This window comes from Battus philenor, unplaced genomic scaffold, assembly GCF_028537555.1.
Source record: "Battus philenor isolate CCGP_79_NKW_IND1 unplaced genomic scaffold, ilBatPhil1.0.hap1 SCAF_17, whole genome shotgun sequence".
In the NCBI taxonomy this organism is placed as follows: Eukaryota; Metazoa; Arthropoda; class Insecta; order Lepidoptera; family Papilionidae; genus Battus; species Battus philenor.
Genome location: NW_027181679.1, coordinates 6,477,855 through 7,016,446, shown reverse-complemented (window position 1 = coordinate 7,016,446; position 538,592 = coordinate 6,477,855). Strand labels below are relative to the sequence as shown.

At 33.4% G+C, this 538,592-nt stretch overlaps 23 protein-coding genes across 31 annotated transcripts; 11 read left to right on the top strand and 12 right to left on the bottom strand.

The window, feature by feature from the left end:
• Positions 1-3,685: 3,685 nt before the first annotated feature.
• Positions 3,686-9,982, top strand: LOC137920105 (CLIP domain-containing serine protease HP8-like). The gene is made up of 8 exons (XM_068763348.1): positions 3,686-4,065; positions 4,536-4,708; positions 6,022-6,250; positions 7,140-7,330; positions 7,537-7,642; positions 8,533-8,710; positions 9,202-9,318; positions 9,835-9,982. Exons 1-8 carry the CDS (start codon positions 3,999-4,001, stop codon positions 9,953-9,955), a joined length of 1,182 nt encoding a protein of 393 aa, XP_068619449.1. The 5' UTR covers positions 3,686-3,998; the 3' UTR covers positions 9,956-9,982.
• Positions 9,983-21,313: 11,331 nt separating this feature from the next.
• LOC137920106 (CLIP domain-containing serine protease HP8-like) lies at positions 21,314-30,539 on the top strand. Its single transcript, XM_068763349.1, has 7 exons — positions 21,314-21,621; positions 23,687-23,820; positions 24,809-24,980; positions 26,003-26,108; positions 28,103-28,290; positions 28,531-28,632; positions 29,956-30,539. Exons 1-7 carry the CDS (start codon positions 21,561-21,563, stop codon positions 30,261-30,263), a joined length of 1,071 nt encoding a protein of 356 aa, XP_068619450.1. The 5' UTR covers positions 21,314-21,560; the 3' UTR covers positions 30,264-30,539.
• Positions 30,540-31,017: 478 nt separating this feature from the next.
• Positions 31,018-33,913, bottom strand: LOC137919905 (uncharacterized protein C14orf119). Its single transcript, XM_068763125.1, has 2 exons — positions 33,696-33,913; positions 31,018-32,421 (listed from the first exon to the last, which is right to left on the bottom strand). Exons 1-2 carry the CDS (start codon positions 33,888-33,890, stop codon positions 32,134-32,136), a joined length of 483 nt encoding a protein of 160 aa, XP_068619226.1. The 5' UTR covers positions 33,891-33,913; the 3' UTR covers positions 31,018-32,133.
• A 2,697-nt stretch (positions 33,914-36,610) lies between these two features.
• Positions 36,611-59,979, bottom strand: Zip89B (Zinc/iron regulated transporter-related protein 89B). The gene is made up of 5 exons (XM_068763087.1): positions 59,568-59,979; positions 38,529-38,788; positions 37,752-37,924; positions 37,265-37,599; positions 36,611-37,000 (listed from the first exon to the last, which is right to left on the bottom strand). The coding sequence occupies exons 1-5, from the start codon at positions 59,872-59,874 to the stop codon at positions 36,927-36,929; spliced, it is 1,149 nt and encodes a 382-aa protein (XP_068619188.1). The 5' UTR covers positions 59,875-59,979; the 3' UTR covers positions 36,611-36,926.
• A 19,410-nt stretch (positions 59,980-79,389) lies between these two features.
• LOC137919876 (synaptosomal-associated protein 25-like) lies at positions 79,390-109,806 on the top strand. 3 transcript variants are annotated; one of them, XM_068763093.1, is made up of 8 exons: positions 79,390-79,678; positions 98,803-98,890; positions 99,615-99,656; positions 103,536-103,584; positions 104,420-104,537; positions 104,918-105,046; positions 105,860-106,004; positions 108,469-109,806. In XM_068763093.1, exons 2-8 carry the CDS (start codon positions 98,804-98,806, stop codon positions 108,529-108,531), a joined length of 633 nt encoding a protein of 210 aa, XP_068619194.1. In that variant the 5' UTR covers positions 79,390-79,678; position 98,803; the 3' UTR covers positions 108,532-109,806. The 3 variants fall into 3 exon arrangements, with proteins under 3 accessions (XP_068619194.1, XP_068619195.1, XP_068619196.1); XM_068763094.1 differs by lacking the exon at positions 108,469-109,806 and adding an exon at positions 107,294-108,007; XM_068763095.1 differs by lacking the exons at positions 103,536-103,584; positions 108,469-109,806 and adding exons at positions 102,680-102,728; positions 107,294-108,007.
• Positions 109,807-113,439: 3,633 nt separating this feature from the next.
• Positions 113,440-127,531, bottom strand: LOC137919874 (zinc transporter ZIP1-like). 2 transcript variants are annotated; one of them, XM_068763089.1, is made up of 5 exons: positions 127,103-127,530; positions 120,006-120,384; positions 115,746-115,953; positions 114,522-114,657; positions 113,440-113,528 (listed from the first exon to the last, which is right to left on the bottom strand). In XM_068763089.1, the coding sequence occupies exons 1-5, from the start codon at positions 127,377-127,379 to the stop codon at positions 113,521-113,523; spliced, it is 1,008 nt and encodes a 335-aa protein (XP_068619190.1). In that variant the 5' UTR covers positions 127,380-127,530; the 3' UTR covers positions 113,440-113,520. The 2 variants fall into 2 exon arrangements, with proteins under 2 accessions (XP_068619190.1, XP_068619189.1); XM_068763088.1 differs by lacking the exon at positions 113,440-113,528 and having other exon boundaries at positions 114,499-114,657; positions 127,103-127,531.
• A 3,742-nt stretch (positions 127,532-131,273) lies between these two features.
• LOC137919723 (beta-1,3-galactosyltransferase 5-like) lies at positions 131,274-132,995 on the top strand. Its single transcript, XM_068762886.1, has 3 exons — positions 131,274-131,640; positions 131,726-131,870; positions 132,241-132,995. The coding sequence occupies exons 1-3, from the start codon at positions 131,478-131,480 to the stop codon at positions 132,986-132,988; spliced, it is 1,056 nt and encodes a 351-aa protein (XP_068618987.1). The 5' UTR covers positions 131,274-131,477; the 3' UTR covers positions 132,989-132,995.
• Positions 132,996-134,913: 1,918 nt separating this feature from the next.
• Positions 134,914-136,806, bottom strand: LOC137919722 (uncharacterized). The gene is made up of 3 exons (XM_068762885.1): positions 136,464-136,806; positions 135,687-135,865; positions 134,914-135,491 (listed from the first exon to the last, which is right to left on the bottom strand). Exons 1-3 carry the CDS (start codon positions 136,725-136,727, stop codon positions 135,068-135,070), a joined length of 867 nt encoding a protein of 288 aa, XP_068618986.1. The 5' UTR covers positions 136,728-136,806; the 3' UTR covers positions 134,914-135,067.
• Positions 136,807-137,266: 460 nt separating this feature from the next.
• On the top strand, positions 137,267-138,976 carry LOC137920041 (63 kDa chaperonin, mitochondrial-like). The gene has a single exon (XM_068763273.1). The coding sequence runs from the start codon at positions 137,267-137,269 to the stop codon at positions 138,974-138,976; it is 1,710 nt and encodes a 569-aa protein (XP_068619374.1).
• A 545-nt stretch (positions 138,977-139,521) lies between these two features.
• Positions 139,522-174,878, top strand: LOC137919974 (claspin-like). The gene is made up of 22 exons (XM_068763206.1): positions 139,522-140,309; positions 140,396-140,533; positions 141,537-141,742; positions 142,793-143,412; positions 143,529-143,724; positions 144,048-144,676; positions 145,078-145,289; positions 145,373-145,907; positions 147,492-147,595; positions 148,203-148,405; positions 149,276-149,391; positions 150,475-150,603; positions 151,900-152,099; positions 152,725-152,892; positions 153,375-153,465; positions 163,199-163,203; positions 163,963-164,118; positions 164,999-165,141; positions 167,200-167,459; positions 168,991-169,142; positions 171,119-172,567; positions 172,863-174,878. Exons 1-21 carry the CDS (start codon positions 139,740-139,742, stop codon positions 172,559-172,561), a joined length of 6,276 nt encoding a protein of 2,091 aa, XP_068619307.1. The 5' UTR covers positions 139,522-139,739; the 3' UTR covers positions 172,562-172,567; positions 172,863-174,878.
• Positions 174,879-251,899: 77,021 nt separating this feature from the next.
• Positions 251,900-284,279, top strand: tara (taranis). Its single transcript, XM_068762847.1, has 2 exons — positions 251,900-252,022; positions 280,811-284,279. Exons 1-2 carry the CDS (start codon positions 251,999-252,001, stop codon positions 281,543-281,545), a joined length of 759 nt encoding a protein of 252 aa, XP_068618948.1. The 5' UTR covers positions 251,900-251,998; the 3' UTR covers positions 281,546-284,279.
• A 1,693-nt stretch (positions 284,280-285,972) lies between these two features.
• On the bottom strand, positions 285,973-310,387 carry LOC137920040 (zinc finger protein 311-like). Its single transcript, XM_068763272.1, has 11 exons — positions 310,016-310,387; positions 309,803-309,938; positions 308,601-308,693; positions 305,753-305,887; positions 305,421-305,425; positions 304,855-305,072; positions 304,011-304,152; positions 302,175-302,300; positions 296,571-296,695; positions 287,192-287,311; positions 285,973-286,039 (listed from the first exon to the last, which is right to left on the bottom strand). Exons 1-11 carry the CDS (start codon positions 310,385-310,387, stop codon positions 285,973-285,975), a joined length of 1,539 nt encoding a protein of 512 aa, XP_068619373.1.
• A 558-nt stretch (positions 310,388-310,945) lies between these two features.
• Positions 310,946-376,483, top strand: LOC137919675 (RNA helicase aquarius). Of its 3 annotated transcripts, XM_068762816.1 has the most exons (27): positions 310,946-311,057; positions 312,238-312,338; positions 312,714-312,870; positions 313,190-313,400; positions 313,769-313,961; positions 314,468-314,621; positions 351,764-351,877; positions 352,145-352,248; positions 352,917-353,028; positions 353,445-353,658; positions 356,470-356,518; positions 359,225-359,460; positions 360,133-360,350; positions 361,680-361,849; positions 362,190-362,321; positions 364,622-364,759; positions 366,728-366,819; positions 367,615-367,813; positions 368,512-368,695; positions 371,179-371,303; positions 371,419-371,579; positions 373,075-373,342; positions 373,422-373,593; positions 374,226-374,396; positions 374,859-375,056; positions 375,711-375,890; positions 376,277-376,483. In XM_068762816.1, the coding sequence occupies exons 1-27, from the start codon at positions 310,971-310,973 to the stop codon at positions 376,460-376,462; spliced, it is 4,326 nt and encodes a 1,441-aa protein (XP_068618917.1). In that variant the 5' UTR covers positions 310,946-310,970; the 3' UTR covers positions 376,463-376,483. The 3 variants fall into 3 exon arrangements, with proteins under 3 accessions (XP_068618917.1, XP_068618915.1, XP_068618916.1); XM_068762814.1 differs by lacking the exons at positions 310,946-311,057; positions 312,238-312,338 and having other exon boundaries at positions 312,720-312,870; XM_068762815.1 differs by lacking the exons at positions 310,946-311,057; positions 312,238-312,338; positions 312,714-312,870; ... (1 more) ...; positions 313,769-313,961; positions 314,468-314,621 and adding an exon at positions 339,082-339,167.
• mthl5 (G-protein coupled receptor Mth-like 5) lies at positions 315,810-320,663 on the bottom strand. Its single transcript, XM_068762899.1, has 8 exons — positions 320,263-320,663; positions 319,457-319,592; positions 318,955-319,132; positions 317,803-318,100; positions 317,578-317,656; positions 317,301-317,503; positions 316,878-317,013; positions 315,810-316,794 (listed from the first exon to the last, which is right to left on the bottom strand). The coding sequence occupies exons 1-8, from the start codon at positions 320,453-320,455 to the stop codon at positions 316,536-316,538; spliced, it is 1,482 nt and encodes a 493-aa protein (XP_068619000.1). The 5' UTR covers positions 320,456-320,663; the 3' UTR covers positions 315,810-316,535.
• On the bottom strand, positions 321,933-336,513 carry LOC137919790 (probable G-protein coupled receptor Mth-like 2). Its single transcript, XM_068762984.1, has 9 exons — positions 336,411-336,513; positions 326,758-326,978; positions 325,840-326,025; positions 325,291-325,406; positions 325,138-325,216; positions 324,549-324,712; positions 323,720-323,867; positions 323,218-323,310; positions 321,933-323,139 (listed from the first exon to the last, which is right to left on the bottom strand). Exons 1-9 carry the CDS (start codon positions 336,414-336,416, stop codon positions 322,932-322,934), a joined length of 1,221 nt encoding a protein of 406 aa, XP_068619085.1. The 5' UTR covers positions 336,417-336,513; the 3' UTR covers positions 321,933-322,931.
• Positions 340,103-349,582, bottom strand: LOC137919727 (G-protein coupled receptor Mth2-like). The gene is made up of 8 exons (XM_068762892.1): positions 349,187-349,582; positions 345,057-345,245; positions 344,513-344,631; positions 344,349-344,427; positions 344,112-344,272; positions 343,361-343,499; positions 342,204-342,293; positions 340,103-340,768 (listed from the first exon to the last, which is right to left on the bottom strand). The coding sequence occupies exons 1-8, from the start codon at positions 349,468-349,470 to the stop codon at positions 340,549-340,551; spliced, it is 1,281 nt and encodes a 426-aa protein (XP_068618993.1). The 5' UTR covers positions 349,471-349,582; the 3' UTR covers positions 340,103-340,548.
• A 2,342-nt stretch (positions 376,484-378,825) lies between the features above and the next one.
• On the bottom strand, positions 378,826-397,326 carry pug (pug C-1-tetrahydrofolate synthase, cytoplasmic). 2 transcript variants are annotated; one of them, XM_068762775.1, is made up of 15 exons: positions 397,179-397,326; positions 392,642-392,840; positions 389,740-389,876; positions 389,089-389,323; positions 388,546-388,657; positions 386,872-387,097; positions 385,953-386,126; positions 384,707-384,872; positions 383,964-384,267; positions 382,716-382,933; positions 381,762-381,972; positions 380,644-380,792; positions 380,309-380,412; positions 379,372-379,657; positions 378,826-379,219 (listed from the first exon to the last, which is right to left on the bottom strand). In XM_068762775.1, the coding sequence occupies exons 1-15, from the start codon at positions 397,214-397,216 to the stop codon at positions 378,977-378,979; spliced, it is 2,802 nt and encodes a 933-aa protein (XP_068618876.1). In that variant the 5' UTR covers positions 397,217-397,326; the 3' UTR covers positions 378,826-378,976. The 2 variants fall into 2 exon arrangements, with proteins under 2 accessions (XP_068618876.1, XP_068618875.1); XM_068762774.1 differs by lacking the exon at positions 397,179-397,326 and adding an exon at positions 394,132-394,222.
• A 4,763-nt stretch (positions 397,327-402,089) lies between these two features.
• spn-E (spindle E) lies at positions 402,090-429,200 on the bottom strand. Its single transcript, XM_068762817.1, has 26 exons — positions 428,816-429,200; positions 427,675-427,875; positions 426,864-427,085; positions 425,687-425,762; positions 424,876-425,168; positions 424,241-424,458; positions 422,981-423,159; positions 421,464-421,627; positions 420,706-420,873; positions 419,688-419,850; positions 418,735-418,862; positions 417,587-417,793; positions 416,165-416,394; positions 414,509-414,569; positions 414,041-414,132; positions 413,339-413,462; positions 412,103-412,315; positions 410,464-410,679; positions 408,748-408,873; positions 408,120-408,280; positions 407,134-407,253; positions 405,651-405,773; positions 404,950-405,097; positions 404,072-404,190; positions 403,634-403,858; positions 402,090-402,479 (listed from the first exon to the last, which is right to left on the bottom strand). The coding sequence occupies exons 1-26, from the start codon at positions 429,026-429,028 to the stop codon at positions 402,338-402,340; spliced, it is 4,332 nt and encodes a 1,443-aa protein (XP_068618918.1). The 5' UTR covers positions 429,029-429,200; the 3' UTR covers positions 402,090-402,337.
• Positions 429,201-434,834: 5,634 nt separating this feature from the next.
• Positions 434,835-443,498, bottom strand: Wdr37 (WD repeat domain 37). Its single transcript, XM_068762759.1, has 9 exons — positions 443,087-443,498; positions 442,886-443,002; positions 442,527-442,718; positions 439,489-439,661; positions 438,931-439,159; positions 438,519-438,657; positions 437,886-437,955; positions 436,456-436,632; positions 434,835-435,797 (listed from the first exon to the last, which is right to left on the bottom strand). The coding sequence occupies exons 1-9, from the start codon at positions 443,262-443,264 to the stop codon at positions 435,675-435,677; spliced, it is 1,398 nt and encodes a 465-aa protein (XP_068618860.1). The 5' UTR covers positions 443,265-443,498; the 3' UTR covers positions 434,835-435,674.
• A 569-nt stretch (positions 443,499-444,067) lies between these two features.
• Positions 444,068-449,891, top strand: Ada2b (Transcriptional adapter 2B). 3 transcript variants are annotated; one of them, XM_068763049.1, is made up of 10 exons: positions 444,068-444,297; positions 444,381-444,440; positions 444,519-444,660; positions 444,745-444,962; positions 445,267-445,339; positions 445,423-445,576; positions 446,207-446,426; positions 447,004-447,077; positions 448,208-448,349; positions 449,318-449,891. In XM_068763049.1, exons 1-10 carry the CDS (start codon positions 444,187-444,189, stop codon positions 449,456-449,458), a joined length of 1,335 nt encoding a protein of 444 aa, XP_068619150.1. In that variant the 5' UTR covers positions 444,068-444,186; the 3' UTR covers positions 449,459-449,891. The 3 variants fall into 3 exon arrangements, with proteins under 3 accessions (XP_068619150.1, XP_068619152.1, XP_068619153.1); XM_068763051.1 differs by having other exon boundaries at positions 447,009-447,077; positions 449,318-449,403; XM_068763052.1 differs by lacking the exon at positions 447,004-447,077 and having other exon boundaries at positions 449,318-449,403.
• A 4,152-nt stretch (positions 449,892-454,043) lies between these two features.
• On the bottom strand, positions 454,044-458,757 carry LOC137920077 (cyclin-dependent kinase 20-like). Its single transcript, XM_068763309.1, has 6 exons — positions 458,560-458,757; positions 457,684-457,872; positions 456,669-456,790; positions 455,505-455,619; positions 454,752-454,979; positions 454,044-454,130 (listed from the first exon to the last, which is right to left on the bottom strand). The coding sequence occupies exons 1-6, from the start codon at positions 458,755-458,757 to the stop codon at positions 454,044-454,046; spliced, it is 939 nt and encodes a 312-aa protein (XP_068619410.1).
• Positions 458,758-460,762: 2,005 nt separating this feature from the next.
• LOC137919731 (UDP-glucosyltransferase 2-like) lies at positions 460,763-463,103 on the top strand. The gene is made up of 4 exons (XM_068762900.1): positions 460,763-461,608; positions 461,721-461,943; positions 462,199-462,418; positions 462,803-463,103. Exons 1-4 carry the CDS (start codon positions 460,784-460,786, stop codon positions 463,101-463,103), a joined length of 1,569 nt encoding a protein of 522 aa, XP_068619001.1. The 5' UTR covers positions 460,763-460,783.
• Positions 463,104-463,480: 377 nt separating this feature from the next.
• On the top strand, positions 463,481-466,541 carry LOC137919897 (JNK1/MAPK8-associated membrane protein). Its single transcript, XM_068763118.1, has 4 exons — positions 463,481-463,814; positions 463,969-464,178; positions 465,187-465,356; positions 465,696-466,541. Exons 1-4 carry the CDS (start codon positions 463,582-463,584, stop codon positions 465,974-465,976), a joined length of 894 nt encoding a protein of 297 aa, XP_068619219.1. The 5' UTR covers positions 463,481-463,581; the 3' UTR covers positions 465,977-466,541.
• Positions 466,542-538,592: the final 72,051 nt, after the last annotated feature.

Here is a 538,592-nt window from a genome sequence, read left to right as displayed (position 1 = left end):
TAATATTGACAGGGGCAGCTAACAATCGTCTGCGTCCAATTCCAATAGTCATTACTTTTTCTCTAAGTTTGTATAATACTGAAAGAGGCAGCTGTAAAAGGCAATATAAATTTGAAGCAGATTAATCAAAGGCATTATATTTTCTGAAAGTTTTTAGGTTTCTGCGCTATTTTTATGTGAACCTTTAAAAACTTTTTGGAAATAAAAAAGTTTGAATGAAATCTGTAAAGATTTTCTTGAATTATGGTGTGACAATTGGAAATTAGTATTCATCTATATTCATGTATGCATGTACATTATTCTATAGACATGTTTACAATATAAGTGTTGTAATTTGTCATCTTACCTATTTAATTATTGTCAGGTAGTGAATAATTTCTGCATAGTTATTGTTATACAGATTTATTGTCAATTTCTTTTTAGGTTCGTTTTGGTTAAAACTCATGCGTTGTCGGATCGGTTTATGCTAATGTTTGTAGTTGAATTTAATGTATATTTTGCTATACAGATAATATAACAAATTTTGTTAAATGTTTTAAAATTTTGAAAAACAATAAGATAAATTTATAAGTTTGTGAGCAGGGAAACAGATAAAGCGTACCAAGTGAGAAAGAATGATACAAGCTACGTATTGTATTGTGTATTGTTTTGAATAACAAAATATCGTAAAGCATCTTGATAGCCTTTACAAATTTTAATCAAAAGATGTGTCTAACTAAATAATTCCATTAAGTTCTGTAGCCCGATAAACTAGAAAACAGCATTTTCTGGCATACAGGCTTCTTATAATATGTTCAAGATTTCTAGTTTTACATATTTAATGTAAAAGAAGCAATTTATTTTTGTGTGAGTCTGAGATTCTAGTTTAAAATAAACGTTACAGTGCTTATAGAAAGCGATATATCATTTTTATTGATAAATTGAGTTTTAGTTATCGCATGAAGAAAATTTAACAAAGTGTAACGTTCGTTATTGGATAGTTGTGGAAAGGTGTAGCGTTCGAGACAATTGTTTGCGTTATACAATTTTCAGTGCATATATAAACAGACAGCCCAGGTTTAGAATTCGCAAGTGACATAAATATAGGAAAATTAAAATATTTTCCATTTCATTTTTAATTTTATTAATGCTATAATTGAGGTTATTATTCCTAAAACATAAATTTATGTACCGCAAGCCGCAGTGAGGTTCACAGAATTATTACAAAAATTTTCCATATAGAAAACGTTTTGGTTGGGTGGCGTTAAATAATGGACGGAATATTTGTTCTTAATGTATACTACTTTGGAAATGTGTCATGTGCCGATTTCTTTGTAAAATGCGTGTTGGAGCAAGTGTTGAATTCAACGAAGTAGGTTGTGTTTTTTTACAAAGCGTATATAGCAATAATCTTCAAGTTGAAGTGGTAGCACTTCAAATTTATTATTTTTTTATTTATTATGCTTACGTACAAAAATGCTAGTCTTAACTTTTTGCTTCAGTAATTAAGGTTAATAAATATCATTTGAACAAAAAATTATATGTTATCTAAAACAATAACATATTTATTTATTTACATATCAAAATATCATGGTAAATCAAAGTACATTATTATAATTTAGTTACTTTACGTAATCTTTCTTGCGGTATAATTTATGTATGTTATTAAAATGTATGATTGCCGTTGATCTTTGCACTAGGCTTCAAAGTCTCTTTTGCAGAGATCAGAGTGGTTATAATGAAATTATTCTAAATCCATATCATATGCAATAAATATCTCATTCATCTTTCGTATTTATAAAATTTCTGCCAGTAGTAAATAGGAGGGCTACCGAAGACGCATTTACCGGCTCGTGGTCGCTAGTCGAGAATATTTCGACCCCAATGGCCGTCACGAGTAATTCATCGAGCAACGTTGGTCACCTTGGTGCTTCCGCGGATATCCTTATTTTGTGATTTGATCTCGCAGCGCAACTTCGATCACAGCCCTCTCCATTGTTCTCGGGGGTAAACTTGAGCATTTTTATAAGATCCATTATATCATTCATATGTCATAATTGGCAATACACAATGATCAAAGACCTTGGTCTTCAGATGTTGCAGTAAACGATCCCAACTATTTAATCAATAAAAGGATTACATATTTTATTATTGTGATAAAATACTGTAACTATATTGTCATTTTATTTAGTTTGAACAAGAGTTTAAATGAATAATAAACTTTGATTTTTTTTTAAATATCTTGCTTTATTATTAAACCTGATTCATTGCTACAGTGTCAACGACCGAAGCCCATTCCTTCTTACGAGTATACTACATAATGTAAACAATTTAAATTTGAAAGAATTAATTTTAAATTTTAATGGTTTTATCTATGTTTATATTTAAAGTTCTAAACGTGATAACGAGATTATTCTTTGTCTCTGTAAATTCATTTACACCAAAGATATCATACTCGGCGCCCAAATCGCCCGACTGTCGTATGCAGAAAGATTAAAATTCTTTAATTTAAGGATACAGCGTCGTAGTAAATTGTCTGACCTAGTATTATTTACAGCACAAGATCTTGAATAATGATGCTGATTGACCTGCTAAACAGGATCTGAATCAACTTTCCTACTAACATTCCACTTTTCCCTTGTCCGTTTTTGAAAGCACCTTAAACTAGAATCAACTTGGGTAAACAACCATAGCCAGGATAGCGCTTGAGTACAATGAACTCACAACAGTCTCACCAGAAATTGATGTTATTTTGAAAGTACCGGGACGTAAATGTGGCAGGGTGGTGTTTACAAAGCACAATTTGTTTTGTTTTGAGTCCAAACATTATTTTTAAATTACATTATTAATATTTTTTATTCACTATTCCATTATTAATAGTACCTGAAGACTATTTGTATGTTGATTATCTAATTTGTTTACTTTATTCGCATTGTTTTATAATGCTTATTCAATTTTAACTTGTAATTATTTCCTGTGTAACTTTTTGAGAACTTAAAATAAAATATAAAATGGTAAATAAATCAACACAGTTGTTTTAATTATGAAGTACATACTCATATTTATTTTCTTCTGTTGGTCCAAAGATAATAATTATTATATAATGCTTATTTGTAACATGTAACAAAGAATACAAAAAGACAAAACATTGTTATATGCAAATGAAAATCGGTTGTTTGTAATTGAGGAAAAAGGTAGACGAATACGTTGCGAGGAACTCGGAGACTTGTTTTTGATTACTCATCCTATGCTTATTTTATATATATTCATATCTTAATCATTACAGGTAATAAAATTGAAAATTAATGGTATTGTTATAAAAAAAAACTAACCATGATCAGTCACCAAGACATAAGGCATTCCAGAAACTGGTATACGGGGATAGCCCCTTAAGTAGCGAGTGTACGGTATTTATACGTACTTGCAGAAAAACAGTATGTATTCGGAAGTTAGACGGAAGAGTCTCACGATTCGTAATCTTGGTAAACATTCTTAGAGTAATTTAAATATCATACAAAATTAAGTTTTAATGCTATTAGTTAAAGTTCATTATTGCCGACGCATTACCCTTTGAGTGATTATACAGACAGTTGAATTTTTCTTGCTAAACTAGTAGTATGATATTGACCGCGATCTCGACAAATGGTCGACGTTACATACGTCATCCAATCAGCCTCTTTATCGCGACGTCAAGTTTTACATTAATGTTAATGATATTTTGAAATTGAATTTAAAATTGATTAAACAAATTCGAGGTATGTCGTGTAGACACAAAATTGATTATAGCGTAGAAGTGAGTTGCGTGAGTTGTGTGGACAAGAGGAAAGTGTTACTTTATTTCTGTCCGAGGTATCGTCGGCAAGTTGGTTTAATTACGTTTCGAATAGCGGTTTCCTTGCAGTAAATTTTGGTGAACATCATTTCTTTATCGCTACTCTCTATTAATGACATATTTTCTGTATTTATTCAATTTAGTTACATTTAGGTTTGGTGTGTGTTTTTGTTTTTAAAAACAAATCATGAAAAATAAGTGTATACAGTGTTTTGTTATGATGTGTTTTCTGCAGCTGACATCGGTTCAATGCCGTGAGTACATTAGATTTTACCCACAATCATTACATAATAATTTTTTCATTTGCCTTTATTGATATGAAATAAACTAAAAATCTGTATTTATGAAAATTAATAAAGTAGTAATATATAGGGTTTATTTTAATAAATTATTCCACGATTTTCTTGGATTATATTATTTCAATTGATGTAAAAAAAGTGATCGCAGCGCATCTGTATTTCTTTAACTAAAGTTAAGTTCATGTCTTTAAGTCACTTTAAATAGTAATGAATGCGATCGTCTCAAGCTTTCTTTAACTTAAATATTTGTTATCATTTCCATTGATTCATATCTTAACTTCTTTTTCTTCTTATTACCTCATAAAGAAATTTATTTTGATTATGGTGTATCATATTTTTTTTGAGATGAGACATTTTAAGAGTATTTGGTGTATACAATTATACCTAAGCAATTTTTTAATATAACGTTATACCTTCAATTTCAGAATACATAGGTGCCAGTTGTACGATACAAAACGAAAAATCAGGGCTATGCATTCCACTGCAAGAATGTGCAACTTTGATGAAAGAGATAAAAAGAGGTGGCTCGCCTATAGCTCCACAACTAAGAAGAAAGTTACAATCTCTATCATGCGGCTTTGAACAGGACCTCCCTTTGGTATATATACTTACATCTACTAATGTTTATAATATTTAGGGTGTAATTTTGTAATGCAATATAATCGTATTTTACATGCTAGTCAGTCGCGCGTATCGGGTAAAAATCTCAGAAAGACATTACCAAAAAACACTTAATATATATAAAATATGGTCATGCTTATGTCTCATTTCACGTTTATTGTTGTAGTGACGCATAAGGTAAACGATCGTTTGTTAGGTAAACAACGTGCTCATCGTCGTAGTATAAATATATCCTACGGGAAGAGTCGAGATAACTTATAAAAAAACTTGCAGACGCCGCAGTTAAAACTGTTCACTCGTCATCACATTCGTTATTTTAGCCGTTGAATGTCCACTATTGGACATATTTCTATTGATTTCTAATAAGACCGGTTGAAAGTGGCCAGTATGCAGCATCTTTCGACGATTTTAACAAGTTTGTAGGACAACCTTGTGAGTGGTCGTCATACGATAAGCGAATCGTCGCTGGGCCATAGTTTTCATTTTAATAACTAAAGGTTCCAGTGGTCATTGCGCTCACAACAGCGCTGTATGAACTGCTCACTGCCACTTCATCTTCGCGTTGAGCGTCTGTGAGCTTACTAATGCAGCTCGAAAATTAGAAATCTTAAGATGTTTAACTAAAATACAAAATTTGAGGAATACCTCAACTTGAACCACGAGTGCCACTGAATTCAGTTACTGCAAACTGTCTTGACTGAGCGTCTTCTGCACACAGTTACTTTAAATCTGGTGAAACTGTGCTCCAGCAAGTATACAGCATATATCAATGTCGAAAAACTAATTCTTGACTCCTGCAAAGCTGATTATAGCGACATTATTTTTTTTCCCAAGAGTTCAAAGTCAAACATGGTTTTAACTTTTTAAATGAACTATCTTATATCACGGAGATAACAATGATTCGTGCTGTGCGTGCTTTTGTTTATCTAAAACTTACCATATACCACCATTTAAAGCTTGAACGTTATTTACTATTTCAACTAAGGATATTCCCTGAAAACTGTGATAAAATATATTGTACACTAGATTAAAAACTATCATTTAACAACTATTGACCTTTAATTAGGTTATGGTTTTCCCGTGTGGAAATACGTTGAAGATAGTACAAGATTTATATTTGTTGGATTTTTATAAACACAGACAGATGTGTTCTTAGCAAAATTTTCCTGTGCTTTAAACGGCGAATCACTGTATAAATATTCAACAATTTAATTGATGTCGGTACTATAGATGGGTCGGCTTGTACGTGTGTACGGTTAATGCGATCAAGATATAACATTTCCTTTCCAGGTTTGCTGTAGTTCTTCATGTAGCGGCGGTGGCGACGCCAATGCAAGCGACGAGAATAAGAATGGGATGAACGAGTTCGTTAATAGAGGTCTACCTGACGTACGAAGGCATCATAATATAAAATTATTGCCAACGCAATGTGGTGCAATTGAAAGTGATAGAATATTTGGTGGAAACAAAACTCGCCTGTTTGAGATGCCTTGGATGGTTTTGATTGCTTACGATTCTGGTATAAATTGCAGTTCTTAACGTATTTCCAATGAATTTTTAGTGTCTCGCTTCATTAGTAGATTTGGTATAGCACAAACTTTATTTAAATTGTCTAGTACTGGACTAAACATTACTTTGAAAAAATAATTATCAACGAAATATATTTACAAGTATCTCTAGTGAAATTACAAGTACGGGGATTTTTCTTCGAGTTTTTGTGTTTTTATAAAGTATGAACACACCACAAATATAAAGATTCAATATGGAGACATTTTTATCAGCCGGACCATAGTGATTGGTTCTAGGTATAAAAGCTTTAAATAGATGGATGTGCAGCTCATAGTGTCAGCAAAAGTTTTAAAGCGTGTACAACTATTTCCAATCTTTAAAATAAGTTACATTAATAGATTTTTTCGTTAGAATGTGATCGGCCAATAATTTGAAAGCGCCTTCTCTTATTATATTATTGTTGTGTTGTTTATTATTTCTGAAAACATTGATTTTTAGATATAAAATACCATACACTTGACAGAAAATTGCCAAATATTCATCCCTCCAAAGCTTTTGTACTTATAACCAATATCTGTTTAACCAATCTTCGTTATAAACCTTATTGTTTAGAATGTTAAGGCAAAATCACTATTTTATTTTCACAATAATATCAAATTTTTACACAATAACATAGAATATAAATGTTTTTTTCTGTTCAGTCTTAAATGCGCCCCTATATAATAAATCATAATATAGTGAAAATAAATTCATTAGAGGATTTTTTCTGGCAGCATTTATTAACACAATAGAAAGCTAGACTTAACATTACAGATTGGCTGTAGGTCCATTAAAATTTAACAATTATTTGCTTTTTTTATAAGCAATTTGTAATAATAATATTTTTATCTATATTTCAGCTCGTGGTACAAAGCTAAGTTGCGGAGGTACACTAATATCTGAGTGGTACGTTTTAACAGCGGCCCACTGTGTGAGTTTTTTGGGTCCTCGATTAAAACTTACAGGAGTTGTTCTTGGTGAATATGACGTAAGAAGGGATCCCGATTGCGAAAGAGTGGAAGGTGAACTGCATTGTGCTCCCAACTCAAGGGTGAGTGTTACTAGAAATTAAAGTTTATTATTTTTACATCCTTTAAATCTACGTTTGTAAAATCTACATTTATAGTTCTATATTTATTCGAATCTCTTCTCTTTTTTGTAATAAACAAGTATTCTATCTATTATTTCATTTCAATTTTAAAGACTCTTTTTTGCCTGCGGTAATTTTTAATTTTTATTCTTTAAATTACATTTCAGAACGTAACGATCGACAGTGTGATCGCACATCCAGGATATTCACCACAGAACCTAGTCGATGACATAGCACTGGTGAAGTTATCCGAACCGGCCGACTTTACATTAGGTATACCGTTTGCTATTTCAATCATTACTTTATTATTATATATCTATAAGTCGTTATGTAAAAGTCGGTTACCTACCACAGATTTTCAAAAACCATTTCCAAATTACATCGGATAAGGTTCACTGTATTAGTATTAGTATTTAACCAAAATTTTAAATGCTTGTTAGTTTACGTAAATGTGAGGGTCGCAGGACTCCGTTTGTTGGTTTAAAAGTAAAAATATGATTTGTTAGTGCATTTATTTATTTAGATAACTATTTTGAACCAACTGTAACTAATCGTACAATCAAACTAAAGTAACTAATCGTAGTCCTTTAAGCCCATAGATGCCCACCGCAAGGCATGGGTCTCCCTCAAAAATATCTATGGGGTTATATACCATAATCGCCACACTTGGCAGGCGGGTTAACACAGAATTAATACACAAATTGTTAATTATATAGAACATGTATCATGGGAAACGAACCCGTGACCCACACTCCTGTCTACAGTGCCAGCATTTAAATCGGCTCGTTGGAAATTATGTACATCGGTTAATTAATCTTTATAAACAAAATATGTTTTAATTACTATATATATATATATATATATATATATATATATATATATATATAAATCTGTATGTATAATAAATGTAAACTATGTAAAGTAACTTACATAGCCCAGCGGAGTAACAAGTTGAAGTAGCAGTGGGCAGGCCATCTAGCGCGCAGTACTAAAGCCACTGCCACTAGTGACAGGTTTTTATGAGGGAGGATCCAATCCACAAATGGTCTATCCCAAGTTAAATAGAAAATTAAATTTATTTCAACTCAACTCTACTCTTGATAGTTTTTTATTAGTCACTTTCCCTTTATATCGGGTTAACATGCATAATCATTTATTTACAGATAGCATGAAGGCCGTATGTTTGCCGATAACTCCGGAGCTCCAAAACGAGTCATTGGACGGTTTAAACGGTGTAGTGGCAGGCTGGGGGGCTACAGAAGATGGACTTCAGTCTTCAGTTTTACTTAGCGTTGATTTGCCTATAGTTTCTAGAGAAGAATGCCAAGCAGCATATAATGGGTACTAATTAAAATGGTTTTTTCAAGACTCAATCGTACAACAGTTAACGTGACAGTATTTATTTGTTATAATTAATTTAAATAATGACTTTTACTATATTTAAATTAATATTAACTTAAATCATACGTTCTGGTATTCACATTACTTTTTATTAATATCTTTAGTAAATAATTTTGCAAAAATGTGTTATATTTCATATAAAAATTTTTTATTCCGTTTTTTATAGTTTTAAAATTGAATTTTCTATTGATTAGTAAGATTAAAGATTCAACAAATATTTATAGTCAATTTTGTAGAAAAGAATTATAACCAAATTTTTATAGCGTTTCCTACATGTATATTTTTAATCCTTGGAAAATACAACTATATGTCAGTTAGCATTTATATCCTCACAGGTTTGACGAGACAAAGCGCTGAACACCCTTAGTCTAGACCTCTTTTAAATGAAATTTTAATAAATGGATGTATGAATTTAGTAATGTCTTTCACAGGGCACCACGAATTCACGAAAGACAACTGTGTGCAGGCGGTGTGCAGGATAAAGACTCCTGCGGAGGTGATTCTGGTGGTCCTCTCATGTATCCAGGCAAGACATCGGCTGGCGTAAGGTAGATATAGTTGAATTATTCAGTTCATATTACTCGACGTATTTTACGACTTGAATGCTAAGTTCAGTAACTAGGGCTATAACGTTCAGGAGAAGAGACCAGGTCACTGTTTTACGCCTCCACAAGGTGCCCGGACGATCTTGTTAAGCTCATAGGAAAACGTTGGAAGCGGGCCGTTTGAAAATCTATGGAAGAGCCATATATCAGGCAATGGCGGTCCTACGGCTGAAATGATGATGATAATTAAATGGTCCGAGTAACTTACTTCGATGAGACCGCGCTCGATATATATATATATATATATATATATATATATATATATATATATATATATGTAGTCAACATAGCGTCGCTGGGAAGTATGATGGGATCTACGTTGTGAGATGAAGAAAAGGACATGTTACTATATGAGAATAATAACTAGCTTTGATGTTATGTAAGGTTCGTCCACGTCAACGGTTTATTTTTTAATATATGAAATGAAGTACTTTTGATTTTAGATTTTTTTATTTATAGATACGTTCAACGTGGGATTGTGTCCTACGGCTCCAAGCGGTGTGGTGTCGGGGGCTTCCCCGGCGTGTACACTAACGTGGCGTATTACATGGACTGGATATTAGACAACATGCGCAGTTAAGTTCTGAGTTTTGATTTATTTGTAATGTCTTACGGATGTTAATTCTGATTTTGCTATAATCCTAAAGCTTTATTTTGTAATTTGTGGATTTTTTTTATAAACCATAAGTTAACACAACACATAGTTCACCAAGTCATACATAAATGTTATAATTTTTGTAGCAAAATGAATTAGTTATGTAGGTATGTAATATCGGTAACATTCTTTATTATTATTGTTTTTTACATTCTTGATAAAATATTTTTCATTTATCTGCGTAATTATGACCTTATTCGTTTTTCGAATCTCATTCGACCAGATCCTTTCACATCGGAATTAATATCGTCCAGATACTATTTGTTATCTGTATTAATTACATAACTACTACATTTACTATATCTATAAATACAAGTAAGATAAACAGGACTTTTAAAATGTATAATGTTAATTATATTTGATCATCGATTCACGATGAATTATAATATTTTGCGATATCTCATCAAATTGAACAATTAGTGCTATATTGAGTATTTAAATCAGTATTTATATCAGTAATCTGAATTTAAATCAGTAATGTGAATTTCTAGAGTGCTTTTTCTTAGTATATTATCTTAACGTTATTATTTATTTTTTAAATCTTTTAATTAATTTTGAAAGGGTGTACCATACATTAATTGACAGTAAGGAAATTATAAATTTACAACTTTAAACCTTTGCACTTATAACTAATTTCTAATTTCTTTGCACTTATAATTAATTAGTTTCGTTGTGTATACAATGCGAAAATTTCGGCAATTGCTTGGTAGAGCTGAAGGCTAAAATAACCTGTGCATTACTTAACTATTATCAGTTAAGCCAATAATGAATTTTCTTTAGTACTTGAAAGTGTTTCGTCTTAGTAGGTACTTTCATTTTGTAAAAGATGAACAGGTTACATATACTTTAGTATTATGTATATTATTTCGTCACTATGTTTGGTCTGTCAGTCAGTCAGGTCAGTCACAAGGACTAAACGAGCAACTCTCTTCGTCAGTCATGCAGAGCGAGATAGATACGCCAGTTGTAATATGAGCCGTGTATTTTGAAAGTGGCATAAGTCACTTTTTCAAAGAAATCGAGCTAATGACAACACTAAATACAATTGAACGGTATATTTTCATTTTAAAAAAACATTTCGTTTAAAAAACAAAGTGACTTATGCCACTTTCAAAATACACGGCTCATATGTAACATTAAAACTACGTGCCATTTATTAAATAGTCAATGAGGTATGGAGAAAATCCTTCAACAAAGTAGTCCTATAGTTCAACACTTAATGTCCTAAAGAAAATACTTAAAATATAGTAAAATAGGATTTTATGTAATAGGAGTACGTTGATTAATAAAGATTTGTTATTACCACGGTAGAATCGAAGTTTCTTTCTTATTATCTATCACGTTTTTGCTTAGATCGTGTAAATCGCATGCTGAATATGATGGTCACGCCAAACAAATTCAAATTCATGTTCAAAAATTCTTTATTTAACTTACGATGGATATACTCTGGTTGACGTGTTCCGATGAAAAGCCTCCGACTTGAGTAGTACAGACGAAAGAAACTTAGCAACACTGAGTATTTTTATGTATAGTGTTAAATTAGGTGTTTGATAAGTATTTAAATAGCTTAGAGATGAACACATCATTCTTAATATGTGGTCATTTCTATGTAGTCATTTAAAGTGTAGTAATCCTTAGCACACAAACGTTCTCAGACATTTTTTTTAAATTTTGCAATGGAAGCTTTCTGTACATTTTCTGATAACCTATTGTACAAGCGTTTACATTGCTCATAACAAAATTTGTTACTCCATGTCGAAAGTGGAAAATGCGCATAAAACGGCGGTCTTTGTGCTCGACCGACTCTACGTGACTGTCAAAGAAGGTGACACTCTATAAAACTATAATCATACGTCCACAAGGCCGTGTTTCACGCATGCTTATCCACCTGTCATCCACAAATTCCACAACTGGTACATTCTAACGGCGTATCGTCTTAAGACCGAAATATGTATTCAAGTTTCCGGACGATGCGTCGAAAATAAGCCAAACCACGTACAATGTATGTATTATTAACCACGCAATAGCAATCGACCAAGTGGAAGTTCGGCGCCCACGTGCATCTTTGTGTCGGTATGCTAAGCGGGTAATATCGAACAGAGACAACGCAAGCTGAGGTCTCCCTGGGGGGCTTTTGAGCCTAGTTACTCCATATAGCGTCCGCCGAAGCGAACTAAGAGCTCGGAGATCTCCTAATTCAATGAAGTAGTAATATGTTTCGAGCAGAGGCTCTTGTGAAAGCCCCCGAGCTTCGCTACCTTAAAAGAGGTCTTAGGTTAGGCACACTCTATGCCCTGCCACCAAAACCTGCAAATGCCAACTGGGCAGCAGTGAGAATCTGGTCCAAAAAAGCCGTTTATATGTTGCCCGCATCCAGTGACTTCTAGTGACCTTATGCCAGACCAGCTAGTAGGGAACCTACCCGCACCGCGTCTTGCATTTTCGCTTTTTCAAAAGCATTAAAGTTGTTTATTTTACTATTTTAATTAATTCTCTCATGTTCTTCTTCGAAGGAGGCTGTACATAGTCTAATAACTTAGCCTTGTTAGAAATTGAAAATATGAACATAATATAGTGAATTGGATTTTGTTTTCCAGAACACAAACAATAAAGGTTATCCTGTGCTTTGCCCTTTTCACTTCATTATTATTTTAGACAACTTGTTTATTCTGATAGATTATGATGGGGAAACTTTAAAAACGAATGATAGTTAAAACCCACATCCTTGTTGGAGTAAAATTCCGTTATTGGAAATAATAAAGAGTATAACTTTCATTTTTTTTACAGAAGTCTCTCTAAGGAAAAAGCCATAAACTGGATTCCATATAATCGAGCTATTCTTCGTGTCATAAAAATAATTACCGTTAAGGCAGTAAGTAGGAAGAAACCGTGAACCGTCAACGGTGAAGAATTCGACATTTATTGATTTATTCATGTCAATATCCACTTGGGGTCAATCAGTGACCACTGGAGTACGTTACGACAAAATCGCTACAAGAGATTTAATAGAAAGTAGAATTAGATTGTGCTCAATTATAATGACGTCGTACAACTTAAAGTTACAGGTTCCTAATGTACCCTGATTTGAGAAGAGCCCATAGCGAACTCGTGCGGGGTTTTTGTAGTCACTTTTACAGTATCCTTAGTACAGTTGCTTAGTATAGCAATTACTATTGTAAGTATTCAAAATGTATGACCATCACCTATTCCCAACGGACCCGTGAGTCTTCTATCAAAGGGGGCTTCGTACAACAGTTAGAATATTACAGAGTTATCTTATAGCAGTTGACATTAACAAATTCACCCACATGGACAGTGAAGTAAATGTCAAAAGGTATTTAACCTATACCTCTTTATATTAATTATACCCTCAGAAAATAGTACTACTGACAACAAAGTTCCGTTAGGCATACAAAATAGGTGATGACCGGAGATTTAAACCAAAAAATCACTAACATCGTTACGGCGATTAGAACATGCTTTCAATGAAACACAGTTTCGGAGAATCTTCTTCCGTTCTACTAAAAATATAAGGTCACGTGAAATCCACACGCTCCGACCGTTCTTGTGCCATCGGTGCATCGTTGCGTTTACTCACAAACATGAATAATATTCATCCGTCAACAATGGTTTTTAAGAATGAGTGTCTTAACTGTAATAATCAATTTTTAACAGTTACACGATTTTATAATGCGGTCACGCTGAAGTCCACAAAGTGATTGGTGGATAAGCTTTAAAAAGGTAAATGTGTAGCTCATTTGTTGTCAGTTAATGTATAGTACATCTAAAAACAATGGTTACTGAAATAATAAATAACGTAATAATATATAGTAAGAAAAAGCATTTTCAAAATTAATTTACTGCATATTAAATTTATTGGCCTGTCGCATTCCGATAGAAAAAATTAATAAATTTAACATATTTCAGACTGATCACAAATGAACATACATTCATCACTTAACTTATACTACCTATTTCTAATAACCCTGTATGTTTTTTTGACAACATTGACTTATATGCTATTTCCTATCACCTATGTTGCGACTGTGATAAATAAATTTCTTCGTCTTTCTTTTCTTTATTCTCTCTATATTTACGATTTATTGACATTTTTTAAAATGAAAAAGGTTAAAAAAATCCACATATTATCTAATTAAACTATATAACATCCGTTTGTACAACCTCACATTTTTTTTAAGACTTTGTTCAACACCTGCTAGTCTTTTTGTAATTATTGTTTTGTAACGTGATAATAATATTAATTAGCTTAGTATTACTTTTTCATGAAACTTTTGTACTTTTATATTTAATGTGTAATATAAAATACTTAACAAATTGTTTTTTTATTTTTTATTTATAATCGCATTCTATTAATAAATAACTATGATATTTGCCGCCAGTAAATGGATACTTCGGTCTTACTTTAGCGATATTGTTTGTTTACCTGAAACGTTTGGTATTTTTACAATAACATAAAAATGCCAAAAAGAATTAGGCTTGTTAATTTAAAGTATCGCAGTATTAGTATTGGGAACGAACATGACACATCGTTACTTTGGGAATTTCAAATCAAAGGAATTACAAAATTTTATTGCGTATTCATTTGCAGCAACAACTTTGCTTAAATTTGTCCTCATTTATTTTCCGCCTTCCTCTTGTATTCTTCGTATATTGCTAGTGTTTTGTATATTAGTTATCTATTTAATACACTCTATTGTAACATATCTATAATGTAACTATTTTCTTTTTTTTCTAAATAAGAAAAAGAAAATTTGACAAAGGCCACGGAGTGGGTTATGTCGTTCTACCGACATTAGTCGCTCCATACTCCACGCACTTATTTGACGCTCTTTACCAATATTACGAGAACGCTTTCATATAGTATTTTTATACGCTACAACAGGATTAGGACATATGTACGTGGGATCACCCAGAATGCCACAATGAACATGTTATGGGTGACATTCTCGTTTAAAGTTGTAGGAGGAGTTTAAGGAGCTATGGATGATAATGTTTTATTATCATATTATATTTTATTGTCATATTAATTGTTGCTATTTATTTCTTTACCATTATTTCCTTACATTACAAAGTAATATGTTTTTTACGTTCTACTATCTGTTCTTACAAACTGTCTAATCGATACTCAATGTACAATAAACAAGATACTCAATATACAAAAATGTAGGATTACTAAATTTTAGTCGCAAATATTATCAATAAAACAATTTAGTTAGTGCGTTAGTACTAACACACTAACTTCCTGATTGTGACGGTAAGGTTTACCAATAATATAAATGTATTTTTAGACACTGTTTCATGTTTTCAAAATTCTTATGTTATACAGGTTTATGCAAATAATTATAAAATATATACATGTTGTCTAAAATAGTTATATTATTATATTTTATCCTTCTATGTTGAAACAAAACGTAAGTCGTTTATAGAATATACATTTATATTAATCTAGCAAACAATTTGTGATTTCTCACTTAAAATATATTCGTGAGCTCCGTTGTCCGAGGTAATTTTTTAATTGACCGTCCACATTTTTAATGTCAGCCGCGTAATCTTTTACGTTGCTGCCATTAGTGGAACATTTTTTTTGAATCGCTAAGTCCGTGTAGTTTCGTCTAAGCCCTTAGTTCCCACAGTGATCCAGGCGTAACCCCAGGGTTCACGGAACTCTGGGTTGTGTGTAGATATGTGAAAAAAATGGGGTTCGTACAATTCGTATGCGGGGATCCATGAAAACTTCATCGATGGGGGTAGACATCAATATAGAATACTATTTCAAGAAGCTTAGTGAATTTGGTAGTTTGATAAATGTGGCTGCAGTTTTTCTACCGGAACCAGCCAAATTTTATAATGGTCTTTGACATTTAAAATGACATATTAAACAAATTTTAATACATTATTCTTTGACAAATCATGTTTACCGATTAACATTTACAGTTTCAATGTTAATAAAGTGCCATAGTACTAAACCTCTTTTCAATTACTAACCTAAGGTCCCCTCAGAAACCTTCAGTCGGGCTAAATTACTTCATTCACTGGACTGGGAAGTCGATAAACTCTTTGGTAGCTTTACCGGACTGCCTGGAGGTTACACAGGTAGAAAAACACACACATTTAAATAGTTTAAATCGGTTTAGGTCAAAATTGTTAAGTAAGAAAGAAAATTCCTATTTCTACTTTACCATCTCTGCATAAAATTTGCCAAAATTTCGAAAACTGGTTCCATAATGACATTTGAACGTATGCAGCGTAGCCGGCTGAAAATATAATTTTTGACGTCGCATGCACCAAGATGTTGTAAATTAAATAATATTACCTTGCGTTTTAGATATTAAAACAGAATAGCTTAAAAAAGTTTTGTATGAACATATATGACATCTTTGATAATATTTGTCTTATCACAAGCAGACTCGTAGAACTGGTTGGTCACGTTTTTAAAACACACTTTTCCTGTTAAATCTTTCAAAAACTGTTGTACTATTATACTCGGCGTAAATTGTTAATATCGTTTCATATTTGACAATCCATATTGTACCTATAATTACAGGTAAATGTAAATAATCTTTTAACCTATCAAATAGATGTTTTAAAGTATAGTTTACCATATTTAATGCAGAATATTAGTTTCATATCCTGTTTTATATCGTACAATCAAGATACCTTTCAATGTAACACAAATATGTCAGCGTATGGTGATAGACGACGATCCGTATTAGCCAGTTGGGACATTTAAACATCTGAATTTTAATAAGCTCATCTTTTAATTTTCAACATGTGAAGCTCATGTTATATCCATCGACAAGTAATACCTTATTCAATAGTTCAAAAGTCTTTCTTAGTTTAAAAAAAAACCATGTCTGTGAACAGTCTAACTATATAAGGTTCACATTACACTTGTACATGAAGGTTTGTTATTACTTATGTACATTAATAAAAATAATCGTTTATCCACACTTATCTGGTTTAAGTGCTTAAATTTATTAATTTGTGTGTGCAGTGTGTAGTGCAAATAAAGTTAAAAATGCATCATTTTGCACTGAAAAGTTTATTTATGAGTTTAAAATTCCCTTTGATTTATAAAAAATACGTCACAAAAAATCTATTAAACATCTGTAGATCAATAAAATGACATTTATTATATTATTGACTAATATTAATGACATTTATCATATTTGATGACATAAATTAACTAAATCTTTATTTCATTTCATTATTGCGAAATGATTATAAAGGATCATGGGAGGTTCGGAACGGCGTTGCATTCAGAAAGCGTTTGCAAGGTATCAAGAACACGAGGAGATACGGCAAACAATTGAGAGAAGTTCATCACCCGTCCCTCGGAGCTCGACAGCAAGTAGTAGCTCGCACCAAAGTTCGGAATCCTCTACAGACGCAATTGTGCCACAGAGTCCTCAACGCTCCCCCGGGGCTATTGTTCCTCAGAGTCCTGAACGCTCTCCCGGGGCAATTGTGCCTAAGAGTCCTGAACTCCCTACTGACGCAGTTGTATCTCAGATTCCGGACCGAACGGAACCTACACCATCTAGCCGCTGCTGTTCAAATGTTATTATCGCTATAATTATTTAAAGTGTTAAGAGTTTACATAAGTAAAATATACAGGGACAAAAGAAACCTACGTGACTTTGACCAAACAAGTGTCAGCCAAATGAGAGATCCATATAAGCCACACGAGACATAATAATACCCCAGAATCGTAGTTATCATAACTGGTAATAATGGGGTGTGAGAATATTCTCACATCTATCATCTGTGATTTTCTTCATTAAGTATCGATTTTTTTAAATACCATCATCATTATTTCAGCCATAGGACCGATAGATAGAGAATAGAACCGGTTGAAAGCCACCTGCGTCCAACGTCTTTCGACAAATTTAACAAGGTCGTCCATATCGTGGGTGGGTGGGGTCCATCTCGGTGCTGCACTTGCTGGCCCATTGTCTCTATTCAAGAACCTGGAGACCACAGCGACCATATTTACTGCGCACTATGGCTAGCCCACTGCCCACTCTTTCTTGTTGAGATCTCCTAGAGAAATCTTGAGTATATCCCTCTTTATCGCTCGTTGAGTGATTGAGCGATTGAGTCTCTTAATAATTATTAATTATTTATATACCACACTATTGCCTATATTCCATTTTTTTTAGGTTTATGTGTCAAAGTGTATCAGCAAGTTTATTAAAACCACTACATTATTTTAATTTTGATAATTTTCCAATTACATTTTTATTTTTTATATTTGTATTGGTCTAATGGCGTGTTTTTCAACTGAGGACGCATTTTACGTGATATGACGCATTTTACATACTGGTCTGACCGCTGGGAAACGAGATCCATAGACTCGAAAAGGTTAAGAGCAATATATATAAAGACCAGAGTATCGTTGTTTTATTAATGAAAGTTTAATTGTAAAACACAATGTCATATTTAATTAGTATTTGTTCTTAAACTGATACTGTTAATATTTTGTATTTAGTATTTTAATAAAAAAAGTATTACATTAACGCATAAAATTAAATTACATAAAATGCTACATTACCAAACTTAATTTATTAATTATTATTCGTCGACAGGTTTGTTTTCATAATTACAATATTTGGATATTTATAAAAGAAACAGCAAGCGTGATCCGCGTAGTTTGACAAAAGTTTGGAAAGGTTATAATGGTACCGAGTTCCTTTAGATAGGAATCGATTTTAAATGTGTTCACTTGATGGTGAATAATTAGCGTTAATTTTAAAAATAATTTTATCAAAATCTTGCGCAAACCCGTTTTTGTGTTAAGACATTAGCTGGTATATTTAAATCACCTCACGAAATTTCCGCCTAGACTACGTCAAGCATGATAGACCAACAATTTTTGATTTGATGTATATGTTTCAGTTCATACGCCGAATGTCATGTTCTATCTTCATGTCAATTAACAGAGTCCAATCTCTGTATAGAAAAATGTTTGGTGATCGATACAATTGGCAGCTGTTTAAAAGCATTTTATTTTTTTCAATAAGCCTGAAATTAATAGACGATATTGCGAGACATGTATTAGCATGCGACGAATGATTTACATGTGACCCTATTGATTTTGTCGTCTATAATTTGTCTGGCTCTATAATTACAAAAATGTTGCACTGCTCCGAATAAAATCGGTTATATAATCATTTTGTTTCATTATAAACAATTCATAAGGTACGAGGGTATAGCTGAACAGATTCCTGGCCACATAAATTGTTTTTAACTTTTGTTTCAAATAGTAGTTGTGTTTCAAGTAGTAGTTTCTTTACAATTATGTGTAACAAATTCAAAAGTAGACGACCAAGTTATCGTCAACGTTTCAGCCCATAAGCCCTCACTGCAGGGTATAGGCCTCTTCCAAAGATGTATATGAGGGGATATATCGTAACCGTCACGCTTAGCAGCCGAGTTGACGATCACAGTTTGGTATTATGGTACGTTGACAACGCTGCTGCCCATCTTCTGGAAACCTGTTTGTGAGCAGTGGTAATCCTATATAATTAATGTATCCCGGGAATTGAACCCGCTACATACGTTCTCAAGTCACAGTCTTCAACCGTTGGGTTACCAATGCTCGTTAATAGTCTTAAAAAGATCTGCTACTAATAAATTTCCAGCTATGAAAACAAGTCAACGTTTTAATATTTTAACCGTCGTTGTTCGGGCACTTTTGCTTTAAAACAATTGTAGATTACATTACCATTTTTGTTCAATATATTTTGATATATTTAACATAAGTTTATTGCTGTGTAGTTATTATAAATGAAAGCACGTTGTGTATCAAAATGTTGGAGTTTGTAAATTAGCAATTGCTACTTTTGGTTCCAAATGTTTATTCTGTTATATAAGATTTCTTTTAGGAAATACCGATGTTCTAATTTCAAATGATCTTTATTTAAAATAACGGTAATTATGATAACTCTAAACAGCTACCTTTGCCACGGATTAATAGTTATTGACTTAAAAAACTTATACACCAAAAAATTTTATTTTGAGTGTCTTTTGGTGGATAGCCTGCCTTCGACTACTTTATTGTGTACATAATAACTTCAAGTAACGCAACATCACATCTTTATCACTTTAATACGTGATCTACGGCGTCGCTTAAGATATTGACGAGCCGATAGTTCGTAGGTGGGTAGGTTATACCATCAATTGCAATAGTTATATCATATGAAACAGAACTATATAATTCTTTAATAAATTGTGCCGTTAACTTCTAGTATTAATATCCAAATACCGACCATTTTTCAACTAGCGAAATTTAACTGCTATAAATATCAATTCATAGTATACGTCATTAGTATATTGTTAAGAAAGTAAAACAAAATATCTTGCATGCCCCAAGTTTCCGAGAGGTTCGGTCAAGAAAAATTACCTAATCACTATTTAACCAATGATTACGTGATCGCATCTTAGTTATCTCTGTCTATTGAATATAGCTATCTCTTATTTAAAAAATAAAAACATCATGACTCGCGTGAGTGCCGCTGTAAAAATCCGGAGCATTTTCAAAATAATTTACGTACATTTGCAAATTGACGCGAAAAAACTTCATAATGCCCGAATTAAAATATTTTATAAACAGAATTAGTACTTTATACAGAGTGATTGAAAATAGGTGTAAAGGCTTTGAAGCTTTTTGCCGGAAAATGAACAATACATTCACCCCTTTAAAACTTTTATCTGCTAATAATGTGTATATAATCTTTTGAATCAAGTAACGTCAAATTATCGTATCGTCAAACGTCGTGCTTTTACTGAGTTAATGAGACGCCGTTTTGTAGCTAAAGACAGAAAACGCAACAGGTATCAAGTTATTTCGAAAACTCTATTACAGAAAATTAAAATACGTTATAGATATCAATATTTATAATAAATGAAAATGTATGGTAAAACCTACATTTCATCTCAGAGGAAAATTACAATTTATGTATACAAACACATCACAGAATATATAGCATAGACTTTATTAAGTAACCTATATACTGTCGCCGATACATATACATATTTAACTACTCTGAGTAGGCTTGTATGGTGGGAAAATTAAAAAATAAATAAATATGTAAAGGCTGTTTACGGCATCTATACATTGGATGACGCACTGGGAGCGCACATTGGCGTCAAAGTGAGGATCATTCTTGATCTAACAAGAATACCCCGGGATTCATACGACCGCATGTTGAGGAAAAATTACTATAAAACTTGGTCGGGCAGATGACGAATTCGCTCAGTTCTTAGTGAACGAACCAAAGTGGGGATCGTGCGTCGTCTCCGTATAATTGATTTTTTCTTAAATATGTTTACTTCTCGTAGTTCGTTGAAATTATTAAACTGACTTGTTTCCGCTCGTAAGTTGTGACGGGAGTGTTAATCTTTGATAACCTTTTACACAAGAATCTTGTTAATGTGCTATCAGTGAGTCCGAGGTCGTAATATATATAACACTGTTTTAGTTGATTTAAATTCGTGACTTGTTGTAATGGATTCAATATGCAGTGCCTTCATTTTAGGCATTTTATTAACAGTAGTTTCAACCCAAAGTAAGTAGTTAGCTTACAAGCGTCTTACTATATTTTTAACATAAATTTAAGCCAATGTTTTAATGTTTCATAGATTCTATATTACAACAGATCTCTTCTTTTATTTAGTACACTTATACACAGTGTCATTTTGACACGTTTAATTATACTCAAACAACAACTCCTGAAGGTCTAATGTAAATTACTTACATGTTAGTCAATAGTCATAATGTTTTTGTTTATAGACTTACAGCTTTAAGTATTCAGACTGTTTTGAAGCGTTCTACAGTATAATAAAATGTCATTGATCTTTTTTTCTTATAATATAAATTTCGTACAACTTATTTTTACATTAAATCGACTTAAAAATTAAAAAGCAATAGCGGTGATTTTATCATTTCACTCGCGACTGTACCTAATGTACACAGTAACACAAGTCGACCAATGACTCGACGGGACGAGAAGGCAAACCAGTTCTATGGTATTATAAAAGACGCGCACTTGGAACTAATTTGCAGTTGGCGTTTATAATAAACGGTTATTTGCTTTAATTATTGGTGGGCAATTTCCGCTAACTTAAATTTTTTGTTACTTTTTATACATGACAATTCAAATACAATATTATTAATATAACGTATACTCGCTAATGACATTTGTAATTATAAAATTACAGCTTCCTAAATGAATTTATTTAGTAAATATAGTATTATATGTTTTGTGTTATTTATCAAACACATTTAAACACCTGCTTACTTTTTACTTTCTACTTACTTACTACTTACTAACTTTGCAACACTCTTAAACTAGTCGAGAATAACTATGAGGCCATATTATATGGCTAATTCCATCAAACTATAAATAAATATTACTAACTAAATTGAAAAACCCTAATAATTAACTACGGCCCGACAACGTTGCCAACGATGTATTGGACATGACACACTAGATTTGTCATCATCACTTCGGTCGTAAGATGTCCATCGATGGACATAGACCTCCTCAATAGAGGCTACGCTGCGCTTGCTGGTTTGTGGTTTCCACTCTAAAAGCTTTAGACCTCTATAGCCATATGCCGGGGTCGCTGTGTGGCCTGCCCACTTCGACTTCAATCAGCCTGTATATTTTTTGTAATCAACCACACACCGTCGTCAGCGACTTGACGTTTCGCAAAAGAAATTTATGTAAATAGAACAAACATCGCAGAACCATAAATGATGACTCAATACAATCACATTTCTTAAGAAAACTTTGCTTGAAAAAAGGTTGGAAAATAAATTCCTCACCGATATTATCACAACGACAAGTAATAGGTTCTTTTAAAAGCAGCAAGAAAACAAATAAACTGCAATGAGTCATTTGTAGTTTTTAACTGCATTTCAGTTGTAAAATAACAAGAACATTGAAATTTTGAATTTTATTTTATCCGCGAAATCTAAATAAATGATAGGTAATTTGTTGCAGTCTTTTGCCATCTATAACTAATAAGCAAAAATATATATCTTGCTCATATTAGGATTGTTAATTCGAAGGACATCGGTGGAATGACCTCGCTATATCACTAATTGCGATGTTTAAAATAAATAACTATTTTTTTAAAGTTAATATTTAATGATTACTAATGCAGATAAAATATTGAGAATATATTATTTTGAACATTATAATGCTACCCAAACCACTGTACCGCGCCTTAGATGTACCCGCGGCAAAATAAGGGGAAAACTGGCCGTTCCGTTCCATCGCTTACGCCACGGGTATATTATTTTTTCCTCATCCCCCATAACCCCACGGTTATCTAAGGAGCGGTCCTATAGTACTCGAAGTAACATATGCTGATGAATAATATTCTATTTCTGTACAACCTACTACACTGACTGGCATTGACACTAAAATACTAACGAGATACACAGATGGTAAGCTTTCACTTTATAGAAATTAAGCATTCTATAATATAAAAAAAATTATAATACTCGAACAGAAATTTACGAGAAATTGACTACTTCTATTATGTGTAACTATCCACTGACACACGATTCATTTGTACTATTATAACTTATTATCATAACTGATTTTCGTATTAAAATTACAGGTACATGTGGAGGCGGCTCTAAGTGTGTTGTCATAAATGACTGTCCCGGTATTTATAACATGTTTAAAACTCATCCAACGCCGTACTTAACTGAGGTTTTTAAAAATTTGCGTTGCGACTACATCAATAACAAGGTAAATACTAACTAACGTTCTCTTTATGTAATGTTGTTAAGAATAAAGGTTTCTCTGAGACCCCAGTCCTGATTATACTAGATAGAAGCGTTGTTGGAGTTTCTTCTACCACTTTCTCTCCCACCGGTAATGATTTCCGAAATGGTAGTAGTGTTATTGTTCAGTCAACAGCTACGGACCAAGTCAAGGTGCGGTTCTCTCTGGCGTGGCGCCTTTATGTCGGAATTCTTAGCGAGTTTTATCAACGAGTGACCCAAGTCGAGGACCCTTCGTTAAGGGCCTTGTGCCTAGTCACTCCATGGAACGTCAGCCGAAGCTATCTAAGAGCTTCACGGTCTCTTAGTCCGGTGAAATAACAGTATGCAGCTGCCCAAGCCGAGGCTCCTCCGAGAGCCTTCGAGCACCGCTATCTTAACAGAGGTCTCAGGCTAGACGATCACTGCGCCTTGCCGCCTCGAACCCGCGGAATCTGTGAATGCCACTACAGCAGCAGTGAGAGTTATTATATACTCTGACTGATCACACCGTCTGCTTGAATGAGAGAAATAAACGTAAAAGTAAAATATTACGATTAAGTCGTTCGTCGCCATTACTTGTTAATTATTAATATAGTCTTGCTAGACCAGAAGTGTTAAAGTTAAACAGTCAAAACGAGCTTTCACAGAGTACAACTGGAAATGCAACTGTTATTATTATCACAAGAAACTAGCTAATGCTCGCAGGGTGAACATAGTAAACCGGATCAAGTTGATGACCACATGACTGTGCTAGACCATTCGCTACCTTATCAAGAATGTACGTAGACGTGGATACACTACGTGTGTCGAGAGAAACTCAAAAAAAGATATCTTTGCGTCTTTTTTAAAATTACAATAATATTTTTTTATTATAATATCCTTTTTTCAACAAACATTAGTCTGATTTCTAACTTAGTATGAGTATATGTTCAATAAAGTTTCTAAAGTAATAAAAGAAAGTTAATTTTTAGCATTATGTATGCTGCCCGTCACTCTACAAAGATCCCAGTGCGGTGTATCAACCGCAAACCAGCTTGCCAAACACCACCGTATGTGGGATTCAGAGCAATGATAGGATCGTCGGAGGAACCGTTACAGACCTCGATGAACATCCGTGGCTTGCACTTCTGCGTTATGATAAACGTGATTAACCTTTTTTCTCTTTATCTGTATCTTATAAGCTTTTTTCGTATCTTTTACATAAATAAATAATATTAAATATTTAACTTAAACGAGTACTAGAAATAAGGCACTCCTTCCATATAATATTCCCATAAATATATGTCAACCAAGTAATAGGAGCAGGTAGTGTCTAATGCTAGAAATTTAATTGAAATAGACTTCGGATAACAATTTAGCTATTGTAACGATTTTTAAAATTAGAGCCCATTAAAAAAATGTTTTTATGCAGTCTGTTCTTTCCATAACCATCACTATAAAGTTTTCACTTTTTTAAATTCTTTCACTGTCGCGTTATTGTCAGTAATATTTCTGTAAACATGAGAGAAAATTCCTACCGCAGTTGCCAAAAGTGATAGACAATTGCACTTTTCATAAATAAATTATTAGTACATTCAATTTTAATGAACAATGTTAAATTTGAAAAGTAGTACCTTTTTTTCAGTCATTGATTTATTAAAACATTTTCTTCGATTAGCCTCTATCTGGTCTTTCGCCCGATTAAAGCTTGCTGTTGTATTATAAGATATCTTTTGTGGTGATTTGAATATTATAAAATTTAAAATGTTGACATCTAATTCACTATATTTTCTGAAAAGTATATATACAAACTATATATAAACTCACAAAGAAAGACTAATGCACTAATAATACAAACTACCATTTTTGAATAACAAAATGGGAGTAGATATTTTAAAAATTTTACGTTAGTTTGCAAATGTTATGTAGTATTACACGGTATCCTTCTGAATGTACACATAATATTAATACACGAATAAACAATTTTTTTTTACCAAAAATCCGTTATCTCAAGCTGTAGGCAATAAAATCGATCAGAAATTATTAACTTCTTTACCGCTAACGACTAGGTTAGTCAGCTTTGCGTGTATATAATATTCTTGTTCTAACATCAAATACTTACATTCATGAAGTGCTAATGCTTTACAACGACGAATTTAAATAAACAATATTTCATATAATTACAGCAAAAGGTTGGGGTTTCTACTGTGCCGGTGTTTTAATATCATCGAGATATGTTCTCACCGCAGCTCATTGCCTTAAAGGAAATGATTTACCTTCCACGTGGAGACTGTGAGTTTTCTTTATTTATTTTATTACAAATGCTTTTTTAATTTCACTTTAAGTATTAAAACTTATGTAAAAGGTTTAATAATTTCTTTCAAATTTTAACTGTCTAACACAACATAATTGATAATAAAAGAAACGATGCGTTTTTATTTATAACTTATTACATAAAAACATTTGTTGTTACAAAATAGGTAAAATATAGGCAATAAAGAATTTTAATTTTAAATTATAAAACTATATACATATATCGTATATGTGAAATAATCCCAGAAAACGAATCCTCTCTATCTTGTTAATCTGATTTTTGGCTGAGTCAGATGTAGTGCTATTTTATTTTGGGGGTCGAAGATTAATTTCATCATCATAAATTTAGTCGTCCACTCCTGGACATAGGCTTCTCATGTGATTGTCTGTGTCGATTACTCATGGAACAGATTGGAAGCGACCTGCTTCCTTAACCTTAACAAGGTCGTCTGTTCATCTCATGGGTAACTCCAAAACATTAAAGACCCAGCGGCCACCATTTCTACGCGTTACGTGAGACTTGCCTAGTGTCTCAAAAATTTGTCAATTTTCTAGGCTACGTCGATCATTTTCGTTTGTCTACGGATATCCCTATTCTTCATTTCATCTCGTAAGCAAATTCCGAGCATAACCATCACTATGGCTCATTAAGCAACTTTGAACTTGTCAAAGAAGCGCAAAGTGAGACACGATACTTCAACGCCGTAGGTAATACTGGTAATACACATTGGTGGTGGACCTCCGTATTAGTTAGTTAGAGGAAGAGCGCTGAAGACGTTCGTCCGATGTCTTTACAGTAAATGAACTCGCGAACTCCCTTAGAAACTTATACTCGAAGTAACATAATCTCACCGGTTTGAGAAACTGCTAAACTTTTAGATCTCTTAGGTGGACGCTCCATGTAGTGTTTAGTCACTAAGCCTCTCTAAAGAGGACCTTGGTTACTGCTATCATTCGAATTGACTGTTTCCCGTATGTTCTTCTACTTGCTACAAAATATGACTATATTCTTAGTTTTTTTTTATTTCACAAGTATTACTTGTTACGTACTCTCAATTAAATTGTTATAGTAAAGATTAAAAATCCGAAATTGTAAAATAAAGTTTACTGAACCCAAAAAAAAGCCTATTACAGGAGTAAAACTTTAAAAGCCGTATGCGAAGTACCTTATCTAATAAAAAAACGTATTCTTTAAGAAATAACCGCCAAAATATGCTGGAGAATAGTCAATGAAGGATTTTTAAGTGAAAAAAAAGCTTGAGAATGAATTGCTAAATACCATTATAAGGATTCTCCTAAAACGCCAAACTGGGCACTTCGGGAATTTTTCTCGTAACGTAAATAGATGGTTAATGTAAATGACCCTGTGTGATTAGTAAAATTAATAAATTATCACAGTAACGAGGCACATGATCATTATTTACGGTTTCCAGTTCCAAATAATATAAAGGATTTTTTTGCGTAATTTCAGTGTCTTCAGAACAAACTTAAAAACCGCGAAATTGACTTGAAATAAAGTACATTACAAGTAGAGTTATCGTTCAAGATAGAAAGACATAGAAGTTATAAAAATTGATACAAGGATTAATTATTTGTCGTTTAGAAAGAGCTCATTCTTTAAGGATGTTTTTTTTTAATAAATTACACTCGATAAGAAAAGAAAACTTGAAAACATTTGGAATATAGCAGGCCATTGGGGAAGAAAGGTTCTTGATCTTGATTTGTTTTTGATTATTCTTGACGCGGCGTGGTTAGGCTCCCTATTAGGTTGATTGGCGACATAGTCAAGGTCGCGAAAAGTCGCTGGATGTGGGCAGCAAAAGACCGATCGTCACGGCGATTTTTGGGGCAGGCCTATACCTTGTAGTACGCGTTTAACGGCTGATCTGATGATTGTGATGATGATGTACCGATGCTTGTTCCTATACTTATTGAGCTGATGTAGATAAAAAAAACTAGTAATTTTGTTATAGAACTCAAGTCCGGCTTGGCGAGTGGAATATTTCCAGTCCAAGAGACTGCTTCCAGGAAGACTGCAGTCCGACCGCCAAGGATATCAGCGTTGCGGAACTAATACCCCACGAGAAATATGACCCGTCTAATGTACATCAACAAAATGATATAGCGTTGTTAAGGCTCTCCCAGGACGTCGATTTTACTGGTAATGAAGTTTTACGGTTCTCAAAGGTATTAAACGCCGAAAACTAAAGTTTAATCATACGAAAAATATTTTTTGCGACTACGTTCAATTTGCCATCTTTCTAAATAATTAAATAAAACTTGATATGTTATTCGTGGCTTCTAACAAAAAAAACAATCAAGAAAAAAATTAGACAATTTTGGACCACGATTTAAAAAAAAAACGAACATTTTACACTGACGCTTTTTTCGGTTATTACAGATTTTATAAAACCAATTTGTCTCCCAACAACACCAGAACAAAGGATGAATTTATTTACTGGTTATGATATGGAAGTTGCTGGCTGGGGTAAAACAGAAAATAGTAAGTTATGATTATTACTATATCACAGGGGTGGCAAAACTACGGCTCGCGAGCCACATGTGGCTCTTTAAACGATTTGTTTTTTGGCTCTGATGGATTGTCAAATTATTTCAATATTTAAATTTATAATACCTATATCAGTTTCTGGCAAATCGAAACAAATTACTGGTCTTAATAAGCACTATTATTATTCCACCATAAAATCAGCGAAATCCAAATACCGTTCATAATTAATAACCCGCATCGTATGTATTATTAGGAGTGTGGTTATATACGTGTGCCATTATGTCTAACTTCAATACAAATGTTTTGTACTTTTGTAATTTCAACTAATATAACTTTTATGAAAAAAAAAATATTTTGCGTAATTGCGGCTCGAAATAAATTTCAAAAAATGGCTCGCACTATCAAGGAGCTTGGTCACCCCTACTATATTATGTGTTAATAATCTCAGAATAATATATAAATTTGGTTATTTGTATACTGAATATATAACCAAAGCCGAAAAAGTTTGTGTAGGGTTCATTAGAATAGGGCATTTTTTTTCTTTGTATAAAAATAACTTCCACTGTTAGACATAGGCACCCCCCTCAAATTAATTGAAATAAATTAAAATAGCTTCTGAACAAAAAATATAATTGTTGTTCAGTCTGACTGGAACCGCTGTATACCAGATCATACTGTGTATTTTTAATGCAAGAAAATGCCGGATGCGGACTAAAAGTAACGGTATATTAAGTGTTAGATAAGTAATAATGCCAATACCAATGTATATCAGAGATAGAATTTTGTATTAAAAAATCTTGCTGTATATCTACGTTTACATAGTGACGTTTTTAACACAGTACAGCTCAAATCAGTGCATTCATAATGCTGTTTCGCGGCCAGTGAAGACTCCTACCATACCCATACTTAAATAAAGTCAGACTTTTGTAGCAGGTCTTTTACATTGCAGCATAAAAAAATTTGTACCGATAAATAGTACCGGTTAAAATCGGCCTGCCTTCAGTTTCTTAGGACGATCTTAACAAGGTCGTCCTAGTCAACGGATGTGATACTCTTACCGGTCTGTCATCTCAACTTTAATATCCCAGCAGCCGCTAGTTCTGCGCCCTGTAGCCTACCCATTGCCTATTCATGCCAATCCCCTGAGCTATGTCCGGCTATTTACGTTCGTCTACGGAACTCCTCATTCGTGATTTGATACTTCCACCTTCTAGGCGGATGTCCTCGAAATTTGAAAAAACTCGTAAATTTTGTATATAAAAAACCTACAACCTTTGCTATTTGGTATTTAAATAATTTTATTTTTTATTATTCAAGCAACGATGTCGCAAATCAAGTTGAAGGTACGAGTTCCCGTTGTAGACAGAGCCACCTGCGACAGAGTTTATATGAAAGCCGGCCGAACAATAAGCGATAAACAGCTGTGTGCCGGAGGTGAAGAGGGCAAAGACTCATGCCGGGGCGACTCCGGTGGCCCACTGATGGGCCAATTGCAAACAGCTCAAAATTGGTTTGTATTCGGTGTAGTTTCCTATGGCCCTTCGCCTTGTGGAACCTCTAACTGGCCAGGAGTATACACCCGGGTGGGGTCTTACGTCGACTGGATATTAGCAAATATGAAGTAGCCTATGACAATAATTTGAAGAAGCACAGATTAAAAAACTTTGCTTGAAGAGCATGTAATTCTTGTTAACTTGAATTGACTGATTTTGTTACGCAATTGATATATTCTGGACTGAAGCATTTTGAAAAGAATGAATTTTAATAATGAACACAGACACAGTCAAGGACAAATTGAAAGAATAAAAACTCAATATCATCACAGTGACGCATAAAAAAACATTAATTTGTGCCATGAAAATAATAAATGCTAAATAAAACACTATTATTTTTTATTTTTACTATTTGTTTCATTTATTTTATAAACCCTACTATGTCAAATCAGATAATTATCTTGAAATAATCGTTGCATGGAGTTTTACACGCTTTAAAGATGGAGTAAGTATCAAACTTACTAGCACTCAATAGCTGGTGATTACTATAATATAGATCTTATGGAGACGGGGAATGCTTATTTATGCAAAGATTGATGTCAAATTCAAGCAAAGGTTGAAATTTAAATTCATACAAATATGGTGATTTTTTATTCCAAAAGGCGATTAAAAATAGATGATTTACACCTTAGACGCTTTTTGCTGTCAAATGAGCTATACATTCACCAGTTAAAGCTTTTGCACCTATAAACAAACACGTGTTTATATAGTAAAAATCGAGAATAACATTATTTAGTACAGTCGCAAGTAGAGTTTAAATTATAGTTTAGAATAAAAAACGAACATAAATTTGTTATATTTGTTTATTATAATAAGAATTGATTCAGATCTATTGTTTTCATCAAAGTTACAATATTTTATTTATCGTAATTATACAAAATAATTTGTACGTGAATTCTGAAATCATCTTATATTCATAATACAGCATTGGCACATTTTTAGAACCTTTAATACGATACATACGTCTCTTAATAACTTAAGAACAAAATTATAAAATACAAGCAACCAGACCGTGAGAACCATTCTTTGTTACGTTTTTAGAGAAACACATCGACATAAAAATAAACAGTGATCAATAAAATATTAATACATAATAAATTTAAATCGACTCATTCATGATTTTGTTATAAAATTTTTATCATAATACAGATTATCAAAAACTATTTTTTAAAAAAAAATACTGACTGATTATATTATAACATTGACTTATAAATATTATATTTCCAGTTAATATTATTAGGAGAAATTCGATAACTATTTATTACTAAGTATAAACAAAGTAAAAATTCTAATTTTTGATTACTTTAATTATTTATTATAAAATATCAAACTTCCCAGGACAATAGGAAAAATATCTCTAGAGGAATGATTTATGGAATGTTATTGTGCTTCTAAGGAACATTCTTTACAATTCAAATGAAATCAGATCTATAACATCTAATTATCAGAATATCTAACCTACTCATTTAATAAAAAAAATATTTTTCAATATAAAATATGTAAGTAAAACAACAATGCACATAAAACTTCTACTTTCAGGTACATACTCTAATTAAAATTAATTACATATACAAGTGTTAAGAGAAGTGTAAAAGATGTTCCATGCAATACCTTAACCATTGGCTTTAGAATTCTATATTATAGTTTGGTTATCTATTAATTAATTGAAATAAATGATTAAAAAAAGAAATTGACAAAAATACGTGTTTTTGTGCCCAACATACTATAAAAAATGATAGAAAATTACTAAAAAAGAAAGTTTTTTACACAATATTTAAATTATTCTGCACTTGTATAAGATACAGATTATACACATGTACAATACAATTTGAAATCAGTCAAAAAGAAAATAAATTGGATAAAATAATAACTACCTACATTTTAATACATAATAAATAGTAATACTTAATTTTTGTGGAAAATATGTTATAATGATGAACACTTATGAAGCAGCAGTTATTTCAATAGATATGTTATCTTGAGTGGGTGGCAACTCCTTTTCATCATCATGTTCAATTTTTTCATCATTATTTTCCTTTGTTTCTTGGTCAACTACAAAATAGTCTTTATCATTGATTACTGTTTCATCATCTCCATTTATTTGGGTTCCCTTCACAATTTCTTCCTGAAGTTTGCCACTAAACTCTGGATCTAAATCAGATATTTTTTTCGCCAATCTCTCCCTTTCTTCCTCAGACCATGTTGGATACCACTCATTGAACAATTTTATCTGAAAAATTAAAATAAAATGCTTTTATCATTTTACAAATAAAAATAAAATACATTTATTATCATACAAATAAAATAATTTAAAAATCTTTCAATTGATGTAAAATAAAAGTATTAATATATTGTTTTCATTAAAAAGAATAACTGTTAAACAAACAATAAGTCTATTGTGTTGGCTAAAGAATGACTCAAGAATGAATTTTATTTTATTTATTATAAAGGCTGTCACAATAAACCATTATGTTATAATTAACAATATAATGTAATGGTCAACTATTTTACAAATTTTCAAGGTATTAATTTCTATTATGTGTAAGAATAAATCACCAAGTAATTCTACATATTATAAATTTATTAGAAAATTGGATAAAATTATTTAATTTTCTGAGCACCATCATTTCAGCCATAAGACATCTACTGCTGGACATAGGCATGTCCCATAAATTCCCAAATGGACTCGTTGAACATAGTGTACTTCCTGCATCTTCCAATGTCCTTAAAAAGGTTGATGCTTTAACAAAGACATCACATCTTGCTTATATTACCAATATATAATGAATGTAGATTCAACAAGTTACTCTCAACCTGTACATAGACAGATATGTTTATCCATAGCACTTACACAATCCAATCTCAGGGACAAGTACTTTAAGTAATTAGCTAACCCCGCAACATACTCCTACTGTATCTAAATTCAATTAAAACTAATTCAATAACCAATGCGTCTTGAAGGAACTGAGAGTAAATCTCTGAAATGTAATAATCACAGATGCATCAATGCTCAACATTAACAATAGGGCTTTCTATTGCTGATGACTATTTGCCTTCAAAAAGTTCTTGAGAACTTTGGCAACATTGTATGCAGAGGGGGGGAACCTCTAGGGCCTTTTATTTACAGGTAAAACACTATGGGAGAGAAGTCCAAAGTGCTGAACAGATCAGATCATATAGAAATACTTAACTAGATGATAGTAAATGATAATTGTAAAGACATATTCCTACTTATTCCAAATTCACTAGATCTTCAATAGTATATCTCACAATTCACATAAAAACAAAATATAGGAGTGAAGTAGAAGAAACAGATAAATGAATTTACTTTTACATGTAAAAATATCTTAGATATGCTTTATACCTCTAAAAGTATATATCTTATTCAACCATGTAGTAAAAAGTCTAAGAGTTTAAACAAATTAAAATTATAAGCAAGTTTCACTTTTTAAAATAATGCACTAAAAGAGAAATATCCATAAAATTTAAATTGTAATTACTTACACGGCATTGAAATAAACTAACAGGTTTATCTTGGCAAGTGAGAGTTGAAAGTGTCAGTGCAAGTTGGTCTGGTTTATTGCTTTGTGCTGCTGCCAAAATGGGGAGGAAGTCTTCTCTTTGTATCTCACTAAATTCTTGAAACCATTGCAGAATGTATTGAAGCTGAGCCTGAGAAGTCAACCCTGAGCCAGACATGATGCGCACAAATGGACGCTGCTTACCTGCAAATTAATTATATTGCTATAATTAGTACAAGAAAAAGAAAAGTTTTTTAGCTTGCTGTTGTTTACAGATGTGAAACATTACTTTCAATTTAATAAAATAAATAAATTAAAACTAACTTTCTGTAGACACAGATAAACATATAGCAGACCCTATTAATAAAGTCATTGCAAATTTTATTAGATAAATCTGCGACACACGACACCACAACGAAATCTACTGATAGACTAATGTGAGATCTAGGTGGACGTTTCTCGATGCAATACAACTTTCCATTACCGCCCATTGACTATGGCGCAAGGTTAAATAACAGACATAATTTCACCTGTATACGTTATATCACGCGCGGAGCTTCACTTTCTACTCATTAAAATATACATTTTGGTAATAGTTACAAGTCAAAATGCTAATTTATGTATAACGTCTTATCACTGTGACACATACTAAAGTGTACACAAACAAGTTTCCCTTAATAGTCTTCAAGAAATAAGACAGCAATTGCCAATTTATTATACACGGGCAAATTCAGATAAACAAGTTACATTCTTTTTAAAATACTATGATGTGTAAGTTAAGAACCAACCTCGCAAATATTGTTATAAAATATAAACACTAACAAAAATTTTGGTGTATTATGTATGGAAATGTGGAATTAACATTGACAAAATTAAGACAGAAGTACTCCAAGTGTTGCCAGCTGAGAGAAACTAAATTCATTTTTTTAAATCCTAAAATATAAAAACAAGACGTTCACCTAGTGGTTAACGATATACTTTAGTCACTTTAACTATTCTATAATATATTCTTTGTATACAAGCGTAAAGAAAAATTTTAGCTTTGCATGTAAAACGTCAAGCCTAACAATCTTTTAGCTAGAAAAATCGTTACCTTAGGTAATAAACACCGAATCGAATAATTTTGCAATAAGGTAATTAATATGTACCTCTGTTTTCTGCATATTATAATTATACTTTTGATTTTAATTCCCTTTAATAAATGCTTGCGTAGTACCTTTAAACAAAGAATGTTCTTTGATTAAAGTTACTATAGGCTTTGCACTTTATTATCATTACTTATGATTTTTCTAGTATTATTTATTTTTCTTTATCGGTAAGAAATTATATCCAATACTCGTCCAATGAATGAGGTGTGAAGGATCGCATTTAAAATATATTGTTTATTGTCTGTCTTGTTGAGAGTAGAGGTTGAGTTTTTATGTAGTTCGGTAAATCTAAAAAAATTACAACAAAAGGAAATACTGCGTTTTCTGCTGGAAAGGTAGCTTCTTCGTTGCCCATAAAACCCAAGTGACTGTTGAGTACAAATTTGACGTTAAGGTGATCCTGTACACATGAGATTTTTTTATCAGAAACTATGAAGGAGTTGTGTAGGAAATTATTTTTACTTGCTATCAGAGAAAATATAACTATTCGTTCTCTATTGACCACCAACATCGGTCCACACAAATTTTTAGACCAAAATTCATTAAATCGTTCATCGTATTGATTCTCGGTGAGTACAACAATTTTATTTGAAAATAATGAGACTAAGCAGTCTATCTTTTTTAGATTTTTAAATACAAATCTCTGCAAAAGTCCTCCCAAGTTGTATTTCCAGATTCCACCAGTTCGAAGTAGCAGAGCGAAGAGGGCGCTTAGTTTATAGATCTCAGCAAAATCCTGACCACCACCACATTTTTACTCGTTTTGAGACTTTAATTAAATTAATTTATAGGTGATTCACGTCTGTGTAAATAAAACATCCGTAATTTTTTATGACGATGTTTTTAATTATTATTTAATACAAAATGCATTTAAAAATATATTTGACGATACAATAAACTTTGTACTTATGCTTACAGTTACATATTTACAGCCATTATACGAACTATTCTTGTGTTTCACAATAATTATATCACAGTCACACAATTACTAACAGATACAAAGAATTATCAAAACAAATAAATAAATAGTACCTTAAGATTTTGAAGTAATTTTGATTGTTTGAGGACATTTTAATATATTCCCTATTTGTTACATTTTATTACCAATTTTATAAAACAAGATATGGACATACTTTAATCATAGGAAACTTCGTCGATACAGAGCAACATGTATTTATACTGACTAGATGATGAATGTCACACCTTTTATCTCTGAAATATTATCAAACATTTTCTGAAAAATAATTCCTGTTTAGAGAATAAAAATATATAATATAAGCTAAACTAAAAAAAATAAAAATATATACAAGTAATAAAACTACTAAGACATCATTGTAAATGATAACCACGCGCACCAATAAAGATTTTTTATTATGTTGTTTTTAATATAAAAATTATTCCTATACCCTTAATGGCACATGAATCGTAAGGAATACTATCAGTTGGTAACTAAAATAAGTTTATTGCAATTTACAGTAGTTATAATAGTCTCAAAATAATATTTAATTTCAAAATACGTTTTTTGTAGAAATAATGAGAACCACTATTACGATTATAGATAACAATGATTGCCATAAAGGTTCTTTCAAATGCAAAACATATTCTTAATAGGCAATATGATGCAATATTTAAAAAATGTTGTTATTTTTTGTGAAACAAAATTATATTAAACAAGTTTTAGTAAGAAAAATTATAACGAATAAATATGAATTTTACAAAACAAATACTTACACATTTTTTTCAAGGGCAACAAGGGCAAGGATTTAATGTAATAAAAGCCTCAATAACTATTATTAATTATCAAACATTATAGACACACTTTGTTCTTAAAATTATTTAAAACTCTAAAACTCTAGAATTCATAAAACAACTGCGTCGTAGTTGTTATTTACATTGTAAGCAATTTGCAAATGTATTTACATACAATTATTAAATTGCATACCATATTTTACAAATTATTCACAATTATTTCCCTGATATTATTAACACGAACGCATTGAAAGTAAAAATCATGAAGGCTGTATTTTTTATTTTTATACGGCAAATCAAAATTTTTAACCTTTTTACTAATCGTGAGAATGTCCGTGGTCGTGGGAATGACCGTGGTCGTCTCCGTGAGAGTGACTGTGAGAGTGACCCGCTGGAACAAAGAAAATAGAATATTAAAACATCTATCTTTATATATTTAATTGTTTAATTAAGTGAAAAATGCCTTTGCTTCAAAACCATTAGAAATTGATTCATTACCATAGACATTTTTGTTAACGTCAATTAACATTTACAAAAACAACAAAAAAATCATTAATATTTTTATGTGGCAAGTTTTTATTGAAAATTATGTCTGCACCAATTATAAATAGATAAAAAAATCCTCATGAAACCTTATAAGTGAGGCAGAACTTACTTAGCATCTGCAGACCGAACATAACGCAAAATCCTACGACGGCGGCGAAATATTGTAGAATACCAGTTCTGTCACTCTTCCATATTTCAAAGAAGATGACATACAGCAACGTTCCTGATGCTAGACCCTGTAGGACTACAGAGTAAACACCGGCCGCTGTTGCACCTTGTCCTCCTACTAATATCAAACCAATGCCAATACCCAATGGAGATACTATAGCAAACGTTGTGATGTATATAACAGAGAGCCAAGTCTTTGTACGTGTGGCAATCAACTCCACACCGATACAGAAGGCGATGACTAGTTTATGTGCGGAAACTGCTCCCAACATGTACCTGAAATAAATTAAGTAGTATAAATTAAACTCGCAAACTTTTTAATCCATAACGGTAATCGACAGTAGAGACATCTAGTAGTTTAAAAATAAACGTAATTATAGTTTTAACTATTCGTCGATAGATGGCGAAAATTAATAAATATGACTCACCAAACATGAGAGCTGCTTGATTCCAATCCAACCGCCAGACCCTCAAATAATTCATGAATGGAAAGGGCCAGTACGATTAGTAATCCGCGTAATGCAGAAGTGACGTCATCAGCTTTAGTTATGGGCATATGACTGTGATTGTGAGAATGACCATGATGGTTTAACTCCGGATCCTAAAATTTTTAAACGTTTATTAATTTACTATTAAAAGATTATTAAGCTTTACAAACTTATTAATTTATTCCAACGAAAATTATTTGTTTAATGCATGAAAAATAAATCACAAATTTTTGAGAGTTATTTTTGATATATTTTCGGGACATTATTTCCGATAAGAAAAATAAGGAAATGATATTGATCATTTCAATAAAAATACTATATAATTGACAATGGATACGAGATATGGTGTTTATTATGTTAATGTGTTTTCAGTTTTACATTTTTATCTACTTAAATTTACTAGAGAATCTATATTTGAATATGTCTAGTAGAAAGACTACTTAATTTTGCTGTATTGCTTACAAAAAAAAATCAGCGGCAATTAAAGATTTTTTTATTAGAATTGGATAAAATTTCGTTCACAATTCTATTTACGAAATTTTATTTTTAACAGGCTTGATCTAAAATCTTTTAAAATTTTTCAACGTATATTAAGCCTAAATATATAACAAGAAATTAATTACTGGAAACAACTATTTGTTTCCGATCGATTAAAGTGGTATTTGCTTCGTCTGTGTCGAATTAATTTTGTTACCCTATGTAAAAAAAGTTACATACCTTCGCCTTCTTTATCGAAACAGGGTCTATAAGGTCGGCGGTGGAGTTCGTTGTGCTTTTTTCACCGTTCAATTCGGCCCCACTGGCTCTGCTCCTCCGTACGCTGAGGTTTCTCACAAGTGGGGCGGTCTGACCGTTTCTTCTCTCGCGGTAATGGATGTATATATGAACTAGTTCCTCCACCAGATACATAATAAAGAAACCGCAGCACATTAGCAGAGGCGGAAGGGAGAAATCAAATTCTCGCAGCGTACCGGTACCTGCAAAATGGATAATTGTTCTTGTAAAAATAATGCATACGTTTATTTTCTTTTGTGCTTTAATATAATACAATAGGATCCCATATTTCTAATCAATGTTCATAAATATCCGTGATACATAATAAGATTTTGTCATATAAGCGTTTTAATAAAGAACTAATGTATCACTCTCGTGTATATGTTTTGCGGTACCAATAACTTACACAGGTGATTGGTTACAGGTGTAAAAATGCTTTAAAGACGTAATTGTAGGGCCCATTTGCAAGTTTTTCATCTATTTCCAATTAACCTACATAAAGTGATCATTTTGAAAAATGTTACATGAATTTATTTTTTCTATAGGAATGCAATAGGCCAATAACTTCTACACATCTAACCAATCACCATGTACGTAAGCATTTTCCTAGCTCTAAATAAAATCGACAGATTCTTTATTGAAAATGAATATAAATTCTGCTAGTTTATATACATGTATTTAAGAACGTCTCGTAAAACATTTCCTTAACTACTTCTATTAAATTATATAAAGTTAAAAGAGAAAAAAGATGTTAAAAAATGCCTCGTTTAAATAAGCCGACCTTTTTTTGTTAGTTATTTCCATTTAGAGCCGTGCTTTTGTGAAATCAATGCCTTTAAAAATTTGTGAAACAACAGAGCTGTTATATAAAAAGAAAGGAGTAAAATCCGGGCGACCTCGGACCGGAGGCAGGGTTGTTTCAATAGCCGAGCTTTCTATAGCTGCAACCGACGTTGGCTTTTAAATTTCGATTTCGATTATTACTACAATGAAAGGTATCTTCGTTTTCACAATCTATAAATAATAATTTAATAAAACATTATGACGATACTTATGAATTACCTTATAATTTAATTAATTTGATTCTAATTTTAATTATTATTTAATTTAATTTTTTCAGTTCATAGGCGCATAGGCATTACCCAAACGTATCTATGGGGGATATACCATAATCACCACGCCTTTCAGGCACGTGGGCGATCGCTGTATGGTGTTATACTACGCAGAGGACACTGCTGCCTATCCTCTTTGTAAGCGGTGGTGCAATCTTATGTAATTAATGCACAAAGCATAAATTATATGACTGTATTCCTACCGCTACCAACGATCTTAAGTCTCAGTCCTCACAGCTGGGCTACGACTGCTCTGTTATTTTATTAAATTATTAATTAAATGTATGGACCCGGTTCACACGAAAACCTTCCCAAGATATGCCACGTTGGTCTGTACAGCCAAGTTTTGCCTACCAACTATGGCTAAAAGTGACCTGAATCTATTAACGAAGTTTAAAATTACCTTATTTTTAATTTTCCCTCAGACTAAAATTTGTTTACAGTTGATTATTTTGATAAATTTACAATTACAAATTCTATTAATTGTCAAAAAAAGTTTAATTATATTTTATTTAAAAAATGACATATAGCCATAAATTTGCGGTAAAACTTAGTGATAAAAATGAATACCAATTATTATAGTATTAAAGATAAATTGCCATAATTATTTTCAATTCCGACTTTTGTAAGATATTTATAAATACGTTTCAAACGTTGTAAATTTAAGAATATAAACGTAGTACATACCATAAAGGTATAAAAATTAATATTATCCAAAAAGCGGGTCAGTTGTTCAAATATTACTTTAAAATTAGCGGAACTAATTCTTGACTTAATCATAATTGTAACTACATGATTTATAATCGACCTCCCGTCTGTTAAAACAACGATTCGATGTTTATGTATGGCGTTATAATTAATTAATGCGACATTCTAGCGAGGTATTTACATATTACGAGAAACCCAGCCGGATATGTTAAACCTAAGGTACAAAATAATATTAAAAGCATTAATATTAGAATGCTATTTTAATTAGGATTATAGTTAACTTGATAGATGTTAACAAGGTTGGATTAGTGTATTTTAGTTATTTTAATGGCATTTTGCCATGCAGGTTACTTGAATATGGCAATACTGCTGATACCAATACAATTTTTGTATTACAAAGGAGAGCGGTTCTTGCAATTTGTAATGTAAGAGATAGAGACTCTAAGAGAAATGTTTTGTGAAAAATGTTTTCTGATGGTATATAGTCGATGTACATACGATAGTCGGGTCTACGTACATAATAATATTAATAAAATAGAAATAAATATAACCTGTTTATTCATTTTCTTTTAGAGTATATGAAATTAATATACTATTGTGGGCATCTGTGTACGATAGTAAAATACATTTCCGTGTAGTGTCTCTGCGTTATTATGTAATGAATTTAATAAGTTTAAACAGATACTAGTTAAAAAATCCTGTTATAGTGTAAAGGATTTTAAAGTGATAACAAAGCTTGAGAACGAATGAAAATGAAAACTACTGCCTTAAAGATGTTGTAAAAGTAATCACAAAAAAAAACTCGTCTGAACTTGTTGTGAGCTCTTTTGACATCAGAACGCGTTTGGAACTCTCGAAGAGTAAAGTTGAAGGTTGATGCTGTTATAGGGAAGAACAATGATTGTAGTTTCAACCAACTTGTACTCATCTGGCATTTTTCTCATGACTTACAAGTGGTTACTGTACTGTATGATCCTATTTTGATAACTACATATGGGAATAAATTAATCGATTTAATAAATATATTCCATGTCTGTAATTATCCACGTCTCCTTTACGATAAAATAAAATTTTATACGCCCGTCTTAATATGTATATTTACGCCATAATAATAAGCCGCTGGGATTTTGAGGTTGTGGAGTGGTGACCAGAAGCCATTTCTGGGGTTGGTCTTTTTCTGGTAGTTGATGTCCTATAGCTGAAATAATAGCATTCACTGATGGAGTGTTACGCATACTGATTAAATACCATTCAGGTGATACTGTCTCTGTTACGCAATATAAGACAATAAGGCAATATGCTGTCAGATGACGAAATGGGCGTCATCTTCATCTGATGGTGTCTAATAAAGATGATACAAAATAGAGCGCAACATGCCTCTTGTTTTTTGCTTGTTAACTTCACACAAAAAATAATATATCTCATTAGACGTGCAACTGTCTCATACCGGAACACATGAGGTAGATTTAAATGACCTTTGACAAGGGAGACCTTCAATACGATTATACTTTCTCTCTGTCTAGTGCGTCTGGTTTCGTCGTTTATTTCTATCGCCTAATATCGCTACGAGTCAGGGTTCGCGGCCTTACTTAGTTTCATTCAATGCCATCATAAACGTCGATTTTTAGTTTTTTTTTACCATGATAATGACTGTTCAACGAGTACCCTTAATCGTTGTACTATTGTTCATTTAAACATTAGTTTATAACGTTGATTCAAATTGCAATTTTGCTTTAAAATTTGTTTATTAAATTTTTAGGCGATGGCTTCTTCTTACTTTTTAGAAAAACATTGATATTTTATTTATTTAAAATGTCCGAACTGATGCTTTCGAGGGAGTTCAAGAAAAAGTCGGATTGAAGACCATGGACCGATCCATGGTCTTCAATCCGACTTTTTCTTCCTCAAACTTTTTCTCCGACAAACACAAATTAGGATTTCCACCCACAAGGTAGACAAACGACCTTCTTACGGTCGCCGGAAGACGCAGGATGCTGTCCCCTTCCACCTGGTCCTATTGGAGGGAGGCCTACATTCAGTAGTGGACGACGAAAAAAAGGTTTATCTGTAACAAACCTAAAGGAAAAATCACGAAAGAAATTTATATTATTGTAATAGTCATAACTGGAATGCGTTTAATGTAGCCAATTTTTTTATTACCATATTATTGTGCCAACAAATAATTTCTCGCCAGCAATAGTTTGTCAGTATTGCTGCTTATAAAATAAAACAAAATTTATCGACGTTATACGATAAAAAGAAAAATATGTTAAATATATTTAAACATATATAACAAGACAGATATATGTCAAATATAATGAGAATTACTCACCGGTTATATCAGCTCGAATGATTTAACCTTGACATTTGCATCGCGCGCCTGGCAGTCGAGCATCCGTCTCCATTTTTGTACACAACGCTACGCGGTACAGCAACGCAGTAAAAGCCTTCGTTATGGTATCAACGTACAAATCGGAACTACGGTCATTGTTTTATGGTTCAAGGATTTATGACTAAATTATGGCGTTGTATTATAACGTGTTTTATTTTAATTACACTTTCGCAGGTGCTTTTACATTTTATTTTCGTTTCGCAATTTATTTAATCGTTGGATATTTTTAATAAATATGTATGGTAAATAACTAATATGAACTAGTTTTATTTAATTTTTAAGGTTCTTCTGGAGTATATTAAACGAAAGGCGATAAATAAAAGCAGAATCTAATGCCACTTTCGTATGTTTTGAAATAAATCATGGTACCTCTACTACATTATTAAATAAACGCAGTTCTTAAAATTGTTTGCGTGACAGCATTGCTTAAGCTCGACTCGCGTCTGGCCTTGAGACGTCGCATTTACTCGTACTGACATGCCACCCAAAACTTTATACAACAATAACGTACAAGTGAAATTTCATCATTTTGTTGTCATACATTCATTATAACATTTAAGTATGCAAAAAAGTTATTGGTTCAAGAAAATATAGCGTAGATAAAAGCATTTATTGTAAAGAAATCGAAATGAGCTTCTAACCTAAAAACTCGAAAACAGCTCGATCAATTTGACCATTTTTTCATCTTTTCGTTCATTCTTACGGAGATTAAATATGTAGGATTCTTGAAGCAAAAAGGAAAAAAATCTTATCCTATGCAAATTACATGTAAATTAAAACAGCTGTCTGTCTGTCTGTCCTTTAAATGTTTTGATTGCTCTCAAACATTTGTCCTCTATTAAAACAAAACAGTTATGATTATTTTTTCTTTATCACATACTAAAGTCGTATCATTATGATATTAAAAAAAAAAACTTTATTTATTAAGTAATGGTGTTTATTATTTAGAAATAAATAATAAAATAAATGTGATCACTCTGAAGTATGGTTAATTTTTTCACATTCCTGTTTAAAAATACAGAGCCTATATGTCATCATCTAGTGATGCCAGGACTCACGCAGTGTTATAAGAGCCATGCCTTCTCTGAGAGGAATTACATGTCCCGATATTAAAAATGTAAATAACTACCTTAATCTTTAGCTATTTTTAATATTTAAGCGCTATGCTACATGCTTTTGTATTTATCAATTATTTATACATTCGTTCAATTGAAAACCTGCTCAATGGAGTGACTATATCTGCATCAAACGATGAATAAAGGTTTGAGGAAAAGGTTTGTTTTAAATAATTAGCGGAATTGGCACTATTGCATATCCCATACTTTCCATATTCGGTTAGTTCCACTTCCTCTCTGCGATGATAACGACGTTTTCCTTAAGAAATGTTACTAAACTATTATAATTCGCAATTTTAATTAAACACGCGATATGCATTATTGATATAATTGTTTTATGAATGTTAATTACTTATACATTTATATTTTAAAGACAATAAGAATTTACTCTGTATTTTATTATCTCGAAATTCATCTAAAAATGTCATATTCAATTTATTAAAGTATACTTAGTAGATTTCTAGTTTGTTTTTTAAACAAATTGTTTTAATTTGAATTATAAGAATAAAAGCATAAAAAAATGTGGATCAACACAATTTTTTAATCAAATTGCGTCTTTTATTTCCTTGAGTAACTATTGTTTAATTGGTTGTTATAAAGTAGAAAGTTAGGAGTCAGCATAAAAATGCGTTAGACGACTGAGACTTGATATCGTGGGCTGCGGGTTCGATTCCCGGGATATAATCTTATATAATTCACACTATGTGTATCTATAATATAGGATTGCTACCGCTCGTAAACAAGTTTCCTAAAGATGGGCAGCAGCATCCTCTGCTTGTCATAATACCACACTTTGATCAAGAACCCGCCGGCCAGGCATCACGATTATAGCTTCCATAGAGATCTTAGGCCAATGCCGTGTAGCCTTTATAATTCTGTGTTCTACAATGAAAGTGCTTATGGCTAAAATGATAATGATGAAAATTCCTAATTCAGATCGAAAGAGAAGCATTCTTACAATAGCTGATAGGAAAATTATGTTGATAACAATTATTCTTAATGACCATTAAATTTGCTAATACATATTATAGCCGGATTTATTCAAGTTTTTATTGTTGCATTTACTCAAAACGTTCTGTGAAGGCCATCAGATTTGTGGTTGCAATTTTGTTTTCGTTAAAAGACATAAATTAACATTCAAGCGGAATCTACCGCGGAAGATTTAAGCACCGAGTGTGCGCTAGATCGTCGGGCGATCAGCTTTAAGATTCAGTTTGTGCAGCGCCGGTACTCTGAATTGTAAATTACGTATTTCCCTAAGCGCCGCCAGGTTACGTCAGGCCTTTCTACTATTTGTTTTGTCTACATTTTTAGAAACATCCTAGCATATGCGTTGACGGAATCTATTTTCATTTCGATAAATTACATTCGTAATATATTAAGATTAAATCAATTAATTAACTGTTTTCAGCATCGGTAAGCAGATAGATACAAAATATTTTCTCTTCTCTCTCAGTTGCCGTAAGTGTCGAGTAAGGGGAAAATTATTCTTAAAAGATACGAGTAGGATCTCCTAAACATATTTAAAATTTAAAAGTTGTGCTAGCCATCCAGCATGCGAAAAATAACAAAAATCTGCACTTGACCCCGTAAAATTTATAAAAAAATAAGGCCTCCAGTCCACCACAGCTCTACTATTAATGGCAGGGGTAGCAGTCATAGTAATGGCTTAGCAGGGTATGTTAAAAATCTTGTAAATCTAGGAGGGAGGCCAATGTCCAAAAGTGGACATCTTACGGTTGAAATGGAAATGATTATTCAATTTTTCAATAATCATCAATATGGTTCTTGCGTAATAAACGTTTAGTTAAAACAAAACTGAGATATAAATTACTCTATTTAAAATAAATGATAAACAAAACTACTGTATTTTGAATCCCGAAATGAGCAAATCTGTTTTATTTTTATAGCCTTTTTATGTGTCAAGAACCTACGCGATGAGTTTTATTAAAGATCAGTGTAACTTGTAAATTTTCAGTTATTTTGTTATCAATTTAAACTATATGTAAATTAAAAATACTGTGGCTTTTCTTAAATCATTGTATATAACAATTAAAATGTATTGAAACGTTTTAAATGATTGATATTACATTTATTTCGTGATTCAAATAAGGTAATGGAAATAAATTGTAAAAATAAAGTTTCCCTTTTCAAAGATGCATTGATTCAATGCTTTGAGAAGAGCTGACAAAAAGAAAATAAAAGGTGGACTAAAAATCACGATTTGTTATTTATCCATGGCTAAACTTTCGACAGTGCAAAAATTGGTTACGGTCTTATTGTCTTCGTGTGATACGTGCGCTTTTTTTAAATGCATTTATTTCTCTTGTTTCACAATATACTTTTAAAACCCAACAAAAGACTGTTCTGACGGCCAAATGTCGCGTAACTTCTTTGAGCATTTTCTACACGAGAGGGCAGTCGAAAGTACAATACATGATATATAAGATCCATTATTTTATTTCCCACGAGAACTATTTTACTAGATCCTACTCTTTCATATACTATATATAATAACCACAAACGCGAACTTTTTCTAACCACGGGGACTTACCGATAAGAGACTTCTTCCTGTAACGCTTATTAATGCAGGATACTAAGATGTACAGATAAATACTTTGAAAGGATTTTATACTTTTGTATGAAAGGTAAAAAGGGAACAGGGATAGAAACCAGGAAGTCCTGGCATCAAGAATCTTTAATATTTATGTCGTCTATTAACGCAGGCCTACTGCGAGTAAAATACAGCCATTGCCAGATGAATACCAAAAATTATATAGGCGTCAATCAGCGATTAATTTTTATAATTTTAACTGTTCTTCTTAGTATTCTCCTCATGATTGAGGGTCATGGCCCATAAACTCAGATTCTGCTAGTATTTTACTCTAGGCGTTTCTGTTTTTCGAAAGTCTTTTGAAGCCGTAGACGGTGGATTGTTTGTTTTTTCTTTATTGCGTCAGTCAAATCAGTTGGTCGCCGAAAAATATAAGCTTCCAATATTTTACCAGTTCTTCCGTACAATGTGTTCGAAGCCGAAACGTATAAAAGTCTTATATGTCGCGGAAAACTTTACTGTATATGGTGAATTTTACGATTATTAAGCGTACTTAAAATGTGGACACAAATTCTTGTAAAGTAATTACGGCAATTCTCTAAGTTATAGTAATAAATAAGTAACTTGTTAACGTTGCGAAAATGGAAAAATATTATAACAAAAATGTCACCTCAAGGAATTTTTAAATGCGTACGTCTTAACGTTATCAGATTACAATTAATGAATGAAACAATGCACACCCAAATACGTAATGCGGTATGTCGGCCAACTCATACGTATGCATGAAAATATTTTAGTATCGCGAGGACAAAGAACCTAGAATTTGGTACTTGACTGCGCATACGGAAGACAAACAAAGGATCCCATTGATAAAGAGATTAATTAAAGATGAATTACGCATTATTTATTGTTTTGCAAAACAGTTCCATTTTTTAGTTATGACGTAACAAGGTCGCGGAAACCTGTTAGACATCATTAGCATAAACATCGAATATTCTATCTTAATTTATATTATAAAATGAATTATGATATTAGTTTTTGTGTTATTCTTTGCACTCGCAAATTATCGACATCAGCATGTGCTATTATTATAAAATATAATTTAAAATTATTTGTGTTTATCAAATGTTTGACAAATATTCTTTTTCTATAATAAATAATCTCTTTTAATATATATGTATTTAACCATGGACTTTTTTAATGTAATTTTTAAGTAACCGACATCCGTCTAGCGACAGTGGACACAGGCCACATAGCGCGCAGAACAGATCGCACCCGGAGGCTTAAAACACTGGAGTTTAACCTACGGATCGGCAATAGCAGCGAAGGTTGTCCACCGAGGTGGATAGATGACCTTGTAACAACTCTATTACAAGACGCTAGATAAGAAATTTATGGGGAAGATATAGATCTTGCTCATAGACTTCATTAGATGACTCTAAAACATCTACTATATTGGACTAGGTCCAATAGTGGACATCGTGTAGCAGTTACAATGATGATGATCAATTTGTAACTAATTTTAAATGCTGTTAAATATGAAATAATTAGAATGATTACTTGTTCATGTCACATTGGAAACTGAATAAAAATAGCAGAAATATAAGTTAAACGTGTTATCGTATTTATTGAACTTATATCCATGTAAATATATCTGTAAATATGTTTTATGAAAACTTTCTTTTAATTAATGTGTTATTAAAAGAAAGTTTTAATATTACGCAAGACAGAATTTATCGCGAGTTCCACAAGTTTACCTCGAGATTGCAATTATACGCATTAAGTGCAGCACTACCTGATCGTCTGTGCAGATCTTCCTGTTGAGGTTTAATCTTAAGAGTATAAAGGAGAAAGTATGGGCGGGAAAATGTGACTGGTCTGTTGTGTCACTATGACGTGTTCGTCTCACTCAAAACGAATACAAAATATTTACCGGTCAGTTTTTAAAAACAAATTTTTAATGTGTGAATTTTTTAATAAACGAATTTAATAATAAATTCTCACTGTAATATTAAAAGGTATCTTAATTACTTTTTGCTTGTGGAATGCGTTACCTGTAAATACAGGGTTCGAAATCGCAGCATATTAAAAAAATTATTGACAATTTGATCTATACTTATATCTTAACAGATACATAATTAATTAGCAAATTATCCGTTAATTATGTATTTTCGTTTTCTTTATGTTTCGTTTCGTTTTCTTTGACTAAGAAGTGCCTGAAAAGGCAAGTGTGTAAATTAGTATATATATAAATTAATGTATGAATATACATATCTACAAATAAATACATGTATGTTTCGTTTTCACGTGGATTAACAGGTACTTGGTCTTATTTCCTTACTATGGTTGTCTGTATGAAATTGCTATGAGTAATAAGACTGCCCACAGCATTTTTATGTTATTTTACTTATATGTATTTCTTTTCTAATATATTCAATAAAGGATATTAAATAAAAAAGGACAGTATGCCTTAGGCTAAAGTTCAATAAAATATAATTTGCAGTCTTACGCAATAAAATTTTTTAATTAAATTGCGAAGTTTAAAGTATTGAAGAAAATTATTGAATTATGAAATTTGTGCGTAACTAAATTAATTGTCGAAAGGCAGCGTGACAGCGACACGAAGGCCTGCTTTTTGTCTCAATTTCTACCTGCCTAGACATAATTTCGAATATGTCGCCATGCTGCCAACCTTGACGTTTATTTCGCAGGTGAGAACGTAGTTTCTCCAGGAATTATCGACTTTAATACAATAGCAATTGTAATTCAAGAACTTATTTGACTATGAATATTATTTAAAACACGCACTATCCTAATGATTTATGATCTATTATATACAGGTAAAGAAATTTTCGGTAAATTAAAAAAATATCAATATTAAATGTTCTAAGAATATTTCAATGATTAAATTGAATAACACTGAAGTGTATCATTATCATCGTGTCAGCCGATAGATGCCCACTGCAATGCTTCGAGCATGTTCAGTAATATATCCATAAGTGCATAAAACACTTCGAAAATGCTTCTGATTGTACCTAATGCTTTTTCTAATACAAAGTAATACGAAAGTCATAGAGTCCTGACATTATATATATGGTAAATAGTTCCTACAGAACAAAACAGGACACAAAGTTTATAAATAACTAACTACTCAAAATCAGAAAGACGTAAGTGCTTAAAAATGAAGTGAAACTGCGATGTTATTTTAAAATATTGTGCTGAATTACACAGTGAACATTACACGTAAAAAAAATAAAGGTTGAAAGATAATAAATTAGCTTATTAATTTGACGTTATAATTGTTATAACCGCATTTATTACTAAAGCAATAAGTATTGTAGTGCACAAACATTAGATAATTATGAGAGTCATCAATTTTATTAATAATGTCTTTTAACTTAGAAATGAAGTAAGGCGTTTGACGTCTGGCACAAATATAAACAATGGAGGATTTATCTTATGGTTTATTTGATTCGTTCAGGCAAACATTAAATAATTTTAAATTTAATTAATAAAGTAATGTTTTTTAACAGTTTATTGCTTGGTTTTTTGAAAAACTAATTTTAAATTCACAAAATTCTATAACAATGAGGAAGGATCTTATAGTATTTTGTGTTATCTTTGAATAATTGTTTAACTTTTTATTTAATTCATATTTATTTACGACGATGTTGCCAATAAGAAAGTACGGTTCCGTTAAATGTCCTAATATTTGTGTACGTGTGTGAATTTTATGGTGGATCTCGATCCGAATACCAATAACTTGGCTGTGAATCATACCTTACGTTTGACATCATCTGTGTCTTCGTATAAAATATTGTTCGATTTCTAAATAGATGCAGTTTAAATTTCTAATTTTATTTTCGATATATCATCATCAATTTAGCCGCATGAGGTCCACTGTTGGAGACAGGCCTCTCACATAGATTTCTAAAAGTTCCCAGAAACCTTCACTTCTGCGCGGTGTGGTCTGACACCAATCGCCACTTGAACTATCCAATCCACTATGCTTAATCGGTGACTTAAATTCGTACATGGATCTCCTCATTCCTGATTCGATTTCGAGATATAGTATTTTAAACATATAATTTGATTAATAACAAGGTAAACCATCATAATGTTAACTGGGAAAAACCAGGCCATCATAGAGAAGCATGTAAAATGGAATTCATAACTGCCATTTTGAAGTAGTAGTACCTGTTACCAAGCAAGTTTCAAATTGCAGTTCACTATTCCTTACGTTTACGTTGAGAATGTAAGCCAATCGTCTAAAAAAATCTTATAGCTTTCAAAACTTTTCTTAATTCAATCGGGCGTTCACACGAGGTTTTCCCCGCAGACTTTCAACATACACTTTTCTTTGATTGTAGCGTGTTTATATTTATTGAATTATATTTATTGTATAATAAAGTAAAAGTCTATTCTGTATATTTTGAAGACAAAGAAAAATGTAATCTGACACAAGTTTATCGCCAGTAAACATTGATAGTTAAGATTATATCTCACTGGACAATAAAACAAGTTATAAACATGACATCAACACAAAATATCTTAATCGCCTCATCTGTTTGTTACGTAACTGTGTCCATTGTAACTTGCCCGTGGATTGTACGTACGTAATGTAATTTTATTATTCTTGCAGTTTATGGATATAAGTTATAATGTGAGGTCTAGTCAAAAGAGAGTTAAAGCTATAAAAAAAATTTGTGATTAAACGGGTTGACTCATCGAGATCAATCATTATTATAAGGGAGAATCAATCACAGTCAAATAAGTGATCCGCCGGAAGCCTTAAAGAAAACCTTTTTTTTCCATTAACATTTAAACCAGAGTAATTAACCATGTACTGACGAGGAAGGTCTACTCCCTCATCAACCTCGGCTCAGGTTTTCCCTTTGTATATTGCACTAATAATGTAGCGATAACAAATCTATCCTTTTTGATCTATGTCTAAAAAGCAATGCCTTTTATCAATGTACATCACGCGAATTTTAAAATGTACTACGTTTTTTTCCCTCAAACGAAAAATAAAAATTCTTTCAAAAAGACCTTTCAAGTTTATTTTATTTGTATTATAACTATTAATTATTTCGTTATTAGCAATAGGTTTAATATACGTAAGAAAAGTGAATGAAAGATTATGTGAAGAATGAAAGATGACTATAAATATTAAAAAGTATGTGTAAAAAAATTATTAAAAAGAATGTTAAAGACATGCCAACAATAAGATAAGGGAGAACGAGGGGCTCCGAAAACGAGATCAGAAAAAATATTAACGCACTAAAAATGTTCTTATTTTTCATTGAGTGGTCGCTCAAGCTGATGTTACCTCACGTCTACCTACTAGCTCTTTAAGCTATTAACCTCCCAATCGCCTTGACCCAAAATGTACACAATATCGTCAGTTTGGGAAATCAGCCCGTAAAGAAAAGACAAGGCCTCTCAGTCGGGTGTAATAAATAATGTTACAGCCGATCAATGAGTTGAGTCCTCCTCACTTCTGTTGAAGATGTAAAAGCTAACGGTCAAGCATTTGTAAATGACTAAAAAACATTACATAATAACTGTAAGCTAAAAAAGTATGTAAGCTAAAGACACTAGTCTTTTCAATTAATGTTGATAATATTTTACTGATTTTTATTTAAAGTTATGACCCGATTTACAAGACCATACTGTTGACCATATAGGTTTACATTTAAACCGCCGAGAGGTTACGGTTACAGTATTCGCCTCATGACAGAGAAGAAACGCATGTTTATGCAACGCACGATTTTATTATTCACAGCGGTTTCTTAAATCGACGTAATTTTGTTTAAATGTTCTATCGATATGGCTTCAAGGAAAAATGGCAGTTATTTGAGAATTGAAAAAAATATAAGCATTATTAGTTCTTCAGTTGGTGTAAATAACTGTAGTTTATAAATATCTACTAAACAAATACATGGAAATGTAAAAAGGAAACCCTATACGGCAAAAAATGTTGCTGTTACATAATTTATGTTTTTTATAGTCCTGCAATTATCGATCAGGCCTGGTTTAAGATTCTCCACTACGTACTACGTCCTAAGTTGTTTTGTCCAGATTGGCTGCAGACAACCAGATAACTTCGACATACTACTGACTGTAGGGAAAGTACCTTCTACTTTCACTTAAAAGACTATGTGGGAGTTCACCTACGCCTCTAGTCTGTTCAAGTCAAATAAATAACTGGTATTTTCATTATTACTGCCCAGAGGAAAGCAGAGGATAGGATAATATGGAAAGAACTTGTCATCGATTCCGTTAAGGCGTTTCAAGACGGATACGATCTTCACAAACGATGAAATGACTAAGAAGTCAAATCTTGCATACTTTAATTTTTTTATCAAAAACTGTTAGTATAAAAAATATTGAAAGTCAAATAAATATTTGGGGGTAAAGTTAGTCTAAAACGTTATGTTATATAAATTAAGTTGTTTTATTTTTATTAAGTTTTTTCCTCATACAATAATTTTCGAAATTTATATGCTGATATAAATAACAGCAAAATAATATAAATAGTTGCGTGGTACTCGTTAAAACGAAGTAAGAACGAACGAGCCCTTTTAAATAAAAATCGTTTTGTATAAACGAAGTCGCGGACAAACACTAATTGGTTATTAAAGCAACTCAGACTGTAGTCGGCCGTCTATTATGTCAGAATAGAAATAAGTCTGTTTTAAATAACAACCTTCTACAAACAAACAAATCTGTTTAATTAAAATATTCTGCTACAGTATAAATGTTAACGAATGACATTTTTTCTGCGATTAACGTTACTTTTTAGAAAATTTTAGGTTATTTATTCTAATGTTTATACTGTGACGTAATAGGGTTTTTTTTTTAAAAAATCGTGGCTTTACAGCGAATTACTGGCCCAAACTAAAACGTATGATAGCAATATAAGAGTATCTTTATAGACAGTACCATCTGAATGTCAGCTTAAGTAATTAGGATCGTATCTGTAAACTGGTCTGATTTTAAATAATCAAGAGTTACGTCTAGAGCTATCTTTGTCTCACTAACAGAGTAATTATTCTTATCTTAATTTCTTTGGTCAACGGAGTCGGTATTAATGTAATAAATCTTTTAATACCAGTAACAGAACAGACAGGGCATTCAACTCATAGTATTTTGCAACAGCCCGATTTTGCAACAGCTACAGCGTCATTAAACCAAAATTGAATGCCGTTCGGTACAACAGGAAGTTGGTATTTTGGAATTTCTCCATGAGATCTAATCAGGAACGAGGAGATCCGTAGACGAACGAAAGTAACCATCCGACAAGTAAATTGGCAAGTTGAAGTAACAGTAGGCAGGCTATAAAGCGCGCAGAACAGAGGTCCGTTGGGATCTTTAGATTCAGGAGTGGTGGCTATGTATCAGTAAGAACAGCGTACAACGTCCACCCACAAGTTTGATAGGTCGGACTTGTTTAGGTAAAATAATAATGTTGGAGACATATCAGCTAGATGGTGAAAATTTTGGAAGATGAAATAGTTAATATAAAAGGGATACTAAGGATGATATAGATAGAGGTAAAATGGTCGGTTCATTTATGAGAAACAGATTCCTCATTAAATTTACTTAACGGTGTCTTTTCCCAACAGGCTGGTTTATTAACAATGTTTAAAATACATTAAAGCTTTGATACATTGTACAAAAACATTAACAAGTTTTTTTCCAAATACATCCCGCTATAGTCGTAAATCGACAGGTTTCCGTGAAACGAAATCGACGTCGAGTAAAATTGGGAATTAACGAGTAAAAAATTCCGTTCTGAATTCGAAAACCAGACATGGCCCGCGACAAGGAATGTTGCATTTAAAAACTTGATGTGATACAACACTCTTCACGTTTCAGATCGCCTTCCTTAATACTGAGTAAATATTTTAAGATAATCTGTCTGCTAATTCGCTAGTGCGCTATTAAATGCTGCACGAACTGGAATCTCAATCGATAATAGTTCATTTTACTCTTAGACCACTTTATGCGAAAATACAACGAAAATACGACGAAATCCAAACCCAATGGCACTAAGTACTACTCCCAATATTATTATTGCAAACATTTACATTATAAACTGAACTATTTAAATGTTAAAATATTTAAGGATATTCTATAAAATAAAAATAATTGACGAAGCTTAAAACTGGCGACCGGCTCTATTCATTGCGCTGATTTTTTTTTTCAGATTATCGTTAGGCTACGAAAAAGTTTCTTATAGAGAAAAAATATTATAAAAGTTGAGGAAATTAGTAAAAAAAGATTAGTAAAATAGATTAAAAAATGCTTATATAAATCACATAATAAATTTATTAAAATCCGTCAAAAACAAAACAAAGCTTGAAAATTTATTGTACATTATAATATAATCACATTAATACTAAGCTCTTGCAGTGTACGAAGTAGAAAACGCGTAAAATCAAGTCAAAGTACTCTGAAATACTTCATAATTTTTTTCTATTAAATGCGACAAAGCAATAACATTTGACAGTACGAAGTATGTTAGATATACGAGTAGGAGTTGTTGAATAAAAAATTATATCGAAATATTTAATATTAAACATATGTTTTTTTGTTCAACATTTATGAATGGATATTGATTTGATCAATATTTTGGAAAAGAGTCAGTTTATAAATGAACAATAGAGTTAGTTTAAAAGAAAAAATAAAGACAAATATATAATAAATAAGTTTTAATGCAGTTTTAATTCAAATAATAAATTAATTTAAAACTTGTAACAACATCTTAAAAATGTTAAATGTGTTCTCTGATTATTTTTATTTTTTTATTAAAGCGCGTGCTTAAAGAGAAAAATAAAAAAAAACGATTTTACTAAAAAATACTATTTAAGTGGTTTCTTTGAACATCTCTGCATTTAAACATTTGCTTATAAAACGTATGGCCAGACACGGAACAAAAAACGTGATCTACGCCACATGAGTAACTAATAATGCATTCAAAGTGGCGATGCATTAAAACTTGAAGTATTTCGTGTCTTAATGCATAACGACATATTTAACAAAAAGGATCTAAGCGTGCGAGATTGTATTTCCAGGTATCTTAACACGTAATAGGTAAACTCCCCGCTTTTTCCTTATACCGTTCGAGTCATAAAACTGCAACTAATCTCGTTGAGCGCTACATCGAAAATATTAAAGATCAAAGGTTTGAAGGTCTCCGTTTTTATTAATATATTAGAAAAAAAAACGTGATAATATACTTTATAATATATGCTATAAGATATGGGTATATTAATTTTTTTTGTTTTAATTTGCTATTCTAGTCATGATTTATGTCCTAAAATTGCAAAAATATCATTTTTTTTTAATTCTTATTGTAGATTATTCATTGACGGCCAAGATCAACGCATATAGTATAAGTTTATATAACCTAACTACTTTATCTTTATCAAACGGAATGCCTAACGTTTGATAAAAAGAATAATAGTAATTAACCGGGGGATACGTATTTGTATGCCGGGCACGGACGCTACGGTTTCTGTATTTTCCTTCATTGAATTGGTAATGGGCTAATTGTTAGATTCGCATACGACGTCTGGTAAAAATAAATAACATTATATTTGCACAGTCATAGCCTCGTATATCAAATTATTATATTTCTAAATAAGTAAAAAAGATGTATCGAAAAAAAACATAAGTTTTTAACATTCTTTTTCGTAATTATAGGATTATGATCTACTTCACCAAATGTAACCATGTTTAATTGCAACATTTATTTACGAAAATCCCGAGTTCATGGTATTAACTATAAAAGTTAAAAGTTCTCAGTCCCAAAGACTTAACTTTTCTTCAGTTTCTGATTTTAATTCGTTCATTTTATGTCTTTTCCACTAAAATGCCTTTAATAATATTCATTTTCCGTACTTCTACCGCAAAATTAATTTTTACAAAGTTACTTTTTGGTTTTTTAATGACGCATGTCAATAAATATGTAATTATTTAACTGCACTTAATAAACTATCACGTGTTATCGCAATTCTAAATAAAATAAGTGACGAAAAAAATATTATACATTATTTGTTCTTTTTAAGCTTAAGTATGACAATATTATCAAAATTAAGAAATGATGTAACATGTATTAAAAATTCAAGAGCGGTCAAAATTTGTGACCTCGCAAACGGGTCAATAATTAACTAAATTATTCTTAATCTGCTGTTAAATGAATGATTAACTATGCTATAAAACTGGGACATTTTCGAATACATTTAGTATCGAAGGATACACTTCCGATTTATACAAAGCGTAACTACATACTTAATTCCAATACAACTGTAATATTTGTGTGTTACTGCATATTCGTTAGGGACTATTTATTTAAATTTACATATTATTTAAATTATAAATATATATTTATTTTTAATTTCGTTCATATTTTTGATGCGTTTGTAATTTTTGTTTTATTTGCAATCCTACACGCGGTCAATAACCCTATGCCTACGCAAACTAGTACGACTAGACCAAGAGGACGATCACCTAAGGGTTGTTTACTATCGCTCTTTCACAACATTGCTACACAGTTTTGTAATAAAAAAATGATAAGACAAAAATTGCGCATAAATCCGTTGAAATCTGATAATAGCGGCTATCGAGGCTACCGAGTTCGACCTTTTCGAGCATACCTACAAATCAAAACGCTGTGTTTCTATTGACTGCCCAAACTTAGATCTTTGTTTACACCGAGGAATTCTTAACCACTGCAATGGGGACAAATATACTCGGAACTTCGCTGCGAGAACGAATTAGAAATGAGGATGTATACAAAGGAACCTAGATTTCCGACGCCGTTCGAAGAATTGCTCGTCTGAATTTGCAGTGAGCGGGGCACATCACTGGTTCAACCGACGGTAGTAACTACAACGTGTTGATGAGAGTTATAGGTAGGCTTCCCACTAGGTGTACCGATGACATAGCCAAGGTATCGGAAGGTTGCAAAAGCCAGAAAGGCTAACAGCACCCAGCATCAATTGAATATAGCTTATGGGCAGCCCAAGACCGATTATCGTGACAATCATGATGGTGATGATATATACCCATTTCAGCTATCTCCCAAAGAAACAAATAATAAAACAGATAGTCTCTAGGCTAATTAGAAAGGGATATAACTGGTAAAGAATATAGCTCTGAAGCCAACGGAGCAAACCGTAACCACGTAATGAGAAAAATAAAATAAACAGGAACCCAATTCCTTCTCTTCACTTTAAGGCGATAGCGTGACGAGTGATAGCGTAGCCTTGTTAAGGTCGCCAGAGGCCGCAGCCGGCTGCTTGCAACGGGTCTTATTAGAAATTTATTGGGAAGACCTATATCTAGCTGTGTACGTCCTACAGATGAAAAAGAGCCAAAAGAGATATGCCTCGTGCCAGGATACCGATGTTAAAAATGTGATAAAAGAAATACAAAGGATATATAGACAACCATTAGCTTTCAATTACGTGTGAATACAATTTCTACGTACATCAAATAATGAACAAATATTTATTTGAATATACCGATTATTTGTTTATAAGATGGATATATAGAAGTCACGTTTCTTTTAAAATGGTATACAAAATACCATTTCCTTAAAGTGTTGTCAAGATCACAGCGTAAACTTGTAGGAAATACCGTTGAAATCGATATAAACATTTTGTTTCGTAAACATTCGATTAAAGGCGAGTTAAGGTAATAAGTTTGTAAGTAGCCAACAGACGAGCGTAAATCATTGCCAAGCCCAGACACAAGTATACGCATCGTAACTATGTTACAGGTTTCAGAACATAATTTTAAAAAATTATACTTTTTAATTAACTATTTGACAATATTGTTAAGAGTGTACTGCTGCAATAATTGTTGCTGCAAAATCATTTAATAAGTAAATCATTATAGATTATTTATCTATACAGTAAAAAAAATATAAAACAAAAAATCATCATTTTGCTGAGATTGGTCTCGGAGGCCATCGGCATACATACCCATTCTCAATTCACTCTTGCGCAATAGCCAATCTATTAGATAATGCCCTCGAACGAACTACTTCTACCCGAATCTATCGAACCTTAGACGTTATTCATAATGTTTAAAACTTGGTTCCTTATTTAAAATTAGATGTGCAATTTTTGATTTTTTTTATTGTTTGATACAAGCCTTAGTTATCTATCTGTCTATTATTTTTCATTATCACTATCATGTCATTATCTATTTATTCATTAACTAAATTTATAACGCTTGTGAGCAGTAAATCAACATCAACAATACTACGATGATATTAATATCATCGTAGTATTGTTGATGTTATTTTGTTCATCGAATATTAATAAAATACATAATGAAGTATATTTTAAATAAGATGTTAAATATTTTTATGTTATCACCACAAAAGACTTATAAATACTAGCGAAAAATATCGTATTGGTCCCAATCGCTGTTACAATGTTATTAGTACGCGGCAAATTAATAAAGAGGTAATTAATCCTTGGAAGATAGTTGTCAATAAAAATATTCACATTACATATTGGTATTGATTTTTTTTAAATTTAATTTTTATTCTGAGCCTAGATTTTTATCTACGTTTGGTATTTACTTAAATAACTGACAATGTAAAATGCAATGTTAAAGTAATCTTAACTTATGCATGTTTTTACGATTTAAAATTAAAAACAATACGAGACGAGACGAACGGCAGTAAACGCGATCTAAGACAATTGTAAAGAATAATTAAAGAATGTTAATCGGTTTCCATATTACATATTACTTCGCGTTTAAATCCTGTTCACGATTCAGCCTCTAGTCATAAAATAATTAACATGAACTAGAACATAGCATGGTAACATAATACACAGTAACTAAATACCCGTTTCTTATTCATTTCATGTCATATTCATATTATATAGTGCCTTATAAACTTGTCTATTGCTATAATTATAAACTAAAGCAATACTGATCTATGACAACTACGTTGTTGCATGCAGTGTTAAATGGAACCGGTTAAAACATTTATAAGATTCAAACGAATAGCAACAATGGATTAATTAATTTTATATGTAAAACATCTTAATGTAAAATATTTAGATTACTCACTCTGCAAATAAGTGACATTCTCTTGAACCTCAGGAAGTAAATGTAGAAATGTGGTAGATAGTAAAACTCCGCCTCCGAAGGACAGCAAAGACATTACCACACGGTTTTTCGACTTCAAGTTTTCTGCCTCATCTGTGGAGATCCACCGGAAGCGTTTCGCCAGGAAAAGAGGAACGATACCACAAATCATCGACGCACAGAAAAGAACCGCCATGGAGACTCCTTTGGCCAAAACCACTCCGTGGGCATCGTCTTCGTGGTCGTGGCCATGTCCGTGTGCTGGTAGAATGTTGGTAGAATTATCCATGATAGATCGTACTTGTTAGACGAAAGTTTTTGAAGTGGTTTCCAGTAAGGGCGCGTGCCCTTTTATACCTTTCCTCGGTATCAGTGAGGTGCGCGTGCGCTGTGTCGGAGCGACGCGCCGATACTATGGCCGGTACTCGAGCCCGCCAGTTCATTCCACTCCCGTAAAGTCCGACCATTCAACGCAATGAAGCCTTAAAATTTGCACTGGTTTTTTTGGCTTATTTAAAATCAATTCGGATTGCAGGCCGACAAAGAATAAATACAATATCATTAAAAAATATTAATATAATACTTCATATTTTCTTTTTATACTATTTTATTTTTCCACAAATGAATTTCTTTATAACAAAGTTACTAAAATGGTGTTTTTAATAAATTATTAAAATGCAAATGAACACATTTTTTGCTTCTATATATAGATTATTTAGTGTTAATATCGACGGAAAATTCCGAAATTCGTAACAGTAAATTCGTGTTTACTATCTACTCGTATTGTTTTTGTTTTATTTAGTTTGCTAAATTTAAGTCTGGTGTTGGAGAAGAAATTCAATATAGTAGAACTAATTGAAATCAGTTAAAATATATTAACAGTTATTGATAACATTTATTGTATGTATGTATGTTTACGATTACTTAAAACATAGCACTTTGTACAAATACGCGTTTACTTTATAATACTACTGTATCAATTAACCTTGTTTATGTGCTAATTAAAACTCATTTGCTTACAACAGAAGATATGTATAGTTTTAAGAAAAATCATCGTCATGTTTTAGGATTTTGTACAAAATCATGTAAGGCTATTAAATAAAAATTTAAAAATCATCTAAATCTTTGGAAAAAATTTATAAAAATAATAAAAACAATAATATTATTAAAAAGTAATTTGTTATTTTCCGCAACAGTTTATAAATACTTTATTCCGATTTTTGACTAGTTCATGATTTTCAACAACGATAATGTGTTGGTCGAGATCGGCCATAGCGACATGTAGTTACGAAACAGGATGAAAACCGTATTTTAGTTTTTAAAAACGTATTTAAAAGAAACTTATTTGCTGGTAACGTTTTCAAGTCTGGTGTAACTGTAGTCCTCAAGACGTCAGTCCATCTTAAATTTTCGAGAATCGTTCATTGTTTTTAAACCACAAATTTAACAGTAGAGATTGTTGTGATGAGGCTCTTACCACTTTTTTTTAAAAAATTACCGTCCATTTTCTCGTAACAGATGGTAATCGATTCTACAGACGTACATAGTACTTACGCAATGCACCTCGTATTGCAACATGTCAAATACTTGACACACATACTTCCTCAAAGCAAATATGCAATAAAAAAGATTTGTAAAATTATTGACGCCTTTGTCAGCGAATGAGGTTGCAAAGATTTACAATGTTTTGTTATTTCAGAAAGTTGATTACTTTCTGTCACATGGCCTTTGTGATCATCATCATTATCATTTCAGTCATAGGATATCCACTGTTAAACAAAGGCACCTACCTTGGATTTCCAACAGGGCCCGTTGGAAGTAGTAGAAATGGGAAGCCGCCGAGCTCTTAGCTCCACTGACTAGGGGATTTGGACTGCCACTCCTCGATAATACCCATTTAGCATTGCGACACAACGGAGCCCCAGAAAGCCAAACGTCGTCTTGGTCAGTTGCTATTATCTAGCTAAATTTTCTACCAGATTTGAAAAGGTTAGCATTGGGAGAAGTGACGGAAGTAACCCTAGTAACGCTTCCACCTAAAATGATCAAAGAAATGTCAACCACGTAAATTTGCTATGCACTTTCATTCGTCCTCGGATCTCCCTCTTGCCTTATATAATTTACAAGGATTGAGTAAGCATAAATTTTCATGGGAAAAATTAGATGGCAAATGCTATACCGGCATTCTTAAAATCGCATTTGTAAAAAAAATTTAAACAAAATTATTTCATTATTATTTAAAATATAAATAGAATTAATAATTTTCATCTACAAATATAACAGACATCCCAAAGGATCCAATTTATATAGAAATAACTTATCAACGTCGCATATCTAGTTTCTAATAATTGCATGATTATTATCGCGCAATTATTCGCTTTCAAATCGTTAAAGAGAAAAATTATATTTAGTTACTTCCTTAGAATACGAACGAATTCAAATGTACAAAATTTCATTTATTATTTTTTAACGTTAATGTACAACTCATATCAGCATAAAGAGGACTTCGGTTTGTGCTTCCCCGTTTCCCTTCGGCTCAGTCATTAATCATGGCTGCTTCCCAATCTGGTGGAAAAAGACCAGGGCGATTTTGATTCAGCACTCTGGACTATCAATGAACTCTACACCTGCGTACGCTCTCTTCACCGTGAATTTCGTGAAAAGCGGAATCGGCGCCGAACATAAACGCATTTGGCAAGCTAAATACGAGAATTCTGCTCAAGGTCGACACACCATAGAACTCCTTCCGAAATTCTCCAACATAGACAAACTGCGAAAACTTATCAAAACATCATTCTAAATGCTAAGCGGGCATGAACACTACAAACAGTACCGGCACGGTTTTAAAATAATATACAACGATGTCTACCCAAGAACAAAGGTTTCAAGATTTACTCAGAATCTGCTGCTGATTACAATTCAAAAGATATAACCACGTGGTCTTCGCTAAGAACCTTGATATACCACAGTTCAAATAGCGGCAATCCGTTTCCATAGTGTATTATTTAAATTTTTGGCTTTGTTTTAATTATGAACTTAATATATTAAACTTGAAAGACAGCCAAAACACTTGCGGTTAACCACATTGCTTAAGTCATTTATGAAAGTGGCGTTCGCGCTTATCGGTTTCAACTACTTTATCAATTCTCGTTATTCTATTACTAAAATTGAAAATATGTTAGGCAGAAAACATTTATGGGCTTTGATAGTTATTTTAGCTCGATTATTATATTAGAGGGACCGGAAAGTAATGGCGCTTTCATAAACTAAATTCACACGACTACATTTTTAACAAGTTTTTAATTCTAATCAACAATATATTAACTTTCATAATCAACAACCTTTTGCCATCTAGTATACAAATTTTCAATGTCGGAGCGGTAAAAATCAATCGGTTTTTCTGTGAAATATGTCGACAGAAACGACATTACTTTCCGGTCCCCTTAATATGCATCATACACGCTCTCATCAAATTAAAATTCTGAATCTCAACATTTGTTCTTTTTAAATGAAATTGAACCATTTTTATATGAATATAATAAAATATAATGTAATATCAACCATCTGTAAATTAGTCAACAAACCAAGTTACATACATTTTGTACAACTAAAAACTTTTGAATGCTTGTTTGTTGTGTTAGTTAAAAGTATACTTTTAATTTTAGATTTAAAACTAAGAGAAGTAAGAATAAACTTTATCACATATGCGCACACTCAGACCCATGAAGGTAATTTAGTTTTGATGGCGAAATTTAGGATTTACAAGTTTATTTTTATTTCTTATATTTATCATTTGTCTATCACTGTTTCTATATTTTTAAAAATTTGGCGCATTAACAATATTATTATAAAAAAAGTATTGAGGAGTGACTATCAGATTAACAATTTCTTTTAAAACATCGGATTAAAAAGCCTCTCTGATGAATTCTGTTTCTGGGATAATTGTTAGCCGGAGTTATCTTAAATATATCGACTAATAGTATAAAAATACTAAATTCTAACTTCTTGTACTGTTTATTTAATTTTAACGACACTTTTTACTCTTAACGAGCGGGAATATTTATGCCAAGGACAACCAGTCTTTTCAGTCTTGATAAGTTTAGAGCACCTTTTGCTTTATTAGTTTAAAAACGCTTATACGTGCCTCTGGAATATTTTCGTGGATATTTATAATTCTAGATCTTTTTTTTATTAACACCAATATAGTATTCCCAGAAATAAAAATTTACTTTTTTTCTATAATAAGTTTTCATTATTGATTTTAAATTTCTCCCGTGGCAAATCTAAAATTGCTCATGGAATTTTATTGTTCATACGTATAACTTGTGCCATAAATTTTTTCTTTAGGCTATCTCTTTTGTTTAATTTTTGTTGAAGAACAATGTTTCTTATCCGTAAAAATGCATTTAAATTCATTTTTAAATCATCTTAAAACTTATCTTTCCGTTTACGTCGAATAATAGTAACGCATAAAGATATACGCGTAAATATATATATTACCCGTGATGTGTAAAGAGATGATGATAAAAATATAATAAGGGAATAAAAATAAAAGTTCTATCTTAGGTTTAATGTAATATAACGTTGAACAATCATTTCATGGTCGGTAATATTTTATCACCATTTATTCTATTAAAAGAAACAAGGGCAATTCTAATAGAGCGACACAAAAATATTGTAATTGCACCATATAATCATTATTTAAACTTCCGTTAAATGTTCCATGTAAATAGGTGTTGTTGATATAGTTGTTGATAAACGCCGTGTGAATAAAGCGCGTATAAAGCGTGTAATTGCGTAATTTTATCCTTTTTATTCTCATGTCAAATTCTTTTGTCGGTTTCCATTAGAAGATATTTGTTCATATTTTTATAACTATGACTAGCAAACCAAGTAATTAAGACAAAGAAAGACATAATTTAAGCTATAGCGTACCTTTACTTTTCAGCCGATGGACGCCCACTACAATAAATAAGCCTCCTCCAAAGATCGCCACGATGACCAGTACTGCGCTGCCTGGCATTCAGCGACTTCCCGCGACCTTAATTATGTCGTCGGTCCCCCTAGTGGGGGGTTTACCCACGACGCGTCCACCGGCTCGTGTTCGCCACTCGAGAACCTTTCAGCTTCAACGGCCACCGGTTACACAAACGACGTACCCCACGCACTGTCACTTCAGACAAACTATAGCGGATACATTATAATTTTATATAAGCTTCATGATACTTGCTTCATGATATTTCAGAAGTTTTGTTCTTTTTACACTTTAGAAATAGCAGCTATGCTAGGATGTGTAATTCTACACTTTAGAAATAGCAGCTATGCTAGGATCTGTAATCCACTTCTGCAATCATATTTAGTTCAATAAAAATTAGTGTATGCAGCAATGTCCTACTACAAACTTGACTACAAACTTGTCCCAAAGGAACAAGTTATGTAATAGAAAAACCTTGTAGACGAGACATGCCTTATGTATTTATTTATATGCATGTCTATATTTATGTTGACGGAGTTGCACCTTTAAGTACACAAGCTTATTAGAGTGAAAATGTTTTCCTTCATCGTTGTAATAAAATTTCTAATAATGGGTGATGCAGTAATAATAAAAACAAAGTCTAAGTAAACGAAATTATATTGAGAAAAACGTCGTGCGAAAATCAATAAATTCAAGGTTCAAGATTTCAAAGATATATGACAATTGCCTATGAACACAGCCCGCGTATGAATTACAATGCAGAGTACAACTAATATCTTGTCTCTAAGAAAAAACTTTTTAAAAAAGTGAGTTTAAGAAAGTTTCTGTTAATGTATTAGTTTCGTCTTCTGAGCAATGATAAATCATATTTACAATGCCCTTTAAACCTGCACACAGTTCCAATCACGAAACATTGGGACGAAATATCAGAGAGAATACGATATGATATTATATTTTTCGAACAAGTGTGCTAACATTTTTTATGTTCCTTAGCTTGTAAAATAAAAATGGTATTTGAAGACGTAATAATTTTTACTGATTAAACTGAGTAAACTATGCTATAATATTTTTAACAATTTATTATTACCGTCGCTTCAGTTGTAGAATGTTCACGTTTAAGCCACCCTCTGGGCTTCTTATAAAACCTTAACGACGTCACCTGTTCACCTGGTGTGTTGAATGTTGTATACTGTGCTTGCCAGTCCATGTTCTTTCTTTCGAACCTTAAGCACTCAGCGGCCACTGCCAATACAACTTATGCAAACAAACAAAATAATAAAATACAAAATACAAACCGATACAACAGCTATGCCGACTATTTTAGTTTATCTTTTAAAATGAGACCAGCAATATAAAAATCTTTTCATGTTTTCCTATTAAACTTAATATTTCTATGACTAGATGATTAGTTCTACACCTCTTCAAAGATAATACGTTACTTCAAACATTACAATCGGTGTATGTATCTATATTACTAATATTTACACTAACGACTCATTTATTTCTGAACAACGCTTACTAATCTTTACTTTCGTGATCTCTCAATCTAATATGTTTTCTTTACGTACAACTGTCTTTAAAGACATTTAAAAATTTAATCAATTTAAATATATTTTCTACCGTAGAAGCTATATACACGTATAATTAAGCAGTGGTAGCCTAGTCGTAGAGAACTGAGACTTGCGACCTTAGGTCGCTGATTCGATTCCCGGGATACAGGATTACATAATTCATACTTTGTGAATTAATTACATACTAATGTTACCGCTCGAAAAACAATTTTCCAGAAGATGAGAAGCAGCTTCCTTTATGTTCCATAATACGGTACGGTCGCCAACCCGTCTGCCAAGCATAATTTCAATTCATAGTTCAAGCATTTTCAATACTGTAATATTGAATAGGTTATATTCTCGAGAGGCTAAAGAGTATTCATTATGATTCAATATTCTCAGTACTCATGCCAAGAAGTATAAGTATTTAGTTTTTCTGTTTAAGACTAATAGCTATGGACTAGATGCTAAAAATAAAGAATTTGCAATATTCTAAGTCTAAAAGCTTTTAAGTTGTATGGTATAAAAGTGTTCAAGTTTTTTTGGTAAAAAACTGACATGGCTATGTGAACAGTGTACTAAACAATAATTAATTTTAATACGTAGTAATACGAATTTTGAAAACACTTTTTCATTATCATATTTTCACATATTATCATTACGTTATTTCTTACTTCGAAAACCATTGAAATTTGGATCTGAAATACCATACATTAATTGGTATCAAATGAATTATACATTAAAGTATCACCCTGTAAGTACCCCGTAAACTTTTAAGAAAAAAATAGTCAAAATCCTTTCACTGAGTTTGTGAAGAGTGAGCGTACATGTATAAATTTCATACTTTATTTTCCCCGACTATTAATTTAGATTTCCTTTATTTCTCTCCCCTTTTTCTTAATTTTAGGAGGGAGTTGCTGCTTGACACTTTAATGATGTCATATTTTTATAGTTTTTTGTGGATATCTGTGACTTTGCTCTGATTTCTGAGCCACTCGTCATTCGGCCCCGTAGAGAAAGTGCGTCTAGATTTCTCTCTATTGCGCACTTATTTAAAATTACGGTAATGGTTTATATATAAAGCCTACTACTCGGTTAGTAAAAGAGTTGAGGGTGAGAAAAGATTTAGTATAAACCTTTTTAGCTTTTAAAAATCAGCTATTCCGTTATTAGATATGAGTGCAAAGTAAATCCTTAATGCACCTGCCGTAAACCATCGATACGTGACATCATGTCATAACACGCTGGAAACTAAAAAGAACCGTATCCTGTACTAACAAATAACAATCGCTAACGTCTATTTATGCACACCGCTCACGTACTTTGTAATTAAAGCGGTGCATACATAGACTGCTTCAATAGCTTACGGCTGCGCTTAACGTGCGTCCACAAAGAAAGCAATGAACCTATAAAATAGATCCAGTCAAAGACAGACAGCTATATTGCAGCGAGCATTTCAATTAACACTGACGTGAATCGGAAAGTCAGACAAAGAAATGCATAGCTCATTTATTATCTAAAAGTAGAAAGTGATTACTCTGAAATATATAACATTAACTTATTTTTTTAATGGAATGCTACAGATTAATTAATTCCGACAGTAAAAATTCTGCAGTTACGTATTAATCCAAATTTTGAAAACTTTATATGTTATTTCTCAAACATTGGATTTTTTATAAGGTGCACCATACTTTAAGAGAAAAGGTTCATTAAAACGTGTTCACCCCTTTAGAGCCTTTACACCTATAACTAATCACCCTGTAAAATTATTGTACCAATTTTTTTTTGTCTGGCCTTTTATAAGTAACAAACAAAAATATATAACGAGAAAAATGTTACCTATCATGAAATATACACATGATTTAAAAGCTACTTATAATCATAAAATCCTTTTTAGATAGATTTAAATCAAGACATGCAATATACTTTGGTTTTTCCCTCACAAACATGGATCATTGATGACATCATTATAATCATTTAACGTGTAAGGTCATCCTCTGATTACAAGTAATGTATTATTAACCCAACATACTAAAAGTTATTGTTATTTATTTATCAACACTCAGTCTGATTTTTCCGATATTTCAAACGTAAATTATAATTTAAACTGAGGAAATTAATTCGCTGTTACTGATATAGGTAGACTTAAGAGGAAAAATCCGAGTTACGAAAGAAGAAAATCTGAGTTACGAAAACGTATTACAAATAAAGACTATAAATTATTTTGTTTACCACGTGGAAAAGATTAACAATCAGTAATAATAAATTACATTTTAACTTTAGTATTAATATTATCTCAAATCTGATTTATATCGGGAGAGCTTTTAGGCGTTTTAAATCCAAGATAATTATTATAAAATAATATTGAATATTACGACACTGAAAATCGTTTTGATTAAATTTCAGCCGTAGCTGATGTAACTGCTAACCAAGGCCTCTGCCATAGATTTTCAACAGGATCGGTTGGAAGCGGTCTACATTCATTTTCTCCCGAGAACCTTAACCAAATCGTCTTATCTCTTCTTCGTCTTTTCCATCTTATCAGTGGACATCATACGCCGCATTTGTCGTGTCCATTCCAAAACTCTAAGGCCCCAGTAGCTATTTGTTCTGGGCGCTATGTGGCCTGTCTTTTGCCATTACCAATCTGCGGGGCAAAAATCTACTACTCCTACGAATCTTCTCATTTTTATTTCGATCTTGTCGAGAAATTCCAAACACACTCTATAGCTCAACGAGCCGCTATTGTCTAACTTCTCATAAAGATTAACGATCAATAGCAATCATTTAAAAGAAATTTTAAGTCTTCGTAGTAAACAGATTATCGTTAACATTACTTATGAGTTGGCTCGAGAAATCTTTAGTGCGTCTAACACAAAAGAAGTGTCTTCTTATATAACTTTAAAAATATATTTCAATTTAAAACATATAAAATATTTTATTTCAATTATTAATTTGCTCTCTGGAAATCTGATGAGTTGCAACATCTCAAATGAATTAATGAAATGTAACTAATGTAAACTAAAATTTGCATTCAAAATCGACTCTAACTTCCTATCTAAAATAATTAAATGTTTAATACTCGTTTTCACATTATAATAAAATGATAAAAATATTCTTATTTTAAGTACAAAATATAAAACTGGGATTTTTCGGGAAACGATTTCTATAAATAAATTCAATCAGATAAGGATAAATGTAAAACATTGCTGATTTTTATTATTAATTCGTGTAACGTGCATCCATTGTTGTCGTTTGCGACGTAGTGCGCATGTGACGGCGAACGTCAGGGGCGACGCCAAAACAAAAGGAATTCCCTGCATTTTGACGTTGTGGGTTCATAGATATCTTTCCTGAGACGTGCCGGTGTTGCGTGATGTAACTTTAATGCGACGCAATTGTATATCTACTTCCACACATTGTACACAAAATGTCGCATCTAATACACTATAATCTATAATGATTGTTTCTTTGTATTTTTACGATAAAATTTTCATTTAAAAATATTCCGTGTATATCCGTATGAGTATTTTATTTAAATTATAATAGTTAATTAGACGACTTAAATGAACGGAAAATTTTTGAATCGTGTTAATGGCTGTCTTTATAATACTCAATTCAATAACATCGTCAGGAATTAAAATATATAATTAACTCCGAACAGCTAGTTGCTGAGGCTTTCCGCAGTACAGGACTTTTGCCTACACAGTGGAATGATGACCTTGTTCGTGAAGGTCCTTGGACTAGCAATGGATTGGGGAATGGCTGTAGGCAGACCACATAATGCGCAAAACAGATCACCGCTGGAGCCTTTGCGTGAATTTATTCATGAGCGTTCGAATTAAAATTCGAACGCCGATTCGGATTTTAACGCGATCAGTGATGCAGCGGCTGTCATTGCGATCGGGTCATGTATAATGTAAATATAATCTATATACATGTAAATACATTTATTTCGATCACACTTAATGAAAAAAGAAGGTAGCCATACATTCTTCACCGTTAAGTAGGAACGTAAACCTGTTTGGATGATAACTAACCTCTGCGTGTTAATCGCGTATAAGGTTATTGTATGAATTTAAAAAAAAAACTAAAACGTATGACGTGTTCGTTGTCGTAGAGTAAGCCAAATAACATTATTTCATAAACTTATTAGGGTTATAAATGAGAGAATTTATCAATAGATGCGTCTAGCATGTCAAAAGTGCATATATGATTATGAGAATAAAAGTAATATCTTAACTTTAATATTAAATGTTGTATAATGAGATACTATCAAACTTGAAATAAAATATTCGTAGAAAAAAACAAAGATTTTCTATCAGTTCGTAAATAAGTTTTGATATCATTTCGACAGCTTTGACATATCTTTACGATAAAGATTTGCTATCTTTCTTGCGCCATCAATTGTTATTAACGGGATAACGACGGCGATAGCGACGTTAGCGCTAACGGCGGCTGTCGCTTAGCGGCCGTTACCTTCAAACAGACGATAACGTTTATCGCTGATCCGTTACGTACACGTGTATTCGCTGTGTACGTGACTGGACGAAATGTAGCGCTGTGTGCGTGCACACTTGCGCACTGTACTATGTATTAACACTTCTTGTAAATATATTTAAAGTACGTTAAATAAAGTTAAAAAGTTAGCTAAATATCTTTCCAGAACATGTAGTTAATTTCAAACGTAGATTTTGAGGAATACATACATGCTTGTAAATTTTCTAATGACGACGTGACATTTGCCTTTTAATAAAGACAAATTACATATGTTAAAATCTTATACGTGACTCGAGTACTACTTTTGTAATATCACAAAATATATATTTTAGGTCATTAACTTAGGTAATTAACTTTGATAAAGTAATTTTACCATCGATTTTAATGAACACCAAGAGTAAAAGTGATTATGACATACTAGGTGGGATAAAGAAATATAGTGTATGAATTTTTGTACCAGAAATTACTGTGCCTACTTCTATTTGAATAAATACTTTCGATAGTCTTCCGATTCATTGTGATAGCCTGTAGCTAAAGCTGATAGATAAGTTGCGACTTGTAATATTCGCTATATTTGTTGCGCGAATTATAAACAATACGTTAACGTAAAATAATGGTTAAAGTTGCAGACAAGTGCCAAAGAAGCCAATGTTAACATAAGCGTATGTCGATAATGTGATGAATTTGAAATACTATTCACAAGTGGTTCAAAAGCGAGAATGAACCGGTCGAGAACGAGCAAAGGTCGGGCCATCCTTCTATCTCAAAAGTGACGAAAAGGTACAAACAAGCGATTGACGATTCGAGAGCTTGTGAAGGAACTGAAAGTCTCGTATAGGTTCATATAGCTTTGCACGGGCAAAGCACTTTAACCAAAGATTTGCAAATGCGACAAGCCACTTCGAAATTCGTTCCCAGACACGGCTACTGATCCGCAAATTGTCGGTAAAATGTATGACTGTCTCTCCACACCAGCCTTACTCTCCGGATCTAACACCAATTTAAATTTGATATAGACTTATATTTTGTTCGCAATAAAATCAGCACCCGTATTTTTTTATCATGCCTCGTATGTCAATTGTAAATAACGGTATTTCCAAAACTTTTATCAACATTCAACATGAGTTTACATAATACTCATAAAACACATTTTGACGTAATTTTGCGGATAGCTGCGTTCAATCTGTTTTTGACTACAACATACTCTTCTGCAATGGGGAAACAAAATGTCCCTTTGTATTTATTCACTTAAGACCATTTACAGTGACCACTTGTGTACGTCGAAAATCCTTGACACTAATAAAATATTTTGACAATTTTTCGTTAATGAACTTCTAAAATTTTTATATGATAATTCACAGACTACATGGATATGTCATTTACGCACTATATATTATCACATAGATGTCATATAATACAAATTTGCCCTAAAAAGTTAGTTATTGTATCAAGCTGCTATACCAGACTTCTACGCACTACTTTTGGAACACTGCTGTGGTAGTGCACTGCCAGCTTTTGCCATAACAAATTAGTGTAGACCAGGAGTATCTCCCCTTCGTAATAAAATGACGCCGTAACACGAACGGATCACTACCATTCTTGCTAATAAAGTGACGGGCTATCTCTCTTCAACGTCCAGATCAGCTTAAAAGTCAATATTAATATTCTACTTCACTAGGTTAAAAATTACGACCATAAAAGGGTAAAACAAAAATTCCGAAAAAATCCCTGTCACCTTATTCATGGCTTTGCATACTTACTTTCACTATTATCCTTTAGATCTTAGCATTACCTTGCATCACATCCTGTCATCTTTGCCTAAAACTACCCACTAGCTAGCGACGGTCCCAATCCAGTATTAAGTTAAAAAAAAAACAAACACTTGATACATACAAATTTTATTAAAAAATAGGCTCATAAAAGTGTGAACTACTATAACTAATGAGAAAGATGTGCTCGTTCGTCTGCAACATGACTGTTCTCAAGTTGAAACGATAGTGAGCAAGCAACAACACCTAGAACTGATGGTCGCTGGAATCTTAAAATTCTGGAGTGAAGACCACATATTGCATATTGCAAGCGTAGGACTTCCATCAACAATATGAACAAACGACTTCAGGTTGTCAGAGCTAAAGATGCAGGCCTGTTCCAACCAGTTCTAATGGAAATGTATGGCAATGCCTGCGTACAGCACTGGCATGATGATAATACGACAGTTAATAAATGCAATGTTCGTCTTTAGTTTTGTTTTCAATGTGTCAATTCCTCTTCATATATATTATAGTTTCCGAGAATCGAAAGTAGTAGAACAGTGAAAGCGGTCAGCCTTAAAACCTCTTAATGAGAAACTAAGCTCTGTGCTCCCCCCCAGAAACCCGGCTATAGCTGTAAAATTCATTTTACGACGATGACAAATTTTAGAGATGCGAATATAATAGTGAAATATATTTGTATTAATATTTGGCAAACAGAATTATAGAAAAGGCGTTTGTCACACGTATGCAACAGCAATAGCATTATTTCTTAAAAAATATTTTTTTTTTCACAATTCTTTATTTTGTAATTCAGTTTTTTTTGTCTTTTTTACTAGTTTTTTGTTTTAGTCTTGTTTAATTTATATATTATTGTAGGAAAGGGCGCCAAAATTTTGTTATGCTCGGGGCGCACAAAACTAGAACCGGCCCTATTCTTCGCATTCCCTATAAGCGGATTGGCAAGATTAACGGCGGGTTAACTGAACCGAATATCTTATTAATTAGCTGCAAGCCGCGATCGACTGTAAAAGGCCACACACAAATCTTAGTAATTTATTTTAGCGACTCTAGCAAAAAAATTATACCTATGTATAAAATTTACTATCTAATCTTTGAATAATTACCTTAAAACTAAATATTTGATCAAAGATATATTAGCCGTGATATATGTATTATTATGAATTTTTATGTGGATAATGATTTATTTCCCTCCTTATCATAATTGAATGATAGGCTTCTCTGATAAATTTTCAAAGTATTGATTTGTTAAAAATTACATCCGGTTATTAATTTCTTCCTACCAAATATTTGTTCTAATATATACATAGAAACTGATGGTTAGTACCAACGCATGCAACTTCACCAAGCACGATCCCTTAAAACTTTTACAAAATAGCCTCGAGAAAATTGGTGGCGTAGACTCGCGTTTGGCCACGCCCTTTTGTCAGGAGGACGTTTCTTAGAGGCCTTGTAGTTTGTGCATATATAATATAGGTTATTATATTGTGCATATGTAATAATAGGTTAACATGATGATGATGATGACAAATAGCAATTATATGCTGAAAGAAAATAGGGATTACGTTTGTGTATCATTATACCGAAGTCTATGCTATTTTACATTTGTATTACAGTGATGTTGTTAGTTCGTCAACTCAGGTTGAGACATGACGGAGGATGTTTACCGCACCCTTCTCTAACCTAACAAGGCCTTGGAAGCGGATTATAGGTGAATCGCAGCACATATGGCCTGGCCCCACGGTGACGTGCAAACTAAATCTGCTAGCATTTTTATGATAACGGTAGACTACGCGGTCTACCTAAGACGATGAGGCACTAGACCACCGCCGATAAGAATACTGTAACATGTGAAAATATTCCAGCAGTTTTGACCTAAGGCCTCAAAGGAAACCGTGAGGTTTCAGTCAATGGGAATGCTTGACATTTCGTTGACACTGCTGTGGAAAGGTATTTCATGCATAGTTTCCTCACGAAATAAATAAAGGTTGAGACATATGACCAGCTAATTGTGTCAAATACTCTCAAACTTAAAAGATACATTCTCTGGCTATACTGTTTAAAATTTTCGAAATTATTATGTAAAAACGATATCATTCGCTACAAAAATGATATAAGGAAATATTCACTTTATTTTCGAGTGCTGTAAGTAGTTAAGCCGTCATTGTTATCTTATCACCTGCTCACATTATTCATGATACTAATTTATCGTTACTTAAGCCTGCAACGACTCGCTACGTATGTAATAACGCCGAAGATAACGCGATCCGTTTCTATTCCTTTGTTATCAAGTCGTTGAACGCAAATAAACGCTGAAAATTGATTTTACGCTGCCTATCATCGTGACCGTCAAATATGTATGAACCTTAAGTGAAAAGATTCTCTGTCCTAATCGAAATGAAAGATCATTGTATGAAGTATCATTCGTATCGCCAATACGGAATGCTTGTACTAACAAAGTTACATACCTTTTTATAGCTCCTACAAGAGTTGCAGGGTTCTTTCATTACAAGCTAGTCGAGGCAATGATTATCAACTCATGTCAGATTATTCTTTGTTCGCTAAAAGTGTAACATCAGTCGGGACTCGAGCATTAGAAATTTGGCGATAATATATATAGGTTCAGCTGTGGCAGACACCATCACTTGCAAGCCTTTGTACTTCTATTTTAGAGCCTAGCGGCCCGAGCCTAAGCTTCCAAATGAACTTCCGAGTTTCGCTGAGTATAATGGGTGTTGAGCGCATCCTACCCCTACAGACCAGCGGTTTTTTATTATTGATTGGTATCGCTAGAGTATTTTGTTTACAGTGTGTTTTTTCGAGTTTACTCAGCTGAAACATTTGGGAGAGAGAATACCGCTATTAGATATGGATCTTTTTTCTCCCAGCTGTGAGTTACGACAGCATTTTATAATATACATTTTTCTTATAGGTAATTACAGTTAATAATTATTGTACATCAAATTTTCATAATTTTATTTGAAGTCACTGCCCAAGCGTCTTTAATGTATAACCAGCGCCCGAAGGAAAATATAAATATTGCTGGTTACGCTAGCAAAAGAGCTGTCCCCAAGGGGAAAACAAACATTTGACGTGAAAAAATCTGTGCCCTCTTAGGGCTAATATTTAAAGCCCTTCACAAAAAGGGCTTATTAGAGCAGTGCCACCGCCGCCAACTTACGGGCACTCTGTGAAAATTGCTACGCACGCCTTAGATGCCTAAAATGCCTGGGTAATCACGACACCCAGAAATGCTCTTGAACTGCCGAAGCTAAGGAACCGCCTTCTTGAAGCCTCCGGTCACCCCGCCGATTTCAGGGGTTGCTGATAATAATCAAAACAAGCATTCCGTACGGAACAGTCATATGGTATACTTCACCCAGAAAAGTTATTGTAATGGCTCGAGCCGAGGTTAAAGCTCAACGCTCTTAGCGCTCTGACAATTCGAATCCGCAGAAACTGTAAAATCCAATGAGGTAAACAATGGCCGTTGAGAAGAAACAAATTCGTCACCATGAGACTTAATTTTGTCTCAAATATGCTAAATGGCCGCCTGCTATAATGCTATCTCCAGGAAATTATATAACTTTATTATCAAATTACTTCAAATAAAATAAAATATGTTTTTTTTTACAAAAGCACTTTATTTAATTTAACCTCCAGAATGAAAACAAAAGTAGTTTATTAGACTTATCATTAGATAATGCATTTACATGACGTTTTGATTTTACATACTAAATGATAGTATGTTAATGTCAATACTACAGAATATAAACATCGAATAATGATAATAGTTTTACGATTAAAGAACTCAATTGTCTCATAAAAATACAAATTCAATCATACAAGATGAAAAAAACTTTGTCTGGGCTACGCACAAGTACACAATATAACATAAAAGGCGATTGGTGTGCAAGTCATCATGTGCTCCCCTATAGATTTCCAGTAGCACTGTTTGGAAGAGGCTAGCTTTCAGCGTCTTCCGACGACCTTAACATCATCATCTAAAAAATCATCTGTTATCCTTAGGTGTGTCCTGGGCTGCGCTTGCCGGCTTGTGATCTGCTGCTTGCTATGTGGCCTGCCCATTGTCATTTTAGGAATCCAATCCGCTGGACTAAGTTGTTTTCGTTCGTTTACGGATCCCGCCGCTCCTGAGGCGATCTCGTAAAGTAGTCCCGAGCATATCCCTTTATTGGTTCAGTTGAGTGAATGTTGTTAACGAGATACGGATATAGTCCTGAATAAACGTTAATCAAACATGTGACAATTCGAAGGTGCACGAGCCGCACTCGTGTCGTTTTGTGAATTTTCGAAGCGCAACTACGTCACCAGAAAATCAAAGTCAATGATTTCTAGACGGGACTCTCAGTAATAACTGGTTCTGTGTTATCGGAGTGGCTATATATTTATGATTCTTTTCATTTAAAAGTGCTGTAGAAGCCTTTAAAATATGTCGATATATTTTGAATCTTTTACATCTTTTGATATTTATTAAAATTTTGAACTTTTTACTTTACACATTTTGTGTCAAAGTTCACGCTTTCATGTATTGTATATATACATTTTTTTTTTATTTAACAGTTTATTGTACACAATAAAAACACTAAAGTAACAATACAAATATAACTGACACAACAGGCACTACTTATTTCTAACCAGAAATTTCTTCCAGTAGGCCTACGGAAGGAGATTCATAAAAAGTAAGGCAGACACAACGTGCACAATAATTAAATTGAAATATTTACAATAGATACGACTTTTGACCATAATTACATACTTAACATGAACATAAATGTATACTTACATATTATATACTTACATAAATAAGCATAATAAATAATATATATACATAATATAAGCATAAATACATATATAACATATATAACTAAAAATATTATATATACTAGACAACTAGCGATAAATAGTGCTCTTTGACTCGCTTTTTAAATACAGGTAATGATGGACAATCACGTACTTCGTAGGGGAGAGCGTTCCATAATCTTGCGGCATGGACAGTGAAGGAATAGGAAAAGAAATCAGAGTGATGGGTGGGGATGGCCAGTGACGTCCTTACGTTCGTACGACAAGGTTTGTCCTGGGCCCGGGAGAAGTGGAAGAGGTTACGGAGATAAGAAGGAGCAGAGGGATTGTATAGGATGTTATAGAGAGTAGAAAGAACATGAGCGTTCCTGCGGTGACGAATTGGAAGCCACTTGAGTTGCGATCGGAACTGGGAAATATGATCGTACTTACGTAAACCGAAAATAAATCTAATACATACATTTTGGAGACGCTCTAGTTTGTTTAGAAGCTTCTCAGTGGCATCCAGCACGCGTCAGCGTAGTCAAGAATGGGGAAAAGGAGAGTCTGTACGAGGGAGATCTTGGTTTTCAGAGGTAAAAAGTTCTGGAGGCATTTGAGCGAGTGAAGTGAAAAATGTAATTTTTTGCTGACCTCATTGACGTGTGGGAGCCAAGACAAATTGGAATCGATGATTACCCCTAGATTCTTTGCAGATTTGCTAAAAGGTATAATAACGCCATCGTAAAGCAATGGACGGATAGCAGTGACAGCGCCAAGACGCTTATACATATATGCGCTCCCAATAAGCAAAGCCTGTGACTTTTTCGAGTTTACTACTAGTCCGAATGACTTAGCCCAAGTAGAGATCCGCTCCAGATCGGCATTGATAAGAGCAATAGCATCATCAAGATCAGAGATTTTGAAATGCCGATAGATCTGCAAGTCGTCTGCATAAAGATGGAAGTTAGACAAAATTACAGTGGTGACTGTGTTTATAAAAACGGAAAACAGGAGTGGTGACAGTACACCACCCTGCGGCACACCCGCACCGAGATCGCACCAGTCTGAGGAGACATCATCAGAGTGGATCCGCTGAGAACGACCACGAACGTAAGACTCAAACCACGCCAAAGCAAGAGGAGAGACGTTAAGAGAGCGAAGAATAGCGAGAAGGACATCAAAGTCTACAGAATTGAAAGCGCTGCTAAAGTCATAATAATGTAATTGTTATCATAGTTAGTTTTAAAATTCATATATATAGATGTACTTTTTAAGAGTAACTTATTTTTTGTGTATATCTTTGTTTGATATTATATTTCCTACAAAATTGAGCCGCGTGGTCGTAGCAAACTAGTGCGCGCTAGAGGGAACTCAGCTTTTTATATTCTTAGCATCACCACTAATCACTGCCCATTTATATCAGTTTTTGATGCTTATGTATATGACTTTTTATTTATCATAACATATCATCGATTTTCAGATTATCTTGACTTTCATTTTTTTATTAAATAATTGATATTAGCTAATCAAGATAAACTCGTACATTCAGTAATTGACCTGCTGTTCGTAGTTGAGCTATATTTTAGCTGCAGTTCCCTAAATTCTATCTGTATATAGTCTATGTGCAAACACACAAGGAAGCTACAGATAATATATCGTACACGTCGCGAAAGCTACTGAATTACACAATTTTTATTACACAATTTCTTGATTTGGCTTTAATCTTTAAAGTTAATTTACTATTTATGGCTAGTTCTTTTTATCGTCCAGAACAAAATTATTAGAAACATTTCTTTCTGATTTTTAAGCTATGAATATTGCATTATCCAATTTAAGATTCAACATACATTCGGGAGTTGTGTTATGTGTCTCAAAAATTAATGATATGATATAATTTGGTATTTATTTTAGTATACAAGTTGTGTATCATTTCTTGGCCTAATGGGAATTATATGTACTCTCATGTTAAAAGTTCTGTTATTAAATGAAAATTAAAACAAAGTATAAATTTAATACAAGCTTAAATTTCAATTGAAGCAAAACTTTAAGCAACGCCATCTCTTGTCTAATAGTAATATTACTACGTATTAAAGACCGCGCGTAGTGCAATAATTTATCTTCCTCATCTCTAGATGGCGCTACTATTAAGCATAAATTAAATAAAAAGATTTCTGTTTATTATTTTATGAACGTTACTTATAAATGGGTAATGAAACTGGAATAATAAATATTACACTTTTAAAAAATTCGTTTATTAGTAAAAACTGAAATGAAACCCGCGCATGACAATCACAACAATAACTAATGCGCATAGTCACAACATTGCGCATTTAAAGTGCTAACCTTACAGAGTCGATCGAACGAGTGCTTGTCAGCGAGAAAGTCTTTCATTGCTTTCGTAGTTGTTCCGTATTTTGGTACTTAGTGGGAGTGCTAACGGCGAACTGCAGCTAACTATTGAACCCCTACGTGCTAGAAAAAAGATTTCAGGTAAGATTTTTAACTCATTAATAATGTTTAAGAAAGTATACATTAATTTACATTATTTTGCATTTCCGTTTTTAGTTTGGTATCTATTAAACCAATTAGAAATAATCTAAACTCTTAGTACACTTTGATAAGAATTCAGTTAAAATATTGCAAATGATGGCACCGCAAGATGATGTCATATGTGGCTTTTTTAATATAGCTAAGTACGTTAATTAGTTTTTCTTTATATATTTAATACAACTATATTTATGTTTCTGGAAAAGCTTATTTTTATATTTTTGTACACAAAAGCTAAAATATACAATAACAATTTTTTGGAGTAAATCATTGTCCATACATAAAATTATTATTTGGCAAAAACTTGTATGAAAAGTGATTTTTATTTGGCACCTTGTAGTACACCCTTTAAATGTTATTGTGAAAAGAAAATTTCTTTATATCCCACTACATCAGTGGATGTATTACTTTGAAGTTGTGTGTGATAAGTACTGTTATAATCTGTTATTTATAAAATGCTATGTTCAACCTTTTTTGTAAGCTTTTGCTGCAACAATATACTTTATAGCATCATAAAGATTATTAATAACCTAATTACTTTGTGAGCTTCCTTGTATAACTTTTTGAGAATTCAATGAATATATAAGACATGAAAATTGATAAAAACTAATGGTTTTTTGTGCTTTGTTGTCACTAAAACATATTTATTAAACTACTTACATAATGTAAATGTGATATTTAAAAAAAAAACCAATTCCAGTTAAAACTTTGAAAGTAGTATATTAATTCAAATTAAGAACAACAAAGGGATTCACATATTGAAACCACAAAGTTAATTAAAAAAAATCAGAACAGCAAAAGAATAATATATGAAGCAATATAATGTTTGAAAAGAATTTAACTTTATAGCAATAACATTTTTTTATCTTGTGTAATCCTAGCATCATTTATTTTTTAATAAATAATGTCTAGATTATTACATGTATAATTCTTACATGTGTTCTTTTAGAGAATTCTCAAATTTTTGAAGGTTATTGGAGATTGATTATAACTCTTATTAATGAGGCAATTTATCGCAATGCAATTCAAGGTAAATGAAAAGATGGATATTTGTTCAAAGCAAGTATAAGAAACTTGAATGAAGTTTCTTATATTATATACAGAAAAAATGCAAATCATTCATGTTATAATCCATTGTAAATTATCTTGTGATATTTAAACTACAAAATTTAGTTTATATTTAACATTCAATTCACCTGTCTTTAGTGTAGTATGACTGTAATGTAATATGGAGAACTACTAGTAACATATAAATTTAAGAAAATGACCTTAAAAAAATGAAATTGGGACTTGACCTTTATCACAACATTAAGTACATGCCTTCTGCCAAAAGTACATTGTTTAATAGAGTCACAAGTTGGATCAAGGCCATGCCAAAACTCCAAAACGGTCCAATATTATTACATATGGCATTGTATCTGAACCAAGGTTTTTTTAATCGGGCTATCATTTAAATTAATAGACATACATTTGCCTGTTGGAACTTAAATAGTAACTAATCTATGATATTTTACTATTCTTTTGGTGCTTGGTATATTAGGAAGATAACACCATGGCATCGCTTCACCACAAAAATTGCTTATCCATCAATTACTGATAAAGTAAAATTTAGTCCCACTTAATACGTTTGTTTTCAAAACTATGTAATATTAATGTCGATTGGTGTTGGGCGCATATAGCCTTTTAAACTTTTTTAGGTTCGGTGAACTTAGATGTCAGACTGTAAATTATAAAAAAACTACTATATATGTTCTAAAATTATGCCTCTTGTGTGTTTTAACACTACACAATATCTACTCGGTTGGTGGAGGGAGACGTAGAACTGCTCAACACCCGTTCGAGGAGTGTACAGCTTCAACCAAAACTCACCGTCATAGTGAAGATTGATCCCTCTATGTCGGCGACTTTCGTTAGGGCGTTGGTGCTGGTATAGCAAAAAGTAACATTCCAGAAAATGCTGCGAGGGGGAAATAAGAAAGAATATCCGTGTTCCTCATCCGCTGCCAAAATCCTTAATAAGTTTATATCAGGAACATCTTCAGCCCTCATAGAGGCCTTAGTGGTGGATTTGGGTGATCTGCCACACATGTTGTGAACCAGTGGTGGCACGCGAGCTTTCTGCTCGCCTCTTTATGATAATAAGAAGATAGTTCTAGCTCTACCCTAAAACGATAAGGCATTAGGCCTCCGCCATTGAAACTACGTTCGTTTTTGGAAGTGTTTTCGTAGTTTTGACAAACGGTGTCAGAAGGCCATGGGGTATAGGCAAGTCGGAGTTAGACATAACCCTTTTAATGTCTAAAAAATGGAGGCGCGAACCGAACGTACGAATGAAAGTCACAAGAAATGTAATTTTGACTAAATGTAAAAAGTCATATCGCATCTCCTAAGACCATGATGTTTTTGTAAATCGACGTTATTGCTTTGCACAATTTGAAAGTAGTTTAATTGATATTGTGCTCCTATTGTATTATTTCTGGCACACTAGCTATCAATACAATTAATTAAAAAATTAGGTGATTATTTTAATAAATTAGTAGAATTTCGTTCTTGTAAAAAATTAAAATAGCGTTCACATAACCTACAAGTTTTTATTAAAATTTAGAGAATTAAAAAAATTCATACTGTCGATATCAATTCAGATCTATGCTGACACACAAATTAACAATAATGCCGGCGCTGACGTTGGCGATATGCATGAATTCAATAACAAATACTTCTCGAGCTCTTCCCACGTTCGTTTCTCATCGAGTGTAACATCGTTGGAACTTTCAACGTATAGCAAGCCAGAACCTGATCGATAACTAGATAGCGTCGCTTCTTTCGCTAGATTATAATATGAATACTATGTTTCTGCACCACTGTATCGATCTCTTCTAAAAATATTACTATATTACAGACAATAACCACGCCATTGTGTTGTTTGTTCAGCTAAAAGTTCAGTAGACAACGACTTCCTGTACACCTTCATATTTATGCATACGTTCTTTATATCTTTTTCATAAGTAAATAGCGGACGGATAAGATCATATATTGAAGTTGATTAGTTAAAAGTGTAAAAGCTTTATACAGCTGCATCCATTCTAGAGTGATCACTTTATACTGATATAAAGTGATGATTCTGTTATATGTTTAATTAACTTGTATTTTTATTAAAATTCGACAGGGTAATTACTTCTGGCTGTACGACTGTCCAGGAAGAGATAGTTAACAATAATTAGCATTCCGAATTATGAAAACTTTATCTTGTTATATTATATATAGACATTACGTAATTATTTCTAAAAACGTTAATTTTTTGATAAGATTTATTATATATTAATTGATAGTAAATAAGCTAGATATTATCTTTTTTAAAGCTTTTACTCCTATAACCAATTACTCTGTAGACCTTTCATTATAGGCTTTATACCTTTTTCATCCTCTAAGACTATCTTACGTTAATTGAGGCTGTTGTGAGGCGTGTCCATATCTCTGTTCAATATACAGCTCATACATTCTGCGCAGGAACATTTGAGACTACTCAACACTATGCTTGTGAGTGATTGGCAATTATTTTCTTTGTACCATTAAATGGTGAAATGAGTTTCAGTGCCAATGATGCGTCAAAACATCTCAAGATGTTATATTTAGATAGATAAATGTGTTTTTATGCCAAATTACGATTAGCTTCTAACTTATTCTACGTTATAAAATTTCCGGCCATAAATTATGATAAATCATTTTTTTAACTACATCTTCAAAGCTTTTTATAGAGGATAGACGTCGGTCTACAAAGGGCGCAGAGAACCTTGTTAGGATCGTTGAAAGAGGCTAAATACAGGCCACTTCCAACTTTTCCTTTTTGAAATCTATGGGGTAGGACTATGCCTAGCATTAGATGTCTTGGAATGATGGTAGGACATCGCTATCAACATAGCTTACGAGAATCCTTTATAAATGTCATCTTCTGTCTTGATTTAGAACTACCACTAAGAACAAACATAAGAGCACGAAGATAAACAATCATTTTAAGGTCATCGAAAGACACTGGATGCAGGCCTTTCAATTTTAAATCTATTGTAGAAGCCTATATAAAGCAGTTGACGTCCTTCGGCTGAAATGACGAAGATGGCACTTTATTTTCAATGTTATAACACTCGCCTTGCTCCCAGGTCTTTCTGCCTAAACGAAATGAATACAATTACAGGAAATGTTTTTGTGGTCATCTGATGATTCAGATCGTGAGTATGCGTTAACGCATGATTCACAGATTATACACAGCCTCTTCGACTGCGTGTTAAAGTTAGCTAAGTAATAGCGTTGGATAATTTGTAATAGCCTTAAAATAGTTTAGTAGTAATCTAGGCTTCGTATATTATTACAATTTGCGTTATATCACTAATCGCGGCACAAATATTTATCATAATTAAGGCGTTTACGTCAAGGCCTGCACTCAGACCGTGCTAAATACTAGAATGTAGACTTGGTTTTAGTATGGTTTAAGTGCAGGCCTGGGGGTTCTATGAACAAATTAAAATTTTAAATTTTTTATGCAAGTTACGATGAATTACATCTCATATTGAAGTTAAGTTGAATCCATCACCTGTTCTGATGGAATGTCTCAGACCAGAGAAAAACAGGCGACAGAACATTTACAATGTTGCACATAAAAACTCTTTGACATGTTTTAAAATCTGGCAATGGAAGCTGAAACTTCCAAATGTCCAATTTTTTTTGCTATAAACATGCTATATAGGCGAATGAAAAGCTATATTAAAGCAACTTTTATGTTTTCCTCCCCAAGTAAAACGTCAATATAGAATCTAACCATAAACCAATTAATGTTGCCAGAGAACGATATAAGTAAAATAACGGAAGAGAAATTGTTGCAACGTAAGTTTATAATTAGTTATCTTTTATTTCTGGTTTATCATTTGCTGATTACCTGATCAAATGTAATACATTTTTTTGATCGAGTCCCTAAGGGTTTAACCACGCGTAATTGCGCTCATATTTCGAGTCTTATGGGTACGTTTTTTATATAAGAGATGGTTCTTCTCACATAAACCCCTATGAAACTATCTTCGTTTCAGACCATAGAAACCCACTGCAAGACACAGGCTTGCTCCAAAAGATATCTATGGTGGAATACACCATAATTGTCACACCTGGTATGCGGATTAGTAATCGCAGTATGGTATTGAATAAGTATTACATAAAGTATGTACATATAGTACGCAGAAGATGCTGCTACCCATCTTCGAGAAATTTATTAAAGTGCAGTGGCAATCTCAAATAATTAATGCATAAAGTATGAATTATATAAGATCGCAAGTCTCAGTTCTTCATACAACAGTGGTCTTGTATTGTATTAGTGGTATCGGATATTAATGTCGTTTCTGTCGACATATTTTACAGAATTGTAAATTTGTATACTAGATGCCAAAAGGTTGTTGATAACGAAGATGAATATATTGTTGATTAGAAATAAAACTTGTTAAAAATGTAGTTGTCTATAAAATAACACTTTTTGTCTAACCATGAACTCAAAATTATTACCACATCAAATTATAATCGAATTTGAATAAAATATATAGTATATATTTATTTATTTTTATTGAGCTCATCACTTCCTGTCTTAAGATAGATTCCAATTTGACGTTGATTTATGTAAAATGCTGTTTATAATACATGTAATAAAAGTTGTTAAATAATGGGTGCCAGGAGGTTTGACGATACAACTTAACACTTTAGCCTTCAACTTCGGGCCCAACAAGATTTTAAATAGAGTAAACAAGGTAAACAAAGCACGTTTCGGTAAAGGGATTGTAATAATTTATCCCTCATCAAGCGTCTCACTACAAATTTCTCTACTCCTTTATAAAGTTTTAATTAAGTTTTCTGTGTTATATAATCTGCAGTTTTTATGTATATCGTGGACTAATTTATAACGTTGAACAATTATTTTTGGTTAAGTTTTATTGTCGAATTATTTAAGTATATATTACCTGTGTCATAATTCCTGGGAAATCGAAACTAATTAGCGAAATCCAAAATAACGATCATAATTAATTAACCGACATCTTAAGTATTATTAAAAGTGCTGTCATATACGTGTGCCATTATATCTAACAATACACGTATTTTGCACTTTTGTTTAAATAATTTCATAATGTATAATTAAAAAAAAAACATTCTTTTGTGTGTTAAATGCGTATTCAATTGCGGCTTGGAAAAAATTTCAAACTCGAAAAATGACTCGTACACACACACCTTGGCCTCTCCTGATATATAATCATCATATGCAGTTATAGTAAATTTCCAAACATAGCAAACTGTTCCTCGGCAAGTAATTTTGTGCTCATGCAGTTTGGCTGAGGAATGAGTTGATTAAAAGATTTTTACAAAGTTTGTAGTTTTTGTAATATTTTTTGTAAATTACGTTTACTTTACCATTGTTTGAGGTTTGCCAAGTTCGGCACAGTTTAAATACTCGTGTTGTCTCACATTTCCTTGAGAAATCAGATAGTTCGTGTCAGGAACTTGAGCCGTGTTCATTACATTCAATGAAATAGTCCCTTATATGAGGGATGTCATTTGTAATTTATTTGTATGTAATATATATTGTTTTATTGTGCGACAAACAAAAATTTCAAGCTGTTACAATTAACAATTCGGTTAGAAGCATACGCCGCTGAGGGCAAATTAGTGATTATTAGTACCATAATTCAAATTTTTAAGTTCATGCCCGCTATTGACTCAGATTCGTGATCTGTGAACGTACCTTTGCTGTTTATGTACAACCAATGTGAATCACCAGTGATTACTTGCGACACAGAAACTTGTTTTCTTAATTTGGGTCTCATTAGCAAACTCAGCCGCCAACGAGTAATTTCTTCCTTGACGTCATATTAGTTTATCACGTACTCTAAGAAGTCCAGTCGGACACGTGTCTGATCCAGTTGTTCACGGGACACGGGGGATTCCTTGCGCACCTGTAAAGGTTCCAGCTCGAGGAGAGTCCATCGTACATCTATAATCCGGAGGTGGACCATACTGTGGTGACAGACATCGCTACCGGCTGTCCTGTGTTTAAAGGCGTTTACTCTGATTCCGAGGTGGAGATGGGGAAAGGAGTTGAAGAAGGCAGCATCGCCTCCTTCATATCGCCCTTCATTCCTAGAATTCTCGAAAACCCTCCCACAAGGTGAACAGATGACCTTGTGAGGTTATGGTCATCTGAATTTGTTTGATGCCGTACGCTCCCAACCGGTAATGTGGAAATCTATGGGGAAGGCTTATGTTCAGCAGTAGATGTCCTGTGGCAGAAATGCTGATGATATACAAACTAAGTTACAACGACTAAAAAGTTCTCATAAATTGTACAGCGAAGCAATTTGTGATTATTAGAACTAAGAGATTCCATTATGTAATCTACCTCATTAAAATTCCTTTTTGTTATAGAATTTCAACAGTCATTTATAACGATCTTGAAAATTTTGCTTTCGTAATATTTTTATGAGCTTTTCACTCAAAGATTTCACAGAAATATTTCTTTCAGTCCTTATTAAATTATAGATGACGGAAAGCAATTGAAACAAAAGGTTTATTTGCAAAGCTTGGTCAACGGTCGGGGGAAATTGATTTGGAGTTTTGATAAACATTCTTTACCGTTTCAGCCGTAGGAATTCCACCGTTGGACACGCTTTTCCGATGTTTTCAAAAAGACTGATCGGAAGCGGCCAGCATCTCATATTTATGTATTAGTTTTCAGAACGCACGCAAAGAGCAAAACATAAGATATATTCATAAGTTTTATATCATCATCATGGCAGCCTCCTGGCAGTCTCCTAAATATCTCCACAATGACCCGTCTTACTTACATACAAAACTATTGCAACGAATTTATACTTTTCTAGAGTGGTGAATGAACTCTTTGATTTTGTTAACTGATGCGTGAATAAACGATACGAAGACAGTGATTTTATAATTATATTAATTTATATAAGGACATCCACCCATGAGGTGGACATTGTTGTGGTAATCGGAATACTTCGACTAAAGTCCGCTTCCAACTGGTCCTTTTGTAAATCTATGGGGAAACCTACGTCCAGTAGTGTACGTCGTACGGCTGAAATTATAATGATGATGACTATATTTATATAACATAAATTATATGAGCTAGCAGTATCTGACATTATTTAATGTAAATATAAGTACGTATAATATCATAATTGATATTTTAAATAAAACCAATTGTGGCTCGGTCTACTTTAACTACAAATTAGGAGTAGCAAGCTTTTTAAAGCTCAAAAATGAAACAAAAATGTGCACTTCGCTTTTATGAGAGCACTTAAGTTTGAAATGAAAGCTATTTCCCATTCTTTCTCTTTGTACATCGTGAAAAGTTAATTCTTAAGCAAATTTTCTGCAGTGTGTGTTTTTCAGTTCAAAAGTTATAACTTTTCAGAACAAATGTATTAAATATATTAAAACGACCTTCAAATTCATTTTAGGAATAAATAAAATCTGTTTTGAGTCATAATTTTTTATTAAAGTCGATAAATACATTTTATCGATTTAAATACTTGTTTGAGATTTAAAAGAAACTTTTATGAATAAATCACAATATTTTTGTAACAAAATAACAAGAAAGTTATTCATTATTTTAATAACAAAAAAAGAAAAAAAAATAACGAGCTTTTTGCTATTTTATTCTCAGGAAACAGCAAATACGTGATCAATGCATTGATTAATAAATGGAATAAAAATCACCTAAACTGCTTTTATACAACAGAATAATAATGATCTCTTTCGTTTAGCCAAGTGACGTTCAAATCCTAAATGTCTTTATTTAATACTTTGTCATACTTTTGACGGTTGTATTATATTGATGATAAATCCCTCTTACGACAAGCCGTCTGTATGGTAAGAGTCTTAACGCAGACTCAGACGGTCGGATATATAGAGAAATTACGGATGAAGTAAGACATTATATCTTATGTGTAAAGATCTTTTATTATATAAATCGATAATACCCAGATATAGACTATTAATTTTCTGGGGTTAGACACAAAGTTTCTGGGATCAGATAACCTCATCATCCTTTTTAGGCTTAACGTTGTATTATGGAACACCTACATATTTAACCACATAAAACTGAAATAGTTTCTAGCCATACCGCGAACCAGCCTACTAAGTGCACTTCGACTGTCGTCAGCAAATAAACGAGGTCAACAATTCGAAATTATACGAACCGCGGAGTTGTTGGTATAATTAATTTGTTCACACGAGACCAAGGGTCTCAGCTGCGGCTACGGCAACTAATTGAAATGAATTTCGTGCACCGATCGCCAAATAGGTTGACTTTCTTAATGTTTTAATGAACTGATATTTATTTGGTTATTATATGTGTAAAATTTTAGAAGCTGTGCCCACACTACCTATGTTACGTTTTTTCAATCGTGCGACAGAGATAACGTTCTACGAAGCCGAAATTAACCATTTGTCTCTTTCCAAAGGTCGATGTGCAATGTTTATCGCCGGTTATTGTACGTCAGTAGTAAAATTGGTAAATCTCTGAGTACATTTCACTTTTATTTTTATTTAATCCAAAAACTCATTTACCGTTTGGCATATGAACGTGGAACATGTCCGTATGTTGCTTCTCTTTTGTTTCTTATTTTTATCCGCCCACGTCGTTATTTAAACTCGCATTGTTTCCGGTTGCATTCAGCTCAGGTTACAATGCCGAACAAGTGCTTGTGTTCTCTTTTTTTGTTATTAACATTTAATAAAAAAAAACGTATTATAAAACATAACATCCTAAATGTTAATTAATTAGAATGTTGTTTTATTGTTGTAACACCTTTATGATGCCACCAAGAATTAATTTATTTTGTACAAAATAGCCACTGAAAGTTTGCATTTTCAATAAATATTTTTTTTCTAATTTTGCCCACTTTATCATTGTCAAATTTTACCGGATTGGGTGTTCCAATTAAAAAAGAATAACTGTTGAGTTTCTGACCGTCTTCTCAACTGACTAGCAGCTTATAATATTGAAATAAACGACGATTTAAAAGTGATTGATAATATGACGTAACCATCATCATTTCAGCCGTAAGGCATTCCCTATTGGACACAGCTCTCCTCAAGCGATTTTTAACAGATTCGACTGAAAAAGACCTGCCTCCAACATCTTTTGACGTATATAACGTCACCCTAATATAATTTGTTTATAATAAATATATAAATTTTTCTCTTTGACTCTCTTTTTTAAATATTATTGAAAATTTCGTTACTTCTTGTCACTGCAGTATTTGAAAGAATTGTCAGTTTTACGTAAATATTTTTTTTTGTTTCATACGGGATATAAGTGCACCATTACTTTGAAAGGTGGCATGTATCCATTTGACTACGTTTAGCTCTGTTATATTTTTATGTAATTCTTTTAATGGTTAAGTTTTCAGTTTACTTAACAAAGCCCAAGTTAAAGGTTTATCTTTATCTTCTTTACATGAGCCTCGAGGACGAACGAGGGGGTGAAAGCTAAGAATATTTATCAAGGCGTTTGGAGAATCGCTTTGCATCAGGTGAACTGTGTACTTGGTTATAACTAAAAAAAGTTTTCTAGGCCAGATTGCGCAACAGTTCGAAATAAAATGCCACCCAAACAGATGCGGACCTTATACACTGAAAGATAGTGCATCTGCAAGCTTTACCAGTATAAGCTGATCTTTGTCGGCGATACTGGCAGCGTATACCAACTTGTGTTCAGTATTAAACAAGTTAAAGTGGTGGTGGGTGGCAGGCGGGTTAGTGGGGAGGGTGCCGGGGCGGGCGTTGCGCGCGTCTATTGATTTTCCCAGCGAACCGCTAGACCGACGTCGTCATACAGCGATCTTCGCAAATGGCGATTATGGCGACCCAACGGTCAAAGGTTCAGACAAACGTCGTTAACAGAAATTAATCTTTGACTCAATTCACGAATACAATAAACCGAAAATTTTACCTTATGCTGCTATATTTCTACAAGAATTTGTTATTTATTTTTAAATTAACGCTAAAGACGCCGGAAGCAGACCACTCCAATCAGCCCTTGTCTTATGGGAGAGGCTCATGTCCAGCCGTGAACGTCCTACAGCTGAAATGATAATAATTTAAAGCTTTAATACTACTACTAACCTTTTTTTGGTTTCGAGGGTAAAATCTTCCACATGTTCAAGATGCCCTGCCCCTGGGGAAAGGACAGGGTTTTGTGAGATTCCTACCTACTAAAACCCCCTAGTCATCGCCATGTGTTATACGGTATCTCCCGGTCAGGAATCGCCACGCGGTCTTCCCTCGCGCTGTGCTTTTTTGGATAACCCGTCCCCGGTATACATGTCTGGTACGTTATACCCAAAACCCTCGTGATGCTATCACGGTGGTTCGAAATCACATCGACCAATCGTCCGCCTCGTAGTACTCCTAACCTAACCTAACATATATAAAAGCGATTATAAAATATAAAGATAGATAGAATAGAATATACAAATATAAAAGGGTATTATTAAAGTAAATTATATTACCAAAGCGTCAGAGAAGTTATACAAAATATAAGAATGATTTTGTTAAATATTTAAAGAAGAATTGGATAGCGTTTCATAAATATATATTAGTACTGAAAACGAAAAGTGTTAAATTAGGACCCTATTCGAAATTATATTGAGTTCTAAATAAAAGCAAACGCTTTTATTTTTTTCTATTTCGTTGCTCTTTACTCCCCCGGGTGTTTACCCATCTAGTAAAGAGCAACGCCCTATGTTTTGGTAAATTCTAAAATTAAAACCATTCTGTGAATTGGATTCAATGATGTTCAACTTTAACGTTTGATTTTTGAAGTTTTATATGTTCGTGATAATGATTACTCATTTGTTACTGACAACAATTTTACGTAAATAGGTTAACAAATTTTATTAAAAAAAATTATATCATCGATACGATATAACTCGATATTAGTATGTACTTAAAAATACTGTATAACGAAAAGAAAATATGACAATAACCAAAAAAAATACTAGTTGAAAGATGAGAAATATCTGTAAAGCAATCGTTTCGTCAAAAGGTAGTATGGATAAGTGATGTTATCAAATAAATAAGCTAAATCATTTTTGGTACTTCTCCGTAACCCGGGCGCAATCTATATAAATAAATGAAAAGCAAACGTTTCGACATTTCCGCAATTAAACATAATATACAAGTAATTGTCGTAATAAATAGATTAACCAAGTTTTTAGTTAGGCGAGGTTAGTTTGTTGTTGGTGGCATTTGCGCCCGGCTAACGGAATATGTCTCATTTTTTTTAATATGCTAAAGATACATACTAACTTAAAAACAACGTGGCTAACATGAATTTATTGAAACAATACACTATGCATCGGTGTACGATAGATAATAGATATATTTTTAAATATACTATGATAAGCATTTTAGCTTTCTCTCTAATCAGGAAGACGAAGTTGCTGTGACAATGATATAGTGATGAGCGGCCCCGCACCACGCATTTTGCATTTGGTGTCACGAAGTACCAAACACTTTTACTTTACAACTTAGCAAACGTTCTGTTCTCTTTCTCGTGTTATAAGATAAAAATTGAATGAATGAATTATAGAGTATGACGATGAACTGCGTGGGAATGAAACATTAATTAAAATTCAAAGGCCGCTCGCACCAGCGCAATGTTGCGCCTTACATTTTGCAAGGTCTATACAATTTAAACTTTAATTGCAGATTAATTTTATTTAAAACTATATTCCTATCAACGCATATGACCTCGCTATCAGTAAATGGTGTATGGAACCGAAGCCGGAATTGCTCTGACTCACAGTTTATAAAAAGATAAAACACTGAAATTAATTGATACGTAAAACTAAATACATGAATAATTAGACTACACGTCTGTGAAACAAAATATTTTTGGACAGAGGAGTCTAATGCTATGCAGTAAAAGACTTCACCATCTAAATATCTCAGCTTCTAGTCGTCATGTTTGGGTCACAATGAAATGGTAATGAATACTTCCGGACACAAATGTAAATATGTATTTACATTTTGCACCGATTTTAAACACACTACGTAGACGATCAACGAGTGTTTAATAAACATTAATATAGTTCGGAGGCGAATACATCATTCCATAGGTGTGCTATCTTCTATAAAGTAATTTACAGTGAGGCAACCTTTAACAAACAATCGTTCGTTAACGATTTTTTGATAAATCTAGCATTAGGGCCTTCTGAACATTACCTGGGATTATATTCAAAAACTTTTACAATGCCTACAGAAATATTAGAACTAGATCATAACATAGAACTCGATGAAGTCTTAGATACAAAAAAAAAGGTACCTCTGATATTTATATTTTTTAATATTACCATTCCACTGAAAATCGATAATGTTTTATGTACATATATTCGCATGCTGAAAAGCAACAGTAAACAATAGTAGAATCATAGCAGCGTTTAAATTTCTCGTTTGTTTTTTTTTTTAATTAAAGTTTTTGCTTTAAATAATAAAAGGTTATGGTCAAAAACTATCTAGTTTAAACGAGGAGACTGCAGCTGCTCGTTTCAAGTTAATAAAAATCACAAAAATATTTATCATTTTATTTCTTTTATGTATTCAACATATTGTGTGAGCTTTAAAGTGTGACACAAAAGAGTGGCTGGTTATATAGCGTCTAAAAAACCGAAAAATTTTTTCCATTGGGAAATCACAGCTCTATCGCTGTCCAGTCTTGAAAGAATGTTTTCGCTCGAAAAGAACGAACCTTTAAATCAATTTCTAACTCTAAGCAAACTTTGACATTAAATCAACTAAACAACATGTAATAAGTAAAGATTAACTTTCAAAAGACGAGTAACTGTTATGTACAATATTAACAAGGACAGTTTTAAAATGACTTATCTAAATAGGTCTAAAAGGTTAAAGGAAACAGCGCTTTATTCATGTTACCCGTACCACTTTATTTATGGTTCCGGAGTCAATGTCAAACGGCACGACCTTTATGTAAGGTATTGAACCGTAAGTAAGAGCCACCTCCCGCCTAGGCCTTTAACATTAAAATAAGAACGTGTTAAATTTATGGTGTCGACAGACCCTTTCGTAGGAAATGAATAAATAAAATTCATTAATTCATGTTTATTAGTTGCCACAAAATAATAAAAATATCTAAAATTTTATTACTAAAAGAACATTCTAAAATCTTTATATATTTAAACCATCGAAATAGCTCGTAACGATTTTTTATTATTCATAACTAGCTGCTCCAAGAGAATACTGTGAAAGGTTATTGGCTTGTCGCAGCCTATTAGAAATAAAAAATCAATAAAACATTTTTTCCAATAACCAATAATTGATTTTATGTCTAAATAGTATAGGATTACTTGCATTATATTACAAAAATATGTTTTCTATTTCGTATTCTGTATGACTGGTAATAATGTGATTATTTTTTGTAATGCTTTATGGCACACGATATTTTTATTTTATGACGTTCTAACACGCCTTTTATGATTATCAATTGACGTCAAATTCTTGAGAACTAGAAAGCTGTTGAAGATATTCTGTTGGTTTGAAGAATTGTAGTTTTTTTTTCCCTTATAATTTCTCTATCAATATAATCTTCATCGTGCCTTAATAAAATTAAAAAAAAATAGCCGAGTTGTTAATTGAACCCATCTTGATTTTTACTATTAATAATACATTTAGCGATGTCTTTTTAATTATATATTTAACAAAATCAAATGAAATACAGAATAATATCACACTTTTAAATAGGAAATCCCGCATATTTAGCTGCATGTTGTGCCACAGGAATTTGTGCTGAAATATCCTACTGAACACAACATCAGATCCAATCACATAAAAAACCATAATTGTCATTATATCATAGCACATTAATATCAACTGTGGGTATTTGGGATATGTACACAATGATTGATTATGGGTGTCAGCAAAAAGCTTTAAAACTTTTTCATGTAAGCGATCATTCTGAAATATGTTACATTATTTTTTTCTTTCTTTTGGAATGTCACAGGCCAATAATTTCTGGCAGCGCAGTCTGTAGGGACAGATAGTAAATAATTATTTTAATGTATAATAATAAATTGATTTTTTGGATATGGTGTACCATACATAAATACAGCAAATACACTATACAGTGACTCCTCTAAAGCTTTTGTACTTAGTATAAAAAATAATAATAACAAGTTACCCTGTACAGATAGTGATAAATTAACATAACTTATGAAATAATGCAAAATTAAATAAATAATGGAATGGCTGCTTGTTGCAAATAGCTATACATAATATGAATAAAGCGAAAACTCTGAAATCAATATCAAAGAGTTCACTGACTTGTAACGAACATAATATTTTATGTCCGTCTAAACGTTCACAAATGTTTCAGCTGAAATTGTGATCGTGGTCTGGAGCGAATTTCACATTTATTATGTTCAAAAGCTTCATACCAAACTTCGTACTTTTACATAGTTACATTTTTTTAAATTTAATTATAAATTATAGATTACGTACAAAAAAGAAATACTCTTTTTCTATTTTACTTATATTATATCCATCAAAAAATATTAGTTTTTTACATATACAACTACGGTTTATCGATAAATGATTTACATTTGATAGATCAAGGATTTTGCTTCTTCGACAAACTAGATATTACAAAATACTTCGTTTATTATTTTTTAGTAAGTTATTTAAAGTTTTAGTCTGTTTTAACTTTAAAACATCAATGATTTCATTTTATATCACAAAGAATGCGTTGCTCCTATGACAGTTTAATATTACGTTATATAATATACACTGCTTGTTTTTATATGGAAGCTTTAAAGGAAAAAATTTATAACTCACTTGTGAGCAAAAAACTTATACACCTACTTACAGTCACCCATTATAAAGTCTTCTATCTGGAATATGTTCTATTTAATTATTTTTTCTATTGGAATGCGACAGACCAATTAATTCTAGCAGTACAAAGGGACAGGTAGTAAACAAAGATTAAGTATTATGTAGTAAATATAGTAACCCGAATTTTTAAAGCCTATTTTTCTTATGGTATTATCATTGTGTTATTTATTTTGCTGTAACCCTTGATTTTTGGAAAGAGTGGATTATACATATATGGATAGAAAAAGGTCTATATGTTACCCCTTATACGTTTAACCAATCCCACTACATAGTATGTCACATGCCATCAGGTTATACAATGCTTTTTAATAATAAAAAATATAAAAGACGTCACGATCACTTTATTCGATTATTATTAACCAAATTGTATTTTTTGTACAACAAAGTTGAACAAATTGGCATGGATAATTATACTTGTAAATAGTCCTGTCACGTAGCGCTCGGGGGGGTGCACTCCGCCCCCCTTTATTTCACCAAGGCCAGGCCCCCACCTCCGCGCTCGTCGCTTCGGCTTACGTAACTCTTTCGTTTTCAATATAAGTATATGGGACTTAAATAATACGGTCTCGTCTGCTAATTAATTAAACTCTATTTTTGCATATGTTTACCCTTGACCAAAATTCCCTGCCCCTGAAAACATTTTAAATTCTTAATAGTAAACAAAGATTAAATTGTATGTAATTTATGCGAACTATTAATGCATGATAGGTTCAGATGGTTGGTTGTCACTTGTCAAGAAAAAACGCTGTAACACCTATTTTTAATGACCCTCTATAAAGTGATCATTCTTAAACTATTGGAATGCGACATGCCAGTTACTTCTGGCAAAAAAAGAGACAAATAGTAAACAATGATTAATTTCATATGTAACAAACCGAATATTTGAGCTGCGGTAACCCGGCGGCAGAGGAGAGACTTGCGATCATAGGTCGCGGGTTCGATTCCCGGGATACAATCTTACGTAATTCACACTTTATGCATTAATTATTCAGAAATGCCACTGCCTACTAAACAAGTTTCTAGAGAGTGGGCAACAGCGTCCTCTGATACCATGATACCACTGCGATCGCTAACTCGATCATAACTCTTTGGGGGTTGCTTATGCCTTGCAGTGGGCGTCTATACGCAGACGCGAAAGCAAACGACAAACATGAATATTCAAAACTAATTTCTGAAACCAATGATTTTTGATAAGGTTACCATGTATTAATGACAAAAAGCTAATGAGTTACAGATTCACCCTTGAATGTTTTTACACCTAAAACCTATCATACTGTATAATTAATAGCGTCGGGAATGAACGGGCTATGTCTACGAAGAGTTGAATCAAGTGAAAGTTATTTTAAAAGAGGAAGAGAGAACCATCGAATAGGCGATAGTACGTTTTGCGGAGGAATATCTAAGGAGTTTAAGTTTAACAACTTGACACCGACAACCAAGTTTAGCGAGTACTGGAAAATTGTAGACAAAGTTATAGACCTATAAAGCATCACAAGTTAAAGATTTTTTTTAACAATTGGTAAAAATGCAAACTTTCTTGTTCGTTGTCACACAAATGTCATATAAAATATATTTCTGACATAGTCAAAAAGATTTCTTTTAATATTTTTTTATTTATATTTTAAACTCACAATATCTAAAATCTTTACTATTTCAGCATAGCATATTTTAACGATAGCTTTGAATGTTTAAAATTTTATTTAGTTTTCCAACACAAAGTTTCAGTCAACTGTCGCTCTAGAAAGTTTTTTTAAAACTTTCATACTAACAGTGGGTTGCGGTCTTCCAGATTAAAATCTTTTCAATTCTAAGCAGCAGTGCAAGCAAGATTTTTCTGCAGCAATTTTTATACTGGAAAGCCACGAGACAAGCAGCGTTGTGTGTCATTATATCTACAATAGTTAATGTATAATATCAACTCTTAACAATAGAGTATCGGTCATAATTATTGATTATGTTAATAAATAGAAACATTAAACAAGTTATAATTGTTTTAAAAATACGTTGTACCTAAAAGTAAGACTTCAGATAAAATCCAAACCTAAAGCGAACTCTGATACTTTATCGGATTTTGAATATAGCTTTTAGTAATCAACCTTCTATGTTATGTATTATATTGGGGGACCAGAAAGTAATGTCGCTTTCTTAAGTTAAATTCACACGACTAAAAATTTTAATAAGTTTTTGTTTCTTATCAACAATGCATCAACATTTTGCCACCTAGTATACAAATTTACAATGCCGCAGCGGTAAAATCAATCGGTTTTTCTGTAAAATTTGTCGATGGAAACGACATTACTTTCCGGTCCCCCTAATATATAACGAAAATTAGACCTTCTATATACAGACGACATTGTTAGCGTCTTAACGTCTCTGGGTGCAGTCAATCTATAGGGGAGGACTATGTCCAGCAGTGGACATCCTTTGACTGAAACGTTGAATATTTATTGTTTTCTCATTTTCGCTCTGAATGGTGTTAGACATTTTTGAGATATTAAAATAACGTGAGGGTGACAAAGAGAACCGATTTGCTGTAACAGCATTACACAGACAGAATTTTTAAAACTCTCCATCCGCTGTTTATTATTAGTCGAATTTAAGTTTCGTCGTCTTTTCAGCCCATAGACGCCCAATACAAAATATAAGACTCCTCCAAAGATATCTTCGGGTGGATATACCATAATCGCGACAGTTGGCAGGCAGTTTGGTGATCGCAAGCCGCTGCTGTCCATCCTCTGGAAACTTGTTTATGAGCATTGCCGATCATTTATAATTAATGAACAAAGTCTGAATTAAATAATTCAATATAAACATTGTGTCCGCTATCGCTGAGTTACCACTGCTGTTGGAATTTTTGTGTACCAGGCTTATAATTCAATCATACCTTTGTTTGTGACAAAAAGATCTAGCCTTGTAAGCATTACAAAACGGAATGGGAATTAAATTAGTGATAAATAAAATACACCTTTCCATCATAACCACTTGCATTTTTATAATAGAGATTTAAAATACGAACACGAGACGTATGAAATATAAAAACAATCACAGACTGAAACTGACCGTCATTAATTTTTCACTGGTTAATGATAATGATATCATTTGATGTTATTCTTCAGGATGCCTTCAGCAGCGCCCGCAGAAAATGGCGTTCCTCGGAGCGAGCTGGAACAGCTCCAGATGCGCGCCGGCCAAGTTACGGATGAGGTTAGCTTTCTTTTTTTTTTAACTTTCTCTTTCATTTGAGTCAATGACTCAAAAAAGAAAATATATCTGTGGCAATGACGGTTTTAATTATTTTACATCATACAGCCTTGTCTACCTCCGCTGCGCCTATTAAATTAGGCAAGAAAGGTCGAATAATAAAACGTTGTAATCATAAAACTTGTTCCATTAATAATTATTCTATATACTTTATGTTACTCAGCGGATCGGTTGAAGTGGCAGCGGGCATGCCACTAAGCGTGCACACCAGGTGGTCACTGGGGCCTTATGGCCCTATTCTTTGAGTGGAGACCACGTACCAGCAAGCGCATCGTGGGACGTCCACCCACAAAGTGGACAGGCGGCCTTGTAAATGTCGTTAGAAGTCGTTGGATGCATGTCGCTTCAAACCGATATTGAAATCTATGCGGGGAGAGGCTTATGGCCGCCAATAGCCATCCTACAAAAATATGACGATTATGCCACTATATAATTGATACACTTTCATACACAAAAATATTTTTGAGCAGTAATATTCATAAAACAAGTTACTGATGTATTTAACGTACACACCAATATGTTTAGTTTTACAGCCGCAAATTTCATTTTGTCACAAACTCCCCTGTCTAACACATCTGTCTTATTCATGTCCTAGCAGCGTGAATTGTTCTATGAAGTTACTAATGTTTATTATTGTTGTTTTTAATAATTAATTTAATATTTCCAGTCATTGGAGGCCACTCGGCGCATGATGCAACTATGTGAAGAGGTAAGATTACTTTGATATCGTATTCGCTGTAACAAGTTATTCCAACCAGCAATATGACCGTAACTTAAAAATTAATCGATTTAAAAAAATTAGATAGTTTTTAGGTTATGGTCATTTTTTGTTATTCTGAATTAAAAAAACATGAAAGCAAAAATATCTTTCTAATTATAACTTTATATGAAAAAGTAGTACATATTCTGTAATTGAGAAAAATAAGGTAAAAGAACTCAGTTTGATTATTAAAAAAAAAATTAAATGTAATATAATTTGTAGTAGTAATACATGAGATATTGAATATAATGATAATACTGAGTATGTCGAAGTTAGTTTAAGAATGAAATTTAAAATGTTACTGTTGATATATGTTGTGTTATTTATAATAATAATTGTATTTTCAAAGCGTCCAACATAATGTATACTGGAGAGAGTCCCCTTATATCATCTTAAATCATTTCTTAATCCGGACACGAAGTGTGCGTGTAACAAATTAAGTGAATTTAAGTTTCTCTCATAGTTTTTAAGTATTTATGTTCAGTTGTTCCGTTGGTTATGTGATTATTTGTGACCTGTGAGAGAGGTGTTCTCGATGCGAGGGAGTGAGGGGTATAGCGGAAGTGTCCTGGATAGCCCCAAACTCGGTTAGACGTCCGACGCCCGTCCCTCGAACCCCTTAGGGCGCAGCCTCTGCTACCCCTGGCTGTTGTGTATCGATGTTGCTAATTACATATTTGGTGTTTTTATTTTCGTTTTGTAGCTGACCCTTTCCGACAATCCGTTTTTTGTTTTGTTTCCTATCGCCTTATACCATATATTGTATGTATTTATTATAACCATACGTGAATGGGTGTTGCATGATCCGTGCCTAAATGTTTCTGAAAATGTTAGAGATCTCTCTAGCCCTTTGTGTTGTTTGTAGCGATGTAATTTTTATTGTCGAGTGTTCCCCAACTGACCAGCCATGGGCGTTGACAGTTAATTCATCATTTTCAATTTTAGTACAACAGCTCGATGGCGTTCGGATATTAGAGATTAAGTTAACTGTCGACACCATTAAAAACGTCGTCTTAACCAGCTGTTAATGTTTCCATAGCATGAAGCCCACTGCAATAGAGAACAAGTCCCTCAAATAGATAAAGAAACTTCTCAAATACTAGAATTTCCCTTAGTGCATATTTAAATGAGTCAACATGTTGCTTTCCTTTCTCGATTGTCTTGTTTTGTTGTGCTTGGGCTTGCTTTCTATATGAAACCTTTAATCAAATTAAATTCTCCTATCTTACAAGTCCGCCGTTATGGCCAACTTCACTTCCTAATGCACTCTATTTTCTTCTACTTTGGCAAATATAATTTTAAATTAACATTAACAAATGGTTTCATATTTAGTTTCTGTACAATCTTCCTGACACAAAATGAACGTCTACTTTCCGATGTCCACACTTTCCTGTTTTAGTTTTCTCTGTAAAGTAGGTCTCTGTGTAGTGGCTGCTCTCTGTTGTTGACTGTAATATTATGTTTATGATTTTCATGCCTTCTCGAACATTCACAATACTACCAATAAGTGGGCGTGTACACACCATGGACCTACCACTTGACTCCAACAGATATATCGAGCTACACCTGAATGCAACTCTCACACCAAATACAGACCTATTGTATAGTTTTATCATTATTTACAGCCACATTATATTTTTCTTATCACATAAGTTTCAGTTGGTTGTAATATTTATTTTTATCGATTTAATTATTTTCTTTCATATTTGTATTGTCCTTTTAAGTAGTATTATTCTTTATTTTACATTTATTGATGATTGTTAAACTTAAATATGTGTTATATTGTCTATACTGAAAATGGATCAAATATACTATGTATTGAACACAATACAGAGACTGCATTACCGCAATACCGCACAACACTTCCAGATTACTAACTGGCATTTTCAGTGACATCAAAATTCTCAATTCACCAGGGGAATATGTTTACTGAACTTGTCTCCTCGCTCGCGACACTAGTGTAAGGCAAAGCAATACTTGACCTCGTGACACGCTGCGCGTGTGACGAGCGGTCATCACCACCGTCTACCCACCGTCCACCTACCGTCCACTCACTCCACTGTACCCCTCACAACTAACATGCTCTGACTTTTTGTTTCTGCGGCTGGTCTAGAGCAAGGAGGCCGGCATTCGTACTCTGGTCGCTCTAGACGACCAGGGAGGTGAGTGATCTGCAAACTTTGCAACACTAAATTACTTACAATTTTATCTATTTTACCTTTTTTCGCTAATCTTATTCGAGCGCCGTAGGGTTTTCAGCCGACCCGAAGCCCGACACGTCGGCTTCAAACAGCTTACGGGGGTAACGCATCGACTGTTTGTTAAACTTACGCCACAGTTGAACCAAATGCAAAGGTGCGGGCATCCTCTGAGCTTCGACTTACCGATTGACGACGCACACATTGCTTGTTACGGAAAACCCACATCTTTGTATGCCTTGTTTCTTATGTAGATGATATACACCACCTTGCACAATCTTAACAGCGGGCGCTGGCCCCGCTGGCGCCAGCCGGAACGTCGAACCGACATCGTATCGACATCATACAGAACCGAGTGCTATCCGATCGTACGATACTTTACATTGTGCATTTCAGATGTTCGAACTTGACTCCCGAAACTGACCTAATTCACATCAAACGTATTGAGTTAAACGAACGAAGTAAATTCGAAACGCTTCTCCTCAACGCACGACTCTGAACATCACACAGAATTATCATGAATCATATGAAACTGCGCACAGATAAAACTGAGTCTGGTTTTACTTGCAAGCTTCACTGCATGCATGTCGTTGTTGGCCGAGTAGTGTGCGCCGGCGCAGGCACGCTCGCACGCCGGCTCGCTCGCACGCACGCTCGCCCGCTCGCACGCAGCGCCCGCGCCGTCGCCCGCGCCCACTCCGGCACGGCACCCGCCACCCACACCCCGAAACTCTCTCCTGCGATATATTATTTTGATTTCTATTTTATGTATAGAGCGAGGACGCCGGGGGGCAAGCGCTTCATATGTTGAGTCACCAGGGCGGTAAGACTTACTGAACACTGGGTAGTCCAAACGTGAGAACGTCTGTGTTGAATGTGCAGTAAAATAATAACTCTTTGTTTTTTCTTTGACGTTTCTCTTGAATAACGACTTATCTCAGATCGATGTTGCGTGTGTTTCTATGTTTCGATGGGGATGACTTTTAACAATATAGTGTAAATAGATACGCCCGATGGCCGTTCGTTGCTAAATGTCGCAAAAGACTGTAACCTCTATCTTTTGCTGAAGATTTAATTTGTATGAGCTGCGCAATCTGTTTAGTTCTTCCGTTGAATTTTTATTGATCGGAACGCTTTTTATAGGTATGTTTATTTCTCTTTCCGAATCTACTGTTCTCTTCTCTTGTTGAACTGCGGTACTGAAGCGAATGCGCGTTTACCGACTGTGTCTGTGGTCGCAGTAGAGCAACTGGTATTCGCCTCCATCTCCATGGCTATTCGTACTGTCGATGTTAGCGCCGTAGGTCTGTACTGTTAGCTCGATGCGATCTGTGCGGGGCCGCGGGGCCGCAGCCGGCTCCTCCGCGCGCGCGCCGCGTTCACTCCTCAGAGCGAACGCGTCTGCTGCATCACAGTTCATGCAGGAATGGCTTGTCGCCCCGCTCATTCGCTAGCTCGATGTTTTGTTGTGCCGCCGCGGGAGGAGTGCCCGGCCTCGCGCCCGCGTTCATTTTATTTTGTCTTTAGTTGTCAGTATGAGTCGTGGTGCGAGTGGCGGCGCGGACCGAGCCCGTCCGCTCCGCCCTCGGCGCATTCGGCGAGCTATAGTGACATCATTATTGTGTTGTAGAGTCACGAGGTGGGCATGAAAACCCTGGTCATGCTGGATGAACAGGGCGGTAAGCATCCAGTAGTATTATTACATCATCCATTATAGTAAGGCTTGTACCCGAAATGCCACTTGATATGTAAGTGAACTCATTGAATAGAACTTAATAAACAACCAATTGAAAAACTCTAACAGTCTAACGTCTTGACGGATAAGACGAGGTACATACTTGTTCATTGTAACGAAACGATCAGTGAATGAACAGCACCGAACCGTCTCGTCGCTCGGCGCGGCCCGGGACGACGAAACCCTATCATCTAAATAACTCAGTATGAATTGTTTTCTTTAGTTTGTCACGCATCTAGCTATGCACGTCTACTTCTAATCTCGCTGTTGATTGCATGGATTTAGTATTTATAAAATTGATATTTTTATATGTTAGTCATTACGAGTTTTTAGTATTTTATCGCTTAGTCTCAGCACATACATCATATTTAAAGGTAAATTTCAATAATAGTTAATTAACAACCGGATCAAGTGTGAGACAATTATATGTATACAGACAATCCGATAAATCAAACAAGACGACACAAAACTGTCTTTAGTCGCTTTGAATTCAATAGAGTCGCTTCGATGTGTTGTAAGCATGAATTTAGATAACACTACTGAACCATAAATACTTACAGAGATCCTTGTCTTACGCTTAATCCTGGTTATTGTCGAGAGCGTTGAGAATTTACAAGAGAAGTTAAATAATTTTTGTGGAATTATAAACGATTCAATTATAATTACATTAAAAAGTCAATTGACCGCGTATCATACGAAAGATGGTTAGGTGCTTTACACATTTACGAGGGAGTATTCCGAAGAACGGTCTTATAGCGATCATGTGTGTGTGTGGACAGAACAATTGGATAGAATCGAGGAGGGAATGGACCAGATCAACGCCGATATGCGCGAGGCCGAGAAGAATCTGTCCGGAATGGAGAAATGCTGCGGCATCTGCGTTTTGCCGTGCAATAAGTACGTCCTCTTGTTTACTTTACGACAGACATCAATTAAAATGCCATTGCTCTTGCCGAAAACGCTTTTTATAATAACCATAATCTATTAATCATTCTAATATTTCATATTGAAAAAAAAATAACAATTGTTGTTTCTTGCTAAAATGCGTCGTTGGTGTGTTTCGCTCTTTTTAATCAATGTTTATAAAGTATTATATGTATATTAAGTTACGTATTAAGTAAATAAAAAAGTTATTTGTGACATGTTCAATACTAAGTATTAACTTATTCTATATAAGTGCAGAACATCATCAATATTAAAATAATTAATCATGTTACTAACGTACCGTCAACGTGAATTTAAATCGTTATATATCATGATATTATTACAAACTCCAGGGGGGCGTCGTTCAAGGAGGACGACGGCACATGGAAGGGAAATGATGATGGCAAGGTGGTGAACAACCAGCCGCAGCGAGTGATGGACGAGCGAAACGGCATAGGTCCGCAGGCAGGTTACATAGGCAGGTCAGTATTAAGGAAACCTACGACACGAGACTAACAATCTTAGCCTAAAAATATTTTCGCTAACAAACATTATAAAGTGTTTCTTAAATATCTTAGAAATGTAGTGAATCATCTTTATTTCCCGACCTAAACCTTAAGTAAATGTAAACAAGATTCAAATTTCCAACAAATAATGAAGCTATGCTATACGTTATTTATTATAATTTATTATAAAAATAAAATGGTTATTAAATCCCCTTAACACGTTCTATGGCGCGGCCATTTTTTAAATGTTTTCCATTCAGGCCGCGTGGGGCGTACACGAACTAAATTTTAAAAATTAAAATAAGTAGTTTAAGACGTATGCTTTACACTTTTTCTATACTGCAAAGCTATAATTAACAAGAAAAAGTTATAAATTTTATTATGCATTTGCGTACGTGATGTGAAGTTAAATATATTCAACCCTGCAATTAATTTTTTAAGAATCCTTTGTTATTTCAATGAGAACTGAAAATGGCCTGAATGGAAAGTACAGCGGGGTTCGTACACGCCCAACGTGGCATGGAATGTGTTAATGTATCAAGATTGCTTATTGGACCATGTTAATATTTAGTTAATTACGTAAAACTACAAAGTTTAATCATAACTTTCATAATTTGTAGTTGCGTTCTAAAATATATCACATAGTACTTAAGTCTTGACGAGCTATTTTATTTTACACGAGAAAGGAAAGAATACATGTACTAATAGGTCTACTATCACAGTAGTTCTTTATAATAATCGCCTTTTTTTATTCTGAATATTAATGTTGCGATATTTCAAACCTTTCAGGATAACGAATGACGCCCGCGAGGATGAAATGGAAGAGAACATGGGCCAGGTAAACACCATGATCGGCAACCTGCGTAACATGGCGCTCGACATGGGTTCTGAACTTGAGAACCAGAACCGCCAGATCGATCGCATCAACCGCAAGGTAACGCTTTTTCCACATAATATAATTTATATTACAGTTTTGCTAGTGACGTGATTGCGAAGCATAAAATATTAAAGACAATTTTAATACATTTTTGCATAGATATATTACAAAATATACAACAATAAAGTTGGTAATTTTTTATTTCCATTTTGACAAATTAATTAAATAATTATAATCAGATTCGAACTTAATAGTTATTGGATGCTAATTAATATTAATTTTCATGAGTAGTTACAAAGAATAAACTCTACACTTTTTCAACTAAAATTTACTTGCAGAATATATTATAGTGTTGCCAGGCTAAAAAAGTACTATTCAGAAGTGATAAATTTCAATTTAAACTATTCAATATGTGTTTCCCTGACTTCGCAATTACTTAATATGAATTTTCTTTTCAATTATACTTAATTGTTTATATATTTAACGTTTTAATTTCTTAGGAATTTTATATTCATGAATATTTTTACATTAAATCTTTTATGTAAATTTACTTTTAATCATGTATTAAATTTCTAAAATTTCTAACGAAATCTTTGTGAATAACATTTCATCTCTCGTAGGTTAGTTTTGAAATTTAGTGATATGGTAACTGTGTGTGTAGCATCAACTCATGGTGTATACAGTATTCCCACGTGCACAAGTATATCACATGTTGAATTAGTTGCATTTTGTTACAAATTAGTTTAGTTACAATTGTTGTAGGACTTCTGTATACACTTGGATATCATTGCGAAATAACATCGTCATAAACTCTATATATATAACCATTTCTCTATCGCTTACTCTTGAAATCAAAAATTAGTTTAGTGGAATGAATCATAAGGTTGTCCTGTTCACTTCAAGCTTGCCGTCTTTCATTTCTTTTAGTTTGCATAACTAGAAGCGGTTAGTTCAAGTCTCATTTAACACAATCCAGATCAGCTCTTAAGAGATTTAGGAAGTCAGTTTATTCAAACAAAACAATCGAAGTATATCCAACATTTCATCAATCATTACCCAGAACCTCCATACAAATCCAAATTTAGACGATTAAATGTTTGAACGTTTTTGACACCATACAACCAGTTTGCTACATCGTTAAATATATATTACATAACTTGTCATTCACTATAAAACAATAATCCATTTAACATTGGCTAAAACAACAGTTCAAAATGTATATGACACCCTTTACACACATGAAATACATAATTAAAGTATGAACCGGTACGAGTAAGTTTTTGTGTGAAGGTTGTTTTATACATGAACAAAAGACGAGACACAAAACACTTTGTTATATATCTTAGGGCGAATCAAACGATGAGAGGATAAGGGTGGCGAACCAACGCGCGCACGAGCTCCTCAAGTAAACGACGGCATACACACACACACACACTTACAACCACAACCTGTAAACACATACATGTCTCGTGGTCTTATAGACGCCGATTGCAGAGGTTACATTTCATTTTACTGTAAATAATTGTCACAAATGAAATCGATGTGTTTAGTAAAATATATTGTTATTGTAAATAAAAACTTCAAAGTCAACTTCGTCACTGTCATAGCATAGCATAACGCTTCCTTCGGAATGGTATGGTACTGCATTAATCTCTGTAAATGCTTTAGCCATGCGGCATCAATTGCATGCACGAGTACTTTAGTGCGGAATGTATAAGTAATGCAAATCATTACTCGTAACAACGGTCTCGCGGGTATTCTCATATCGTTAACACTCAAACCACTTGACACTAACTTTCCTTGAAATTGTATGGAACAACTAACTTTTCACTTCACAAAATAACTGTTAATTTGTGTTGAATTTTATTTGTAACATGGTTGTGATATGTACAGTTTAATAAGATCTATTCAAGCTGAATTGTAAACAATTCATTTTAAAGGATTGTTTTTGTATGCGTTTTCTTGTTTTCGAATGCTTCTGAAGAAAAAAAAATATGATAATCTTTTAATATAATTCGTGTCAAAAATATTGATTTTACACCCAACACAATAAAATTAAGAGCGACTTACTAATGTAAACAAGTCTTTGAAACCTCAAACTCACTAAAGTTGCAATTGCCAAAAGAAAAGCAGCATGTATCAATTCAAAAGGAAGATTTCAGTAAACTTGAGTTCCTGTCGTAATGGCAGAATAAGCAACAATGGCTTGAAAGATCTGAGGCAAGGTAATTGTACCTAAAAGTGCATTATTTTCTATCTATTAAACTTACTTCTGTTCAATACAATGTTTTTTTTAATATTAATAGAGTACAGGTAAAAATAAAATGGTTATTAAACAACTAAATTTTAATTCAACTTATTTAGTTGATAATGGTTAATAATATATTTTTGGGTTACCGGTCGACCAAAATATTTCACGCAAAATAGTTATTCAGCTTGGACAGATCTTAATAAACTACATCGTAATTTCACGAAAAGAAAGACAAATTGAAGCAGAAAAGAAACGAATTGTTTAACATAGGGTGAATCAAATGAAACGAGGATAACCCTGGCGAACCAGCGCGCACACGAGCTGCTCAAGTAAACGAAGATGGCGTTCGCACAGAGAACACAAACAAAATATATTACTCACATTTACCAATACATAAATTATCCTCTTGTTAACCAAATACAAAAATGTTTAATCTATTTTAATATTCTAAAAATACATTCTGCAATACTGCTTCAACTATATTTAAATTATAAACAGCCAGTATTAGTATTAAAATATAATACATACATGAAAGACAATTATTAATAATTAATTGCGCTGAAAACATACGTTAAATATTTAACGCTATTATTTTTTTCAGCCTAAATGTAGGGTTTGAGTAAAATCAATGTCATCCTTGCAATCGGTAGTCTTAATTAAAATCTTATTTATTAGAAATATTTTTATGACACTTTCAGCCTATAAGAAAATCAAGATGTAAACTCTAGACTTTCTACTGTGTAAAATGAACATTTCTTGTATTTTTTCTTGGACGTTAATTTTTGGTTTTTGAAATTGTTGTATACTAATATCTATCTTATTTAGATTATGTTGAAGTACATAGTTCACCAAAAACATAGTAATGTCTAACATTTTTTTTTTATGAAACCGTTTAGTTTCCATGTCAAGGTGCTCTTTTTATGCAGTAGATTTCGTTTTATAAATATTCGTATATTAATGTATTATATATAATAATCAGTTTCTAAACACATACTAGTTAGATATATAATTGTTTTGCTAAATTGCATTTATTCAAATATTGGGCAAGACATGTCTATAATCGGAAATATATCCTCTGCTTTCTTTCAATATAGAGTATATACGAAATGTAACTTACGTTAGTTATTTATCTGCAGTGATATATACTCATGTTTGAATCCCATAATTCTTAGTTACAAGAATTCGTAATTAAAACCTTTATATAAGTATATGGAATTGTATGGGGCGGGGCATGTGATAATAGTTCGGAATTAAGTAAATAAGTAGCTTGATTCGAGTTTCTTGTATTTGTCTTGTAAGCCTACAAGATTTTTCAGGTTTTATTGATTAATTTTTGATTAAAAACAGTTTGTATCAAAGAACACTTAGTAATGGAATCACAATGTTTGTTAAAACTTATCAATGCAATACTTCCAAGCAGAATCGCAATATCCCGCGCATTATTTGTGTGCGCCCATGGGACTTTGCAAGTAGTCAATAACATTTAAGTGTAGTACATAAATAACTTAGCAATTTTATTTATTTTGTAATCATAATAAAACGTAAAAACAAGAGCAGGGCTCTTGGCGGCTCTTTATTTTTTTAATAAATCCGTTCTATTTTTATTTAATTGAGTTCTTTATTTTTTTTATCCTTTACATTTAAGTAGTTTTATTTTATGTTTAATATAATTGTTCTAAAATGACCATTAATTTATAATAAATATATGAAAAGCAATATCCACAGATGATTAACGTTTTCTTTAACAATGAAATGTCAAAGTATAACAGAGTATGACATCTTTTAAGTAAGTAAACATAATGACATACATTATGCAAACACCACGAGACGGCCACACACATCACACAATCTCACAGACAAACACGCGCCGGCGGCAGCAGTAAGTATAAACTTTATTTTTAATGATTTATTCAAACACAGCTTCGCACTTTTAAAACAGTTGCACAATACTTGCTTTGTCTGTGGTAATTTTAGAAACCTATGTCTTAAGGTTAAACACCAGATTAAACTGTCGGAATTATTGTGACTGTTCCATATTTATATATTGCTGCCAAAACTATTTTGTAAGCTGTATGAGGATACGATTAATGTGTATTAATTTTAATATTTTTATTTCCATTTTTATAAAAAACGTTTTCGCATTGGGTAAGTAAATTATTTGAACACATCGTTCTTCGACAACGCCGGACAGTAACACGTAACATTACCCGCATTTGCAATTCTAGTTAAATTCTTTCGAATTGTTTTCTTATACTTTGTCTGCATTTCAGAAATATTTCCGCAGCGTTAATATATGTAAATATGTTTATATCTCTCGCATCCATAATAATAGTTGAATCATTATTGAAATGTTTAAATTTGAACGTATTCATATTTTAATGTTTCGTACGTATTTATAGGGCGAAAGCAATGAGACGCGCATTGCGGTGGCGAATCAGCGAGCAAACAAGCTGCTCAAATCTTAAGTTGACCGCCACGTTATCTGTTCGTGGTTTATATAATTTGACGTTACCATTATTATTTGTTAAACATCGGTCTGTTCAAGCTATAACATGTTTTTTTAACGAAACTGAAAATATTTTGCAAACATTATAATTCGACCGAATGCTCTGTACCGGACGGACTTATAGACTAGTTGAAGTTATTTACATATATCGCTTTATAATTATTTCTGTCTTACAATCTTTGTGATATGGTGTTTTTGAATGGTAAAGAAACATTATTTTATGTTTACTTTAATTAATTAATATTGTTTATATTTCAATAAGACAATAAAGGTAATATTTTCGGTAACGTCATTTTACATAAATCAAGTACCTGTATCGGTAAGTTGAACCGTGTAGGTGGTTTGCATTGGCATTAAACTTAATTACAAGTCAACTTCTTTAACTTGGAGTTGATTAATTTATTTTCTTGTCAGTGGATTGCGTCAAACATTTATTTCAATTTTGAAATAAAAAATAAATGAATTGTCTTTTTGGCAAAATGTTGAAAATATGTTGTATGTTACAGAAATGGCTTGTAATCAAGTAATTGGTTAAAATGTATCGTAGACAGTAAGCGCAAGAATATATCTGTATAAAGATGTCTTACTCTGCAAGAAGGTTTGCGTTTGACTACTAAAAGGCAATGGATCGTCATAATTTTATCTCATTAAAACTTTTACGACAATCTTGCTGTTTACATTCCTCAAATATAGGCCAGTATAATCTAGAGTTAGACCAGCGCTTTTAAAGTCTAATCTCTTTTAGCAAAAGCCGTTAATTGATCAAGTTACATTTAATTGTATTTTTAAATTTAATATTACATAACGTTGACAAATAACTAGATGATGGCTCAATATAACGTTTGAAAATTGAAAATCGTTTAAAAAACGCTAGTTATCTTCACAGTTATTTGTCGAGCCATAGACAAATATTCTTTATTTAGTATTTAAGTTTCATTAAGGTTAGTTTGTATGTATTTGTTTTATTCGTATTTTTTTTAAATATTACAGTATAAACTACGAGTTTTGTTTAATTGTAATGTGCCAAATTGTTTTTAACGGGACTAACTTACAATTTATGCATATCGATCTACCCTAAAAGTACTAGCATGAAAATCTATAAGCAATTCTATAAATATCACTAATCTGTTATTACAAATTCTAACTATACTTGCTGTTAGATGATTATCAATTAGCGGTATAGTGACGTTTTTAAATTAATCGATGACACCTCTAAATCTTTACAGATAATATATAGTGTAAACAGATTAAATAGTTAAAATGTGATTCAATACTTCTTCGTTTAATTGTAAACACACAGTTTATCAGAAAAAATAATAAATATATATTTTTCTATATTACTCTTCATTTTGTTTGACATCAAGTTCTGCTTTCTCTTAGTTTATAGGTTAAGAACATGGTGCCTGAATTATTGTTGTTATTTGTTTTATTAAGTACACATAGATACAATGTATTTATTACCAAAAATAATGCTTGGTGGTATTATTATTATTTGTTATTATAATAATTACGTTTATTAAGTCAGACCACAGACGACAAAACGTACAAGCAGTACTACATTATATGAAATTAATTAGAATTTACGATCTATTTATATCAAAGTTATGATCTTTGAAGCAGTTATGAATATAATTGTTGATATAGTGTAATGATATAACAAGATGCAATAGTTTATTAAATAGTTGGGCATTAAAAACTTTATTACTCAAAGTATGTTGTTGTAAAGATGAGGAATAAAATGTACCGGCCGTAGGATAACGGATATATAGGAGTGTTATAGGCGAAAATGGCTTAAAGGTTATACTCGTGTACCAGCGATAGTTAAGTGGTTTTTTCGTAATTTTCTCTCTCTCTCTTATTCGTTATCGTATAGTTAAGTCTTTGCGAAAAAGCACACAAATATTACAACTAAGTAAAAATATTTTAATATAAAATATTTTATCTTTCTCATAGAACTTTGTTGTGAAACGTAATGTATCCATTAGGCGTATTAAGCCTACGCAATATCTATTCATAATCAGCCTAATAAAAATATAAAAATAGAAAGAGTAATAGAAATTGTCTATTTTGTTTAGAAATAAAGTAACTATACATTTAGAGTAAAATGTTAATTTTGAATTAAATTATTGATTTGTTAAAATATTCAATCAAACCTGTGTTTCATTTATCCCTCCTTTAATATCGATTTTTATTATTATTAATTATTTATTTACTTTTTTGTTCCCATAAATACTGTGAAAGGTTAGAGAAAGGTTAATACTTATTGACAGAACAGAATCACCCTACTTTATTCGTCAGATAGAGGATATCTCTCTTTCATTCACAAATACGCGTTTATGAACGAGTTAAAGGGAAAGATGAGAATGACCAGTTTTACTATTCAGAATTCAAGAATGTCTTGAATTGCTTTTTAGTTTCTTACTGATTAAAAATGTTTTCAATATTCCTTGCCAACCTTGACCGTGAAAATTCAAAATCTCAGGTTAAATAGAAATCGGTGGAAAATAAAGAAGGAAACAGGAACTATCACTATAAGAACATGCGAATAAAAACCAAATGCATGTAAACGCATCTTTACCTCGTTCTTACAAACAACCCTTTGAATACTGTATTGTATAGTCTAAGCATTACGGGGCTCTTATACGCTGATATAAAAGTGAGTGTAGATTGAGATAGGTTAGGTAAGTAATAAAACTAAATGAAATAATTTACAGATTTTAATCATCTATGTTGACCTTAAAATATATTCTTAAAACAAATTAATGGACATCACAATGTAAATATACTGCGAACCAGTACAACTCTTCCACTCTTCTTCAGGCAGCTGAAAAGAAAAGTCATTAAAATTATAATACTAAATAAACTTTAATTTAATTATGATGTCAAGTAGCAGTTTATGGATTAGTAATATAAAATGCAACTGAATTTTTTCTCGTGTTTATTAATTTCTGCCTTGATATTGTGATTTAAATTGAACGCTTTTATTATAATTATCTAATAGATTCAGGCGTTACTTTATATTACTTTGCAGAAGTCCATCCTATGTAAAAAAAAAAGGACTAATATATAGCTACTTTCGCTATGTAGCAGTAGTCGTGCAATGAAGTGCACCGCCCGCCAGCCCGCTGATAAATGCGTATCCGTCAAACAATGCGAATTGAGAAGAAGATTGCCTTATTCTACAGTAGTTTCAATGGCCAGTTAATGTTGTTAATGTTCTCTCTCCAGTTATCGTAGAAACACAAAGAGAATTAGCTCATGTGCAACCGCAGTGACTTGAGTTTTGTTTTTGTTTTTTTTGGGATTGGTATATCTTGCAACACATAAAATAAATAACACAATTGTTTTGAAAATCAAGTTCTCGAACTTTAGCTATATCCTAAACAATATTTTTGTCGTCATTAACATTTCAGACAAAAGATTTCCACTGCTGGACATAGGCCTACCGTTCGTAAACTGCCTGCAGTCAGCGTCTTCAGGTGACCTTTACAAATTCGTCTGCCCACCTTATGGGCAGCTATCCTATACTGTGCTTGCTGTGGTCTCTACTCCAGAACCATAAAACCCCAGCAGCATCTGTTCAGCTTGTTATGTGGCCTGCTCATTGCCACTTCAACTTGCTAATCCGCAGAACTTCGTCGGATATTTTTGTTTAATTCTAATTTCTGATCTCAAAGAAATCCCGAGCATAACTGCCTCTTTGGCCTGTCGAACGACTATTATCTCGCTAATGATAATTAAATTGAGAGACCGATACTTTTAGTTACCAATATTTTTATAATAAATGGTAAGATTTAAATAATTAACCAAAACGTACCAAGTTCAACGATGAGTTCTAAAGACACCATGAGCGAAAAACCGCCGATAGCACAAAGGAACTGGGACAGACCCGTGCGATCCTGACGCCATACTTCAAAGAAAACTACATACACGAGAGTGCCGCACGCTAGACCCTGCAAGTTCAAAGAAAACATGTAAATACGTACAACGCCTTTCCTGTTATATATTGACCAATACTGTTTGGCTGTTGGCGTTCCAGCTTCAGGATTTGACATAGAGCGCTGAAAGTAAATGTACAGTAACTATACGTCTACCCCATTAACCTTATTAATTGAACGCTTTTATTTTCTTTTTAATTCATAAGCTAAATTATAAGTGGTGGAACGGTTATATTATCAATTTAAAATATATATTTAACGAGAATCATATTCTGGAAATACTCAGAAAATTCAAACCAAAATAACTAGTTGGTAGTTAGAATTATCTTTAATTGCCATAGAATCATACGCACTGCAATTTTTTTTTGCTGAAATAACATCGACTGTCTGGGTGATTGGTGAGTGTATAGCTCATTAACATAGCAATGGGTTTCAATATTCGCATTACTGCCATAATGTTATTGTACTGTCGGAATCCAAGAGAAAACAGAATACTTGTTTCAGAGTGATTAGGATTTATATATGGAAATATAAGGTTTTAATATTAAGAACTGGGACATATAGCATCAGTAAAATTAGCAAAGACAATTATTTTTTAATGTCTGCCGCTACATAATCAAGCCTAATTTACAAAGTCACAACACGGGCTCCACCGACATATTATTTCAATCTAGGTTTTAAAAATAAACTTGTTTAAAAAGCCGATTAACTTTTGATACGATAAATATTACAAACAGGATCATTTCATTATTTACAAAATTCTTCTTACCAAATCGACTTTCGCGTGTCGTATTTGAATACAAATTATCAAGTTCTTGCTAATAACAACTTCTTGTGTTCACCATGACGCAAGAACTCCGTAAAGAGGGTCACATTTATGCAAAGGTAAAAACAATTACAAAGAACAATAAGAATTATTTAATGTGTAAATATTAAACTGTTTTCCATTAACTGAATCAATGATATTCGCATGACGTGTGTTAAAATTAAATATGAGCAAATTTCGCTTCCATTAATATAAAATAACGTAGAACATCAATCTACATACAGTACAGGTCCGTAAACTCGCGCACGTAGACCTTAATATAAATTAAAAAAATTACCTGTAATATAACTGAAGCCATTCCTGCCTCAGTAGCGCCAGCACCACCGACTAGCAGGATGCCCACACCTATTCCCAGCGCTGATACAAAGGAGAAGATGAATATGTACACGATCGAGAGCCAGCGCTTCGTGCCTGCGGCCAGAAGCTCCACTCCGATGCAGAAGGCGATAATGTATTTATGGGCGGAGACTGCTCCAAACATATACCTGTAATAATAAACACAAATTCATTCTGACTTCTGTAATACATGAATACCGATATTTATTAAAAATAAACATTACTGTTCGAAAATTTCATTCAAACATATTTTTATATCAATACGTTTAAGCTAAATATAGGCCACCCTCATAAATTTCCAATAGGACCAGTTGGAAGCGTCTTGCATTCAGTGTCTTTAGATGACCTTAGCACAGTCGCCTGTCCTTATAGGTGCACGTCTTAAGCTGCGCTTGCCAGTTCTATATCTATGGGGAAGGGACCTACAACAGTGGCTAATAAAATTACATCAATGAACAGATATGTACTTGTTTTATTTCAACTTCGAAGATGGGTGAAAGGTTCTACTGTGTCTTCTAACACAGGGATACAGTTAGGCGTATAATTATAGGTGCGTTACCTATCGTTTATCAGCAAAGTAAGTATAGAATATAATTGCAATTGATTAGCTGAACCAACGTCGTTTTTAAAGTTATAATACCTTAAATACGACCGGTTCCACTTTTCTGAAATTTTACATACTCCTCAAATAACAACCTAAACCTAAATTCTCCCTCCGATGGAATGTAAGGGCCTATGACGAGTCTTATCTGGAGTCCCCGGGCTTAGTTGCTGACTTCTCAGCGTTTAGCGCAAACCAGTGCTAAAACTGTAATTGTCAAAACTATTATATACACAAGCAGATGATTTAAAAAAAAAAACCACTAGTTGCTTTTTTGAACGGTAAAAAATGACGTTATGTTAGTAACATATTGAATCGTAGTGTCCTGTGTAGGAATTCCCGTTGTCCGTCGTTCTAATTTCACGGCGGACATTGCTTTGATTAAGATTGGGAGCGCGGGCGGAAGAAACTATGATCTGGATTATCCGCTTTAACTAGTGTTGCCATATTGAGGTGCCATGTCCAGGACAATTATAAAAATAGCTTGATCATCTTGTGAATTTTTAAACAAATAAGTAACAGGTAAAATACATTAATACGGTGTTTTATAAGATTACAAATAATTGTTTTAGTTGCGTTAACATATCATGTGGAATGTGGGTACATATTATGTTACATTTGCCTACTTTGCCTATTTTTAGGTGCTCTTTCATGACAGGTGACGAAGGGAAGACGTCAAAAAATAGTAAAACGATGATGAGGCATTTTGTTTGTAAAATAATTTTTAATTAATAACCTAGTAATTAGTCACCCATAGATTCAATCTCGCCTTTCCAGATAAACGTACAATATCTTCATACAAGTATAAAATAACTAAAATATCCAAGATGATGAAAACTAAATAATGTTATTTAACCTTCATTAATTTTAGAGAAATAAAAGAAATCATATTTCCCCAATAAATTAATTACAAAATCTAATAAATCACAAAAGTGTGCTGATACTAGTTCTTACTTGATGACTCCATATTGTTTAGTACGTCGCCCACCTAGTCTGAGATTTTTGTTCGGTGTGTGTGTGGTTAATAGATATGTGAATATAAACATTATGTTAAAATGAATGATTATATGTTAGTAAATTATACAATCAAAGATTTATACAATAATTTAATTGGAATCTGTACACAACATCGATGATAGAATTCATAAGTAAATATGTCATATATATATATACTACTTCTCTACAAGTTGGTGATAAGATCGGTCATAGATGAAACAGTATTAGGTGATAAAAAATAAAAGATAATTAACACTGCAAACGATAAAAAAATTGTCGATGACTAGATCTTGATTTCCTTTTTCAATCATTAATAACGCGGCCTAAGGTCTTCAAGTAAACACGTATTTGGAGATGAAAGGTAAACCGCAACACCCAGGCAGTACGAATATAATGTATAATGGCTGAAATACCAACAACTTGTGATTTAAGATGTACAAAGAATTCGTGCTATGAAATGTATCTTACAGTTTAATTACATTTTATGATAATTGCTTCTTTATAGCTTAAGTGATATTTAGATAATGGTTACTGTTCACTTAAAGCGATATGCATATTGTATAAAATTAGCAATCAAATTATTTTAGTAAAAGTTAATTTATGTAACCATAAAGGTCTGTGTCGGGGGTAAAATATTGTACCACTTTTTAAATATTTTCACATTAGTGATTTTTTATAACCGTTGCAATGCACTGTAATTGAACAACGTATATTTGTTGCTATCATACTCACAACTTTTAATGAATGGCACACTAATATAATAAAAAAATTTTAATATACAGGCATGCTATGACTTCAAATAGCTATTGTGAAAGCTTTTAAGAGGTTAATGTACAGCTCGTCATTTCAACCCGTAAATATCCACTGCGAAACATAAGTCTCCCCTAAAGATATCTACGGGGGGTACACCATAATCGCCACGCTTGGCAGGTCGGTTGGCGATTGCAGTATGATGTTATAGTACGCAGAGGACGCTACTGCACATCATCTCGAAACTTGTTGTTTGCTTTGTTATTACTGCACAAAGTGTGAATTATTGTTTCGAACCTGTTAGAATGTATAGTTAATTTTCTGTTAATTAACGTATGACATTAAACAAAAACAAAAAATTTAAATTAAACATAACCAATATATAACATAGCCGAAATCCTGTGTTTCATGATGTTTCATGAGACAGAATAATTATTTATTTAAAAGCCTTTTGATTTATTAAGTATTTTAAAAGAATATCTATTTGTACACGTCAACAAACTGCAGTAAGATCTTCATAAATTACATTATCGTCTATATCTCCTAACCTAGAAAACTATCCGAACCAGCAACTATGCAAACCTAGTTACAACTAAAATTAAATATCATAGATTAAATAGTCAATTTTATCTTAAGTATCTTATCGTATCTTGAACTCTTTTCTTTCGACATTTCACTGGTAATGTGTAATCATGAGAAGTACTTAATCTTTGACAGTTCTCATCATAAGCGTTTTGTCGAAGACGTGAGAGATGAAGAACAGAGATTCGTTAATACGAGTGGCAGATCATCTCCCGATAAAAGAAGATAAAGCATACGTGACCACCTGTATCGCTTACATGTTATTACGAAAATTATCTTCACGTGTTCTAAATAAAGATTCATTGGAGCGCCTGTAAGCCTTCCGCAGGAAAGTGGCGACAACAAATACCGTTCTTAATCCCTACACTGAAACTATTAAGCAATAGAATACAAACTGAAAACAGAATTTTCTATATAGAATATGCAGAGCGTTTCTCAACTCAGTGTACCTTATTGTTAGCTTGGTATATACCAAGCTTATTCTTTATAGTACAATATATTCTCTATTTAATCTTATAGCTGTTATTACGTGGTTCTTATATTATTAAAAAAAAAACAGTTGAACGCGATACATATCAAAATATTGCTATTGCGTCATTATCTAAAGGGAATTTTAAGTTATCCCATCGCACTAAAGTTCTACACGTTTACCTTAGCACAGAATAATATTTCAAGATTTATAACAACTGTAATAATAAGTCAGACTAGACGAGAAAACTAAATTTCGTAAGTTTTTGTATTATATTTATGCACAATTTTCCATATTAAGGTAATAAAAAAGCTATATAGTTTCAAAAGGTTGAGCTCTGATGTATTATATATTCATTACCGTTGACATTTTAACCGTGGGACATCCACTCTTGGACATATGGATTTCCAATAGGACAGGATTGAAACAATCAGTATATAACGATGGTATTAACAAAGCTTTCTGTCCACCTTGTGGGTAGACATCATACTCTACGCTTGCCGGTCAATTGTCTCCACTCCTGAACCTCAAGGCTCCAGCGGCCACATAAGGCCTGCCCACTACTACTTCAACTTGCTAATCTACTGGGTTATGTCGGTAACTTTTATTCGTCTGAGGATCTTTTAATTCTCAATTCGACATCGTATAGAAATTCCGAGCATAACACTCTCCATGGCTCGCTAAGCAAAAGTGAGCTTGCAAATTAAATCCGTAGTGATAATAAGGACACCACGTATCACTTCGGTAATTCATCATCATGTGTCGTATTGTCATTAATAAATAAAGCCAAGAAAAACACTTACCATACATTTCCGGAAGAAGACTCTAATCCGACCGCGAGACCCTCGAACAGTTCGTGGATGGACAGCGCCAATACCACGAGCAAGCCTCTCAAAGCGGAAACAATGGAATCATCTGTGTATTCGATAGCAATATGACTATGTCCGTGATGTCTTCCTGCTTCCACTTCCTTACTGATCACATCCTTGGATTCCGAACTGGCACCCTCGTCCACACTTCGCCGGATGCTGAGTACTCTGGTGAAGCTTGTGTTGGCTGTTTTATTTTCCCGATTACTAATATACACATGGACCAGCTCTTCGACTAAATACATCATGAAGAACCCACAGCACATTATCAAGGCAGCCAGGTAAATCGGTAAGTGGGGGAGTTCGCCCGTTTCTGTAAATATCGTAAAATATTAATGTTAGTTCTAGGTTGACATACCTATGGGTGAATTAATACATATAATTTATATCCTGTAAGAAGAAATAATACAAAAATTTTGTTGAAAGGTAATTTTATGGTGAATGAAGTACTCCCTGATTGCAGGACGTTAAACGAAAAATATTGAAGGGCATAGAACATATAAAGCATGTTGATTATGACATTTTTAAGGTCTTAGTTGTAGTTCCAAAGTGGGGAACAAAACCTGGACAAGTTGTAGTACCCAGAAATATAATTTTTTGAAAAACTAACTACTCTAAATGTGCAACAATCTGTCAACGCGATATTTAAAAAGATAACTATATACAAAATCTTAATCTTCATCGGACAATGAAAAGATCTTTAATAATTTAACAATAATATATATATATATATATATATATATATATATATATATATATATATATACTGCTTTTTTATACAACAGGCATAGTATATCTCTATCATTATAGTAATAGTTGGATCTTCTAGCGTTCTCTCGACGTATATACGAAAATTCTATAAAGTATCCAAAGTGGAAAATATAAATACACAAACATTTTGATTCAAGTTAAATAAAGAAAAACCAAACTACTGGCTATTATCGATCAATAGCAATGATATATATCACCTTATCTGCCATAAAAATAACGTACACTGCACAATATTTAGAAATACAAAGGTTTGTGCGGCACATCACTATTATGAGGTAGGCGTAGCACTTTCTATCAGGTGATCGCCCTTCTTATCCATTGTTTCTTTACTGTTAATAATCCTTGTAATAAACATAAAAGAATTCTTTTGTTTTAAATGACTAAGTGTATGTAGAAGCGCCATGCGGTTGCTTAGTCATAATTATAAATAAAAAAATATAGTTTTTTTAATTTGTAACAATGAACCTTTGCGGAAATATTAAAGAGGCACTTTACAATTAACATAAATAGACACAGCAGTATGGGCATCCATAATCCATCTGAACTAGCGCACGAATTAAATCTGGCGGTCAGGTTTTGATACCAACAAAATGAAATATATCAGACCTGAAAATTATTGAGGGCAGTAGTGACCAGTGTGCATATTATAAGAAGAGTTCTCTTCCGAACGCTATAAAAAACAAAACACCGGTCCTATTGCAAATCTTGGAGAGGAAAAGAAACAATGTATAAAGTCATTATTTTTTCGAATGTTGTTTCGTTCAATTATATTACAAAGGTCCTAATTCAAATGATCAATTTTCTTTCATCGTCATTTGCCATCCATCATTACATGTATTTATGCTACATACATTAAGCTAAAAATGATGTATACCTAAATAAACAATATATTACACTAAAATATAAAAATGCAATAATTTCTACAAATTTATTACAACAGTACTGGAACTTATCGAATTCACTGAAAGAATATAGCTACAAGCATTCGTATATAATTAATGACAATAATCCAATCAACTGAAATTAACGTGAAAGATTATCACATTGATTTGCTTAGTATTAGCACAAAGTCCCAAATAGCTTATAGCTTAAACTTTTTTAAATTCTAGTCATTGCTATCAACATTATTATCTGCCAAATACTTTTAGAGTCGTCTAAAAAGATATTAGAAATTTTAACTATTACATGTCTATAAATTTCTTTTTCACACGTTATCATTTTATAAATAAATATAGTAATGCTTCTTAGATAAAATCTCCGAAGTCAATAAGATATGATAAAAACTTAGTACGTGCGAAACAAAGTATTTAATTTGCTGATATGATTTTTGAAATGTATAAGAACAAATTTTTATAAAAATAGATTGTTTCCGATGTGATTCATTAAAACTATTGTTTTTGGGTTCATCATACAATTCCATCGTTATAGTTATACTTGTGTCTCGTCCGAATATGACTCCAGCACTGCTGGATAAGCAGCGGTGCCTAGCCTATAGCTTGGAAGCACAACGCTCTCCAAGAAACCTACCAGCTTATCCTACCCATCTCACAAATATGGAGAGAAAGACAGTATTTCACTTTGTTGTTAGCCAAAGCATCACTTCGCGGTCCCGTTCCTTCGGTAACGAGCGACGAATTTAAAGACATAAAGCCCAGAACCAGACAAAATCACCAACAGATTGACAAACTTTTTCTACTATTTTCATGCAGATATTGGTGGTACTTATTTACATAGAGGCAATAATAAATGGCTTCTTGTCCAATAAATGCAAGGTAACCTTGTTAATAGGCTTTCACAAACCCTCCAAAACCGCAACTACCCGTACCTCATATTGACTAATAATTCTTCTCATAACCTTTGGGAAGATATGAACGAAGAAAATAATTATTAAATAATAAAATATATTGAATAGTAAAATGACTCTAATCAATAAGGTACTCTTCTATTCTCTTTCTGTAGCTCTTCTGTTGCTTACATATGAAATAATATTGTGATCACAAAATATGGTGAATTTGTTTATCAAATGTAAATTCTTTATCAATTCTTCCATAACAATTTATTCCTGTTCAAAGTAATCCCCGTCCGACAAAACGCATTTTCGTTAACGCTTCTTTCAGTCCTCGAAACAGGCGAAATATTCTTTTTCCGGTGTTCCTCGATATGAATCGTGCTATTACCGCTTTTTTTTCCAAAAATTGAGTTTGAGACACAACATCAACCAACTTTTGACAAACAGATGCTTGACAAATGTTATAGACAGCCCTAGCAACCTAAGAAAAAAATACCTGCCTTACTAATGCTCGGGAGTTTTAAATGATAATTTCACCATACTTTTTGATCACAGATATAAGATTTATTGTAATGCTGTTTGTTAAAATATAATGTGAATTATCCAAAATTAACACCAAAATATTTTTTTACATCAGAGGTCTTCAAGATTTGGGATTTTGGGCAGTAGCCTGACTTGCTCATCCCTCGGAGTAGTACTTTGGAATAACTTGTTTTAGAGGATATAACAGCCTACACGAATGGCTGCCTATAGCCTACAACCTACACAAATATTAAATTATTTAAATGAGAATAATAACAAAAAATTCTTAATAACATCTTAAGAAACATAGTTAACTGTCCTCGTATAATTAAAGCAAGCAATCGTGTTTCGTTACAGTTGATGTTTAACACGCGTTAATAATTTTAAATTAAACGAATAATTTACTTTAAAATAATTTTAAGTTGCAATATGTGAGCTATAATGTTTCAAATAAAAACGGACCACAGAAAGCATATTTTTTTCTTTGGTGATGAAACGTGTAAATTTTAAACTTGTTTATATTACTTATTGGTTACGGTTAAATATATTAATTCGTAAGAAATAGTAGTAATTTCAGATAGACACGATTTATCATGACTCATAATATGTTCTATCTCCGATACAGCAGAACGATATTGTTTAAAAATCCTAAATAATAACAAACATTTTCTCTTTAAGTTTACACAGTTAATTATTTTTAAAACAATGCTAATGCTCTTTGCCTTTGACATTTCTCTGGCTTCATCGGGTTGGGGGGCCTCGAAAATCTTAGGTTACCTAGGCGGATGCTCCATGAAAATATAAAGCGCGGACGTCACTAAGGGTGATCTCGGCAGGCAAGCACTCGAATCGCGTTTAGAATTCTTTTTCGAAAGTGCCTAAAAAAGAAGGACTTTGGCGCGATAAGTTGCTAAAATCTAATTACGGAAAGAATTTCTGGAGCTAGTATTAATAATACTTCGGAAAGAGCACTGGCAGAAGTAGCGAATCCCAGGCATAATTTCTCTCGGTAATAGGGGAACCTGCCCAGAAACGTACAGTATCGCAAATATGCAGTACCCCACTCTCATCGGCGAGAGGAGTGTGATCGAGAAGCAGAGTTGTGTAATTCGGTTCTGTTACAATTGTCGCACACTCAGAGGTCGAATACAAGTCTCGGTGTCAAGAGGGTCTGACGCTTGCAGTCGCCTGTGACCCTGCGCATGACCCTATTCTATGACATACTTAATAACAATTGTATTATATTTATAGTAAACAAATTTGTATAGTTTTATATGAAAGGGTAACAAATTTTGTTACAAAACAAAAATAAAACCCTAGAATCGATCTTGCATAAGTATACTGTTTTATTGCATTATATTTAGATGGAAATTGAGGTTTAAAATAATATTGTTGTTACGTTTTATATAATCTATTGGTATATTGAAGTTTAATTAACGAATTTACAACTTTTAAATAAAAAAATGATTATCTTTTATATGTGAAAAGATCGTATAAATGGCATCAAATAACAATTACAAATTTTCTTCGAATACTGATTACTTGACACGATTAATTGATGAAATAGTGTGCCATTGATAAAAATAATCCGTATTGCCCAATCCATTATTATTGCCAAATTACAAACAGATTATAATAATCTAAGGATAAGATTATCAGTAACATTTAACAATTAAACGTAGTTACTCAACCAGGTCATTATTTATAACAAAACAAATGTAAATTCTTTGAGCATTATTCAATAATATAGTAAACAATAGACTATCAAATAGCAATTACATACATTGAGTACATCGTCAAATAATCCGAGGATAATAAACGAACAACATATTTTCGAACAGATTCCTAATAAATTTTTCATTGATGTCTCATTTGCAGATCTGCTTCAATTAAGTCTTCAATTGTTCAAAAGTTGTCAATTAAGTCAAATATGTCTTTTGAATTATATACTTGTTATGTACTTTATATAACAAGAAAATAGTTACAATATAAAAATATTAGCGGACCGAAAAGTAATATCGCTTTCTTAAGTTAAAATCACATGACTACATTCTTAACAAGTTTTTATTACTAATCAACAATATATTCACCTTCGTTATCAACAACCTTTTACCATCTTATATACAAATTTTCAATACCGGAGCGGTAAGAATTAATCTGTTTAATTTATTTTATGTAAAATATGTCGACAGAAACGACATTACTTTGCGGTCCCCCTAATATTAAAATATACTATACTAAGTGTCATTATACCGCTGTTTTTTTAAATGCTACAAAAAGAAATTGAGATTCTCATAATTAATGTCATTTCAATTACTGATTCAGTATGACATACTGAATATGGCATTGCTATTCACAAATATTCAAGTATCTATGAAATGGTGTAGACTTTTTGGAATGTATACTGCATTGAATGCTATTCACATGTTATTATGTCACATGTAAACAAACAGATCACTTTTGCAACACTAGTAGATATTTTAGATAGGTACTGTTTAAAAAAAATAGTTTTTATACTATCCCAATCCGCGCTTACCCTTACAGAAACAGTCTCTATATTTATGTTATCTATTGCATAGATTCGCAGTTGTCGCGAATGGAATGCATTCCAAATCCGTTGCATGATTATCTTTCGTTTTCAAATTTAAATTTGGAATGATGTAGTTAATAAATGACAGAAACATGATTATATGGTACGATTCAGACAATTCATTAATTCAAATTATTAATCATTGACTCACAAGTGATTGATTAATAACGCATTCAAGAAGCTTTATTGGACTTTGCAATATTATAGAAAGTTTCTTTTAATTTGTTGATAATTTAATTAAAAAGCTTTAGCTTAACACAAAATTCTTTTGAATGAATGTATTATGACATGGATTGTCTAAGACAAAGATTATTATTACAATACAATTGATAGTTGTTCACAGACTACGTGAGACTCAAACTTAGAAAATATGAAAGTGTTTGCATAAAAGTGTTAACTTTAAGAGGAATTTACAATGACGTGAATTCTTATTTTAGGCAGAAAATTTTATGTTAGGCCCTCTATTGAACACTAATATTAAATATATATTAAATGTGAATGTTAATTTCGAAACCAAATGGCGATAATTGTGCCATCGAGAGTAAACAAACTTGTTTTAGGATTACGCGTTAAATTTGCGTTTCCCCAATATAGTTGAGTATGATAATGAAGACGTTGGAGGCTAACTAAATTGTAAATTATGCATTAAATACACTGTAAACATTCAGAGCTACGAAGGTGAATGATTTTGTACTAAACAAATACTGTCAAAAGAATCATTTAATATTTTGTGAATCATGACAATTACTAAATGTTAAGCAAAAAGTTTTTTAAAGTCTATATTAAACCTAGATGCTTTTACTTGTCGCTTAGCGTTTTAAGTACTGTCCTGCGTTTGTCATGTCTGGGGCATCAGTGAAATTTATTTCAACTTTCTATACGTACTTTTAAATTGCATGCAATATATTCCTTTTTTAATTAGTTATTTTTAATATTGTTTGGGTGCTTAGCTATTTAATGCAAGGAGATCTGCATATATTTCACTTTTAAAATTTAATTCCTTTCTGCCTTTCCGAAAATGTATAAACATTTACAATGAAATTAAAACAATTTGCTTGTAAGTGATGAGCTTAAAATAGATAAATTTACAATGTAAAAAATTAACGCGATTATAAATCGATCAACTTAAGTTATAAACTTTATTGGTATGAACTTATATTTTAACTTTGAATTTTAACTAAGACGTGTAATCGAGAAATTGGTTTCTATGCCTATTGCAATAACAGAAAATTGTTAAACCTCAACAGTTTTTCAATAGTAAGACAAAAATTTTAAAAATTTCAAATAAAGTACAATCTTAAAGACAAACTGCAAAAGGATTTTCTTTCCTAGTTAAGAATATGGCATAAAAAATTTTACCTTGTAACAATTTAATGTTTTCGTCCACTTCTGGCAACAAATGCATGAAAGTCGTTGCAAATAAAACTCCTCCGCCAAACGACAAGAGTCCGATCACTAAGTTGTTAGAAGCTCGCATATTGGGACCGGCGGATTTTGTAAACCAGTCGTACTTCATTGAAATCAGTGTCGGTATACATCCTACTATCATGGACACCCCGAAAAGGGTGATCATAGTTATGATCTTGGCTTTCAGCGCCTCTCCTTGATCGGCATTGTATATTGCTTCTATATCCATGGTTCAGAGTCGTTTATTTCGAATTACTATCGAGGTTAGTCACGTAACAGTCGAGCGTATCCCCACGCGATCTACGGCTCTCGTGTCGGAGGAGACGTTTATATTGCAACGTCGATCACACGACTGAGCCGACTTCGCCTCCGGCCGCCGGTGCATTCGCGGACTCTTGATAACAACTTCATCATTAATGATAAAAATGACAGCGGCTGTTTGCCAGCCGTCTCTTCAATTAGGCATCGCCGTTCCCGCCGCGAGAAACAACTACACGCGCTGTTACGCGTTCCCACTTGCTGTAAATGTGTTTTCTACGTAACTAGATTGTATTAGATCTGTTTATCTGTCACTTAACACAGTACGGCTTCTATTTATATTATTGTTTGTTAAACAACAACACATCTCTCATCGTCGTCCGCCGCATCATGCAGGCCTTGTATGTATTCGTATTATCATTAAGGCAAAGGTATTAACAACATTGTAAATTGATTTCTTTAACAATCCAATAGTTGATAGACTGTAATTATTCGCACCCCGTACACCTAGTATGATAAAAAAATAATAAAAAAAACTTAAGTGCAAACAGTCAAATTTGTGGTTTTTTACATTGCCCTTTTAAATTAAAAAAAAAAAAATCCTTATATGCGTTATTTTAATAGGTTGTTACAAGTACTTTTGAATCGACAATCAACATGAAAAAATCTGCATTTTCAGCCCTACAGTAAGGTACCACTGACTCGGAAGGCAGTTTTCCTGAGAAGTACCGGCGAGGCACTTAACATGATTAGCTTCCTGAGTGAGCATCAATATTTAATTTCACGCAATAATATCAGTATAGTATTCTTGGATGGAATAATATACTTTTTTAATATTGGTTCTAAATCTCTCCGGTAGCAAGTCTGAAATTGATTGTGGAATTTTATTGTACATATGTATACCTTGTGTCATAAATGATTTATTTAATTTTTAAACGTGGAGTAATCAATTTTTATATGCCTCGTTAATATGTTTTAATACACCGTCTCTCAGCTTTTTAAATAATTTTGTATATATTGTTACGGATAATTAAAACATTCACATAGTCGTAACAATACGCAAAGAATACCGAGCTCCCTCGAAATACTGCTAGCACTGTTCTTTTTGATTTTTTATAATTAATAAAATAATAATGTTTTATCGCTGTGAATTTATTTCTTAATTGCGGACCACGCAGACTTCGCGTAACGTGTAACAGCCATTAGAATGAAAACAAATTAAGAATTAGTTCTTATAAAATAACTTGTTAGAAACGTTTGTCTAAATCAAAGTACTCAAAAAAATTTTTGAGATAAAAACCTAGTAGCCAATAACGCATTTATTTAGAAAATGTATTGTTTATAGGTAATAAATTTTTGCAGATTAAGATTAAAAAATATTACACTAAAATTAATTTTTGATTTTTATAAACAATTCTATAAAAAATTATCATCGTAAAAAATAGTCGAATTAAGATGGAAAATAATAATGAATGGTCTCTTTTAAAAATATCTAAGCTGTCCAAATCTACATAGCTGTGTCCTTACACGTACAGGCGAAATCAAATGATAAACAGCACGTGCTAACATTGAAATGTCTTTCACAAATGTAACCATTAGAATTAGATTTATATGTTTTTCTTATATCTTTGTGTTTTTAACGTTTGCAATAGATCACAAAAGTCGACCAAACAATTAATTTTAATGTGGAAAGTTAAAATCGAAAGCCAAAAACCCAATTTATAAATAAAGCATTTACCAAATAAAATAGTAACTTTTCAACAATGACAAAATCGTAGCTGAAATATTACATTTTTGTTCATAAAAACGGAAGCATGATTGAGTGAGCCTGGCATATAAAGAGTTTTCATTAAATTTATACAATTAATGTCTACTAATATAGTCATTTTCTCTCTTTAGCTATGGCCGGCGCCTAGTTCAAACTCGTGGGTGCAGGTTGACATGAGGGCACTCTATACCAACTCCATTTCTTCAGAGGCTGTCATCTAAAAATAAATGCATTAGACCACTAACTTTTGCTTTATTATAGGCAATGGTTGAAGAGTTAAACAGCATATCTCTTTATACATAGGTGAGATACCTATATAAAATCTAAAATTTTACACAGATGTTCCTGAAAGACTTAACAAGCAATGAGGAAGAGTTTTTGGAACTCCGCTCTTCAATAATGCCGCTATATTGTACTTTTAGATCAACCACACTAATCTAAAATTAATTTCCTACCTTCAGTGAATAAGTACTCGAAAGAAATTTTAAAAAATAACAACAATCAACAGGTTCTCAGCCTTTATTATTAATATTCACAACTAAAATACAACCACAGTTAAAAAGATCTTAGAGTCGCTAAATATATTTTATTAAATCTGAAAATGGTCAATTTGGCGAATGCTTCTGCCTGTTTCGACATTTTCAGTTTCACATACCGAAGATTCATAAAAATTATGATAATGGCGTGGGACATCATGATTCTTACACAGACTTATCAGGTCTGCGTGCAGAGCCTTAGGAACAAGAAACTGTTGATCGTAAGCTCTTTGCATCTCGATAACGATTGGAGTTTCTGCAGCGAGAGTCGACGTGCTCCTTGAGTACGTACTCCTCTTAAGCGTCCACCTTATACCCGGGCGCCTCGTATCGGTTTTGCAACTCTGGTTAACTGGTGACAGGTGTTTAATTCCACATACTCATCTTCAAAATCGTATTTAAATTTCAGTACGCCCTCGTAAGAATGACAAACAACCACTTCCATTATATTGGATCACGTTCTGAACACACAGCTGATCATCAATATTCCTAGATTAAAACAATGTTATACTCTTACTGGCGCTAAATAAACCATGTCTATAAATGTCACAATTTCTATTTTTAAGTAATATTTGAAATATATCGAATTTCTTTATTTTGGCATAAAAAAATTTAAATTGCTCAAAACTTAATTTTCCTTTTTTTAAAAGTAACCTTTTTAAAGTCAATAAAAGCAGCTTCATAATAAACACAGACAAAATATTTTAACATGTTTATATGTACTATTTACAAAAAGATTATTTCTCCGAATTATATTCTGAAATAAAGATATTTAATATGTGACATCACATTTATACTAAAGCAACTTTTTAGTTAACAGAAAGCAACAAAAGGTGATGCGAGGAATTTAAAAAATATAACTAGCATCTCTTTGTGTGTTTTTCTCATCCTGATTATGCGGTTTATAGCTTGTATGGTCTAAATTGAACTTTATTTGAAATTGTTTTAACTGCAAGGCATACGTGCCAGGCATACACCACGATTGGAAAAAATGTGTAATTAGTTTTTGTTCGTTCAATTTTTTTTAACAAATTAATATGATTCTTACCTAATACCAATTGACAAACACGGCTAAAAACCAAAAATCTTTCTGTGGTGTATCAACATATTAATTCCTTTATCAATGATGATTTACACTAATTTTACAATTAAAGAGTAGTTTTTTTTACATAGATCCGTTAAAAATATTTTTATTAATGTCAAACTCAATTTTAGAGGCAAATATAAATGTCAACTTTTATAACTGATATCTCTCAAACCGATGGAACATGTAATCGACCGATTATATAGTAAAAATATAAGACTAGGAAATCGCCATCAGAACTCGGTAATCCCGATGAAGGTTTCAATACCTATGGTCAAAATGTAACGCTGTTATGTATCCGTAACCAAAAAAGATGTCAATAATTTTGTTTACACGGCACACCACATATCAATTTAATTGTTACATTTCTTACAAAAAAAATTATATTTACATGATAATGATACTTTTGTATTATTATATTAAATGTATAGTCTGCATACCTCATCCTTCAATTTACGATTAAAGATAACTGTCACAATACACTGACACTATCATATATCTTAAAATCTAAGCTTTTCTTTTAGTTATATAAAAACGTATAAAATAGTATGTCAGCATTTAAAATTACCTACGTATGTAGACATGTTCAAATCGAAGAACTAAGCAATGTTTATTCCGACAAAGTATTTTTCAAGAGAATAATATCAGACGTTTCATCAAAAATTACTCCTACATTTTAAAATGATGCGCCGAAAGCAAATAATTATTATATTAGCCTTAGTAATCGTTATAATATACATATATAAAGGTTTCAAAAGTACCGACAAACATTATATAAATATTACTAACATTGAAAACAGTTTTATGAGAAACATTCTTATTCAACCGAATATATCTTGCTATGGTAAAATTTATCACTGTTTATTAATCCTTGTTTAATTGATATATTTATTATAACGTATTTCTATTAACAATAAATTGCTTTACAGATAACTTGTTTATTATAATAGTAACTTCTTACGTAGGCCATGTTGAACTAAGAAGTGCTCACCGAAGAGCGATGTCATCTAATCTTTTAAGATCTATGAATGCGACTAGGATATTTCTTTTAGCAAAAATACCAGAAAGAGAAAAGTAAGACATTATTCTATAAAATTGTAAATTGACTTTTAGAAGTTTCTGATACTGCTTCTTATTAAAACTATATTGCCTAATTGCAATGGACGATAATTTCATAGGCCGGTTGCTAAGCTGTTGGCACAGACTTTTCAAAACATATGAAATAAACTTATCAGGCTACAACAGATCAATGTACAGAGCCACTCTGTTCCTTAACAATGCTAGCTACATCAAATTTAACAAAATATGACCTATGCATAACATAGTATTATAAGTTCTTATTCAATTATCAATTTTGGAAATGATCACGACTTGATATTATAATAAATTTCAGAGTCAATTAAAAGTCTTAAAATGATTCTTATTAAATAAAGCCTTTTTCCAGGTATATAACTCAAGAAGCTGTACAAGATGAGAGTAATATTTTTGGTGATATTCTTCAAGGATCTTTTGTTGAAAACTACAGAAATCTAACACATAAACATCTAATGGGTTTGCAATGGTCTTCACATTTTTGTAGTAATGTATCTTTTATATTGAAAGTGGATGATGATATTGTATTTAATATAAATAAAACTTATGAATTTTTGTCTAAAATGACAAAGAGAGAAAACTTAATAATGGGTTATATGTTGAACGATACTATTCCTAGGAGAAATAAACAAAACAAATGGTATGTTACACAGGAAGAATATTCTAAAAACAGTTACCCACCATATTTATCAGGCTGGTACTATATTATAACTCCTTCCATAGCACATACCATATCTCAAGAAGCACAATACCACTATCCATTCTGGATAGATGACATTTTCATCACAGGAATACTAACAGATGTTCTTGGTATTAAATTAAGACAATTCCCTAAAAAATTCTGGTTGGAATATTATGAGCTGCTAGAATGCTGTATAAAAGATATGGTGATAAGCTCAATACAATGTGATTATGTTGTTGGGCCTAATGGTGGCAGAAATAATTTAATTTTTGAATTTAATGAAGCTTTAGAAGAATGTAATAAGAAAAATTGTTCAAAACGATCTGACACTCAGATATTGAACAAGGTCTGTGTTAATGATAAAGAAAGAATGATCTTCAGTGACGGTCATGCTGAAATAGAGCATATCAAATTATGATGAATACTTTATTTTCGTAAATTCGAAAATTATATTTTCGTTATGTTGTACAGCTACTGTGTCTTGCAGATGAACATAGCAATTGTTATTTTCTTTCCCGCCTCCCTGTGTAATATGTTAGCTTTAGTATTAACAAAATATCGTTCTTAAAGGCGTCCTATTGCATTTTTTATCAACCGAAATGCATAGTTATAGAACAAATTTTGTCCGACACTTATATATATATGCGTGTGTGTTATGATTTAAATGTTGGCATTGATAAAATTAACGTTAAGAAAACGTAAACCTAAAACCTACCAACAATGTTCTTCATCTTATGAAATTATACATCAAACATAAAATTTTCATGTCAAAGAAAATTTGTTTTGAAAAAACTAAAATGACCTACATATTAATAATAACTTAATATCATATTTTCTCTTAAAGATTACTTCATTCATTAACATAAAATGCAGAATTCTGCAATATGCATTTATTGTTTTTGTAATGAATTTAACTAGCTTCTCCATCCAACTAGCAATGACAAGCCAAGACAGCAACTAGCAATGATTTAGATGACATGTTTGAAATAATCCTATTGTTGTTTTTTTTCTGTTTCTTCATATTTCGACAAAATTATCAATACAGGTAATAGGCAAAAAAAACTTTAAAGGGAAGGGTGAAAGTAGAGCTCATTTGCTGTCAATTAATTTTAGTTACACTCTATACAAAGAAACTGTGGTTTCACAAATAATTAATGATAACATAGTAAGAAGCATTTTCAAGATTCTGAGTAGTACATTTAAAATATTGGAATAAAAATGGCAAGTTATTGTTCTGCTTAGTTCCAATATAAAAAATAAATTATTGCAACATATTTCGCAGAGGTGTCTTAATACAGGGTGATAGGATATAAATATAAATGCTTAACCTTTCTGCTGATAAATGAACTATACATTCACCTTATAGTATTTACACATATAACCAGCCACCTTGTGTAAGGTATTGTTTTTTAAATATCTTTAATCATATCCATTTGTTTAAAATATTTGTATATTATAGACACATGGGCATTTCTGGAAATGGCAATATTTTTTTTACTGTTTGATTACAATTCCAAATGTAAATACTTTATTAACTTATATAACACTTAAACCCAGCACCTGCTGATACCAGAGATTTTAATGAAAATTCTGAATATACTATATATCAAAGTGTAATGTTTTTCATAATAACTAGTTTACATTTTTGTCATAAAATTTAATTTTACCTGTCTATAGATAATAAACAACTTCTTCATATAACAAGATATTAGTCTACTAAAAACTAGGCCTTAAAGTAAAAAAAAAGTATATTTGGATGCATATTTACCTGTTGAAATTTAAGCAATACTTAGGCATCCAAAAAAAATGGAAGGTGAATACAATTGAGACGAAAAAAATACAAAAGCTACTGCAGCTTGCATAAATATTTTTTGGTTAAATTTATTTTTCGGTAAGACTGATTACTTGTAAGTTGTCGACTGACAAGTTGGACACACAACCTTCAAGATCTTGAAGAAGACGGTGGATGCAAGCCGCTTTATGGAAACCTTTGAGGGAGTGCTATGTCCAGCAGTGGATATTATCACAGCTGAAATGATGATGATGATGAGGTAATAAAATTGCTTGGATTTATTTTAGTTAAAATATCTTCATGTAAATTAGCATCCAAATATCTGTTCACTAATAACATATTTGTATACACATTTGTTTTGTATAAAAATGGCACAATTTACCAGTCACAATTCAAGAAAAGAGATCCTAATACAATTTTAATTCAACACTTCACAGCTATTATGAAAATGTTAACAAATGTAAATTAAATTATAATGTATATTTATACTATAACAAAAACATCTGTTCATTATTCATAAGGAATTGATTTTAAATTGTCTAAATATATGATCTAATAGAGAACAATGTAAAAAAATCACATGACTGCTGGATAACTACATTTTACTAAAAATATTCTATTATATAATTTTAATGAGCATTCTGAAAAATTGATGAAGGATTGATATTTTCTAGGTCACTTACTGAACTAATTCTTCAAGTATCATCATAACTCTAACCACGTATTTGTGATAGAACTACCATTGACAATACAGTCTTTAAAACCTTTCATAACATAACTAGATTGAAACCAACACATTGTGTTTGTTGATTCTATATGAGCATAATCTTCATCAGTCTGACTATAATCATTCTCAGAAATATTCAAGTTAACCATTTTATTACTTACAACTTCATCAAAGATTGGAAAATCATTACAACATATAAGATTCTCCCTATTTTCATTCCTAAAATTAATAACAATGATCTTAGAATTCCTAGGCAGTCTATATCCATTTATTGAAACAAAACTATCACTACAAACCAGATCTTGTCTGTTAACCTTTTTCTTCTTTATAAAAATATACAAGTTAGTTGGTGGCAGTGGATCATAAAATACTTTGTTTAATTGACCTGATGTCACCAAAGTCCTGAAAAAATATACACATTTAAATGACACAATTATTTTAATAAAAAATTTCTATTTCAATTTCTTTAACCAAGAATCTACATTTGTTTACAGTGCTTCTCAGGACTCTACAAGAATAATCGATTTTTAAATGTGCAATGTATCAACCTAATTATCCTAAAAAAAGACATATTATGCAAAGTCACAAACAACTCACCTGAAAACATTCATTTGGATTTTTTTATCAGATGCTATGAACTGAGAATTGCATTGTGGCTTATGGCATAGAGTGGGTAAGAGGAGTCTGTACACTTCTTTACATGTGACTGGTGTTCCTCCAAAAGCAATACACACTTCCTCAGGAATAGATGGTCCATCAATTTCTTTTAACAGACTCTAAAAGGTAAAAAGTTAATAAATCTTGATCTTTAAATTGACACAGCATTCATTTTAATATTGAAAAAGTAATAGCAATGATATTTAATATTATGATTATTAGTTTAAATATCACTATTTGAAGTAATCTACACAAAAGTTTGTTTTTCTGGTTGGAGTTTTACTTTGAAAAAGGCCACTGTACGGGATCTACTGTGTGGACCTACATTTCTTAACAAAAACATGTTAGCAATACTATATACTAGTTAAAAAAAAAACATGACATTCCATTACAAATCCTAGTTTTATTGCCCTATGATTCTCTGCAACAGGGGCTCTGCAATTTATGATTAATTACAATTCAAACAATCAAAACTGCAATTAAGAAAGTAGACAAAGCAAAGAAACTTCTGAAGGTGCAATATCAAAGTCTATATACGTTATATACGTTTTATACGTTACTTTAAACAAAAAATAAAATATTTATAATCGACAGTCATTGGTCTATTAAAAACAATATAAGTATATAAGTAACAATAGAAATTTAAAAAAAAATACCTAACAGGAAACAAAAATTGTGACAAATATTTTTAATGATTTGAACATACATTTACATTACCTTAATAAGAAAATCTAGATTATCCAAAGCAGTGGAAGCTGTAAGAAAATGTCTCTCGGATTGAAAAGTGTCCTTTTTGTCTTGATTCGATTTCTTCTTGCTTACAACTTGCTTGAGCCATTGGTATGTATATGGTATTTGCAATCTTTGATAAGCTACAAATTTCAACAATTCAACAACGATGTGACCACAAGAAATTGTAGTTAACTGATCCCCAACGGTCAAATTTATCATTATTGGTGTATTAGAATTAGAAACATTCATATTTAATAAGATATCTTAAACGTTTAAGTAAAATAAATACATATGATTAACCCTAGAGTTAATATCAAGATTTCGTAAATCCATCAACCGTTTAAACCATAGTGAACGAAACTATAGACAAAATGGACTATAAAAATACTTATACATGAACACTAATAATCTTACTATCTGCATAGTCATTACTTATATTTATTACAATAAGAAATAAAATTTAATAGGTATAATACAAAATAAAAATTGGTAAATATGTGGTAGATTAATTTGTAAAATGCAAGATTCATTGTACTCGTTACAAAAGTAATAATACACCGGTAATTCCGCGTTTCAAAATGATTTGTCACGTGTAAAACAATCTAACTTTTTAAATATAGACATTCATTTTATAGCTACATAATGAATCTATGCTTCTTAATGAATCTTCTAAATTCAAAATTCATCATAAAATAATGACAAATGCTTCATTCTTTTTCTCATATTTATGTGACGTAAATTTGTCTTGAAATTTGAAAAAGAAGTAAGAAGACTAGTTTAATAATAAAATGTTTCTAGCACAAAGTATATTAAAAGTAAGTCTTAAAAGTAATCAGTGTAAAATAGCACAACGTTTTTATGCCAAAGAAGTAAAATTTGGGCCAGATGTTAGATCGCTTATGCTTCACGGTGTTGACGTACTCGCCGATGCTGTTGCCGTCACAATGGGTCCTAAAGGCCGTAGCGTTATCATTGAGCAAAAGTTTGGTCCTCCAAAAATAACAAAAGATGGTGTCACTGTTGCAAAAAGTATCGAGTTAAAAAACAAATTTCAAAACGTTGGAGCAATTTTAGTTCAAAATGTAGCAAACAAGACTAACGAAGAAGCTGGAGATGGCACCACTACAGCTACGATTTTAGCAAGAGCTATAGCTAGAGAAGGATTTGAAAGCATTTCAAAAGGCGCTAATCCATTAGAAATTAGAAAAGGTATAATGGTAGCTGTAAATGCAGTTACAGAGAAACTTAAATCAATATCGAAATCTGTTCATACTACAGCAGAAATAGAACAAGTTGCCACCATTTCTGCAAATGGCGAGCTAGCTATCGGGAAACTTATAGCCGCAGCTATAAATAAAGTGGGAAAAGACGGTATAATAACTGTAAAACCAGGTAAAACGTTAAAGGACGAATTAGATATAATTGAAGGTATGTCTTTTAGATGTGGTTTCATTTCACCTTATTTCATTAATTCGAAAAAAGGTCCGAAAGTTGAATATAGCGATGCACTTGTACTAATATCGGAAAAGAAAATTTTTACTGCTCAAGAAATTATTCCAGCCTTAGAGATTGCGGAAACACATAAAAAGCCGTTGCTAATTATTGCTGAAGACTATGAATCTGAACCTTTATCAATGTTAGTTCTAAATAAATTGAAAATTGGATTACCCGTTGTTGCTGTCAAAGCTCCAGGTATAGGACAACATAGAAAAAACCTCTTGGAAGATATGGCGATAATTACGGGTGGTGCAATTTTCGAAGATAATACTAACTTAATTAGAATAGAAGATTGCCAATTGGAGAGCCTTGGTAAAGTTGGTGAAATAGTGGTTACAAAAGATTCCACGCTATTACTGAAAGGAAAAGGGGATAAAGCAGAAATAGAACAACGAATTGAACAATTGCGAAAAGAACTTGAAAACACCAAAAGTGATTTTGAGAAAAGTAGACTTTTAGAACGTATTTCTATGCTTAATTCTGTAGTAGCCGTTTTACTAGTAGGAGGCAGAAGTGAAGTTGAAATAAACGAGAAGTCAGATCGAATTAACGATGCGGTAAATGCAACACGTGCTGCTATTGCTGAAGGGATAGTACCAGGGGGTGGTGTAGCATTTTTACGATGTATCCCCACTCTAGACAACATTAAACCAAAGAACCATGACCAAGCTACAGGCATACAAATAGTTAAAAAAGCTTTAAGTACTCCATGTTGTACAATTGCAAGTAACGCAGGATGTGAGGGACCTGTTATCGTTTCAAAAACAATTACTATGGGTACAGAGTATGGATACGACGCCTTAAACAACGAATATGTTAATTTAATTGAGAAAGGTATTATAGATCCAACTAAAGTAATGAGATGCGCGCTTAGAGATGCTAGTGGTATCGCATCTTTACTCACAACCGCAGAGGCTGTCATTTGCGACTTGTCAAAAAAGAAACAAAAACCTCTTGTAAATCCTACACAACAAGACTTATCGCTGGCTGAAAGCTTTTAAAATATTTTGAGTTTATTCTTTAACAATGCTATTTTTAAAATATTTAAACAATTACGGCAATAAATACTTTTAGACTTGCAACGTCAATAATTTTTTTTGTCCATATATACTAATTACGATAAGACGCGGCAATGTCATATTGAAATATTTTATAGTTTCATCATAATTTTATACTTATAAATTATTGGCGCTAATTGAATTTATTGAGGCGTATCAGCCTAAGTTGTCACTACACAAAAACTAAGGATATTTTTCCAGCCTATAGAAATATCGGGCACAAGTACCAAGTACTAGATACTACTTAGTTTAAAGTTTTAATTTGTTCATTTTACAATTTAACAATGTAGATTTTATTATATTCAAAATAGGTTAAAGGTTTCGAAATGTACTATAACTAAGACTAATTATTATGCATTACATTGTCCGATATGTTTTTTAGGTTTATTTGCTAATATTACAGAAATACAAAATAATTATAATTTACTCCTTCACGAATTGACTGAAACAGTCGGTGTGTTATTATAATGTAAGAAATGTCATGTGACAGATGTGATAGATGTTCAGCTTATTGACAGTTAAATTGGCGGGTGTTCCTCAAAGAAAACATGATTATTATGTGATTTACTAACATTTAATTTAGAGCAAACATTGTTCTTTACAATACTACGACTGAATATTTGTAAAATAAGAGTTTAAAAAAGTTGAATAGGACTGTGCTAGTTTGGATATAACTTTAAGTTTCGTGTTTAAACACCAATCAAAAATGATGGCTGAACAAGTTTTATTTACCTATACATCTATTAAAGATGATGCGATTGAAAAACTTATTAATACTGTCTCTTCTGACAATTCATCGGATAATTTGTTTGATAACATTAGAAACAATTTAAGTAAGGAAGAGTCTGGAAACGAATTTGACGAACCTATTTTGAAAAGTAAGAAACGTCCTCAACGTCTTTCTGAAAGCTGTAGCGAACCAGAAGATCAAAAACATAGTGAAAATGTATACATAAGCAACCAGACAAATGTAAAAAAAGATACAAAAATCGTTGACACGAGAACTAAAAATTCCCAACGTAAATCAAGGATTCGAAGTGTTTCGAGTAGCGACGATGAATTGATGATGAAGGCGCCTGAAATAACAGTGGAGAAGTTTGAATCAAGACGAGTTAAAAACAGAAAGAGAACACTAAAAAATAAATTTAATGATTTAGTTTCGAAACAAAAACGAACTCTGACTTCGGAAGCACATACAGATAGTGGAAGTGAAATTGTTACATATAAAACATCTGAATATGAGGAGTCAGAGGAAAATGATACATCACGCAACAAAGTAAAACTCTACTCATAATATATTCTATGTGTACAATATTATTTTGATATATGTCAAATGTATAACCTGTCTATTGAATTTTTCAGGCCTTTAAAGAGAAGCAAATAGATAAACTTTCAATTATTTGTGATCCTGACTCTTCAAGTGATGAAGATGTTAGCAATAAAAATAGAAAGAAAACAGCAGTGAAATCTAATTATTCAACATTAAATAAAGTTGAGAAAGTTAGTAAAATAATAATTTTTATTATTAAAAACAATGTCTGCAACTATCTGCCAATTTTGAAAAATTAGATGGTTTAAGAAAACCCTCTTCTATCAATTCTTAATAAGCATAAGAATTATGATTTTTTGTATTTTATTATTACTGCATGATTATTAAGAAAGATATTTAATATTTACCTAATTTAATTATGCTTACAATGGAAAGTGCTTTTACAGCAAAACATCCCAGGAAACAAATGGGTGGATGAGACATAACCTCAGGTTACATGTGCAATTCAGACAACTACACTTGCTTATGTTCAAGTGGTTTTAATAATTCATCCATTAATAACTTACTGAAGCCATCTACAATTTTTTAGTTAAAATATTGGCAAATAAGTATTTTCTTATCAAATTACACTAAAGTTAACATTTAGCCTACTTTACAACTGAGAAACATGTTACAAATAAATTAGATGTTACATATTTCAACACACTGAGAATAATATCATCATTGCATAGATATATACTTAAAATGTTTGGCTTCATCATAGATTTACAGATATACATCATTTTTATCTATAGGGTACAAACTAAGTTTAGACTTAAGCTAGAGCTTCTTAATAATTTTTGAATCCTGTACAAGCTCAAGCTTTTATAATATCCACTAATTTTAGCAATTGATTATAACTTTTAGTCTGTTAGCAGTCTTCAATTAATATTAATAAAATACTTAAAAAAAATATGTTGTCTAATATTTAAAATACAGTGAAGCTTAACTTAGTGAAATGTTGAAAAGGTAAAAAGTAGTTGGAAATTCAGCATTAATAATGATATAATTTTTATTAAAAATTCATGAAAAGAACACTATATCCGGGTACTTATTACATAATAAATAGATATTTAAAATTAGTATAATTAACTATTTTGTTAAAGGAACACTTTACTTACTTTTATTTCTTGAAATGGGGATGGTATTCTATAACTGATTAGGGTCATTGTTCTACGTACTTATTTGTTTTAGATCACAGCAAAGCAAGCAATGGTTAATATGCAGAAAATAAAAAGTGAATCTAGTCGCATGTTAAGAGAAAAGGCAGTTTCCCTCCCTTATCACAGGCCTAAGGCATTATCGCTAAAAGATGTAATGAATCGACGAAAGCCAGCATTAGCACCAGATGGCAAAGCTTTGTCAGTTAAAATGACCGCTGAACAATTACAGGAGTATGCGTAAGTATAACTATAGCTAATATCATAACAATAATTTAATTAAAAAAAAATCTTTTCGTGACCTTGGTTCTTCTGCAGCTTCGCTGCGAAGCTCCATGCATAACCTTCTCAATTGTTCACTGGATGGCCTTAAATCTTTTAAAGCCAATTATTAACAACCATTTTTTGGACCCTCACATTACATCACTAGCAACATACTGATTGAAGATCTTCATCCCCAGATGTATATTTTGGTAACAATAACATTACAAGAACAAAACATCTATGGCTTCGCTTTGCCTGTTAAAAAGACATATAAATATGAAAAGTCTCCTTTTTATCCATCTTGAAGAATTTTTTAGTGTTAGGTTTTACTAAAGAATGTATAATTATAAATAGGTAAATAATAATACATATAAACAATAGAATATGTGCAAAAGTAATGGAGAATTTGTCTATTAGCCAAAATGCTCTTTAGTTGTGTTGCATGTCAGTTAGTTACAAAAAATAATTACATTTGTTATATTTACATATTTGTTATTTTATTATTGGAATAAAGATCCGAGACTGATATCATTGTCTGTGACATTCGTCATTACATTATTCAGATGGTTGAAAACTTGAAACATCAACTGTGAGATCCAAACTTTGTAATAAACCAATAGAATTTAAAATGAGTAAGAAGTTAATATATAATAATAAGTAAAGATTAAAGAAGCTACCAATATTTAAAAAAATATTGCAGCAATTCAGTTCTTGCAAATTAGTACTAGCTGTTATATTAATAATATTACTTTTGCACTTGTGACCCTAGAAGAAATTGTCAAAACTTAACTTAACTTTATAAAAAACAACAAGTTAAGCGCCTTCCTCTGCAACCCCTAAAGTCCCCATGTCCTAAAACAAGCCTTGTGATGATATAAATGCCAATAGGCAGAATGCATAAATAAATAATGTTATAAAAGGACAAAGCTTTGAAAAAAAAATTATACCTGGTAACAAATCTTTAAGTTTTTCTGTATGAATAATCTTAAAATGTTTTATATATAATCTTAATAATGGTTTTCACAGATTACAGTTAGAACAGAGGCAAAAAGAAATCATGGAATTATGTAAAAGCGAAGATGATGATGATGATTTAGAAGATGAAAAGATCTCAAAAGATGAAATAATTGATAAAATAGCTAATGATAATCTGATTGAAAGTAACTCTATTGATGTACATACTAATGTGGACCTACAAAATAAGTCAAATGGAGAAATTGAGGGCACAATTTTAAATAAAATGCATTCTTCTAATGACAACAGCAAACCAGTTGCATGTGAATCTGATTTTTTAACTAATGAAACTGAAAGCACAAACACTCAAAATGTTGGAACTATTCCTGATAAAAATGAAATAGCTAATAAAATGAATATAAAAGAGAGTGTGGATAATTTTACCAGTGAGACAGACAAATCAGACATAAATGTAGAAAACAAAGATGATAGTCAAATAATGGAATTATTTTATAACTCAGAAAAAGATGATAACATTAATTCAGATGAAGTAAAGAGAAATAAAATTGTTGAATGCTCCAACCCAATCGTCAAAGACAATGAAATAGAAGAAGCTAATAATATACACAATGTTAGTGAAGATTTTCTTGAAGATAACTTTTTTGATGAAATAGAAGAGTTTGCTCAAGAAGGTATTGCAATAGTATGATGCATTAAAAATTTCAACCATAATCTTTATAAACATTTAATAGTAGTCTAACGAAAAAATAATTCCTTGGTAATTTATTCATTTCATTTTACTTTTTAGATGACAATAAGCAAGCAAATATCAATTCCTCGAACAAGCAGCCAAAATTAACTGGAGCTCCTGGAATGTTCATTGATTTAGATAATACTACCAATAGTGAGAAAAAACTTTCTGGTGTTGAATTATTAAAAGAAAGATTCAAATATTTCGCTAGATTAAAATCGTTAGAAGACCAAGAAAGGGAGAGAGAAAAAAAGTTTGTATAATTAATTTGTTTAATTTACTTAAAAAATATTCAAGAAATCAGATAATTATATGCATCTGTTCTACTTTTAAATAATTATTTCCAGTTGCAATATTATTGTCCATTGTTAATTTAAAAACAATATTTGGTACACAAAAACAATTAAGATTTTTTTTATAATTGTGTGATGTTTGAAGTGTATTGTGTGATGAATGAAGTGTCTCCAGAGGCCTGAAAATTATCGATTTTCGTTTTATGACAGATATTCAATAAAAAGTTCATTTTATTTATAAAGCATGATTTCTGAGAAATAGTCAATACCTTATTATTTCCAGGTGCAAGCCAGGATTGCTACATTTGAAGTTGAAACATGAGTTAGAAAATCAAATAGCTGAACAGCGATCTATAGAATGGAAAAAAAGACTAGAACAAGAAAAGCAACAACAACTAGAATTGAATGCTGTTAGAAGCGATGAATCTGAAGCTGATGACATTGAGAAATTAGAGGCTAAATTAGAAAAAGATAATGATACAAATGTTAGTAATAATGAAAGTGAAGTTACCACAGAAGAGGAAGAAGAAATATGTGAAGAAGACTGTGTTATTGAAGATAGACCACGGAAGAGAAATCCTATGATTGATGATGAAGCAGAAGAATCTGAACTTGAAGATAATTTCGCAGAAAATAAACATGACGACGTCGTTAAGGAAGACAAGTTTATTGAAGACAATGAAGATTTTGATGGAGGGGATGAAGATTCTAGTGATGATGAATCTTCTGAATCAGATGAAGATACAAGTACTAAACCCAAAAAGGGAAGAATTTTAAAAGCATTTGAAGATTCTGATGATGAAGATCATCAAAATATTAATAATAGCACGGAACATAAAAATATTGACAGTTCTACAACTATCAAGTACATCGAAAATGTTGAAAATGATATTATTTTAAACCAAACACAAGGTTATTTTATTACTGTTATTGTATAATGAAAAAACAATATAGTATTTAAATTTCTTGTCTGGATCTTTTCACTGTGGTCAATAGTGATTAATATTTAGTATGACAGTCATTTTAATATAAGAAGAAGCTGTTAGCATTTTTCGATTAAAATTATGGCACCTTAATTGGTGACTTTCTATTTCTAAAAAATCAATATTTGACTTTAGAGAAACAAATTTTATTTATTATTTTCTAAAAGTTTTTGCTTTGGGCTTAACAGTATGAATTTTGTAATTTATTTTATGCATAGAAAAGCTGAGCTTGATTTTCAAACAAATAATTTTGTATTCCAAAGGAGAAAGTTAAAAGGCGGTTTTCTTTACCCTGCAATTTCGTTTATTTATATTTAAATATTATTTCAGATGAAGAGTTGCAATTAGCACAAGAACATAAAATATCATCTGAAAATATACAAGATCTAGATTTTGTACCAATAACCACGGAAAAACTTGAAGAAAATGTTGAGTGTTTAGACAAAAATTTGGGCAGCCAAACATTTTCAATAACAAATTCGTTAAATGGTCTAACTTGCCTCGATAAATTAGTTTCAAAAGAAATGGGAAACTTCACAGATGTAAGTGTTTAATAAATCGAGAATGTAATGGTTTTTTTTCTATAGGTACATATACATCATTTATTTTTTCACTTTAATTACAGGATTGTCTTACTAGCACAAATTCATATATTGACAGTTTTTCACAAAATGTTGAGTCACAACAAATACAAAATTCAATAACAGAGTCTCAAGAACTTGGTTCTGATGTTGCAGACCTTTGTACTGGCAAATTTTACGACAATCCCTTTATTTCTCAAATCCAAGAGAATTCACAATTTGAAGATGATAATGTCAATTCATTAAAAGAAACCATCACTAACAACGAAAATTTTTCTGCCAATGGTAAAGACACCGTTGAAAATGAAAATGATGGCAGAAATCAAGAAAAATCTATTCTCAATTCTATTATTGAAGAATTGGATAATCCACAACTTGAGTCGCCCAATCAGTTTAAATATTTTGTAAATAATAGTACTACAAGAAAAAAAGAAAATGTGGATACTAATGCAAACAATGAGGTTAAGAAGAAATTTGTGATTGAATCTGACGATGAAACAAATGAAGAAAATATAGTTAAAAAAGAAAGAAAGTTTGTTAAGAAACGTAAACAAGAAAAACGTGTTCTGCAGTTTTCAGGTAATGGCTCTGAAAGATTATTTTTTTATATTGCTAAAGCAGGAATCATAATATGCATTAATTACTTATGAATCAGATATTCCAATTTACTAACAATGGTTATGACTACTTTAATGCATTGATCCATCAATAGATATTGAAAGTCTGTACTTATCTGAAATGTTACCGTACTAGTTTTCATAGCATAATTTTAATAAAATAATTTATTACCAACATCTGTATAACATTTTCATTATATAATCTATAACTTAATTTTTCTAATTTCTGTCTGGCAATTGTTCAACTTTATACTTTTATTTTGATACATTTTGAATTGGTTACAAACTTATACATGTCAAGTAATATACCTTACTGTATTTACTGCTATTCTCTATAATTTATCTAATAGTATGAATATAATCAATTATAATCACTCATAAATCCTGTCTGATCTGGTTGATTCTTCTAAAAGTAGTGCAAACCCTGTTCAAAGTCAGTCAAAACAGCTCATAACAATCATTTATGATTGATAGCTAAGAAATAGGTTTTCGTTAGCTTGTAACGCGAATCCTACTAAGAAAAACTAGAAACTCAGTTGGTGTAGGAATTTTTTCCCCTTACAATAAAGACAATTCATTTTCAAACATCTTTATTTTGACCATACTGTTACAAAGCACGAGTTACAGAACCCTCTAAACAATAAACACGGAACCCTAGTAAACGCCAAACATAAAAGTAACGTAAACACGCGTGACCTTGAACTTATTTATAGATTTTTGTGTGCGGTTCTCGGAAATTCTAACTATCGCGAACTTCTATAACCTTCTCCGTGATATAAATAGGTGTACTCCCGATATCTTCAGTGTATTGTTGTTTTTCGAGTTATAAGATTAAGATCTACGATCAGTGATATAAAGTGACTATTCGGTAAGTTACTTGGACAGTGATTTCTTGAGCGATTTCGAAGCAAAGTTTGACTAAACGCTTGTAAACTTTGTGTTAAAGTAAGGTGACCCCCTGAGTTCTGAATAAAGGTCTCCTTGTGAACCAGTGGTGTTTCATTTCGAAGCAGAACCCACAGTACAAATACTATGAAAAGAGAAATAGGCCTCTGACAGATCCTGTACTTAGTAAATTTCTTAAATTTACGTTTCAATTTCCTGCGTCCACAGCCTCTTGTAAAATCGCATACATTGTCATATGAATAAGTTTTACTTTATTGAGCGTAAATAAATAATACATCAAGTTTATTTTCATACCTTAAATCATCTTGATGGAAATCACTATTAATCTTTATTTTTTGTTCACAATTGTCTTTGAGATTATTTTGAAGGTTTATAGTTATTGGTTTAGACTAGTTATTTATGCTTTTATTATCTTACGCATATGACCAAAAACTAAATTCAAGGTCGTCTTATTAGAAATTAAAATAGGTTTCAATGTTGGCAATGTTATACATCCAGACTTCAAGTCGACAAAGGTGCTCATGAAAACCTATCTCTATGTTCACGATCAGTTCCAAGTTTTCCAAATTTTGGTGTTATATATGATTTAACATCTTTTTAGTTGAAATTATGATGTTTTATTAGAAAATTATTTTTTCAGACGACGAAGATTGTGAACACGAAAATGAATCAGAAGGGACGTTTAAATCTGATATTGACGAAGAATCAGAAAGATATGTGGAATATGATTCAGAAGAAAATGAGGTATGGCTTCAAGTAATTTTATGTAAATTAACACCAAAAATGCTTATTAAAATAGTCGGCTTTCTACAAGCGAATGGTACAGAAAATAGTTGTCAGGAAGGAATCAGCTACAGTGTTAATGGATTGATGTACCTATTAATGTTTATTACATAAAAGTATACGTAACAATAAACAGTAATAAAAATATTAATGATGGCATACAGCAGTGAAACATGGACACTTCAGGTCCCATTGGCAAGATCACAATGCTCAACGAGTTATTGCGGGATTTCTCTGTAATTGAAGCAGAAATAAGAAGATAAAGATCCGTTAATGACTGAAAGTAACCAAGTGAGACTAATGGATTGACAAGTTGAAGTGGCACTTAGCAGGCCACATAGCGCACAGAACAGAACCCTTAAGGTTCAAGAGTTGAGACGAAGTAAACCAGCGGGTGCAGAATAGAACGGTCGTCGCAATACGTTGGATTCATGCCGTTTTCAACAGGCCTTATTAGAAATCCAAGGGAACGTACATGTCCAGCAGTGGATGTCATCGGGTTAAAATGATGGTGATGATCATTTATCTATTGAAGACGTTCATTACTTTTAAAGTTATCTTATTACAGGTGGAAGTACAACCAGTGAAAGCTAAGAAGAATCGTGTTGCAGGCGATTTCTTCGAGCGAGAAGCAGAGTTATCCTCAGAAGACGAGTGGGTTGGTTCTGGCGATGAAGATGAAGCAGGCCTTGACCTAATGGAGCGCGAGGAAGGAGATGATGAAGTCTTCCACGAAGGAAAACTTAGGAATGAACTGGGACAAATTCACATGTATGTCGTATTGATAAAATGTCATTGTATTGTTATGTACGTTCTGAAGTAGGTTCTGACTCAAAATGAAACGCCACTGGTTCACAAGAAGTCCTTTATTCTCAAATCAGATGGTCACCCACCCTACATACAAAGTATACTTTCGCTTAGTCCAAACTTCGCTTCCAACCCGCTTAAGAAATTACCAAATAGTCACTTTATATCACTAATCGCAGATCTTCATCTTATAACAAGAAACACAACACTTCACTGTTGACATGGGGAGTACACCAATTTATACTACGGAAAAGGTATTTGTAAGTTCGCGATAGTACTCGGTTAGAATTTCCGAGAACCGTACACAAAAATCTATAAATAACTTCAAGGTCACGCATGCTTACGGCACTTCTTGATTCTAGAGTTAAGTGCTTATTGTTTAGAGGGTTCTGCTTTGTAACAGTATTATTACAATAACTGTTTTATGTAAACTATAGTTTATATTGATTAACTGGATTCGGTTTATTATTTGTTTGCCAGAAAGAGATGAAACAGCACTCTTAACTCTGAATTTTTGTAAACAAGTGAATGGATGATTATAAAACGTGAACAATTGTAAAATTTTTGTTCCTATAATATTTTCGGATGAGAAACGATGTATTGAAAATTAACCTACCTAATAATAATTTAAAAACTTTCAGATGAACCAAAAATTAGAGAGCAGATGAAATTTTTATTTCAAAACAAAACTTATGTAAAAGATCTTATTTAAATTTCTTTAATTGCATAACAGATAGGGACTATCAAAGAGGTGTTAGAAGCATAATTTTTGGTGTAAACTTCTGTCAGCCAAATCTATGTAATGTTTTAAAGAAAAAATCTATTACGTTACAGGAGGGATGTACTTGACCAAGATAAAAGAGAAGTGAGACTTTTACAAGAGCTACTTTTTGAAGATGGAGATCTCGGCGATGGTCACAGACAGCGCAAGTTCCGATGGAGAAACGCAGGTAGTTTTATTACAAAATAATTGTACGGTTAATATATAAGCACACATAATCATGCTCGGAAACCTCCAAAATGCCGCAATCGGTATTTTTGACGAGACGACAAACAATGGTTTGAAGACAAAGGTTTTTACCAATGCGTGTTACCAGTGCTGAGATACGGATCCGAGACGTGGTAATTCACGAAAGGCCTCATAAGAAGGCTCAAGGTCAGTCAGAGTGTAATAGAGAGAGCTATTGAGAGAAACAAGATCATTGACCTAGCTTGAAGAATTGCTTGCTTGAAGTGGCAGTGGGCGGGGCATATCGCTCGTGTAACCGACAGCCAAAGGGGCCGAAAGGTTCTCGAATCGCGACCATGAGCCGGTAGACGTGGCGTGAGTAGGCACCCTACTACCGACCGACGAAACAATTAATGTCCCGGGAAGTCGCTTGATGCGGGTAGCGCAGGACCTGTCATCATGGTGAACTTTGGGGGAGACCTATGCCTTGGAGTGGGCGCCCATCATTGACTAAAAAAAAAAGAAGAGACATCATCATTGCAGCCGTAAGATAACCACTGCTGGTTATATTTTTCCCCATAGATTATAATAGATGGGGTTGGAAGTGGTTACCACTTAGCGTCACCCAATGACCTTAGGGTTTTCTGTCTAGTTTTTGGACAGACGTCCTGCGTTGCATGTTTGTTATGATTAAAATTTACGTCTAAGAATACTAATGATCTCAGTTTATCTTTTTTAATTATTAATTGGCACATTACAATCCCATGAATGTTTTCATTCTAACCTAATATCTTTAGGTAATGATTGACGTGAAATGTTTGACAGCTAGGGATGGGTGTGTCAATTTACTCTATAGCTTGCATGGGAATGAAATAGAAAAGGAAAATCTCTTCTAAGAACCACTCTTAATGGAATTGAAAAAAGTAGTTTGTTAGTAGGTAGTATTGTTTTAACCATTCTTGTTATTGGGCACTTGGAATACATAGTCGATAACAGCCTTTCTGTTTATAATAATAACAATATGTACTGTTTTCATTGAAATTTTGTTTGAATTTAACCAGTATAATTTCTTCAAAATCCACAGATGACACTGAAGAAATTGGAACAGCATTAGACGAGTATGCGGATACACAAGAAGAAGAGTTTGAGTCTGAAGAACAATGGAGAAAGCAGCGACATGAAAGAGAAGTATTTTTGAGGAAAATGGTAAATAGTATTAATAACATAATTTAATATTAATCTTATAATTAAACTTAGTTTACCATTGTTAAAATTCAATTATTATAAATATTTAAATATTGTATCCTAGAAGTTATTATATGATTTCGACGCATTATGTGTAGTATTGACGGTAAAAATATTTTGCATCTCCATCCATCTACATCCTAAACAAAGTCGAGATCTCCACCTTACTAAAGAGTCTTAAGTTATTTTGGTCACATCGTTCGTTGAGAAATGTTGAGGGAAAAGTAGATGGTAAAAGACCACAAAGACGATCACTTACCCTGGTCTGATCAAGTCAAGTCAATAATGAGGTTTCCTAACTTCTGTCCTGAAGAAAGCAGAAGACAGAATGGCATGGAAATATTTCGTCATCTATATCATCAAGTCAATTTAAGGTTGATAAAATCTTGAATATTAAAATACGATTGAACACAGACTTAACAATACAGCGCTTTCCGTAAATCAACGTCAAGTAACTGAAACATAAAGAAGGAGAAAATAAGTTTTAATCACTATAATATTATCGTAATTTCTGTCAACGACAGACAAAAATTTTCAAATTCAAAGTATCCGAAGTAGGTCGATTATTCTACTATGATAAGTAGTAAGCTACCACTGGTTCCGAATGTTGATCTGCTGAGAAGAGCTGGCCAGACATATTATAATATTGACCATGTAAATGAATCGACTAAGGAAGTTAGTTAAGGATTTATTTAATAAAATACATGTAATTAATAATAGATTTAAATCTTGGTCTACCTGGGGTAACTAGGTTTATTAAATATACGTACATATCAAGTATTTGTTAACTTTTTGAAGACTAAATTTAGGCGTTACAAGTTTGTAATGAAATGTGTATATGAATATAAAATAAGATTTTAAACTTTATAGCGTATAAATAAAATATTAAATCTGTTTTGAGAAGCTATCGTTTGAATTACAATTTATTTAAAAATATCATGTCTCTGGAGCGAATTTCTATCTATTAAGTTAACAACGTAAGTCGAAATTCTCGACCAATTCATATTGTATTAGACTCATTTATAGAGACAATCGCACTATTTGTCGAACCATGTACCCAAATAACTACATCCCAGTAATAAAAATTGACCGTAATAAGCCACCACTTCAATTTAAAGTTTACTCGAAATATGTTTTAATTTTTAATAATAATTACTTTATTATACAGGCATAAACATTGTGAAAAAATTTTGTACAGCAATGTTGTTCGATTGTAGTAAATCAACACAAGTTTTCAATGTGTTTTTTTTTTATTTTCAGAAAGGGGATGATGAGAATATTCCTAATGAAAGTATAAATAGAACCAGTATATTAAAAGCCAATTTATCCTCTAGAAATACGTGTAATCTTATCCCAGAAGCAGGCACTAGTAAAAATGAAAGTATGGAAAAAACAAATGTTCCAAATGAAAAGAAAACATTTAAGGATGTACCTAGCCCTAAGAAACCCTTCCCTATATTCCAGGTAAGCAAATATTTTCGAACCTCCAATATTTCATTTATGTATTAAATTTCTTTTAATTGCTGAAAAACTAAAATTATGGATTTTATTATTCAATATAATTTATATCTTTATTTATTAATTTTTGGCGTTTATTTTGACATAAAGAGTGTTTAAATTATATTTTTTGTGAATATGTCATATATTTATACTATAAATAATCGTATACAATAAAAAGTCTTGTAAATATTAACTACAATGTTAGTTGCCGTTCAAAAAATTCATCCTCTGATCTCTCTGTACGTATTACTAATTTAGAATTTTTAATAATACCGAAAATTATACGAATTAACCCCTCTCTCTCCTCTTCAGAGCGAATGTGTACGGCAATTAATTGTAGAATGTCTGAGCCAATATTTTTAAAACTATATTTCAAGAGGGAACACAGCATACATTTGATAATAAGTGATCATAATACCACGTTTTGAAATTCGTTTAATAATTTTAACCTTAATATCAGTGTCCTTTTGGTACAGTCCTAATATATATATATATATATATTTATATATGTATACATATAATGTGTATAACATATAATAATGATTTTTTATTGAAAGTTCCGACATTAACACATATGTTTGTTATAAAGCAAAACCATCGTGGTTCGCTGCTTTCCCGTGGTAAAAGCGCCCTTGCTCGGCTAGCTGCTATCGCTACTCCGCTAGCTGGTGATGACAATGCAACCAAAGTCTCCACTACGAGTAATAAAAGGAATTTTGTATTTACTGCTCTTTCACAAGACGATGTTCAAACAAAGGTAATGTTTATTTTAAAAGTTGTATAAACATTTTACTCCATTCTCCTCTTCTCGTCTATAGTAGGGTCCCACAGCCGGATCAGCTGTTCATCTGTTTCCATGGTGTCAGGTTATCTCTGCTTGAAGCTCTGCCATGTGTGACTTGATTTTTGATAAGAAAATATCAGTGCTCCGATATAAAGAGCTTCAAGGTCTCGCGGGTGCAAACTTATAAGGCGAAATTCATTGACATCGGAAATACTAGCACATAAAACACATACAAATACAGAAAAATTAAACGAAATAATTAAAATCAATTGTGTTTGTAAAGGATTAACATTACTAACGTGCCAAACCAAATGCCGGGCAATATTAGGTCATCTCGCGTGCCTATAACTCCTATATTCATAATTGCCAATTTTTTTAAATTTCTTTACAAATTTAATTAAATTCGTAATCAATTAACCAATTAAATTCAACATGAATTAAAATGTATGTTACAGGTATCAAAAAGAAAAGCTGATGCTACTGAATATTCACCGGTTTTAATTAAGAAATTGAAAAACGAAGAGAAACAAAAACACTTAAGAAGTAGTCTGTTTGATTTTTTGGAAGCGTAGTTTAATTTTATCACTTCACAATAGTGCCTTACCACATAAAATATTTCAAAGTTTTTATTCATTTGACTGTTAGTTTTATGATCTTACTTTACATGTACAGTAACAAAAAAAACATGTCTATTTTATGTTTTGCAAATAGAATAAGTATTATATTTAAAAGTAAACATGAACTGTAAATATTTCGTTTTTTTTATTTATCCACCATAAAATACTATAAGAAATATTACGTTTATGTTCAGTACAAACTCTTTTTTTTTTTCAAATTGTCTAAGTAATATTAGCAGATTCTGGGTTCACGGCGCTAAGGGCGCTTAGATTAAAACCTCTTTTAAGGTAGCGAAGGTGGAGGACTCTCTAGGCTCTAGGAAGTCTCGGACCGCTACATACCACATTTCATCGGATTGGGAGGCCGTAAAGCTCTTGTATCGCGACGGCGGACACCATGGAATAATTAGGTTCCAAGGCCCCAACGAGGGGACCTCGACTTAGGCTGTTATTCGTCGAACAAACCATTTACTTTTTGTATTTACATGATATTTTTGTATAACCCAAATGTAACATACATTTCCTACTAAGCACAATTTTTTAAGTGATTTTATACTTTTTTTTCCGTGCCGCAATTAATTATATATTTGAAAGGTTTGCAAAAAGATATTAAATTTTTTTTCAGAAATTATATTTATTCTCAACAAAAGTACAAAATATATGTATTATGACCAATGTTCCACTTGCTATTATATATTTATTATCAGCAATTTAAAAGGCACTTTTAAAGACTAACGGAACAACACATTTTTTTTATAAAATATAACATGAAAAGAAAGTGGTACATTTCTCGAAAGCCACAAATAATCTTTCAAAGAGCTGCATGTGGTTCCCAGATCGTGGGTTGACTCCCGCTATAAAAGAATAATTGTACCTGTGTCTACATTGTGAATAATTTTATAAAAATAATTCGTAACCAACAATAAATGAACCAACAGTGAGGATACCATGTTCTCTTAATCTTATAAAAATTAAACTTCTATAATATAGAATTCATGCCTGATATTAATTGTTTTCTTTGTATATTACATTTCCTCCATATTCATTGTGTTAAAATATAGTCAATGTTCTATAAAATCAAACTGGGCCCATGGCCCAACATAGCCCATACTAGGCTATGTTCTATACACTGCGTTCAGCAACACATATGCTATACATTGGTATAGCATGTGTGTTGCTGAACGCTGCATATTGATGCATGTGTAAATAATTTACATATACTTTAAATAAAATTGGATTTAGCATTAGAAACTACCTTGACAAAGATTTCTGTCGGATTCCAGAGTCATTTAATATTTCATCGATTATTCATGGGTAATTTTTATTAAAACCTTTCTCAGAATTAGTACAAAAATTGAGACATGAGAATCAACGGAATAAGAATGTTTTATTGATTTGGTACTATACTTTTAAAATTCGTTTAACATCCTAGTTATTTCAAAAAAGTTACACACGAAATTATGGAAAACTTAAGGTAAAGTTCTATTTCAAATAAAATGTAAGAAAATTACTGGGAAACAATTTATTCTAGTAAATAAAAATAGTATATGATTTAAAATAATGACTTACACGGTATGGCAATATTAGGGAATGATGAGAATGTTGGGAGCATTGATACAGTCGTATCCTCTTTCCGGTTGCGCATCTCAGTCCCACCTGAGGTCATTTAGCAGACTCGCTATCCTACTCGCGCATTGGTCCGCACCCTCGCGTCGTTCAGTGCGCCGCGTTCGGGTGTTCAATCAATGCTTTTTTTCTGTGGTGTGGGGTGGTAGAGTAGCGTGGACGAATTTCTAGTCAAATAAAATTGAAAATCTTTACTAAGTACACCTAGAGTAGGTTGTACAGTTAGAAATGGCGAATGAACTTAAGGAAATAAACGATATCGTCAAAAAATGCAAAATTTTGCTTTTGGACATCGAGGGAACAACAACATCAATCAGCTTTGTTAAGGTAGGTCGAATGATTAGCCGGCCGGTGTTTGTTTCAACATGTTTTTTGTGTTTTATTTAATTAAAACAGTCACTCGCCGTGTTGAAATAAAAAGAATTATTACACCGCCGTGAGTTGGAAGATATATAAAATGGTCGCGTTTTAAGATTCGCAACATGGAGGACAAAATCAAAATGGTACCCCTTTCCAGGGTGCTTTCACTATCTATCCTTCAAACACATTCATAGAAGAAAAGTTAGATTTGTAACAATAACACATTTCTTTTATTACACTTAATGATTCTATAAATTTTTATTTATAAGCGATTAATCGCGAAAAATTGGTAGATATTTCATATGAAATTTATTTGAAAATTACTGAATATTTATTAACATACGAGTCTAAATATCGTAAAATAACAACTCATATTACTCCGTACCGGTACAAACAGCTGTTTGGAGCAGCTGTCTGTTAAAAAAATGTGGAGCATTTAACTGTCCTCTGTGAACGGACGTCATATCACGTATAACTGTCTCTGTCACTCGTACTGAAATTATTAAATAATGAAAGAGAGGAATATCTTCGCGTAAGGTTTCAAGTTATGCATTGATAATTTTAAAGGTATGTCGGTGGTTGTTACTTCAAACTGCGATACCACAAACATATTTTCTTTTTTGTTGGGAATGTTTTTATCTTGCTTATATATTTAACTAAGTTCGTTAAAAATAATGCGTTTATTCATAAGCTATTTGGACATTGTATATTTTTGGTAGTCTTAAAAAGTAAACTATTTTATTAAAAGCTAATTATTATATATCCTCTTTATCTTTGAAAAGGTAATAATAATAATATATACATACTAGAATAGTAAAATTATCTACTATCATAATTAAATTATCATCATTATAATACGGACATTAACTATTTTTATATATGATTTTCTATCGATAGTTGTGTTGCAATTTCCAACAATAGGCAATAATAATGTACAAAATTGGTACAATGTAAAGTTGGAGATATGTTAACTTTTTATTTATACTTAATTGAAGTTACTTAGTGCTTATAAAATTTAGTAGGTTAGTAGTGGTTTTAAAAAAATATTTAATGGTGTGTGTTACTATACATTTATATTTGCAAATATATATTGAGAAAAAGTAGCTAAAATACTTTTATGTCCTTTATTGGATTGTAGCTGAGAATAAAATATAATTTATTGGTAATATGATATATATACAAGCACTTCGGTAGGTAGACAATTACACGCCGTAAATTTTTTTTAAATAAAATGACTGGGCGAAGGGGCGGCCTCGTCATTGTCCTTCGTATATGCTGGTTTTTTGCTCGGGGTCTTTCCGTTAAAGCTTATAGAGGGTCAAAAAGGATATAACCGCTTGCAGTTGAAATTTCATTCCAAGAAGAAACACGAAAGCGACAGTAAATGGCCATTATGTGAATAGAGCAACATAGAATTATTTAAATTTGAACGTTTAAGTTTTATGTTAAAGAATTGAGATTATAATTACATAAAACATGAAGCATCTCGCTCAGAGTCTCGTCTCATCTCCCCTTCTCGTAGCAAATACTGATACAGACCCATTAATAATGGACCCCAAAATTTTCCCGTTTGCCTTGTCCGTTTTGCGTTGTAGGGCGGCTTCTGTGACGTGATTTTTTAAACATATACTTATAGCTTATTGGACAAGGCTTAAATTTGTTTGCAGGTTACAAATTAGTGTTTTTTTAAAGAATAATTTATGTAGCTTTAAGATCGTCGTTGCCCGAATGATCGTTGAAATAAAAACATTAGTTATATCAGTATAAATGTTCACAACAGGCTAAATTTTTATCTTAAAAGATCAAGGACTTATTGTTTACAGAAACATGTTTCTGCCAACTACTTCTTAAACTTATTGTGTATAAGTAAAACTCATATTTGATAGGATACGGTAAGATATACGATATTTTATACACTATTACAATTCACAGTTGTATTAACTTTGATCGTAATGTTTTTATTGGAAACGTATCGGCACATTTCATTGATATGTAGATGTTTCGTATCTAGAAATTTAATAAACTTAAATAGATCACTTACTAAAAGAATTATTTAAAATGCAAACTTCACCTACTATTGTTAAGACATGCGTAAAGACTTATGCCCATAAAAATCTGATTTCAGTGTGCCTTTTAACAAAGGCAATTTTTTTGCGTTTGAAGAGAATCCCTTCCAAGAATACCAGTTCGTTACATAGCAATGCATTTATCGGTTTCAAGTAAAATTTAAACAGAAACTGTTACCTAGTAGCCTTTGTAGCGTATTTTAACAATTATTATTTAATCTATCTCAGTACCCATATTTGACACATTTTATTAACCAAGTCCTTCAGACTTGGTTAATAAAATGTTTCTCAATAAAAAATCCTTAGATATATTTTTGTAAAGGAAGCTTATTTTCTTAAATATTTGTATAATTGCAAAGGTTAACAAAATATATTCATACTAAATGTAAATGATACTGTTAACCTTTATCATTCCAATCGTCCATTCATGTGCACGCCAATATATTTTACGTTGTTTTACGTGTTACGTACAAAAATATTACTTTGTTATATTATTTGGTTATATGTTTTCTTAGAGAATAACGTAATAATACTCTTATGAGAAATTAATTATTCTTAAACTTCAGGAAGCTTAAATACACTATAAACATCTGGTGAAATAACTAGAAGTAGGCTTCTCTAGCTTATTTAGTCCTAACTGTCCGTCGCCTCCTTCGCTAACTTAATAAACGCTCCGTCAACCCCATTTGTGGATGGAATTTCGTAAAATACTACTAGCGTTAGCTGTCTTCTACTCGGCAAAAGGAAATGCTACCAAAACTCCAGTCTCTAAGCATTATGATTCCAAAGTAATCGTGATGTGTCAGACAGTACAAGAATACAGGGCGAGATATAGGTGCTTTAAAGGTGTTGATGCATAGCACATTAATCAGCAAAAACATTAAAGCTTGCTTCTACACCTATTTCCAATTAGATGTATAAAGTGACCACTTTTCAATATGTTACATTAATTTATATTTTGTGATAGAATGCGACAGTCCAATAACTCTGACAGTACAAAATCTGCAGGGGCAGATAGTATACAATAATTAATTCTAACATATAGTAGTCCTAATTTGGAAAGCGCTTTTTATGAATTACGTTTTTTTTTTCTGAAACCAATGAGTTTTTGATAGTTTACGACACATTGACAAGAAATATATTATGTATTTTCAACTCAAACTTTGTAGTACTCTACATGTGTATGTTATGTCCATGCTAATGGGCAAAAAACATATATGAATTAGGAGTAAATCGGTAAATTTATATGTTCGTCTAAGATGAGCAAAAACACCGTAAAAAGTGTGGGTTTGCGATTTAGCGAGCAAAACGTCAATATAATTGGAGCATATAGAGTGCGGTATACAATGCGCTCCTAGCCAGCCCTACCGGCCGGGTTAGGCAGGCGAACTATCCGGTTTGGATAGTCGCCGCCTGTCCCAGTTCGTTCACCTGCTGGCGACGTAGTTTCACCGGCGCGTCGTCGTGCTGAAACGCTTAGTTTCCCTTCTCTGCATTACGTTGTATTCTAGACATTAATAGCTAATTCGTACGTATGTATTTCTTCATGAGCATTAAAAGCGAAATAACTTATTTGGTTGAGAACAAACTGCTTTAACTACCCATTTAATAGTCTTATCTATGACATAATAACAAAAATTGTGAAAAGGAGTATATATGGCCAACCTTTAAAGTCTATTTACACTCTATAAAAGTTTAACAATAATTTCCGAAGGTGACGACAGTTGTAAGTTTATTTACGGCAAAACGAGTATTTCATTAAATATGGAGTATTAGTGGGTGTATTATTTATACCCTTTATCATCATCATAGCTGAGAGACGCCAATAGCAAGACGCAGGCCTCTCCCAAGGATCGCCACAATGAACGGTCCTGCGCTGCCCGCATCTAGCGACTTCTTGCGAACTTAATTATGTCGTAGGTCCTGCTAGTGGACATAGAACGTAATTCGCAATCTGTAAGCGTGCTATACCGACCACTATAATATAATTTATCAATGACGTATTTCATACAGTGAGCGAAAGATTTGATAAAGTCTATTACAGCTATGTTAAGATCGTAAGCTGTAAAGTTTTTACGGTTCATTCTCGTAGTATTCGAACGAATGTTGAGGTTTTAACTGATAGGAACCCGACATAATTTTACTATTGCTTTCATTAGAAGAGTAAGCAATATAAGGCCTTTAAGAGAAATCAAAAGGTATTAAAAATGTTGAGTGTTAGCAACGTTATTGCTGAATAACACATTTCTGAGTCTCGGGCATAAGTTGACTGTTCGATTGTTTGCTAATTTTACTAACCGTGTCAATAATTATTTGCGTAGTAATGATTTAATCGCATTTATCCGCTTTTTACGGAAAAAGAATATTAAACCGTCATTAAATTAGTATAGATATACTAGTTTCCCCCCGGTTTTTCCATTTTTTCTTTTAAATATAATCAGAACTCATGTGTATATTCAGAGATTATTTTAATTTATAAAGTTAATTTAATATGAATACATATTTTTGCGTGCAATTTGCAACGGAGCCCTATAACGCCCACTATATCCTCTGCGGGTCTTCCTAGAGTAGATGTAAATGTAGAGTAGTAGTAGCGCGATTGTAGAGTACGTGTAGGCTAATTAGAAAAAAAAAAATTTTATAGTCGAATAGTAAATTATTTATACACTATTAATTTAATATCCGTTAGTTGGGATAGTAAAATTTAATAAATGATTTCGTGGCTTTCTATCGACGTCATGGAATCGACCTTTGACAGTCCATAATAACGTGAATTATTAATTCATAACAATGCACCAACAAAGAATAAAAACGTCGCAAGAAAAATGCTCTCTTTGAGCTTAAAATCTGTTAGATATATCACATCCACCAATCCGCGTTATAGCCATATTTATTGTAATAACAGTAGTATCAAGCCTTTTGTTCGAGGGAGAGGGCTTTAATTTTAGTACAAACGAATTTAATAACTAATTACTGCTGCTCTTGGAGACACCCGCGTCACCCGCGCTCGTATACTCCACTGGCGCTCCTCTTAAGCGATCTAGCGATCCGAACCAAGAATCCCAAAAGTACTTCAAGAGAACTGAGCTTAGGTTTAGCGCCCTCACCGCTGTCACCTTTAACTTGGTGAAATTGTAAATGACAACAGGCAAACAATGCTGCGAGATCATATTCGAATGAGAAAATCCATAGATGAACATAAGTAACCGGTATAGTCCAGTGGTTTGTCAAGTTGAAGTAGCAGTGGGTACATACCACTCAGAACAGATGCCGGTTGGACCGCTGGGTTAGGTTCCGCAGTGGAGACCGCGAATCGGCAAGTGTAATCTAGGACGTTTACAACGGGCGCAACCAGGCTTATTAGAAATATATGAGTCCTTAGTCCAACAGAGGAGGTCCTATAATTGAAATGAATGATGCTAATAAAACAGTACTAATTCATGAGATTAAAATATAGCGTATATTTTCAAATTAATATTAATTTGAAATTTGTGTGTTTGTAAAATGTAGTTTAGGTTTAACGGGATTAATTTTCAAACTCGTTACCTCTGCTTTTTCTACGGTGTCAAGAGTATTATAACTTCTAAGCAGTTGCAAAAATTATCACCAATTAAAAACTGCAGATTTTGTGAACTTAACGTAAACTAAAAAGTATAATGAAATTTTGTCATATCTACTAATTCTCTTGCCTTAACACTATTAACAAAGTTAACATGATAATTCTTTATGATCGTTGCGATGCTGCAACTATATTTTATATTCGGAATATTTACCTTAAAATTTGTCGGGACTACCTGAGATTTTCGAACTGGTTAAAAGTTGCAGTACCATTACCATTGTCAACAACTACTAGACATGTGATGTATTTTAATCGTTGCTCTGTAATAACTAATTTAAAGTAGGACGAACCTAAAGCTTACTAGATGGAAAAAAGTCGGAAATGTTTAAATTTAAGAAAATCACTTTGATTGGTTATAGGCGTAAAAGCTTTTAATATTTACCTCATTTGCTGTCAACCATAATACGTTAAGTACAGAAAAACCCTATCAAAAATTAAATGGTTCCATATATAATATTCAACGTAATAATAATATAATAAAGAATAGCGCTTTAAAGCTTATAAACAAAACCAATCGTAATCAATTATATATGCCTGCCTCGTTCGATGGTTTACTTTTGAGGTTAGAAATATGTTAAATGTCGTTCTGAGAAGGTATAACGTCAGCAATTATAAAACTCTCCGTCTTAAGTACACTCGATTTGATTTGCCGGTAAATACGGTTTGCATTGATCGCGCGATGTAATTTAAGACCAGTTTCTTCTGTGAGTATGGGAGGTAAAGACTGCGATTTCTCTATTTTTATACAACATTCAGCAGTTGGAATGCCGTCATTAGTTCGTTTTATAACCCGTGTTTATTAAGGTCAAGGCCGATTGTCTTATCGTTCGTACGCTATCTAGTTTGGTTTAAAATTGTTGCTAACGTGACGATTAGTTACGTTGGTTACGATAGGTTAGTGTTGCCCTTCGCGCGCACTTTATGGTTGGTGCGGCTCCACCTGTGGATCTAAATCCTCGAGGAACAAGACTGCAGTGTGAGAAAGTTACTTCGTAAATAGTCATAAAAAGAAGGTGAAAGTGTTTTACATAGTAGATATTCAGCAAATAGGCGGCTTACGGGCTTATAAGTTCTGTAAACTTTTCTTACCATCGGCAAAAGTATACCATGAATACCCTCACGATTAAATAATATCACATCTTTATCGTATATCTATAATATTTGGTCCGAAATAATAAAAATCAATCCATTGGTAAGCTATTTAATGTAATTTTAACACTTTTAAATCGATGGAACTGTTAATAACCCCGATCTCATGACGTTTACGATAATTACTTTCACTTTATCAGCATATTTCTTAAATTTAACATCTGGACACTGTAGACTAGCGTAGATCTTTTTTCCCCAAAATACACCTCAGTTGCTACGGCATATTCTCGTGATTTTTGAGTTACGACCTGTTCGGTTCTTTCCTGTTGTGCATGCACGTCATTTGTTTATTGTAGCTTCGAGCTATTGAATATTTTATTTATAATTTGACTCCTTAAATGTCCCCAACAATGTTACGTCCGGGCTGGCGTGATCCTCGGACCGATCTTTGAGGTTTTACGCCGTCCTGCGGCTGAAACTTTTTCAACCTTCCGGACCATGCTATAAGAAGACAGCAAAATAAAAAATAAATTGCTGCCAATCAAGAACAAGCTCCAATTATATTTTATTTATAATTGTTGTTGGAGTTTCTTTCGCCACTTCTTAAAATACTAACGTTTCACAAAGGTAATAATGTTAGCCAGGCAATAGCAACCAACCAAGTCGAGGTACGACCATAGTAGCTTAAATGCTAAACGCATTCTGAATGACAGCACAAGCCTCTGCTCAAGCGGTCTTAAACTTGGACCCGCGAAAAGGGAACATGGAAACAGTTGTCATGGGTTACGATTTCTTCAATTTATAAATAAAATAATCGGTTGTTAAAAAAAAATCGTGTTTTTTACAGTCTACTGTCAGTACAAATGTCATACCTGATGTGCTAAGTTTTTACATGATCTTAGGTAATGTCTTGTTTTTCGGCGATTTACTGCCTTAAATAATTTTAGTAGGCTTGACTATAATGCTGCTCACTTCCAATTTTGTTTAGTCATATGATCTTTACATATTATCCACTCTAGATTATTTTTAGTGATGATGACGTCATAAGAAAGCTTGAAGAACCCAATTCGATAGAAATTAGATGTAAATTGAGCTTCTCTATAATAGAATCTACCCTCAATGAATCTATAAGAACTACACGACGAGTTCCTAACGCCCCATGACGTACCAAGATCTCGCAATAAATACATTTATGTTGTTTTTTAATGTTTTGTTTATTATGTACGGTAAATCAATATGAAAATACCATTTCTCGCGTAACCGAAACTCCTCTCTCTATATTTATAAACAATACAAATATACAAATATTGTTTAATCTAATATGACGCAAAATATCTATATTCTAAATTAGCTCAAACTTTTACCTGAGTGTATATGAGGACTATTGTCAATTTTTTTTTATAAATAATAAGCTTTGTAAGCAATAACGACGTAAAAATTCCCGCGCACATACTATTTTACATATAATTAGTGCAGTAATTTCACGTTAATTATACCTACTCTCTACTTGCCAACTCATGTACGTACACAGGCACCGAAATAATTACACTTGTGTCAATATTGTTAATAACAAAATTTATCGTTCTAGTATATATGATTGATAATTTTTAATTCTTTCGTTAAATGGGCAAATAAACTACATGCGTTCAAATTGTCTTTGTTACAGGATAAGTTATTTCCATACGCCGAAGAGAAAGTGAAGCAGTTTCTAGAAAGCCAATGGGACAACGAGGACGTGAAAGAGGTTATCATAGCTCTCCGTAAATTGTCGCTGGAAGACAAAGAGAAAAGCGTTGACGGCGCTGTGGTTATACCCGGAGAGGTATGAAGACTACTAATATTTTCTAGTCATAATTAATTAATTAGATTTTAATGCATTTTTTTAGAAATATTGGTAGAAGTACTACTAGCATGAATCTATATAAAGTTTTAGATAAAGTATACAGATTTTGCTATAAATCAATGCCAATCAAGAATCTGTTAATAGGACAGTAGTGTAGCATAACTCAGAAAATTAATTAAATATATCTTACGTTATTGTTTTTAGACTCGTTTACACTGTGTTGTCATCTTCAACCAAAAGTTACCATAATAAAAAATATAGTTAATTAAAATATAATCTAAATCGCATGTATTTTATTTCGGTTAAAATTTTACGTGGTAACTATTGGGACATATATATCACGTGAAACGTTGTTATAAAATCGTATACTAATTTAAAAAAACTTGTCATTGGCTTATATCATATATTATATGATTGATTTTAATTCAGATTCTACGATTGTCTTAAACTTCAATAGAATGAAAACCTATTATAATTTTTATATTTATATAATTGTATGTGTTTTCACATTACTCACATATGCCATGTACCGTATTTTTTCTCATTTTCAAGCGCAAAATATAAAACGCACCGCAAAATTCATAACATTATTTTCTGTTAATCCGTACTCTCTGTACTCGTTTCGATAATGGGTCATATTTTTTCCACTATCAACGTTTTGGCGACTATTTATTGCAAAAAATTATGGTACTGTCGAACCATAAGATGCATAAAAATTACTATTTTTTTCTTTAATAGGTTCATCTTGTACATAGCTATGTAGTTTTGCCAGATTGCCAAAGGATCTAAATCTAAAGTTCATATTATAACTAAATTTTAATATTTTGAAAATTAATAACTTATTCTTAATATTTTCCAGGATGCGACTAAAGAAGAGCAAATCGAGGGGTTAGTAAACAACGTTAAGTGGCAGATGTCTGCTGATCGTAAGACGGGCCCGCTCATGCTTTTGCAGGGACTTATCTGGAAGCAAGGCTACGATAGCGGAGATATTAAGGGACAGTAAGTTTCAAAAGCAGTGTTTATTAGAATTACCACACACAAAACAACTCCAGTTTGGTCCTGACACAGTACTACAGAAGTTGTATTAATTCACAGATCAATAGTAGTTTGATTATAGTGTGCGTGCTAGCTAGTTATTGCCTGAGATAAGTGTTTAATATCTCTGATAGTGACTAGTTCGCAAAAGTTTAGTATAATAAACCCATTTCTTATATGACAACAGTTCATATTATAAAAAAATATGTTCATATTATAAATAAATATAGGGAGATCATTTACCACTTTTCAATCGTCTAGCATCGCGATCCGCGATTCCGCGATGATTGTTGCTGTAGCAGATGATTAAAGTTTATAACTGCCGACTTGTTACTTCTACTTCTTGCTCTTGGCAGAGCATGTGGGTTGTTGTGCGGTTCGTAATCCCTCTCAATGCTCCGGGTCAATTTGACTAGGGGCCATTGAATTCCGAGTCACTCTTCCTCGGCCAACAAGTAATAAAACGGTGTGGCCAAAGTATATTTTCTCAGTGAATGTTTCTTGATATTGAGCCCCTGGAGAATTGAAATATTGGTGCAGTGTTAAGTTTACCCATTGACCGATTGACCATTGCTGAATATAGGCCTCTTCTAGGACCTGTTAAAACTACGTGTATTAGGTCAACAATAATATAAATGATTTTTTTTTTTTAAATTTGCCATGTCTTATCACATTTTAAATTTTTGAAGTAAAGAACATAAAAATGTTAAATTTGTTCCTAAACCATCAACTATGTGGTGGTTATCAATAGACAAAGCAATGCGTAAACTTCCTAATACTTCGACAAACCTCTACAAATTTAACGATTTTTTTTGAAGTTAGACAGGCATTAAATGGCGAATCTCGTTTTGTTTATTAACATAAATGGAATCAAAAACCTGTTCCAAAGTCTAGTTTTATTTAAAATTTAAATACCAGGCGGTGATACGAGGTTTGATGAAAAATACGGTGACGAATTGTATTGCGAACGAAGTATTGAGCTTACATCACATTTAAATTAATTTCTTTCAATACTTGGGTTAGCGATGCACTTACCCCAACGTTGATTACACGATTGGAAGCACTTCTGAAATGCTTCTTTCGGAAGGCCCTTCAGCTGTACTGTCATAGTGCTTTTAACTTCAGGAATTGTGTCAAAACGGTTTCTTTTTAGAACAGTACTTTCAGTTGTTGGCAGTAGATATTCCAATCGATGGTCCTGCTCAGCGGTAAGAGCATAATCAATGCCTTTCTTTCCTCACCATAAACACAGCATCACTTTAAGAGCTAGCCCCGGCGTTGCCAGTCTGTGAAACTTGACCTATCTTCGGCGACAACTTTTTTCGCACGTGCTTACGTATCATGTACGTACCATTTTTCATCAGCAGCTACAACCCATTAAAGAATTACAAATCGAGTACGCAGTTCATTCATTAGGGTTCTTTTAGTGAACGCGTATGGTACCCAAATATCAAGGATTTTTGTATATAAAGAAATGAGTTCGAACTGTATCGTGTCGAATCACATCTATTTTATCTGTAACTAGGCGACCACTGAGCCAGATGCATTTTTGATATCAATATTTTTGAATTGAAGCACTTAAACCAACTTTGAGCTGCTTACTGACAACATATTAGGTTTTTATTTTGTCTAATTTCATTATCAGATTTTCCGCTTTCAAAGGAAAGAAAACCAAGTAAAATTTTTTTTCATCTTTTCTTAAAATGTAATATTTTAAACGTCATTAAAACCATTCAGATACAAATAATACAGCCAAAGTTTTTCATATTATTATTATAAGTCATTTTTCAGTAAATTAAAACTCAGTGATGTCGGTAACTATGACATCACTGACATTACTTTGGATATTACAACCTGTTTCACATACAGCAGTTTCAGAGAATTTTCAGATGATAATATTGTTGGCCCTTGTTTAAAGATGGCTTGTAAATTTCATATATTGTTTTCAAAAAAGAAGTTTTGACCACGCATCGTTAAAATGAAATAGCAGCGTTAAGTATATATTTATTTTTAACTTTGCAGCGTATACGACGATGTGTTGACGGCTCTCGAGCAGTGGAAGTCTATCGACGGTCAAAAGGTTTACATATACTCGTCGGGGTCAGTGCAAGCACAGAAGCTGCTGTTCGGTCAGTCGCAGGCGGGAGACCTATTGAAGTTCATTGAGGGGCACTTCGATACCGCGGTTGGCGCCAAGCAGGACGCCGCAAGCTATGCCGCTATCACGAAAAGCATTGGCTGCAAACCTGAAGAGATCCTTTTCCTCACTGATATTGTTAAAGGTATTGTTGTCATCCTTCTGCTATGTTCCTAATGCTGGGGCACAGACAAAAGCAAAGGAAACAGAGGCCCCATGATCAACCGCTCTTGACCATGGTGGGGGGACAATCACCAAATATATTGCACCTATATTACAATTAGTTTAGGGACAATATATGCACAAGATTTCCTTTAGCCTTGATAAGCCAGCAATGAGTGGAGTTTTTTATATGAAATTTCAAATGACACATATCCAGAATTTAACTCATTATTTACGATTGCTCCCATCTGTGGTTCAAAAGCAAATGTATCTTGAGAATAATTCAGGAATTATCAATTATCAAGAAATTATGTATTGTATTCCCACTGTATCCATCAGCATTACATATAATGTTGCATAGAACTATTACTGTTCAATTGATTTTATAGTTTTTTCTGTAATAAAATCTGAAGAAGATTCTTAAGAGACAAAAATTACTTCAATGTATGGTGCTGCAATATTGATATTTTACGTTTTGGAGATATTTCATGAATATAATAATGCTTATTAATAGTAAGGTCACTCCGGAATAATATAACAAATTGTTTGTTATACAAACCATTTTGATGTTCCTCCTAGGTTAGAAATTAATCAAGCATTTCACTGATTATTTTTGCATGTTGCGTTTTTGGGATAGCTGCTTTGTTCCGATATTCATCAATGTTTATTATATAAACCACCTTTTTTTTGTAATTTGTCAAAATTTCAATTTGACTCAATTGAAATCAAAGTCAATCAAGTCGAAATCACTGTGGTAATCATATGCCTTGCATTTGTCCTCTATTGGCTTACCTGAATGAATAAATGAATAAAAGAATAATCTGCTGCTTTTGAAAAACTATTTCTTTTACCTAAAAAATACATATAACAATACTGCTTTTCTGATTGAACAGAATATTATACTTTTACTAAAAGGCTTGGCTTTCATCTTTATTTATGTGACAATATGTACAATAAAATGTTCAATTTTGGTGTGATGATTTAATGTGATTATGGTTTAGGGGATAATTCTGAGCTAGGAATTTGCTAGGAAGGAAATTGTCACAATCATTGATTTCATCAATATTTGTCGGCTCAATTAATATGCGTACCGTGCAAAATAAAAATAAAAAACTCGCTGCACTATCATGTCAGTGCGGCCGTAAAAATGGCAAAATTTAAATATTGTACCAATTAACAAAAACTTCACAGAAAGTATAAAAACCAAGTTATCTGTAATAAACAAGTCATTAAAAGTAATCCGTTATTGTAGTTTATTTTTTAAAATAATAATGAGATGACTTACAGATGGCTTATTAGATTATATTATTTTATATTTTTTAAGCTTAAGCCATCCAAAGATTAATTGCTTAAATTCACTACATAAAAGTTAATTGTAATCTTCAATAAACAGTCAAAATCAACTTTACTTTTAAGCATTATTGCAACCCAAGCCGTTTTAAACAATGATTAAAAAGAGATTAATCGTCAATTAATATTGATTGGTGAAATAATAAAGATTTATTTTGTCACAGAAGCGGAAGCTGCTCGCTCGGCTGGGTTGTACGCGGCGCTAGTGAGCCGCGAGGGCAACGCTCCACTTCCCGACGAAGCCACAGCAACTTATGCAGTTCTGCACAGCTTGGCCCAGCTGGCCGCCTCCAACAAACGAAAGACCGAGCCACAGGTGCAGAGCTAGCGGCCACACATACACAAATACATATACACAACAATATAAAAACATGAATTATGACATATTATCTGTACTGACCGAAACACCGTTTTTATTCTTCTAAAAGTTTTATACAAAACAAGATACATATGATTCAAAGACTAGCTTTATAGAAGTCTACAATGCTAAATTTTACCGGAATTGCCAGGCTTGGTGTGACATATATTGTAATTTTTAAATGTTTTTGGGTTTTTCAGTTTTTTATTATCAATTTTTAGCTGATTTTAAATGTAAAATTTGTTATAAAGTAATTCATTCAAAAACCAATCTAAAAAAAGGAACATCTTAAATATTTGAATACAATGAAAAGTAATTTTTAAAAAAAATGGAAACTATGTAAAGGGATAACCTGTCAATTCTACAGAGATTTTTCAAATATTTATAGTAAATAATGTGCACTTCAAACAGTAATTAATTAAAAAAAAATTATTCATGTTCTGTTGAGAACAGCATTAAATTTATTATAACATTCTTGGCTATTGAAATATTTTTGTACTATTTGTAATTTCAGTTAAAGAATATATAATCACAGCACAAGACATTTCTAATGTTGTATTTTCTATTTGATCTGCAATGCCTAGAAAGTAGTACTGTATAAAAAGAAGATTGGAATAATTTTATGTTGCTGCTTGTTAATATTATTACTGCATGAAGTAGATGGGAAAGGGTTGTTTAAACATATAAATTACAAGAATAACAGTACTTGTACTGTACTGTACATTGTACTATGTTGGTGACAAATATATCTTATCTTAATGCTAATTAATTTTCTTGGCTTCTACACTTTTATGATTAATGTAACTAAACTAACTTCTACTTAAATAACATATAGATTCAATATTACTGATTTGGAAATAATCCAACCACTTAATGTTTTAGTCTATGATTCTAGTAGTAAGTTATAAATGTAGAAATGTTACTATTATAGTTTATTAGTTGTTTAACTCTTCTATATTTGTATCAGTCAATCATTATTTAAGTACCTTGTCTTTTAGTATTAATGAGAATGATTTATCTAAAAGTGATTTTCTCATCCGGATATGGGATAGCAATGTAATAATGTGAAACATTGCATTAGATATTTCTGAAGTGCACGTCATTACGGAAAATAATATTTAATAAACATAATCTATGTATCAATTAAAGGCAGAAGTAAAAATAATGTTTTGTTTGCTTAGAAAGTTCTTCTTGTACCTATAGTATCCGCCATCACGTCATTGCCAGCCCGGTAATGAAAATTTTAACTTTAAATATTTATAATACTTTAACATATTACATATCACTTAGTATATTAATCAAAATATGCTTGAAAGTCTTAATTATTTTTGATTAAAAAAATCATTACAATGTACACAAAACATGCATTAAACTGATATCTCTGAATTCTAATAAACGCTGATGATGTGGTATTTCTGATGTTGTCTCGTCTCTTCGGCTTTACCTTAATTTTGTCAGTACTGTAAAGAACTTGAAGTTGTATGTTTAGTGTTGAGATTGATCATAATGTAGTATTGATTTGCTTGTTAAGAACTGTTGAGCATATTTTTTAAATTTGTTTGTTGCAGTTCAGACTAAAATAAAATTTATTATTTTTTTTGGCTTTGTCTTTGCATGCTTTATTATCACTACCGCTTATTATATTTTAATATTGTACACTTTATTTGTTATTAGATTTTTTTACTTTTTAATTTTGCAAATAAATTAATCTTAATTGCTTGTAATCATCTTTTTAACATAGATCTTTTCTGGTGCAATTCTGCTGTTTTAAAACTTGATTTATTACCTATTGTGTGTATAAAATGTAAATAACAGTAATAATAGAAAATAAATTGGGGCAGGTTATAGTAAATATCTTGGTTGTGGTTAACTTCGTAAGTTCATGATACAGGTAAGAAATGTTAATGTAAAAAAATGTATGTTACGTATTTCAGGACGAACTACCCGCGAAAATTGCAAAAACTGATAATGAAGACGATGTTAAGGTTGCGCTTGCAGTACAACCTGCTTCTAAACAAGAAGAGAAAGTAAATGAATCTTCTGAAAAAATGGAAGTTGAGGAAGAAGTTTTAAACAAAGAAATTAAATCACAAAATGAAAATGAAAAGAAAATTGAGCCTTCGCCTACATTGATTGATACAACAATTGAAGAAGTAACTGATGCAAATAAACTTCTCGATGTCCCTGTTGCCGACTTGGAACCCGTTATTACAGAGAATGTCGAAAGTACTGCAGCCTCTTCTAAAGAAGAAAAACAGACAGAGGAAAAAATGGACACTGACACCTCTGAAAATAACGAATTAATCAATGTTCCCAAAGAAAAAGATGAAAAAGAAGAAAAGGAAAATGCAAAGTTAGTACCTGTAGCTGAAGAAACACCACCTGCTGTTATTACAGAAATTGAGGAAGTTACTAATGAAAATGTTTTGGGAGTTGAGGAAATTATAGATGATATAGAACCTGTGATCGAGGAACCTGAAACTTCCGAGGATATGGAAGTATTGCAAAGTGTCGGCGAAGTACTGGAAAAAGAATGTGACGAGATTTTGTCTAAAGTTCAAGATGTTACTAATCTAGACACAATACCCGTAAAACCTTTGCTTAATACTATCGCAGAGGAAACAATGGAAACTGAAAACCTGGATTCTAATGATATAGTTGAAAGAATATTAGATACAGAACTAGAACTCGAAATGAAACAAAATGAAGATATTGAATCTAAGAAAACCGAAACTTTGACAGAAGTAAGTGCAGACACAAAAACCTCAGCTGAAGTAAATAGTGTTTCAGAGTCTAAAGAAATGAGTCAAAAGCGATCAGAACATGATCTAGAAGAAAATGTAACAGAAAAATCAGAGGAGGAAACTGACATTAAATTAAAGTCAAAAGAGGAAAAAGATATGGTAAGTCAAAAAACGGACCACATTGACGATGGTAACACAGAAGAAAAACATAAGGCCGAAACTAAAAGTGCAGAAACACCCGTTGAAAAATCTGTTGAAGAAGTATCATCAGAAAAATGTGTGGACAGTGAGACAAAAGTTCCTGTAGAGTCAAAAGATAACACAAGTGTGCCCGACAAGGAAGCCAAACAAGAAACTGAATCAACAGAGTCGCAAGTCAACGGAAAAGCTACAAATGGAGAAGCTGAATCTTTAAGCTTAAACGGGGATGTAAGTAAGGACGAAGAACTGAGTTCTAGATTATCAGCCGAAAATGGCAAGCAAGAAGATGTGAACGGCTCCAACGGCAACTCTGTTGAATCAGCAAAAGCCCCAGAAAATAAGGCTGAGGCAGAAGTTTCTGATATCAAGGTTAAAACAGTTCCTTCTGAAGAGCCACACACTGATCCAATAGAACAACCTACGGAAGCATAAAATAATGTGAGTCTAGATAAGTATAATCATCTTTTTTTTTTAGTAAAAATAATTTTGGGTTTAGAAAATCTTAAATGACTTATTCAATTTGTCCTTATAAGATTTGACAAAAAATCTTAAACTATAGATATCTCATATGTTCTAAGAAAAAAAGTGCACGCAAATTCTAAATTCAAAAGATAAAGCTTAAAACAAGACTTGTATTTCTTCCATTTCCACAGACAGGGGTCTTATGTCCAGCCCCTATGTCTGTCAATTGTAATATTGTGATAGATGTTGACTGGTGGTTGTTGTGACGCAGTGCGAGACGTACCAAATGCAGAGCGTCGTAGCGTTGTTGGCTCACATCAGAAGATTGACAAGACTGAGGTTGCTTCCACACTAACTATCAACACTTCCTAGTTTACACGTGTAACGAGTCCACAGCGTACTGTGCGGTGACCGTTTCGTACATTGTCCACTCCTTTAAAACATCACTCATGTGAAATGTACACGGTTCTCTGAAATCCGCTTTAAAACTATGCATTCAATAATAATTATGTAGTAAGTATAATTGAATAAGAGTATGTCTAAGATATGTTTAAATTGTAATAAATTTAATTACCCACTATCTGATTTTTCAAATACAATTGACAATATATACATACATACAAGAACACGAGATTATGACAAAACCTATGATTAGTCTTAGGGAGTAGTGTAGTGATCATATTTTATTGCAATGTTTATTTCAATTCCATGTACATATCGAGTTCTGTTTAACGTCGGTGTATAAAGATCGATCACCTTTGCGAGCCATTAAAAGGGAAATCCCACTAAAGCCACGATTGCAATGCATTCCCGGTTGTTGTACATAAACTTGTGTTCAGATATTTTACATGGCAAATCAGAAAGTGTGTGGAGTTTTATAAAATTACCAGTATTGTTAGTTTTTTTAGGTGTAGTCTAGACATTTCGTATTCTTTTATATTTTGTATCAGTTTGTATTTTAATCATAGGACTTAACATTTTGTACATGCATTTTTGTAATAATAATAATTATTAGAACATTCCTTAAGCGCGTCAGCTGTGAATAATCGGATTTATGTTATTTATATTGATGCCAAATTTGTATATTATTCCAATTGCCCCAAAGTGTGATGACTATATTGACTACTTAATTTTAATAATTGTCATATATAAGTAACCAAAAAGAGAGTGAAAATAAAAGCGACAGTTTCTTGTCGATGTTACTCCCGAAGAGCCTACTAAATTACTAATTTTAACTAGTTAATAATACATTAGCATTTAAGCAATCTCTTATGCAAAACGTCGATTCTTAGCTTTTCAATTTGCGTTGTGGGTAATATCGGACGCCGTAGCGTGTAAGAGCATTTACGAGGATGACAGTGTACAGGCTGTCACCGCTTGTCATATTAATTTCACTAAGGTAAGTCTTACTCTTAAGTATTAGCTGTATTGTGATCCTGTGTCGTACATGTTCTGGATTACCAAAATTTTTTCAATCACTGCCAAATGCCGCGGGTTTCGTTTGACGTCGCCGCTGAGTCCTCTCGTTCTGTGTGATAATGTTACAAGAAGACTGCAATTAGTTATCAGTATTCGGGCTGTGCGTTTGTTGTTGCGGAGAGGAGTGTGAAGGAGGAATTAATTTGTGTGAGTTTGATTGGTTGCTACTTTTTATAATTGGTGCCTAAAACTGCGTGGGTCTTATTTATATTTTTTTTATATAATGCCCATATTAATTTATAAGAACAGTTAAGCGGTTGGTAGCTTTCTTAGCTAGCTCTTGTTAGCTATAAGTTATAAATTGAAAAGAGCAGTAAAAAAACTTAAAGAGAATAAAGTCTGACAATCTGTATTGTTTCGGAACACTGTTCCGCGGTTGAGTGTACCTAATCTACAAAAGTTTATATATTACGCCATACTTTACAAGTGGTACTATTTGTAATCTCTGCATTAATGTTTAAGTTCTAAATTTATGTTCCTCTGTTTAGTTTTTAAGGCTGAAATATGCGAGTAACTCGAGGCGATGTCAAACGAATGGGAACCCGTCTCGATCTAGACTGATTTTTTTTTATAATCTCGCAATAAATGATGTGATTCCTAAAGCGTAAATGCTAAAACTTGACTAATGCGTTACAATTCAGGGTTTCGACTTTAAAGAGACGTTAGTTAGACAAGACATTCAACAACTGAATGCATTGCCACGTTCCTTATTCGTGTAAAAATGTTTAATTTTTAATGTTTGTAATGTTCAATAATTATTTTATCATCACATGACATTGAAATATAATAATGCTGTAGAATTTTTTAATCGTATTTCATTTATCTTATTATTTACTTAGAAATTGTTCACGTAAAACCCCTGTTTATTATGAATAAATAAACTTAAAAAAAAAAACATTTTGGTTTTATAATTTAATGTTGATATAGTTTATTGACGTAGATTGAAAATACCTTTTAACTGATGTGTCAGTTGGCGGGGGGACATCGCGCGTGCAACCGATGGCAGTTGGGACCGAAAGGTTCTGGAGTCAGTAGATGCAGCATGGGTAGGCGTTCCATTAGGTGCACCGATATCGCAAGACCTCTCAACGTGATCCATCTTCAGGGAAGTGTGTCGGCTTATATGATGATGATACGTTTTGTAGTAATAATTCAAATGTTGCTTTCGCCCTTCATTTCAATGTACGACTAACACATTGAACTCTTGCTATGTTCGAAATATATATATTAATGATTCCCTTTTTGAAGGATTTTGTGTAATCATCAGAGATTGAATAAATTGGTAGGTGTGTATTTGAAGTTAATAATTTTTGGAAACTGCTTTGAATTCATAAAGGGTAAATTAAAAAAAGAAAGTAAATTCGGAGTATGCATGAACAGATCTATTGGCAAGTACGAAGTCGTGGCTTATGAAAATCTTTTCCATAGTAGGCCAACATTTCATAATATATAGTATAGCGCTAACGTAACTTCTGTACCGTATTTTAAAAAATTGCTGGGATAAAGGCCAAGGAAAAAAGTATAAGCACCGTATCCACGAGTGTTGACGGAGCAGAGAGATCCTATAGCGCGGTACAGCGATTTCTGTAGCACTAAATATATTGGTTCTCGTATGTTAAATTAAAGAGGTCAATAGAAGAATGAAAGTTATCGACAAATCCATGCTGGCAAGTTGAAATGACTGTGCCCATAGGCCTTTGTAGAGGCCACGGACTAGCATAGCGCAGGATGTCTACCCCCAAGCACAACAAATCTTTTTGTGGATACCGGATTCATACGGGTCTTAACGAAAATCTATGGAAACGTCTAGCAGTGGAAGATATGCTACTGCTGAAATAATAATCATGCAACCAGTCCAGTAAAAGGCTGTTTTTAGATATATTTGTAAATAGCACTGAAACTTTGGCAGTGATCTGTTTTTGGAAGTCACGAAACATTTTATAATTAAATGTTATAAACAAGTCAATTTCCATTCGCTACTGGATCCTAATGATAGGTAAATATAGGCCTGGAGTTGGTTTCTGCAATAGATATATTATGTATTTCCCTTATCGAAAGATACCTGTCAATATTTCTTATAGTACCTATATGTAGTAATTATTCGTCATATTTGTTACTTAGAAGAAAGCTTTGTGATTTTATTTCTTACCTTTTGAAATTATAGAATAATGTACATATTCAAGTCACCGATCGTGGAACGTTGTTATAGCAGTCCAACAGTTTTCAAGTGTAAATGTTGAAGAGTTAGTCTTATTCAAATAGTGTAGCTATTATAGGCTGAAATTGATGCTGGACAGATAATATACGTTATCTTACATGGTCCTTAAAGTAAACACATTAGAAATAGGACATGCCGAACATCCACGGAGTTTTAACAATTTTTAATTAAAATATAACGAGTTTAATTTCATCGGTCTTGTAATGGATAAATCTTGGAGCCATAAGTGCGATGACCCCAACTTATTGCTAGAACGCAATGCATGTGAATGTACATAATTAAAATGAACTGTCAAAGGTGTTGCTATCAATATAAACTAAAAATAAGTAAACGAACGTTACGAGTAATTGTGGCAATAATTTTCGCAATGAAAATATTTTTATTTTATGTTCCACTGCAAGATACTAACAACTTTGACAGTACGAAGTCTATTGAGGTAGCTAGTTTGGAATATCCGTTACAACTAGGATTTTCTATCACTTGATTAATTCCAACTCGTGGGGCTATATTTTGTTATTCTGCCGCACTAAGAAGGTCATATGCAGTGAAGCAAATTCGGCACGAGCACATCGAGCCGAGCGGAGTGATGTAGAGGTTATGAATACAAAAGATATTGAAACAACATTGCGGTCGAAGAACGGAACGCGACGGGCGCGAACCGGCGTCCTCTGTGCTCCTTCTCCAATCGACCAAAACTTTTATTTGTAGACGGAAAATATCTTAACATTTGCACAAATCAAACTGTCATATTATGTAACAATAAAAAAACTTAGATAATGTAAAACTCAGACTAAATAATCTGGATATGCAGATTAATGAAAGAATTTTATGATATTATTTATACTTTCTAACCGATAAAACAAAAGGTTTTTTTTTAATTTTCTGTTTGGTATATATGACTTGCCATAAAAATATATTAAACAGTGATTATGATATTTATTTATTTTTTATTTATCCTTTGCATAGGAATCATGCATATTAACATTAAGTAATAACTTTCAATACTAAATTACAAATCAACAAAATACGTATTAATTCCTTTTTGTTAATAATGCCTAGACAACATACATTCACATACAACAGATTTGTTCAATATTGCTATAAAAGTATTTCTAATTCTAATCAAACTTAATTATATATATTTATACATAAAATCGTATAATGCCTAGTAAAATATAATTAATTTTAAATTCATGCTGTAAAGACTTGTAGTCTTTACAACATAAATAATAAAATAATTACCTCTCGTTTTTTTTTTCATTTGTTAAGAAAGCAACGAACCTATTACCTTTCGGACTTGCGAATAATTTAGATTGGTTCATAATAATTCAATTATGTGATACATATTGCTGAATGGATGCGTAATATGTGCCATAATTTAAAAAAATACTTTTCGATTCGTTAAAGTGCAACCCATGCGATATTCTTTCGAGCGACGACGGTAAGTCCCGGACGTGTGACGTCAGAGATTCTTGTACCCGCCAGCTCCGGCCTGTGAATCATACGATGGGCAATGGGCGATGTGTCACCGACGCCCGCGTCGACCGCTCTGTGATCCATTCGCACCGAGATAATGGAACATTCTCAGAAGTTAACGTTTGACTTATATCAATAACAATTGCAGGTATTTTTTGTAAATTAATCTAATAAATTTCAAAATTTACGCTCAAATACTAGTAAATAATCAATAAAGAGTAACTGAAAAACCGGGAAGAATTGATTTTACAATTTGCGCAGTGCTTATATTGTCGCCACTACGTCGATTACTGCGCAGCACAAATATGTTGAATTAACAAATATTAGTCTTCGGTTTCTATAAATTCATACATATAATTTTTACTATAATATAGATTCCAACAGGAAAAAAATGTCTTTTTTTTTAATAATTACAAATAAATGTCTGCGAAAGATAATGGAAACTTGTTCTTTAGTTTGCTATACGCAATATATGTATTATTCGTAATTCAAATATCTGTCGATAGATGTCTCTGTAATGAAGTAATAAGTAACATTGAAACAAAAATTCTTTCAGGAAGAGCTACAATTCGTTTGCCTAATGTAATATAACACTTACACATAAAGTATATGTAATATTTTCTAGAGTTTTTAAGGCTGAAAACGTAGATGAAAATAATTAAATAATTCTTTTTGACGATTTTTAAATGCACATTTTCTCCAATAGTCAACATCTACTTTCTATTAATTTTGTAACAAAAGTGTCTGTTTTAGACTCATGTCGTTAGAAAGACAATAAAATTAGTATTAAAGAATCAATTTTCTTTGTATTAACCCTTAAATATTATAGAGAATTGTCATTGTTTGTATTTCAATTAATTTCATTTAAAAGATGTGTTTGATTGTTGATTGTGATATCAGCAATTGACTACAATATACATTTAAATAGCGCTAATGGAGAATCTAAAACGTAGTGACGTCTATCCCTAGTTCACAAAAATATTGCTGTATTCAGCAACCGGTAGCGTCGTAGACAGTTCTGTGGCGTGTATTTTTATGTAACTCGTTATCCGCGGTATTGCGCCATGCTCCGCATCGAAGCTGCTCTTACGCAGCACTCGACGAAACTTTGGAAAGGATAGACAATAGTTGTCAGTAGGGAATGGATTAGAGGATAGCATTTTTTAACAGCAGAAATATAAACATTTGCGATGGGATTCCATTTAAAAATGATTAAAATGTTTACTCCAATCAAAATTGATTTTTATTTAACGCTTTTGTGTTTCCATACTTGGTGATTGGTTATATAAGTCAATGCTTTAAGGTGAATGTATAGCTCATTTGCTATCATTTAATGTATGGCACACCTCCAAAAATCAATGGTTCTTGAAATAATGAAAGAAAGTTTTCAAAATTTCAATTGAAATATATTAAAATTAATTATTGTTTACTATGGGTTACTGCAGACTTTGTACTGACATAATTTATTGATCTGTCTCATTTGCATAGAAAAATATAAATTTCACAAAGTGATCACTTTACCAGTATGATTTTAAATATGTGTAAAACTTTAAAGCTTTTCGTTGACCAATGAGCTATATATTGTACACTTACACTAAAAAGCTTTAAACACCTACACCTATGCCCTATATAGATAAATAGCAGATATATTAATTTACATTGTATATATCACCTTAAAAAGACTCATTATGCTACTTTCTACATTAATTCATATACCTTAGGCGATTGGCTCAATCTCGTATTTGTTTTCGTCATTATCTTAGCATATACTTAGTATATACTTTTTTATAACGAAAAAAAACCATGCAGCATATGTAAATTTAAAACTACCATTATTTAACTATACTTTAAATTTAGAAAACTTTTTCTTTTTTTAAAACTTTACGTTTATCTTTACAAACGAGTATTAAGCTGTATCTGACTAATTAATAAACATTTATTTTCAATTATAACGAATTATTAATAGTTATAATGCGTCTAGTTAACTAAGACGCACCACTTCCTCACGACAATTGTCTAAGATCTTAATCTTAATTATTGAATCATACAATAGATGTGTCGAGCCTGTTGAGTGTCTTATCATCATTTTTTTAAGACGCCCACTGCTGGAAATAGGTCATTAGATTTCCAATAGGACTGGTTGGAAACGGTCTGCATCTACCGTCTTCTAACTACCGTAACAGGGTTGTCTGTCCATTTGGTACGTCCACCCGGACGCCCTACGCTGCGCTTGTCAACCTGCGGTCTCCACTCCAGAACCTTAAGGCCTCAGCGGCCGTCTATTCTGATTATTATGTCACCTGCCCACTGTCACTTCCACTATTCAACTCCGCTGGGTTATTACTATTCTCATTCCTGACTCGATCTCGTAAAGTAATCCTAACGGTTGCACCATGTACATAATTGTAGCTGATATTAAAGTTGTCATGTATATTGAATTTTTTTTAAAAGGGAAAGATGACACTGTCTGTAATTGTGAATAAATGTTCAGGCACTGATTTTCACTATGGCCAGAACTATTGCAAAAATCGTCGCCAATAGTTATATCAAAAGCAAATATTGTGACTTCTTTTTGGTGATCAATTTAGATAATTTAATTTTTAAAGTAACGGTCTTTCTTTCGTTTAGTATCATTATAGTAGTAGTGTAAATAATATACCGGCGGTTGATCTATCATCTGCCTGCATACGACGAAGATTTTTTTAGGCGCTAAAGAATGGTTCCCGTTGGCATTTACAGCTGCACCATGTTCGAGTTAGCAGAGAGTTGAAGGGACTCAAACTGAACATATCTCTTTACTTTAACTCAAAGGTTTCCTCGGAATTCTCAGCACGGGTTACATTAGATGTTTTACTGGATTGATTGACTGCTTATACGGATGCTCCATGAAGTGACTAGTCTTAAAGAGTCCCGAGAACGTCCTTTAGTTTCGCCTGTTAATCATCTTCACCATCACGTTAAGCGATAGACGCCCAATGGCCGCCATAATAATCGGTCTTTCGTTGCTCATATCCAGTTACTTCCCGCAACCTTGTCCATGTCGTCGGTACACCCAGTGGGGGACATACCGACTGTATGTTCTAGTTGTAAAAGACACCGATTAACTTTATTTTATCGCTAAACATTACGTTCGTACTTATATTTCTGATGTCTGGTAATCCAATCCGGTAAAACTGTAGTATGTAGCGCCGCGAGACGAAGCACCTTCCAGTCTCCAGTTTCGCTAACTTAACCCTTAAATGCGTATTGTTGTTTTTAAACAACATACTAAAAACCACAGATAAAATTGACCTTCTTTAAATTTTTTGTTAAATTTGACAACTAGTTCTTATTTGTGAACTAATTTTGTACATTTTTTGAATGTTAGCAATATCCATTGTTTATAAGCATTGAAAATAAGTTAATTTCAAATGTCACTTTGAAGAAAACTTTTCTAGTGGCGCGAAACTAAGTTTTATAGCTGTGTTTGGACTGATAAAATATCATGTAAGTATATAATATATTTTTATTTGCTTGATTATATCTTCAATTACATGTTTACGTTGTAAAACATTGAAAATCACTTGATGCTACAGTCGAATAGGGCGAAATCTGGTATGTTGTAGGAAAACTACAATGCGCATTGCCTGCTAAATAAATGCATGTTTGGTGAAGGATTTTTCTTATGGTTTTTACCATGCCGCGATTTCTGGAAAGCAAAATTACAAAGTATTTAGAAACTCTTGAAGATTCAGAAGATGGCTTAGACGGGTGAGACTCCGAAATAGAGGATGAAGGTCACTATTATCAAATCGCTCGAGATGTTCTTCGAGACCTTGAATATAGTGATGACGGTGGAAATGCCCAGCCTGATGAAGTGGATGCTGATCCTCTTCTCGTTATTGACAACGATGAAAATATGCCAGACCCTCCTATTTTGGAAGCCGAAGAAGCAGCACCCCAGAGTAAATCACAAGGGATTCCTAGACGACCTCTGGTTTGGCGAAAACGAAACCTTGTTACTGCTGAAGACAGCCTTATTTTTAGGAGAGAAACTCAGATAACAGAAGCATTGATGTCTTGTAACACGCCGTATGTTTTTTTTACATTTTATTTTACATCTGATCTAAAAAAAAAAATGTAGAACAAAGTAACTTATACTCAGCCCAGATACAAATCTACTACTGCAAATGGCGCTAAACGTGGTCGACCTAGTGGGAGCACTATACAAAGAGAACTTGTAATGAAAAAGTTCCGAAGACCAGCTCAAGCAATTCCTTTGAAAGACGTCAGATTGGATCAGACATGTCATTGGGCAGTTTGGCTTGATAAGCAGTAGTAGGTGCAAATTCCCAAAATGTTCAGGCTTTATATTCAAAAGTTGCCAAAAATGTCGTGTATCTTTATATGATACGAAAAAAAGCAATTGTTTTTATAAATATCATAATGAAACATAAATAAATACTTCTCAAAAACAATATCCACTCTTATTTTACCCATACTTGCAAAATCTCAATAAATGCGCAATGTAGTTTATAAACAACATTCACATTATTGCAAAAAAAGTATAGTAAATTCATGTCTAGATTTTTTTTATCATTTTTCCTACGCTGTAATACATGTCTATTAACAAATATATTTTTTTCAAACGTGAAACAAAAATCGTCCATTTAAGGGTTAAGAGATTTTAGATTAAGCGTTCTCTGGGTTCAGCCCACTCGAAATGTGGAATGAGCAAATGCAACTCAGGCAACAGTTTTAAACAGGTAAGTCACGTGCAAAACAATTAGGCATGTAATTTTAGATATATGAGAAATAGTAAAAATTCTAGACTAAGGACTAAATAGTCAAACTTCCACATACTACCACCATAGTTATCCGGACAGATGGCTCTAGTGCTAAGAAGGTGTTGACAAATTAAAAACAAATTTCTTCGCAGAGTTGCATTAAAACTTGACCCATGACATTAGACTGCTAATGTAATTGAAAATAGCAATTGATTTTCGTATTACACTAATGATTATTGTAAGAAAATTTGCGTTGAGATCACTTGAAATAGTGGATATTTTTGAAAAGTAGATGAACATTTAAAATATGTCAATACGTATATAGATTGCATCATGTATATTATAATATATACGTATTTAAATAATAGTATATAAGTGACTAAATATCGTTGCTGATTTTGCGATGCTTGGAAAAACATAAAACGATTTTCCGAGCAGGAAAAATCATATTGCTTGACTGGTTATGAATGAAGAATAAATATGTCTCCGCTGCCGACGCCTCTGCTGAAACCACTACTTCTTGTCCGGAGAACAGCCTGTTTTTTTTTAATATTGAGTCTGTTTCGAAAAAGCTCTGGTTAACTTATGGCGATAGATATTATATGAATGACATCAACTCTTTTCTTAAATTAGATAGATAGCCCCCTTGACTTATACTTATAGACAAACGAACACACGTTAATTGATTCACTTTTATATGTACAAGTTTAATAATCCTATCCATCTCACATGGGGGGACTTCAATAATTATTAATTTCAACTCCTAATCTTTGCAACCATTCATCTAGGTTATTAAATAATTAAAAAGAATAAAATCTGAATTACTATTGAGTACATATAAAAACTTCTTAACGTTAAGATTTCTTAAAATCAAAACTTATTTAATATTGACTTATACTACGTTATACATACAACTACCGATGTAACCTGGGAGATTTATTTCTCTCATGCTTACGGCGATGATAAAACAATTTTAAATCATACTATTCAGGCGTAGGATGTTCACTGTTGGATATAGATCTCTTCCATAGATTTCCAATAGAACCGCGTCTTCCAACGAACTTAACAAAGTCGTTTATCCACCTTGTGGGAAGATGTCCTGTTCCTGATTGTTCGCGGTCTCTACTCCAGAATCTTGAGGCTGCAGACGCTATATGTTTTACCCTATATGTCCTTTTAATTGCTGCTTCAACTTGGCTATCTGTTAGGCCTCGACGGTTATTTTTGTTTACATAAACATGTTGTTTTCATTCCATCTGGCCATGGCTAGTTTTACGATTGTGAGCCAATCAACGTGACCAATACGGCCCGAAGTGAAAGATAACTTTTGGTGCCATCAGTCATCACTGGTAATACACATTGGTAGCACTCCTTAAAGTTCCGAGGGATATTGAACGAGATGTTTCGTAGTTTTCCTGAATGCTGCCCAGCCAAATTTTATCTGAAGATTGAGCTCTTTCCCAAAGTCAGGCTTACCTAGTTTGACATAACCTTAGTCATAATTTGAGCCGTAAGGCATCTACCGCTAGACATAAATCTGAAAGTTTGGTTGAAACCGATCTGCATCCAGCGTATTCCGACGCTCTTAACAAAGTCCACCTTGTGGACGTCCTCCATTGTTGAAGTTAGTAATAATAATCGGTGTCGGAACAATAGTAAGTTATAGCAATTTTCTTCTAAAGACTACGTAGTAAAAGGTCAATATTTTGTATTATTTAAAAATAACCTAACCTTACTTTAAGTAAACATTCAGCTACTAGTCAGTGTATTATCCTTAAATTATAATTAGTACATGTTTAAATACAAATATTTAAATTCAAAATACAGCTTGTTTTCTCTAAATATTTTATTGTGCAACATTTACAAAACGAGAGAGGGACGCATCAAAATATTATAAAACAATTTGCTAAAACGTAAACAAATAATTTTTGGGCCGATGTAGCGAGATACCAGCGTAGATAGTCAGTGGCCCTTAAGAGCTCAGGTCCCGCCCGACGTACCGACGTACCCTTGGCGTCGACCCTCCGTCCTCTCGCCCTTGCATTCACCCTCTTCGTTAGGGTTGCCACTTTACTTGACAGGGCATTCTATAATTTTCAGTAAGATTGTATTAAAATTTAGAGTTTAATTTATTTATCTATACCGGTGAGGCTGAATTTTGAATTCTTCATTCTGAATTCTTACGTTTATTCTTATTCCGATTTACCATTGTCACCTACTTGCATCTACTTCATGATTAGTCTTTTCCCTTTTTCTAAACTTTTGAAAGAACTAAAACCGAAATTAAATTAGTTTTTTTTTATATATTTTGAAGTGACAAGTGTATTTACACGTTACAAATAGAATTATGTTATAATCAAATATGGTACACTCACGTTTTCTCGGATTACTTAAAATAAATCATCGGCACTTCACCAGCACAGTAAAATTTACAATAAGAAAAACAATTGCATTACATGTTTTGGTGCATTATATTTACAATTTAAAATATTTTTTTCCGATTGCTAATATTAGATTTATTAGCAAAGTTAATAAAATTTTTATTATGTTCATTAAAAAAATCGATTATTATAACGAATCTATTATTATAGACAACCATACCGAAACCCATCTATCTAACAACGGCACAGAAATTACAAGCGAAAAGTAAATTGTTTTCGGGTACTAATATATAACATATATTATTTTTAATATTACTGTGATCTCTTTTAATTTTAATCTAGTGGAAAAGACATTTAAATTCCTTAAATTTTGTGACTTAATCACGTGTTGGATAACGGAGTATAAATAACTGCTTTATACTTATTTATAACATTGATTTAAAAGAGAGTATTTTGATAAAATTGCTAACAGATTAGTATGTTTTACATACAAAAGACATATCTTTAGTTTTCTTTAATATAGTAGCTACATACCATGTGAACATATAAGTATATATTGATTAAAATCGGCGAGAAATAGAAGAGAAACGTTGATAAAGATATGAAAACTAGAGAGGTCATTTCCTGGCTCGAAGTAAATAAAAAACTTAAAGTTCGGACTCTATCGATAGCCCGCCGACTGCGTCCACCTTTCTCCAACTGCTCGGTGGCAAAGCAACGGGTTCTGCGTATTCCCACAGCTTTCTAACTTTTTGTTTATTGACCCTATTCCACGTGTTGCGGCTGCGTTTTCGGTTATTGTTGTTTCTGTATCAAACGTGGTAAGTACAGACGGATATACGTCGCTCATATACGCAAATGCTTACACTAAAGTTTCATACATAATAAGTATTATTATATTCTTAGCAACAAGGCACGTAAATTAACACGGGAATTAAATTTTAAATAATTTAAATCAAAGGTACGGTTTTTTAAAATTTGATTATTAAAAGAATTTTGAACGGTTTATCGTAAAATAACTTAAAAATGAGTTAAAAGAAATTGATGGTTTTAGATATAATAAATAATAAGCAAATTCAACATTTATATGAACATGAAAAAATATGTTCATTTAAATGTTGAATTTGCCTATTATTATATAACATGAAAAAAAATTATAAAAAATAAATATATAGCTGAAGCAAGGTTTTTACGTATATAGTATAGAGAAATTTCGTTCGAAAAGCCCTCGGTAACTGAAGGCATAAGTGTAATTAAATCGCGGCGCTTGATAATTCGCGGCGTTATATAAATTTTGACATCGAATTTGTGGGATCTCGAAGATCTGGCATTACGAGCGCCCTCTACCACGAGAACGGAGAGCGAGCAGTTTCACTAAAACTGTCGCAGTGCACCTCAATGATCGGCCACTTCCGTTTTTAATCGGAGTCTCGTGGTACGGGCGTAGCTGTTTTTCTGATGCGATCACAAACCGGTTGACCATCGGCGTAATGACGAGCGCCGCTCCGCCAGCCGGGCGTCCGTATCGGTGAATGTCGAATTACTACCTACTTTGCATCGGTAAGAATAACGTTATGAGAAAAAAAAATTCCTGATTTTATCCAGTAAGGCACGTATGACCGCCGTGAAAATAATTAATAATAATGAGAGCTATTTTTAACTTAGCTACCCCGAGAGACATTTTAGTGTCAAAATTAGAGCCTTTCGCAGTCCAATAAAAATAATAAATTAAACGTATTTCAAATTGATTTCATTCATTGTTATGTCTTAACAATAAATGTTTATGTACAAAACCAAGTTTTCTACTAACTAATGTACGTAGCGTTGCTAGTAATATTTACATTGTAATGATTTAATTGACTTCGAAGTTTGTTTAGGTAAACGTGTTTAACAAACGGTGAAAAAATGTTTTTCTACTATTTTCCACTTATTTTTTAAATTTATTTCTGCCCATAGGAATATTCTCCGGAGCTTAACTAAAATACCAAAAATAATTAACAGAATCGTTCGAACCGCCCACGAGTTTTGTGAATAATATCTATTTATATAGATAACATTTATTCATGTGATAAAATTTATGATATGGATACTTTCAATTATAAATATTTTTGAGTCCATGATATAATTCAATAAAATATATATAATCTAATATAAAATATAATCCATCTATAGGATAATTTCAATCTTTTATGTGTTCTTAATAATCTAGACTTTTTCTGGACGAGATGAAGAAATGTGCTTAATCATGACAGGAATATCTACTAACGGGTGTTTCCCGTAAAAGCAGGTCGTTGCAGGAACTGACATGAAACAATAATGAATGAACAAGGAACCATTTCATCAAGAGAGAGGTACAGACCTAATTTCCAGTCAACCATTTAGTAAATAAAGATGCAAAACACAAGGAAATGAGAAGCTTTAAATTGTTGAAGTCGAACTCTCAGTTTAATGCAGCAGTAATCAAATAGTACTTTATTTTTCGGTTCTACTACACGGATCTCTTATTTAATTTTTTTCCTAATTATTCTCGCCTGCTTTAGGAAAGTTCATCACCTTCAATAAGTCACCCACTCTTTGACTATGATTGTCTGCGTGCTAACGTGTCTATTTTCACGGAGCTAAAGATTAAGCAATGGAACTGTGCAAAACATCATGATTTTTTTATCATTTCAACCTAAGGACGTCCATTGTTGGACATAGACCTTTCCAGAAATCTCCAATAAGACCAGTTGCAAGTAGCTTGCATTCAATATTTTCTGACGACTATAACAAATTCATGAGTTCATCTTGTGGGTGGACATTCTACGCTATGCTTGCAGTTCTGTGGTCTACACTTCAGAACTTTAAAGCTGGTCGTCTGTTCTGCGTGCTGTGTCCCATCTACCCTCACTTCTACTTATTACGGTTCTCCTCATTGCTAATTTGATCACAAAGAGGATTCCCGGGTATAGCCCTCTCAATGGCTCGTTGAGCAACTGTATGCATGTGAATTTACTTGCTACGTTATGCGAAAGAGAGTACACGCTATGAAGTCATCTAGAAGTTGCAATTTTGCGATGGACGATACAAGTTAAAGTCCACATGGAATCACAGATCCTGATGGCCCCGTCCACCATCGCTTGACAAGCCATCTGATATGCATCCGAGAACCGATAGAACCTTCTCGGTTCAAGCTGTTGATTATATTATTCGTAATTTTTAGTATGACTTGGCTTATCGGTACAGAGACAATATATATATATATATATATATATATATATATATATATATATATATATATATATATATATATATATATATATATATATGTTTGTATGTATTTGTGTGTGTAAATATATATAGATAAGACAATCTGATCTAAGTGCATAAAATATTAATAAATTTAAGACATATAGGGATATACATAAAGTTAGCGCTACAAATGAAGATAAGCCTATTATCCATTCTGTAGGCTTCAAATTAGTAAATCTCTTGCAGGCAACTGTGTTAGAATTATCATGAAATTAGTGTAAAATTTGCCAAACAAATTGTTGTAGAAAAATCCCTATTTAATATAAAGATTTTAAATTTCTAAGTCATATTAAAGTTTGGGAGTTAATTTCTCAATTATACTTAGTTATAGTATTAAAGATATTGTTTGTTGGATATTGGACTGTACTAAGAACAGGCCATGTTTGGAACTCTCATAGCTTTTAGTTGAAATTGCCATTACAGAGAAGTTCACTCTGATTGTAATTCCTATCGAATTGGCCCCTTCTGATATTCTTTAAATAACGTACACTAGTGATTACTGTTAATGATCCCATATGGCCAGTAATAAGAATAACCAAATAAACATGATATGTATTTCATTTGACTTAAACGCAAAAGTAGTAAATAACTCTTGTTACTTCAATGAAAATAACCCACTTTGATAAATTGTAAGCACTGTATTATCATCTCTATCAGACTGGTGTGTCACTCAAGGAAAACCACAGTACTATCCCGTTCGTTTGAGATTGTATAATATTTGTTATTAGACACGTTATATATACGTACATATATATAATAAGAACGACCATACCCGGACTAACTCTTTATACCGGGTCATTGGTATAGGTGAAAAGCTTTAAACGTGTGAATGTATATCTCATAACTCATCACCATTTATAAAATGATCACTATGAAATACAATAAATTAATTTATATTTTCTATTGGAATGAAAAGGGTAATTACTTCCAGCAGTAAAAAATCTGCAGATAATTATCAATCAATAATTAATTTTAACATGAAGTAATTCGTATTTCGAAAATGTTTTTTTTTAATGTATTATCAATTACCACATCACATTAATAACAAAACTCCCTGTATATATCTAAATTTAATTGATGATAGAAGGAAAAATATTATAGATTTCGCTGTCTATCATCTTAATTTAAAATACTATTGGACTTTATGGTTAAATTAGTAGAAAGTAGAGTCCAAAAGCTTGTCATAAACAATTTTTGTTATATAATACAATACTGACTTTTTAATCGTTGCTACCATGATTTTTGTTAGATTAAAAATAAATTAAGAAACATTTTTTTTTAATTTCCGCTCACCGTGCGCGTCTTCTATTGTTGCTTTTGTTATTAACAGTATCTGCGAAATTAGTTTATATGAATTTATTATAAAAGTATTAAGTACGTCAAAGTGTATTTAAAAGTACTAACAATATAATAAAAACTAAAATGCATATTAATGAGTTTTAGTAAGTTTTGCCGAATCAAAACACGGAGAGCGTGGCGGACATTTGCTGCGACCTCGAATGACGCAAAACTGCGCGGGGAAATCCAGCGCTTTGTAACTAACTAGCACAGGCGCGCGGCGATGTCTGTTTACCGTTACATGCCTTATAGCAAAATTAGACATTTTTCAGGTTTACATCTATGTACTTTTTTAAATAAATATTAAGGGGGCCGGAAAGTAATGTCGTTTCTGTTGACACATTTTACAGAAAAATCGTTTGATTTTTACCGCTTCGGCATTGAAAATTTGTACACTAGATAGCAAAAGTTTGTTGAACGTAACGAAGGTAAAATTGTAGTCGTGTGAATTTAACTTAAGAAAGCGACATTACTTTCAGGTCCCCCTAATACATACAATTTTTCGTTTGAAAGACAACTGTGACATACTACTTAGTTGTATTTATTTACGCATAAACATACATATAAAAATGTATTATTAATGTTGATCTTTGAACTAGGCCTGTATGGCACAGATCAGGATATTTACAATTACGTTTGTTTATAATTTAAATATTTTACGAATTATTCTATATTATTTAAAATGCACAGTTACATAATTTTTCAGAGTATATCTGTGTATATGAGTGTATGTAAATGCGTATGACTATATTATAATTGAATTTCTGGTCACGGTCTTTAAATCATGACATAAACATTTTTAAAAGATTAATATAATAATAATTATAGAAGTAAACATCATATTATTACTAATAAAATTAAAACTAAATTAAATATAAAATGTCAAATCATTGTTAAAAACAGAAACATGCGGGTACGTCGTTGTAATTATCTGCTCATGACGTCATCATAACGCAGAGGAGACAATGTCTCCCAGTAAACAAACTGAACTGTGTAAATAAAGAGACGTATTATTGATAACAAAAATCGAAGCAAATATATTTGAGAAGCGTAGTGAATTAGTTGTAGGCGGTAGTGTCGCGGTGCCACTGGAAACTGGTTGCGCTGCGGACGGTTCGGGTCGGCCGGAAGGTGTGCGCTCTCACGGAATACCAGTGTAGAGTATCTGCATAACGGTGCCGAATTTCCAATGTCGAGCGAAGGCAACGCTCAGCCGAACGCTCGGAGCTTAATAACGGAGTTAGACACTTTTCTAATATAAGGTAAATATATAATGATAAATAATAAAAATAAATTTCCACTATGTGATAACTCATCACCATATCTCTGAAACCATATAGTGTAAAGACTTAAAATTTTGTTGGAATATACCTTCCGCCGAGTAGAAGCCAGTTAAAATAGATTTTACAAAATACCTTCCGTAAGGGAGGTTCATGGGGCGTCCATTAAGCTTACGAAGCGGACGGAAGACAGCGAGTATACATTTTGAATATCATATGACGACAAGAATTTGCTACTGTTTCTTCGTTTCTTTTTAATACAAGACATTGCGCATCTATTAGGATGGATTTAAAAAAAATATTGAAGCTATTGTATATATATAATGATTGATTATATGTAGATATAAAAGCTTTGAAGGATTATTGTGTAACTCATTCGTTGTCAATTAATGTAAGGTACAACGCATCCAACAATCAAAGGTTTCATAGATAATAAATAACGAAATTGTAATATATTAAGGAAAAACGGTCTTGAAATTTGGGTTACTGTACATTAAAATTAATAATTATGCTGTTATCTGTGTCTTAGCATACTCAGTACTACCAGAAGTTTCTGACCTGTCTCATTCACATAGAGAAATACATTTTTCAGAGTGATCACTTTACACAGATTGATTGAAAATAGGTGTTAAAGATTTAAAGATTTTTGATAAAAAGTGTGCTGTGTATTCTCCTCTTCAAAGCTTCTACACCTATAACCAATCACCCTGTATAATAGCTTTCCGAGCCGAGGCACCTGACAAAGCCTCGATTTTAGTTGATGCATATTCAAAAATACTTTATTCAACAAAGAACGGATTATATAATTTACGTCAAGATGAGTCTTCCACGTGTACGGATAAAAAATTCCATTGACCTGAAAACACCAGGCAAAAGAAACTCATTAGTTATATGTTTTTCCAAAATAATATAAAATTACAAATTGAATTAACATTGAAATAAGAATATCACTATATGGTGCTTAATAATTTATATTAGTAAATAGTTGATGTGTTTTCGCTGATGATGCCATGATGGTAGTTTTTTTGTACGCTACTATTGATACCAGGCTAGTCTAAACATAGCCATTCCGTCTATTATTAAAGGAAGTAAAAATATAAAAAAAACATTACATTACAGAGATGCCGCTTCTAGATGGGGTGTCCTGTGGACCGCTGTGTGCACGTGTGCGTGTGTGTGTGTGTGTGAGGGACTGGATCTACTACTCTTGGCCCCACTGTCAGTTCAGAAGATTTGTTACACTTTATCCACTACATCATCAATACCCACCGACTTGTTTGCAACCAAAACGTTCTTTGACAATTTTTTTAAATTTACCAATGGGAACTTCCTGAAAATTATTTGATTATTTGATTTGCTTACTGAAATCTTTACAATTCGATGTAAATATAAAGAGGCCTACGATAAGTGACTTAGTACTTTAGCATTTTTGCAAACAATCCGGTAAAGCTGTAAATTCCGGGAGGTACACGATGATTTAAAAAAAATCACATTTAAGCAAATAATAATCTTAATAAAACACTGATTGTGTTGGGCAGGCTTACATGAGAGAGCACTTCTGCGATATTTTTCGCTTGCAAAAGAATCTGTTAACATTACTTTGAACAAAGTAAACATTGGCCAAGAGGAAAGCTCCACGTGGTGAGCCAGGAGGAGAGCCTGGTTTAACGACGTACCCATGTTTGGAATTTCTCTATTAGATCTCTCTGATATAAAGCAGTGTAGACGTAAGGAACTAACCGACATTGCTCAGCGGATTGGTAAGTTGAAGTAGCAGTGAACAGGCTACAAATTGCGCAGAACAGATAGACGCTGGGTCCTTATGATTCCGGGGAGGAGATCATGGACCCGCAAGCGTAGCGTAAGACCTCCACCAAAACTTGGTAAGGTTATCGAAATATGATAGATCGATCCTACCTTGAAATGATGAGGGGAACGTTTTAACTAAAAACACAGTGATCCTCCATCAAGGAGAAACACAAACGTTAACCTCTGGAAAGAACAAAGTACTGAAAAATGTTAAGACTTCGTATCCTGGCGTTGCTCGAAATCCGTGGTCTGTTAACAATACGATTATTTTCTATTCTCTTGAATTGAGGTGTCGCTCGGAATTCGCAGGTAAGCATTTGGGTGATAACACTTGTACGTTTAGGTGTGGCAGGTATAAGACATTAAAATGTATGAAAGCATCCCCAGCCGAAAATCAGTGTTATTGGCATATGTTATGTTATTTCATTTAACTACATTATTTTTTACTTCGGATAATTTACAGTGATCAAAAATAAAATGTGAGAAAAGCCCAATTTAATATATAAACTAGAAACAAATCGAGGTCTACTATGATGACATCCTTCAAGGAAAACAAATCTACGAATATTTTAAACAAGTCCTGATCTGAGTGGCGCCCACAACGAACTCAGGCTTTGTTTTTTGCGATCACTTTTACTAGTTAGAGCTATTTATTACCAAGCCGTGTTAAAGTCTAATACGGTGGTAGGTTTTCGTTACTACTTTGTAGTTTTGAAAGTTTTTAGATATTTTTAATTTATGATTATTGAGGATTAAGCTTATTGAATTATTGTAAAAGCTTACACAGTTAGGAGATAATAACTTTGATTACTAAGGTGATATTAATTTAACTATTTGTAATGCTAATCTTCTGTACTTTTCTTATATTTACTACTTTTCTTATGGAAACAGATAAGGTTTTCGTAATAGTTGAAATCGTATTTTTATAACAACAACTCTGGAATAATTAACATTATGATGGTAATTACAAATTACTGAAATAATGTTAGTGAAAAATCTATGAATTATTAACATTAACCAATAAGACAAATAATGTTATGCTGCATATAAAGAGGAAGTTTAAAAACAATATGAATTAGTTGTACTTGTTAAACTATTTTGATATATAAATTTCTATATATATTTTGAGATATCATCATCATCACCCACTGCACAGACAGAAGTTCTTCAAAGATCGCCTCTATGACCGGTCTTTCGGTGTCCCCATCCAGCGGTTTCCTTCGAGGTACAGTAGTGCTTTCGTCATCGTCAAGGTGATGGTCAAAGTGCATTCAATCCAGAACGAAAGCCCTGTAGAATATATATATTTCAACGCTATAATTAGAAAAGTTTTGACACGGGTATTTCGGCGGGACCACCGCCAGAACTCCTCTGTGAGCTAACCATCGAACTTAAATTTATATTTAGCGCGCGGATGCAGTTTCCCATAGTTGTAACAATAAATACATTTATTGAAACTGTATAAGCAAAATTGGCGAATAACGCTAGCCAATATATACTTGTTTAAAAAGTATGTCAACAACAAAAGCACATTCTATTAACAATTATAAAGTACTTCTCATACATCTGTATTAATTACAGACAGACAAAACATTTACGTTTCAATATCTTAGGTCTACGTGTTAAAAGGTGAAATAAATAATGTTTTCGCTGGTGAAGGAGTTCCCCATTCTTTGTAAGAAGGCCTAAGCCAAGCGCTTTTAGTGCCTCGCTACCCCAAACCCTTTCAATCTAACAACGGGTAAAAAGCAAAATTCCATAATCAAGATGTAATATTATCATTTTTTTCTATTACAACACATGGATCATATCGCAATTCGCCTTCTGACGTCACAATATAATTAACTTATGCTTATCATAAAGCAATTTTTAATTACAAGAAAACATAAAACATTTGCAGTGAAATCTCTTAGGTTTTATTCCTTGTGAGGATATGGCAAAATTTAACGTTTTTTATTTATTTATTCATATATTGTCATAAAAAGTATGCCAGAAGACCCCGATTAGATACAAACTGGAATCAGATTGAGGTCCGTTATCAACTTGAAGCAACTGGGTTCCAAACACGTCCTGATCTGAGAAGAGCCCAAAATAAACTAAGACGGGCTTGAAGTTACGTTTATAATATCTTTAATACAGTAATTGAGCAATTGATTATTAAGATTTAAAAATCTTTCACGATGTGATAGGATGTTTTATCGTTTTTTTTTTTAATTATCTTATATTTATTACATCATAATTCAGAGACATTATATGGGAGTAACAGAAAGATAAAATGTAAAAAAGGTTTACGTCGATATTCTATAGTTTTTCTGGCCGTCAAAGTGAATAAAATGGACTCTTAGTAAATACAATTGTCTGCAAATAGATTGATCAAATAGTACAAAAGTATATATCAAGTATAAACAAATTTTTAAACATACATGTATATATAGTAAATAGTAAATGACTTGAAAACAAAGTAAACATATCTGTCTTTCCCTTTCTTTCCGTCCACTCTCTCCCATAGCGTATAGTATAGGACCTGAACTCAGTCTACAAACTCGAGGATTAACTTAAAATGTAGCTGTCATCATAACGCCCCCAGTGTCTATGTAAAAAAACATTTTGCAACACATTAATTTAAAATATCTGCCATTGTTTTATCATCCAGTAGTATTGCGTCACGAGCGGCGCAAAACCGTGGGAGAAAATCAATAGCTTATTTTATATTTACAGTGAGGGAAATTTCAGTATACAGATTACTTTAATAATGTCCGGTTTGCTTTTACATTAATAACTGCTGAAATATAATTTCAGGTTTGTTCGCTTTTTTCGTGTGAGCGATATTAATAATAGAGTTATGAAATCATAAGCATTAAATCGAGAGGACATGGAAATTTTGTAGATTTTTATTTATAAATAATTAGTGAGGTTAAACAAAATTGTATTATTGGAATAAGTATTACGTGTTCTCATATCATAACACCATGGGAAGCACGAGAAGCTGAAAACCTGCTCAACTATACTCCCAACTTTCCTCCAAGCTAACACAAGCTAAACTTTCTTTAGTCTTTGTGATATCCTGTATAATAGAAGGATCTGTAACTTTCATTGTATCATAATAAGGTAAAACATTTATTTATTTATTTTCATCTCCGAACCTTTGTCCTTTTCGTAGTGCAGAAGCTTAGTAATTATTAGAACGACGAAATTAAGAGGAACTTGCGTGACCAGCCGGTCACGTTCGTACTTAGCCAAGTATACCTCGGTTTGATTATCAGGGATTCGCAGGATTTGACCATGGCGCCGGCGCTCGGATGACTCAGTAAACACTTCTTCGGAATAGTAATGTGTGTCGCTCTGTTTCTCACTTTTTATTGTGATACGATGCTCACATCACCCTTTAAAACTCTCTGAGTGTAATCATTCTTCATAGCCCAAACAAATGTCTAGAAGATAGAGAAGGAAATCTCACCAGTAGATGATCTTTCTTTTCTTCTGTAGAGAGAGATTCGTTAGTACAGAGGAGCGTATATCGATTTCACGATGCGCGATACTTCCAACCCTTCGCAAGGCAAAGTTAGGGGTCGCATTGCAGATGCGAAGGGCTGCTAGTTCGGATAAATAATTTTTGGTGGCGAAACCAACATCCAGATACTATACAAGAGGCTTAGAAAAGCACGTATTTAATGCCTTATTAAGTGTAAAGAATGAGGTAATTTGAAGACGAACGAAAGCAACCCAGCGGATTCTCAGGTCGAAGTGGCAGTGGGCAAGCCACATAGCGCGCAGAAAGGATGGCTTCTGAGGCGTTCAAGTTACTGAAGTGGAGACCATGGACCGGCAAGCACAGCGTAGGATAGTCGACCTTTTTTAGGTCGTCGATAGACGGAAGGAGCAGGCCGCTTTTTACCAATCCTATTGGAAATTAATAGAGGCAGCCTATTTTCAACAGTAGAAGTACTACGACTATTAATATGAATTAAATATTGATTAAGTAATCTTAAGTTTTCACTTTCTTGGTCAGATTTTCTCAGGCCATAGGAGATAGGAGAAGTTTCCTCCGCGTTTTTTTAAAGATGTATATCTTAAATAAGCTTTCTAATAGACCTACTGTACGTTGGAGTTCCAGAATGTAAAATTTTTAAATTCCGACTCCATGTAAAAAATAAAGTTTTTAAAGTTATCATAGCCAAAACAGTATCACAAAATCTCAACCACTGAATCCCTAGAAGACGATTAAATGGAAATTTAAGTGTTATGGACATTCTAGACGTAAAGAGTAAAGAGTAACGATGAACGCTATCTCTGAAGTGTATCTAGCAGGACTACAACTTATGTCATATGACATAAATCCAAGAATTCAGGAAGGTTTTGACATGAAAAAGACACCAATATAATAAAATGTGATTTTTTCCTCAGGATGCACAAAACAAAGCGATCTTAAAACGAGATAAGTTGGACTATAAGATATTCTATAAGTTGTTATCGATACGACATTCAATAACTTGTCGGTAAATATAGACTTTATTTTTAAATTTCTTGTTAGGTACATTTGTTACAATATTTGAGGATTAGTATTTATAGAAAATCGTCGCTCCTAATTATTTAAACTATGATAACCTTAAAGACAAAACAGAAGAGTTAAGTAGTTCTTCGCAGATAAAACCAATTTAATCAGATAAAGCTTTCGGCTGATTCCGTACAAAAGTCACTCTCGTATTGCTGCGTCGTGCAAATGGATATTTCTTCGTAACAAACGCTCGCTTTTCCCAGATTGCAGATCGCCTCTCGGGTTTCTTGCGTTCAACGTTGGATTTGTTTGCCGCAGTCAAATTATTTCTTAGTCCAAATTAGCGCCGAGGTATTTATACGGCGTATAAAAAGTAGCGAGCGGTGTCAATGGGTATTGTAAAATAGCGCGGTCGGATCTATGGGAACCGGGGCGTAATCCATTTCCGAAGTAATGCGGGGAGCTAAAACTGGAGCACTGTTCGTTACTGAAAGCGAAAATATTATCGAGATTATGCTACAGCGGGCAAATAAGTCATTTTTTTAGTTAGCGATGCGTTTTGAAAAAACAACGGCAGACGAAAAATGATAGGAAATAAAGGGAATTGTTCTGTAGAGTGGGACGACGATTCTGATTTCAGTTTTCTCAGTGACGTTGGTCAAATCAAGAACGGGTGTCATTTCTCTTCCGAAATTACATGATAATATAAGAATCTTGCGTTCTTTATGGAAAATAAATTAGGACGGACCATCTTTGTAGAGCTTTAGGAAAATCAGCACACTGACAGTCCCTTGAGTGCTGCGAAAGCCGAAAAGCGACCAAAATAAATTTGCTCTTGGGTTCAGAAAGTCAACGAACGCCAAACATTAAGCTTAAACAAAGAATAATAAAGTAAATAAAATATTACAGTGTTAAAAAATATATGTAAGGCTATATATATGCTATATATAAAGATAAATACGGTGCGTTATAAAAATATGTTGTACAACTTTTATAGTGTAATTTTTTCAATATTTTTAGTATGCTAGCCGACTTCCCGCTCGCTTCACGAACTAGATGAATGCCTCTTAACCACCTTGCAGGTGGAATTTGGTACCATGCGTTTTTAGCTGCCTATTCATTGAAAGAAATATTTCTATTAAATTTCGAGTATCTAAGACGAATAGTGTTGAATCAATAAATAGTTGAAAATCCCTTTTACCTGTGAAGAATATTCAAATTCAAACATGCTTTACTTCTTGATTGATTCCTTTTAGTATTTATGACGTTTGTGTCACTCCTTTATCAAACACAAAATTTTCCTTGATTGTACATGGACGTGGGAATGTATCCACTAAATAACAAAGGAGAGAAATTGAACCTAACCAAAGTTGTAGTATTTAATCAATAACGATAACTCATCTGCGTTATCGCACAGGTAGAATTTAACCATCATAATATCGAGGTATGCATGCAAATGAAATTTAGAAAAAAAAAAAAATTTTTTTTAAATTTAGGATTTGGTTGAAATTTTCTGGACTGTCGGCCACGAGTCAGTCGACGCGGCGTGGGCGGACCCATCAGGTGGACCGACGTTATAGTCAAAGTCGCGGAAAGCCACTGGAAGAGGGAGCTCAGAGCATGTCTTTTTCCGGGCATATATTTTCGGTACTATGTTATTTTATAAGTAATCCTTGAGTTCTCTTAATAATGAGATATCGTTGTCAAGTTTTTTATCGAGCTGTTCAACTACGCTATTAATTCGTGAAAGTTCAATCACTGCTCTAAGGTGTACCTGTGGGAGTAGTAGAATAGTAGTCTAAGTGATTTCCATCACGAAAACTTATTGCACCATTGTCGAAAATTGACCACGAATAGACCCGATGGAGAAGATGTTCTGAAAATAACTTTTCAGCCGCCATCTTTAAGACGTTAGGTGGTTTGTTCGATTGAAACGTGAGACATGAGATGAATTGTTCCTACGACAGCCTTTTATCGGAACATTATAAAACTTTTTGTGCCTCAGGCAGAGGGAAATTTGTCGGCGTACATGAAACTGTGCACCGACAGGTTGTTTCTCCGACCCTATGACCGTGTGCTCTAAATCTCCTCTTTAAATATAAGCCGGAAGAACACGGGGGCCCACCTGTATCTTTATCAATAAAACTACTTAATTTTCTAGTGAGAGGAGGTTACGATCTTTTTGAATTATGGAAATCGAATACATCGAACAAAATGGAGAAGGAGATGCTATCATCTCCTTCTCCATTTTGTTTATTCTCCATGTTGAAAAAGAACTTAGGAAAGACGTCCTCAACATTCTATAATTTTGAGGACGTCTTTCCTAACTTCTTTTTAAAAAGGTCTGTCTCACGATTTGCGTTAAGCATTCCCATTGAAAGGACGTGAGAGATGAATCAAAGCTTGTTTACTTAGTATTACATGATTATCAGGGGGAATATTAGCAGCTTATATTATTATAATTACGGAAAACGTTAGTGTCGGAAGAACTAGTGACCCACAGTGATTTTTGCTTGATAGTATTTTAGCGGCTGGATGCCTACTACGATGCTAATCTTAAACGTGTTACAAGAGACATTAGGTATAAATATTAAACAGCTAGTAAATACACAAGGTATTATTCATAAGAAAATTACAACACAAGTTAAATAAACTGACGAATTACGAATTGTGTAACCAATAAATAAAACGTTAGCATTATTTTGTTTTAATAGATTAATTAAGAGATTTGATTTAATGCGTCACGAATATAATTTTAAAACTTGTGAATAAAATTGTTAGTCAAATGAATCGCTATGGATGATTTAAGAGGGATGCCTTAGAAATATGTTATATTAGTTGATTTTTTTTGCCGGAATGCGAATAGCTTTTGACACAACTAAGTCTTCCGAGACAGATGGTAAACAATCATTCATTTTAATACGTAGTTATTCGTATTTTAGGAATGATTTTTGTTAATTACTTATTATTTTTGAAACCATTTATTTTTGGTAAAGATGAACTACACATTTTATGGCAGCAAATGTACTGTGAAGTCACCCGTATGAAGCTTTACATCTATAACTTACCTATTTTTTAGCTTGTAATTTAAAATTTTATCCATAACCGATTTGTTTTTTTAAGCTTGTCTTTCGACAAAGAATCACAAATGCTTTCCAATGTCTTGTCCTTTGCGATACGTATCCTTTCTGGACTAGCTGTAGTTTCTAAATCCTAACGTTTGGTTTGTCTACTTTGCTTCACCTACTGCCACGTGGGTACAATTCCGCTACTAGCCTCCTCCACTTCTCTATCTCTTCTCTTAGCATGGGTAATGTGCATATTCTCCATTTTTAAAAAGAAATATTATTCACAGATAGAAATATTATCTGACTTATTATGGTAACTATCCTCCCAATAATAAAGCAAGAGACAAAGAAGCATTTTACCAATCACATTTTACCTAATAGTGAAGTATTTTTTGTAAACAAAACACACTACTGTTCGTTCTTAAAAAAAAAAAACTAAACGCGACAAGTGATTACTTCTCTAATTTTACTGACTACTACAGCTACTTTCTTTTTTGCTACTTGGCATATAAATTCTAACTTATATACGAGGCTAAAAATGAAAAAAAAATAGTTTTTTTTACAACGTTGGTACATGACTTATATCGTTGGTATATTCTACAACACTTGGTATATGATTTTCGATTCTGTTACGTTTCTCAGTATCTATTTTATGTTAAACCAAAAAATCACGTAGTATATATTCAATTATAAGAACAAGAATTTAATGTTTGAATATTATCGTCGCAATATCAAATACCGTAATAATAATCGCTTCTAAGATAACTAATTGTACCAATATTTACTTCTATAAAATTCAAATATTCTTTGAGTTGAGTAAAAAAAAAAAACAAAAAGAGCGGGAAATCTCCCCATCCGCCGCCATCTTATATCGGGACACTGCGTTCCATTGTGCGCAGAACGCGTTCGACAAACTCGCCACGTGCAGCGCACATCTGTCGGACGGGTGACACACGCACCCTCTGTAGCACATTTCACATCCCAGGGTAAGCCGCCAGCGTCCGTTCACCAAACATATTTTTATTTTATTTTACGTCACAATTTACTTTTAATTAAATATTTTTTTATTTAAACTGTGCTACTTATCGAAAATATTTAACACATGTCTCTTTATATCTAAACAACTTTTGCATGAAAATTATTATTATAATCTTGATCTACAAGTTACAAATGGGTCATTTCATTATCTATAAACATTATCACACCATTAAAACATAAGTTATATAAATATGTAAAGGATGGGATTGGAATTGATCACAATTTTTTTTAGTGACGGCTAAGGACTTCGTCCTACGCACAGTTCCTTTATCGTAATGGGCAAGCATCAACTCCTACACATACACATGTAGGAGTTGTTGCTTACCCTGCCTGCTTGTTCTAATTAGTTAATACACGCCATATAAATACTAATACGCCCACACAACAGAAATTTATAACCGTGTCCGCCTTATAACTTTAATGGCTAAATAATAACTTAAAGAAGTAGAATAAAGCAAGGATATTTACAGTTCATTTTTTAGATTTAGTTCTACTCCGCTCAATTTAGCAGTGGAACTGAACTGGAGACAACGCGTTTTGTCTCGGGGAAGCTCCTCTTATGAAACATGTAAGGCATGTACCCCAGGGCTAATCAAAAATTCAATAGCATGCAAACATTGTCCAATCGGAAACACAGTATGACGATATTGGTGGGCAAATTTTAAAACATTAATGGCGGTCCCTATACGACAATATAGTAAGTAATAGATCTGTTTATAGCCTGTGCACTAACGGTCTTTTTTATATGACTCCGTGAAAGGAATTGTATGTATAATAAAAAAAACTATGACGATGTTGGCAGCCGCGACAATATAATGCGTGTTATATTAACATTTTTAATTTGAGAACGAAACAAAAGCGTTTAATAAAACCGATATTTAGTGCGACGCGCTGAGCGCATGCGCGGGGCGAGGGTTGCCCTCCGTCCTCCCCTTCCTATTACGCACTCTATTTAGGGGCTGTTTCGAAGAACAACTCGGGCCTATCTATTTTGGGCTCAACGTTGAATTTTGTCATAGACAAAGTTATTGGATTCTAGACAATTTTGTCTGAGTTGTAAATTAGATAAAATTTATAACGGTTTCGGTTATTCAGAAATTTTCAAGACCTTTCCTGTTGCTTTATCATTAATTTGACTTATGCCTTATTTCTTTTAATTCTACCCCATGTGCTAAGACCACATACTAGCGACGTCATTTCGTGATAGCACTACAATAAATACAGCGCTTACTTTGAAATTTGAACCAAATATTATTGTTACGTAGTGTCGTAAGCCACAAGCTTGGTTCTTATTCTAAATAAACATAAAACTCTCATCTGATAATGCCCTTTTATAAAGAGTGATTCGTTATAAGTGCAAAAACTTTAAAGCTGCAACTGTTTCTAATCACTGTTTATAAAGTGATCACTCTGAAATATGTTACATTATTTTTTTTATTACAATGCGACGGGTCAATAATTTCTGGCATTACACAATGTGCAGGAACAGGTAGTACAAAATAATTTTAATATGAAGCATTCTCACTTTTTGAAAACGCTTTTTGTGTCTATCGTTACGCTATTTATTATTTCTAAAAGTATTAATTTTTAAATCAGGTATACCATAACTATACATTCTAACCTTTAAAGCATTCACATCTATAACCAATCATCATGTAATAAAATAAATTTGAACTGTGTACTTGTCTATACCTATATTGTACAAAATATTCTCAAATGAATTGCGACTAACTGATCAATTTCACTATACATTTAAGTCGCTTGTAATAATATTTTGCTTCTTCTTCTTCCGATGCCATTACTGCTGCCAACAATAGTGATCTAAAACTCGTTACGAACTAGGTTCGCAGATTATTAAGCCAGCAGGTACATATCCTTCCAAGTTTTCTATACGTCCAGCATATTTAAAGCAGCTTGAGTAAGAGTCCAGGACTCAACACAAAGAAATAGGGAAAACCCGCAATACCGTGATAATTGCATTCTCTTAGTATCTTTATGGTTCTTCTGCAAACAATGTATTGTAGTTTTTTGGAATACTTGTTGTCGTGATTGTTGAATGCACTTTATAGCAACACTGTTGTGGGAGCCAAATCTTTTTATACCTTTGTGTCTTATGTTTATTAACACCCGAAATTCTGATCCGCTTTTTCTAGGTAATTAAACGTAAACCAATATTTTAAAATAAAGATAAAATTGTTATTATTTACATTGTAGGCTCGAGCTTATGTAAGGCGGTTCAAAATTCATGCTAGGATGCGGCTTTCTTTTTAATATTTTACTTCTTCGTTTAAAACCGATTATGTTTTAAAATATATACACATTGCGGTCAGGGAATACCCGCGTCCCATGATTTTGAGATCATGCGTTTTATAATCGTAGGTCACTAGAACTAAAGACATGTACAGTGTATACATAGGGTGTTCTGTATATCAACGTCAGGCTAAATCTGTGCTTTATCACAAGAGACGTTAAGCCCTAATAACTTAAAGTCAATTCCGTATTAGTAATCGTTCGCTTAAATTAACGTTTTTACCACATGATCTTTCGAAAAATGCAATTTTCTTTAAGAATTAGGCCCTTGTTGTTTGAATTTTTTGCTATCGTCTATAGAAGAGTTACGATAATATGACAGTAAAAAACAATAAGAACGTCAGATAATATTAATTTGCTTTTACGAGCGGATATAATTTTAAAAATACGTGGTATTAATCTGAAAAATTTTCTGTGGTTAACCGCTACATTCTCGATTGTTCGATTTTGGCTTGACGTTGATATATGGGAAAAGCAAATTTTATTTTTAAAAATTGTTGTTGTTTATTAAATACCAGTAGTATAGTTGCTGATTAAATAGCTGGAGCAATATCATTTAACAATTCAATAGCATTACTGTAGTTTAATTTGATAAAAATATAAAAGTCAATGGGAATTGGTTTATACAATACTAATCAGATTCACATCTACTAATGGAAGAGCGCTGCAATGTATGTCCCTGTAAATGAGTCTAATTAAGCGTATCCGAGCCCGACAGTAAGATAACAGCAGTTTACTTTTCATGATTTCTGATCAAATATTAAAGCATTTAGGAACAATACAATAATTAGAAATGCCTTTGAACAAGTTCATCACCGTTTACAAAAATAAGTATAAAATTATAACAAATCAGTTTGTCTACAAGATTCTGGTTTAAGAAGCTTTAGGGACTTTAATTATATGAAATGTAGACAAAAAAATAATGTTTAATAATATAATCGTAGTGTTATTGCATTAATGATATATGCAGAGTAATTGGTAATAAATGGTAAAATATTAAAAAAGGTGTGTATAGCTAGTTTCTGGACAAAAAGCTACAATGCTTTTACATCTATTTCCGATCACCAGTGTATAAAGTGATAACTCATAATTTTATGTAGTAATCTAGTTTTTGAACACGCTTTATCTTAATTTATTAAATATTTCTGAAACCTCTGATTTTTGGATAGTAAACCATACTTTAATTGAAAAAGTTTAAGCTTATACACCTAAAACCAAACACTCTGAAGGTGCTGAAGGTGATTATACTTATTGTGGATAAACATTGTTATGTGTTAGTGGTGATTAAAAAATAGTTAAATTATAGTTGTATAGATAATCGAGACCATAACAGCGCTCGTTGTATAATATTATCCGTGGACTGATAGCAGTAAAAATCAATGCAGCTCAAACAAAAATACGGACATTAGAAAAAAAAGGAATGGCCATGAAATAGTATAATTATATTTATAAAAAACAAGTAGATTAGAGTAATGAAGTTGGAAAAATAAATGGAAATAAGAAAAGGAGTGCGGGGGAGCCCCGGTGATGTTTTATCCCGGGCACGATGGCGGCGCCATCGATCCGCTCCTGGGTAGTTACCCGCCCGCGCTAATTCCAGACCTACGTTATTTACCTTACGTTACTCAGTTATTTAGCTACCAGTCTTACTCCAATGGTAATTTATTAATACTTGACCCCCGTGACTGTAAGAATTGTGAGTGAAACAGGAAGGCGTGATATGTTATAAATCATATAAGTACAAGATAACAAAGTAAAACGTCATCGAATAGACAACCGTCTAAGCTCAGCGTCAAACGTCTCTTTTTTCGTTTTCTTTTGGCGCCGAAAGCATGGAGCTGCGCTGCAGCCATAATCCACTGCTAATCTGAGTGGCCCGTTTTCAATTTTACATATCCAGTTTCTATTATTTTCAAAGGAAACGAAATTCCTTCGAAGAACAGTATATTATTTTCTAACCTTTACCCATTACTATAATACATAATAGTATGTAAAACATATTTTAAAAATCCTAAGATTAATTAATCATTATCTATCGTCTTTTCAGTCGTAGGAAGTCCATTGCAGAAAATAGTCCTCCATATATTTCCTATGGCCAATAGGAAGCGGTCTGCATTTCACTTTAGAACCTTATGGCATCAGCGGCATCTGATTTGCGCGCTATATGAACCGCCCATTGTCACTTTAACTTGCTAATGTGGTGTCAATTACTTTTATTTCTTTTCCATCCCTGTTTTACTCTCGTAAAGAAATTCCAAACACAGTCCTCTTCGTGGCTCGTTGAGCGACTATTATTTTAATTCAACAGCTCTACCTTTAAATAGAGAATATTGATTCTTCTGTTACATTCGAGAAATCGGATGCTTTCGTAATTCTGTGATTAACTACTCCTGACGAAAAAGAATCGAACATCGTACTATTCTTCTCTCACCCTAGCACGTACCGTACAGATAACTTATATTTTGACATATTTCATCTTTTTTTTTCCAAAATTATTTTATAAAGTAAATAAAAAGTAAAGGTACGAATTAAAAATATAAATTAATTTGTACATTTACATATTTGATTATATTTACTGAACGATATTTTTTATGTAATTGTCATTTCTTGCCAAACCTTTGCCTGTCTATTATCAGTGGAATTAATTTATCAATATACCATACATATGTTAAAATTTTATTATGTTAGATATAACCTGTATTTAGCCAACGTATTAAACGTAATTAAAATTTAAATAACCGTTTTAATTATCTTCTTAATTATCGTATGGTGTGTAGATAAAAAGCTTATTGTTTAGGTTGTCTTGAAGAGTATTGTAGTCGGAAATAGTTGAATAAAAATTAGTTACTTGTTAATCACGAAAGAAAATCATTGCAACATTAAAAATAAAAGATAATTAAACATCAGCATAGTTGACAAACATTGTTATGATCTGGAAAATTAACCTTTAATAACATTTTTCATTATAAAAAACCTTAGGCAAGTAACGATGTATAAGTCACTTCAGTTTTTATGTTAATATTTGCGATAAATAGCCGTAAATGCCGCAATGCATTTACGGCTATTTACAGCCGCAATGATATAAAATATCAATAATGATATGACAAGAAACCTACTTAATAAAAGCCTAGACCTTGTACCATTCAAGCCAACGTTTTAAGCTAGGGTTGATTGTTAGTTAAGTTTGTTAGTCGATATATTTAAGAATCATACTTAACGCACAATAAATTGAGTAACCTATGTTAATTCAAATTTATTTTAAATTTTTTCAGTATTCCTCATTTTATCTCCACAAACTTAATTCGTTAGATAGTTTTTCTCAGCGCAACATAGAATTCTCTATTATAAACTAGATGGCGCTCCTATAAATTTTATTTAAAAAAAATTCAAACAACCTTATTAAATTAGTTTATTTTTAATATCACTGTGAACTTATTAAATGATGTTATATATTATATATTATTAATCTTATATTTTGTGATAATAAATGATCATGTGGCGCAATAGAACTAATGCAATCCTATATCTTCTTTTCTCTTCTCTAACTATACAACAATCTAACTATTTCTCTACAGAAATAAAATTGTTATTTAAAAATTTTAAATTGTTTATGGCATCTGACGTGGTTCTATACTCTGAATAATTTAGCGCAGTCATTTATATTAAAACGGTTCAGTATTACTAATAAAAATGCTGTACCACTTTCAGAATCGAATCAGTTGACATAAAACAATATTGCAATTAATTTATCCATAAGATACACTGGCCTATTAATAATAGAAGTATTACAAAAGTTGCTTGTCACTTCACCTTTGTTAACTTTAGAAATTCTTATAAATATGTAGAAATAAATAACATAGATGAGGCCGCCATGGGAGGCCACGGGCTTGGTAAAGAGGTCTAGGCACCACTTCTAACATAGTAAAGCCTTAAATACAAACTAACAAGCAGTATTCAAAATTGTTTTTTCTGATATTGCATTAGAGCTATAAGGACGTGTTTTATCTCGATACTTCAGGCAGCGGCCGCAGCAACAAGGGTCCAGGTTCTGTTAATACTTTTAGATTTATACTCCGACAATAATATGTGTTAACTTTGGATGTCAAATATATTTTTAAGTTTGTGTGATTAAGAAGGTAAATCTGGATCATGTGCGAGGTACCTCAGAATTCTTTTGCATATACAGACCTCGTTAATTTAGACACGTTTCCCCATAGCGGATTGATAAACTCTTTCCCATTTCCAGTAGTTTTACATTGCTCGTTTATTTTTAACATCATCACGTGTTGATGTCGACAAATGCTGAAGGCAAGTTAGTTTGAACTTTTAAAAAATATACGACTGGAATGGTGACGATGATATCGTAGGACATTCACTACTGAACTTTTGTTTTGGTTACGAGTGGAATTCTCCGGACGTTCAAGTGCCCCGCCTCTGGGGGGAGGATAGGGGTATGGATTTCTACCCATTTAAACCCCCCCGGTGATCGTCTTCTGCGTTATACGAGGTACCGCGGTATCTCCCGGTCACGGATCGCCACGCGGTCTTCCCTCGCGCCGTGTTATTTTAGATAGTCCGTCCCGGGGTATGTGTATGGTTCACGCTAGCCCCGAAATCCATTGTTGAACTTAGATCAACTTCATAGATTTTCAAAAATTTGGAAGCTGCATGCATCGAGCGTTTCCGACTTTTGCGACCTTGTCGTTTGTCTATCTTGTGAGCGGCATCATCTGCATCTTTCATATGCAGTATGTCATCTGCCCATTGTCACTTCAACTTGCCAATTCGCAAGGCTAAATCGTTTATATTTTTTCGTTAACGGATTTACTCATTCATGATTCAATCTCGTCAACAATTCTGCGTATAGCCCTCTCCATGAAGTGTATACTTTTCATTCATATAAATATATTATTCAACGACTTTCATGACGTGGTCTCTATATTTCTAAAGCAGAAAAAACGGCTTCGCTGCTCATGGTGGGAGGTGTATACATTAAAACACCGTCTCGTACAAAGTAAATTCTATTTGTTCGTATTTAAATTGAATTGTGTTCTCCCCTGAGGCGGGAGAACAGTAAAAAGGAAACAAAAAGAACCAGGTAGCGTTGTACTCTGGAGCTAGAATTTTGCTGCTGATGGCTGCAGATACTAATGTAGACACTGCGTCGAAACTCTGTTGAAAATACGCAAGTATAGCCATTACCACAATACAATGCCATAAAACTTATAAAAGAAATCTAAAATAATAGTTAACTGTCTAAACTACTCCACAGTAATAAATATCTCATGCTATTAATCTATACATTTCTTTCAATTAATACTCAACACTTAGAAATAATAGTCAACGCATATATTAATCGGTATTTTAAAAAAAAATACCTTTGTCACGGAACGCACCTGTTAAGTAATATTTTAAGGCCTACCTTAACATGGTCATCCTTTCACATCGTAGGTCTCAGTGGTCTGCACACTTCAACTTGCAACTTACTAATACGCTGGCCTATGTCGGTAACTTTTGTTCGTCTGAGTATCTTCTCTTACCTGATTTGATTGATAATAAAGCCCGATCGTACCGCTCTCCCTCTGCATGGCTTGTTGAGCGACTGTGAACTTGCCAATGAGGCCTGAAGTAGTAAGACCACAATGTGTTATATATGTTAGGTTGCAGTAATAAATGTACCTGTGACATCAAATACGTGTAACAAGAACGTTGACAACATTACTCATGAAGCAATTCCAATTCGAACTTTCATTCATTTATATTAAAAGGTAATTATGGATGAATTGTATCGGTGCACGGAGCCGTTCCCAGCGCCGCCAATGCACGCGGCGGTAACTAAAAGCGTACTTTTATTTTTATCCGAGCTGGATGTTCGTCCTCATTTCACCGACGGCTAATTTAATATTGCTTTTTCCGCGTTTATTTCATGATTTTCCGTGAAGACCACATAAGGATCGAATCTACTGTAATTATTATACATTTGTCATTTGTATATTTATGCATAATACATGTATACATTATTTGTTATATAAAATGTTATATTATTATGTTTGATTTGTACACCGAGACTTAAGTTACAGTGGATTCGAAAACAAGTTATTATTTTCTTTTATTACATTTACAGCTTTACTTGGTTTGAGGTGCGCTAATCAAAACTACAAGAATATGCAAGATATAACAAGAAAAACATCACAAGAATCCCGTTAGGGGGCATTCATTAGTTATTTCACTAGATTGGGAGGACCTCAAGCTCTTAGATCCCTTATGAGGATGCTCTGCGGAGTCATTGGACGTTTGGACTTCCGAGAGGAGACTCCGGTTTGAGCTGTCACTCGTGTTTAGTGTTTCTATTTGATTCTTTTGTCTACTGCGGGCAATATAATTCTGTATGAGTTTCTTTTCTACTGTAGATATTTGTCGATCATCCTTTTAATCTAGAAATGGGCTCAAACATCTCTTGTAACCCTCATGCTCTGCTACTATATAATGTGATATCATATTATTGGCAGAAGTTTTACGTGGGCTACTAGATAGTAGCCCACGTAAAACTTCTGCCAATAATATACATATATATACATATATATACATTTATATACATATTTATACATATAATATACATCTGTATCAAGCCATTCTACACTTATGACGATTTTTATAAGTATTACTACGAAAAACTTAAATGTAAAAACTTCTAGCAGACAGAGATTTTATTTAGAATAACTTTCTAAATTCCAATTGCTAGAAATCTACTATCTAAGTTGTACAGTGATATGACTGCACAAATGAAGCTTACCACTCAAGATGACGAGTGTGATTTAGAGTTGGCGAGAAAAAAAATCTAAGGATATTACAAAATATCGTTAGATTTTTTATTACAATATCCTAAAAAGAACCCGTACTGTCACTTCTCATATTATAATTAAAAAAATCTAAGTATCACAAAACGAGTTTAGTTTATTTACCCAACGTGTGAACGTGTATTTTGTTGTGCACATCAACTCGCTAATTTTGCGCGGCTGAACTGACTGCCTTAGCTTCAGAAATATTCCCTATAATCTGATATCAGTATCTGATCGAGCTGGGCCTTAAGGTTGTAGAGTGGAAACCACGAATCAGCAAGTGTAACATAAGGCGTCCACACGTGGGGTGGCGGACAAACTTGTTAAGATTATTGACAGACACTGGATGCAAGCTGCTTCCAACCGATTCAATTGGACATCTATGGGATGGACCAAAGTCCAGCCGTGAACGTCTTATGGCTGAATGGATGATGAGTTTAACTGTGGTATTCACGCATAATAAACTGTAAAGAAATCAAGAGTAAGCGGCGGGTACCTTCAGAGCTCCGGTACCTCGAATGTGATGAAATAAATACCAGCGAAAAGATGGGAGCTTGATTGTCAACCAGTCCATACTATATTTACTGTAAGGATACTATAGTTACTGTAAGGAAGTCTAAACTAAGCGCTGTCAATTTTCTGTTACTTCAAACTTGTTAAAACTGTTATTTCACCGGAACAAATAGCATTTGCTAATATATCAAAATTAGGATAAAACAGATATATTGATATAACTTCAACCGTATTTTATTATTATCTCTATTTTCTTCAAATGTAATAATAATCTCCATCAAATATAACATCTTCATCAACGAAATATAATATAATAATAATCTATTTAAAATAAACTTTTTTACAAAAATTGCAAGATTATATAAAGTATTTTATATTTCTCAGCAGCAATGGAGGTTTATTTTTAAAGGACGTATAGAGACAAAGGATCGCATAGTCAAACTGTCTATTATAGCCTAGAAACTAACACATCCACGTCCAAAAATACTGAAATTATTTAACTATTTACTTTACCTATATAGGTATGTAAATGTATATACATATAATTTACTTATGTAAAAAAGTAAGTTTTAAACATTGCGGTTGAGCAAGATCTCTCTAAGATTCAAGGAATTTAAAGTATAGATTGAGCGCCTTTATACTTGGCTTACTTAATGTTATATGCAAGCTCTAATCTTCTCCTTGGCATAACGTAATACTTGTAGTTTTATATTTACGTTATTTCCAATGGTTACATTAAAATCAAAGTCAATCTTAAATCAAGTAAGGTAGTGGATAAATATTCCCTGAAAAATAGTTCAAAACTAAAATAATAACTTTTTTTTTATTTTGGAATACGATAAAACGCGATGTCATTTGTTATCACTTGCTAACTTTGCATAATACATTGCAACAATTTTTTGTTGTTGTTAGAGGTAGTAATAATTTTAAGCAAATGGATTAGTAAAAAATGTTATAAAATCAGGTCATAGCAGTATGAATTTTGTCAGTCGTTTACAGAAGGGTAGCTTACGGTAACGTGAAAGTGAAATAAATTTAGAAAAGTAAAGATGTAATTATATAAATGAGCAGAAAGGACATCACAGAGTACATAATTTTTTTTAAACTTATTAAAGCTTTTACACCCACCTCATGCAAAGTAATTACTTTGGACTATGTTACAATTTTTTTAACGGAATGCGAGGCAGATCATTAAGTTCTGGCAGTACAAAGTCTGTATGGACAGATAGTAAATAATAATTAATTTTAATGAGCAGTGGTGGCCCAGTAGAAGACTGAGACTTGCGATCATAGGTCGCGAGTTCGATTTCCGGATTATAGCCTTACATAATCCACACTTTGTGCATTCATTATATAAGATTGTCACAGCTTATAAACAAGTTTCGAGAGGGTGGGCAGCAGCGTCCTTTGCGTACTATAATACCACACTGCAATCGCCAACCTGCTTATCAAGCGATGCGATTACGGTACATCCTCCTATAGATATCTTTAATAAATGCCTATGCCTTGCAGTGGGCATCTATGGATTAAAAACACCCCTTAAAACGTTTGACGCATTCCAAACACCGGTATATACCAAAAAAAAATTCATCGAAGTCAATTTCAAGTCTCATATTTAACTAGCAATAATAATTTGTGTTTTTTTGGAGGTTAGTGTTTATGTTGGCGGAAGAGATGGTGATGGTGTTAGTGAATATGTGCAGTTAGCGATGGTGATGACTAGTATCAGGTATGAAGATCAAGATACATAATTTGTCTGTTCTGTATATCACCATCCACTAGTCTATGAGCGGTTACGATAAAAAAAATGTATTTTATTGGGGCAGGATGACGGAATAAAAAAGTGAGAGCAAAAAATGTTTTAAAAGAGATGAGCTTGCAATCAACTATTAATTAAAAGTAATTTAAAATGTCAATTGCTTCAAATCTGCAGCGTGCCCGTGGCTTGCCGTGGTTTTATGACGCTTAATTTAAAAAGTAAAGCGACGATATCTATCTGTTTGTTGCGGATCTTAAAACAATGTCTTTTTGTCTACTGCTGGTGAGTGTAACTTGCATGGGGTGATTTTGATACTATTCAAAATTCACGCCTGTAAAAGGTTCAACATATAAGATATATACCTATCTATATTTTATAACTAGTTCTTAACGTTTCTGGCGCAGGATTTTCAAAGACCGTGTTGTTGACGTCGTATATGGAATAATAAATGAACGTTGAACAAAACGATTATTATAGATAGAAACTACTTTTTTCTTTTTCTTTTTATCAGCCGGTAGCCGACCAAGGCATAGGTCTCCCTCAAAAGCACCACGATGCATGATGAACATCACGTCTTGTGCCGCCGCACCAGCGACTTCCATGACCTTAACTGTCTGTCTACCTGGTGTGGTGTCTGTTGTGCCGTATGTCTACTCTAATTCTACCAGCCCGTGGTCGAACTCGAAAACCTTTCGGATTTAACGGACATCGATTGCACCAACAATGTGCCCCGCTCAATACCTGCGTCGGTGACCGGAGTTATACTACGGAACTCCTCATTTCTGATTCGATCTAGCAGCGCAACACCGACCATAGCTCTCTCCAACGTTCTCTAAGTGATATAGAGCCTTTTTGTGACGCCCGTCGTAAGCGACCACATCTCAGTTCTATATGTTAAAATTTTTAGACTTGTTAAATTAATGAGACTCTTCAGCTAACAGTCTCTTAAGGAGCTATGAAGACGGCACAGAATCTTTTGTTCGAAGAATTGATGGCCGTGGAGGTATTGAGGTTTTGGAGCGAAGACTTCGACTTCGATTCCGGCAAGTGACGCTACACTTTAGCTACATTTTTGAACATTTGTCTACAAGGGGGATAGAAAATTTTCTTAAGGTCGTCGGAAACTGGATGTAGGCGGCTTATAGCAATAATAAGCTCTATGGGGAGATCGATGTACAGCACTGGACGTCCTATGGCTGAAATGATGTTGATAGGTTATTCCTCGAAAACCTGCATAATGTGATGTGAAAATGAAATAAAACCAATGTGAAAAGAAGTGCTTTAAGATATATATTGTGAATACATAAATAAAAATTATATGATATGTATTCGCAATAAATATCTTAAGAAAATCTTCGTTAGAACTTGGAAAACCGGTAGCCAATAATAAATTAAAAAGAAAATATTTAAAAAATGATTTTAAGAGCTATAAGATCATTAACAATGTCAAGGTGAAGTAAAATTAAGTCCAATACATTCAAAATACAGTAGATGGTAGGTCAAGCGCAGCGAAATAGCGCATAAAATCAACCTTATTTTGACTTAAGTGCATCTCGTATGCAGTTGACCGAACATCTCCACGTGCTCGATACCAATCAAAGAGAACATTATATTCATTTTGGTAGGTGGTGGCATAAGTCGTACTTTTGTAATGAGGTACAGTGTGCAGATTGGTGTTATATCAACTTTTTTAGTGTAAAATAGTCAATGTTTATAAGTTTCTAGGGGCAACATTAGGTCATCGTCAGCGGCATAACGCAATTCTTCCTAGGGCCGATAAGTCTTGAGGTAGTAACAACACGAAGTCCGAAGTAAAACTGTTCGAGTTCCAACCGTATCTATACCGACGTTAATGAACAATTTTATTATTTGTGGTGCAGCTAACGATGATGTAACGTTGCCCCTACAAGTTAATAAATATAAATTATTTGAAAATATTTGAGTTCATTTTTTTTCTAAGACGAGAGATTTTAATGTTAAATATATTTACTAACCTCTGGAGATTCATCCCGGAAAGCTAATGGAAATCTATCGTGACTATAAATCCTAATTGCGATTTTTTTAGATACTTACCTTTAATTTGCGAAAACAAATGACATTATTTTATATCTTGACAGTTCTAAAAACTTTTAGAATCGCCAACGTGCACGGCGTAGTAAAACCACCCACAACATGGATAGACAACGTTGTTAAGGTTGCCAGAGGACTCTAGACACAAGCTGCACCCAAGCGCTCCAATTACAAATCTGTAAAAGGGACCTATATCCAGTAGTTGACATATAAACATGTTTGCCCATTAAACATTCGCAACAAAAAAATTGCACATTATATTCTGCGGAACTCTGAGTTCTGTTGACGATTCGAGCTATTGAAAGTAGATGTCTTTTAATATTATAGTGTAACAGTTTAAGTTTGTAGTTTTTACAACGAACAGATGCAACCCAGTAAAGGGATAAGACAGAGCACACCGTGCGTCGCGACCCTGAACTTAGTTTGCACCTGCTATTGTGTCCTAGACGCAGAGCACCGGCCTCTAATCGGTGCCACGCCGCGTCCACAGGTGCGCTTTGTGATCTTCACCTACGTCTATCAATTTACGCCACACATGACCTTTTTAAAAACCCTGAACTATATGAAATGAATCAAAAAATATACAGCGTCACCGCCTACGAGATTAGCTGCACTGAATGTTTTTATTAAATTATATCGACTGAAAATCTAACATAAAAATTACCCAATTGTTGTACTTATTTGCATTATGTTATATTTTTGCTTATCTTATGTTTTAACGTATATGCCATGCAGTACGCGTTTGTCGGCTAAAAAGAAAAATAATGTGTTAGTAGAAGAACGTTCAAAAGATACAAAACGAATTTATCAATTATAGTTAATTAATGTAAAAAATATAAATCAATAGTTTCTTACCTATTTAAAAAAAAAAACTTAAAAGAGTCAAAAGTCAAAAGTACAATGGTTTTAAAGACAGTAATAGGTCAATTAATAATATGACTATATAAAAATTATTTTTAAAAAAAGCACAAAAATCTAAGGTATAGCACCTTTAGTATAGCATTTGTTGGGTATAATGTGGTATTACGAACTATAGTTTTGAATTAAATAATCATAATCACTCTTAATCGTCATCAAATTAAAAAATAATAAAAAAAAAACCTTTCTGTTTATACAAGCGAAGTTTTACAAAATTTATATTAAATGTTTTAATAACAGGCGCAATATGTTGGGAATACCAAAGACAGCCCAGTAATGAACGCAGAAATGTCTCAAAACTGAAAGAAATAGAGAGCGCTCAATGTCTACAACATGCGTGCAACGTACATTGCGTTATTTTGGCCACACTGTTCGTTATTAGCTGGATGTCAGCACTGCAAGACTTCAAACAACAGTAATCTAAATAGATTTTTGGCGGAGTCGGAAGTAGCTATGATTTTCACCAGTGAAGAAGACGAATAGAGACGATAGAGATTCTTATGGAAAAACCACATTACATTTATTTCCTTACAATTACACGTTGAAGCTCCGTTGGATTAAAACCAAAACACAAATTAAAAATTTTCGACCTTTAATTTCTAAAATTTATATCTAATTTAATTAGGTAATAAAAATTGATCCAGAGATTCTAATTATGGAATGTAATGAAATTTGCCTTTATGTAACTTTCTTGCCTGTCAAAAAATTATAAAGCGTCTACTAGATATAAACGAAATATTGAATTGATATTATTGTAAATGTATGATAAAAACAATTTAAATAACCAATTATTAATCAAATGTGTCGCTGAGTGCAAAATTCGGGGCGAACTAAACTAATTTTGAATTTTTTTTTACAATTTTATCGTGAAGGTTCTTATGATGTTGAAATTTTGATAAAAATCGTAAAATATCATTTTTCTATACTTTCCCATACAAATATTACGTGGACCATAGAATATTACAATATAAATACAATCAGATAATCATTGAAGACTTTCGACATGCGAAACGAAAAAATAGTTTTGTAAATAATAAGGCAATAAATTTAAAAAAAATGTTCACTCTGAAATTCACCTTATTTTTTTTAAAAGGACTACGATTTTCCTTTCATCTACAGAAGTAACAAGGTCACGAGATATATAAAGCTCGTCGGATTGTTTGTCTGAAGTGACAGTGGGCGGGGCAATTCGCTGGTACAACCGTTGGTGGTTGGTTTTGAAAAGATCTCGAGTGGCGACCATGAGCCGGTAAACGTGGTGTGAGTCTGCCGACTACTAGGTGGACCGACGATATTGTTAAGATTAGGTATTCGTAGATGCAAGTAGTGCAAAGACGATCGTTGTGACATTTTTAGCTGACATGATGTTGATGATAGGACTGCGACAGGCCATTAAGATTTGAGTGTACAAAGCTGAGCTTAGGCTCTCTTTTGTTTATCACGGTAACAATTCTCAAGTATTTTATTTTATCAAATAAAATAATATTAATTTTCTACACAAATAAATAATTGCGGCGACCTCGGAAACAAATTTCAGAATAACACGTGTGTTACAGAAGTAGCTTACCGTCAGGCAATCTGAATGTACTTAGCTGCCATGATTTCACAAAAAAAAATAACAGTTATTCCAGTCGACTGCCGCACTAAGTTCATTACATGTTTAATTGATCTGTTCCATTGTTTTGTTTGGAACACTCCAGTGGTATTGCGTAACTTGTCAGTGATTTTTGAGTGAGCCTGAAAATGACATCGCATCACTATTTGCAGGGCTTATTCCGAATTTCGAGTCAACATTTCAATAAAATGCAAATACTTTAAATAATTTTTTTTTACTTTTTAATTTCAATTTACAAGTGGTCTTGTTTTTTTTTCCCTGTTGACTAACAGTACGAATTTTATTTAACAATATTTTATTTTTATTTTAAACAAATATTTTTTTTACATACCTCTTCTAAATCTCCGGGGACGGTAGTCGATGGATGCGAGCAATACAAGACCAGTCGTTATAGCGATCTTTAAGGAAGGCCGATGCATTGACATAATTATTGTGAAAGCATTTACAGTTGTGTTCTTCGGGGCTCCAAACTAGTGCTCTTGAACTGTAGGGTTCCCTAAGACCTGCTCTGGTATCACTGCTGCATGTGTTGTAGCTATAACAAATTTTATCGGCCAATTGGCATTGAAGTTTAGAAATTGCTAATCAGACACACTTCTAACGAACAGAGAATTATCGTCTTTTTGACAGACAACTGACTTCGCCTATAATGAAAAAGGACACGGTTTGTCAGACGTCTTCACAACAAGCCACTCATATACCGTGCGTCTGTGGGAACCCTACTTGATATTAATCCCGCAGGTGTAGGTCCTTTGTAACTTAGTCAATTCAAGCATTATTTACAGTATTCCGTTTGCAACAGCCATTTTACCTCGCACAGTGTCTCATTTCAATTAGAACAGAGAACATCTCGTCACTCTAAAAGATTCATTACTGTAACATTCACGAACTTTTCTTCCTTGGTTTTCTGAACTTAGAACATTCTCAGCATCACGCCTTAATCCAAAATAATTTCAAGTATTTTTAACAATTTTTTCCACTCATGAATTCCTAGAAACTTATAAATAATATTTATTTATAACAGAACGCAATGCGACGGGCCGTATTTGCTGCAAATTGTAGTTATCTAACTAAAAAAGTAATACTTTTTTCACTCTAATTAATACCAAGTTAAGTGACATTTTTGGAATAACGTGTTAATTACGACTTAACATACTATCGTACGTATTAACGTAAAGAATTAAGTTATTAAAAACTAGTTCATACGATTTCAAGCACGATGAAGGAAAGTATCACTTAATAGTATGTTCCCATAGATAATAACACTACTATTATCACTTCATATAAGTATTAAATATATGTAATAATAGCCAGTCTTATTGGAAATCTGTGGGAAGCCAATGACCGGCGGTGGATGTCTTATGGCTGAAATATTGATGATAAATAGTACCCAGTCAATAGCAACCGACGATGTCATAATTGGACCTAAAGTGAGGTCCTCCTTCGAAGAGCTGCCCAAGTAAATTAAATATTATTTGTTTCCCAGTTCAGTAATAAATCTACATAACGGCCCGAGTCGAGGCTCGAGAGGATGTTTTCGGGCTTATTATATAAAATTGACGGCCTTAAGCGTTCATCATCATTACCATCATTTCAGTAAGAGGATGTCCCCTGCTAGATTTAGGCCTTCTTATAGATTTCCAGTAGGAGCGGTTGAAACGGCCGGCACATTTACGAGAATTTGTTTATTGTTTCTGAAGATGTTAATGCTGTTATCCCTAAGGCTTTTACAGCTTCATCGGTACTGAGTTCACAGAGCGGAAGGGTCTGTGCACTAGATACTTATTTTTTTTCAGGTCCTTTAGTCTCCATTCCTACATGACCTTGCACTAGGATTCTTATTTTATGGCAATGTGCTGGCCTAATCCTTTTTGAGCCTGGACACTTTGAAGCTGATATCGGATTTTATATTGGTTTCTGAGCTATTCGTATTTTTTTGGTCTCTTAAAGGGGTACCCGCTAACTTACTCTTTATTGCTCTTTGATCTACCGTCAGATTGTGAAGAACTCCTTGGGTGGTTACCCAAGTCTTTGCTTTATATTTCTACATAAAAAGTTCTTCTGAACGTATTGATCAAATATTTGTGTTTTCTGGTGGGCTGTCAGATTCATCTTGAAGATGAAGGTGAGGTTAATCTTATTTACTTTAATGGTTTTATTTATTTTAACTCTAATTTTAATAGAATAAGGTGCCTAGGCGCCTTCCTCACTGAATTGTGTACGCAACGGAAGTGATAAAACAAAGAGTGTATTATATATGACATCAATCCGTTTTGAATTCACGTGGTATGACTTATGAGCATTCTCTCAGTGCCGCCGTTTGGTGTCTAATACTGGAAACACTAAAAACTTATAAAGCTATCAACACGGTATGAATATAAAAGTTCTCTTTGCGTCAATTTATTTGCTAAGAAAAAGTCAGTCTAAAAACAGGTTATTAACGTAAAACAAAAACTAAAATACACAATAAATGTATTGAAAATCTTAAAATAAACTTATATTTATGTTATGTGCATAGGCCACACATAAACCAGCAATAGATTGCAATCCCGATAAATTGAATTTATAACATTATGAATCGTTATGTATTATGAAGGGTTGAAGATGTAATATGTATTACATACAAATCAATTCATGACTTATATATAATCTGTATATAATCTGTTCTAGTTGTAATCTACAATGTGGGCATAATGACCACAAATATTCTTTAACCTTAGAAAGAAAGCACGCGAATTTTAAAATCCACGAGCTCTGCGGTCAAGCAAATTGTAAAAGATATCAATGGAGTACTGGAAGAAGGAAAAGTATACCAGCATACCACGGCTGCTGTGATCTCAACAAATACATTAGTAATAAATTTAATTGCAAGACTTGTTAAGTTCGATTTTAGAGTAGTATTATGAATTTCACTGGAACAAACAAGGCGCGCTGTAGACCGCACAGCGTAATGAGGGCTGCAGTCTGCCCTAGTTCTGCGCAGGGTTGCCAGGTCAATGTGAAAAAATAGAGAACGTAACGTCATAGTATAAGTGACTGTTGTTGAAGATAAATGAACTCGCATTTGATGAACATTCACAACTTTTTAATAAACTTGCGTAACATCAATATGATCTTTAATGTGATCAAAGATTTAAAATAAAAAACTAGCTATCCCGTCTTTGCGTGGCCCGCACTGCATTTTGTAGATTTAATATCGTAAAATCCAATAGTCAATTATTTACTGCCCAAGTGTTATAAGCCTTCAAATCCATAGATAAGAAATAAGCGTTTTTTTGATGAACAGCAGACCTACTACTCGGCTAAAGATATATTTATTTCAAGTCTCTAAATCATATAGTTCCGGAGAGGTGGAAACCACCAATGTCTTCTATATAGAAAAACTGTTTTAATCGCTATTCAAAAGGCATATTTTATATGAAGGGCTATTTTCTTCAGTAAGTCTTGAACAACTTTATCAATAGAATAGAAACTGATACATTACTTACTATGCAGAAAACTTAATGGTTTTTGAATTTGTTACTGTAAAATTGCAAGTTAATTCATAGGTAATTTGTTATTATAAAAAACAGTTAATATAGTACTAGTTGATTAGTTAAATATACTTTACGTCTTATAGGAATAAAAAATTAAGCTGTCCACAGTAAAATTCATCGTCATTAATAGAACATGTGATTTTATAGAGCTGATAATACAGTGGTGATTAATGAAATATATTTGATATATATTTAATTGATTTGCAAAAGAGGTGCAAGCAATAATCCCGCGCATAATTATTCTGATCCAGGTCGGCTTTATAGTTTTTCAAGGATCAAGATCTATAAACCAACTCGACATGCAGCAATGGATTACCTAGGACAATGGTCACATTGTAGAATTTCATTTTGGAATTATAGCTTTTTTTAAAAAAAAAAACTTTTTTAACTTCTCTGTATAAACAGTGCTACATGTTAATTCGGCAGCAGAGACCATTTCGAAAGTCAATTGACCAATAAGAATTAGGTCCACGGACATTCGTGACCATCGTGATATTTTAGCATCGGGCAAACCTTATAAAGTTAAATTTTAATATTAGTATGTATTATTTGTTTTGATAAATGTTAAAATTAATAAAATTAAGTAAAGCTATAAATGTATCCCTTCGCGCATGTATCAGTTGGACAACTGTCTACCTCCGGTATTAAAATAAGTATCAACCATCCAACCTACTAAAACAAAACCTCTTTAGGTTGATTGTACACTAGGAGTAATTAATGGGAAAGGTAAGAAATTTTATTGAGATATTACCGATACCCTAGTGAACAAATTTAAAATAAAAGGAAATGACAACCCTAGTATTATTAAAGTCGAATGTCCGGAAGTCGAACTTAGTAATAGCGACGTTTTAGGCGGGAATGACCAACTCATATTTTTCGTGAATTAATTTCATTTATATGTAACATTAGTTATATACTTTTAGTCTTACGACTACAATTCTGGTTGAAACATTCAAAGGTTTTATTTAATACATTATCATAATACAAGGAGTAAACGGTCTATATTCGAAAGTTATTCGGAAGAAACAAAAAAATAACACTTTTATAAAAATAACTAGGTTTTTCATGTACTTAACTTCAAAATATTATTTTATTTATAAAGCTAGGGAATAATACAGATAAAGAAAAGAGATGGAAAAAGCGATATCTTCAAAAGATAAAAAGGGAAAGAAAACGTGAGAAGGCGCAGGCGCGAATGTCATTTTTCGTCTTAGTCTACTTAAATTTAACGTCGCTTATGCCGTCTCATTTCTTCATTTTGGATGGAAGAATTCTTTAAGTCCAACACAAGTATCAAAACTGTTACCGTACATTGCGTTTTAATGTAAACCTAAAAAAATTCCACGCGTTTATTTGACACAATTTAATTCTTTATTACAATGGATTAGGAATTAAATTGGTGTGCGTGACGCCAACCGACTCTAGATATAGTTTATCGCTAGTGCGGAGCTCGGTGACATGGATGACGTCACGCAACTCGGCGCCACCTCGTGTATTACAGTGATAATCACCAAACGGAGTATACTTTTTGTACCTTTGTAATTAGTTATACCTAATGTTTACTATATGTATCATTTACTGTATATAAACTAAATACTTAATAATAGTAGTAGCTAAAGAATGACCCTCATGTTACAAAACTAGATTATGTACCCTTTAAAAGATTTAGTCGTGGACAGCGACGATACGAAGAGAAAACTTGATATATTTCTAAGTAATTTATATAAAATAAATGCTATGAAAATACTCAGCGTGGCAATAGTTTGTTTGTTATTATTTTTTACTAGTCACCACTAATCCGAAATACTAGTTTGTGCGAAGTTGATAATCAACATAACGACAGCGACATTAATTCATGTATTTTCATATAAGACGCTATAAAAGTAAAGTAAGGTGCCGCAAAGTCCGTGCCAAGGATATTGGAAGCGTTAACACACGAAAAGCGAAAGGAAACGCGACATCTATGAGCCGCGCTACAAACTTCAGCGAGCTGAAATGCGTTTACGATCTTTATTATCAGCAGCGGTAATGGTACTACAAATTTAGTTCTTGCCCTACAAAAAGCGTTTCTCCTTTCATAATAATAAGAATACGTCGAGTCGGTCGGTTGGCGCGCTCGTTCGCTCGCCGCGTACGGACGTGGCGCATGACGCCTGTGTGCGTGGGCGAGCAGTCGTTTGCGTGGGCCCCCCGCCCCCGCCGGCCCCCGCTTGCCCCCCCGGCACCACTCGTCCCCCGCCGCCGCTCAGCGTCTACGTAGCTTTCTGTTCGCTTATATAACGACATATATACACAGTAAATAATATACATTGTGAATAGCGAGCTATGTGCTGCCACCTAGCGGCCCGCTCCGCATCGCGTCACAGAGTAAAGTAATCGTAAAGGATTTTTTTGTATACGCTTCATATCGGAATAATTAAGTATACAAATTTGTATATATAATATTAACTATTGTGAGCTAATGAGTATAATATTAATATGTTTGTTTAAAAAATTATAAATTCAGTAAAAATTTACGAGGCATGTAAAAATTAGCATAGGAAAATTTTAATAGTTATAGGAGGATGTTGTAATTTATAAAGCTTACGAATTAAATTTTGTTTATTATTTACAAGTATTTTAAGTCTTGTAAAGTTTTATTTCAGTAATAAAACGTAAGAATTAACTCATCAAATATTAACACAGACTGACTTACGAGAAAATTTGAAAATTTGAATAGAATACAGTTTTGTACAACTTTGTCAATCCATTACCACATTTTAGATTTTTATCTTGGAAATTTGAATAACAAAGACTTAGTAGACTCTAATTATTTCATATTTTGACCACTACACAGAATGATATGTCTACAAAAAATAATACTCTTATAAAAAATAAAGAATATTGATGAAGTTTTAGATTGTACATTTATTAAAAGAAATATATCGTTTAATAATTTAAAAAAAAATTATGGATTGAACATAATATTATTAAAAACGTGTTTTTGGCTGGCTATAAAGTATTTTCAAAGTAATTTTTTTTCTTCGTTATTTTTTTTTACTTTAATGTGATGCTTAATAGAAAATATCGAATTTATAAGCAATTTAGCATAAACAAAGAGGCGTGATGGGACCATTAAATTATATCAGGAGCTTCGTGTCTATACTTAATTGTTAATTGTTTCAATAGCCGGTATCACAAATAAATGGTTTTTAATCATCTTATAGTATTTAATAATTAATGCTACTTAAAGTAAGATCAATGTTCAATACCAAGTAAACATGTGCTGTATTTAAAATCTAATGGAACGCGAACAGGCAATAGAAGTGAACTTTTAATTTTGAAATTAATATACTATGTGTAACTTCATGGATAGTTGGGCCACTGTTAACTTTTACTCTGTGGCAACATTGGCGACTGTCAGGCGCTCCGACGAACGGAGCGGGTATTCTTTGGTCGCGATTACGGGCCGACTTGACTCGCTTGACTCAGCTCGACTGGCTCGGCTCTCGAGCCGGCTGCAGCGCTGAGCGTCGAGACCGCACCAGCGGGGAAATTTCACAAGCATCCGACCATGACGTCTACCTACCCGCGCTGCGCCGACCGACATGTATTCTTTGCAATGCGCGGCCTTTCGTTTTTGAACGTAACGTAATGAGGCGGCCACTTTGAAATTCATTTCTTGTTTGGTTCGGCTTTGGTTTTATAAAGTATATTTTATATTAACAGAATATGACTAAAAACAGTACATGTTACATATAATACTACATTTCAACGTATTACTTTTAACTATATTATATATAAAAAAATAATTATACGATATCGTAACTGTTAATTATATCTAGACATCTAGGTGATCAGAAGAAAGGTAAAAGTGAAACATGTTAAATGATAAGCAGTTATAAAGTAGACAAAGAACATTTGGAGCCGCTACATTTCGTTATATTTACCGTTTCATAGTTAACGATGGTAGAAGCCGCACAATGTATTGTACCATATTTACGCAGTAAGAAGAGAAACAGCACAGCATAGAGGCTGTGCGCCTAATGTTTTGGTAACATCCCTCCGAATTGTTGCTACCATTTGAAGCGAAATTTATTCTAATCTCAACATTGCAACCTTGTACAGAAAGGCGACAGTCGCTTGAACGATCTTTTAAACAGTTTAACGCTTGGTTATAGCTTGCGCGTCGCATGTCAATGACTCAACCGACGGCAGGGCAACATGAAACAGTAAAAAAAATCTGAATTCAACGATTGTCAGTAGCATGTGATGCAGTGAGAGTTACACTTGCAGTTGCTTTTCATAGATTTAATCAGGCGGAAAATATGCGCTGACTTCATAGCGATCTCTTATTTAAAAGACCAAACATAATTAATTTATTATTATTAAAATCTTTTTTACTACAAATAATTCCACCATTGCGCCCTATGTTAATAAATTTCATGGACACTTTTCTCCAAATTTTTACGGAATTCTTTAGATATGTAAAAATTAATCAAAAATATTTAGGGTAGGTTAGGTCCTCCTCAGGTTAAGATAGTCCTCGTTGGTTCAGACCCGGACAGTAATTTATAGCCCACAAGCCATCCTAGCTAAATATCCGTGCTAGCACAGGCAGTTTATGGCATTAAATAAAAATTTACATTTTTAATCCTTACTTATTTACGGTTATATTATTGCTAAAAGCAAATTTGGATGAAGGAGTCATGGTATCCGATCATTCAGTAAATAATAGAACGAACATATATAAAAACGAATAAATAATGACTGATGAGACATACATGGAATGTGGCTATATCATATCCTATAACAGAGAAGTTATATATTAAATTCGGGAAACTTTACATGAAACTGTCTCCATAACTTTCTTATCAATATTACCGAGAAAAAAGTTAGTTCATGATGTCAGACATCAATAACGACACCACTGCCATGACCTCAAGACCCCAGCGTGGTCACTCAGTGCGCTAGCCATGGACTTGTTTTGCGATTGGCACAACCTGTGACGTTCTGAACCGTAAATTGTTATGCAAGTATGCAATAGTGGACCCTATGCGCACACGCGACGGTCTCATTTACATCATTATCACTGCGTTCAGTGATAACGCGCGAACGCTTCCAAGTAGAATCGAATGATAATTGGAAACGCGTTCGGAATCGAGTTCGCTGCGAATCGGCCACTAACGAGAACGAACACGACGCGTCTCGAGTTATATCCACCGCAATTTGCGAAAATAGATTATAAACAATTAAAACAGAATTGGCACAACGTGGCGCGAACGTTCCGCATGACGAAATAAAGGTCATCCCATTGATGAAAAAGAGGCGTTATTTCAAAATACCTATTTTGGAATTTCAGGACCGAAATCAACTTCATAACAATTAACGATACGACCCCCGCCTCTAAATTCCTCGCCCCGAGCGTGCCCGCTATACGTGGCGATACGACGCCTTCGCATAGATAGAATAGAGAGCGGTTTCGGAACGCACCCGCACACGCGGCGGCGCTGTGTGCGCGCGCTGCCGCCGTGTGCGCGCGTCCGCACGCCCGCACACAGGGCCGGCGCCGGTGAGCGCTGTTCACCGCACTCTGTGAGCGCAAACAACCATCTATAAGGCCACGCTATAGTCGACACGGGGCCGCCGCGCGCCTTAGGCCGGTTACTATTTTGTCTCTACTTTTACTAATATCATTCACGGTAACACTATTTCATAAAATCAGCTTTACAGGATGCGCTTTAAGATAAGAAAAATGTATATAGAATATGTAGCATTTAAAATTCGTACGTAAAATTAGCTAAAAGTATTTAAGGAACAAAAAATTAACTTGATTTTCTTGATGTATTTTGTTTCTTCTTTATCAATATTGTTAATAATTTATAAATAATTTCGGTACCTTTGTACAGTAAAATAATTATAAGAAAATGAACAAATATAGTATTTAGATGTAATTTGACGTAATAAGTAACATAATCGCAAGTCGAAATTTAAGCCGTTTGAATTGGAATTTAAAATGAATAATATTTTATCCATGTGCTCGAAACGAGATAATTTAATGAACCTGACTGTGATCTAAGCCAAAACATTGCCTGCACTGCCTAACATAATCAAAGCTATTAAACTTAGGAAAAAGCGAACATAATAAAGTTCATGTGCTTTTGTATGTGTTTCGTACTTTATAATGATTTATTGATAAATACGATAAATCGTTTTGTATAAATATTTTTTATGAATATGTTATACTGCGATAAGATAAATACTAGAATGAAATGTAAACAATATGTACAAATATTTTAATATAATCTTTATTGTTTTTGTAACAATCAAAATCATAATTTTGGGTATCACAAAAAAGTTAGGAAAATATTTTTTTTTATTGTAAGTTATAGAGAAGTTGGAAAAAGTATTTTGTTCTGGTTTTTCTATTTAAAATTTGAGATGAAATATTTAAAAAACTGAATTATGAGTTTGATTCGTTAATAAATGAAATATTACACTATAATTTGGAAACATCGACATAATATTTTTTTTCTTTTTCTTGAACCTGTGGACCAACCCCACATAGCTTAAAAGAAAGTTTCCTTTATGCTTTACATTTTACCAAAGAAATCATTTACATAAGTATGTCTATCAGTTTAAAAAATCTAATTTAAAGTTCACATACAAACTAAATAGCGAAACGGTGAACCGGCTTGAGGCGCGCCGCGGCCCGTATATTTCCGACATAATACCGCTGCGTCGAGCGATTACTACTATATATTCTATATACATTTAATAGCTATACAGGCGCGCATAGAACTGGCCGTACTTATGTGAGCGCTACGAAGCGAGTTGCGGCGGCGCTGTCGCGCTTTCAAGCTCCGTGCCGTCTAGTCATACAATGAGACGCAGCGCTTTAGGCGAGTGCTATCACGGCGCCCCGGCTTATTATTATCGTAGATTGGCGTCGGCGCAACTACACGGCGTTAGAAGGACGTTCCGTTTTAAATATCAGGTTTTATTATTATGAAGAGCGGCGCAGCGGAGTGCGGACGGCGCGGCGGACGGTTGCGTGCGATAACATTTGACATTCGTAATTACTCGAGCGCGGAGCGGGCCCGGCTTCGCGGACATTCCGCGGGAGTCCGTGGGGCCGGACAAAGAGGTCGCGTTGCGTCAGCCGCCGTCGGGCGTCCGCCGTCCGCCAGCCGCCGGTCGCCAGCCGTCGCCCGCATTTCGCATACGCCCAAATATACCTACTCTCCTAGCCTTGAGCAGCCTCTGCGACTCTGCTCGCTCTTAACACATGATTCCTTCTTTTTAATAAACGTCTAGAGGATTGACACATCTTACGAATGTGCAAATATTCTATATGACGAATATCAAAATTAATTTCGTTGTAGAATTAGATACCGCTATAATTGATTATATTACAATTAAAACAAAATAAAATTTGTACGAAACAAAAATTATTTTCTGGATTCTTTCCATCTGTAAATTTGTGTTTACTAAATCCAGAATACCCGAATACCCGCTTAATGAGTCCAAAACTCAGGCGAGCGTAAACATTGCCGCGGGAATTGATGCCTTATTTTCGAAAGTGTAAGGTCGTTGTCGTTTGTTGGGGTCGTGTACGAGCAAAGTCAAAGAGCTGAGAGATAAAAACGTTGGAGGAAAACATCGAGAACGCGATAGCGTCTCGCGCCGACTGAGTCGCAGAATTATAATGAAAATGAGTTGCACGTAAAGTCCTGCGGACGACCGCTTCATTCTACATTTTCCGTATCAATGGCGAACATTTTTATAATTCGCGCTTGTTTTTTGAACTTGCATGCACCGACACAATCCCTTTAAATAGTTTCATATTGATTTTAATAACGTAAAATATGTTATATCTTAGAGTATAATACAAATATGGCTTCCAAAGACACAAGATTTGCCTAACGTGGGAACCTCTGGTAAATCTAATGTGCATTTGTTCTTTAATTTTTAAAAATATGTGTGATAGAATAGTTATTTTAGTTAATATTGATAGTATTGTAATAGTATTGTAAAAGTTCATGGTACCTGTAAAAATATTGTATGGTTGATAATAAATAAAAAGAAATTTAAAAAATAATTATGTATATTTCACCTATGTACTGAATCATCACGATATCGCTGGAACCACAAGGCATACAGACTTGAAATTTTGTAGAAATATTCCGTTTGCTGGGTATAGGTCAGCTAAGAATGGATTTAAACAAATTCAACATGCAAAGGGGTTGAGGGGGCCTTGCCACATAAAGTAGTCGGTATATGTAGTTATGTGTATAATTATTATCTACAATGTACATTATGTACAAACAATGATATCAGATCAGCGATTGGCCTAGTACTTAGATGTCATGTGTTTAACACGGATCTTATTTAGCAGCGCTTTTTAGTTTTTGGTTACATACAATAAACAAAATACTTCCAAAATTTAGGCCCAGTTGGTTTAAAACAATGGACTAAACTGCAGCTCTCAAAGGGAGCTTTCTGAACTTTAAAATACACGATTTGTGTTAAATATAAAGCTTTTTTTTTTAATTTTTCCTTTTTACATTGAACCGTTGCATATGTTCATATGTATGTATGTGTGTATGTTATTATAATGTCTGATTCTATTAAAGTAAAACAGTTTAATACTACCTGTTTTTTGTTTATTTCTTAAAACATATGTGATTAGTTTATTTTCATTACAAATAATAGATTTTTTTTAATTTATGAAGACGTGATGCATGCTACTTTTCAATAATTGTAATAAATTATTTTATTTATAAAACTAACATTTTGTAATTTATTTCTGAAATTTGTAAAAGGTATTTATATCATAGAATATTCATTTTTGGATTTAGAAGCTAACTGCAAAAGACACCAACGCGATGTTATTGTCGAAATAAAGATGACATTGCGATAATTGTTGCTCTTTATTACAAGGGCGTAAGACTTAATTTCGAATGCTCAATCACTCGGAAGTATTGTAGCATATCATTAAAATTACGAAGACTCATAATATTATCAATAAATAAGTAAACAATACGTTATAATATACGCATTTATAGTAGTCTATATGAATAACAATGTTTAAGTAAATTAACCCTACAATATATCTAAACTCATCTGGTTTATCATCAAGATGGCGTGATAACTTTTTAATTGGATAAATTGGAACCAATATTTTAGGCTCGGCTAATTTTATTATATAGATCTGGTTATAGGTGGAAAAGCTAAGGGATGGATTTATAACTCATTTGCAGACAGTAATATATGAAGATAAATTGTTTAAAAAAGCGTTTACAATATTCGGATTAATATATAGCTATTATAATCTAATATATTTATTATAGATTTAAAACTTTTTGCTAACAAATAAGCTGTATATTCACCTCTTTAAAGCTATTACACTTATTTCCAATCACTTGATATGAAGTGATCACTCTGAAATAAAAAAAAAATCTGTTAAAATGCGACGGTTTAATAACTTTTGGCAATACTAAATTGACAGGGACAGATAGTAAACAATAATTAATATTTATAGATATAATATTTGTTTACCATATTATCATAGCGCTATTTATTTGAGAGCATTGATTTTTGGACAAGGTGAACCATACAGCAAGCGACAGCAAATGATCTATGCATTCACCCCTTTAAAGTTTTTACTCCTATTTCCAATCACCCTATATAATTAAGTGTAACTGTGGTCCGTTCGCGTTGAGAGTGCAGTGAATCATCTTTGTCGACCTAACCACGATTCATAACCAATCAAATCATTAATAATTAGTTGCTGCGTTCGAAAGTATGGCTTCTACTGGTCACTATAAACTTGTCTTTCTAATTAATGATTTCTTCGATTGGTGTCTGAGCCAGCGGACAATATCCTTTGCGAGGATGGACTGTATACGAATTACGTCTGTGCGTCTCCTGTTTATGTCCACTGATTATAATCTTCGTTGAACGCGGTCTAACCAATAGACATTTCCTTTGTGAATCCTTATTATCATAATTTTCAAAGGAATTAATATTTGAAGAATTTCACAAGTTTTTTATTTGTATAAAGATTTAAAATCACGGGCGCTCAGATAGATTTCGTAATATTTTAATATATCTATCCTTTTTAATGTCCGCTCACAATGTTCGTCTACCTTACCTTGTTGAAGTCGTCGGAAGACTCTGTATGCGTTTTCTATCGGTCTTTTTGGAAATCTATGGAGGAGGGTCTTTATGGTGAGTGAAATAAACTGGAAAACTAGAGTTGTATTTTCCTATTACACTAAGATTAAAAAAATAAAATTTTGACTGTCGCTTCTTAAACTGTATATCGTGTGTTGTCAAAAGCATTGCCTATTTTTCCAAGAAGTGTAATATACTCGAAGTACATATCAGAAACAAAAACTAATTTCAAATATCTAAGACTCTACTTCATTGATCTTTCTATGAGCTATGCACTTTTACAATAGGATCCATGTTAATGTTCAGAAAGCTCACAATGCTAAATTAAAAAAATCACAATGATTATGTGCTAAGAGTTACTCCACCTTAAATGACTTCATAGAGTAAACTCTTGAAATGATGTGTTCGCCTTCTACTTTAAAGTTATATATGTAATTTTATATATTTAAAAAAAATATATATATAGTGTAGCTTTCTTTCGCTTTTCTCGTTCTCAGATCTGAGACATTTATAATTCGAACAGCTGGTAGACTTATCTTGACGTCAATATGAAATGTCCATACGTAGGAATGATGGTAGAATAAAGAATTTTTGAATTTATTTTCGAAAATCTATCTATATGTAATAACTGAGACTGGTATTCAATCGTCTCGTAGTTATATTAAGTATGAAATATTAGTAAACGTATATTGATGGAGAAAATAACCGTTTTGAACTAATATATTATTAAATAAGTTCACACTGTTGTCTACTGAACGTAGAAGGGTTGCGTGCCCTTGAGTATATTATCGAAGTAATTACTGATACTAACGTGTATGTCTTCTCGTTGATTCTTCTGTGCTAGGCTTTCTGGTGGAATATTTATAGGTTATGTCGAACATTAACCAAGTAAAACCTTCATGATGTTCTACCATCGTTGCCCTACACCACGTGCCGATCATTTCCATCCTCTTCAAAGTTGTTTGCCAAGTCACGGTCACAGAGTCCCCCGCCACAACAGCATAAAGACAGTTCGAAGAGACAAAGCGAATAGACTAGCAATTCGTAGATTTGGTGGTGATACGTTTTAATAATTACAATATACCTAAAGCCTATCCAACTAAAGTGAAAAGGTACTATGTAGGTATATATACGAAATAACACGGAATTAATTCACAGTGAATTTGTATACAGTGGAGGCATAACTGAAGTATATAGGTCAGTCAAGAGCGTACATCAGTTTATTTCTAGGACTGGCTTTTAAAGCAGTGTTAGAATCCTTTCAAGTTTGGTTAGGTAGAGAAAGGAGGATGGCCAGTGAAGAAAAAAGCCCATAAGGAGATCTCCTTGAATCGGCTGCGCGGTATATAAGCCCGGGCTTCAAACCTTTCCTACATAGTGACGGACCCAGCATCAGCACCGTGAATTCATAGCATGCTGAAAAGATGAGTTTTTAACAAAAGTTTTTGAAAAACTTTACACCGCATAGCTCTATATCAATCTGTCGTCCAGCCGTTACGGGCACCTTCGACTCGGAATGCTTAAAGTATTTCAGAGGCAATTTGGACTGAGGTCCATTCTCAACGGCCATTGCACCACGCCACTTCACGGAGGGTCCTTCGAAGCAGCCCAAGAGCTCGATGACCGCCTAATCAGATGGTATACCTAAAGTTAAAAAAAACCAGCTCCAACTTAAATGGCTTCATTCGCTCGTTATATACGTCGGGCTGACTTTTGGAATGGTTGTTAGTAGTTGTTTGTTGGGGATGGATGAATATTTGTAAATTCTTGTTGTGTCTTGTTGGTAATTGTAAATAACGACGCTTCAACGGTTCAAAGAAGAGAGAGTTGTGGCTTGAACCACCGAAGCGGTCGGATCTCTCAAGAAGTTGTTACGCTGTTATTCGAATATAAGATTCACCTAAAGTGTGTTGTATTGGAAGTCTGTTGATATCAACGAAATCACCGACAATGTCGACAATGACTCCAGACACATTTTTTAACAATACTTAGATGAAAGGGTATAAATGTAGATTTACGTTAGATATAGTCAAAGTCATGGGAGGTCGCTAGATGCTGGTAGCGAAAGACGGATCAGCGGAACAATCTCGGCAGAGGCCTATACTTGATGATGATAAGGCACACCAGTTACTACTAGGGGTATATTAGTATAGTAACATTAAAAAAGTGCAGACAAACGACTTTGGTTAAAATATAATAATATAACAGCACTGTTGTAATCCGTGTGTATTATTGTCTTCACATCGTCACATTAGACGCCAAAAAGTTCTTTGAGAGAATAACTTTTTTAATGGTGTACACTATGCGAATCAATGCAGCCTATGCCACGTATACTTTTAGCCATTTCTTCACGTGTCATAAAGGTGGAACTTATCTTAAAGAATTGAGTGATGATATTTTTTTTAAAATGAATTGTAGCATTGCGTCAAAATTGCGTGCATATGTGCATAACTTTTAATTTCATAGCAATCTTTTTTGTTCAAGATAAATACCTTTTGCCCGATGGCATTTATACTAGTTTTACAGTAATTCAGTTCGAGAGCTTCTTGCAGAATTTCACAGATCATCACACTCATTGTTTCACCATATTGATATATTGATTAATTGTACGTCATAAAAAGAATAGAATTAAATATAACTTACAATGGTATGAGTTATATATAGTTTTGTTGCATTTTAGCCGTTACTCAAAGTACGTCGTCTGCCAACAAGATGATTATTCGTTCTTTGCGTCAAGTGTGTCGTTGGTCGGGATTCGTGGGTTAGCCATTGGGCGATGAAATATGTAGATTAAGGTGCAGGACCTACACCATCCTCAATTTAAAACTATGGAGGTTTCTAAAGCGGGACTCATAACAAACTCAGATAGGTTAGTTGGGATCACTTTCATAATATAAGGATATTATGAAAGTGTACACAATACAGTATTCGTTAATAAAACAAACCAGTCCAGTAATTATCTATTTTTTCTTTTTTGTAAACGTGTAGACTTTTCTAGGAGTTTCTAGGTGCAATGGATTTTTTATTTCATTTCGTTTACACTAGCGTAGAGATTCAGCGTCCTTTTTCATTATCAATTTTGTGTACATTTTGTGCCCTATCACTTTCTATCTTTTAATCCTATTTTTATTACTATATTTAGTACTATATTCTATATATATTATATATATTTAGTACTATATTCTAATCTAGTTCAACGCCAACGATTAACTTGATGGCTATTATCACAGTGGTATGCAGGTATGATACTTGCAATTAAGTTCCCTTGTCTAGATCTTTCTCTCTTGACAATTTTCAAGTTAGTCTTAGTGTGTAATTTGTTACTTATGCTGTTAAATGATCTCCAATGAAATTGCGTTAATTTCTTTTGATGTCTTGACGTTGTGGGAGTGGATATGATGAACTGGCAATCGCAGCGTACGACGTCCACTGACAAGGTGAACAGACGATGTTAGAGTCGTCGTAACGTACTCGATACAGGCCGCTTCTTAACGGTTCTATTGAAAAAATAGGAGGAGGCTGATGTCCAGTGTTGGACGCTGCGGCTGGAATGAAGATGTTGATGATGATTATGTTATATTGTGGTTCTTTTGCATTGTATTAAAATTATCAAACCTTACAAAAAGGAGTTAAAGATTGGTGAGTGAATTCCACATTTATGCAGATGATTATTTACAAAGCAAATTTTGTACTTTTTTCTCTAAAATATTTGTATTCATGGCTCCTTCTACGCTATTATTTAAAAATCAACAGTGTGGCTAAGGTATTACACTAAGAATAACCTATCATAGATTATAAAATAAATAATTATAATTTTATAGATAATACATAAAACATACAAGCATAAAAGTTCATCTAATTGCTGTTAAACAGTGTCCATGTAATATCAAAAAATCGATAGCAAAAATATTCATGTAAAAAAATATATTACGGGGCAAAAGTTAATAGGATAGAGATCCAAACATCTAAAAATAGAACAAAAAGGCAGAAATTTTAAAAAAATGTATTGTTTTCTTTCGATAGACTATTTAGCAGTTTTAAATACAAAATAAAACTGAAAAGGTTTGGTCATAGGATTAAAAGCTGTAAAAGGGTGAATGCATAGCTCATCACTTACCAATTAATGTTAGGCCAAAAACAACCGTTTCTGATGTAATAAATAATTTTATGATAATATAGCAATAGAGCAAGGAAAAACTTAATCAAAATTCGAATTAACATATACTAAAATAAATTGTCTACCTTTAACCATGCATTTTTTAAACTGCAAGAATTCTGGGCTGTCAAATTTTATTACCAAATTAATTAATATAATATATTTCACAGAGATCACTATATACAGGGTAATTGGAAGTAGATGTAAAAGCTTTTCGCTAAAAACAAGCTATATTTCATCATTCATTCCTTTTAAAACCAACCATCCTGTATATTTTTAATGGGGTAGAATAAACGTTTTTTTAGTATACACAAAGGATACATGTCACATAGTTCACGGCGAGCTGTAAATCGCGTAATAACATTAGCAGTACGTAATCAGGTATCACGTCACGTTCGGCGCAGTGTTCAAGTGGTTGCCTTCGAGTTGCAGGTTCTATTCCATCTTATGTCATTCACAATTACACGTAAATCGTTTAAGATTTAATTCTTGAACGGGTCAGTCTTGAATATTAGAATCCTTTAAACAAGTATATTTTGGAAATTTTGGAATCATTACATTAACCATTGTAGCAATATTTTAGTATTTTTAGAGAGTCCTGATGAGTCCCGATGTCCTTTGATTTTAGAATATACGAGTGTTATAATAATACAAGCCATTTGATTTGGTGCATTGGCAGACGAGTAAGACTTACGGCAAAGATAGACTGGGTTGGTTTTTGTTTAGCGCATTGTCTTTATCGCGCAGTACTTCGACGACTTGGTATGTATTGCATATAAAATAGTTAAAACCGGTATTTATAAACTCGACGTGCCAATTCAAATGCCGTGCCCTATACAGTTATAATTAATGGTAAACATAATTTACTCTGTGTGCACTTATGCAATAATGTAACATTTGTCTATGGGTTTTTTAAATTTTATTTTTTATGGAGAACAAATGTTATTGTACCACTTATTGAAGGCAATTACAACGTCTACCATTTGCGATACTCATTATTTTATTAAAAACTAGAGTAAAAAAAAAACTTCAAATAAACATTAAAGGGCAAAGAAATAACAAAAACAATACTTAATTAAATGAAAAGCAAAACAAACAAGAATTAGATAAACAAAAATTAATTAGCTGTGATTATTTGAGAAAAGAATCTCTATTTGCCTTGTGGGTGGACGTTCTATGCTACGCTTGCCGGTCTGTGATCTCCACACTAGCACCATCTTAAATCCCCTTATGTTCTGCGTGCCATAATGCTGCCCGCTGCCCTCTCCTACTGCAACTTGCCAGTCGATCGTTGCATTGCAATGGTTATTTTCGTCCGTCTATTCCTGGTAGTTCTTTAGACAATATTAATAGATAAATAAGGTATATCCATCGCGATATCGTCGTGGTTTTATTCAGATAAAGTTCACAATGATACTAATAACATCAAAGTTTTAATAAAGCTATTGTTAGCAAACAACCGTGAGTGGTTACCCTCGAAAGTTTGTACGTGGTCTGAAATTGAACTCTATGAACTGTCTCTTTCTTTCAATGACCCATGTACGGAAACGATTTGCATCGTTATACTGGAAAATAGAGCCGTGATGGTTCAACCATAGTGATTCCACGACTTTTGCTATCTTAAAGAAGGTTTTAGTCTAAGCGCCCTCTGCACATTGCCCCTTCGAACTCGCTGAATTAGCAAGTCACTTGACTAGTAGTGTAATACTGGTAAAAACAAAGCACAGATTGCTTTTAGTTAATGTATTTGTGATTGTTAATAATGCGACATAGCCAAGATCGCATGAAGTTGCTAGATGCGAGGAATGCAAAACCGGTCATTGCAGCGATCTTTGGGGGAAGCTTATACTTTGCCAGGGGCGCCTAACAGCTGTTACGATGATGATTATGATGATCAATGATGATTAGTCAGTGATAATGTTTACGTTTACATGATATGATTCTCTGAAGCCTCTGGTGATAGTGGAAAACTATTGCCTAAGGCTACTCCGTCCAACAGCTGCAATAATGATGATGAACTTTTTGATTGATTTGAATAGTTTTGGATTTAATTACAGAGGTATCGACTGATAGGAAAAAGGCAAAACTAATAATGTATAATGTAATTAATAATAAAATATATACACTAATTGACAGTTAGTAAGTTATAGATAGCGATGGTTGTTTAATAGTGCATTTAAACACTAAGCTATAGAGGCATTAATAACCAAAGCATACATGTATTAGCGCTGAATTTGCCGGTAAATACATAATCGTAAGGAAAACATACGTTTGCTTCGAAGGCGGGCGTTCACCTCGGCGAGTTTCGCTGCTGCTGTCGAGTCCGCACAATAGAACCTTTCAGGCATTGTGCGTCACCTTTCAAATTATTACACGCCCGTGTTTTTTTTATATTATTTTATTAATTTAAAGTCAACGGTTCTAAGAATTTTAATTTAATTTAATTGGTATACATAGTGGCAAATTGTAATCCTTATAAATGAAACAGATTCGCTGAATGTGTTGATACGCGCATGATTTCAGAACGGAGCTACTAATTCTGAAAATTGTTTATTTAAACATTTTCTTTTTCATTAGAAAGTTTTCTGAAATATGCGGAATGAAATCTTTTCTGATACATACTACAGATAAAATTAATATAAACCTTATCCTTTAGCGTTACACATTAGACTTCAATAAAAAGGCGTGCGGGATTAAATCTTGAAGTTTATTATTAAAACACTAAATCGATAAGTAAAGTTATAATTTACAAATAAGTCATGTTAAGTTTGTTTGTTTAATTACTGGCCAATTACACTACAAAGCTTGTCGTCTGACGGAGCAGCGGTATATTTATATATTTATAAATATAATATATACACATAAACGTCAACCGAGAGAAATGGCCTTAGTCACTGAAATAATTTTATTGATTACAACTGTGTTGTATCGTGCATACAGGTGCATTTGTAAAGGTACAGATGACGATAGGAGAGAAACTTGTAAAAGGTATAGTTCCTACAACTTTGTCCTAAGCCAGAGGGCAGAGTTGCTTGTGTATAAAAAAGACAAAAGGCTGACTATAGGGATTGATCAAAATTCCCGGAAAAAATTAGTCAAGATCCTGTGATATCCCTGCTATGCTATCATGATTATTGTTATTTCAGCCGTAAATTGTTCACTGCAGGATATAGGTCTCCTCGACAGACTTACAATAACATTATTTGGAAGCGGCGTGCATCCACAGTCATCAGATGGCTTTAAGAAGGTTTATCCCCCTTTTCGGTGGACGTCTTACGCAACGCTTACCTGTCTGTAGTGTCCACTCTACAACGCGCTTCAACTTGCTAATCCACTGTCCTATGAGTTGGTTACTTTAGTTTGTCTAACTCATTCATGATCCGAAAAGATCGCACAACAGCGTCGGACAAATTTGTTTTTTTGTAAATACTTTCACTAAGTGGATAGACGTCATAGTTAAAGTCGCGTAGAAGTTGGATGCGAGGAGCGCATCACCGGTCATCGTACCGATTTTCGGGGAGACCTATACCTTGCAGTAAACGTCTATCGGCATAAAAGAAGAAGAATCTGGTTCTCAAATATCGGTAGTAAAATTAGTAGAGTGAACCTTGGTAGTAATTTAATTTATTACATGATAATTCAGAGGTATTACTTGGTAATTTATTATGCAGCTACATACGCAGCAGTTCCTAATTTACTGAACCAAATCAAAGGTATACAAGCTTGTCTTTATTTCATGCGCTAACCTTATATTTTTCACAATGTTATGCAACATGTGTCGCATAAGTTCGCGTGGTCTGCGCGCCGAGTCGATTCGCTGTGCGAGTCCGAGGCACATTTTTAGAAGTGTGAACTAATCAAGGGTAATGAAGGTTCATGGCGACTGTCGGGTGCCGTTGCTTCAGAGCGCATTAATGGAATCTCCTTTTGTTGCTTACTCTTTACGTTAATTCAAATCATGCATTAAACTTGTGTTTATATTTAACTGTAAAAATTAACATAAGCTGGGCCCTTGCATGCAGTTACATTGGGTTTATTTTAGTACAAGGTAATACATTTATGTAATTATGTAGTCTTTAACACAGTCGCCTTTCCCTTGTCTTATATTATTTATGCTATTTAAGTAAAAATGTTGGATGATGAGCTTATCTTATAAGTATAAATTGGTTTACTGGTGGAATTTTGCTCTGACGTCAATTACAACAATTATCTTTTCCAATTACGTCCGGAAATGGTTTTGACCGCCTGATATTTTGTCAGCTGAGTAACAATTTGGTTTAGATGGTAGGTGTACTTTTTTATATTTACTAAACCTTTAAGTCATCGTTGGTGTTGCGATGGACAGACGAAGCAACATCCAACCGGTCCTATTGGAAAGCTATGTGTGAAATGATGATCATGAAACTTGAATTGTATTGTATGTATGGTGTTCACTTATATGTAATAGAAGAAACTGTTGATGATTACACAACACATTACATAATCAATAAGAAAATACATACACTAACTATTATAAACCAAAATGATGATAATAATGAACTCTATTTGTGTGTAATCTAACATCAAAACTCTAAAGTTGCATTGCCAAAGTAAATCGGTATTGGTGCATTTCGCACTCACCATCAAGTATAAATTCCAGGTTTATTCACTAATTAATATGAAAATAGTCTAAATAGGAACGCATTATCCTACTTTATTCGCGATATAGAGTTAATGTAGCGCTCTTTCAACTGCACTCTCATAAGGAAGTGAAAGGGACAGACGACTGTAGTAAGACTCAATAATTGTACAGAAATCCAAGGACGCTTTTACATGTTTTCTTGAAATAAACCAATAATACATCACTATTTTAATCACTGCCGGTTCCTGGGGATCTTACATTAGTATTAAAGTATTAAAATAAAAAAAATCAATCGATTTTTGTTCCTAAACGTAAAACTGTAGGACGTTTCAACCAATTATGTATTTTTTTATACTATCGTTAAAGACGAAAATGATTTTTAGTAAAGAAAAAATATTAATGTTGCCATTAAATTGCGGAAAACAACACTTTTTGCTTACCTCTCATAAATTAAAACACCAGTCCCCTGGCCGTCAGATGTAGTCCAGAAGCAGTCCACGTTCTGCGGCAGACAGAAGATGATAATGAAGGCTATTTTTGGATGATATTTTTTTAAAAACCTTTTTTTTGTGTTAGTACTGCCGGGTTAAAGACTGTTGGCTTTCCTTATATTCCTGTATGCTTAGCCGTCTGTCTCGTGCTCCTTGTGAGGTATGAATAATACAATATCTTCGATGTATATAAAAGTTTCGCAGACCAAGCGCAATCATTTAAAATAAGAACTTTAACCCTATTTTTAATAGTATAGTAGTAGACGCGAATCTTTTTTAAAATGCAACACTGGAAAAGCTAGCGATAGCCTATATCTATATACGACATTAACAGATTTGTGAAATGGTACTTTCAATTTATAATGAGCGCTAACCACAGCGGTTCGGGTCGTAGGGATACCTTATCATCATGAACTGTTCCTACTTTTTGTAATACTATAAACTGTTGTCCGTTTTCGAAAATGGCGATTTAGAAAAATATCTTGCTAAGTGCATAATGCTAAAAATTGATTATTGTTTGATCGCCAATTGCAGATATGGAAGTAAGAAAAATACCTTTAAAAGTTTTGATTACCGTTATTGTATATTAAATATTATGAATTTTTCTTATAGAAAATTTTAGGGGAATATAGCAATTAAGCTATTTAGTTGTATTTTAAGATTTGTTAATTCAAAAAGTTTACTGTAGTAAACTATGTTGTAATACATATAATTGCATAACAAAAAAGTTTATAATTCTAATTGTATGCAGACGTGTAACTATTTATTTTTAATTGTTTAAATTAAATCGAAAATTAACAAAATCATCTCGCAGTACAAGTGGTTCTTGGTTACCTACTATAATAAGACGAAAAGTTAATGTAACTCAGGTAATTGTAATTTATTAATTAAATTAAGTTTATTTACTTTATAATATACGTAACTGTGAGCACAAACACAAACAATATACTTTATGTGGTGCAATACAAATAAAAAAACATTTTTTATTTTAAAAAATGTCTATTTATTTTTACACTTTAATTCATACTCCGCATAAGATCAGAAATAGGGTCCTCAGCTCTATTTTGTATAATACATACAAATTCGGCATTATTTAAAAATAAGAAGTAAGGTACTTCGTTCCTATTTTTTGCTTTAAAATTTTTCTTTCAAGTTTTTATAACTTTATAAACAACGTGTGTTAAAATTATAAAAGTGAATTAAAATCAGTTATCATAAAGATATACCGGAAACTAAAGTCGCTTTCTTAGGTTAAACTCACACGCCTACATTTTTAACAAGTTTTTATTTCTATTTTACAGTATATACCCCTTCGTTATCAACAACCTTTTGCCATCAAGTATAAAAATTTTCAATGCCGGAGTGTTAAAAATCAATCTGTTTTTCTGTAAAATATGTCGACATATACGACATTACCTTTCGGTTCCCCTAATATGAAAAACTTATTTAGAACACTTATTGACGATATTAAGCAAGAAGAGATTGTAAACAATTATTATTAATCTTATTATTGTGTCATAATCTTATTAATTTATTATTTCTGCAACTATTGATTTTTGAATAGGGGGTCCAGACCCTATACATTAATTGACAGAAAATAAGCAATACATAAACATCACTCTGTACAACAGCACTTTACTTTGATTTATATTACTGTTTAACTGTTTTAAAACTTTACTGACTATGCGTATAATACAGTCAGTATAGTTCTAAAACAGAGAGCTAAGATGAAGGAAAATCCAAGAAATATATAGTGTTGCTTTCTGTACGTATATATGCGGCAAAGGCATCGCGTGACCGACGCGGCGGCCGTACTTTAATAAATAAAGTCAGGTGAGAAGCAACCAATGACGTATAATGTTGCTATTGCTATTGCTATAGCCAGAGAATACATCCCCTAGTTAATGTATTTAGACTTAGGTGATATATGCACGTACACGTTATGCATATTCCAATGTTCCTATATCAACAATTCCGATATCACTCATTTTATTTCAGGCATTAGTACACAAACTATACTACACGGTTGCGGAGAATGCTCATATATTCGACTGACAGCGTAAGAACGTCTTCAGAGGTCAACGAGACAAATTTTCTTCGTCGGTACCGGTGCATTTTTAAACCCATTAACCAACAACTTATTTTCGTCCACCCTGAATTTTTACCTAAATCAAGTGTTTACAGAATATGTGTCTACTCTACAATAATCTACATAATTTGAGCATACACACTTATTAGTAAACGCCATTAAATAATTTACTGCATACTCACGATTCGGCGACAAACCAAACTGATTTTCCTATATAAGTCATAGAAGCATTACCGAAGAAACTTCTGCTACTTCTCCGGGTAATCTTAGTTTAAGAAATTCTCCTTGAAATTTGATGAAAGAGTCTGTTCCCTCTGGTTCGAACGAGGGTTCGTTTCGATTGACAACCGAAGCCGAGGATCCCTCTTAGCAGCCATTGCGCAGTCACTTCGTCGAGTGCCCTCCTAAATGTCTTAAAGGCCGTTCATAAAGTAACCTGAAATTTCACTCTTTCCTCTCCCCCCTCAACTCCTTCTTATCACACCATTTAACACATTGGAAATATTATGCTTTAAAAGCTGGGGAAACATTAAAAATCATGCAATATTTATTATTTCTTTAATAATAACGCAATTAAAATTCCAAGTAATCTCTTCTTCGTTCGATCGAAGAAGAAGTATTCTGCGAAGAAGAATGAATATCAGAAATTAAAAACAAATACAAAATATCTTCATTATTCAGATGTTAAGGGGCTTCTTACATATTCTGGGGCATCTATAGGATTGAAGTTTAAGCTCATATTTTCAAAAGAAAATAAAAAAATACATAAAAGCTCAATAAATTCAAAAAAATCCATTATAAGACAATTAAATACGGATTTACGGCATTACTCCATTGTTCTATGGACCTTACCTACATGCTGTTTATATTTTTAATAGTTAAACAGATTTGCGTTGCTTATTTTTAAATTCAAATGCAATAATTGTAGAAAGGCGATTCTTACTAATATCTAAATTTAAGATTTAATTTAAAACTTAATTCTGTCAACCTAAAGAGGCTTCGAAAAGTCGTGTTTATTGACAATAGACATCTATTCTTTGGCATTTCTGCATTAATTCTTTACTTCGGGATATTTTATTTTTATGACAGGGCTTAGTGAAAGAAGTAGCAGCAAATAGTCGATGCAATGTTTAATTGATATGGCATATATATAAAAAATTGGATTTAATATGGATTTGATTTATCATTTGGTGTTAATTTAAAGTTTGATATTTTAAAAATTTACGAAATAAACATATAACAAAATAAATGCAGACTGAATAGAAATGTTTCTGCTTTAAAGGGTTTAATATAGCACATTTACTGACAATCTCCCTATCCAAAAATCAATGGTGGTCTCTCGTAGTCCAAGAGAAAAAAATAATTAATGTAACGTATTTCAGGGTGATCACTTTAAACAAGGTGATTCACGCATTTATTATAAACTACATTATTTAATATTCCCGATCCTACCAACATGTGATTAAACGCATTACCATATAATCTAAAACAAATATGTTTAAAAACCAAAGCAACAAACGAATACTCAAAAGACAGGTTCTCTATCTAAGACGCCTCATCGTAAGAAAAAAAACGTAACAAAGGTTCTCCACAAAAAAAAGTTGGAAACTCAGTGTACCCCAGCCTCCCAAAAGTTAAACAAAAAATTGTTGAATTTGAGCACAAAAGAAAAATATTCGAAAAAATGGTTTTAATATAAATTATATAGAATATTTTCCACACAGATGACGCGAGGACACCGCGCAATACCATTGCTAACGATTCCAGCGCGGCGGACGTTTTTAATGACACTTAACCCTGCTCTCGTTCCACCATTATAACTTCTGCTTACTCCACGCCAACGTCAAATCTCCAATGATCCTGAAATCTTTGTGAATAGATCTTCCTGTGTTTATTGAACTTCTCAACGTCGCCATCTTTATTCCTTAAAAATATTCACATACATACGTGTGAATATTTAGACGGTCATTATATTGCGTAACCATCAAATGACTATTTTTTCAACATAATTATATTACAGCTTTTTCGCATAGTGTTTATTTACAAACCAGTCGAGCGAGTTTATTCTTGAATTTTAAGTACAGTGGTTTTTGATCTGCAAAGCAAACAGGGTTTTGCTCCATTATTTAATAGTGCTTTGAACTTCTTATATGTTACTATTTATAATTAATAAGATAAATAAATTTTACTTAATTTATATGGTTCATTTATAAACTGTAGAAGTATAGATGAAACACCAGTAGTTAAACAAGGAGATAATATGTAAAAAGATAGAGATAGTGATGTTATCTTCACTTTCACCTCAGACACCGAATTAACACGCCAAACTAAAAGACGCAACTACCAAGAGAGACGAAGATTCTACAGAAGACAACCAGAAAAATCCTACATTATTAATAACATGAAAATGTCACTTTTACTTATTGATGAAGTAATCCATTTATAAAAATAACACATCTATTTTAACCAACAGAACCATAAAGAAGATTTTTTTTCACACATTCATCGTATAATTATTTCTTTTATTGTTTTATTAGCATACCTTAATAAAAGATTTAGTAAAACATATACATATATAATAACATAATATCTAATTACACACCGAATTGTTTTTGTACACGTAAAGAAAAATAAACCACGCAGTATTTGAGATTTTAAGTATTATTATTCTTTAACTTTATTCCAGATTATAAAAATTACAAACATCACAATTCTGCAGCCGTCCACCTATTAGTTAATGACAAGATGGACTTAGGTTTTAATTGTAAGCACAAATAAAACAGAAACGAGTTGAAACAAGTTTTGATAATTACTAAATTTTCGACCGAGTCGACACAGCGCTTGAAAATATACAACTGAATTTCTTTTGCATTTTAATTATATAAAGATTATTTTACACACGAATGTAACAGAAATAACGGTAATATTAGTAAATAGCTGGACAAGGCTTGATAATACAAAATTCTACGTTTCACCTCTTTTACATTTAGCTAAATATAAAATAATCTTTTAGAAAAGATATCGAAATAAGGTTTATAACACATTTAAAGGCAGAATTTTAAACACGCCTACAAAATAAAGTAAATAAACAAAATTTTAGTTGCTGCAAATGAAACCAAATATTTAATATATAATTTAATTAAGTTCACGTCTTCTTATTACTCTGTAAAATAGGACCAGTTTTACAAAATTATCATTGAATATTCTTTTTAACACAAAAACTTCTTCCTTTTTTATATTAAAAATACATGAGATTTTGATTAATCAATAACAACATTTACAGTGTGATGGTAAAGACAGAAACGACCCATAGACACAAGATGGCGTTGCTTTGGAACCCCTTAACACGAACATCTCGTTTTCAGTGATTGTCGCCGGTTTCCGTTATTCACTTACGTCGCTCTGTAAAATAAAGTAGCACAACACTGCGATTTATGCTCGTATTTTTGGCAGCAGCTCGTCTACCACGCAGCACTCTAGCTGCAGCTAATCTACCACTAGTGTTAAATAGGCATAAACTTATTAAAAAATAATAATTTTATAATAAATCGATAAGGAATCTTTTTAAGTGAGTAAAAAAAATTAAATAACACTTGCAATTTTTTAATTGTTTTAAAACTATATAGCATATTGTAACCGAAATAACATAATTTAATAGCATAACATATATTCTGTTTTATAATTAATAACCAGAAGCTATTTGAGTATAGAATATAACATTTAAAAATGATGAATATGTTTGATAATGCCCACAATCCGATACCTAAACGGAGTGGCCTGCTTTCTCACATGGCGTTGTAAAGTGACACCGAATGCGGAGTCAGCTTTTCGTCTGCGTCGAAGTGCCGAGTCCGCGAAACAGCATTGGCACATTCGCGGCTAGCACATGCCGACAGCACATGCTTTTGTGCACCTTGTGCATAACAATGTCTTTTTTTAGAATCACAACAACACAATGCAATAATTCTATTGTGGTTTACGTCATAATTAAAAAATCTAATCATTTTTATTTAATAAATTCGAAAGATTTTCGCATAAATACCATGTCTAAAATGAGCTTTTAAGTTTTCAACTAAGAAATGTTTATGTATTAAAATCATATAACTATTTAAATAAAATAATTTATTCCATATATCAATGAATTAAAAGATATGATCTAAACACAACATGCGTTATCAGGTACTTTGCAGACAACGTTCACGGCGCCATCTCTTGATTGTCAGTTGATACTATCTCAGAGTTACGTAATAGTACCTGGATGTAACTATCGACAATAATTTATGGTCATCGTTAAAATACAATATAAAAAATATAATTTTCACTTAAAAATGGCGTAATTATTCACATGTAGGATTTTTAGTAACGGATTTTACTTGTTCAAAGAAATTGTTATCGAGATGATCGGGAAACCTGGACTTCCAAATAATGTCTAACTGATCATTCATATGAATAATTATAAAAAAACTAATACACTTGAGAAATTATACGTAAAGTAGTAATACATATTTATATATCCATTTGTTCTGGAATCCCAGGTGGTAGGTGATGACGAAATTTTAAGTGAAATTCAATAGTCTTTTACTATCCTTGATCTGTGTGTCGTCTGTAAGCTGTTTAAAATTAGTTTTCCATTCTTCAGCTTTTTAAAAGAGTCACCGGAGCTGCGGTCTACGTCTTTCTCTTTCTGGAACTCGTAAAATGATGTTTCGTATTTCCCTGGAAATAAAAAAAAACGTGAATATATGGCTCGGAGGAGTGGTCCGAATAGTAGATAGTGTAATTTTTAATACTATAAAGTGACTTTGCCATACTTCTGGAGTTTACCTATTATATTATAAACAACCTTATACTCGTATGCCAGATACCTAAAACCTTTATTTAACAAAATCAACGGTAAATATTATGTGATAAATTTAAGTAGCACTATAATATTGTGGAAAATTCAGGTCAGCAACTGTTTTTAAATTTCGCCGACTAACCAGACGCCATGACGGATAACGAATTGTCTGTTGAGCGTACATTTTTGTGTTCACGAACAGACAACAGTTTTCTTGTTAATTCCTTTATAGTTTGTTTACTATTTCATTATTTTTATGATTGTTTCAAGCCTGGCCATTTTATACAATGACTAATCCTGTGCCGAGCCTAGCTAAGTTAAAAAAGGCGTTTTTAAATATGTAGAAGAAAAGTGGCCCAAACAAAAAAATTGAAATAGTACTAATGATTCTCACGAACAATGTGTAGTAGCTATGGTATTTTTTGATCTCAGGATATAATCTGTCGAGCACCTTAATATATTGTAAGTTTTACATTTGTAGTAGATATTTTTCTATAATTTTGAAAGATGTAACTTTAAAAAGTTGAAAAATTTTGCGTAATATGAGGATGTTGTAGTAACCACTTGTGACTTAAGATGTCTCTTATATATTATCTGTAGCCTAGAGATTAATACTGTAGTATATACCTTCCTGTAATAGAATAATACATACGCACTACTCTATGGCGGGCCTCACTGGCAAGCTCATAGTCGTTCAACGAGTCATGATGAGGCCTGTTCTCGGGATCTCTCTACGAGATTGATTCAAGAATGAGGAAAACCGTAAAGGAACAAAAGTAATCGATATAGTCCAGCGGACTGACAAATCGAAGTGGCATTTTAGTCACATAGTGTGCATAATAGATTGCCGCTGGTGCCTTACGATTCTGGAGAGGAAACCAACCACAAGTTGAACCGATGATCTCATTAAAATTGTTGTAAAATGCTAGTTGCAAATCGCTTCCACTGGGTCCTGTCGAAAATCAATGGTGGAGGCTCATGTCCAGCTGTAGTAGTAGCACATCGGTTGAAATGTGATGACTGTTTAGCAGCAGGTTTAAATGCAGCTTTACTCCTATAACAACACCCGATCGTAGCGAGATACACTCTCCAAAAATGATGGACCCGTGTCTTGTGACATCTCAAACCAAAGTATGCTCTTGGGGAATCTTAGTCCTAATTACTTTATACATTTACTTGATTGAGTAAAGTATTTAGCGGTCTCCCAAACCAATAGTATAAACACGAGCTAAGGTTTCCGAGGTAGTTCTCCTGTTTAGTTACTCTTGAAAGATCTACGTTAAGAGTGTTTAATACTCAACCGTCAAAGACAGTGAATCTGTATTTATGTATCTGTGAAATATGACACATTATCGACATTGACTGCTGGACATATTCTTCCCTCATGGATTAAAAATTGGCCCGGTCGGAAGCAGCGTCGAGCGTCTTTTGACCATAACAAGGCCGACAGTCCACCTTGTGTCTTGACGTCCTAAGCTTAGTTCACCGGTTCGAACCTGTATATTCTTACAGGAAAATAGCATTTGTAAATAACTAAAAGCAATTAAGTCCTCATGTCCTTTACCACAATGTACCTAACACTTACAATTACCATAATATAAAGTATTTTACTATAATATGTATAAGTATAGTATATCTTGTTATCGGTATAAGTTATTAAAATATTATTTGGTATCTGGTATTATTTTGACGGCCGTTCGAGCTGAAAGTTTATCAAGTGGCATTTATGAGCCGACGCAGAGTCCTTCAGGAAGACCTATGCTTTGCAAACATGATAATGATGAAAGTATTTTATAGTGTAAATAAGTTATTCATTATTTACTTTAAATCTTTGACATTTGTATTAATAATGCAGAATCATAATAAATAAATAGATATATCTTGCAATATGTTATATGATTCTTTGTTTAACATAGGATACAAAATATCACACAAGGCGCAAGGTAGAACCGCTTCATCAACTCTAGGTAGCGGTCACATGAAAGCAGAAAACTTATCGATAGTACGATCACGATATCATAGGATAAGATATATAAAACAATACTAAACTTTACGGTCTCAATATAAACAATTCCCTATTAAACTGCTTAAATAAACAAAACACATATTATGTAATAATGAGTTGCAAAACGTTTAGAAAAACCAAAACTTGAAAAGACACTACTACTTAACTTCTTAAGACTCGAGAAAGGTTTTTGTTAGAAGAAAATCCTTCTTCAATATATTAGATAAAAGATAGAAAAATGTCCAAGAAAATATTAAAAACAATACATTAGTTTTCGCTGTTAAACATTTGACGACAATCATAATCAAAAAGGCATGTTGTAGTTAATCAAAACCTAAACTTTTTTACAGGAACAACAAAATTTGCAGGATGCATGTGCTGTTGGGGGCTTCCATGAAGGCAGCGGACTGCTATGGCTGAAATGTTGATGATAAATGAAGCCTTAAATGAAATAGAAATATCACTTTTGAAAGTTATCTTTTATTAATATTAAACTAAATCAATACAAAGTGATCATTCTGAAATACGTTTTACTTATTTTTATACAGTACTGCGACTGCCCAATAACTTTTAACATTCCGAATTCTATTCGATATATAATATAGTTCTCTGCACCGGTTAACTAATTAATCAAAGCATTTTTGAATCGCCATTGATGTCGAAGATACGCTGGATGTGGAAGGTGCTGCTTTGGGATTGTATGGTTATATACCATATCCAAATCAATACAATGTTCAGGCTTTTCAACAACAGAAGCTCATTCCGTAATTGCTCCGTAATTATATAATCTTTAATATATAGGCAATATTAGACATTGTCGTTATAAAGCGAATGTTAGTAAAATTTATGCATATGTTAAATTTAGTTCAGTCAACGTATCGTGGACGAAGGTTTAGTTTTGTGAAACGTTTTTATTGGTTTTGCATTGGTCATTTAGGGTTTTGAAAAAATTGTTCATCGTCATCTTTTCAGCCATAGGATATTCACTGCCGGGCGAAAGCTGCATGTCGTAGATTTCCATTACAACCGATTGGAAACGACCTAGGCCCAGTCATCGAACCAAAAAACTCATTTTACTTTAAATTTTTAGTTAATACCATATGCTCGTTTAATAGATTCGTATTCATTTCTAAAGGTTAATATATATGTATCGTAGAACAAAGAAAAATCCTATTTAAATAAAATTTTCACTAACCTGAGGTACAGTTGCGCCGATCGAATGCGCTTCGTCACGCCGATAAGTGAACTAACAATCGTGTGTATAAATAACATTCGGAAACTTTAGCAATATAATTGAAAATTTCATTGAATTTTCTGTAAAAACATCGCGTAGCCTTTGTTCTTTAGAACGGATTTGAAATTACCGCCAAACGAATTTTCCCGACTTTCTCCGTATCGAAGCAGTAATATCGATCCGCACCGGCCCCATTGCTGCAGCGCTATACGGCAGTTTGAATTCGTAGTGAATTGCACGAGGAATGTATTGCGACAGCAGATTCGCTTTTGTTATGGTTTGATTTACAAGACGCGTTTACACGGTAAGGGCGTAGTCAGTCCATCCGAGTGGCGCACTCTCGTGAGAGATGTTAGAACAGATAATTTCCTACGAAATTTAGAATCTGATTCATCGCATAAGTACGTATACATCGCTGCTTTTGATGTTTCGTGTCTGTGGTGAGTTGCAATAAAACCAGCAATGGACTACATTAAAACGTTCAGATTTTATAGTCGCAGTTGAACTATTGTACAGGAGGTTGGGTCAGAACTAGCGCGGCCTCGCGGCGCGGCCCTCTTTGCGCCGCAACGCAAATCGTTGAAATCAAAACTTTCACGCTACGGAGCGCTACGAAGTTTTACAGCTACAAACTTCCTGCTACGGACCGGCCGTTGCGCCCCGCACTCGAAACTTTGTTGTGAAAGCTTTTTTATTGTGTCACTTTCCGTTATCAGTTGTGGAAAGTTTGGTTCTTGCGTACGATACTGGCTAAGTTTCAAATATTCTTCCAATATAAAGGACCTTGAATTTTAGATATAGTTGAGGAAATAAAAAATTAAAACACTGCAGCATCCGTAAACTAGATGTAGATGTATGCATTCATAGAACACTATGGACATATCTAGTTATAAATATTTATTTCTTCATAAAAGATAATTAAGCACATCCTTAATTTTCTTATTTAAATAAATGTATATAAGTATAAATGTTTCGTATTTAGAGGAACGTGCTATTAGTAATTCAAAATTGCCTTTGCAGTGGGACTGCAGACCTTGGACGTGCGGCACTGAAACATGGTGTTACGTGATGGGTATTTCCAACGACTATTGAAGGGGCGGATACGAGCTATAGTGCGTTATTATTATTCGTACATTTTTAAAGTTTCATTATAGCACATTTAATTACTTTTTTAATTTAATTGGTCATTTACTTTTTAATACTGAATTACTTATGACATTAGGGAGATTTTAATTTGTTGAAGTATAATAGAAACTAAAACATTGAACTGTATGTACATTTTTGTAACTTGAATCTTTTGTATCGATACCTTGAAGTTATCGAAACGTCACTATGCAGGCGGTAGAGTCGGTTCGGTTTTGTTGTTCGTGGAAACGAGTCGCAGGTGGGCGCTGTGAGCCGAATGAGCCCGAGTTACTCCGAACGACGCCGAACTTGAACGGGCCTGGCTAAGCGAGCTCCGCGCCCAAACGTCGTATCCGCCAAACCTTCCAATCGCCAGTCTGCGCTCGGCCACCGCTCAGTTCGCTTGTGACAGTGACGCCGTGCTGTGACACATTTGACAGTTGTTGATCGTGATCGTGTTATGTTTTCGTATCGGAACTATGGTGTATCCCCATGAAGATGTGGAGTGATTTTCAGGTAAGACATAAAATTAAGCTAGAAAATGTATAATTTAAGGTTGGAAGGCTGCTTTAATTCTAGTTTGGTCGATTTTCTTTATTCGCTCCAATATTAAAAATAACTTTGAAATAGTTATGAAACTAAAGGCAAACTTAAAAAAAGGCAGGCTTTTGTTAATTCAAATTTAATACTCAAATTTCTGCAACTCTGTTACGACTTTTAATTATTTTTATACTTTATTTCAACTTTCATTTCTAAAATTTACTGCAATTCTTTGTTTAAAATCTAAGACAACTCTTTGTTTGAACGTGTCACTTACGTTGTATAATATAAATTAAAACTTTATTAACTATTTCGATTTCATACAATGGACGTAAATTGACGGTATTTACTTCATTTGGAGTTTAACTTAACGACAGCTCGTTATTTGAATTGTTGCTGCGTCTATATTATAATAAAGTAATATTGGTAATTATTTTACTAAAATTGTGTGATGAGTCCGTCTAACTAAATATAAAATCACTAACAATATTTTTAAAAGATTACTCGTTAATACTGCTTTTGACTATTTTTTTGTTTATTGCGTATTGATAATTAAGGTCTTAATGAAACGTAGTCTTTAACATATTTTTTTTACCAAGAAAAAAGTTTTTGATATTAGCGTCGAGTGCGCGCCTTTTTTCGAATTTGACATATCCACATTTCCGGCGACCTGTCAAACGTCATGTGATAGATAGAAGGGCGCGTTCGGAGTTTTAAATCAAAGCGCTGTAGTCGCCTCGATAACTGCGTCGCCCGAGGCGAGCGAGAACCAACAGAAATAAGTCCGCGCGGTCTCGCTCGCTCGCGTAGCGGCGTCTCGCTCGGGCGCCCGCTGTTTTTGTGCCGGAGCGGGTTTTTTGTGCTCGGCGCGAGGCTGCCGGCGCCGCTCGCTCGGCTCGCCGCACATTAATTATCGCCGACTTGGCTGCGGCGCGAACGCACTTTACTTTCTATGTTGCTACGTTATTCTCTTACATTTCGGCGAAGATTTTACGCGGCAACCACCTCACCTGCCTAAATTTCACCAGAAACACTATAATTCGTCTTTGTCTTCCAAATCATTATTGTAATATATATCTTTGAATTGTTTCTATTTGAATGTATACAAGTTAACTAGAGGTATTTCAATAGGAGCGCGTCGCTATGACAACGGCAGGAAAACTTTCGCCAAGGCTAGTCCTTTCCCAATTTAAAATAGTAAGTTCTACCTCGGATTGGGATAAAGAGAATAATATAACAATTTCGGTCTAATACATATTATTGATTACTGTTGAAGAATATCATAAATAAAAGATAGCTGTTAATAACTCGTTGTAACAGAAGTACACTTTAACTATTCAAGTTTTTTAAAATATTAATTGAAATAGATGTAAATATCCATCTATACTCCTTGTCTTAAATTTTTATCAACTCGATTGTCATTTTTATCGTAACCTTTGTTACATGTACACACATTTTGTTAACTCTGCCTCTGATATTAAAAATGTTGCTCAGAATGGCTTACAAAACTGCGGTAACAGTAGCAACATTGTAACCCATAACACTATCATGTACGGGGCGTATCACTTACAATGGAGTGAACACTATGCTTGTATCGGCACTTATCAGAAATTGTTAAATATCTTTAATTTTACTTCTTATCCAGCTTTCATAATGCCAGATGGTCTGGTCATGGTTTAACAGCCACAGGTGCCAGCCATGTCTTTAGATTGACACCCATCAAAGATTTTTTCAACGTGTGCCAATCTGAAGACACAGATTTAAGTTTTAACCCATAAGTAATAACACCTACAAGTAATATATTGAGAATATAGTGATAAAACCAGTTTGTTTATGTTGTAAGCTCTTCTTAGATCACAAAGCGTTTGGGGTCCTACGAAGTCAAAATCGAAATGATGTTATGGAGGAGCTCAATCTAATTCTAGTTTTTATATATTGGGCCTTTGTGGCATATTTCTCATTATGTACGCAAGTGGTCACTAAATAATAATAAGCGATTGTAAGTGTTAAATCTTTAATGATAAATAACGTAACGATAAGATAATAAAATAAAACTTTTCCTAAATTCGGACAAACGCAAAGTAAAATTTATTATTGCTTACTGTCTGCCCCTGTAGGCCTTGTATAGTTAGAAGCTATTGGGCCGTCGCATTCCAAAATAATTAAGAATATTAATGCATCATATTAGCACATAGTGTCATTGGAAATAGGTGTAAAAAACCTTTTTATTGACACATGAGCTATACATGACATTTACTCGCTTAAAACTTTTACACATATAATCAATAACACTGTTAATAATTAAAACAACATTCGCTAGACGCTCACTGCAACGTGTAGGCTTCCTCTTAAAGATCGCCACGTTTACTTCCCGCGACCTACGTCGCCAATTTTTCTAGTAACAATATTTAAATCTCTTCTTTTCCTTAAGTAGACTATGTAAAGCATATTGTTAACAAAAAACTGTAACTATACGTATACGTATCATCTATAAACAAGTTCATATCGCGCTCCGGTTTAGTTGTACGAGTGGCAGCGGTTTACTCGAATCATATGTTTTGTGCAAATATTTACATCATAAACAAGCTTCCTAAATCGGGCCACGTGGTGCGGGTAGGCCGTGTAGGCGATGGGGTGGGGTTGAAGGGTGCACCGAGGAATGCGACTTGTTGCAGTCACGTGCATATTCGTCAGCCGGGACGCTGGGAGCTCACTCCTACGTACGCATACGCTATATATTTACGGACGGGAATATTTGCGTTATTTAAATTGAACACTCGTTTCCTAATGTATGATGTTTTATAAAGTTATACCTTTAAACTAACTAAATAGTAGGTTTTATTAAACATTATATTGAATGACTGATTAAATTCATGATTACTTGACAAAAAGTTAAAGTCATTGAAATTTTATTTTCTGGAGATGCAGTACTCTTGTAGACATATTTTGTTAGGTTTTAGTTTCGGACGACTAACCTGCAGATCAGGTATCGTCTAAGGAGAAAGTTTTTTAATATCAATATCAATCGGTCACATGACAAGTGCTGAATTAAATATTTATAATTTATCCGAATTATTTTGTAAAGCACAGGTATTTTATTTTTTATTTCTTCCGGTACGTCTATTGTCACATAATCTAATAAATCAGTATCTATACGAATAAATGATGTTTTGTTTGACTATGTTCGCATTTAAAACAAAATTGTCTTTAACTGAATCTTTGTAAATTCACTGAAAAAGTTTACGCGGATTATCTAAAGATAAATCTAAAGACCAGGCTGAAGATCAATCCTAGTGATTGATCAGTGTATAATATCTTGCAAACGAAACAATTAACTTATGCCGCTGAACAAAAAGAGCAGGCGCGGAAGAGCGACCGCCTCCATCTCGCGTACTTAATTACTCTCAACAGTTAACAGTCGAGCACGTGCTGACGAGGTTTGTAAACATAAACAAATGCACGCATTCGCCGCGACGGCGACGTCAGGCACGCATCATAATCGTTTATGCTAACGAGCCTAATTATGTAAAGCGCGGACATGTTTTGACATAAGTTTACGACCAATTACAACTCATTGTGTGACTCAGTGAACTTGAAAGACACTACAATAATATAGGGCATCGACACGAACGATGAATGGTCGTAGTAACACCTGTTTAGAAAAAATGCGACGCTCGTGGCGTCAGGTGTACCGAATTCAATGCGGCCGATTATATTTTTATTACCGTCGTGTTGAGTTACCGCACTTGTTTGTTTACGTTTTTTCGTTTGTGAGAGATTTCGCTTGTTTTATGTCACGCTACAGTGATTCTACTCGAGTTATTATCTCCAATTGGGTACATTAAAGTTGGAGTATGATTTATTTTAGACGTTGCGCCTAATTTGGGTAATTTTGATGAACAATTCAATATTTTTCTGAACATGTGATAACAGTATCGATAAAATACCGAGATTATTAAAGATATTCTAATTCCTTATTCATACGATGGATTAAATTTCTTACTGATGTCAAGTTGAGTCTACCACCTGTGCGGATGATGAATAAATCATTCCCAAGGTGTCTTTTATGAAATATGAAGGCGTTGGCTATCTTGTATTAAGTCATTTACAGTGTAGTAAGTAACCCTTAGCCCCACACAGACATTTTTTATATCAAATAATAGTTGTCAAACAACATTATTGGGGATCTTATTGTAAAAGCATATTCATTGCCTTCAGAAAGATAAACTAATTTGATTTAAATAGAAAAAGGTATTCTGCGTTGTCACCTCAAACCTGGTCATTTTGTAAACTTAAGTTATCGGCACCATTAGACAAGTGTTTACAAAATCTTAAGACATTTCTTTTTAAATATAGGAATAAATAAAGACATTATCTACTTATTAGAAAGTATTTCTATGTATCGCTAGAAAAAGCTATTTAGAACCATGAGGAACCCTTAATGATTCTTAGGTCGCACGTATCACAGCGTTTCGCATACGCTCGGCCGTCAAGTACATTTCCCATGGCCCCAATGCCGACCCGCGACCCAATTACGTCCCGCAATAAAACAATATATGAGTCGTTGAACTCGAGTTTGGTACGCCGATGGCTGTGTAAACATTGCATCCGAGTAAACGCGCCGAGACGGGCGGACGCCTATAATTTATGTAAATTCACGTCATTGTATAAGACTGATGCTTTTTATGACCGCTCTCTTATTTTGACGGTCAAGTTCACGACGGGGCGAAAGTTTGACAACTATTATCGTTTTAAGTTCGCCTTTTTGTGGCTCCGTCGGCGAACGGACCCGCTATAAGTAAATATTCGCGCTACTCATTCTATTTCGCGTGTTTAAATACAATACTAGTCTTAAAAGGTTTTTATTGTTCGAGTATATTTTCAGGTTACATTGATATTATAATTTTAAAAGTAAGAAATGTGATTCGTAGACAAATAAAAGTAAGTGCCATAGTCAATCGATTCGGCAAGTTGTAGTGCTAGTAGGTAGGTGACATAGGTAGAAATATCGACCCTCGGAAACTAAAGGTTCTGGAGTGAAGACCACGGGCCGGCAAGTGCAGCGTAGGACATCCGCCCACAAGGTGCCCAAAGGATCTTTTTAAGGTCGTTGGAAAATACTACGTGCAAGTAGCTGTCAACAGGTCGTATTATAAATATATGACTGAATGGTATTGGTACTGAGTGCTCTGATATTCATATAGTCATCGTCAAATGTATTTAATAAATCTATAATAGTTTTCTAAGAAGGAACATTAGTGTAAATTCCAGTAGTTACAGGGCAATAGACAGCGCTATGCGTTTGAGAAACAGTAACGTAACACACATACCTACATATAAAACGTAAACATTACGTGTTTGTTTGTAAATTGTATTTTACTACAGACGCCGAGCGTGAAATCTCGTTTAGGTATAATTATAACGATAATAACATTAATAATACAACTACGAATCTATTCGGTAGGTAGTAACTATTAATCATTTATGAATGAATGTTATTATTATACGGCAACCGGTCAACGATATCGGAATGGAGTAAACGTCATTTTATAATCATAAGCTCATAAATAAACATGGTGACGTATGAGCTATCGGTCGGAAGCGGCTGCGACCGGAACGGGCGCACGTGGTCTCGGCGTACCTCGCGCGAATTATGTAACAATGTTTTGACATTCAACAACGGCGACACATTTAGCGCGGACATTAAGTGGATCAATGAACTTGAGCCGTTTGCTGCGTTCCGTGTTACGCAACGCGCCGTTTGAGCGAGATTAATGCGCGCGGATTATGGCACGCGATATATTTCAATTTACGTTCCGTTTCATTCATGGCTCGTGATAATGACGACGTGATCGTTCCGCTCGCTTGTTCGATTGTCGCCTTCACTTGTCGCTCGATACTTGATGCCTCTCATACTTGATTGATTCCGAGTCACGAACTGAAACCGCAAGTCAATCTGCATGCCCGCACCGTTGCACCACATTAGCTAATTCAATTCATAAACATTGCGTTAAGTTAAAAAATCATATTTATTTGAATCCTTTGCGCGCCGAAGCGCGGGCAAATGTGTCTCACTATTAACTACAAGTTTGAGTTCAAGACGGAGGGGTAAAGGGAGTACGTCTTCACCCATTGACGGTTGAAGCGCTCCGCGACACTTTCACTGCTCCGTTATTGCAGTTACTACGCGCCTACCGTGCAGCGGAGGGTGGGGCTCCCCAATGCATTCACCCCTCGCCACCCCGTGCAGGGCTCGCCGAATACACGACAACGGACTCCATAAATTTAAGAAGTCGACTTTTATATTTACCATCTAAGCATTCTATTTGTTTTGCTAGTCTAATTAAAATTTTGATTCGAAATACGAAACCGGTGAAATTAATTGATATCTGTGATAACAGTGCAGTCAATTGATCAATACGTGAACTTGTAAAACTGAGAATTTATTGCAAGGATAACGACCTTTGCGTCTTTATTACGCAACGGAATTACGGGCGACGCGGGCTGCGATAAAGATAATCGAACGTTAGGCACACGTCAGCAATCAATCTATTAACGATCGTATCTCGCGTCTAGACGGTGGGGCGGCAGTCGTAAAGTGGGACAATGTTAGTGAGGGCTCGTATTTGCGTAGACACGTGGGACGGCGGGCCTAGTGACAAGTGCTCGTGACGGAAGTTTGTAAACACCGCCGGCCTTGCTCCCGGACGCGCTGCAACCGCTAGTCACGCACCGATATCGATACACTTTCCCGATCCCGGCCCGCGATGAATGAAAACTAATGCACGCTGTAACAGGGCTGTCAGACCGCGAGCTTTGTTCTCCAAATGTTTCTCTCCGAATCAAACCACCACAAAAATATATTACTAATAAATAAAGTAACTTTATTTATTATTAATTAGCCGCGGCGAGTGTAAAATATATATAAGCGAATTAATCAATTCTGTTTGTCATCGCTAATATTTTTCATTGATGTAATCGAGATATCGGTATATTTAAACATTTATTTTTCTTTTTGAATCACGCACTGATCACTTGTATGCTATGAATCAAGTTGAGTTTGCATATAGTGGCATCCATTAATTTAAATACCTGTCTAAACGCGCCCTGATCAGAGAAGAACTCAAGACACTCATGTTTTCTTTGTTAAAATCACTTTCAATAATATTAGTTAGATCAATTAATTCTAAAGCTGTATTCAGTTAAAATTATTTACACAGTAGTAAGGTTTTATAGTATATAGTGTTTGATAATTATTAAATCAAGTCATCAAAATCTGTCATTAAATAAATGTGTGAATGGGCCGCGCACTTGTGTACACGTAACAGTGACGTAAAGGGGGCAATGTAACGGTAATTAGATCTATATTTAGGAGTAGGTACGGAACGCGGTGGGCGGTGAATGAGGAGCGAGTCGAGTGTCCGCGGCTATCGGCTGATTGATGGCCGATAGATAGTGGGTCGACATTGAACCCGCGGTGCAGCCCGCTGGAAATATATCTACGGACTTCCGTCGATGACGTCGCGCCCGTGACGTCTGCCTGTGACGTAGCGGCCACGTAACGCCGCTCTTTCTGTTTACGCTATAAAACTGTATTTACATTGTTATTGCATTGTTGCGGGCCGCTACTTATCTTTTATTGCCTCGCGGCGCGTTTCGCGTTTGAGGCGCGCGTTTCCGACTCGTTCGCAAATCGTTTGTTTTGTTCCCCGTGGTTTACTGGAACTGTGTTACCGGTGTATACTAATCGACTCGCCGTTTATTTACGCTTTGTTTACGCTTTGCTGGTGCGTTTTAGTATTTATCTACTTTTATTCCATAAACGTGGTTTCGAACTCTCAGGAAAATAATAATGCAAAACGCGAAACTGCCTGATTTTGCTCTTATAAATTGTTAACGCAAAATAAAAGATAATAATTAATAACACAACGTTTACGTAGGTGTAGGCTTTAAATATTTTTGCTCACGAATAATATTCCTCAGTTATCATTTGTCTACAAAAAGCTGTATATCAAAAATAAATCATTTACATATTTTTAGAATCAATGATTACCCTGTAATATGTAACAATAATTTATTTGTTCTATAGGAATAAGACAGGCCAATAATTTCGAGAAGTACACAGTCTGTAGGAACAGATAGTATTCATAATTAATTTTAATTACGTAATATTCCTAATTTTTTAAACGCTATTGCTTCCGATATAACATTATTTACCATTTTTAATTATTAAAGCTTGTACCATACATTTATTCATAGGAAATACACAGCACACTTTTTAGTCACCCTTAAAAGTTTTTACACCTTTAACCAATCACAGTGAATAGTGAGCAATAGAAATAATAGAAACGGTAAAATAGACAAAATTATAAACAACACGTAATTCTTAATACCATAAAAGAACTTCACCTCTGACCTGGTGTAGGAGATTGTTGTTAGTCATTTAGGTAGAAAGCTCCTGGGACTAATCTTCTAAGTGCGTAGCTTTGGGGGAGATGTAGGGGGGGTACGGCGACGGGTGAGGGTTCATTAAAAATTCATTCTTATTTCGAAGCACGGAGCCGTAATCAGCCACGAGGGTGGCGAGGGAGTAACACGTTCTAGCTTTTCCCGTCTATTAGTTTCCATTTATTGTTTTCTTTTACGAATGGCTCATCGGTTTATAATGTACATAAATTAAAAGGTCAATCGTTAATTTAAAATACGCTAAAGCTTAAATTTTACTTAAAATTTTTATTTTTAAAATTGTTATTAGATTACTGACAGAATTTACAGGGACACGATTTTTGACAAAGGATTAATATATGTAAATGTTTTTTTAACATATATTAATCTTTATATGTGAACCGTGGTGATCATTGCCTTGCACTGTGCGTCCATCGGCTGATGATGATTAAATAAATGTGATTCCGATTAGTAGAAAGGCAACAGAGTGCTACCTAAACAAGATTTTTTTTGTAATGCGATAATTATAGTAATGTAGTGTGCGGGTGTAGGTTTCGACATGTTGCCGACGCCGGCAGGAGGTTCCACCCTCCTCACCCCAACGCTTGTCTTTTCAATCCCTTACTACTTGTTCCAGGGTTATGAGAAACTCGATTTTACATCTCGATCATAACTCTCAATAAACTTAATTTTATTTTTTTTGCTTTGGTCCAACAATTTCTGTAAACAACAAAAACCATTGATTATATAGTATGTTCACACTTAACAGAAAAAAAATCACTCAGATACTGTAAATTGTAAAAGTGGATTTTGTTTTATTGTACTTTATAATAATACAATAAAGCATTATAACAATTAAAATTCGGGTACAAAAATTACAATATTTGTTTTACACAAAAAATGATAATTTTACATACATAAATAAATAATATGTACGTAAATAAAAAATGTAATAAGATTTATATACATATATGACAATACAGTATAATGTAATTGCTATATGTAACAAAGAACTTAGTTAAACTAATATATACATTTTTTTATTTTCAAGTAAAAGTATAAAAAACCATGAGTCCAAAACTAAAGTCGATGCTTATTAGAGAAGCGTTACATTCGAGTCGAAAATTTATAGTAGTGGTGCAACGTCGACAGTCGCCCCCTTACGATCTCACACCTCCCCCATTCCACCTTAATCTCCTTTAGTACCCCTTCCGAGCTCGTGACGTCACCACTTACAGGTTTTTGGCAATGAACAGAAATGACAGCACGAAAATGCTTGACTTCAAAAAGTTATACCTAGACATTCATAGAAAAATAACACGTGATTTTGTTATTTTTTATCGTTTATTTTTACACCGGTTTGAAAACTAAAGTATACATGGTGAATGGTTATATATTTATAAGCTTTCAAGAGGTGCTTGTGTGTGTCTCATTAGTCAGCAAAGTTTCAAAACACGGCCATTTTCAATCATCCTGTACAAAGAGATCACTCTGAAACACATTTTTTCTAATAATTAACAAACAAAATTTTAATATGTAGTATTCCGAATATGGACATCGCTTTTTCTTACTAAATTATCATTACGTTTTTTTATTATTTATGAAATGTTTGATTTATGGACAGTGTGCACAATCTTTTAAAGCATTTACTCCTATAACCAATTACTATGTATCTATTAAATACTTGTTAAACGTCTAACTTTTGTCCCTTAGTTTACGTCTATATAAGATGATAAATATGTATGTATGAAAGTCGAGAAATAGACCGCATCTTTGTGCTTGCTTTAAAAACAGTCTTTTGTTATTAACATAGTTACTACATAAGTAACATCATAAGTTTTAATTCTTAAAATCTTACAGACAAGGGCAATGGCCGATATAACATTAAACTTTTTCAATTAAAATGTACATGTGACTTAGCGGTTTGTTTTTGTTTTGATTTGACAATGACTAAAACGACCACGTACTCGTGTTTAACGTTAGAGCACGTTTTGGATCAGCTGATCGGCCTTTCATCTCCCACTTTATGTAATTAATCAGTCGCCACAGGCGATCCCATCCCATAGATAGTGATGTGCTGGAATCTCACTTTTATCGATTATTTGTGTAAAAAAAGTCGATTTTTCTATCGTTTTTTTATTGATTTAATTTATAAAAAACTTTAATTTTTTTAGGTTTTTTGGCTTTTTGTTAGGTGTTTGTATTTTTATTAGGTGCACTAAACTAGTCGATTACATATACTTCAAACTATAAATAGTTTATGCATAAAAAACTAAACCTTGTGTAACAATACATGCATAAAGAGTAACTTTGAGCCTAAGTTACGATTTGATATCAAATAAATGTTAGATGTATAAACACACATTGAAAATATATATTTTTATTATATTGGCAAGTGGTAACTATAATTCGTTCGTCGTGCAAGCACGTTGAAAAGCACAAAAACGTTTTCATGTATTCCTTTAATATAAACTGGTCAACCTATAGATTATGTCATTTATGATATCAGTACAGTTTCGCAAGTATGTAATGTAATGCGCTGCGACAGTTGAAATAATGAAACGTGTCTCTACGCATTGAATGGACTAATTATTTTAAATCGAATTTTATATCGATACGCGGACGTGGTACATTTCTACGAGATTTATCACTTTCAAACTCATTCAGTATCTCAGTAATCTTGAATCATGATTTACCGCTCGATTGAAACGAATTCAATCGGCTTAACTGCAACTGTCAAAATATAGAAATAAATGAATTCACAGGTAGAAAATCTCACCATACTATTCCGCGTTCATCATCTGTCGACGAGCGAATAAAACAATACGCTTCTGTTAATAATAACCTCATGAACGACCTCATGAGGTCGCCAGCTGTTTATGTCATTATGTCATGCAAACGGTACAAACAATGGCTATTTCTAAACCATCCGTAACAATTGCTAATGCAATGTCTATTGTCCTCGAGAACAAGTAGCAGGTGCCTTAGCTCTGGAATCTTATTGAGGACCGTCGGCAATGCTCGGGTCGCCCGCATACTGTAAAGAGCCCGTATACCAATTGCGACGCATTGGTCACCTCCTACATGTCTGACGTACCATTTAAACGGCGGTCGTCAGATCTGTTAGTCATGACAGCGACATCTATACGATATAATGTATAAGAAAAGCACGTTAACGCTTAAAAATATGCGCAGTCATACTTATTCTTCCTTTGTTCTTTAAGACGTGTTTGTTGAGACGACGCGGTAAGAAATGTTATGAAAATACTTCAGTTTTATCCTCATCTGTTGTTAGATATTATATTTGGGGAGATTTCTGATCACTCATGCCACAGCTTGCTTCGTAAACTGAGTCCATACGCCATGCTTACTGTCGTGTGACTATGCTGACGACCGAAGAAAATGAGTCCCCGTCGTCATCATATCAGCGAATAGACCCCCACGGCTAGACACAGGCCTTTCCCAAAGATTGCCAGGATGACCGGTTTTGCGCTGATCAAGTCAACAAAAGCACTTAGTGGGGGGTGGTCTAACCACGCCGCTTTTATGCAACCTTGTCCCAACGTCCCTCGGTTACACGAATGGGTTTAAGTAGTAATGATATTAAGATTTATGGAAATGTAATGTTAAGTTCTGGATTCGGAATTCAAAAACGTTTATCGGGGGCGAGTTGCGTTCGCGCCGAACAATTTTTGTGTTGGGCAAGCGAACGTGTCGGGAGAGGCCGCAGCGTATCGCGGCGTTTCTCGTGGCGCGGTGTTGCAACCGGGCGTGTAGTAACTTGGCGGTGTAGTGCGGTGTGGAATCGCAGAGAGCGGGCCGTTCGCGGTCCGCTGTCACGCGTGCGTTGCGCGTGTGTGTGTGACGTCAACGCGCCACTTTCTCCATACTTTCGTCGCGCTGCGCTAAAAAAACCGAGCTCGATTAGACGTCGACTGTTAATTCCAGCGATACGCCGGTCGTCGTCGCGCAACACTTCTTATAGTTTTCTTTAGCTGCGCGTGCGCATGCGCTTAGCTCTTATTGAATAAGATATTTATTACAATCCAGTATCTTAAATCTTTAACTTTTTTTTAACAAATTTAATCCCATTTTTGTAAGTAAAAAATTTAAATAGCGTCTGGGAGTACTCGACAAAACCATTTTAAGTCGTAACGTATTGTCCGGTCTAGCAATGACTTGTCTGGACTCATCGGCCAAGTGGTGTAGTTGTCGGCAGTGTAGCAGCTAATGAAGCGAGCAACCGACCCGCTGCTTTTCCGGAGCGTACAAATATAAAATGCTCCGCTCGAGTGGTGCGGTAAAATCTCAAAATTTAAGCTTTAATTCGCGCCGAAACATCGAACAAGTAAAATCCATTTGTTGCTATCGCGCCTGTCTAATTAAGCTCTGTCATAGACTCTTCGAAGGCTCTATTACAAGCCGCCTCCAAACTTAGAGCGGACTATAGCACATTTTCAATCTGAGCATTGGGTATGGTAAAATGTGTTTTATGTAGAAGATATAAGATGGAAACTCGGTAGGCGGGGTGCGGTAGCTCGGTGTGACAATTACGGCGATGCGGCCCGCCCTCGCGCCGCCGCAATCGATAGGCCTAGGGCGGGGTGCGGGGATTGGAGCGGAGGGGGAGGAGCGAGGGAGCGGTCATTACTTATGCAAAGCGGCAGTGGCAGCGGCCGCGGCCGCTTGAACCGCTCATTACTGCCGCTGCAGATACCCGCCACCAATATTGACCTTCCTATATCGATTGTACCACCCGAAACTCAGTTTTTACGCAATGCTAAGAAGTTCAGGCATGTTTCATAGTTGCTACTTCTATTAAGACTGTTGCTAGCGTCTTACACTGTAAGCCCGGGTCCCTATCGGTAACGTTGCAACGACATTACATCATTCATTTTTGCTTTCGGGGGTCGTCCATTGTGGGGTCCCTTCGGTTCTCCCGGGGCAGTTTTACAGGGGTAACTACGCTTTTATATTCCGATAAACACCCGCTGCAGGAATCCTAACATTTAATTTCTAAACTGACAATAACTTTTAATTGCAGAGCTTTAAATCTTTTCAAGATTTTACTTCATTCCGTTAAAAATGTCAATTACTCTTGTAAACATTTTAATATTTATTAGAATAATTTTGTTTTAACTTTAAATTTAACGAAGAATATTAAAACGACATTTTAAAAAAAAGTAACTAAAAAGCAACGGTTTGAATTGACACAAATTCATCCGGAAAAAGTAAAAAAAAAACACGGCCGAGGGAAATTTATCAACGTAACGTTAATGAAATGCAATGAAAAGGGAATCCGAGCTGAAAAGTGTATAAGTAGAATTTTATTTTGTTTTCGCGGCAGTGTTGCCCGCTCAAGTTGGACTGTTAAAAAGCGTCGCGATAAGTTTGCGCGCGAAAATTCATTCCCGCGCTTTGTACCGCGGCCCCGCGAGCGCTGAGGGCTGTACATACCTCCCCACCCGCGTACATAACCAGGGCTGCTGCCAATGTTTATCTTTTTTGTTAATTGCAGCTACAGAGAATTTAATTGAAAGTTCTCATAATAATCTCTGGGCTGTTGACATACTTGTGCGCCTTTTGTTTTCAAGTTGTTTTATATAACGAACACCACTGTCGTGATTAGAACATACGTAAACGTAAAAATTTCATCGTTGCCTCAATATTAGCTGACAGTTGGAACTATATTATTCACTAACTAATTTTAATATTTATGTATATATTAATCAATAATTTATCAATTTATTATGGTTTCAATTAGGATAGGAACTATATTCTCTTCGACTTCTCAGTGCCAAACAGTCTAATGTTATCATCTGAAACAGATGTCGAAATTTTCGATCAGACAGTGAACCAGCTTCCAACTTAACTAATGTCGGAGGAACGAATTAGATAGTATTTTTTTGAAATATGAAATGTGAAGGAAGTGAAAAATCAGCTTTGTTAAACTTTAATTTGTGAAAACTTTGTTGATTACAATACACTTCTAATACAACAGAGATTCGGAAAATCTAGCGATAACTCACAATTAAATATTACCTAATCTACTCTGTCGAAAACCAAGTTTGTAGTCCTTAGGAAAGTGGCAAAAAAAGAAAAAAAAGTATGTTCACTTTTTAAAATGAAACAGATTTCGTATTAATGTACAAAACATATTGTTAATAAAGAATGTAAGAAATTCGGTGAGTAATTTGTTTTGAAATACTGTTATCATATCAGAGAGTTGGTATTTATCGTGGAAGCTTGGCGATGTCTGACAACCCTGGCTATTTGGTATATAAGGTGGGCGCGGCTGGGACTCAGTAGTGAATGCGCTGCCATCGAATACACTTCGCTACTGCTGACTCCTTTCAGTTTCAACTTTACGATTTACTTTATGAACATTGATAAACCTTTCCACAATATAACAATGACTTATCACGTTACAAATTATTGACATTTCAAACATTTTCCGACTTTAATAATTTAACCTCGCAATTTTCAAAACTTAATATTTTTTTCATTGGCGCCCAAAATTGAAGAGAAACAAAATTAATCTGTGATATTAAAATAAATGAAACTATCGATGTTATGTTTTTATTCGTTAAAATAATTCGTTCTCCTATCAATGTTTTAAGATAATTATTAATGAAATACCCTGGAAGTTGTTAAATAGTTAATTGTAAAATAGTTTACTTTTTAATAGACATTTATTTGTCTACTCGAGCGAAAACATGTAATGAAATGCAGTCTGCTAATTTCGATAAAGGTCATCAAACTGTTATTACATATTTGCCTCTATCAATGTTTGTTTACGTAATTACTAATTAGTCATCGCAATGTTTGCGGGGACGCGTTGTTTTTGGTTCAAAACTTGCGTCCAAATGTTTGTTTAATATTTTATCTCTCTATCGCAACGCGTAATCAGTTGCTGCATATCATTTGTGTTCAAATACAATCTGAACTATTTCACAGAGATTGTATCGATGCCTGGAGACCTCCCTACACCAACAATCGTAAATTTGCACGTAGATTTTTTTCATACATACGTTCAACAAAGATAATTTTAATCACTTATAAAATTGCAACTGATATAGTAATCTATTTATTTTTTGTCTTCAAGATTATAATTGACAGACGTCGTACAAGACACCAACATCTTATAGTTTATAATTAAAAGATCAGTGGATAAATAAATTGTGAAAAAAATTATATTTCTGTTCTACATTATCATTGTATATTCATTGTATATTCATTGTAATACATTTTTCTCTTCTTCTTTATTCGGTGTCTGTTTTTACGTTTTGTTTTTTTTTACACAGTTTATTAATTAACCAATTTTGAAAAACTAATGAAAATATATGTACGGTAGCATATTTACTTATACATATCGTTAAAAATATTTCTGGATTTCAAATTAAACGATTCGGTAATGCTATTGGTAATAACATGGGACTCCTCGTATTATGAAATGCAATATACATATTAAATATAAAAATTTTCTACAATGTGATACGAATGACTACCACGCTCTTTATTTCGAGACATAATAAAAGTTGTTTTAAGATTGAGCCAAAGAAATTTACGGAACTGTTAATTACAGATTTTACTACGAAATCCCCTCAATCCTCAAGTCTTCCAGAATTCATCGACTATGAGAGCATATTTGAATGAGGAATGAATATACCATTAATTTGATGGAAGCTCCATCATTTCAATTTAGTAAAAAAGACAGAGAATTGGTAAAATTGATGACAGTAAAAATTTTGTGATTTTTTTTTTGTTCGTAATCTAAAAAAAATTCATTAGGTAAGTTTTAAAGCTGTTTTACTTTAAATAAACGGATATCAGAATTCAGTACATGTTTGGAGTTTAGAGATATTTACACGGTTTAATATAAATCGGGGGTTTTATTTTACACGGTTTCGACTAAAACCTACCGTTAGTTTATATAAGATAAATTGTAGTAAATAAAGTCTAAATCAATAAAGTGTTATCATAAGTAGCTGAAGGAATTTTTGTATGAAAATAAATCTCGTAAGTGTTTCTTAAATACATTAAAACGCAGTTCGACAGCGCAATGCGCGGCGTATCGTCTTATCACGGGCGCACGTTATCACTTCAAGGTGACGGTCCGATGTAACTCAGCCGATTGCCGGCGCTGATATGCCTGTAATTATTACCGTGTGCGTTACACAATTAGGTGTATATCGTTTTGTTTATATGCAAGTTTTGGAAAACTCGGGAGACATTTTTATGTTTGTACATAAAAGTTAACTTATAAATTGTTATTGTAGAGATATCTATGCTGGATGCGATAGAAATGTAATTACTATATGAACTTTACAAGAAAATATTTTTGTCTTTAACATTTGCCGTCTACAAGAGCTACGGAAAGATTACCAAAGAATCCTACCTTTCCAGAAAACAGTGTTAATAAATTAGATCATTATTATCGTTTTAGCTATCGGACGTCCATTAGATATGGCCTCCTCAATAGACACCCAATAGAACTGTTTGGAAGTGACGTGCATTCAATGTACTCCACGGCCTAAACAAGGTATCTCTGTCCACCTTGTGAGTGGACGCCCGTCCTGCGCTTGACGATCTGTGATCTCTATCAGAACCTTACAGACCCAGCTTCTATCTATTTTGTCCAATAAGGCGGTTACTATCGTTCGTTTACTGATCTCCTCATTCCAGATCTGATCTCGTAAAGAAACCTCGAGCGTAGCCGTATCCATGTCTCACTGAGTAGTTATGAGGTTGATAATGAGGCCCGAAGTGAGATTTCAGTGATATATGCATCAAAAGAAATGCATATTTAGAGTACACCTCACAATAATTTTCATTATTAATATTTTTCATTATTATTTCGCATATTATCCAGTGATTACTTTGCTACTTTTTAAGTAACAATGTTTCTTAATTTCCTCGGAAAAAAATTCAGTGTCTGTTTAATTTAATTGTATAGTTACTTCACAAAGTATACGGTTAAACTTCTATTAAGCAGTTCTAAGTTTTTATCTTTGACAGCGACAAAATGTTTTATTTATTTCTCATTATATCAATGCATTTATAGGATATTATAAGCGACTTGATTCTTTAGATTAATAAAAAAGGATCTGTTTTGTCAAGTGTTGGGAAAATGTGCGTAAAAAGTTTGCGAATTTACGCGCGAAACTCCGCGGCAATTATGTATAATATGGAAGAAGGCCACGTGGTCGGTTGACGTTAACAAAGTTTTCCGATGCGGAGAAACTTTGTGACATGTGAGAGGTAGATACTAACAATATGTACGGCGCTGCGTGCCCCGGCCTCCGTGACTCAACGGCGCCCTCGCGACGTCGCCCCGTCTGCCCCCATACAAAATTTATACCCACCCTCTTCCAAAGAATATTATTTCACCCCTACCCACTCACAAACGACCGTATCTTATACGAAATACGAACCATTCTCCCTCGGCGTGCTACACAAGACAAAGAATCTTTAGTAATTTCGAGCGAAAATAAACCCTATGTCTAGAGGGTTATAGTTAGTAATTTATAAGTTGGAATGACTCACGTGTGATACGCAGTGACGTCATGGGATTCGTAAACCGTCCCTAGTAACATGCCTACACTTAAAAATGTTAAGTGAACCTGCCTTGATATTTAAAAATAACTTTAACATGTTTCTCGAGATACTTAATTCAAATAATAAGTTTATATGCGGCATGTATGTATTAAACTGTATCGTAGTAAGAAATGGGATTTTTCAAGTCTTACATTAAAAATTCTATATATTTGGTAGCATAGGTTTTCCCAGAGCGCAAAGAAAGGGAGCACGGCACAAGAAGAGGCGCGCGGCGGGGACAAGGGCGACGCTCGGCTGTGTTCTCCCTTAATTCCCTGACTGGCACGATGTTTCGCGTCTCGAGAGCGTGTGCTCTCTCATCTCCTTAATTCGTCCTTCGCCGCAGCCCCCTTAATTCTCCCCTCCAGCGGCGGGGTGGGTGCTCGTTCTCTTGTTAAGCGGAGTTCACCTCCCTTATTTATGCCCGGCGGTGGCAGGCGGGGTTCGAGGCGGCGGGGTCGGGCGTGGGGAGCTCTATCGACGTTCCCGTACACCCTATCCATGTGCTGGTGAATTAAGAGCGAGTCGGCTTTCATTTTGCTTTAAAGCTTCCACGCTCGTGTGCTCGCCTTTCAGTCCCGCGACTTTATGTACCTCGCTATTCTACACTCTAAACGTGAGCGCATAGGGACACAAACTCCGTAGTGAGGCGTCCGCCTTTAGTTGTATAACTTGGGAGAGGAGGCAGGGTTCTGTGAGTGGAAGGACTTTTTTGACGTACATTTTTTATGTTTTATTCGGTTAGGGTACGCTAAGATAACGATGCCCCGTAGAGGGTGGAAAGCGCACAAAGTAGCACGTTAGGAAAGTTTCTTATTGAAAGTTGAAATATTTGAAAAATCTATCATTTTTAATTATGTATAGTGATTCTGATTCTATTTTCATGTTTAATTGTAAATAATTTTTCATGTTCCAATTAATAACGAAACCAATTTCTCGAAACTCATGGTAACAGTATTGGGCTGTGGGTGGTTGAATCTACGCACAGCGTCTTCAGAGAAAGTGAAATTTAGCCCAAGTTCGGAGAAATACAACGACGCCACCCCCGGTTGCCCCGGTACGCCCCGTCGGGCGGGGCGGCAGTCGCCGAACCCGGCTTACAACAATTAAGTTTATTCGCTCGCAAGTTTTCTATTTCGTTTTACAAAAGTGGCAACTTCTCTTACTTACACTAATTTCAATTCTGCGCCCTTTGCAATATGTCGGATGAAAGACACGGGAGTTGCAACGTGTGCTATTCGTGGTCGATATTGGAGGTGGAAGCTGTTGGAATGTCGTGGAGTGGAGGGTTGATTTTCGCGATTCGTGTATCACAGGTGAAAAATCAGATGCGAGTGGTCTGTGACGGTTGAACGACCTTTGTGAAGGTGTCGCTTTCGGGCAGGTTATTTAGCGTTGGGGGGGCTTGCGCGGGCCCGGGGGCGGGTGGAGGGGAGCCGCAGCCCCGGCCGTCGCCCGGCAACGCAACTGGGTCACTCCGGGCCGCCACCGCCCCCACCAATTATGTACACGCTCGTTACCGGACACGCGTTTTTCAATCACATCCATATTTAATTGGACATCGCGGACCTGAAAGTGTATTCGAGTCCGCCATACTCTACGGCAACTTTATTTAAACTATACCATCTCTATTACACCCGACGATAAATCGCTGTATTTATTTCTTCGATGACTATGGATTCTTTTTGTGGTAATTAAATGTATGAACAATTTGAAGACATTACAAGCGTTTTGATTGCATGTTTGTTTACGCAGTAGAGTAGAGTAAGCTGTTTAGACTGGGTCGCAGCATCTCGCGGAACTTCTTGCGAGCGAAACGGCGCCCTAACTTGTTGCATGATGCACCGAGGGCCGGGCGTAGGGCGCGGGAGGGTGGGGGAGCTCTTCTCAATGGGCGAGATGTCGCGGTCGACCGCGAAGCGAGTATGGAGATCCCGTCATTGATAAGCGTGACCTCGCCCTTATCACCCACGTCTTACACCCCCGGCTTCACGATATGTTGACGTACTCAAATACCACGCATACGTTATTCTAACGCTCTTTTATTGTAAACTGTAGACGGATTACGCAGCCATATCAAATTGAAAATATCTTTATTCAAGCAGGCACTTTTGGATCTTCGATTATTTTAAAATTGTTAGTGGAAAGCTACCTCCTGGTTTGAAAGCTGATCTGCTGTGAAGAGCCCACCTGAACCTCAATAGTTGCTCTTTTAAATTTAAATATAACAATGATTGATGTGTAATTATTATAAATCAACCATGTAAATGAGTCAAGCTAAGGCTTGACATATTTTCGATTTTTGGATCAGATTTATTATATATTTTTAATTTTGTTTAAAACTAAGAAAAGTAAGATTACGCTCTTAGACTATTATCTTCATATGTTTAGATGAAAAGAATTCAATTTTACCTTTAATCGTAGTTGACTAAATTGAAAACATTGTTTATTATGTAGAATATAGTTTTTTCTATTTCATGATGAACTAGATACAGTGTTTCCTTTGATTGCGTCGTCTCTTCGTTACATCGATGTAAAAGTGACATTAGATTATTTACTGTAATAATCAATGGTAACGTATACGAAGTTAGGGATATAATTAATGTTTCTTGTTTTATTAGCCATCTTTGCAAATGTTAATGTTTGACTGTTTTATTTTCACCATTCAATTACATAATCTACTAGGCTTTTATAATGACGTAAGTGTGCAAACAAAATCCAATCACAAAGATTAGGAAAAAAGTTTTTAACAAGAAAGCTTATTAGAAACACGACCGATTTGTTTTTAAAAGGTTTAAGTGCGGTGTTAATAATTGTTGATGGTTATTTGTGATCTTAATAATCATATCGTTAAACTAAGTGACATTTTTTAAGTTTCTAACAGAATATAATTGGTTTCGTATTGTTAGGTATAGATATATGATTAATCGATAAAATGATTGCCTATTTTAGATTATATTTTATTTAAAACTAATTTTGATAAATTTTGCTTGTACAACATTCATAACCCATAGTAACAAATGATGTAAAATTAAGTTTTTAAATATTCTCGTGAATATTCACCTCGTTTGTCTGTAAACGCACCACCGTAGCAAATAGCACTGTAGATAGTAGATGTTCAGAAATTGCGATCGAAATGGAAAGCGGAAAATTATAATAGGCACATGGCAACGGAGAGGCGCACGTAGGCACTTAATTTGGCAAGGACGGCGTACAACGGCAAGCGAGCAAGTGCAACCTTGACATTGGGCATCGCCCTAAGCGCACAAAGCCATCTCCGCGGCACAATAGTGCGGCGATGAATGAACACATTAGCAAGCGGCGCGGTCATTACGCGCCCCCCATTAATCAGTGCAACAATCGGCCGATATCTCGCTATTTACAAACGCGGGAGCACGTGCTCGCTCGTACTACGAGTGTATTGACCCATTTAGATAGGTCGACCTTCGCGCGGCTATTGTGAGCGAAAAACATAAAAATAAGTTTTATTGGGTGTCGTTATGCGCATCGCCGCGGGCCCGTCACGCTCGCTTCGCCCCGCGCCCGTCTCGTCCGACAGCTGATCGCGACGTGACATTTTTATTTTATCCGGTCTCTTCCGGGGAATCTCGGTACGTGCCGGTGACGTCATCATCGCACGCCCGCGGCCCCTGATTTATTATCTCAAAAGCGCACGCCGTACTCTCGCGGATTCAGGTGATTTATGATCAACTGTAGCCAATGTCAGTGTTAAACGCCGGGGCCGCCTTGAACCGCAACGACGCTTCGGCACTTACCACCGCTACCATTCGTTCATTGTGTGTTTATTATTTTAAATCGGCGCGCCAGTGAAGTTTAGTGAAGGTATTCACCAACCTTTCCGCACTTTGTGCGATAACTTATAGGATTGTCGTGTGTTCCATGTTATAATTAGTGCAACAAACAACAAAAATTAAAATAATACTATAAATTTATATATTATTGTACATTGTTGTAAAGAGATTTATGATTTCTATCTGTGTATATTTCTTTATTTATCTTCTAATTCGAGTTGATTGCCATTGGAGATTCTTTATCGCAGTCCTCCACCATTTTTCCTTTGACGTACTTTGCACGCCCAGATTCAGGAGCGACTACATGCTAAGGCGCCCATTAGTGAATATAAATAATGTACGTATGTTTTTGTGTGTGCCAGGATAGAAATCATGCAATGCATGTTTCTCATCCTGGCAGAACAATTGTAAGGGATTTGTTATACAGTCTTCCTCATAGAGCTCCGCCATCTTTTCCTTTGACGCCCAAAATAATTCCATACGCGATCACTTGATATGTCTATCGCAAATATGGGCAAATCAAAATATTTTCAATCATCATTCAATCTAATCTTGACTAAGCGTCTCCTTAATTTGATATAAAGTGGCCACTATTTTTTTAATAATCACAAATTTGAACCGGGAATATTTAATTGAAAGAAGTTTAACTGTGACACCGAGCGTGCACCGGGTATAGCGGAGGCGAGAGGCCGCGATGGCGACGCCGACATTCCTGTGTTGTCATTCAGTCGGCCGGCGTTCGGGGAAGCGAGTGCGTCATCTCGCGCTAACAAAAACTACAATTTTCCCTTTCATTGCATCGAAGCAACTCATCAGAATAAACGCATAACGCAGCGCGTGGCCCGCTCTGTAAACAATGCTTTTCGGGAAATCCCTTCGCCTTTTTATGCGGGACGCATTCCTGAGGGATTCCTTTTGTTTACTGCGCCACCGTCTTTTGTTTGCCGTCACCTTCGAATCATTCAACTGTTATTGCATAACTGTCTACCTCCAGGTCTTTTATTGACATTTACACCTTTGTTCGCCCTGTTTATTTATTTGTATGCAAGGTAGATAATTATGTATATACATGATAAAAATGTGAACTAGAAGCCAATTACAAGTCTTCAATTATAGCTAAATTTAGGTACTTTGTGAATTAAAGTCAATTGCAGTTTAGTAGGACGCATAAAAACTGGCTAACAAAATTTCGGGCGCTAAAATGAATCGCATCGAACGCAAGTAGCCGGGCGTGAAATAAAAAGCTCTCGTCAGAAGCTGCGCGGCCGACCGAACAGGATGTGGGACTGGTCCGCGCACACAGAGCCCGCCGTGTACGCACGCACGCAAACATGCGCACGCGGCCTCGTCGCTCGCCGCTCGCCGCTCACGGAAATGTGCGTGCCAACGGGTCGCCAGGGTTGCCACGCCGCGAGCGAATGCAGGACCGACCGGGAACGCCCGATTCTCTTAATAAACGCGCTTTGATAACCCTGACTTTTTATAATTAACCATAAAGTATGCAGCTTTAGATATAAACGTTAATTATATATAAATAAAAAATAATATGTATATACATATATTGTATATATATATATATATATTGTACCTGTAGAAATATTTTTATTAATTATGAGAGTTAATTTTGTCATATTCTGTTTCACTGTTGCTTATTGCCCTAAGTTTAAGTTTTTGTCATTGATTTGGATGTGTTTATCTAATTATAAGTTACAAGCAAATGGCAAGAGTCACGAGATAATATTTTATTTTATGTATTATGGAAAACTTACAACTGGTACATATTTACATGAATAATACTAGAAGTTCAATTAAAAAATAGTTTTAAGAAAGCAGTACATACTTCGGTTAAATCATTACAATTAGCTTATATTAATAAATATAATAATAATTAATAACAGTGAATAATAATAAACATGTTACTGACAAATCTGTGCATTATATGGCCCAATTTACGTATCGAATATTAAATACATAATAAATTATGTATATAGTTTAACTCAAAATATAAGGTCTTTCTACAGATTATTAATATTCTTTGATAAACTTTATTAAATAAGTATTTTAGAAATTTCCTGCTTTTAAAAATTAAAGTTATTTTGTTATTATTATTACCTTATTTATCTATGTTAGAATATACCTGTTATGTATTCAATTATAAAATAAACTTCATCTGGTGAACCCTGGTTTTCATGGCCAATCACTCGCTGCCTTGGCGCATGCTTCGCGAACACAATCCAACGTCCGAATTCGATCGCCATATTTTTTTATTTTAAAACTGCGAAGTTTTCTTTGCACAAACTATTTGGTTTAAATTGTGCTCTTAAATAAGATTATTAAATATTTAGTATTAACTAATACATATGAAATTCATTCCTTTAAGAAAAAATAGGTGTAACATGGGTGTGCATGTGTATTACATATAATTATTAAATTTGTCGGTATTTCATTTATCTCAGATTTAATATGAGATGGTCAATGAAATAAAGAAATAGCGCTAAGCCGCAATAGGTAAGCGATATCGGAGCTAGACTAATCTATTATCTCAAACTATAAACAGTTAAGTGAACAGGTCCGCGGAACACCCTTCGGCCGAATGAATGAAATTACCGAGCACCGATCACGTGCTCTATTGTGCTGAAAGGAACGTTAATGGTTAATCGGTCATTCAATCGGCGCCTCTCGAATTCGATATAGCAGATTAACGACACCTCTTCACGGTCTGGTTGTGAATGAACGACAAAAAATACTATGCAGATCGTTTCGTAGTAAAATCTCACCACACACACCTCTATTTACAAAGTTTTACAAGCATTGTTCTCGTGTTGGAACGTATAAAAATACATGTAAATAGAATTGTGCAGAGGCCAACGCGAATACATTCTTATCCCTGCATTATAAAGTCGAAACGAGAACAACTTTTTTTGTAATTCGGATCGTAAATATCAAGAGTCAAGAACGTTTTATAAAGCGCCTGCTCTTGCTAATTTTCCATTGGAACATTCCATGTTCTTCGATGTCGACACAGTTTTTTAATACGAAAATCCTGACGTTATGAATGTAGTATTTGTTAAAATATCCTAACGTCGTTTAAGTCTATAGTAGCCTCGTACTTCCTCGTGCGCCCCAGCCGTATAATGCAAAAGCTGCACCCCACACTATCTACCCCGTTTTATAGCTCGCTATAACACAACGTTTCGGCGTCGAGCGTAGGTAGTTGTAGCGCTAGATAGAAGCTACGCGATGTTATTATACCGGGCAGCTGTGTGAGTGCACGTGCAACGATCGAGAACACAGGCGCGTCGCCCCTCGCTTTCCCGCCCCGCACTCTCCCCGCATTCGCCACGACCCGCGCTCCGCTCGCTCGACAACGACTCGCTGCGGCTTAGCGCTGTGAGGCAATGCCGCGTCGCCATATCTATTTGCTTCTCACAATGCCATAGAAAGTCTCCAGTTCAGTTCGAACTTTTCCTACCTTCCTCGAACGTTCCACCGCCACCTCAATCCGCTGAATGTTACTTCGTAGGCGATGTAGAATTCTTTACGATAGTCGTTTTGTCCGAGTGGAAACTTCTAGTGAGGTACGGTTATAAAATGCCGCATAGGTTTCCGACGCTAGCGATAAAATAAACGTCAGACGTTTCCAAGTTTCGAGCGGAGAGAACGAGCGACGCGCCGCGCATCAGAAAAAGAACTTTACGACAAGATTAGAAAGAGCGAGCGGGACGGCAACGTCGCGCGGCCACGTTCCAAGTTGCGGTGCGGCAACGCCGCGCGCCAACGTCATTTACTAAATTTATTTTCATGAGCGCTAGCGCTGGCGACACCGCTACACACGTACGGCCCGCTCGCCGCGTGATAGCGATGAAACCTCATGGAATCGTCTATTTCTGCATATTAGAACTCGCCGCGCGCCCGTATTATTTAGGTTTTAAACGCTGTCGGGCTCAGCGAATTGTCGTGGCAAGTTTTCCTCAGAGCGATAATGGGTGACGTAAAGTGAATATTCGCAGCGTTGCGATGAGTGGCCGCTGAGTCAGTGCTGGTTGCATGCTCACTGTTTCGCTGCACGTTCCCACCTCGGCTCCTATTGCGTTACTTACCTACTTCGTAAGCACCGCCCGCTCTTGTTCGAATATTCACAGAGAATTAAATAAAGAAACGATTTTTTTAAATTGCTTAATAAACTATAAGGAATTACTAATGTCTTTAAAAAGTTATTATAACATAACAAGCCAGTAACTTTTGTGGAGACGCGTGTCCCACCTAATTGTCACGGCAGGTGCAAAGGCATCTGCCGGCGTGCGGACTCCGCCAGCTATTTTTTACCACGCGACATCAAAATTATACACGATGTCCGATCGGGTTGCGGAATAATACATTCTGTAGTGAACCGAACGGCCGAGTGGGCAAGTCGCTTCAAAGTCTTACAGGCATATGGTAAAGGCAGCGGGTGTTTTTGAACTCGGAATGTCCGTCATGTATTCATTAGTGCGGTATCCGTAGGTAATGTGCAGCTGGTAACCATGTTTTTCAAGTTTAAAAAACAAAGAATTCCAATATTCCGTCCAATGTTCAGCGTATATTTTACTGATGCAACTATAAATAATTGTCATTACTTATGTAATATAATTATGGGTTACTCGGATTTTAGTGATAAATATTATACAGACGTTTGTAAATAAACCTTTGTCAAACGGTGTCAGATATATACGAAAGTTATATTAAAATATAAAAAAAACAGTTTTGTATTTATATTTCCCTAAAAATTTAAAATGAGTTTGCAACACCATAATACAGTTTGTTCTATCTATTATCTGAACTTTCTAGACTACACATTCTTAAACTAACATGTCAATACTTTAATTTACAGAAAAATAACACGTGTATAACTTATAACATCAAAACTGCCAGTTCCTCTGAAAAAAGGTTTAATATTATATAAGTCAAACTTAGTTGTCACATTTACTATTAAACTTTTTGACGGGTCAATAAATTATTATTATAAAAATAAACAGAACTTAAGTGGCTACACCGCAGTATAATCGTTCCTTTGTTTTAACTACTACAGAGAAGGCGAAAAAAATTGATTCAAGTGTACAGGTAAAAAATAAGTTTGCATTATCGTTCGTAGTAATTCTATTATTTACTTTGTAAGCCCCGTTATTCACGTAAAGTTAGTAGATCTGTAAGGATCGTCGCTCTATTGTGTTCGAAACGTTTTCGGGTAAAGAATGCCGTACCTTCGGATGGGTCGGTAAATCCCACAGTCGCATTGCAGAGCACGGAACCCTCTACCTGGGCCCAGACCCCAACAGGGGTTGCACTGCGGGAACATATTGTATCCAAAAAAAGCGCGAAGGGTCGGTCCCAACGGTTACAAAAGAGGATAGAATTGGGTTCAGGTACCTTCTAGTTAGCCATATAAATTGAGACCAGGGTTTTCTTTCGTCTCTTTTTCATGTTTTTATATTTATTATGCTTTAAACGGCTCGTATAAAATTTTAGTCATATTATTTTAATGTATTTTCTTTATTTATTTATTTAGCTTTACAAACTAGTTGTGTCAGTGAAATATAATTTGAATTAGTATATGCATTAATGTTATTTATATATAGAATTATGTATACAATTTGTTAATATAATAATAGTTTGGTTAAAAACAAAAAATTAAATTAACTTATATGTAGTAACAACCATTTTTTTAACTTCGTAAATGAAAAACTGAAGACAAGGACTCCGTTTTCAGCATTGTTTTAAGAACTTTTTTTTATTGTATGAAACTTTATAATGCGTTGTGATGTGAAAGACGTAATAACAAAAATACATAAAGCATACGTATGTATAGGTAGTAAATGAAATACCAGGAATGCAGCGCAAGAAGTTTGAAGCTTGTGGTGTTTCGGCACGTGTGCCTTACGGTACTTGCGTGGAACGCCGCGTGTGGGTCGCTTGGACCTCGCTTTCATACAGTTTCACGTTTCTCTAGACCTACTCAACCTATTTACTTCTATTTCTTACTTTATGGTCGTAACTTATTGAAATTTACGATATTAAAAATCATTTAGCGATTATATATAGCAAGGATCTGCTTTAAAATATAAATTAACTAACCGGTACATTATGAACAAAGCCTTTAGTAACTGATCTAGCAGTAAGAGATCGTAGACAGTTCAACGTGTTTTCAAGTGTTTATGTAATTGTTTAAATCAGAATTTACTACTACTGCCATCTATTGCCATTCTTCAACACTGTCGGAATACGGCTCGTATAATATGTGATTATTTTAGTACTATAATTTAATTATGTATTGAATAGACGATGAAAAAAGCCTGAAACTCTTTTAATGACAAATCTTTCTAGTTTTAAATGTAAAAATCAAATTTTTTAAATGTTCAACTTTTTATTCGTCTGTCTACCTATATAACAGATGTTCGGATGAAGTGCCTTAGACCTGAGAACAATAGACGAAAGAAACGCAGGACTATGTATTTTTTAAATAATATAATATTATATTAAACATTGAAATAGCTTGGGCTGAATACATCATTCCCAAGGTTTGCCTAGGTCATCTATGAAGTCATCTAGTGTAGCGACGTTTATCACACATTTATTCTTTGTCAATAATTTTTTTTAATGTTACAATGAAAGCTTTCTGAACATTTTCTGGGGTCCTATTTTAAAAGTAAATTTATTAACTCTTTCGCTACAACAGTGTGCTCCGTCGGAGTAACACAACATTGACCTGTGCGTAGAAATAAACACATCCCGGGGTGCAAGGCGACACTCGTACTCAAGGCTTCTTGCGTATATCTCCTTAGGCGACGTTCGTAACGAAAGAGTTAATGGATGTTTCCAAGTGGCGCTGACAGTGATGAGACATTGGTTGAGGGTATTGTTGTGACGGTTGCAGGGCTCTGGCGGGGGGTGCGGCGGCAAGCGGCGCGCCGGGTCCCCGTGCGAGGGCGGCGGCAAAGCGGCGCGCTGGGAGGACTCAATAGCGCGACTGGAGGCGGTGGCCGCGGGTGCGGGCGGCGGCGACTGCTGGCGCGAGGAGGAAGAGAGGCGCGCGTGCCGCCGGCGCTGGTGCGGCGGCTGGTGCGGGGCGCACGACACCATCCGTGCGGAGAATGGCAAGTCGTACCTGGAGCTGGGAGGCGCAGCGGCGCGCGCCTGCTGCGACGGCCGCGCGGCCGGTCGCTGTGCATCGCGCCGCTGCTACCGCGAGCGCCGCCTCAAGATGATGAACCTGTGCGCGCTCAAGCTGGCGCGCTTCCGGCAGACTGCCGACCCGTCGCTGCGCCGCTCCGTGCTCGTGTGCAACACGCTGCGCGGCATCGAGCGCGAGATGGAGCGCGAGAGCGCGGAGGAAGCAGCGCCCGAGTGCGCGGGTGCTGCGGGCGCGGCGGGTGCACGCTGCGAGCTGCTGGGCGCGCGCGACGCGGCGGCTGGGCGCGCCACACCCTTCCCCGCGCCGCCGCCGCCCGACCGCGACTCGGGCTACGGCGACGAAGAGCGCGCCATCGACTGGGGCTCGGTGCTGAGCCTATCGTCGCGGTCGGCGCTGGACCCGCCCGAGGACGCGTGGCCCGACGACTGGGGCTGGGGCGAGGACAGCCTGGTGCGGCTGCTGGTGCCCACGAGTTAGTGCACGGCGCGCGGGCCCGCGCCCGCGCCCCTCTGAGCGCCTGTGATACGCCGCCGGCCCGCGGCGCCAGCTGACGCGGCCTCTAGTCGGAGCGCCCGCTCGCCAATTAGTATTACGTTAATCAGGGAAGGTGCTAGCTTCGGACGTGACGCAGGACCCACACGCGAGCCGACTTATTTTTGATAGTTTTATTTCCTTTAAGTGAACTCCGAACTGGGACCGAGTGATGCTAAGAGACGATATTACAATTCAATTGAAGAAGCTCGGGTGTTTGAGAATTTTTTGTTGAAATTATTGTGTAATTAGATAAAATGCTATATTTATTGCGTTGATAGGGGAAAGTGATAATTTGAAATTATTTCTGTCTTGATATTTTCAATTGTGCGATTCTTGACGAGGTGCGTGATGTCGGATGGGTTATGTTGAATTTTCCCGATCGTGCAAGTGCGACCTTTTTGTGCTATCGATATACCTCCGAGAATTATATTTACTGTCCGCTGGCTTTCGTTCGCCTCGATTATTTTCTGATGCGTTCATAATAAGGTCTCACCTCGCACGTTTCTGATCTACGTCATATTCATATGTGTGGACATGTGCCGATGAATCTGTACGGCGCGCGGACTTCGCGTCGTGTTCGCGCAACAGACAGATGTGAACAAATTGTAATTAATAGATCCTAAGCGAGTACTTAATACCGATGTGCTTTCATTAGTTCCGCATCCAACACTTAGAACACCGCAACTGGATGTCAATTATGGCGCCTTACGGGCTATCAGTGTTGCTACGAGAAGCAGTCTCGTCGTACATTGGAGTCGTTGGAATTTGTATTTCATAATTGGCCTCTAAAGTATGCCCGTTAATCGGAATTGTAAGCTCAAGTTGGCGGTTGCCTTTAAACAATTGCTGCGTAAAAAATCGAAATGAATAATTGTGGCGTTCAGTAACTTAATTAAAACACTATGTTGCGAGTTCCTACTATTTAATTTTAATGTAACATAAAATATGAGGTTCATTTTATTTAAAAGAAAAGTTTTTGTTTTTAGGCAACCGCATTGTAACCCATAAAATTAAAAAATGTCAGATGCAAACAGGATTTGATGAAATTATTGATATTGCCATAGAACAACCGCAACCTTTGGCTCACGATAAGGTCGTGTCGGCGTGTACGCTACCAAGAGCGCTCAAGTAAGCCTGCAGCGGCCGATACGTCCTCATTAGTGGCGGCGGGTTGTGGGCAGCGCGCGTGAAATGGGATGTCACGAGTCGGTATCGGCTTCTGTGGTCGGCGTCAAATGGTGCGAAGTCGTTATTTAATTAGCGCACTTTATATTTATTTTATGAGCTTATCGGTTGTTTCCACTCTGCCTCAACGCTGCGACCGCACAACCCGACCGCCGGGCGTGTCCTCCCCTGCTCCGCGCCGAGACGACTGCATGGACCAAACATTCCTTCACAGCACGATTTGATAGAGCAAAGTACAAATTTCAAAGTAATATGCATTAGTGCTTCGGCGCATGTTTGTCCACCGTTGTCAATTACTCAAATATTTGAATTGTGATTCGGTAGCTAATGAGAGAGAAAACTCTATGTTCTTAAATTTAGTGTACATATTATATACGGAGTTGGGCATTATGGCGCGGTGATCGCAGCCGTTGTAAATAAATTATGTAAAGTAATCATTTCGTTAAGTGTCGGTACGGACGCGGCGCCCGGACTGCGTTCGTCAAACTTTGTCGTACGATACAACCTTTATTCTGTCCAATACACTCGAAACAAGTACAGATTTACAAGTTACATATTATAAATGCATTTTATGGGTAAGTCACAGAAATTCTCGCCGCTTTGTCGGAGATCGAATAGCTTAAATATTGAGTTTTGAACTCGCGCACTGGGATTGTAGGCGTTCGGTTGTTTCCGTTTTGACATTTGTTTCTAATACGTACCTACCTTTTTAATTTTTTTGTTGAACATGTCCGTATGGTTGGTTGTGATGGTTTACTTAAGTAAGTTAGCGAATTATGAATAAAGTGGTCTGTCTACATACGTCTATCTAGAACGTATAACACATTTGTACGAACCCTTCTAGAACGTACTATGTGGTACCGCTGTCGCACCCGCACGCGCTGCCATTTTCATGTACTTAACAAAAACAGCTGTGTTTCTTTCCCAAAATGTTTAAAATTCTTTACCCCGGGTGCGCATGCGACAGAGGTATCACCCTCGAATGCTTGCAATTGTGTAAAAAGTGGACGGAAACCTCAGTAGACTTGTTCTGGCCTCTCGTCCTGTCCTGTCATTTCTACAAAACGGGCCAAATTGTACAAAGTTATCTTTTCGAACAAATGATTGTGCTCACTGAATAAGTCTCAATTTTGATGTTTAGCGTGACGACGTGACTTGTGTGAATGGTGAGCTCCCCTTTGGGCGGTTTGGATATCTGTTCTGTTCTGTCAGCGTTGCTGAAGCCGCCTCGGGTGCGTGGTGGTGCCCCACTAGTGTTGTGACCGCAGCAATAATTGTTGTGACGACCTTTGTCGCATCCGTCTACTGTACTCCGCGAGCGCTTCAAAGAAGCGTTCGCAACGTCACCATACGTAACTTTTGAAATACCTAATTGTAATTAATTCCTTTAGCGTTTTTTCATTGCCATTGGTTACCAAAAATGACAGGATTTTATTAAAACATTCTTGTATATTCTAGGAAGAAATACTTTCATTAGAAAATTACGAAACTAATTTTGAATAAACTTTAATGTTTGCACATCGAATTGTTAAAACGTTCCTCATGTTACAATTTTATTCAAAATTGTTTCTCTAATTGTCTAATGCGAGATTATATTGTAATATATTATTGTTTAAGATGTTGTGTCGAAAATAACAAGAACAGGAATAATTTTGTGAAACAATGGCACAAAGAATGAACATAAATATTATATATATTATAGAAACAGAAATGTGGCTATAAGAGCAATTTTTATAATAAATATTTACTGTTGAAGAATCTTTGACTTTTATTTCGCAATTTCTCTTCGCAATTTGAATGGAACCTACATTACACTGACTACTAACAATAACAATAACATTAAATACTGGCTTTGGTATATTTACCTATGTTTCCTGATAGTCATAATTTGCAAACGAAACGTCAAGCAGAGAAGATACATTCCATGGATAATCCAGTACGATTTTTTAAAACCCAAACGACTTATAAATGAACACGTATTTTTACGCATCTCCAGGAATTTAAACAAGGGATTTCACGTACAAAAGTTTAAGCAGCATCAGATTACGTTTTGGAAAACTTCAGACATAATTGGTAATATCGTGCGTGATCAACAATTAAGTATCAAATAAATAACTCCAGCGTCGTGTAGCCAGAAGTTTAAGGCAGTAGAAATGTTCGGTGCAGTACCCAGGTACACGGGACATTTGCTGATGATCCCCCAAGTTTCAACACAAGGAGTTCACCGTATACATCTCGATTATCTATCTATTTAAATAAAGTCATTTGTCTTATGTCTTATTAAGATGAAACATTGAGAATGGCTCGGCCAATTCGGCAAATTTTTCACGTATATGTATCTTTAATATACTTGGTAGTACATATTTAGTGTATAATATATACCTTCTTTAAAGCAAAATTGTGGATAAAATATTAAAAAAATAGCTCTTTCCATGCAAACCATAATGTGAATTAGATTACTTGAATTTATCTAATAAATATTTTTTTGAATGAAAACAAAAAAAGTGTGTTAGGATGTAATAAAACGAATAATTTGCTGTGTGGTGAATTTTCATTCATTTTTGGTTTTATGGTTTGCAAGCGTACAGTAAAAATAAAACCTCATAATTTCAATTCTCCAGTTTACTTAGCAATATGTTCTAATTATTAATCGTTATTTATTATTAAGATATTTAATAATCAATAAATAAGCCGACATACGTCATACTATTTTATTTTTTCTGTTGTACTGAACAAGGGAAATGAAACGTTCTGGAGTAGTGATCACCAGCAGTAGGTAGTCGCGGCATGAGTAGGCTCCTAGGTGGACTAGGTGGACTAGGTGGACTAGGTGGACCGACAACACAGATAAGGTCGCGTGAAGTCACTGGAAGTGGGCGGCGCAGAACCAGTAACCGTGGCGATCTTTGACCACTCTCTCTGCTGAAAAGAAGAAAAAGCAGAAGGTAATTACTTTAGTTGGTTCTGCTACTTTCCTAAATAAAATTTTGCCGCCAATGACCAAAACGCTAATCTTTATTGCGATAAGATATGATAGATATGTTTTTAAAATAAACGATTAAGAAAATTAAGAATATATTGTAAATGCCTTATAGACTTTACAAATAGGAGGTACACAAATAAATATAAAACTTAAATTCAGCAGTTGCGTTTGGTTAAACAAAGCTCAATGATGTGTGTTAACTCTACATGGTGTTGGTGGCTGGAAGTCCATGTAGCGTTCTCTTGTGCTTCCACATATCGCCTGATCGTCTGAAAATTGATAAAACTTATGTAACACTTTGGTACAGACTATTATTCGAGTAAAGATTAAAGTAGGCTCTACACAATATTTACCGTCTTAAGTTTGTTCACATCGCCCGCATACAACCAGATAACTTGGTCAGACTACTAGTAGGGAAAATAGGCGGTATAAGACAACGTGTACAATCACCAACCCATTGATCTAATTAAGTCAAGTCTATAACTGGACTTTTTTACTACTGTCCTGAGGAAGACGGAAAACGGAAAAGCATAAAAACGACTCTTCAATTGTCATGGAAACGACTGTCAACAACGAAGAATACGTCTAAGACGAAGCAATAAAAACCAAATACCAAAGCATATTAGCGTAAATATATTGTTATAGACAGAACATCGTGAAACTCCTAGAAGCAACAGTTTTGTTGTACTTTTCGGGAAAATTTTAATTTCTCTAACTGTCCTAACACTCCTCTAACCGCATAGAACCGCAGCTTTAAATCTTTTGAGATGTCATCTAAGTCTTATACTATTCGAAGCTTTTCAGTTATATAGCTTATGACTTGCCTGTAATAGATACTCGTAGATTTAAGCTATCGACGGCCGATGTAAAGCTCAGATAATCATCATCATTTTAGCCATAGGACGTCACGTTAAAAAGCTTACTCCATTCAAAATTGACTTCAACGCTTTTGTATCTCTATACAAGATGATTGCTTATAAGTGTAAAATTTTAAAGGCGTGAACGTATAGCCTTATTGCTGTTAATTACTGTTTCGTTAGACTCTATCCAAAACTTAATGATTATGTAGTGAAAAAAAGCATTTTAATAATTGTAATTGTTACATATTAAAATTAATTATTGTTTACTATTTGTTCCCGCAGACTTTGTGTTGTCAGAAGTAATAGGACTGTCGCATTTCAATAGAACATATTAATTAATGTAATATAATTTAGGGTGATATTTTTATACATGTGGTTAGTAATTGGTGTAAGCTTTTAAGCTTTTTGCTGATATATGTACACCTCATTAAATGATATATTCACCTCATTAAAGTTTTTACATTTCAAACCAATCACTGAATATAAAAACTCTAATTTTGGTTAGAAAAACATAATCTATATGACGAAAATATATAGTATGAAAAGTATATGCGGACTTGCCTGAAGGCCGTGCCGCATACGTCGCACTTGTGAGGCTTCTCGCCGCTGTGGATCAGCGTGTGGACAGTGCGCGCATACGGACGTCGGAAGGCGGCGCCGCAGATATCACAGCGGTACGGCCTTTACACAAAATCACACTAGTTATATGTTTCTGATACTAAGACAAGCGTATTAGAAAGAAAATAGGGACCCAAATTCACGATGGTTTGACTCAGCTTGTCATGTGTCTTTCATATTTTTTGCACTGCACTTAACTTGGACTGTATGGTAACAGCTCGAGTACTTAGTATCACAGAAACCTTGGGTCGCTGTATTCATTATTTCACCGAATGATGTTTTACATCTTTGAGCTGAGGTAATGTTTTATTTGTCTAAAATAACAGCTTAACAATATCTAGCGGGATCCGAACGTTCTTGCGGTTCAAGTTCCATGCGTGCTTTTTTTGGACTTGACTAAACTGCTGCCAAAATGGCTTTTGTAGCTTTCGCTAGTGTGGAAGGACAGGACGATGATGGCGGCTGACCTAAACCTTCTTTTATAGGTAACAAAGCTGCCGTCTGTACCGATGGGGAAGTCTTATGTTTGCTATCCAATAAGTATTCCTCAACTCTCAAAAATTAATTTTAATAATCCAGCTATTTCACAACGCTGTGACGCCGACGTATTATTATAAAGAATTAAACTCATGACACACGAACATGTTACTGTCTTTAATAAATAGACTATTAACGCTGAAGAATATTTACAGTTTAATTTCTATTATGGGTCAACGTTTTATCATCAGAAGAATCATATTAATTTTCATTTTTATGTCGAAAATGATACTAGAGTAACACTATCAATTACTTTGTGATAACTGAGTTCCAGCTAAAAGGGTAAAAAAAAATAGGATGGTGGAACGAATGCAATCCAATGGTATGAAGCACGTACGAAAAACTTAGGTTTTGCATTTTAAAATAATTTAGGGTAAATATCAAAAACGAATAAATGTAATTTAATTTTGTATTGTTGAATGATAATTTACCAGCAATATGCCGAAAAAAAAATTAAAATAAAAATTATTTAAGTATAAGCTCACGGACTTTAAAACCAACCGCTTCACTTTGGCACATATTTGTGATCTTTTTAATGCCCCAATCATCGGTGGATGTTGGACATCATTAAAATCAGAAACCGTTACTATTTTATGGTCGACGTTTTACAACTACCACTAACATTATGGAAATAATTATTTCCGTTACAGATAGCTTGCAAAGCTAAAACGATAAAACAATTGTCTCAAAAATTTGTTCATATTTATACAATTAACTAAATTTTCGCAACTAAACAACTCCAAATTAAATTGTTTGAAATTGATTCGTATTATACATTAACCCCTGGTTAATATATATTAGCAGATCGAAAGAAATCAGATCTGTTGACAATCAAAAGCTACCAAAATAGCCCAGCGGTTTGCCTGGTTGAAGTGGCAACACCACCACTGGGGCCTTAATGATCTGGAGAGAAGACCCCAAGATGGATAGACCTCAAGGTAGCTTGTAACCGATTATATTAGATGGGCGAAGCCTTTATCCATTATTATAGTTCCTATTGACTACCCATTGTATGTTTTACCCTTTCCTCATATTTTTTTTTGTTTATATATTTAATTAGGATAACTGTTTTGTTGGATGTAATTAAAAAAAACACAGTTCTTCACATTTTTCCATGTTTGTACTACTTTTTTGATATGTTTTTTGTATTATATATGCTTGTGTTTACGTTGTTGATGTGCTTTAAAAAAATAAAAAATAAAAACTGGTAACAGCAAATGATTGAAACCAGGTCCAGCCCTCGGTCCTTTGCACGGTCATTCCAGTAAGCAATCTTAAGGTTTATACTTGTTTTTCATAATTTATTGATGCCTCTGTCTCAAAATTTTTCTGGAAGTTTCCGGCTCGATTCAGGCACAAACCCCGAGCCTCGACTGTACAGGAGTTGAATAAGGAAAACGCCTATTAAGGCTGTAAATGCATACGGACAAACGATATTATATAATGACAAAAAAGAAGATAAGTAGGCTTGAAGAAGAAGAGAGGTAGTCTTTTCAATAATTAAAATCTTTCACATCATTTCGCTTGTGCTGACTATCCTTGATATACATTAGCCTACAAAATTTTTCAAGCCAAATCTACGACACTCGGTCAACTTTTATACAGTAATAGTATCAGCAGAATCACATGTTAGAGTATATAAAGACGATCTTACGTATAAGAAACTTTTCCCCAAGTAAATAACTGTTGAGCAAAAATACTCATTGTTTGTACTATGAAAGACATCCAAAATGCTAAAAAAAAGTCCTCTCTTGAAGTAATTGTGACGTTCAAAGCAATTGAAACCTTAAATCTCATATTAAATAGAAAAAATGTGCAAAAGCTAAAATACCAACCACTTTAACGTAAACGAAACAAATAAAAAAAAATATTTTGACCCTTGTTTATTAAATAGAGTAATTATTACTTATTATATAATGCCATGATAACGTAATGATTATTAGATTAAAAGTGAAAGGTTTTATTCATATTTTGTGTTCACTCAAAGATTTTTTAATAGAAGAATATACGAATTCGACTTTAAATGGTATCGTATCGCTCGGTCAGAACGGAACAAAAGGCATTAAGTTATTACTTAAATTCCTTTTTTTAAAAAGGAATTTAAAAATAACAAACTTACAAATATATAATATGTAGACAGAGAGAAGAGAGTTAGTTATGCAAACAAAATCCAATTCACACTGAAAATTATTGAAAAAAGTGTATGTGGACTTTTTAATGTTTGCTTATAAGCACCCCTTGTTTGATAAGCAAGCATATTACAAAATCCAGTCAATATTTTTTTTTAAATTTGTAATGTTGCCAATTGTTGTTTAAGTGGTAAGCGAATCAGAGTGGAAATCATAGAAACAAAGGAACATCGGTTTTTATTTTAACATTTCCTTCAGATGTGTGAAATAATTTTTAGGGAGATTATAATGTTCTGTGTTCTTTTGTGTGCATTAGTCCTTTCGATGTATTTTGTGGATTGTATTTTATTTGCAATATCACGTCTATGTATAACAGGTGATTGACTATAGATGTAAAACTTTTAAAAAGTTGAATGTAAATAGCCCAACTGCTGTCAGTTAATGTACGGTAAACCGCTGACCGAAACTCCATGCCTTCAGTAACAATAAATAACGTAATGATTATTTATTTGTTAACACTTCTTTATACACCATAACTAAAAAAAAAACTATTCATTTAGAGGTACAGAGGCGGTCTTATCGCTCAAGGCGATCTCTACCAGACAACCATTGGATAGAGATGAGAGACATGAAGGAGACGGCAGTTAAGGATGTACATACGTACAAATACATACATTACTATATATATATATATATATATATATATTATATTTATAGTTAATATATATTATATATATTAACTATAAATATAATTATATATATTATATTTATAGTTACTATATATATATATATATATTATATTTATATATATTTAAAGTTAATAATTGTTTACGATATTTCTCAGCAGATTTAGTAGTGCCAGAAGTCATTTTCCTGTAGCATTCCGAGAGAAATATATAAATTAATATAACTTTATACAGGTCGATCGGAAATAGATGTAAGAGATTTTAAAGCTTTTTGCTGGTTAATTAACCATATATTAATTTCTTTAAAGTTTTAACACCTATAGTCTATCACCCTGTATATTTTATGGGACCTAGGTATAAGAAATTTCCACAAAGCAAACCGTTAGATCAAAAGATATAATTTAAATACACATGAAAGTTTTAGACGGAGGTGTGCGCGTTTCGACAGGCGGGTGTTTCACAACGCATCCACGGCGCGTCGTAAACTGTTGGAACCGGTCACCGGCTAGAGGAGAGCGGGCACTGGATACGTAAGTAAGAATGCTATTCCGCAACCTGCCTCTTCGCCGCGATACAGTCCGCACCGCCGCTCGACCTACAGAATCTTGCGAATGCTCATAAACTTATGGATTATTTTAACAATTCCTACACGCCTACCTATTATTAAGTGGTCACTAAATATTATTTTTTCATAATTACTATTCTTACAACGGCTCAATAATATATTTTTTAAATAATGTGCCGATCATTTTTTGCTTGTTTCTCCGTTACGATATTAAAAAAGTATTTTTGTAATAAAATAACAGAATTCATAAAAATAAATATCCTTTTTTATTTAAAATCTTAGTAAGATAAAAACTGTGAATCTATTTATATTAGAACTTTATCAAACTTTTATTAAAAATATATGATCCGCTGTTGATCGTTCTTAGTAATTCTATAAACAATGCTAGTTAAATGCCGGAACACTATATAAGAATATATTACCTATAATTATTTTTAAAAGTGTTCACATAGTATATGTTATATGTATAGATTATTTGTTGTCAATATATGTATTCTACACACAATCTAAAAATCAATAGTTTAAGAAATTAAAAATAACGTAATGATATAGCAAGAAAAAGCGTTTTCAAAATGTGTGTATTTAAATTTTAAAAAAATTCTTACATATTACAATGAATTAGTGTTTACCATCTGCTAATACAGACTTAGGGCTGATTGGAAATAGGTGCTCAAAAACTTTTTCTGACCTATGCGCATTCACCCCTTTGAAGCTTTTACTACCATATGTATTTAAATAATCACCATGTATATAAAACATAAGGAAACATATATGTATATAAAAGTAGCACTTGAACTAACGATAAGTTTATTATATGTTTCTAGGCTAGTAACTCTTTGGTAACCGTGAAAGATTTTAGAAAAATCTCCTATGTAATGTCTCTGAATTATTTTGTATTAAATTTAGGAAGTATAATAAGCAAAAATTTTTAGAAAAATTAAATTGCAATGTAAAGAATTTTTAAACGATATTAGGACTCCGCAATGAATTGCTCAAACTTCTGTATTAAAGATATTTGTACAAAAAAAATACAACAAAGTTAGTTACGAGTTCTTATCTGATCTTGGCGTATTTGGAATGTAAGCATGTTATGCAAGAAAGATGTCATTATAAGAGAGCTCAGTTTAATTCTAGATTGGGCTGTTCTGGATTCTTTGCCCATGATGCACTCAACTGATCACCATAAATGATCAAAATTGTACAATAATAATCATCATCATATAGGCTGATAGACGACTTTTGCAAGGCATAGGTCTCCCCCAAAGATCGTTATGATGACCAGTTCCGCATCCAGCGACTTATGCGTGGAAAATCGTACGAATAAATGTTAATATTCTGATAAAAAACAAACATGATAATATATGCCATTTTAAACGAGATATAAATTCAAATAATTATGAATAGATGCGATGGAAATTTAAAATAGTTCGGAAAAAGCACATCCAAAAGCTTCCTAATTAACGCACCTATATAAACATCGTAATAACCAATAAATAGGCTTACGATTAAAGTGTTTAGCGCGGTTTTTCAAATTCAAATACGTATTGAATTAGGTTAAGGTTTTTCAATGTGTAAAAATAATTTAGCCGCATTTACCAACATAAAAGCTGTGTTAGGATATGGTTTGTACGCCATTGGCTCTAATTGAGAATATAAGGATATCTATATACGGTACTGATATCAGCCAATGCAATTAAAGATTAGGGTCATACACGTTAAGGTCACATTTTCATTGGTCGTTAGAGCTTTGGGATGCGGGAGTTTTCTGTTCACGCATGCTGTAAGAATCGCATGAAATGACCGTACATGAGTCGATAAGGTCCACACGCAGATTATTTTTCATTGTAATCTCTTCGTGTTCGATAACACCCGTAAATTGAGTTCTGGTGCCTTCATCTGTACTATACGATGTATTTCATTAACAAACAGACCGCTTGTGCAGTTAGCAACCAATAAAAATAAGCGTTAATCTCCTACAGGAATGTAAATTACTCTAGTTAGTGTACTATAGTGCTACCGAAACAGCCATACCGCGCCTTAACATGCGGTGAGGTGGTGGGAGGGGAAGTATCGGCTGCTCCGTTCTCTTAGCCGTTACTGTTCGCGGCGACGGCGGTTCTTTTTTTCCTCGGCCCCTACCTTGACGCGCTTACCTAAGGCGTGGTACACCGGTTTCCGTAACACTATAAAATCAGCAGTCGTAGAATGAAAGAAAGGAGACTTGGGAAAAAAATGTTTGTAAATATTAGAAAAATCTGACTATGACAAAAAATATCACCAATGTTTAAACCATATTTGAACTTGACAACTGCTAGATATCTGTTCTACAAAATTTTCTGGCGTTATTGACCTCTTAAGTACCTAAAAACATGGTATGGATTTGTTAATACGTACAACCATATTTTTTTTGACAGAAGTGTAAATTAAAAAATGAAACGAAATCCTTAATCAATGTATTAAAATCGCTAAGGGGATAAACATTTAAATTTATATACTTAGCTTGCCATAAATACAGTTATAAAGAACAACAACATTTTTTTTATAATGCGTAACATTTGTTACTATTACAGTGTATCACTTTAATATATTAATTAAACCAATAAAATATATAATGCTTATTTGAAGTAGTTTCCATTGCCTGCAATACACTCCTTTAAACGTAGAGGCCAGTTATCAACAGCACCACGCAGTCTTTCTATAGAAAAAAAAAATTCACCGCCAATGTTATGGATTGTTTAGAGGAAGCCTTACTCTCTAAAACTGACCATAAATCATAGTCCAGTGGATTAAGAGCAGGACTAAAGGACGACCAGTCGTTCAGCTCTGATGAAATATGGAACGTTTGTATCTAATCAACATTGGGTGGAACGAGCTTTATAACCCGGCGCCGAGTCTTGCTGTAAGGACTATTCTTGGTTATTGAACATGTTGTGGACTTAACTACCTTCCCACTAATAGTATCTTGATCGAATTTTTGATACCTTTTTCATAAAAATACGTCTCAGTCACTTCTTCATACCTACCACCCCACCAAACCATCATTGAAGTCGGATACTAATTAGGAAGTTTCTTTAAAGCTTCCTGCATAAATACAGTCAAGTTGTTTGTTAAAATATTGCTCAATTATATAAATTTTCTCATCCGTAAACAAACTTTTTCTGTGATCTCCCTTCGCGTACCGCTTAAGTAGATGTTCACCCTAAAGTTTTTATAATTATCAGTTATGAAATGACCAGTGCGTCCCTTGTTGGCTGCAAGTCCTAAGTTATCTTTTAAAATACACGAAATACGTAGAGCTGTTTCGTGTGATTTCGTCTCTCGAATTAAAATCTTTTGCTTTCCTTAACTGCTTCGATCGTCTTTTTCGTACACTATACGGACGATCAGGTCCCTTTCCGTCATCAACACAGAAGGCTTCATTGTAAATATCCTAATAAAAGGTACAGAAACATTTGACTAATACCAAGTGTATGGAGGATTTTTAGTATTGTTTTTGGTACCTTATCACTTTATGTGATGTAATCACAGCGATACAGTTCTTTTGAACACCCCACACTATTTTATGTTACAAAATATTTTCAATACATTGGCGCGAAAATAATTAGACGCTATGAAAAATCAAATACATAAATGTCAGATTCCAAATTCAAAAGTAATATTTTGTTTATTTTTAATTATAACAGTATTTATGGCCAGATTAAGTATGTTTAAATTATAACGCGTAACTATAAAATTATTATTGTACGTATAATATTGACTTTCGCTTATTTAATAAAAGTTAAATAATGTTTATACTTTATAAAAGAAATTGTGTACAATATCAGACAGCGCAGTACATTTAACAATTAATTAAAAAATAAATACCACGATCTGAAACACAGGTGCCGTTTATGTCTTATACGGCAACGAAGAAAAAATTATATCTATAAATAGAAACGGTTTAAAGGAATCCTCCAAAGCACATTTATACGTGCAGTCGTATTAATACACCCATAACGCCATCTATGGACACAAGTAGGAAAATTTACGAACCACTGTTTTAATTATTTAACACTCAGTTTTAGTGAGGTTGAATGTTTTTATTGTAAACATATTTTTGCAGAGATATATTAAAATTTTACGTATTTAAAAGCCTATTAATATATTCTGTAATTAATAAATAAATTAATTTTATGATTATAAACAAAATATTTATTAAATTTATAGAACAGATCCGAAACAGACATCACAGAGGGCGCCACTGTTATTACCGCGAAGAATTAGTATATTTTATATAAAACAGAATTTTTACACGTTACGTCTTTCACTATAAAATATATGTACGTCTCTAAGAATTTTTTTGAATAGTAGATGTAAATTTTTAGATAGTGTAAATATTTATTTTTTATTCTTATGTAACGTATTATATAATGAAAATTAAATTTTGTTTACAATTACGGGAGTATGTGTGGAGATAGTATGAATAGGTTATTAATAGAAAGGCGATGATTATGCAGCTGGCGCACCGAGACCAGAGAGCATTGCATAATTCAATGTAACCAAACAGGTGCGATGCCAAACTTTATGGTTAGAGGACCGATAGATTCGAAGATTACAACGATACATTAGCTTTACACTTTATAAGAATCCAACAGATGTCACCGGCGCTTTCTAAGTTGTTGTAAAGAATTTCGCTGTATATGTTACCTTTTGGCGTGGAGGTTTTAGGGCTAAAATTTTTTAGACATGGTATAATTTTTCTATTTTCATCATTGTCAATTATTTATACGTTGGAAGTAGTAAGTTATCAGTGGCTTGAATTGCTGATCTGCCGGTAGGAGCCGGCTGGAAACTCAACAATTGTTTTTTTTTTTTAAAGAAATTTAACAATGTTTTTTAAACACTTTATAATGTTGTTGTTGATTACCTGTATAGTAATATACCTTTAGAATTTTAAAGTTTTTACACCTATCACTCTGTATTCGTAAGTTAATTGTACTTCAGTTTTTATATCAGTTGTATCATGAGGATGAGGAGAATCGTAGACCAAAGAAAGTGACCGACGTAGCCCAGCGAATTGACAAGTTGAAGTGGTAGTAGGTAAGCCACATAGCGCGCTGAACGCCAATGGTCAGATCCTCATTCGCAGTCTACCCTTAAGTTGCACAGACGACCTTCTTAAAGTCGTCGGAAGACACTGAATGCTGGCCACTTTCAATTCCTCCTATTGGAAATCGAATGGAGAGACATATATATGTTAGACTGGTAAGTCTCTCAGCTGGTAAGCTGTGAAGATGATTTGATAGATATTAACAATTATGACGCTCACTAGTGAAAATATTAATATAAGAGTATTATCAAAAATAAGTAGCGGCGTAGGATACAGTGGCAGTGGTTTGGCGGTGTGTGGAGTGTGTGACGATAACCTTTGGTCCGTGTGAATGCGCGCATGCTCGCGCAAGCGCGCAGCCGCCGTGAACGTCTTGGGGCAGGCGGTGCAGGCGAAGGGCCGCTCCCCGGTGTGCGTGCGCCGATGGTCGTCGCGCTCCACCTGCCGACCACGACGCACACGTCAACGCACGGAAAAAACGCGGGGAACAACCTGCACGCTAACAATAGGCTCACAACGTTTTCGACAACAAGAAAAATACATCGTAATTGGTAATCGAAATAATCATATATCGTTTACAATATTCACTTAAACTTGTATCATCTACGGGTTTTCTTAGAAGCCCGATTTGATAATTAATATTTTACTGTAAATATATATATATATATATTTACAGTAAAATATTAATTACACATACAAATACTTATTTTTTACATTACTATGCCTAACAATGTACGTACTACGCCTAATATGACGATGATTTTATTGTACTTTTAAAGTATAAGTATAGTCTAAAAATACAACTAACACAAAATCAACTTAAAAGCACAATCGGCTGCCTTAACGCCTCCTGTGGTTTTTTTTACAAAATATCTTTGGATGGTTTATAAAAAGATTTGAAATTTGATAGAGGTGTGTATTATATGTAAAAGAGACCATTATATAGTATAGTTAGGAACTAACGTAATATTAACTAATCCTAATATTACGTTAGTTCCTAATTAAATAAAAATTATATAATTAGGAACTAACGTAATATTAACTAATCTATGTATATATAAAAATTAAAATGTATCTGTATGTACTGGATACATTAAAAACCTATACATTCGATCGCCGATAAAATTTGGTTGATTATTGGATTGATAAATTATTTTTTATCGGTTTATGTTTGGCATCAGAACTCCCTTTTTGTTTAGACTCTTAATTAGATGCATAACACAGCAACGCGTGAAGGGATACAACTGGTAATGTATAAGTTTTTATAATGAAATAGTATGTAACACACAACATATTTAATAAAACTTAAACACATAGTAAAGATGCATAAAATATTACAATCCAAATACAGATAAAAACTAAGAAATTAAAATACAAAAGTAATAATTTAGACAGAAAAAGTAAGATACAATTTTTAGACAAAGAATGTTATTTTTAATTATATATAAAATGAAAACAAATGTGTATGGTAAGTTAATTTTTGTATCAGATAGTGTTTTTACGCATCTGGTATTTAACATACGATTATCCAAGGAAGACATTTGATTGCATTAGAATTTAAATTAAAGAAACTTTAATGACATTTCTTAGAATTTTGCTATTATTATTAATATTTTATAATAATTGTAATGTGATTATAAATAATGAAATAAACATGAAAAATGTCTTAAATAAATTTCTATTCACGATGCAGTATTCTTTCTTTCAAAGTGCAGTTGATATTTCCAATTTTTGAGACGTAATTTTTAATAAAGAAAAAGTATATTTTAGAAGGCAATATACCATATATAGACAATAATAAACGAACAAACTTATTACAGGTTTCTTATTTTACAACTCAACTGATCAATTATAAGCAGCGAAAAGTAGTAATTAGCTGCCAACTTTTGGCATTGTTTAAAAAGAAACTTTATGCCGGTACAAAAAAGTTTATAAAACAAACATCGGAGCCCAAGTTCTAAGGATTTGCCGTTTGGCAACAATGCTTTTGTTTTCGAACGCAGAATATCGTAATCAATATGTTCTAAATATTTAATATTTTGTAACAACTGCCAATAAGAATTAGGTGCATGCGATCCAGCACGAAAGAACTGAGTAGTCATAGAATACTGTCTTATGTCGTCGCGCAGAGCGTGGGAAATCGTTGCTCTAATTGCTAATATGATAATGAGGTATAAAGCTTTAGTGCCAATGAACAATGTTACGCTTTTTATTAGAGGTCGATGTACATTTATAAAATAGTTTAAATTCAGAAGTTTAATTTCAATTTGATATTTACGTAAGCGTTATAAAGGGTTTACTCATATACGAATCTATAACCAGTTTTTTTTGGTTCTTTAATTCAAGTTATTTCTCGAAGATCTATATACGCAACAATAACAATAATAAAGTATTCTTTATTTCATATCTCCACCTGGTTGGGCGCCTTCTAACGCCGCGTCTACCAGTTCGTTGTCGCCGTTCGAGAATCTTTCGGCCCCAACGACTATCGGTTGCATGAGTGACCCACTGCTACCTCAGACGAATAGTTCTTCGAGCTACGTCGGTTACCTTCGTTCTTCTTCGGATCGAACGATTCGAATTTGGAGCGAAACTCCGAGCATAGCTCCTCCAACTAATTTCATTTCTCCGTCTTTGTTTTTATTTATTCAATCTCTTCTTATATATTGGATGGGTATAACCGATTGATGCTGGATGCTGTAAGCCGTTCTGGCTTTTACAGCTTCTTTGGATTCAGGGCTCGCGAATCCGAAATCCGCGTGCTAATAAATTAATAAAAATCTACGTCAGATGAATCGCCGGACTTATTGAGTAATTGTTATCTACTAGGTTTTCAAAGAATGGTGTAATCCTATTCTCCGAAGACATTTCACCTGAATCGATATCGAAGTTGGGAGAGGATCGGTTTGAGTTGCCGGTGCGTGCAGCACTACCTTGCACACGGACATGAAGGCGGTGTGTTTTAAAACTGATTCGGTTGTGCCTTGCATTATCAGCTGCCCATTTTTTGCATAGTTTTAAGCATCCCTTTCTCCAGATATTGGTCCCTATAAACTTGTAAATTTTTTATTGTACTTGTAGCTGCCGTTCTTGCACCTACGTATGCTGTCGCCCATTTTCTAACCCACCACAATCCGACTTACGCCACATTTGAAGCGAAAAAAAAATATTCGTCTTGTTGACAGACGACGAATTTCGAGTAACGCCTAAAGTGCAACAGTGTAGTAAAGTGTTTTTGGCTAAAACGTTTTACTTCTGTCAAATCTATGCTTAAATAATGAAGAAAACGTTGCATATGAACTATATGCTTACAGTGAATAAGTGGAATAAAAAAAATCCTTTTTTTTTATCTTACAAAGTTATTTCTGTAACTGCGAATTATAGATGGCACTGTTGAAAAAAATACTTATTAATTATTATGATTTTATAGCAATCTTTATGAAGTCAAGCTTAAAGTGCTGATTAATTAGTTCTAATTTAAAATAATACATTACGCGTAGGTAGCGCCCAGTCAGGGTCCCAAAGATACCCATATAAATTATACAAAAGATTTGATATCCTTGGGGATAAATCTAATAAGCAAAATCTAAAAAGCATTAAATCTCAAGAGATGCATTAAATTTGCACTGTTTATATAATACAAAAATGCATTCCCTGACTTATCCGTAAACAGGGTGGAAAAGCAGGTGCCGCATTTATTGCCTGTCTCTATAATTTGACCGTCCGTGTACATTATTGCAACGAGTGGAAAAATTACAAAAAATTGCATGAAAACATCACTGTTTCTTTCTTAAAAATAGACTGCTTCAAATACATACTATGCGAATATGGGCTTGGCAGACAAATACAAAAACTATATTCACCGATAACTATTGATATACCAAAAGCGTCGCAGTGTCAATTATATAACTATTAATTGCATATATATTTAAAGGTAAGTAAATTTATTAGAAATTAACTTCGAACTTCACTTCCAAAATTAAAGATAGCAATCCTTCAAGAAATTTACGATATTAAAAGGCAAACAATTTCTCCATGTGCCTGGTGATTGTTCACAAGTGGTGGCACATACTATCAACGGCAGAGTCAAAGTGATGGATCAATGCCCAGGTCTTTACCACACACGTGTATACTTCTGACTTTCACGTACACATTTCTCTACGTCAATAAACGTATATAATAGACTATATAAAAAGTATTTGACGAAGCTAAAAATAATATATTTGTCATTGAGTAATTCTTTATAAGAGTTAAATACAATTTTATTAAAGTTAAGTGAATGATACCGTAGTACATTATTTAATGACATTATTTATTTTGTAGGAGCAACATTACGTCATCGTCAGCGGCGCATCAAAAAGGGGAATTTCACAGAAATAAAATTGTTCATTAACGTCGGTACAAATACGGGCGAAGCTCGAACAGTTTTACTTCGGACTTCGTGTTGTTACTACTTCAAGACTTACCGGCCCTAGGAAGAATCCTACGACTTAATTGAGTATGGTCATACATATTGTTACAATTAAAAAGACAACATGATTTAACCAAAATTTAATTTTGAATTTCTCATTCCTTAATACATATTTATCGTGTTTACTCATTTTCACGATGATCGCTGTTAAATATGTGATATTGAAATATAGTATGGTGATAAAGATTTTTGAAACTTTCCACTCGCTTGGAATTTGTCAATTGTTTGTGTAGCGGTCTATCAATAGGTATAATTAGACGTTTTCTGTTTGTAACAGTCAAAGATCTAGCCTTCCACATAATAATCATACGAAAAACGCAATCGAAGTCGTGAAGTTAAAGCAACCAGGATATCCTGTCCGAAAGCAAAAAGAAATATTTGGGGATATAATTATATCACCCAGAACGCATTTACATTTTTAAATTGTAGAATATATTAAACATTTGGGAGGTGAAATAAATAGACAAATCGCGTACCAAAGTTGTATATAGGGGACTTATTAAGGCTTCAGAGAGGACCCTTGATCTTTCCTTCCTTAAACGGTTATGTTTAGGCGAAGCGTTATCTACGCCCTGCCCTTTCAGATGAAAATTTTTAAATGCTAATATGTCCATTAGTAAATTTACGTAAAACAAAAAATAAAACGAGTTTTGATTAGATTTGAAACAGATAGACTATTATGAAAGCATAAAAGAAAAGTCTGCACGTGGAAAGTGGGTTTTATCTTCACTAAGACTAATTTGAGCAACGAATGACAATTGGTAGTGCTTTATTAGCGCAACGGAGGCACCAATCACGCGATCCACCGCATTAGAGTCAACAGAATGTAGAAAGAAGAATAAAAAAAAACGTGCCGTGTTTTATTTTCAACGCAACTAGCTGCCTAGTCATTGTATTCTTGCAAATTAAAGGGAAATGTTTGCTTTTTTTTTAGTAATATTTCACTTTTATTACAAAGGCATTAGGCTCGTGAAATATAATTTTGGCTATTTCTAATTTTGCACCACGATCTTAGATGTTTATCACTTTGCTTTTGCAGCTGAATTGGGTTTGGTGGCAGAGCCTACAAGGCGCTTAGCATTCTTCTGTTCACAGTACAAATAGAACGTATATGGCTTTGTTAATATATCGTTTCAATTACAGTCGTACGGTATACACTGCTGTTCATAGCCTTTCCCTATCGATATCCAACAGGACCGGCTGGTAACGGCCATCGTCTAACGTGTTCTAACGACTTTCAGAGGCTGTCTATCCACGTTCTGTGTGGAAATTCTGCGCGGCACTTGCCGGTTCTGTTCGGCATCCGATTCATTCTTTTCTTAATTTATTAATATTTACATATAAGCACGCATAATTATGACCAGGGCTATGTACACCTACAGTTATATATAGCAGTTAGCGAATAATTTATATACCAAATATATTACAATAATTATAAGAACAATTTACCTTTACTTTAAAAGCCTTAGGACAAAGATCACAGGGGTAGGGTCGCTCTCCTGTGTGCATCCTCATATGAATTGCCAGGTGTCCGGACTGGTTGAAGCGCCGTCCACACACGCGGCACGGGTAACCCTGCAGTACATTTAATTACAGTTTATTTTTGTCTTAGAAACTAATCGTAATATTGTTTACGACAGATGTGTTTTATTTGCCTTTTTAACAATAAAGTAATATGGAACCATTTTTATAGTAATATATCTATATCCAACTTTGATGCTCTTTATTTTGAATGTTAAAATCGCATTGAAATTCCTTACGACCTGTCCCTCAATGCAGCGTCAGTCCTATTAAATGACCCAGTCAATACGAGAGGCATATGTATACCAATGAACGTCCTTGGGCGGAATTGATAATGGTGTCAAAACGTGCGACAACCCTTATTACTATTACGTCTCCACATTGATTTCGAATAATGGAGGATTATTTGTAAATTAAATATTTACCACACGATGTAAACCGCCGTAATGGACCAGCGATAAATCCATCAAATTAAAATGGTTCATATATTCACGTAAATGAAAGTCGTTTTTGTGCGTTCATTGTACATAACTATCACGTACATTGTATATACATCAATACTATAACATAATGCCTAACCGCAAATTAATTAACTTTTATTGCACATATCCACTGACTTCATTTCAGTCCTATAATTGTAACAATATTTATTATACTTATTTATGTACCAATTTTTATTTTATAATAAAAGACATCTCTACAAATAAAATTAATCTCCGGATGTTGAGTAAACGCAAACAACGATAAGATCTCAACTAATTCGACTATTTTTTAATATTTTCGTTAGGATACATCCGAGACTTTTATAAAGAACGAAACCGAGTTGGGAATGTTGGGATAAAAAGAACGCACCTGGTTCTTAGCTGCCAGACACCTGACGTCATTTAAATTAAAAAATGATGCCTTGAGGTTTAAAACAAAAAATGTCATTGGTACATGATAAAGCATTTTAATGAGAAATATATTCTATTACTAGTCTTGCAGTTTTATAAGTTATTGTTTATTCTAACGTTATTGAATCATTACATGAAGAGGTCACTCAGAATAACGATCTTTTTTTTTATTTTATGCTATGCTATTATCGGTGCAATCTAGTATAAAAATAATATTTCGGCAAAGAGACGACAAGTTGGACAGAAGATCTTGTTAAGGTTGTTGCAATACACTACACGCCGGCCGCTTCTAAACTCCGGTCCTATAGAAAACCTATGTAGGGGCCAGCCTTGGGCGTCCTGTAGTTGAAATAATGACGATGATGATGAAGAAAAACATCATATGATATCCACCAACTCGCACGTAACCCGAGTGGTGGCTACGATCTCATACCATCTTTCAAAGAGGAGGAATATATTCCAACAGTTCTAACATTATAGACTATATCCGACCGGAACCGCTTTACCTAAAAATATTTATTGTATTTTTATCCTATTTAGTATATTATTTGTTTACTCATTCTATTAATATACCAATAGTGAAACTAGGGAGGGAAAAAGGTTCCTACGCTAGATAAAAAATTTCGATTGAACTGAATACATAACGGATTATGTTGTATGTTGTAATTTAACGGATTGTGAGGTCGTCAAACTTTTAGGACATTGAAGCGAAAGCTCCATGGAGTGACTGGGCGTAAATGTTCCAGAGAGAAGACCTCGATCTGAATTGTTATTCAAATGTGTTATGTCGGAAAAGATAGAACTACGGCGCATTCGTAGAGGCAACGCTGAAAACTTCTTAAGAAATGATTTGGTTTTTGTGATAGAATACCGGTTTGGTGACTCTGTGCATTTTCTTGTGCGTGTGCAGAGCGCACATGCTTCCGAACACCTTGTCGCACTCCTCGCATACGTACGCCATCAGCGGAGCCCCCGGAGGTCTGTCTTCTCCGCGCTTATGTCGATATAAATCTCTATAACAGGAAAATTATAAATATAAAAAATATAAATAGATTATATTCATAAAGTGGCTCTTCGCAGGTCAGCATTCGGGAACCTATGAAACATGTTCTCGTCCCTAAGACACTGATGGATATTGGTCGTACCGAAGTGATCGAATCAGGAAGGAGGAGATCCGTAGACGAACGAAAGGAACCGACAAAGCCTTGCGGATTGGCAACTTAAAGAGACAATGAGCAGGCGCGCAGAACAGACGATCCCTGGGGCTTTAAGGTTCTGGAGTGGATATTATGCGGACAAACGACTTTGCAAGGATCGTCAGAAGACTCTGGATAAAGAGCCTTTCTAACCGGTCCAAAATCTATTCTGTCTATCAATTTGAAACTTTTTTATTAAAAAAAATCGTTATTATTTTTATGCACTTTTGCTGTGGATTACCAACCTTTAGGTAATCCACAGCGTAAATAAGACATATGTAAAATGATTCCATTGTTAAAACATAGTCATTTCCTCATACACAAGGCATCGGCAGTTACCTGCCACATGAGTCAAAATCGAATTGGTAAACGTCATTTCTTCAGATATCAACTATTTTTGTGGAGAGCCACATTGGGACCTTTAACTTGTTAAAACCAACATTGTTTGAACAACAGTTTGCTTCTCTTTAAATATGATCTACTTACTTTGGTAAAAATCTTTATGGATATATCGCTTACCTGGCCGTAGCAAAAAGTTGATTGCAGGAACCACAATTCCACATCTTGTTGGTGGTAGTGCTTGAATACGTTCGGCGTATTTGACGCATCTGTGTTGGTCTTTGACATGCGAGACTGCATATTGCCGAATTTTCATCCGACAGCGCACTTCCCTCATTGTTGCAAGAGTCTAATAGTTCAGAGATTAAAGATGTAGACATTTCTGCATTCAGCTGTCCCTGGCGAAATATATAATGATTTCTTATTACAAGGATATTAGACACAAAGAATTTAAATTATTTATATTAAAGGTTTTACGTAAAGAGATATATCAGAAATTTATAGATTCACTCGAAACAGAGTGATAATAAATATGTATATAAATATATAAATGAAAAAGTACAACGCTAGAAAAATTAGATAAAGGAAAAAAATGCCAAGAATATGTTGTAATTCTGAATCGAAAAGGCGCTACTATAGAAACAATTGCAGGGTATTACAGTCATTACAGATGTCTTCTACTATTATTTATGTAAGTTGAATGATATGTTTGCTTCAAAATCATTTACTAGAAGCAAAGTCATCACGATGTCTCTGGATCCAGAAGAGATACAGACTTGAAATTTCCTTTCACCGATCAGAGGTCAGCTAAGATGGATTCCATGAAATTCCACCCGCAAGGGAGGTTGAGAGGACGTTAATAAAAAGTGCCTATTTATACTTTTATGTGCAGAATATTTTTTGCATGTTATAAATTAATAAAATCGCTTACATGAAATTACACCCAAGTTGCGCGAGCAGGGCTAGTATATAAAAACTAACTGTATTACTGTATTCGCATTTAATGAATAACGTAAGTAAATAAAAGTCTATAATTTTCTCACCAGCGGTTGTATGACATTTTGTTGATTCTCCAAACAACATATGAGCCGATGCCGGTCCAGAGCATCGCCGTCAGCGAACAGGTAACTGCAGCAGTCGCACACGTACATAGAATTCAATTTTCTTGTTGCAACGTTGAGCTTTCCACTGCCGTCGTCGCAGCATAATTGTTCTGTACAACAAAAGCACACTTGATTAGTTACCTTTTTATTAGAACATTTGAAAAGAATATGTCTTTACATGTATAAGTAAATATACAATTAAAAGCAATAGCAAAAATAGAATGAAATATAAATTGTATTTCATTTACATTCGTATAAATTTAATTACTTATTCTACTGTTGAAAAAAAATTAAATTTAAAAAATTATATTTTTACTGTATATCCTAAGTTTGTGTTTATTCTGTAGTCTTCTTCTTAGTCATGCAGTCTTATGGCAGTGGTTGTGGTTTCGTCGCCATGTAGCTTAATATTTGGCGGAGTGAGAGCATTCATTTACATTTTTGAATGGCAGTTTAGATAAAGACTGTCTATCTTGTTGTAGAACGTCACTGATATGGTTTGTAAGTCAAGTAACATGAGGATTCATATTTGCATCGTTAACAATAACTTCTTTTCTATGTTGAGTGCTTGGAGGATTGAATACTTATTTCGGCGCGCCGTCCACGAGATGCTGAGCATCTGTCTTCAGCAGCACATTTCCAAAGCGTCAATTTTTCGACAATCCTGAATCCTTAGCGTCCAGGTCTCAGCCCGTATAGCAATATTGGAAAGACCACGCTTCTCATGAATCGAACCTTTATGTTTCTGGTTATTCTCGGTCTTTCTAGATCGTTGTGGCTTTTTCAACTGAAGATCTGGTCATGACGCAACATCTCCGAAACTCATCCTTGCAGCCTCCTGTGTTGGTCATAGCAGCGTCTAGGTATACATAGCTTTTAACTACTTCGCATCCCGCTATGGTTTGGATATCAGGTTGGTGATTGGCGCGGTCAACAATCATGATTTTGGTCTTGTCGTGATTGACTTCAAGTCTAAACTCTAACACTGAGGTTTCCTGTCACCGAAGGAGAGTTTCAATATAGTTTTTGTGTGACGCTTGGTAGGTAGTATCATCGACATATCTCAGTTTCAATATCTTCCTTCAACCCACGGATTTTCCTTATTCCATTCTTCGATAACTATCCGCATTATGTACTCCATGAAGATATTAAATGGTTGGGGAGATGTTATTCAGCCCTGCTTGACTGAGTTTTGAAGCGCTCAGGGTCATTCAGCAGGCACTTCGTCTTGATTGTATCAAAAATGGCTTCAATTTTAATTTTTATATCCGTGAACAGAGACTTACGAATTACCATTGTCTTTTCAAACGCTAACAATTTCTTTTACCTCCGTGACATGTGTGTGATTCCAGCAACATTATCAAAAGATCAAAGTACTCTGCTTGTACTGACGGGCTATGGGTCTAATTTTCATGTGTAGATCTTTCCTTTGAAACTTTTGAGAATGTTGCTCGAGTTTTTCTACATGTTGTAGTGCTACGTTTCGGTCTTGATGGAAAGCGGCCTGTATAATGGAGCTTTTGGCTTTCAAACCCCAGCGTTCTTAAACCAAGTCCCACGTATCGGTCGACATCCAATACTGCGTCTTTGAACGTCTCATTTTTTTTTCTAAGTTTCTTCTATTCTTTTATAAGTTTTACGGTAGATTCCTAGAAGCAGTGGACTGTCCCTTCACCTTTACAGTTATACAAACACCTCCGCTCCTTGTTGAACAGCGTGGAGACAAAAATTCCTAATAGACAACTACAACGAGTCTGGATGTTTTCTTAAGTGCGGTTCTGCGTAATCCGATCCTCATGTTGCATACAAGAAGCTGGCAGTCGGATATATAGTCAGCTCCTAGTAGTGTGTGTGCGTTGGTTACCGAACTCCTCCATTTCTTCCTGATCAGTATGTAGTCGATCTGGTTGCGGCATTCTCCTGTAAACTATATTAAGCATAAACTATATTAAGCTGTTCCCGCAATCAAGACCTCCAATGCCTCGCAAACTCACATCGGAAACCACAGTTCCCGCCCGCATTAAAATCGCCAACAATTATTAGGACATCTCTATTTGAGACATTGCTGATATTGTATCAGCAATATTGTCGTTTGTTGTGCGCGTACACCTGGGTAATATTCAGCGCTCCGCCAAGCAAGCATCTGGCTTTATGGTGATGATCCTCTCGTTGTCTGGGTAGTGGCCGAGGACAGATCCAGACAGCGATACGGAATTGCGATAGTCACCAGAGGAACTGGACGATTCCTTCCTCGAGAAGAAGATAGTGGGTTTCTTCTTTTGTGTCTAACATCTTTTAATGCCTCTCGTTTAGCCTGTTTAACTGTGATAAAATTATAGCATCGCTCCAGCTCATATCCCAGTTCCTTCATTATTGAGGCCTCTGACATTTCATATGTCAACGCGGAATTCTAGACGCAGTTGGAGTTTAGATATTTCAGATGATTCGTTTTCGAGGGATGTTTGGTGGCCTGCTTTCCCATTGATTTGATTTCAATCAATTCCACAACAAGGCCCCGGCTGCTACGCAGATCACTAGCCATACAGATCCTTTAGGGGGTATTTAGACCACAAGATCACTGTCGCTTTTTCCACCATTCCTCAGTCGCCATAGCCTCGTCAGTTATCTAACAGGAAGCATCCAGACGGGAGTTTTGTGTTTGTACCTGTAATATTACTGCTAGAATTTGGACAATTACTACTATCGTTAAATATAATCTTTAATAAAAATCTAGAAATGTCTAATTATCCTGTGTGTTTAATTATTCCATAATAATATTACAACGTCATCTTATACAAATGTAACGTAAATTAGTTACCTTACCGTTAGGTTCTGTTTCCAAAGCTGTGGACAGCACGCGTTCGCAGAGGCGACACACAAGCCATTCAGCTTCAAAATTTTGATCAGCACTGCCTTCTAGAAATCGGACTGATTAAAATAGTTTTGATCAAGAATACCATACCAATATATATAAATAAGTAACAGTTAACGTTGAAACAGCGGAACATTAAAAAAGTGTACGTTTAACAATACTCGCAAAAAAAAACTTAAGAGGCGATGTCACCCAGTGTTTGAACGAATAATGTTTACCAACGCACCCAAAAATCAGATGAACCGTAGGAAATTCTGATTTTTGAGAAGTGCTACAGAGTATTGGTTTACTCGAACCGCTTGGTTGCTGTGTGATTTGTACTTTTACTTTAACTCAGTTGGGCCTTTTGTATCCCGATTGGGGTATTTTTCGTAGCCGTTTTATGATTTGTAACCCGTGAGTCCCGACTGGCTATACATTTTAAGCGACGAAAGAACGATCATCCTATTGACAAACGGCGGACTTCGAATAACGCCTAAAGTGTACTGCGTTGACAAACTTCGCCACGAGGAGCTTCTCATACGCCATGCGACTGTGGGAATATATAATTATACTCTGACAGTAATAACGTGAAGGATTCCCAGTAGTACTCTGTCTCTACTCTTTCTAAAGTGATGATCCTAAAATGATACTCACGATCCATGGGTGATGACCAAACGACATGTTCATTCAGTTGCGAAATGATGGCCAACTACTACTCAAAGCACGTCGTCTGTCAACAAGACGATTATTTCTCTCTTCGCTTAAAGTGTGTCGTCGGTTAGAATTCGCGGGTTAGTAATTGGACGACAACATGTATAACTTCAAGTGAAGTCGACGTGATAATCAGAGATAGGATATTTAGATGTATATTGAACGGTAGTTTTTCTTAGTTAAGAAAATATTTCGTGGATTTAAACGTATTATTTAAAGATAAATTAACAAAAATCAACAATTCTACTGGTGTACAATGAGATGTTATTTGTCGTCACTTTTGCACAAGAAGGCACAGTAATCAATCTCACTCGCCCATTTGCAACCTGAGGTTTTCAGATATAAAAGTACTATCATCGACAAGCCAGCAGAAATTAAACAAAAGGTTGATATACATCCGAAGAAATTTGCTAATTTTACACACCTGTGGCATCATCTCCATTATTTGTCGGCAAAAAACTTTTATCCATTTCTTCGGAATTTTCTGAAGCATGCTGAGATATCATATGATCAAGAAGATCTGTTTCTGTGGTAAATATTTCAAGACATACTGCACAAGAATGTAGAGCGAGTAAGTCTGGTCCATTTTCTATTTCCTTAACAGATAATAGCGATGGTTATAAATATTACATTAAAATATCCAACATCATTTATATTATAAAAAGTCATAAACCTTTTCATTTTCTGTAGAAGCTTGTGGGGGCAATAAGAATTGATTAACAATACTATCATCCAATAAAGTTGGTTCAAAGTTAAATATGTCAGGTTGAACCATATAAAGTTCGGGGTTTTGGTTTACACTATCTGTGTTTATGTCCACAAAAGATGCATTTTCAATATTGAAGTATCGTCCAGAAATATTAGAATGAAGCGATAAGCGGTTTTCGATATTATTAACTATGTGGTCCGTTACATCCGGGGGTTCACAGACGCTCGTTACAGAGTTATTTGAGATGTCGTTACTAAAAAGATCACCTGCGTCATAATGATCTCGCAAAGTTTCCGATAACTCTTTATAAGGAAAGTCTGGTGGATCGAACATCATTTTTGTTTCTGAAACAATAGGTTGCTATTTATACTGGTGAATTTAATACATTAAGTACAGTGATCAGTGTAATGATTAATTAGACTATTTCTTATGCAATACTATTAAAAAAACATAAAGCTTGTTAGAATGCTAAAGAATTAAAACCGATTTTAAATACACAATTACCTAAGGCAATATACATCGTAAAGTTACTGGACCTCAGTCTCTCTTCGATAGAATTAACCTATTTTATTTAATTAATTTTTATAATACATTTATTTCATTTAGTATTCAAATGAAAAGATATATTTGATCACTATTTTTTGAAGGTTGTGTGATTACCGTACAAAGTTTAACATATTGGTATTACGTTAAACTTCAAAATACTTAGCTAGGTTAAAGACATGCATTGGATTCAACAGTAGTTATTTCACATAAGAAAATTATTACATGTTAAAAAAGTTTTACATATTTCTCCGTAGCTGGCAATATATTTAAATAAATCTGTCAAAGCATTTTTGACATAACTTTGACAATTTTAAGTTTGTTGATTGTTTGGTAGTGGACACATTCAATTTAAAATAAAACTATAGTTTTAAAGATGAAAGTAGACGCAACACCACCTTCTGATAAACCGAAAATACCTTTACCGACACTTTCACAAATTAATGCCGACCGAATAACACAGGTAAATATAAAGTAGGGTTAAGTGAGTTATTGCTCAACAATCGTAATTTTTATTTAATGATTAATGAAAAAGCTTTTTATTACAAGCAGTACATGTTGGCCCGTCTGCTACAATTTTTTAATTTAATGCGTTATTTTTTTTCCTTAATTTATCATTTCAATCATCAAAGATATTTTTTTAATTTTTCTTTCTAAATTTTTGCCGTAAATTATAAAATTTTCTTGGTGCTATTATTACATAGTTTTAAATTTTTTTTTAATGACAAACTTAACTGATATAGAATATTATTACCTTTATTGCATAAATAAAAGTTGTGACATATCTATCATCTAACTTTTATATCAATTTAAAGTTAATACGTAAAATTTTAGTAATAAACAATATAAAAATTTGTGAACGTAATGTGGTTTAAAGTTTTAAAAGCTTATAATTTCTTTTGATTTTAATAAGACTTCACTGTTATATGTAAACTTAATTTTGGTTTCTGACAAAGATAACTTTGGGTAAAAATTAGTCCAATGATATATGTTACATGGTGTGATTAGTTTATTGTTAATTTCCCTTAGAGAAATTTATGTACAATGCCATGCTTTATTTGCTACTTTCATAAAAATATTGGAAATGACAAATAAACTATTCATCATAATTAAAATTTAGAATGTTAATAATTTCTATCATTTTTAAATGTATAAAACAAAACTTGAATTATGACTGTGCGAGAGGCCTATATCTAGCAGTGGATGTCCTTTAGCTAAAACAATGATGAAGATGATGAATGATTCAAATTATTCATCTTAAATGTTTTTAACTATGGTTTATCACTAAAATTAAAATCGTAATAAGATCAAGTTATCCATAGTGTTATCATATGATACTTATTATCAGGTTTATTAAATAAAAATTGGTTTTTAAATTTGCCTACACAGATATCCAAATGTTATATTGATAATGTTCATGTAATACATGTTATATGAAAGTGTTCTGGTTTAATAAAAATGTACATAAATATCAATGAAATTATCAATATTGGAATTTCATTGTAACTGTAGGCCTGTTGGGAAAGGTTTATATGTAATCTTGGAGCAGCCTACTGGTATTTGTGCAAAAGCTGGGGCCACTAAAATCTAGGTACCACTGTTCATTGAATTTGCTCTGAAATCAACATGGTTACTTCCCACAGCTCGCTAATCAGTACTGGTCACCACAAACAAAGGACACCCACCTACCTTATGATGCTTCAATTGTTGAATCAATTTATCAAACTGAAATTCATGGATCCTAGTGAGTATTTTCTATTTATAAATATTTTTTATTGTAGTACAATAATCACTTTCAATATTCCAAAGCCTAACTGATTTAAAACATTTGAATAGCATAAAGGTCAATGGCCTAATGAAATGAGTACATTGACCTTTTATTTTTTTCATATTTGCCAGTTATAATAGACAATGTTTGTATATCACATAATGACCCATAAATTAATGTGAATCAATATTTTTTAACATGTTTTGTTAAGATATCATATGTATTATTTTCTTATTTTCGATGAATGACAAAAGTGAAAGTTTTTGATCAACGATGAAAAAAAAATTATTTTCATTAATATGCTTGTTATATGTCTATAATTTTTTTTCATAAAAACATTGATTTTTTCAGTTTTTCGATACGTCGGATCATGATGCTAGAATTTTCACAGTATCTTGAAAACTACCTGTGGCCTCACTATCGTGGGGGAGAAGCAACTCATGCACATATGATGTCAATTATTGTTATGATAAATGAGAAATTTCGTGAGAGAGTACCAGCTTGGCAGGTTAGTGCATTGAATATTAGAGAAAAATATTGATTAAAATCTTTTATGCATTTACACTTTTTACCATATTTATTAATTTTTTTATAATTAATAGTGCATATAGCACTAGAAATTTTAGATTTATCAAGATTATGATTAGATAGGATATACCAAGGTATATAACCTATTAGTTCTAGGTATCTCTTCTTTTCTTTAAGTTTGCAATAATAAATAAATATTAAATTTAGGTATATGTTAATGCTAAAATACAACTAACAAGTGATGTTATTTTATTGGTGCATAAATTTTAAGCTTACAAAACAAAACTTCTTAATTTCAGGCATTTTTGAAAAAGCCAGAACATTTTCCAGCATTTTTTGAGCAAGTTCTTCGCTCCAGCATAGCAGACAACCAAACAAGTCGCAACATGCGCGAACAGACTGCACTACTTCTTTTCCTCAATCACTGCTTCGGGAGTATGGAAGTGCAGCTTTGCAGAGATCAGGTCAAACGGCTAGTGTCACTTAGCATGTGGATCAGTTTACAGGAAGGTAAACATTGGAATTTTTAAGTGAAAAGCATATATGTTTTTTAACAAAAACAAATTAATTATGTCCCGGAATAAATTTCATTAAGAAGTTTTCTCACTCATACTAAACAATTGTAAAAGAAAAATCAAACATCTTTCAACAATTGTTTATTAGAAAATCAATTATTTTTTTTTATAAGCAGTAAATGATAGAATAACAGAATATAGGGGACTGACGGTATATATGCAATTTGTTTACCATGAACATCATGTAATTTTGTTAATAATAGCAACTGCTTCTGTATGTGTTACAATGCCTTTGATAAAACATGTTTAACAGTTTGTTTTCAATACAGATTTTGTCATGGTTTAATTGAAATGATTTTGTAGGGAGAAGGAATCAAGAATTCAAACTTGTACCAAAATGGAAAAAATACTGGAGGGCGATACAAAAGAAAGATAAGCCAGAGATGTTAGAAAAATTAAATTGGGAACGGCATTACCTACAGCGCTTGATGATTAAATTCATGCAGATATTGGAGACTATACCAGAGACTGCCGAAGTGGATGCCAATGTGCTGCGGTAAGATCTCAGCAAATGCTTTTTTAATTGAAGTGTTTATATCAAAAATCTGAAAAAATGTTTTTTGGCTATTTTGGGTGGTAATTAATTTTTTCTTACTTCATTGACATTATCCGATTCAATATCCAATTAGAGACTTTATTAAACTTTATACCATTTTTACAATAAATAATTTTAAATAGTCTAATCATTTTTGAAAAGATCATCGAAATGGCTTCTATTCGGATTGAGAAATAAGGAATTACTACACATATTATAGAGAATTAAATGTATTAATATTTACATTCATCTATTAATCATAATACTGAAGTAGTTCATAGATGGCAGTTAATTTTTCTTATATACACGATTAAGACATTTCGTTCGCATTATTAAGTTAGTAAACATATAAAAGATGGCGCTATTTACTGATTATAACGGTGATTTCTGAAACATACCACCTCTTAACTTTATTTACCCATTTCTCTGAATAGATTAAAAAGTAGTTTTTCCTTTGCCTACTTTAGATACTGCGAGCGATTCTTGGAGCTGATGATAGATCTTGAGGCGCTGTTGCCGACACGTCGCTTCTTCAATACGGTGATGGACGACTGTCACCTTGTTGTTCGTTGTCAGTTATCACCTCTCACTAGAAGGCCAGAAGGGCAGCTTTTTACACAGGTAAGTAAATAAGCATTTCTTTATTAATGTAGTGGAAATATTGCTTCTGATTCTAGGAAATCTAGGACTAAATTAAGTTTTCGTGAAATAAATAAAGTGCTGTTTGGACATCGCTTCAAAAATTATTTACTTTTAAAAATTAAGTGAATGTGTTTTAGTGAGATCTAGTTATCTTCACTAATATGATTTAATTAAATTAATTTTGTAACAAAAACATGTAGGACTAATTTAGATAAAAATTGTCGAGATGTAATAGGACTCGTAAATACCAAAAATAGCATAACATAAAAAAATGTTACAGTGGTTCTCCATTAGATACCAAAAGTATTAATTTTATCTGTGGGTGGAAAATTTAAAACTTTCTCAATATTTTACCTTAAACTCTTTTGTCTGGATAATTTCTTCTTCAAAAAATAAAAATCACAAAAATCATACATTTTTATCACATTAGTTAACAGTTATTTTTTTTACTTTCTTAAGACACATTTTAATAGTTGTAAGATTAATCATTACTCACTTTTTATCCTAACACTAAAAAGTACTTCTTACTAACTTAATCTGACATGGTTAATTAAACAATATTATGTTGGTATGTTTTACAGAGGGGAATTCTAAATCTCTTCCTCTGAAACAGTAATGGTATAAGCAATAAATTCAAACTTGAAATATTTTTAGAATATGAGTTTCAACCATAATTATCTGACTATAAAGAAGTATTTCTTAATTAGCTTTTAATATTACATATTATATTTAGCTCACTAGTCACTATCAGCAACAAATACTATTTTAAATAAATGAATACCTGATTAATCACATATTTATTTCATCACTAAAAGTAATAAAAAAATTTGCTTTTTTACTATCACGATTTTTAGGGAGAATTAAACAAGATATAAGTATATCTAAGCTTAAAAATAAACAGTTCACATTTATCATCCTTGAATATTAACATGTTGAAGACCTTGTGAAAAATTGTGTAGTTCCATATAGCCCACGCAGTTCACTAAAGAGCAATCTCTCATAGAACTATAATATTTAAGCAACGGGAGTCACCCATGAACCGAGTATAAATTTCATCAGAAATGTTGTTGTACCAAAAATGCAATAATGAAACATATAGAATAATTTAACGGCAGGGTAAAGTTTAATAGATAGACAATAAAAACAAAACAAATTTACTACTATTGAATATATTTCAGTATATTTCATAAAGTTTCACTAGATTCTATTCACTTAGAAAACTACAATGCAAAAAAAAAAATACTTTTTATAGCTATGCTTGTATAATCATTATATAATTAAAAAAGTAAAAATGTAAAAGTCATAAAAATTGAATATTAGTGCCAGAGTAATTGCAATATAATTTAACAGTTTAATATACTATAGTTATTAGCTGCCTTTCATAAATGTCATAGGACGGAAAAATGGGAAAAATTCTAAATTTAATGAATGAAGAAACAGTCTTTTCAATGTAATACTGTAGACATTAGTAAAGTGACAAAAATGTTACAGTGAGTATTTGCTACATTAACATGTTAATTTGGTCCATATTAAATTTATTAAACTCTTAATTACAAATTAAGTATCTTTTGTGAGCAAATATAAAAAAATATCACAAAATTTACAAATAATGATGGAAAATTCAGTTTCAGATCTATCTTTTCAACTTTTATAATTATACATATTCTTTAAGAAACTTTTGAATGAAGACAATTATTGGAATAATGAAGAATTGAGTTCTCTATATTAATACCTAAGTCACTTTGTAAGGCACATAAATATATGGTGCTTTGATACATTAAATTTTTAAGCCTTGTAATCACAGTAAACTATCTTATAGATGCCTATTATTGCTATGTGCCTGAAAACTTTTTCTTCAGTATTATTGGAATTAAAAATTAGATACTACACATTTTAATAGTTACCACCATTCATATGTGTCATTTCGTCTCCCCACTCTCCAGTTGGTACTGGTTCTGAATAAAAACAGCTTTTCCGTAACAGAAATGTCACGTGCGACTGTCGTATAACACATACATAGAATACTAAAAAGGCTTGCAACAAATTCACAACAATGTGTGCGTATATCAATCCGTCAAAGTTTAGCCAAGACAAAAGTAAAAAAAGCCATGATGTGGTCATTATTAAAAATAGTTGTACAAATAAGTTGAAGCTGAAACAAAAACCATAATTAAAATATTTTACTGCAGATTTATTATGTATTTGATTAATTTATTAGGAATATAGACAACTCACCAGCCTTTAAGTTTGTAGTGAATTCTTCCATAAATATTTATTCTCTTTATTACTTTAAGTGTTGTTATATAAAAGAATATATTGAAAAGAATTGTAAAAGCCACTGGTGTAAAAAATATTGCTATACCCAACCATCCTGAAAAAATAAAGTGTTATTGTTAAGTATTTAAGCAATCTCTACATAATTTTGTTCATTCACAATATGAAATGGTAATTTTTTTTGTGTAAACTTGCTTAAACAATTTAATTTAGCAACATGTTTTTGTTAAATTATTTTATGTTAAACAAAGATTTCGGAAACCAAAAATTTAACATGCCTAAATAAATTTAAACCCTTAACTAAATAGAAATACATTAATAAGGTTAAACACATTTTTTCCATATTAACTTATTTGCATGAAACAAAAAATATTATTGTCATACCAATAGTTTCTTGTTCTATATCATCTACCAAAATGGAAGAAGAGAACTGAGTTCGCATCTTCCGGTAGGGACTGGTTCCAGTATCCAGTAGAAAATGTGCACTAATTGCCATCGCAGCCATTATTATGACACTCGACCACACAACACTCGAATAGTAGCAGTATTTGCGAACATCAGTTACTCTGAGAAAAACATTCCGTGATCTGTGAAAAGACAACCAAAATTATCAGAAATATTATAAAAAAAAGTTTTCTGAGTTATTTTATGTTGTACCCACTTGAATGTCTTCCAGATATAAAAACCAAAGCTGTTCAACCAAAAGAAGGCACCCAATAAGCTTATGTATAAAACTATATCTGAAAAAAAAAAAAAAACATATTTTGTTTATGTATATAAAGAGCATTTTTTGCTTATATCATTGATACATAGTATTTATTCTCTATTTTAAAAATAATGATTATTATCAAAAAAAATGTTTAATTATCAAAAATTTACAACTTACCAGTAATCATAAAACTGATGTGGTTGCTATATTCAGTGAATATTCTTACTAAGTCAGCCGCCTGACTGACAATTAAGCACACATTAATACTTGTTATAATATTTCCAGCAAGATCGCGTAATGTTGGCAACACAAAATAAATAATTGCAGTCAATAAAAAAAATACCATTGCAATGGCATGAAACAGTGGATTTAAAATCTTTTGCATTAGAAAACTGGTGTCCTTCCAATTAATCTTTACTTCGGGCACACATACTAGTGCATATTCACCTGTTAGATTTGTGCTTGTCATAAATATCTGAAAATATTATGTTAAAAATAGTTAATAATAATAACAATCCGGGAACTAAAGTAACAATCTGAAAAAATTTATAAAATGTCTCTAATCTCAGTGCCTTTTGGCATAGGCCTCTAGCAATTTCCACCATAGCCTGTCCTTTACTACTGCGTTCCATATATTGATATCTATTAGTTAAACATGTGTCTATCTCCTCTGCTGTTTACCTCAACTTCCAGTCTTTTGGGTACCATTTAGTCACTAACCTGAATAAAATCATATGATTTCCCTAGTGATATGCTACAAATTATGTGGCTTGACCACATTATTTCAAATAGTTATAGTCAAACAATATATTGCACAGACACATATCAGGCCTAAATGTTCATGGGGCATGGAGGATTCTCAGAGTACCTATAAAGGTTTAAGCTCAAAGTGAGTCCCTGGTGCATCTGTGACTCTGAGGTGAACCAGACCATGGTGCAGGCAATTACTTGCTGACCAGTATATGGAGGGCTTAGAGTGGCTTGTGAGGTGGAAATTGGGAGGAGCATTGCTTGCGGCAGCATTTCATCCCTTTTAGAGAAGCAGGAGAGCCGCCACACTTTCTTGTGATTTTGTTGGGTGGTGAGTAATGTAAAGGATGGGAGGTGATGCATGAAAGTATTGTGGTTGAATGTTATGTTCTGTTGTGAGAACTATAGAAAATATGAAGGATGAAAGAGGGAAGAAAGATTGAAATTGTGAAGGATGAGAAAGAGTGAGAGGGTGAAAATAGGAAGGTTTATATCCCTGTCCCAAAAACAAGATGGGGGAAAGAGTATTTTAAGAAAAAAACATTGTGCATTATCCATGCAATAGTAATGAAAACTTACTTTATCCATACAATATTTCTTTTGTTCATGAATGTATGATGATGGTTCTTTAATCTCTGGTATGATGATAGGACCATGTAGAGTATATGTGTTGGTAGAAGGGTCATCTTTAATGCTGTCTGTACTATGTTCATGATGGATAATGTGTCTAAGGCGACCATCTACCAATAGATTCAACCTGGAAATAGTTAAAAATATAGATTACTAAAAAATTTGAACATTATAAAATTATCTATGTTAAAGGTTTAAACTTTATTTTTCTAAAGTTATTTAAACCAAAATTTGGACCAATAAATGTTATGTTAAAAACTATTGTCAATGATACATATTATTGATTAATGTGAACAGAAAAATCATTAGATATTTATGAATATTTTCATTTTCACATACCACTAATAATTACTTGTTCTACAAGAAATATGTTAAAAAATCAAATGGACAATATAATTTAATATAAAAAAGAAAATCATTATGGTGATTCACAAGCAATGTATTTACTTACTCATCTTCCGACTTTCCAAAATAAAATATGGGTCTTTGTTGTGTTGTAGCACAGTCAGGTACACCATTTACAAATTTGTAGTATTTTACCATCTTATCTTTACCATCTTCAGTTTTAAACTGAGGTATCCATTCACCTAGCACAATTTAAACAAAATATTTAAGCAGTATCTAAGAACATTAAACATACAACACTCTTTTGTACATCTGGCCAAGTTTATTTGCAATATATGCACCAGTTTCACCAGGTTTGTGATGGTGAGGAACTGAACATGTTTAGCCTTAAACTCTTTGCAATACCAAAGCTTGAAAGCTTATTCTAAGGGATCCCTGGTTATGGTTGTTATAATATTTATTCTATTACATTTGATCATTCTATTACATTTACATTTAACAGGGGCACAAGAGCTTCCAAAAAGGTACTTTGGCATTTTTTGTCATAGGGACACCTTTGTAATTGCAATAAAAGTGTGTTCAAAATGTACCACAACTTTGATAGAAATAACAAAAAAAATCTACAAGTAACAACAAATACAACATACAACTAATTAATGTTGGGAAAAGTAGTAAAAAAGAAACATTGGTAAGATAAGAGTGCAATAAGCGTGAAAGTTTATGAGATACTTGATATATATTGTAAACATTGTGTGTAAAAGTAAAATATGAAAATTAGATAAAATTGATGCAATATCAAGTGGAACAAAACAAAAAATGCTACTTATAACCTATTTTATTTGCGTAAAAATAAATTTATTTGAAATTATGTTCATCAAATATGTAATATAGTTAAGTTTATAACATACTTACTTTGATTATACTTATCGATTAAGCGGCACACAGAATCGACCATAATTTCATTAGATTCGCAGCATTTATTGATAACAACAGAATTCTGTTGCTCCGACAACTCGTTGAGATCTGTTTCGCCAACAGATGCAATTACGAACATAGGAACGTGAATAAGACATACTATTGTTAAAAACACAAGTTCGGTGTACATTATATCAAAAACACGTCGATCGCATTACAGATTATTGAAGTTATTACGTCAAACAATTTTGCCTTTTCATCTAATACATATTCATGTATGATTTTTTTCTTATGTAGCACCTCCAACAAAAGTTTTGCTTATATTATAAATAAAAATAAATATTTATGATTTGCGCGATTTGAGTTTACTCTCGTTGCTATTTGACAGTTAAGTTGAATCATAGGTTCTTTTTAAATTCAATGACAGGCAAATGTCATGTGTTGCGGAGCCTTCTTTTTATTTACAAGGAACGTCATTACTATTGAATATTGATAGAGATGAATTTTTTGTTTGTTTGACGTTACAAATATAACAAAAAATGTCTTTTAATCATTTAAAATACTATTAATATAAATTTAAATAAAACATTTTTCTTACACTTCAAACACTATTGGACTAAAACTCGGGGATGAAACGATTCTACCGATGTATCGATGTTTTAGACGATATTGTAAAGGTTGTAAAGTAAATTTATGCGTATCGATAGTTCATCTTTGTAAAATTTAGGAGTGACGAGATATTTTTTTTAATTAATATTGTAATTCTATATGGAAATGAAAGTAAAAAATTTATGTGAATTTATGAAAAAAGTACGCTTCCCAAAAATAATAATTTTTGTATTGATTTGACTGTGAGACTATTTATAGATGCGTTTTTATTCGCAAGGTACAATGGTAAGATTTATTCGTATTTATTGATATAATGCCGGAAAATAGGTTTTAAATTTTCCGATTCTTCTAATGGTATGCTATTAAAGCGCAGACTGATTCACCAAATTAATTGAAAATATCGGCTTTTGAGTCGGCTCGTCGCCGCTTTGGTTAAACAGCAAGTCGTTTGTCGAAGGCGGTTTCTTCTTCAATCTTAATTTTTTTATCACCTTTAAAGTTAACAATATGTATATGCTTCCAACTATATTAAATTAGGACTAAGGCGCATTCAAAAATACGTTATAATCCGATAGGTATTGATACTGTGACCGATTCCTACTCTATATTTAGTTTCAAAGTATCGATACAAATAAATCCTTTTAATCTTGTATCGTTTTATCACTAACCAAAACACTGACAACAACGAATAGTTCGCTACACTTGTAATTGGATTGCACATTACATTAACAATTATAAATTCTTTACTTGGCGAATTCGATAGTACAGCCTTGTTATAAATTGTTTTAGCATCGACAAAAATTTTAGAAAGACACATGTAATTGTAAGTAGTTCGTATTTAAAAATCGAAAGTAATTTGTGTTAGTTAATTAAATTAGCGTACATTTTTTTCCTCTTGATTGATGATGACTATCCTTTAGAACACCTTGAAGCTATTTTCAACACTTTAAAAAGAGTTTCATAAGTCCTGTTAAAAAAGGAATGGCACAGATATTGGATATGAATGCATACATAAGGGATGGAACACTTACATGACATTTAAAATAAACCGTAGTTATAAGTAATATCTTTTATTCTTATTTAAATATCATGCTTTACATATTATAATAAAATAGGAACAAATAATTGGGCAGTGCTTTTCTCCCACGGTGTTTACCAAAGTAAATTCTGGAGATTATTTGACTTTTTCCCCAATTTGGAAATATTCATCATAAAAAAATAAGTTCTTTTGTATGGCACAATATTCATTTAACTTTATAGTTTATTAATTATGTAAATATTATCTATATATCCGAATATTAAATCTACATTTATATATTTATTTTTGGCTTAAAGAACTTCGATTGACATGAGAACTAATCAGCTACATTAGAATCGAGTTATGATTATTAACATAGATAACTTTATTAGAACATTCGCTGAGATTCTTCTGGTCATGAAATTCGAGTATTAACATTAAAACTTATACATACAAACTTTTTTGAGTCTTACTATGCAAAACAAATTCTTCATGGATCTGTGTGTAAGAATATATAATAAACTTCAAAAGATATCTGAAACCTTCTTTTCATTGTTTTAAATCTAAAGTTATAAGTATTAAATAAATCTTATTACAGTGTTCAAAACTTTTTAGTTGATCGAAATGTGTGGAACTTGGTTTGTTGGCTCTTTTACACGGTACAACCATGTAAAGGTGTCATGTATTACAATGTACATTTGACTTATACATTATAATGTACATCTAAAAATTTGTTATATTTCGTTTAAAAAGAGTGATTGTTGAGTTCCTGGGCGGAACAGATTAGAATTCCGAATCATTAAATAATTGACGATCGATATTGCATGTAAATACCTATTTGAATAAAGATATTTTGAATTGAATTATTATTATCTCTTCTATTCCACAATATTTTGATCAGAGAATAAAATATTAAAATATGTACCAACAAACACTGGCAGAGTGATTTAATAAAAACCCATGCATAAACCTATTAAACTTAAAAAAGATAAAATGACTCAATAAAATAAAACCCATTCGATATCGATTTTGGCCAACGTTAGTTTAGTCTAACTTCTACTGTGTCATCGGCTAATATACGTTGATCATCGTCGTCGTCGTGGGGGCTTAGCTTTTCAGCTAATGGACGTGTTACTATCAGACAGAAGTTCTCACTGGCAAGACCCTGCATCGCACGCCTCCTTAGAACCACCAATATAAGGAATATAACAATTCCTTGGAGGCAGTTAAAAATGTCCATAATTTTCCTGAAATTGTTACATTTTTAGATAAAGAACGAATACGTAAGTTGTATGTATAAATCTAAAATAGCAGTGAAAATTTACCAAATGATATGTGCCTGCCCATGCGCAAAACTAGCGATTTCGAAGATCCACGAAATGCCCATTACTAGAAATAGTTTCAGGGAAACTAGGAATCTGTAAATAAAATAAAAATTTAAAATTTCAAAGAACTGTTACCATAATCAAACTATATTTTCATAAGTACTTTCAACTAGAATACTGATTCATCACGATATCTCCGGTAATAAAGGGCTTATCGACTTGAAAGAAATTGGTAGGAACGTTCTTTTTTTTGCTGAGCTAAGGTCACCTCAGAATGGTTTTTACTAAATTCCACATGCAAGAGAGTTGAAGAGGCGTTCATAAAAAAGGACCTGATCAAAATATTTACTCTGGCATTTTAAAAACTTCCAAGGATGGATTTTAAGAAATAACTTCCACAAAAGGCAGTGCGGGGACGTTATAAGAACGAAATGTTGACCTTTTAAACAAGGCAAAGCGGGCTGGAGTTAGCTTACGGAACTAAACGTTTAAGAGAACTTACTTATGCTTTAAGTTATTCAGCTTGCCAACTTCATATTTTCTTGTGTGTTGCATCCACAAGTTGTATGACGATATGACAAAGAGGAGAACGTTAGCCGCAATGAGCACCGCGATTGGCCCGTAAAAGAAAATCCACGTTTCTGTGCGTCCTGTAATAAATAAATTATTGTTATGGTCGAATATTATTTCTTTATTAACCGGGAAAGGTTTATAGACGTACTGTATACAGTAATGATAAAATTATTATAAATAGAAAATGCCTTTATTGCATTTTGATTTCCATTACATTGTTATATTGTCGTCAAGTTGTTGTCGACTTTTTTCATGACAGAAAGTATTTCTACGGATTGAAGGTTATAGCTGCTGCGTTGCTTGGCGTCGACTTACACGGGTGGACGCGGCGTTGTTACCAGTAAACCTCGCGTGGTCAACTAATGAACCTCAGGGTATCAGCTAGTTCACCACGGGTAAATGAGTTGGGTGCCTGGTGGTTCTAATGAGTTATGACTACTATTAAGGTGGTAAAGTGCCGAGTGCATTTGACATAAAGCTCTTTTTGATAATTAAGCTGGTAGGCTTTCTTTGGGCCCTATGGCTTGGCCTCCTAATTTTTAGGTTGCTTGGATGAAAGAATAAACATGGCCATTTGGCCATTGTGCCTGTTTACTCTAGTGAACACCGAACCTAGTTTTGATTGGTTGCTGTTGTAGGGCTAATGTTGTGGATTCGTAGTAATTTTTTTTAATCTATTCATACATTAGAATAGTCAGTGAGATTTTACTTATGTATGTTTTGTGTCAGTGTAGTAATATGGAAGTTGTTACATTTACCTTGAAACCAACAGTTGGTTTCACCAATACCAGGCTTCCAATGCTCGCCCTCCGCGAAATTAGTTATTAGTGAGACTACAAGGAACAGAAGTGTACAGCCCCAAGCGTAACAGCTGTACCAGAAATATTGTTTTCTTTCCGTCTTTTTCAAGTAGGCCGCATCTCTGTGAATATATATAATTATATATCTTCTTTTAACGGGTGATATAATAATATGTATATGATATAATAAACAGAAAAATCCAATTTGATGGAAATTAAAATCAATATATAGTTCTCATATAGAAGGATTCTGTGCCAAAATATGAGTTGTTACAAGGATTCTAAAAGTGTTTGGTCGAAGGAGAGTCCGTAATCATTCAGTAGGATTATTTTTAGGACGTCCTTAATATGCAATTAATTCCCAAGCTGTGACATTAATTCTGTACTTCGCATTTTTTTTATTTATATTTAAATCATCTTACTTCTTGAAAATATAATTGGACAAGATATAAGATGTGGGGTGACACGAAAACATATTTTTCACGCACATAATTATTCAAGTAATAACGTATATTTATGTTGATAAATAATTTGTAAATGAACTTACTGAACACTGCGATACATGTTAATGCTAATGACATTCATCCAAAAGAAGGTGGCCATCATCCAAAAATACACCAGGAAACCTTAAAAACGAGGTCGCATATTAACGCCATTGTACATAAAGTGTATGTAAAATTTTCCTGTAGTAAACAATTACCCGTGACAGTGCATATCTCGCCTGTGAAATGTGGACTCAGCTGGAGCACTCCCAACGAGAGGAATCCCAGTGCCATACTGATGCACATACACATGTAGCACAGGCCTTGTAGGTCTCTGGAACATTGTTTACAAAATACATCAATAAATAAAACATAAGCATTTAAATGTAGCCCAAACTAGGTGATTTTAATTGTGATCAACTACAACACTTCTCATTATCATAAAATTAGCGCGCGTTAAAGATTATAAGACTTTTATGTCAACCAGTTAATTATTAAAAATTTTAAAAAATGTGGATTGAAAAAAAGTTGAAATTTGTAGAAAAAAAATGGGTCAATGAAACAAAGAGGAGTTTATAGATTTCATATTAAAATAAATTACTTGAGCACCTTATAAAAAAGTAGCCACATGTAAAAGCATGTTAAGCTGTCAATTTATCCTTTTAACTTGCATACATCAATGTTTGATATAGCGCTATATTATCTTTTTAAAAAAAGTTTTATTATATTAGTATTATATATGAGAGTATGGAAATTTATTCAGTTACCTCATTTGTGGTAGGTACATGTATACAGCGAAGGTGGCCACCAGGAAAAAAACAGAAATAAGCGTGAGAATTCCACCAGTTTCAATCCCGCTCGACCGCCCCATGTCTTCAAAGCAAACAATCGCGACAGACACCTTATCCGAGCTCGGGTCACTCGTATTGACATTCATTACACCAGTGCAGTATCTGGAATGTTAGGAACAATCTGTTGTAAAAGAGTTTACGTGGATGTTTATTGGATATATTTATTTTATGTTCAGTTCTAAAGTAGTGTAATTTATATATTACGAAGTAGTTAAACAATTTTAAGTAATATTGTCTACGTGTGACTGATTTTTAAGTAACAAAAATTACGAATAGGCGTAAATGGTTTGATAATCTTGTAGAGTAGTATTTATTATGAGAGCCCTCGAAATTGTACTTCACCGCTGTCGCCGATAACTATCAAGCGATAAATATATTTAACATTCATTATTAAATCATGATTCACATTTCTTTTTGCTAAACTATTGCTAATGACGTTTTATGCGTGAATAACGTTTAATGCGTGATATTTTTAGTTTGAAATTATTGACTAATTCGAGTAGTTTTGGTAGCCCCAAATCATGTGATATAGACAATAGGGAATCCACTTAAGTTGTGGGTAACTACAAGAATTGATTAAAGAAAGGTGCGTCACCTATTTTTAAACATTATGCATTCTATGACATTTTTTTTATAACTATAAATACAGTTTTTACTTTTTTTTACATTTAAGTGTTGCATTATGACTTTTTATCTGACAGAAGGGTTGAATGTTCTGAAGTCAACCATTACCTGCCCTATCAGATTTCCGCTTGAAGTTGGCTTATGGTGCTACCTGTATTTCCCTATATAAAAAATCGATGATACATAAAGAACAAAATATTATCAATTTACTGGTTGGGATCTTCAACAAAGATGAATCCGGGAGAATCCTGAGTTGAGATTTTGTCCCCCATTAGTATGATGTCTTTTAGGATCATCCGTCCGTTGGAACAGTTCAAGTTGATCATCTCGGTGCCGCAGTAACCTCGCGGACGAATAGTTTCATTGTTCAGGCAGCATGGCCGAGCTGAAAGCACGGTGCCTATGCATAGCAGCACTATCAATATTGATTCCTGGAACAGATGGAAAGCGTAAATATGATTCGACAAAGACATCATCGTTTAAATTTTAGTACGGCGACTAAAATGGTACATAGACCTCCTTCATAGATTTCCAATAGGACCCAGCGTCCTCCGATAACCTTAGCAAGGTGGAAATTTTGTTTCGTATATATTAGTTAGTAACCTTTTAACCGTGAACCGATTCACAAACAAATAGATTACGAATTAATTGCTATGTAAATGTTTTTATTTCATTGATTAATTATTAACCTTGAGCTTCATTTTATGTACAAGGTTTAGGTTATTGACCTGAGTATTTAGTATTAATAAAACGTTTCAACTTATTTATGACACTTTAAACACATTTTATAACAATTTTGGTTAAGGAAGTAAGCGAGCCGAAGAAATTAATTTAGCCTATACAGCCTTCATGAAAATGCATCCTTAATGTCTCTAAATAGTTTGAAAAGATAAAGTTATTTGCCGATTTAATTTTGCATTAATCAAGCTAAACGAATGATCGTGATTTTGTGACCGTGACCTTAGCCATAACTGGTGTGAAACTAAATTATCCTCCTTACATATCATTAGACTGTTGATTGTTCGATGACCCATTTCCAGGCTTTGCTAATGTGACCTGCGTGATCCGCGACGTATGAATGACTCTATTAAGGTCTTCGCATATTGATACCTTAATACTTGTTTCAGTTATTGTTTATATCAGAGATTTCCACCTATGTGGCTATTGACTATGGACTCAGCACGATATCTCTGGAACTGTACGACTTAGATAATTTAAATTAAGTAGGAATATTCCTTTCGATAGGAAGAGATCGAAAGCAAAATGTTAAAGATATATGGTAAGGATCACCGCGTTGCTGAACTGTTCTTCCCAAGAAGAGAAATTAAACTCCTTATTTTATTGAATACCTTCCGATACACACAACAAATGTTAATGAAAAGGAGTCAATACCTAAGTAAGAAAGGGACTAATATATAACTACTTCCGCTATGCAGCAGTAGTCGTGCAATGAAGTCGCCTGCCCGCTGATAAAAAGGAGTAAATACACTAAAGTGACCCTTACGTGATATTCTAAAGTGGTAGATTAAGGTAGTATTTTTTTGCACCAATGTTGGGAGGATGTATAATGTTTTTTTTTTTAAAAAGCATAACCTTTTGGCCCGGAAGCGAAAAGGTATACTATATAAGATTTCTCCAAGATGAAAAAAATGTGCCATTTGATATAGTGGTATCGAAACTATATTGTGTCTTAGGAAAACGTGGCGAGGTGGGGGCCAAGGAGCAAAGAGCGTACGGGCCGTCGTCGCGAGGGTTGATGGTGAACGTACCGGCCGTTACCCCTCGTCTCGCTGCGCTTACCTTAAGTGCGGAACAGCGGTTTCGGTTACACGATTATACAAAGTCTTATCGGTAATAAACTTATGTTCCAAATAGACCCACAATTAATGCCTCATTGTTTCAAGACAGCCCAGTTTAATTAGAAATTGTGACGTGTTTATCTTTTAAAATTGCGATCTGTATGGCATGGCGTCTGGTTTTTCTGATGTTTATGAACGAGTAATGCAGTATCTAATGTGATTGTTTGACATTCTGAAATGGATTTGCGTACACCGGGTTATATTTAATACATGTACGCGTTTTCATCTAGCCTCGGTGTAATGCTTTTCACTTAAAAAAAATTATACGGAAGTTTATGATTAATCGTATGACTAATTTGAATTATGTGTATTGTTATTTTCAGAGATATAAAATATTAACAACAATCACAATAAGTTGTGATAATGTCGATAAAAATCTATCTAATATCGATATAAACTCATTTTTTTTACTAATGATACATTATTTTAAAGGGACAGTTAATCTTAAATTTGGCTAATACTGTTGCTATTATTAAAAACTGCGAATACCTTTCTTGATACATATCTTTAGTATAACAGCTGTTCCGGTAGACTTTGTATAGTTACTAGCATGTAGCATTTCAATAGAAAAAATAAATTAAAGTAACACATTTCAAAGTGATCTCTTTATTTATATTTTTAATTATTATAAATGTGAAATATGTAAATTAATTCCGAGATCGATAAATACTGACCGATGTCGTTGTTTAACGACAATGAAAATTTGCAACTGTAAAACGCGTAGTTTCAATAATAACTAAATGTTCTGAAATTTTAAAAATTTCTGCACATTTTTCTAACTTTAATAATGAGAACATATTAGGAAAGTGATAGTTTTTTTTTAATGAAATCAAAATTTTTATATGTATGTTATTATAATTGTTTTATGTGTAGATATAATATAGCGATCCAATACCATGTCTCATACGATAACATTACTAGAAATTTAGATTTGATAAGATTTCTACTAGTCAATATGATCGGAACTCATATCTTAAAAGTGAAATAGTATCACCAAACTTGCATTAATAGCAAAAAAATCAACAGATTTATACAGATATCTTTTAAATTTAAGAATTCGAATTGTCGGGAGATACCTTGTTCCACAATGTTGTCGATTCGAGTTACAAAGAATAATGCACTGATTTTTACATTCGCGACACTACAAAATTTAAACAATTTATTATAAATAAGCAACATCTCGCGGTATAAGGCATTTGAACATATTTGTGAGGCGCATATTCTTGTACCGTGTGTGCTAACTACAAGATTACTTTAAGTACTTATTGTTGGCTTATTAATCAAATGTTTTGGAGATTTATTTTGCTGTAAGTCTTCCATATCTCAAGGAAATAATAAAATAAATATGTAATTTAGTTGTAGTTTGAACATTTTCGTTGATAAAAATATTCCTCTTTGACAAAAAGCAGCGCCGGGAACATTAGAATTAAGAACTAGATATTACATATTACATTTATTTTATTTGAATCTGATATAATATATATAAAACAATTAAATAATTTTTAATCTCAAAAGAGCCGCGCGGCCAAAACAGATTAGAGGGTAGATAATAAAAAGGACGTTCTTTGAGAGCCGTCGCGAACGATCTACCGACCTCTTATCAGCTCAGCACACATGTTGCCCGCATTACAAAACTTATCAACTAGACTGCGTAGTATGTAGCTATTTTTACTTGTTAGTATTGGACGGCTGTGATGTTACGACTGCATCTTGCGTCAAATTATTTATATTTGAACAGCCAAATCGTTTTAATAATGCATTATTTATTTTAAGATTTTGTTTAGACAGACGCTGTCAGGCTAATTAAAAAAAATGTAAGTTTTCACCTATTATATAAGGTGTTAAGTTGTAGGTGTAAAATCTGATTGGTCGTTGGTAAAAAGTTTTATAGCTTTTACACCTATTTACAAATCACCATACATAAAACAAACACTGTGAAATATGTTACATTAATATATATTTTTAATGCATCAGGCCAATAACTTCTGATAGTGCAAAGTGCAGGGAGAGATAGTAAGCAATAATTGATTTTAACACGTAGTGAACCGAATTTAGAAATCATTTTTTCTTACTGCATCATCATTACGTCATTTATTTCGGAAACCATTGATTTTTGGTTATGGTGTACCATGCATTGAGAGCAAATAATCTATACATTCGCTCATTTCAAGCTTTTACATCAAAACCAAACAGAAACGTTCTCTACTATTTTTATTTTTATATACATTAATTAACATAGTTCTGTTATTTTATGAAAATTTGATTAGTAAGCATCATGTAATATATGACATTTCCAAAGCGCACATAGCAAATGTTCATTTATCACAAATGCAAAACCTGAATAGACTCAAAAAAAGTACTACGTTTTGTTTATTAGAACTGGTTAATTTTCTCATTTCAAGGTCACATAATTTTAAAGAATAGGTTATAATTTTGCTTTGTCTTGTAAAATTTTTTAGCACTTTTCACCATTAAAACATTTACAAGTTCAGACGTGTTTTGCTAATAACGTAAAATAATGAAACGAAGAGCTTAAGCTTCATTGTTATCATCTTAACCCTAGCCGCTTTCTTCAAGGCTTAGGCCTCCAGGTCACGCGCTGGCAAAACACCTTGAGTATGTCGTCCGTCCAAAGTCCTAGTGGGAAGCATATCCATGCCGCGTCTACCCTTTATTTAAGTTACTACAAAATATCCTCATCGCTTGTTCACTTCGAACCCGTCCAAACTGTAAATGCCAACCGGCTAACAGTGTTTCGTTATAGTCTGACCGGAATATAGTATCATTGCAGGAAATGTTCCAATGATTTCACATTTGAAACATTGAAATACCTGGCCGTGTTGCAAATGTTAACATGTTGCAATTGAAGCCGTATTCCATGTTCAGTTTAAAATAACTCGTACTGTTTCATACACATACTTTTATGCATAGTAAAGAGACTGTACTTAAACAAAAACTGTTTGCTGAGCACGCAATAAAGTAAACTGAGCTATGTACTCAGATGCTGGTTATCCTATTACAGCGGTGTTTGTACCTGTTGTCTAATAGTCGTTTGAATTCCCGCGTCGCTTTGTGCGACATCAGTATGATTGGGTGACAATAAGCTTTATTGCCGGGCTAATGTGTTTTGTTTTATCGAAATATAAGCTTAGACCTTACACGTAGACTGATTCAAAATGGTGAATAATAGCCTTCAAGTGAATCACCTGTCCGTCTCTTAAAACAATCATGGTGGATGCGCGTTTTGTTGACAAAGATATGTGTAATAATTCATTAGTCATTTTATCGTCACGCCATTTTTAACAAAAAATCACGTTACGAGCCGAGCGTTTGGTTGATTTTAATTGGCATATAAAATGTTGGCTATACAGGTACGGTAATAAAGGGACGGAAAAAATAAATGATTCCAATTTGGTACCACGGGTTATTAGTATAGTATTTAATCATTTTATTCATGTAATTATCTACTTTGTATCATAAGAAGGCTGCCATTTTAATAGTAATTGGTATCATATACCGCTATCCTATCTTCTAACTGAAAAGTTCAAGGATGACTTTGACAATAGTAAGCACAGAGTAAATTTAAACACTCGCTATTAAACATTTGCCGTCAATCAAAGCCAAAAAAACACGTGTTAGGATGTAATCAAATAGAAAATATTGTAAACCATACCTCATTACAATGCTAACTTACTTTACAAAATTGTTATTATATATTATTAAGCCATTAAATTAATAAATAAAGTTATATACATAATACGATAAATAAAATCGTTTTATTTTTCTATTGGACTGCGATGAGCTAAAAACTTTAGGCAATATCATTTCATTAAAGTTAAAGTAAATCGTTATGACGGAAAACTATAATACATATTTGCTAAAACGAGAGCCTTTAGCTTATTTATATTATCATCATCCACGAACGTCAACGTCCAGTGCTGGTCAAGGGCCTCCGGCATAGTTTTGCAGTAGAACTGGTTGAATGCAGCCAGCCAACAGTGTTTTCCAACGACCTTAACAAGGTCGTACCACCTATACGTTATTTTCAATATTTACTTTAATGACACAAAAATTCTACAAATTTACCACTAAGTTATTGAATTAGTAATAATATTTAATCTTAAATATTTTTCCATTTGTGATAATGTTTACATTCAATAAATATGTTAAATAGACTTATCGTAAACTGTGTAGTATGCGCAAACTGTTACTAAGCTATGGTAGACGTGGTTATGCAGCATGTACTCATCATTTACATTAATGGTGTAATAGTCCGCCGCTTTTATATTACTGGTTTGTAAACCGGTAGGGCAGAAATATAGCCAAGAAGGGAACGTGTCGTGAAATTACTTTTAAGTGGAACGCTTCGTTAAAATTAACTTTTATGACAAGTTTATGGAATTACAAATATTCTTATTATCATACAGGGTAGTTGGCTACAGATTAAATAGAGTATATATATTGAACATTTTTCGGCAAAGAGCTTTAAAGCTCTCAATTCTGTCATTTGCCGGTCATCGAATGTAGTGAAATTGTTAGATATTTATATATTGTCAATTAAGACATGGTACATACGATCAACTTAACATTTTGTATAACTATTTTGAAATATTTTTGTAGAAAGCACGACAAACAGCACAGTGTAGTAATAAAAATTTCTCCGTAAGGTCGTTACAGTCGATGACCTGATTGGTTTGGCCGCCAAATTTCTAGGTCGGTTAGGTGGATGCTCTACTATATTTGGGGTGGAAGGACCTCTGAGAAAGGACACGATAAGCCTTTAGCTTTTCGATACAAAGGTGCTCGATAGGGCAAAACTACAGTTCACTCGACATGACTTATTAGTTTAAATCTGGCGGATTTATTTTAAAATTAGGTTTTGTGAACAAAAAGAGGTTAAAAAGAAAACTTCCTTTCACTACACGTGGTGATAAATAAGTTAAACTAAAGTCAAGGTTTTCAGTACATCGACGTAGGACGAATGATTCAAAACAACTTTTTGTTTATACGGTGACGTATAGTGACACGGAATAACCATAATACTCGGTTGTATACGCTCAAATAAAATCGTTAAGCTTTGTTTACTCCGCAAAACAGATGTTTTTATGATCCTTGATAATAAGGTACTGCAAAAACTTGTACTCATGCCACACACAGAATCATGTTTAATTGTTTATAGGTAAAATTAAGCATAAAATCACAAAAGCTAGTATCACTAACACACTTTACATACGTCTCTTTTTAACACAGGGTGATTTGGAATAGGTGTTTGTGAGGAAAAAGCTTTGAAGCTTTTACACCCAATTCTAATCACCATGTATAAATTAATCACTCTGAAATATGTCACATTAATTTATTTTTTCTATTGGAACTCGACATGCCAATATTATAACAGAAAGACAAATCGTAAACAATAATTAAATTTAACATGTAACAATCCGAAGTTTGATAACGCTTTTTCTTACTTACGTTATTTATTATTTCAGAAACTATTGATTCTTGAACCGGGTGTTCTAACAATTATTTGAAATCGAATGAGCTATACATTTACCCCTTTCAAGTTTTTATGCCTAGAACCAATCACCGTGTAAATTTGGTTTGCACTAGCACTTCCATGCGAATATCTTATTTTATTTGTAATGCAACTTTCGGTGATAAACACACCAACTTTATAATGGTGTAGTCAGCATTCTTCAAGAAATCGTTTTAACCATACCTAATTAATTCAATTCTTATTATTAATGTTACATAATATAGTTAGTAAATTCAAATGCTATCAAAACACAATCATTACTGATGAACGAACATTACACATTACTAACTTGAATGAACAACATATTTTTTATCACAAATATGCGAGCTTATAATGATATAATAAACATGTATTATAGTTTGTGTGTTTGGTCTCTTTTTAAATAACAGCAACGAAGCAAAAAAAAATAGAATACAGCAGATACCTGCGGTTATATATGTTAAATAAATTTGTATAACCAATCTTTCTGTTTTAGACTCAATAGTAAATTAACATATAATTGTTCGAAATATTTTCTTTTGTTTTGATTTCAAATTGTACCCACGGCGAAGTGACCCGAGAGATTGTTGAACTGATGAAGTATTTTGTGATGTTTCGTGTCGCTCATTGATCCAAATTTAGCAAACATTCAGCGGAGTGCAGTGCTTCTTTTTGCGGGGTAGTCGAGTGTTGGTTAAAATTAGAGCTATACGTGGCATCGGTTTCTGTCCGGTCGCCGCACCAGTACAGACAAACAATCAAGAAATCTACATATGTTTTAAAGTGCAATTAAATATACGAATGCTTATTCTACTGAATCTGTAGTTTCTTTGTGTTGTCTTACGGAATCTGAATGTCAGCATATTTGCTATCTATTATACATATGTAGCCTTCAAGCCTGTACGGGTTCTAATGAGATAGATTAAATGCAAAACTTAGGAACAGCTTGATATATTCGGATGAATTACTTTACAGGTTTTTGTTAATGCCCGAGGATTTTTTTTATAAGTTCCATAGATATAAATATAATAAATAATAATATATAAATAAAACACCCTGTACCAGAAAGCATTAAAATGAGAATAAAACCATATCACTAGATTATTCCAGTGTTAAAATATTATTTTGTAAAACTTTCCCTAAGTATTCAAATTAAATTAATCAAACAGTAATCGTTGTTTATTTATAAAACATTATTATTTATTATTTTATAATTTTCGGGTAGTTTTAATCGCATTTTATTGAAATAAGTCCTTTAGTTTATCCATTATCCAGTGAAACGCAAACAGTTTTATATTAATGCTCGTTCATTATTTAGCGAATAAAATAAACAACGTGATTGTCCATATTTGCTTTATTTATAAATTAAATAAAGATTCTTGAAAAATAAAATAAGTTATACTGTAAAGTATCATTCTACCTTCGAATTGTTGAATTAGAGAAGCAATAACGTACTGGGCCATGTGGTAATTCCTCTGGTTACATTAAAATGTGGCACGAGATAAGTTGTAATGTTATTGTCATATAATCAATAGTGCAATGAACATTTATCGTACTTACGAATCGAGAGTAATCTTTGACTTTTGTAACGGCCACTAAATTCATTGCGTATCATTTCCATAAAATATAACATTATAAATACAAAATTATGGACGGTATTTTTAATATATATTAATTTAAAAGTTCAGCGTATGTGGTACTATTTGTACCGATAACATGCATCAGTAATGTAAAAAAGAATTTGTCGCCGGTGAACCCTTAATCAGACGGGTGAAACAAACTAACTTACAATAAATTTATCACGAGAGAAGCAAATGAGACAAACATCACGTTTTGGTTCATTCACACGAGAGGCTATCTATGACGGCCATGATGTTAATTTATAATCGGAATATTATTAATTGTGAACCATAAAATCAACTTATCTAAACTTATTCGATAGACAATCAAAACACTTGTTGCTACATAAACGCTTGTTTATGAATATTTACCAATGACCAGTTGCAAAGGTTGCTAGTCATTGTTTGCACTTAATATATTTTAGAAACAAGTAATTCGTGTTAAAGTTAAATTAAACTTTGATTTAGACGTCTATAATTAAGAAAATAATTTTTATAATTGTTAAATGCATGTAGCATTCTTTTATTACTGTGTTTTAAAGCTTTTAGTAATAAATTTTTGCAATTTCTTACATTAAAATACATGATTTTGACGACCCTTTAGTTTTTGTTACCAAATCGGGTAGATATTTTTAATTGGGATAACTCGTGTTAATGATATTAGTGACGTTTTTTTGCTACATTATTATAAATTATCTACTTAATTTGAATATTAAACGAATTACTTTAATGGGAATAAATATAAAATATTAATAATATTTTTAATGTCATTTTTCAAAAAAAATATTGTAAATTGAATATAGTCGAATATAGCAATAATATTAATTTAATTATAAAATAGAAGCAATAATTATTTTTAACGAAATCACTTACCTTCATATTGTAATAAATTATTTCTACACTAAGTGCACACAACGGGACGCTTCGGGTCACATCAACGAACTGCACTGTACTCCGCTAAGAATCGAATAATTATCAACGTGTTTTATATAATTATTTCGATTCTTGATTGTCATTGCTCGTGAAATCGATATGAACGATTTCAAAGGACGCGTGCGGTGCCGATACAGTCCGAAGTTAAATTAACATCGATTTATTTTTTCATTTTTGTTAATTTTTTTAAAGCTGCATATTTAAGACCGCTACGTTGTTTATTTTTATTAGAGTAGCGAATAGTAAATTTATTTTTAGTCCGAAACGTGGGCAATAAAATAAACTATTGATTATTTTTTTTAGAATAACGAGTTTTTCTACTGTGTTGGTGGTAAAAGAAGTAAATACAAACGATAGATGGAATCGATCGGGAAATTATAACAGAACATCGGTATGAAGTAGCCTATGAATGTATACGACTATACAAGTAGTGAATTTTTATCAATTGGAAAATTATTAGTTAAGATCTTTTTTTTTTTGAAAAACTACTACTTCGAACAACGTTATTCTTTTATAATATTTATATAATAATTATTTATCTGTTAGTTATAATATTTAACTAAAAAAACTTACCTTTAAGTGAAATATGTAATTAATATTTTTTTTTAACAATATGTCGTAAACGGTTCTTAGAATAGCGTGTACGCCGTTGTTTCTTTTGAGACAAATTTCCTTAAATTTACAAAATCAAAATTTGTTTTTTCATTCTTTATAGCGTGTAATGTAGTTAAATCTTTAACAGAGCTTAATTATTTATTGTCAAGCATTTTTCGTATTATTGAAGTGTGCGACCAAATTTTAATGTTATAAATATCTGAAATGACAACTTAAATACCATGTATTAAGATGACTTTATTTTTATTTTTCTATTATTAATTTGTCGTTAAATTGCTCTTTAGCTACTCTAAACCACTAAAACGCCGGGACATTCAAAATTTTGTGACAGATGGTGAAGAATGAGGTATCTCCTGCTAAGGAGCGCTTTAAAAGATACTAATGAAAAGGAGCAAATCTGCTTATGGTCTGAGACTGATTGCAGATAAACAAAAAATATATTATTTTCCGTCTCACCTAAAAGGTTTTTTGATATATAAAAACTAATTTAGTAAATTTGATTTTTATCTAATTTTAGGCAGTCGTGTAACAAATATTTTTTAAATCCGTATAACCATCATTATTTCAGTCCCAGGGAATCGACAGCTTGACATAGGCCTTCTCTATAGACTTCCAATACCACCGGTTGAAAGTGGGCTGCATCCAGCATCTTTTGACAATCTAAACAAACTTGTCTGTCCGCTTTGTTGGTAGAAATCTACCCATCCAAATCCGAAGATTATTAGAGAATTGCGCCATCTAGGTACTCTTTTAAGAACTAGGTGGTGCCTTATTATTCTTGACCAATTGTTTGTCCTACGTTTTTATGTTTATTTGTTCAAAGTTGTTTTTATAAAATAAAAAAATTTTGTCGGCGTTTATGTGGTAAATGATAGTCTGTGATATGTTACATTTTTAACATGGCAGTCTGTAAGAAGGGTTTATGTTGTTAGAAACTTTTATGATGAAATAATATATTCTCAATAGATGTCGCTATCCGAACTGTAACTAAGCCACTGCAATTGGAATCGAAATACAATGTTTGTTGAGTGAATTTCAAGGAACTTTATAATAAAATAGGTATTTTGAAAAAAAATTATATGTTCAGTATAATAAAATTAAAACTTTAAGTTCACGTAAAAACTACTTTCACTTGATAAGATTTCCCGTTAACTTGTAGCGGTATCTTAAAATTCTCAGAGCAGTGACTCAGTAGACATTTCGCTTTTTTATAGTACTACGAAATTTACAAAATCGATAAGGTTTCTATTATTCCATTCACTAAACTGATGTACAATTTTGTAACAAAATAAACAGAGATATCGTTGATAAACTACTTTATCAATTATTCACATTTACTAGATGACATTTACTAGACATAAGAAAAAAATGCAAATAATTTAAATAAAGATAAGTAATTATTTTATTATATTAGTGTGTGGTTACAAACAAATCATTACATATTGAGTTTACTAAATGAGGCGGCCTATATGCGAGTAAGAAAGATAATTTTGAGAGAACAATTCAAGAAGTTATGAATGAATTTACTAATTATAACTTGCTAACATATCTTTTTTTAATCACACTTCGTTTTTGGCGATGGCTATGTTCTATTGGTGCTGGACGGTGTTAGCCGGACTCATGGGTCGCGGATCCGAAATTCCCGAGCTAATAAATTAAAAAAACTTCGTGAGATGCGTCACACGACGTGTTGTATTGACTAATTATTATTTACTCAGTGATGTGGTGCTCTGGTCGTTGTACTCTGGTGATGTTGTTATTTAAAACTAGAAAACGTTATTTATTTTAATATAGTGTACTTTTAATTAATTAACTTACACGTGGTCTCTCATTGCTTGTCTCATTGGTAAGATAACAGTCGTTCAATGAACAATGAAGAGTGCTATCCTTGTGATGTCATTATAAGTTCGACTTATCGAAACAAGTTCAAGTGGCAATGATTAGGTAACACATCGCTCAGAACTGATGCAGAGCCGATAAGTGCAACGAAAGACGTCCACCTGCGAGGTAGACGACGATCTAGTTAGGGTCGTCATACGAGACTGCAAGGACCGGTTCTGGTGAAACTCTCTGAGGTCCTAGGTAAAGCAGTGGATGTGCCACGGCTGAAAAGATAATGATAAAGTTTAAAATAACTGTATCTTTCTGATTTACCCGTTAATTTTTTTACTATTTTTGTTATTAGAGTTTTGGTGCCTTCCTCTTATTAACATTAAAGTCGCGTTTGGTTTCATCAACTGTGTAAACAGACATAAAATTAAAACAAAATATTTTTTTACGAAACTTGTTAATTTAATATGTACATTAAAATCGTCATATAAAATTATTAATCACTTATCTTGTGTTTCAATATAAATTACAACATCAATGTTAATATTAGTGTACATAAATTAGTTTTTACATTTGAAACTTATTCGATCCGTTGTGCTCACTTTAAATATTATATAAAATCCGTTAATGTTAAAAATCCAGGGAATCATCATTGTGAGCAGGACAACGCTATGTAACCAATCAGGTCGTTCATAATTAACCGTTGCTTTCGAAAGTATACCCTGAACTGGTCACTGTTAACTTGATTTTACAATTAGAATCTTATTAGCGTGGCCCGGCCCCAGATTCTTAACACTACCACACTGTATATCTATATATAACTAATACTACGCGCGATATATAATGATGTATAAAGGTAAACATGCTTCGAAAAGGACAACTCAAGATGCGACGTATACCTATAAAATGAACTCATTCGAGGTCGTAAAAAGTTATAGGTATTTCGTTAATATACTATTTTAAATAGTCTTTTAATTGACTAACATTTAAGACTAAGCTTTCAATATTATTTGTATAAAGCTAAAAAATATTTTAATGTTTACAACAATTATAATCGTTTGTATATTATCGCATACTTATAAGACTCTATTAATAATAAGTCGTTAGGATTTCGTCATATATTAATTATTAAAGAAATTTTCGAAATTATATCACTTAAAGCGCGTACAAAACTATAATTTTATTTATATGTTATTCTTTGCCATTTTGCTATCAAGTATCTTTTAAAATTGAATTTCATTGGTCGTTAGAGCTCACATTCGGAGCGCGGGAGATTTGTGTTCACTCATATGATAACTGTTTTAACTATTATGATACCAAAACTGCTACACCGCGCGTTAGGAAAACGCGGTGTTGACGACGAAGTGACAGGACGTAATCACCGTACTCCCCTCACCTTCGTCTCACCGCGCGCATACCTAAGGCGCAGTACAGCGGTTTCGGTAGCACTATTTTTTGTGTATCTTTATTTCATTATGATCCTGTGCAATTTTGCTTTACACCAACCGATGAATTTTTTGGTAGGTCGCGTGCGTTGACACCCCACATGTTATATGACAACTGAATTATCGACCAATGAAAATGAGTGTTTTGTAGTCGAACGATCTCTCCTGTGACTTCATATTTACAAATTCTAGTTGACAGTTATCTTCTCGTCTAATGGCACATCCATGGTGTGTTGTATGGCGTTGTCTTCCTCGTCGTTACCAATCGCAAGATACTTTTCAATGCGGTCCGACATGCAGTCCAGCATGCCTTTCTTGTACATCGCCTTGATAACCCGGCGTCGGAACACCACTAGGACCAAAAATATTAAAGGCCCTTGTAGAATGTTCACGAAATCTGTTATGACCCTGTAACATAAGAGTAAAATTGGATTAAGGAATTATATTAGCATCAAATGATAAAAATCTTGTTAATCGACGTATCCATCTCGTTTACATAGAATTCAGAAACAAGACAATTTTTTGAAAGTATGACATTGACGATATTGTACATGTTTTCACTGGACAGAGTTTATTCTATAAAATGTATAATCATTTCATTGTTTAACGAGCTAAGGGTTTGTTTACACGTGGCCAAATGTCCTTCTACATCCTTCGTTCGCCTTGTGCGGCTTTTTTGCTGAATATTCCTGTTTCGGACCAATATAATTTCTACCTTGGACCAGAACTTGGAACAATGACTAAAAAAATGTTTGCTAACGCCACAAGCCCAGAAACTAATTCTCAGTGAAATAATGATAAATAATCAATAAACATTAAATAACAATTTTTTTGAAATATAATTTGAAAAAGTAGCGACATGTAAACACATCTATAGAGTTCTATGCAATTTTTCATGGCCGCTAGAATGTCCCTTTTATATACATGCTAAAGTGAAGTTGAAAGAGTGCTAGTATATATTAACTAATATGAATTTAAGAAGTTAATTGTAATAGATTTAAATATTACGGTCTCTAAAAGAACAATTTGAAAGTGCTGCCAGTCTTATAGAGAAATTTGGTATAAGCACCAAGAAATAGAATCATCCTTCTTGTGTCGTATCTCATACTTTGTTAAGCCATCTGTACCAGTCATCAGCAATATAATATGGTAATACGTTAATATATATAAATATACATATATATATTACAAAACTGTGTGTTGTGCGTTGTTTGCATACGCTCCGTTATACGTGCGAACAGTAGATTCGCTATTCATAGGTGAGATAACGCACCGATAACTCTTATCCTAGCGGACTGACGTCATATACTGTGAAATTTGCATGTTACTTCAAACTAATGCCCCGCCCTACTTATTCATAAATTTACGAAGAGTTTTAGCGGCGATAATATTTGAGTTAGAATATATGCTGCTATATAATTATATGCAATTTTTAAGCAGTGGTAGGTCAGTGAAAAGGCTGAAACTTGCAATCGTAAGTCACGGGTTCGATTCCGGGGATACAGTCTTATATACGAGGATATCTTACACTTTGTGCATTTATTATATAGGATTGCCAATGCTCACAGATATGTTTTAAGAGGAGGGGCAGTAGTGTCTTCTGCTTACCAGAATACCAAACTGCGATCACCAACTCGCCTGCCAAGCGTGGTAATTATGGTATATCTACCCATAGATATCTTTGGGGGAGGCTTAAACCTTGCAGTGAGCATTTATGGACTGTAACGACGATATATATAACAAATGTAGACTGGCTCTGTTGCAGTCGTAAAGATTACGCGAATTTCTATTTTTGTATAGACAAAACAATAGTGTTACTTATATATTTTTACAAATTACATACCATATTATATTTTTATCCATTAAAGAACTTATCATTTCGAAGATCCATGGCACTCCCATTATAATAAATAACCGGATCGTCATATTGAATCTGAAAAACATTTTATTAACATGATTATTCCGTAAAGTATTTTTCATTTTATTTAGAAAAAAAAATAGCGAAGTATAATTACATCATTCAGGTTAACGAACTCGGAGTAGCCCATATGAATACGGGAGAACAATGGCAGAAATTGTTACAGTTGAATGAGTTCGTTGTTGCGAAGAGAAAACGTATTACATTGTATAGCCGAGCCTTATTCGCGGCTTTGTTACTCGCCATTGCTATTATAATGTTGTTTGAACCATAATTTATATTTATATATACAAAAATAATTTCAATTGTCAATTAAGTTATATATGGCCAAAAACAACTCAAGAATTAATCACGAAATTAATAATGAACTATTATTAATTAAATATTAATTATTAATACATTTTAAAGTTGCGCCCGTAAGTTTCACGTTCAGAAAGCTTAAGGGTTACTTCAACTGGTCAAGGTGAACATGGCTTTCTAATTTACTGTGATCTAATTGGTCGTGGCTACGCTAATTGACAATGATGTCATAACTTAACACGAATATACTATTGTTGTAAAATCGTTGTCGTGTTGTGTATTGTATAAGGAGGAAATTCAGTAAGAATCGATTCCTTAACTAATAAATTATTTCTTTAATATCTAGCGTATCGTGTATTTTATAAGATTGCGTCATTTTCCTTTTCCAACGATTGAACTTATTGCCGGCATTCTCGCTCGCGGGATTAGAAGTAGCCTAAAAATACATTGACATGGGTACGGCGCCGTAACCACTATTGTGGAAATGGAGCCAGAACAATGACGTCATACAGCTACTTTTAAATTATCCGAATTAACTCATGTAAAATTATCATTGAATTTAGCATGCAACTAATTATAAACAATGAACATGTAAGACAATCATATAGTACTTAAAAGCAAAAAGAAACGTAAAGTGGTCCGATACTAATAAAGACACTGGCTATGTCCTTCGGTTTGACTACAAATTCGCCGTACACCAAGTATTTTATAAAAGTCGTCGTACATATTAATTTTGTGTCGTAATTAATAGTTGCCAAAAATGTAAAACCTTTTGTACTCACTTGTATTTTAGCGCCTTGATGTGAGTAGATGCAAAACTGTGACGCCATAGAAGAATCGATGTGTAAATGAATATGCAAATATTGGCAGTAATGAGTATCGTCATGATACTGTACATGTAGTACCATTGTTGTTTTTTGTCTGAAAAAAAATTCAAATTCAAATTTGGTATTTGGTACTAATTCAAATTTATGTGTATAAGTAAACACGTGCTACGGAGAGGATTGTGCTCGGGATTTTTCTACGAGATAGAATCGGGAATGTGAATATCCGTAGACAGACTAAAGTAACGGACATAGTTCAGCGGATTAGCAAGTTGGAGTAGCAGTAGGCATGTCATAGAGGGTGCAGAAATTGATCGCTGGGGCTCTAATGTTCTAATGAGTGGAGAACTCTACTCGTCGTGCGCGGCGTAGAATTTTTGTCTACCCACAAGGTCGACTTACAAGATTGTTACAGTAGTCGGAAGACGCTAGATGCCAAGCTATTGTTAATTGAAAATCTATGGGGGAGGCCTATGTCGACGTCAAAGTAACGACGAGAAACTTATATGATACGTTGATGATTATAAATAGTTTATTAAGACACTTTTTTATATGGAAAAAACTACTTTGTTACTGTAAAATATAGTAAACGGTGGTCGGTAAAGAATAACACTACCTGCACTGTACATTTTTCAAAAGAGCATATTCTTTCCAAAACTTAATTTTTTCTTAAATACTAAAATGCATTCACTTGAATATTTTAACTCACCAAAAAACCAGCAATGGCTTAGTCCAATTCCGGGTTTCTGATGATTTCCAGGAGTAAAATTTACTATAGACATCGCAATAGTTATTACGGCACTGCTTCCCCAAGCGTATAGAGCGTACCATGCGAACTCTCTCCATCCGTAGTCTACCGTCAAAGGTCGTCTGAAAAATAAGACAAATTTATTTAAAATACTTTAGTACAAAATCAGTTAACGGAGTTAAACCAGTTAATATTAACCTCATACTGCGAAGTATTTGAATGGATATCGCATTCGTCCAGAAGAAACTCGCTATTAAAAAGAAATATGTCAGGAAACCTGAAAAAGAATTTTCTTATTAACAAACAGTGTGATCATACGGAGTATTTATTTTGTACATGCCATGAAAGTTACGGATACATACCGCGCGCTGCGCAGAGGTTCATGTCCGAGTATTCACTGATGAGATTCATTATTGCCAAGCACAGCAGCCCCAACCCGAGGGAAACGCAGAAGTTAATTATGCTCTTTCCATTTAGATCCCTGGAAGTAACAATAATTTAATTTATGTAAATATGGACACCAGATACTTATGCTGTGTTAACCCGTTCAAGACACCGTGTGTGCAATATCAACGTCATGTATTTCAAATGATATTCAATTGCAATTATTAGTATTGGAAAAGCAGCCGTGTGGACAATTAATTTGTTTCAATTTAAACCTTCAAATGAGTCACCCTTTCCTGAAATCTTATTTGATGATATATTATTTTTCTCTATGACTTTGAGTGAGACCAACAAGTACGGCAGAATGATCTTAGAGGGAAAATGAAAATAAATAACCATTTCAGAATTCGAGAATTTTAAAGAATTTTAAAACGAACTATAATAAAAAAAATTGCAGCACTACAAAGTATCCGAGGAAAAGTACGTATTAATAATATTTAGAAATCTTAGGTATTGCCTTACCTAACTTCAGGTAACATCATGTAGATAATGGTAGTTATCGTAAGGAAAATAACAGACACTATCATACAGTAGGCCATCACGCTGTTGTCCACTACCGATTCGTCTTCGTCAGCGCACATTATCGCTGCTAAAGAAGCATTCGATAAAGTCGATGCATTTGTGTTTAATGTGAAGTTTCCAATGCAGAATCTGAAATTTATAAATCGTAAATTAAATCTTATTTCGCCTACGAAATTATCTGTCAATTACGAAGCATCCGAATTCTAGTTACAGGTTGGAAATTCACGTTCTAATTTGGAACAGTGAGTTATTATTCCACACATTTTCAAACAAAACAAAATGTTCTGTGTTTATAAGGTTACATTGGGCGTTCTAATTCTGAGAGACATTCTCCTAACGCTTATATTTTGTCTGTATTTGTCATATCAAAGAGGCGAGACGATCGTAAAGTTCTTATGAGTTGTCAAAAGAAAGTGGTACTAGCACAACAAATTGAAAAAAAAATACTACAGAATTTAGAAATATTAAATTGAGAACTTCTTCGTATTTGTTGCCTTGAGATTTACGTAAGTTAAGCCCGGTAAATATCTATACTCTTGTAGATATTTCAAAATACTCGTAAAGTATGTTTTCCTAAAATCGTTCCCAAAAAAGAATATAATTTATTGTCATCGTTGTTTTTGATATATTTAAGTAGCGTCGACCCATGAAGAAGATATGGTAAAGGAAAATAATAAAAAATTATCGCCGGTGTTTACTGTACGTCAATAGAATATTATTTATAACATTGTAATAATATTTTTTGAACTGAATGACGTAATTTACAATGTAACTGTTAATGTTGCCTTTAAAGTTTTTATTAATGAATATGTTATATACTAGCAAAATTTAAAAAATGGAGACTTACGTTTTAGAATTAACTTCATATTCATAGTTAAAACTTTCGAATTTAACACGATGTTTGCTTACAGTATATTTGTTTATATTAAGAGAAAAAATTATACTATTTAAGCACTTAAGTGAAATTGATGTGTTGGCACTTGAATTAGGATTCCAACAAGTTAGAGTATCGTTATTTATTTTTAAAATATATTGTCCCGGGGAACAGCAAGCGCCATCCTGAGTTAATGTTTTTATTGCACTCGAAACAATTAACAATAATATTAAAAATAAACGCATTTTTAAAATTCGAATACTAATTCTCTTGTTTAAGGAATGTGCGTTATAAAATAATACTACTGAATCACCCAAATTTATCCTTATATACGCAGCAGTGTTACCATTGTGTGTTTAATGGATTTTATAATGAAAGTGTAGTTATATAAAGAATAGTCATAAGAGTTGAATAGTGTTATTAGATGTTTATTAAATACATAAAACTTACCTAAATCGTGTTGTAAACAAAACAAAGATTTAACGTGAGGATTAACAATATTACTTTAACTTTTCCATAGTTGTGTTTTTTGTTCGAAAAATAATGGCATATAAACTATCTTCTTTAAACGACACTGGTTATGTATATTACAAGAAATTTAAAGGCGACAAAATTAATACAAATCTTACAAATTATTGTGTGTACACACGCTATGAACATTAAGTATAAAAAAATAGTCTGACCAGTAACGCTGCACCGCGCGTTACGAATTTATACAAAGGTCAATGGAATTGAAAACAAAAAAAATATGGGCTATCAAATGTCGATTATACATACACTTTTATATCTATATACTGATTCTCTTTTCGCATATGAATTAACCGAGAAGGTAGGTTTAGAGTTAGATTTTTAAAACAGAAGGTGTAAAAGAGTCATGACAAGATAAAACGTCGTTAAAGTCGTGGGATGACGCTAGTTGAGGGCAGCGCTAGACCGATCATTGTGGCAATCTTTGGGGAAGGGGGAGGGGATATACATAGTAGTGGGCGTCTGGTCGGCTGACATGATAATGATGATGAAAGTGAGACTTTCACCTGAAGGTAAGTAATTAGACCTGCTGTACATAGTAATGATACCCAGGCTTTAGTCATGAATTCAGAATTCAGCTATGGTACCTTAAATGAGAACAAAGCAATACATGTACTCTACTGAACAATGTACGTGAAATGCAATGCGAAACTTCTTAGTGCTAATGAATGAGACCGTTTGGAAAGGTACGATTATGGCTAGTCCTGCAGCTGAACTGATTTTTCCAAGCTTTTTTGTATTAATATTTTAAATGCACAGTAGCTAGTAAAATCACTAAGCTGACGGTGTGCGTATCTAGAATTTCTGTAAGAGTGCAAAGTAACATCCCACTACAGAGTTATCATTTGTTTGCTGACGTCTAGCGCATCTGGTTACATTCTGATATAATCAAGGTTACTGTAGTAAATTTGTCGTACGTAAGTTTTGTTTTGAGATTTAAGTCTATAATGCTTGTTAATATAAAATAAATTAACCAAAAGTGTTTTATATCTTATCTCATTTATGCTTGAATGTAAACACTTGAACTTCCATTTAAAAAAATTACGAACTTAAGTTTAAATGGGTGAATATATAACTTAATTGTTCACAGATAAGTTATACATTCCTTCTCTTAAAGCTTTTATACATATTTCCAATCATTCTACATAAATGATCGCTATGAAAAAGTTACATTAATTAATTTTTTTCTATTGCAATGCGACTGGCCAATAAATTCTAGCAGTACGAAAATTGTCACAGGTAGAAACCAGTGACAAATAGGAAGCAGTAATTATTTTAATATGCAGTAATCCAAGTTTAGAAATCACTTTTTATAACGATATTTTCATTATTTATTATTTCTAAGACGATTTTTGAATAGGATCATACATTAATTTACAGCATGTGAGCTATACATTCATCCCTTTAAAACCTTTACACCTATTTTCAGATCACTCTGTATATCCATATATATTTCAATAATAAGCTTTATGAAAGTGTTGCGGTCAGTGGCCGACCACCCGCTTCAAGTTTCATCGTAAGCTTGTTCGTGTCTTGATAGTGATATTGATTCAAGTTTATAAAGTAGTGTGTAACTGTGCGAGTTTAAATGTGTATCCTCTGGTCAAGAATTTGCATAAAAAGTGCATGGCCGACGTCCTAGTGGCTTTGAAAAAGAGACGTATATTTTTAGAGTTCACTGTTAACTTTAAACAGTACCAGCTAATATCGTAACGTTAGCGCAAAGTTTAATAATACATAATATATTCACTACAAATAGACAATTTAAAAAAGAAAAAATATAAAATTTGTGTTAAAAGAGCGTGGTTAACTGTGCTGAGTACCTTGCTAGGTTTTTTTTTTTATAGAATCAACACTCAATTTTGCAAAAATCTATGCATAAATACATATTTATATTTACGTTGTATTAATTTCTAGCTTCATTGTTGTTTTATTATTTAGTCACTAGTAGTATTGGCCGTACCATACAATATTGTAGACAAATGTACGAAATGTCTGTTTTCGTGTTATTGCAATAAAACGTTATTGTTATTTTGGAGCAGTTTAAAAACCCGACATAGATATGTTATCAATTCACGGTTCGAACAAATATTTGTGCTGGCCTCAGGTGATTCTCAGGTTGTCAGTTATAAGATTCGCGTTTAGATTGATGGATGCACTAGGTCTTGTAAAATGATAAGAAACCTTTTTAATGCGGGTAAATCAAAATTAAGTTTTTTAAAATTGAAAATAGACATTGTTTTTTATAAATTAATTTACTTTTACAATATATGCCAACCTATATTGAAAATATAAAATTTGTGTGAATAACATATACGATATAGTATAACGAAGTGTTTGTATTGAAGTGTGTACCAAAATATAGATGAATCCTATAACAATGTTGTCATATTAATCATATTTAGTATAGTTAATTTTTATAATATGAATATTCGTGAAAAATAATAAAATTATTAAAAAATAGGATAAAATAAGATTTTCTTTAACCGTTTATAAATTTTAAAAAATATTTATTAGATAAGAATTTGATATCGAATGTTTGTGTATGTTAAATTTATAGCAGTTCAATAAATAAATTGAACGTATAAAAAATCATGAATGTTTTGTTAAAATATTATTGGCATGTTTTGGTAGTTCTTAAATAATTCTAAGTTAAAGAAATCCTTACGTATGTGGCTCCAATTGGACTTCATTGTTTGGCATTGTCACGACTAAATAATCCGCGTCGTTCACGTGAAATTTAAATATCTCTTGATTACGCAACATTGTGTTGACTGTACATGCCACTTTGATAGAAGAACTAGTCCTGGATATGGGGTCCCAACACATACTAGTTTTGTTATTGCCTTTGTGGATAAATTGTCCCGGTTTACAGCAAAACGTGTCTTCGAACTTTCCACACACACCACTTAAAAAAGTCACGAACAAAACTATACTTATTAATTTCTCCATTTTAAAATATTGTTAAGTACCCTAAATTATTTTATATTATTTTGCACTTTAAGCACATGGCATATAAATGATCGCATGGGCCGACGCGTAGACGCGCCGTTGCCTCAACTAAAACTACAACTTTTCCAGATACTAGTTGTACGTTAACTTACGGTGTTGTCAGCTAACAGTAATTTTTACCCTTGTTCACTTTTTTACGATTTTTCTTAGCATGGCGTAACATTATTTTTTAACAAAATAAGTCTTTCCTTAGTAATCTCCATGGTTACTCAAATTAAAACAAAGTATGTGAATCATTAAGGCTTCTTAAATATTAAAGTAAAAAATCTTATAGTTATTAAAGCTCACTTTGGCATACTTTGGGTGACATATTTGCAAATAAATCCGGTTGGTTCTTGCTTCAAAACCGGTTGTTGTAAGATTCCGTCGAGGTATCACTTGTAATTGCTTCTTCTTTGTCCTCGAGCAGGATACGTCTTGTCCCTTCACAATCCTTCTACAGCATACAATTTTCACAGGAGACCAGCGCTCTATCTTGCGCAAAGGCATTGCGTTCCATTGAGTTTATCTAATATCAGCGCTCACAGGCTAATTTTTCTTTACAGTTAAATAAGTAGGCGCGCGCACCTTAATTCAAATTTAACTTTGCATTTAAGATTTTTATTATCATAGTTAAAAATAATTTAAAGTATGAGATACTTCAGTAACTTACTCAAATGGAATAATGATGCCACTTTTCTTATAATTCGCTAAAAAAACTTCCCTTATTTTTGCCATAATAATTAATATTGGCAACACCAGTAACACTTGAAATATATGAATGTACATTCTTGTATACATTATTGAGTTATATTTTCATTAAAGGTTGATCGTTATCTTTTTTTGATTTTAATATTATAAACATTTTATGGAATGATTTTAACTGTTTAAAATTTTCAAATTATTTAATAGTTTACATAATAAAAGGATGGCTTTTATTAGTAGTAGTATTGTTTATCTTAAATAATCAAAATTTGGAGATTTTTCTTAAATATTGGTAATGCACGTGTTTAACGGTTCGCAAGCCTTTTAACCAGTTCGAGAGAGACAGAGACGGCAAATACTACCAGTTACAGTGAATAAATGTTCTCACGTTGAATGCAAAATTTTTTTTTTATAATAATGAATGAACAAACAGAACTTTAAGGATAATCTTAACTATTGAAGTTAACAAATAAAAATGATGAAATATTATCTATGGAATCTAAAATAGATCAAGGCTTGTGTGATGCTGCGAAAACCGTCGTGAGTCATCGTTATCGATTATAGTCTTTAAAGTATGACGGCGTCATGCTCTAAAGATATAATCATATTGTTTAAAATGAGATTACATCCGTATGCATCCGTATATTATTCTCAATTTTACAAGTTGTAGACCAAATTTCGTGGAGTGGAAAGATTAAAACTCGATAGTTTGACAAGATGACCATCTGGTAAACGTGAAGGAAAACAGTATAACTTTAGCGTTGTACAGTATAACCTTACGTTCGTTTAATCAATAGCGAGTCCCATTAGATAAGTATATTATACAGAAACAACACTGTGATTGCTTTTGTGTTTTTACCCAATTCTTTGTTCGTACCATAAAAAATCGTAACGGAGATCCATAAGCGAGTTTAACTGTTCAACATATTTCGAGTCCGAGATATCATTTAATTTATGAGAATTCAATTCATTACTTTACTTAAACAATTTAGTCCACGAAAAAAGAATTTGAATTAAATAAAAGAAAATAGTTTGCTATTGCTGACAAGAAATTCAATAAAAACTAATTTATATTGCACGTAATTGTACGGGAGCTTAATTTTTTTACTACTGTTCTTAAGAAAGATTATAAAATAAATTACAGGTATTTTGCTATCTCATAAGAACACACATATGTAAAGCATACACACTTTTAGATATAATAGTTTTATAAGGTTCCAAGAGTGGTGCTCACGAGCCGATGGACACGGCGTAAGTAGATTTGATCTCCACTTAGTGGACTGACGATATAGTCAAGGTTGTGGGAAGTCGCTGGATGTGGAAAGCGCAAAAGTGGTCATCGTGACGATTTTTGGGGGCCTCTGCCTTGCTGCAGATTTGCAGATGACTTGATTATGATGATGACAGACATATACTTTTGTAAAATCTTATCCCTATTCTATTTTTGAATTTCGAATTCAAGTTGTCAATGCATTGACATATTGTAAAGTGTCTCTCGTATCATTTGTTCGGGAAAAACATATATTCAATAATTTATTTTTCCGTACAGCTTTTGCAAATGCTGAAATTCTACGCGCGTTTTGAGATCAGCGATGAAACTGGGGACCCGATGACTGATCGTGACATGACCCTGCAACATTATTCAAGAATAACGTCACTGCAGGCGAGTACATTTAATATTTAATGGTTCGATTACTGGCCGGATACAATATTTACATAGCCATTACGTCACACGTTTTTGTTAACTTTATTTCCGAACTATACGACGCATTTGTCTAGCGTAATATTTCTTCAAAATTTTTATGTTACATGCTCCTTTACCGAATATACTCCGTATCGGTTTAAAATAAGATATGTATCTTTATCCTCTCTTTGAATACATTATGCTATACAGAATAAGACATCCGTTTTCATTTAAATATTGTTATAGAAAGCTGCGTTTTCAAAGTTTCCCGATCTACGTCTTTTCTCGCTGGCGAATGTTGCCAGCGTAGATACCAGAGAATCTCTACACAAACACTTCGGAAATCTAAGGTCAGTTTCCAATCATTTATAACATCCAATTATCTGTAAGTGTTTTTGCCTGCTGTAGATGTTACTGTCCATGAGTAAAAGCTCTCGCTATCTAATAGATTCAGGCGTTACCTTAAGGAGGTCCATCCTAATTAAGAAAGGGACCAATGTACATCTATTTTCGCTATGCTATATATTAGTCCCTTTCTTAAAGCTCTCGTTGACAAAAAAACTGCCTCGGTGTTAACATATTCTGTGATGAAAAAGTAAGGTGAAATTGTAATTTAAAACTCCCAAGAAAACATTCAGTAAACTCAAAAGGCCAACGCGGCGATGCCACTTTGACACGATTGAGAAGATAAAAAGCCGAATCCAGAAGTTCTTCGAGGCTGTACCAGATAAAGACAATTCCGACTAAGAAGAAAAAGCCTTAGCTAAAGTGCATTTTATCGGAAGGTGATTACATTGACGGTGATGAATTTGATTTGGAAGAATAATTAAAGAATTTACATTTCTTAAACATTTTCACTTTACTTTTTAATCACAGTATTATATATCAGTATGAAATGTAGGTACCGGTGATCAATTTCTTTGAATACTAGATGACGAAAATATTTTTGTAGTAAACATAATGTATCTCTTAAGACACTAGTATATGCCGGTTATTTTAACAATTGTTCTGTTATCAGCGACAAAGCATTACGTGCAATCGCCACGTACCTGAATCTTGTACCACCGGAGGGAAAAGAGGATGAAGCGCCTTGGCATCGATTGGATAAAGACTTTCTTAAAGAACTGCTGGTAAGATATTTAAAAAAATCAATCATGTTAACATTTTATATATTTTTTTGAGTTTCATACTTGATTCGGTAACTTTACACAATGTTCAGAAATTAAATGTTGTTAGAAAAAAAACAAAGAACTTAACATCAACCTAATAGTACTTTATCTAGTGAAGATACAACCTTTGATTAGATTCTCTCATGGTCTTACCGGTGGCTACCTTAGCCTAGCTTGACCGGACTGACTTACCTCGAGACACTCGAACCTCTATATTAATTACTGAAGTAATTGTTGTATACGCCTTCAATGATGCATCTTGTAGTTGCTTATGAATTTATAATTGTAATTATTTTGATACCAACAATATGCTTTTTCTAAAAGAAAACCTTTTTGTCGAATGTAAATCCTTGTTATTAACTCAATCGTACCGCCAGATATCAAGACACGAGCGCCGCATATCACAACTGGAGGAGCTGAACTCCATGCCTTTGTATCCTACTGAAGATGTGATTTGGGACGAGAACGTGGTACCGACGGAAATATACAGCGGAGAGAACTGTTTGGCCTTGCCCAAGCTGAATCTTCAGTTCCTTACGCTGCACGATTATTTACTGAGGAACTTTAACTTGTTCCGACTTGAAAGTACATGTAAGTATTTATTCAATTTTTTTATTCTATCGCGAACTTAATGTCCGCCTCCTCAACCCTCCTTGCAGGTTGATTTTCGTCAAATTCGTTTTTAGCTGACTTCTACTCCAAATATCAAGTATTCAAGCCCTATGTTCCCATATCATTATTAGTCAGTAGTTACAATTTTGGTAAAGAAATTTAATTTCAAATTTATATCAAATGAATGCTGATATAATAGTATCGATTTCAGATATTTCTATGACTTTTCTTAATTTTTTTTGTAGCTATGAAATGACAAAAATATCGCTTATTTGTGTATTAAACAAACAAGCCGCAGCACTAGCTTGAAAGCAAAGCCAACAATCAACCGAAAGGGCGGTAGCTAGCTATCAGACCCAAGTATTTCTATATTGACATAAAGCATTCTCTCTTAATCTAAAAGTAATGCTTATTATCTTACTAATGGTAATTGTTTATACACTACGTTCTTTGTTAAATCGAGACACATTCAGAAGTGTTGTAGTCATAAATGCAAATTTATTTGCATATATGAAACTTATCTAATGCAAACAAGCAAACATCATGACGCAAGCACACAAAAAATGTATGACCTATAATGCAGTGTTTGAAAATAGATGGAAGAACTTGAGTTACGCAGTTGACCGCAAATAAAGAACATTATTTATGGCTCTGTGTAGAGATAACTGCACTTATCTAGAGTAAACTTAGGTCATCTAGGAAATAAGGTGGAAATATGACAAAATCAAGCGTCACGCGTTTAGCCTGGCACTCCTTGTATATATTACTCATTGCAATAGATGTCTATCATTAGGACAATAAAGCGAATCTAATTGAAAATCTGTAGTTGGATTTGTTACACTATTACTGGTATTGTGTGGGTGGTACATAATAGTGTTTAGACACTGAGAATGGTTTATACTAAATTAGTACCAGTCGGTATAATAACTAAAATCTGCTACATAATACAAATCGATTCTAGTAGATCATGAAACGTTTGGAGACCTTGTAGTTTAAAGTTGAAATGTCTCTATAGGGTAGCTTAATCTGAATCTAAAATTTAATTGGTCTCTTCTAGCATGCTTCTCATAACGTACACAAGTGGTAAAACTGTGAATGGTTTTATATGGATAATGTAGTAAGTGATTATTTCGTCTAACATTTCGCAAACAGACTTTACGTTGATCTATATCACCGTGGTAACATTTTTGCAACGATAAGATCAATAGTTTTATTAAAACATTGATAAATAATGAATTCACCTTAACAATTTTAAATCGTAATAAAAAAGGGTTCACTTAATATAACCTAATCAATATTAAAATATTAGGGGGACCGGAAAGTAATGCCGTTTCTGTCGACATATTTTACAGAAAAACCGATTGGTATCTACCGCACTGGCGTTGAAAATTTGTGTACTAGATGGCAAAAGGTTGTTGATAACAAAGGTGAAAATATTGTTCATTAAAAATAAAAATGTGGTAAAAATGTATTCTTGTGAATTTAACTGTCCGATCCCTCTAATATTTTGTAAAAATTATATACATTCGTGCCTGGTGTTCGATACTGAAGTGTCTTTGGTAACATGTAATATGCCCGGACTCGATACTCCTCGACCTCGTATTATAAATTTAAATCTTAAGTATTAGATCATGTTGGAGCGGTAGAATTTAAATAACTTGATGATTTACTTATTTTTTTGGTGGCAAAATTTATAATAATTCTTACTTTTTATTTTATTTTTTTATTAAGGGTATTTTACAAATAAAATGTCAGAAATGTATATTATGCGTATTAAGCCTTAATAAGGTGCTATGAAGACTGGCACGGTTAAATACAGATGGTAAATTTTACGGAGTAACAAAGCACCGTGTAATGTTTATTTAATCAGTCTGAGCAGTGTAACTTAGCGGTATGAAACTGAGATTTACAATCGTAAGTCGCGTGTTCGGTTCGCGTGAAAAAATCTTATGTAATTCACACTTTAGACATTAATTATAAAGGATTGCCACTGCTCAGAAACAAGTTTCCAGAGGATGGGCAGCAGCATCTTCTGCGTACTATAATATTATACTGCGATCGCCAACTGGCCTGCCAAGCGTAGCGATTATATTGTACTCCCCTTTAATAACTTTGGCGGAGACCCATGCTTTGCAGTGTGTGTCTATGGGCTAAAACGTGACTATATTAATGGAAATGTCTTCCGTGTTATGATTACTAAATTGATAGTAAAGAAGGATATTTTTAAATCATAAAATGAAATATAATTACTAAATAAGTATATATAAAATATAAAAATGAAAATGGCGTAATTTTGTCTACGGTTTACTAGGCAAGATTAAACCTCACGAATACTAAATAAAAGATTCAATAACTTTTTTTACATAGTTTTTGAATAAATTTTAGCACACTTAACGATATAAGAATAATTGTTTGTTTCCGTATAGCCAACGCGGCTCACGGAGAACCATCTTTCACTGAACCACTAAAGCCATGGGGCCGCGTATGAGATTCATCAGAAACGTTTCATCATAACGCACATAGAAATAAACCGTGTAGCCCTTTTGCAAACTGGAAATTATTTTTAAATCTATTAATAATTTTAGGCCTTTCACTATTACTTATATAAAGGAAGTAAAGTCGCTAATTTTTATTTTATGTATGAATAATCGCACTTTGTGTATTTTAAAAGGTAAATAATGTCGATTTCCTTATTAAAGCTAGATCCAAAATGGGTAGTACGGTAGGCTCTCCGGTGAGTCGTAAAGCTTATGTGTTAATGTATTATTAATTCTGATATTTTTGTTTCAGATGAAATAAGGCAAGACGTTGAGGATGCGGTTTATCGTTTGGCGCCGTGGTAAATATCTTTGCTTAATGATAACGCTCTGTTTACATTCATCGTTATTCATCATTCTGTAATTTAATCATTATTTATTACATGGCAAAAGTTAATACTCATATATCTATTTAATACAGAGGATTCAAGCTAAGGGGACGGATGTTAAATAATATTGGATAACTTAATCTCTTTTTGTGTTAGATGTCAGCGCTGTCAGCTTTGTAGGGCTGTTAAAGCTTCGTCGGTCACAGAGCTAAAATTTAAACTTTTTCCACTACTAGTCCTGCCCGTTCGTGTGCGTTACTTTGATGTATGTGGTGCTTCTATGTGAATAAACAGTGTACCAAACACTGTTTATTTCTTTCCTCCGGGTGGTGTTGGGGGTAGCAGTTGTCGTTCCGTAGCTATTGCCGTCGTTATAGCTGGTTCTGTAGATTTAGGTGTTGAAGATTCCTTCTTTATTAGATTTCATCTTTTTAGCGGCCCTTTTGCATAGGCGTCAAGTCCGTGTGGTGACTCATATTTGTGGCCTCTCTGGTTTTGAAAGGCAGCGTTTGATCCTTTTCGGTGTCGAGTGATCATAAAGCGTGTCGTGGCCAACGATGTGTTTTAGGAGGGTTATCCTCTGGTGTGTAATTTACTGCTGCGGCTACTAGGATGTTAGGGTAGTGTTCGGCGTCATCAAAGTATCTTCTTGAGGATAGTTAATATTTAATGAAAAGTTTAAAACTCTAAAATATACGACGTAAATTCGAACAAGTACTTTTGCAATTAAAACTTGAAAAATAGAAAAACAATCATTTACGTACAAAAAATCATTTTTCAAATTCAACGCATTCTTCAGAATTTTAGACTAAGAATTGTTTATTTTTCCGGCTACGTTAAAATTTTCTTATCTCTACAAAAATATATTTTTATATTTGAAAAGTCGTATGTAGGAAGCAGGAAAAGTGAACATTGTTTTCCTAGCCACAATTATATTAAGATGCAAATTATTTGGTGTATTCACATCTTTATAACTTACATCAACCTTGCCTTGTCCGAAAACGGCGGACGTAGCCTCGCTCGAACCTGGCCGACTATACCTAGCGATGTGAAATATTATACTCATGTTTTTATTTCAACGTAAAATTTATTCCTCGGCCTAAATAAGACGGCTGCATTTATGGAGCCCGTTGGTTTTTATGAAGAAACTTCTTTTATTGTATTTTATACATGACACTATCGATGCATTGGTCAGAAAAAGCAGTCGGTTCGAGATTAGCACCTCCATCAAGTGGAAGAGATGCGTCGCTGTTTTGAATACTCTCTGGTATTATTTAATTCTATGGATATCGTCAACTAAATAACATTAATACTTATCAGCCATGGGACGTTCAGTGCTAGACATAGGCCTCCTACATAGATTTCCAATGGGATCGGAAGGAAGCGGCCTGAGTCGAAAGTCTTCAGATAACCATAACAAGGTCCATGTGTTCTGCGAGCTATGATCCGCGAGAGAATGTTAGATACTTCTGTTCATCTACAGATATCTACATCCCTGATTCGATCTCGTGAATGAAAAATTGTACGAAAAAAATATGATTTTTTTTAATTTAGTTGCTTACCATTAATTGGGCATGAGATTTTAATTAAAAAATAAACATTAAACTCGGATCTATGCCACGCACGGAAACTGCTTTTTGAAATTATTGCAGAAAATAAATAATTGTTAGTAATTTTTTGTCAACTGACCGCGTTCATAAAAACCAGACAAGTTAATATGTTTATTTTTAAAACGTCGTTGTGGTAAAGAAAAAATGTCGTTCTCGTAACATAAAAGTTATTAACTGCCTTGCAATAAAATCTCATCGTTATCGACTATTAACACAATAATTTAATTTCTGTAAATAAATCATTGTTTAATGTCTATTTGTTTCTCATTTTCATTAATTTAAATAAATATTGTTTACGTCATTTATCACTGGAGCTGACCAGATATGGAATATCAAGAAACTATAAATTAATTTATAGCCTTTCTGATACAGAAATCTATTTATAGCCTTATCTCGAGGACTATTACAATGTATTGTGCAAAGCTTAACAAGAACTCTCTTAATTGGGGTTTCCAGAAGCATACATCGATTTGATTGGAATGAATTGAATCAATTCGTTGAATACGAAGATGTACATACAACACATTAGTTTGAGAGTTTTTGTTTGCATGATAATTGACTTCATAAGAGCTAAAACTTAGATTTTTTGTACATTTGGATAATTGCAAAAAACTTTTTATGAAATAACACATATGCAGTTACATCATATTTGTCGATGTTGATGACGTCATATGCAACGCAATTTTTTTATTTACAATTGTATTTTAAGTAACAAAATATGCTTTATTCTAAAGGTTTCAGAGGTACAAGTAAATATGTAATATTTCAGTTAAGGTGTTTACTAAATTAATCAATGTTTTAAGATCAATATAGGTATAATAAAAAAAACTATAAAATTCCTTATTTTTTTGCCACCAACACTTGTTAGTTAGTAAGGTTCATCATCATTTTCATGGTAGCAGATGCCCCCACTGCTAGATCTCCCAAAGATCGCCACAATGACCGGATAAGCTGACGCAATCAGCGACTTGACTGTGTTGTCGGTCTTCTTAGTAAGGACTTACTTAAGCTGCGTCAACCAGCTCTTATGTTTTCAAATCTAACTTAAAATAAAAACTCTACAATATAGGCGGGCAGAAGATGGATCCGTGTACTTCGGTGGGTGGGCACGAATGGCGCATCCGATAGAAAGTTTCGCAGTGGTAGAAGTAGCAAAGCCAAATATCGGAGAAAAAGCGCCCTCTCGTGTTCGCGCTGATGTCACAGTAACCCTTAGCGTGAGGAATGAAATAAAACAGGAGTGGGAGAACCTGAGGAAGCACGATGTCTGCTTCTTGATCACCGTACGACCAACACAAGGCATTGGTAATAATACTTCTCATAAATTGCTTTTCTACAACTTCTTGATACACTGATGAACAATTGTTCTACCATCATACCATCTGTTTACTAATGAAATGAAAAGAGTCTTTAATTATTTAATTAAAAATATAAAGTTTAACACAGTTAAAGTGTTATTATAAATTTTATTTATTCAAAATGTTTTATTATATTTTTACACGTTTTTGACGAACTTTGCAAAATTAAAAAAAAAACGTTAATTTTTATAAATTTTATTATTCATTACTAGTTTTGTTTTACTTTATCTGAAACAAAAATTGAAATAAGTTTAAGGCTACTAGTATTTATGGAAAGCTAGTGGCTATAGGGTTTTTTGGTGAAGGAAAAAGTGATATTTTTATTATTTATTTAATATTTTAGTAAAGCTTACAGATTATATGCATTTTTAAGTTTAGATACGACAAAATAAAAAAAAAAACAAAATAAGGTTACTATATAATAAGGTTACGTTATATATTCTTTAATTTGACGCTATTGGTAGATTTAAATTAATTCATAGGTAAGATACTGTCGGATAACTATAATAAATTGAACTAGACCAATCGTAATAAGGCTTAGTGCTATAAAATTTTTCATTATGAAGAATCGCTTTAACTTAACTAGAGCTTTAATTTTGACATCATATTTTATTTTTAGGAACAAAATATGATTATAGAAAGAGTATGGTAGACCAGGCGGGTATAGTATACGTAAGAGGCTGCGAAGTAGAAGGCATGCTGGATGCCTCCGGACGAGTCATAGAAGAGGGTCCCGAGCCCCGTCCCGAATTGGACGGCGATTCGAGAACATTCCGCCTACTACTAGATCCCAACCAATATAGAATGGATTTAGATCGCGCTAGCAAGGGAAAAGAGGTTAGTAACGAATGATTATTTGCTAAATTACATGGCAACGAATGTTTGAAAAAAATGTGTACGGTTTCCTTATAGATTCACGAAATGAGATACGTGAAATTTATCACGTAGCTTAAAACGTATTTTTGTTTGTGTTTTAACATAAATGTTGGATTGTTTATCTTTGATTCACGATTACATAATCGTGAAAATCGTTTCTATTATTTATCCATTAATAAATAATATTAAATTAAATATTGATTATGGGGAGTATATTATTAAAAGATTACTCGTCTAAATATGTTTATATATACTAACATTTATTTCCGTATTAATAATAATATTCTGTAGTATGTGATAATGAGTCATCTTTGCTAAACGAAAACGGCAAAATGACGTTGCGATGTTTCATTAAGACGGTATGGGGATACCCGATAAACATATTTGTTATTTCCATGTAGCTGACGTCACGAGCATCTCCTGATTCTTCCACGAAATTGTGGGTGGTTATTAACCTTGTCATTAACTGCCGTGTGTTCTATGAGAAAGGGAGAAATATATGTCAAGCGGAGTGATGGTGCGAGTATTGGTTAAACCCAGACAATTACTTAAAAACATTGTCTGTTGTTTTTAAAATAGTAAAGATGTACGTTCTATTACTATGACTATAAATCTATTATTATTTCACTTAAACGTCACTGTGGATAATTCTGGTGTTTAATTTTTAACAGTAATTTGAATGGGTAGCAGCAAATTACAAAAATAAAACTTTGTTTTGCTCTAGTAAATTATCTAAAGTCTTAAAACGTAATGCGGTACTCCCACCATATCATGGTTAACATGGTGTCAATCGCAAATCAGAGAAATCTATGAGTTATATTTTAAAGAAACTTCTCACGTGCCTGTCCTTACATTTATGAGGTAGCTATATTTATTAAAACTATTTGTTTAAAACAAGATAAAAGTAATTACAGCCTTATCTAAATAAAAGTGCAACCTATAATAAACTTAGTCGAACTATTAAAGACGTGGTAAATATTGATCTGTATACAAATACACTTAGGAATTTCTCGCTTTTACTCGGTCAATGTGTTTAGGTTATGATATAATCCTTGATATTTCATTCAACTACAAAATGTGTTTAAATTATTGTACATATGACGTAAACTTAATTTTAATGGTTACTTTTCTACGTATTATTACTTTTTATAAAGTCAATCATTAGTTTTTTTTTTTTAAATTTGCTTACAATATGCGGTCGAGAAAGAGCACAGTACTAAAGTAATACTTCACCCTCGGTTATTTATAGGACTTTTAAATATATAAAAATAACAATTACGTTCATAACAGGATGTATACGAAACATTCAACATGGTTATGAGGCGTAAGCCGAAAGAGAACAATTTCAAAGCGGTGCTGGAGACGATACGCGAGCTGATGAATACGGAATGTGTCGTGCCCGAGTGGCTTCACGACATCGTGCTGGGCTACGGTGATCCTGGGCAAGCGCACTACACCAGGTATTCGAGAAAGCTCTTATTACACGATGCTCAAATTCAACAGTACTTTGTAGGTGAACACAATTTCATAAACAGCAACATAAAAATATTTTTTCTTATTTCAAATTCAGGGATTCTGTAGAATACCTCCACAAAGCCAGTGACCCTGTAAATAAACCAGCATTTTTATATCTGATTGAAATGATCTATTCGGATTATCTATCTATATAGTTGCTGTTTTACAAAATCACTACTTTTTAATTTTTTTTTCTAATTAAGTTATAAAAACTACCTGAAATAAAGCGACATAATGTAGTATCTAAATTAAATAAATATTGTCAACGTTGTGATATTTAATCAGGATGCCAAACGAAATTCCAACTTTGGACTTCAACGACACATTCCTCGACATGGACCACCTGCGAAGTAGCTTCCCCGGGCACGAGATCAAGGTTCAAGTTAATGACCCGCAGAAACTCGTAAGACCTTTTAAGTAAGTATTATTTATTTCCACGCTGTTATTACTTGAGCGCGTGGAACAAATTTGAACATCTGCCCATATTTATACATGAACACTGTAGTACTAATTTGCACATTTTTATTTAACTAGACGTATTTTTTAAACTGTTTTACACATTTTATTTAAGCTTTATCATTTCAGTCATAGGACACCTAATGTTGGAAATAGGCTTTTCCTACAGATTTTCAATACTACTAGTTGGAAGCGACCCACGTTTAGCGTCTTTCATTAACAAAGTCATCTGTCCACCAAGTGCGTAGACTTCCTATAATATGTTTACCGTTCTATGATCACTGCAAATTCTCTGGGCTGTATCGATTAATTTAGTTTATCTACGGATCTCTATATGAAAAAAGAAAACCCGAGCATATAGCCCTTTACAAGGACATATACTAAAAATAAAATACTTATGAATCGTTGAATAAATAAAATTCTTGTACGAGTATTCAGAGAAGTAATGGATATTTCGGCGCGCTACAGGCGCCAGACGCACCAGATGGCGACCGACTGATACCACAATATCAAAAAATAAACCTGCGTCATTTATTAATTCGTCTGGGAATTTTATTGGCGTGGCCTTGTAAACAGTGGTTCATTTGTAAAAATGGTCGTCATTTAATCTAAATTTAATGATGTTTATCTTAAACCTTTAAATCGTGGATTAATGTACTTTTGTGTGTCTGTAGTGTACCAAATATGTAGTGGCAACTAAACCTTAACGGATTTTTCCAAGAGACTAGACGCTTGTAAAAAATTCAACGATAAAACTGCACACTTATTGGAATCAACACGTAAATAACCGTGTTAAACATTTCATTTTTAATGATGTCCACTAAACTATAAATGTTACTGAAACCTAAGTACCGCGCGTTAAGTATATGCGCGGTGAGGCGGGGTGTATCGACCGCTCCGTTCCGTCAGTCCGCCGTCAACGCTTGACTACCATCTCGCCGTTATGAAAGCGCGGTACAGCGGTTTCGGTGTCACTATAGCAGATGACGTAAAATTCAAGCTATAAAGTACGTAAATGTTAGGAACAAAACTAATTGCACGACTTTCCAGAAGTGAATTCGTCGTAGAAAATAAATGCTTATCAGTAAAGTGTTTGAGTTAGTAAAAAAAAATTATTTCAAAACTAAATATTACAAGCTTCTCTACCTTAGAGATTTGACTGTAATTACACATACCCAACAACGGTGAATGTCGATCACAGTTGGTTCGCCGTGTTGGCGAGTTGAAAGTCACTCTGTTGCCTGACTCTTTAGCTTACCAGAGCTATCAGTTTCAATGTTAACTCATTGTTGTCCAAAAATGTACATCCTTTCGTCCACATTCAAGTAGTATAACAGTAACAACTTAAAATGAGCAAATCTAGATCTAGCAAAGGTTATTCACACGTGACGAATGTTCCTTGCGTGAAGGACCTTGAGACTGCACACTCAATGGAGCGTTCACCGAAGCGATCTAAAAACTCGGCGGCCGCGCAATCCAGTAAAAAAGTATTACGTAGTGGCCCGAGCTGAGGCTCCAGAGCCCTTGAGCTTCGTTTCTTTAAAATAGGTCTTAAGCTAGGCGCCCTCTGCGCCATGCTACCTTAACCCTGAGGAATTTGAAAATACCATTAGGCTAGCAATTATAAACTACTCCAAAAAAATATGTTAATGATATAAGAACTGTTTGGTGCTTTTTACACGAAATTGTATCTTTCCAGTTTCTGACTATGTACAACTACAATGGGCTTCAGATAGTACTTCAATATTTCAAACAGGGGCATATGTTATGTGAAAGATTCCTAATCTAATATATAAAATTTCCATGTCACAATGTTAGTTACCGTACTCCTCCGAAACGGCTAGACCGACTTTTACCAAATTCTATATACGTATTCAGTAGGTCTGAGAATCGGCTACTATCTATTTTCCATACCCCTAAGTGATAAGGGTGGTCCACCCCTAATTTTTTTAGACAATTTTTTTGGTTTTTATTTTATTATGATAAAGCATACAAAAATACATACAACCCTATATTTTCACACCTCTACGATCAACCCTTATTTTTTATTTGTTAATTAAAAACTTTAATTTTTTTAGCAAAACAACGTTTGCGGGATCATCTAATATTATATATATATTTATAGAGGATTTTTTTTTCAAAAAAAAATAACTTTTACTTTCATGAACTATTTCAATATATTTGACTATTTAAAAGACCTTACGTAAATCTAAGTTAAAAACTATGTCCAATATAATGCTAATAATATGTCTTTTGTTTAGAGTTACTTTTGAGAATGTCCTGCGCAAACAGAAATTAGGGGACAATGCAATGGACGAGGACGACCCCCACAAGGTTATCATAGTGGAGCCACACGTACAACCCAAGCGCGGACCATACCTCTACAATGAACCTAAAAAGTAAGTCAACTTGATAACATATTTTGGCATAAACAATGATACCTTTTTTAAAAACCTTAAGTAAGTCAAGTAATTTTTTATAACACATTTTGGCTAACACTAATACCTTTTTGAAAAGCTGATTCAATAGTCGTTTTTATAATGATTCGTAAACCATTTAATTGTTCATCATGTATTCTTTAAAACTAGGCAGGCACTAGGTTTTGAATGAAAAATCAAAATTTTGTTAATTTTGTTGTAAATCGTAATTATGGTTGTGACGTAATATAGAACTTGTTAATTTAGAAGACAGGTCTTATTAATTAAAATTAATAAAAAGAGTTGTTCTTATAATATGCACTTAAATGGCCAGTTAATAAAAGAAGCGACATTTTTTTCTCTTATTACGTATGTACCAATCGAACGATCGATATAATTTGTTTCATTTTGTTCTGTTTCACTTTTCGCTGCATACGCGTAGTTACCGGCGTCGTCGTCGTTCCTTGTTTTAGCCCGTAGACGACCACCACAAGATGGGGAGGACTAATATATATATGATATAATGGTACGCAAAGGACACTGCCATCCTCCATCCTCTGGAAACTTGTTTATGAGCAGTGGCAATCATGTATAATAAATGCACATATGTGAATTATATAAGATTGTATACCGGAAATCAAACCCGCGACCTACGATCGCAAGTCTCAATCTTCTAATCTCACCGCTAGGCTACCATTTTTTTTATATTTCTATCATTTTGCTAAACTATCGTAAATTCTAAAAATAGTTGTGCAACACAATGGAATACTACGTGACGTAATGCAAAGAATCTCGATGTTATGCGCACGTGATAAATTTTTAATGAGTTTTAAAACAAAGTGCTTAATAAAAAGTACAAAATATTTCCGAATAAGCAATGCATCGAATGAAGCAAATGTAATTGTTAGTCTGCTAATGTTCCTGTTAGGAATATAATACATACGTAATATACGTATATCATAAAATAATTACCGGCTGGAATTCATATTGTCAGACTAAATTTTAGTCTCTATCAATAACATCACTTGACATATCCTTATACTTTAAATCTTATGGTATACTGATTTATATAACTTTCTCTTTTTCATCCTTTATCTTTTTTTAGAATAAATTTCATTATACAAAATAAAAAGAAAACATTAGTAAGATATAGGTAGAACAGTTTTTAAATTTTGCTCTTAGCAACACATTTGGTGAATTATTTTTATTTTTAAATAAATAACAGTAAGTTGTTAGGTCTTTTTGTATACCAGATATTGCAAACATAGCCTAAATACGTCAACATCGTTACCGCAACCGCAATAAAGTTTTGCAGCAATAACAACGTCGCAGTCTATACTCGTTTTACTTTTTTTGCGATATAAATACGCGGTTATATATTTATCAGATATCTAAAGTAATTGTTACTTTACATGAAACAACGAACATTCAAAAGATTTATATTACAGGATATTCCGCGCCCGCTTCATGAATTAAACGAGTGATATTTCGTAAAACCTTAGCTGACCACTACTCTGCAAAAGGAATATTCCTACTAAATTTCAAATCTATAAGCTTTATGTTTCCACAGATATAGTGACGAGTCAATACATAGCTGGAAATCTCTCATGTATGGACAGATTATAAAGAAAGTAATTGTAAGAAAGGGACTAATATTTAGCTACTTCCACTATACAGCAGTAGTCGTGCAATGAAGTGCACCGCCCGCCAGCCCACTGATAAATGCGCGTGCAACAAACAATGCGAATTACACAACTACCACCGTTAACTTGCAGCTTTTCATTCATACATAAATAGATCAATGACATACACATTAAAAAAACGGCCTGCTGCATAGCGAAAGTAGCTATATATTAGTCCCTTTCTTACTTAGGATGGACTACCGCAAAGTAACGCCTGAATCTATTAGAAAGTAATTGTCATAATATGTCATTATATTATTGTTTACAGGAACAACATCCTCTTCACGCCGACGCAGGTCGAAGCTATCCGATCGGGCATGCAACCAGGCTTAACGCTGGTTGTGGGTCCACCTGGTACAGGTACGCTTACTTCAATTCGTATACAATGATTTAAATTTATTTCTATGGTTTATAACAATCACTACACGATATACATACAGCAGAAAGTACAGTTAGTGCTATAAAATCACTAGATCTATTTAATCATTGTAAAATGTGAACAGCTTTGTCTTACTTCGTAGATTTGGTAGTGGGTTCAAAGGCAAATGTAGGGCTTTATAAATTACTCCCATTTCCATGAAAAATTAAATAAATATATGTATAAGATAAGATTGATATGTGATATAATATAATACAAGATTGATATAATTAACTATCTAGTTAAGTCGCTGTATGCAGGCAGCGCAAAACCGTGCATTGTTGTAATATTGGGGGGAGGCCTATGCCACGCTGTGGGTGTCTATTCGCTAATGTGATGATTATGATGATGAAGTGTCTTGTAAACGAATGATAAAATATTAGAGACCCATGTGTATCAGTTGAATAATTTTTATCTACGCCTCTTAAATCTAAACTTAATTTATCTGGTTAACTTCTGTTTACTTCATTTCTTTGTCTTTTTATTCCTTGACATGTTAAAGTATTATTGTTGTTGTTTAGCGGTCTCCAAAATTAAAAGATACTATGATAACATTTTGTTAAGAAAGTTTGAAGTCAATATCAATAAAAATATACGTTAATATTCATTCTGATAATATTAAATATTAAGGCTGACGCGGCCTATTTTTTACATTTATACTTCATAGACAAAAGTAGATTGTTCAATGTTCCAAAATATTGCTTCCAGTAGAGATATTTATGTACATATTGTTTCAGGTAAAACGGACGTGGCGGTGCAAATAATATCAAATCTTTATCACAACTTCCCGTGGCAACGCACCTTGGTAGTCACACACAGTAACCAGGCACTTAACCAGCTCTTCGAGAAGGTGGCCGAGTTGGATGTAGATGAACGGCATTTGCTTCGTCTCGGTCACGGCGAGGAAGCTTTGCAGACTGATAAAGATTTCTCCAGGTAAATGGACACGTCTTAATTAAAAACATTATTATAAATCCTTGTATAGAGATTTAAAAGGTACAAATTAACGTATCTATAACAGTTCATATGAATTTTTATTAACAGGAAATTTTAAATAAAGAATTCTTCTCCAAATAAAAATTTTAAGTTAAGAATAGAATTTCTCTGCTTGATCGAATCAAGAATGAGGAGATCCATAGGCGAACGAAAATAACCGACTTAGCTAAGCGGATTAAAAGTAGAAGCAGCAGTAGACAGCGCACATAGCGCGCAGAACAGATATCGCCAGGGCCTTAAAGTTCTGGAGACCACAAACCAGCAAGCGTAGATCGTCGTACCTACCCTCAAGGTGGAGAGACTTCTTTAGGGTTGACGCTAGTTGCAGACCGTTTCTAATTCGGACTGTTTTAAATCTATGGGCGAGGCCTATGTCCAGTAGTAAACGTTCTATGGTGTTGATGATTTTTACTCGGAATTTTATTGTTTTTGGTGCGCATAGCGCAGGTCCGATCACAGTGGGGACCTTTAGGGGAAGCATATGCCCCGCAGTGGGTGTCTATTGGCTGGCGTGATGATGATTGTAATTTTGAATATATAGCTGTAGTTTCATGTTGTAATAGTGTAGTTGTACATCAATCTATTATTTTCAGAGCAATATTTATCGACGGAGATATGTACATGTTATTCTTATACAGATATGGACGTGTGAACTATGTGTTGGCGAAGCGGCTTGAGCTGCTCGAGCTGGCGGCAAAGCTGCAGCGGGCGCTGCGAGCGGGCGGCGAGGCGGGCGCCACCTGCGAACTGGCGCACCACTTCTACGTTTACCACGTGCGCCCGCGGTGGGAGGAGTTTCTTCTACTCTGCGCTCAGGACAAGGTAAACAACAGCATTACGTAATTATCCCAGCTGGAATAAATTTAAGTACACCTTTGGCACTAATCGATGTAACGTAACTCCTGAAGATGCCCCGTGGAGGGGTGAAACACGTGTTGAGTGATTTGGCGGTGGCAGTTGTGTGATTCGCATTGTTTGCCGCATATGCATTTATCAGCGGGCTAGCGGGCGGTGCACTTTGTTGCACGACTACCACTGCATGTGCGGAAGTGGCTAAATGTTGGTCCTTTTCTTTCTTAGGATGGACTTCCGCAAGGTAACGCCTGATTCCATTAAATAAAGGAATAAATTTACTAACTTGTATTTACATAATTCAGAAACTTACCAGATAATACAGATAAGATAATCACGTGTACGTATTTACAGTTTGTTAACTGCAGGCGGCTATCAGCTAGGTCTGTTGGAAATCTATATCCCTATACCCAGCAGTGGACATCCTGCGGCTAAAATTATGACAGATATAAATGAATCGCCAAAAATGTTGCTAAGCGACTAATGAAGTGAAAAATGGCAAGAATTGAAAATATTAGCCAAATTAGGCTAAGATTTTTTTTTAATTTTCGTTTTTCGCTAAGGAAGTTTTTTTAGGATATATAAATGGAAATATTGTGTCGAAAACCTAACCTAACCTAACCATAGATTTAATTAAAACACTGCCCGTTTGACATCATGGAAACTAAAACGTAATCATACAAAAAATATAATCACACTACTACTGAAATTTTGTTTTGTTAATAACCGTTAAAAGTTTAAGACTAATAAATAAAGAGGTCACACTGATATACTTTTAACACATATTCTCCTCTATTAGATAGAAGTCAACCGAGGTATATATATAAATCCTTTAAACTCTGCTGCCGACTCGCCTTAAAGTGACGTACGTTTTTAGTACTGTACTATTTGTATTACAAAACTCTATACGTCACCATACTGTTACGGGCGAGCCATATCATTTAATGTCAGACACTATAACTATAAAATTGTTGACAAGTTTTCCCCGTATAAATGGTTAAAAGTATTTGTGATAATTGTTGTGGATATTAAGAATTTGCTGTATTTATTTTCATTCCATTAACTATAGTCTCTCTTAAACGTAACTAGGGTGTACTGATTTTTGATCGTATCATTAAGGGTCCTGATTAGTATAGCGTTTTTATCATTTTTACGATAAACAGAAATTCACGGGTCAAAGATAATTGTTCTGCTTTCGATATCAAAACAAAATTATTAAAGCCATTTATTATATTTAAACTGGTGTACTTTTGTAAAGGATTCTAGAACATAAAATAATCCTTAACTGTTCCTCACAGGAACTATCGTCATCTTTATCCCGAGGACGTCCACGGCTATAAGGATTCTGGGATATTGTGTTTTCTTTGACCATCTATTAGGAAAATTTGAGTAAATATAATTAGCAAGTAATTTAGTCTACCATTATTTATTACGGCACCTAGTGATTTTTGTTTAAAAGTGTTCTATTTTTATCTGTTGCTGGCAAGGTGCCTATTTTTCGGTTCCTCTCATTATAATATGCTTACTGCGTATTATACTTTTAATCTACCCGAACAGAACATAAATTTTCATCAAACTTCGGTTTGTGCAAACAAAACTGAAGTTGAAAAATAAACAATTGCCACCTCATTCAGCCACGTGTTTTACTCTCAGCTTAATGCGTGCATGTTAAACAACGATGACCTTCGTCCGTAGACGAAATATTTGTTAACGAAACACGTAGACCAGGCAGAATGTAATGCCTAAAAATAAAACTAAATAAAAAACTACTTAAAGCGTATAGCGAGTTTTTTTTATCCAGATCCATAAATATAATGACGGTACATCATTTATCAGAGGTAACAAGGTCACCGTCGTAGCTAAAAGAATTACTCGTCTGTAGTGGCAGTGGGCGGGGCACATCGCTTGTGCAGTCGATGTCCGTAAGGTTCTGAAATGGCGACCGCATGCAGATAGAAGCTGTATGGGTAGGCGGACCGACGACATGGTTAAGGTCGCGGGAAGCCTTGCAGTGGGCGTCTACCGGCTGAAAAGAAGCAGATATCTATTTAAGAGACCTTCGTATCTAGAAGTGTTTAAAATGGCTACAATAAAAAAATGTAGCGGCGCTCATGTTCTTCTTGCCTCGGCGTTCTCGTCACCGTGCCTTATGCTTTTTCTTTTACTCCGGATTTGGTATATTGGCTGAACCGATTTTATCTCGAGACATTAAAACCTTATAGGTCACATAAATAAAAAAATATTTAGTGCACTCGCACAATATTACTTTTATTTATAGTCCATCTGATATATCTTTCTATCATATAGAGATGAGACAGGCGATTTGGATAAGACTATTGCACTTTAGCGGTATTCTTATCTCTAATGTGTTTCTTACTTATGTAAATCTAAGGTCTTTTACAAGGTTAAGGTTTTGCATTATTTACCTTATGTATAATCAATTTATTTTACAGACGAAATCGATAGAAACCATTAGCAAAGAGTTCCCGTTCCACGAATTCTTCGAAGATGCTCCAAAACCCTTGTTCCCCGGTAAAAGTTACGAAGAAGATATGGAAGTCGCACGCAGTTGTTTTAGGCAAGTTCGATCATATTTAGTTTTTTTTTGTAAATTATAATTCGATACGGAAACACGACAAATTGGCCAGTGATATACCAAAAATTATTTATTATGAATTCGTTTTTATTTATAGGTACATAGATCACATATTCGAAGAACTCGAGGAGTTCCGGGCGTTCGAACTGTTGAGATCTGGATTGGATCGATCGAAGTACCTGCTGGTGAAGGAGGCTAAAATTATTGCCATGACCTGCACGCATGCGGCGCTCAAGCGCTCCGAACTCGTTCAAATCGGTTAGTATTTAGGCCGGCCCACATTACCAAATATATGGCTTGTTGTTGGTTAACACTAAATAACCCAAATGCACTGTTGAAAAAATATAGTCGAAAATTTATAAGCTTTGAGCGAAATGATTTTTATATTCATATTCTTTATTAATGTTAGATGATATTTTATCTATGTTAAATGTGAAAGAATAAGCGATAACTGAGTTATTACATAAATTATAGTATTACTACGTTATGTATAATTTCTGAAATCTTTGATTTTTAAATGAGGTGTAACATTAATACATTAATTTTTAATTTAAAATTAATACAATAATACATTAATTGACGGCAAATGAACATTGTCGTCATAAATACGTTAATCATTAATTTACTAAATTAAACTATGTTGTATGTATGTGTATGTTTTACTAATGTTGAATGATCGTTCAATGTGCTCAAAATTCGCTTGTCGCTATAGCAATAAATAGATTCGTACATACAGTGCTGCCGAAACCGTGCTCTCTAGAGCCTCGGCTCGAACATTAGATTATAATCATCACAATGGAAACTCCCCTAGCTTTCAGACTCACTCTATGGAACGATTGTACATAAGAGATTTCAAAAGTGACCCATGGCATGTCCTATCATTCGAAGTTCGTTATTTAAATCTCTAGGGCTGCGGGAATGTTAACTCGTGAACACATGGCGCCACAAGTAAACGCGAACAGAATTAAGATTCCGTATTTTCCTTTCGTTCGTCACCGCATTTAATGTGCATACAAGTCATCAATATTTATTACGTCCATAAAGTAACTGCGGTACCATATTTGGTTCTGTTTTCTTATACGCTCCATTTAATTACAATAGATAATTTTATTACGAACATGATTAAATGTTGACAATTAATATGTAAATCGATTATAACATCTATTTTTTAAAGACATCGCATTTTTTCCTCAAATTGGTTTAAAATAAACATTGGTTCCAAATTTAAAATAAATGTGGTTACAATAAAAAAGTAATATTTTCATTTTGAAGTTAGTCATATTTCAATTCGAATAATTATTGTATTTCCTTAAATTCACACGAATCGATTTTAAACATTTATTCAGCATTACACAAAGTGGGTATGGAGCGAAAAGCAATTTTTGTAATTTCGTCTCGAAGTTACTACTGTTTCAAATGAAAAGAATTAATTTTTCACACGCTATTTGACTTATCTACAGCCGCATAAATCTAATTAACTTTACTGACTTAGGTTACTTTTCCTGACAAATCCCAAATATAGCCGTCTCCTTGGCCCATTTAAAGATTTTAAATTTGTTAATTAATGGATGTAAACACGCACATTACATAAACAAATGTCTCTCGGATACAATTTTTTTTTCCATTTTGCAAAATTCAAAATATAGGCTATTTTTATAATAAATTTGTAATATAGGACAACGTTGAACTAATTATTTATACATAAGTTAGTAACACTTTTAATTTAAATAATAAAAATGATTTCCCGGAACAGGTTTCAAATACGACAATATCCTGATGGAGGAATCGGCACAGATCCTGGAAATAGAAACATTCATTCCACTGTTATTACAAAACCCCCAAGACGGCCGCTCCCGGCTTAAGCGCTGGATAATGATCGGTGACCACCACCAACTGCCGCCGGTCGTCAAAAACATGGCCTTCCAGAAGTTTTGCAACATGGAGCAAAGTCTCTTCACGCGGATGGTTAGACTTGGAGTACCTTACGTGGAGCTGGACGCACAGGGCAGAGCAAGACCTAGGTACGTGTTAATGCACATGCAATATAAAGCTAAGCATTTAGCCGAAGTACTATTAAAGTAATATTATGTTTGTCGACAGTATTTGCAATCTGTACCGGTGGCGATACCGTGCACTGGGCGACCTGGGTCATGTGCTGCGGCTGCCCGAGTATCGCGCCGCCAACGCGGGCCTACGGCACGACTTCCAACTCATCGACGTCGCAGACTTTAATGGAGCCGGCGAGACTGAACCCAGCCCATACTTTTATCAGGTAAACCTTATTCTGGTGTTAAGAAAGCACTATGAAGGGGGCACTATATATATATGCTATGAACAGTTGATTTCCTTCCCACTAAACAGCTACTGCGAGAAGTCGCTGCTCTCGGACGACACAAGTTCACAAGATCATCGTGGAAATTTTTGGTTGAGGGTATGCCTTGCAGAGTGCATCTATCGGCTGACATTATAATGAGGAAACTACTACATACTACTAAACTTCGTACTAACTCCTTCAGTGGTTGTTTGCGGTACGGTCCCGTCGTCTCCTGCGGTATTGCCAGTGTCTTACAATAATGTACCTAGACCGTGGGCTAGTTATAACTAAGCAACATTAAGTTGGGATTTACATTAGCTTAACGAAACGAGAACAATGTCCAGCCAGAATGTATGTGCTGGAAATTTATGGTGAGGTATATACCCAGTAGTCGAAATCTATGCGGGAGATACACGCTCAGCAGTGGAAATCTATGTGGGCGGTATATGACTACCTACGATTAAAATGATGATGATGATGATAACCAAGCTCAGTATTAAAGTTACAAAAGGAAAATAATCAGTTTGATTTATGGATTGTCGTACTTATGTAAAATATTTTTAAAACCTTTTTATTTGTTACTTGAGTAGAATCTCGCGGAGGCGGAGTACGTGGTGGCCGTGTTCATGTACATGCGGCTGGTGGGGTGGCCGGCCGAGCGCATCTCCATACTTACCACCTACAACGGACAGAAGCACCTCATCCGAGACGTCGTCGACAAGCGCTGTGCCGGCAACCCGCTCATTGGCAGACCGCATAAGGTAAGTTTCTGTTGTCAAGAATCACATTGTGTTCTATCTCTTTCTTTTTCTTTACTTCTGTAAGATTAGGCTATGCTCGGAACTTCGCTGCGAGATCGAATCAAGAATAAGGTAATTCGTAGAACGTAGAACCGAGGTCACCAAAAACTCAAAGAATTGTTCGACTAATATCGTAGCGGACGGAATGCTTTGCTAGTGCAACCGACAGCCAGTTGGAACTGTAAGGTTCTGGAGTGACGATCTTTGTGGCAAGCTTACACGGGGCTATTGGCTGACGTAATAATGATAAGATGATAAGACCCCTAACTTATTCTTTCATATTTTGATTATGCTGGCCCCAGTTTCCAGCCGTCAGGCCACACCAATGGGGCCAGAATACCTAGCCTATAGCAACAGCCTATATACGAGTCTTGCCTCAATCGTCTGAGACGGCGTTACTCATTTAAGATGATTCGATTTCAGGTGACAACAGTGGACAAGTACCAGGGGCAGCAGAACGACGTGGCGCTGGTGTCGCTGGTGCGCACGCGCGCGGTGGGACATGTGCGCGACCTGCGACGTCTGGTGGTGGCGGCGTCACGAGCTCGCCTCGGCCTCTACGTGTTCGCGCGCGCCGACCTCTTCCGCAACTGTTTCGAGCTGCAGCCCACCTTCAACCAGGTCACAATCCATTACTGAATTAATACATCAATTTTAACGTAATTTTTTGCAGAACATTAAGACATAGATCTCTCATCTGCACACATAGATCTATAAAGAGATCTTTAATAAATATAATTGACAAATTATTTAAAAAAAAAACATTTTTTTTTAAATAATTTGTCAATTATATAATCGGTTATTTGAATCTATACTGATTCAAATTAATGTATTTTATTGGTAACTTTGTGTGATGAAATATATAATTCGTCGTTATCGTTAGTTGTTAGTGCTTGTGAATGGATAGCATGATATAAATGTGTGTTTGTGTATACCGTTTTTAATGAGCTTTATTCTAATGAAACATTCATTACAGTCACATACAAACGGTGAAGAATAACACCATGACAAATAAGCATATCAGGCAGTTATGAATTTGTAACCAGAACCACTATCTACGACATCGGCAACCCATCGCTCGTGCAAACGACGCCTATTGGAGCCAAAAGGTTCTCGAGTGGCAACGAGCTAGTCGACACGACGTAGATAGGCCACCCCTAAGTGAACGAGCATAGTTAAGGCTGTGGCGATCTTTTGAGAGGGGGAGGCTATGCTTTGGGCGTCTATTAGCTGATATGATGATAAAAAGTACAATGAAACGCTTTCGTCCGATAGCTGGTGGAGCGGCCGCTTCAACTGGAGCTGGTGGTGGGCGAGCGGTTCCCGGCGCAGCGCGCTGCTGCGGCGATCGTGCCCGACGAGCGTGTACTGGTCGTGCGCGACATGCCACACATGGCACGCTACGTCTACGACATGTACTTAGACATCGTCCGTTCCCTGAACGAAGGCCGCCAGGTATGTTAGCAAAACCCTGTAGAAAAATTTTACCATAAACTTGTTACAAATATCGACAAATTATCATCGTAAAATAGCAGATCGATCCTTTACCTGAATACCGATTGCCATTTACCATAATTTACACAACACAAGTTGTTAAAACAAATATAAATATTTTGTAACTAATTTGGTCACTCAGGTGATGGTGTATTAACTTTTTACGGTGAGATCACCGGTGCAACATTTGTAAATCTAATTTGTATCGCTCCAGCGCAACCCCTGCTAAAGACAAACGACGATTCGTAAAACAATTTTAATTAATATGTGATCTCGTCGCACATTTGAAAACGCTGATACTTTCATAGAATTTTACGAAATATTTTGTAATAATTGTGTGGCATTAGTACCAGAAAGGCGATTGGGTGGCGCCGGGAAGTGGGTCCGCCGCACAGCCCCGCGGCCCGGGGCAGCTGCTCGCCGCGCATCCCGGTGCCGACAGTGACGATGAGGACACAACACCAGCAGCGCCCGTTGCTACCTTCACACCCACCGACATTGTAAACGAGGTCGCCGACGCACCCGAAAACTAGATTTAAGTGCATAGTTGAATAAAATAAATAAGATTAATGGCTGTTTAGTTGCAATTCCTTCCACTAACTCCTCAGCTCTTCTCTTCCATCTACTTTTCTTTCTTCTATAGTTCGTTCGCGTTAAGAATGAAGTAAATCATTGTCCGCCGGTTAATAAAATCGTTGAACGGCATCAGCGCGTTCGAAAACATTCCTTCAATAGATTGTTGTGTCATTTGATTGTATAATTGGTTACGACTCGTAGTTAGGGCAGCGGACAATGATGATACGACCGAGGGTTCCACGGGGTCGCGCTTTAACATCTACTTATATTTTTTTTCTCGCCTACACTTTGAATAAGAGAAGGTGCGATGTTAAAACATTGTTAACCGGCAATTATACTGAAAATTTATCTCATGTCACCGGTCGGGTACCCTTTTTGCATAAATTTTAGGTAACTCTTTCATTAAAGAATAGTACAAATTGCTCTACGTAACGACTAAATCAAAAACACCACTATAAAAAAATAAACCTGTTGACCTACTGACAGTCCAATAGGAGACACACCAAGTCCAATAGGAGCTAGGAATATTTTAATGATTCTGTACGTTTGGTGTAATACCATGTTCATTTCACTCTTCTTTCAAATCATCGTTACTATCTCATGCTATCCTATTTCTTTCTTGATATTTTGGTGGCCTAATATCAGAGTCGCTCTTTTCTGACGCAGTATCATTTTCACAGTTACCACAATTTGTGTCATAATCACTCGGACAATCATATAAAAAATTTGCGTATAATTCATTGAAGAAATCTTCATTCTGTTCCAACATCGTTATTTTTTTTTGATAATTAAATATTTTTGCAGCAAAAGATTTGGCGGCTCTTATAAGCGAGAGAAACAGCTTGTATTATACTGACCACATGCATTGTATGGTCGCCCAAAAAAGATAACAACGATGACGCAAAAAAACCATCACGAGTTAATTCGTGACCGGTCAACAATATAATACCAAAAAACACCACAAAATAAAATAAACACCAAGACACTTGATCAAATATATACATATTATACCATAAAGCAAAGAATTACCCAATGCTAGGATACGTAACAATAAGATTGGACACGAAATTTTGCTAACATTCTGGAAGTAGAACCGGTAGTGTGTGATATCTCGGCACACCCTCGCCGATGGTAGACGCATAACCATGTGACATTGAGACACCACGGAGCGGTACGCAAAACGAGGTGTTACTATACTACAGAACTATGAGATCATCAAGTCACACGGAGCTTTCTTTTCCATCTACAATACAGCCTTGAAAGCTATGTAAAGCAATTGTAGGAACACATACATTTAATGGAGTCGGCATACTTAGCGTGGCGAAAGCGGCGAACGTTACTCTCTCGCCAGTCGTTCCTACACTTGCGTCTCGTTTACTTGTGTAACATATGCGAGAATTAATTAAAGATAATTTAAAGTGTTTCCAAAAACTTTCAATCTATCTCCCATAGCCGTATAGACCTAGTGTACATACTGAGCTCTTTTACCCTACCCACTTTATTTTTATGTTGAGATCTCTGGTTTCGGGTTCGATGGTAATTGTGAATCCGTAACTCTAAAATTACGGTTTGAAAATTTAGCGTTACCATTCATTCTTTTCGTTTATCGTTATATTCCGAAACGAACATTACTAAATATAAAGCTATAGGTCTTGCTTGATATTATTTCTACGAACAGTTAAATCTTTATATACAGTCACAATGTAGTTTTTCGGGTGTCTATTTCCATCGTATTTTTTTCTCGATTTAATGTACTTTTGCATTGATACTTATTTAATCTTTGACTTATTTTTCTGTATTTTTTGAAAACCGTAGCAATATATAATTATATTTCTTATATAAGAAAACCCAAAGATTTTCAGTCGTCGGATTTTTTTACAAGAGACATAAAATAAATGTAAACTTGAATTAAAAACTCTCTGTGTTTGGCACTAATCGGTGTAATATAACACCTGAAGATGCCCCGTGGAGGGGTAAAACACGTGTTGAGTGATTTAACGGAGGTAGTTGTGTAATTCGCATTACTTGTTGCATGCGCATTTATCAGCGGGCTGCATGTGCGGAAGTGGCTAAACATTGGTCCTTTTCTACTTAGAATGGACTTCAACAAAATAACGCCTGATTTCATTAAATATTTGAATTAAAAAGCCGCTTATAAAAATCCTTATTTTTTTTACAAATCTCCTTACTGCAGCCGCTTATCCTTTTCACATGCTAATTGCTAGTTGAAAGAGCTTAACTTGAGAAAATAATGGTATAGTCCAGATTTCATAACCATAAAATCAATTGAACCCGATGGCATATTTAAGAAAACAGCAAATTTTGTTCTACCAAGTTTTATTGGTCCCAATAACAAGTAACATTAACAAGTTTAATTATGATGATGGTTGACAGAGAGGAATTTAAGATCATTTAAATGTTGGTGGAAATTTGACGTCATATAGTGGACGATAACAAAAAATCAAATAATTCTAGAAAAGACCCTCAATTTCCATCGTTTCAGTGTTAAGGTCAATGTCATAGATGCTAGGTCTAGTGGGCAGACCGGGCATCTTGCTGATCTCGCCGCACATGGGGACCACGAAGCCAGCTCCGACTGACACGAAGATGCTGTTGACGCGCAAAGTGAAGCCAGTTGGCGCTCCTTTCACGGCCGGGTCCGCCGTCAGGGAGTTCGAAGTTTTCGCCATGCAAACCGGTAGTTTATCATAGCCCTAAAGAAATTATTTTATTACTAATATTTACTTTAAGCTAATAAAATTTATGTTATATTCATATAAGCGAAGAACAAAAGTAGCCAAGCGCCCTGCGGAAAAGGAAGTTGGACTGGAAGCTTTAATATAATATAATTTGTAATGATACAAACCATCGCCGTGAAAGTTTTGATCTTGTCCAGCACTTCATCGGTGTACTCGACGTTGCCGGCGCCGTACATCTCGCGAGCGATCAGCAAAATCTTGTCCTGGATGCTCAGGCCGAGCGGGTACAGGTAGTCAAAGCTCGAGTTGGAGTCGCAGGCGTCGATGACGGCATCCGCGAGATCCAACGCACCGGCTCCACCCTTGGCCCAGTGCTCGCAAATCACTGCTCTGAACGCTCCATTTTGCTCCGCAAATTTCTTTACTAGGTTCAATTCCGCTTGTGTGTCGTTTCTGTTTTAAAAACAACAAGCGATTAATAAATCCGTATACGAACTAAAGTAAAAGACATAGCCATGGGATTGTCAACTTGGAGTGGTTTTGGGCAGGCCAGTAAGCGCGCAGAACAGAACTGGAGCCTTAAGGCTGGTGTGAAGATCAAGAACCGGCAAGCGTATCGTAAGAATTCCACTCACAAGGTAGAGTTAAAGTCATCAGAAGACGCTAGATGTAGGCCGCTTCTGACCGGTCCTATTTTCTATGGAGGAAGCCTATGTCCAGTGAACGTTTTCCAGTTCAAATGATAATTATGATGCATTTATATAGAATAAAAAATATAAACGTACATGTTAATAATCAGTTAAAAATCAAATTTCCTAAGGAGAATAAGTTAGGAAAGTAAGATAAAATTTGTAAGTTAGGAAAGTAAGATAAAAAGTAACAAATAATTTGGGAAACTTTGTGTTAACCACTTTATAAAATATTTTCAGTTACAATTTACTGGCAAACATGACGTAGAATAGAGGACCTTGTTAGGGTCATCAAAAGAAGCTGGATGAACGCTGCTTTCAACCCGGATGGGAAATCTCTGGAGAAATCCATGTCCATCAATACTTACTGCTGAAATGGTGATGATGAAATGTCTATGATAAGTGGTGTAGTTACCCGTGACGATTCACAGCCACGACGACCGGCACGCCAAATTTGTTTCCGTTGCTTATGTGTTTGCCCAGGTTGCAAAGGCCCTTAGCGAGTAGCTCCAAGTTCTCCTGTAACGCGTAAACGTAAAATGTTATAATATTATTATCCACGCAGGAATATTTACAGCGACCACTTATGTAAGTTGTGAGGAGAATGCTAAAAGAGCTTAATTTGATAGAAACTGTAATCATATGGAACGTTTCAACTTCAAACCCGGTGAAGCAGTCTGTTAGTTGAAACTATATTTTCTTTATAAATATAATTTTTGTGAAAAAAAAAACATGAAATTGCTAACGTACCTGCACATAGACATCGTGCAGCGGCTGACCGGGGCTGACAGCTGGCCCGCCGCCGTGCATCTTGAGAGCCCGGACAGTGCTCACGATGACAGCGCAGTGCGGTACGTCTCCGCTAGCACGGCACTTTATGTCGAAGAACTTCTCCATGCCTGCACACACCGCCATAGACTCCCATTATTTAAATAACACTTAAAAATGTGTGGCAGCCACACTTCAAGCATATGCCTCCCTCAAAGATCGCCACGAATACGGATCGGAAGCTGCCTGCATCGACAATTTCTCACGACTTTAACCAGGTCGTCAGTCCACCTATTGGGTCTACCCACTCCTCATTTACCAGGTTGTGGTCACCACTCGAAATTGCGACTCCTTGAGCATGGTTCTCGAGTGATAGATAAAGATAAAAATTTGAAGCTACATACTATCGCCCAATTGTTAACCCGCTTGTCACTCACGACACACTTTATGCGAAGAGAGAAAAATCGTCTTATTGACAGGACCATCACATTGACAAATGTAACAGCGTGCCATTTATAATGTAATTCTCATAAATAGTTGTACATTTATATATCTAATTTAATTCATTATACACATTCTGTAAATAGACACCGAAAGGAACATCTATGCTGTTCACTGCGCACAGTAACCATCAGTGTTTCATTGCTCAAGTTCCCTATTCCTAAAAAGCTTTATAAATAACTAACTCGATGTTTGAACAGAACAAACTTTAAAAATTTGATTTCTTTTTGATCTCTTAAACATTATAATATACTCGTACCATTATATCAAGTACAGAATAATTAACAAGTTCGGAAAAAAATTGTTATTTATTAACTATGATAACGACTTCTCATTAGCACAATGGATTGGCAAGTTGAAATGGTAGTGGGTGGGTCTAACGGCACGCAGAACTATTGGCCGCTGTAGCCTTAAGGTTATGAAGTAGAAACCACGGATCGGCAAGCGCAGCGTAGTACATCAACCAACAAGGTGGGTAGACGACCTTGTTGAGATCGTCGGAAAAAGTTGGATGCAGACCGCTTCAGCAGTAGACGTTTTGCGATTATAAAGATAATCAAACATCACGTTATTTTAACTTAGATAATAGAATATGGTACCGATATCAGAGCCGAAGCCAGCCTCGGTTGCAACGAATCCATTTTCGCGCGCGAGCTTCATTGCTATCTTGTCCGCGAGGATGGAGGAGCAGCCGTGAGCAATGTTGGCGAAGGGCCCGGTGTGCACCAACACCGGCGTGCCCTCCAGCGTCTGCATCAGGGTCGGCTCGAGCGCATCGCGCAACAGCACCATCAGCGCTCCAGTCACTCCCTAATAAAAAATTGTATTTCATCAATCTGAAGCTGCCACAGTATAAGATACAATTGGACAATTGTTAACGCGTGTGTCCCGACCGAAGGCAAGCTTTGTGCGAGGAGAAAAAAACTGTCTTGTTGCCATGTAACTCGCCTTCAAGAACGCCATCGGAACAGAACATCGCAGTGACAAACGCCGCTACAACATGCCATTTATACGCTGAGCGACTGTCGAATTTATTCCCGAGAGTATTTAATTAGCCATAGTTCTGTCATAAAAGCATTCCATCGAAAGAGTCATACGGTTTACTACACACAACAGTATTTAATTATATTTAGAATAGAGAACCTCTCTTATCCTGCAGTTCTTTGCCTTTTATAATATTAACAGTTATTTCACAATAGTGCTTCCGAAAGTTCTGTTTTGCGCCTACCGCTTATCTAAGGAGGGCTGAGAAAAAGAGAGCACTAGCGCCGCTTCTGGAAACATTGACGGTGAACTAACGGCGTGGAGCGCATACCTAAGACGCGGTACAGCAGTTTCGGTAGCAATATGGCAAATGTTGCTGTCACCCAATAGAGAAAGGAAAAGGTAAATGGAGATTTATTCTATTTAACATATAATTTTTTGATAAATATTTAGTTTAAAATTATTGTTGAATAGCTATAAGGCGAGCTCTCAAGATCAAATTTAATTAAAAAAATTCAATTATGTTAGTTTTTCTCATAGTAATCATGATTTGCTTTAAAAACACTTACTAGATCATCAGCTGTAACCGGGTTGCCGCTCTTGTCCAGAGCAACGACCATGTTGGCCAGCCGCTCCTTAATATCATCGAAGTCTTTGCCCAGGGCTAGGATGGCCATGATCTCCGACGCCACGGAGATATCGAAGGACGTTTCGCGAGTGAAGCCTTTCTCGGTCGGCGACTGACCGATGGTGATCTTGCGCAAGTATCTATCGTTCAAGTCCACAACTGGAAGAGAAATTTAAACATTTTTCAATCCTTATATTTCGATCAGAGTTAGGTTAGAAATATAACTTGTAAAATAAAAATAAAGAGATTTCACATATAACAACACGAGTATACACAGGTGTGCAATTTGTTATTTAATTAAGGTAAGAGTCAATAGCCTTAACAAAGGCAAACGAAAATAAATAAAACGAATATAAAATGTTCAAATCCTGAATAAATAAATTACAGTATTAATTTCAGTAAATTTTCAAGTCAAGCATGAAACCAATTAAAAAATATGTTGGCGTGATCGCGTTGTAAAATCGCGTGGTTGTTAAAAATAATTTTTGGATGTAGACGAATGCTTTGTATACTGTATCAACGATACTGACACAGGGAGGTCGCTTGAACCGTTTGAGCGATCGAAAGGCTCAAGACTGTTACGCTGTTGGAAGAATATACGATTCGCTGAAACTATGTACTTGGACATTTGACATCTTAATTTTGTAGTTTAATAAGCTTTTTCTTATGGAAACATTAAAGATTTCTTTTTTTCGATTTTGTCAGGCATTTTGTAGGCCAATTTCGAAGCTATTCAAATATATTACTGATTAACGCAGTTCGAATAAGCGCATGTAGTTTACTACTGTCTCGTCTATTTCAAATGACTATCTATGTCCGACATTTGTCTAAACAAATTAATTGAATCTTTTTTACGGGTATTGAACTTTATCATTATTTAGATAGTTGTTTAAGTCAGATGTGCCAAAATGAAGGTCGCTTCCAACCGCTCGTATTGGAAATCTATGTATCCAGAAGTGGACGTCATGCGGCTGAAATGACAATTACGCTGGAGTACCAAGCGATTAGTTCTGCGATCTAATTAATTTTTATTGTGAATAACAATTATCACAAAATATATGTCATCAATTGTGTATTTCGAGCGACAGAGTTTATTCTAAGTTTGCATACGAATTAGTTGAATGAATGATCCCCAGTGATCGCTTTTATAAATCATTATTGTTGTTTTTAAAAATTACATAGTTCTTACCTCTGTTCCACATAATTTTGTTCGTATCGATGTTAAGACGAGCGAATTTAGTTCTCTCCTCGTCGGTCAGAGAGTCGGGGTCGGTCTTGTTGATGCCCAACCGCTTCAGTCTCCTCAGCTGTATGGCGGAAAACTTCCTCACACCTTTTATCTTGGGTACAAGACGATCGTAAAGCGGCCCGTCTTTTTGGGTCAGCTCGTGGAAGATTCTGGCGTCCATTTGAGCCGCGAGTAAGTTGTTGGCGGCCGTCACTGCGTGGATGTCTCCTGTTAGATGCAAGTTAAAGTCTTCCATGGGGATAACCTGTAAAATTCATTTACATATTTTAATTCCGATGTTTATTTTAATTACATTTATAAGTGATACAATAAAACTAATTGCTAGGCTAAAGAAACCAAGTCAAGTCTTAAAAAAATGCGTTAATAATATTATTATTCATAATAATGATACATTTATTGCACTCAATAAACAAATTATAAACAAACTAGGAAAAAATTAAGGTAAAAATTAAAGAAAGCAAAAGAAGTAACTAAGAGTGTATTGTTCAATTGTTGTAGCCAAAAAAGGCGTAATTTTTTTATCTTTTATAGCCGCCGGATACAATAAATAGGGTCACTTTAACCGTACTTTTGCACGCAAATGAAGACAGATAAAGAAATATAAAGATGTGCTTATTAAGCTGGTTTTTTAATGTATAGGTAACAATTTAAATATTACGATATTAAAGCCAGATTGGAAGTACCTGTGAGTACCCGCCCCCTGCGGCGCCGCCTTTTACTCCGAAGGTTGGGCCCTGGCTGGGTTGTCGCATGCAGGCGAAGGCGTTGCGGCCGCGGTGCGCGCTTAACGCCTGCACCAGGCCCAACAAAGTGGTACTTTTACCTTCGCCCAGTGGTGTAGGGGTTATGCTGTGTTATATAATAAATCAAATTATTTTATTGTTCATTATTATTTATTGTTGTATTGTGCAACCGATGCTCGTTGAACCGAAGGTTCTTGAATGCAGACCACTAGGTGAATCGATGACATAAATAGTCACATGGAGTCACATGATGCGGGCAACGCAAAATGATCGTGGCAATCTTTAGAGGAGACTTATTCCTTGCAGTTGGCATATATTGATTGATTTGATGATGACAGTGACGGTTACATGGTACATCAATAGACTACACATTGTAGCCACCACACTAGAAGCTTTATACAATTGTACAAAAGTTAAAGCGCAAGTTCCGACCGACGAAATAAAAAATATCAATGTTGCTTACACTTATTGATTTTACAGTCTTAAATGGATAAAACGTATAAGACGCTTAAACTATTCCTCGTTTTAGGTAATATAGCTCGAGGGCTACTTTGGATGTCTCGGTTCGGACTTCTATTTGTTATTTTGTGTGCTATCCAAAGATAAAATACAGAGCTTTTATTATGGACAAAGAACTAGAACAGGTTATGGGAGGCAAAGTTAGAAGAAATGCTTAAACTAAATACCTCTCGACAAATGTATCTTTAATCCATCAATAAATAATATGAAAAAATATGGTTTGCTAATTTCTTTTAAATCGTTATTCTTTTTAGAACAATATTATCAATGTTGTACAATATTATATTATTAACTATTGTCTGTATATTACATAAGTTTGTATACAAAATTTTATGGCACGTGCACAGGCTTACTAAAATAACCGTTATAAATTTAAACGTGTGGAGTTGCCAATCGAGTATAAGCAAGAGACTGTTTTTTTATTTAAAAATCAATCGAATTTGTCTTTTTTGTTTCATGTTTACACATCTTGGCTTTCGACGAATAGACATATTTTCTGTGGTTTCTGTGTTTTTTTTTTGTATTTCTTTACTTTCGCCTATATAACTCAAGTGAAATATTACGGCTGGCAGAAGTTTTATGTCCGTTGTACACTTTAGAACATATTAGGCGGTTGCAAGAGCGTGGACGCAACTTTACGCCTTGCCAAAAAAGGTGCGAGACTCACCCGGCGACAACGATGTACTTGCCCCCGCGCTGGTCGCGCAGGCGGTCCAGCACTGACAACGAGATCTTGGCCTTAGTGCTGCCGTACTGCGACACCTCCCTCGGGAAAAGACCGATCTCTTCCGCTAACTTGGCGATGTGCTTCGGCTTCTGCGATCGTGCGATCACGATATCGCTACAAATAATAAATTATATGAGTTAGACAAAAAAAGTATAAATAATCTATTTATTATTTATTTAAGTTTAAAGATTATATTTAATAGTGGTGTATTATCAACACATGTAAATTCGGTTCGTGACTGGTGGAAAACCCATTGTTATAGCAACGGTAGATATGTAGGTACAACCTAAATCTAATAGTACTAGAGGTCTGTTATTGCAGTACTAACTAATATTTATATATAGCTTAACACTTTATGTAGTATGAGTAAGACAAAGTAAACTTAACGAAGGGAAAACAAGTTGTGTAAGGAAATTTCGAGAAAGTTACGGTCTCAGTAGATCTCTGCTAGGTGTCACTGCTTCTAAAGTAAAGATCGTCCAGAACAAACCTTCGTAGAAAAAAGACACAATAAGGAGAAAATCCAGCAGGCGGACGCATAGTGTCGTGAACATTTTTGAAATTGGTACAGATTCTATACAAGATGCGCTACAATTTCCAGAGTGAAGTCATTGAGAATGTAGACGTACACAAAATTTATAAAGATGAAGTTTTCTAGTTTAGAAAAAAACTTTGGTAATGAAGTTATGTGCCACGACTTAAAAAAAAGATCATTCATTGCAAACCTTCGTGGAGACTATGCATAGTAGGGGAAAGGTTTCTTCGCTAAAAACTAGGAATTAGAACGACTTCTATTCCCTAGTGACGCTTTGTGTAATGACATGAAGTGCAAACTTCGGGGTTAAGAATTGTGTGGTACCTCGGAGGCGGTGAAAGTGGGTTGAGGCGCAGGACCTGCAGAGGCCAGGTGGGCTGCAGGAGCCGCTCGAGCTGGCGGCGAGCGGCCAGCACGGTGTTGCGCATGAGCATGGCCACCGTGAGCGGGCCCACGCCGCCTGGCACCGGCGTCACGTGAGACGCCACTTGCAGCGCCTCCTCGTACGCCACGTCGCCCACTAGTCTCTGTTTACTCGCTTTTGACGGATCTGCAACGAAAATGAATTGACTAACGGCTCTGTCTGTTTTTCGTGAAACAGGATCTCTCTGAACAAAACATTCAACAATTACTCCATTTATAACTCTGACTAGAAGCTGGCTGATCTCGACTGATCTGAGCTTTTGGATTTTTTAAAAATGACCAAGAATGTGTTTTGTAAAATTTCACTCACAAAAGGCATCGCGTGGTACGCAGAGAGTTGGGGGAACAGGTAGTTGGATTATAAAATCATTCTTAAATAAAATATAATGATTTTTTTTCTCGTTCATAATAAAAACATACAATGATAGTACAAAAAAAGCTGCCAACTATTATTGCTGGCATCACTGATAATAAAACAAATTTCTTTCTTGGACCAGGATATTTTAAATACCTAAAAATACCAACAATGTAACAGGTCTTATTATTTCTCAGAAATTTCTTCTGCTTTTTCTCTTAACGGAATATAGTCGTAAATAGATCACTAGCGACCAAAGAAATTAAATAATCTTCGATTAATTTTTTTAAATTAAATTTTGAAGAACACAAACACATGCATTAATTATATAAACAAAAATTTTAAGTAATTAAAGAAAATTTACTGCTTTCACAAAAAATAATAACAATAGGTATTTAACGGTAATTTAAACACGACAAATGTAAAATTGTAAACGATATTTGCAGACGCCATACCGATTCTTTAATATCGCGCAAAATCTAAATCAATTTTCAATAAAGCATTAAATTAAACTTTCCACAAGAATCCGATTCGTGTAATCGGTAGCCAATAAAACAGCGAGTGTATTTGATCCCATGTTATGAAAAGGAAATGGAGTCGTTCGAATGCCGGTTATGTGTGCACACACTTATTTACACTTTCGTATAAACACGCATGTTGAGTTACTTCTGTTTTCAAATACTCCTTTGCTTCATTACATTTACAAAGATCAAATAATTTACAATGCCCAATGCGTCGCAAAAAAGTAAACTTGTATTTTAACGTCGGTTCATGATTTTCGGGGCTGAACGATAGATCAGCAAGCGCATTGCAGTACGTCCACCCACAAGATAGGAAGACGACTTCGTCGACGAAGGTCGAAGGAGTTGAAATATAATCAGAAGAAGGTCGAAAGTCGTCAGAAGACCCTGGATGCTGGCCACTTACTATCGGTCCTGTTAGAAATGATTAGAAGAATCTATGTCCAGCAGTGGACGTCTTACGGCTGAAATAATGATGATGAAATAATGACGTACATTTCAAAGAAACACAATGAGTGAAAATTGGAAAACTAAGAAGGTGTTCCAATTTGTTACTAAAACTAACTGAAGAATTTGTTCCGGAGTCCAGTTTCAATGTAAATCATCCTTAAATTCAAAACATAAAATTGATATATTTAAAGATCTGCGCTAAAAAATATAATTGATTCATAAACTCTACATAATCCGGAAAATAAATACCTGGGATAGGATTAATTCCGCAATCGATGACAATGGCGCCGGGTTTGATCCAGGATCCACGTACCATCTCCGGTTTGCCGATAGCCACCACCAAGATGTCAGCAGTCTTCGTCTAAACCGATAAGTCAGCATAAGAAGTCTTCTTAAACTTAACACTTTGTATTCGGTACGGGCTAATAAACTTTCATTTCGTATCTTATTTGCAGTGTGATTGAGAAACGCTTGAAAAATTCTGCTGCACGAAGATCAATTTTTTTTTAAAAAAATTGGTTCGGTAGGAAAAATATGTTTGTGTTGTGCCTATATTTATGTGAGTTTGCAGACCCGATACCGGATGAAAAAAAATTCTTTACCGTGGAAAATATAAAAAAATTATATGGCGAATGGTAACAGCGCCGAATGGAACGAATGAAATGAATTTACATGGTAAACATAAAACCTCGTAAAAGTCGTGCGAAAGACACCATAGTCATAGGCCGCTACCAATCGGTACTATAAGGAACCTGTGTGTCCTGCGGCTGAAATAATGATAAAATGACTTACGATCTCGCTTAAATTCTTGGTCTTGGAGTGACAGACAGTGACGGTGGCGTGCTCCCACTTGAGCAGCTCGGCGACGGGCGTGCCCACGATGCGGCTGCGGCCAAGCACCACGGCGGTCTTGCCAGCGATGGAGACGCCAGTGCGTTTGATCAGCTCTATGCACCCGGCAGGCGTGCATGGAATGAACCCGGAGAAGTCGCCGATGGCTACGCGACCCTCGTTTTCTGTGTTCAAACTACAAATACAAGTTTTAATTGTTATTCAAAACAGATAAATAAATTGCAAAAACATTACTCGTTAGTAGTTTAAGTTTTAATCATTAATCGTTAAAATTGCCAAAGAAAAATCAGTATTGTCTAAATGTATATTAAAAAGTCATAAAACCGATCATTAATTCAAATTCAAAATTATCGCTTTATATAGATTGATTAAAAATAAGTAAGAAGCCTTAAGGGTTTCTGCTGCCATATGAGCTATACATTCACCCCATTAAAGATTTTTCACCTATAACCTGTATATAATATCCATCAAACTGCATTAAACCCGCTTGGCGGATAATTTGATGTATATTCCACGAATTAACACACAAGATTTGGATCCAGTCGTAGGAATAACCTAAATATTTGAAGAATAAAATGTTTTTTTTTTTACCCGTCGACATCTTTCTGTGAAGACACCGCGTCGGTGACGAGGTGGGAGTCGATCTGATGCTCCGAGTCTAGTGGCATCTGCACTATGATACCGTGCACCTGAGGTGACTCATTCAAATTTGCTAGCTTCTCCAAAACCTAAAACAAAATTAAAATTATTTTAGAAACTAATTTTAGCAACCCTAACTGATTGAAAATATTACTCCCATAGTACTGACATCACTCACACCTTCACAATGCAATTTATTCTCTTAAACCCCCTCCGTATTAGAATGATCAGGAAAAGTGGCGCATTCAAAGCGGAGGTTCGAAAGCTTTTACTTAATAAGCTAACAGAACCATCACGAAAACTGGATTTTATTATTTATTTATATAAATAGTGTATGTATTTATAATATTGGTATTATATTATATTTATATACTATTATAGTTAGTTGTAATCATTAGTATATTTACATTAGGTGTTTTAATCATTTACTTATTTCACTATACTTTTTAATCATTTATTTATTTAATTTATATCTGCATCGCCAATCGCCTGCATCGCCTGCAGGCGATGCATGTGAAAAATGCAATGAAAAGAAAATAAAAAATTCTTATTTCTTGCCTTTGTAATAGAAATAATTTATGTACTATTTTGTTTAATTATAGTAAATTTAATTTGTATTTCCTGCCTAATAACCATTTACTTTATTGTTATACATATATTCAATCACAAAACATAAAATCGGGTCATTTGAGCCGCTATGGTAGAAATAGGTACCTAGTAAGTGTTGGTATAATTAGGTTAATTATAGACATTGTATAGTTATTTTACTTTAGTACTTGGTAATAAAATTTTTAACCTGAACTTATTTTTTTTCTTTAAAACGTTCCGCAAGGTATTTGTCGTAATTGTAAAAACATAAAACCTCCATACTGCTTCACGCGACACTGACTTTTGTGGGTAAAATTTCATAAAATCCATTCATGGTAATTTTTAACATACGTAAAAATATTCTGACTAAGAGTTATATTGTTTGAAAAGAGGAATTTTTTATCGATAACGCCTAAACCCCTTTTGTGGATGGAATTACGTGAAATTATTTGTTAGCTGATCTCTACTCTGCAAATCGAATATTTTAAGAAATTTCATAACTCTAAATCTTATTATTCCAGAGGATATCGTGACGAGTTAGTAAATAGACGACAATCTCTTAGATCATGGATGCACAGACCGCGGCCCGCCGGTCGATTACTGGTGGCCCGCCGACAGCAAAAATAAAACTCTCGTACATTCGGAAAATATTGAATTCTATTCCAGAATAAAACCAAAAAAAAAATTATTACCTATACTTCTGGCGGCCGGCCCACCATCAGTTCATGATTTGCCCGAGTGGCCCCTAGTCTTAATAAGTCTGTGCAACCATGTCTTAGATAGATTGTCTTTGCATTACGTATGATGATTTTTATGACGAAATTGTTGTATTGCTGTGTCCACTTACGATTATAGTGCTTATAGTCCTTAGTTTTATGTTAAATTGTAATATTTTGGTAACAGTCGCTGTTAGATCGAAATAAGTTAATGAATCTATCCGCAAAAAGTATGTACCTACTTGTATATAAAGTAGAGTAAGCAATTTAAAATATCAACAAATTCTACTACTTAAAACATAAAAGAAAGGTAAAGTTAAGTGACATCTTATCTTACTACGTTAAGTATGAATCGATAAACATAGTAATTAAGCAATTATTGCATCACATTAGATTGTAGCAAGTTCAAAGAGCAAGGCGCTGTGAATTATTTATTCTAAACGAATCAAGTGACGTTAGTTTGATAAGTTATTTGCAAGTTAACCCAATTGACGTGGGTAATATGTTTCGTGCTCTATAAAAAAAACATTATTTATTCAAGTAAATATTAATTTCACCATTTTTAATACTTGTTTTGCAGACACCATTATTTTCAAAGATAGATTTGCAAAAGTACGAAATTGATGCTGGTCACCCCACCACGGTAGCCCCACTGCAGGGCTTCACATCGATTACTATATTTCCCAGAACATTAAATGAATGTGCAGAGTAAGATTTCTTGTAACATCAGACTCCACATGAACTTATCGGTCATGGTTTATTTGCGCTTGTCGCTTCAATCGCCAAAGAGATTTTCACCCATGTACTGACTTATAACGATATTTCTAGAATTATAAGGCTTAGAGCCTCGAAACTTGGTCGGAATACATTTTGGCGAATATATATCAGCTAAGAAAAAAACAGCATATTTCCTAACTATAGTTAAAAACGATAATATATATATATATATATATATATATATATATATATATATATATATATAAGATTTTCTGCCTCGTGAAGTGAGCGGTTTATAGCTAGTATAACATAAATTTTCGAACTATTTTTCAAAAACACGTGACAACGGTCTAAAGAAGTAAATCAGTTAATAACATGAAAATAAATTACATAACATTTGTTATTGAAAACATATACAGGAAAACAGACCATTACTTAATCTTTTCAAATTTCCGATATTCTTATCGTATTCATGTACGTAAATTTTTTGTAATCAATATTACGTCATCCAGTAATTTTCTTTTAACAACACACTATTTGTTAGGCGCAAAAAATGTAGTTCTGAATAAATCGAAGTTCTCTGTTGAATGTAAGTGTATAATGGCACACCTATTTTACACATAGCACAAACTATGTCTGCTGTGATGCATGACAGTATATAATGAAATGTTCGCGGTACGCAGGGTCGAGTCAAATCGAGTGCAGCCTCTCACGCACTGCCTTTCTTAACGCCCCCAGCGACACCGACTTCTGTTTCCTAAGCAATAGAGTCCCTACATTTTCCCATTGTAAGCTTTAAAAATACGAAGCCTCCAAAAAATTTGAATCTTTACCTCGGCCTGTGTGCTGTCTCGTGGCAGGCGGATGTGGTCAGCGGAGATGCCGATGTTCTCGGCGGCCTTCAGCTTCATCCGGATGTAGACGTTGGAGTCTTCACGGCCGCCCACCTGCACGATAGCCAAGCGCGGCTGGAATGACGCCGACTTGGCTCTGAGTTCCGAAACTTGCTTTCGGAGTTCATCCTGGATCGCCCTTTGTAATACAAAATAATTCTTAAGTTAATTTAAAACAGTATGATGTCGCTAATTACACGCGTGTTGGGTCAGGTATTTGTAGTGCTTAGCGCAGAGACGTGCCTCGCGACGGCCCTCCGATGAATGGTGCTCCCCTACCACAAACGGGGCCTTCGGAGTCGCGGGAGTTTAGGGTGGGGGCCCTAAACTCCCACTAGCTTCAGCTACTCTGAGGCGGACGATGGTTCAACGTGGTCTCGAACCATCGTGATAGCACCACGAGGGTTTCGCCCCCGAAACGACGAAACGTATAGCGTATCCACGCATACCCTGGGACAGGCCATCGAAAAATATCACGGCGCGAGGGAACACCGCGTGGCGATTCCTGACCGGGAGATACCGCGGTCCCCCGTTTAGCGCAGAGGGCGACCACGGGGGGGGGGGGTTAGTGGGTAGGAATCCCACTTATCCCTGTCCTCCCCCCAGAGACAGGGCATCTTGAATACCGGAAGATTTCCCCCACCGAAACAAAAAAAAGGTATTTGTAGTGCTTTTACTTAAGATACGAGTAAATCAATTTTCGCAACGTTTCCGCGTCTTAACAAATTTGTCTATTCCTTTCCCCTAAACTTCGCCCGGTCCGGTATTGAAGAAGTCATTAAGACAGTTTTCAAGCTCTCCCTCATAATTGATTGTAACGCTCTTTATATGATATGCCAAGCGGAAACGGAGATATTTCATTGAAGCCAAAGAACACTTGCTAAAAGACCTCTTAGGCAACATGAGACCTGACGTTATCGAGAAGGAATATATTTGACTATCACGACGGAGTATTATTGTGCCGTAGACTCTTCTATGACCTCTTCGCCATATATTTTGGCGCTCCGGGCTACTTCAACTACTTTGGTCTTATTTAAAAGCGAAAAGAAGCCGGTGTTAATATGTTTTTTTTTACCTCGTAGGTATTCCATTTCTAAGACTCAAAAATAATGAAAAAATTAAAGTATTGGAACTGGCGATTGGAACAATTACGTTGAACAAAAAGAACTATATTGAATTAATATTAAACACTTTGGAAAACATAATATAATCTTGGAAATTAAAGGAATATATAAAAAGGATACGAACTTATCTTCCAACCAATAAAAGCAAGATTCTGCCACAAGACACTATAATTGTGAAGATGCAATGTTGACAAACTGTAATAATTCTACATATTAAACTGATTGAAGAAAAATACACGAACAGAAACAACTCGAAAACTAAAAATAAATATTAAATAATAACAATTATTAAAATGAAAACCGTACCCCCCTATGTCGGTACCCGAAATCACTTTTGCTGCCATCCTAGCCGGACAGACTTCCCGCCTTGCTCTCTACGGAAGAACTCCAGAATAATTCGAAACCTTATAAAGACAAGAGCAGTGATGAACCCGCGACTCGTGATAACCCCTGGCTCATGATATAACCGAATAAACAACGAGCAATGACTTGCTATAATAAACAATATTATATATTAATCTTCACAAATTATATCTATTATTACCGTACGACGTAAATCATTTACAATTAAATGGCCTCAAACTTGAGGGTAAAAGCAACAGTAGTTGACAAAAAATTCTTATATAATTTACTTCATTGCTGTCTTTGCAGCAATATCAATTAAATGGTCAACTTCGAAAAGAATATAAGGAATTTCTGCTACTAAATATGTCATCTTGTGATTCAATATATTCATTAAAACAATATAGTGATGCAATCCTTTTATAACATACGTATCTATCTAAATATTTCTATAATTTTTGTACTTTCCTATTGATGAAATAATTATTATTCCGTTTTGATAATCCGTACTATATATACCATGGCTTTTATTTAATCATATTTATTACGATATAATGTATTAACTTTTAATGAATTTCAAGTAATAGTGTACGGAAAACTGTTGGTGCTTTTACTCTATTTTTAGCATCTCTATCTTCTTCCGGTAACTTTCGCTTGCCAATAAATCGTAATAACATACCAAGGCAATACGACCCTGGAATTGTGTAGCAACTATGTGGCTCAACTATCACAATGCTTCTTAACATTGCGCTAGTTGTGCCACAAAAACTAATTCATTCTACTTGTATCTAAAATTTGTTTTGAAAAGAATTTGTAATATTTAAATCATTTTAGGTTCGTAGATTAATAATGAAAATTGATACTATTTTTAAAATAAAAAACGCTGTTAGAAGTCTTTAGAAAAATTTTGATCAATAAATTTTATCATGGGCGGATAAGAAAGTTAATAAGACACTCGCCTAACAACATCCCAAGAGATAGAAAATAAAGCTACTCCGTATTTAAGACACTAATCCTAAAATTCGAAATCGCTACATAAAAAACAGTTGCGTGCTAGTAAACGATACTTGAAAAGGTTGAAGTTAGATAATGATTCAATTGCGGTTGTTTACCTTGATTGAGATAACTATTTTTTATCATTGCATGTAAGAAACTAAATAGAGATCACTAATATTATATCGTTAACCAATAAAGCAATATTTTTGTATTATATCGTCAAAAAATATATGAGATTACTATAAATGTTAACAAATTTTACCTTTTACATTTTAGACAAAATGCTTCTGCTACTTTAGTGTGATATAATCGAAAAACACTAAACATTTTAAAGTAAATAAATCAAATGTATTGCAACACTTTCTTTTCTTAATAACATGTCTAACTTAACGAGAAACAGTTATACACTAATTTATAGCGAGATAAGGGACGCTGTGTGTTGGTAAAGGTTACCATTCAAAGTAAAATATTTAGGCCGGGTAAAAGCAATATGATAAGTAAATAATTCAAGATATTCGTTTCAAATTAAATGCAATGTAGTTAATTTATTCGTCACATTAGTTATCGCCAGTCATTGTTTTGTAACTATTGGCGAAAAAAAATTCATGTTCAAAAATGTACACCATTTTTTTACGACCAAAGAAATACTATTTTGCAAGTTATGTAAACAACTGTATCTTATGTTTATACGGATAAATACCATGTAGTCAAATATATATTTTCGTATAACCGAACGTTAAGCTATTTCGACCACCTAATTAATATTCTTTAACTGCCGGATTTAGGCCTTGGCCAATTTCTCCCACGCTATGCCGTCCTCTCATTTTCAGCCACTTCCAGCCTGTGTTCTGAGGTTATTGGTTTAAGACGTCTACTACAGGATATTCTTTCGTGACATGACCTTACCATCAAGATAAAGCAGTAGAAGCCCAGCGATAAGGACTGAGATTTGCAATCGTAGATCGCATATTCGAATCCCGGGATGCAGTCTTATATATTGCGCACATTGCACTTTAATTATAAAGGATTGCCCATAAAAAGTTTTCTGAGGATGGGCAGCAGCGTCCTCTGCATAACCGTACCGTACCGTAATACCACATTGCGTTAGTCGTTCTCTCCGTCATAGCTTCGTGACTAGGCAAGTGCACCACACTTTCTGTTTCGAAAATGTGCAAAAAAATCATACCACTGAAATAAATACCACGTAATTTCAAATTAATCGTCCTAAAAACGTCTTCCAGTCCAGACTCTCGGAGATATACCTCTCAGTTTTAAATATTTGTGCAATCGCATAGGCTTGGGCCGTTTAAGTTACACGATGAATTTCATTTCATAAAAAAATTATAAAAAGTCATTGAAAAAGAAAAAAGCTTTCCAAAACTAACCATATTTTTAAACCGATATTAAGTCCAATATAAAAGTATGCTAATAAACAGGTTGTCTAATACAACGGCGTGCATGATTTCTTAATATTAAATGATGTCTTATGAGTTTGGTAATTTAAACAGCTAAAGTTTACAGAGCAAATAACTAGTGACATAAAAAGAGTCGCGGTGATATAAACTTAGACGGATTTTCAGAAAGAAGGATCCAGCACCAAAAACAGTGTTGCAAAACGATTGATTATGTAACGTAAATTTCACAATATTGGCGAAAAATTTTTAAAATTTCTTTCATTAGAAATAGATCAAATATCTATGATACAAAAGCTATTACCAAAATTCAGTTCTTTTAAAAACGTATAACAACAAATCAAATCCGAGAATTTAGCCGCAGGTTAAATCTTAAATAATGTAAACATTTTTATTGATATCAAATTTGCGAACTCACGACACACGAAAAGATTTAATTATATTAATGTTACCTACTATATTAGCCTGTTGGTATATATAAAGAACAATTAAAATTCTAGCAGCGAAAATAACATTCTGTTATTATTTCGCTGCTAATTTTAAAAATTATGCATGAAACTTACAAACTACAGTTAAAAATAGAAAAAAAAATAGTGTTCTTACTCCAGTACATTGTCGACACCTTGTTTTGAATTCCACATTTCGTCGTTTAATTAGCGGTGTAAGAAAATTTAAAACATATTTAAATGACAAAACACGACGTGACTTTGACCATGAGACGCCGGTGGCTTACTAACGACCAGAAACTGACACTGCAGACGTTCGTACGACGGCCCAATGTGGTCAAACAACTCTACCGGGTCTATTTAAACATGACATTATTAAATAGCGAATTTATAAGGTGAGAAAATATAACGAAAACGTATAAAGTTAACATGTTCGATATTTTGGTATTTTTCAGTTTTTGTCACATTTATGTTAATTGTATTATATGATCAATAAAATGCTTTATCATTCTGTACATTTCATTGGACAGTCACCGATGTATTTGTAAATAGAGTTGACAAAAAAAGTTTTAAGCAACAGCCAATAAAGCCAGGTAACAAGAGCCCCTTTTTTCTTTAATACTCCTTCTCTACTGATGACGTATTTAAATTCACTACCTGCTTGTATTATCCTGCTATTCTTATTTACTACTAATTTAAAACTAAAACAAACGTTTATTCTCATTTATTTTTACTTTTACTTATATTTGATTCATTTTATTTTGTAAATTTACCAACACCATTTTATTTGTTACGGTTAAACTTATTTATAAATTTTAAAATGATATTTCAAATTAGTCAACCATAAGAAATTCAAATGCAAATAATTAAAATATAAATTTTATATACCGATCCTTTATGTCAGTGTAGGTTTGTGTATAATTGTGGTAGCAAAACAATCTTATTTTTAATATAACAAACATTAAAACAGTGTTATCACTTTCCAAATAACCAGAATTATCAAATAAAAGTATTATTTTAATACTTTTTTTACAAATTAATAAGAAAACGCAACTCAAGGCGCAGAGACGCTGAATTAGCGGCATTATATCACATACAAACAGAATAAGTAATACATAAATATTTCGAAAGGTCTTATTTATAACTGCTAAATTAATATCTGATACAACCAATTCTTAATACGTAAACACAAAAGTCACACGCTAGAAACAAAAATACTTTCTCTAACAAATATTGAGTACCGTTTAAATTCGTACAAAGCATTATCTAATATGACACACACTTCTATAACTTTTTTACCTGGCTTACACTGCTGCTCAAGTGAAAAAGTACTACCAAAACAGATTCCGCGGGTTCAAAGCAGCACTGCGGCGCTTCGTCTAAGCCCTTGATGGTCGCCAAATTCTTACATCGCTTGGGCAGACGCTCCGGGGTTGAGGCTGTCACTCATCGATAATATTTAAGTAGCATTAAAGAGCGCCCGGAAGGGCCGAACCTTGACTTGGTCAGTTGCTATTGTCTGGCTAGTAAAATACTATCAGTTCGGAAAGCGTTAACGCTGGGAAAAGTAGCGGAACAAACTCCAGTAACACTATTTATAATCAGTGGTTGGTGTCCCCTGTGATATTCGATCCGGCTTTGATTCTAACTAGACCGTTTGGTAATAAAATGGCGATGGCGGTAGTAAATACCACGGTGTGTGGTTTGTGATTTGTCTTGTTGTCGTCGAATAGTCCGGAAACACGAGTACGTGCCACGATGTCAGGTCGGTGTGGCGTTTAAATGTACAGAGTGTTGAAGATGACTGTGCTACACCGTCAATCAGTGAATTTGTGTGATGAGCGGCAGAATCAAAGTAATAAATCTGTTCCCGTTACAGGAACTGGACGATCTTTAACTTTTCCAATTCGACAATCAGTTCTTTATTATGTACTTAATCTTGGCAATAAATATTGTTACAAAGGAAATCGACATTTTTTTATTGTACCTGACATTTATTACTATTACAGTGTGTTAGTTTTAAAAATATATAAAGCTTATTCGAAATAGTCTCCATTGACTGCAATAACTAAAACGTTGTATCAATAGCAGCACGCACTCTTTGTATGGGAAATTTGTTCACTGTCTAGATGACGGTCAGTCAATTCTGATAAAGTCCGAAACGTTCGTTTTATGACCCGGCGCCGTGTCTTGCTGAAAATACCAGTCTTAGTCATTAAACATTTTGTTGTTAAGAGACTTATCTACCTTGTCAAGAATGGTATCTTGATATATTTGTGCCGATGATGTGACCTTTTTCACAAAAATATGTCTCAGTCCTTTATAGTTAACAGCCCGCTAAACCATAAGTGAAGTCGGATAATGCCTATTTTATACTCTGATGACTAATCGGAGTTTTCTTAGAGCTTTCAGTTTAAAAAAAAATTTTGCTAAAATATAGCTCTTTTTTTTGGAAAAATTTTCTGTTAATAATTAATCAATGACAAAATTTATAATCATAATAAATCGCTTATCCATTTAACCTAGCCAATGGTAAGACCAGGTTCTGATTTAAGCATGGGTCACAGTGGCCTGGGCCCTTGGCTTTTAGAATCTATACTTAGATTAGAATTCACTTTAAAAAAAAAACTTAGATTTTTCCGTTTATTTTTAATAAGCTAAGTTGTTTTTAATTGAATAAAAAAATATTTATTTCTGAATGGGGGTGGTAAAATGTTTTGGGTCCATGGGCGGCAATTTTATAAATCCGGCTCTGGATAGGGCGTAATACCTAAAGATCATTTCTCCTAGTCGAAGAAGTCATGTATATACACTGCCATCTATAGATATTCTTAATAGAAAAATTTAAATAAATATACTTGAGACAATTGAAGACTTAGTTTGAAGGTTTTAAAGAAAACGAAAATCAAAATTATAATTTCATTGATTTTACTCTTAATAAAAAAAATATAATAACACATGGTAAGCTTAATAAAGAACGAGGTAGCTGTGGTAGACCACAAACTCAATGATTGTAGATGCCGCTACCTAAAAACCCTTGGATTCAGGTCACGCCGGCCAGAGTCCATTGCATGTGCGCCAGTCTCCGGACTTGCAACGGTCTTAAAACAGACATCGAAGTCAGCTCCTCCAGGTTCTTGTCTTTGACACGACCGTAGCCTATATATATTGTTCTCCAAACAGTGGAAGAGTGCTGAAATCATAGAGTTCTTGATATTCTCCCAAACCGCAAAAATTCCCATGTTCCATCTGCCCAAATCATGAATACTATAATAAAATTATCAGGAACCGACGTGTTTGTTTGCAAGATACAAAAACTCAAACATGTTTTTCAATTTATGCCTGTCATTGTTTAATACGTGGAAGCAATTTTAAAATGTGTACATAGAGGATTGAGGAACATATTAGTTTTAAATATCCTAATCATTTTAAATGAATGTAGAATCTCTAACATAAATATTACGTCAACATCGGAAAGATTCTCAACGTTTAATCTATTTTCAATATTTAAAAAAATCTTGCTCGATATTCGAGAAGTAATGTTTAGAAGTAATTTGTAGTTTTTGTCTCAGAAATAGATTTGATAATTAATAGCCATTTTTGTTGCTAAAATTATCGATAGCATGTTTTTAAACTCTTAATTCGCTTATTGTTATTGTTGTAGTTTGTTTCGTATTATTTTTTGATCATGTAATGATTTTACTGTTGTTGAATTTGAGATTATTTTCATTTAATTTGTACTTTTACAATTTTTGACTTTTGATTAAGGACTTATTTTAAAAGGTTATTTTTATTTAATTTAATATTATTTATTATACACGCTAAAAATATATTAATAGTTTTATAACAATAAACAAAAAAGTACAATGGGCGGTCTTAACGACCGTGGCAATTCCTTTCAGACAACCATGTATGGAAACAATGGTCCATGGTGTAAATAATGAGTAGCTAACGTGTAAAGATATATATATATATATATATATATATATATATATATATATATATATACACATATGTATGTATATATATATACATAAAATAAATAAGGTATAACACATATTACATTATTATACTACTAAAGAAACAGAGAAAGAAAAATAAATAAGTTAAAAGATGAATAGGTCTAGTAAATATTTGATACCCATTTTTAAAAAATAGATAATGACTTAGTACGACTTATATTCAGCGATAAATCATCCCACAATCGAACGTCGTGTGTGGTCAAAGATTTGGCCATAAACGAAGAAGAAAGCGCCGGCATTTTTAATTTCAGATTCCCTCATGATCTATAAGGCCGCTTATGTATTAACAGAAATAAAAAATAAATCAGAAACTCTTTTAACTCTGCTATACATATACAACTAATTAGGTATTGGGAGATAGCAAATGTACAATAAAAAAAAACTGGATCTTTATTATCATTTTTAATCACGTTAAAATTATAACAATTTAGTCGGTTTAAACAAGTTTAAATGAATGCGCAAAAAATAAAAAAAATAAAAACAATCGGTTTTATCACTATAATATAACTAACATGATATCACAAGGCTATATGCTGAATCATTTGATTCAGCATATAGCATCACTATACAAAATTATGTTTTTTTTTGTGTATACCAGAAACTAAATAATACCTTTTAATATTCACATTGTTCATTAAATAAATGAGATTTACTAAAGTAAATATCAACCCAATGAACAAGTTTGAAAAGATGCATAACTATGAATTTAAACTATTACATCAAAAAGATATTCTAAGTAAAAAAAACATGTCTCTTACAACTTTGTACATATATTAAACTACATCGTGTATTCTCAATCTAAATCTAATTTATTTGAAAAAGGTTATAGAAAATACATGCTTGAATTCTGTCAAAATAGTATCATTTACATTAAAAAAATTAAATTTATTTTCATTTACCGTAATTAGAACAACCAATTATCCTCAAAAGATTATAAATTGAATTACTAAAAAGATTTACTCGAATTAACACAAATTACAATTTACTTTAATACTATTGTTTAGTTTACAATATGTTTAAACATAAATCCAACAAAGGCTATTTAACAATTCGAGGTAAATATTTATATGTTATAAAGAATAATACAAGTTTCCTTGTATTTATATATGCTATGCAGCATTTTTATATCTAAACTTACATATAATATTTACTTGTCATGTAACTATAAATATAATCTCTACTAATTTAGAGCACTTACGTCACACACTATCGTGATGTAATGTCTTGGTGAAACATGGAAAATTTCAATCACAATCCTTTTATTTTTGATTTTTTTAAAACTATAATACTTCAATTACTCAGTTAAGGCAGCATTGAGGTCGTCCACTTTTTCCTTGTGCGCGTTAGAGTAGAGATGTATACGCATGGCGTGCACAGGCAATGCCGCCGTGTTGCACAGTTTGCACGTCAATTCCTGATTCGAGCTCAAAGCGGTCCTGTTGAATTATTATTTAAAAAAATTATTAGTTTTGGTTTTTTGTGCTTATTTACAATCAGTTTAACGATATACAGATTTGTTACTTTTCATCGAATGATTCCCAGTCGCTTTATATATTTATTACCTAATAGTTGATGTTGAAACCTTGTGTTATTGCATATATAAATTAAAAATAAAAGTATTTCAAACATCTTAAATTGCACTCAATTTCCTATTACAATATATTACAATATAATACGGTTACAAACACAGCGCTTTCCTTATTTTTTATGGTGCCTCTCGTTCCCCTATCTTGGCCTATGACATGGACTTACACATCAATTTTTTAAAAATTTTTGTTCTTTATTATATCCTCTCTCTCTCTCTTGTCCAGAATAAAAAAATTAAATTCAAATTATCTATCAATCTCGCGGGATTATGTATATTTCATTCACGCTTCACCACCTTTCTTGCAATTTTACTTTTTTACATTTTTCAATTTCCTTTTTTTGCTTTTGTTATTACCTTTCTTCATTGTTATATACAATATTTTCTTAGTTTCTCAATTTTGTAAAATAATTTTTTTGTTTTCTATATTAGTTCAGGTAATTTTTCTTTACCCAACCTTTGTTTTTGATTTATCACATCGCTTATAACCATGGTACAAAACCGCAAGACAATGCGACGGTTCTCGTGGTCTTCCATAATGCATGCAGGAAGAGATATTCCTACCCAGTTCTGTTTTGCTGTCTATTCTTATCCCTTCATAGACAGGACAGCAAGTGATCGCGTGCACCACGGTCTAGTCTAGCACCGGGTCATAGATACACGAGTAGCTCTCTTTGAGCTTAAAACCATACAGGTGCTTTGAGAATCCCCGTTACCTGGAAACATTTAGACCAGACACGGTAGGCCGCGTCGCAGCGGCCGGGAAGAACTTTCCCGTTGTCGAAGCTATCCCGCTTTCCACATACCTCCTATCTCATTTGCCAAGCGTACCTGCAGTTTTTATATTGGAGGAATCTTTCTCCGACGACAGTTGGATCGGCGAAGTAACAAGAAAGCGAAATATTTTCGAAGATATGTTTGAAAATGGGAATCAAACGTCAAGTGAGATCTGTTTCGTCTGTGAAGATACTGAAACGAAGTTAATATAAAAAAAGCAAACAAGACCTGGTCACTTGACGCTTAAGTTCGTCGTTACTGTTGCGCAAGGCGAGCAGCTTCTCCCGCGGGGGTCTGTGCAGCTCGAGCGGCGCGTGCAGCGGGAACACGACGGCGCGCTCCTCCATGCCCGGCGCACTGATCTCCAGCAATTCGCTCTCCTCCGCTGAGCGCCACTCCCACGCGTTCGGCACGCACTGCGACTCCCGGTGCGTGCGGTGTTTCATCAACAGCCTACAAATAAACAAAATTCAAATATAAATTTCAAGATTAAAATCTCAAAATTCAAATTCAATTAGGCATTTACACGCACTTTTAAATAGTTAATTATTAGCCAACCAAAAATTCAAAAGACGCACTTTTTAGAAGAAATTTAACAATTTTACATGAAAACATTATAATTTAAAATCCCTTTTTCTAACTTTTTAAAATATAGAAATAACTTACTTCAGAAGATCTTCACGTATAAACTTGGGCAGTTTAGTGTTGATTGTGTCGTTGCTTGGCGCATTGTGAGCATCAGAGCAGTACATCGTGTAGTCCATGAGATGTCTGATGTGGTTAATCTGTGATAAGCAGAAATTGACAGTTATTTGAGTAAATAAATATATTCACGGAAATATAAAATATAAATAGATATATAACACATTTTTATATATATTTATATTATAATATACAAATATTAAATATAGTTATATAAATAGCATAGTACAATAAATATAAAATTATATTTAGCGAACAAAGATTTCTTCTTTGGACAAGGGAAAATTTAATCTAACGTAAATGTGATTAATTAAATAATTTCTCACAATCTAATATTTTATAAAAAGTTAAAATCATATGACTAGCAACACAAAAGCCACTTGTTGCAAGTTAATTATTTACATCAGCAACCCAAACGTACATACGCATTGTCTCCTTATATTAGTGAACACTTAATTTTTTTTATATTAATCATAAATTTGTTATTACTGTATTTAAATTTAAAAAAAGTTCTTGAACACATAAGACCATAAATCCTGTTTAGGTGAGAATTCAACTTAAACAAAAACAAAATAATTGCACTATTAATACAAAACAGGTGTTAGTTAAATTTATCACAATAAAAACCTAATAAATTTTTGGTGAGCTCTATTCAGATCAGGACGCGTTAGAAACTTTTATAGGTTCTCGTAATTAAGAACTGTCTTTATAGAGCTGAAGAAATGGACCTTTTCTTTTGATATTTGTTCTTTGACAAGATAAATTATATGGGGAGATTTTTATAATCAAAAGCTGGCTGTGATTGTAAATAGATTATTTGATTGTTAAAAAAAAGAGCTTACTAATCCAATGTCAGCTACGTTGAGATCCGCGTCAATGTCGACCAGGAGGTCATGTTCCGGGAAGTAAGGGGTCCCGTCGCTGGAGCTTCCGAGTCCACACAAAGCGCTTACGTACCGCGTGCCGCAAGCAGAGCGTCGCAACTCTGTACTGGAGGTACATTTTTAAATTCGTCACTGATATCATGTCTGCTTATAGACACCCACTGCAAGGCATAGCACTACATATATTTTTAACTACTTCTGATTTTTTTTACTTCATAAATATTCAACACTGTCTGTTTAGACATGATTGGGGTTGGTAATACAACGCCTTATTTTCTTGGTTTAAAGTGTTTTCGAATTACTGACGTAATACATATTATGTTGCTATGTTTCTAAGGAAACTCTATATACAATAAGCTTTGTTCCTGAGCCAAAGATTGAGATATGCACAGAAATCGGATATTTCGACCAAATGAAATGTTTTGTTATGTTAGGCCTCCCCTAAAGATATAGGGGATATACCACCCACCACCACGTTTGGTAGGCTGCTTGGGAATCACTATGAGGTATTATAGTATGCAAAGAACGCTGCTCATTCTCTAAAAACTTATCTACTAGCATTAGCAATCATATATAATGAATGAAGTGTGAATTATATAAAATTGTATCCTAAGAATCGAGCCCGCGACCCATGGTCGCAATAATAAATGATTACTTACTAAGGACAAAAGAGAAGTGCTATAATTGCCGGTAATCCTGGTATATTGGGCAGGTAGGTCGTGTGACGCAACGTCAGATTGCTCCCCGTGTCATTTTGACCCACCTCGGCTGCTACTAACAACCTGCAATATCAAAAGCACTTCACATAGCGATATAACACAAATAAAATAGCCATATTCAAACGACAACACGAATTCATAATAATAAAAATAATTATAGTAATTAAAAAATTAAAAAATCATGATAATAATAATAAAAACAAATTCGTAACACAAAACAGTTATAATAGTTCAGCTGTAATCGATAAATGGTTCTACTAAATTAATTAAATTAAATATCAAATATTTTAAGGCAGTCATAAAACTAATGACTTTATATACTCTAAAGTTTTTTTTAAACTTTACTATTCTGCATTTTTTAACTTTAGTATTTTGACTACAAATCTTTACTGTTATGCATTTTCTTTGTTTTGCAGTAAATAAACACTTCTATATACGGCAGACCAATTCATACTGCTGAGCTGATTTTTTAAAAGAATTGCATTTTTTTAACTGTGTACTTAAAACAATAATATAACTAAATCCAACTTTAACGAAATATGTTTAAATATTTTACACTGCTCTATTACCTAATTTTTTAATTACCTATTTTTGACGATGATATATAGGACATTTTGTATAACAAATGTAACAGCGTATGACATAAATAAATCTACGTTTCAATATTTATAACATGAAGTAATTGTGAAATTGGCGTTAAAGAAATTCCCGAATTCATATATAATTCTAGACTACTTTACTACATTCGTATATCTATACTAACACATTTATAAAATTCTATAGTAACATAATACCATACCTATTTACACACGTATACATACATTCTACTATTTTACAATATTATTAACTAATACAAATACTACATGAATAAAACTATAATACAAACATATATATATTAATATTACGTTATGTTTTGCCCCGGTTTATCAATAACTTACTCATGACAAATCCACACTGTCACATGCCTATAACGCTTTATACACATGCATTGCATTTAACAATTTATCTGTGCAGGTGCAGCGGTCATATAAGTCATATCTTAGAACTGACACCGAAAGCATGTCCATTGCGGAAGAGAATATATGTGTCCCTTTTGTTTTTTCTTCGCTTATATTAACTAGTAAAAAGTAAATATTTCTTTCAATCGGAATTACTTAGACAACTTATGTAATAACCTTACTACCAACCCATTTAATGCTAAATAATCAACATTCCCTTTTTGACTGTAGTATATAGAGACGATTGAATTCAATAACACTATGTATAAATATTTATTTAAATGTACAATATATGTCAGGACATTGACTTGAATTCAAAGTTACTTTGCAAAGTCTATTCGAGATAATAAATATAAATTAAATTGTTTTACTATTTCATCTACAAATTATACATCAGTTGGCATGATTATAATATTTGTAATTACCTTTCGTATACCTCTTGCGGTTCTGTATCGAGCAACACTGAGTTAACAGAGTTCCATTCGATGTTGACCTGCTTCTCACGACCAGCATACATCATGTTGTGCACCACTGTCTCCAACGGACTGTAAAAAGTGTAATTGTTCTTGTTTATTATCGTATTTATAATTAAGTATTATACTGTATTTATTATTAGTATATATGTATAATTTGTTAATGTGAAACTATGGAAGAAATTGTTTTTTTTTGTTTGACCGGCCATTGCACTTTTTCTTTACTATTATTCAACTATGTATATACATTTTCTAGCGTATACAATAAAAAGGATTAAATGAATTTAAATTCAAACCAAGTGACCCCATATCTTATTATATTATAATAGTTATAAATCTAAATGAATCACTTCCTAAATTTTACATTTTTTTTATTTATTTGTTTAGGCAACAGGACAGTTAAAATAGGAAAATTGCTAAGGAAATATTTTAGTTGAAACAACAATCTCAGCTGCACAAAGTAAATTAAAAAAAAAAAACAACTGTCCTTTTGTGTATCATAACATATTATACTAAAAATATAATCACATTTTCACTTAAGATTTTTAGAGTAAAGAAAGCTTATTTTTGTTAAATATCATTGTTACAAAATATTAATTTACTATTAATTAAATAAAACAATGTGATATCTTTGAAAAACGTGTTTTTCTATTGCACTGAATTTGGACAGTACAAAGTCCAGCATTAGCATTAGCTAATATGTGTTTAATCAAAACCAAATACATAGATAGGTTAGTTACTACAAAGTGAATAAGACCAAAAACGCTCATCGTGGACATAGAGCAAATACTCTTTGAATTTTCTGAATATAATAAAGTTAACTACAACAACAATTTTTTCTATAGATTATAAAACAGAAAAAATAGTTAATAATTTTGAATAATTTTAAAAACATATACATGAAACGAATTTAATGACATAAATAATTGTAGTTTTACCTGAAAGGTCCCTTCAGAATAACTTCAGAGTCGCAATCAGCATAATTAGGCGGCTCAATCTCCTGCAGCTGGTAGTAAGCCGCCTCCATTTGCTCCCTATTGTACGCACGTTTCTGTGCCATATTCAATTCGTTTGCCATTTGCCTCAGGTCGTGATTCAACTGAAAATAATTAAAGTAAATTTAAGAAGAAAGTTAGGACAAAAAACATTGGTTTACGAACATTTAAAATTAAATACAAACAGTATTCGTGTATAGACGATAGCCGCCCTCTGAAATACATAGGCCTCCCTCAAAGGTTGCCATAATGACTTGCCTTGCGATGTCCGAATCCAGCAACTTCCTACGAGCTAGACTATGTTGTTAGTTAACCAAGTGAGATCACAACTTGAGAACCTTTCGGCCCCAACAGCCTTCGGTTACACTTAAGACAAGCAATTCTTCGACCCGTCTTTATCAAATTGTTTTTCCACAAGGACAATACATTTTTAAGCAGTGTGCTAAATTGCGGTTTTGGTTCTTTTGCTGATCTCCTCATTTCTGATTCGATGTCGCAGCAAAGCTCCGAGCACAGCCCTTTCCATGGCTAATATTTTGTAATCATACACAAAAATATAAGTTTAACTTACTTTAGATTCGTAGCTTTCTTCACAAGGAATTGCTAGATTCTTTTCCAAAAGTTCGTTGTTGATACTGATTTTTCCACCGTCAGCAAACAGCTCTACCGCTACAACGCCTCTCACCACTGAATAAACCTGTTCACGTAACCACACGAAGAATGTAAAATAAATAATTTTTTTTGTAATGAATAGGTTTTTGGAATCTGAAATGATGAAAAACGACATCAAAAACCTTTTTAATTGAAAAAATAATCCTTTAGTAAATAAATTTATTAAAATAATCCATTGGTACAAACAATGAATATACATTTTATGCCTTTAAACAACGGCGGTAAGTAATTTTTAAATTTAATTACTAATGCGTGAGCAGTGATATAGGAGTAATTTTTGAGATCGTTGAGACGCGGGTTCGATTCCCTGGATACAATCGTATAGGTATCACTTTTTGTTCATTAATTATATAGGATTGCCGTTGGTCCTAAAAAAGTTTCCAAGATGGGCAGTTGCGTCATCTTTGTACCACCAACATAAAACACCACACTGCGATCACTTGCATTCCTGCCACGCGAGGCGATTATATCCCCCCTAGAAAATATCTTTAGGGGAGGCCTGTCTTACAGTGGGCGTATATGGACTAAAACAACGACGAAATAAATAATGAAACCGCAGCTAATCAACTCTGGCTGGTTGAACTACCGCTGGTTGTAAATTAACCATTAACTAAATATACTATTGGTTTTTACCTTGCATTTTATTGCATTTGTTTATTTTTGCAACAATGTCCATTTTGTTTATTATATTCTATGCGAATATATTATATTAAATAAAGTTCCAAGTCTTCTTTTAAATTATTTTGCATTCATACAGAAATTTGTGATTTTTTTTAATCACTGCATCAGTTACCTTGTTCGTACGAATACTACGTTCTATGTAGACAGACTGGATATTTTTCTGACACTAATAAATAGTTTCATTTTACCTGTTGCACAAAATTTCAACCAACACCAAGCAGATGAAGAGTTACAAAAATTGCATTTGCTACTTTATGTAATGCTATTATAGCATTTTTTTTTGTAAATACCACTTTTATTTTCAAAAACAAAATTAACAATTGTGTTTTTATTGTAACAGTGTTTATAGTTTTAAGACCTTAGTCTAAATACTTATATTTAATTAAAAATAATAAATATTCATATATATTTATAACGCAATCGTTTATTATTTTTAAATAATTGATTTTAAGCTAAGGACCGAGGTGGAGCTGAGCCACTCGCTCTAAATGCTGATCTGCTGAAAAGAGCCGGCCAGAAACTCAACAGTAGGTCTTTTTAAGTTATTTTTTTTACATATTTTATGTGTACATTATCATATCAAAGATGTAAATAAATTACCAAGTTCCACACATTTAAATAAACTAAATCTTTAATACTATGAGATTTATTCAATAACATGCCTAATAATTTTGATTTAAAACTAAGAAAAAGATGGTCTAAGATATCTTGTGGAACTTTGTTATATATGTCGTACACTCAGACCCATGGAAGATTCATTACAGACGACATCCGCGCGACGACTTGTTTTTAAGAACGTCGTTTACAGACAACGTCAGTGTATTTGTATAGTTTACATAATTCACCGTCTAGCGGTGTTACTCCGAAAGGATTTAAGTTATAAAAGGTGGCTTAATTTTCTTTAATGACTGCAAGTAATGTGAGTAAGAGAAACCTTTGCGTGCAGGGCTCCGCGGTCGGCCAGCGTCGTCACAAGTTGCATTGCTGCCGGGGTCCAGTCGGCGTGGTCGTGCAGCAGCGGCGCGGGCGCCACTCCGGTCAGTACGCACTGCATGGCGAGCGGCGGTGTCGCAGCGCACACGCCCACCGGCAGCTCCCGCAAGCTCGACACGTGCATGCGCCCGTAGCTACCGTAATCTATGTACAGCACCTAATGCCACCGATATATACATGTCCTCTCTATCAAACTAATATCTGTTAAATCATCATCACCATGTCAGCCAACACTCACTGCAATGCATAGACCTCACTTAAAAAACTCCAGGTTTCCCAGCAACCTTCACTATATAGTTGGTGATCGCCACAGGAGAACCTTTCGCCCCAACGGCCATCGGTTGCATAACTTTGATGTTAATATAAATAAAAATCAAATGCCAAATGCAAAATTTGTATGTTTCGACACATTCCGCTAATTAAATTGTCATATTTTCATAAAAGGAATGCTTAAATGTAATTAAACAAAAAATGGTGTACCACAAAACCATTGCAATGGAAATATGAGTACATTAATATTAGCGACGTGCGTTGGTCTCTCGCTAGGCGGAGCGATCACATAGTTAATGTCACGGGTAGGGTAGTCGCGGGTTGCGGGCAGCAAATATCCGTTATAGTGGCGAGCTTTGGGGGTGGCCCCTGCCGTGCAGTGGACATCTATCGCCTCTAAAAAAGACTTTGGTAGCTGTAGCGGCATTTTTTGAGTGAAAAAAGAACTACGTTCTTGCCAACATTAACTCGCCTCCCAGAACGCCGCCACAACAGCGCACAACAGACTGCAATTCGAGTGAGGCTATCGTAGAGGCTCTGGATTAGCAATTAGGCTCTGCATTAATTAACAAACATTGCCACAATACGCACCGTGACGTCGCAACCCTTCATATTATTTCCGCAGTTGTTTAAATAACATTTAGGTAATTAATTGACGTCACATAAAACTGTTTTACACCAGTAAGTACAGATAATAGTTATCTATACTTACTTATCTATTCCTAAACTATTCATTCAGTGTATAAAATGGGAAAAATATTTTAAAAATTAACTACTGCTTATTATTAAAACATATAATTGAATAAAGTGATCACTTTGTTTCCAAGGGAGTCGTTGTTTATTATTAAAACATTAAATCAGTGTAAAAGTGATCACACTATTTGGAAAGTAATCGTTGTTTATTATTAAGACATTGAAGCAGTGAATAAAGTGATCACTTTGTTTGGAAAATAATCGTTGTTTATTATTAAGACACTAAATCAGTGTAAAAGTGATCACACTATTTGGAAAGTAATCGTTGTTTATTATTAAGACATTGAAGCAGTGAATAAAGTGATCACTTTGTTTGGAAAATAATCGTTGTTTATTATTAAGACACTAAATCAGTGTTAAAGTGATCACATTGTTTGGAAAAGAGTCGTTCTTTACTATTAAATCACTAAATCAGTGAATTGATCACTTTAAATATCTTTTTATGTCTTTACCCTATTGGACTGCCACAGACCAGCTTTTGTAGTCTTTTGGAGCAGCGAGTCTGCTAATATATTTAGAGTGAAGTAATCTTGGTTTGCTTACACTTGTAAACTTACCTCTACCATATCCCTGGGCAAGAGCGTTTGTACGCGAGCGCGGTACAGTACAATGCCCCTGGACTCCGAGTAAGGCGCCGCGCAGAGGTGACCTGGACGTATGGCGTCACAAGTCAGCAGCCCGCTGCGGTTGAGGGTCGCTTGTATTTGCTTTAGCTCATTTACTGTCGATTCATCGTTGTACTGCGCCCAGAACTTGCTCGGTGATATATACTGGAATATTATATTTTTATTTTCAACAAACGACAACAAAATTACAGGGTTAGTTAAAAAAATAAAACTAAAAGTATTTAAACCAAAAAATTTTTTAAAGATTTTAGGCTATGTTTGGAGGAGGCTTTTATATCTTGCGAAGGGCGTCTATCAGCTAACATTATGAGTATGATCATAATTTCGTAAAATATTGATTCCTAAAAAATTTCACGAGACAGCTGAAATTAAAAATTTCCTTCATCATTTCCAGACCCATAATTAAAAAAATAAAGATAAAATTATTTTATTCAACCTTGAAACTTTTAAAATAACTGTTATTGATCGTCAACTAATTATCTATTTGTTTTTTTAAGCTATTGTATTTTTGACTCTGCTTAATACAATTACATCTAAAACCGAGCATAACACTAATATCACAAGATACCTTGTGCTCATTCGGTGTTTATCAAATCTAAATAAAAATTACCTAGTTAGAAGGTAATACTGGCGACTTACTGGGTTATATAAAACCTCTTTATATTTTTATTTGTTTTTTAAACTTTTTTATTTTGACACTTTGTTTCGCGATGCAGTTGTGTTGTTACGTATTATTTTACTGTTTCCTTGTTTTGTAAAATTATAATTTATTTACCACTGTCATTTTCATTTATTTACTACATTTATACAGTCCACATGCTCGCAAACATTACGGAATAACTTAGGCGTATCGTGATCATGACTATTTCCAGGACCCTAAAGTGGTGCCTGGCACTCAAAACAGCTGGAATATAAAAATAAAAGGTTTTATTATCTGTTGAACATAAATTTTATTTCTACGGTAATATTTTAAAAATCCTTTATATTTGATGTTTTCGTAAATATTCATTGATATCACATTAATTTCATCATCATCATTACAGTTGTAAGATGTCAACAATCAACAAAGACATTGGCCTCCCGCATACATTTCCAAATAGCACCGGCTGGAACCCGTCTTCCAACGACCATAAGGTGGTCTGTGCAACTTTTTAATTGTCCACTTACTTCTGAAATACTGATAGGACAGTACGTGTCATCCACTTCGGGTAGCCGTGGAACTACCCTCTCGATATCGATGTTCAAATTGTTCACCTCGTAAGCCGCCGCCATCACGTTGGCTTTATCAACCCTAGATGAACATACAAGATAAGAATAATACAATTGCAATTTACGTCCTACTGTCACGAGGTAAGTCATAGCTAAGCTTATTTATGCTGACCACCCTTGACAATATAATGAGAAAATCTAACCATAACTTACATCGTTAGTACTTGAAGTAACATTAATTCACGCACAGTTAGTTAAAGCACCATTAAATTGATAACAAATAAGTTAGCATAAACTTAATGGTGGTTTTGACAAAGTCAAAATAAGGATAATTTTATTAAATTAGATCATTACAAACGTTTATAATCTTCAGCTTAAAATAAAGTTTAAGTTAGTTCGTAAGGCGCCACCTATTGAGAAGAACAAGAAACTCGGTAATTTTTCTTTCTTTTAAATTAAAACAACATACTCTGAAATAGAGTAATATAACTTTCAGCAGAGCATGTGCTTAATGAATTGCTTGAACTTGCAAAGGAATAAATTTACCGCGTCGGTGGTTTAGCCGTTATCTTTGAGGGGAGGTTTGTGTCTAATAGTGGGCACCTATGACCTAAAATGGATGATAACAGGTTGGTATCTAGTGAAATTGGTTATACTTACGGCAAAAGATGAATTCGAATATTCATTTTCAGTTGCCGGGCCTTTATTGCTTTGTACACTGGTAACAGTACTTGTCCAGGGATGGTAGGATCCTAGAAAATTGTACAAAAATATTTGTTAATATTATATATTTTTTTAACAACGAAGGCTAATTTTATGACAGTTATACAATTTTCGATAAAGGCACATTTTGGGATTTATGCTCCCTTCAAACAATGGAACCATGATAAGGAAAAGCACATGGACTTAAGAGAAAAAATAAGAAACGTATACGTCAACATATTAACTATTTAGTTGATTAGATATCCTCTAGAAATCAATACTCAAATTGTGGTTTTCCTTCAGAGAACCTAATAATATCAATATATACGCTTAAACACTAACAAGTCAAAATAGTTAACTTATTTAAACATTAATATAATAAAAACCAAAATTATGAACAAACATAATAAAGTATTAAATACTTGCCCCTTCTTTTTTCCCCTTTTTGTCTTCTACTTTTCCATCGGAGAAGGTCAGATAAATTTTTCTAAAAAAAGAATAGTTGTTAAAGTACAAAGAGATCAAAATGTCATACGCCAGCCAAAGTAATACACTTAAATAATTTTTGTCTTACGCGTTAGTATTAGATAGCTTGTAGGCACCTGATTTTTGATTGCAAATTATAGTTTTATCGGTTTTTTAATATCAAACTTCAAGGAATTTTATGAACAACCAAATCTCGCAAAATAACACAAGTTTTACTAAATGTTGCATTATACACTTTATTATGATACCAAGTATTTTCATGAGAGAAACATTTTACAATATTTGAAACTAAACAATTTTATACTAAATGAATGTAACTTATTGGGCTAATAGCAAACTATCGAATCAATGTTTAGCTTTGTCGAGTGATAAAGAATTCAGACGCTATACGGGTATTGAATTGTTTAAACCACGGCTCCAACAACCAGTCACCTAAAAGTTGGCCGCTTCCTAGGACTGATAACAAGGAGTAGCAGGTAAAGCTGTTACTGGGAAGAGGTTTCAGCGCTATACCTTCTTCTCATAGCCAGTAAGTGTTTAACAATATAAGTTAAATAATAATAATAAAACATAATTCGTAATTTAACGTTTCAAGGAAAAAATCCAATAATGCGCGTTGCCACTCATACTCCTTATAAAGATTTTTTTATACGACTCTCACTGTTGCTCAAATGGCATTTGCATATTCCTCAGATATGAAATGGCAGGGCGTGTGCTCCTAGCCTAAGACCTCTTTTAAAGTAGCAAAGCTCGAGGGCTGCCGGAGGAGCTTCGGCTTGGGCCGCTGAATATTATTATTTGACTGCATTGGGGCGCGGAGCAATTAGATAGCTTCGGTGAACTTTAATGGAGTGACTGCCCCGCAGTGGGGACCTCGGCTTGAGCTGTCACTTGTCGATAATACCCGCTTAGCATTCCGACACAAGGGCGCCCGAGAGAGAAAAACTCTGTTTGACCGGTTGCTATTGTCTGGTTAATATCACTACTACCACTTCAGAAAGCGTTAGCGCTGGGAGTAGTGGTGGAAGAAACTCCAGCAATTATTAAGTAACAGATAGAATCTAGTATCGAGTATTACATTCACGACATCATAAAGTAATTATATCAAATTTCTAATTGTAATAAACATGGCCTTGTTAATTTTCATTATCCAACGCTCCCATCACCATAACACAGCAAGCTGAGGTTTCACAAACATTCTTAATACAAATTCAAACATTCTTTATTCAAAACATGATGGACATGTTTTGTTGACCTCGAGTTAAGTCTACCACCTATTCGGTTAAGTCTGAGCAGAACTGGCGGAAGGATCTCGGAGGGACTATATAATTTTTTTAAATAATTTGAAAAATAGCCTAGTGGTGAACGCATCTTTTCTGAGTTGTGCAATCTTTTAAGCCATTTAAGATGTTGTTACCACCTTTCACAACACATTTGCTGGGATTCTATTGTAAAAGCTTATACATATAGCCCATAGAAATATATACTAACTGAAGTCAAGTCATAGGTACAAATAATTATTGTTACACCAGATTCATATTACCGGTGTATTGTCACTTTTAAATAATAATAATTATATAAGATTTAAAGACTGACTTGCTGTTAGAGTCAAAGGTGACCCTGGGCTCGTCGAAGAGCAGGCGGCGTACCGCATGGCGCACGCTCGACACGTAGGGCGCGATGGGTTGGTTTTGTGGGAAGCCACGAAGGTAGACGGTGCAGCGTGGGTCTAGCCCTCCCAGAATACGCACCGCCTCACGCTCACGACCCTCGTCCGACAACGACTGGACAAAGTACTGCGGGTAGAACGCCCCCGCTAGTATCACCTGCGAGATACAAAAATTAAATAACATAATAATATATTAAGGGAACCGAAAAGCAATAGACTCATCGGCCGAAATTACTGTTCTTAGCTCCATCCTTTCTAAAAGTTATGCACGACCGTTAATATTATACTTTGTTTCGTCGACATCGGTTTAGCCCATAGACTCGCACTGCAAGGTATGGCCTCCCCTAAAGATATCCATGGGAAAATATACCATAATTGCGAAGCTTGAAAGACCAGATTGACGATCGCAGTGTGGTATTATGGCACGCAGAGAACGTTGCTGCTCACCCTCTGGAAACTAGTTTCAGAGCAGTGGTAGCTCTACATAATTAATGGACAAAATTTGATTAAGAGATATTTCCAGGAATTGAACCCGCTAAGTCTTATACTACTGCGGCTAGTCCTTGGCTACTGCACTACCACTACTTTCCTACAACACCTGTTGAATAGCGTAGGTGAACCGAAGTTGGAACTGAATCCCTCCTTGACTCGCCTGTGGTCTACGCTACCATCCCATGCCGCACATACACAGCTCTACTAGGATAGAGCGTGCGAATGCGTCTGTCAAGCTTCTGTTTTATTTTTAAGTCCACGGACCATTCCGCTCCGTGAACACAGTTCCGATGAAGCAGTAAAAGCCCCCGGGCTAACAGCAATTTCAACCTAAACCAAGAACTGCTTTAATGATTGCAATTTAACTTTTGCAATGTACTCCGAGGCGCGCCAGAAGAACAATCTCCTACTTCCCCTATATAGGCTTGCCTATTGGTCGTCATCTTGTTGGATTTATTAAATTTCTGCCATATTTTCTGACACTGTACAATAACAGCTTTATCACTATATCATTATCATTGCAACCGTAGAACTTTCATTGGCGGCATCTAATCTGGTTGGAAGCAACCAGCTTTCAGCGTCCTATAAAAAACTGCCAATATGAATAAACCAATATTGATGGTACTACAAGGACAGTGTGAAAAGGCGCTCTACAAGTTCAAATTTTAAAGTTCTTTGAATGAACCGGATTAGACACTTTGATTTTGTGTAATAAGTATTGTTTGTGTTATATGTCATAGCATTCGTTTTAAAGTCCGAATTTTACTTTCATTACTATTAATGTGTAATATTAAATGTATGTAAAAATATATTTATCCAAACAAATCTTATTACAAAAAAACTGAGAAATATCTTACTTTGAGCACCAGACTGATTTCATGCTTAGCCCATGGCGAAGGACCAGTTTGAGGGTCCAGACCTTCACGGGACAATCTAGATTTCAGCTCGCGCACTAAATCGTCCAGCTCTCGCAACGCACGCACTTGCACGTAAAAACGACGCGCCCATTGGGCCTCGCCGCCTTGCTGCTTGAAGTAGTTCAACTGACGCAAATGATTCCACACCTAAAGATTTCAAATATTGTATTTATTTATTGAGAAAAGCACACGTAAAGCAGACACATTCCTCTTCTTCTTTTCATTCAATAGACGCTCACTGCAAGGCGAAGGCGCGCTCCAAAGCACGTCTGATGCTCCTCGTCACGCGCTGCCCGCATCCAGCGACTGGGAGGCCTACCCACGCCGCGTCTACCGGCTCGTGGTCGCCACTCGAGAACCTTTCGACCCCAACAGCCTTCGGTTACACAAGCAATATGCCCTTACCCACTGCCATTTCAGACGAACAATAAGCGTAATAATAATATCAAATTCTGATGAATCTACCTATTTTAGGCTTGTACAATATTATTTATACAGTACAATATTTATAATATAAAACAGCATATAATTAAGAAAAGTAGTTTAAGATTTAATATCAATCTGTAATAGTTTAAGAATTAATATCAATTTTTTTGGTTTTGTTACATATGGTGTATATATACAAATATATAAATACACATATATATAAATATACCAAGCCGTTAAAAAAAAATAGATGTGTAAATTTTTCTTTTCTAAACTTTCATAGCGATAAAGATCTGTACATCGAGATCGTTGAAATCATTGTAAATTCTCCACATTCTGAATTGGAGAGAATATAAACATTAAGGATATCATGTTGATTGCTATGTCACTTACATCAGGTGATAGTACAGGTTCTCATAAAGCCAAGTCACCCGTATTCGAATGAAAACAAGAGTTCCCATCGCTGATCAACTAAACCCATACTTAAAAAGAATTATCATACAATTTTAAATGTAAATTCGTGTAGAGCGACTTGACGGAAATTTCATTGTGAACACACGTGGCACTCAATCTGTTATTAATGTCATTTACGAATGCTATTTTAAAAGAAAAAAATTAATATTAAATATAATAATATAGTTCACTCAAAGTTTTCCACGTGCCTTGTAGACATTAAGGAATGCGATGGAGTCACTCATTGAGCCGTCAGCCCATGTTAGCTTCGAGTTGTACGCATTCAGTCTCTCGCGAAATGGGCTACTGAATACATTCTTCACCGACATGGCAGCGGCTGAAACAAAAAACCAAAACTATACATGGTATTACATATGTAATCAAATTTTCTGACTACTATCTTTGACACTTTGCATTATTTGCGTACCAATCTTTTTACAATTTTAAAAATTTTCGCCAAGATAGAGATTACCGAGGTGATAAAGTTAGAAGATACCAGCTCATCTACCAGGAATCTGTATATAATGTATTACATTGTAAGTTATTAAACTGGACTGATTAGTAATTAGTCATTAATTATTTATTTTCTAGATTTCTTTATCTGTAAATCGGCTAAGCTACTGTATATATACATATAAATGTATATATTATATGTATATATACTATATGTATACATATATATACTATACGTATACATTTATATGTATATCTACATGTAAATTGTCAATTCCTTATAAAAGTTTATCTGCAATTTTTTAAATCATCACTTTAACATCTTAAACACCAACTGCTTTACCGACCGGCTTCCGCAATAGTCGCCATCATAACATCATTATTAATAGGGCCATCTATGAAGTGTCAAGATTAAACAGCCACTGCACTTTACCGACATTAAATAAGCACAGCATAATACAAAATATTTTTTTTAAAAAAATATTTTCTTTATATGTGTACAATAGATACTTAGACAATTTCTAGGTGTTTAATGATTCTTTTCCAAAACCGTGTGTAGCACTGACCTATTTTGGAGATTTGTACCATTCAACTTCTAATATATAATGAGGTAGTGACAGAAATAAGCATACTGGAAATAACAGATCGTCACCAGCAAGAGACACCTTTATCAACTATAAAATTGCATACAACTAAATTAAATACTAACCCATTATAATACTTTCGTCAAAACATCCATAAATATAACCAAGCATAATAAGCTTAGATGCTCTCACATCCAGGGGCAACTTGGCCATGATGCGGCCCAGATATGTGATTTCACCATCAAAATCGCACCATTCGCTCGCTTCCCTCTTCTTCAATGCACCTATCTGTAGAAAAATAATAATTGTTACAACTGTACTTAAATGAATTCATAGATCTAAATAATAACAAATCATAAAACACATCAAAATTTAATGTTGCATTTGCCACACAATGTATATTAACTCCATCGTTATTTAAATTTGTTTTGTCAAAAATTTATATGGATAAAACATACAACAATACAGGGGACAACTTAGTAATAATACAACTTACAAAATGAATTGTTCTAAACCGAATGGGTTTTGTTTGTTTTGTTTGGCTCTTCTGGCATTATATACTTTAATGTATACAAGTGGTCACAGTAAATGTGCTTAACACATGTAAAATAATATAAATAAATTAATAATATATACAGTAGCTTGCAGCATTCACTACAATTGATTAAAAATCTATTCAATACATTCGAATATTCATCAATGAACCCGCAACTCGTTTAAAATTATGCTATCAGAAAACAAAGAACTACAAGTTTCTTCGTCTACACTATTTTCGCTTAAATTTGTCAAGATTTTTACCAGACAAACAGGAGTAACTGTAATACTTAAGAAAAAATTAGTGCCAAACACCCATTGGTGTAACATTACTCCTGAAGATGCCTCATGGAGGGGTGAAACACGTGTTGAGTGATTTAACGGTGGTAGTTGTGTAATTCGCATTGTTTCCCGCATGCGCATTTATCAGCTGGCTGGCGGGCGGTGCACTTTATTGCACGACTACTGCTACATAGCGGAAGTAGCTATATACTAGTCCTTTTCTTAGTTATGATGGACTTCCGCAAAATATCGCCTGAATCCATTAGATATAAATTAAATATTTAAAAACTATAGGAAGATCTAATTTATGACAAAATAATCACTTACTTCTTTGAGAACTAGTAAGGTCTTGAGTATATTGGATAAGTCAGGTGGATCCATTGCTAAAGCGAGAATTTCACTAGGCGTTCCCATATCCAGCATCTTAGCAAGTAACACGAGTCTCTCAAGCGAGCATCGCTTTATTTCGGGAGCACATTCTTCCGGTAGGTTGGCCTTTAAAAATAAAAAAAAATTAACATGAACGTTTTAAAATCAAATTAATAGATGCAAAAACAATTCTCTCGAAATTCACAATACTTTAAATATGTCCTTTCGAAGATATTAACCAGACATTACTTACACAATCTTCAGTGATATGACTTTTTAGTTAATATTTACATAATATCAAAACCAGGCATTACTATAAAACGTCATTTATACCACATAAAAGTTTTTTTTTTATTAACTAAAGTATATGTTATATAATTCCTGACATATTTAAATTACAAGCGCTTTTGAATCGTCAATTATTGTAACATTATAAGTAGAAAACTACCAATGACTCTGAATGCTGATTTGCTAAAAAGAACTGGCCACAAACTCAACAGCAACTCTTTTTAAATGGAAATTTAATATTTTTTATATGTACAATATAGTATCAACCATATAAATGAGACAACAAATCAAGTTCCACAGATTTCGATCAACTAAAATCTCTTGAATGCTATTATAACATTGATTTAATACTTTTAATTTTAGGTTTAAAAGTAAGATAAGAAAGGTCTAAGATTTTCTTGTTTTATAAAATATAGAAATAAAATTACATAAAGCTTGCTGGTAACAAGTCGGTAGACTCGACCATCCCTCACACGACCGGCGCGACCAGCTCGTTGTTCACAGTTGGTCTTCGAAGCCCAGGACAGTTGCAGAGATGTGAAATTAGTATTTTCGTCCGCCACAAGAACTTTCATCAGGCAATAATCGATCACTACAACAAGATATTTTTAAGTTGATAAACTTAAATATCGGTAATAATTAAATATAAGTTAACATTCGAATTAGTCTGCATAACTATATTATTTTAAATAGATGTTTCGAGATCTATCTAAGAGTTGATGTAATTATCTTCACCTTAATAGTATATATACCAATACCTCACGTTGCGACGTGGTTACGTTCGAAAAAAACACGACGCAAATTGAAACGCCGCAAAGTGAATTAAGATTTTCTATAGCAAACCATGTAAAGATCGAAGATAGGTTCTATGGTGACGAAAATAATACTTTTTAAAAAGAAAATTGAACAAAGTAAACATTTAAGAAACAAAAATAATATTACTCTACCAAAAAATAAATTGGAATAATATTTACCTTTTTTGTAACCAGAAACAACCGGAAAAAAATTATATAAATTTATTATTCTCTTTTAAAAAAAGCACAACACATTACATTACAATACATTATGTAATTGAAAGTGAACTCTTAAAATTAGCAAAACAGAGTGAAAACAAAACTGTATGCAAATTGCGTTGATTTTTAGTTAGAAAGGGAGTCCCAGAGTTTTGATGGCATGGAGCAATTAGAAACAAAAGTGTTGCCATCTTTTGGGGAAAAAAGAAAATAAAAAAAAATTAAAAACTCGAACTCAAAACAACGCAACCTCGTAAATCTAACGACGCACAGTGAAAATTAGTACTAATTAAGCAGCGACGCAACTTCGAAAAAAACGCAAAACGAAACGACGCAATGCGAGGTATTGGTGTACATGTAATATGATACTGGATCAAAAAGGTCCGGAGAATTAGTTTATAAAATGTTAATTATTAATTTTTCCAAATAAATTTCATCTTCCTCAAAGTAATCCCCGCCCGATTAAACGCACTTTTGCCCACGCTTTTTTTAGGCCTACAGGTTCGTGTTCAGATGTATTCTGCCTATATATTATTCTTCTATAATTTTATTACTGCACGCTTTATTTGTCCTCATTAACCAAGCCCGTCTAATGGTTATCTCGAAGAAATCGCCGTTTACCGGCTGCCCTTTGTTTTTATTTTCTCATTGAAGTACATTACATATTAAATATATAAATAATTCCTAGATTGTATTTATATATACATATATATATATATACATAGAGAATTTACTCTTACTTCCCGTGTACCAAGACATTTACATACCCGCCTCTGCTTTGATTATCTATTGACTATTTACTATTATCTATTGACTAGTGCAGAATGCCTATAAGGCATTTAGTATATCATAATAGAATGTGTAATAAGAAAGTGTGTAGTAAGTAAAAAAAGTCCAGGCTTTATAAGCTTTAAAATGAAAAGATCTCTCACCATATTTAATATCAGGTACAGTGATAGAGCTTTCGGCAATGTTGGTGGAAAGTATAATCTTGCGGTATCCGGGCGGCGCGCGCTGGAACACCCGGATCTGCTCGTCGGCGGTGATAGTCGAATGCAGCGGCAAAACCCACCAGTTGTACTTGAGACATTCTTCATCTGCTATTTTAGCTCTGACAAACATTATACATTTTTTTTAAATATCATTTCAGCCTATAGACGCCCATAATATTGTATTATTGCAATATTGTGTTATGGTACACAGAAGACGCTGCTGACAATACTTTGGAAACTTGTTTGAGAGCAGTGGCAATATCATATAATTAACTCACATAAAGTTAATTATATAAGATTGTATGCCGGGAATCGAACCCGCGACTTTACGATCGCAACTCTTAGTCCTTACCACTGGCCAACCACTGCTCGAAATAGTCATTTATTATATCAAATCATTATTGTAAAGAATATAGTCATATTATAATATTCAATTTTATAATACAAAAAATATATGAACGCGTAAAGTGTAAGTCTAAAAAATACCTAAACGTTTCTAGACCCGCGCTATCAAAGGCGGAGGGCTTTTTATGAGCAAAAAACATTGATACTTTTACATATCACATATCAATGCCGTAATAATAAGATAAATATGACGGAAATGTTTTTTCGTGAAAATATTAGGTATTTTATAACGCTTCTGATTGCCTTTGGATCCGCTACCTCTTACAAGCTCCAGCGCTCACTAGGGGGAGCTCTTATGAGAGACTTGAAGGGTTGGAGCTCTTAATCGTCAACATTTCAGCCCTAATACGTTCACTGCTGAATATAGGCGTCCCTCATAGATTTCAAACAACAATGGTAGGAAGCGAAGTCATTGGACTTCCTTAAAAATATTTACAAGATTCTATGGTTAGTGAGGTTGATCCACCATTACTACCAGTTAGGAAAATGCTTCTATCTTCAGATAAAGCTTGCCTTGAATGTATGGTATCTCAAGTCACTAAGTGTGGAATTGAACAAGTAACTATTATCTCTAATAAAAATGGTTACAATGAAATAAAAAAAACGACCAATATATTTGAAAAAAGAAAAGTGTCATCATCAGAAACTAATAATGTTTAGCTAAATTCAAATCAGACACGGTTTTAACAAATTTTAAAATAAGATATAATTAATCTACATATTTTTTATCACTTTCATTATGGCGACTTAAAAGCGACATATTTTTAACGTTTTTATGAAATAAAATATGTTTACCTCAATGCCGTATCAGTCAAGCAATTGTATAATTCTTCGATTTCGTTTATACCGGGTAAAAATATTAACACTGACGACAAGTCAGTCTCTGATCTATTTTCATAATTTTCTTCCTTCTTATCAATCAGCTCAAACGCATTTATTAACTTTATAACCAAATGATGCATTTCTGTGGTAATACCCGGTGTGTCTTCATTTGGTATGGCTTTTTGTAGTATCTAAAAGTGGTAATTATTATCCATATGAGACATGCTAGAGATTTGATAACTCATACATGAAACAACTAAAAAAACTTAACGATTTTGATAAATGAACTTTTGTATAAATGTTATTGTCATCATTATTTCAACCGAAGAATGTCTACTACTGAATATAGCTCTAGAATAAAATCTGTAGGAAGTAGTCTGCATTTAGCCAGTTCTGACAATCTTAATAATACCATCTTTTCTTTGTAGTTTCCTGACTGCTCAGTGTTGGTAATAACAGTTATAGAAGGCCTAAATTGTGGTTTGTTTGAATCTATTTTAAAGTATTCTTTAAATTTTACTTATAATAAAATACTCGAATTCAATATTAGTTACAAAAGTCATAGTTAATTTTGAAAAAACAAAAATCATTACTAAAGACAGACTTACCGATCCAAATTTATTCAAGTGGTCCAAATAGAAGACCTTTACTGTAAAAAATGGATCCTTCTTAACAACTTTTATGCATGTAGACATTTGTAGACCTTTTGGCGTGGGTGTCACAAAGTAGTCTGCGAAAGCCTTTATATTAAATGTTGCGGACATGAGTATTACTTTAACTTTCGGTGAAACTGTGTATAAAAGTTTTCTGACAATCAATAGCAGAAAATCCATTTCTTGCCCTCGTTCATGCACTTCGTCCAGTATGATATGGGTGTATTCATTCATATTTTTAGCAGTAACTAAAAGAAGAAAAATCTGAATCTAAATTCATTGTATCAATGTAAATTTAAAATAATCCCTAAGTTCATTGGAGACATTTTGGTTGGCAATAGTCATTGGTTATTATTATTTAAGCTAAAACTTTTATGTTCTGGAAATGATTCTAAAGGTCATTAAAATAATAATTCTTTTATTGAGCATACGTATGTCTTAATTAAAATACTTGGGTACAATGGAACGGCAGTACAACTTGTGTTAGTACAACAATTAGTAGCAGTAGTACAACAAAAATGAATACATGGTGCTTTATAAAACAAATAAATGTATTGCAACTAAAACTTGGTTAATAGATAATTAAAATTAGAACAAAATTTTAATTAAAGAAAGGCATATTTCACATTTAAAATGTTTGTCACAAAAACTTTTTCATATTACAGATTGCCATTAAATAGAAAAGTATGAATTTGTATCACTTCATTGTCTGGCAACACCAATGAAAAAAAATAACCATTACATTACATAAAATGTTTTCACTTACCTAGTTTTTGTAGCAGTACACCAGTTGTAACATATTGGATGCGACTATCATTTGATGTTTTATTTTCCAATGCTACCTATAAAACAATGAAAACAAAGTAAATATAATAAATAAGTAATTATAAAGACTATTCTTATTTACAGAAATCTAAATTATTAAACTATTAGTTTGGGAATTTGATGTCATTTCTTTATGTGGCTTTAGTGATAAAGATCTTTAAGACCTGAAAAACCAAACAATTAGTATTACTAAACTCCTCTACATTTTAGGCAAAACACTGTCAAGTGTGAGCACTTCTTCACTCTACGCTACTTGCCTCTTCTGACTACACTTGCGTGCCAAGCCTGTGTGCCTAAACTTAGCAAGCAATTGCTGGCCCAATTGGGCATCTAGGAGCTGTAATGCTGAAATAGTGATTAGAGAGTCCTTAGATGTTAGGTTCATAATTACTAGAAGTTTTATTTGGATCATTCTCCACTAAGCTAGCTGAAAAGGGTATGGGCAAGAGGGCCAAATCTACAAAGATACTGGAGTACCCTGCAGTACTAAAAGTAATAATAATCTACGAAGTTATCACAACTGGGTGTAACTTGATCTAGTCCAAATGTCTCACTATAAGTCATCTCTGCTCTCCTTTACCCAAAAAATATTGTCTTAATTTTTCTGAACTGGACCTTAAAACAAAGAAAGCTTCAGATTCCCACTTGTGGGAAACTGGGCTACGTTGTAACAGTGGCCTGCAAACCAAGATCTGTTATGATCGAAACCTAATTCTGGTTAATTATCCGCTTACCCCCAAAAATAGCTGCAACTTTTAACAATTTGATTGATATGCTTGTCATTTTTACCCACCTCCAAAATATTAGAGGGACCGAAAAAAATGTCTCTTTCTTAAGTTAAATTCACACAACTACTTTTTTAACAAGTTTCTATTTCTAATCAACTTTATATTCAGCTTTGTTAATAACAACCTTTTGTGCCAGAACAGTAAAAATCGATGAGTTTTTCTGTAAAATATGTCAACAAACACAATATTACTTTCCGGTGTATTAATGTTAACAAATATACACAACTACATATTCAACTAGTAAATGACATTTTTAATAAACCAAATCTTGTCTGTTGTTAGAAAATATTTACCAGTCAAGTAACCAAAAAATAAAAGCAATATTTTAACCTGGTATCCCACAACGCCACCAATGTTCCAACCTCTTTCTTGAGCAACTCTTTTAGCAATAGATATAGCTGCTATTCTTCTTGGTTGAGTAACTACAATTTTGCAAAATCTGCGATTCTTGTATGAATCATCAAGTATCCATTGTGGTACTTGAGTTGTCTTCCCGCATCCAGTTGGGCCTTCAATGATCACTACTGGAAAACCAGTGATACGATCTAGGATCTAAGAAACATAACATTGTATTAAATTATTTTATAAATAAGGAGATAATGAAAATTACACTACTATTTTTACATGAAGAAATTTATTAAATGCTTTTGGTCATTATCTTTATATTCTATTTTAGAATACACTGTTATAGTTCCTGGCATTTTATTTGGCTTGTAAAAAATATATTTTGTTCATGAAAAATTAATCTTTCATTAACCCTTTTGCTGTGGAGCACCTAGTAATGAATTACTCTTAGCCAATTTATCCATGATAGGGGCAAAATTGATGAATAAGTGTATTTTACTATGTGACAAAATATCAGCACAAAAACAAATTTAAAACAAATTTACGGTATCAGAAGTTGCTGATCACAGAAAAAGGGTTAAACTAATCAGTTTTAACTATACACACACACACATTATTTATGTATATATGAAACATGTAGACCAACACCACAAACCTGAAAACAGCCAATTTTTGTTGTAAGTCTTACTCTTCCATATCCATCCAATATGCCAAATCAATTGCCAGGTATGTTATATAGCATTTATTACATTGAAAAAGGGAAACAATCCCTTTTTATAAAAACATGAACATTTACCTGCTGCCTATATGGATTAATAGCCAAATTATTTGTATCCTCTTTTCTTTGAAATGAATATTTGTTATATACTTCTGTCATTGATTCCTCAGTAAGTTCTTCCAAATTCTGTCTTGATGTAAAACATGATGATAACTGCTCCAAAGAATCAAGTCCTCCAGAAACACTTTCACATTCTCCCAGTTCTCTATCTCTCTCATTCTACAATTATGTATATTATTTCTTTTATTACATGTAAAGTCAACATGCATGCATATTATTTGATATTTCCATATATGTATATAAAAAATTAAAGGAAATCCAAGCATACTGTACTAGAAAAGTATGTGAGTAATTTAAAACCAAACTCATAAATGAAATTTAAATATGGATGCCCTAAAAAGTAATAATGAAACAAGTTAACAAATAAAAAAGGCACTTTTATTTGTTGACTTGTTCATAACTAGAAAGGAAATATTGAAGGCAGTAAATTGTGAAATCCCTTTTCATTGCACGAAGGGCATGAGTAATGTTTTTTTATAGTCACATGGAAACTTCTGGTGCCAATTGGAAGATACTTTTGATATTGGCTTGACTTAGAAACATTGATATTAAGACACTGAAAGACATATAATTAAAAAATCAAATGCCTTAGTAGAAAAGATTTAATGCTAAAATTAAAGGCCTTTAGTAATTTTCAAATGATCCAATCCTTTAATAATAAAAAATCTATTTATTTATCATGTTGTGCACTGGCTGATGCAGAATAAATAGAAAGTTCAGTATTAGTAACTAATGGTTCCACTGGAATATAAATTTGAAAATAGAAGTTAATGTCTAAATACATATATTTTGCATTTACACACTTTTTGCTCTGTTTTATAGGTATAATAAAATAATAATGACAAATACAACTAAATAAGGCATGTTATCGTGTTCTTTTCCAGTAAATTCCCTTATTAAGGTATCAAAACTATTTCTCCAATTTCGATGGGCGACAACTTCAATACAAATAAGGCCTATATAATCGGTTCAATAATAATATTGCACAAAGCTTTTTTGTTAATAAAAAAATTAAGAAAAATTTTATATTTTAGGTCTAATGTTAATATTGACATTAGAGAATGATATTAGTTAAGAAAATATTCGAGAAACATCTTACTTTTAAATACATTTCGGTTTCTTTTTTTTTAATTTCACGGGCATAATCAGTGCCTGTTGGAAATGCAGAGCTTCGATGCTCTAGGGGTCTGTTTAGTTCATCGATATTGTTCTCTTTAGTTATACGAGTACCGCCTGTAACTGGACTTCGAAGCTTTGTCATTTGTGCACTTGATGGAAATGGATTGTTTAGAAATGCCCGCAACTCATCCATTTTTTAATTTCATAAAATTATTAAACTGTAGCCAAATAATCCAATATTAATCTGACAATACAAAATAAAAACAACAAGACAATCTTATTATTATTATATTAATTAACTTTAATGTAACTAATAAATCAAAGAATTTCAATTCGACACAACAGGAAAAGCGAGAGGTTTAAACAATAACAGAAAACTGTTTAGCTAGTGTAGTTACTGTATGCTGTTTTGACAACAGATGTCAAAGCAAGCTTAAAGACGTTGATCAGATATCGATAACTGCCATTACACGATCGAATAAAATCTAAACAAGCCAGTTTAGATTTTATTCCATCTTTTGATGAAAGTGAATATAAAATATAGGTAGTAGTAGTAGGTCACAATCTTACAAGAAATGTAGCAAACAATAAATAATCAGCTGCATTGAAAGCAAAATAAAAAAAAAAACTTTTGCACATGTACAATCAAAATAAAATATTAGAATTTATAAATTACTTAAATTATTTAAAATGATACTATTAGATTTCATAAACATTAAATTATTTTTTTAAATCTTACGAGGGTGAATGAAAAAGTTCTTAGAAGTGCATATATATGAAACCTTTTTGGATCAAGTTCGATATTCAAATTAAAGAGTGTCCATCACACTATATTTATGCAGACTGTCACTTGTTTTTGTTAGTTCGTTCGCATGTAATAAATTTTTTTGTGCAACGAGTTGCTAAAAAGTCATAATTATGGATAAAAGTGAGTTACGTGCGGTGATAAAATATCTCAGTTTGAAAAAAATGTCTACGAAGGAAATTTTTTTGAACATTCAGCAGACATTAGGGGGTGATGCTGTACCCTATTCTACGGTTGCGTACTGGGTGGCTGAATTTAAAAGAGGTAGATCAAGCTGTAAAGATGACCCGCGTTCTGGGCGGCCTTCAACCTCCGTTACATAAGAAAATGTCAAAAAGGTTGAGAATCTGGTTTTGGAAGACAGAAGAATGACTATAAAACATATAGCTGAGATCCTAAAGATATCTTTTGGTAGCGTTCAATCCATTTTAATTGATTCACTGGGGTTCAAAAAAGTGTCTGCAAGATGGGTGCCACGAATGTTAACCGACGAAAACAAAAAGCGACGTTTGGAAATTTCCAAGCGTAATCTCGAAATGTTCCAGCGTGATTCGGATAATTTTTGCCGTCGTCTTGTCACCATGGGTGAAACGTGGGTCTACCATTTTGATCCTGAAACTAAAAGACAAAGCATGTCTTGGAAACGACCATCCTCTTTATCCATTAAGAAATTTCGAGTTGCTCCTACCGCTGGCAAAGTTATGGCCTCTGTGTTCTGGGATAGTGAAGGAATCCTTTTTATTGATTACATGCCAAAAGGCCAGACGATTACTGGACTCTATTATGCAAATTTAATCCCGAAAGTGCGTGAAGCGATTAAAGAAAAACGTCGTGGAAAACTGTCGTTGGGCATGTTGTTCCTTCAAGATAACGGTCCTGCTCATCGATCGGAAGTTGCGCTCAACGCAATTCGCTGTGCTGGCTTCAATCTCCTTGACCACCCACCATATTCTCCGGACTTAGCCCCAAGTGATTTTCACTTATTTCCAAAATTAAAAGAGGAAATTCGTGGAACAAAATTTCACGATAATGACGCGGTTATAGCTGCCGTAGAGGACTTTTTCGAGAGTCAAGAAAATAATTTTTTTTCACAAATAATAAGGAAGTTAGAAACGCGTTATTCTAAATGCATTGCATTGGAGGGAGATTATGTAGAAAAATAAAATATTATTTAAATCTTTGCATTTTTTAATATTGATTCCAAGAATTTTTTGATTCACCCTCCTAAATAAAACATTAGTTTATCTAAAATGTATTATTGAAAAAGTACCGTAAAATATAAAGTATTATTACAAAAAACAAATGAAAATGTGAAAGTATTATTACAAAAAACAAATGAAAATGTGTGACTTTTCGTGCAACCAGACGTAATTATAGAGATTTTATTTAATAATATAAACAAAAACTTTTTCTGTGAATATATCGGAAGGCAATTCATAATTTATATCGGATTTTGAAAACAGTCATTGAAATGCCAATCAATTTTGGAACTCTTCTATAAATATGTATATATATGTCTAAAAATAGCCCATTTTTCCAAAGAACTTCCTTTTAATATAGTAATAGTTATTGGATATAGTTTTCTGCTTTTATGTAAGGAAACCTGAACAGTCGATGTTGACTTGTAATGTTAAATGTAGAGTACTTCGATCTAAAAGAAAATTGAACAAATTGATATTTCTAAGGCGATTCTTGTGTTTTCAAGTAGCATGCGTGAAAGAATGACGCCGAAAATTAAACTTTTAATATTAGGTAGCGGAGAAAATTGCCAGTGTTTCGTAGTACACTCATCAGAAATATTTCCATTTTATCTGTTGGTTCTATTAGTTTATGATAATCGCTCGGAAGATTGATATCTTCTAATACTTATTTGAATCTATAATTATCTGAGCAGCACTTCACATTATGTTTTTACTGTAAGAGATTCTTCATAATTGATTTCATCATCGATTTTTTGTCGACGGTGTATCTAAACTTCTTTGATTAGATTACGTATAAATCAATAATAGAGATGTTATTCAATGCATTTAAAAAACGTACTGATTTAATTGATGTTTTTGTTCTTGTTGTTATATCGAGCATTCCTAAATAATTCGATGGCTAATTAAGGCATGTTTCACAAAAATCTAGTTAGAATTTTTCTTATTAAAAAATATACGGCATAGAATTATTAAATAGCAATAATGAGGGTAGGATTATATCCAATTTACTTATTATAATGTGTTTTAAGATGACAAGTAAATTAATCTTGTAAACAAAATTAATCATGTTATCACTTTGGTATAGTTTAGATACAGTTTTCATTACTTCTAAAGTAGTTTTTGTTGCTGCTATATACATTTAAAAAAAATATACCAACTAACAAAAATATGTCAGGTTAATATGGTTACTTAGATTTATTTAACTTGATAAATAAAACAAAATGTATAGTACAGTTTATATATTATTTACCATATTTGGCATAACAAAAATATTCAGATCCTTTTAAGAATAACCGACGACATTATATCTTGTTACAATCAGTTTTTAGTAGATACTTATACCATAACCATATTTTTCTTTTAATATATGATTTTAGCAAATTCAAATAATGTTTGCAATGAAAGAAAACTTTAAAAATGTGGCGAGTTAACCTGAAATGGGAAATGACGTGTAAACAATAATTAGTTGCTACCTTACGCCTATAAATGAAGTAGTTAATAAATGCAAAACAACATTTATTTTACACCAAACACTAGATAGATAATACCAAAACCTTATTAATCCACAATAAATTATGATAACTAAGTAAATTGAATATTTATATTAGCAATTCCCAACTGTAATTAATACAAAGGCTTGACTAATAAAAAGATTATTATTCTTTTGAAATTAAACATTAAGAATAGAAACATATTTACTAGCCACAAAATTCTATAAATATGAATGTATCGGACTGTGCATTTTGATATTAAATAAGCAAATACGAGAACAAGCAATGTTTTTCTATAGCAGTCACTTTGAGCTCTTTGGTTCACAAAAAATTGTCTGTTCCTGACTAGTACAACTATATATGTATATATCAATATATGTACACACTGTTCGACGATGTTCTATATTTTTATTAGGATATGTTTAATGTCAGTGGTATTACAGAAACAAAAGTGAAAAGTATTGTATTAAAATAACTGTTCGTTATATAACTAAGTTTTCTACAATTTATTTTGAAGTTGTTCTAGTTTCGATATACCCAACAGGCGAAATACATAATTAAAGACAATATTATAGAGGATGTTCGATGGAAGAATTTGATTTAAAATTAAAATTTTACATTAACCATTCGCTGGGTGAGGTGCGGCGCTAGCTTTAAACATGGAACTTGTTAACAGCTTAAACGATTATCCGTGTCAAAAGGCTCTGCTCCAGGGCTCTCCAAGACCATTGGGCATGAAAGATTGAGGAAGGATCATAAAAATTATCATTTTAAAATTGACGCTCTGGTGCGCTTAATCCGGTACATCCATCCAGTGGAATCATCGGGCTATTAATTTTTAAACGACTCCTCAAGAGAAAAAAGAGACCGCGGCGGTTCTTCTTGATTTCTTTCCTAAAAAATTGATTGATGTTTTGGTGTTACCTCGCGGCCATCTAGGTCGCCGATCTTACCCACATAAACTTTTTTGTGGGAGGTGTCGGAAGGGTAAAGTCTAAAAAACCCATATTATAAATACTGACCATTTAAACGACTCCTCAAGAAATAAAATCCGCACATTTTTTTTAATTTTTATCGTAATAAATGTTTACTTGAAATCCGAATTCTGCCACCGAACACCCTACAACTAGATTTCCTAAATACCTATTGATGTGATTTTATTTAACTACCTACATTTTACTTTAATGATATTCATTACACACATTTCAATATTTTTCCTTTAAGCTTTATCCTAAAGACCTATATTTTAATAGGAATAAAAATTTAAAAGCCAACAATTCTATGAAATATATCTATTCAACAATAATCTATTACTGGTATCTCTTTATTTTGACGATATTTGAAGGTCTGTTGTCAAAAATAAACTTTAATAAAGTAATGGTCATATTTATTTATCGTGACAAGCATCTATGTGGTTCACATCTATAAGTAATTTCTAAACGTGACATATTAAAAGATGTCCTGTGTTTATTTAATATGTAATTCGTTTTGAGAATTAATTATATTAATAAGATATAATCGGTAAGCAATTTAGACAGACAATAACAGTTATTCATCGGAATTATGACCTTATTTATTTCAGTGTCAATTACCGTGGTTTAAAATTGTTGGTTAAGCACTTCGTACATGTTAGCATTGTTCTGTAGTCAAAAATTTTAATAACTAATATACAAAATAAATAGTAACAACTTTATTATTAAGCAATATACAGAGATCAAATATACCAAACTATAAAAATTTATTTATGTATCATCACACTTGAAATTGTGGTAAAATATTACTTTTTGTTATTATTAAGGAATTGATTGAAGCCGCGTTCATATTTTTACGAGAGAAATTACTTTGTATCTGATCTCCGCTAACAAGCTATTCCCTATTTTCTTTATATTTTAAACATGATATATTTTATCATACTTGCTACACATATTTTACGCCTTTCTACATATAAATCTTTTTTATTAGTTTAAAGACCATACAACAATATTAAAATATATAATGGGGCCTTAATGACTTAAAAAGTTAATCAGAATAAATACCAACACTCATCGTTAACTGCGAGAATAAGATAGTAATAATAGATAAAATTAAGTAATACCCCTTGAAACCTCTCAAATCCTACTTTCCCAAAATCACAGACAAACAGACAAAACTATCTACATTTCACTCTGACTTATTATGTAAATAATTTTCATTGCACATTAATTAACGCAGACAAATACTGAAATAGAATTAAATGTCAAATGGATCCTTACACAGCTTATTAAAGATTAAGACACAATAGTTTGTGATATGATAGTTTTAAGAAATATATGGGCTGACCCATTAATGAACGTTATGCTGAAATGTATTTTAAAATAACTAAAGGAATTTTCAAATTAAAAGAAAATCTGCTAATGGTGATAACCGATTTATACAGGCTGTTTCATAAATTAACGTTAAGCCGAAATAAGGTGATAAAGCAGGTAATGTCTAACATCATAAATTGAATAAAAAAAGCTTTACCATATTAATAATGTTGCAAACGACTAATATCTTATTTAAAACAATGTAATATCATGTATTTAAAAACGTTTAGAAAAATTTCAATTTTCTGAAGCCATTACAAACCGTATCACTTATTACAACTTTATATTGATTTATGGAACACTCTGTATAAATTATTTAAAATCATAAGTCTATTTTTTTCATTTGAAACTTGAGCTCATAACTGAGTCACAGATGTCTAAATTTTATTTTTTTCTTAATGCTTACAGAACCTTTATTGGGATTCTTTCTAATAATTAAATAATGGGCTATTTAGTTTCAGTAAATTAGCTACATAGTGACTGATACACACAATTCGAGATATTGGTATAACTCTTTTACTAAGAACTTGATAACCCAGTCTGGGCTGTTCCTATATCTTCCTTCTGAGAGTGTCTCTGTGACATGCCTTTATGATTTCGATAAAACAGCACACACTTATACACTTAGTTTATATTCATTATGAAAATAATCTTCCGAAAATTATTTTCTTAAGTATATTATTTGTAATGGCAATCCATCACAACTTTTCTGCCAAAGAAATCAATGTTGTTTTAATCAATAAACATAACCATTTTGCTATCTTCACACAAATTTAACATTAATTGAAAAACATTAGATATAAAATTATTTTCCGATTAGGTTATCTCAAATAAAGGTTAAGTTTAACACGAAACACAGTTTCGAAACAATTTTTAGAACATTGTCAATAGAGTTAATAAAATTTTAAAACAGTCTTCAACCTTACATAGAAATAAAATAAAGTTGGATAAATTAGTCACAATAATAATGTCAAGTCATGAAACAGTAATAAGGGACTTAGTTCTCTTTAGAAGGCTGAATTGACCATCCTAGGATGCGACGGTCAAAACCGCAGCTAAAGAAGTTAATATTAGATATATCTTCCGCCCACGCTACTGATGTCACCATACGGCGGTGACCCTGAAATTATAATATATATATGTAATTTATATACACGTTTTACATTTTGATATAATTATGTTAAAATGTACATTTAATATATTGATTAAATTATTGGTAAACAAAATAATAAATAATAGTATATATACATAAATACAAAATATGAAAAAATAATGTAGTAAATACTTTAAAAAAAAGTCCAATCTACCCCCTACATCTCACATCGGCAGTACGAAATTATTTTTTAAAATACCTAAAATTTCATAACTTAGCTAATTGTAATAATAAATAGTTTAAGTGGAAATGGAATTCATACAAAAAAAAATTTCTATGGAAAATCATTAAAAAAAGTTAATTGCATGAACCACCAATAAAGTCCTAGGAAATAATTACAAGCAGTAATATATATTTTAATATTTGAATCATGTGCACTATGTAATAAACTAATGAGATTTTCGATTTAGACCATTTAAATTATAAAGTTTACTTTTTTATGATGTGTTTTTTTACTCTGATAATTTTTTCAAGCATATTTAGTTTTATTTCATCTATTTTTAAGAAAATACTATTGGTAGTAGCTAACATCAAATTTATCATAAACAATAAACTAAGTTTCATGTACATTTATTTACATTGATTTGAGGAATTATTTTTGTGTGGATTCTTAATAATTTCTTACCTGCCGACTAGACCTGGGCAGCCTGGCGAGCCGCTGCCCCTGTAGGTCGAACAGACGCACTTGTCTGTTGTCATGCGGGATGGCGATCAGGCCGCCACTGCTTACGCCCACGCGGTTCACAGATGAATCTGATCTGATGGTCGCCAGCGCTGATCGCATATTACGAACGTCCCATACCTACATAAAGTCACATAAATATATTTTACATACATATATATAATTTTACATCAACGTGAATATACATTGTTACTGAAACCGTAATATTAATATTTGTTTATCTAGTTTGTTGAGCCCAAAATAAAAAATATCACGAATCGAGAGCTTATTCTCTTCTTTTCAGCCGATAGAGGGGCGTCTAGGGCGATAGACTTCTAGGGCGATAAAGGCTATTGGTCTACCCCAAAGATCACCAGACCGGCACACCTGGCGACTTCCCGCGACCTTAACAACGTTATGGGGGCTTACCCACACCGCAACTCCTAGTCGTCACTTGAGAATCTTTCAGTCTTGACGGTCGACAGATGATGGTCTTTGAACTACGTCGGTGATTATTTTTTTGGATCTCATTTCTGATTCGGTCTCTCAGCGAAAATCCGAGCATAGCCCTCTCCACGAGTTCCGTCGAAAGTGACCACGTCGGATTCAAAGTAGCAACATGTATTGGTCTTCAGATATTGAGATATATTAGACGAGAAGTTTATGAGCCACCCGAAGCTGTCCATCCGACTTGGATTCGGCGAGTAATCTCTTTCTTGAAGTCGGCTTACCAAGCTTGACGGTTTGTCCCAGTTATATATAGAGGTCTAAAACCTCAAGTGTGGCACGAAAACCCCACCACACTATAAATATAGATACCACGATTTCTCTGAACAACTACGGGGCCTTTGTTGCTTCGGAAGCGACAGGGTATTATCTCTTGAGACATATTTTTTTAAGTTAGAAAAATAAATCTGTAACCTATTGATCTACATAAAAAATAATACAAAATCGAAAATCGTTCTTGTTTCAAAAATAAATATAACATAATAAAAATCATTTTTTGTTTATCAATGATAAACACTTGTTTTAGACATCTTTACAGTATAATGATGATTATCAAGTCCATCAAGAGTCTTGGTTTTGGCTGTCATTTTATTTCCTCAACTGGATTTAGAGGCTGTCGCATAAGCGAGCACTCCAAGGAGTTACTAAACGAGGTCCTTGGAGAGTGCTTCTGCTTGCGCCACCACTAAAAATGAGTTTAGCATTTAGATTTGATAGTTTCATATACATATTTATGCTGAGTGCAAGTGAGATGGCGAATTAGGTCTGTTTGTCTGTATTGTATCTCTTAGTCTATCATGTAATGTTATAGGGGCTCACAGGCTCTTAGACTATTAACTATGGTTTTTTTCATTTATTTGGGTAATAAATATACAGCAAATATACACCTTAACAGATCTGTCGTCGGAGCCTGAGACTACTTTATCTTCACGTGTGAATACAGCTGATGTGACACTCCTGTAACAAATTTTATTTTTAAGTCTTTATTGTTCACATAATATCAGAAAAAAACATAGTTTTAATAACATAAAATTACAAATGAAACAAATTATTTCAATTTAATGATATTCATTACATTGTTTAACATTTAATTACTTAGTGGGAATTTTTACTGGAAAAATTCCCACGAAACTTCGTTTATATGTTCTTTAAGTTAGATGAAATGTGTATAATATGGACATTAGTAATTTAATTTTTTAAGTGTGTAAAAATTAATGACAAAAATTATAGTCAAAGAGTAAGAGTATGAGAAGATTGTTATAAAAGAATGAAATATAATATTTATACATTTACATTACGAAAAAAAACCACACTAACATGTTAAAATTTCATTATATATAAAAACCTCATTAACAAGCTAAAAAGATATAAAGTAAAAATAAAAAGTGATTTACGATTAAGACCAAACTTGCAGTGTTAAGTGTTAAGCTTGTTAATTATTATTGAAATTTATTAAATTTAAGTAAACAGTCAAATACATAGACCTGAGAATTATTATTTCTATAAAAAATTGTGCATACTCAGTGTGTCCTTGGAAAACAGAGACGGAGTGTATGGGCTCGCGAAAATCCCAAAGTCGGAAGGTGGTGTCTCTTGAGGCGGTCACCACGAGCCTTGAGCTGTGGTGGGCTGACGCATGTGTTAACTCGTGGTCGTGTCCTATAACAATGTATAATGATTAAGTATCAGTCAATTAAAAAATAGAACACTCCAATTTAGTACCGTTGTATAATTCATACAAAATATTATTACTATCAATAATATTATTGATTTATTTATGCATTATTAACTGAAGTCTTAATTAGTGGACTCTAGTTAACCACATAATACAACTCCAAAAAAATCAAACTTCACTCATTATTGTTTCTTTAAATGAAATATCTAAATAGAATGCTAAATTAAATAAATTAACATTGTTCAAAAATATCTCACCTGTAAGAATCTGCAAGCAGTCACCAGTTTCTACATCATACAAATTTGCAGTTCTGTCCCAAGAAGCAGTGATCACATGGTCACCGCCAGTCAACCAATCGGCAGCTACCACTACGCCCATGTGTCCACTTAGCTCAGTAAGAGGAGTTCGCAGTACTTCAGGACGGTCACCACCTTCTAAACTCTCCTCACCCCCACCTTCAAGTTCTTCCTCTGAGGACTGTCCTCTCTATTAAACAAAGAAATACATAAAACACCTAGTTCACAATTATTATATTCATAAAATAAAAATTTCTTATACCGGGCTTATATTTAACTTATAAATCTGTTGTTTTTGTTTACAAATAAATTGTGCATCTATATTTGAAGCATAGTAAATAATAATTACATCAGTTAAAAACTTTAGAAAAATTAAAATCTCACAGAATGTTTCTAATGTACAAAATGTAACACTTCTATTGTTTCTCTATAAAATTAGCAAATCTTACAAACAAATTTATTCATTAGCCATACAAATTCATAAAATGATCTCCTAAACAAGCATTCTAATTTTCATACCGGAAGATCCCAATTAACAGCAGCTTGCCAAACATGTGCGGTATTATCACCACTGCTGGTAAGAGCAATGTCTCTTGCGGGGTGAAAGCGGATTGAATTCACTGATCCCGAGTGACCAGTGTATTGCAGCAAGCACTTGCCCCATTCCACACTCCACACACAAGCTGTGTGATCTAAAAATACAATAATTATTTTTATTTTAGAATTACATTAAAGAAGTTCTACTTAGAATTAATTTTTATTTCTTAATAAAAATTTATACAACGCCTTACTAATAAGTATTGGATATAAACTTATGGTCACCAAAGCTTATACACATTGAATAGAGAGGTAAAAAGTGAAGGTAAGGCAAACACTTCTACATCGATTTTTCATTTAGTTCATAGTTTTAATCAGTAATTCTATATATCATAAAAAGTTCTTTCTTGATTACATCCTCTTTTGTATGTCATTTATGTTTTAAAAAATATATATTTTACAGAAATTACTATTTATTTATTTTATATACCCACAATTAATTTTCTATTGTATCAAAAGATGAAAAATATTACTAGAGGTACATAGTTACAATTTACTACAAAAAAGTAAATACCAGGTACATTGTTAAAAGTTTATAAATATTTTTTACATATATTCTTATTTCTTCAAGGTTTATATAATTGTTGTTTTATAATCGCTTGGTATTATAATCTAATTATCACTGTAATGATTAATTCAGACTAGGCTCCTCTTATGGGTCAACACACAATTTACATTTCCTCTTTCTCAAGACAATATAAACTAGGAAAGCAATAGAAGAATAACTCATGGCTAGACAAAATTGGAATACGAAAGACAACAGTTTTTAGATAACTACAGTTAAACTGTTAAACATCAACGAGTTTTCACTTATAGCTAACCAATGTGGGCATAAATGTGAACAGACTGAGCCTTGAGACTTAAAACTATGGTGCAGGACATGACGCAAAAGATTAAAAAACATAAATGGCGACAGGACTGACAAACAGTAAGAGGAAATGAAAAATAGAGCAAATTAAATACGCAGCGGTTTCTAAGAGAGAGTTAAAAGAGAGGAAGAAGGTTTGAAGAGGCTTTAATCAACTAGCAAATGGTCTGCACAGAATAGGAAATGTAACTGTAATAGGAAATGTAATGTAATGAAAACCTGTATTATACAGGAATTACTGTAAATATCTAGATAAAAGGCTATACAATATGTAATATTAATTAGAATATTTAGTTTTTTGTTATAAAGTTTTATAACAACCATATTCACATTTCTTCTTTTCTGCATCATGTTCATACATGTCTTAGCAAAATAGTGAATTATTTAATTTATTAATAAATATTATTCAATCATCACCATATTTTTAACAATACAAGATGCATATATTTACATAGAAAAATGGACTGTATAGCCAGAAGGTGGCATTGTTTTTAACTAACAGGGTTGACAAAGATGATAAGAAAAATTAAATGTTTATAATAAATTAAAAATATTGCCAAAATTTTGTTTTGTTTTAATTTCTTTTGACATATTTCTTTTTTTTATGTTACCCCCTCTATTGGTGACCTCTCCATCCACCCCCTATTTAATTGGGAAAGGATTTTGTATTTCTTAATAATTTTTTTTTACTAGAATTTTTATTTTTGTTCTCGTCTTACATAGTACACAATAACTTTTTTCCTCCTTCTATCATTCTACAATTCCATCTTCCTTTCTCAGTCATTCCATTCCTTTCGTACATCCTCAAACACTTCAATTATCCATTTCTATTACAGTATCACAGTTTTAATTGGTTTAATTATTTTCTTGTATACATCAATTTTATCATGGATTTATTTTACAATTGTTTTTTTTTTCAATGAATCTATTTTAGTAACTTTTATCCACCTATGTTTTGTTCTTGTCTATTGCGTATTATATTACTACTGTTACTGTTACTATTACTGTTTCATCCTTTTTCATTATAATGGTGGCAAGTGTTGCCTCCTCTATCTTTTTGCCTAGCCGGCATTCGGTCTCATATCTCATATCATTCTGCTACCAGGTGGATCGCGGTCTGGTCCACGCCCGGTTCACAGAAGCACGAGGGGTCCTCTCTGAGCTTAAACCTATGAAGGTACTTAGAGACCCCCCTGTGCTCCGTAAAGAGCTGGACCAAGGCCGCATCCACCTCCATGCTACGGAGCGCGCGATAGGCCGCGACGATATCCGGGGAGAAATTCCGCGTTGTCAATGCCGTCGTTCCATTCATGTACCTGCTATTCCATTTATCAAGCGTTCCCAGCCTAAGCTGTCGCTTGACATATGAGATAGGGCATTCCTCATATTCTGGTCCTCTTTTAATCTTTAGGGCCGCATCCTTGGCCAGTTGGTTCACCCTCTCGTTTCCCTCCGTCCTTGCGGTCGCTTTCACCCAATAGAAACTAACACTCTTGCCATTCTCTCTTGCTTTCATACAATTCTCTTTTACTCTTACCGCTAAGGGATGGAGGGTGTCCGATTTTGCGACTGTCTAAAGCCAGCAGCTCTGTCTGGTATACCATGCAGAAGCTGCCCAATTTGAGCTTCTTACTGTAAAGCTGTGCGGCGTCTCACATAACGCAGAACGCCGCACCCATCTTGTCCTTAATGCGGCTTGCGTTGGTATAAATAAACAGTTCATATAAATAGGTATAAATTACCTTTTGACATATTGAACGCTATGTGAAAAATTGAGTATTTCTATATAGGCCATGCAGTGCATTGGTGAGACATCTCTCACTTAACTATTCGAGTCTTAGTTAATACAGTAAATGTAATTTGGCAAAGGGCCACTCTACCTCCTCCATTTGAATATGCTACCTTTGAGTTGTTTTTGTAATAAATGGATCATAATTAACCATTTAAACCATGGGAATCACCCGAGATCTGTGTATTAGGTTCATCAAAAACATTACATGAAGCAAAGTTAATATTGAAATACCATCTTATGTTAATTTTCTGAACTGTCTTATCAACAAGTGCATTAGCTAAAAAATCTGCCAATTCTTACCTGCTGAGGCAGTTCCTATAAGAGCTTGTCCTGGTCTAGCTGAAGAAACATCCCAAATACCATCTTTATGTCCAGTAAATTCTCTTACAAGCTGGCAATTATAAGTGGGTGCCTTAAAGCTCGAGACAATTTTACTAGTCTGAACACGAAGTTTATGACTAGCTTTAACTTTTTGAGAGTTACTTTGAGATACTAAAAATTAATAAAATCTTTTAAAAATGTCAATAGATATGATGACACATTATTTATATTGAAAGAAATAATAATTTTTGTGTAAAGTTCTGAAAATATAATTTTATATGTGTTTATATATTTTATACAAATAATTATTTGTCAAAAATTTACAAGCTGAGACTTACGCTTTATTTTTGAATTTTTCCCTGTTGTTTCAAATTCAATAAAATCTTGATTTTGTTTATCCCCTACATAGCTCTCTCTTTCGAGTTTCTCACTGAGAATGTCTATTTTCTCTTGCACTAATAAAAAAACATATAATATTTAAAATACTATAACACAGAATCACAGGAGAAATATAACCAAGGACCATTATTTAAACTTACAATTCAAATTTTCAGTGTAAAGAAGGTCAAACTCCTTTTCTATTTGAGAAAATAAATCGTGAAGACGCGATCTTAGTGCTGGAGGTAAGGAAATCTCAGAATCTTCCATTTTAATATAATTTGGTATTCCATCAGAACCTTCTGTGAGTGCCTGTAGTCTTCGTTTACTAGATTTCATGGTCAAAGACCGCCACTAAGTGCAGGAAAATTATTCAACTATCACATTACATTGCACATGAGTGTATAGATGAACACTAAAACTCAATTTAGTAATATAAGTGCTATCTTTCCAGAACATCCAAAATTTGCAGCTTAATAAAGTTTAAAAGGCATATCCTTAAGTATTTGGAGATAGTATTTTTTTTATAAAGAGCGAGCACAAACAGATATCCTAGAGCAAACAAATGTCTAAATCAGAAGAAAACGCACTGTTAAAAATATTGCCAAGAGAATTGACATGCAAAATTTAATGGTTGGTATTTCCGAAGACCCAGACTAAAAATAGTACATAAATTTATAAAAAGAACTTTATAAATTATAATTGTATTAATTGGTAATATAGTAATAACTAATATTTTCATACAAATTTTATATTTTCGAGGTAGACGTAGGATTTTAGCAAAAAAATAAAAAAATTAGGGGCAAACTTTAAAAAAAAATACAAAGGCATTAATATTTTAATGATTTACTACTCCTACTTTAACGCACGCTATGAATATCAATATAAAAATTTATTACATATATACGTTTTCGATTAAAATGCTATTCGAATTGTTACTGGTCTTCAAAATGTCACTTCAGCGTCCAGTCTATGGTTCAAATACTGATTGTCCTAATGTTTTGAATAGGATATTTATTTATTAAATCAGTTATATAAATTCTTTACAAGAATAATTTTCCTTATTTAAATAAATAATGTTTAAATAGTAGTGTTATAGATACCTGTAGGTCATTTAGTGTACAGTTATGGTATGGTCATTATTCATTTTAATCTGGATAAATGTAGCTGTCTATGAATTTTGTGGGGGAAAAAAACATGGCCGGTGAGCTAAACATAAAGTCTGCCAACGTATGACTGTTATACGTATAATTATTAAAACATGTCTTTTTCGGATTTATATGCCAAATATAGTTGTAGTTATTGCCAAGAAGAAATAAATGGACTTCGTGTAAGATGCGCTGAATGTATAGATTTCGATATTTGTTTGCAGGTAATTTGGCAACGATGCCATTTTTGTTTATAGTTTTGGCGCGAGTTTTAAAATAAATTATGATATGGCCAAATTTTTTTCAGTGTTTTTCCCTTGGTGCTGAAATTGGACAGCACAAAAATGATCACTCCTATCTGTTTATGGTATGTTATAAAAATAATTTGATCGTTTTATTATTATGATTCGTTTTTTCTTTTTTATATATCTATATTATTTTTCAGGATTCTGGAGCATTTGGTATATTTTTGGGACGAACTAGTTGGTCTGCCAATGAAGAAGTTAGATTATTAGATGCCATAGAGCAATTCGGATTTGGGAATTGGGAAGATATTGCCAAACATATAGAGACACGAACACCAGAAGGTATTAAAAATATTATACTTGAATAATCATCAGTATTTCCCATAAATAGTTGTAGAATACATCAAGATTATTTTTGAATTTCAGAGGCTAAAGATGAATATATAAATCGCTATTTGGAAGGAAGCATTGGTAGAGCTACATGGGGAAATGTTGAAAGCACAAGTCGGCCATCTCTACACTGTGCAGATAGAGATGATGGTCCATTAGGACCATCTGCCGTTTCTCGATTGCCACCATTGGCAGTCACTGCGGATGAAGCATTGCAATTGGGTTACATGTCAAACAGAGATGATTTTGAAAGGGTATAATTTTTATTTATCATATGATCTCTTCTTTATGAAAAATTCTGCTTTGAAGATCAGTTTTAAGTCTATTATCACAGTTTCTTAAAATTACTGCAAAATTAATGTATTAGCTATTGCTTTATGAAACCTGGTTGACATACAAATTTTCTTAATAATTATGTTATCTTTAAGTTGTATTAAAATCTATTAACCAATTACTAACATAATTTTTAAGTAAAAATTGTAACTAACTTACTAATATTTTGTGAATTCACTATAGTCTGAAATAAAATTTATTATATATGAAAATAACATCTTTCAGGAGCATGATCATGAAGCAGAGCAATTAATTTCAACTTTATCATTAAATCCTGAAGATGATGAGTTAGATGTTGGTAAGATATATAATATTATATTCATCACTTCAAATAATAATTACTTTAATATATACAAAGTTAAAAATATAACATTTTTTCAGCTCTTAAATTGTCACAAGTGGATATTTACACTCGTCGTTTAAGAGAAAGGACAAGAAGAAAAAGGCTAGTGAGAGATTACCAACTAGTTTCAGTATTTTTTAATAATCAAAGAAATAAACAAAGGACACTTGGAAAACTTGCCAAAGAGAAAAAGTATGAACAAATTTTTTTTATTTAATTAAGTTGTGTGTGTGGTACAAAATTAAAATTCATCAAAATCATAAGGTTTTTGATTCAAAAGTTAATTAGGTAACTATCATTGACTGCACAAATATTCATCTTTTAACACTAGTATCGATTTTATGAATGGTTTTGTTGTGAGCCTATTTTGTAGGCTAGTTAGTTAGTACAAAATTTTCAGTTGTGATATATTTTTTGATTTTAAATCATTACCATACATTTTATATAGTTGTTTAGATAGCACGAGATTTTGCTAAAACAACATATACAAAGACATATCATTTGAAGATAATCTATAATAGCCTTTTTCTTGTCCCAATACCAAATAAGGAGCGTGGGTTATACTGTGACACATGAGGTAACTAGGAATCGGTGGAAGTCATATTTGCCAAAAAGTTATCTTTAAGGGATTGAGACCAGCATTGGTCTACGTTTTAATGGTTGTTGAAGATTGATTTTGTGGCCTAAAATTGTAACCTATAATGTTAACCATAAGTGAAGTTGATGGAGTATCTTTGTGTAGAAAAAAATCTGTTTAAATATGAAGTATCTTAATGTTACTATTTAGAAAATAGCTGAATAAACGATCAAAATATTTTTCAGAGAATTTACAGAGCGGTTGCGATGGACGGCTCAGTTCTACGGGCGTTCAGAACAAAGCAGCGTGATTGCGGGTTTGTGGCGTGAAAGGGAGTTGCGTGTCCGTCTTGCTGAACTGCACCGGTATAGGCTGGCTGGTGTTACACGGCTGGAGGAATGTGCCCACTATGAGCAGCATGCTGCACACAGAAAGCATCCTAACGCCAGCAATCATCACATAGACGTGAGTCCTGTGGTCATATTGCTATCCCATTCTTTCTCCAATTATACTATTTTACATATGGTCTAGCACTGTATAATCAACAAATATGTAATATTTTCAATACTAAATAATTCCAATACTATTTCAATTATAACTTATTCTAAATCATAGGTCCTAACTTTTTATAGACAACCTGCTACTTTTACAAGAAAAAAATATTTGAATTCCCCCTATATTACAAAACATACTATAAATTTGAACCTTATAGACCAGATGAAATCTTAAAAATAGAAGTACTTGATTTCCCTACTTGTTTTTGGACCGGCTACCTTTAAGAAAAGTTCCAGTGGGACGTTTATGAATATTATTTATTTACCACAGTTAGCATTAAGCTTTAAGGATGATTCTGCAGATGGGGTAACAGCGAAAACCTAAATGATGACATTTAACAGATATATTATTTAAGATTGTCAGCAATTCCAGTTTATTTGTTGGTTGTGTACAATATCTGTTTGCCTAATTTGATTTAATAGAAGTCAGTTTCGCATGTGGGTGTGTAGTTTTGGGTTTGATCCCGTATAACGACTGTTTTCGCCAGGGCAGCAGTGGGTGCCTGGACACCAATCAGACAAAAGACCTAACACAGAACAACACACCGCAGCAAAAAAAAAAGTAAGTTTCACTTCGTTATGTGGCATACACATATTGGATAACTGACTATGTTGAAATAAACATTGGTACATACTTATGTGCCTTAAATAATGATTTATGCATATTTTGTAGATAGTGATTGTTACATTTAAAGATTAAACCATACAGTAGAAGACATAGTCCCAAAAATGAACGACAATTTTCTCCAGAAATTTGAAAAAAGAAATTTATGGGCTTTTAAAATTATTACCATTTAAAAGTATTAATTAAATTTATTCATCTTGTGATGTTCTTTAATCACTACACCTTTCTGTTATATAATAATAGGTAATATTATTTCTTTGATGATGATCTTTCTTCTCTTCTGTCCCTTTAATCAAAAATTTAAACTGATATGGTCTGATTTTGAAAGAAAATTACCCATATATCATATATATTAATATAGTCACTACTTGTATTTATTTATATTTGCACATCGTGTGTATAAGACTATGGTGATTAATATACTCTTCGAGTTTAAATTTTACTAGTTATGTATAAAAAACATAAGTCCTTTTATACCAAAATCATAAATGTACTCATATATACTCACATATATTTTTTAATAATTCTATTATATTAAAATGTGTTAGTCTAACTTTATTGAAAGCGCTGTTAGTATTGTTTACAAACATAAATAAATAGGCATCACAATGGCAAACATAAAACCCCGCAGTTGTAAAATTTATATACTGTTATGAATGTAGTATATAGTGTCCCAAAGATAAACGTAAATACGTAGCCTAATGATAGAGCAGACGTAGTAGTGACTAATCCGAAAATATTAATTAAAATTTATTTTGTCGCGTATTTTTAAAATTATTGTAGTTTTATGTAGTAATAGTTTTCAGTACATGGTTTTGCCAAAAAGTTTTATTTTCTGTTATAATCAAGACATTTAGTATGATACTTTGTCCGTCTTAATACTAAAAATATTATAGGGTGTATAAAGTTACCTTTATTATTTACAGTAAATTAAAAATGTGGCATAATTTTTTTAAATAATTTTCTTGGGCTGGCCACTACCGACTTTACTGCTAGACTTCAGGTTTATGTTGTTTTACGAGACACCTGTACAAATTTATGAAGATCTGTTGTATTTGTTTTCGCAGAGACGGCGAAAACGGCTCAAATTCCACCAGCCCAAAGTGCACACGGGACGGAAGTACCGCATGTGGATGCTCCAAAAAGAACTTATGCAACAACAGCAACAGCGTCTGCTCGACGCATCTTCTCAATAATAATGAGATGCAGGTACTGTAAATATTAATTTAACTATCATCATGATGTCACTTATAGAATGTTCACTGCTAGATATAGGGTTCCTCTATCAGCTTCCTCTTCTTGATTCTACATTAGTGGCCCACCAAAATTAAGTCCATTAAGCAATATAACAATTTTTAACCTTAGCTCTTGAGCTATTTTTTCATTTATATGTATCAAAGAAAATATCAATAATTTATGCATAGGTGAAAATAGCATGTAAGATAATTTTTTTAAGCCAATTAATAAAATCACTGTAATATTTATTTTTTCTATTATACTTACCATGACTTCGCTAATTGAGGCATCATTTATCTTAAGATTGTTATTATATATTAAGATACTTCCTGTTTATTTACGATTACTGAAGATTTTTCATGATATTATGTGGGAAATTCTAAAATAAAACTACACAAAAATAGTTATTTTTGTCTTGTAAAATATTATGAGTAAATAAATCAAGATTATAAAGTATGCGGGCCAGAATACTGTACACTGTACTAACATTGAGTTAGGAGTTCCTATTTCATTAGGCTTGGATAAATAAATATGTGTATATTTATTACATAATGATTATTAAATAATTATAAAAAAAATTTTTGGTAGTTACGTTTTGATTATCCAATTGAACCCAGATTTGTCATTCTAGGGCATCTTTGAATCTAATCTAATGCATGGTGCATTTGAAGACATAAAAAATGTATCCACTTCTAATGGTGTAGAGCTGTAGGATTACTAGTGGTTTAACTATTGAGCTACTATAGGGGACTAGGGGGCTACTAAATGTAGTATAATAAACAATGCTGAAGACCTGAATAATAATAAAAAAAGTATCCTTAAACCATACTCTCTTAACATTACCCAAAAATACTGAATATGCCCTACATCTGTTAAATAAGTTGTATATAGACTAAAGTGAAGGAATGGAAAGTAGATCAATTATTATAAATTAATTTCAGCTATGCAGTGCACTTAGTTTAGCACCAGCTCAGTATGTAACCCTTAAGGGTGTGCTGCTACGGCGTCCCCCAGCCACCGACAGCGACGTGGACATGGCCGTCCGACAGTATCTGCAAGCGGCTGGCTGGCTGCACAACTAGCATAAGATTACACACCCGTCGTCCGAAGAGCATACGGTCTGGCTGGTGTTCCTCAACTCGCGGGTCCGATAGTACAAAAGACCCTTGGTGGAGTATCTGTGAGTGCAAAGCTTCTATATACACCCAAAATTTTTCACGGTAGATACGTTCCTTAGGCGTGCAAAAAAAATACATGTGACATATGGACACAACTAATAAATAGTGTAAGATGAAAAGGCTGTAAATATTTCCCCATAAAACTGTGCAAAAGGGTTTATAATGAAATCAAAAATACTTATAAATTTATAAAACGAAAACAATTCATATTTGAGGAGTGACAGAATAAAATATGATAATTCATAAAAAAAATAGTACTAACATTGGCCGGTAAGGTTCAAATCATGCCTATTCCCATAGTAAATAGCTTCTGAATTTGAAAGTTTGACGAAAATTACGAAATTACCATGTTTAAATAACAAACAAAATCGTAACAAAACATACATTTCGTTTACGCAAAACTTTTTCAAAACGTAATATTTACTTTTTTACAATAGATTTGAACAATATTATAAGAATAGGTACTCATTATAAAATTAAAAAAAAACTACAAGCTTTCACTTTTATTCATTGAGGCCCATATTTATATAAAATTGCAAGTGAGTGTAGTAGTTGTTAGTTTTTGACCCTATTTTCAAAGTTGAAAATCATGAAATTATCATGTTTTGTTCTGTCACTTCTCATTTATTACAAAAAAATCAAAATTAGTGTACAGTCAAAATTCAATATATATAAATACAAAATATAAAAATATGACTAGAAATTTGGAATAAAAGTGAATTTTGCAACTATTTATCACCATTTGATAATAAGCATGCACATTTATTACGGGCTGAACCAAAACCGGACGTTATGGTATTCCCTCAATTGTGTTTCGTGTATGTATAGTGCTAGATAATTTTCTGTAAGCGCTGCAAAACATTTTTAAGCATTCATGCTAAAACAAAAAAGTTGTGTTAAATATTGTAGTTTTTCTTGAAAAATTGTGTAAAAACGACTGTGTAATAAAAAGAGTGGGGTGTACATAGCCAACCTCACTCACCAAAAACCACCGCGCAGAATATGCCATGTTTGAGTTCTACAATGTGTTGAATTGCAGGTTCTTTATCTTAGAGCATCTACGAATAATAATCTAACCAATAAATTCGCCCCTTATTTTGGCAACATTCATTTTAATTAAAATGATGTAGTATATATAATCGGAATGCTGATTTCTAATTATCGGCTTAGTAAAGCTCTGTTTGTCTTATTATATATATAAAGTAGACATTATAACATTGTATTTGATACATACTAATTACTGCAAGTAATAACTGTAGTGATTATAAAATCATTAGTGGTCAATTTTATTAATCACAGCTATGTATTCTAAGAATCTATATCCATTTCTCTACAAAAACTTTGACCGAATAAGATTTTATATTTGCATTTGTGAGATGGTTGCCCTTGCACTTGTTCCATTTTTGGACTGACAAGAACTGTCATCTTGTCTCAGTATGTAACTAGTTAATGAGATATTAATGTTTACGTTTAATAATCTGTAGTCTTTGGGGTTTTGGGTTTGAGCATCCCATGTATATATATTTTTCTAATAAGCAGATAGAGCTTTATTAATAAAATTTAAAAGCAAATTTGATAATTCAAAAATATTAAAGAAGGCTATTGTTTGCTGATAATTTATACAGATAGATTATTATCAAATCTGCCATAGCAATTCAAAATTTTGATTGAACACTGCTCAATAATGTTTCCATTTACCATAAATGGCCGTTATGGTAATAGTTTTAAAAAGTAAAGATGCAGACTTGAGTTTTTTTACTTATATTCAAGATGTGCTATTAAGTATCGTGAGTTATGTATGAGGAAATGTTTGAATTTAGTGAAATATTTGTAGCATGGTTGTTAGATCAGAATATTCTACCGTCGAGTCTCCTTTATTCTGATACATACACTGTCATATCTTTAAATAAATATATTAGTAATTATTTATATATCAATCATTGTTTTGTTGTTGCTAAATCTCATTAAGATATAATGTAAAAAATATTTCAAGTGAATTGTAGACACATTATTGCAGACATGATTATTGTCAATGTTGGAATAGTTAAACACTGCAGGAATAAATTATAGATTCAACACTCGTAAACTAAATTAATAGTTTAAGTATTAATTCACTTCAATTAGTTGACATTTAAACTAACCATTGAGAATAATACTTTAATATTTTTTTAGATTTACATTCAGCCCATTTTGTGTTAAATTCTCCGTAACAATCATAATAAATTTGCCTTAAATAAAATAAAGTATATTCCGTAAATAATAAAATTATTAGGAAAATAGGACATTACCTCATAATTATTAGAGGTTTCATAGCTTGCTCTTATAGAGCGATGTAAATATTATATTAATGTAAATATAGAATAAATATGGCTTAGCTTAATATTTAGTGTAATGTTTTTACAAGGTAAACCAAAAGTTTTCATAGCTTCTGACATTATTCAGTCTATCAGAATATGTGTGAGAAGTTTAATATAAATAGTTAAAAAAATGCATGAACGTGTTCGTAAATACGACTTATTATGATTGTTTAACTGTTTCCTGCCAAAGTTTAAATTTTGCTCTTTTTTAGTTTACATGTAATTTTGTTTAAAGTTTTAATTGAAACCACACTAAAACTGGTGATTTGAAATAGAATCCAAATAAAATAGCCATGTACTTGTATTATGTAATACACAATAGCATATAATTTGCATACATGTGTCCATTCTGTTTTGCAAATATTTTTTGTGCTAATACATTTCAGTATATTTCAACTGTCAAAAGAAGAATAAATAATCTTTTGATCTTATGATGTAATTTTTTTACAGCACGTTGCTGTTTTTCGAAATTATTTCATAATTGTGTTAAATATGAAACAGCTCATTCTAAAATGACTTGATACATGCATTAATGTTATACATATTTAATAACTTATACGTCGTTTGCAAATTAAGTTATTTTAATCTTCTGGTTGTATACATAAGTAAAAGCTGTTCATATTGTGTTGGGCCATACTTTTATAAATAATATTAAAAAAAAACAGGAAATAGGTTAATTTTAATTAAGGTAAATGTTATAATTGCACTTTGTTACTGTGCTATTCCAATAGTGGTATTAAGGCTGACCATTAAATGTTAAGTGGTTTAAAAATAAAATCATTGGTGAAAATATTGTAAACCATTTTTCAGTTGTTATATGTTAACTGCCAATCGGCACTCTCATTGTTTCTAGGTATAGTAAAATTGAATGTGAATTAAAATTCATACATTCAGTTCTGCAACCACTGTATGTCTTATTTAATGTCATATTTTACTTGTTGTTTATTACCATTTTAATCAATTAGGAATAAAGGCTGTGGCATAGTGTATAGTGGGCGTGTGTATATTTTTAAATTGCTCTAGTATATTTAAATTGATATTGCTATTAATAAAGCCTCTGGAAATCATTTTTTAACAACCAGAAGCAACAAATATTATATGTCACCATCTTAAATTGGTTTTAAGATATTTTAAACTGAATTTAGAAAGATTTAGGAACTTGGTTTTACTTTTATTCTGTTAACTATATCTTTGAGGTACATGGAGTGATCAGTATATGGATGATTATTTACCTAAAGCTTACCTCTTGCCTTACTGTGGAGCAATCTAGAAAATAATCTAGTGAACAATATATCTATATCTGTTTGTATGTTCAGATTTGATTTTATGTTATTGTACCATGTTTTTTTTGATGAATCGATAAATAGCCATAATAGTTGGAATTTGTAAAAAGAAATTTGGTTGACTTGGCAATGTTTTTTAAAAAAATTAAAATGTGACTTAAATTTATCCCACAAGATACGGTGGCTTAAGGTGGGGATGGGGTGCAAAAAATAATGGACCTGCAATGTTTGAGAATTTGCATGCCTTAAAAAAGACCTGTGTACTTATAACTTATTGAAGCAGTCTCTATGATTTCTTAGCCGAAATATTATTGTAGGTAAATAAGCATCCAATTATCTCATCTCTTTCATGACTTTAATATCATAGAATAAAGATAGTAAAAATACGCATTTCACTAACATTATTCAATAATTGGTATATTTCTATGATCTCTTTGATAGTTTAAATAATTTATATAGAAACAATTATTTGCTTTAATAGCCCCAATTGTGTTGGAAGTGTAGTTGTAACAGAAATCATTTGTTTCTTTAAAATTTATTGAAAATGATACTCAAATTTACATAGTTAAAATTACCTGCATTGTATCATACAATTGCACCGTTTAATGTTCTTAAATTAATTTTATCCCTTAATTATGATACGGGATGCTAATAAACAGTTATGCATTTGTAAACAAATTTTTATGTTAAACATATTCAAAATTTTTGGCTCAAATTTGGTGCATATACATATAAAAGTACAATTCTCACTTCTAATCATTCATTTTTAATTTGTATTATATTAAATATGCAAATAGTTTTAAGTAATTTCATGGGAATAAAAGTATTAAAAAGATAATTTGTTTTTATTTACTTTGGTTTATTGAAGTATGGTTTAGGCATTTCTTCCATGGTTGCCGGAGATGGATTTGCATGGAACCAAGTGTGTCTGAGGGCCTGTAATTTATTATTCATTGTAATTAAAATAATTACGTGAAGATAATCCAGAGCATGTTAAATGTACTTTATATATATATACTACATATTGGTTATAGGTGTAAAAGGTTTTAAAAGGGTGATGAATAACTCATTTGTTGACATTATTGTATGGTACACCTTATCCAAAAATGATAATTTCAGAAATAATACTACATATTAATAATAGTTTATTATCTGCACCTGTAGACTTTGTTCTGACAGAATAATTTTATTCTTTGATTTCAGATCACTATGCAGTAGATTGAAAATAGGTGTAAAAGATTTAAAGATTTTTGCTGACAAATGAGCTATACATTCACCTATTTAAAGCTTTTATATCTATAACCAAGCATCCTGTATGTCCATCGTCTGTTATCGTTTTTGTCAGGGAATAATAAGATTTAAAGCTGTATGTTAGTATATGTATACACAAGGTGAAGACATCTTTGTTATGGTCAGAATATGCTGGATTTTTGACCCCTTCCTACTGGTCTTGATGGAAATCTATGAGGGGGAGGGGGCTGTCTCAGGTGTGGAAATCTGATGGCTTAATGATGATGATGATGGAATTCACTTTTTAAGTAGTCTATTGACGCTTACATCTTTGGCTGATATTCTTTTATTAGCGTCGTAGAGTACGAAAGATCTGACGAGGTCTATCGCTTCGGGTCCGACGTCAGGAAGAAGATCTTGCCAAGGTGTCGGTGTAGATTCCGGGAACGTGATCTTGTTGTAATCTGGTAACTTTGTGTGACCTGGCCAGGTCTCCTCTGTGGGCGTACCAAGGTGCTGAAGTACTATTGCCAACTGTTCAATATCCGATTCTCCCTAAAATTATTACTAAATATAAACCTTGAAAGACATTATTATTATTAAATAATAAGCCCAACTAAATAATAAGTGATTAACAGGGTATTGAATGCCAGTCTAAGATCAAATTGGTGAAGATTCCTATCAAATTATTTATATAGTAGGTAAGATTATAAAATTTTACCTACCGTCAGCCAGATGTACAAATATCCGGGGTAACAATATTTGAGTTATTGTGCTTTTTAACTATAGAATAAAACTTATTTTGTTATCTATCAGCAGGAATGAAGAAACGAATTTAGGTGGTTTCTATTTGATCTCAAGAGTTCCGATAAATCAACGACAAGTATATATATATATATATGTGTAGGAGAATAAGTGCTATATTATTTTGTACTTTTATGAAGCCATTGTAGAATGAATTTTGGACTGTAGCTAACACAATTGTCATTCCTCGTAACGTTAGCCAATATCTGCTACATTAATGGACGTACTGTAAATTTACTTGTGTTAAAATAAATACCGTATGATTGAACAATTTACCGCAAACAGTGGTTGTTTAGTAATCATCTCTGCAATAATGCAACCAATAGACCACAAGTCAACTTTCTCACTGTAGAACCTCGCACCGTACAAGAGTTCGGGAGCACGGTACCACCTGTAGAACATATACATACACATACAGGAGTATAAGTGTTGAAATATATTTATCATTGAATAAACAAAAAGAATTGCAGGCATTGTAACAGAGAAACTTCCAATGGTAAACACGAGAAGTTACTTCATTTCCCGAAGGTGCGATACCGCATAGGCTGCAATTTTAGATAAAAGAATCATTGGGCCCCAATTTTTTTTAAGGATTCTTGCACCTCTTCAGGTACTGGTAATTCTGCTATCATTTATTCCTGTGATGGGGCAGAGGGCGTCCACCGTACGTCACTATCCTTAGCAGTCTTGAGCTTCGCGCTTTACTTCGCTACACGTCATTCGAAGGCATTTTGGAATGACGTGATAATTCTGCTGACTGTGAAAATGTTACGGAAGTTTTTGACATATATGCCATTGGAATTTGCTAGCTACAATCGTAACATATGGTCTCAGCAAGATGAAGTCACTTGTCACCTATCTAACGAGTCCTTGTCAGTGGTCAAAGAAATGTTTTCGGAAACACTGATTTCTAAACGAAGCGACTATTCATCCCACGATCAACATTTAGCAGACTTTTTTTATGCGGTTATTTAAAGAGTTGTTTTGACATACATCAAGCGAATACGAGCATCTATCATACAAAATTATAGATTACATCAATTTTAACCAAGACACTGTAGAATCTAAAAAGCGATATATATATATATATATATATATATATGTATTTTTCAGAGATTTCAAATTCCTCGTGTAACATTATGTACCCGTGCGAGGATTTACCGCGTTATTTTCTGTACTAAGAAATTTTTATTGATTTAATTTTTGTTATAATTAATGCAACATTATAAAACCATTATTAATATAGAAATTATAGTGAATGTAAGCCTCATGACATGCATCTTAAGGTATAACACGTACAAAACTTCCTATAACGCGGTTCTAATCAACCATGTTTTACGGGGTTATGGCATCTCTTGCATTAGTGTAAAATTAAAAATTTTAAAATAAATAATAAACTTAAGTATAATATAACAATTGGCTCAAAAATTAATGAATGACCTTGTTGCTACTTGGTGCGAGTATGGTCTACCTCCATCCGGCCAATAGAGACGCGCTAGACCAAGATCGGCTATCTTCAGTATTCCCTCGTGGTTTATTAGTAAATTTGCTGGTTTTAAATCCTTCGGGATAAAAAAAACGTTCAAAATCAATGAAGGTTAGTTGTAAAAGTTTTCACAATATTTAAAAGTGTACTTAAAGTAATCTTATATTCGAATTTTTAAATAAATAATTGTGGTGACATAAGCAGATATTTGCTTGACAATACGTTAAAACGCTCTGTTAATTAAATATCATCAACGAAGTCTAAACTTGCCTTCTATAAAATTAGTGTCATTGAATCCAATTCTAGTGCCGTAACACTAAAACGCGGTCTCTCTCTTTGGGTCTCATTGGCAAACCCACAGCTTCAAATTCACTCAATGATTCATTAACAAAGCTAAGCTCAAAATTTACCTAATCGAATTAGCAATGAGAAGATCCGTCGTCGCATTAAAGTACACAAGATAGTCCAGCAGATTGGCATACAGTTGCCCACATTGCGTCATCGTCAGCGGCGTATCGAAAAGGGGAATTCCACAAAGATAAAATTGTTTAATTATATTGATATAAATACGGGTGAAACTCGAATGAATATACACAATTCTACTTCGGACTTGGTGTTGTTACTGCCTCAAGAGCGACCAGCCCTAGGAAGAATCCCACAGGCAATTTGATATGGCAGTAGGCAGGCTCCATTAGTCTCCTCCCTAGACCTACAATATGACTATAAATATTTATTCCGAATTGATCACGGACTGTCCACCTTGGGGTGGACGTCATATACCGTGCTTATTGGTCTTGTGGTATCTACTTCAGAACTTCAGGGCCTGTGAGGCTATGTCATTTATTTTTGTTCGTCTTCGGACCTTCTCGTTCCTGATTTAATTTTGCAGAGTAAACCCGAGCATAGCCCAAATAACCGAAGAGAGACCAGTTTTTATACCGTGCGAAGAAAGCATTAAAACTACTTTACCCGGTGCATCACGTAGTGGGCGTGCATGTAACGGGTGCCCTTCAGAAGCATTTGTGCATATGCCTTAACTCTTGGTATGGTCAGTTCCTGTTGATTATGATGTAACATCTCCCATAAACCTGAACACATATACTCCAATACCAGAACCAAACTCATGCCACGTGGGAACATGTCGTACAATTTTATAATCTGAAAAAAATTATAAGATCAATAAAAAAAGTAAAAAAAAATACTTTTTAATTAAATTACTGCTACAAATTCAAAAACAGTGAAAAATGGCATAATTGTAACCAGCTGTAAACAGCTGCCAACATTTTAAATTTTATGTAACAGATTTAAGTATTTTACTTATTTTACTTACGCAAATAAACACGTATATAAAATGAACAAACAAGTTTAATGCATATATTCCAGTTTAAACACTGTTGGACACAGAGTATTCTTTTAGGTGTTTGCTTTATACGATAATAATATTAGATCATCATATTGTAGGGAACAAAATCCTATATTAGCAGATGGTCATTAGATTCTTAAAGTTCTGGAGTGAACACCACGGATAAGCAATCGCAGTATAGTATGTTCACCCATAAGGTAGACAGTCAACCTTGTAAAGGCGCTGGATGCACCCGGTTCCGGCCGGTCCTTTTGAAAATTTATGAAGGACGCCTATGCCCAGGTATGGACATCATACGGGTGAAATGACGATGAGCATATATAAGTGTTTATAATACAGATAAAAAATGTCGATTCAGAGAAGATACGATGTCAAATTTAGGAAATAGGCGGCTGTTAATAAAGTTTACGAATAAAAAGACATATATTGTGACAATGTTATCGTTATTACAATATAAGGAAAAACAAGCGTTTGGTACTAACGTATTTACATCGCATCAGTTGCAACGCTTTGATTTCTCTCATAACATTTATAGGTATGCCATCTTCCAGGTTTTTAATTAGAATTTTTTTCAAGGCGACCTCGCGTCCCGTTAATAGATGACGTGCTTTAAACACCAGACCGTGAGCCCCTTCTCCGATACGGCCTTCGACTGAATAACTAGTTATATCTCTATCCATATTGAATTCTTTAAAAGCCTTCCAAAAATGTACCGCTCCTCAAACTAACTGATAAAATGACAAAACTTAAATCGTTTGTTCTTCGTTACCATGGATACGGGTGATTTGACATTTGTTTCTATCTAAGGCAGGTTATTGTTTGTATGAATTAAAAGTAACGTATCAACTTCCGTATGAATGATCGGGTCTTAACCCTAAAAAGCATGACTTTTATTTATACTTAAAAACTAAACATATATCTTAAACTTAAAAGAGATCTAGATATATATCTTGCAGGTTACACTACAATGCAGGAAAAAATAGAAAAACAATATATATAATACTTTTATTACTTAACTTTTAAAAACCTTATGTTGCAAATATACGATACTATGTATTTACTGTACACAGTTGCATGCAAAGTGGTATGTTGCAGTTTTTCATCATTATGCATATAAGGGTTAAGGTATGTCCGTTATGTATAGACTCTTATACAAGTGTCCCATAAATCAATGTCAATCCGAAATCAGGTGATTACCTATCACGATTAATCACGATTAAAGTAATGATACATTTTAACAATATCAATTACTTGCATCGAAAAAGATGACAACTAAGTTGTAATAATGTACATAAATTCGTAATAATATTTTTATGTGTATAATGATCACTTAAATAAATAAATATGGACTTTAAACCTTTCGTGGTTAGTTACTATCTGCCTTATCACTCGATATCACTTTTACGTTAAAATATAGGTCCCTTGCATAAATTGAAAAGACATTGCGCAATATCTTGTTTGTGGTTGTTAGTTAAAGATAAAATGACTTTTATCGTTTCAAAAGGAGTTAACCAAATCAACGCAAAAAGAAAATAAGGCAAATCCTTTTCAGAGATGAGGTCCTTAACCCAGCGATATGACTTACAATTTTAAGAGGTTTCCAAAGTTCCTCGCCAAAGTAAAAGACGGGAGTAAACACTCCAGTGGTCTGGTTACCTGCATTATACTTTGCATTGCATGCATTGCATAACTTCCACCAGAGGGCAGGGTATCTTGAACAGACTAGACGATTCCCCCAAAAAGGAAAAATAAACCAGATTTTCCAACAATCCGCCAAAAGCTTATGTCCGTGGTTTACTTTGGTATTAAAATATCTAAATAAAAAATGTGCATTAACTTATTTAGTGGAAAAGTAAAAGGATCTTCTGTAAGAGACTTATATTGGGTGATTGTCTGTTATTAGCAACCCTACCACTAGACTTTAAAGATCTGCTGGTACCGCTGCACTGTGTGCCAGGAATGGACGCGTATGTAACGTTAGTAAAGCGCGTAATGTGTTTGCATGCAGCTATTTATTAACAAGTGTGCGGAAATATTTTTTTTATTTTATTATCGTCTTTTAGGTGATTAAAAATTTCAGTCCTCATCTTTGATGCCGTATTTTTTTGATTTTCTTGCCAGAAGGTGGAAGAGAGAAACTTCTTAATCTTACCCAGCGGCCGTCTATCCTGCGTCCAAGGTGGCCTGTCTACTGCCACTTTAATTTTTCGATTCGTTGGGCTATGTCTGTTATTTTAGTTCATTCACGAATCTCCTCGCTCCTGATTCGATCTCGTAAAGAAATCTGGATTACAACCCTTTCCATCATCATTTTTTTCTTCCATTACCCTTTGGCTCGTTGAGTGAGTGTTGCCAATGAGGACCAAAGTTGAAGTAGTTTATTCATAAAACTCATGAAAAAGAAAGGTGTAATAAATCCAATTGTAAGCATACATATATTTCTTTTTTACCATTATTATGATTCAACAATTGTATCTTTGTAATTATTTAAAGGGACTACTTGAATAGCGATAATTATACTAAAGATTTTATTAAAAGATGTCAATTCATTTTTCTCTTGTGCCTTGGCCTTGTTTCAGCGTGATGTTACGTATATAATCGTACAGTCTGTTTAAACAGCTGTATACATAAGTTACTAATGTCTTCGCCATCGTGCAATATTTTAGTGAACGTTTTAGAGTACGGTCACGTGGTGTGGGGTCTGAAATGCAGTCAAGAAAAGTGTTCACGGTGCTCTTATTCTATCTCTTACAATCTACAGAATGTGCAACTATACTGGCGTTATTTTCATCCCTGTCATTTTCAGATCATTTTGTGTACAGAGGGTATATATCGCAACTGGTAAGAAATGGACATTCTGCAGTAGTGATGACTCCGTATCCAGGACATTTCCAACAACCTGATGTCGAGAAGATAGTTGAAATAAACGTCGGGGCAGAATCGGCACCGCTTTGGGATGAATACAAAATGCTAATGTCTAACGTCGATGATTATTTTCCTCGTTTGAGAGCCATAAACGAACTCTCTATTAAAATTGCCATAGCACAGCTCATGTCGAAGCAAATGACTGCCTTACTTATAAACCCCAACGTGAAATTCGATTTAGTGATCACAGAGGCCGATACTCCGATACTGTATGCAGTTGCAGAAAAATATAAAGCACCGCATATATCAATTACTGCATCAAGCGGAAAAATTCATCAGTATGAAGCCAAAGGAAATCCAAACCATCCAATCTTTTATCCCGACGTAAATACAATTTACCACGGCAATATGTCATACTGGCAAAAACTTCATGAAATTAAACGGTATTATGAAACTAAATATGAATATTACAATTATTATCTACCGTTATGTGAAGTTGCCGCTAAAAAGCTTCTTGGACTAAAGAGAAGCCTCCTAGATGTAGAATACGATATTGATTTATTGTTTGTTGCGGGCAATCCAGTCATCATTGGAAATAGACCGACAGTTCCTGCTATTATTTATACAGATCGCTTACATCTCAAGCCCGGGCTACCACTTCCCCAGGTATCTAATTTTGAAAGAATTTATGTAAACCATTTATTTATGTATACCAAGCAAATTAAACAAATTATAAAAAAAATTAAATTCTAATGCCATAACATTTTTGTGTTTTCAGGATTTGAAAATGCTGATGGACTCAGCTACGAATGGTGTAATATACTTCAGCCTAGGAATGTTACAAGAGTCTGAACAACTGAATCCTAAAATTTTAGTGATATTAGCGGAAACATTTAAAGAACTACCTTATACGATACTGTGGAAAATAGGGAATACGACCATGATTAATAAACCTGACAATGTAATAGCACAAATGTGGTTCCCTCAACAAGAAATTTTAGGTTAGAAATTTTAGTCTAATTAATGGTTTCAGCTTTTGATCAAAACTTTGTTTATTTTTTTTGTCTTAACATATGAGTCATGTCCATCAGTAAAAAGCTAGATGGTTCAAAACATCCAGCACTCATAATTAAAAAAAAACTCCTAGTTGTCTGTGATATTATATATGAACTTACTGTCCAAATTTATCATACCATAATAGGAAAATTTAAATGAACATCAAATTTCCGTAATAAGTTTAATTACGTTATTTTTAGCTCATCCAAATGTGAAAGCTTTTATTACACATGGCGGGTCTCGTTCATTAGAAGAAGCTATCTTTTATGAAGTTCCTATCATTGGTTTCCCCATATTAAAGTCTAAAAAAGTTTTCATAAATGGAGTGACCAAGTATGGTGCTGGAGAAATTGTGGATCCATATTATTTGGAAAAGGATGAGCTGAAAGCAACAATTACATCCGTCGCTGTAAACGAAAAGTAAGACATTTTAATACAGACGCTTTATTACGTTAAACCAGGAAGTATATAATTTGACAGGTATTGGAATATCTAGCTTTTAATGTTTATTAAAGAGTAGTTATAACATCAAGTTCACACAAAGAGCAATGGAGTGGGCTATGCTTGGAGTTTCGCTGTGAAATGTAATCATAAATGAGCAGAAGAACCACGATCATCGATGTAGTTCGAAGAATTGCTCATCTGAAGTAGCAGTGGGCGGGGCACATCGCTGGTGCAACATATTTATTCAAAAATACTTTTTTAACTCTTTTGCTAAAATTAAGGTTATCAATTACATCTCTTCTTCATATTTTGATACATAGAATCCTGCGAGTTTTACCAGCATATTTTTTAATTTCACAGGTACAAAAAAGCTATGTCTAAGTTAAAAAACATGGCATACGATCCATATTTATCAGGACCTAACAAGGCTGTTTGGTGGACAGAATACGTGTTACGTCATGGAGGCGCCCGCTTTCTTCGTTCGCCATCCGTGGGAATTTCCTTTTTCAAATATTACTTACTTGATATTGTTACAGTCTTGCTAGTTATTTCTTCCATTATAATTTTTGTTACATATATGACTGTGCGTTGCTTAATAAAACATCTACGCCGGCGACTGTTACAGAGGCCTATAGTTGAAGGAAAGTTTAAAGCATTGTAATTTTGATTCTTATGTTGTATCACTAAAATTGAACATTGCTTTTTGATATTTTAGAATAAAATTATTATACCCTATAGCTGTGTTTTATTCTGTCAAAAATCAACATATACTGAAACAGAAATTATAATTGTTTTTTAAAGTAAGGAAAATGTTTGCATCTGCGTAAAATTTCGATGTAATCTCTATAAACTTATCTTCAAATTAAAACTACTCTTTACGCCTAAAAATAGGAATAACTTGAAAACCAATTTCAAAAAAAATACTTCCGATCATTGAAGCTTATTTTATACTACCTAGTAAACAATATCTCTCAGTGTATCCAATCATTTGCCTAATGTCATCGTCAGTTCATATTATTGACGTTTAGATGTCATCGCTAGAATAGCAGTATTATGTTTCGAAGTTTGTTTATAAATATAAGCTAAAGTTTTCTATATAACTTCGTCGGACGTTAAATTAAAAAAATATATATACAAAAATGTCAGTGGTAAAGACCTGCCCCGGCTTGTACTGCGGGCGCACAGAGTTAGAAGACGGTACATGGAGCGAATGTAGTGCTTGTCCTCGGGGGTATCGTACAAATGATACAAGTTATTGTACCCCTTGTATTGATGAGCCTTCTTTATATGATTGGCAGTATCTAGGATTTATGGTCCTTTTACCACTGGTTTTGCATTGGTTTTTTATCGATATGATAGCTATAGGCAAAAGGTAAATCTGCTTTCACATTATACATTACATTTACGTTTTATTTGCTTATAATAAATAATGCATGTATATAGATTTAATATTTATTTCTATAATAACTAATGACTGTTTGTAATTTTGACAGAATCTTTTTTTTTAATATGTTACTGTGTTTCAGCAAAACAGCATTTATTGTACAGCATGTATGTGCATTTACGGAGATAGTGACAGGCACACTGGCGGCGTTGCTAGTCCTACCTCCAACTGGTTCAATAGCTTTATATATTTGCACACCAAAAGCACTTTCGGATTGGTATACACTTCTTCATAACCCACAACCTGATTATAAAGAAACATTACATTGTACCCAAGAAGCAGTTTATCCATTGTAAGTTAATAATATAATTGTAAAAGTTAAATTGCTAAGAATTGTGAAGTTACTAGGCACATTTTGTAAAAGAAATAGTACTTCTATAAATAATGTGGTGATGTATAGAGTTTTTAAATTCAATATTTTGTTTAGTTTTACAAGTGCTCCTTAGTTTGAGAAGCAAGGTAGTAGTTTCCGGTGAAGCTTCCACTATTACCTATTATGCTTTCCATTGTTGAGGCTTAAACAGCAAATTAAATTTGTGTTTTTTTACAGTTTATGGTTATTTTATGGGCCTATTAATGAATATATATGTTAGTATACTTTTTAAATTTATAACGAATTATTAATTTAAGATATGTATTCTGAGCATATATATACTGAGCAGTGGTATCCTAGCGGTAAAGGATTGTGATTGGTGATAGAGCTTTGTCTTGGCTACTTAAATACTCAAACCTGCTTTGTGTGGTACATGAAATTTTCAATCAAATTGGAAGATAGTTATTAAGATAAAAGGATTGTAAGTAGAATCTTGAATATCTGAGTTTTGCGATAAGAAGTGTTCAGTAAAACAAAAGTCTAACTGAAAAAAGTCTAAATGGGACTGATACAGAATCTTCAAGTGACAAATTCAATCAAACCAGTTGACCATAAAATTTTTTGTGTATTGTCAGGCCGTAAAGAATAATGGTTGGACGTCTTAGCAGTTTGTGGGTATTTCCTAAGATTTTGAGATATTTTGTAAGTGATACTTTTTTACACAGTCCTTTTTCACCACACATAAACAGGTTTGTGTGTGAATATAAAATAACTAGCAAATTGTAATTGATTAGGATTATAATACTACACCACTTTGATGTAAAGCTTTTGTTGACAATGTAAATCAGTCAGTTGTTTTGAATTTTGGAGCACAAGTTTTTGGAAAGTAAAACAAGGATAAGTTTAAATTATTAAGAGTTCTAAAATTAAAACAAGGTGCCTTTGTTTTATTAAACACGTCACCATTTAACATTACATTTTTTGCAGGTATACAATAGTACTTCTTATTTATGCATTTAGTTTGTTGATGACAATTTTGCTAAGGCCATGGATTTTAACATGGCAAACTCCGAACTTTGGCAAGAAAGCCATCTACTCTGCTTTATATTTTTATCCTATACTTGTTCTTATACATACTGTTGCTGCGGGATTAATATGTAAGTAATTAACTTCGAATTTGATTAACTACATCATCATAATTTCAGCTGTAGATCATTTTTTTATTTACTATAGAATTATATTATTATATTTACTATAGAAAAGTTCTTTTTGTTCTCGACCAACATTTAGTTGAGGAAAATATTAATTTTAATAAACTATTATTGGTCACATATTTCCAGTTCAAAATTAAAATATTTTGCACAAACAGGCATACAGACCAAGTATATCAATTATTTAGAAATTCCATTAATTGGAAATTTAGGTTTTTTTTCCTGTGACAGACCACATGATAATGGTAATAACTTTAAGTGACAGTTTCTATTTTTGTTTTTCAGATTGTTCATACCCTTATATAGTTATTATAATATCAATGATGACTTCAGCTTCACATTTCTCAATCAAGATTGATCAATCAGCCCCAGCATTGTTGATGTCATCCATCTCTAACAAAAGAAACCTTGTTATACTGCTTGGGCATTGGTTGGTGCATGCCTATGGTATATTATCGCTCACCGGTTTTAGAGAATTGTGGTATTTATCTTTAGTCCCAGCCCCTGCTCTATTTTATATTTTGACAGCTCAGTTTACTGACCCAATGAAGTTGCACAATGATTGACAAATGCAGTGTTCTTATATAAAACCAGTTTTAAATTAAAATGTTTCAATGTGGGTTTGTTTGTATAAGGCATGTATGCATTAAAATTGATGTTAAATTATTTGTATTAGTTTGTATGTACTTTTGATATTTGAATTGCATGCCGAAAATTTTATTCATTTTAAAATTACAGAATATTTAATGTTAGTTATGAACTGTGTTGTAGCCATCAGCATACATTTCCTTAAATAGGTAAATAATTAAATGATACATGTGTGAATAAATTTTTTCGCTACATAAATAACAATATATATATTTACGGATTTTATACATAGCTTAGCCTTAAAATAAAGCTCATATGTTTATATTAACTGTTGGCTGCTAGCATGGTAAAGACCATATTCTGCAAAACTGAACACAGCCAATTTAGCCTTTTCTGTAAATGTTATTCTTCAATTTGACATGCCAAGTCAAATGCCGGGTACTATATTAATATTGCTATATTACTAGACACTGTTATGTTTGTTTATATGAATGTGGATCAATTTTAAATACACATATACATTGTGTTGTCATGTCTTGGGAGACTTGTAAATTATGTAAATAATTATTTTATCTTTTACTTGTGTAAATATTAATTTTATTGTTAATGTTAATAAATTATAAAAATTATACATTTAATTAAAGAAACTAAATTTTTTTGTTTTACAATTTTTTATGTTCACTAATGTTTGACAATTAAGAATAGAAGTATGAGTTTTATTAATCATAAAATTATGCTTAAAGATAAATTTTTACTACGGTGGGCGATACATTCTTCAAATAAAAAAGAAACAGAGCTAGTTGATAAGCTAAGAATTCTATTGGGCACTGTGGTAATGTCTAATTGATGATGTTTTTAAGTTTACTGCTGATAGAAGATTTCATGTTTATATGAAGAGAATTGTCACTTAGGCTAGAGTAATATTATGCACTTTGAGTGTAATTTGGTAGTTGTGGTTATATATAGGACATTTCATTAAACAGCGATAACCCACCAACAAGAGACAATTTTAATGGCAAAAAATGTGTAGAACAGTAGAGTTTTTCGATGGGCAAGTCTTTGAGTAAAACTGTATTAAATCCAAATTAAAAAATTCAAAATATCTTTAATTAAGTCGATAGTAATACGCACTTTTGAAACGTCAATTATTTTAACATTAGAATCGGCTCGGAATGTTTCAACTCTTTTTAAATAAAATTTAATAATGTTTGATGTGTGCGTTATAAAATCAGTCATGTAAATGAACTAACCAAGTCCCACAAATTAGGATCAACTAATAACACTTTACGAGATGTCTGGCTCAGCCGCTAACCATAATTTGCGTAGTTAACTACTTGCCTTAACCGATTTCAGTTTGACGTTGGACACTAAGGTAGAAGTGCTAGTAAAAGGCCATGCGCCAGTAGTTGGCCACCTTGATACAAAGTGTTAAAAAATAAGAGTTTTAAATATTGTTTTTAACATATTATTAGCTTATGAGATGGTATCACCATCTAATAGTTTGTAGATAAAAGTGTGAATGCTGGCAGCTCTGTAACTACAAAATGGCGAATATTCACTGTTAAGCATCGGCGTCCCAAGTTATTCAAGGTAATTTCTTAAGTAATTTATTAAGGATATTCTTTTGGTATTTTGCAAATTTTGAAGAATTTTCTTGCAATTATGCGCTAAACTATTTGGTTTGGAATTTGCAGAAGTATTGCAAGGATTTTTTATGAACTCAGTGAATTCGGATTGTTTACATTAGTAACGGAGGGGGAGGACCATTACTGGCATCTATTTTTCAATAAAAATTAGAAGTTGCCCGGGGTGGGCAACTACCGAGGTTTTAAAATTTATATGTAAAATTTTATTAATATCTTTAAATTTGACCGAAATACACGAAGCATTGAAACAGCTTAAAAATACTTGTGTTATCTTCTTTTATTTCAGTAATGGGCCGGGTGGGCAACTACTGACTTCAATTTTGACCAACTACTAAAATTATACCTATTTGGCCTATACATTGGGCCGCGTGCGTTGTTAATGAATTATTTTTTCTTTTAGATGCCTGGAAACAAAGCAAATTTTTTAAGTTATGAGGAGAATGCAATGAAAAACGCAGTTGAAGATGTGCGCCTGCACAGCACCTCAATAAGAAAAGCAGCCAAAAAATTTGGGGTACCCCGACAAACTTTATCAAATAAAGTAAAAGGGAAATCGCCAATTGAGAGGAAAATGGGGCCTGCTCCTACGCTAACTAAGGATGAAGAACAACGCATATGCACATGGGTGTACGACTCCGCTGAGGCTGGTTTCCCCATAACGACAGACCAATTGTTCTTTAGCATTCAACGGTACCTTAAGGGCATTAAGCGAGAATGCAAGTTTTTAAACGTTGAAAATAAGCCAGGAAAAACTTTTCTTAGACTCTTCATGAAAAGAAATAAAGATGTAACAACAAGGACATCCCAAAATCTCACGTCTTCAAGAGCGTCTGTGACAACCGCTAATATAAGAGAATGGTTTAATAAAGTAAAAAGCAAATTAGAGGAAAAGGGTTGTAATGTAATGTACTTAATTACAAGCATAGAAGAGCCGAGGAAAACCAGTAAACGAGAGACCTGTACAATGTGCCAGAAATACTTCACTATAACTATGATTGAAAAATTGCAAAAAACTTATTAAGTACTTACTTACATATTTTTCATTCTTTTTATAAAAGAAATAAACTTTACATTCTTTCTTTTCATACTTACTTACTCATTAAGTGGTATAACACGTGATACATGTGTTAATAAACAAAAATAAACGAGGTGGGCAACTACTAGCTAGGAAGTGGCCATCTACTGAATTTTTTGTGGCCATCTACTAGAGTTTTCATTTTTTTTCTTTCTTAAAAAAATCTGCTAAATTTCTTTCGCTTGAAGTTATTTGTTCATAAGTTCCTAATAAAGTGGAGTTCAAACTATTACATAACATTTTAATTAAGTAAATATAATTATATTCAACCTAGGAATGCCTACAAATGGAATGGAACTGCTTTAAGTGGCCATCTACTAGCTTCTTTACCCTAGGTAGTCTAAAGAAAAATGTATATTAGGGATATAAAAAATCTTTATTTGGTTTCGAAGATACATTATAAAAGTAATCTTGTTTAATTCATGAAATCGATATGAAGATGTAAGTCTTTGAACTGTTCGAAAAACTTTTAATATAATGAACTGTATTTACATTTTACTAAATTAATTTAATAGTGGAAAAATAATTTATATCATATCTATTGAGTGAATGTAAATATTTTTCTTTTAATTGTTCGTTAGAGTTGACAATTGTAATTTTCGAACATTAGTTGACGATGAAAGTCCGTGTAAACTTTCGATTTCTCCCATCACCACTATTTTGTAGAAAGTCTAATTCCAGACATAGGCCTCTCCGATAGATTTCTAATACGACTGGTTGGAAAGCAGTTTGCATTCAGCGTCATCCATGACATTAAAAAGTTCGTCTGAACTTTTTGTGCGTGCATGTCTCATATTATGTATATCTGGCTGAGTAGCCATTTGTTTTGCGTGTTTTATAGCCTACTCAACTTGCCAATTCGCAGGGCTATATCGGTTGCTTTTGTTCGTCTACGGATATACTTAATGGTGTTCCGATCTCTTAGAAATCCAGTATAGCCTTGAAAAGCCATGATTCGTTGAGGGACTGTGAAGTTGCCAATGAGGCCGAAAGAGAGTAATAAAAAGAGAATACGTAGATCACGTTTCACTTTATTACACAGTTTTCTACGATTTCTCTGTGTAATAAAGTATATTTCAATACGTCTTTAGGATTCTTCCCGAGGTCGGCAGGTCTTTAGGTATTTTCATTCATGTTTTTTTGCTTTTTCTCGATTGAAGTTAATGCTGTTAGCCCTAAGGCTTTTGCAGTTACGTAGGTACTGAGTTCACGGAGCGGAAGGGTCCGTGAACTAAAACTAAAAACTATAGCTGGTAGGACGCCTACCAGTTGCACGGTGATGTTCACACGTTGCTAAGTCTCTTCGCGGTAGAGTTTTAACGGGGTGTGTTGCTGGAGTGTGCTTGCGGATTGGGACGGCAGCGTGGACCAAAGACGAGTCGAGGAGGAATCTGGATCGAACCACGGTCCGCCCACGCTGCTCACGGTTAGGGAGCGGGTGGTCGCTCTCTAAAAACGGGTGTTGTGGCGTGGTGGGTAATGTTTGGTTTTATTGTTTAAAACGCGGGGACCTGTGTGAAGTATTGCAGGTGCAGTGGTTGCTGATGATGTTGAGTGTATATTTATTCGAGCTTCGCTTGTATTTATATCGACGTAAGTGAAAAATTTTATGTCTGTGGAAATCCCCTTTTTTACTGATAACGTAATGTCGCCCCTACACGTCTATGACAACAGAATAGCTATATATTGTTGAGTATTATAATATTTAGCTCGATTCTTGCCATGTTTATAGATATGGAATAATATTTCTGGTGAAAACATTATCCACAAATTTCGGTATCAATTCCAAATATCCGTAACTTCTTTGTGTCATAGATAAATATTACTTCTTTATATATAGATATCTTATAAATATATGTATATATATATATATATATATATATATATATATATATATATATATATATATATATATAAATACACACACACCAGCTGGGATAATATCACAAAGGCTTCCGTCAATCTCGCGGAGTATCAAATGATACTCCGTTTGTTATGGTGACGTTGTGGTCAACGCTGTGTGCTGCGACGGCGTTCTTGAAGGCGTGTCGCATGTCCAACAAGACGGCAGTTCAAAGGGAGTTTACTTCGCTCAAAGCGTGTTATTGGTTTTGGCCCCTTTGTTATACGAATAAAACGAAAGGCCCGAATCAAATTATTACAGTAGTTAAAGACAATTGCAAAAAAGGAATTATTGAGACCGGCTGGAATATATGAAAAGTAGTCGTCTTTATTGAAATGCGAATGTTAAAAGCTCTCGCAGTGTGCCTGCACTCACGACGCTTTTAGAAAGCATAAATATTTTTGGGCTTATTTTTTACGGGCAGTGGTCGGCCGTTTGGTCGTTTTTATTTTACAGCACACTGTGCCTGCGATAAATGCGCCGGGGTCGGGTTCAATGAACCGGCAGTGACGGTGGAGTGGCTCATTCAATCCACTTCAAACCGGGATGGCGTACGCCACTGGGTTAGTTCGGCAAATTTATTCATATTGGCAATTTCGTGCCGTTCTTTGCAGTTAGTTTTATGTGTAACTATGAATTTGTGAAAATGTTTTTCATTCATCGTTATCATTTCAGCCGTGGGATGACGACTGCTGTACATAAATCTCCCCCGTGGATTACTGTTATAATCATTACATCTGGAAAAATATTTTTGGTCAATGACGAATGATGTTAGTCTGTTGGTTTTTAATATTCAAGATAGAGGGCTTAATTAAAAATCTCGTTTAGTTATTTGCTCACTTAGACTAACGCTCCATGGAAATACCAGACGCAAGCACACCCATAAGGAAACCTCGGCTTGAGCGTATACTCGAATCACTTTCACCAACATTATTTAAGACGTCCTCTGCTGAATATAGGTCCCCTCTTTAGATTTCCCAAAGGATCGTTGGATTTCCAAACGACCTTAACAAGGTCATCTGTCCACCTTGTAGGTGAACATCCTCCCAGACCGTGGTCTCCACTTCAAAACCTTAAAGCTCCAGGGGTCATCAATTTTGAGCGCTATCTATATCTATACCTATCTATACCTATCTACCATTACTTTAACATGTCAATCCGGTGAGATGTATTGGTTACTTTCGTTTGTCTACACATCTCATTCCGAATCAGGTTATGCCATTTGAGTGGTTTCGCAGAGGACTAAGTAGTAACTCCTGGTTCGATTGGTTGCTGATATAAAGAACTTATAAACATTCTTAGCTTTTTATATTTCTAAAGTCAATTATTATGATTATACCACGTTGTGGTAACGATTTGCGTTTTTAGGTTTTTCATTTGAAATGTTTTTTGAAATCGCTATAAGCTTTCTTTCATATTCATGTAGGTGATATTCACAGACTAAAACCATGATATTGCTATTAAAGAAAGCATGAACGATTACAAATTTACTAATAATGATTATGTATAATGAAATATGATTAATATCACCATAACGTCCCTCACATCGGACATCATCACAGTCGCACAGCGAGCCATGGAGACCTCAAGATTTCTCTAAGGTAACGAATTATAAATAGGGAGACGCGTAGACAAACAAAAGTAACCGACATTGCCCAGTGGATTGGCAAGTTAAAGTGTCAGTAGGCAGCCACATAGCGACTGGAGACAAAGGATCGGCAAACGTAGCGTACGACATCCATTCACAAGATGAACAAACGAATTGCTAAATTCTTGGGGCAAATAAAAAAAAAATAAAAAAAAATCTTGCAGTTGACATCTTACGCCTGAAATGATGATGTATTAAATATATTCTGTTTAATGAGACCAATTCTAGACGCTAAAATAAAGAATCATTAAATAACAAATTTTAATTATATTCTAAATTTATATTTTTCACTTAATTATATTTTAGCATAAAAGTTAAAAGAGAACTCTGAAATTATGTGCGAGGATAATTATTTTTTTATTAATCGCATGCAAGTGCAAATGCCGGTAGTCATTATCTACCAGTCAACCACACGTTAATATGAAATCGATTAAAAATTATATACGCGAAAATTTGAAAAATAATTATGCAGCCAACAAGGACTAATAAATTGAAAAACTTTTTACCTTTATTCTGAATAAATAAGAGTGTCTTGTATGTTACTTTTATTGCTGCCACACTTGAATCCACATATGTTTTCTCTCTAGTTAAGCCGCGACTCCGAAGAGCGAATATTCGTCTTGACGACAGATGACAGACTTCGAGTAATGCCTGAAGAGTAACAGGACAGTAGTTGACAGAAGTCACCGCAACGTATCACCCATATGCCGTGGGTTTGTGGGCACTTACCATGATATTACTCTCGCTGTGTAGCTGTATACTTATAGTATGTAATCCTGACAATATAATTGTTCCGTAAAAGCGTTCCGAATGGAACAATAACAGTCATGCGGTTTATTTCACACCACAGTATTTCATTTCAATTAAGGTTAAGGTAAAATTTATTTGTACTTGAACTAAGTAGACTGCTTTTGCAAATTGATTTGTGAAAAAGATTTTAAATGTTAATTAAAATAGTTTCGGTGCTTAATCTGGAAGAGAGAAATACCAAGTTAATCATATGTAACTAAAGATAAAGTTAAAAATAAACTGGGAATTGTCTAAAATTAACAATGTTATGTGTAACGTGAGCGTAGGGGAATATTGTATCGTAATTAAATTGCATGAAGCAACTTCAGAAAGTAGAAGGGATGTTAGATAGACGGCTTACAAGGTACGTGACTTTGAAAGATGAGTTTTTAAATTAATATCCTTCGCACGGCTCAACGCCGCCAACTTCCGCTGGTGACGGGATCTAATTCTGCACTCAATAGCTTGTCACTACAGTAAGAAAATTAATATTTCGCAGACGGTGGGCTTGTTATAACCGTATATATTTTAAATGTTTATCCATTGACGGGATAATTACTTTTTACTTTTTTTTAACCAAAGTGATCGTTATTCAATACCTTACACCGTGATTAAATATTTTTCATTCTAGATTTGTTTCTTGATTTGATTTCTAGTCTAATATACAGTTTATTTGTTTTGGATTCTTTTCTACGGTCGTCGTGATTAACGCTTCTAATAATGTCATTATACTCTCTACTTATGCATAATAAATAAAAAATTAAAATGACGTAGATTATTTTATAATACAATAATTTGTTATTTTTTTTCAATTAAAAATTCAAATGCAAGTTATGAACAATAAAAATTATATATTCTAAGTATAAATATTGACCAAAATAATATAACTGGAAAAGATTGAGTTGCACAAAATAACAGAAGCGGAAAATATTCAAATCTCTAGGGAATAAGGCTTGGGCCTCCCGAGGAAATGAAATCGCGAAATATATTGCTGAAATGTAGATCGCGTTAGTGGAATATCCTCCGATACACAATTTTCGTGGTAATATTTGTCGTTTTATTAAAATGATTTTCTTCTAAGTAATTTTATTTTGATAAAATCGACAGAGTAATATATATTATGGAACAGCAACTAATGTATATTATCATTGTTTTTCAGCCGTATGACGTCCACCGCTGGATATACGCTTCCCCATAGATTTCAAAAAAGGCCTTGTAGTAAGTGTTTGCATCCAGCATCTTTAGATGTCTTTATGCATACCACTCTAGAACGTTTACTTTTGTGTTGGTTTTCTTAAATTATAATTCTTTTTACCTTCATCCGTAATACATAACACTTAATATGCGAAACGATGTATATTTATTTACGCTTTTAACACTTTTTATAAAACTTTTCAGGTCCGTGTCGGGTTTGTGTCCACACCAGATTTAAACTAGACAACCTGCAGGACAATAATCTGAAATCAAGTCGGTTTTATAAGACAGTTTATCTCTACGTTCGTTTGAAGTAAATAACTTGAAAACAACTATACCACTATAATTCATCCTTTTAAGGTTTCCTAACACTTACGGTCTGACAGGATTATGATGATGAACATTTTCTAGAAGGCTCTTATGGGAAAAATTGCCCGTCTATCAGTTCACACGCTGCAAATTTACCTTGCGGTTTAACAGCTACACAGTCTATATTTTTGTTATACATATATAATAATTTCTTTTTTATATTTTATAAAGCGGTTACAAAGAAATAGGCTACATTAGTTTATTTTTGTCTCTGAATGTGGCTGGCTAATAATTTGTGGTAGTATAGTCTAACGTGACAACAGGTTTAGTGTTGAAAATATATCGCATACGTAAATATCGCTTTTTTTAAATTAACAACGTTTTTCAAATAACAAAGGAGTATGTATTTGAGTTTGTTAGTTTTAATATTTCTAGTGTAACACTTGACATGTAGGACGTGGGAAGGGCACAAGCCTTTGTTCACCGACGAGTTGAAACGTCGACTTGAAAAGAATTCTAATTTGTAGAATACCTACGTTATGTCATATATTAGTTGTAGACGTAAATACGGGAGCAAGATATTAGTTTTATTTATACTTCTTAAGTTAATTTAACTCTGGAACGTCGAAACGGGGCAAATAATTGGCCGAAATTGGTTGACTGCATATGGGTATTGTTGACGAATTCTTAGAGCTATGTGCAGTGTTGCTTATTGGAATGCGGATAATTGTTTAACGATTCGGATTTTTGTTTTCCGTGAATTTTGTTCATCAATTTTTGAAACTATATAACATAACGTAAATTTTTTAATTTTATTTTAAAATTTTCTCTTTTTTGTCTGTGGCAAAATTTTTCAAACCTAAACTATGATTTATATTTGAAGTAGCAGTAGGCTAGCTGCATGGCCACCGGAGCTCTAAGGTTCTGAATCGGAGACCACAGACCTACAAGCGCAACGTCCACGTACAAGGTGGACAAACGACGTGACGGACGACGGTGGAAAAACGTATCATCGTCGGAAGACACCGGGAGCAGGCCACCTCCAAATGGTCCTTTCTGGGATTACATGGGGGTCGCGTATGGCCAGCACTAGTCGTCCTATGGCTCAATGATGATCTACTGCCTCGTGGTTAGGAATCTTACGACTTTAACAGCTGTCGTCCGCAAGTGCGATATGCCTGCCCCCACTATCACTTCAGACGAGTAGTTCTTCGAGTTACCTCAGTGACATTGGTTCGTTTTACGGATTTCCTTCTTTCTTATTCAATCTCGCGGCGAATTTCCGTATATAGCCTTAAACTTACAAAAGCTGAAAACAATGTTATTGCTATTACTATATAACACGTATGTTTTGTAATTGCACCTTTAAATTTTTCTGATATTTGTTCACAGCATAAGATTATGTCTTGAGAAAATATTGAAGGTGTCTCAGAATAGTGGCTTTTGCTGTGTCTTTTGACGCTCTCGGGGGAAATAAAGATGTGGAAACTGTTTGTGAGATGGAATAAACGTGTCTAGGACAAATATGTAAGACTGGTATATTTTCAACTTTATCGCGGTTCATATCTGTTACTTGTACCAAGTAAAATTCAACTATCCGTGTATTAGACCTTTGTTTCAAGAAAAAGAATCTGTGGAAATTCTTTAAGATTTGTTAACAAAAGATAGCAAATTATTTTGATCTTTACCTAGTAGCCTTTAAATTACAAAATAAGTTATTATTATTTATCTCTCATTTAATATTTTAATTTAAAAAATATTTTTTTTTACGGTTTTTACACAAAGGAAAAAAGGACGTTTCTTTCCAGAGGAACTTCTGATTTCTTTTCAGGTTTCACATTCGCATGTAACGAACCTAACATATACTCACGTTTTATGACCAAAAAAGCTGTGAGCGTAAAACGGAACTACTGTTGGAAGGTTCAAAGTATTTCTCTTGAGGATGCGAGCTTTTAACGAATATATTCGTTTTTGTAATCCGCTTTCGTAGGAGATCCATATAAATCGGTAAAATATAGATTAGTCCTCACGTAATTGATATTTGTTATATAGTACCAGCTAGTAGTTTAGGTGGTGGTTAGTTGTTAATTTTGAGACAAAAGTATACAAAGTTCCGCGTTCTCAATAGTTTAGTTATGTTTCTATCACCTGTTCTCAGCTCTGTGGAATTTATCCGAATAGGCGACAGACTTGTCTTAACGTCAATAAGAGATATTTGAATTTGAATTTGATTATGTATTGATACATGAAAAAGTTGAAAATTACCTTATCTTACCTATTTTAATGACGCCTTAATTAATGAAGACGTGACTCATGACTAGATTCTCTCATCGATCCCACCAGTGGCCAACTAAGATCGGCTTAGCTGGATTGACATATCCCGAGACACTGTGTCCTCCAACACTACGTTATGTGTTTGCATAATTTGTTTCAGCGTGTTAAGCAAGTAAACATAGGTGTACATTAGTGGTATTTGCGTAACTAATAAACTAACAAATGACTTAAAATATCTTGTTTCAAGAAAAATAGTTGGGTAATTAGTTGTAACAATAAGCATGACTTTCATTTCTTATACAATGTCATCAGATTTTCAGATTTTATCTTATGGATAAAACAGTCGTGTGCGTGTTTCTTTATGTTTATATTAACACACGGATCAAGGCTCCTTCACAGGATGGTGAATGTGTATGTTTTGTCCAGTGGAAAACGTTACGAATGAAACAATTTTTTTTTAAATTAATCGAACATGGTATATATATTTTGTCTCTTTGTATAAGTATTAAAAATACTTTGATTATGAAAAACAGATATTTATTTGTCTAAAACGAAAAGTAAGTATAGTTAGTCGTAGGCAAATGGCGGGAATGAAGTTGCAAAATTATAGTCTATTACAATTGTAATACCAATTTATTCTTAATTGTCGTAACTCCAAAGTCTGATACTTGATAATTTGATTGGTATTCGTGTCTATTTATATATGCTTATATAAAACTTGTTCAATACTCCGACCAGATATAAAAGTTGATAATCACTTTATAATTGCGGCAAACGTCTGAACATTTGAGATAAAACTTAGCCTCTTGTAATTAATTTTTCCCCTAAAGAAGCCACTGTAGTTTATAATAAATTAAATATTTTCTTTCTTTCTCCTTTTAGATTACTTAGGATATAATGATATGGTAAAGTAATTTAGTCCCCCAGTAAGGATCCGAATATTACGTGAGCAACAAAATGTGTAAGAATTTTGTGAAAAACATACCGTGAAAGTGGTTTCCTTGTAGTTGATACTTTCCTTCTAAAAAGGTTGGTATAAAGTTCTTTGTACGGGATCGTAAAATACGGTAACTACTTTTTTATGATCAAACATACCGTAGCTAAAAGCTGTATATTTATGTAAAAAAAGTAAATGGTAATATGAAGAAAGCGTGTTCTTGAAAAAGAATTGTATCGAAATTTATTGTAGATCAAAAGTCTGTATAACACAAAGGTATATTATTTATTATGCAGAGTTATAGGTGTGGAGGCTTTAACGAGGTGAATATATAGCTTAATTGTTTGCAAAAAACTTAAAATATTTTACATTTATTTCCAAGCACTCTGTATAAGAATCTCAATCTGAAATATGTTACTTTAATTAACTTTTTCTATTTAAATGCGACCAGAAAATAGATATAAATAAATATCTTTTGACTACAAAGTCGTCAGGAACAGATAATTTAAATTGAATTTCGATAATGATATTTCTTTTCATTTTATATTTATGTTATTTACTACTTCAGAAACTCTAGTTTTTTAAATAGGATTTGACATAGATTAAAAAGCTTTTACACCTATTTGCCTAAATTATAACTAATTTCTCTGTGCGATAATATCACTATACTCATATTAGTCATTCTACATTTTCTCAAAGGTAAATCAAGAAAGAAAGTCAACGTTTTTTTGTGTGAGAAACATTTATTTTATATAAGTTGCAAACTAGCGGTTTTTCGTACTTACTGTTATTATTAATTTTATAAATTAGTGTCATAAGGCATATGGCATGGCAGGTAATAAGGCATGGCAACTTTGAAAAATGGGCATTATGGTTAGCCATGTTGATCACAACAACACAAATTTTCCCTTTGTTATGTATTTAATTTTAAAGCGGGTGTTATATGGACTATAATTTTTTTTCAGACAACCATACGAAACAGTGGAAGTATAAATAACGGGTTGTTATCGTGTACCAATCACTCATTTTATGTATATAATATGTATATATTATATATCTAAAATTATATGATAAATTATATACGAATATATAATACAATAATAAATTAAAAACATCAAAATGATTTCATTGAAACAGAGGAAAAGAAAGAACTGAATTAAAAAATAATAGGTCTAGTAAATAGTTTTTTAACCATTTTCTTAAAAATTGCTAGTGACTTAGCACGTTTTATATTCATAGCGGTAAATCGTTCTATAATCGAACGGAATGTGCTCTTTTCTAAATAATTTAAAAAAAATTAAATCCCGTAAAGGACTATGTCATTCTCTTTAAAATATTTACTTTTCTTTAGCCAAAATAATATTACGAGATTTTTTTAATAAAGCCATAGTTTTAATAAGATATTACCTGCCAGTCAAAGCAAGAAATCTAAACCTTTGATGTTAACGTTCATTTTCAATTTCCAAGTCAATTTTGTTCAATGAAGTGGATGAGTGTACAAGAGAGGTAGGTTATTATCGAGCAAGTTAATACAGCTTAACCTAAAAAATGCCTTCTCATTCCTGTTACGCACTATGCTACATTATTCCGCTAGAAGTCTCTAGTAAGTAATTTGAAACTTGTAAATAAATTGTAATAAAGTAAGGAAATTCCTTTAGTTTTTAAGAAACATATTTCATCTGAAAATGATAGAAAACAATGATTTCAACAATAGGAAATAACGCACGTATTATATTCTAAGAAGAAAAAGCATTTACAGAATTCGAACTACTTACTATGTATTAAAATGAAATATTGTTTATTATTTGTCCCTCCAGATTTTTAACAGCCATAAGTTACTGGCCCGCATTCTTTAAGAAAAAAGTAATGTATTTAATATGAATTATTTCATAGTGATCACTTTATATAGGTAGAATAGAAATAATTGTAAATATTTTAAAGATTTTTGCTAACAACTGAGTTTTACATTCACCCCTTGTAAGTTTTTACATCTGTAACACTAAACCTGTATACCGGTTGTATATTTGTGCTTTAAAGAATATTAAAGCTAATGGTATTACTATCTTGTAGTGTACAGTATTGTAGAAAAGCATTCTGAATTAATTTTGACCATCTAAACATAAACAATTTAGGAGTTAATATATCAAACAATATAAATAAAAGTCCCCACAAAATCAACTCCCAAATAATCGAAATAGAATACATGGTACTATGTTGCGTATCAAGAAAATAATAGGACTGTTCACTGCTTAATTTATTGCTTACAAATAATTTCCTTTCCTCACGTACGAATTTCATAGCTTTTTCGATATGAAATACGTATTGTATAAGAAAAACATTGTCACTATTTCTTTTGATATTGTTTATTGAAAATGTGTATACATTTTTTTATTTAAACATTTATAGTACGAAGTATATAGTATAATTACTTAATACACAAAGTATTTTGTGAAAGTTTACTTGTTTATTGTTTATGTACTTTTTAAATAATTATAATTTTAGCTGTAGGATACTCTGTTGGACATAGACCTACTCCATAGACGTCCAAAAGGTCTAGTTGGAAAGGGCCTGTAACCAGCGTCTTCCAACGGTCTTAACTACGACGGTCTTTACTACAGACGACCTCGTCTGTCTACCTTCAGGGTGGACATCGTGCGCTATTGTTTCCTTTCCGTGGTCTCTACCTAAGAACCCTTTCTTCTCAAAATATTGAGCCTTAAATACTATATTAAGTTATTTTAACCAGAGTTCATCAAGCTTTCCTTCTTTAGGCTTTGGATCTTAATCTGTTATCTATTGGTTTATTAATTTATTTATTTATGACATAAAGCGACGACCTGAATCCTGATATCCAGGTGGTCTATGAACTTGTAATTGAAAACGGGACTATGTCCAAACCATAGCATACCAAAGTCAAGCAGCTTCAACCAAAAAAACTTGGGTAAGATGACAATTTTAATAATTAAATATTACCTTTAATGAACCGAGTGATTTAACATATAAGGTCTTTCTTATCGGAAGAAGATAATTTTTGTACATTGCCGTTGAAAAAGTTCTGATCTGTTTTATAAAATTATATCATATGTATAATAGAAGTTTAAAAATGTTATTTTCAACCTTAGTAAATGTGTGTGACAAATTATTACGCGGTTAAAGTTACGCTAGGAAAATAGGGCTTTCATAGAAATCGCGTTGAAAAGTCACAGATTGTCCTTATTTCGTGACATGAAACAAATTGGCGATATCAGATTAAAAGTGTCATTTACCTAGGTAGTTACTTCTTCGTTTTTTTTTCTAAGGAGTTATATGATTACTAAAAAAATCAGGACAGTGAATATCGTCTCTAAATATCAGTAGAATTTTTAATTTAGTGTTCCTTTTTCTTTTTCTTCTTTTCAGCCGATAGACGCCCAGTGCATGACAAAGACCTACCCCAAAGATAGTCTCGATGATTGGGCTTGCGCTGCCCGCATTCAGTGGTTTCCCACGACCTTAACTATGTTGTCTGTCCACCCAGTGGGAGGTCTGCTCACGCCTCGTCAACCGGCTCGCGGTCGCCAATCGAGTACTAAATGACATCCTAGACATAATATATATCCTAGACATAATATAATAATTTATAATAACGGATTTTATAAATGAGATTACACAGATCGATATAATATATGGGAATTACTTTAAGTTATTATATTGAGTGTAATTTTCATTTACATTTATCCCTTATTGCTGATAATTTTATAACATTTTTCCAACGTGTGTATTTGGCCTAATAATGGAATTTTATTCAATTAGTGGGCGCCAGTTAAAACTGAATTGATCACTTAGTAATATTTATTTAACTAACTCTCTAGAAGAACTTTTATGCTACTGTCGAAATTTAGATAAGTAAACAACGATCTTTATTTTAGTTAAGTAAAGATTAATATTTATAAAACTGAAAATCCGTTTTAAATTATCTGGAAGGACAAAGATATTTTTGGCATGCCTTTATTGTTTTAATTGCCGTTAAAGGTTCGATTGAACCTAGGGATCGGTGTTTCAATTTATTCTTTGGAAAGCACGGTGTTATTTCTAACCATTTTTCTTGCAATTTTTCCATATTTTCTTTCGCCGTGTTATTTTATGTCGAGCCGTTCTCGCTTTGCGCTTAGCAACATTAAACGGACAAAAATAATTCGAAACTATAAATAAATATTTAGTGAATATACTTTGTTTTTATCGATTAAAATTATTTAAAATATAAAAGCCTGAGTTGCAAAGACTCGCCTATTTGATGCATAAATTCTTTAAAGTAAAATCCATGTTGTTGTATTTTATAAAATGAAAATAACCACATATTTTCATTAAAATACCCTGACAGAACTTTTAAAGTATAATTTTACATAACCATATTAGTAAGATAAAAAAATGGTTTAGAACATAAATTTCTAGCTGTCGATCGGCCGCTTCGCGAATTTAATGGACGACACCTCAATCCACCTCATGGTTGAAAATTATAAAATCAGTTCTTAGCTGGTCTTTACTAAATAAAAGAAACATTTCCAAATTCCAATTCTGTAAGACTTATAGTTTAGATATACCGTGATGAGACAGTACATAGGTTCTAAAATTCATATATATATACAGATAAAAAAGAAGATGATGTAAATAATATAAAAAATACCAACGAGTGTTGTCAAATGATAGCTATACATGAAATTAAAGTAAATTCTAAACTTAGTAAAAATTATTAATTTATGTACATATCAGTTGAATTTCGAATAATTATAACGTTATATGCGTTTCGGTTTCGAGCGCAATTTAAGCGAATTCGGCTGCGGGCGGTCTGAATGGATAACGCAATAAAAATACTGCGACGGAAATATTCGAATGAATTTTATACATTTGAGTCGCAATAAACTTTCAGAGAATGGCTGAGTTTTTTATTCATTTTATTAAACAATAGCATCCATTAAGACTTTGTATGCACATATAACTGAAACATTAAGTGCTGATTTTTGGCTTAACGTTTATTAACCACCAACTAACTGTTCTTTCTAACTTTCTGGCATTTTTTATGGTATCCTGTTCTTAGGCACGCGTTTGAAGTTCTAGGAAAAGTCTATATTATTTGTTAAAACAGGGTTATTATCAGTTGAAGACAAAGTAGGGGAAAATCTGATATATTCTTTGATGGGTAGTCAATAAACCTGTGTCATTCGATTTAATTTTCAATTTCTTGTGTAAGTGAAGATTTAATTGGATACATTTGAAGAATTTTCAATACTCCACATAGTGTACCTTCGTATATCCTATAATTTAAATATGTTTTTGTTAGTAATAAGATAATCGGTATAGTTTTTTTCCGGTGCGTAGTATAGCAGGAGTGGCCAAACTTCGGCTCGCGAGCCACATGAGGCTCTTTGAACTATTATTTTTGGCTTCGATTGATGTATTAATAATTCTATTTTTAGATTTAAATAACATATCTTAGCTCCTGGGAAATTGAAACAAATTACTGGTGTGAATAATTGTTATAAATATTCTATCATAAATTTACGAAATTCAAATATCGATCATAATTAACTAACCGGCATCTTAAGTATTATTAGGAGTGCGTCATATACGTGTGCTATTGCGTGTTATTGTTAGTGCTATCTAACTTAAAAACACGTATTGTGTATTTTTGTCACATAATTTTAATAAATATAAATTTTATAAAAAAAACTATTCCTTTGCATGTTTTAAATGCATTTTGCGAAATAATTCAATTTTCGAACAATGGCTCGAACTATCAAGGAGTTTGGCCAACCCTGTTACATAGTATTTAAAAAAAAACTTTGTATTATTTTACTATCGCATTAACACTACTGCCTACATATTAAATCTGCACCGCTCTTGGTTGACTAGTAGAAAATACTTTTAGGTTAGAAATTATACAATGTGTAAAAAAGTAAATATTGTTAGGTATGTATTACGAATGAAGTAAAAAAGTAATTATAATTATTGAAAACTGACACGGAATAAAACATTTTGAACTTGTAAGCTTAGCGGATGATGTCAGCCCATAAGGCGAACAAACAATCTTGTTAAAAAAATCGGAAGACGCTGGATGCACATTCATTCGGACGCTTTCAACCGTACCTATTGGAAAACCAAGGATAAGGGCTATGTTCATTAATGGACATTATACTTTAATAATTTTATAAAAGGTAGTTTTATTTTTCTTAAATGACAACACCACTCGACCCTGTCACTCTTTTGTGACAACTTCCGGTAAAGGAATTGAGAGTGGTGGGGTTGAAACAGCGTATTAAATATTGATTCGGGAGCTCGATCACTCGTTCGATAACCATCGAAGTGATAAGTTGTCTAGTGGAAACTATGCAAGTTGGTCTATAAGAGTATTAAAAGTGGAATAAAAGTATTTACTTCGGTGTAAATTGGAGTTTTTCCAATAATACTACTTAAATGAATAACGATTAGTAATTTCTACAGTATTATTTGAAATATTAACGAATTGTTCATTCGTTGTTATATGCGCGGTGGTGGTAACATACCACGATAAATTAATGGTTGTGTAAAGGATATCTGTGAAAGTGACAATGTTATTAACTTTTCGAAGACTAGACCGTGATTGCAATCCCAGTTGCCACATATTTTAAGTCGATACTATTGAACTCATTTGATTCTAGTTTCAATCAAATGTAGTTTCTTCTGACATTCTTTTCATGACATATGGAAATAATGTTTATAAAATAATTTATTGGAATAATATGAATAAATAAATGTGCGAGTAGCTACTCCTCTGTGTGACCTGCTTCTAATCAATTTTTATATTTTTAACTCCTAAAAAATGTTTATTCGCGTATCTAGATAAAGTAATATAACAGTAATATATTGTTACACAGCCCCTGGGAAATAAAACGGTGACGAATAGTGTAAGACCTCTTCCAAATGACCGGCGGAGGATTCATGTGACGCGATAAATAAATCGGGAACGTAGCCCTGCCGCATGCGAACTTCATTCGCGTTTTATTACACGCTATTTAGGAAAATAACAACGTGTAGAGAATATAAAAGTTTCAATATATGTTATAGGGTAATCGTACCACCGCTTGGGTAAAGACGCTCCGAAATGTTGCTAGGCGTAACATTTTTTTGTTTATTAAGCAGCAGGTTTATTCTCAGCGGAGGAATACTTTTATTGTGATGTTTTAATACACATTTATCCATATGTAAAAGTTCACAATTTGTGCATTAATGGTATATGATTGCCACTGCTTACAAACAAGTTTCCAGAGGAAGGGCAGCAGCGTCCTCTGCGTTCCATAATGTCACAATGTGATCGCCAATTCGCCTCCCAAGCGCGGCGATTATAGTATATCCTCCCCCACCCGTACATATTCTTTGGGGGAGGCCTATGCCTTTCAGTTGGCGTTTATGGGATATATATGTAATTAAGTGCCACTGATAAATTAGCATTGTGAAATATGATTAAATATATATTATCTCTATTTATATGATTAAATTAGTAAACTATAAGCTTAAACAACTTCTTTAGTCTTTTTACAATATGTTTATTAAAGTATCAATGTTAAAAAATAAAACAGTATACGCGCGGTAGAAAAAATTGCTTATGTTTAAAAGCAAATAAATTATGTTTGTTAGGTGCTTATAATCTAAATAACGAGGTAGATTTTAAGTCTTTAATTTCGTTTACAACGATCGGATCACAGACCAAATATTATTCCCAAAATTTAACTCTCTTCTTTTATACAACAATCTTACACTTTACCTGACGCATATTTGAATGTTTTATTGTACATTCAACTTTTTCTCAGTCAATAAAAGTTGCAGCTGTATATTTTCGGCACCAGAAAAGCTTTCCATTTTGCAGACTATTCCGCCATATTTGTTCTCTAAAGGACTGAATAGTTTCGTTGTGAGGGCAATATACGGGATATTTGGATGCGATTCGGCAAAGTACGCATGCAATCAACTAGCTCGCTATTGTTAATGGTTTTTCGTTGCCGAATATTTTGCTTTGTAATGAGCGCATGGAAGACCCTTCACTGATTACCCGAAGCTATCCTTTATGTTCGCCCGTATGAGAGGCATTATCGAACCCCATTAGTCTTTGTTAATTATTGCCGAACGGAAAAAAGATTTACGTGTAGTTCTTTTAGCCTTATACGAATAAATTACTACATTTATAATCAGTACGGTTTTGTACGATCGTTTTAGTATCTTAAGTAATAGTCAAAGATGTATTTAACTTTGAAAGTTATTATTGTAAAAGTACATGTAAATTAAAAGTTAATGTCGTAGCAGTTGATATGCTTTTTGTTGTACTTTCTGTTTTATTATGTGTTAAGCGTAATTTACCAACGTCCTGTATTTAAAACTGCAATTAACAATTTAATTAGTACCGGCACTGGTGTGGCTTAATGTAATGCAGTAAATGTTCAAAATGGCGGCTAAACGAACATTTTGCGTATGCATAAATTTTACTGCAGGAAAATTTACTTCCAATTTAATCTAGCAGGACTGATAAACTTCATTTATCATGGTTCACTTAATAGTACTTCTAAGCTCAGTTTAAGAAAATTCTATTCTTTTTTTTAAAATTAATTATAATTTATTAAAATTTATTAATTATAAATTAAAATTGACAAAATATTTTTTTTAAATTTTTATGTATTTAAATTTTTAAATAAAACCATTAAATTTTATGCAATTAAAATTTATGATTTATGGTTTGAATTAGTTTCCTATCTAGACTGGTTTCTTTTTAAACAAAAGGTTTTGCACCTACAGAAGTGTTTTCTGTAAAAAACATATCATTTATTACTTGTATCATAATACTTCTTGAATAAATTGGTATTTTATGATGAATCTAGTCCCAGCAGTTTTTTTTTTTAATTTGTAGCACTTATGTTATCTTTGTGGCAAATGTCGTACGAGCATCTTTGGAAGCCGTCCAAAAGATAGTATGACACTAGTGCTAGCGATAAATGATAATTTTGATTTCACTGCCGTCACTGAAGGGGAAATGAAATATTTTACCTTAATAAAAACGCGGCGATAGCCCGGCGGTAGAGGACTGAGATTTGCGATCGTAGGTCGCACGTTCAATTCCTAGATATAGTCTTATACATCTTGTATATAATTCAAACTTTGTGCATGAATTATATAGAATTGTCACTACACACAAACAATTACCAGGGGATGGGCAGCAGTCCTTTGCGTACCATAATACCACACAGCGATCTCCGGATAGACATCTTTGAGGGAGGCCTATATCTTGCAGTGGGCGTACTCGTAATCTACGTACTTCGTAACGTACGACGATCTTAATTATTACGGAACATCGCAGTTAGCTTCGTCTTAAAAAATACGAAGTAACTAAAACAATATTTCATTTTATGTTTGACAGACATAGTTATTGTGATATATTAAAATCTAATTTAATGATAATTGTCAATATCAGAGAAGATAATCCAATATCACATAGCAGATTTCTGTTATAACCTCATAAATGACACCGCATCTCTAAGTATTACGCCGCTTTTATTGAGTGTAATTTTAGATGATATATTATTTTTTGGACCTAGTTTACACGGCTGTCCAAGTGGTATTTGCAGATTTATCGAGTTCGAGAGTTCAGGGCGCAGAGGGCGCTTCAGTTAACACCTATTTTAAGATCGCATAGATCGCAGGCTCTCTGGGAAACTCCATGTAGTGTCTAAGCCAAGGGCTCCTTCGAGAGAATCTCGGCTTCTAACTCGTCGATAGTAGTCGTTGAATGCTGTATGTACTTGTAATGTTAAACGACGTAGCATAATTATTGAGCTGACGATACGAGTTTGCTAATATTTTCTTAACACTCAACGACACATTTTGATGTTGTTTTAATAACGATGTTTTATTTGCGTTAACATGATAATCATATGATAGAATCAATAATTGATTACGATATTATAACGTTATTTATTATTTCGAAAACCTTTTATATAGGTTATCGTTGTTTCTACCCATAGACACCTACTGCGACGCATAAACCGCTCAAACAATGCGAAGAATAAAACATTATCGCCACGCTGGGCAAGCGTGCTGGCAACCGCTGCGTGGTATCACGGTACGTAGAGGACGCTGCTGCCCATTTTATTGAAAATTTTATTTAACATTTTATTGGCAATTTTATTTAATTAACACGTTCACTGCGGCTTGAGGCCGATTCAGCCTCATGGTAGACTTTGCACTGGTGCGGCGCGTAAAACTCGTATTTTCTCTCTAGTGCGGCGGCTGTTTACACTCAACCGTATGAGATATGACAAAGACAAATATAGCTTTCTTTATGTCTGCGAAGCATTGACTCAATATTGTAAAAAAATGATTGAAACATGAGGCAGAAAAGGCCTCAACCGCACTACTAGGAAGTTCAGCTTGAGGCTGATTCGACCTCAGCCGCACCAGCTGAAAGTTCTTCAAAATTGGGCCCGCAGTGAACGTGTTAATGCACAAAGTGTTAATTATATAAGATATTATTGAACCTGCGACCTAAGATCGCACATCTCAGTTCTCTACCGCTAGCTACCACTCTTCATTCTTTTAATCAATGTCTCAAACCGATACCTTTATTCAGTCTAGTAAAATGAAATAACAAAGTCAAAGAAAGAGCTATTTGTATACTAATTATACTTTAATGAAAATACGAATAACTTTACAGCGTTATATCATATTCAAAGAGATTGGAAAACATTTTCGGTGCGTTTCATATTCGAACTGTCTAATGTTAATGTTGATCTATTCATGTACTAGCGGATTAATCATCAAGGAATCTTCCATAAGTACAAAATAAGAAAATAAAACTGATTATAGCAGTGGAGGTTTAATTAAAAAAAATGATATTTTAATTGTTAAAAGGATAGAACTATTGTGCTTGAATCTCGGTTCGGATTAAATCCCACAAAGTACTAAGGGCAACTGATGAAAACAGGTGGGAAGTAATATTAACTTCTTATTAGATACGTGACTTTGAGAAATGAGATTTTAAATTAATACCTTTATTAAGATATTTTCTGACATCAAAGAAAAATATTATCTCTGAGAAAATATTTATTGGAAAGATTATACTTTTTTATTATTTAAAGGGAATTTGAAGATATAATAACTTTGAGAGACGATACTATTTACAGCAAAAAACCTAAGCAGCTTATGTTTCTTAGATATATTCGTTGAGTTCATGTCGATTATGTTTCTACCATTGAGAATTGCTAACGCCATATAAAAATACTTCTTGCTTTATTATATATCAATGCAATAACATATAAACACAAATTTAAGTTTCTGTATCTGTGTGTAATACTTATTTTCCGAAAGTGTTACGCGAAGCCTTTTATGGGTGGAAATATCATAAAATCATTAATAGTAATTTTTAAAAAAAGTCTGACAAAACATTACAAACACCATTACAAAACACGTTTTTATTTAATAAACGCTCCTTCAATACCTGTTATTGCAGAACTTCATAAAATTTATACTCACGTAATATATACTCGGTGAAGAAAAATGTTCCCACCAAATTTGAAGTCTCTAAATTTTGTGGTTTCATAAAGATCGTGTCGAATCGGTACATAGGTGGGAGTCTCTAAGCGAACATAGCTTAACCAAACTTAAAAATAATTCTAATAACTTGAATATTTCTACCAGATTTCATGTCTCCAAGCCTCATAGTTGCCAGAAACGTTGTGGTGAGTCAGCGCAAAGGTGGAAATCTCATTTCATATATAGATAGGTGATATATTGTATGATACTGATTTTATAATAGAGGAGAACATTTTTGTGTTTGCTTTGAACGTAGCGGACGCTTTGGGCGTACGCATTCTGTGAATAATTTGGGACCGCAGTGCGAACACTGGCCGTGTGTCCGCCTTTGTCTCCCCCACCTGATAATTAAAGCCACGCAGCTTTGCGCATATTTTTAATGTTCCCAGCAAACTATGTGCTATAGTTAAATCAGTTCTTTTGTTTTTAATTAAAACGGCAAGTCAGAAGTATGACAGAAACCTGAATTAATCAGAGAGGTTACAACAAAGAAACGTGGTTTTTAGCTGTTTATTTTCAAACATTATTATTTATTAATTTTCAATTTTTATTGTACATGTACATAAAAAAATAATATTATAATAACATTAAAAGTACATTTGGGGTCTTATCACTTAATAAAACGTCTACAGACAATCACAGTAAGAAAACAGAAGAAGGACAAGGAACAGACAGTTAATTTTATTGTAAAAGGTTGATCAGGATGTAATAAATATGTTGTATACCCAAAAAGATAAATATATATAAAGGGTGATTGTTTATACGTGTAAAAGTTCTAAAAGGGCAAATCTACTATTCATATTTTATCAATTCATATAAATGGTTTATTATATCTCGCGAGTAGCGGTAGCGTATGTCGTGGGTTCGATGCCTGTATTACAATATTATAGGTAATTCACACTTTGTGCATTAGTGATATGGAATTGTTCCTGCTCATAAACAAAATTCAAAGAGGATTAACATCAGCGTCCTCTGCGTTCTTCAACTCGCTTGTCAAGCGTAGCGGTTATGGTACATATTTTCATAGATGTCTTTGGGACAGGTTTCGCAGTGGGCGTCTATGGGCTGAAACAATGGCAACTTATTTAAATGGTTTCCAAAATAAAAAAATTACGTAATGATATTATTGAAAGAAAAAGTGATTAAAAATTCGGATTACGACGTATTAAAATTAATTCTTGTTCAATTCCGGTCCTTTCAGATTTTGTACTGTCAGAACTTATTGGCCTGCATTTATTGCATTTCAAAAGGCAAATAAATTAATGTGACATATTTCAGTGACCTTATTGTACAATTTGATAGGAAATATATGTAAAGTCTATAACATTTTTATTACCAAATGATCCATATACTATCCTCTTTTAACTACGCTTAACCAATTATCATGTATATTAGTGTATCTTTAAAATGTTAAAAAACTTACCCTAAAAATACTTCAAATCAGAAACTATATGAAAGATATTATCGAAACAAATATTAAAATTCGTATGACAAACATTATGGGTTATCAACATTTCAGGCGTACGACCTCCACTGCTGGACTCAGGTTGAAAGCGGCCTACATCCAGCGTTATCCGAATTTAACAAGGCGAAAAACTTGTAAATAGGTTGGTCTACTGCTTATGCCAGAGACTGTCCTTGCCGTTAGGGTTCTAGAGTAGAGACCAGCGGTCAACCGTTCATATAAATCGTCAAGAGAAATAATGATTATATATCTATATATATCATTAACTTAAGTTGTAACATCAGCATCGATTTATAGTAGATGATGCGACTAAATACAAATGATTGATCGGAAATTTTATATTTTATGTATATCAAGCAACATAAAGACTAATAATTATAAATTTCTGAAATGGTGGACATTTTATAACTTAATTAAATACTTCAATACTGTTATATTTTGTAGGAAATAAAATATTGCGGCTTAATTGCAGATGCGTTCCAATAAAGCCCCTTCAATTTGTACTCTCTGTATTTATCGCTGCTGCATTTGCCATGATGATGCAGTATTTTACGGCAAGCTGTTTTTAAAATAACGATAAGAAAAATATTATGAATCAAAACCTATTTACCGTTTGATTTAAGTCATGATTTTATTCACATAAAACTTGCACACACAGTTCATTATTTCAAAATATTTAATTTGTGTTGTCTTGTGTAGAGTAATCATCATTATGTTTTCAGCAGAGGGACGTCCACAGGTGGACACTGGTCTCCCACACAAATTATAATATAATATCGTGTTATTATGGGATATTGTATTTCATACCTGTCAGTTGTAAGCACTGTTTAAAATCATGCCGAATTAAAAAAAAGAATGAATAATACATTTTTATCTTTATGCAAATAATTGAATTCAGTAACGGATCTGTTTTGATCAAATTGGATAGCCTGCAGAGTCTAGTTTCCTTTCATTTCCTGCGTCGCTGAAAATAAAATCTTATACGAAATCTGTAAGATTTCACAAAGCCGCCTGCCTTATTTATCGAGCCATCTTCTTCGCGGACATTTATTGCATTTTATACGCCTTTAAAGTATACGCCTTTTTTATCAATTTAACAAGTATATTTCTTTAAATTTTAACCTAAAATTTCTTTATTTATTCATAATGTTTTTCTCTTCGGATTGAACTCCTCTATTATCAGCTACGTATATGTTTAGTGAACCTTATAAAATCAATTTAACCTTGTTTCCTATTTAAAAGAAATTTAAATTATATACATATGTATCTATGTTTAAATATTACAATATTCACGTTTTACTTCTAAACTGGATTTATATTTATAAATACTAGCTGATCCCGCAAACGTTGTTCTGCCATGTATGTGTTATATCTAGGAAACATTAAAAAAAAATAAGGGTTGATCGTAGAGGAATGACAATTTAGAGTCGTATGTATTTTTGTATGCTGTATCATAAAAAAATAAAAACAAAAAATTTTGTCTAAAATATAAAAAAAATGGGGGTGGACATTTGGGGGGATGAAAAATAGATGTCCGATTCTCCACCCTGGCCGATATGCACGCTAAGATTCACGAAAATCGGTCGAGCCTTTTCAAAGGAGTTCAATCACGCACACCGTGACACGAGAATTTTATATATTAGATATATTTATTTATATATATATATAAACAAACACATTAATAATATGTATATATAAATGAATACTACACTCGAGATTTCTCTGCGGGATTGAATCGTTAATAAGTACACATCGTAGATGAATGAATGTAACCGAAATAACCCTGCGAGTTGGCCGCAGGGGTCTTATGATTTTAGAGTGGAGCCCGCGAGCCGGCAATCGAGTGTAGTACAAGACCTTCTTCAGGTGTATTCAATATTAGACGAAAGCCAATTCGTAACTGTTATATTAAAAATCCATGTGGGAGGCTCAATTCCATCAGTCGATTATCTACAGCTGAAATTATCTACACATATATGCACATAAATATATAAATTAATAAACAAAATAAGCGTATATAGTTGTTTAAAAAGTTTGTAATAATATTAAATATCTCTGACAATATTTTTCGTATATACCACACTGTTATATTACACAATTTAATACCTACACTACCCTTTTCACCAATTACTTGTCCTTCGTCAAAAGCCTCTAAAGTTTTTCATACTTCTGTTTCTCGCTGTTCTTGTCCGTATATACATAAACAATCATAAACCGAAACTGCTTTAATGATACTTTAGTCTTTCACTGTAGTATACCTTTATAATGTTTATGCTACATATATATTCTTAATGAAAATATTTAAAGTCAACGCTGAAAAGTAATCGAATTCGAACTGCTATCAGTTCATATTTAAACCAAGACTAATACTGTTTTTGAATATCACTAGTTTAAAATTTTTTTATAGTTATAAACATTTTTTAATATAATTGAAATCATAACTCAATGTAAGCAAAGTTCGTAAATTTTGTCGTTTTATTCGTTAATTAAAAATAATTATCCATTAATACGCTTCATTATGTGCTGATTTAATCTGACCGGGTAATGAACCAACATTATTATTAAGCACAGCTTATCCTGCTGCGAGCATGTATATGTTGTCACATTACATTTTGTTGTTATAACAGCGAACTTTTAACGCTGTTTCGTATAAAAATATGCTTAAATTAACTGAGATAAGAGGTGGTTATACACTAAAGTTGAATGCATAAAGATTTTAAATAAAAATTAGAATGCATAGTTTACGGCATTTGATATGGCACACTTTTTAATCGAATGATCATGAGGGATGAATGTCTATAACCAATATGTGTTACCATAGATGACGTACGGCATAGAAACAACAAGAGCGGGATATGCTCGGGGTTTCTTTACGCGATCGAATTAGGAATGATGAAGATCGGTATATGAAAGAAAGAAACCGGCATTACTCAGCAAATTGGCAAGTTGAAGTTGGTACTAGACAGGCCAAGGTTCTGAAGTGGTGATCACGGACCGGCAAGTGTAGCCCAAGACGTTGACCAAAGTGGAAAGATCCAACCAGTTCTAAGGAAGTCGCCGGGGGAGGTCTATGTCTAGCACTGGACGTTATTCGACTGAAATGTATAATAGTAATATATACCAGCGTTGGCCAAACTCATTGATTGTACTTGCCGTTTTCATTAAATTTGTTATATTTATAACACTGTTAATTTAATTTATATTTATAAATCCATTATGGATTTTAATAATGTATTAATGATACTAGAAGCTAAGATAAATGCATAACTCTCGACATTTGCTATGGCACACCACTCAAGAGAGGAAGACGAAGAACAGTTGGGTTCAGTTTAAAAGAGCGCTGTCTTTATCACACAATGATCATTTTGACAATAATAAGCATTAGATAAAGATAACTTTTTACATAATCGAATGTATCCGAATATCTCGCTCTTTATTATGTTTGTCAATATGTATGTACTTATGTTTGTATATTGTTTGCGAACTTGATAATATTCCCAATGTAAACTTAAGTCATCGTAGGAATATGTTTCTTGAGTGCCAGCAAACAGTTTAATAATGTAATACATGACATAGATTTAGATCATTATGCACCAGTGTTCGGAAAATTAAAAGGATTTTAGGGACGCAACTTCCCTTAACATAGCACCCACTGCACGGCGTAGGTCTATCCCAAAGATATCCTTAAGGAGATATACGACAATCGTCACGATTGGCAGGTGCGTTGGCGATCGCGGTGCAGTTTGACGGTACGCAGAGGTCGCTGCTGCCCGCCCTCTAGAAGTCTCTTAGTAAGAAGCGGCAATCCTGTATAATTAATGCACAAAGTGTGAATTATATAAGAATGTTTCCCGGTAATTGAACTACCGAATTATGACCGCAAGGTAAGAAAAGGACCAATATTTAGCCACTTCCGCACAGGTGAACTGTGCTGGACAGGCGCGTTTGTACATCAAATTACATCGAGTGGCCGCTCAAAACGTTTGGTTTAACCAACAATGCAAGCGGTTAAATGTACATGTGCGGAAGTGGCTAAATATTGGTTCTTTTCTAACTTAGGAAGGGCTTCCGCAAAATAACGCCTGATTCTTTTTTCTTGACCGCAAGGCTCTACTACTGAGCTGTCATTGTATATATTTATTTATTATTATATGCATTTAATATCCGATGTGTAACATTTAATCTATCTATTTTTATAAATCTTTCCAAATATTTTTTTTAAAGTAATATTGCCGATTTATAATGTTTTGAACTAGATTGTACCAGCTTTCTTATAATAATCAATAAATATACATATTTATGTCTGTGAGAGAGAGAGGGCTGTAGTTTGGATGCTGTATATTTTTCTAAGTATGGTATGCCGGAGATATATTAAAATAAAAAAAGGTGTCTGCTGGTATTAGAAGCCGAAACCTACAATTGTACTTTGACATTATTTTATTTAGGTTAACCCCTTAAAAAACAAAAGTAACAGAAAATTTGAGAAAGTAGAAAATTTATTAGAAATACTATTACCACACGTGAACATGCAACGAAATTACCATTGTCATCATTTCAGCCGTACGTTTGTCACTGTCTGCTGGACATATTCCTCTCCCATAGATTTTCAATGGGTTCGGTAAGAAGCTTGCATTTGGTGTCTTCCGTCCACCTTAGTGAACCTTGTAGGCTCCACTTGCCGATTTATGGTCACCACTCGAGAACTGCCCATTGCCAATTCAAATTGTCGATCCGCTGGGCTACGTTCTTATCTAAGTATGACCTATGTATTACTTTCATTCGTTTACGCTTTTTCTCATTCCTGATTCGATATGAACTCCATTAATAAATTATTTTAAACTGTTTTAAATGGTGAAGAATAGCATGACTTAAAAATCAAAGCGTTAGTTTCGATTTATAAACTTATATAGAATATAATATTAATATTATGTACCCAGCGCTGCCTTTACTCCCCTTTCCCGCCCAACAGAATAGAAAAAAATTAATTTAAAATCCGAATTCTGCCACCGGACACCCTATATATTACAAAACAAACACGGGAAACATTTCTTTTTACAGTGTTTTTATGCATTAAGATTTAATCAATATGTTATTTTTTGCAAACGTTCGTTGCTACTTTAACCTTAATTTATAAAAATAAATTAAAGTTAAAGTGGCAAATACTCACAATCATGGCTAGGCGGGCTACTGTCCGCTTGGCAAGAGCCCAAGAAAAGTAAATCGCGCCAAAATAAACATTCAAAATAAATTTATACACAAGCTTAAAAACGAGAGGTTAAAAATATATCTTTTTTATACCATGTATTTCATTAAAACAACACATAATAAGGAATCTATTATTTTAGTTTCTCTTAAAATAGCAACGACTTGACTACAAATGTCATGTGGACGAAATCCGCGACGGCTAGTCTAAAATATACTTTTACCTTTGTCAGTCATGAGAAATGTCAAAAGCAAAAGGTTATCCCTTGTCAAAAAATCTTACTCACGTATTACTTTTCTAATCTACACTTGGTTTGTGACGTGTTTGACGATAAGAACAAGTTAAAGCAATTCAGAATAGGATCATAATGACTGGTACTTCTATATAAAGTTTGTGGTCAAAGAGATTGCTTAATTTAAACATTTTTTCTATACAGCGCCCAATCATGGTGTGACCTTAAAGCAAAAATTGTCTCTACTATATTCGTTGGAAGGAGTAAATATAGCGTTTCAAACACAATTTCACAAGCCATTGAAAGAGACAAAAGTTTTTAATAGACGTCAACTATGAAGTAAATGTACGGATACGTTTACATGAGTATTTTTTATAAAATTGTGCACCTAGCTATTGCATTTATGAGGAATTGGAACACGAGAAAAACATGTACTCATAGAATAATATCAGATATTTTATTTCATATGATCTATAATGTTTTTTTTTCTTTCTCACTCTTACTGTATTCTTTACATTAATGTCTGTCGAAATTGATTATTGAGCCCCATCAAGTACGGTTTTGTTTAGAACAACACATAAAGATATTAAGTCCAAAATCAGATTTCTGCACAGAAAAAAACTATATAAGTTCCAAACAAGCAGGAACCTTCGACAAAAATTCAACGTAAAATTCTTTCAAACAAGTACTACTACGGTTGCTAAGCTTCTCTCCCTTTTATTTATTCATTTATTTTAATTAAAGACGCTAATAGCAAAACATAATATAAGCTTACATTAGTTCGTGTAGCATTGTACAAAATAAAATATTTTTGTTTACTGTCGGTGTACATAGCCTTGGTCATAATGATATTTACTTATATCTGAACTTTAATAAGTGAATATAATGGTAAGAAAAATTAAACAACTGCAATCAAATATAGAAACAAAAAAAGTAAACAATTTACTAAATTTGTTTTAGGTTTTATTCTTTAAAGCATCTATAGCATCTCGGATTATTTATAATAAATTTATAGTCATGGTTGCACACTGTTTACTTAAGCCTATAATAGTTATATAAAAAGTACAATGTAGCTCTTTAAAGTTGTAGAATTTCATTATTATTAACTTCTAATAAAATTTTGTTCAACTTAGACTACACTCTATTGTTTAATGGCAGACATTGGCCATAGGTCAATAGGCCTCCTACTCAGTCTTCTATACAATATCTAACAAACAACACATCAGTAGTTAGTTAAATAAGTACAAAAATATTATTGTAAGTCTATCAAATGTAATACGTTAAGGTATGTACGAACCAAATCAATTTACTTCCACTAAAATAAATCACGAAAGCAATAGAAAAAAATATATTACACGGAGTTATAGAAATAATAAGGTCGTTTATTTCCTAATTGCTTACGTATATTTCTCCCACGTCACGTACGCTTTGTGTTACTTTCGCTAATCGATATACTTCGTTTCTATGTTAAAAAGAAATTGTTTCTAGAAATAGGTTTCTTAACTGTTAACTATACAGAGAAAAACATGTTATTGCTACGTACTCTATAAGTAAAGTGCGATTTTTTTATACGAATAAAGACGTTTTGCTCAATGTAAAAACAGATTGGAAAACTTTACACGGAGATAACTCTTCTTTTATTTTTTTACATGCAATTTTTTCACAATTAACATAACTTTGTGGACATCGGTAATTTATAAGTTGATAGTACTTAAAATATTATAAAATTACAATAAAAAAGTTCTTTTGGATTTTATTGTTTGTTACCATAGAACAACAAATATACCTTTCTAATTCTAGCATTTAGGCACTATTTTGAAACTGCAGTCTCACTTTTAAATCCGTAAATTTTAGATTCTTTAGGATATTACTCCCTGAAAAAACTGTTTAATTTAAAAAGGTTTATGGATGTAGTTGATTCCATTGTTGCACAACGAGCCATACTTGAGATTCCTCTATAAGATCAAAATTAGAAATAATGAAATCCGAACACGAACTAAAGTAGCCGCCATAGAGGTCCGATTGTCTTAAGGTTTTGGAGTAGAGAGCACGGATCCGCAAGCACAACGTAGGACGTTCACTCACAAAGTAGATTGACGACATTGTTAAGGTTGTGGAAAGACAGTGGCTGAAGGTATCTTCAAACAAATCAATAGAGGAAGCCTTCAGATATTCTGCGGCTGAAATGACAATAACAATTTATTAATCTTTTCTGTAAAGTTACCAAAAGTTTTCTGTAATGAAAAATATATTATTTACATTCTTATTTAATCTGTACAACGGGTTGGAAAAACAGTGCATTTTATATTTTATGAAATTAACACCGAACCTCAGAGCGCCACTACATGGCGCGCATGATCCGGTTTGCGAAGTGGTAAACTGGCGTACGTCCAAATTATAATTATTCGCATTGAATGCAAAAATGCACCGTAATGTGCCTGTCTGGTATTTTAAAAAACTATATGCATTATTAATTGTTGTAGAAACTAACTAAAATTATTTACTATTTATTTGAAAGAGTAATTACACTGCAATGAGATCTACTGCACATGTAATTAAATCTTGAGGGAATCTTGTTCGGTCTTTGTCAGTAAACCAACAATCATAATAGAAGAATATGTGCTTTCGTTCATGTTATAAGTAAAAAGTTGCAATGAATTGTCTTTGGTTGCTTTGTTTACATCACGCTGATTTTGAAGTTACCAAATATATGAAAACTAAAATAGTTTTCCACCATTATTCTGTCATAAAAATGTGAGATTACAAGATAGCTAATATTTATTGTTTTATAAATAAAATAAAATTATTAACATTTTATTAAACGTAAAAATCGTTTCTCTCTAAGAGTACTGATATTTAAAAGAGTTAACAAAAAATGTTGAAAAAAAATCACAACATGGCGAAGTTTGTTCCTCACAAAGCTCCAATTTGAGCCAACAAGCATTACCAGTATTCATGAAATTGCGCACTTCTGCTCTGAATAAATAAAACCGGAGTTAATTGCGGCCGAAGCTGGAGAGCCTTTTAACTCGAATTCAATCATTTGGCAATCAACGCCATTTTGCATCCTTTAATATATTAAACTACAAAACTAAGGAAAAATGAACGGCTATATAGGATTTTGCCGTTTTCAATTTTTTCATCTTTTTATACTACAAACCACGAAATAAATGTGATATATACTGGCATTTTATGTTCGGCTACGTAGCTAGACGTTTCGGTTTGACGGCATCGTATCAAAGTCAAAGTCAGTCAATCGTTTATAATGGCCAGCTTAAACTTAAGTTTGCGTTAGTTCGTAACGCGCTACTGAGAACAACTAACAAGAAACTTAGTGGTTAGTTTTTTTTATGAATTGTATTAAGATATTTTTTAAAATTAGAACTATTAATTTTAAACATCTTTATTGTTAACATACTTTGAAACAGAGTACAGTGCCTTTTCCTTAAGTATGGTCATTAATTATTATTACTTATTCAGAGAGCTAATGAACCGAATTACCTTTTGTGATAAGTCGATGAGCAAAAGTGAATAAAAAACAAAGAAATATCCTAAAAGTTTTTTTTTACACATTTTTTATGAGCAAGTATTGGCTAATTCCAATCTCCAAGTGGTTGACAGTGATTAATCAAAATATATACGGTGTGTACTGTGGGTGGTATCCATACTATATTTACTTTGTACATTATTTTTCTTTATTCTGTTCCTAATATTGAGTTTCGAATATGCGTCACTATACGATCACTGAAAGTCAACTTTGCTGTGACGCGTGACTCGCATCACATCGACATTTTGATGTCTATAGTCTTAATGAATATAGTGTTTTATTTCCTTTGTTTGTTTTAATTATTTGAAGACTCTGTATATATTTTTTGTAAAATTGCAGTGAGTTAGCCAGCTAACATTACAGCGATACATTTTCGCATTACTAGAGAGATAATCTAGTGCAAGATTTAATAAAGGAAGTAGATCTATCACCACTAAGTTCACCAGCACGTTATAGCACCATACCTGTATTTTTCTGTACGGTAATTTAAAAGAAAAGTCACAATCATTTCTATTTACGCAAAATTTTATGACGGCCGCTATTTGTGTCTACTGCACTAAAAAAGAAAGTGATGAATGATTTTTTGTATTTCCTTGATTTTGGTAAAGTAATTCTTCAAACATAATGGAATTGGTATCGAATGATTTCGTCGTATTTGCTGAGCACTATAAAAGAAAATTGAGTTCTTCTGTAAATATAGCGAGTAGTTCCAAATAAATCTGTGTAAATATCCGTACAACGCTTCTAAAAACCTTCTGGAAGCACTAGTAACACTTTTTATGTACTATTTTTCTATTTTACTGTTACGTTCGCCTCGGAATATTACATTTCAACTAGTGTAATATGGTTTTAGTTTTAATAAAAAAATGTTAGAAAAAAAATCCTTGGTGGTTTTACAAATTTAACTTTTTAAATCTATATACCTGTATGGTAATTAAAAATTACCACAAGCATCATTTGCTGTAAATTAATATCTGACCTGTCCAAAAATCCGTGGAAAATAATTTCAGAAATAATAAATAGCGTAATGATAACAAAGTAAGATTTTTAAAATTCGGATTACTACAAACCAAGATAAATTATTATTTAGTGTCTGTCCTTGCAGTCTTTGTGATGCTGGAAATTATTTGTTTGACGTTTTCCAAAAGAATCAAAGTGATCACTTTATACTCAGTGATTGGTAAAAAGTGAAAAAGCTTTTAAGCTCTTTGCTTACAAATTATCTTTAGTTTCACTCCTATAAAACTTATACTATTACATATAACCGATCATACTTTATATAACATTATACTTCTTAGATTTGTTGGGCTGGTAAATAATGCTCATCATGTCGACGGAAGTGTTCCCATCTATGGGACGTCTTACGTTTCATTTTCTTCTTTACTTCTTTTGTTGTAATTAAGGCGAAACCTTCAAATTAAAATGGACTCATTATGCTGAAGGATTAAAGAGGCGAGTAATGAATCGTATTAATGGAGCGAATAATTTTAAGTGAATAATGAATTTTTAAGTGGATAAAGTGGTTGCCAATTCATAGTGTAATTTGTTTCATTTTCACTTAATTATACCTCGTGCTGTTAATTTTACAATGTATAATTTTTTATTTAACATGGTACAATTTTAAAAGAATAGCCTTGTTTTAGCCTTATATTTAAATTTAGAAGCTTTAAAATCAATATATTACCAAAATATTGCTATCGATCTCTTTTAACCAAAAATTTTAAAATAAATAGAAATTAATTCATTATCCATTTTAATGATTTACTAGCAAATACAACATACATATAATAATAAAATTGAGCAGTGGTAACTACAAAAACCGTATAGTTTGTTTATTATAGTTTGTCTTAAATACTCTCTTTTTAACATAAAAGCGTCGAACTTAACAATAAGATATATATTTTTACCTCAATAAGACATTCAATATCTTGTTTTATGATAGAGAAGGCGATGCCTTGTTATGTATGAGTAGTACTCCATTGTTATAAGTGGGGTATCATTTACTTGATCAATAAAAAGGCATAAATTAAAGGCCTTACATACACGAATCTATAAGCTTATTATTTAACGACTCCAATTTAAGAAATAGAACACTTTTTTTTAATATTCTTTATTGTACACGCTAGGAAATATATAAATAGTTTTAATATAATAGTTTAACTTTTATGAACTTAGAATATTATTTATATGAATGAAATAATTTGGACTATTAATGAATTCTCTAGATTGCGTTTGCTAAATTACTTTGGAGAGGCGTCAAGGACCAAGACTCTGTGAATCGCCCGAACCATCTGGTGGCCCAAGCGGTCAATTACGTACCAGAAAAAAACACGCCAGTAAAAAAGGGAAGGCAATGACATGCATTACCGGACTGAGACACACCGATCCTGTAAGGAATCAAAAAACCTCCCAAAAAAACAGGGAGGGCACCAAAAAAGTCACGTACAAAGTGACTCGACAGGCCCAAACAAGAGGGCCTGCTGAAAAGAAGCTACTAAAAAGAAGATCATCAGGAGAAGCAACGTGTAGCGGCGGTGGGGACAACGGCAACATACCAAGGACTACGCAGCACACCGACGTGCCAGGAGGCGCAAGTAGTTTTTAAGTAGAAATTTAAGGGTAGGTAATAAGTTTTTTAGCCCTGAGTTAGATGAAATTGTAAAAGCCTTGCAAGGCCGAAAATAGTTTTCAACGATTCTAAATAGATTTTCAGTAGGACCGGTTGGAAGCGGCGTGCATGAGGTCTTGTCGACGACCTTAACAAGGTCTTTCAACTTAATTGATATAAAATCGATAATATTTTATGAAGATATAAGGCGCTCTACGAGGCGTATATAAAATTCAAATTTTCGTGTAACATGAACGATGTCCTCCTATTTCCTTGCAAGGTTACGAGTGGTAGTTTCAAAACTATATACTTTATAAAGTAAATTCTGAAATATTTTTCTATTACGCTCCTAACATTTTTCCGGATTCGTTAGAGGCTAAAGAGCCACATTTGGCTCGCAGGCTACGGTTCGCCGGCCATGGGTCGCCATCCCCTAGATTATCAAAGGCATACAAAAAACAGTTTGCATTAACTAAAGAAAATCCGCCGGTCTCAGTGGCATCGTCCGGTCATTATGTAGCCGGATTAAGCAGCTACGTAATTGAAAGCGATGTGGGACGAATGTGCAGTCGGTGTAGATTCTCTAAATAATATGTGTACTTAGGTTAGTAGTGTGGTTGGATCCTTTCTTATATTAATGCTATGTCATTTATGATTAAATTTAAAAAAATATAACAAATTTACGTATATATTGTATGTATTGGGAGACTGTGCCTTGCAGTGGGCGTCCATCGGCTGATGTGATGATGAAGATGATGATTTTTTTACTGTGATATACTGCATAAGTCTGTACCTTGTGTCAATTGTGTTCTAAAAAATTAAATACATTCCATTTAAATCTCCTTTAACGAGAAAATTTAAACATGGATCATCTGTATATATATATACGGCATAATGATCTCTAAATTTACAATAAAGATTATATATAACGTTTTTACATACATAAAAATATTAATTAAACCGTCAAGCATAGCCGAGTGTGAAACGTATGGTATAGCATGTGAATCCAAGAGTGTAATTTAAAATTTGTGCTGTAGACGGTTTTTGTGAACAATCTTTTATTACAAAACTATGTTTGATGCAACAATGTTATTTTATGTTATTTATTCCCAAACAACTAATTCTTGTCCACGTACCGTAAAATATTTTTTAAAATTGCAGCGATCCCAGAACCATGCCTTGTTTTAGACACATGAAAAAGTACATTGTACACTATCTCTATCATTCCCTGTACTGCACGAAATAAAAGGACAGCACGCTCGTTCCGGACACGTACACATATTGAATATATTTTCGCAGTTCTCTTATTTCCCTTGCGAGTACCTAGACACGGATAAGGCGACGTACTCTTCGAAAACTTCAATATACGTCTTAACGTAACCCCAGACTTTCAGCTAAAAGACATACTTCGTATGTAGAATATGTCTATAAACATTTTATTTACGTTATAGTGCCTTTATCGATTATTACATGAACTTTTGGTTAATGTTCATAAGTTGTATTTTATATATTTTAAAATCTGTGTTTTATTTATTTATTACAACATGGAAAGTGTATACAAGTATTAGTTACAGGCGCAACAGCTCTAAAGAGGTTAATGTATAGATAGAATTCTGACATATTGTTGTTAACAGACGATTTACAATAGTTTAGTGGAAGGTCCTATGTAATTAATTTGTTTTGTTGCAAAAGATCGTCATTATCTGACGTGAAATGTTATTCAAGGTATGGTAAATTCTTTCCATAAATTATTGGTTTCATAAATATTAAATAACGTAAATATTACACAGTAACAAAATTTCATTAGTGCTGTAAATATTGTTACAATTCCTGTCACTACAAAGTTTGTAATGCTAGTTATTAACTTATCTTACAGTTTATGAGTGATCATTTTATACAGAGTGAATGAAAATAGGTGCACTGCAACGCATAGCCCCCCAAAAGGTATCGTATATATTAAGTGTATATAAAATAATCGCCATGTTTGGCAGGCACGTTTGCGATTTCAGTTTCGTGTTATGGTACACAGAGTACGATGCTATCCATTTGGAAATTTGTTTGAGCAGTGGCAATCCAAGATAATGATTGCACAAAGGTTGAATTACATAAGATTGTATCCCAGGAATCGAATCCGCGACTTACGATCGCTATTACCATTGTTTACCTTGGATTCATCACCACTGCTGCAAGTAAAGAGTATGCACCTATATTCAATCACCTGTATATTCTTAACATTACAGTTTCTTCAAAACTTGCTCCACGTTTGTTCAGAACAAATCGCAATGCCGTAACTAAATAAACTAATAGGCAATTTATATACAACCAAGTTTACAACCTTATTGTAGTAGTAAGGTTAAATATAATTATTTAATTATAATAAACAAAACAGAGGCGCAAATTTTACTATAGTACAGGTAACCTTAACAAGTTTTAGCAGTTTGCACCAAACAAATATTATTTTTAGGATGTTCCACTCTCTCTCTCTATGTTGTAAAGTGTATATTAGTAACGATATATCAGCGAAATAAAAAAGCGGTATGTCAGAATTTGTCGCATTATGCTACAGTTTCTGGTAATTTCTTTTCTTTTATATTAAACACGATTACTTGTCTGGGATATCGTCTTATGCGTTGATACAATGAAAACAGGGTAGTTGATGACTTGTATAATATTATACGTAGCGCAGATTACATAGTTTGACAAGAAAATCGAACAGATCGATACATCCAAGGCGGGTTGAGTTATTTTAAATTGTGCGTGTAAAAAGGTAGGAACTTTTAATTTTTTTACTTATAACTTCTTTCTTAGGAATTTTTGTTGTTTTGCTTGTTGTTCAATATTAAATGGGCGAGAAAATTGCTACAATTTAAATTAAGTATCATGAAGTTTAAACAATATTTTTAAGCGGTATTACTAATTTGGAAATACACGTTCGGGCATATTTTTTAAACATTGTTAACTTTCTTGTAATCTTTAAAATATAAAAGAAAACATCGTATTCATTTAAACCTATGGAAGCAACTGTTAAAGTAAGTTTATTAGTTATGTACGTGCGAAATTCTTTATTGTTGATTCACAGCCACGATATTTGTACTTGAATAAATAACACTCAAAATGTTTTTAATTAAAATATAACATATTTTCGGATTTTCATAGCCAAATAAAACTTTTTTAAAAATTTGAAAAACATTTTGAATTACTACACTTCAACTTCTCGTGAATTTATTGCGCACTTTTTATATAAAGTATTGAGGGAACAGGAAAGATTTGGGTGAATTGTTATAAATTGGAGAGGCGTTGCTAACCTCGACGACAGCGATTTATATCGATCTCTTCTCATTTTAAGTGCAATGTGCTCACGCATAATGAATAATGTGACTAAGCTATATATACTATAAAACATGCTATAAAAAGATCTTTTCATGATTGTTTTATAAGTAGTGTTTTTTATCTGTGGCAGCCGCAGGACATCCGCTGACTGGTTTAGGCAACCCTCACAGATTTACAATATGCTCGTTTGGAATGAGCCTAAAACTTTCGTCTTTTGACGACTTTTACAAGATGCGCTTGCTGCTCCATATTGTTTTACGCGCCATGTGGCCTACTCGATGTGTGGTCTGTCTCGGTGGCCAGTCCATTGAAATTTAGTAAGTTTAAAATATAATTAAGTTTATTATTTAACGAATATTTAATTTAGCATCTAAAACTCTTATCATTATTACTTCAGACCCGGGTTTGTTCACTGTTGTACATAGGCTTACCTCGAAGATTTGAAATAAGATCGGTTGTGAAAACGACTTGCATCTAGCGACTTCCCACGAATTTAATAAGGTCTACCTTGTAAGTGGATGATCTCTTCGTTTTTAACCAATCTGTTTTTAAATAAGGATGCTTATATTTGTTGGTAGCGATTGTAGGTCGTGGGTTCCGTTCCCTGGACACAATCTTATATAATTATAATTTTGACTTTAATTTGTAACTTGATAAGCAGTTGTAGTTCAGCGGTAAAGGAGTGAGATGCGCGATTGTAGGTTACTGGTTCAATTCCCGAGATACAATCTTATATAAGATTCACAATTTGTGTAGTATTTACATAAGATTGCCATTGCTCTCAAACAAGTTTCGAGTTGATGGGCAGCAGCATCCTCTGCGTCCTTCGCGTACTATAATACCACACGGCAATCGTAAAAATCGCCCGCCAAGCGTGGTGATTATGCTGTATCCTCATATTATCATGGTTTATTCATTGCTAAAGGGCGGTTTACCGCAAAATATTGCACACTAATTACCTGGCAATAAATTAAGTGGGAACAAATTAAAGTGGCTTCATTAATCACCCTCCTACTTTTACTGCCACATTTTATTTTCAGATAAATTGTGTACAGCTACGAAGGATACAGAACCGCCAGTAAATATTTTTACGATACACAAAAGAAGGCTATTTGAACAATTTTTGATAAATTTGAAAATAATAAATGATTATAGAAAACACTTTACTCATCGTCCATACGGAAAATCGACAGGCGACCTTGTTAAGGTGATGGGAAGAAGTTCGATGAAAACCGACTGCAACCGGTTCTTCTGGAAGTCTGTGGAGGAGGCCTATATCCAGCAGTAGAGATTCTAAAGCAGAATTGATGATGATGATGATGATGATATCTGTAGATATGTACGGAAGAACATCCAGGAAAGATAAAATTAGAAATGAAATAGTGTTAAGGAGAGTGAAGAAGAGGAAGTGCCATCTTCTTACAAAGGTCTGCTCTTTAAGTGGGAGAAGATTATGACGGAAATATCTGAATTATTCCGTCTTTTAAACTACCCAAAAGCTTTGATATCTAATAGTTAAAAGTTTGTAAAAACTTTCATTGCTCATTTTTGTCAATACATTGATAATATCTGATTGATGATTTTCAGATCATTGTGTATATTTGTCACAACTGTGGTAATGGAATTTTAATCCATTACTACACTCTCTGCATAAAATATTCCAAACGAAAAGTATTTTTATTTCAACGATATATTTTGCGATTCCATTTCCTTTTAGAAGACCCGAGCCCTTGTCCTGGAGGCACTTGAATATTTTCACCGCTGTCATTTTAAGCACCACTGAACACACTGCTATCTGGAATTATTTTTTAATGTTTGTTTACGGTAAATCTGGCAACGATTTTATTTAAAAGACTTGATAAGTTACATTATTGAATCGTAAACGACTGTATTTTTCTATTATTATAAAACAATGCCGACCAAAAAATATCAACAAAATACAACTCATCAGAGCTCAATATTTCATCATCGTCATCTTCATTTCAGTCGAAGGACGTGTACTGTTGGACATTGGCATCTCCCGCAGATTTTCAATAAGAAAGGATTAAGGTGGTCTGTGTTTTCGGACTACCTTTGGTCATCACTCCGATCACTTTGTGAGTACACGTCCTCCGCTGCGCTTGAAGGTCCGTGATCACGAGGGTAAAATCTTTAGGCCCTAGAGGACGTCGATTTTGCCCTCTATATTTATTTATACATATAAACATCATTCTCTGCAAGCCCGTCATTGTTATGTGTATAAATAGTACAGTTAAACGAATAAAGTTTAAGCGTTTTATTTGTAATATGCATTCGAATAGATGTTTAGCCACGTAAATAATATTATTAAAAAAACATACGCTATAATCTTATGGCGCCTATCATATGGCACCCCACATTTTTAACATTAAATTCCTCCAAATTTATTTTAATTCTTTCAAATATATTATTATTTAGGTAAAGGATTGAGATACAAAGATCTGTTTTATCTGTTATGTTATTATAAATTGGTTAATGTTTTGTCACCCATCAGGATACTTCTTCACTGATTGGTAATATGATTGGTGGTTTGGAGGGTAAAATTAAAGTTATACCGGGTGACGTAATCAAATTATAAAAATAGCACTGAGCTGTTACGACAAATATTGCCATATCAGGTAAGTTACAACGGTTAGTTATAAGCACAAATAGCTATGTGCACACTCACGTTAGTTGATTCTAAGCGCGACGATATAGATATCATAACGGCTATTTATAGGTGGGAATTTGAGTGTACGTATTGTATAAACAAATATCCTTTGCGATACTAAAATACAGCACTTGTATGAAATGAATCAATCCGCGTCCTTTCTGTCACAAGTTTGTAATGTTTTGACCGTTGACATTTACAACCTCACCGATTTTGAGATGGCAGTCCGCAATAGGCTTGCGCTAAGCTTAGACCTCTTTACAGTTTACTAACTAAGATCGAGAAACTCAGATCGACTCTAAATATGTGTGTTTATTTAACCAATTATAAGCCCCTAAAGTTTTTTTCTTTCAAGGTAGTCTTCAAGATGGAATAGGCGGACATTCCGATCACTGGCCAAAGGGTCACCGCACTAATCGCAGTGTTTGCTATTTTTGAGTAATATGCACATTATTGATGATTATACTTATTACTTTCGAAAAATGTTTTAGGTAATATAAAAAATATAAAAAAATATATAGCATTAACAACTTTAAGTAACTTGTACTAATACTGACTGATACCAGGTTTTTATTACTATATTATACATTAAAAAGAGAAGCCCAATGTTTCGTCCCACAATTTATTAAAGGGAAGGAAAATCCAGTACTTTCAATGAAGTAGGGTTAAAAGAGTACGGTTTCGATTCGCCTAAAGAAAGGAAGAGGCTAAAGTAATTTTATTTTGTAAGAATATTTAATTCAAATATTAATTAAAAGAACTGCGGGATGTCGGTATTATGGAATACTTGAGCGCTAAAGGAGTCGGCAAGTTCTGGCTTGCTTTTTACTTTGCTTAAATAAAGTCTCAAAAGCGGACTAAGAGGCTGTAATTTACTGCGTTCCCTTTCAGAAAAATTTTATTTAAAATTTTTTTTTGTAAGTCGACCAAGTTATTACTATTTTTAAGACGGATCTCAGACAGTGCCTCGGATACTTAAGAATTAATTGAACTTCTGTTTTATGCAAGACATAGAGAAGGAACATAGCAAAATGGAATAATGTTTTATCAAAGAAACTTTTAGGTTTGAGTTATATTAGTCGATAGACGCTTACTGCAAGGCATAAGCTTATAAATATCGCTATGGGATTGCGCATCCAGCGACTTTCCGCAACCTTAAGGCTATGTCATCGGGTCACTTAGAAGAGGTCCCACGCTATGCGTAAAGGCTCGAGGTCGCCCCTCGAGAACCTTTTGGCCTCGACGGCCGTCGGTCGTACTGGCGCTTATCCCTGTTCACTACCACATTCATTCATTTTCGTTCTGCGAATAGAAAAAAAATAATAAGGTTTTATCAGTAATATGTATTTAATAGTAAAACATAGGTTCCGTATCTCGCGTGTAATCTATAAAATATGTATTTTAAATAAATTTCAAGTAATACTAAAAATATTAAAAGGTAAATTGAAAAATAAATTGATTTTGCGTTGACAGTGCTCGGCGCTGGAGGGAATCTACGTTCGCAATCCGATTATTTAATAGATCTGTGCGCAATAAAACTTGAAATTTAATCATGCCGGCTAAACTTACCGTAAATATTATGATAGGCAGAGATAAAACTTACATAGTTATGAAATTAATTCAAAAATTTACATAAATTATCATTTTATGGTACTGTCTTAATTAAACATGTTATATATTTATAGCTTAAGGTGAAATAACGTATAGCTTGTATAATATACGGAACATCCTAACTGTTTATTTCGTTCAGAAACAATAAATAGTGCAATTATAATATACTAAGGAAAATATTCTTGAAACTCGGATAACTACGTATTAAAAATATTTAATTTCCACTATTTGTCTCTGCAAACTATGTACTACCAGAAAATATTGACTTGACGAATTTCCATAGAAAAAAAAATTAAGTTGCATGTTTTAGAGTGATGACTTTATACATGATAATTGGAAATATAAGATAACAGATTTAAAGCTTTCTGCTGACAAATGAGCTATACAATCACCAATTTAAAGTTTTTCCACCTGTAAATAACCTTCCTGTATATATTTCTTTACGTAATCTATATAAATATTACCATTGTATTACCAATAACTATTTATTTAGTCTAATATATTTGTAATAAATCTACATGTCTTTTTTTTCCAGAGGCCGTTTAAGTAAGAATAACGTGATATATATTTATTGCTAAATAAGTACATTTCGTAAGCACTTTCGCTATAGCGAGTGAAATCGAAGTACTAATTAGATTTTTAGACCTTAGGGAGTACTTAGTACACAGTATTAAGAATATTCAAGGTAGCTCTGTAACAGCCTTGTTGCGTCATAAATCAATTGAAAGCTCTTTTGATCTCTACAATAGGATGGTTGATTATTATCATAAATCCGCGCTATGCTGCTTGAAATACCTGACTATATAAGTACATGTTGGGTTAATAGATTAATGTTTTATTCCACAAGGAGTTAAAGCAATGTTTCCCGGATAATAATATCTTTATTTGGTATAAAGACATTCACGAAATCGACCACGGGGTACGAACATAGTTGAAAAATGTTTATGAACTTTGATACAAAATTATTAGGAGCTCAAATAATGTTATGCGATTAGACTAGAGTAGTGGTAGCGCAACGAATACTTGCGATCGTAGGTCATGGGTTCAATTTTCGGGATACAATCTTGTATAATTAAAACTTTCAACATTATTGATTTAGGATTACAACTGCTTAAAAACAACTTTCCACAGCATAGGCAGCAGCGTTTTCTGCGTACCAGAATACCACACGGTCATCGCTAACCTGCATGCCAAGCGAAGCAGTTATAGTGTATATCCCTATAAATATCTTTGGAGAAGGCCTATGTCTTGTAATAGTCGTCTATGGACCAAAACGACGACAACGAAACCAGTCTTAAAACAAATAAATATATTGACCGCATAAAACAACGATATGAAGAAATTTGTCGCCAAGTTTAAGTACCAAAAGTCACCTTTGCATTGGATGGATCAATCGAGTCTTCACAAAATGGATGCGTGCGAAGTGCCTCGGAGATGGATGTATGACGGAAGTCTGTGCAGTGAAGCACATCAACGACTTTTATGTTAAAAATTTTACGAAGGCAATTATCGGTAGTGTGAACGCTCTGGTTTCGAACAAACTTGTCACGTCTCCTTATTTAAAGAAAAATATATTAAAATAACGGTAAATAAAATACAAAATATTTTCACCTATCCACTAAGAGTCGACGGAAAGTTTAAAAGCAGTGGTGTTAAGAAAACTTTTCAATACAGTATTGTGCGCGCCTGCTAACTAGTGCTATTATGCGGTATTGAAAGCATAGAGTCAAGTTTTTTAAACTACTTCGTTGCTATAACTTTAGTTTTGAAAATATTTTTCATTGAGTCGTTACATGTGAAATTTTATATCGTAATAACAAAGTCAAAAGAATAAAAAAGATGGAACCCACACTGTTAGGCAGTGTGGGTTCCATCTTATTGAAGAATGGTTAATGATAAAATGATCATGGTCTCTCACTCTGGGCCTTATTGATGAGTTCACAGTCACTTAACGAGCCATGGAGAGGATTTCTCTGTGATATCAGGAATGAATATATCTGTAGAGGAACGGAAGAGGATTATTTAGCCAAATGGATAGGTAACTTGAAGTGGCTATTAGCGGGCCACATACCACGTAAAGCAGATGTTCGGTAACAGCCACATAGGACTTCATCCTACAAGATTGATGACGAATAAAGGCTCTTTACAATCGGTCTCATTGGAAATCCATGATCGAAGTCTATATCTATGGATGATGTCCTTTAGCTTAAATAATGATGATGAAAATGAAGGTTGTTAAAAAGAGGAATGTTTTTAAAAAGTTTAAGTGTGATGTTGCTAGTTGTGTTGTGTTTGTCTCATACATATGTATAATTAACAAGTGGTTGTAAATTTCCCAATCTAATTTCTTAATTTAGAACGAATTGATATCATTGAATATTGTTAAATTAATGATTAATCGATGATCAAAAGATTCTCATACATAGAAAAATTATAAAGAATCATTTTGACATTTATGCATACAGAAAGAAACATTAAACTGTTGTTAGTAATGCATTTCTTTAGTGAAAGTGACATTCAATTAATCCTCCATAGACTGTTCTGATTGCTTCATCGGTTTCAATGTTTTTCGTTGCAAAAATATAATCATATAGTGATTTGATTCAATTAAAGCGAGGTTTCTTATTATTTATCAAAAGTTTGTCGTGAAGGAGCAATCGACAAGAGCAATTTAATAATCTGGATTGTTTTCCATTATTGATTATATGTATCTGCAGTGATTAATTTATCACGTTATAAAGAGCTGTTATGGTTATCGACCAGCACAAGGACAATCCGTTAATATTATTTTTACAGACCTTCCCCTTTGCGGATTATACATGGTTTAGTCATTCTATGATTGAAACGTACTAAAACTTTATTATAGATTACATTTTAACTCAGATTTCAATCAAAGTCGGCTGATGTTTATTTATTTGGCAATATTGTAAAAAAGAAAATATTTCAATGGTTTTTTTCAGTGAAACAGTTGCATTTTTATTTACTCTGCAGTTTAGTTAATGGGTTTACGAAATCAAGCGCCCCGTTCCAGCGAAAAATCCTATTCAGTGTAGAACATCCTTCAATCGAGAGGTCTATCAGCGCCGCAGCAATTTATTTTTCAATTCACATTTACTTTTGTTAATTCCAGCGCTATTCCAAATTCAAAATATTTTTTCACAAATTAAAAGTAAAGTAAAGGGCCGGAAAGTTGAAGGAAAATATGAAATACGAGAATTATTGTTGCGTGGAGTGACGTAAAACTTGTATAGAATGTTAAACCTTTCACATTTATTGAAGCGAGAATGTCGCTCCGGGTTTTGAAATATAATTTAATACAGAAATTATATTTATGTTTGCGATCACAGTAAAGTGTTAAGTAATAAATATATTAATTACAAATCTTTATTTTCTTACTTTCCACTTGACATTATAAATTATTATAGAGTGTCACGGTACGGAAATTAAATCTGTCTGTCTACATAAATTAGTAATTTTAACATTAATTTAAAATAAAAACTACTATTTTTTATTTATTTAAAAAGTCCTTATTGTTCACGTAACATAAGAAAAGTCTTAATAACATAAAAAGTTCAATGAACGGTCTTATCACTTTAGTTTCTTACATACAACCATTGAAAGGAAAAAAACGAAAGATAAGTAGCGTATAGTTTAAGTCCACGTAAATAAATTTGCAAAAAGGACACAGACTGTTTTCAATTATTTCAAATTATAACGTAGAAAATATTTAACTATAATAACTTTATACCGAAGTTAGTTATTTTTTGTTTTTTGGATTAATAAATAGTAAAGTAAATATTATTGTTTAACAACATTTGAGCGTGTGTGTGTGTGTGTAAAAGAAAATAATGAATTATTTTAATGTTATTTCAAAATAATAGTAGAGCAATTTGTTGTATATGTGTTAAGTAAAATAAAAAACAAACTCGTAAAGTCTTCTTGTATTTATGATGTTTAAAAGCAATTCTTTAACATTCTATCTACAGAGTGATAAAAGTTTCAGAACAAACGAAAGTAAATTTAATCTCGAATGTTCTGCGAGCCATTTTAATCTCCCGAAGGACCTTGATTACGGGCAACATGTGGAGTTCTGCTCAACGTAATCAAACTCCTTGCCAACTTACACTGTTTGTTGAGATATTAAGGATACTGAGAAACTTACACTAACCTTATTTTTTTGATGTTAGCGGCATTATATAAATAAATTACAATTTTAAACTATTTTCCAAGCATTCATTTCAAGATCTTCAGATAATAGACATATTTTAGACATTTATTAAAGATTAGCCATTCCAAATTATCTAAGTAATGGATAATTTCGCTTTTTTGTTAGTACCAAGTAAGGGTTAAAAGAAATTTTAAAATCTTTGCTATCCAGACTCCCTACGCAATAAAATTTGAAATAAACATTTTAATGCTGTTTTGGATGCCTGTTCATGAAATAAGTTGATGTCCGCACCTGACATCCATCCTTCAGCAGTAACTACTTTGTATAACCAACATTTTGTAATTGATTACTGAACATACTGGATCACATATATATTTGTCTATAGCGAGCATAAAATTACAGAAACGTCAACATGTTGGTATCGTGAGCTTCGAGTTCAATATTGTCATTGTACTACATTTTTTTCGTATATTATCGTCATGAAAATTCCACACCATTACACAATCCGAAATATGAACTCTTTCCCTTTTTCTTCGTAAAATTCAATATAAAGAATATGTGCGTTTTGATAGACAGGTTATTACCTTATTCAGCGTCTGCGAGAAATGAGTTTATAAATGAATTCCACTCGCGTGCAATGTGCGTCTCGACCGGCTGTAATGAGATCTTCTCTCGGATTACACGTAACAATATACATACGTCATTTAGAGGCATTGTACTACCGACAAATATCGTTAATAAAAAAACTACATTAATATGACTGTGCAAAGACATCATTCGGAGAATGTTTAGTGAATAAAAAAGGAATAGCACGTCGTGCTCTAACTGAAAATGGCAGTGCTTTCAGTAAATGCCATTGTACAGTAATAGCAGTTGTTTAGTTTTCAGATAATGAAATCGGAGGCAAAGGATTGTTAATATTGAATTAGTAATAGTTGGCATAATGGAATATAAACAATATTACATGATCCATTAATGGCATTTTTCAAGACAATGATTATTATTATATAATTTTGTTTTTAATAAGACTCGGTAGCAATGCCAGTAGAAGGTATATATTAATAATAACACGCGTATTTAAAATAAAAAGTTAAATCGTTACAACGCGTTTTTAACAATGTGGACGGATTTCGAAATTGATTTAAAGATTACTAGGATCGTTGTAAATTTTTATTTTACATTATGAAATAAATTATTATTTAACTAGAGAATCGAGTGTATTATGATATATGATCAACACGCTTCTAATTGCAAATTTACATATGCATACAATTTTAAACAAAAAATCAATATGCACCATAAAAATTGCCGGATTAAAAAATAAAAAAAGAATGTAAACATATAAATATCTTGTTACAGTGAAGGTCATTCCAAAATATTTTTTTTCTTTTTCTTTCTGATTACTTTTAGGTGAGGCCACACCGAAGAGGTTAAAACCTTTCTTAATGTTTTAAAAACCTTTGCAAAAATAAAATATGCAATCATCAACACTTCAGACGCAGGACGTACACTGCTAACCACAGGTCTCTCCTATTGATTTTTAATAGGACTGTTTCGAAGCTAGTTGCATCCAGAATACTTGTTCACTTTGTAGGTGTACTTTCTACGCTGCGTTTCATTTAATGCTATATGTTTTTTTAATATCAATAGTATTTCATTTAGTAAAAAATTAATGACTGTAATTTTTATTTGTAGCTATATTTTATTGGGTGTTGGTCTCTCTAGCTAAATAGCGCCTTAGCATTCTCCGTCAAACTGTTGTCGTTTTAGCTGATAGACACCACTTGCTAGGCATAGGTTTCTTTCAAAGATATCTATTTGGGATATATTATAATTTTTAATTAGGTTATTCTTTTAAACACTTTTTCCATTAAATTTAAATTTTTAATTGTTTTGTATTTTGTTAATTAGTTTGTTATAGGTGGAAAAACTTTAAAAGCGTTATTTGTCGTCAGAGAATGCTCGGTATATCCTAAAATATATGGTTTCAGAAATAATCAGCATCGTAATAATAATATAGTAAGAAAAAGTGTTTCCAAAATTCGGATTACTACATTTTTAATTAATTATTGTTCTCTATCTACTTCACATTACAATTAAAAAGACTGGTATGTCACGTCCAATCAAAAAATAAAACTAAATTCAGAGATCACTTCATACATAGTGATTCGAAATAGGTGTAAAAACTTTCGAGGTTTTTGCTGATAAATGAGCTGTGATGATGATAATTTTTAAATTACGAAAAATTGTCTAATTATCTTTGTTACTATTAATAATGATAGTAGATATTATTCTTTATTTGAATATTAAATTATATATTTATCAGACAATTAATAATCATTACATCAAAAAATATGATACGTTTGATCGCGCAGTTACTGTCACAGTAAACAATAATATCAACATTATTGTTACGTTTTAAATGTTGTGAAATAAATAAGCACGAAGCAAAAACCTCGAATAACGTAGTAGTCAAAAACGGTAGTCCAGTAGTTTGGAAGTTTATTGCTGCTATATATTGTTGAAGTTCATAAAGTCCATCCCATTATTCCGAGCCACAGCGTATCCATCCATTTGGTGCACTATCAGTTAAATTGTTTTCCCATACCTATTAAAAAGGGGCTGCACGTTTATGACCGACAAAAAAAGCTTTGTTCGTTAATTTGTAATAAATTTATTTTGTATATCTATCCCTGTGATACAGAAATAAGATGTAAAAAAAAAAGTTGTAATCAAAATTGTTAAAACAGATAAACAAAATAGCACAACAAAATATTTAAAAAAGCGGTCCAGGAGGAAATAGTGAGGGTAAAAAGGTGATGCATGAAAGGTAAAGGAATGAAAGATTATATCGTGGAAAATAGAGAAATGAGAGAGAGATATTGAGCCGGACAAAAGAAGAGCGAGGATATAATAAGAAAAGAAAGTGAATAAATAATGTGGTTAGAAACTGTACCTGTGGACAGTAACTGTACAGCGGGGGGTCCCTTATATCTGCGGCCATAAAAAACAAAAAAAAGTATATATATCCCTGAAAGATGTTATGGTTGTATTAAAATCGAATCTCAGTAAATAGGTAATAATGCTATTAAATTGTGTCTATACCGAGGTCGGTATAATGTAATTTAAATTTATAAAATTAATGTAAATAACATTATTTTTTTAATTTTGAAAAAAGGCCCAAAAATATAAATCACCATCTTACAGCTTGCGCATATATATTTCTTTAATTTACTATTATTTTACTAAAGAATCAAAATATTTATAAACAACAATTACAAAAATAATTTTTTGTTGTACTATTATCTAGAATAACCCTTGGATTATAAAGGAAAATATTTGGTAATTTACTTTATTTTGTGTGAAAACGGAAACATCCGAGCAAAGAGCAGGTGTGTTTTAAAGGTAGCTTTGCATTCTTAGTCTGTCATTCACGCATTAAGCTTCTGATTATTAATAATTTTCATTTGTAAAAGGAAGTTGAAGCGTTGTGGAATTTCAAGAAAACATTTTGCAAAAAGATTTTCAATTCAACTATACATACAAAGCTTTCCCTAAAACGATATAAGGGTTAGTACAAAACCGGATAAATTTATTCACCGTCGCAAAATTGAATTCTCAGGTGGCCCTCGCGACAGCTCAAATGTTGGAGCAACCAGTGTCGTTTGACCCGCTTCATTTCCTCTCTCTCTACATAAAAGTACGTCATGGGAAACAAAGAAAGAGCTTTTACTCACTGGTCATTTGAGGACCTTGGATTTTTATTCAGAACCTTGGCGACGTGTCTACCTTTGTTATTTAAATAGGCCACAAGTTCGATTATTTAAAATTGGAATACAAATCGTTCTATTAAATGACTTATTAAATTTATTTAAGTAAGATGAAGATTAAAAAAGGAGTGTTAAATCTTTCTTTACAATGTGACAGTAATATATCGTTCAACTCATCTTCACTGATCCATTATTTGGCACAAACCGATCATGCAAAGGAATTTGATGTATATTATTTTAACTAACAGTCGGGTGATGGCTTATGTTATTAGCCCGGTATATTCATATAATAGCACGCGTTATCCGAAATGCAGTATTGAAATACAGTATTGCTTTTGTTATAGTTTGCACAATGATGAGAAATTGAGATATGAATTACGCGTCTGATTTAACAATGAATTATCTTTAATGTTTCGTCGTTGCAGCCAATAGACGACCAATCCAAAACATAGGTGTACTCCAAAGATATCTATGGGGAAATATATCGTATATGACACGCTTTGCAAACATGTTGGCGATCGCAATTTGATATTATGGTACGCAGAGAACGCTGCGGTTGGGACCTCTGGAAACTTTATAAGCAGTGGAAACCTACATAATTAATACATAGAGAGAATTAATTATTTAAGATTGTATCTCGAAAATCGAACCTGTGACCTCTGATCGCACGTATCACTATTGAGTCGCTGTAGTACTTCTCGATGTATGTAACATGTGTGATATTTCATGTAATACATAAACATATTTTCTTATAATAAGCATCAATAAACATGTATATGTTGATTGTTTTACTTATTTTTCAGCGTAGAATAATTAAATTGATCACTTTTATGGAATTTTCTTGAACTAACTCAAGCATAGTATTATATTTTCTATAACAAATCTGTAATTGAAATTTATAAAACGTGTAATAATTTATTTCGCGTGAAGTTTTGCAAGATTTGATATAGTTCATCAAAGTTGTTTTCTCCAACCCAGATAATGCTATCGTTGCTTCATTCCTCCGCAGTCCGGTTGATCGGTTTTAAAATTGTATTTTGCACTATTTCGCCAAATAATCCGATCGGGCGTTGAGTTCCGCTTCGATCTGGAGCTTTATTGCGGCGCATCAATTTATTTTTCAATTTAACCATCGCCTACATTTTTTTGATAACTTGTAAATTTTCCTGTTTACGTCTGAAAAATAATCTTATATAATAACCCTCTTTCGTATCCAGAATCGCAAACAGTACACGTTTATGCAATATGTCCATTTTTCAACATATTGCCAATGGCTTAACCAGAGGCAAAATGGACAATAATGAAGGGTGATGGATTTAAGCACAAAAAACAAATCAGATAATCTTCTGTAAAATGTTAATTAATTAAATAATGCAATAAAATATGGATTTGCCGTGGGACGTCCACTCTTGGACCTCAGGTTTCCCCATAGATTTCCACTAGCACCGGTTGGAAAAGTCCTGCATCCGTCATCTTCCATCGATCTTTACAAAGTCGTTTGTCAATTTTATGGGTCTAGTTTATTATTTTTATATATTATTTACTACGTTATATTTATTATCTTTGTAATAATATAACATTGCAGTGATTTCCTTAGTTCTTAATTAGAAATCCTTCATTGTGTTTATTTATATTTGTCTTCGAAATTAAAAATATCTCTATCTTAATAATAATAATATTCAAAAGCATAGAAATGAAATAATTAATTTGTACATTTATTTCAATCACAATAATTGTTACAATAATAATAAGAGAATTGTTTTGAGCTACTTAGAGCAAATTTTAACACATATTTTTTATTACTTATTTTCAAAATAAATGTTTGGTTCCTAAACAAAATCAATGAAAGCATTTAGGGCCTGCAAGTTTGTGTAAAGTTTCTAAAGAGGTTACAAAAGTGTAAACACTTTTATACCTTCTTAGGAAACTTTTAGTAAGAAGTCTTTAAATAGGATTATCTTGGATTTTCTAAAATACTCATATTACACTAACACTGATGTATAGTCATCCCAAATACCATTCGCAAAGTTGTATTGTGCTGAACTCAGAAGCTTTTAGATTATCGCTGCAATATACGATCTTGTCAAGTCTTGGTCATGTCTCAAAAAAATATAACGGATAAAAATAACTGCATTGATTTTATCGTAGCTAACATAGTTTTTAACCAAAGAAAACAAAATAAAATTGACAAAGATAGGAATGGAACAACGCCAAATCAGTAATCATGTTTGACCTAGACTGTTTGGCTTGTAACATTTCCAATACTTTGCGGCGTACATGTGCTTAAATAATGTCGTCGATGTTTAAGCCAACTCGGGAAATATCCTTATATATTTTGTTTTCGTAATGACTATATTTACTCACTTATATATTTGCGCAATTTCATTAAAATTGGGAACAAATGTTGCTTTGTTACACAAGCAATGAATAAGATATATACGATTAGTTAAAAAACTAAACGTACATTTCTATTGCTGTCATTAAAATTTTAACTATTTATTATTCTACTCGCCCGTTATTTAAAACTCCATCTGGTTTTGTTTTGAGATCTCATAATAGATAATAAGAATATCATTACAGAGGTGCCCAATCTGATACTAGTTTCTATCGAAACAGTTCTTCTTCTATTAATTTAGACAGGTCATGTAAATAATCTGACAAAACAAAGCGAATAAATTATTAAACGATCATTATATCAGAGCGTCATATTTTGAATGTGCGAACATACAGACTAATAGTAATATGCCTAAGATAGTAAATAAGATTTAAAAGTGTAGGAAATTCACAATTATATAACATGAATTTCAGCTAAAACAAAATTGATACTACACACCAGTAGTATCGGAAAAATACATGTACATCGGTACATAAAATAGTTTCGTGCAACGCAAGGAACTCTTGGAAAAACATTTAAAGCTCGACAAGTCAACAAACCCCTCACTGCAGTGCGACGGCTGGAGAGATCACAGTTTACTTTTAATTTACACTAGTCTCGGGGACGATGTTTGTCTTAGCTTCACAAAAGTGCAGTAAATACAACTAAACGACGTATATTGAATTGCTATCTAGAATTTCTTCAAAATAAGTTAATAGCGATTAAAACCCTACTTTTAACTTTAAGTTCGAAAAGTGAAAATTGAAAAATTAAGTATCGACTATTCCTTCTTAATAAGTGTTGAAAATGTATTGTATGTACACAAAAAACATTACCGTTTTGCCTAGGCATTGTGATACAAACGTAATACCAGACGCCAAAAACAATGGTTGTTTACGTAAAAATTTACTTCCTGGAATTAATAAATCTTTCTATTGATAATGTTTACAATAAGCTTTTGCAATGGGGTTTTATATCAGAATATTTAGACGAACAAGAACTTTACAGGATTTTTGAAACAAAGTTTTAAGCAGATCGATGTCTGCGCTTATCTTAGAGATAATGCGTCTTCTCTCAGTCTAACGATTGTATTCGGTACGGCGCCTATGACGTGGAACATAATCTATATATAAAACATATAAATGTAATAAATGAATGGGTGTCAGTCTGTCTGTATACGATAGATACAGAAACCAAACATCCAATTACCGTGATAATTTGGTAAATTATTAAGTACATACCCCGGAAAGTTTATGAATGGGTACACCTAGTATTACATACGCTATACCGATGCGCCATAGACAGAAGTTCCGCGGAATTATCTAGAAGAAAGAAAGAAAAATGAATAAAAATTGACGTAGATAGTAAAAATTATATCTCTAATAGATTCAGACGTTACTTTGCGGAAGTCCATTCAAAGTAAGAAAGGGAATAATATATAGCTACTTTCGCTATGCAGCAGTAGTAATGCAATGAAGTGAAGTTACACCGACCAGTGCCACCGGAGTGCCACTCGGTGTTTGGCATTGGTCGGTGTAACATTACTCCTGAGGATGCCCCGTGGAGGGGTGAAACACGTGTTGAGTGAATTGACGGTGGTAGATGTGTAATTCGCATTGTTTGCCGCATGCGCATTTATCAGCGGGCTGGCGGGCGGTGCACTTCATTGCATGACTACTGCTGCATAGCGGAAGTAGATATAGCTACTTATTATTTATTAAAAATTATATCGTCACGTTAGACTTTGCTTGAAATTGGCTTTGGGTACCAGGGTTTATTACGATGTAACAGGGAACTGAAACCGCTGTACTTTACCTTAGGTACGTGTATGGCGTGATGGTGGGAAATGAGGGGGGGGGGGGTACCGGATGCTCCTTTTTGTTAGTCCCTGCAAGATGGACCGACGAATTAGTTAAGGTCGTGGAAAGTCTTTGAGTTGTGCAGTTGTTTGCTTTATTTCACGAAAAGGTTAAAAACAATATTTATAAACGTTAATTAACCAATAACTTTTTTATTTATTAGCGATATAAATGATTATTATGAATCACGCACAACGACGACAGGAGTCGTATTATTAGCACATTGTATAAACGATTAATAAATCATTTCTGAACTGTGACGAGTCTCTATTTCCCTATAGAAATAACAATAGGTTGTTGCACACCAATGGCATTTGTATTCTAAACAATGTTTTTATGCTGTTGTTTTTATTATTGAATATGTCAAGCAATACGCATTTATTTAGTTACAATAAAGGTATATTTAAAAAAATAATTATCAGCCATGAATCGCAATGTTTGTATCTTTTATATTAAAATACGCATTGATTCAGGAAACGTAAATATAATCTGTTAAAAAATGCGCTGTATCTTTGCCTGAAGTAGAAGTATGCTATTAAAATATTGAGATCTTTCAATATAAAAAGACTTCGAAAATATTTTGTCATGATTTTTTTCGGTAATAGAGGAAACATTTTTTTTTAACATTTACAATTTCCTCAGATTTTAGGTGGAAGTTTCATGAGGGCGTTTAGCTCAAATCTTTCAAGGAGCCACGCTCGTTGGTAGTGAGAACTTGTGTCATTACTTAGGTATTATACCGGATTGGGAGGCTGTGGAGCTCATAGATACTTAAGCAAAAACTCCATCGAGAAACAAGGGCTGTAGAGTGGGGTTCATTTTTATCAGATGTTAAACACTCTTATGTTTTTTTTTTTAATTAATATCACCTATATCATTGAAGGGTAGAGACCTGTCAAATCGCATGTAGTTTGATCGGCCATAATTTTTATAGTAACTTAAGCTTAACGAGCAGTGGTTGCCTAGCAGAAGAGGATTATGAAATGAGAACATAGGCCGCGAGTTCGATTCTCTAGATCAAATCGTATTTAATAAGTCACACTTCATGCATTAGTCATATAGAGTTTGTACTGCTCACAAACTGTATTCCAGAGGACGTGGCAGCGTCTTATGTGTACTATAATACCAGACAGCGATAGCCACCCCACCTGCCACGCGTGGCGATTACGGTACATCCCCCCATAAATATCTTTTGGGGAGGCATATGCCTTACAGTGAGCGACTATGGGCTAAAACAATGACGATTATTCAGGGTCTTTTCCATTAAACTTACATAACTTAAACCTTGCGGTCTTATCTTGTAGTCGGACCAATACAGAAATCATCAATTATTGTCTGCTAGTAGTACGTCGCATTTGGCATAAGATGGCTGAAGGAACTTTATTGTTTATGATTAACGTAACAGTGTATAATTAGAGTCTTAATTTTCTGAGGTCCGTGGTTTTCGGACCTGCAAGTACAGCATAGCACATGCATCTATAAGGCAGATATATGACTTTGTTAAAGTCGTTAGAAGACTCCGTATGAAGACCGCTTTTAGCCGGTACTGTTGAAAATCTTTAGGAACATCTATATCCAGAAGTGGACATCCTAGTCAACAGACGAAGTATAATCTTCGGAGGACTATTTATATAGCCTCGATAGTCTCATTATAACAACAATTTAATAATACCGCGGGGTCGAAAAGTCACAAATGGCGTCCACGAGCCAGTAGACCCGACGTGGATTGGACTCCCTATAGGTGGACTGATGTCATAGAGGTGGTTGTGGGAAGTAACTAGACACTGGCAGCGCAAGACCGGTCATCGTGGCAGTGGGCGGTGGGCGTTAATCGGTTGATAAGAATAGAAAAAGGATAACATATATATATATATATATATATATATATATATATATATATATATATATAATGTATATACATATATATTGGTAAAAGTTGTTATCCATGTTACAACTATAGCGATAGATGCCGAAGTCGCAATTCAACGGTGCGATTGAAAATGTTACGAAGCGGAAGTAAGGGTAGTATACACGGCACGAGAGCTCTACTCGCGATCTGGTTATTTGCTGAAATAGAGTGCAATAAAATCAGAAAACCGATCATCCACCCGCTTCGGTAGAAATAAAAATGCAAAATGAATTTTTATAGAATTAATGATACTGTATTAGCATCGAATGATACATCAATGTTTATATAAATTATTTTTAATTAACTGCACCTTAAATTACGATTGCACATATACTCGATAGTTACACTCGGACAACTGTACAGGGTGATTGGATAAAAATGTAAAACTTTAATGGGGCCAATGTAAAATAGCTTATTTATCAGCAATAAGATTTAAAGCTTTAACATCTATATCACTTAATTTTGTATCAAGTGATCACATTGAAATAAGTTACGTTATTTTTTTTCTATAAGAATGCGACACGCTAATAACTTCGAAATAAATAGTAAAAATGTTTAAATATCTTTTGCAATAATCCGAATTTTAAAACCGTTTTTTACAATATTATCATTATGTTATTTTTATAAACTATTGATTTTTGGTAGAGTTTACCACGTATTAATTGAAAATAAATAGCTATACATTTTTCATTAATGATTTTACGCCCATAGCCAATTACCCCGTATTTATAAAACCGATCTTTGTGCCTAGCAAATTGAAAAGGCGATAAAAATTATTTTCGAAAATACCTTGGAATTCACGACTCTAGAGTCAGATTAGAATTAGAAAATGTTTAAATTTTTCCAAGAGCAATAACTTTAAGTTGCAGTTTATAAACGATGTCTTAGATTTATAAACAATAGCCTTATTAAATGGTCGTAAGATGTTAGATGATGAAACATTTTCAGGTGCCTATTTTTAGCATTTCACTATAATATAGAGATTTTCATTGGTTATATTTGCTACATATTTGTTATAATTTTACGCTTATTTATTTACATTTTTATTAACTACAAGGTGAATAGACGGTCTGGTTAAGGCCTGAAGACGCTATATGCAGGCCACTCCCAGCCGGACCATTTGAAAGTTATGGAGTAGGTCTTTATCCAAGAGTGGAGTGTTCTCCGGCTGGAATAATAATAGAGATGGCGAAGTTTTTTTTTTAAATATTTTGATTAAGTATTTTCACCAATGCTTTACAGCTCATAGCTTCTTATCAAAATATGATTTTCATAGTATTTAGCGGTTAGGTTAGTTGTTACAAATTGTTATGTTTGCCTAGTTTTGTTATTACTGTTAAATGTCTTATGCTATTTCCTATTAACAATACAATAAGTGAAACTAGTGCGAAGATAACATAATCGTGGAAACTTGTTATTAGCAATTTGTTATAATTGTTTTTCTTTTTTACTTTAATGTTATTATTTTTCCGTAAGCTTTCTTAATAGTAACAAAATAATAATAATAGTACATGATAAGTTACTATGACATATGCTTGTTATTAAAGGTTTCAGTTATATAAAAACATCTCTGCTTGAAATAAAAGTGTATAATACGAATGTTAAAATTTAAAAAAAATTACAGTATAATTATCGTATAGCAGAATATTTTTTTTAATAAGTTTGATCCAACAATGATTTATTACGAAATGATACACGATTTTCCACGAATATATAAATTTTAACGTACAATTCTTACGTTGATATATTTATGCCGCTTTTTGATCACAAAGCTTGTGGCTAGAAAGTTATAATTTTACTTTGGAGGTTTATTAACTTTATTAATTTAAACACAGTGCACTATATCTTAATTTGAATTAAGTACAGCAAAATTTTATCTTAGTTAATATAATCAAAACCAAGTATAAAATTACACATAATTACATTTAATAAACTAAAATTTGTTAAATTAAACTTGTGAATTTCAATTTTGTAAATAACTTCTTGTAATCAAAACTTCAAGAGCTCAATCAGTAGAATTCCACAACTTGGTTCAAGCAGGTTGTACAAGTTGTTTCCAAGGAAAGATATGTGAAAGTTGGGTCACCAAGAAATCCATATGAGAAGGCTTGTGATTTTTTACGGGCATAAGAGTTTTTTGTGAAGAAGTGGCGAGAAGTGATGATCTTTGGAGGAGCTCTGTACTTTGTGGGGGTTGTCCACCTGAAATGAATTCAAGGAGAAATCAGGAGCATGCAAGCTTGTTTTTGAAAACCTTCAGCGTCGTTTGAAAGAATGTCCCCCTGGACAATACCCCTGGATCCCAAGACGATATAATTTAAAAAGAATTACATTTCTTCCAAAATAAATATACGTCGAAACACCTTTAATAATTAGCACTTATTTAAATAAAAAAGCATTATATGTGTTCAGCAAAAGCTTTAAGCTTAAAAAATAAAAATACGCATTCACCATTTGCAAAGTGGTATATACGCAGAAAGATTTTCTCTCGCGATCGGATTATTTGCTGAAATAGTGCGCAGTAAAATTCGAAAAACGATCGCCTGCTGGCTGCACGGGAAATAAAGCTACGAATACTTTTGAGGCTACGTAAGCACTCGCTGCACTACGACCGGCTCGATGACATTTAAAGCGGATTTTTTACTTTGCCTTAAAAATTCGAAATAATTTTATTGCTGTGCAACTTGAAATAATACTTGTCCGTGCACAGACTAAAGAGCAACGGCTTCATAAATCTTGCTAGAAACTTTTTAATTAATACTTTAGACACAGAGTGCGTTTAATTTCTAGTGCTCCGTTAATTAATTCATTGCAGGTGTAATTCCATAATATTTATTTTTGGTAATTTAAAACATGCCATAAATATTTTGGACAAGTTATAAACCCGTAAGAGCTATTATGAAAACATTCATTTTTTAATGAACGCCTTTTAGACAGGGTTTCGTTATGAATCCTTTAAGTTGAAACTCAATATGACTAGTTACTATCAAATTGCCCTCTTCTGGCATTCTTCTTATAATGTACATAAGTAACCAATGTACATGATCATAAGTGGATAACAATACGATTTTATTCTGGATAATGCCCTATTATAAAAATTGCAATTTTTAAGTGCAATTGGTAACTTAAAGTATATTAATTCTCCGAAGTATTTTTTCAAAGGTTACACTTTATATAATACATGCTCTCTTTTGGAGTGAAAACGTTCCTCAGCGCATCTGTATTTACTACACAATGCATAACAAATTGTATCAATGCTGTTACACTTTTAACCATCTTCAATCCTGTTGTTATATTTGAATTAAAATCACTTCCTTAAGCGTATATTCAGCTCTAAGAATAATAATGAAGATTGTGCAAAAATTGAAGAATACTGCTGAAAAAACTTTTTGGTTTGATTTTACGTAATTATTGCCAATTAAGACTTTTTAAAAATTTTTTAAAAATATGAGTTTACGTTTGAAATTTATAAAAAGAATAAAACAAATGGAGAAATTGGAAAAAAGAATCCTGCAGAAAATTATTTTTGGCGATATAAACTCCCTACATCCACATGTAAATCACTTATTGTAAAATGGTTAATAAATTTCCCAAGCATATCATCATTTGAGGATTAAAATCAAAAGGTTTTAAGTAAAATAGTGTTATGCTGTTATTTTGTAATATATGTACACTTTTTCGTGCTGTAAATTGAACATGCAAAATAATTTTTAACATTTTCAACATGTAAACAAGTGCGTGAAACTTAAAAAGTAATATCGTTAAGTTTTATATTAGGATTCAGATCAATCATTATTATCCTTATTAACGTAGGATATCAAATGGTGTTAGTGATCATAAGTATATATCAGGATTGATTGGAAGCGGCTTGCATGCAGCTTCTTCCGAAAGTTTTAACAAGGTCGTCTATCTGCCTGGTGGTTGAACGCCCTGCGCTACGTTTGCCGGTCACTACTTCGGAACCTTACAGTCGCAGCGACGTACCGTCCTGCTTGCAATATACCCTGTCCACTGCCTTTCTACCTTGCCAATCCTTTCATTCATCTACGGAACCCTTTAATGCTAATTCTATATTGTAGAGGATTTTGTACAGCGCTCTTGAAAGCCTACATGGAGACCACGTTTAAGTGATGTAAATTATTACTGATATCACACATAGATTGCAGACTTTCATGTTAAGGTACGGATGGTATTTAGATGAATAGGACATAAAATAACAATGTTAAAATATATTACAAACTAAAAAGTATGTGACATTATAAACAGTGAGTATAAATTTTATATTTACACGCTAGTGAGCGTTCTTTTCATTCTACATGCCGTTATGTCGTGGTATAATATTGTTTTATATTTTTATATTTGTAATAAAAATGTATTATTTTCGCAACAAAGTGTTTGGAATTTTCTTAAATATAATTTTAAGCTAAGTTTTAAACTACTGTTTTAAAGCAGAACTACTCGTTACAGTAGGATCTTTATTTATTTAAAGAGATCTTCTAGGACCTATGCTTTGAAAAGGTTTTTGTAAGCGATTTTTGAAAAAAGAGACAACTAAGACATCGCCGATAGCAAAACCTCGTAATAAAAGATATATTACTTCTTTACACCAATTTAAAGCATCTGTGCTAACGATCAGACCGATACCTGAGATCAAATAGGCTTCAATCCAATTATTCGCGATGAGTTTGCAAGTCTGTGGTAACTGTGTATTGAACCCGAACAGAATTCGATGAATAGGTGACTGGAGAAAAATATGTCAAGCGCTCTACTTCAGAATACGTTTTTGGCGAAACACTGTTGTAGCAACATTTCATAAATTCACCTGCAACCGGGTCAAGCCTATAGTGATTGTTCTTTCCATTTTTCATGTTTTCAGACGATTAGTGAATGTGATTTATTGTGAAAATTTTCAGAAAAGAGTGACTGTGACGGAATGCCAACAACTTAGCACTTTTTAGACGTTTTAATACTCCGGATCTGAGAGATTATGTATCAGATTTTATACATAAGCTCAATATTATTCATTGTAATAGTTTTATAACCAAGTTGCTTTTAAGTTAATATATATGTTTACAAAAGGTGTTTTTTCATATCACTAAACAATAAAAGATAGCTTGGGTGTTGCCATTGTTCAAGAATATTTATATATCATCACGATAAAAGTTGTTGTAATAAGCTTTTCAGAGAGTTTTCTATAACAGAGAGGAGCGAGACCACGCGAGATATTGAGATATTTGGTATTCACATAACTCTAGATTATTAGCTATAAAATATTGTTAATACGATGTTATATTTCCAAGATAATAAATAATACCCCTGCTAGCTTTAATTGTTTAAAAAAGTACAAAAATGGCGCGCTCATTCCGATTATTTTTAAGCGTCTGCGACTGGCATCCGAAATGAGGTTTTTATTCAAATGAACGTCATAACGTCTCAGTGGCATTCGCACTTACTTTCCGTTAAAAATAATATTTCACGTTAATGCCTCTAAATGGTAGAAAATCAGTTGCCCGAATTACTTTATTTTGGTTTCTGTAATGTTGTAACGATTTCATGTAAATTTCAGCGTTGGTTTGTTGATTGCTGAATACTGCGTCCTAGAAGCGTGTGTCTCAACACGGTATCATAAAAACTAGTACTTACAAAAACAGAATATTTCCTTTTATAAATTTTACCCAGTCTTCTTTCTCAACTCTACAGAAATAAAAAAATATGTTAGTATTTGTTACTTTTTAACAAAAATAATATTTTTTTTTGTAAATGGAAAGAATTTTGTAGATTAAATAGCGTTAAATAATGACGGTGTTCATTATATATGAAGTCATATTTTAATAAAAAATGACGTAAAAGGTGACGGTGTGTTAGTGACATGAAAAACCTTTTGAAATCGCCGAAATTTCGAAGCGAATGTAAAAAATCAATTGCACGCGTCACTCTATCAAACGATCGAACGATGGCTTAATTGATTTAGAATGACAGGAAAATTGGGTCATCGTAATTATGATGCGTGTTTTAAACCCCACTCCTTTAGCCTGTTTTATCAAGGTGGTCATAATTTATCCACTTTCGAATTAGGACGGACGTTTCATATCATATTTATTAATTTAACGCATGATTTATGTTTTGAATAATAAAAATAATTTTAACGAGTGTTGAACATTTGAAAATAGTCATTGTTTACTATAAATGCATCTATATATAAGTACTAAAATTTCATAAAACAGAATTATTTATCAATAACATATTCCATATTCTTTCTTTTCAACGTGCGAGTAGGTAAATAAATAAATAAAGAAATTTCAACATGGGACAATGATCTGTTTTATGTCTCTGAACCATTATATTAATAATCAATTATATCATCTTTAACATTTCAGTCGAAGGTTGTCCACTACTTGAAATAGTAGTCCTCTATCGACTTGTAATGGAACCAGTTGGAAGCGACCTGGTTTTAGTGTATTCGATTTGGATGACCTATGCTGCTCTTGCCGTTCCATGATCTCCGAGAACATCTAGGCTAGAACATTTAGGCTCGAGGGCCTGTTTGTTCTGCGTTATTTACGGCCTGCTTACTGCCACTTTAACTTATCTTTCAACTATGCTATTACTAATAGTTAACTTTTGTCCATATACGCATTTCTTTATTTATGATTCGATCTCGTAGTGAGTACACGAGTATAGCTATAGCAAATAAATTATATACAATTATAACTTTAATAGTTAAAGTTTGTGGAGTGCACTATGAGTAAATTACTAATATAAAAATTAAAAAAAAACAGATAATCTTTTTAAAATACGAGGAGTCGTAACGAGCAATTACCCATTGATAATATGATATGGCCCGCTTATATCGGCGTCGCATTAAACCGTGTTTTATTATTTAAAATCCTGTGCAACCATCGAACCGGAACACAGTAATATTAACGTTCGACTGTCTCCTCGAGTATCTCTGCTTAAAGAGTATCATTCATAAAGAAAACTACCATATAAGTCTACTATACATTTAACTTTTGCGATATTAAAATTTGAAACATATATTTGCTGTAAAAAACAAAGAGCTTATTGTTAACATATGGTATAATAACAAAAATAAAAAAAATATCTTCACCTAGTTATTTTACTTATTTGCTATATTATTATTGGCTTATGCTTTTTTTTTCTTACGTATGCTTTTTTAAATAAATAATTAAATGTAATAGAATAAATGCCGACATAAAACTAAAAACGGATTTATAAAGACATTCGATGAAATAAATTACCCTTCAAACTGAAAGCACGCTTAAGATCTAAATCATATATTGGCGCGCCATACGAATCGTATCGGATTTATGTACGGAAAATCATTTCGGGGTGGGCCTTGTATATCGCAAAAGGATTGCTTTCAGTTACGTTTGATTTCTTGAAATATTTTAGGAAAAATGCGAACGACATTACCTTTGTTATATATCGTACTAACTTGTGAGTCGTGATAAAACGTGACAGCTAATAAAGAAGTATTATTAGAAAGTAGATTATGGTTGACAACTTTTTCATCGGTCTTAGACCATATAAAAGTTATCGCAATAAACACTTTAAGCTATCTATGTATATATAAATAGCTATCTATGTATATATAAGCTATCTATGTATATGTAAATGAAGTTATGGGTAAAAAAAGCAACCGCTTCACTCAGTCGTAGCATGTCGTAGCACCGTGTGTAGACGTTCGCTCTCTCTACCACATCTCTACCACATCGGAATAATTTTAAATCGTGTCGCGGTTTCTTCACGAATCGAGTGGAAGGCAAAGAAAAATATGTTCGAACATTTCCCTTTAAGAACATTCATAATGTATGTTCTGAATAATATATCCTACTTCGATGTTGTAAACACATGGATAATGCAATACAAATGTAGATTTTACATTATTAATGAATTCGTAAGAATGTTGTTTAAGTTATAACTGGTTTTAGTAACTAGTGGTAGCAAAGGCGTTCTTATAGTTTAGACTACAGGAGTCAAAAGGAGATAGTGAAATTTCAACAATAGAAGATCATCCCCATGTATGTTTTCCTGACGTGAATTAATTTAGAGATCAAACTGTCTATATTCCATGTATGGATAAATAATAAAGGATCAAAATGATAATTAATTTTCCAACCGCGATTAGGATGTAAAAAAAATTCGCTTCTGGTGGACTGCTAAAAATTATTGTTGGCTTTTTTATTTTGATTATAATTTTCTAAATGATTGATAAAATTAATAAAAGTAAAATGGAATAAATAGAATTAAATAAATAAAATGTGTTTTAGTAATATTTAATATATTGAATTAGTCTGCAAACTAAAAGTAGTAAACAATATGTTATTTATTTTATAGTAAGTAACGATACGACAAGACAGGTTAGAAGTTAATCTGCGGTAGTGGTCACGTTTTGCAAAAAATTCTACATAGTATTAAAGATTTTAAATAGTTCTCAACAAAAATTTATTATGCTTACGAACCTTATGAAAATCAAAATCTCAAAATTGCCGTAATTGGTTGCTTATCTGATCGAAAACTAGAAAGTAGTTATAATTGCGCTATCTATGGAGAGAGCTATGTTCGGAATTCCTCTACGAGATCGATTCAGGAGTGAAGATATGTGTAGACAAATGAAATTAACCAACATAGTCTGGCGGATTACCGCACGTAAGTACAAGTAGCATTGGGCTGGTCAAAGCGCGTAACTTTTTTCATAATCAGATTGCCACTGGGGTCTAAAAGTGTTTGTTGGATATAGGCTGTTTCCAACTAGATCTATTGAAAATTTATGAGGTGGCTTTTGTCCAACAGTAGACATCCCTTGATTGAAATGAAGGTGATATATAATAGTGTAAATAATTGCCACTAAAGAAAGCTTTGCGTACCAAACTGCGCAGTGGTAGCGCAGCGGTAAGGACTCAGATTTACGATTGCAGATCGCGGGTTCGATTCTCAGGCTACAATCTTACATAATCCACTGCTCACAAATAAGTTTTCAGAGGATGAGCAGCAGCGTCCTCTGCATACCATAATAGCACACTGAGATCGCCAATCCGCCTGCCAAGGCTGGCAGTTTTGGTTAATCCCCTCATAGATATCTTTGGGGGAGGCCTATTACCTGCAGGGTGCGTCTATCGGCTGAAAGGAGAAAACAAGCTTTTGCAAAAGACTTCATTCCATTCAACGATGACAATGATGGTTATTATTTATACGCACATATAAACTGTAATTAAAAATATTTGCTGTGTATAAGTCTGTGAATCTTAGAATTATCCCTGCTGCGATATAAAATTGTAAGACGTGTAATAACTCTCGATAAAGCTATAGGGCCATAAAGAGTGTTCTGTGAGAGGTTTTCTTGCATACTGCAAGCGATCTTATGAAATACTGCGTTTTTCTACAAAGGCAACTTAGCTTATTGTACGTTAAAAAAATTGATATTTGGAGAAAAAACATATTTAATTACTAAACAATAATTTTTTAAAGTCAAATTTTGATTGGTATGATCAATGTAATGTTTAAAAGAAATTTCACGTAACGCTTGTCGAAACTTAGGTTAAATTCAGGGTGGTAAATGAATCGAATATATCGATAATACATATAGTGATTTTTATTTGATTACCACTGTTTAAAAATCTAAGAAAATTGTGTGCAAACAATGATCAAAAATCTTAAATATTTGCTAATAAGTACGCATGGTGGTCCGTACTACCTCTAAGAAAAAGCTTGTATTCTGGTAGACATAATAAGTTCAATAATAATAATTCAGCATTATCATTACCATTTCTACCGTCAGATGTCCAATGCTGTAGCAAGGCACCGCTATAAGTTTTATTGTAATTTAACGAACTATAGATTCAAGAATGATTAAAAAACAAAACAAATAATTAGAAGAAATAAATAAATACAAATCTTGTTATTATTTATGTTATTTATTCTTGTTGATAAGATTGCTGTTTATTTCTGAACGTAGTGTGTTTTTGTGTGTTGGTACATAATTTCGCGGGAAGCCGGGATAAGTAATTGTCGAAAGTAAACACCGCGTCAACTGTTTAGATAATTTGGGACATTGCGTTATGAATAACAAACATTGTCTACGAAACATTTTTAATGGAATACGGATTATTGTACTCTTTTAGCAATGCGAAATACTCGCTTTAAATGTTCATGCGTGCTGTTATCTAGTTTTTAAGCCAAATAAATTATGTTTGAATTTATTTCACTTTAATATTTAAGAAGGATATGTATTCTTATTATTTATATGCTTCTTGGAATTTGTTAGATAAAACAATGCATTGGAAAGTGGTAGTTCAGTCGTATAGGGTTACAACTTGCGATTGTAGGTAGAGGGTTTGATACCCGGAAATACAATTTTATATAATTTACACTTTGTTTATTAATTATATTGGATTGCCACTGATCAAAAACAGTTTCAGCAGCACTTTGGTAGTCTTCTGAGTACCGTAATACCACACTGCGATCGCCAACCCGCCTGGCAAGCGTGGTCATTATACTACATAATCTTATAGATATCTTAAGGAAAAGCCTATGCCTTGCAGTGGGCGTCTATGGGCTAAAACGACGACCTAGATGACATGTTAATATCACACGTTTATATATATATATATATATATATATATATATATATACATATATAATGTATGTATATATATAAAATAAAGAAATATTGTTGTGTCTAAACAAATATATTTTATTAATGTTTCCGCATTGTTAGTAGGTCTCTTTATAAAAATAAACAGTACATGCATTATTTGTAATCAACAACATACTTGCCTAAATTTTAAGAAACTACAGAGCACACTGCTCATGTACAGTAGCCTATGTGTACTTTTTCTCTCTAAATTTTATTACGTGTTGTAAATTGTTATCTTTGCTGATAGCTGTTGCTACTTGTTTTATCTGACCATGGTTATGTCAATGCGGTCTATAGTGTGTAAATTTATTTGAAATTTTTGTTATTTGTTTTAAGGAAATATATACATAGTAATTTTTTTGTCCTAGTTTCCAAGTCGTTATAAATAAATGTAGTTTTTTCAAACCATAAACTCACCGGATGTGCACAGCAGCGTATATGGTACGCGCACGTCCGGCCATTATATGCTTTGTTGTATATTAAATGTATTAATCAAACTAAGCTATGTTATAAAAAAGTTTTATAAAATATAATATATAAATATTGTTTTATACCTAATAATACTTCGACCCGTATATTAACTTTGAGATTAAAAAGAAATAATAAAAATTGATCTCAATTTTCCGGCCCATCAGGAAGTTTTCCTTTCCACCTTTTAGCTAATGGACTTTCGAAAGACACTTTCCTGAAAGTATTCAACGTATTACGTGGATATTGTCTTTGGCTTTTAAAGTTTTTCGTAAAAGTTTTTATTACTTCGTCTCGTATCTTCGAGGCGGGTATATTCTTGGAGGATGGGCACATCGGTATCATTTATGAAGCTATTAAACATCGTGTCGGTAATCGATTCTCAGCAGACAGTACGCGGGCATCGATGGAACGGGTGTTATAAATAATGATAGATGAGAAGTCGATTTTCTCCGCTATTTCATTCGCGCCCGGCGCCCATCGTTCGGTGCAAATGTTGCTAGCTTAAATTGTGACCTACCATTTTTCAAAAGCAATCGCTTCCACAATAGCTGCATCAGTTTCTTTAAAATGCTTATCCTTGGGGCATTAAATTGTTCATCTTTCTTTAAAGCGTCATGATAAGTTACTGCCTTAATATTTTACAATTTGTTTTTAGGTATAATAAAGTATAACTTTAAAGCATAAGTCGATAAATATGTGTAAAAATTATAAATTTTCTATTTTAAACCGATGATGGATTAAAAATTTTGTGGTTTAAACGAATCCAAAGTGTTTTATACAAAGTTTTGTCTTACGAACATACACAATAACATTTAACAGCCCTTTTTACAGCCCAACATTTTACAGTCCGTCTCGACAGAACAATGTAAATCAAGTTTTTGATGATCAAGTGATTTCTTAAGTAGAACAATAAAATTTCTAAGTATGTAAATATTGTAACCAAGAGTTTTCGTATTATTTGTAGCCAGAGCTACGACTATGTAGAGATTGATTGGAAGTTTCCATGCGAGTAAGTATGATTCACCAAAAAATGGGAACTCATAAATCGGAAAGAAATATTTCACGGTCCGGCATTCAGGCGTTGCGTTGAACATAGACCGAATAGTAGAAAGGAAAGGTATAAAAGCTTCACCCTTTCTAAAAACACGTAAATAGAAGAGTCGAGCGTTCGTTTCGTACGGTTCAAATGGCGGCCATGCACACACACGAGCAAGCGCTGCCCGCGTCTCACATACGGCGAATAAACGATGTGAAATGGGAAAAAAGTTAAATATGTATGAGTGCGGGTAAATATATAAATCGGTATATAAAAACGCTTATATAAAATAGGTAGCGCGGGTTGAGCGGTCTGCGAGCCGCTCGCTGTTCAGTCGTTCGCAGTGCTCCAGGCCTCACTCCCGCCTCCCGCCGGGCGCGCGAGCCGACCTCCCGCCGAATTACTTTTCACACGAGTTTTCGTTCTTCCGTAAGAGTGCTTTCCATACTTTGATGAACTGGCAAAACTTCTAAAGCTCCTTTGACAAGGTTGTGCTCCTGTGACAGATGCATCCACACATTTTGGACTTTGACACTTCGTAAAACTTGGTAAGACAATTAAACTTCTCTAGTAAGACAAAAGTGTAAATTTAATTTCTTTTTAATATTTAATTAGGAGTTTAATTCTAGTGAAGATATGTATGCTTATTAATTATTTGACGCCTATTGTTTTGTGGAGATAAATTACTTTAACGTTGAGTTTTTTTTTGGAATAATCAAACATTCATTGTTTTTTTATTGTATTTTATACACAAAAATAAAATAAAATAATAAAAACAAGCAATATTTAAGGATAAAGATAATTTTTAAAACAATTAATACATCGAATAAGAAATATTACTAAAAACACATACCTATGATCATTTAAAATCTAAATTGTTTTAGGAACTAAGTATAATAGATAAAATAAATTAATCATGAAACGAAATGGGTAAGAAGACGAGCCGTTTAATATTGCCAGTCGTCATAGGACAGCACGTCTATCAATGTATTGCCTACAATTAATCAGTTGTGAAGTTTATTACGGTATAGTGTACTAATATGTCGGAACAAACTGTTTGCAGCGCTTGCAATTTTCGTCGCAGAGTTAAATTATTCCGAAGTCCACAAATAAATGACATGCCAGTAATGGAATTGTTGAACAAAAACGTTTCTAAATTCTTATTCTTTTTTTTGTGTGACCAACTCCTTATTTGTTTAAAGCTTGAAGTTAAAAACTAAACTTACGTAAATAATAAATTTTAAAATAATAACAATATTTTTTATTGTTACAAATGTAGTTATGGAATTTTTACTTTTATTTTTTATTAGTAATTATGATCTAAATTAAATAGTAATTGAATTATTAGTTGATAAATTATTACCATAAATATGTAAGTATATTAACAAAGGAATAATTGGTTTATTGGTGGAAATTTCAAAGTGATAAATCTCGTCTGGTAAAACTAGTTGACTTTAAAGCGAGATAGAATGAGACGTTTGCTATAGCGAGTTATTTATGAATTACTTAACAAGATTCCCAATTTGCACGCTGGGAACTTTCGTCGGGCGTTTAAAAGATTTATATAAATTCTTTTGGATTCGTATATATTCAATTACGTTTCCTTTTATCGGGTCCGCTTTGAAGACAAAAAAGCTTAAACATTTCTATACCTTTTATTCGGAGCTCTTTCACAAGGTATTCAGGTTTTTTGATGAATTTTTCGTACAGTTAAATTATGCAGTTTCATATGCTGACGTAAAAGTGCAGCTTGCTTCTTTAATCTACTTTGCATTTTTAATTCTGCAATTTTGATTGCTTTGTAGCTTTATTTTCACATTTAAAGAATTCATATAATCAATGTCTCTATGGGTTCGCATTCTATATATAACTGCATTGTTTTAAGTTAAATATATACCTTCATATTATTATGAAAACATTATGCATTTTGTAGTTCTACGATTGAAACTTACAAAGTTACATAGTAAACGGCCGGTGAGCTATGTATGGAATTATATATTCAATTGGATTCGATTCGTAGATCACACAAATATATATATATATATATAACACTGTTTCATTATATTTTTTAAATTATTTATTGGTTCATGTTGTAAGTTTTGTAACGGCGTTTTTCACACCAAAACACAGTTATTTATTTAAGTAGCAATTAAAATAAGTTTAAGCAAAATTACCTTGTGGACATAGCTCCATGTTTATTACAGGGAACACAATTACCGTTAATTCCTTTGGCTGGTAATGGAAGAACCTAAAGGAATAATGATATAAATAATAAAAAAATCTTTTACATTGGCACTAAGACACATTGCGCTATCTTAACGT

Coding starts and splice junctions, on each gene's coding strand:
- Ada2b (XM_068763049.1), top strand. CDS start 444,187: ATGTCTTTTTCGGATTTATATGCCAAATATAGTTGTAGTTATTGCCAA. Junction 444,441..444,518: donor ATCACTCCTATCTGTTTATG/GTATGTTATAAA, acceptor ATTATTTTTCAG/GATTCTGGAGCATTTGGTAT. Junction 444,963..445,266: donor ACAGAGATGATTTTGAAAGG/GTATAATTTTTA, acceptor AACATCTTTCAG/GAGCATGATCATGAAGCAGA.
- LOC137919723 (XM_068762886.1), top strand. CDS start 131,478: ATGATGCGCCGAAAGCAAATAATTATTATATTAGCCTTAGTAATCGTT. Junction 131,641..131,725: donor ACCGAATATATCTTGCTATG/GTAAAATTTATC, acceptor ATTGCTTTACAG/ATAACTTGTTTATTATAATA. Junction 131,871..132,240: donor AAAATACCAGAAAGAGAAAA/GTAAGACATTAT, acceptor GCCTTTTTCCAG/GTATATAACTCAAGAAGCTG.
- LOC137919876 (XM_068763093.1), top strand. CDS start 98,804: ATGCCTTCAGCAGCGCCCGCAGAAAATGGCGTTCCTCGGAGCGAGCTG. Junction 99,657..103,535: donor TGATGCAACTATGTGAAGAG/GTAAGATTACTT, acceptor ATTGTGTTGTAG/AGTCACGAGGTGGGCATGAA. Junction 105,047..105,859: donor CAGGCAGGTTACATAGGCAG/GTCAGTATTAAG, acceptor CAAACCTTTCAG/GATAACGAATGACGCCCGCG.
- tara (XM_068762847.1), top strand. CDS start 251,999: ATGAAGATGTGGAGTGATTTTCAG. Junction 252,023..280,810: donor AGATGTGGAGTGATTTTCAG/GTAAGACATAAA, acceptor TGACGGTTGCAG/GGCTCTGGCGGGGGGTGCGG.
- LOC137919790 (XM_068762984.1), bottom strand. Junction 324,713..325,137: donor AACATGTATCGCAGTGTTCA/GTAAGTTCATTT, acceptor ATATATTCACAG/AGATGCGGCCTACTTGAAAA. Junction 323,311..323,719: donor CTGAATAACTTAAAGCATAA/GTAAGTTCTCTT, acceptor TTTTATTTACAG/ATTCCTAGTTTCCCTGAAAC.
- LOC137920041 (XM_068763273.1), top strand. CDS start 137,267: ATGTTTCTAGCACAAAGTATATTAAAAGTAAGTCTTAAAAGTAATCAG.
- LOC137919905 (XM_068763125.1), bottom strand. CDS start 33,890: ATGTCTGGCTCAGGGTTGACTTCTCAGGCTCAGCTTCAATACATTCTG. Junction 32,422..33,695: donor TTAGTTTATTTCAATGCCGT/GTAAGTAATTAC, acceptor TTAATTTTTCAG/ATAAAATTGTTCAATGAGTG.
- LOC137919727 (XM_068762892.1), bottom strand. CDS start 349,470: ATGGAGAAATTAATAAGTATAGTTTTGTTCGTGACTTTTTTAAGTGGT. Junction 345,246..349,186: donor GTCCAATTGGAGCCACATAC/GTAAGGATTTCT, acceptor TATAAATTTCAG/ATTCTGCATTGGAAACTTCA. Junction 344,632..345,056: donor ATGATGTTACCTGAAGTTAG/GTAAGGCAATAC, acceptor TGTTACTTCCAG/GGATCTAAATGGAAAGAGCA.
- LOC137919974 (XM_068763206.1), top strand. CDS start 139,740: ATGATGGCTGAACAAGTTTTATTTACCTATACATCTATTAAAGATGAT. Junction 148,406..149,275: donor GAACTGGGACAAATTCACAT/GTATGTCGTATT, acceptor ATTACGTTACAG/GAGGGATGTACTTGACCAAG. Junction 152,893..153,374: donor AAGACGATGTTCAAACAAAG/GTAATGTTTATT, acceptor TGTATGTTACAG/GTATCAAAAAGAAAAGCTGA.
- Zip89B (XM_068763087.1), bottom strand. CDS start 59,874: ATGGATAATTCTACCAACATTCTACCAGCACACGGACATGGCCACGAC. Junction 38,789..59,567: donor GAATGTCACTTATTTGCAGA/GTGAGTAATCTA, acceptor TCCATTTTGCAG/GTACCGGTACGCTGCGAGAA. Junction 37,925..38,528: donor TTTCGATAAAGAAGGCGAAG/GTATGTAACTTT, acceptor TAAAAATTTTAG/GATCCGGAGTTAAACCATCA.
- LOC137919722 (XM_068762885.1), bottom strand. CDS start 136,727: ATGAATGTTTCTAATTCTAATACACCAATAATGATAAATTTGACCGTT. Junction 135,866..136,463: donor ATCTAGATTTTCTTATTAAG/GTAATGTAAATG, acceptor TTTACCTTTTAG/AGTCTGTTAAAAGAAATTGA. Junction 135,492..135,686: donor ATCCAAATGAATGTTTTCAG/GTGAGTTGTTTG, acceptor ATATTTTTTCAG/GACTTTGGTGACATCAGGTC.
- LOC137920106 (XM_068763349.1), top strand. CDS start 21,561: ATGGATTCAATATGCAGTGCCTTCATTTTAGGCATTTTATTAACAGTA. Junction 21,622..23,686: donor AACAGTAGTTTCAACCCAAA/GTAAGTAGTTAG, acceptor TTAAAATTACAG/GTACATGTGGAGGCGGCTCT. Junction 28,291..28,530: donor CCAGGACGTCGATTTTACTG/GTAATGAAGTTT, acceptor CGGTTATTACAG/ATTTTATAAAACCAATTTGT.
- pug (XM_068762775.1), bottom strand. CDS start 397,216: ATGTGGAATTCAAAACAAGGTGTCGACAATGTACTGGA. Junction 386,127..386,871: donor CCACTTTCACCGCCTCCGAG/GTACCACACAAT, acceptor TATTATTTGTAG/CGATATCGTGATCGCACGAT. Junction 381,973..382,715: donor CGGTTACAGCTGATGATCTA/GTAAGTGTTTTT, acceptor ATTTTTTATTAG/GGAGTGACTGGAGCGCTGAT.
- LOC137919897 (XM_068763118.1), top strand. CDS start 463,582: ATGTCAGTGGTAAAGACCTGCCCCGGCTTGTACTGCGGGCGCACAGAG. Junction 464,179..465,186: donor CAAGAAGCAGTTTATCCATT/GTAAGTTAATAA, acceptor CATTTTTTGCAG/GTATACAATAGTACTTCTTA. Junction 465,357..465,695: donor TGTTGCTGCGGGATTAATAT/GTAAGTAATTAA, acceptor TTTGTTTTTCAG/ATTGTTCATACCCTTATATA.
- LOC137919731 (XM_068762900.1), top strand. CDS start 460,784: ATGCAGTCAAGAAAAGTGTTCACGGTGCTCTTATTCTATCTCTTACAA. Junction 461,609..461,720: donor CCGGGCTACCACTTCCCCAG/GTATCTAATTTT, acceptor TTGTGTTTTCAG/GATTTGAAAATGCTGATGGA. Junction 461,944..462,198: donor CCCTCAACAAGAAATTTTAG/GTTAGAAATTTT, acceptor CGTTATTTTTAG/CTCATCCAAATGTGAAAGCT.
- LOC137920040 (XM_068763272.1), bottom strand. CDS start 310,387: ATGATGTTCGATCCACCAGACTTTCCTTATAAAGAGTTATCGGAAACT. Junction 304,153..304,854: donor CAACTTTTTGCTACGGCCAG/GTAAGCGATATA, acceptor TTCCTGTTATAG/AGATTTATATCGACATAAGC. Junction 287,312..296,570: donor CGCATTCACACGGACCAAAG/GTTATCGTCACA, acceptor TTTTGTGTAAAG/GCCGTACCGCTGTGATATCT.
- LOC137920077 (XM_068763309.1), bottom strand. CDS start 458,757: ATGGATAGAGATATAACTAGTTATTCAGTCGAAGGCCGTATCGGAGAA. Junction 456,791..457,683: donor CCCACTACGTGATGCACCGG/GTAAAGTAGTTT, acceptor TTTATCCCGAAG/GATTTAAAACCAGCAAATTT. Junction 454,980..455,504: donor CTAAACAACCACTGTTTGCG/GTAAATTGTTCA, acceptor TAATAATTTTAG/GGAGAATCGGATATTGAACA.
- LOC137920105 (XM_068763348.1), top strand. CDS start 3,999: ATGAAAAATAAGTGTATACAGTGTTTTGTTATGATGTGTTTTCTGCAG. Junction 6,251..7,139: donor TTTGATTGCTTACGATTCTG/GTATAAATTGCA, acceptor TCTATATTTCAG/CTCGTGGTACAAAGCTAAGT. Junction 7,643..8,532: donor ACCGGCCGACTTTACATTAG/GTATACCGTTTG, acceptor ATTTATTTACAG/ATAGCATGAAGGCCGTATGT.
- LOC137919675 (XM_068762816.1), top strand. CDS start 310,971: ATGAAAGTAGACGCAACACCACCTTCTGATAAACCGAAAATACCTTTA. Junction 313,401..313,768: donor GTGGATCAGTTTACAGGAAG/GTAAACATTGGA, acceptor ATGATTTTGTAG/GGAGAAGGAATCAAGAATTC. Junction 351,878..352,144: donor CAAGAATAACGTCACTGCAG/GCGAGTACATTT, acceptor ATATTGTTATAG/AAAGCTGCGTTTTCAAAGTT.
- mthl5 (XM_068762899.1), bottom strand. CDS start 320,455: ATGTACACCGAACTTGTGTTTTTAACAATAGTATGTCTTATTCACGTT. Junction 319,593..320,262: donor AATCGATAAGTATAATCAAA/GTAAGTATGTTA, acceptor AAATTGTGCTAG/GTGAATGGATACCTCAGTTT. Junction 317,014..317,300: donor TATAGAACAAGAAACTATTG/GTATGACAATAA, acceptor TTATTTTTTCAG/GATGGTTGGGTATAGCAATA.
- spn-E (XM_068762817.1), bottom strand. CDS start 429,028: ATGGATGAGTTGCGGGCATTTCTAAACAATCCATTTCCATCAAGTGCA. Junction 418,863..419,687: donor TGACGAAAGTATTATAATGG/GTTAGTATTTAA, acceptor TTTTTGTTTCAG/CCGCTGCCATGTCGGTGAAG. Junction 417,794..418,734: donor CATTCCTTAATGTCTACAAG/GCACGTGGAAAA, acceptor TGAAATCTTTAG/GTGTGGAATCATTTGCGTCA.
- LOC137919874 (XM_068763088.1), bottom strand. CDS start 127,379: ATGGATATAGAAGCAATATACAATGCCGATCAAGGAGAGGCGCTGAAA. Junction 115,954..120,005: donor TCTTCTTCCGGAAATGTATG/GTAAGTGTTTTT, acceptor TTATTATTACAG/GTATATGTTTGGAGCAGTCT. Junction 114,658..115,745: donor TGGCTTCAGTTATATTACAG/GTAATTTTTTTA, acceptor TTGAACTTGCAG/GGTCTAGCGTGCGGCACTCT.
- Wdr37 (XM_068762759.1), bottom strand. CDS start 443,264: ATGAAATCTAGTAAACGAAGACTACAGGCACTCACAGAAGGTTCTGAT. Junction 439,662..442,526: donor TATAGGAACTGCCTCAGCAG/GTAAGAATTGGC, acceptor TTGTATTTTTAG/ATCACACAGCTTGTGTGTGG. Junction 437,956..438,518: donor GTTTTCCAAGGACACACTGA/GTATGCACAATT, acceptor AATTTGTTACAG/GAGTGTCACATCAGCTGTAT.